This window comes from Patagioenas fasciata, chromosome 1 (assembly GCF_037038585.1).
Source record: "Patagioenas fasciata isolate bPatFas1 chromosome 1, bPatFas1.hap1, whole genome shotgun sequence".
In the NCBI taxonomy this organism is placed as follows: Eukaryota; Metazoa; Chordata; class Aves; order Columbiformes; family Columbidae; genus Patagioenas; species Patagioenas fasciata.
In genome coordinates this window covers 179,147,311-179,657,103 of record NC_092520.1, presented here as the reverse complement: position 1 = coordinate 179,657,103, position 509,793 = coordinate 179,147,311, and the positions used below count along the sequence as shown (strand labels likewise).

At 41.4% G+C, this 509,793-nt stretch overlaps 8 protein-coding genes, 1 non-coding gene and 1 pseudogene across 20 annotated transcripts; 6 read left to right on the top strand and 4 right to left on the bottom strand.

The window, feature by feature from the left end:
• The first annotated feature begins 23,001 nt into the window (after window positions 1–23,001).
• On the top strand, window positions 23,002–169,037 carry SRGAP1 (SLIT-ROBO Rho GTPase activating protein 1). Of its 3 annotated transcripts, none has more exons than XM_065829254.2 (22): window positions 23,005–23,700; window positions 97,300–97,495; window positions 99,876–100,038; window positions 108,383–108,445; window positions 118,522–118,704; window positions 119,093–119,221; window positions 126,046–126,267; window positions 127,032–127,133; window positions 128,806–129,003; window positions 129,123–129,207; window positions 133,151–133,178; window positions 135,827–135,929; window positions 139,573–139,633; window positions 139,796–139,873; window positions 141,421–141,555; window positions 151,344–151,449; window positions 154,636–154,860; window positions 155,462–155,541; window positions 162,885–163,065; window positions 163,633–163,767; window positions 163,892–164,237; window positions 166,019–169,037. In XM_065829254.2, the coding sequence occupies exons 1-22, from the start codon at window positions 23,634–23,636 to the stop codon at window positions 166,394–166,396; spliced, it is 3,264 nt and encodes a 1,087-aa protein (XP_065685326.2). In that variant the 5' UTR covers window positions 23,005–23,633; the 3' UTR covers window positions 166,397–169,037. The 3 variants fall into 3 exon arrangements, with proteins under 3 accessions (XP_071658720.1, XP_065685326.2, XP_065685327.2); XM_065829255.2 differs by lacking the exon at window positions 135,827–135,929 and adding an exon at window positions 136,440–136,473 and having other exon boundaries at window positions 23,006–23,700; XM_071802619.1 differs by lacking the exons at window positions 139,573–139,633; window positions 139,796–139,873; window positions 141,421–141,555; ... (5 more) ...; window positions 163,892–164,237; window positions 166,019–169,037 and having other exon boundaries at window positions 23,002–23,700; window positions 135,827–136,427.
• Window positions 169,038–188,965: 19,928 nt separating this feature from the next.
• KICS2 (KICSTOR subunit 2) lies at window positions 188,966–199,819 on the bottom strand. 2 transcript variants are annotated; one of them, XM_065860028.2, is made up of 4 exons: window positions 199,478–199,819; window positions 197,289–197,362; window positions 197,074–197,210; window positions 188,966–191,713 (listed from the first exon to the last, which is right to left on the bottom strand). In XM_065860028.2, exons 1-4 carry the CDS (start codon window positions 199,710–199,712, stop codon window positions 190,897–190,899), a joined length of 1,263 nt encoding a protein of 420 aa, XP_065716100.1. In that variant the 5' UTR covers window positions 199,713–199,819; the 3' UTR covers window positions 188,966–190,896. The 2 variants fall into 2 exon arrangements, with proteins under 2 accessions (XP_065716100.1, XP_065716089.1); XM_065860017.2 differs by having other exon boundaries at window positions 197,074–197,362.
• A 1,960-nt stretch (window positions 199,820–201,779) lies between these two features.
• RPL18A (ribosomal protein L18a) lies at window positions 201,780–205,402 on the bottom strand. The gene is made up of 5 exons (XM_065829177.2): window positions 205,283–205,402; window positions 204,701–204,880; window positions 203,979–204,108; window positions 202,342–202,451; window positions 201,780–201,930 (listed from the first exon to the last, which is right to left on the bottom strand). The coding sequence occupies exons 1-5, from the start codon at window positions 205,298–205,300 to the stop codon at window positions 201,838–201,840; spliced, it is 531 nt and encodes a 176-aa protein (XP_065685249.1). The 5' UTR covers window positions 205,301–205,402; the 3' UTR covers window positions 201,780–201,837.
• On the bottom strand, window positions 203,249–203,380 carry LOC136097402 (small nucleolar RNA SNORA68). Its single transcript, XR_010650791.1, has one exon. It is a non-coding gene; the product is annotated as a small nucleolar RNA SNORA68 (small nucleolar RNA).
• Window positions 205,403–206,562: 1,160 nt separating the features above from the next.
• Window positions 206,563–235,672, top strand: XPOT (exportin for tRNA). Of its 2 annotated transcripts, none has more exons than XM_065851435.2 (25): window positions 206,563–206,583; window positions 211,600–211,733; window positions 213,665–213,747; window positions 214,895–214,951; window positions 216,470–216,539; window positions 217,741–217,959; window positions 218,539–218,723; window positions 219,088–219,256; window positions 220,539–220,775; window positions 221,104–221,142; window positions 224,097–224,159; window positions 225,141–225,265; window positions 226,129–226,273; window positions 226,430–226,549; window positions 226,703–226,797; window positions 227,580–227,649; window positions 228,102–228,340; window positions 228,839–229,124; window positions 229,982–230,171; window positions 231,378–231,494; window positions 231,580–231,695; window positions 232,185–232,232; window positions 233,534–233,605; window positions 234,508–234,564; window positions 235,046–235,672. In XM_065851435.2, the coding sequence occupies exons 2-25, from the start codon at window positions 211,674–211,676 to the stop codon at window positions 235,070–235,072; spliced, it is 2,889 nt and encodes a 962-aa protein (XP_065707507.1). In that variant the 5' UTR covers window positions 206,563–206,583; window positions 211,600–211,673; the 3' UTR covers window positions 235,073–235,672. The 2 variants fall into 2 exon arrangements, with proteins under 2 accessions (XP_065707507.1, XP_065707498.1); XM_065851426.2 differs by lacking the exon at window positions 206,563–206,583 and adding an exon at window positions 206,676–206,860.
• Window positions 235,673–240,335: 4,663 nt separating this feature from the next.
• TBK1 (TANK binding kinase 1) lies at window positions 240,336–270,584 on the top strand. 4 transcript variants are annotated; one of them, XM_065847795.2, is made up of 21 exons: window positions 240,336–240,426; window positions 244,487–244,607; window positions 246,427–246,567; window positions 247,362–247,491; window positions 248,218–248,399; window positions 249,214–249,374; window positions 251,267–251,377; window positions 253,140–253,319; window positions 254,695–254,891; window positions 257,058–257,116; window positions 258,231–258,322; window positions 258,751–258,852; window positions 261,503–261,581; window positions 262,409–262,530; window positions 262,655–262,731; window positions 263,091–263,130; window positions 265,425–265,526; window positions 265,638–265,734; window positions 266,725–266,831; window positions 267,156–267,227; window positions 267,939–270,584. In XM_065847795.2, the coding sequence occupies exons 2-21, from the start codon at window positions 244,521–244,523 to the stop codon at window positions 267,988–267,990; spliced, it is 2,190 nt and encodes a 729-aa protein (XP_065703867.1). In that variant the 5' UTR covers window positions 240,336–240,426; window positions 244,487–244,520; the 3' UTR covers window positions 267,991–270,584. The 4 variants fall into 4 exon arrangements, with proteins under 4 accessions (XP_065703867.1, XP_065703859.1, XP_071658684.1 ...); XM_065847787.2 differs by having other exon boundaries at window positions 240,372–240,459; XM_071802583.1 differs by lacking the exon at window positions 240,336–240,426 and adding an exon at window positions 241,060–241,344.
• A 16,980-nt stretch (window positions 270,585–287,564) lies between these two features.
• Window positions 287,565–385,539, top strand: RASSF3 (Ras association domain family member 3). Of its 2 annotated transcripts, XM_065845322.2 has the most exons (6): window positions 287,565–287,700; window positions 307,128–307,252; window positions 379,282–379,389; window positions 380,715–380,982; window positions 382,056–382,171; window positions 382,623–385,539. In XM_065845322.2, the coding sequence occupies exons 1-6, from the start codon at window positions 287,580–287,582 to the stop codon at window positions 382,770–382,772; spliced, it is 888 nt and encodes a 295-aa protein (XP_065701394.1). In that variant the 5' UTR covers window positions 287,565–287,579; the 3' UTR covers window positions 382,773–385,539. The 2 variants fall into 2 exon arrangements, with proteins under 2 accessions (XP_065701394.1, XP_065701404.1); XM_065845332.2 differs by lacking the exons at window positions 287,565–287,700; window positions 307,128–307,252 and adding an exon at window positions 331,803–332,111.
• A 1,405-nt stretch (window positions 385,540–386,944) lies between these two features.
• On the top strand, window positions 386,945–398,027 carry LOC136099523 (adipocyte plasma membrane-associated protein-like; annotated as a pseudogene).
• Window positions 398,028–398,146: 119 nt separating this feature from the next.
• On the bottom strand, window positions 398,147–419,925 carry GNS (glucosamine (N-acetyl)-6-sulfatase). The gene is made up of 14 exons (XM_065837815.2): window positions 419,617–419,925; window positions 418,904–418,963; window positions 418,022–418,228; window positions 416,409–416,474; window positions 415,905–416,003; window positions 413,325–413,492; window positions 409,324–409,406; window positions 407,884–408,002; window positions 407,231–407,334; window positions 406,731–406,832; window positions 405,420–405,527; window positions 404,607–404,717; window positions 402,587–402,747; window positions 398,147–401,761 (listed from the first exon to the last, which is right to left on the bottom strand). The coding sequence occupies exons 1-14, from the start codon at window positions 419,755–419,757 to the stop codon at window positions 401,686–401,688; spliced, it is 1,605 nt and encodes a 534-aa protein (XP_065693887.1). The 5' UTR covers window positions 419,758–419,925; the 3' UTR covers window positions 398,147–401,685.
• Window positions 419,926–421,530: 1,605 nt separating this feature from the next.
• On the top strand, window positions 421,531–477,467 carry TBC1D30 (TBC1 domain family member 30). 4 transcript variants are annotated; one of them, XM_065854599.2, is made up of 14 exons: window positions 421,531–421,829; window positions 424,743–424,907; window positions 453,725–453,786; window positions 454,179–454,244; window positions 457,755–457,880; window positions 458,976–459,161; window positions 461,210–461,378; window positions 462,873–463,041; window positions 465,964–466,069; window positions 470,967–471,079; window positions 471,250–471,389; window positions 473,038–473,244; window positions 473,453–473,509; window positions 474,821–477,467. In XM_065854599.2, the coding sequence occupies exons 1-14, from the start codon at window positions 421,583–421,585 to the stop codon at window positions 475,597–475,599; spliced, it is 2,592 nt and encodes an 863-aa protein (XP_065710671.1). In that variant the 5' UTR covers window positions 421,531–421,582; the 3' UTR covers window positions 475,600–477,467. The 4 variants fall into 4 exon arrangements, with proteins under 4 accessions (XP_065710671.1, XP_065710701.2, XP_065710679.1 ...); XM_065854629.2 differs by lacking the exon at window positions 473,453–473,509 and having other exon boundaries at window positions 421,545–421,829; XM_065854607.2 differs by lacking the exons at window positions 421,531–421,829; window positions 424,743–424,907 and adding an exon at window positions 447,616–447,952.
• The last annotated feature ends 32,326 nt before the right edge of the window (window positions 477,468–509,793 follow it).

Here is a 509,793-nt window from a genome sequence, read left to right as displayed (position 1 = left end):
GCATTTTCTTAATAACTTAATAACTTAAAAACTATGAGCATTAATGTAGGCTAGTGTCACAACTTACTGGTGATGCCATATGCCCAAGCATTTAGTATTCTCAGTGTAAACACTATAAGCTAAACTTCAGAAATGAATTGTAATGTTTGAGTTTTATACACTTTTGCCTTTAGTAGGAGGCACTCGGTTTATTTTTTGCTGTATATGCTGTATGTTACTTCAACAGAGATCAGTGGCCTTTTCTAACCTCCAGATGATGTGGAATATCATGGCAAATATAATGAGAATCATTTTCATGTAAATAAGACTGAAGAAGGCAATTATCATCAAGAGAGTCAATACTATATCCAAGTAACCCCCAGGGACCAGGAGCCAGAGCCTCTACAAAAATAGAGGAGGAGCTGGCACAGTGTCAAGCCACTCTAGAACCTACACTCATCTGTCACTTTCTTTTGATTGTTTTCTTTTGACAGCTTTATTTTTTTATTCATGCACTAGACAGACACTCTAACCAAATATTTAGAAAATATGCACTCCATTAGCATGGCTGAATTGTAATATGTAATTAATAATAATTACGATTCTGACAATAGTAACATCAATTGCACTAAAATATTATATCACAAATTATGTCTTCATTTTCTTTCCTAGAAAAAAAAATTACTATAGTCTGACATTGTAGGTTCACCATTGTGAGGATGAACTAGTTATCATTCTGGTTTGGCACTGAGACTCCTAGGTTTTATAGAATACCATTAAATCAGCAACATATGAACTTTACTGTTACAGATGAAAATCAAAAGGAGCTTGAAAGGTTAGTAGAGTTGGTGTTTTTATTCTGCTGGAAAAACAGGATCCTGTGTTTATCAGTTGGCCAGATCGGCTAGTCAAAACTCAAAATGATCTGTCTGTAACTTTTGAGCCATTCTTTGAGAAGATACTATTACACTAGTCAGTCTAGCACTGTGAGAAATACTGCCTTGACTCTTGTAAAAACACCATATCCTGTATTTCTCATCAAATGTACCACCTGAGGTATTTTTATTTTAATCCAGTCACAGGAAAAAATTAAAGCAACATTTTCTATAAAACATCTAGGTTGAGCCAGCTTGAAATGACCAGGAGTCTGCTGATAATGGTATAAAGAATGTGAGCTTTAAGCTAGTACCAAAGTGCATTCAGACTCAATTCTTGCTCAGCAGGGCCTCTTAAATGACATCTGTGGGAGGAAAAGTCAAGTCACCCTGAAGAGGAAGAAAAAGGATTATGTCCTTTCTGATAGAAACACCGTTCAGAAGCTTTTCTTGTATCTTAGCGATAGTATATTTAACAAAGCACTGGGGTTTTTTGTTTTTAAATCTTATTTTCTGGCTGGTTACTGTAGGCCTTCTGTGTTACTTGCAGTTTCTGTTCTCATTCAGCTATTAAGCCTAGTCCTCCCTGCATGCACCAAAACTGCTGCTTAAATTAAACATTTTCTTTCCACCAGCAAAATTCACCCTATTCCCCCAAGGAAAGCTTGTTGTTTCATTTGCAGAGATGAAAAGCAAGCCCTCCTGAGGGTGGAAGCAATGGGTGACAGCACACCATGCACAGGCAGCTGGAGGGAAGGGGCGCTTCCCTCAGCATCTCCAGCCTGTGAACAGTGCCTGAAGGAGAGAGAGCACATCCCTCTCAGCCACTGAGAAACCACCACAGTACCTTGCCGTTATATCTCTGTAGAGGAAAAGGCTGGCTGAAGAGTCAGTTTATCATTACGATTTTTGAGCTGTATGGGGCTATTTTTAAAAAGATTATATTTATCTGATTTAAACTGAGAAATCCAGTAGATTTCATCATCTTAGAAATACTCCTTGTGTTGCATATTATGTAGAGATTAATGCTCTAAATCCGCTGTAAATTAAGACAGGATATGCGTAATCTAACAGTGACACACCTCGGTGTTTAAAAGCCCTTGGCCTCCAGCCTTAGGCATATCAAGGACTGAGCACGTTGCTCTTAGATCATCCTGTTCACTCCCTTGCAGCTCAGTGCTCGAGGGCCCAAACCTGCCCCCACTGAAGCGGAGGGCAAAGTTCCAACTTTAATCAGTGTTTGCAGAAGAAATTTAAGCCGTTTAGCTATGGAGACATTTTCTTTTCACAAGCACAGGGTCAAATTAAACACAGGGAAGAGTCCAGTAGCTCTTTGTCAGTGTGAGGAAGATTGGGATGGTGGAGGGAGCCCCAGCGTAGAAAATCGGAGATCTAACAACAGTTCACGGCTACACTCCTAATACAAGCTTTGGCTGGCTTGCCATAGCTCTTCAATTGTGCCAGCTCTCTCTCAGCTTCTGTTTTCAAGACAGCTAAATTTGCATTCACACTATAGATGTTGTTTCACGGCACAGCTTTCCACATGGCAGGTGGCTTTCTAGTGAGATGACATTTTGTTCTAGTGAGATGACATTTTGTTCCTAATTAACGTATGCAGTTCTTTGCTTAGGCTAGGTGATCAAAACAAGCCCTGCCAAGAAGAAAGGAAAAAAGCATCCACAGCTTGAATACTGGGCCAGCTTTCCTAATCATTTCAGACAATTAGTTCTGAAGCTGACATAACATGTATCCTTCCTTCATGTTCCTCTTACATCTGTTAAATTACGATTATATTGCCTTCTGCAAGATCATGGACAAGGTGAGACCATTGGAGAGCAAGCTGCCCTGGGTGATCTGAAAGGGGAGCAATTCTTCCTCAATTAATTTTCATTCTTGTGTAATTAAATGGATGCTGAACCATCTTGTATTATCAGAGAATTTGCAAGTCCATCCATGGAGAGATGATCTTGGAAGAGGATAACCTTTGCAAGCTCATGATCCCTTCTGGAGAATGGAAACCAGAAGACAGCAGGTGGCAATAGATGTTGGCTGAATCAGCCCAGCTCTGGAAAACCACTGGAAACAAGGCTGGGAGTCTGTGTTCTTTATAAGCCAGGAAAGGAGAACTGTTTGTTTACCAAATCCCAGCTTCTGACCCTGACTTTTAGATGACCATTGCATGGTTAGGAGATGCTCCTGCTCAGCAACTTGCATTCACACCCGTACAACCCAGCGCAGGCTGCTCACCATAAGCAACATCTTAATTCTCTGGCCAGAAGCTTGGTTTCTAAAAAGAAAACTAGAAATGGCTGCATCAGACACAAGACATGTTTTGGCATATTTTGAAACCGAAGTGTGTGTTACTCTGCATGCAAGGAAACAAAGCCATTATTTGCATGTGAGCGTACAAAACTGACACAGCCTGTCTCCAGCTTCTGCATGAAGGGAAAGCCAAACACTAGCACAGGCCCAAGGTATCCTTCATGCAGTGTGAATGCAGACAGCCCAGGTAGAGTACAGACCAATAAATCAATAACCACACACTCAGCTTTTCTTAAATACGGCAAAGACATTACAGCCCAGCTGACAGGTCCTCGGTCTGGACAGAAAGTATGAGGTGATGGCTTCTTGTCCTCTGGGGGAAAAAGCACTAACCAAAACTGAAGATGTGACTTCTGTGTCTCTTACCACTGTTCCCAAATAGGGCCCTGCAGAACCTGTCTCTCGTCACTGGGCCTCAGCGAGGACCACCACACAGAAAGAGCTTCAGATGCTCAGGAGGTGTCACAGTAGGGGCTGTGTAAGTACCACAGGTACAAAGTACCTCCCTTGCTCCTCATGTTCAAAGGTTTGTTGCTTACTCTGAACTGTTCCTCAAATGTGGAGTTTGCTTTAGGCCCCTGGCTAGTGCCATCACCTTTGCATAAACACAGCTGGCCATGTGCTCCCTGGCGCTCCCACAGACTGCGGGTCTGATGAGCAAAGCCTGCGCTTCTGTGCCTGGAGGCTTGTGGTTTGTAGCCAGACATTTGGAGAACACTTCGGGTACATCTGCATGGTCATGTTAGCTCAGAGTACCATCTCACAATCAGCCAAAGCTTCTTGATGTTTCATACCATGCTTCACCTCATTCTGTGCTCTAGTTTGGAGTGAGCCAACTGCTGCTACCCTCCATGCAACTCAGGTAGCCCAACAGAGAGTGGCACTCACCCATGGGCATGTTTGACATCCCTGGCAGGATGGATGCACCTGATTCTGCAGGTTTGGACCTGGTGAGGCTGGCTTAACTTCTGTCTACCAGACCAGTCAGGCTGGTAAGGCAACACAGGCACATTGCCCTCCTCATCACCCCTGATGAGTGGACCAGAAATGGTGGCTGCTGCAGTGATGGACAGAGATTGCAGTGCAAGTAGCAGGAGAGCTCATTTGTCCCTAGAAAGTGAAGCATGCCACCTCCCCTCACAGAGGAGGCCAGTCCTTTGTAATGCCCAGCAAATGAAGAGGACAGAGCAGGTGTGTGGTGGGCCAGAAAGGGTTACAAGAAGGATTGAACTGACTTTCCAGACGTGGAGTGAACATGTGGTGACTTGGGCTTATGACATACCTGGACAGTGTGAATGGCAGGTGTGGGCCCACAGTGGCGCAAACATTCATCACAAGGGAAAATACACAGTGGGGAGGGTAGTACAGGAGAAAAGTGAAGCTTGCTCTTGGGACAAAGAAGAACTGCTCTTCATCTAATTCAGGAGCCTTTCCTGAAAGGTTTTTATTTTTCCTTTAATTCCTCCCACTACAGAGGGAAGTTATTAAAATATGAAAAGATGCCGGGATAAAGCACATACATCACTGTGTGCTAAATAAAAAAATCTACACCAATATACTAATGAACTTCTAGTTAGGGCACCACAATCTGTTACCTGGTACTGTGAGGAAAATTATCTTGTTTGTCCTCACGGCATGAGTCATCTACAAAAAAAGGAGCTTATTGCATGTGTTTGCCATAATTAATGACACCCACATAAAATGAGACTTTTGCCCCTTCTATGAGCTAAAGCTTAACTTGCAGAACGATTCTTTTGAACACAGTGCACTAAGCTTATCAGTGGCTTAGCGCAAAGCATTTTCATCTTGCTTTGAAGCTCTTCATGAGAGCCTTGCAGCAGCAAAGAATAAAGTTACCTTTGTCTCTTACATGCTCCTTCATTACAAGTTCCCCAAGGACCATGGAGAAGCAAAGAAAATGATAAAAATTAATTTCAATAGGTTTAGTTAGCACTTGTGCATGAAGACTTTCAGTGAGTTTATGCAAAAGCACATTGGAGACTTTGCTGTGTTTCTGTATCTAAACCCCAGAATATCACCCACTCAGAAACAGTCACAGCTGAGTTCCTCTACTTCATCTTTTTATCATCAGACAGCTTTAAATAACCCTTATCTTAAGAAAATTACAGGGTATAGTGGACTAAATATGACATGCAATAATCCTTAACAACTTTGTCATAGGACTACAGGTAAAGCTGCCTCTTTTTAATTAAAAAGGCAAACTGTTTAGTCTGACATAAGAGGAAAGAGAACATATGTTTTGGTCCATGTATAAGAGTTGGACTTTGAAAACTTCTGAACAATTTGGAAGAGCAACAGGAAAAACATAGTGTTCTGGCAGGAAACAGCAACTGGGAATGAGATGAGGTCTCAGGTAACTGAATTGAAGGTGGAAGGAACAAGAGCCCTGATCCAGCAGAGCCAACTCCCATGGGTATTCTGCTCTGTTGGTGAGGTTTGGCTGGGATGCTGTGATTACCATTTCATGTCTGGTTTAATATCTTATTGAACAAGCTACTGACAGCGTAGCTGAAGGGGTAAAATGTGTTTTTCCCACAAAACAGAATATAGGATATTGATGAGTAGAGAACTGTTCCCACCAGAACATAATTTTCTCTTCACCTTCGAGCCTGCTTTCTGTTAAAGGCTTTAGCTTCATACTCCTTTGGCAAAGTTAACCGCAACAAATATCCACAGTTTGAGCTGTGCAATGTATTAACTTTGAAATGTTCATTTTCAGAATGGTTGTTCCACACTCATTAAAATCTCAGCTGCCATGCTAAAATAAGGTTAATGAGATTTCTGGTAGTGAGAGAACCATCTTAGATAAAATGTCATCTAAACATTAGATACAGAGTTATTTTATTCCTTTCTAGAAAGGAATATCAAATCAGAGTACCTGCTCTTTCTTCTCAGTTCAAGGTAAATTGTAGCCACTCTTTCAGAGAGTTTCTGGGTTGACTCGTCTCAAGTTATCACACGAACTCCTAAAAAGAAAAGTGACAGAGGGCTTTTTCCCTATATCTAGCTTTTTTGAAGAGCTAACGAAAGACAAACTGCTTGAAATTCTGTTTGCCAAAGGCAAACATTTCTTTTTTTTGGATGTGTGAGTAAGGTAGTATTAATTTTTTTAGTCATAGTAAACATAGGACAAGTAGGACTGTGTGCCTAGGCTTGTAAATTTTCATGATGGCTTTGCATACTGGAATGACTCATATAATGAAATAATGCTGGAAGTTAATAAAAGAAAGGCAGTTTCTTGCATGATCCAGATACTCACCAAGATACAGAATCCTACAGCTTCTTGAAGTCAGCAAAATGATGCCAAACTATTTCAGCAGCTTTGGAACATGCACATAATGGAAATTCAACATTTTCTTCCATGTACCTGCTTTACATGGTGATTTATCCAGAGTGTTGTTCTAGCAGAAGGTAAACAAAATACTTACTTGCCACTAGAGACAGAAGAATTACTCCTGTGTTTCATTAGCAAAGTAATGCAAATCAGGCAAAAGAGACAGTCTAGCTCTAAATACCAATCTGGGCATGGTCCTGTCCTAGAAGAGGACTCAAGCAGACCTCAGATGCCTGTCTCTCAAAATGTGATATAAACATCACTAAAAAGCTGGCCAGACACCTAACGTCACTGCATACACACTTGTCTGCTTCACCTAACAGTCCCCTCCATTCCTGGGCATCTGAGCAGCAAAACGGCTGCTCTGGACCTGTAATCAAACAGTTCCAGAAAACAAAGGCTGCTTAACCAGATAAAGAAGAAAAGGAAACAAAAATTTTAATGTCTATGGTTTATACCTTGAGCCCAAATTCAGGCACCACTGGTCCCCAAAACAGAGTCCAGGAGCCTGCACTACAGCTTCCTATTGAACACACAGGCATAGTCGGGCATCTCAACTGGGCAACCACAAGCCCTGCGCACAGCGTGGACAGTCACTCGGTGTGAGCCTGCCGAAAGAGCTGAACACGGACATGCCTGTGAAAAGCCTCACCAAGGTGCCACCTTCCAGGCAGGACCCAGCTGCTCTCAAGGGCAGGTGCTGGTGCTGAGCTGAGGGGCATACAACAGCCCTCAGCACGAGGGGAATAGTGGATTCAGTTTCCACCACCATTTGCAGATTACCATAAGCAGTCACCCGATTATTGAAAGGAAAAATAGGCTTTGAAGCAGGGAGCAGTATCCCTGCAGGTTTCTGTGACTCCTGCTGATGACACTGAGCACCAGGCTACAGAATTACACTCCTCCTCATGCTCCCTTGCTCTCTCCCTGGACCAGTGAGTATTGCACACCTTGCTGCACAGCAGTGCAACCCCACCAGGGGGAGAGGAAATCTTCTTGCTCTTCCACCAGTAATGATGGCATCCCTTATTTCTTCAGTCAAGCTTTAAAACAAATGTGTATGCCATGATCAGCCTTTGAGAAGAGAGGAAGTAGGAAGAAGAGGGGATTTCATCTTGTATCCCAAACCAACTGATATTTGCACCAAAATTCTGGTGGCAGTACCTCACCTACCCTCCCCATTTCCTACTAGCTACTATTACATTGACCTGCTTACGTATCAGTTTTCTAGCTCTCTGCCCTGATACAATTCTTCCTCTCTATGCACTTCATAGCATCATACTTTTCAGACAAAGTTGGGAGACACCTGACACAAGCTTTGGGACTCTGTTTTGCACAGCAAATGCCTAAAAGCCAGCACCTCATCATCTGATTCACTAGCACTGAAGTCTTCTGATTAATTCACCCAAAGGAAGTAGCAGTTTAAATCCATCAAACAGAAAATTGGATCTGAGAAGAAAAGGAAAAGTTTAACTGCATGGATAAATGTCAATATGCTGTGGGGTGTTTTGGGAAGGTGCAGCTGAAAATGCTCATGTTCTTGAGGAGTTGGCAAAAGCTGCAGCTCTGCAAAGTGAACCTGATTTGACTTGTTTCCCATGGCCCCCAGAACTGAATTATACTGTTTAGCGTGTCCAGCTTTGGTACAGAATCTGTTCATTACATCACCTCCAGATCAACTATGCAAGTAAAATGGATGTGGCACACATTTTTAACTTGCAATTATTGTCTTTGCCAACTTTTCCTAATTAGTGCAGATTCTCTCCATGACCTATTTTCAGGAACTGAGCAGTTCAGTCAGGTCCAGCTGATAAAAGCCTGCACTTTTACAAAACAATGAAAAGCTCATCTGTAACTTCAAATTTCCCTTTAGCTGCTGCAAAAAGGTTATAGGTACAAAACAGTCCACTTATTTTCAAGGTTAAACCTTGAAAGTCTTTCAAGTCCTTCAATTCCTTCAAGTCCTCAGCACTGCAGACATTTTTAATCAGAAGATCTCTGCTTCATCCCCACATTACTCTATGTTTATATAGTGCAGATGTAACTCCTTCACCTCACTTCCTCACCTGGCTGAAGAGTGAGACTTACTCTCATATTCCTTCTCTTGTGGTCCTGCCTGTTCATTCTTCAGTGAATCTTATTATCCTGTCTGAAGAGCCACACAGTTTAACGGTTCGAACAAAGACTGCTTCCCTGGACATCATTGCCTATAGTCTAGTGGGCAGGACACTTTCTTGGGCAATAGGAGATGTGGCTGTGAACCCCTGGCCATGGCAGCTCTGCTTTCGGGAGGAGTAGTTTAACCTGTGGGCAGCTACACAGTGGAAAAGACTGGACTATGCCCCATTCTTTAAAAGGATAACTAGGTATCAAGAGCTGTCTGCCCCATATGGCCAAGACACCTGCTCCCATGCTGGAGAGCTGAGGAGGGATTTTAGGCTTATCACCATGCCCGTGTCTCCTGGCCCACACAAGGCAGCTCCCACACAGCACACAGGATTTTCTGGGCAGTCGCTTCTCCCCACATGCTATAAAAAGGAAAGCAAACAGCTAAAACGGCATTGGACATTAGGCATCACAGTGCTTGATTTGTGGGGACTAAAATCATACAGTGGGCCAATTCGATGTATATAAAAGACAGCCTTTGAGGTGCACTGATAACCCTGTATCAATACTTCACAGGTCTTTTTATGAAAATAAAGTCTTCCCAGTCTAAAACAATTTCAAACCAAATCAAGAAAGTCTCCAACAAAAAAAATATATCTTATGCTAGAAGGTTCTGTCCTGCTGAGTCCTGACTTCCCCAATGAGATGCATCAGTTGCCAGTGGCTCAGCTCACTGGGACTGCTTGGGAGCTGCCCATAAGGCCCTAGATTTAAGAACTGGCTCTCCACACTGCTCCACAGGCTGAACTTGCCAACTTCTGAGCCATGTCCTATTGCTATGGCTTTGGGTTTTGAGACTCAAGGGTTTTTTTTTCTCTGTAAGTACTTCCAGTTTAGGTGAGAATGTTTGGGCAAAGGAAGGAGGGGGAGACAGATATTAGTTGGGTCTTCTGATTAGATTCCCTTCACTACATGTTTCACAGAGTCACAGGATGGTTGAGGCTGGAAGAGACCTCTGGAGATCATCTGGTCCAACCCCCCTGGCTCAAGCAGAGTCACCAGGAGCAGGTTGACCAGGACTGTGTCCAGATGGCTTTCGAATATCTCCAAGAATCGAGACTCCACAACATATTTGGGCAAGCTGTTGTTTTATAATGTTCATATTAATGGTAAGTTTAGCGTATTTCTTATGTTTTATAAAAATAGGTAAGGACTCCATATTTATAGTGTGTATATATATATAAAGTGTAACATGAAATTAGTGTTCAAAATTCTGAGTATGAAGCAATAGTGCCCCAGAAAATCTGGCCTTCGTTCTCATGTAACTGTATAGTGAAAAAGCCTCTTTTGACCAGCTGGTTATACTGTATTTATATTTGTGCTCAGCATTTCTCTGTCCTAGGTGCAAAATCAGCATTTCGACTTGTTGAATTCCAAACCATTAATAGCCCAGTGCTTCAATCTATCTAGATCCCTCTGCAAGCCCTCTGGTCCCATGAGGGAGTCAACAGCACTTCCCAGTTTGGTATTATCAGCAAACTTGCTACTGGTATATTCAAGCCCTGCACCCAAATTGTTGATAAAAGTACTGAACAGACCTAGCCCTAGAATTCATCCCTGAAGAACTCTTCTGGTGATGGGTTGTCAGACAGTTGTAGCCTCATTCATTACAATCCTTTGAGCTTTGCTCTTCAGCCAGTTATTCACCCAGTGCACCGTGAACCCACTCATCCCATGATTGGACAACTTATCCAGAAGGATGCTGTGAGGCACAGTATCTAAAGCCTTACTAAAATCCAGAAAGACAACAACCACCACCTTCCCTTCATCCACTATGCGAGTGATCTTGTCATAGAAGGATACCAGTTAAACAGGATTTTCCATTTGTGAACCCACATTGACTGGGCCTGTGCCTGATGATCGCATTATTCTTTAAATGCCTTTCAACAGTACCCAGCATAATCTTCTCCACAATTTTTCCAGGTACTGATGTTAGACTAATAGATCTGTAGTTCACTGGGTCTTCTCTCACTTCCCTTTTGTAGATTGGAATAACATTGGGACCTCCTCAGACTCCTAAGACCTTTGGTAGATGAGAGAGAGGTGTCCTGCCATAACATTGGGTAGCTCCTTCAGTACACTGGGATGAATCCCATTAAGCCCCATGGGCTTGTGAACATTGAGCTGGTGCAGCTGGTCCCTTACAATGTCAGTGTCCACAAACGGAAAGTCACTGTTCCCACACTCACTGGTCCTCCAACTCAGGGAAACAGGCAGCCCAAGCTCTATCAGTGTTATTAAAGACTGAGGCAAAAACACATTGAATGCCTCTGCTTTTTATTCATCCCTATTGGTCAGATGACCATCTTCAACAAGTATCAGTCCAATTTTTTCTTTAGACCTCCTCTTGCTATTAATGTACTTTTAAAAGCCCTTCTTGAAATCTGAAACGACATGGTCCAGTTTCAACTCTAATTGAGCTTTGGCCTTTCGTGTCTTCTCCTTGCATATATGAACCATGGTCCTGTACTCCTCCTGTGAAGCCTGACCAGAGATCATACAATTTCTTTTTCCTCTTTCCCAAGGAGTTCTGTGCTCAGCCAAGTTGATCTTCAGTCCTGCTTGCACAGTGGGATTGCCTGCTCCTGCGCTTCTAAAAGGTGGTTCTTAAAGACTGACCAGCACTCATGGTTCCCTAAGACCTCAAAAGCAGATTTCCAGGATACTCTGCTAAATAGCTCCCTGAATAGCTTGAAGTTTACTCTCCTGAAGTCCAGGATATCAACTCTGCTGTCTTTTTCTCATTACACTGAAAATGTTAAACTCAGCCATCTCATGATCACTGTGGCCAAGACAGCCATCTACCATCACATCCTCCGCGAGTCCTTCTCTATTCACAAAGAGCAAGTCTTGGAGGGCATCTTTCCTAGTTGTCTCACTGAGTACCTGTGACAAGAAGTTATCTCCTACAAACTTTAAGAATTTCCAAGGCCCGCTTGTCACAGCAGTATCACATTCCCAGCTAATGTCTGGGAAGTTTAAATCTCCCATAAGAGCAATGACTATCGATCCAGAAATTTCTCTTAATTGCTTATAGGATAACTCATAGGTGCTTATATCCCAGCTAGGCGATCGGTAGTACACACCATTACAACATCTCCTTTGTTTTCCATCCCCCTAATACTCGCCCAGAGGCTCTCAACCACATCATCACTAGCTGTAAGGGCTGTACAGTCAAACCTCCCCCTTACATATAGTGTGACACCCTCACCTCGCCTGTCCTGCTTGTCCCTCCGGAGCAGCCTGTAGCCCTCCAGCCAGGCACTCCAGTTGTGGGACTCATTCCACCACATCTCACTAATACCAATGATACTGTAGCTCTGGGAGCTGACCAACACTTCCAGTTCATCCTGTGTGTTTCTCATACTGCATGCATTGGTGTACAAACATTTCAGATACGCTCCTGAGCCTCTCGTGCTCCCCGGGGCAGTGTAAATATTCCCAATAGCATTGCCACCTTCAGGTGATGCCATGCCAACCCTTGGCTTGGCTACTGCAGTCCTGTTGGTGTTCCCTTCCCCCATCAATTCTACTTTAAAGCTCTCTCAATCAGCCCTGCCAGCTTGTGCCCAAAGACCCATTTTTCCCATCAGGACAGGTGGATCCCATCAGGCCCCAGCATACCTTGTCTCTCAAAGGCTCTTCTGTGGTCTAAAACCACAAAGTTTTGGTGCAGGCACCAGTCCTGGAGCCAAGCATTGATATCCTGGGCTCACCTGTTTCTTCCAAAGTCTCTCCCCATTACTGGGAGGATTGAGGAAAACACTACTTGTGCTCCCCAATTTTTTAGCATTCTTCCCAGGTCTCTGAAGTATTTTTGACTGATTTCAGGCTTTTTGTTGAGATGCAGAGAGAAGATCAGTCCAAGATGTGGTCTCAGAGTTTACTTAAAGCTCTCAAACAGACAGGAGTGCACAGAATGGAGATGTGGTGAAATCCTGGCAGCCTTTCTATCACCCACTTTCTGGTTAGAGTATTCACTCCAAAAATATGAGAGCTACTTCTAATTTACTCAGTCAGAGTGGGCTTGGATAGAGGGGTGACTCCTGCACTGCACAGTGTCCCGGCAACTGTGCTACAGGGACGTGTTGACGCCGCATGTTCTCCCTTTCCTGCTAAAGCTCGACCTGCAAAGACTCACGAGATCTACAGTTTCTTCTCTACATATGTTCTTCACAGAAGTTAGTGCACTGAAGACCATGGATTAGAGTGTGCATCAGAGCTGCCATTTTTTAAAAGTGTTTTACTAATGTGTTCCACTCTCATTCTTTCCAAAATGCAACACAGCAGTTACAGTTTACAGAAACCTGGGAATATAGTATATATTTGATCTAATTTCTGAGGTGCACTTAGCCTACTTAAAACCAGATTAAGCATGTTATGAACTACTGATATGCGACAAGACAGTCTGCATGATTAGTGGCTTTCCTCACACAGGGTATAGGTCCAAGCCGTAGGAGAGCAAAATAGCACCAGTTACTGTCTCTGTGAGTACAGAGATGTAAGCACAAATTGATAGAGAAAAAAGAAGGATCAGCATCCCCTGACTATGTGTAGGATGTTTTATAAATCCCACAAATACTGAAATATTCAAGGAAAAGAAAACAGCTTCTGTATAATTATGCTTGAACTGCAAAAATGTAATGTGTGCTTAGTAAAAACAGCAGAAGCACAGAATGCTTGATTAAGATAAGGCACATTGATGACTGGGAAAAGGAGCTTTGTCTTTTTAATAAATGTCATTTTTAAAGTGATCAGACAGAGTCAGTGTTCTTAATTCTGTCATCATGAAGTATTACAGGCATATAATTAAAAACACTTACTTTGCAGAGCTGGGAGACATGCAGTTGCCAGGCAACATCTTATGTACCTTGAGAACATATAACAATGCACATGATTTATGTAGTGCTGCTGTTGTGTCTCCAGATGCTGCTACCATTGTATGTAATGCAGATTCTCATAGGCTGAGCCACCACCCAGCTATACCCATCATATTAAGTCTATTCCTTGGTTTGCCAGCACTATCCACCAGCTGCAAGGCCATTTTTAAACCTACAGCTTGAATCACTACTTAAGATAGTCAGTAATGTAAGCAGAAGTTGGTTGGAAAGGAGCAGTAATGACCTGCATTAAACTCCATTAATTACTTTTGTTCTTATATCAAATTATTGATCTAATAATAGTAAATTATCAATACAAAAATTATTAATATAGCTGGTGGTTTTTACTGTATTTGGGAAAATTAAGGTATTTATAAAATGCATGTGTCGCAAGGCACCATGTCCCCAGAAGCCACAAAGATTTCTGGGATATAAAAGTCACACAAAGAATTACACTCAGAGTTATTGGAGATCTCCCAAAATAATTGTTCTGTGTTTTCAGCTTCTTGGAAAGAAAGAACCCACTCCCATTCTTGATCTGTTATTTAGCTTGGGTTAGACTTTGTAATTCACGTGGATGTGACTTCATCTACTGTCATACTTGAAAACCCATTGAAGGAGGTATCAGCTCCTGTAGAGGCTAAAAATTACCAGTAATCTGTGTTACGAAAGCAAACAAAGAAAACAAATGTTCAAACGGATGACACGTTTTGTGTTGCATTTGTTGCAGTTATTTGATGTCAGAGAATGATACTTGCAGGATATTAATACAGGAAACCTTTCCTATCCTAGTAAATGTCAGACATTGTGGTTTCACATGCTATGTCACCCTGCTCAACATGAACAAATGCGTTTACATAGTAGTCAACAGGAAATAACTGGTTTGAGTCTGTTTGAAAATCTGGTCCATGTAGGTTAATTTTCACAGATTTTATACGAATCTTTGGTTCAAATATTATCGTATCATGAAGAGAGAATGGAGAATCAGGTACTGTATTCAGACCCCCACCAAAAAAAATAAAAGGGTGTTCGGGATATTTTCTCTTTTGAGGTTTGGAAGCTTTGGGTTGGTGTCTGCAGAAACCTGCTCTTGCAGAAGTCTGCTGCCCACCATCTTCCCACTGGAGGGAGCTGCGACATTTGAAATACCTCCACAGCCTCGGCTGGAAACTGCCCTGGAGGCCCCCAGGGAGGATTTTCTACACAGCTTTTGTCTTCTGCGCTTTTGAAAACTATGGCTCATCTTAAACAGATATTGTCAGTTACATTCAGTCTATCTTCAAAATAAATTTTTGAAGCAGTTGGTGTTAACAGAAAGCTTTCAGTTACATGCATGTGTATGAGAGAGATGACTCTATAAAAAACATTATTGCTTGGAGATAAGTATTTGTGTGTAGCTTGCAATACTTGCACACCCAACTATTGTTACATTGGGTTGCTGAACAGAAATAAAATGAAGCTAAGACTAAGAATAAAGCGCAAACGAATGCCAACAATGGCAGGAAAAACTGCTCTTAAACTGCTTACTGATTTTCTTCCATGGGGACACGTCTTCTTGGACAGCACAACAAAAGCTTAAAAGCTTTACTTTGAAGTCACAGTTATGAGGGTAAGACCATTATATTTTACCCTTGAGCTGCTGTGTGTCTCCTGCTGACGAGAGCCAGCAGCTCAAGTGTGCAGAGAGGGTCAGCTGCAACCTGAGGATACGACAGAAAATCGGTTCCAATCGAGGACGAATGTACCCACAGCATCTTCTGACTCCTGACCCCAAGGAGGCAGCCTCTGCAGCAGGTGCTTGGGCATTGCATAAGGTATCATAAGCACCTCAAATTCACCCCAAACCATCTATGCTACACAAAGAGACTCTCACAGCCAGATGACAAGTAAAGCCAAGGACAGAGAAATGTCTGAAGTCCCCCTCCTGCCCAGGGCTAGGTGTTTGACACAGAATTTTGAGAGAACGATTGCATCAAGGACCAGCTTCTCTTTAGAAGATCATGCGAGTATCAGGTCTTTAAAAGAACAGCATTTGGGTTAACCCCCATCTTTTAAAACCTCGTGGCAGGGAAAGGACATTGTGATGCCTGTTAATACAGAGGAGCAACATCCAAGAAGCAGGAAGTTTGGATTCAACTCTTCTGCAGCCTGAAACCATTCCAGCTGCCACCACCCGGATTAGCCTGGGGTGTACTCAGACCATGCTAGTAGCTGGTTTTTTGAGTGATGTTAAGCTGGCACAAATCAAAACGTAGGTCTCCCCAGGCCCAGCTCAGTACCTCTATCCCTTTCTACTTGCATTTGCCCAGCTATGGCCTCCTTTAGCCATCTGACACCCCCCCCCCCGCATGATTCTAGTTCATCTTTTTGCAACAGTGAAGGCAAAATTAGCTGAAAAAAAGGGAAAAAAGGGAAAAAAGAAAAAAATACACCAAAAAAAACCCCACCAACATGGGAAAGCAGCATGTTGCTGCTATCAATAATCAAAGCAGAAAATTATACAGAAATAGCCTTTCTTTTTCCGCTCTTGCTTCTCTCTCTTGCTGGGTAGACCATTAATAGCCAGGGACTTTTTCAGCCTGATAGGATGTAGCTGTTCCCACCCCTCTAGCCCACACTAATGAATAAGCAGACTAGCTAGAAATTTCTGTGAAAATGAACAAGGCTGACATTTGAAGTGTCATTGCTGGGGTTCAAAATTAATGCCCTTTTGAGATAAATGAGGGCAGTTCACAACCTTTAAACTACTGGCATGGTCTGAGGCAGCCCAGAAAGCTGAGATTCTGCAAATTCTGGATGGTGCATGAAGGCCATATTAGGATAGCAAGACCAGGAGTTGTGTTCTCCTGTCTAAGTTCTGAGGGTACAATCCAGCAGCCTTATTCACATAAGCATTCTAGATAAAGTCAGATAACAGCAGCATGATGAAGTCCATAGGATGACTTTAAAAAATACAATGTTCTTAATTCTCTGGAGCTGCTTCAAGTAGTTTCTTCTCCTTTTAAACTTAAACCTCATTTTTAACATTCTTCCCTCCAAACCATTATTGCAAGGTCAGGAGTAACGAAGTAGCAGAGGTATTTCATTCTCAGCTGAGAACTGATGGAACAAACATAAACAATGCAAACGGGAAATTTAAACCCAAAACCTAATTATCAGAGTTGCAATTATCTATTCATCTAAGACCTGAATTACCACAAACACGGCCCCCTAGTCTCACTTGGAAGAGTTCTTTCAAACACATCAGTGTTCCCCCACCAGGCTTGGAAAGAAAAGCTAAACCAAAAACCGTCCTAGTACTTCTCTGGACAATACAGCTGTTAGATTTAACAAGATAAAAATCTGGAATAACACTAGCTGGCAGGTGTAAGGCAAATGCTGTTGCCTACATTTAGGTGTATGAAGCTTAGAAACTGGAAATTCAGCTCATTATGTTGAGAAGAAGTGGGATACTGGAGTCTCAAAGGCTACCAACAGAGCAAAAGTAGTTCTACAGAGAACACAAACCCTGCAGTGAGAACGCAATTACTGCTGTATTTCTTCTCCTTCAAAATGGCAAGACTGCCTCAGTCTCTTCTCATTAAGTGAGAAAGTTATTACTTGGAATTCATTCCTCCTTATAATTACTAACTGGGAAGTGAATAGCAATACCATCTAAAAAAAAGGATCATATTCTTAACAACAGTAAAAGGCATAAAGTAGCCTCATCACTTTATATCTATTAGTTATGTCATTAGTCCTATTAGTACCACTCAGAATGAACACGTTAACAAGGAAACATTAACTGCACTTCATGACTGTAAAGCCAAAGGACTAAACGTTGAGATACTAATTACTGCTGTAAGACTCAATTATTTTTTCAAACAAAATAGCAACAAAACTAATGTGGCGAGGTTTGAGTTTGGTATTTTTCTTTTTGCTTTAGAGGAAATACCATGCTCATTCATGTCCCAGACTGCATCAGTCCTCCAGGGCTGAAATCCTACCTTACTGACATAGAAAGATCTCTTTCACTTAAAGTCAGTGATTTCACCTGGAAGTAGTTTTGGTTGGTTTTGTTTGTTTGTTTGTTTGTTTTTCTGTGATGTGAACAATTCTCCATTGGATTCAAATGTATTTCATGCTGAGAGCGCTACCGTATGTGTTTGAACATGGCAAATTTGCTGTATACACACATACACATATATCTAGAAGGTTACCTAATGAAATTTTTCCTGAATCCTCCTTCAGGTGACAGACTGACAGGATTACTTTCCAACATGACTGCAAATAGTAAATGAATGAACAAAGTCTGCATACACTTAGCAGTGCATTTTAATAGGGAGCAAGGGACTAAAAATATAATCACCATCTTTCTAATAGACTGTTGTTAACATCCAGCATATTGCATTCAGATTTGATGAACAGGATGTCATTCCTGTCTTATATGACCCCTGGTTATGATAATAAGGAAAACTGAAACAAATCTATCCTAAACCAAGTGTCCAAAATAAGCAAACAGTAGCAATCACCACCAAGGACATGCTCACCTCTCTTGATTGACTTTTGAAGGAGGTTAAATGACTTGGTTAAATGACTTGTTTAGGCATATGATTTAAGTAGCCTAAATTTAGGTGTGTGAAGCTCACAAAGCAGACACGTGGATCATTATGCCCCAAAGAAACCTGGCAATTGTTCAACAGACAAAAGCAGGAGTCTAAAGAAGTACACAAGACCTAGGTCTTGAAAATTGTTACAGACTCAGGTATAGCAAGAATTTAAAGCACATTACTAACTCTACATACTCCACCTGTAGACACTCTTATTGTGAAATAAGAATGCATTTTCTTCTTTTACTCTGCTTCTGGAAGCTGTTGTGTCTACAGGCCCTTACACTCAATACACCAGTGCCAGTGGTCAGAGTACTGCTCCTGGAAATGAAAGATCAGTGACAGCTCAGGTTCCCATAGAAACTCAGGTAAGGGAAATGTCTTTCCTGAACTACTGAAGTTTGAGCACCTCGTGTTCCTCATTTCATTGCTGTGAAGGCCCAGTTGAAAGCTTTAGAGCCACTCACTGTCAGGTCAGCCAGGGTGAAGTCCTGGCTCTTCTGCAGCTTGTGACAAACCCCGTAAGCCCAGATTTCATCTCCACGTCTCAGGAGTTCATAAGCACGGAGCAGTATTAAGTGCTGCACTGGTTGGGGGCAGGGGAGAGAAAAAAAATCCTTGCTGGTTTTATATCTTAGATAAGCAACTGTATTTACTACAATAATCTCATTCCCAAGCAAATAGATTTGATTCTATAGAAATCTTATCAGTGACAAACATTTGAACAAGCTCTTTGAATGGTGCCTCTTACTGATTTTTCAATAACAATCAAATGTTTCATTGTTTCAATTAAAGCTTGGTCCTTCATTTAGAGACTTACTGTCCAACAGTAAAATGACTGATTGACTGTAATTATAAAGCACAATGAATTATATCTGTCGTCTTTTCAGCCTAAAGAAAATTAATGTAGGGTTTTGTTGTTTAAGGGCGTCAATGTATTTCATTATGTGCTCACAGGGAACAGCTCAGTGATATTCCAGCAATCAGTTATATGGTCTATTTTTATTAGCAGTACAAGAAAGCAAATACTGCACAGCTCATCAGGTGGTGTAAATGAAATGCAATAATGAAGTTTTCAAGCAAGCAGAATCCAGCATGCCTGCATTATTCCCTTCTTGCACTGAGTGCATGAAGTATTGCAGGAACTGCTCTCTGTATAAACATATCTCTGGTTTATCATACATAATTCAGGATTTCCAGTTCCCTGATGGAGTAGATTATCTAACTCCATACACTGAGGTACAGTCCACAAACTCTGCACAAGTATTGTACCGCTGCAGTACCTTACTACACTGCATTATTGATACAACTCTGCCCCTTGGAACAACATACATGCTCTGAATCAGCTTTATCCTAATACTTTTTAAATGTCTGTAGTGTTCGCCCTGCCAAGACCTGGATGTGTTCTACATGCAATAATTTCAAGTTCACAGAACAACACTGGATAAAAAAGCATTTTCAAGCATCACCCATGGGTGCACAAGGGTTCATACAACAAGACTGTTTCACAGCCTCAGCGCTTGCTGCTCTTGAAATTGGTGGAAGTCTGTGAGGACCTCTTTGGGAACAGCTCTCAAAAGACAGCCATTTCTGTAATAATTTTCTGTGTCCTGCAAGTCACCTCAAACCTGGCATTGCAGAGCCCAGGCAGGGTCTGTGCCTGTGCAATCACCATCCTTGCAATGGGATTGCAAGCTGTGTAAATCAGTGCGGAATTGAGTCTGGAGACTTGAGCTGCCACAAACATCTTAAAAGATTACACCCATGTAATAACACACAATCCTTTGACAATCCCTAAAGAAGGGCGGGGGTTGGCGGGGCGGATGGGGTGGGTGGTTAGAATCAGATTTCTCAGCCCATTCAATCCTGGTTGTCCTGCAAGTCAAACCTAACTCAGGGATCCAGAATATGGGCAGCTCTGAGTCTGGCATGCTCAAACCTCCTGGGGAGATGAGTCCATCCTTGGTCAGTGGTCCTGACATGGACATGCAGCCCTGAGCTGCGTGTCTGAATGCCGGGAGATCAGTCTCCAAAGCCAGAAGATGGGTTTAGCATCTTCACAGGCAACTGCTTTTGCAGAGTGACAGAAATACTCTGTCTGCAGCCTCTGGCTTGGCTCTGCAGAGCCAGGCCCATCCTCTGGTTGTAGCATCTAGTGCAGAGGGAAGGGATGGTGTAGGCACAGGTGTTCAGCCCCGCTCTGCACCCTTCTTCTGAGGAGAAAGACCTGGTCAGTATTTCCCAGCACAGGTTCAGTGGCAAGAGGGGGATGTGTCCTTCAGCCACCAGGAGAGGAGGAGGCAGATAACTTCATATCTACACCTCCAACCACATCTTGGGCACAGTTCACATGCCCAGCTCCTGGGCAAGGGAGATGGGGACTAACCTGGCTGGAGGTGCTGGGATGGCACAGTGTCACCCAGGGCATGAGGGGACTTGGCCACCATTCTCTGTCCTCACTGTTTGGAAAAACACTGTGCTTTGCAGGACCAGGCAAGACTCACAGCTAACCTCCAGCTAATGCCCCATATCCCCAGAGAGGGCAGCCCACTGTCTTGCAAATCAGCCTGTCCCCAGCCTAACAGATGGACTGGAACAGCCAGGGGGCAAGACGTGAGCATCAAAGGCTGAGATGAAAATCAGAATTGGGTGGGATTACAGAGATGACTGCTCTTTTGAGGCTGGGCTTTTTATTCAAGGGATGTAATTTGACCATCCAGCTTGGAGTTAAATTGGTTTCAGACAATAACTTTTTGTACTAAGATTGCTTTAGGTGATCTGAATTGGGATCAGCACTAGAAAAAGATTGTGCTGGGATGGTAAGAGAAAGAAATATAATAAAATTACAGAGAACAGCACATAAAAAGGGAAAGGGGAACAGGAATCCTGTTATCCTGATCCTGTAGCAGGGGGAAGTATGGTACCTAATGAAACTGAAAGACAAACTGCAAAGCACAGAGGTACACTTATTGCTGAAATGCAGAGGTGTGGAAGGGAGTGACTGCAACATTGAGGCAACATGTGTATAAGAATTAATAATAGTAATTAATTAATAAATAATTATTAATAATAAAATCATTATTAATAATAAAATAAATATTAATAATAAAAATAAGCAAGAATGTCTGCATGAGTAGCTAACTGTGCCATTGCCTCTGAGGGTCAGGTCCCCATAGCCCTAAAGCTCAAATCCACCTTAATTACTGGGTAGCCAGCTTGAACTTTCCCAGCAGCAAATGATGCCACGATTCACTCCTGCTTGTCCTGAAGGGTCAGGTCCTGGCAGTGTCAGGACTAGCTGTCCAGGATAGGATCTCTGGATACTTTCACCACATGAATCATATTAATACAGCAGCCACTACTTGTGAATAGTTTGCAACTTTGTCTAATCACTCCTGGACATACCTGACATCAGCAGAACCCTCTGTGCCTCCAGAAAGTCCCCTACCTGCCTTTACCCTCCCCAGAGCTGACCTCCCTGCAGTCCAAAGTCTGCAGCTCTGGCCTTAGGATTTGGCTTTTGCCTTTGACACATGAACAACAGCCACACTCTTTGCCCATCACGAGCCAGCAGTGTCCACCCCTCTTTGCTTTTTCCATTTTTCTTTTTTTAGCAAGCTCTTCTCTGGCAAACGCTGAGTTTCAGGGCAGCCAGGGGAAAGGGAAAAGGGTTGTACAACGTGAGTCACACCTGATTCTTTTTGCAAGTGATGCCCAGGACATAGGAGAAGTGTGGCTACTGGGTTTGTGAACTACCATGCTCAGCTCCTGGCATGCATGGCCTCATCTCTGCCTGCAGAGCTGGCAGTCAGCTCATCCTCCACAGGCCCAAAGTGCTAAGCCAGGTGCCAGCTCTGCAGGCAGAGAAGGAGGCTGTCCCCATCACTGCTGGAGGCACCCAGGAGCAAAAGCCATCTTTCCCCTTTGGTGACTTGCCTCGTGTTCCCAACTGCAGCTCTTGCTGCTCTTCTGGATCATCTTCTTCCCCTTCTCACAGGCCCAGCTTCAGGGAGGGCTGTGCACCATTGCTCGCAAGGCTGGAGGCCAGCCTTCTGACGCTGACATGGAATGTGACAGTCTGGCAGGGCTGGCCATCATGCACAGCAGCTCAAGGCAGCAGCATTTTGGGTGGCCTCTCACCCTGCTTTGCTTGTTTTCCCCATGAGCTGCAGGGAGTGCCCTACACAGGGGTGCTGGCAGTGCTGCCCTTGAGAACAAGCTGCATCCGAAGGGAAGCACCATGCAGGCAAGGACGGTGGAAGCGAGACCCACTTTGTTGAGCACCGCGGCTCTCCACTTGGTGCTGCCCTGCCCTGGCTCCTCTGGGTCGTGGCCCTTGGGCACACTGGTGCGGCTCAGCACCGTGCCCTGCCTCCACAGAAACAGGGCAGAAAAGCGGGGTCCACAAAGGACACATCTCCCCTCCAGCCTCTCCCCTCCCAGTGCGGCTCGGTAGTCGTGGCGGCAGCATGGGGCTTTAACTCTCCCCGCCGGATCAAGGGCTTTCTGTCACCTTATCACCACCTCGCACCCCTGTTCTCTGAGGGCACCCGGACACCATATGCTCGCTGCAGGCCACGGGGCAGAGACGGCGGCCCCGTCCCTCCCGCCTCCGCCCAGGCCCACCGGGCCTGCTAGGCCTCCCGCCGCGGGGCAGCCGTGCAGCGGGGCCTGCGGGCCCGGCCCCGGCGCGGCGGTGGGCGGTGGCCGCGCTCCCGCCCCGGCTGCCGGCAGGGGGAAGGCGGAGCGGGCGCCACCAGGGACGAAGCGAAGAGGAGCGGAGGCGGGCGGGGAGGCAGGAAGGGAGGAGAGAGCGGCGAGAGGGCGGGGAGAAGTTTATTCCCGGAGACACCTCTCCAGGGCGCGGCGGGGTGCCGCCCCGCGCCAGCCGCTGCTCGGGCTGCGGGGCTGGGACATGCGCCTCCGCGCTGCCGTCCGGAGTTAGTCACGGCGGGGCGCCGGCCCCGAGTCCCCACCCAGCCGAGCGCGGCGGCAGGAGTAACTAGTGCCTCTGGCGTACGGACCGAGCGCGGCCGCCTGCCTCCCTCCCAGCGCCCTCTCCCTCCTTCTCTTCCCCGCTCCCGGGTGCGTGAGGACAGATAACAATGGTGGGGCGCAGCCGCCTGGCCCCCGCCCTCGCCTAGTGGAAGCGGGTGCCCCGCGGCCAGCGGCAGCTCCTCCGCCGCCCCGCCCTGCGGCGGCCCCGAGCCGCGGACCGCGTTGCTGCCGGCAGCGGTGCTTGGAGGCGATGGTGCCCGCACCGGGGTTAGTCTGATCGCCGCGTCCCCGCCTCGCTGCCTCCGGTGCCGGCGGCGCTCCCGCGGGGCCAGCCGCCCGCCGCTGCGCTCGCTCGGGCTTGTGGCCATCCGATAGAACTTGGGAGCCCCTCTAGAAAAATAATAGTAATTAATAATAATAATTTAAAACAAGGAGAAGAAGGGGGAGAAGCGGAAGAAGCAAGTGGATAATGTCAACCCCGAGCAGATTCAAAAAGGACAAAGAGATTATAGCGGAGTATGAAAGTCAAGTGAAAGGTAAGCGCGAGGGGAGGGCGGCGGCGGGGAGAGCCCCCGCGGCGGGCCGGCCGCCCTGCCCGCCCCTTCTCCCGGCTGCGGCCGGCCGAGCCCGGCCCCGCCGCCGCCGCCCGCCGGGCGGTCGGTCCCTGTTGCCTGAACTTGGGGGCGGCGGGCGCTGCCCCCCCCCCGCACTCCGAGCGGCACCGGTTTGTGTGAGGGGCCGGCGGGGGCTGGGCGGCAGCTGCGGCTGTTGTCCGCTGCCTGGCCCCGGCAGAGTACCTTCCCTTCCTCCACCGTCTTCTGTAACATTGGAGAGGGGAGGATTAAAAAAATAGAGACTTGGCAGTTAAACTGAGGAGACAGACAATAGTAAGCCGTGCCCCTTTCTTAAGGCACATGGCTGGTGTCCCCCACCCTCCCCTCAGGGCTGTAGTTTCTGTGTTGAGTTGTGGACGATGGCTAGGAAAGAGTCATCCTTGACTATTGAGTGAGCCCTTTCAGCCACCCCAGGAAGTATTTCAGCCTTGCATCGCCCGGCTGTATTGCATCCAACTATTGTGCCAAGGACAGCACTGGCAGACCCTGGCCGGAGCCACCCGTGCTCCCAGACCCTCGAGTTTCCTCACCCAGCATTTTGCTCTCTGCCAGCGTCTTGGGTGGAACGGAGGATGGGGAAGTAGTGGCGTGGGCAGCGGGGGTGTGGGTCTCTTAGTGCACATCTTTTTTTTCTGGGTGCTGTCAGGGAATATATTGCATAATACACAATTTGCAATAAATCCAAGCTTCGAGGGTGGATGCAAACCTGAAATGCAGTGTTTAAAAAGCTCTGCAACACCTGAATTCTGTTGCTTAGAACGATGTGGGTGTGGTCTTGATCTACCTGGTGTGGACCCTGCCTGATGCTGCCCACGGTCTCTGTGCAGAGATGGAACATGTTCCCACACAAGTCTGTGGGCTTTGGGAGCCCTCTTGCCCCATGCAGGCAAGGGTTGGGGACCTTCAGACCAAGGTGTCTGAAACAGGGTGGAAGTAACCACTGCACAGCTGTTCAAAGATTTATTGACTTTATGTAATTGCACTGTATTTTCTCCTCTTGATCCTGCGAGATCAGATTTTCATGACGATGCTTGGGGTTTTGTTGTTCTTTTTCCTTCTACAAAAGAAACAGGTAGTTTTTGAATCCTCTTCCTCCTAAGTTTAACTTTTGGTGAAAAATAGCTGTCACCAATGAAAACCTTTTTGTATCCAGAAAGGGATTTAGGCTTAAAATAAGGCAGCGAGGGTCTTCTCTGAGCTGACAGGTGTTTGACATGGACAGGGCTGAGGCAACTCTCATGTAGCTGGTGGAGCCCTTGGAGGACTGGTGCTTCTGCCTCGCTGTGGAGATGTTGGAGACTTGTCTTGATCACTGAGCAGAAAAAATGCTCAAGATCTTCAGCTCTCTGCAGAGTGTGCGGGCTGTTCTTTGCCTCCTCCTAACACGATTGTTATGGCCTCAGCTTTTATTAACTACAGCCAGTTGCTCTATAAGCCATTCTTTTGAATAATGAAGAAAAAAATACAGTGCCCTTCAGCTACATATATCGGATCATTTCACGAACAACAAAAATTAAGGTAGCAAGCATCTCTGGTAACCTGGCTCCTTGGTGTTATTGGTCTCTCACTGTAATTGCAAAGGGAGGTGACGTTTGTTAACATAGCTTAGTAGGAATTTTGACTTGCCTTTGCTCCTTTGTGGTAGTCTGTGGTGTGTTCAGTCCCGACTGCCTCTCCTGAATTGTTGATTAGCAGCTGTTTGGCTGCAATTTCTAGCCCAGCATACTTTTTCAGAGCTTCTTTTTCTTTAACCAGCATTACTACAATCGTATTTCAGGTGGCAATAAGTGACTGTCCAAAGACCTCTTTCTGCTTGATGCTGGCTCAGTGGTACTATAACAAAGTAATGATGGCATTGTGAGATACCTGGAAAATCTTTTTGATATTGGGGTAGTCAAGGGCTAAGGAATCAGTCCTAGTTAGCCAGCAAGGTAACTTAAGTGAATATAACTACAGGAAATGCAGGTCCCTGTGTACTACCTGCAATTTCATGCGTTGGAATAGGAGAAAGGGTGTGGCCAAAATGCTCTTGCTGCTTATGATTTTTGGTGTTTGCAATGGCTAGAGAGTATCTCACTGCTGACATGTTTCGTTGCCTGAAGGATGTGGACAATTTGGCAGCAAACTGGCCATTTGAGGTCCTCTGGACAAGCACATGCGAAGGAGTGTAACATCTCATATATCCCTTACCTTGTTTTGAGACTGCATTGAGCCCAGTGTGCTGAACACCAGTGTTAGCGATTCAGAAACCACGCTATTGATGTGTGCGTTTGTAAATCCTGTCTTAAGATGTCTCAATATTGATACTGAAGAAAGAGGGGCCTCTAATGTACATGGCCTGTAGGGTATGTATATGGTGCCATATTTGGAAATGAGGGTTTAACAGTGCCATTCTTCACATAGCTTTTCTGCTCTTAACTCCTCAAATAGGAAGCGGTAACAGATGTTAATGGTTCTGCCTGATTCCTGGGTGGTGTAAACTGACATCTTCTCCTTGAACTTCTAGCAAGTTGGTTGTTGGCTTTTTAGCAGATTGGCTGTTGCTTTGGTGGAGGTCATACAGGAATAGTAGAAAGCCTGCAAATGTTACCTCTTTGTCAAGCTGAAGTAGACAAGGAGTACCTTGACTTGTAGGCCAGAACATGTTTTTGCCTTTTTTTTTTCCAACATTCCTGTTCATCAGGCTAACTTTTGTTAAGAGCTATGCTAATTGTCGCAGTAGAGGGATTGTGTTAACTTCCCTGCCCATCATATAGAAAGCAGAAGAATATTTCTTAAGCATGTCTTAATACTGAGGTTAGATCTGTCTAAGTGGATACCTATACCCATTGTTTTGGAGGATGTAAGGATATTGTTATGATATAGGCACTTGAATTTATAGACATAAAGGCATGTGGGAAGTATTGCTTGGTTCTGTAACTCTTACTCTTTGGAAATGAGCTATCTTGATACACTTCAGCTCCAGTATGACCTTGCTACTTGATAATTTTACTGAAGCACCTACTTCTCAGAAATGTTTCACTTTCTAATTCAAAAGCTTTAGGAAAGGCATCAAGAGCTTGTTTATTCAAGAACATTTTGACAGTTCTGAGGAACAATTTATATTATTGTTAAAATGACTTGGGCAACGTGCCTTGTAGACTTTCTGCAGGCTGTATTGAATTACTGAGTAAAATCACTTGTTAAAATATCTCTGATCACCCAGACTATCAGTTGTATGTGTTTTTTCTGAAGAATGTGATAATTTTATAGGCACTCTGAAGTCATTAGAGGTAGGTTTTCTACCAGCCTTGCTACTAGATTGGGGAATATGACTAAAGGGAATCCTGTTTAAATGAGCAACAGACTGGTGGCATAGTTAGGAGTTGAGTATTAACTTTCTTATACGTGACCCTACTTAGATTTATACACAGCATTCCTGAACTCAAAGCTCAATTGCCTATAGTAGCCTATTATTATCCCACCTTTTGTATTCTGAGGACCAGCTGCTCCTTGGTACTGCTGATAGTGTAAAGTAGTATCTGTTGATAAAGTTATTGAGCAATCCACAGTAGCAAAGGAATACTAGAACACCCTCTGATGTCTGCATGGGGATCTCAGGTATGGTTAAGGGTGAGGTAGTGAGATCTTGAATACCTGTCTCGCTTCAGATATGTATCTCTCTGGAGAAGAAATGTGTATTAGTAGCAGAGGATCAGGGGTGCTGCTCAATAGCTTTCAGATCACTCAAGTGTTAAACTGGCATGTTTACCTTCTTAAGACTTGTAACTGGCCTTCCATGCACAGGAGAAATATGCTTTGAATAGGGAAGCATTGTGCTGAATGATTATCTGGGCCTGTCTGTTCAGTGAGGTCCTCTGCATGGTCTGAACTGTTGAGGATCTTTGGAATTTAACAGTCTCTTGGCCTTCCTGCACAGCTGCATCTCCAGCTGAACAGGACTGAGGGAAGAACTGCTTAGATGCTTCCTCCTTCCACCCTCATTTTCCAGTTGGAAATCACTGAGTGGAAATATAAGCCTAAAAGCAGCTTTGAGAAGGGAGACAGACCCTCCCTAAGATCAATATATGCGTGGTTGTCTTCAGAACAAAATACTCCTATTTCCCACCAGAAACAATTTGTTATCACACTATTGCAATGCCTAATTAATTTTTTTGGAAAATGAACATTCTAGTGTGTGAAACTGAATTTCAGTTTACCTCAGATTAAAACAATCTAGAATCAAAACAATACCAACAGAAGCCTCTCTGAGGAAAGGCTGACTTCTGAAGTACAAATTGGCTTGATGTTTCAGTAAGCTATCTGATAACTATTTTGAAAAGACTCTTTGTAATGAAAAATTCTTGAGTGTTATTTCAAAAAATTCTGGTGATTAGATGCTGGTTTCCAAAGTTCAAGTTTATCAAGTGTGGTTCAGTAGAAATTTTTCTGATCACAGAACTTGACCACAATGATTTTTGTTTCATACAGAAAGGCTATTGTTCTCTGCGCTGGTTTTCAGCTGGAGTTACATGTTTGAGAGACAGGCTAATGAAGGGTAGTTCCTTTTTCTTCCACTACTTTCTTCCTGCTGTCTGATCTTTCCCTTTGGAGTGCAAACTTCAGTTGTCCAGGTGAATGTTAATGAGTTTGTAGTTGGCTATGCAGCTGAAAGGGGTATCTGCAGGTTTAGGTAGTTCAATCATAAATGGAACTTTTTTTTTTTTTTAACCCGTATATTCAGTACTATTACTCTTATCACAGCTTTCTCGGAATGAGAACTAGGCAACTTGTTTTAGTTTAATACTGTGCACCAAATTATTTTGGGGGTGTGGGGAACCCTACAAAAAGCCTGCTTCCCAAAGATCGTGATTGAGGAACTTCAGAGGTTTAAAGGGAAAAAAATGCCTTTTCTTTGTACCTTTTTGAAAATAAGGCCAACGGTCAAGAGAGTAGACTTTTTTTCCTGGTTTGATCATACACTGGTGGTGTCTCCCAGCACTGCAGTGAAACTACATGTATTATTTTATTTAATCCAAAGGTGAATAAAGTCCTAATTGCTGTAACACGCTTGAAAGGGTGAGCAATACTTGGATTGTCTGACCAATACTTCATTCTGGCAATATGGCAATCATAATGCATGTTTAATATGTATGTTTTGTGTATATCTGCATTTCTTTTGTTCATCTCTCAGAAAGTTTTAACTTGCCTCTGACTCTGAAGCAGTTTGGATCCTTTTATGATCGCTTTTTGGGGGCTTTTTTTCCTTTTCAGGCATACTTTCTGTGCAGTTTCACTGTTGCAGAGCAGTGCTCTAAATCATTCTAAGGTTCATTTAATTTCCTGCCATTATCTTTTATTGGTCACTTTTTTATGAACTGAAGTCCTAGTTGCTAATAAAATTAAACTTACAGCTTTGAAATGGCTGTGGTAAGACAGAATGGAATACGAATTTCATCTCATTTTCTGCCTCAAGCTTTGCTTGGGTAATGTTTTGCCTTTTGTGAAAACTGGTCTCCTTGTCAGTCAGAGGTGATGGATGGCAGCACTGGAGAAAAGTGGGTCAGTGCTGTTGAGACTGGGTAAGAAATCCCCTGCTCACCATTACACAGCCTGTTAGAAATCACTGACCATGGCTTGACAGTGCAGCACTTCTAATCTCAGTTTCAGACAGGACTGGACATGAGGGAGAGCACAAATGGAGCCAGGCAGGTGTCAGTGGAGGTTCATGTGGTATTTGTTTTTCCCTTTACCTTTTTTTCAAGCCTCGCTACATCCAGCTGTCACACGACTCACATCTAACCTTTCTGGTCTCCGTAGTGGAAATTAGTGCTACCTTAACTTGTATTAATCCCTATTAGAGTCTAATCTACTCTTACTGCTCGGCTTTCATGGAGCAAAATAGGCTTTGGAGTATGGAGGTTTGGTCTTTTTTGGTGTGAGCGATTAGTCTTAACGTGTTACTAGGGCCCCTCACGCCCCTCGTGCTGGCCCCTGGTGCTGTCCCCTCTGCACCCTGCAGGCTTTGGTCCCGTGGCAGTGTTTCCTCTGTCACTGGCTTCTCCCACCCACCAGTTACTGACCCAGCCGTCCTGGGATCCCGCTGTGCTCTCTGCTCGCAGCTCTCGAGGCTGATCCGATCAAGCGCTGGCCGCCTCAAAGGCCAGGCTGGCTGACCTTGCTCTGTGCTGGTCAGTCCGGGAGCTGTGAGTCATGAATAGCCTGTTCTGCCTGAGACTGCTCTATGTCTTTTCCTTCCTCACTTCTTGTCTCTCAGGCACTGTGCCAAATACCCTGAGGTTCAAGAGATTGTGGGGATGTGTATGTATGCATGCATACGGATGAAGAGCAACAGCTGAAAACTGGAGGCAGTGGTCGGAGGTGCAATGTCTGGCATCGCGGTTTGTGTACCGCTGAGGGGGATGAGACTGGTGGGCTGTGCCGTAGCAGGTATTTGGGCTGAAGCACAGAGAGCCATCGCTGAGAGCATGGGACCGTCCCTGGGTAAGAGGCAGAGCTGTCTGCACAGGAAGACTGCTTGCTGCATGTGTTCTACATTACCAAGACTATATCTGGCACCAAAACCAAAGGAGTTGGTTATCACTGTTCTTTTTCCTTTGTTTCCAAGAGTTAAACAACTGCTGGCTGTTCAGGCAATTTGTGTGGTGGCTTGGTCCTATGGGAGTGCTCTAGTACAAACAATTCACTTTGATGTGTAGTAATGGGAGCGGTAATCCTGAGGCACCACTTCCTCAGGAATCCACTGTATTCTGCAGTTTGTGGGAGTTATCTTCTGGCAGATATAGAAGTGTGTCACAAGTCAGTTACAGCCACCTGGTAGGCTAAAGGTGGTGTATTAAGTTCTGCTGATGCTCTACCCACTAATTGCTTTTGTCCAGGCAAAATAAGCCGTTTTCTATTAGCTACGGCTTAGTAACTGGGCAAGGAAAATATCTTCAATAGCCACTTCACTCTACTCTGTTCATGTCACTATTTCTCAAGCATATACCTGTATGGATTTCAAGGCGCAGTATTCAATATTGCATCGTACTACCCCCTGGAAACCTGGACTTGACCTCAAGGTGAACATTTGATAAATCCTGAGGTGGAGATGCAATCTCTTTATGGAAAATGAATAGTGTTTTGGAAATAAGCCCAAGGAAATCTAACGTTCTGTTTCTAAGAACTGGTTTGTATATGGGCATGGCCATGACTGTATTACTCTCTGCTAGTCAGTGAGTGCAAACATTATAATTAACAGTTTATCTTCTCTTGAAGGAGAAAACAGTTGTTTTAGTTCATGGTTGGCACAACAAAATCATCCCAGCTCTAGTTGCATGTTAATAGGACAGGTGTTGCAGGTAGAAAGAGAAGGTACTCTTCATAGTCTTTCACTTGAAACATTTGGGCAAGAAAAGGGCTCAGCCTCCTATTTCAGAAAAATCTCTACAAAATAAACTCCAACAAAACAACTTAATGCTCTCAGAAAATGCTGTGGAGAAAGGGTACGCTTTATGATTTGACTCTGTAATAATTTTATCTGTGAAATGAATTAAGGATGACCTGTGACATTAACTTCTAACTCTATCCAGTGCAGGACAGTACAGCTGATCTGGTTTTAATGTAGTTCCTCTGAAGGTCTGTGGGTCCTTGATCTGCATTTACCTTGATCGTGGCATTTAGAGGGTTGCTTTAAATTACAGAGGGGTGAGGAGGGAAAAAAACCCACAACTTTGACTATCATTTTTCTGGAGAAGATTTCAGTAGAACTTACTTAGAAGTATGATTATGCATTCATCAGTTAGAATATCCCTGTTAACTTTGTTTTCTATTATTGACCAATAAAACCTGTTTGGGTTTCAGTTGCAACCTCCTGAGGCTTCCCATTACAGGTGTAGAAGTGCTGACAAGCAGGCAGGAAATCTGTATTAGCATATTAAGCAAAACATTCTCAAAATATACTAAACATTTTTTTTTAATTGTGAAATTGAAGTTACAAAAACATAATTAGTACACTTATGGTGTAGCATTTCTTCTTAACTATGTTGTGAATAAAAAGCAAATGCAGCTGGCTTACTGGATGATGACTTCCAGGAAGCAATGATTGTAACTGTGACCCTTTACATAATTAGCTGTTGTGGGAGACATAACTGACTGCTGCAGATTCATGTAAATGGAGTGTCCAGACTCCTTAACTGACACAGTGCTTACTCATCTGAATTACTCCATGTGTAGGATCTCCTAAAAGACCTTTGGCACTGTCATGTGTTGGGAGTCTTCAAGATACTGCTTTGACTTGTTTCTTCCAAAGTCTCAGAAGTGGAATGATGCACGCTTTTGGCATTGCTCTGTTTCTGTGTTAAACTAAATAAGGAGATATGCTGATCCCCATTCGCTTTCCAGTGTACATTCTTTCATATGGTAAAAGAGACCAGCCTCTTCTGTTCTAGCCAGTTCCAGAGTATCTGCTTCCTGAAAATCAGAGGAATCTGCTCATGTTTACAGAGTACAGCAGAAGTGTAATAAAATTCAGTGATAACTGTTGTATGGCTCTGTTCTTTCAACGGCCTGTCTTCTTACGAGCCTTGCTGTTCTTTTACCCTCTGCCTCTTTTTTAAGAGGAGAGAGGATAAACAATCTAAAGCATTAGGTCAGAGGCAAGATTAAATAAGTACTCATTCAATACCAAGATGGGCAGGCATCTGAACCAAAACTTTCTAACTCAACAATTAAGTTACTGTTCTGGAAAGTAATAGACGAATTGAAATGATTACAAGCCACTTAATTATTTTTTTTATATTATAGAACAAGAAGATCTATTATTCTGTTTTTTCTGCTAAAAAAAAAAAAAGAAACTACTTTAGCTTTTAGTCACTAACTTTTGGTAAATAATCTTCTAGGGAAAAGTATACAATAGGATTCCTTTGATAGCAGCAAGCTAGACTTGATGATCCACACAGTCTCTTTCCTTAAAGCTTTATATTCCTGGTAGTTCATGGCACTGTGTCAGGCAGCTGTCTAGTGCCTCTACACATTGTTCTCCTTGCTAGCTAGGTACCCTGCAATACAAGCTTCTGCACCAAAACATGCTGCGACTGAGTTGATGGGCATGAAGTTACTCTTATTCCTTTGACAGTATTTACGCAGGCATTCAAAAGGTATATTAAAAAGAAAAAAGGTTCTCACCCTAATTACAGGATACTTGACACACCAAGGTTGTTGTAAGCGTTTAGATGGCACAGTATGCTTTTCTTCTTGCGAATCACTAATTTGATGATTAGTAGAAATGGAAGTATATAACCTCTTGTTCATAGGTGCCTTCTGCATGTGGGAAATTGGTGTCTCTGCCTTCTTGGCATAAATAGCATCAGCTCCATGAAGAGCAACCTGCGTAGTGGAAAGCTAGCTTGTCTGTTTTGTGTTGCAAATGGATAACTGGTATGTTTAAGAACTTGATTTAAGTTAAGAACTTGACAACTATGCTGTCTTTGCCCAACAGGCTACTTGAGGTTATGACCCAGTGTAATAAGGTTGTGTGCATTTATGTACCTTCTATAAGGCTGCCTTCAAGTATTTGTGTCTTCCTAATATCCAAGTAACAGTGCATAAAATTAGTGAGATTCTTAATGTCATGACAGAAAATAGAACAAGTGCGATAATCTCCCTAGATACCCTTGCACTGAAGCCACAACCACGTGCAGAGACAGAGAAGGTCCTCTGTGTAGCAGAGATGGGGGAGCCCAGTACAGGTAGCGGGTCCCCATGTTCTGGGGGCTCCTCTCCTCCCGGGGTGCTGCGGAGGAGCCTGGCGGCAGCGAGGGCTATCACGCGTGCCCGGCATCGCCTCTGCCCCGGCAGCCTGCTGCGAGCCGCCTCTGTGCATCTGCAGCTGAGCTCATCGGATTATCATCCCCTGCATTGTAATCTTTTAATTGCCAGCCACTTCTGATGCCATGATGTAGCCGTGGGTCAGATCCCATGCTGCTTAAGCAGTGCTCTCACGGCTGTCTTTTAACTTTACGTGTGGGATGGTGGAGTACACCACCCCTTGCGAACTCGATCGTATGGACTTCTTGAGAGACAAGCATCCAGGAGAATCTCAAACCAGCCTGTTCCTTGTACCTGACGTAAGCTGCTGACCTTCACTGGAGTCTGGACAGACAGCTCTCTGTCAACAAACTCCTTTAAGCCAGAACCTATAAATTGGGAAAATGAAATAAAATGTTACTTTTTCAGGTTTCTGTTGGGCCTGAGAGGTTATGGGGTGTGAGAGGCATATTTTTTTTTTGTTTTTCCTCCAACCCTCCCTTGAGACTTCTTCCCGCTTCAGGTGTCTTTTGCCAAGATTTTAATGCGTTATCATGACAACCATTCTGAATAAAGGCACCTAAGGGAGGCACAATATCTAGTCCTGTGGAGATGTCTCTGATACTTTAACATTTTTGTATTTTTCTTTACTTAATGACAAAACTGTGGACAAGAAAAAGAGTCTGTATTTGAGCAGGGCTCTGGTGCTGCTTCTACCTGCCAACACAGCAGAAGTGGAAGCGAATACTGAATTATGTGCAGCTTTGGCTGACTGTACCCACATACAGAAAACTGGAGCACTTTTTCCTTATGAGGCTGCTTTTATGGATAAAAAAGATCTTGTGAAGTTTGTGTGTTGCACTAGGCTGCAATGAGGTGTGTAGTACTAAGAGGCGGGTGAAAGAGCAAGGAGACCCCAGTGTGGAGTCCTACGTCCACCTCTGGAACCCTCAATACATGAAAGACATGGGCCTGTTGGAGAGGGTCCAGAGGAGGCCACCAAGATGATCAGAGGGCTGGAACATGTCTCCTGTGATGACAGGCTGAGAGAGTTGGGGTTGTTCAGCCTGGGGAAGGGAAGGCTCCAGGGAGACCTTATTGTGGCCTTTTAGTACTTAAAAGAGGCCTGTAAGAAAGATGGGAACACACTTTTTAGCAGGGCATGTCACAATAGGACAAGGATGGTTTTAAACTAAAGGAGGGAGAGATTCAGGCTGAACATGAGAATTTTTTTTTTTTTTTTTAATTTATTTAATTTATTTATTTTTATGGTGAGAGTGGTAAAACACTGGCACAGGTTGCCCAGAGAGGTAGCAGATGCCCCATCCCTGGAGATGTTCAAGGCCAGGCTGGATAGGGCTCTGAGCAACCTGATCTAGTTGAAGATGTCCCTGCTCATTGCAGGGGGTTGGACTAGGTGACCTTTGAAGGTCCCTTCCAACCCAAACTATTCTGTAATTCTGTGATAACTCTGACCACCAAAGGCCAAGTAGCTAATGTGTGCAAAATTTGCGTAGCAACTTTTGCTTGTTTTTCAGAACACCTCTGGTAAACATCTCTGGGCAATCCCTCATAACTAGTTTGATAATGCTGAGCAAGAAAGTGCTCTTTTTTCATATCAAAAGAGCAAAAATCAATGAAAATAAGAGCCAAAATGTAATTCCTCCAGTATGTACCACCCTGACTCACAAAGTAGCAGGTTACTGGTGAGAGGGGATGGACGGACAGAGGGACTGTTGAAGGAGATACCAAGCACATACCAGTCTGGTGTCCAGTTCAGCATAGCTCTGTGTCATTCCCTGGTGCTTGCAGGGTGGTCTCTGTGTAACAAGGGAGGTCTCTGCTCAGCCCTGAGAGAACAGACTTTCAGGCTATAACAGCAGTTCTCACACTATTCCATATGGAGTCAAAGAGGCTTAGGGTGAAAAATAACCCATGGGATTAAATCCATAAAAGAACTCTAACTCCTGTGTTTGCCTTTCAGATGCCATGTTTAGTTCCTCTTTGGCTGCTGTCTCACTTCAGAGGTGTCTGTGGGTATGTTTATGCGACTGCATGTACTGGCCTACATGTTTATTCTGCAGAGTGTTGCAGGAGTTATAATTTGAAACACAGCATCTCACTCACATAGTTTCCTTATTTATAGGCCAACAACTGCCTTGCCTCCAGCTGGCAGAGGCAAGAGATAAGTGCTAGCCCCATCCATGCTGATGTCGTCTAACTTGCCGCCAGAGAAGACCTAAAAATGTTACTTTCTTTTGCTGAGCCATGTGGAAATATGTGTGATATTGCGGCTTAAGGAATCTGATCAGTGCATCCTTCCTAGTGATCAGAGCATTTGCACGAGGAGTCTGGTTTCATACCTTGCTGCCTTTATATTACTCAAAATTGTGTCTTGGATCCAGCTCTTCCACCTTGCAAATGATTGCTCTGAGGACTAGAGAACAGAGTATTCTGGGACAAGTCTTCCTGGTTTTTTGTTTGCTGAAGCTACTCTGCTTTTTCCCCAGACTTAATGAATATTGAATTATTTATAGAGTGATTATGAATCCGTTGCCTGGTAGTTAGGTCACCTGAGAGATGCAGGTCTCACTGTGTATTCCAGCAAGTGTGTGTTCTTGTTCTGCTTCTTTTTTAAAGAAATGGAGAAGGGGGAGGGCCGTAGGACTGACATATTTGTGTGACCATTCTAAATTAAGAATAATTACTTTATTAATCCAGAGGGGCAAGTATTTAGAGCATACCTTATTTATTCATTACATGTGGTCATACAGCAGACAGAAAAAAAACCCAACCCCTTCCTTTGTATTGATTTTTAATTTTAATGCCCTGCCAGCATTTAAGGCAATTTTTGGCAGATTGCCTCTGGTTTGGCAGAAAAATCTATGAAAAAAATAATTGTTCAGAGTTATTTGAAAAGTACGTGTATGACTGTTTCTTTGCATGAACCTTTGCTCCGATGGCTCTTCTTGCAGCACTCCATTCGCACAACATATTCAGTCCTCCGTCCCATGGGGATTCTGCTCCCCAGTTGCCTGAGTTGCAAATTCACAGCTTTCATTGCAGCCACCAGGAACTTACTCTGCAAATACTCCTGACTTATTTCATATCTATGAAGAGCAGGGTGCGTTTTTTTGAGGGTGGAAAAACTATCTCAACTGATATTTCAGGAGGAAAGAAAGGGAACGCCTCTGCAAATATTACTGAGGCAAGCCCGCAGTTGTTAGTCAAACAACAGTGAATGTTTTGGAGTTTAGTGGCTAGGGGTGAATGATTACAGTGCATTAATATAGCTGTAAGAAGAAGGAGCTCTTTATCTGTCATGGCAGTTGATCAGGTTACTTTCTTTCAGAATTGTTTTGGAGGACACAGACAATACCCCTAACAGCCAAGGTACTTTTCAGATATTGGGCTTTACTTGCGTGTATTAACATGCCTATTCTTTACGTGTCCTACTTGAGCTGAATGCCGGAGTCGGGATGTTTGAACAGCTGTATGCAAAGTATCGTAGTGCAGAATCAGGCAAGAAGATGGAAAATGTGGAAATCTCAAAATTCTTTTCAACTCAATTTAAAAAGGGGATTTAAGAAGACCCTCCAGGTATGTATGTTTCCAAATTTGTGCACTGACACATTTCATGTTGAAAGTAAGAACTTGTGCTTAGTTCTGTACTGTACTCCACTCAGTTACCCATTAATTTATCTAGCCATTCATTTGATTACTTTTTTTTAAAATTGTAATTTAATGTTGTATTAAATGAATAGCTAATGCATCCTGAATCAGTAGGAGTTCCTAGTGGATAAGAAGATGCTTAGAAGCTTGCTGAAGGTGCTGTAAATAAGGAGATAGAATATATGTGAAAACTTAATAGAAACTTCTGTTCCCTAACTTTAAGTATTTATATGTAATCTGTTGTTTTCTGAGTTGTAACATCTGACTTGCAGAGCACATGCTGTTTACATTATGTGGCTTTTTATTTTCTTAGTATTGCTTGTGTTAGGATATTTTAAATTTAATTTAATTCCAAATGTCTTTTTTTAAGATAGCATCTCTGCAATTACCTTTTCCTGAGTTGATAAGATATCACTGGTGTATGAGATCATGGGATTAGCTATGATAACTAACTCTAGTCAAGGAGCCTTCCCCTTGCTTGTAGGTGTTTTTGCAAGATGCTCTGAAAGAGAGATTTTTAAGTTATAACTTGCATGTTGTACAGTGCAACAGGGATTCAAACCTGATATTAGGATCATATGGGTCATTAGTTCTGTTACAGTGTGTTTATAACCTTGGAATTGCTCCTTTGGATCTCATCTCAAGAGTCTCTGATTTCAGGAAGGTACACTCTTCTGTAGTTCTTGTGCAAATAGACCTGATGTAGTGAAAAGAAAACACTTTTGGTATTTGCTTCTCCGAGGCTGGGACAAGACTCTGTTCTAACTTGTGCAAGAGCACTCAATATAATGTGAAGAAAGATCTTAATTTCAGGTGACTGAAAGCACTGTCAAGAGTCTCCAGAAGCGACTGAAGGCAGCCTAGCTCAAAATCCAAGTACTGCATTCCTTGTAATTTGATGCAGGTTTCACAGTGCTGAATGAGAATTGGTGAAACTGGTGTTTCCCTTCGTGAATTTTATTTTTCCTGTAATGGCTACAATTTTTGCCAACATCTGTTAATTAGTCAGGTCTCCTTTAGTTTAGCTTGTGGTTTCCGAAGTGGCGAGGTGACCGTTGCTGAAGCTGTGCCCCACATGGATGGGGTGGAGCTGGGAAGTGCTGCTGAACCTCCCTGGTTGTGTATAGACATGTCAGTTCTCTCTGATGAGCTACAGAAAAAGCTGGAGACCCACTGCTGTAAAATTTGAGTCAGTTAAAGCATTGGGCTTTGTGATGTATTCAGTGCTCTGAATAGTTGCTAACGGATGCGGGGCTGGAGGGATGAATGAAGTGCTGTTGCTTTTACAAGCAGTGCAGTAGCTGCCGTGTGTGTCCTGTTACGCGCAGCCCTGTTTACTTCACACACATGAATTTGTTGACCTCGCCAGAGCTCTTAACCTTCCTAGGGCTACTAATCTCCGTAAATGCGGGATCGGGCTTAATTTTGGCATGGAAATATGCAAAGCGAATGAATCAAACTGTGAGTCATCGTTTTTTACAGTAAAATGTTCTGACCGAGTCCCGCAGTCCACGTGTCTGGCTGATGCGTGCCTGGGAGCTTGTAGGATCTGACCCATGCTTGGGGAATCCTGACTGCTTAAGTGCAGCAGAGACTGTTCTGAAACAAAGGAAATCTAATGCAGAATATACTGAAGCAAAGCAAGAACTGTCATTTGGTTCAGATACAACTCTCAAGATGCATTAATGTAGGTTGAGGACAGGATTGTGCACATGTTACAGAATGTTTCAGTAGTACTCGAAATGCCTTGTGAAAACTATAGTGGAGATATGTTCAATTTACTGAGTGTTGTTTTCCTTTTTTGCATATAGCGTAACTGAAGTTTGGTACAATAAAATAAACTCACTTTTAAAATTTATTGGAGGCACTGAATTGTGGAACTAATGCAGATAAATGATGTGAATGCTGCTTTAATGTCTGCACTATAAAATGCAAAAGCACAAACACAGTAACCACAAAGATATTTTTTGATATTTTAATCTTCTAAATCTTTGAAATGTTAGTGTGCTTGAAAGGGTTTCTAAATCCATTGGTTAGTCTGTGCTGTCTCGTATTGTGTTCAGAATCACAGCAGATAAAGGAAGAGTGATCAGAAAGCTTAATGCAGTCAGAGCGTCACGACCTCTTATGTAAAACAACATTTGGCAGGGCCTTCCCAGCTGCTGTAAATGAATGTTAACAGCATTTTATCGGCTGCTTTCAGTCTTTATTACATAATCTGAATATTTATGACCCTATTAATATGTTTAACTGTGAAATTGCAATATTGATGGAATGAAGGTTCCGTAGAAGATTGAATGAAAATAATGGTTTTTTTGCTTCATGAACAAAAGTTGTGTTAATATTAAAAAGACTTGAGTTCATATTTCAAAGAAGTTTGCTGAATTGCTTTGCAGATGTGGCATGCTATTTCCCTAAACATTGTCATAGAAAAAGTGCCTAGATGACAGGATAGTGCTGCTGAACATTGTGTGTGTATGTGTGTATAAAACACAGAGCACTATCCAGAAGGTGGTGGGGTTTGGTTTGTTTTTTTGTTGTTGTTTGTGTGGCTTTATTTTTTAAGTGTTAATGCAAGTCCTCGAATCCCTAATGGTGACACTCTGTAGCCTTGAACAAACATAGCCAGGCTGTGAGCCATACAGCAGACCCAGTTTATCAGAATTGCCTCTATCCAGAGAGCTGCTCCTAGTAGGACTTTGGAGCAAGCTGTGGGCCAAGTTATTATTACAATGATTTTTAATTTTTGTCTCTGGTGGCCAAGATCTTGCTTTCTGCCCCACTTCCTTGCAGCCCTACACCTCCTCCTGTTGTGACTAGATATACTGTCATCTTGTGACCTCAAATGCATGTCACTTAATCAGGGTATGTGTGCACCACGTTGTATGGCTGGGGACTGGTTGCAGATGCTGTCCCATTCCTGAATGCACACTTGCGTGTCCTTGGAATGTGGGAAGGTAATATGCTTGGTCAAGAGATGAACAAGGGTCTGTAAGGCATTTCTTTTGGGAGCTGTGTATTATGCTCCCAAACAGAACTGCACCCCAACATTTCAACAGCCATCTGCAAATTTCTAACAGGAAGATGTTAAGAGGCTCGACACTGTTGTATTCAGTGGCTTCCACCTGTGGAATTCACAGGTGATGTTGGTACCGTGCTGCTTTTATCATTCTGCAGGATAAATAGCCAAGCCACAGGCTCACATCTGCAGGTTGCCTACAAAAAGCTGAGCTGGAAAAGTAAGTTTTGCATTTGTTTTGAGTTTAATCAGTGGTAGAATCTATAGCTTATCTGAAAGCTGCTATCCTGTGCATCTTGCTATAGATTACCAGGGCTGGAGTTTCTGAGAATTGCAGCTGTTTGTGGACACCCCTTTTGTTTGCAAAGTCTCGTGTGATAGTACAAATCCTGTGGTGTGTTCTGACACTATACCTGACTCACTCTGTCTCTTAATGGTCTCTGCTTCCACCCTCTCCACAGTTCAGACCTCATGAGCTGGTACAGGAGACAGCTGCACATGGCTGTAAGTGTACAAAATGTTAAAAATATAACGATAAGTGAGTACAGGGTGTGGATTGTCAGAGTCGGGAAGAAAGTTTAGATTAATACATATTTTTTAATGGTAGTTTGTCCCCGAGCCAGTTTGTTATAGTTACTGCAGATCTCCAAATGGACTTTCTTCCTTTCTGGGGGTTAGAGATTTAAATATGTATTGTTCATCTGGGCAGTAGTATTGAGCAGTGAAGTAAGGTTCATAATAGAACAAAGAAACTTTTAGCTGGGACAGGAGTTTGAATTGCATTCTTTTTTGCTTTGTGTAAGAGAAACTTGCATTAAGTCAGGTAAATAAATAAAACAATGGAAGAGGCGGAGGAAGTTTGGAAGAAGCACATCTGTTTACAGAGTTAAGTGCTGAGTTTACAATAAACCAGTAATTTTCACTTGGGAAGCTCTGCAAATAAGATGCTTCTTCTCCACATCCCTGAGCATCTGAGTCAAGATATTTTAAGGAAATATTTTTCAAATTATTCAGTGGTTTGGTTTTTGGTTTTCTTGTTCACTTTATTTTTTCATTCCAGAAATACCTTTATTGCAATGTAAAATTAATAGCAATGTTTATATTGTTACAATAGTTTGGGTTTAGGTCTGTACATGCATTGTAATTGCATTCTTCCCTTACTCATCTTTGTACTTGGTTTTTATGATCCAAATACAATGCATTATTTCCTATAAACATGAAAAATGTCAGTAAATAATTTCTGGTCTGCTCTAGAGTGTACATTGCTTTGTGTTGCAATGGTCTTGAAGTCAGTAACCTGCGCAGCCTCAGCAAATTGCCAGTGTGCAACAAACTATAAAACTGGGGCCATTGTGGAATAATACGTAGTGGCTTCAAGGGTTTCTTAATTTGCCTCCGAACTGATCTTTGACAAAAATATGAACTATAGTCTTTTCTTCCCAACAGACAGTGGAAAGAGGAAACCTAGCAGATTTGAAGCTGGTTTTCTTTTGCACTCACTTATCTAAATGTTTACTGGCTTATTACATGCAATGAGACAATGGAATAACCTCCTGTCTGAAATGAATTTTTTAAAGGAATACCTTAAAAAGATGGTTGTGTTGAAGCTTTGACCATCTGTCCCATGCGTGTCCTCTGCAGTTTAAATGCCAAATCCAACAATGACAAAAGACCACTGTTGTCTAGGAAACTATTGATTCTACTCCTTGTTTGGGTAGAAGCTCGGACATGGTTTAAGATAGTCCATTTCCCTAATTACCTATCTCTTGTGGTATTTTACAGTCTCCTGCTCCTTCCCATCAAGAGAGTGCTTTCCAGAGCAAAATCTGTAATGTCTCCTTAAAAGACATAATCAAAACTCTCTAAATTCAGAAGAAAACTACTATTGACTTCAATGGACTTTTCGTCAGGCTTTTGGAGAGGAAAGGCATAGCTCTTTGCATTAAATAACTGTGATCTTCATTGGTCAAAATTTTATTTTGTGGACTGTTCTAGAAATATTAAAATTTCAGTTTTATTGGGTGAACAGAATTTGATTTCAAGTGCAGAACACAGTACATCTTATTTGTGGAGATGCAAAGGATACTTCACAGTAACACTATACTTGGAACTTTTTAAAATCTCCTGCCCTGACACACATCTTGCATCCCTTTTGCTGCACCCCATGCAAGTAATTAATTTGCAGAATCAAGCTATTGTCCTCCCTCCCCTTGGAACAACCTCAACTGTGGGATCCTTTACCAGGAAGGAGAGGCAGGGACATTGTGTTGCATTTATAGAATGTGCTACTAAATGACCCTTCCTGTTGCCTGACTTGATCATGAGGGTTTCTTGTTTGTCACAAGGATCAGTATGGAAACCTCACATAAAGGACATACAAGTAACTTGAGAGTGGAAGTGTAAAAAGGTATTTTTTTACTGAATTTCAATTAGTGCCCATTGCCTTTTTTATTTTCCCTGGGCATCACTGAGAAGAGTCTGTCTCCATCTTCTCTCTTCCTCTCTCTTGTGCCCCATCAGATACTTCTGCACATTGTTAAGATCCTCCTTGAGCCTTTTATTCTCCAGGAAGAATGATCCCAGCTCTTTCAGCTTCAGTATGTCAGGTGCTCCAGTGCGTTAATCATCTTTGTGGCCCTTTGCCACATTGTACTGAGGAGCCCAGAACTGGACACAGCACTGCAGATGTGGTCTCGCCAGTGCTGAGTAGAGACAAAAAAAATCGACTCCTGGCAAGATCCTTTTGAATGGCAGCACAACCACATGGTGTATCAACTGCTCTTCCCAGTTTTGTTCATCTGTAGACTTGCTAAGATTGCCCTCTAACCGATTGTCCAGGTCATTAACAAAGATGTTAAACAATACTGGCCCTAGTATCACCCTCCAGGGTATACCAGTAATGGTTGGCCTTCAGCTGTACTTCATACTGTTGATCACAAGCCTTTAAGATTGACAGTTTAACCAGTTTTCAGTCCACCTCAGTGTCAGTTCATCTAGCCCGTACTTCTGTCAGTTTTTCCATGAGGATGTTGTAGGGGACAGTGCTGAAAGCCTTACTGAAGTCAAGATAGACAGCATCCACTGTTCTTTCCTCATCTGCCAAGCTAATTGTCTCATTGTAGAAGGGTATCAGCTTGGTCAAGTCTGATTTTTCTTTTGTAAATACATACTAACTACTTGAAATCACTTTCTTGTCCTTAATGTGTTTGGAAATTATGTCCAGAATTACTTGCGCCTTCACCTTCCCTGGGATCAAGGTGAAACTGACTGATCTGCAGTTCCTGGATCTTGATACTAGGGCTTGCCCCAACCCAGCTGCAGGACCTTGCACTTTGCTTTGTTGAACCTCATGAGGTTTGCATGGGCCCACTTCTGGAGCTTGTCCAGACCCCTCTGGATGGCATCCGATCCCTCAGGTGTGTCAATTGCACCACTCAGCTTGGTGCCACGGTCTGTGTTTTTGATGAAGATATTAAAGAGTACCAGTCCCAATATGGACCCCTGAGGGATGCCTCTCATCCATCACTAGTCCTCAGAAACCTCTCCTGATAGTTATGACCTTTTGAAGGTAGAGTGGCCTTGTAATTGCTTTAACCAGCTCTCAGTATTCATGGGTGCATCCCGTCAGGTCTAGTGGACTTAGGAATGTCCAGTTTGCGTAAATGTTTCCTAGACTAATCCTCTTGCACCAAGAGTAAGTCCTGCTTGTTCCTGACTTTTCCACTGGTCTCAGGTACCTGAGATTGGATTTCCATGGCAAGACCTGCCTTTGGCAAAGCGAAGATGGCATCGAGCACCTGTGCATTTTCTCTGTCCTTTGTCACCATGTTCTCTCCTCCATTCAGCAGTACCCCCACATTTTTCCTAGTCTTCCTTTTGTTTGTGATAGGCTTGCAGAACCCTTCTTGTTGCCCTCCATGTCCCTAGCCAGATGCAACATCAGACAGGCTTTGGCTTTCCTAACTTTGTCCCTTTGTGCTTGGATAGTGTCTGTATACTCTTCCTGGGTCATCTGTCCCTGTTACCATCTCTCATATGCCTCCTTCTTAGGCTTGAGTTTTGTCAAGACCTCCTTGTTCATCCATATATGCTTCTTGCCACTCTTACTTGACTTTCTGCTCATCAGGGCAGACCATTTTTGAGCTTGGAGGGTGGCGATCCTAGAATATCAACAAGCTGTCCTAGACCCTCTTCTCTCTAGGACAGCATCCCCTGGGCTGCTATCAGGTACCTGAACAGACCCAAGCCTGCTGTCCTGATGTCTAGGGCTGTGATCCTGCTATTTGTCTCATTCACTCCTCATAGGATCCTGAACTCCATCATCTCATAGTCATTGCAGCCATTACTGTTCCAACTTGACATTTCTGGCCACTTCTTATTTGTAAGTATGAGGTCCAACAGAGCATCTCCCCTCACTGGCTCCTTGATCACCAATGTCAAGAAGTTATCAGTATGCTTCAGAGACTTCCTGGATTGCTCGTGCAGTGCTGCGCTGCCCTTCCATCAGTTAGCAGGATGGTTAAAGTCTCCCACAAAGACTACAGCCCGCAAAAATGCTTGGAGAAGGCCTCAGATTCTACTTCCTCCTGATCAGGTGGTCTGTAGCGGACACCCACCACCATGCTGCCCATGTTGCTCTGCACCCTGACACTGACCCATAACGTCCCAGCTGGCTCCTTGTCCACCCCAAGGCAGAGTTCCATGCATTCCCACCACTGTATCACATAAAAGAGAACTCTCTCTTTTCCCTGTCCTGGCCTGTCCTTCCCTAAAGAGCCTGTATCTGTCCTTTGTAGTACTCCAGCTGTGTGAGCCATCCTGCTGCATCTTTATGATCGTGATGAGATTGTAGCCCTGCAAGTACAATCAAGCCTCTAATTCTTCTCGTTTGTTCTCTGAACTCCAAACATTAATGTATAGGCATGTCAGGGAGGTATCCCAGTCATGTTGGTTTCACAGAATGGGTGTGAGCTTCCCCCATGACACCATTCCTATAGGTACTTTCTTATTTCTGTGCATATGCTTGAGGTGGTCCCCCTTCAACCCTGTTTTGTTGTTTACAAGGTCTCTCTTGTTCACATTACTCTGGTGCCTCAGCTTGTAATTCTGGTCTGCTGTTTCCTCACTGGATTGTAGTTGTCTTCTTCCTCCCTGTCATTCTCCAGTGGTTTGGCCAGAGATCCTTTTGCTACCAGCTTATGTGGGATTGGGATATAAGGATTTTCATTACCTGATGGTGGCATTATGTACTTGATGAAGTGAAAATACATTGGATGAGCACATTCAAGGACTCTATCGTCAAAATCAGTTGGTATATACTTTTACCTTGGTTACTAAAACTTTCCTAACCGTTTCATGCAGATTTCTATTTCCTCCACCCCCCTGCCTTCTGGACAAGCAGTAGGGGAAAAAAATGGGGTGTTTTTTGCTTGAATGTATATTTTTGTTGTTAAGAAGCATTTTCTTTGGAAATGAAATGTAAATATGTTTCCATGACCCCAACCAGTTAAAGATTGCCCGAGTCTTCTAACAGCTGTCCTGAAGCTTGCCTTCAGCCTGGAAGAGGCTTCTGTGCAAAATGGTACCACTTACTCTACCTACAGGAGCAAGAGAAAAACCCAGGAAGCTTTCCTGATGTCCTGCTGTATCTACTGATTTAAGAGCTGCTAACTTTTCCCCTCTAGCTCACCCAGACACACAAGGGTGTACAGAGAAAGGGGATGGCCCACAAATTCAGAGGAACTTAGGAATCGATTGCTGCCATGTCTTGATGGCTTTCTGTGTTGCTCTTCTGGAGACATTTTGTCATACCAGCAGAGCTCTAGCACAAGCTGGCTCTGCTGCCTTTGGGTAATTCCCAAAACTGCTCTGTCCAGAAAGAATGGAGAAGAATGTGTTGCTTGTAAAACTCCCTGGGACTGCTCTTAAAGTCATCTGTGTAGATTAGGAGATTTTGTTTGTATGTTTGCTTTTCCCTAGCTCCAATTTAAAATCAGTTCCTCACCTTGATTCAAATAGGATGAAACATGTGGTGAGGATGTGCCAGCAGCAAACATGTGCTTATGATGGATGGATTTATGGAGCTGATTAATTAAATTTAATACAACTTAGACTGCATAATTAAAGCAATCAGGAAAATACTACTGCATAGCTATTGAAGTCTGGACTGATACTAAAGGTTTTGTGAATGAACCTCTTTGTTTAAGCAGTGTTATTCCTCTGTGAACTTTTTAAACCAATCCTGTACTGAATAATTCTAGAGTAAGTTCTACAGGGTGGATTTAGGACAAGAATGTCCCTAGGTCAATGACACATGCTGACTGTAGCCTTTGCAAGAATTTTCTCTGTGAACAACAACAACAAAACAGTACATCTTCCATCTTAATTGAACCCTTGAAATCCATGCCTACAAACCAAATGAAAATGGAAACTTTATACGTCTTGTCAGCAAATCGCAAGCTATCAGTCACAGCTACAGATGAAAGCTTGCACGACCTACATCTGTCGTGTTGCTACAATGGTGCCGGCATTACAGTTCCATTGTTTAGGTTTAGGGTCAAGCCTTTTGAGACCTCTTTTTATTCAGCTTTCAATGTATCCATTTTCGTTACGTTTTTCAAAGCCAAATGAAAGACTCAGCAGGGCAAGATGTGGTGATGTTGAACCTAAGTGAGTCTTGCAGCCATCGAACTGTCTCGTAGTCACAGATGGTCACTGCGATTGTCCACACCAGTTTTACCACCGGAGCTGCTATTGAAAGGGCACAAAACTGATGGTACAAAGGGACGCCTTTTTTCCCCGCCAATAAATGAGGCTACTGTTGCTCTGAGATGGCATTGTCGGAGGTTTTGTGCAGGAGAAGAATGGCTGTTGACAAACCAGTTTCCATGCCGAAAAATGCTACTCTTATTCCTAAACTTAGAGATCTCTCCTTGGGTGAATAACCTTGTCTGACTAATATCAGAGTGGCATTTTGCAAACTATTTTCATCGATTATGTGGATGATGGCTGTGCTGAGAGCTCAAATGCTGACAGCGGTAAATGCAAGCTTGTTAACGTGCTAAACAAGGCATGCTTCTGTTTCGTAATTCCATTAGAGGAAAATCTCTTTGACTGTACACTGTTAAAAACATCGGGGGCATTAATTGCTACATTTCTACGTTTAATCCTCCAGTGTTAGTGTCCTTACACAGACTGAAGGCGCTCGGTCAGTTGTCTGCCAAAGTTATGTAATTTGGTTAACAAAGTACCAAGTATCTTACTCTTCGCACTGTAAAAATATAAGGTTTTGGAGCCAGTAAGTAAATCTTCCGAATCCTCCTTATTGGCACTGTGAATGTGCTTTTTGTTTTGTTATGTCTTTAAACAGAACTGCTTCTTCCAATATTAACTATGATTTTCCTCCTTTTCTGCTATGGTGGGGTGAGAGCCTCCACATAAATGCCCGGCCTGTTTGTTAGCTGCCTGGCGAAGGTTCTGGTGAGATTAAAATAGCTCTTGCCTGAAAGAACAATAAAAAGCAATAAAGCTGATTCCTGTTGTACGGGATCCTTTGTGGCCTCTGACAGATCAGTTTACCGCTGGTGAGGGAGCCCTTAAAATTCAAGTGACCACAGTGATGAAATGGATGCTTGTTCCTGGATGAGAAATTTCAAGCCTCTATGGAGACCAATTGAATGATTCACCCCATAGCGTTTGGAATTCGTACTTTAATAATTAGGGTGTGGGGTTTTGGTTTGTTTTTTTGTCACCCTAATCCCACTGAAGCTGTCTGTTGGTTACCTTCCTGTGCTATAGTGGAATTTTTCAGCCCCCTGAGGCCCTTTGTAATTTCTGAGTGGCCTGTTGCCTCAGGAATTTCATAGCTCTCCAAGTACATGAACGTTTGTTTGTTTGTTTTATCCCTTCCCCTGGCCTGGAAGTCTGTTGCCACATGGAATGTCTTAGCCAGACAGGTATAAGTTACAGAAGAGTGTATTTCTGCATGTGAGAGGTAATGAGGCTGGTAGTGTACTTCAGCTTGCAGTCACTAGAATTAAATACTTCTGTGCCAAAGATGGAACTGAAGAAGAATAATATTTTTCCCATAAGATGAAAATCATTTGCAGAGGGTTGGGTCTGACTGTTCCAGAAAGAAACTTCCAACTCTCTCCTGCATGGATTATTCTGTTAACAGCGGAATCTAAAGAATGAGACTTCTTGCCAGGAAAGAGATGAATATTGATGATTTTCATGATTCTGAAAGAACTGAAAGGAATTTGACACTGACCTAAAGCTGGGTCGCTTGAGCAACTAGTCCCTCGTAATGACCTCAGTTAATGTCCCCTTGCTTTTATGGTCATGCTTTCTGTTGCCTTCCTTGGGCTCAGATCTAGTATTATTTCTCTCCTTTCTGCCTTACAGTATACTACAGGCAAATAATCCCTAAACAAGCGTAATGTGAATGATTAGAATTTGTCAATAGTGACTTCCTGGAAACTCTGACCTGTTTGGGGGCAGTTTCTAGGCTGGCAGTTTCTTTTCCTGTAGCTTGCCTGCTGTTTTCATGTCAGAGTAGCTTAGGCTGGATATGATGCAGGCAGAAGCTTTTCCCTGTTGCTTCTGATGTAACAGGTGCTGGTAGACCAAGCAATAAATGTACTTGAGCCAAGCAGTACATATTTCACAAATTCAAAGCCTTGTGGGAATACCACCAGCCTCTGCAGGCTGTGGACTGCAAAGCTCTGAGGTCTGTGAGTGGGGAGTGCTGGAGGTGACATGTGGGTGACATGAGCCAGAGCGTGGTCCCTCCCCTGCCAGGTGGCACCATCCTGGGCAAGTGCTGGGAACAGTCGTAGCTGCTTCGACAGCCCCTGTGCCAGGCAGAGCTGCCACCTCCTGCACCCACCTGCTCTGTGGAAAGGCTCTTCTGACTCCATCGTTTCTGTGTTCTGGGACCCTGCCACCTGCAGATAAATAACCCATCAGTGCATTGGTCAGGTTTAATTACTAGTTTTAATACTGAAAAAGAACTGCTTCAGATTTTCTGTAGTCTCCATCAGAACAGGAATACCACTTCAGCCCCCCTTTTCGGCTTCAGTTTAACTTCACATTCAAAGAGAAATTGAAATGCACTGGAGTCAAACAGAGGATCATATTGACATGCCCATGAATTGTAACGACAGAGATACTCCATGACTTTCATTTTAAGATGTTTTCTGGCTTTGCACACAGAGTCAAATTTCTAAGGATAAATAAATCCAAAGGAAAAACTCTGGAATATAGTATGCTCTGCTGAGGGAGTGGTTCCTGGTACATTTAGTTTGATTGTACCTTCTTTGTCTGGTTTCAAATATGATTGCAAGTCGGATGGAACAGCAAATCCAAAAACACTGTTAGAAGATCTGAGGGGTTGGGTGTGGTGTGTGTGGTGGTGTTTTCTTTTTTTTTTTTCTTTTTAGCCTTACATTACAATTAAAGGAAAATCTGTCCTATTAGTTATCCTGCAGGATTTAAGGTATTAAATAAAATGTGCTGCATAGATTATATTGAGGTTTGAGGTTTAAGGTATCAGCAGCATCCTGAAAAAAATAGGCATGCTTAAGCCTTGGATTCCTGAAGAGAAACCTTCCTCCTCCGTGAGGAGTTACTACTCTGTACTTAAGGGCAAAACCAATGTGTTGCTGTTCACATGGCAAAATTAACTTGATTTACTTTGTCGCATTGTCATAGGAATGTTCTGCCAATTATCTACTTAAGTGCCCAAAGTGATTCTGTATGTACTTCCTTACTATTCTAATGTTTTAAAAAGCTCCTTTCTTACCATATGCTGCTTCTTTTAGAAAATACTTGTAAAATCAAGTTTGTAATTCCACACATAGCAGACTCTACTGTAGCTTCTCTGTAGATTGTAAAATGGCTTCTGGATATTCACAAAACCCAGAACAGCACAGGATTTTTTACCTCACCTGATGATGTAGCTGAAAGCATCTCCAGCACCCTTAGAGAAGTATCATGTTCCATGACAGAATTAAAATGTCTGGCAAGTGTTCAATATGCTGATTATTACTATTGTGATTTCCTTCGAGACACCTGTTTTCAATGACCTGTCCTGCGTTATGGCTTTTCTTCAGAAGAAATGGAGAGATTCTCCCTCAGGTAATTGCATTCACCAGACCATTTTCATACTGTCTAGGAGCCTGGGGGATGTTACAGCATTCCAGCCTGGCAGGAGGATGCGAGGTACCAGAATTCATCAGCTTGGGGCTGTTGCTACGTAAGAGCTTTCAGTGTGAGGACACTTGAAAGTTCGTGAGCTACTTCTAAGGCGGTCTGCAGCCAGAAAACTAGGAAGACAAACCTCTTGATAATAGGCTTATATCTGCTGTGTAGGTAACTGTTCTGGAAAATACTCCTGAAGGTTCTCTACTCAAGTGGGACTGAAACGCAGTGCAGCTAGGGTGCTGCATATTGCTCTGTGCCCCAGCCTACGATTTATTTTAACTGCCGGGACCGTTTTTCACTGTACTGTGATGCTTCTTTCTTTTGCATTCACTCCTTTTGCATCCCAAGTCTCAAAGGTGGCTATTGCCCTTTCACCTGAGGAATGCTGGCAGAGTCTCACCTCTGAGCTCTCCCACCTAAATTCATTATCAGAACGTCTGCGCTGTGAGAGCAAGTTTGCTGCCTCCACGGCTCACCTGAACTGGTGTGTTTGTCCTTCTGTGGTGGCTGGACTTTGCCCCCTCTGTCTCTCTGGCCATGAGGGGGTTAAGCGTCTTAGTTTGAAAGGTCTTCCTGTGGTTTTGGGGTCTCTGCTGTTGGTTACCAGTTACCTAGTTCTGCGTGACAAACTGCTGCTTCTTTTAAAGCTCCTTTCCCTCCATCCTTTGACTTCCTTTCAAAAATATGCAAAAAATAAATGCAAACATTTCAGGTGCTGCTGTTATTATCAATGCAGATCTTTCAAGGCTTTCTCCTGAGGGAAATCAGCAACACCTTATTCATCAGTGTGCTTGACGTTAGTCTTGCTGGGTTGGGTGGTTGTTGTCACTTGGTTGCTTTGCATTCCAGTACAAAGCATGTGAAAAACTTTTGCATGATTTGTGAGTGCTTTATATCAGGAAGAACTGGAATTTACTTTCACTCTTTAAGCATATAATTCCTTCATAAGTTGCTTATTAAGTTAAAGACTAATTACAGCTGGAACTTTACATAAAACTGAGGAGTGGCAGAGAGTAAGAGGCTTCTAGTAATACCTTGAAAGTGGTGAATTCCAACAGGGGCTGGAATTAGACACCATACTTCTCAAAGACGTGGCCAAACCTCCGTACTTCAAGTTCGTCTTTCATCACCTTGACTCAAGAAAGGACTGATTTCTTTCTCCACCTCACTGTGTGGTGCTGTTTGTTTGAGACTATCCGAAGTTGTAGGTGGAGTTTAACCTTAAAGCCACTCAGTACGTTTTTAAAGAAATATTTTTGGAAAGCGTGTGATACAAAAATCTCAAAGTAAAAAAGCACAAAGGAACTCCTAACTGCTTGAGCTGCATATGCTTAAAGTTTATGAAAGGAGGTATTCAGGGACAGGGTGCAGTGTTGTGTCTTGCATCCTCAACACAGCTGCTTAGCAGCGATAAAGAAGCAATGCTCTATTCATGCTGACCTTGTTTCCAAAGAAGCCTTGTCCTATGAACTACTGAAAATAAGGAAGAATTTCCTGTGACATGCTGCTCATGTTGGCTTTTAAAGGGGAGTAGAATGAAATCTCTGAGCACGACACATACTGTATCTAACCACACAGGATTTCCTGTGCTGGAATGGAAGCTCAGTGGAAGCCACGTTTTTCTCTTCCTCTTAATTCATTCAGAAAAATAGAGGTCAGCATCATGAATTGATATGGCTGTAGTCACTGTTAAAAGCTGAAATCAGCAATTGCTAAGAGATACGTTGTGGTGCCAAGAGGACTGCAAGGCACAGTTGTTTCCCTTTAACACAATAAAGCCTACGCATGCCCATGATTACACTTTTAAACTCTCATAAGAGAAGAGTTGTGCAATTAAAAATTATACCTCACTGAAGGTAAGAAAAATAATGCATGTGTTGCATTAGACCTTTTGGTACTACACTTTTTTCCTCTGATCAGAATGAATTAAGCTATTGATATTCAACGCTTGGTTTTTGCCTCCAAAAAATTGCTGAAGCTGAAGAGGGTTAAATATATTTATTTTTTCCTCAAATTAAACTTAATTTTTTAATACTTTAGTTAAATAAAATTCCCAGTGTTTTTGATTTCTGCTGTTGATTTGCAACTTTATCTTCCCGGTAGTGTTTCATTGGGCTTGACTAGTAAAATCGGAGCTTCCTGCCATAACCACAGTGAAATTTGGAGTTACGCAAACTGATTTTCATGGGTTAGAGTGCATATATTTTTAATCCTGTTTAAAAAATAATCATCCTGTTTGCAGTAGCTCTTCAGGGAGTGAGCAAACAGCCTGTGCCTTTTCCTCATCTCCTATCTGTGCTTAATGGCAAGTCATCTAGACACGTTCAACACTTTGTGGTGGCACCATGCAAGCTCATTTTGCTCCAGAGCCAAGCTGACCAAACAGCCACCTGACGATACTGTCTTGGTGGTGAACCCAGGGTCTCCTCTCTGTGTACTTCCTGACTTGGGTTCCATGCTTTTAAGTCACTAACACATTTTTGTTCTTCCTTAGTCCAAATTGTGATCTGGTGTCATCCTGGAATATGGGTAAGAGGGTGTTTACTGACTGGAGTTGCTTGTGTGGACTCTGCAATTTTCTCCCCAGCTGTGGCGTTCACAGTGGAGAGTGATTAATTCATCTACAGTTTTCACTTTTACTCAATTATGTAATTTGTATTACTTTAATGTCATCTGGATTTTTTCTGACTCATTGAAAGTTTTCTTATACCTGAAGTGGTTCTGCTTCTCTCTAGTGATTCTGAGACATACGTCTTAACAAGCTTTTTTTCAAAGGGAAGGAAGTAGTCTCATAGCACACCTACAGCGCTTCTGCTTGATAGAGTCTCTGTACTTCTTCATTTTCTTCTGAAATATTCATAGCCTGGTCCTGCTGTCCCTCAGTGTCAGGAGGGCCAACGAATGGTATATGCAAAAGGACTATCTGGATGGGCTTGACCTGCTTTTTTGTGCAGTCCCACTTGACGTGTTTTCATGTTACCAACCCAGCACATCAGCTGTTTCTGTAATGGTGTCCCTGCAGTTCAATTTTCACTTGAGTCAGTATGGCACAGAGAGGATACTTGGATCTTGTATGTCTCACTTATTTAATTGATCAAATATTTTAATCTCAAAGCAAAATCACGAGAGGCAAATTATTCAAGATTTTTGTGTATGTTTTAAATGAGGACTTCCTTCTGTGCCACTTTGCATATATTTTGGTTGTGTATTTGTCTTGAACGAACAGAACAGTACTCTGGAGCCACTACAGACAGATGAGTACGTAAACAGTTTGCAGAAGCAAACAGAACTTGTAGATCAGAACATTTCCATTCAATTGGATGATCTGTTAAGTAAGGCACTTCTAAACAAGATGCGATGGGGTTTTTCATCCCTCTCTCTTCCTGCAATGCGCATCTCCTCCCCGGATAATTGTTTGAACAAACATTCTACTTATTACTGGAACTCGGTAGTCAAAGATGGAATTTGATTTTCCTTTTTATTTTGAGTCCACTACAAAACATTTTGAGTTGCATAGAGAAAAAGTAGCATAGCTTTTAAAAACGAGTTTTACTCAGAACGCAAGGTATTGCTGGTTTTTAAAGTGACAACAACTTGAAAATACTGTATATCTTTCGGCACGTTTGAAAATTGAGGTAATAATGTATTTTATCTTTTTACCCAAAAGGAAGTATTGTTCACTTTTGGTTTTCATATCATAGTATGTGTTGTATTCTGGGTGAGGATAGTAGCATACACTGTTCAGTCTGAGTAAGACTGTAGGTGTGTTGGCCCAGAAGAAATAGTTTAGCAACTCAAGGTAAGTCCTAGAAGTACTTCATTGAGAGGAATACGGTTTTCTCAACTCTTCCAAGGATCGTACTAGCTTTGGCACCGTTTCCAAGCTTTCTGTTTCTTTGGTCCCCAAAGGAACCACATTTTTATTCATCAGATGGCTTTCCCCTTCTGAACAATACTTATGGATTTACACAGCACAACCAAAACTAAAATCCTGTATATGTGGGTGTGCTGTGCGCTGCTAATCTCAGCCTACAATGTATTTTACTTGCCAGTCACTTACAATAACACAGCTAAATTCCAGTAACAGGTTTTACCTGGTCTGTAGGAAAGTGCCTAAAGCATTTATGCTGTATTTTGGAAACCTTCCCATTTAACTAAAATCTAGCTGTGCTGAGAGGACACAAGCAGCCAACGTTTAAATTTTTGGCTCCTGGGCTCCTGTCTGACAAAGTCTTGAAATTCTGCAAGCGATGGCAGGCATAGCTTGGCATACTCTTATCTGAACTACAGTTTGACTTCACACTAAACTTTTGCAGCTATGTACCCAGATGGTGTGATAATTATGCTCTGTATCTGCCTTTAAGGAAATAAAGGTAGTTTTAAAGTGACAATTTGCCATTAGCAACAATCAGATAAGGTCCTGCAGTTGATATAACCCAAAGGGAGGTATCTGAAACTACACAGGGTGTACAAGCCTGCGTGTGTCCTGCTGGCTTAGAGGCAAATACTGCTATGTATTCTTTCAGTGCTGCTTAATGAATGAGTTGCAAAGAGCAGCTTTGCATCTACAGGTTGTGAATGAAACATCGGATTGCATATTGACATGGTGGTGTTCCCACATGGCATTTTGGTTGCTCAGACATTAAACACACTTCCTTTTGATACCTAATTTAAATATATACATACTTTGTGTCCATGTTAGGTATGTAGTATGAGGATGGCATTTTAATTGCATATGGTCTTCTTTTACTATGTTTGTGGCAACCCGGAAAACAGTTAAAAAAAGTAATCTGGTGTACTTGAGAGTCATCCTGTAAGGCTGCTGTATCAGCTCTTGCCTGACGCTGTTTGTGTGGGTGCCCAAAGGCTGGGAAAGGGAAGGTGGGCCATGTGCTGACCTTTCCGAGTATCAGACAGACTGAAACTGGGTTGTAATGTTTAATACTTCCTATGAAGATGCCGAAGGACAGGTACTGAAGATTATTCCAGTTCACTTTTCTTTGTATTTTTCCCCTCACTTGTTTGAAGACAAAAGAAATTTTGGTGGAAGCTCAAGAAGGTAGCCTGACGGTGACTTGTCTGCTTGTTGGTTAAACAGTTGTCGCTCATGCCCTCATGGGAAAGGTACAGTTATCTGCAAAGGAAAGAAGCAGTTGCTGAAAGAATAAGCACAGTGGCAAGAAGACAGTAAATGCTTTAAATTTCATTTTAAGTCTTTTCAGTTTGAAAATATAAAATTACTGCTTTTACTTTGTAGTGGTAACAATTGTTTGATGTTGCCTGTAAACAGCAAGATTCATCAATAAACATGAATTGGTCTACTAGCAACTGCTTTTGTGTTTTGTGCAGGTACTTACATATGATAAATGGAAGACAAGAAAATATTCCTGAATTGAAGTATAGGAATTAGTGAGGACATATTGTCAGAATTAAAACTGGATAATATTTTGTAGAATTAATACATGAGGTGAGGAACTAGATAGAAGGAAGATTTTTTTTTTTTACAATGAGGACAGTAAAACACTGGCCCAGATTGCCCAGAGAGGTGGTAGATGCCCCATCTCTGGAAACATTCCAGGCCAGGCTGGATGGGGCTCTGAGCAACCTGATCTGGTTGAAGATGTCCCTGCTCATTGCAGGGGGTTGGACTAGGTGACTTTTGAAGGCCCCTTCCAACCCAAGCAGTTCTATGATTCTATGAAAGGGGAATCTTCTTCACTCAGGCAGTGTAGGAAAAGTTGTACAACTGAACACTAAGTCTTTGGGTAAGAATTTCAGGACTTAATTGGTTTAATACTTCATATTTTCTTTGCATTTCCACCAAGCCTTAATTGCTGCTGTCAGTGAAAACAGTTGCTAATCTGCCTGCACAGTCACTACTTCTGATTTAAGTAGGCCAGGATCATTTCCTTTTATAAATTTCCAATGTTACCATTGGGTTCCACAGCAAATTCTGCCATGGAAAGTGCAAAGTCTTCCCCACACACAGGCTTTGAAAGGTATCAAACATCTGGTGCAGCTGGTCACAGATGTTAGCAGATTTGGCAGTCTGGCCAGATTGATTATGTTATTCTGAAGCTGGGACATGGAGTGAAATGTTCCCTGTGCCTTTCAGAGAACTGGTGCCTGTCAGGTGCCAAAACTTCTTTGGCAACCCAGAGTCACAAAGTACATGTGAGTTCCCTAGAGAAGTGAAAGTCATTAATATACATTCATGGAGGACTGCATCTTCTGGTAGATTGCTTATTTAATTCTAGAAATTATAGATTTAAAATTTATTTCTAGAAATTCTCTGGGTTAGGAGTAGTCGCTTTACCGAAGTAATTCCCAGATTTCACAGCCTGCATCTTTCCCGTTCTGTTTTGGACCAGGGGAAGGGTAGACTGGAGACCACAATTAGTCATCACAAATCACACTGTGGTTCTTTCTGTCCCAGGGGACCGGTTTCCCTTCTGCTGCCACCAAAATGGCAAGGCTCTCCCATCACGTGCTAGACATACATCTTGTCACAGGACTAGGTGTACGTGCAGAACACCTGCATTTGGGCGTATGGTGATTACAAGCAACTACCAGTTGTATGCCAGACTGCTCCTCCTGCCACGGCTGCTGTGTGTCTGGGTACAGAAATGCCTGTGAGCCATGGAAATTAACGCTTGTTTTTCCAGAAGGTTTTCCCTAGTGAAAGAATATCTAGAACATCACTACCGTAGATAAAATGTGGGAGGTATGCTGGAAAAAGAAAATACAGTATTGTTACACAGATGATCATTTTCTTTCATTATACATTATTTGTTGCTACATCAACTAAACAGCTACAGCAATTTTAAAGAAACTTTGAAGAACAAAAGTCGCAGAAGCTGTCACACTGAGTTACTTTCCATATATTGACTTACAGGAAACTTTGAATGCCTTCTAGCCTTGAGTTCTTCTTATCTGGCCTTCATACCCTTGTTTAGTTTCTCATCTTTAAAACTATAAAGGCCCCTACTGCAGTCCCTTGGGGACAAACAGAATCAGGATTAAATAGAGGAGGGGGACTCCAAACAAAACAGAAACAACCTTGTGATAGGAAATTAAATAGATCAGAGAAGTGGAGAGGACTTCTGCACTTCTGAAGTTTTACCTGAACTCTTGATGTTAAAATAGCATTGCATGCTATTATTTTTAACATGTTCAAGAAGGGGTGGAATGTGTATTCTGTTTTTGATGGGGACTATGAAACTATAACGGCATTCTTCAGAAGTATCTGGCTCTGCTTTGTGAGTCAAGTCATAGGATATAAATATGTGTTCTGGGCACTTGAGAAAGATCTGATCTTTGATAAACTATTTTGATCATTTTTCACATTATGAGAGTTCATGAAAGTTCTCCAAGTTCTCTGGGTGTTTTTAGTTTGGAAGTATAATTAGTGCCTAATCAAAGGCATAGCAGAGCTGGGCATGGTTATTATTGCCTCCAGCTGAAGAGATGGAGTCTCATAGTTCCCTTCCCTGACGAGAATGCCCTCATCATCAGACAAAAGCCCATTTTGGGGATAGAGCCTCCTCCTGCTTTTCATCTGGCAGCGTTTGGCTTTCCATGGAGTCCTGTGTAATCATTAGAGTTTGAGCAGAAGGGAGAAAGAATGACATCTTTTTGAAATTTACTTTTCAGCGGGAATTTTCTTACAAGCCTCTTACTGATAAGGAGGGACCTTACCTGCTTATTTTTGATTGCCGTAGACTAGATATGACTACTAGACTATGGTCATTGGTGGGGTTTTTCTCCTGATCTCTTGAGACAACGAGTCTCTGAACTCAGGCAGCATTAAGTGAGGCTTCTCAGTATAGTCCACATCTCAGTTTTTTGGGACAGCCTGGCTCTCATTTCTATCTGGCAGAAGAAGAGCTTCAACCTAGGCTGTGTCATACTTGGTAACCACTCTTCCCAATGGGCTTTTGAACAGAATTTTCTATTGTCTTTCTTTCTTTCAAGGAAGAGTTAGAAGTTTGATTCCTCTCTTAAAGTGAGTGCCTGAGGTGTTTGTATCTCAATGCAGGGAGCTGTTTCTGAGCCTCAGATACAGCCCATGGAGTTCCTTCTCTATCACAGTGGAAGGCAGAAATCTTCATCCTGGAGTCTGGAAGCAGCAGAGCTGCCTTTACATGATACTGTGTTGGAAGAAGAAACTTGTGTCTGTACCAAGTCCCCTCCCAGTCTAAAGACCTGGAAAAAGAAATGAATGCAAACAAATGTGCACTTCGTGACATTGTCTCTTCTGTGGCAGAAAGTATAATAAATTCTCTGGGAAGAACAAGTAGCTTTATCGAGCTGTATCCACAAATAAACTGCAAAGATTTCTTCTAACTGACAGTCTCATTTAAATAGAGGACATAAAAACAGGTCATCAGACCAAGACTGAGTCTGCAGGTGCTTCTGTACAGATGTCAAACCCTTACAAGCTAATACAGATGGATTGAAGTGTCTGGATTTCTGTTAGGATACTTTCATGGTGAATATGCCAGGAGTTCTAATATTGGGTTGTATGTCAAAATCAGAGTGGGTTACACCTTTAGGATGATGGCTTTATGCTTTAAGGAAAGTGAAACTGGATAGCGTTAACAAGTCAAATGTAGCAACGAGTGACTCAGTCCATGTGCACAGAAATTCAGTGAATACATAGAAATGATCCTGGAAATACACCAGCAGTTATAACACAGAGTGGTGTTAATGATGCAGAATAATGATAAAGAAGAAGATGAGAATTAATGTGATGTTAGAAAACAATAATGACCAGAGACTTCAGTTACTTCTGCGTGCATGAGGGAGAAGTCACAAAAGGTATCATGTGGAAATAATCGTCAAATATTAATGACTTTCATGGAGAACACAGAAGAAAAATTCTGATTTTGTCCTGAGACTTCATCCACAATTTATATGCTGAGGAATTGTAATAGACAATGTAATCTATTTTAATTCAGTTTTCTCATTAAAAATTAAAAGGCCTCCAAAAAAACCCCACTTCCCACTATAATGTTTCAGAAAGGAAGTAGATAAAAATGAGGAAACAATCAAAGGCATATTAAAAGGAGCAGCTGTAAAGGTAAAATACATAATAGACTATGGATTAAGCTATTAAACTGTGGCTATGGTTTCATGCGGTGTCTTTAAGTGTTCAAAGTTAATAGTGTGCTACGTATCAGAAAGAGTCTGCTGCATAAATCCATGGTGCAGAACTTCTTGATTACTTTATATGACTGTAGATGCTCTATTTCAGGAAGAAGGTAATGTAAGTAAAAATGTACAGAATACAATCAGAAGTAGGGGAACCTCTTCGGTGCAAAGGTGATTCCAGACAGCCTGGGAAGAAATGGCTGGGGAGGGAACGGGGAAATTGTGTGTAACTGAAGTCAGCAAAATGATGCAGGTCATGGAGAAGATGACTGGGAATGACTGAAGTGGTGCTGCTCTGGAGCACATCCTTCCTGGAGATGGTGAGTACAGAGCATGGAGAGGACTGGGAAGGAATCAGGCAATTATTAGCCTTCATTGGAAGTGTACACTGTGAAAGGTGGTGATCTCTAATGTGGGAAGCAACTGCCAGCTTGCAAGTTCTTCAGCCACCAGTGGTCAGAGATTGGAATCACTTATTAGGAGTGAGTCTGCATTTACTGTTTCTCTCCTTGCCCTGGTTTTTGTTAGAAATAATGCACAGTGCTGCACGGACTTTTGAACCGAGTTGCTATGGCTGTTCTTCTATACTTATGTAGTATTTATAACATTGAGTTTTATAGCGATAACCTTGGTTCCTACAACCTGTAGACCTGAAGTATTGCCATTCACAGGTAAAACTGATTGGCTGATGAAAACTTCATTTTTAAGAAACTCTTAATTCAGCATTAAATAGGTGGAAATACCTTCTGACAGACAATTGAAAAAATGCCTCTGTACCCTGTGCATAGGATGTAGTTCTGTCTTGCTGTGTTTAATTCCTTACTAAGAAGAGATTATTCAGTTCAAGGATGAAAACAAGTATTTGGGATGCTGGAAAGCCTTGTACTGTGTTCAGTGTCACCAATTCAAAGGCTAAATTAATTATTTTATTTTTTCAAGAGATCAGGTATTCTCAGTCTTTCTGTACTTTCAGAAAGTCATTTCCTTGACATGTTGCTTAGAATGACTTTTCTTTCATGGTTGTTAGCATTTCACCAAATGGTCTGAAAATATTGCTGTATAATAAAATGTGAAGGAACTGGCTTTGGACCTTTTCGAATAGATCTTTAGGGAGCAGTTGGGCTTTCTTTTTAACTTTTTTTTTTTTAACTTGGCCTCTATTAAGTAATTTTGTTGATATTTCCAGTATGTCAATTACACATTGGAATAGGAAAACTTAAATGTGAATACCCTGACATTTTTATTCTTGAAGAATTTTCTTGCTGTATCCTAAAACTGTCCTACATTCCTGTGCAGACATTAAGTTATATGAAAAGACGCAAATATTTTTTCCCTGAAGTTTGTTAGGCTGATCTGATCATGCTTACATTTTTGGATGACACTTCTTCCAAAAATGAATGCATATGGCAGCATGATTCAGTAGCTATTGACCTTGTCATGTTAAAAATCTACCCTGTGCATGTCATATATGCATAGCTAATAGTCAGTGCCTTTACAGAACTCTTTATATTCTCTTGGGGAGATCTAGATGTCTTCCTGATCCAGGTAAATTGTGTGCACAATAATACCGAGTATTTGTATTTTCAGAATGATTTTTCTTGTTTCCACCTGAGTTTTGTTAATTTGAAAAAAAAAAAAAAAGCCAAACTTATCTGAGGGTCTGTCTGCAATGCAAGGAGGAGTTCAGTCCAGTTAAGTTTTCTTCAACCATAATTGTCTAGCAATATTATTTAATGAGAAGTGGGTGTACGTTAAGAAGAATACGTACATCCACTTTGCTGGTGGACATGCAGATTATCTTTTCAGTGCCTGTATAGAATCATGGTATAATTTAGGTTGGGAAGCACCTCTGGGGGCCACCTAGTCCAGCCTGCTCCAAGCAGCCCCTTGGATGAGGTTGCTCAGGACTATTTCCACTTAAGCTTTGCATATTTCCAAAGATGGAGATTTTACAGCCTCTCCAGGCAACCTGTTCCCTTGGTTGACCACCATCACAGAGACAAGTTTGTCCTTACAGTGAATCAGAATTTCTTGTCATGCATTTTGTCTCTACTTTCTCCTCCCTGTCACTCTGCACCTCTGAGAACAGCATGGTCTGTCTTCTGAACACCCTCCCGTTTGGTGGTTGAGGGCAGCACTAGTATCTTCACTTGTATTTTAGTCAGTGATTAAAAGTGGAAAAACGTTCAAGCTGCCATTTAGTTTTCCTGTGGCAATTGTACCATGGAAGTCTTTTGCCTCAAAACTCTTCTGTCAGCTGAATTTTCTAATTATAGGAATTTTTTCCCTTCCTTTTGAAGGAAGTGTAGTCCAGCTGAACTTGTCCATTAGGTGGTAGTGGAAAGTATAAAGCATTACATCTCTCTGAGAATTACAATTCAATTTTGAATCCAGATATTTTCAGCTTGAAGCGTTTTGTTCTTTCAGGCTCTCTTCCAACAAAATATCAAAATCTTGTGTGTATAAAACAGTTTTTAATAGGAAAAACTTGAGCTTTGCCATTCAATATAAAATTTGAGTCTGACTCGATTTTGCCAGAAAGCTTTTAAGCAGATGTTTAATACATCTAGTGCATCTGGATGCATTTCTGCTCCTGCCAGAGGAACTGTACCCTAGTGTTTTCTGAAAATGATGGCCTTCATTGTGTTTTCCAAGCCCTCTGAAAGTTCATCTTTGGTGTATTCTAAGTTGTGGCAGTTTCTGATGTTCCAGCCAATTTTGATTTGGTTGGAATTGTTGCTTCTTTTTAATGAAGGATTATATTCTTCTTTCCTACTATATACCAAGAAGCAGAAAATGAGTGTGCTTTTTGTGGGATTTTCAAATATTAGATTGGAACTTCCTCTGGAAGAGCCAGAAAACAAAAACCAAAAAAGGCAGGAGTTGCTATGTTGAACTGTGGTGTTTAGTTCTGCCATATCAATTCAAGAAGGTTTAATTGCTCAAAACGTACCATGCCTGAGCAGGCACGCTGCAGTACTTTGACAACAGGACCTTACTGCCTTGTTCTGATGGCATTAAATGAGACAGTTTTATCACCTAAGGTTTCCGAAGAAACATTTTATTGCTTGGAGGTGTATATGATTTAAACATACAAAATAGTGGTATTTTCAAATTAGCAGGAAGGGAAGAGAATCAAATACAAAGATTTACTGTGGCCTCTCCAATGGTGTAACTCAACTTATTCAGATGTATAAAATACAGTGAAATTCTTAGAGCCCCATGTTTGAAGCTGATGAGCCCCATAGCTTTACTTTAGTTTGCATCACACTTTGATGTGTTTGACCTGGTTTGAGCCTTTTAAAAAGACAAGACATCTTCACGTTCTCAAGGTCATTCCTTGCAGGGCAAGCTTTGAAAAAGTCTTTTCATCTCAGAAGGTTTTAAAATGGCTCATTGTGGCAGGCAGAGTCAAACCCTGACCGGTGCTTGGGCTTCAATTCCCGAGGGAATTAAAAGAAAAATGAGAAGAATTTTACAACTTATTTTTTAGGGGTAGCTACACTGATAAAAGTTAATACAACTAAGGTTAGAAGGACTGTGTGAAAGCACCGAAAATTTCTTTTCAAGTATTTCTCATGACAAACACTGAAAGTGCTCATAGCAACTATCACCAGGGTGACCAGTGAAATCCTGAAAAATCCGAAGGTCACATGTGAGCACCGGGAGACATTCCATCTTGATTAACTGGGCTTTGGACCGAGCAATCCTTTTCCTCCCCTCCCCATTTCACTGTTCTTTAAATGCCTGAAGAACACCCTGCTGTAGAATAAAGTAATTCTTCGTTGCTGAAAAAAGTTATGCAGACACAGACAGTATTACGTAAGGCCAGCATGGGGCTGGCATCGTAATGATCTCAAACCTCAGAGCAAGCTGTCAGGTTACCAAATGGCTGTGAAAAGCAGTTGTGATGGACTCAATGCATATTAGGCACGAGTCCACAGTCTAACAGCTTGCAACTTCTTTATTCATTTAATGTATAAATGGCCACCTCCTGCAGGTGCTGCCTTTTTTTTTTTTTTGGAGCCAAATGTGAATTTTAAGGTAACATCTGCATCTTCACAGATTTCTGTTTTATGTACCGTGAAACAAAGTTGTTAGATGCAATGCTTGGAGATGTGCCAAAGGATGTGTTGTTTGTTTGTTTTATACTTAGCTTGTAAGTTGGAAGGAAGTATTTCATAATACTCTTATGAATATTAAGTAAGAAAGGACACTGGAAATTCAGAATGTGTAGCTGGCAAATTCTGGGACAATTTTCCCATGATTTGCCAAACCCGAAAATCTGACTGGTGGATCCAAATGCCCTGTTTAAAAGCTCTTAAACAGTGGGTATGACATCCCTGGTGGCATTGTCAAGAGATTTTCCATTTGTTTTTACTTTCTCACAGGTCTTTCTTGAAAGAGTGTACCTTTGTACCTACTTGTCCTGGTTTTGTTAAAAACAAGTTTCTCTTTTAGTGAATTTTTGCCTGTCAGCTAAAGCCTTCATATTAGCTGCATTTTCCTGGAGAACTCAACACATGTTTTGGTTAAACCTAGCAATGGAATGCAAACTTATTGATAAGCACGTGTGGACATCTCGCGAGAGGGGCAACGAGAAACTGATGACCGAGAGACTGACCAACGGTGTATAACATTCCATTCACGTGAATACTTCATATAAAAGTGGGAGATCACGAGGATCTCGTCCCTTTTTCCCTTTTTTCCTCATGGCTGACATTAGGAGAGGACCTTGCTGGTCGTCCCTGCGAACTGAGGCCTAGTGAGAGACTGAATCCAGCTCCGGTTGGCTACAGAGTCTAATCCAGGACTTTGGGTGCTGGCTCTGTCTGCAGTTGCTGAGACTTACAAGATTGGTTTTGTATATTTTGTATTATTTTCTCTATTCTTATTAGTAGCATTAGTAAAACATCTTTAATTTTTCCAACTCTCTTCTCTCTGTCCTTCTTTCCCTCCCGATCGCCTGTCCTGAGTGGGAAGGGGGGAGAGGGAGGGGAAAAGGGGGAAGTGGGGGGGGGAGAGGAGGTTAACAACACATCTGCCAGGGTTTGATTGTCACCCCGCAATCTTAACCCTCGACACTACTTCTTTGTGCCTCTTAGTTGCCTCCTTTTTTTTGAAGTATATTTTGCTGTGTCCAGGGCTTCACTCTTGCACCGTAAGTCTGGCCTAAGGTTTATCTGTAATTTTCCCAGTTTTATACTTGGGCTCTGGGAAAAGCGCGTTGACAAACGTTGTGCCCTGGCTTGCTCTCCAGCCAGTCGCCGTCCTCCACTCCTCTGACACGTCTTCTGTTTCGTGGCCTTTTTATTGCTGCTTTTTCAATTGGGAGCAATAAATAGGCCATCCAGCGTAAGAAGTGAGGATTACTGTTTTCTGCTATTGATTAACTTATGCATGACCACACTTTTTAATTTGTGTGGATAAACAAAAACGAAGCAGCCGGGCCAGCAGCTCATTTCTTACGTAACGTTTGCAAATGAGTCTCTTTGGGCTGCAGCCTGGATCGGTCGGTCGGTCTGGCTCCTATTGATGGAACCCGGCGCTGGTGGAAGGACACGGCAGCTGTTAGTGTTGAAACTGGCATCGTTGGTCTGTGACTGAGCCGTCAATGTTTACAAGGGGTGTCGTAGTTTTAAATGAGAAAGCTTTCGCTGATATTTTAAGGTTTGTTTTAAAACTTGTAATTCTGTGTCTTTCAGATGCTGCTGGCACCATCCTAGTTGTGTTGTGTGATATCTGTAGCTGCCTTTGTGCTGATTGTACTTTCAGCTTAGGACAAGGCTGAAACTTCTCGCTGAAGTTAATGATGCTCTTACATATGCACCACCTTGATTCAGGTTTAATAAAGGACTGGAAAGTTTTCAGGGAAATAAGTTATTTTGTTCTGGAAATTGAAGTGTTTTGAACACTGAACTTTCGTACTATATGAAAGAACAAACGGATTTGACCTTAAATTTTGATTTATGTAAACCAGGAAAAACAAAAGCTGAATTTTCAATACCTTTTATGTAATTTGCAGAGCTTTTGGCTTCAGATGAGGGACATGGTTTGTTTGATTGTGCTTGGGTATTCACACTGGAATGGCAAAACACAGGAGTAGGAAATACTTTTTAATGAGACTTCTCTAAATGCCTAGAATACACCTTTAATAGTTATAACCCTGCTTATTCTAAGCAAATAAATATCATGACCTTTGCTGAGAAATACATCCTCTACCATTTAATATTTTAGCTTCATAATAAAATGCTTATTTAAAAAAGGAGATTTGCATAAGAATATCCTGTTTACTCTCAATAATAGAAGGAAATGCTTGTGACTTAAAAGACCTTTTTTTATTTTTACTGATGGTGGTGGTGGATGTACATTTTGTGAGATGACAGTCTTCTCATAGAACACAGGAAAATAAATCTTTCATTTCATTAATTTACTTGTAAGCCATCAGTTTGTTTGCCAGGGTTATAAGACTCAGGGAATCTCAAGATAGAAAGAATTTGGTTGGTTGTTAACTCTACCTTTTAGGTATGTGATTCTTTACTGCCTTTCTTTTTAATGAGGAGAACGTGGTAATTCTGCAGGACTGGACTGGCAGTGTCACCTTGTTGGATCATTTATAAACATTATAAATTACTTAACTGAATTAATTACATGAATTATTTATATGTGCACAATTCTGAGGACAGCAGGGATAGTTTTGTTTTTGGAAGATTGCTTTTGTTGGGACTTACAAGTGGCATCTCAAGTGCTTTCCTTCACGTGGGCTGACACTGAAATCTTGCTAGTCACTGTACCTCCATGCATATTTATAGCAGACTTCAGATTGTATATAATTTTGCTTGCCTCAGATGATACTGTGGGATGCGGCGTCTGCCGCAGAACGCACATTCCCAAACGTCGCCGTGGGCTGTGCTGGGTTGCTGGTGGCAGCACCCGCCCGTGCCGTCCTGGCATCTCCAGTGACCCCCAGTCTGAGCAGGAGACCTTGAACCCTCCTGTCCCGGGGAGGAAGCCTGAAACTCTCCCACTCTTAGGCGGCACCGTGAGTTTCCGTCCTCCAAATATAGCTTGTGGTTTCCTCACCAGGCCTAATTTATTCCCTAGACTGTGTAATTTTGTTCCTTTTGGAGCAAGGACACGCTGGTTTTAGAGCAAAAACCCGTGCAAAATAAGCTTTAGCTTTGAGAACAGTAAAGTGGTTTAAATGCAGTGCATGTTTGCTAAATGTTTAGCCAACATCAGATGAGCTCAGATACTTCTTTGTAGCTTCTCTGTTTGCTACCTTGTTTTGGGGGGCGCTGACTCTTTGGGGGAGTCCTGGCCATTCATCCAGCCTTTGTGGCAAAGGTGCTGTTTGTCAAGCCTTTGGTCTTGTCCTGCCAGCTTTTGCAAAACAAGATTTGCACCTAACTGGAGACAGAGGAAATAAATTCCATGAAGCTAACAGCTTGGCCCATTGTATTTCAGGAGTGCGCTCTAATGTTCTGATCTGGGAACCCATTGTGTTGCTTCCATGTTTGTTCTTCCCTCAGCCCTATTGAATTTCAGCATTAAGACATACAATAACTGCTCTATTAGACAATGCTGAGTTACACAGTCTCAACAACTGGCTTCTGCTGCAATGCTTTAACTATTTTTTTGCATAGCAGCTTTCTTAGTATTCATAGCTTGGCGGTGTATCACTTCTATTTCACAGCTTATACCATCCGTCTTCTAAATTGTGGCTGATACATTGATAGGTTTGTTACTCCAGGGGTAGAATATGGTCCTGTCATGGCATTTCTAACAAGCATGCTGGAGCACTCAGCAACACAATGTGTTTTTCTTTATAGCTACTTTGCAAAATATGTGATATTTCTCTCTTTGAAAAAGCAAAGAGTCATCTCTTTGAAAAAGCAAAGATTGATCTCTGTGTGTCTAGTGGATTTTTTAAAAGACATATCTCTTTGGGTAAACTGCTTCCATCATCTCCAATGAAATGGACATTAGTAACCATTAAAATAAGCCACTCAGAACAAAAGCTTAAACACTTGCGGCTAAAACAGAACATGACAAAATCCCAATTAAATGTATGATATGTTCACAGTAAGTGGGGAAGAATTTAATGAGGCACTTGGGCACTCTGAGTTGAGCTATTGGTCACCTAAAAATGACAAACAATGAGTGTGATACAGTAAAAAAAAAATTAAAAAAAGGTTGGCAACACAAGTAGATAAGGGGTGAAGGAGATCATACCTTGTGAGGGTTTCTAGATCACTGAGGGAAGACCTCGATTTGATCCAGCCCATGGCTGGACGGAGACATCATGTTGTGGTTGTCTGTTGTATCAGTTCTCTGGAGATCTGGATTCCTTTCTCAGCTTTCCTGCGTGGCTTGAACAAGAGTCTTTGTTTCTCTTAGATCTGCTGCCACAATGTAAAGTGGGAATGGTACTTTCTTTGTCATCCTGCTGATGATAAACTTTGGGCCAGTGTTGTGTGCTATTCTGTATTTGCACATCATTTAGCACAGTGGGGTTCCTTCTCAGCTGGGGTTTCTGGGAGCTTTTATGCTTAAGAAATATTTTTTTCTACTTCGGTTATTAAACAGTGCACATCTTCAAAAAACTTAAGATGACAGCTAACTTTTTTTGTGCCTTGGAAATAAACCTAATACACTTATCTTTCTTACTCACTTAAATATACAGTTGATACTTGAACATTAACCTTGAACAGAAATAGCCAGCCAAATCTTTAATGCTCAAAACCTGCTTTGAAAGAAAAAGAGTTTGTAGTCCTCTAACGTGGAAAGAGTTAGGCTATTAAATTATATTCACAGATCTCAATTAAAAATAAAGTCAAGATGTTGTCAGTATCAGTGCACTCCCCAAGTGGTCCCATTGAAGATGTTCTTTGCAGGGGGCACCGACAATTCAGGTGGGCGATCGTTTTTTGCAGCTGACAGAACTAGGCAAAAACTTGTGTCTAATTACAAAATGCAGTAGAAACCTTCCAGGGGTTTCCACTGAAACCAAGCTTCTCATGTAAGTATTAGCACCCTCTAGAAAAGCCTTTTTGCTAGAAATTCCAGTTCTTCTTGTCTGTAATTTAATAAGCGAGATGTCAAGCTGATGTGTTGTACAGTAAAACAGAAGTCCGGTATCTTCTTCATGAGGCCACTGCGGTATATTCTATCCATTTTCTCAGCATCAAGCGGGAACATAGTGCAGGTTGGATCAGCTGTTCTGATGGGGCAACCAGCTCTGCCTCCGTCATGTAACAGAAATGAGGATGGCCCTCATGCATTGTTGCCATTTATAGAGTCACAGAATATCCTGACTTGGAAGGGACCCACAAAAATAACTGACTCTAACTCTTTACTCCACACAGGGCAGCCTGAAAGTTAAACCATACATCTAAGTCCATTGTCCAAATGCTTCTTGACCACCAACAGGCTTGGGCCCATGACCGCTTCCTTGGGGAGCTTGTTATGGAAAAACAGCAGCTGGGAGGCAGCTACACAGATTACTCTGATGGCAACAGGCTGTTCATGGCCAAGCTCTCTCCTGAAGCTCTCCAGCCCTGAGCAAGGAGGATTTAATGGCAGAAGCACGTACCTGTGCCCAGAGTTGTGTGCACCCTTTTAACTCCAGTGCTCACAGGGAATCACCTGCAGCATGGATAAAGGTGATATGTTCTGCAGACACATGAATGACTGATGTTGCTGAAAGATGGAGGCTGCCATGTTTCACTCTTTTCCCCTGTTAAAGCTGTGTGGCTCACCACAGCTGAAGGATTGGGAACTACTATGCTGTTATCTAACACTGTGCTTTAATAAAGCTTCTGTGATGGGCTTCATAATTCTGCAGTTCCAGCTGAACCCTTTGAAATACGTTAGGTATTTCCTGTGCAGTGTCAGCTCCTACCTAGTAAAATTCACAGTGACATCCAGAAGCTATTTGAGTCTGTTTCCTTTTCCAGTTTTAATATCTCTGATTGTATTAATATTCAACAGTTGTCTCTAAGGTGGCTGTGCTGCTTCCTCATACCTGAGGCAGTAACCACAGGCATAGGGCTGTTGTTTATATTATTTTTTTTTCTGGTTGCTGATGACAGATGACAAATTTAAACAGTTCAATTTGCATTTATTAGAGTGCAAATGTTCAAGTGTAAGCGTATTCTGTCCTTTAGCAGGTTTCAAAGAGCATACTGTCAGTTGGTAATAACTGTTGTGTTTGTATCTATGATCCTGAATCTCCTTTCATGTTACTTTTTGATTAGGAAAAAAAGGTAATGACAATTGAAGTGTTGATGGCCAGAAGCAAGACCTAATTCTGGGTACTACTAGACTTTAAGAGGTTAAACTTGTGTCTCTACAAGGCTGGAAGGTGAAGAACCGCAGTGGAGGACCTGGTGCCTCCTTCAGCAGAGTCAGCAGTAGAACTTGCTTTGGTTTCATTGATGCAAAACTGGATATTAAAGGAGCATTCTTGTATGTTCATCTTGGCTGTAGTTTTCGTCATTTTTTGAACTTAAAATGTTTAATAATAATTCATACTGTGTTAAAAAGCAGCATCAAAACACAGCAAGGACTGTAGCTACCTTGAAATACTGAAGCCATTGTACACAGGATTTGTACTGAACTGCAGTGGTGCCTTTTGCAAAACTGTGTTGTGTCTCTAATTTGCTTGTCTTGGATCTTACTCAATATATTGGGATTTTGCTAACACGGTTATGCTGGCATTTTGAGAAGCTGTCTTAAAATTTTGAGTTCCTAAATACCCAAAGCTACCCATCAGCATTCCCATTTGCTTCTCTCTTCCAGCCAGTTCCCATTTCCCTCTTAAAAGCCTCAAAAGATAATTTGTTTTCTCTCAGTGCAAGAGGAACATGCTTGTTTGTGTTCCTTTATCCTTCAGATTTTTAACCTGATTTCCCAAGGAAACACATTTGACGGGATCCTGCTGTGTCCAGCTGCCTGGCCTCCACTCTCCAGCACCTCCTGAACCGGGGGCAGATCTCGGCCCCAAAGGTCAGAGGGTCTGAGGCTGAAAGACAGAACGCTCCTGCAAGCTTTCACCATATGCATAGTTGTCTGTAGGAGGGAGGTTTTATTCCCATTCCAGCTGAGGGATGTGCTAATTAGCTCATCTTTCGTTAGCTATCAGGAGACAGAAGCAAACGGGTTTCATCACTTCCGCTTTTATTTTTTCCTTTCCTCTGCCCTTGCCGATACTTCTTGCTGTTCGCTTCCGCTCCGAACAATGCTGCTCTCTTGGGAGATCCTGTTGTTTGTCATCCTGTTATTTTGACCAATACTCTTGTCTTTGCTCCACAGCTGCTTATCTTTTGAACTCTGCTTGCCTAGAACATTATTGGAGAAGCTGCAGGGAGGCCAGCTGGGAGTCAGAAAAGGCATCGGGGCTGCGAGGTCTGTCAGGAAACAGGAAACCCGAGTTGGTCCGGTGGGGTTCTCTGCTGCAAGGCTGCGACCAGCAGAAAATCCAATCCTGCCGCCCTTTGCTCGAGTGACTAGTCCTAGTCTGTGTGTTCAGGCCCTGGGAAGTTAGCAGAGGCTACCTGTGTGTGTAAGAGGCTGCTGGACTAAGTCCTTATTTTGAGAGGCAGCTAAATTGTTTCTTGCCTTTGAAGCTGGTGCCAGCAGAAGCAGTTTGCTCGCACTGAAGAAACAATATACTTGGGTGAGCTAATTACTTCAATGTTCAGCAAATGGCTGAGTGGTAAACTTTAAGCAGATTACATTTCATGGAATTGTTTTCCCTGTTTGTTTCTTAAGATGTCAAATATATCACAATGTAATTTATGAAGACATGCCTTCGAGTAGAACCACAAACACTTACAGGGACACTTGCTTCAGACAACATATGGCACATCATATGAATTATGCACAGCCAACATAAGGAGAATGGAGACAGCCTAAGGAAATGATTAGACCTGTTATCGTAGCAATGACTGTTCATTATTTTCACTTGACTGGAAAAAATGCAGTTTTACTCCAGATTGGCGCCGAGATTGTTGCTTACAGGTGCAATATATTAGCAATGCATATGAATATTTAATGGCTGCTAGGAAATGTGGTGGTTTAGTTTGGGCTACAACATTAGTTCATTGAAAAACTAGTTCTCTTCTGTGCTGAACCCTGTGTTTTTGATGTAGCTGCTGTAGCCTTATTGCAAGAGCAGGGGCATAAAAACAGATCTAAATTTTTATAAGTGTGTGATTGTAGAACGTAAGTTACACACCAGCAAATATCACACTCCACATGGGCAGCTTTCACCAAATTTGCATTTACTGATTTCTCCTTTTCTTGATCTGAAAAATAGGTTTTGTTTTTTATACTCAGGTCAATAACATTGTTCCACCAAACGGATATGCTCGCCCTCCAACGGAAATGCTATTAGTAAAATGCTGATAATGCAACTTGGACTGTTCTGGGGTGAAGGGCCCAAAGGTTTTTAATTAAAATCCTGGCCCTGCTTCTGAGGATTGTCAGGTGTCTTCCACAGCATTTACTTCCTGGAAAAAGACCTAAAACGGGCTTGTTCCACTGACCGCAGCCCAGCCCACAGCACTTCCCTACAACTGGGCGGATGCCCACGGGTGACTGGGCAACTGGGACATTTGGGCCAGCTGTAGCGGTCAGTGTTGGGGGGCTTTGCTGCTCCCAAAATTTCTGCTACGGTTAAAAAAGAAATCCAAAGGTGATATTCTAAGTCTAGATGGTTCTAATTTGCATTGCAGAAGTGAAGAGCTTCTGGAACTTCGTCTGTGAGATTCAAGTATTGCAAAACCAAAGAAGCAGAAGTCATAGAAAAGAATGAGCTTTCTTTGCACCTTTGAGTTTCCAGGCAGACCTGCTGTACACTGGGAACTTGACAGAAACTGAAGCACCAGACCGCTGCTCTCAAGTCTATCTGAAAAGCACTTGTACTATCCATTATCTCCTCTTTTCTGATAGCGTTAGCTATTTAATTCTTCCCAGCTGACTGATAGTTAAATAGGTGTTCTTCAGCCTCTTAATTAGATGTGTTTCCCATCACACGTTCTCCCAGCCAGCCTCCTAGGAAGTGCTACGTGCTGTTAATGAGCTAAGCCAGAATCCTTATTCCATGTTAACAGTCTTGCTTCTGCCACTGTTGCTTTCAGCACCCTGTATATTAGGTATGTGAAAGTGTGTTGGTTAGATATTAAAGCACCTAGATTGTACACACTGTAAATCCATGAAATTCCTATGCTTCTTTACTGTTGATAATGCTTTCCGGCTTTACCCTTCCTGAAGACATCTGTCATAGCACTAAATAGTAACTTTCACCAAAGAGAATTAACAGGTGCTTCACAATATTTATATGCAAAAAATTTATGGAAAAGCTTTTACCTTTTCTGGGGAGGGAGAAAAGGAAAGAGCAGGAAGTGTCTCAGTTGAATGAACAACATTATAAGTTTCAGAAGGGAAACTTTTAGGATGTGAAGATGCAATGGACTTGGGAGTAAGTGAGCAAGAAGCTTATTTGTCCAGTGGCATCTTACTGAGAGACACAATGACCTGGGAGCTGACCCTGCAGCTCTGCTGCCCATGACAGCACAAGTCACCAGGCGGGCTTGTGATCAGAAAAATGTCCTTTTACTTTTGAAGGAAACATGTTTTTCCTTTCTGGGAGGCAATGAGAGTGTTGCCCTACATATTAGAGGCACTTTTTAATCGAGAGTCACAAAAGGCTTGATTTCTTTGAATCTGAGGATTTGAAGTTTAACTTAAGGATTTTCCATGATACTTTCGCCACTCCGTGCAGTCACTGTGCTGAGTTTCTTAAAACAAGTTGAAAAGTTTCATGAGGACAGTTTAACAATAAATGGGTTTTTTGTAAACCAGAATTGGCTTTAACTACTGCTTGTCCTCTCACTAATGTGTGCATCACCTGCTTTCTGGATCAGATAGCATTTTTCAGACAGGAAAATGATAAAGTAACTTCTTACTATTCAAAAGCACCATTTAAATTTCTAGAATTAGCATTTTAGACTTGCAGCCAAGATAATACAGAATAGCTACAACATTTTGGAGCCTTCAAAGATGAGTAAAGTTACATATTATGAGCATATCATACTGTAAATGTAGATTGGTTCAAATGTTGCCAGACAATTTACGGTAGCTTTTCATACTTCAGATATTTTTACATGACTATGATCTAGTTTTGTAATTCCTTTTTTCTTTCTTTCTTTCTTTCTTGTTTTTAGGCGTTTTGCCATGTGTAATGGAACCTCTTGCACTCTCCTCAATGGTAGCACTTATTTCCTCTTATAGGCCCAGCTGCTGGAAGTAGATGTAGACAGCTGTAGGGCTCTCCTGCTTTTGAACTTGGACAATAAACTGCTTGTGACTATGCAGATGTTAGTTTTGCACACTGAAGGCAGCATTGCACACAATTTCCTCTCATCGTCCTACAGATGTCTGCATATTTGAATTGTAGAAATGGGCTTCTTGACACCTAGAACAAAATGTTTTCCTTAGGAAGCTGGAGGAAGTTGTTAGTATGCAAACCTGCAGCAGAGCTTTCAAATGAGCTATTTCAAAAGTGCTATTATAGTATGTGGGTAAATGTGTCTCCTATTCTCTCTATACCCAAATTGTTCACTCCTCCTGGATTTCCTTTGCCATCAATGCCAGACGTTGTGTCTGTCAGTGTGCAAGGGGTCAAGCCTGTAGCTGGCAGGAGGAGGTGGTTTTTGTGTCAGAAATCTGCTCTCACTCGCAGCTCCTTGTCCTGCTTCTCAGCCATTTCTTTGGTGCTGTGCCCTTAATTCCTCTGGTGGGAACTCAGGCGCCTAAGTCATCCTGCCTTAGTTCCCTAGGCCCCATGTGGCTGTGCCCATGGTTGCCTCACTTCATACAGTGCTTTCAAGAAGACAGCGTGGAAGTTCACTGCAGTATTAATTGCATGTTGTTTTAATAACAGCTGCCTCTGTGAGTCACAGCTGATGAGCACCTGTAGCTTGGGGGTTCGTGTTAACCACAGGAGAGTAAGATAGAGTCATGATGGGGGGGAGCAGCTGAGGAAGGAGAATTGATTGCGAACTCTGACAATGAAATGTACGATAATCTCTGTAGCCCTTAGGTCCCTTGTGCCCGACTTCACTGAGGTCAGGAGAAGGCAAGAAGGTACCCTGATCATCTCAACACGTCCTCCCCTGCTGCAGTGTGTATGCAGTGGCAAAAACACTCTCACCTCCTCAGCAGATGATGGCAGCAAGGGAAGAGAGACCCTGTCATCCCTTTTTCACTCCCTGGCAGCAGTCAGGGTTATGATGTATAAGCCTTTTCCCATCCTTTCTCCATCCCCAGTAGCCTGAGAAAGCTGAGTAGGAAGAAATTATGGAGAAGGAGCATAAGGGACTGAAAGGTTTTGAGGAAGATGGACAACTGTGTATTTGGAGCGCAGAAAGGAGAGGACATGCAGAGCAGGAAGAACACTGAGCTGGGAACGACTGCGTAACAGCCCCTGTTGCTTGGCTATGTGGAACAGGGCTGCTCTGAGCCGGGGTCCATCACACGCTCCGCTCTGAGGACCAGCAGCCGGTGCAAGGTCATGGCAGACACCTGGGAACAGCAACAGTGAACCCATGAGGGAAACACTTAGCTGGAAAGGTTAGAGGGGGAAATGCTTTTCAATCTGTTGGCTCTTCATCCCTGTGCATTTTGCACCTGCTTAGTGTTTCTCCTTTCTCCTATAGCATTGATGCCCCAGGAGCTTTTTAATTTTTTGTTGCGGGATGCGTTTTTAGGGTGTCAGCAAAAAAACCCAAAGCAAAACCATAGCGTTAAAGTCACGGATCTTTGCCTAGGTTACTCTTTCTGATGGCTTGGAGATTGGCTGAGTTGAAGTTGGTGGTATGCCTTTAAGATTGGAAATGATAAGGGAAATCAAGCCAGGCCAGCTGAGCTCTGCTGAGAGGCAATTCTGGGAAGATTATCGCCCCATTAGAGCTTCTTATTCTGCCATAGTTATGGGCTTGTCATTACTGTGGTTTTCTAGCTATCGACTTACACCTGGAAAGCATTAACACTGTATTCAGTGCCTTATAGAATTCTCTCAAATGCATTTGTTTGTGGAAATAAGTTATCCGTCGCATTTGATGTGACATTTATAATAATTATAATTCCTTCCTCCTGAGACAAATCCTTCGTTTGTTCTTGTGAATGGGTTTTTTGTCATAGCATTTCCTTCCCAATATATTTGCTTTATAGTTTTAAGTCCCTTTGATTAAAGAAATACTTGGTTTTGTTCCTCATTTAATTGCTGTAACTACGCTCTTTCCTGACTAGTATGTTTGTAAGTGTTCATAACTTCTTTTGTGTTAGCTTTCCAACATCTGGACTTAGAAGTCCTTACAAAGTGCCTCTGATCCGTAATATGCACTGGGTATCATCTTCCATGACGCTTTTACGTCAGCAGTTGCCTTGGGACATCAGATATATTGCATCCTAACAGAATAAAAATGAGTGGGAAAGATCAGTAGCAATAAGGGAAGTGCTGCTGTAGTTACAAAAGGCATCCCACTGGTGCAAGAGATGTTGACTCAAGTCAGTTTGCTGTGGCACACAGCAAGGAGGCATGTTTCTGCTCCTTCAGAAGAGAGCAGTATGTGTCCCTGTCTAGCATATGTGTATTAGCCAGCTGGTGACCTGGCCAAGCTCCTGCTTGGCAAATCTGTCCCTGTCAGGTATTGACGCACAGGATAATGTTGTAACCAGCTCTTCACAAAAGGGAGCAGTCCTGAGCAGTGCCATAGATCTGTGTCCTACCTATCTGGGACTGGCCATTTCAGCTTCTCTCCTGGGAGACTTTTCTCCTCAATAAAAATAACCAGACCTACAGGATAAGGTATTTCCTTTTCCTCACAAGTGAATAACATCCTGGCACCTCCATGCCTCAGATTTAAATGCACACATGAAGAAGCAATTATATGACAGACCGTTTCCTCCCCAGCTTCCTCCATAATTCAATTGCTTCACATTCCCATGGGCTTTCAGCAGTGGTTGACCTGTCCCCTGTCACAGGTGTCCAGGACCCTTGGGACTGGCCACCTGCACAAACATGGTGGAGGAGGTATTAACCTGGGTGTTGTACCTGTTCCAGAGTCGCCGTGGACTCCGTTTGTAGTTGACTAGATGAGAAATAATTAAGTTCCTTAACACGGGTGCCACTATATCTGTTTCAAATACCTGCCATGGGTGCTTGCCCTCCTGAGGCACAGCATCCTGTGGCTCACTGCTCTATTCTGCTGTAAACCCAGGAGGGATGTGGGCGTATTAAATCATGGTCTGATCCGCAAAACCAAAAAGAAATTTTTCTACAGGAAACGAGGTGAAATACGTGGTTGTGTCTGCTGCAGGCTTTAGGCAAGAGGGTCATTTATCAAGGAGGAAGCTATATCATCCTTCTTGTTAATGCTTTACACATGCATTTTTACTCAAGTGCTCGACAATATCCATTGTACTTTATGGCTGATAGTAATGGAAATTGCCCCTGCGCTGTAGGATTTGGACTGGAAGACAGCGAGCCTTTGGCATTAGTGCCATTACAATTGCCAAGGCATCAGTGCTTCGTTTTTAGGGAAATGTGTCCTTGCAAGCACTTCACCGGGGTGCCTAATGCACAGCTGACAGACCAGCCAGCACTGTGCCAGGCGCTGCGGGAAATGGCAGAGCATGCGATGAGACGACAGCACAACACGCAGGGCGACGAGGGCTTTTCTTGACTCTTTTTTTCTGACGTGTGACGGCGCATCTGAATAATTTAAGTGAATTTTTGTCGGTGTGCCACTGTACCTGTGTGCTACAGTTGTTCTTTCCCTTCCCTGACTCACTGGCATGGGGAGCTGTCTCTTGCCGTTTCAGGTGCTACTGATCTGTTCACCAATGCAGAAATGGGTTATATGGAGGTCAGTGGTTTGTAGTCATCAGACCTTTTTGGAAAGGGTCTTGTTCCTCTGAGGTCCCTCTGTCAGCAATGGAGAGAGGAGCAGACCAGGCTCGTGGCAGTTGGCAGGTGCTCTGAACTGGTGGCTGAGAGAGAAGCAGGGTGGAAAATGAGCTCTCCTAGACCAGAGTGATAATGCAACCCTATGATAAGGCAATTGGCATGGATGTAAACAAACTTTACCCTCAATTCCCTCACCTGCTTTTTTTTAATTTTCTAGTTGGATTCAGGCCTTAGCGTGACAGATCATGCAGCCACATGCATCTTACCTCTGGAGTGAGAAGGCGTGAGAAACAGGGGAGAGAAGGGAAGGTGGGACCATACATTTCCACAGCAGCCCACAGTTAGTCAGCTGACAAAGATCAGCCGAAGCTTCAGCCCATCTGCCCCTTACGTCCCCTGGCCAGTCTGGTCTGCAATAACCTTCTTAGCCCCATTCGTATGTTCTTGCTGTCTGCTTCCTCTCACACTGGCAGCGCTGTGGTTGCAGTGAGAGCTGATCTGAAGGATAATCTTTTTTACCTCATTAGTTTTTAGCAAGATCAACACCCTGAGCAGGCATAACACATGTTAGCGCAGATGCACTGCTGCAGATCCAGCTTAGGTCAGCTTAAGCTGCACCTCTGCAGTGTGCAAAGGGAAAAGTCAGATGGATATTGTTGTTTAACAAGTGCAAAAATAGTCAGTAAGATTTCCCTTATCTCATAACACCAAATTTGATACAATATTACTAACAGTTCTGCTTTTGATTGTACCTGCAGTAGATAGGATGGCTGCTGAGTTTTTATCCTGCTGGATTTCGTATTTCCTCAAAGAATTGGTTAGGTCTGCCTTTCAGAACACAAAGATGGACTTGTTCTCCCCCTCCAGTGCTTTGTCTGAATGTCAGAGCTTGGGCTTGCCTGCCTGCTGTTGTCTGAGGTGAACTGGATTGCAGGGAGTGATAAGTGGCCCGTGTTAGAGAATGAATGGCCAAATACAGTCCTGTCAAACTGAAGTTTTTTTGCTTCTATTCATAGTGACTACTCCTAGACAGCTTCATCTGAAGATAATACTGTGGGTTTTTTAAAAAAAAAAAAACAGCATGAAAGTAGGTGGTTGCCAGCTTTTGATTCTTTGTTAACAATCCAACTTTGTACTGAAATACCCTTCTACTTATTAAAAAACACAGACAACTCACTTCTCTCTCTTTTTCTTTGCCTTTTTTCTTTTTTTTTAAAGAACTTTAAAAAATGAGGGCACAAAAAATTCTGGAAAGGAATGAATAAGTTGCAGGGCCACTGCGAATTCAGTCACAGAAGAAAGTGAGACACTGTCTTAGATCACATGAGGATTTAGTGAAAGCTGAGACTAAAATCCCTGTTTCCCAGGTGTTGCCATCTGTACTGTCTTCACCCTCAGCTACAACAGCCCCTGTCTTGCCTACGTGGATTCTAGCTTAGGATACTTAATACTGCATGAAAAACACATTGTTCCTGTATGTGCTGCAATTTGTCAAACGGTGGTTTGAGATTTAGATGGACATGGGTGATAGAAAGGTCACCATTATGTACCACAGAAGAATAAGCACAACTGCACATCTGTTCATTTGACCAATACAGCTGCTGTTGTAAGCTGTAAATGACTTCCTTCACCAAATCTTAACAAAAGATGTCTCATATTGAAGAGAGTGCAATATTTTGTCTTTTTATGCAAGAAAGATACATCTTTCTGAGCTGATCTGACCCTTACTGTATTTTATCTTAAGTAGCGCACCCATATTAAGATGTTTATGTCTACAGACTTTGATAAGGAATGCCCTTAATGTTGCAGAACCTTGTTCTGTATTTTTGCAGAAGTGTTTTTGAACTGAAAGATTTAAAATCTTCTCTTCAAGTAGATTTTTCTATCCTCTCCCGCTCTTCCAGATGTTTCTCATATAAGGTGCCTGCAGTGGAGCAAATGATTCCACTCCTCCAAATTTATTAAAAAAAAAAAAAAAACATATGGGGAATGCAGAGGGAGCATATGCCTGCTGAGTAAAACATCTTGGTAAATGGAGAGGAGCATCCTGCAAATCACTATGTTTTACATGTCTGTCTAGTGCCAGCGTAAAAAGATAGCGGAAGGATTGCCTTTTGTCCCCAAGCACTTAAAGTTCTTGCTGTCCTTCCCTCCCCACACTCAGAGAGCGTGACGACAGGCTCTTGGGTGATGGCAGAAGGTGTTGGGACACCTGTCTAGGGCAGGGGGAATACAGGGAAGGCATCCAAAAACCCATTTCTGAAAGGAGACCTGCAATGATACCAAGGTAGTTCTGGATTAATTTGCTTGGGAGCATCATACCGAAGTCCCCCAAGCACAGAGGAGTTCAGAGGAAGGACGTGGGTGGTGGTGAACCCTGCCCACAGCAGAGACAGATATATTTGGCTTTATAGGAGGAAAAGCCAGACAGACAGTGTGTTCTGTTGCATAGCTAAGATGTGAACGAGTGCAGGTTTCTAATAAGACGGAGTGTCTGAGACGTGCCATAGCACTGAGCTGATGGAGTATGTGATGAGTGACAGCACGAGGAACAAGGACGGTGCTTTTTCTTATTATGTTTTGGTGAACAAATGCATAGATCTGAAGGTGCAAATTGGAAAAAGTCTGGGACTCATGAGAATGCTGACAGGTTTGTCAGGTATCCCCCTGCCAAATGCAGCCTCTGCAAGGTTGCTGCTTCTCCTGGATCCGCTGTTGTTGTGTCACTGAAAGCTTTTCTTTCCTTCCTTAAATTTCCTTTGGCAGCAGTTGTTCAGTTCTTTTTACTTGGAGATTTAAATTACAACATTTCTATCTGAATCACACTGACTAATGACATATTATAAAAAAAAAGCAAAACAACACAGAATTTCTCTCCTGCAGGAAATGGGAAAGTTTTGAACTTTTGTTTACATCTTTATTGCAACCTTTTAATAAATCAAAACACTGAAACTTTGCAGAGGAGAGAAGTTCTAATTAAAATCTTTAGGTGCTTTAGAATGGGAATATGTTTGCTGTCCTTTCTTTAATAGGAATCCTTAAGGACTTTCCAGATTTGTTTAGGTTTTTGTGTTGTTTTTTTTCTTTTTAAATCACTTCTGCCTATACTGTCCATGCAGCCTCAGAGGCTGAGATGTGCTTTGAAACAGGCTTTCCTTTTCTTCCCCAAACCTGGCAGATCTGCAGTGCTGGCCATGGAGCAGTTGGCAGGAGCACAGTCAGGCTACCAGGCCCGGGATTCCTAGCAAGGCACCCGAGGGACGGAGGCAGGTCAGGGTGAGCAGCATCCGTGGTAGGATGGCAGTGAGGGTTTTCTTGAAAGGAAGGATCCTATTTCAAAGTTGTAAGTGTCCTAGCCTGAAATTGAAATCTGTTACATTTCTATCAAAATACAGTTTTTACATCTAGCCTTAATGATGGTTCAAGAAATAAATAATTATTCAGAAGAGTTAAACTGTTCCAGATGAAGGACATGAGAGAGGTCTCCAGTCACCGTCTCCTCACATAGCTCCAGACGGAGACTCCCCTAATTCTGGGCAGCTTTTCCGCCTACTCTGAGGAGCTCAAGCAGCTTGTTTGGCTGGAGTGTGAACTGCTCGTAGGTCTGCTGGAAAACTTTTTCCTAGCAAGCTGGCTCACAAACAGCTTTTTTTATTTGAGCTGCTGACTTTTCTGATCGGACTCTTACCTGTGTGGTTAGAGGACTTTGTGGAGAGGGGGAAAAGCTTGCTGGGCTCAGCGTGCAGGGGGGAGGCTGAGCTCAGCCTGGCTGGGTGCCATGTGCACTGATGGCCCAGACCAAGGGAGGCTTTTGCCAGCTCCTGCCTCTCAAGCAATCTTGTAAATCTAGCTCTAGGGTTAAAAAAACAAACAAACAAAGTCATCGTAACTTCTTAGTAGATTTCAATTATATTTGCAGATAGTTTCAGGGTGATTGATACAGTTATGTGCAGGAGGAGTGGTTGTTCGCCGAGCAAATTTACTCTCATTTGGAGATAGGGAGAGGACATTCCTGGTGAGGTTAGCTGGGTTCATCTACAGCAGGATCTGGGTGCTGGAATTCTGTTGAGTTTTCTGATCAGCCTTTCGTCATACCTGAAGTTCATTTGTTTTCTCATGGGTCAAAATCAATGCTAATCTGGGATGAAACAGGGTTTAAGAGACAAGGAAAGAACCATTACATGGAACAGCATGTCAGAAAAGCAAATTCGATTCAGCACCCTTCTCGGCATGTTCTGGTTATCTAATTCTTGTTCCTCATAACCTGAAAGTCTCTGTAAACAACTAAAAATATATCTCCAAACTTCTTGATGAGACTACTTGGTTTAGAATTTGCAACTTGCCTTTGGACTTCAGACATTTGCACTTTGCTATTTGTAGTAGAAATTTGGTGTGGAACATCAGGATCATGCAGTTTCCAGCCCTGTGTGGAGGTGGAACAAATTTTACAGTGATAGTCTTGTACCTTTTCTGCATCGTGTTTGTGCACATGCTCACAAACAGGTCATTCCAGCCGTATAGTGGTGAGTCAGCTGAAGACCACCATGGCTTCACCATTAGTGTTTGATGTGTGTCATGTTGCTGTCTACAGTCACAGCTGGGCTTGGCTCTTTGTGCAGCACTGCACAGGCATGCTGTGAGTTGCAAGCAGAAATGGGCTCATAGATGACTGTCCTGAGGAGGGTGCAACTTGTTGTGAAAAGGTGGTTGTTGGATAGAGAAGATGCAGAAGAGGTTTTTCAGATATGCCCAGTTCAGACGTGACTGATCTACAGTTTTAGACTGCGTCAGGTGTCTGTGTTGCATGTGTGGAGTCAACAAGGATGATTTAAACTGCTTTCAAATGTACCATTCATTTATTTGGGATTTTTATGTGGCTGGATTATGACAAACTAGGAGGATGCCAAAGTGGTAAAGCAGTAGATTAGCACTAAGGTGAAAACGTATGTCCAGGTAGAGGGCACAGGACTGATCCTTCAGTAAACACTCTCTCTGTACTTTGACAGACTAGGTGTCAGGAGGAAGCTGCAGCCAAAATGCATGTTTTGCAGAAACTCAAAAGGTTACATTCAGGTTATCTATATTTTTTATGCCCTTTAAGGTTTGTTGATATGTTTTAAATGAAATGGGAATACAATAATTTGAGGCTAAGGACTGCAGGTAACTTGAGACTGAAGGTCAGCTGGGTTTCAGTTGTCCACTATCTGTTGATAAGCTCAAGTAACTCTAATAGCTTGCCAGCATAGAGTTTTGTTTTTCAGGAACTGCCCTGGTTTCTCCTTATCTTTCTATTTTTGTTTTATAAATATTGCTGATGAGAGCTTCAGTAACTTATTCGATGCAGAAGTGATTTGCTTGCGTGGAACACGCTGGCATTTCTGCTCGCCCTGCCCCTTTCCAGGAGATGTTCTTTGGTCACAGCAGCCACTTTCAGGGAGCGGGGCCATGCTCTTGTCAGCATTTTGGCCACTGCACCCCAGGGTTCATCCAGGATAGATAGGTATGTACTGTCCACACCTCATGATGTTTTGCTCCTTAGTTTATCCTTTCATTTCAGCTCTTTTCCCAGTACTCCTGACTGACTCTCGCTCATCATTTTTTTTTGAAAAAAAAAAAAAAAAAGAGCAGGCCTAAGGCAAACATTTGGAAATTTAGCACTGTTGTAAAACCAGTATCAAGAGTAGAGTATTCTTGTCATCCTTAACTGAGGATAAAGCCTCCTTTGGCAAATTGTCAGAAGCATATGAGTCTCTTATTGCTTGCTGGCATGTCTGGTTTGTCCTTCTGAGTACCCTTGCTTTCTTCCGCAGTTGGCATCTGTGTTTACTACATTTATTCTTTCCAGAAGTTCCCTTAGTTTTTTGCTCATGTCTGGAGAGCGGGCTTTTTACAGGACAGAGATTTCTCCAATGTAGGTTTCACATCTTTGATTTCTTCACCAAGTTGCACGCTGCTTTTCTGTGAATCGCCAAACTATGTTTTTTTCCCAGAATAATGAATAGCTATTTCTGCAGGTTACCACTTTGCCATGCAGCTGCTTTGGCTGCTGGGGTGCTTCTCAGAGCTGGCACTTCATACATAGGAAAATAAAGTGTCTCACACTCAACTTCATTTTAGCCCCGGAAGGGGCCTCAAAATACTGCTCCTGCCCTGCACATCGCAATCCTTCTCCTTTACTCACTCCAGCCAGGCTTTTGCGACCAGAATGCCTACTTGCAAGTGGAACTAGGCTAAAAACACAGGCATTAATAGGTTTTTTTATGGCCTTTTTTTATGAAGGGATCCTGAACTAAGTAGCATGTGAAGGATTCATCCCTTGGCCTTTCACTGAAAATGCCCTAAGTGGCACATCTGTTTCCTACAGCTGTTCTTGGTGTCTTTGCTGCCACAGAGCAGCCATTGGAGCTCTACTGGGAACCCCAGCCACCCAGATGTCTTTTGGAGAGAGGCGTTTGCAGAATAGACAAACCAGTGCATTAATGCAGAAAGACGATGCAGATAGTGGGTTCTACAAATCACCAGCTTTAAATTTTGCTGGTTCTGGTGTTTCATCTAATTAAAAAAATGTGTGGCTTTTGGTTTTTTTTAAATTTCTAACAGATTGAAGATTGTTTCCAGGGGAGCTGGAAACATGCAAATGATTTTAGCCAAAAGTTCGCTTATTAGCAGATACTATTCTTCATCCTACTGTTGAGTGAGTGAGCAGTGGTTACCTACAAACAGTCTCACAGTGGATATTTTTTTCTATTCCCATTAGCAGGAACCTTGGGGTGAGGGGAGCTTTCTTCTCCTCCAGCTATAACAATTAAAGGTAAATTTAATTAAATCTGGTTCACAATCCAATTTATACTTCCCTGTAGCAGGAAGATGGAACAAGGAATCTGCTCTGTGACACTGAAGGATTTGTTTTTTCCCAGCTGCTGTTCGTGGAGTTTGGGACTCTGAGTAATAGGGTTCAAACTTGTCAAAAAACCTTCATTTGAGGTAGACATTTCATTTTCTCACTTAGAAATTACATATTTTACCAGATCAGAGCAGAACATAAACAAACGTATTTGAAGCTTGGCAGAATATTTATAATCTTGTTAATTCAGTGCCATAAAAATACCTGGCTGTCACTACTATTTGTTTTATAGTTATAATCAACCACCATGGTAATTATCATTTTACATTTTTTAGGATTTCCACAGGCAGGAGTTCTTTCCTCATGATAGATGTTATTGTTTTGTTTAGTTAGTAAAAATATTAACTTTTTTTTCTCAAAGTTTGGCATATGAAACTTCTCTTTTTCATTCCCAGAATGTGGTGTTGTCATGTTTCTTAAATCATCTATTAAATTCAGTATTATTTGCTGTGTGACACTGAGACAACACACTGATATACATCTTTGGATAATATCATAGTCATGCTCGGAAGATCAGTAATCACACACTGGGACTTTTCTTTCGCAGACTCGGGCCACATCTCTACCAAAAACTGATGCAGATTGTGGTCCATCTGGTCTGACAGATACATTTCTCAGCAAGGCTTGCATTTATACAGATAAATGTGTACCAGGAGTATGAAGAGTGGTGATACAGTTTAGTTAAAAGATTTATTGGGTGGTAGACACCATCCTTCACTCAGCACTGAGTGGATGAGGGAGGAGCTCCAGTCCCCCGCTGCCACCGGGACACCTCACTGGTGCAGTGTGGTGGGAACAGTCCCTGGTCTGTGCTGTCCCCTGATTCCTGCCCAGCTGGTGCCAGTGAGCAGAATGTGCATGTGCCAGTGCTGTGCCCAGATGTGTGGCAACAACCAAACCAGGCTGTGTTGCTCAATACAGTATCTTTGCTCCACTTGCCTGACGCCTGGGGAACCCCACTAACTACAGGCCTCCAACCGGACTCTGCACCATTGATCACAACCCTCTGAGCTCTGCCATCCTGCCAGTTTTCAATCCATCTCACCCTGTACCCATCCAACCCACACTTCCTGAGCTTACCTATGAGGATGTTGTGAGAGACTCTATCAAAAGCCTTGCTGAAGTCAATGTAGACAGCATCTACTGCTCTCCCCTCGTCTACCCAGCCAGTCATACCATCATACAAGACTATCAAGTTGGTCAGACGTGATTTCCCCTTGGTGAATCCCAGAGCACTGGAACAGGCTGCCCAGAGAGGTTGTGGAATCTCCTTCTCTGGACACATTCAAAATCCATCTGAATGCATTCCTGTGCAATCTACTCTAGCTGAACCTGCTTTAGCAGGTGGGTTAGACTAGATGATCTCCAAAGGTCCCTTCCAACCCCAACTATTCTGTAATCCTGTGATTCTGTGTGACTACACTAGATAGGACCTTATACAACTATGAGGATGTACTCTGGCGAGTAATTAGCGTGCAATGTGGACATAAAGTTTTAAAACTGGTGTTGAAGGCACCACAGTGGCATAGCTGTTTGTCTTAGCAAAGAAGAGGAGCATCATGGAAATATGTTAAATTTGTGGGGTTTAGGAGTTAAAAGTGCAAAAGACAAATGAGCAATGATGAAAGTATTTTGCTACATGTTAGGCAGGTTGGGCTGAAAAGGGATGTGGGTAAAATCCTGGCACACAGAGCACAAATTGCGGTTTCCTTTTTGTCCTTAACTGGACTGTGACTTCATCTTGGGACTTAAAAAGCTGTCACTGGAAGTCATGGCTGGGTCAAATGTGTGCTCTTATTTATGGCATGTGGCCGAGTGTGTGTCATACTAAAAATGTTTTACTGGCCTCTTGAAGATGTGCCATGCATAGAAAATCATTTTTGCAGGGTGTAGGGAGGGCATTTTATCGAGTTATTAATACCCAAGTCTTATCACAGTGATAGTCATCAATGTACAGAAGGGGCCATGTCTGATTGATGCACAGATTTCATGGCTTCCCTGCTCGTCTTGCCACTCAGGAGTTCCTGCCCTGCGCTACTACCAGCATAACTCTCATTTTAACAGCTATGTCATCTGCCGGAGGTTCAGAATAATTTATTTTTTGTCAAGAACAGACACATCTATCAACATTTAATTTATAGAAAAAGCCTTCAGACATTTTCACTTGTCAGCTGTCCGCCTGAGATATTAAGAAGGAAGGGTTTTATTGTGGCAGAATTTAACAAAATGAAATGGTGCTCACGTCTGTGTGGTAGGACGTGTGCCAGCAGCAAGCCTGGGGTCATTTCGGGAGGTGTCTGTGGAGGAGTGATGCAGTGTCTCTCATGGAGTCCAGAGTTGCTGCCATCCTCAGCCTTGCAGCAACCGGGACAGGGGCTTAACCTGGCCTCAACCAGCTTACGAGTAAGGAAGCTGATTAAGATCATTAGATGTTCATTACAGTTGTGATCATGACAAACTGGTTTTTGTTTTGGTTTGGTTTTTTTCTGCATACTTGCCTTTATACTGTGTTCTGCACTTTTAAGAAATTTTAGAAGAAACTTTCAAAAGCAGATGCTGCAGCTACCAAGCATTTTGTGCTTAGTGCACAGACTGTATGCTGAGGACACACATACACTCCTTGTTGAAGTACTGGTGCATCACCTCGTAGTTGACTGTTTGTTTCTGCTTGATCTCACCTAGGGGAGAAAGATGTAAAATGGTCTTTGAATTGTCATGTTACGTCTTTCAAGACAATAAACTCTTGGAGTTTGGGGTAACAGGGAGCAGAAGGGCATCTAAAATGAGAGTACTGAAGGAGCTGAGTTGCCTTGAATTATTTCCAGGGTAAATGAGCACTTGCTTTCACTACACATCTTATTTTCTCACCAGCGCTTGCATATTATTCTGAAAAGTGACAGCAATTATGAAAGTCTGAAATCTGTTTTAGATGGGTTTACCATCTAAATTAAATTAGAAGAGGAAAGAGTTAATAAAAACACTAAAATAATTTCCAAGTGCTAGAGAGGGATGAAAAACATGGACCTAAATCTGCCACATTGAGATAATTAAGCAGTGTCAGGCAGGACTCAGAGTTCCCAGTGCTTCAGCAGCTCCTGCACTCTCAGAACACCATCTCCAAAGTGCAAATTAAAATCGGGAAGGAAAGGACTACTGCATCTTCTGTCTGCCTTACAATTTCCTCATTTTTGCTGCTGCTTACAGTGGAAATTACTAAAACTGAAGTAGCAGTGACCAAATATGGTTGTGTGTGGGAAGCAAAGGATTATGCAGAAGCCCTCCATGGCAAGAATGGTTTCTTTAACAAGCTTGCTCGTATTTGAAGTCAAAGTTGTTGGTGGTGATCCCAGGGTCTGTAAACATCCAGCATTGCTTTTGCATTTTAGTGTCAACTTTAAGACTACCAGCTGCTGCTCCTCTTCTTCTCCATGTCTTGCCGTTTGTTGCTGTAGCCTGACGGGTACGTCTCTGGTCTCAGAGGAGCCCTTTGAGGGCAGCCGTCTGCACCAGTGTGTAAGGAGGCTCCATGGCCAGTTGGCCACCACATCTGAGGAGCCTGGGTCTGTGGGCCCAGAAATACCCACAGAAATGGGGCACTGGGCCTGGAAGTTTAGCTGATATCATACTATTTTGGGGACTGCTTAGTAAGGTACATTTCTTGACTTCTTTGCACACTCATATTCATTTTACATTGGCTCAGTGGTGGTTCAGCTTATATTGCTTGTTTCATTGTACAGTAATTAGCTCTATAAACAGTGCCATGAGCAGTAGGAAACTTTGTAACTATGTTCTCAGGACTGTTCTGGCTTTGAAAGAAGGTAACAAAGCACAAACCAAGGAGAAATTATGCTAATATTTAAAAATAAGTAGTATGAGTATTTCATTAAAATAGTGAATTCACAGGTAGAGAATTTCTACAAAAATAAGCAATTTCCTTTGACATTCCAGGTGACCTGAAATTAAAGCATACAGATATGCAATATACATACAGGAAGATAAAAGCTGCCAGCAGTTTGTCTATGAAGAGCAAGAGAATTGACTGTCACCCAGGAAAGTGATACCTTGGAGCTTGATTTGATTTGTAAACCAGATACAGCATTTGAGGAGCAGTAAAACTGCCTCTTCAGAACAGCTTCTCTGCTGATCATTGAATACCATCCCATTCATAAGGCCCAGTTTCCCTTCCCGTCCCAGTTTCATGGTTACTGGTGCCTCTGCCAGACTCCACCAGCCCCAGCTTGGCCACCTCCACCCTGCCCGCTGCCCTCGGTGCAGAATGGGCAACCTCGCCGAAGAGTCCGTGCGTGCTCTGCCGAGCCCAGTGAGAATGCAGCATTTCACTCACCAGCGTAGGCTGCTGCTGTGAAATGATCTTGTTACAGCTACCAACTTTTGGGAAGGTTTTGAAAGAGATTTAGGCTGATCTGTAATGGCACCAGCGTGAGCGCTCTGAGCTACCCCTGCTTTTCTCTTCCCTGCTCCAACAATACCCATGGAGTGTAGCTGGCAGGAAACAATTTTCCCTCTGTTGGTTAGTCCTTCTGTCAGTCTGCAGTTCTGATACTGAGACGTGGTGACGTGGACGGGTTGTGTAGCCTGGATGTGAGAGCGAAAAGGACTGCCTGCTCTGGTAGCAGTGTTTCCACTGGATGAGTATAAGCTTCTTGTAAGTTCAAGTAAGGATGATAATCCCAGCATGAGTAAAGTTAGTGACAAATCTCTATTGATTTCAGGGAGGGCAGAATTTAGCTTACAAGCCTTAATCTTGCTGACATGAATTTTCTGGCAGACATGAGCTTGACCATCGGTTGATGCTACAACTGCTTTTAATGCTCTAGAAATGAAGGGGTTCTTTTCTTCCACTTTATGAAGCAGTGTGGCTAAAACAACATTTCCTTGGATGCTAATTAAAATGTAGAATTTACGATCTAAACACAGAAGAGCAAATATGTGACAAGGATATAGCATAGAGCATATACTGGGTGAATTCTATTGAATAGTTAAGAGGAAGTCAGTTCTGGAAATAAAGAATTTTCTATACAAAGAAAATAACCAGAAGGAAGGATACATTTCATCTACCAATTAGAGCAATCATAGAAGTCTATAATAACCAAATTAAATAATAGACTTTGAGAAATCTGTGGCCGTGAAGGGTTATGTTTTTTTCTTGTAGAGGGCTCTTGGTCAATCCAGCATTCTAGACATTGCTCAAATAATTATTCAGAGGAGAGCCATGAATCATTTTTCTATTCTTCTGGCAGATACCTCATTGGTAAGAAGAGGATAAAGATCTGGACACACGGAGTTTCCTTTTAATCTTCTCATGTGCCCAGAATTTAGGTCTGAAATGAAAGGCTCATGATATCTTTAATAAGCATAAAAAAACCTCGGTTGGTCTAAATCCTTTGGAAGCTTCGGAATAAGTTGTCACATACATCTTGACAGTTTAGATGACCTAAATGGGTTTTTAGACACCTACTACATGATCGCCTGTCTGCTTGGCAGGCAGGGATGCCCACAGACGCCCTGTCTGTCTCTCTCTGGTTTGTGTTGGTTTTTTTTCCATTCCTCTCTAAGGCTGCAGGCCTTTGCCATGAATGCCATGGTTGAAGTAGTTTCTGCTTTGTTTTGTTCTTCTTAAGTATGTTTGTAGACCTGTTTGATGTAGATTCTTTGCTCTTCTTTTTTCTGCTGGTGATTTGCAGAACTGATCTGTCCTCCTGGGACGGGGCAGTTGGAGTTCAAGAGAGCATCTGCTTCCACAACAGGAGGTGAGGGCTGGGTCAGGCTGGTGAAAGACCTTGTGTTGGACCATAGAGACCCCATCTTATTGCTTTGCTCTCTTGGTTGACAGTGTTTAGGGGATGAGCTGGGATTTTACTGTTGAACAAAACAAAGGTCCCTCTCCTCTAAGGGGCAGAAATTTTTGTGCTCAGAGTCTCAACTCCTGTGGCCAGAAGGACAAAGTATGTCCTACTCAAGTTTTGGTAGGACATAGTGCCAGCTCTCCATTATGGTTGCAAAGAAGCAGCTGCCGCAGAAGCAGTGGCACTCAAGACGTGGTGCAGGCAGCCTGCCCACTTCAGCCCACGGTCGCTTGGCAGTAGCGCTGTGGCAAGAAGTGTCCTGCCAAGTCATGAGCTGGCGCGATGCCCTCCATTCAGGCTGGGACTGTAGGCAGCCAAGTGACCAGCAGCTGTGGCTGTGAATAGCAGGAGGGCTTTAGTCCAAGAAAAACAAGAAGAAAAGCTTCTTCAGCTATGTGTAGAGGTTTTCTTGGCTCTTCCAGACATATCTTCCCATTTCAAGGTGAGATGGAAGGTGGAAGGTGCCCTAATGCAACCACTGCTTTTGGATCCCATCCACTGGGATCCCCCAGTTACACAGTTCTAGCTGGGACCGTGTTGTTGCTCAGTCTGTGGCTGCATTAGGTAGGAGTGTGTTTGCTTGAATGTGTAGAACAAAGTTCACAGCTGCAAGGAGAGAGTTTGTTCTCTCTTTGCTGTCTTTGTTTCAAAATGACAACTGAAGAGACCTGTAAACAATTGTCTTCATCCTGCAAATGGCTTCTGCACCAGCTTTCCTGCTAATGGCTACACAAGGACTGTTTTTATCTTTAAGCATGCCAAAGTGTTTGAGTGAACAGGGTTTAGAGTTTTTAAAGGGGTTGACAGATGTCAACAGGGCCTTCAGATTCCTGACCCCTTTGTACAGCCCTTCAGCTGTCAGGTGTGATTCTCACTGCCCATCCATTTCCACAGGCTGCTACAGCCTGGGTGTGTTCCGTCAAAGACAACCTCAACCACATCCCTCAGAACCCCCAAGCAAACAAAAAGTCTGAAATGAATTCTCTGGGAAATGACACAAAGCCAAACAGTAAATTTAGAGCTGGGGTGTGCATTGCAGAGGTTTCACTTAAAGTGGGAACATGCATCAAGCTGTATGCTTGACGTCCTAAGTGAAATCAACTGGAGGACAGAAGAAAGTCCACAAAAATCTTGCCTTCGGAAGCTCAAGAGCATTGCTGTCTATGCAACCACACTTCTCACTTGCATGTTGAACACAGGGAAGTGATTTCCACTAGTCTGTCATAGAAAGTTAATGTTGTGGGACAGGCTCATGATCTATTTAAAGGCATTTCTGCAGCAGCCTGCAAGATCCTCACCCCAGCATCTCTCATCAGCTGTCAGGCTGGTGGAATTTCTTGGCTTTTGCAGTACTTGTGGCCCCGGGAAAATGGCAGCGAGGACCTGGATGAGAGCGTGAGCCAGACTCCCTGCTGACCACAGAGCTTCTCTCACCATTTGTCATAGAAACACTTAAATAGCTTTCTAGCTCTGGGTCTAGGAAATAAAAGCTTGTGCAGCACTAGTACTTGACAGCTGTGTATCTCAGAGAGGAGTATCAGCAGCTGGGCCAGAGCATCCACCACAGAGCTGCTACCTCTCATCATCTTTGTCTTCTTGCCTACTGAGAGGCAGCTTAACATCCCCAGCAGGTGTGGGAGCGCTGATCCTAGGGGTGACGTGGCGTTAAGGACTGAAAACTCTGCACAGGGGCACCTCTGAGCCCCTCTCAGTGATTCCTTCTGCAGTTTCTCTGCTGGCAGCATCCTCGATGGGCTGGAGCTAAGCACTTTCCTGAAACAAAACCTCAACTGCAGATGTTGGCCAGCCGTGTTCAGCTGGACCATAGCTCTGCCTATCTCAACAGAGAAGCCAAAAGCAGGTCCCTACACAGGCAGAATGCTGGGGTGAAACTGGAAAGATCAGTCCCCCAAGGCGGCACCCCAGCTTCTAGCAGCAGCCTCAGACATGAGCCATCCTTACGCTTAGTAACTGAGACCCAGTGAGAGTCATGTGAGACTCGAGTGTCTTCAAGGAGGAACTGCAAGATGATTAATGCTCCAATATCTGCTTAATTGCAAGTGCATGTCAGTCACCAGATGGTATATAGATGGAATTTAATGTCTGATTCTTTTCTTATAGAGCATGATCTGGGTATCATGAAAGGGAGAATGAGGAATATGCATGTTGATAGCTGAGTGGGGCAAAAAAATGACAAAGCTGTAATGGTTTGGAAATACAAAGTCTAAGACAGCATACATTATCCTCAATGCTTTTGATGAGACATTTCTGACCATTTTAAAATGAATCTAATTGGTTTGGTTTTTTTGTGAAGGAGTTATTTAAAGAAAGATGGGAAGTAATACAGGTTTGTCTGAAGTTACCGATCAGATAAAGACTTGCAAACATAGCTATGCCTCATGACAGCCTATTTGTACTCTCAAATAATTCTGACAAGCTGCTTGCTTTTATAATCATTCACAGGATGGGGCCCTGGGGCTGTTTGTATTATTTTCCAGTAATATGACTGGATTAATGTCTGCGTATTTAGTGTATTGTAATCATGACTTAAATATAGCTCAGTACGGGGCAGGGTGAGGTAGCAGGCAGGAGGCTTGCAGGGCAGCCAAGGGGGTGACCAGATAGAGGTGTCTGAATCTGTGGCATCTTACAGAACTTTCAGCAGACACCAAAGAACATGCCAGGGCTGCTCTGCAAGCACAAAAGTAAATTCCACTTAAACAGGAGTTGAGGGTGAGAGGCTGCAACAGCTCTTGGGGTGGCTCAGGTGGGAAGCAGCTCACAGATGTGTGAGAGCACCACAAAGCACTTGTGTTGCACTTGAGTTGCTTTTGTCGAGAGTTGGTGATGGGGGTTCACGGTGGCCTGAAGAGTCTCTGATGGCTGACAGGACCAGGCACAGCCTAGTCCAGCATGACAGGAGCACCGCAGGGATACAGGGGTTGCAGTGGGGATCGCTGCAGAGGGGCAGCAGTCCACACACAAAGTGCTGGTCTGGCAGCAAGCTAATTTGGTTAATACTGTGTATTTAGGAGGTGTCTGGCTTCTGAGTTCAGGAGGGAGTTTTCTGTGGCCTTCTGGGATGTTTGATGGAACCAGGTGCTTTGGTGTGTGTGGAAGCAAAGGTGACAAGTTTTGTTCCTTGCTGGTGCGTGGCCAGCACCATCGTCATGCATCACATTGGAGTGTATCACACCATGTGTACCTTCAGGTGGGGCAATGGCCTATAACTGGTTGCACATATCTTCGCCAGGGTAATACGGTGTATTACTGCAGTGCTATGTAAGTAATTATTTGTAATACTGTGCTGTGTGCAAAGAGGTAACCTTGACAAGTTTATTTCTGGTTATGATTTGGGTGATGTCAGTAGTTCAGCTTCATCTGCTCTGTACTTAACTCTCATAACAGCTATAATTTTGTCTCCTTTTGTTTTTCATAGTGCACTGATTTCACCTCTTGTCAGGACAAAATAAAGATTTGTTGAAAGGTTAGAGTTACATCTTGAATGCTGCCACAAATAAAACCTAATTTTGTACTTAATGCAGTAATTTTAGAGGATGGTGTCAATGAGGGCATAATTGAACTAATTTTTAACATTAGAATCTTTAGAAATAGAACTTTACGTAGAGATTATTGCTTTAATTACGGTCACATTAATTGCTTCCTTGCTTTGGTCGTGTGTGCAAATCCTGGGCAAATGGTGTTTGTTTTTTTCTTTTTCCACTTGATGTGAATGCAGTCAGTTTAAGCTGCAGTGTAAATGGATGGGATGTTCTTTTTGAACCAGTCCTTGGCCAGAAAACCAGTGAGTATGACTCAAAGCTGCTGTACAGAGAAGGAGAAGGTGTTAAGTCGTCCAGGGTTTAAATGTGCCTGTTCCAGGCACAAAATAGCCTGGAATCATTTGACATGAGCTGCCCCGCAGAGCAGAACAGGACAATGTCATTGTCCATTACAGCTGGTATCAGTTCAACTTTGAATTTAAATGTGCCAGCAAAATAAAGACAGGCACCCTTCTATTGCCTGCTGCACCTGTCACCATACTTATGGAGTTTGGGCTTTACTAGTTCTTAACTTGGCACCTTCTTGGTGTATTGGGTATTTATTTATTTGCATACAGTGCAGCAATTTTCCATGCCTCTCTTTGTAGCCCTAGGGAAATCACACTTGTGGACTGGTTAAGGGACGTAGCGTTGCCTTGGTGCATTTTTCCATAGCAGTAGGTAATGGGTAGTCTATGTTAGCTAACAGTACTTGAATACTTGTGATTTGGTGATGCACAGCTGCTCAGGCTGACTGGCTGTTATACCGATGTTTGTTGGGTGTTTCTTGTTTGTTGTTGTGAGGTGTTTTGGGTTTTTGTTTGTTTTTGTTGTTTTGTTTTTTAATCCACAGCATTCTCTTGCCAGAAAGTAAAAATCACAACATTTGCTGATCTGATTTCTCATTCATTGCCATCTCCTCTGCCTGCCAGTATAGTATTACACACATTACTAGTAAAAGAAGAATCAAAAAGTGCAGGAGCAGAAGGACATGGGAGACTGGAAGGAGAACTGGTATGCTGAAGTCTCTTCTGGACAGACTCTGGTCAGCTGGCACAAGTGGGATGTGCATCTCCCCCTTGTCTTCTCCAGCAGGAGGCCAGAGGCTCAGCATTTGGGGGCCAACATGTTCTTTCTCCTTACCAAGATTCAAATAGCTAGAAATTGTGGAACTTTCTCCATAAGGCCACAGTCCCCCTGCACCCCCAACTTACCACCTTACTCAGAGTCTGGACACCTCCAGTCACCATCAGCTTTCAGAGATCATGCTTCAGTTTTGTTTTCTGATGTACAAGTTCAAAGGAAGCCACTACTGTCCACTGGAAATCGAGACAGCATCAGAAAGATCAGGCATTTTCTCATGTTGTATCTCTCGTCCCCTGTTCGTTGTTTTCTGTGTCTCTATTCATATATTCCTGTTTCTAAAATCTTTCTGTTTCCTGTTGCTATGGTAAAAGCCTACCTAAAAAGGAGGAATTGTAGCAGCGAGATCCACTGACCTACAAAATACTCAGAACATAGTTGCTCTGTGCAGAGCTCTGTTTCTAAAGTAACTAACAAAAAAATCTATAGTGGGAAGGGGAGATGGACAAAATAGAGGGACCACGTACATGGATTTGGATTTAGTCAAAACTCCTGCTTATCAGTGAAACTGCTGCTTCTGCAAAATGAATCTGTACACCTGGTTTCCTATATGCAAGAATTTTCTATGATTGCAATAGTAGAAGTAGTGGACACCCAAAAAAGCAGTCTTGGGATTTTGTTTCTGTTAATAACCTTCCAGCAGCAATGTGATTTTCTCCTCTGTGTATAAGAATGTCATTGATACAGTGTTCTGTTACAGTGGCTCATCCTTGCTGGAGGCATGGTCCTTTTCCAAAGAACTGATTTGAAATGAAAACCCAAACCATGAATTTTTTGGTTCACCTCCCAGACTGTAAAAATGGATGGTCTTATTAATGATTAACAGAGCAGCTGGTAGCTCAAAGGAGAGCCAGTAAAAAACACTGCACTGTCTTTCTCCTCCAGTAAATAAATTGACTTAACAGTTTTCTGTGCCCGTCCTACCTTATTTCAGTATACACATTTGAATCTCAGCAGAATGGATCTCTGCCTTCATACCTGGTTTAAGATCAATAAGGACACATTAGTTCCCAGTTGCATCAGGTAATTTTCTATAGCATCATTACTACTTACTAGTTTGCAGTTCCCTGTGGTCTTAGCAGTGGTTTTTAGAATGCTTTTCTATTTTGAACCAGTGAGGCATCTACGGTTTCCAACATCTTCTTACCCACAGCATGGTTATATCATTAGGAATCAAGTAAAAGTTCGCAACAATTTTACATTTACATGGACATCACTTCTGGCATATTATTTTGCTATTGATAAGTCTTTGTTTTAGTATGAAACTGTTTAAAAATGCATACATTATTATGGCCACAAAGCGTTTATTCCTGTGTTTACTCCACGATGTTGAATTACAGTGTGCCTGGGCAGCTCAGCTGACAAAACTTTAATAAACCAGCCTCTCAAAAGAACCAGAGGGATCTTTGTAGACTAAGTGTTCCCAGAATGTGATTAACTGCTTAACACTCAAGAAATAAAAGTGCTAAAAAAAAAAAAGAGTAAAGAAAAATCCTAGCACATAGCAGTTGTGCATATGGCAAACAGCATACGATACAGTGGTAAGAGCTTGTTATTCTGGATGATCCCTGTGAGCATATATTCCCTTATAAGCTGGCTGATTTTGATATATTTTAATAAATATACCTCAGTCTCTGGAACCTTGTGCACATTTTCAATTCGCTATCTCTAACTATAGGTACACTTTTTCCTCTATATTTTGCTGTAAAATATTAGTGAATGCATGTATAATAAAGCAGTTCCCTCCCTGGCAGAGATGGGGCAGCTGCGGCAAATCCCTCCAGAGTTTATCGCAAGGTTGTTTCCATGGTGTACATGACGATACCGACCAGTGTGGTCCACCTGGCAGTCAGCAAGCTGATCCCAGCCCAAAGGATGCTTGTTCAGCCTGCTGGTTTTCAGGACAGCAGAAGGAGCTGCTGCTTGAATGGTTGCACAGCACCTCCTGCAAGGAGATCACTCTGAGCCAGATGTTGTGCTCATTCGTGGAAGAAGATGGGAGAGGAAGGGGGAGGCAGGTCTTCCGCTTACCTGAGCCCAGCAGAGGCCTGAGCCTTTAGTGAGACAGACAGCGGGTGGAGGATACTGTGGCCTGGGGCATCAACATGTGGTGGCAGAAGTGAGAGCTGAAATCCAGATCCAGCTGGTGTAGCTGCGGAGGCTGAAGTATGCTGGAGTGTTTGTAATTTTGGTTGGTAACACTCAATTCTCATTTGCTTTCACTGACCTGAGTGGATATGTGCTTTTTTCATTAGAGATCCGAGCTCAACTCATCGAGCAGCAGAAATGCCTGGAGCAGCAGACTGAAATGAGAGTGCAGCTTCTCCAGGATCTGCAGGATTTCTTCCGCAAGAAGTCGGAAATAGAAATGGAGTATTCCCGAAATCTGGAAAAACTGGCAGAGAGGTTCATGGCAAAAACAAGAAGTACCAAAGACCATCAGCAGTACAAGTAAGAGAGATTTCCTTCCCCATCACGCCTGTGTTGGCCATTGCTGAAGTGCTGTGCTGCTCTTTGCTTCTGCTGGTGTTGAGGACTGCTGGTTGAGCTCAGCTTCAAAGGCATATTTAAAATTCCCACCCATATTTGACAGTGTAGCAGTTCTCATTGCAGCTGAAGTTAGACGGATACCTAAATAATGTTTTATTGGTTTGGTCCTCCACACTTATTCATGTAAGCTTCTGACAAGTGGTTTCAGTTTCTTAAAAGTTAGGCTGCACACATATTATCCATAACCTACCAAATGGAATTTAAACCACCCAGACTACATGGCATGTGAACTTGTGCTGCCTCTTGACCCCCACCTACTCTTGAAAATGAAGATGATGTGAATATTATGCCTTGCTTCCAATTTATTGTATCCCTTTCATGGCAGAGTAACTTGTGTGCAAAACAAAAGTGGTCAGGTAGTATCTGGCAAAACGTGTGTACAATTTGTTTTCAAAAGTGTTTCGAATCTCATCTGGTTGTTTTCCTGACTTGAGCTGATTAATGAACACAATTGCCTGACCGTGTTATGCTAAGGGGTATAAACCAATATTTTGTGTTTGTAAAACTGAAAAATAAGTATATTTTTCCTCTGTCTGCTTAGTGCTGTGCTAGAGATACACAGAGTTTTTGTTTCAGAAGAAAAGTCTTTCTCAAACACATCTGGCAAAGGAAAGGTTAATCCCAATACAGCTTGCACAGTTCAAAGAGCAATAACATATATTTCTTAAAATTCAGTTAAGTGACTCAATGATTCCCTGAAATAACCAATGTGTGCATATGTCACCGCTTGAGAGAGAGAGCGAGCCCTGGAATCTGTTCAGCTTGTGGCAAAATCTTTTTGCCTTGTGCATACAAACATCTTTCCTCATTCTTAAACATGTGTTAAATCCGGAGTGGCAGATGTGCACAGGGGTCATGACTGGAGTCCTGCCTTGGGCTTTGCTCTGCGTTCTCTGGTTGCTTTGAGAAGAGGTTGCAGCAAAAGTCACTTCAACTGGTGGTCCCCGTGCTGTTCCCACCATTCTCCCCAGCACAGGCTGGAAGGTCTCTGGTTTGGCTTTGGAACAAGCAGCAAGGACCAAGTAATATCAGCATGGACCTTCACGGGTGCTCCTGGTGGCTACCATAGCTGAGAAAACCCTGAAGCTCCTTGCTGTGAGTAGCGCCATTAAGACTTCCATCTCGAACAAAATAAAGAAATTTCCTTAACTCACTTCTAATTCATAGCAAAACAAAGCACTGGTAATTAAGAAAAAGGCTTTTTGTCTGATAATCATTTGTTGTTGCTTTGATGCTGGAGGTGAAAGCTAAAGGTAGGCAATTAGATGAGGAATTAAAGGACGTATTTCTAACCATGGAAACACTAAATTATTAGAATAGTTTACCAACAGTTGAAGGAGTTTCTCCCTTGATTCATCACCAGCTCTGGCTGTTTTATCTTCACGGGCTTGATCCTTTTGACTATAGGAGAATCCCTGCACAAGAGAAAAGAAAAGAGCAGCAGATTTCTAGGGCATTTAGTTGCAAGACTAACTTTAAATTAAAATTTCAATACAATCATAAGGCAAATTTTATAAATAGGTTTTTGTTGTCTGTGAAACAGTTGTTGAACTACATGTATTTTTTATTTTGCTTTGTGTGAAAGAAATGAGAAGTCATCTGGGATTTTGCTTTTTGCAATGTTAAAAGCTTGGAGTGGGCCTACAATGCAAAAAGTCTATCAAGGAAATTCAGAACTGGACCGCTGTGCAGAAAGTCCCGTCCTGCTGTTTGTCTTGTAATTGAACCATCTGGGACTGGCAGTAGCAGTTTATTTCTGAGTGCCATGAATTTATGAATGCTGATCACAGAAGATGTACACTTGTGACATTTCCTTCCGCTTTTATAGGAGTTATACAAATCCATTTTAGTGAAACAGCAACACCTGCAGTTTTGCTCATGAAGGATGTGGGATGCTCTTGCAGTGCTTGTTTATTTCTGATGTCAAAATTTAATTACTGTTACTCTTTCAGCAGTGACCTTTATTGATTTTGAGTATTTGCATGTACTCCACTCTGTAAGCTTTGTGGCAAGATTTTTTTGTACTCTCAGGTGGCTTGCAGTGTTCTGAATTCTTACACTTTTTTAATATTTTTGCATCTGTGCCTCATGGGATTTGTAGAATGTATCTTAGAAGAGTGATCTGAAGGTTACCTAACTCAAGTTATTCCAAGAACAGATTGACTGTTCAGAAGCAACTATTTTTACATAACAAATTATGGCTGCAAATGTCAAGGAGATAGTTGTGTTAATAATGTAACTTTTTCATTTCTATACATAATACATGCGTGTGTCTCCTTAGGAAAGACCAGAACCTCTTATCGCCAGTGAATTGCTGGTACTTACTCCTGAACCAAGTAAGAAGAGAAAGCAAAGACCATGCAACGTTGAGCGATATCTACCTGAACAACGTGATCATGCGGTTCATGCAGATAAGCGAAGACTCCACCAGAATGTTCAAGAAGGTAATGTCTCTCCTGCAGTTCTCCAGCCAGGCTTGTAAGATGCATGAGGGAGGCAAAAGTGTCCTAATAGGTGGCATTTGAGGAGAAGATTCAGCACACGTAGCATAAAATCTGTTTTAGCACATGTATAAATTCTTCATGACTGTTCTCACAGAGCAAATCCTTAGTGCTGAAATGCCTGGGAACCTGCTGTATATGCTGGTGATCTTGAGAGCTGAGTTGCAAATATCCAAAAGACAGGGAAAAAAAACTGTTCTTCTCTCAAAAGCATGCTTGTCTATCCATGCAGAAAGGAAACAGTTTTCGCTTAGGACTCTCAAAATAGTAACGCTTTATTAATTAATTATTTGTAAAAACGGGATTCTGTTGTGACTGTCATGAGAGAAACTGATTCAAGCCAAAGTAAGTATGTGCCTTGTAGTACCTTGGCATAAAAATTGTAGCATATGTTGCAGTACCCCTAAAAATGTTTCCTTTTCTTCCCAATATTAAATATGAACATACACTTTTGGTAACATAACTACTTCTATTAGGTTATGTAAGCATTGTCTTTGTACATGTTTGTCTTTGTACATGCCTGTTATGTGTTTTCATAGCACATACAATGTGTAAATCCTTCTTGTGCTAAGTAAGCACTCTAGTCAGCCTTAGTTTGAGATCTACGTAATGTGTTTGCAGTCATTGTTGTTATAATGTTCCAAAATAAGAATAGATTATAAGTGCAAATCCGTCAGTCACAGTGGGATGCTGGCAGGCAAGCGCCATACAACAAAGACTTCAAAAAGAATAAAGGTTAAAGAATGTCAAGTGTGTGACTAAATGATGGTAAGGGTACTAGATTAATGTTTTTGAAATAGGGAACTGATTTCACATATACCTGATCACAATCGTAGATAGATAGCCATGGGGTGGGGAGATGCATCACTTGGAGAGTGCACAGATTGTACTTGGAGGAAAAAAAGTAAAGACTTGAATCAAATTTATTGGTGTGCATTAAAACCTGTAAGAGTAATAGAGTTGAAATTTATAGTTTCTCAATCAGTAATGGTCTGTTCGTTCGATACGTCTGATGCATAAAACTGTAGTTCACAAACCACTAAACTTAGCAATTTGGAAGATTATTATAGAAGTTTAAAAGAATGGGAGAAGCAATTGGAGCATTCTGCAGTATGCTGTCTATGTGAAGATATCTCAGACTTGCTTAGACCAGTAGAAATTTTTCAGTATTGAATCTGGAATAGTTTTTCAGTTGTGTACCTTGTATCTCAGAAATCTCTTCTTCACTTAGTGTGCGTTATTAGAGTAGCCTGTTTGCTTTCAGTGTAGTTGAGTTCTTTAGCACTGGAAATCTTGCTTTTCCTTCCCTTCTCTCCAGATGGACTGTGCAAAAATATCTAGATGAAGTCTTCCATGGAGAAGTGTGTGTGCTTCTTTATTCACTCATAAATTATTAATGGAGACTGCTGTAACTTACCTCTCGGAAGGAGGAAAGTATATGGATGTTTTCAGTACATTAACAGAATGCATATTGTCACATCTTCCTGACAGACTTGTCTCTTTCCTCCTTATCATGTCCAGGAACGTGCAACATTTCAAATTTTCTCTTTGTAGCATGGCTTCTTGAAGAAGAGCAAGCAGCTGCTCTTCTGGTTTTGGTTGGTTGGTTGGTTGGTTTTTATTCCTAGCTTGGATCTCTTACAGGGGAAAGAAGAGAAAGGCAACTGAGGGAGTTCTGCTGTGCCTAACATGGAGCTCACATTAGCGGGGCCCAGGTCCTCAGCAGCCCTGTTGTGCCTTTCAGCGGGGTTTGCCAGCTGACGCTCAGCACGAGGGTGTCACATCAAACAGCTGGTGGCTGAGGTGAAGCACGGGCAGAGCGAGGCCACCAAAGGCTGCGTGAAGGGATCTGAGCCAGGCACAGTAACGTGAGGGGAAGGTGGCAGGAAACAAGAGACACCTCCACGTGGTGTGAGTGAGCTTCAGGAGCATGTAGCAGTGGTCGTTCACCAGTATTAATTTTGAGCATTTGTTTTTAGGACTTTAGTTTGTCAGGACCGTTGGAGAAGGTTGGTATTTCCACCGAGCCCCAGTTCTTGCTGTGGTGGTTGCTGCAGAGTGCTGGTGATTTATTTGCTGTTAATTCCCAGCTGCAGAACTGGTAATACCTTGAATGACGATGAAGCTCCAGTTTCTCTTCTGTGAAAAGGGAAGGGAGTTATAAAATGAGGTGAACAGAATTATACAGAGAGAAAACCAACACCTGTGCAGGAAGTGAAACTGTTAGCAGATTGTCTTGCTTTGTCGATGAAGAACAAAAGCTGTCTACATCTATGTTTAGCCCAAATGGGGAGCTTCAGTCCTCATGGTCTTTAAAGGTTCCTTCCAACCCAAACCATTCTATGATTCTGTGATAATTGCTGTCAGATGTGAATGAACAGTCTAAGGTTCATCACAGACTGTCTCAGAAATGCTGCATGGATATCCACCAGGCAACAGAAAGAAGTAAGGTGCAGAACACATGTCCTATACTACAGTCCCCCTTGCAGACGGAGGTCACAGGAGCCAAGAGAAGGTGCACATAGAATGAGAGACAACATCCAACACTCTTCTCCACCAGACTGTATTCTCCCTGAAGAAAATGGTGTGGAATTTGTTAGAACATCAAATAGAATATTTAACCAATTTCTGTCACTTTCTGCGGGTTACTTTTGAAAAAGGCTAGTTTTAGAATAAAGTTCTGTCAGAGAAAAGGATAATCAATCCCAGTGGGTGTATGTACTCCCTCTCTTATTACTAATAGATGTAAATAGTAAGAACAGCAGTAACATGAAGATTTCACAAATAAGGACTGACAAGTGCACACTTAATATCTTACTGTAGTCCATGGTCAAGAGCAAGAAATACACTCATCTGACATGTCTGTACTCCATTGGCTCTCACAGTGTTGCACATAGGAGCACTTAATGTCTTTCTAAGTAATTCTCAATACCAGCTAATCAAGCTTCTCTGTATTCAATAATTAGATAATTATATATCTACCAGTTTTTTAACCTAATAGCATTATGTGTCACTGTTATCATCTTGTTTTAGTTCTCCTTCCATCTTGCAGCATCAGCTTCTGCACCTTTGGAGGGGCTTTAGCTCCACTTCCAAGTCTGGAGAGTAATTACACCAAGTCTGTAACCAGAGCAGGTCTCCATTGTTCTGCTCCGAACCCCCAATCTGCCTGTTGCAGAAAGGGAAAGTGTCTCAGCAAGATACAGGAGACAACAGCAAAGTCACCTTGAGCTTCTTGGCTCCTTCTGCTCCCTCTTTTTTCTCCCCCTTCCCTCCCCCGGGAGAAGACAAGCCTGCTTTCTGCTTCTCAATGGTAGCCCTTGCTGGCTTTGTCCACCTCACTGGTGGGCAAGTACATCCTCAAATGAAACTTTTCCATGAGCCAAACATTTTCTAGAGGGATGTTGTTTGCATGCTCTCTTGACTCCAGCTTGAATTTTAGTAATGAAACAATCAATTTCCTCATTTCCTGGCCATGCTTACCAGTAGAGTGCTGGTTTGCGCCCTCTCCTGCTGGTGCATCCTACATGGGAAAGAACACAAAGTCATGAGTCTGTAGCAACCTCTTTCTTCAGTTTTTCTGTAAAACTTGTGTACAGTACCCAGTGTTGGTCTGTATGAAATGTAGTGATGAGGGCTGTCTGTGCCCCTTGGTCTTTGTACCTTGACATTGTCTCACTGTCTCTTGTTCCTCATCCTGGTTCTTCCTTTTGGGTGCATGTATACATCTGTCTCAACATTTGGATTGTGTTGGTGAAATGATCCCTATTGGTTGTTCCTTACATGTTCTGATGGACCAGGATATATTGTATTCAGGTACCTGATTGTACGTGCCTTTCCTGTCTAGACTGGCCCATTTAATGTGTAGATATTCATTATTTTCATTCTCCTGGGAGCTCTTCGTCATTCTTTTTTCCAGGGGTCATGAACCAGCATCTGTTTAAATGTACTAAATGCAGGACAAAGATAGGATCTAATTCACATATTCTGTGGCATTTATCTGATGACATTATGTCAGGCCTCATATTTCCAGATAGGCACTTAAGCTCTTCTTCTTTTTAGTTGCTGGCATATAAAAACAGTACAGATTGCTGTTCATGCCAGGCCTTCGTGCTGCACATAAAATTACAAACATAAAGTAGCAGAGTTCAAACCTTGCATGCTTGCGTGTTTTTTCAGGCAGATGGGGTAGGTGGCCTCATGGGGACAATTAAAGAATAAAGTAATAAGGAAAAATGTCAAGCAGAAGGGAGAAGTAGTATGCAGAACATTTCATGCAGTGATTCTTGTTACCCCAGCATTAATAATCAACTCTATAAACACATACCCACAAAATCCTTAAGCAGATTTGTATATTTATAATTTATAAACATGTATTTTCTTTGGACAGAAACCATAATGAACGAAGATGAACATATCTTCCAGTGTTTACAGTAAAATATGCTGGAGAAGCCAAGCACAATAAATATTTTAGTTCCATAATCTGGCTATTAACGAGGAATATGACTACCTGCCAAATCTATTTGAGTTTATGAAGATTGTGGCATATATTGAGATTTTTTTGCATCATTTTCTTAAACATTTAGAGGTTTAAAAGTATAGCAAAGCTATTTGTTGCTAGAGACTGGCAAATCTGGGACAAAATTTTACTATGAATTGGCTATGTCAGTGTCACCACAGCTCATGAAAACTCCTTAAAAGAAGGGTTTGCAAATTACTTCCCCCAGGGACCAGCAGCAGACTCATTTAAAAGCAATAGTCACAATATATTTTCCCTAAATGATGTAACTGAGAGCAGCATTGTGTGTGCTGAATACAGACACTTAAGAGTTCCAGGAAGAGCTGAACTGACTCTTAAATTTCAGTTAAAAAATGAAACAAAACAAAACAGGAAAGTTTGGGTGCCCAATTAACTGAAATGGCTGGAAAAATTCTTACAGACTTCAGTGAAAGGGTATTAATGTAGAATAAAGTTTCAGGTTTCTCAGATATTAATCTAGAAATGTAAATCTTGATAACATCAGCTGGACCACTGAGGTGTTGAAAGTTTGTGCACGTGCTGAAAGGCTGGTTTGGATACACTTATATGTCTGTTGCATGGGCGTGATCTATCCTACCATCAGATGAAAAAATTACGCTACTTTTAATGTTTTAACCAGATTAGTAACATATATAATATTTTTAACAAGAGTTTGCATGTGCTCTAGAATTTTTATAATATTATGTGTTCTCTTGGTTAATAGATACTAATGCATGTCTCTTGGACATAGTGAATAAAAAAAACACCTCAGTGGTTGTTTGTCAGGTTTTAATGGCCTGGTTAGAGCTCTCAGCTCCAGGAAAACACGTGCTGTGTCTTACATTCTGTTGTTTGGCTACCCTGAGGATGGTTCCTGGAGTAGCACATTGTTCAAACATGCTGAACTACTGCAGGGAATAGGAAGCATAAAAGAGAAATAGGAGGGCCATTAACCGCTGAAAATAAAGGCTCTTCTTATCTGGAGCTCTAACACGCTATGTACTACACAGTAAAAACCGTATCGCTTGCCTTCGGGTCAGTATTTCTTGATCTTAAATGGTAATATAAAAAATGCTGGTTCTTGAAGATAAATTCCCTTTATACTGCGAAGGTTAAGCAAATTTCCTGATTTTTGTTGGACAATTCCTACAAAATCTTTCATCAGAAAGAGGCAGCAACTGACATGTTATCCTTCACTACAGGCACCTTCTTCAGGTTGCAGTTCCCAGATGAACTGGTGGAAGGACGATTCATCTGTGATCCTGGGGCATTGCCAGGCTGTCTCTTCCTAATTTTTACTCTTTTTGCTGATCATTTACCTCCCTCTCTTTTCACTTCCCATTTTAGAGCCTATTGTCCTTTCCTGAAAACATTTCCCTCTTTCCTCTGTCATCACCTCTTGCACTCACCCTCCAGTGTACTATTGATCAATGTGCTGCCCAGAAAAGACTGTGCATGCATGGTGGCCAGTAAATCCTGAGGGCTCGACTGCTTGTGCTTCAGTGCTGCACAAAGCTCTAAAGGGGCAAAGAGAAGAAATGAGTCCTCGTAAGTAATGATAATTCCCCTAATCCTCAACTCATCCTGTGTCTGTGTTGAGGTGTAAGTGAAGAGCAAAAAAGGAGGCTGTGTCATTCAGTGAAATATTGTGTGCTTTCCTTACAAGAAAATCTGCAAATAATAGAGAGAAAACTGAGTTGGAGTTTTGTGTCTCGCCTTCTGAAACAAACTTTTGTGCTGCCAGGCTAAGGCACAAAACATTCCTGTATTTAGGGCTTGAGTTACCATCACCTTTGAGACGATAGTGCCCAACACTTGAAAGGGATAAATGGCTTGAAGCTGGAGTTCATCTGTTTTTTTTTCCTACATGTATGTGCTTTCATCTTCCAGTCTTAATGTCTACAGTCTTATTTGTATGTTGTGTCCTTTTTTCAGCTAACGCAGTTTTAAAAACAGACCACCCATATTCAACACTATAGAAGCAGCTATCCAAGAGATAGTGGTGGCCTCCATGTCGTGGAGCTTTGAGGAGATGTGTAAGCTGTGTCAAAACTGCGCTGCTGACTTTTAAGGGCAGGTTGCCAATGTAAAGCAATGAAAAGCAATTCAGAATTTTTGCTAAAGCTTTTACTATGTTTCCCTACAGCAGCTTGCCAATCTGAGATCTTTTTCCAATTCTTTACAAGCACTCTGTGTACTGCCCTGCATATAAATTTTTGTCCTTCATATTAGATTAAAATAATCTGATATTAGCAAAGAAATTTAAGTAGTAAGCCTTATTTTCTATATTCTTCGCTATTAGAGCATACCTTGTGAAAAATACCAGACTTCGAAAAGTATAAGCAAAAGGGAAATTTTCGTAGTAGTTCTGTATAACTGTGCTTCAGAGCATCTGTCTCACTGTGCCTTAGCTACTACAGCCAATGCCCTTGGGAATACAAGAATTTCACTGGAGTGTTTTTTAATTTATGTTTCTACCTTCTTGTTGGTTAAAAATAATCTTGGATATAAGGATTGGAGTGAATATTGATAAGTGGTATGGCAAGTTCCTTAAAATACTGCCCAGAGGTAGGAGTGTGACAATAGGAATAGGAGCAAAAAATGCAGCATTTTCTGTTCCAGCTACTGTACGTGTCTGTTGCATCCTCCTGGAAGACACAGTGGGTGGGATGTGTGGGGTGGTTCCTCCTCAAATGTGGGTGTTGCACTGAAACTTCTCATTGAGAAACCATTATTCCTGCAGGTGTTTTAGTGATGGCCAAGTATGTGTTAGCGGCTCTGGAGATGAGTCATCCCTGAGGATGTTCCTTTGGCTTCTATACAAACACTAAGTACTTCTCATAGCTTAGGCCATTATCTATCATGAAGTTGGAGTTTTTAGAAGCTGGGCTAATTATCAATTTATTCACAGAAAGAAAGGCTGACATTTCAAGCCTGGATATTACAATGCTGAGCATCGCAGAAGAGATGTAGCCAGGCTGTTTGCCAGGTCCCATAGCTCTATTCTACAGCTGTTTTCCAAAGCTCATGGTACAAATGCCTTCAACTCTGGCACAGTTGCCACAATTTTCATCTGATTGAACTGCTATGGACAACTAACAAAGGAATATATTTGAATGAGACTCCAATTAAATACTCTTATTTTGACATACTTGCTTTCTTTAATAACTAGCGCTAAGCATTTCTTTTTTTTCTGGGTAAGAACGAAAGTAAAGACACAGTCCAGAAAAGCTAAACAAAGCTGTTTCAGCAGCCCAGTCTGTGGAATATTATGCAGTTGAGTATCTGTTTCAAAGAGGAGGCCCAATTATTTCTTGCATAAATATTTGGATAGTTGCATGTGCTGAGAGACAAAGACTATTCTAGGTGTAAAACTGGGCGGGATGTCCCTTTAGAATATCACATTCCACATGGCTTAGTTTTTGTATATGTCATAGCAGTTGTAAAACAGTACAGAGTTTGTTCCATTAAAAAGGCGTATAACATTAATCCTGAACTTCAGCCCTTCTGTTGGCACCTAATGTCTTGATGCTTCACGGGAAAATCTCTCAAATTACTTCTGGGTTTCCTTTTAGAAGTTTTCTGTCCAGATGTTATCTGTCTACCTCTGCATCATTATTTTAGTTCACTGTAATTCCGTCAGAACAGTGTCTTTGCAAGCAATATTGCATTCACTATCTAGGGTGAACAATGAGTATGAATATCAAGAAGCAAATATATGTTGCATGTTTTGCATGCCTTTTTCTAATGATTTCTTTTTAATTACAGAGCAAAGAGATTGCATTTCAGCTTCATGAAGATTTAATGAAAGTTCTTAATGAGCTTTACACAGTAAGTACCGTTACTTATTTAGCTTATCTTATTCCATATCGGACTTCTTCTGTAAGTTTTAAGTGTCCCTTTATCTAGCAAGTTACCCCCCAGTGGAGGTGATGCTTGATTTTGTCTTTTTACACAGTCTGAATTATCTCTTTTGGAAAAACAACTCAGTTGTTTATAATACATATGCTAATGCTTTCAGGATTACTCTTTACGTTCAACCCTTTTTCCCCCCAGACTATACTAAACCAGTTTATTGTAAGTTTTGTTGATTATTAACAAGGCATTTCTACTCAGAGCTTGTCAGAGCAAAGCTTCTTCCTTTTCTGCCTTGTTTCCTCCATGCTGCCATCTGCTTGGTTTGACTCATGGACTGCACTGAGTAAAAATAGTAAATGTTACTTATGTGCCCTTCCCTCTCCCGACCTGGAATAAGTAAATAATTTAAAGAAAAACGGAGTGTTGTGTAGGTTTTTCATACCATTCAGAGAGGTCAAGAAAAAAACACTAAGCATTCTGGCAAGCTGCTGCTAACCCATTAGAAAATCTGAGACAAGGTAGATCTGAACTTCTTTTCCTCTTTGAAAATCATCCGTACAACTTGTTAGTAGAGGATGAGGTCTCGTCTACCCAAAAAATCTTTCCGAAAATATTTTTGAGGGGATATGTTCTGAGAAAGAACAAAACAGGAATTACTCTTCGTTTTAAACATAGGTATACAATGAAGAGGAACTGGTAATATCCACCCCTTACAAAAGTCTATTGATTCCTGAGGGCTGAGGAAGTTGTACATTAAAATTCTTCCTTCTGTCTGGAATAACTGATACTTCTATGCTCCAGTACCCTGCATAACAGTCTCTAGACTGTTCCGTTCTCTGTCCTCAAGATTTGGGGGACCAGAAAAGAAAAACACAATATTTATATCAAGAAACAATTTGTGATGTTAAGGAAGTTTAGGAAGATATCACAGACCAGGTCTCCTCAGCGAGAGATCAGTCAAACATTACTTTTATGCATCTTGTCATTTTTTCTTTTAATTTAAGTAAAATGTGCACCCATCAGTGGATGGGTTGAAGAACATTTGAACTCAACAACTTAGGTGGCAAAAATAAGATCCAAACAAATTTAGATGTGTCTCACTGTCCTGGGCTCTTTTGATTTGTAGCTATGGACGTGGATTCCTAACACCTACCTACATTTTTTCTTGGCAGCGGGGGGGGCTTTTCTTCGGGGCTTGCTTTTTCCTGAAATCACCACTGATTTTGTAGGATGTAATACTGCAGAACTCTGTAGTCAGGGCAGTGTGCTGGCATCAGCTTCTGCACAGCAGTGGCAGCCGCAGGCACTTCGCACAGCCGTGGGGATCAGCGGCCTGAGGAGCCATTGCACTAGTGGGGCTTCAGTGGTGAGTAAGCCCTGAAAATACAATCTTGTTTTGAATGTCTCCAGAGTAGGAGACTCCACAACCTCCCTGGGCAGCCTGTTCCAGTGCTCTGTCACCCTCACTGAGAAGAAGTTTCTTCTCAAATAAAAGTGGAACCTCCTGTGTTCCAGTTTGCACCCATTGCCCCCTGTCCTGTCATTGATTGTCACCAAGAAGAGCCTGGCTCCATCCTCGTGACACTAACTTGTATGTTGATGATATTAACTCGTATGTCATGGCTTTCAGTGAATGCAAGCTCCTTTCTCAGAAGTTCAGATTTTTGTAAAATAGGAAGTTTTTTTAAGTTATTAGAATACAGACCATGTGAACAATTTGAATTAGGTTGCTGGTGCAGGCTGTTTTTTTGGGATGGAGTTTACTTCACCTAATGTCCAGGCATCTGCAGTGTAGGTACAAATATCTTAGCTTGCCATCTGAGTTCCAGTGATAGTCACTGGAAATCTAATATGGGGAGATCAGACCCCTCTGTCTGATCAGATGCACGCACCTGCTTCAGATGAAATGATCTACACCGTTAACTCCATTGTCCAGCTTTCATTGATTGCAAAGGAATTGGTCAGCTGTAGATTCCCATCTTTAGCCAGTTGCAACCAATACTTAGTAAAGTGACAATATGGTGCAGAACAACACCAGTTTCACTGATCGCATCTTTAGAATGATCATCAGCGTATCTGTGTAACATATGTGCTTGTGCACATAAAGGTGGAAATATATCTAGACACATGGAAACCTCATGCACATCTTTTTAATTCTGTGTGAGATTTACTGTTTACAGAATAAGATCCCAGTGGCTGTACCAGAACAAGTATCTACAGTTTTAAAACCTGGGAGGTGTGTTTCTCAGTCACTTACAAAAAGGAGAAGTTATCTTCCTCTTTGCCCCATGATTTATGGAAAGAAAAATATCAGTCTGACTATTGTGAGATAAATCTTTGTGTCCAAAAGAAAGCAAATTAATAACAAGTCAGCAAATAATATACTAAGTCTCTATTACTCACATGAGCTAAACTGTTAAAATGTGAAGCCTTTTTGGAGTTTAAAAATCTCTAAAGCCTTTGACTGGGGGAAGGTATTGGAGTTTTTAATGAACTGAGGGTGTGTGTGAAGAAGGGTTTAGTAATCTGTTTACTTCTTATCATCTTTCCTTATCTTACAAGAAAGATTTGTAAATTAAGGTCGCCCTCCAGAAATAAAAACCAAGCAGTTGTGTGTAAAAGTGTGTTGAAGAGAATGAGAGAAGAGAATTAAAGTCACTAAGAGCTAAAATAGTGACAATTTTTTGTGCTGAGGCACACGTGTATAGTCAATGTAAAGAAACAGCATGTTTTATTCGTTACTTCTTGAACTTCTCAGATGAGAAGTGGGTTCTTTAGGCAGAGGTGTTCAGGCACACAGAGTAATTCTGAAGCTCCACAGTAACTCTTTCAAGCAAACACGTTGTTTGCTCCACAAAGTTTAAGACATCATTTATCTGGATTTCCGTAATGCTACAGGGTCAGGGACTGGATTAAGTGCTTATTTTAAACTCAAAAGATGAGAGGCTCTACCCACCCATCTCTAGGTTACCAGCCAGACCTAAGGCTTCACCACAGCTGTTTTCAGACTTCTCCAGCACCAGGTATCTTGAAGCCAGGTTATCCAGAATGATCCAGAATAAATGGGATGTTTAAAAGAATTGCTGTGAAGTTGGTCTGAGTATTTTTAATGGATGAGTTCTAACATAGCCTAATAAGTATCAGAGTAACAACTGGCTTTTCTTCAAGTGACAGTGCTGTATCATGAGTCTGAAAATCCATTTTTGTACTTCTGCCTCAGAAGATCCTTTTTAACCTGTTCATAGGGCCAGATCTAAGACCTGCTATAGCTAGGGAGTTGTGTGCATTTGTTTTGATGTTTTTTAGATCAAACAGGTCGATAAGCAGTGCCAGAGACTTTGCAAAGAAGAAACTGTTCTAAAGAGAAGAAAATAAGAAATCACTGAGGAATTGAAGAGACATGCTACCTTCCACTAAGAGCGGGTTATGGAAGATTTTCAATTAAATTTCTGCTCAAAGATATTTTTAACTTGCAAAAGCTTGAACTTCTGCCTTTTGAGAGAGATAAACTAGGAAGCATTTTGGCTGCTTATTTAATGTGAAAAAGCTCAGAACTGTAATGAAATGTCAAAAAAAACCCACAAAAAAACCAAAAACCAAACACTGTGGAGTATTAAGTATCTACTGTTCTTTAAAAATCTACACTAATAATAGACGTTTCTCCTTGCTTACACTTGATATAATTAATTCATTTTCCTGTTTTCATTACTAGGAATAATTTTGAAATAGGAAATTTGTACCATAGATCTTCATTTACTCTCTGGGAGTAGCTTAGCTTGTGTCGACTTTGACTTGTGCCATCCTCATTAAAATTAGACATCATGTACAGGATTGTCGAAAAAATAAGAACAGAAGTAGGTGAACTGAGGCTTCAGAAGATGTTTTAAGAACCTGTGAGCAAACCAGGCTTGTTTTCCTGGAAGAATCAGAATTTTTTAAGGGACACTACTTCTTCATTTCCCAACTCTTTTGCATAGAGAAGGTTTTCTTACACATCACATTACATATTCCTGTGTTTTCTACATGTTACTCACATGACTAGTGAAATGCATTTTTAAGACTCTGCAGTTTCATTTCTCAGTATTTTATGCACTGTTTCTTAAATTATGACTCAAAACATCATGCTAAAAACAATTGAATAGCTGAGCTGCAGTCTGTACCTTTGCAAGTTCATGAAATTATGAGTGGCGAGTACTTTTAATTATGCCTGGCTTCTCCCTGACTGTGCCAGCCACTCAGCATTGCCAGGTCCGTAGCATCCCAGCTGCTGCATTCCTCTCTTACTCCTCTCCCTGGTACATTTTCAGCCGATGTAGACTAGTAATCAGTCCCACATTTTACCTAAGGATATAAACTGTTGAAACTAGAGCAAGGCGTAAATTCTGAGTGAGTGGGGATAGGGAAAGAGGAACCCAGTTGGTTGTTTGGGGTCACTGAGAGGAGGTTATTTCCTGACAATTACAGGTCAAACTGAAAGCTGTGGGAGGTTTTGGTTGGTGTTTTTTCTGAACTGAGAGATTTAGAAACCTTCTTACATGTTGATTTTAAGAGGCAGCAGATTATTGATTTTACAATAGATCATCTTTGCAACAGAGAGATGTCCCCACTCAAACTCTTCTTCTGTTTTTCTGGAAAGCTAAAGTATCTTGTATTATTAGATCAAATACTGGAATATGACAGTAATGTCTGAGTGATTTGGAACAGTAGGAAACAGAAGGTAGGCAGAGCCTTTTCTTGCAATGGAGTGGGGTCTTCACTGGATTTATTTATGAGTGAGGGCATATTCATAAAAGATCTCAAAGGCATTGAGGGGGGAGATCAGTGAGCTGACAAAGTTGCTAAAAATATACAGCTGTTCTGGTAAGTAAGAATGAGGACTAATGGTGGAGGAAAGTGATGTGCATCATAAAAACACATCTTCACTTGGATTTCTAAATTACTCCTACTGGCATCACACTTCTCACAAGCAACACAAATGTTAAGGCTTTCAGAAGATGGAAAAAGTAGAGACAGTCCAAAGCAAACAATTTAATATTAAATAGGACAGGGCTGCTGTGCCACTTTTATTTTCCATTGCTTTATCTTACTCTTTAAAAATCTTGGCTCTTTAATTTCTCAAGATAGTTGCTGCCAGATTTTCTTTTTTTTCTTTGTTGAAATAACACAGAATCTGGATTCAATATAGAACAGTTAAGTCAAATTTCCTATAGCAGACCAGAGATCTGAGAAGGTGAAATCAGTAACTCTGTATTGGTAGTAATATATCAGTGACAGTTCCTGGAACCACATGAGAGAATTGGCTTGGAAGTGAACAGGATGCTGAAAACAGCTAATACTGAGCCTATTTAACTGCTGGAGGCCACTGGTGTGGTAAAATTGGCTTAAGATTTTACTTATTTCTTGGGGAAAGTGCTAGCTAACCTGATTTAATGAATCCCTTGCTGCTCCACCTTCCGATAAGAACTCATGACTTAGCAGAGACAATTCTGAAAGAATTCAAACACAGTAATTGCAACAGGGATGAACTACTGTTCCCTTAAATGCCTGTTCCCTGAGAACCGCTATAAGAAAGCTCTTAATTATGCAGTTTTATTATAAAAATCAAGCATATGGTAACACATGGTAATTCCAATATATTTTAACTCTGTAGCATTCAGTCCTAGTACATTGAGTTAAGAAGCTTTCTACAAAAGAAGTATGCATGTAGAAAAGAAAAACCAGGGCCTTGCTATGGGAATGTTTTCCTCTTGTAGCCCAACACTAATTACTGTCTTGTTGATGGATTTGCCCGGATAACAATTGTGCGTTTAAATAAAATAATTATCTAAAGGTTAACTCTAATGTGCCCTTTCCTGTAATAAGTGGTATCTTCTGCCCTAAGCTGAGGTCTTACGAATGATGCTGAAAATTTGGCACACAAAACAAGATCACTTTGTATCACTAAGTGAACAGTTTGTCACCTACAAGTGGGAGAGTTTGGGTAGCATAATCTTTTTCATCTCCTTGTAGTCTGACTTAGTTATCTGACAGAAATACATATTTTACATCACTGGATCTTCAGAATAAACCTGCTAAATTAATCAGAGATAAACTCACTATGTAATTTTAGGAAAGGACTAGTATGTATTTAACAATGCTTGTTCACTACAGTGGAGAATTGCAGCATATGTCATGATGACAGTTCAGCATCTGCAAAATTATGACCTTGCTTTCTCTTTTCAGTGCATACTTGATGGCTGATCAATAAGCACTTTGGGGACTAATTAAAGTCAGTTCGGTGATAGATACTCTCACCGGGTAGTCTGTCAGTTCAACAGTTTGGTGGGCATTTCAGAAGCAGTATTGCAGAAGCAGTATTGTTTCATCCAATTATTTGTCATTTGAATTTCAGATCTATGGATCTGTTAGGTATTCACAGGTTGGAGATCTGTGGATCTCAGAACTCTTCATACAGTAAGTCTATTTACAAGAATTAGGCAAGCTGTTTACTGCATTTTACAGTATCTAACAGTCTTTTGAAAACTCCAGGGATAAAAGATGGTATTATGTAAGGAAAAGAGTCAAATATACAACTTAGCATGCAAATTCTAAGCTAATTTAAGAAGTATGCACTGAAATACTTGGAAGCCACTCTCTAGCTTGTTCCCATTTATTTTCCATGTGTCTGTCTAATGCTTTCTCAAGTTAAGCTTAGCTGCTGCAATATCAGCTCTTAAAAAACATTTACAAATCATGAAAAAGGCTGGAGCTGTCAGCTTTCCCCAGAGGCCTGCAAAGTAATGATGTCACTAGTGCATGAGATAAGCAGTACTATCAACATCAGCTGAACAGGAGTCGAATGCATGGGCTGATCACCACTCTATGCATAGTCTGTATTGATTTCTAAGCCTGTGTGGCTTGGGTAAGACAGACTTTGACTGTTTTTCAGCCTTGTGAATACTGCCAAAGGGAGGGCTTCTTTTTCAAATGGAGTTATCTTAGGAATAATTTGTACCAAGAACTTGTGCAGGGATTGTTGTGAGAACATGGACTTTAGACATTTTGATTCCCCATAGAGACGATGAATTCCATGTAGTTCTCACACAAAACTTGACTTTCAGTCAGTGTAGAGTGAGACACTCCGGATTTGGCAGCATGTGCTGTAAGCAGGCAGTGAGAGGAAGAAGTCCTCTTCGGGGATGGAAGGTTAGAGGAGTCAGCATGGGGGTGTCTGAGCCTCGTGGTGAGAGCTGGTGGTGATGCACTTCTGCTCCTTCACTCAACAAGAAGGCAAGCTGGAACGTCACAGCCACTGCAGAAAGACATTTACGTCCAGTCCTCTGGTCTACATGGCACTCGGAAAAAATGCTTCAGAAACTTCAGTGCTTATTGCTCTTGTCAAGCAGAACAAATCCTTGCTTCACCACTTCAGTCAGATGCTTTGAGATGTGCTGTTAGGAATCTCTGAGGTATTATTATTGTCACCTCTGCAGGCAGAAAAACTGTGAGAGTACAAAAGAAACTAACTTTCTTAGGTGGAAAGACAAGTGAGTTAGCCTTGTCCCACCAATTAAAAAGTCTGTGCAGCTGACACAGGACAAAAAATAATAAACAAAAGCAAACACCTGTAGGCTTCTGTAAAGAAGCACTCAAAAATTGAGTAAAAAGACCATGAGAGAAGAGCACCACCTTGGTTTTCATTTCATTTTTCCCGTCATTTTTAATAGAGCCATAACACTTTCTGTGCTTCTCTGGTTTGTTTTATAAATCGTTTCTTTAAGAAGCTCATTACTTCTCTTTGTAGTAATTCTTTACATGTGGCTGTGTGAGTTAGACTGCCTGGGCACAGATTATTGACAACTTTAGGAATGCCTTTAGTAACAAGGCAGGGTACAGGGGCTGAACCTGCTGCTTGGTTAAGCTGGGAACTGTGCAGATCTTGGCTCTGCAGGCTTGCCTTTTCCCAGACCGGCTTTGTTCATCTTTGGGTTTTGCTTCATCCATGTAGACACTGAGCTGCTGGGGCAGCGGCTGTTCCCAGCAGGTGTGGGCAGTGCTGGGACAAGGAGCTCTGCTCTGCTCTGGTCAGGCCTTGGAACGTGACTGTGCTATAAAATGACAACAGCAGGAATAACACTAAGCCCTGCTTTGGGCAGTTTAGATTTTTCCAGCAGAGAGCTGTAAACATGTTTTTAAAAATAAAAAAAAGGGCCACTGTTCTTGATGGGTGCCTCCGACTGTTTTATGTTACTACAGGAAGCTAGTGAAGTGTTGCCTGTTTCGTTGTTAATATCAACACTATTCCAGTTGTATCAACAGCATGCCATCAGTATAAAACAGTGACATGCATAGTTAAGGTGTATAACATATGTGTAATATACATGGTTATGCAAAAATTCAGCTCTCTCTGAAAGCTTCCTTATTTCTGTCGCATAAGACTTTAAATATGCATCTGTTCAGCCATCACCTGACATGGCATGCAGTTGGGTTTTGTTTATCCACACTGCAGCAAATTTGCACTATTTAGCTTTAGCATCCCCAATGTTGTCACTCAATAGATGCTCCTTAGGCTGACCTAACTACTCAGTTACAAAAAGGACTCTTCTCCCTAGGGAACATGGCAGATCCCCAAACTAGTCTGTCCCCTCCATGGGTCACACAAAGCTTTACTGAGGGAGGAACAGCCTGTTTGATTCCTCCCTGGCTGTGTCCTTTGAGGAGATGTGAGTGGCTTGCATGGCCTCGACCCAAAGATAACATCTGCTGCAGAGAGCACTTTGGCATCCTGTGAAGAAGAGAGGAGGCCTCCATCCACCCAAGGATGCCTTCATGCTTTGTTCCTTGCTTGAAACTTAAGACAACAAAAAAAAAAAAAAAAAGGGAAAAAAAAAGGCTGGGAAAGGTGAAAAGTGCTTTCTGTGCTGGAGATGGGCACAGACAGCCCTCCCCAGCAGAGGCGGGTGGCTTGTGGTTGCTTGCTGCCCACTTCACAGCACTCAAGCTGAGACTTTTCTTGTTTGAAGGAGAAAGGGAAGACTGGGCTGAACTAGCCCCTCTCCCTCTTTGTGGTCAGTGCAGCATGTATTTACAGGCTGGCAGCCCAGGCCCTCTTGTCTGAAGAACCAGCATTTGTGTAAGGGGAAGATAATGGTATTACCTGGAGGGCTATGGGGAAAGCATCTTGACAACTTGTTTATCAGGGGAGTCCTTCTCCAGCTCTCATCCGGGTTTAGGTCACACCTGATCTGCTGGCTGCACAGTTGGGAGCTGCATCTTTCCAGGCCATGGACAGCCGTCCAGCTGGCGGGGGGTGTGCTCCCAGACCAAAGCTTCCCGTTGCTTCTGCTTCCTTCCCGTTGCCTCTGCTTCCTTCTGCTTTCCTCCATGCTAAATGGGTCCTGCTTTCAAACATTCAGTGTCCACAGCTGAGCTGTTCACTGACGAAGTCAGCCCTGATGAAATCAGATATATGTGGCACTGACATAGATTGTTTTATTGCTCATTATTTCATGCTTTCATTCAAAGACAGGAATCCTGAAGTTTAGTAAGATGGATTTTGCTCTTTCCTATCGGAGCAATGAAAAAAAAATCCCCCCAAAATTTTCTACACAACTTTTGAATGAAATATTTGGTAGCTTGTTGCCCTGTTGCCTACCAAAATGTTTCTGTGATACAAGGCCCTTTTGAGCAGAAATGAGGCAGGATGAAAGATGATTTCACAAGCTTGTATTACAACTCCATCTCCTTTCTCTTTATTTATAGGGATTAGTAAAGCATTCTGAACATTTAGAATTTTAGATATATGAGTACCTGTTTCTTTGAAGTGAATGCTGGCAGTTTGGACATCATCTGAAGGCCTCATTGAAAGCCAGGTGTATCAGCAAGGCCAATAGGCTCACAGTGTCCCTATTGGAATAGTATAAAATACATCAGAAAAGAAAAATGCTCCGTCTCTGTTGGCAAAGAAGCTTATTCAAGGTCCATGTTTATAAGCAAACTCAAAGGCCCTGTGATTTTTCGTAGATACCTTTGTATTTTCATTTTCTCCTGACTCTTCTTGTCTTTTGCAGGTGATGAAAACATACCACATGTATCATGCAGAGAGCATCAGTGCAGAAAGCAAACTGAAGGAGGCAGAGAAGCAAGAAGAAAAACAAATTGGAAGGTCAGGGGACCCTGTTTTTCATATTCGACTAGAAGAAAGGCACCAGAGGCGGAGCTCTGTGAAAAAGATTGAAAAAATGAAGGAAAAAGTAAATAGTCCTTTTATTTAACTTCATTTGAAGTAAATTCGGTGCATTTGTGGCATTCTTTAGCGTGATATTAGACAGAGAAGTCCAGCTGGGAGTTAAAATTAAACAAGGTACACATAATAAACTAGCAGTGGGTCATAAATAACTTGACTTAATTGCAGTTCAGAGAGGGGAATACTTTGTTCCCAGTATAATTCTTACCATATGGTTTGTCATATTTGAAAGAAAATATGAAGTTATCACTTTGTATTATGTTTGATATATGTATAACAGGCTGGCAACTAAGATTCTTTCTTGTTAATAGGAAGGTGTGCTTGAATTGTCACCATTTTGCTGCCTACCAGAAGAGAAGTAATTCAAATACATTAATATACAATCTTTTTCCTAGCGTCAAGCAAAATATTCCGAAAACAAGCTGAAATCTATTAAGGCCCGTAATGAATATCTGCTCACCCTTGAAGCAACCAATGCTTCTGTTTTCAAGTATTACATCCACGACCTTTCGGATTTAATTGATGTGAGTATTGGCACATTTGTTTTCATGTTTATTCTGTTGTATTAACACATTTGTTTTCATGTTTATTCTGTTCAGGAATATTTTTTTTTCATTTTCAAAGGGAATACATTAGTCTTATGGGTTGCCTACAATATGCTTATAATTTATAATATTGTATGGTATAATCAGCAGATTTTCCCTTCAGCTTTGTATTTCACAAAATAAAGTGCCTTCAAAGTTAGAACATTATGATTTCTCCCCATGTGGCAAGAGAAAATGTGACAGAAATAACACAAAAAAGGTGGGCATTTTCATTTTGCACTATAAAAGGATTTCTGGGGTACAAATATTTTTTACAAAGTAAGCTTCTTAAGTGGGCATCTAATAACGGTACTTGACTCAAAAGAAGGCATTTCCTCTGTGTCTTCAAAATCATTTAGTTTCATTCACAGTATCACAGTATGTTTGGGATTGGAAGGGACCTCAAAAGATCATCTAGTCCAATCCCCCTGCTGGAGCAGGAACGCCTAGGTGAGGTCGCACAGGAATGTGTCCAGGCGGGCTTTGAATGTCTCCAGGGAAGGAGACTCCACAACCTCCCTGGGTAGCCTGTTCCAGTGCTCTGTTACCCTCACTGAGAAGAAGTTCTTTCTCAAATTTAAGTGGAACCTCTTGTGTTCCAGCTTGATCCCATTGCCCCTTGTCCTGTCATTGTTTGCCACTGAGAAGAGCCTGACTCCATCCTCGTGGCACTCACCCTTTATATATTTATAAACATTAATAAGGTCACCCCTCAGTCTCCTCTTCTCCAAACTAAAGAGTCATTGAATCAAATATACACTGCTTTTTATTCTAATTTCATGAAGTTTGCAGAACAGACACAGTCAGTCCCATACTTTGTACTGTGAACAGCATTTTTACTGATTTCCATTATGTTATTCCTGTGAGAATATCACTGGAGAATGAGGTTTTACACTGATACTGACTTGTACCAGCATTTGGTCTCCAGAACCTATATTATTGACATTCTTAGATAATATGGAGAGAGCATCTCACACTTATCATGTCCCACTCGCTTTGTAAGCTGACCACGTGTTTGATAGAGAAAATTTGGAGGCAGGAAACACAAGTTCAAGAATATTCATTAACTAGTAATGCAGTGTTAAGTAAGTCAGTGACATGGCCCTGTGGCCCATGTGAAATCTTAGATATTTGAATATGCTTTCTACTGCAACAATAGCATTTGTTATTTACAATAGTAAGTAACATTCACATACAGTTGTTTCTGGTGGGATGTTCATCACAAAGATAAGCCAGCTGAGCTCTGGTTTCTAATATAGGATAAATTAATGCTGCATTTGACAAGAGGTTTCTCATTTCTGCTGTCTGGAGAAGCAAAGCTCGATAGAGAAGGTGAAAAATGCCTTCTTGAGATGAATGGACTAAAATAGCCTCATATATGCGTTTTACTGAATGTTTTCTGAATACTGAGAGTCAGAGTTGCAAGGGGAAGAGAAGGTCTGTGTGCATACATATGCAAAGACCAAACTCTTTGGAGTTAGCGTTTGTAAAGATATTTACACAACCATAAAGACTAGAGCTCTCTCATTTTACAATATTTAGTAATGCAGGAAAATGATACCTACTTTGCGTGGCCTTTTCCAAGCTGTGGACCAATGGAGACAGTAACATTCTTTTGGCAAAATAGCCTTAGAAGTGACTCTTCCCTAAGGAATTTAAATGGAAAACTTAACTGTCCTTTTCATCACTGTTTTGTAAGAGCAGGCTGTAAACATGTGCAATCAGAATTTGCTCCAGAGCCAATTTAATCCGATAGTGAGCTTGTTTAAATGAAGTGTCTTTCAGACATTTGTGTTTAATCATAATACGCTGTGAAAGCATTGGTATCTGGACAGAGTGTTTACTACTTGACAAAGGAAACACTTCTTGTAAATGCAAGAGTCTTGGCAAGATTTTGGGGTTATATCATTGCAGTGTGTGACATGCTTCCCACTGGCCATATGTTGCAACCATCCGGACTGTTTCATTTTGTAAATCTATTAATGTCATGGTACGGTTCTGAATTTTCAGAGCAGCGGTGGCCATTTCGTTCTTTGCCCTCTCTCCTTTGTCTCCATGTGCCTGCCTGACTTTCTGTGCTTACCTGAACTCTCTCTTGCCTGTACAGAAGGGGCTACTTCTTCTCTATGTCTGAATTCCAGTTAACATGGAAGAAATATAGAACTCCCTGAGCTGTTGCTGTTGCCCATGAATAAAACTGAATGTTTTCCTATGTTACTGAAAAAATAGGTCCGATAAAAATGGGATAAATACATGATGGAATGCAGCGAACTGTTCAATATATACTTTTTTTTTGGTAACAAGATTGGGGAGGCTTGTGGGATATAATTTTTTCTTACCAAAAAAATACAGTTCTTTCATTTGGATTCTACCGCATTTTGCATTTGTGAAGCTCATGTGGAAAATCCTAAATTGCAGTTCCTCAGCTGAACTCAGTCTGAACTGCTCAACTCCCTCATTTCATCAACAAAGCTCAGGGCTTCTGACTTAAAATGATGATTTGTTGTTCATCTTCAGCTCTTGTGGTAAAAGCAAGATAAAGATATCACTGGAATCTTAGCTGGATGTTTTAATGCATTTAGAGACCTGAGGATTGAGACCAACATTTGCAAAAAAGTAGAGGGACAAACAGGATTTGAAAGGCACAGACTGTTTCTGTTCCCTGCATACTGTACTAGAGGAATTTGAATTTTCTGTTAAATATTTCTTCTCTGCTGATTATAAGTAGGATCTAGTTCAAGGAAAGGACAGGATTAGTTTTGTTTATTTGTGTCTTGTAAAAAGTAGTCAAGACTACTTGGTTTGCTGAATAAAATAAGCTTTATCTCGTATGTAGAAATTTCTTTTTAAGATTGTGGGTTTCAGAGTACAGACTTCTGCTAATCTGACTGTTAGTACCAACATCTGTCCATATGGCACATACTGTTACTCATTTACTTGAAGATTTCCATGTAATTGAGTTTATTAGATTTATCTGGGTATAAGAGGAATGCAGGGACTTTTTTTCAGACTTACCGTGCACTCATATGATCTGAAAGTAAATGCTAGGAAATAGTGATCAAAACAATTTGACTGTAGTTCTGCTACTGGAATAAATAAAATATTAATGTCTTGGTCTTTCTTAGAGTGGAGATTCTGAATCTCTAATTGCAGCCTGAATGCTTTGGATGGTTAGGAAGTTAGGGAACATTTAGCTCTTATTATCTTAATGTATTCTGTAAAGGTTCTTTGTTAATCATTCATAGAACCAAGTTTAAAACTAGGCTAGAGTGTGTGAAGCTCACAGTATTTGTTACATAAGTTCTCATAAATATGGTATGTGCAGGCAGATCCCTTTGATTTGAATATTGATGTCCGTGTAACAGGAAGATTAGAAAGTGACTTATTCAGAGGTTAAGACTTTTTTTATTAATTTCCCTCTCTATTGGCATTAGAATTTTATTATTATTCCTGAAATGAAATGAAAAGTAGTTCGGCTGTTTGATTGAAGCTCCGTGCTAAGCGCTGCAGTTTATTTTGTTCAAGCCTAAATATGCTCTGGGGTGCAATAAAGACAGTAAATGCTCTTGAGACTGCTTCAGATTTAATTCCAGATAAGAGTAGAATGCAAATTACAAAATTAATTTCTCACACATATCCCAAATGCATCACTCATCTCCCTCCACTTTGCCCAACCAAAAGTCTTTATGAATCCAGAAATGCAATAAAACTTGTAATCTATGATTTCATTTTCTCATTTCTCATCTTCGTATCTTGTTGCACCAACTGAGGTCTCATCTCTCTGGCCCACAGATTGATAGCAAATTTCATTAGCCATCCAGCTGTAGCTGTGGTGTGCTGATGAGTGAACCTTAAAGATTCATATTTATTTTGGCTGACGGGTTTCTTGCTTGAACTTTTCAAATCCTTCTCCAAGCCACAGATTTTTCCTGAAAGTCTTGTATACAGGCACATGTGTGTATGTATTTGCACATGAATGTACTTTTTTGCAACACCACAAAGGTTAGTCATGTTTTTTCCCAAGCCTGATCAGACAGGATGTGATGGGGGCAGCAGTTAATCGGCAATTCATTAAATTTTTAGTCTTAGTAACGAACAAACACCTAAACTGCCATCTCCATTACAGACAACTCTCTTTCTAAAGTATCACTAGCACTAGCAAATTAAAGCAGTACTCTTCTTTCTGAGTAGCCATGAGTTGATATTGTGACAGAGCCATTCTCCAGTTAAAATCATCTTTGTCTCCAAATTTTGGAGAAAGTGGACTGTAGTCTGGCAGAAGTAAGAGCTGTGATGTCTAATGAATGCTTGTTTTTGCTTTTATAAAAATAACTTTACTCATACCTATTCTTACTTAAATAGTTAAAGCAAAATTCCAAATTCAGGCATTTTGAATTCCATTCAAAGGGCCAGTGGTGATAAGGCGTTAGTTCAGGATCTGGCTTTGGTTCCTGCTTGCTGTGCTGTCATCGCAAGAAAATGCCTGAGTCTGGCAGGATATTCTGCTTCGCTTGAGGAACCCTTGTTCATGGCTGAGAGGCCGTATTTGTCACCCTGTTCAGCAGTCGTCACCTGCAGAAGGTGACCATGACTTCCATTCGTGGGCAGGTGACAGCTACTGAGTAGATTAAGGGTTAAATAATAAAGTTCTTGGTACTGTCACAGCATAAAGGCTGCAACCTTGTATTCCAACTTGCAAAAAGCTGCATCAGAAACCCATACGTCTCTAATTGTAAATGAATAAACTTTCTTTTGCTACTCAGACTAATCTTCTAGAGCCAAAATTCAGTCTCTAGATGCCTGTAGTTTTGTAACACATGGAAATCTGGCCATGCTAAACCTGGCATTGCCCTCTGTTTCTAATTTCCTCTCAGTTTAATCTTCCATGCGGTCTCTCTGAAACTAATGCACATGAAATAAAACAGCTGTCCTGATCCACTTTCTTATCAGCACTTTTAGTCTGTCTTTTTCATCCAAGATAGTGAATTAAATATGAGATCTGATTTGACACAGAACAAGAGAAAAACACCAAGAGAGTTTTCCTTTTAGAAACAGTATTTTTTAGGCTGGAGGTCTTTGAAATATGGATGTGCTTTAGTATAAAAGCTGAGTGGCTGTTTTAGTAAGTGTAACACAAATTTCCATTCTATAAATGCAAAAGAGAGAGGTTAACCTATGTGTGTTTGATTGAACATGACATCTTTTTTCCATTTTCTTTAAATGGTTCAAGAACCGAGTTTTGGGCAGTCACTGTCCCACCTGCAGTAACTACCCACAGTACTTGCTACGACTGAAATCTTAGTCTTTCTGGAAGTTCTGCTGTGAATAAAACAGCCCTCTGTTGTCAGATCTCAGGGAGCAGTTTGATCACCAGTCATTAGTGCACGTAAGGCAAGATATGAGGGGCTCCTTTCTCTTCTACACACAGGTTTAGATATGGTAAATAGGTTGAAAACTCCTTTGCACACAGTGTGTGCATGTATCTGTCTATCTCTCTTTTTCTTTCTGTTTTCAAATAAGTAAGAGGAATTGGAGGGGAACATGATCCCAGGAGTTGTAAGGGTTTGTAAGAGCTGGCAGTATGCACATAAACATAGTCTACAGTGAACTGAATTCAAATTGCTTCTTTACCCAACTGCATCTCTTCACTTGCAAGTCCTGCAGGGAAGGATGATTTTAAACTGCGGGTGGGCACCAGGATGGGTGGCTGGAGCCTGAGGGATGCCCTGCAGCTGCATGTTCTCTGGCCAAGACAAATCTCTCCTGTTTGAATAAAGAACATTGCTTTGTATGTAGCTGTTAGCAGACTGATGTGCCACCGCTGGGGTGACAGAGGGATTTGCCTTACATCCGCCATTACCTGGAAGCTTGCTGAGCAGAAGCTGGGATTATTGTTTACTGTGTTAATGTGGGGAAAAAATTAAGGAAACAGCACTTGATATGCTACCGCTGTGACATTTTAAAAAATATATTCAGCTGTTCCTCTAAAATATTAACCAGTCATGAATAATGCAAACTGAGGATGTTTAAAATTCAAGAACAAACACAGCTTTATGTTCTACCAATTAGGTTTCAATTACGTTCCAGTGTTATTCTCACCCCCAGAAAAAAGGACCTAAATTATGACTTTCTGCATTTAGTAACATGATGTACATTGCTGGCTCTGTCTGAGCATGGGAAATAAGATGTTTACAGTAAATACGTTTTCACTGTCAAGGGAAAGGATGTTAAACCATTCTTATTGCATCAAAATCATCTTAGATGGGTCACTAATGCTAGAGGCAGTTGTGAGGGTTTTTGTTTGGACACAGACATGGTGGGCAGGAATTGCTTCCTTTTCAGTTTGGTGCTGCTATTGGTTTAGATGGTAGTTACATCAGCCTGGGTTTAAATGAATGATCCAAGGCTTACACATGACAACAGATACTGAAAAGCCCACGTGTTTGTGGAGTCCTGGGCCTCTTCTATGTAAGTACAGTAACTGCACGTCTGTATCGGATAAATAAATGCAAACATATTGCCATACTTCTACACTCTATCACTTTTCTAAAACTATCCTTTAATCTTTGCAATAGACTGAGGATAGTAAATACTTACTGTCTTGACCCCAGTAATATATTTTAATTTAGAAGATATTTTGTAAAATACTTCAAAGATAGAAGAATTTCAGGACAGAAAAATTTATTGATAATTTGTGGCTTGGGATATTGGAATGGTGTTCCTCCTTTTTAATTTGTTTGATTTTCCCTTTAATGTGTTTTTAGTGTTGCGATCTTGGATACCACGCTAGTCTGAACAGAGCCCTAAGAACATACCTTTCTGCAGAATATAACCTTGAAACTTCCAGGCATGAAGGCTTAGACATCATTGAAAATGCAGTTGACAGCTTGGAGCCACGAAGTGACAAGCAGAGATTCATGGAAATGTACCCTACTGCTTTTTGTCCACCAATGAAATTTGAGTTTCAGTCTCATATGGGTGACGAGGTCTGTATACTCACAAGTATCCCCATGGTGACTATTTATGTATCCCAAGATAGAGAATGTATCCCCTTTTACAAAGAGTTTGGTAAAATCTACCCAAAAGCAAGTGGATCGGCAATAACACTTTGCAAAACTGGCAGTGCTGTTCTGAGCTTCTTCAGAGTTCTCAAGTAAAAACTGTTGCGTGTTATTATATTCTGTATTACTCATAACGACATTGCTGCAAATTTGATGGCCAGCCTGTGCTCAGCCCAGCACCCGTGTAAGTAGTGGCCCTATGGCTTGACTACCTGCCTCATCCATAACAGAGCTTGTGGGTGCGGCACTGCTCCAATTTACACACCCTGAAATGTCGCCTTTTCCCTTTCTTCCTCCCCCACTTTATCATCTGAAGATTTCAAACGTAGAGGATAGCCCAGCTGTGCCCTGTTCTACCACACCAAAGGCCAATAGGAAAGCAAAATGCAGAGTTGCCTGTGTTCATCCTTGTCTGAAGGAAACTCCAGGGTTTGCATTTCTGTGTGACAGAGAAGCAACGCAAAGCAGCATTAAAACAAGGCTGTGCTCTGTAGTCAGAAGATGTGGAAGGTAGTTCCACACCTTGTAATACATAAATACTTCACATTTAGATGGACACATTTGATTGTCTGTTTTATTAAGGTTTTATGACTTTGATAGCAATTCACCTAGCTTTAATGAAAGCAACCAAAGACTATTGACTGGGTTTTTTTCCTTGCGTCTTACAGCTCTTTTTGATTCTTTGTTAGGTTTGTCAGGTCACTGCCCAGCAACCTGTGCAAGCAGAGCTTATGCTTCGCTATCAGCAACTGCAGTCACGATTGGCCACCCTTAAAATTGAAAATGAGGAGGTAAGATCCGTGTCCATGTGTCTATTGAACACTGTTTTCAGGAAGGTGCAGTGTTTTCTGCTTTATCAAAAGCGTGTAAATGACCCTGAAATGGCTTCAATCTGCATGAGCTGTTTTAATTTTAAAAATCAAGCACTGACAAATATGCTTGTCTGCTTTACAGAGGTCTGGAAACTTCATCTTTTACCTCTCCGTGTGTTACATTACTGGGTTCTGTGTTTTGCAGATGCTTCAGTGGAAACTTGTTAGAGATTTATTTTTAATGTCTTGTGGCAGAAAGCCACTGAGAACAGTTATTGTCTTCTGTGACCACGCTCTGTCCAGTCTCCAAATTGCTACTTCTGAAGTACAAAGGAATTTGGACTGTCTTTTGTGGTAGCTGAGTCAAAATCTCTTATGCTCTCAGCTACAGCTATTTAGAAACATGGATACTGAGTGCCTGTGATGGGAGTAGCTCGCCTAGTAAAATAAAATGCATTTTTTTGTAAAATACAGAAAAACCATGCTGTTTTCTTTCCCCGGTTCTGGCAGCGGAGAGAGGTGTCCCAGTGGGTAAAAATTGCACTTCTGTCCAATTTAAGGCAGTGTTAAAGGTCCTCAGTTCAAATGAGAATCTGTTTCTAAATTAAAACATAGAGATAATTCATTTTCTTGGTGTACTTTTTTGATAAATTTTCAGGATTCTGTTTTTTCTTTCTGTGTTATGTGCTAAATGCCTAGAACAAAGTATTAATGTCCGTGAGACATGTACACTAGTCTTTAAAAAAACTCACTTGACTTCAGAAACTGTCTTAAGGTAACAAAGACAAAAGGAAGGAGAAAGATTGTTTCTTTCGGTGAAGTGAAGTGCAAGGGGATAGGGGGAGAAATCACATTGGCAGGCAAAAGAAGGATATTTGCCTACACCAGAGATGTGTGTAGAAGTGTGCATGATTCGGTTAAGTTACCTGTACCAGAGACTCTTCCAAATCAGAACTGGGAGGTAAATCGCGTCCTTGTGAATCCTACCAGTTTCTCGATTGCACTGTGGAAACGCTGCATCCCCTGTTCCATGGCCTCCATGCTGGGTTTACACTGTGGGCAATGGTGCTTCATAGCTCCCAGGAAGTGCTGTGGGGCTGGTGTAAATTGTTCATTCTCCAGCCCTCTCCTCCACCGCATTCCCCTTCTGCAGTGTGAATATCACTGTGCTCCTCACCGCAGCAGTCCACAGAACAGTGTCACAGATTTTTATCTTGGAAGAACATGTTGTCCTGCCAGCCACATCCTTGTACACATTCAGTCTAATTCGTTGACCGCACGTGGGAGAGTTGACCCTTCAGAGCAGTGTATCATCTCTATTGCCTGTTGCCCCAGGTTAGGGACAATAATCAAATTGTGTCACATTTTGATTCTGATTGCAGGAAACAAATGCTGGAGAGAGCTATACAGTCGACGCAAGAGTGCATCCATGTTTGTGGATTGTACCATAGTAAAGCACTAGATAGGAAACCTATTAATGGCATCCTTTTGTTACACAGATATGTTATAGTACATTGAATTTGTCACATTCGCACATGAGTTTGTTTTGGGAAGTGTGCCAGAGAATCATTTTGAGTAATGAGCTTCCCTTCTATGCTGTTCTGGTATGTATTTATCTTCCCATTTGGTAAATCATGCTTTTTAACTCCAGGTTAAGAAAACAACAGAGGCTACCCTGCAGACAATACAAGATATGGTCACCATTGAAGACTATGATGTGTCAGAGTGTTTCCAGCACAGTCGCTCAACGGAGTCTGTGAAGTCAACAGTCTCTGAGACATACCTGAGTAAGCCCAGCATTGCAAAAAGAAGAGCCAACCAGCAGGAAACGGAGCAATTCTATTTCATGGTATGTCAGTTGCTTCCTCATTCATGTGATACAGACCAAACATGTGAAGTAAACATCATGCAGAAGTTCCTGGAATTTATATGCCATAAATAGTAATAGATTGATCTGCATCTCTACAGAAATTCAGAGAATATCTGGAAGGTAGTAATCTCATCACAAAACTTCAAGCAAAACATGACTTGCTGCAGAGGACACTTGGAGAAGGTAAAGATCAGACAATAAACTGCAAAGGGATTCCAGACTGTACAATTAATCTGCTGAAATGCCAGCAGTATGCAGGAAAAAATTACGAAACTTAAAGCTTAATTGTCCAGTAAGCATAGATTTGATTTTTACCAGTCATAGTTTTGGTGTGGTGATAAGACTACACATTATACATTGATTTTATTTCTTCAGTAGGTATTTACTTCCACTATGCAGGCATTCAGACAAGTGACTATATTTGGAAATGGAACTGTTGAATGAAAAATCCTGTGTGTGAAAGCAGAGCTGACACAGCCAGTGCAGGGTGATTTAAGAGCAGTGACAAATGCACTGTTTCTGCTTCCCAATGATTTCTGTTGACTTGGGTTGTTTGGTTTTTTTTAAGAGTTGGGGGAGAGTGATATTTTTTTAAGCATAGAAAATTGTCTCTTACAATTAAGTAAAGCTGAATGAGGGCAGTCATGAATCAGGCACTATGCACAGTTCCATCCCACCTCTCACCAGCTGTCCCAGCAGGCACTTCCTCATGGACCAAAGGGAAAAGGAAAATCACACTGCAAACCTTGAGGAGTGTCCACAGAGTGTTACAGACTTGAGAGGAAGTGAATTACACCGCAAAGAGTAAAAATCCTCTCCTGAATGCTCAGACTCAAGAAAGGAAACTTGTTCTCTACAGAGTGTCTCTGAAGGATGTGTCAGTTTATTTTCTTTTTACTGCCAAAAATGTGTTCTTAATCAGATCTCTTCTTGCTTTTAATACAAAAACCCAGATCCACAAATCCAGTTGTGGAGGTGCCTAAAGAGCTATTAATATTTCAGTGGCTATGACCCAAAGAAAGCCCCTGTCCAGGGAGTGACCGAGGCAGGTAGGAAATAAAAAGCATTTTCTTGCAAGGCTGGACTGTAGAAGATGGTAGCTGGTTTTAGACAACTGACTATGTTATGTTCTTTCTCATGGAAGCTTTTCTTTAATAGGATTTTTTTTAACGTGTGTGTTGAGTAGTTAATTCACGCAAAACAATGTGTAGCTGGTATTAGTCAAAAAAGAGGAAAACTTTCCTCCAAAGGCTCACAGAAAATGGATTTGGAAAAATAAAGTGAATGTTATTTGGAAGCCCAGTAAGATGCCTGCTGAATGGAGAAAGATAAAAGGCAACAGAATCTATTGCTAATGCATGTTGGAAAGAAATAAGGAAAGAACCGTATGAAAGGACATCCAAAGAAAAACTTCTCAGCAGGGTGACCTAAGTGATAAATTGCCGTCAGGCCCTGGGCCATTCTGCTGTGCTCAGGCACATTTAGACTGTTCTGTTTGAAGAGTTCCCCTTGACCCACCAGCTGTAACCCCAAGCAGTTAATCTGCTGTTGCCCACAGTGTGCTTGCACATAGTTGTTGCATCATCATACCATAGGACATAAAAATAGTGGTTCAAACACATCTACATCCACATTCAAAGTTGACACATTGAGAAAAAGCCATCATTCTTACAAGTTAAAAAGTTCAAGTACCCCTTTCTTTTGAGGCCTGTCCTGCATTACAGTGCACATGCCTGGGAAGAAGGACCTGGGTTCTGTATCTTTCTTGAATGGAGATGGTTGAAAGGGTAAAATTACAGTGGAATTAAGAACATTATTGCTGTAGCTAGTACAGAAAATAATTTGTAGGAATCAAACTGCTCCCCTCCTCCACTCAAGCTGCCTTTTCTGGCAGCATTAGTGTCCACAACACAGCAGACAAAGAGTACAGGGTGCAATACGAAGTAGTGCAGAGGAGAACGGGGGGGAAAGGGAGGATTGTCTCAGCTGCAAGTTTTCCTTTGGCACCCTCTCTTGCTTTTATTCAAACCTGTACAGTGTAAGGATGTGGGCTGAATAAATCCAGATTCCAGTCTGGTGTCCACAATGTTGACAGCATTTGGCTTCTATTCCAGTGCGTCACCTACCTACTACAGTCTGTTGCTGTTTAAGGACACAGCAGATACATATTCATGATCTGCACAAGGGAGATAATGAAGTGCTCTGTGCTGAGTCTGCATCTACAAATTTGGAAAAGTGAATGAGAAATACTCAAATGAAATTGATACTAAACATAGGAAGCACACTGATACTCATATTAATTCTGGCCCAAGGCTCATCTGTTGAATGAACAAATGAACAAAGCGAAGGGAAATGCAACAAAGAGAATAAGCAGTTGTAAAAAAAATTGCCCCTGTGTCTCAGATCGTTTTTGCCCTAATCTGTTTAATATCAGAGATGTGTTTAAAATCCCCAAGACTCATGATTTAAAACATCTTTTTTTTTTTTTTTTTACTAGCATTTATTATTGGGATTCTTAGTCTCAATGAACTTTCCTTGGTTACACAAGTAGGCAGAAGTCCCTCGCTTACCCTTTTTCTGTCACAGGTTATTTCACCTGCTCTTCTTTCATCCCTCCTTTTCACCTCTCTAAAACAGGTGCCAACAATCTTCACATGTCTTATTAGTGCCAGAGAGCTTATTCTTTGTACCACCTTCTGCAGATGCTCGCTCTTCTGGTACTGCAAAATAGATGTTCGGATTAGGGTTTTCAAAACTGTGCAGTATTTCAGGTGCACCTGGACATTGCCAGATAGTGTTACATTTTGCATATCACTGTTTTCCATCTTTCTGCAGTCTGACAAGCTTTTTTGATGTCACTTTCAAAGTGAGCAATTTACTTAGACCTATCCCAAGTGATGCTCAGAGTGACATTCAGAGTCAGTAAAACTATCCGTTGTTCCGTTAGCTGCATAGTTGTTTAATTCCTTCTTCCCCAATATCTTACGTGAACCCGTCAATACTGAATTTCATTTGCCGTTGTGTGTCTTGTTCCTTAACATGGTTAAACCCCTTTGAAGGGCTTCACAGTTTTGTCAGGACTTGACACAGAAGTGTTTCAGTCATCTGCACAGTGTTCTGCTTCCTTAGCTGCTGTGATCTCCCCAAGAAATTAATAAGTGTATTATGTATTACGTAAATGATCCTGGTGGGAAGGCTTGAGCAAATTACTGTTGCACTTTTGTGATGATGAAAAAAGACCATTTAATTCCACTTGCTTTCCCTTTTTTTCATTAGTTTTTGATCAATGAGAATATTTTGCCACTCAGTGCATGGCTGTTTAGTTGCTTTAGTCGCCTCTTGTAAGGAAACTTATCAGGGGCCTTTGAAAGTCTAAGTAAATTAATTTGACTTGTTCTCCTTTATACGGTATTTTACTGACACGTTCAAAGAATTCTCATAAATTAGTAGGGCACAATCTCCCTTTGGGAAAACTAGGCTGATTGGAACTTATCATACCATGACCTTCCTGCTGTTTCATTTTGCTTTTCATTATCATGAGTTGACACGATGCACATGCCTAACTTGCTGTTCTGTTGTTCTGCAAAGGTTATCCAGAAACCTTTCTAGACTACGGTTTTTGCTTCTTTACAGCTCTCTGCATTTCTCTGTGGTGTTTCCCAGTGGTAGCATTATTTTTTTTTCCTGCAATATGTAGACAAAGGAGAGGAAAAAGTCTTTCAACAGCAAGCCATTGGTGTCTAGAGCTCTGTATTTTCAGCACTGAACAGGTTAAGGCACAAGGGGAGATGTAATCTAATCTTGGTGCAGCTCCATTTCCATACTGATTTAGCCACTAAAACACATAAGCACAAACAATAGAAGTTGTTTGGGGTTTTACTTGAAATTGTTTACAGTATCAAGTGACTCTTTAATGCAAGTTTCTTAGAAGTTGTTCCATAACATAGGTTGTGTTTGTATTTTAAATGTATCTGTGGAGAGGTAGATAATTGCACTGCCCTGTTTGTTGTATAATTCTATATCATGAAAGTTAGGGTTATAAGTAATTTGTTAAACATAATTTAGATACAAAAAAATCTACCTGAAACCTACAGATGTTTGTTTCCTGTGTGTTGAACTTTTCTAGGTCACAGGGCTGAGTACATGACAACAAGGTAAGATATTTTTATTTTACTCAATTTAGAGTTACAAATGGATTAAACTCTTAGAAATCACAAATTTTAGAGCAAATCTGTAAGAGTATATAACATTGTTGCTGTTGTTACACAAATTCTGTACAGGCCCTGCATGTTTTAACATTCAGCATTTCTGTTCCTGCATGCTGATGAGTAAAGGACCAGGCCGTTCATCTGCTTCATTCTTGTGAGCTGCTTAGGCCATTGTCAAGGGTGAGACAAGCTGGGAGATCCCTAAAAATATTAGTGAATCACATATCAAATTTAAAAGCTGCAGGGGGCTTTTTGGTGCTAGAATTTAATTTTTTTTTTTTTTTCAGTTGCAAGATATACCTTGCCTCTCATGGTTTGTAACTCAGTTGGTCAGGATACACAGTTCAGAAGAACCTGATACAGAGACGAATGTAGGGGACAGGCTGCATCTTTGATAACCTCACTCTGGTCAGGAATACCTGCCTCTGCCAGCAGCCACGTGTTGGATATTTAAATCACAGAGTCAGAGAATGGTTTGGGTTGGAAGGGACCTTAAAGAATATCTAGTCCCAACCCCCCTACCATGGCAGGGACACCTGCCACTAAACCAGGTTGTTCAAAGCCCCATCCAACCTGGCCTTGAACACTACCAGGGATGGGGCATCTACAACTTCTCTGGGCAGCCTGTTGCAGTGTCTCACCACCCTCATGGTGAAGAATATGTGTCTTTATAGTCCCAGACAAGCACACTGCAACCCCCAGGCTGTCAGACTGTGGGGGATAATGGCAACAGTTTGGATTTGCAGTTGCCGCTTGTGTGTATCCCCAGTACAGGCACCACACTTCCCATCATGGTGGTGGCAGGAACATCCAGCCGAACTTTCCAGGTCTCACTCTTTCCTTTCCATGCAATACATCTTTGCTCAATGACTTCTCTTTCTCCTTTTTGCTTCCTGGCAGGAATTACTTTACCACCACCCCTTTGAATTTTTTTTTTTAAAAAAAAGGTCTTGCCCTCCTAACTAAGAAGAGTTTGGATCCAGCTCTGGCTCTGCCTTTGCTGGGCCACTTGCTTTTGTGTAACATCTTTGGCCTGGCCTGCATATTCCTGGGGACATCTCTACAGACTTCAGACCGGCATTTCTCCCGTTACTCCATGGTCCATTTTAGATCTGTAAAGCTGTGTTTACTCACTTTCTTTCCTTACATGACTCTGGGTGAAAAGTGGTAACAAATCAGAGCATTCTTCCTGATTGCTGACATTAATTCTGAGACCTGTGCCCTTTAACTGTGCACTCAGATGCTACCAGAAATTCATGGAGATCAGCAAGCTTATGTCTAATGAGAAAAATGTCATTTCTTGATTCTGAAGCAGGTGACTCATCAGGCTCACATCATCCTAAATTCCCTCCTTTGAAAGCAGCTGAAAGAAGATGATGCATTTAGGCAATGATTTTACCTTAGTAAAGTGAGGAAGCAGCTTGAAACCTTCTTACCTCCTATCGTCTCACAGCTGGTCACTTAGGAAAAGAAACTTTGAGGCAGTAGGGCCTGCCTATGAGTTCCTCATCACCAGTTCCCCCGCTCTGTCTGGGACCTGCCTGTTGCTCCACAGTTAAGTCAAGTCCAGACTGTAAGACATGCAGATGGCAATGTTCTTCAAGGTCGAAGTTAAATTGTAGCAGGGAAGAGATTATTTTTAAAGATGAGTTTAAAATAGCAGGTAGTACCCAAAAAGACCAAATTCCCACCACTTAATGTTCTATGCATTATTGTTCCTCACTGTTTCCCCAAAAACATTTGATTTTTTTTGCTAATTCTTGAAAAATCTATAGAAACAGTGGACTGCTGGTGCAGGGGAGCTAGCGATGCTGTTGGCATGCAGAGTGCCCTGACATTCACAAAATCCGTTGTGACCTAGAGGATGATATTTAGTTATATTCAGTTATAGTCATTACACGTGTTACACGCTAGTTAAACGTTTTACTGACCGAAGTTTTGTGTGTTTTTCCTTTTATTTTTTTTTCTTTATGCTCCTTTTGTTTATTTGTTTCAAGTTGGTGATATTCTTTTAACTCCTTTAGCTAATTTGCAAGGTGTTACTTTTCTTGTGTGAAGATGCTGATGGTTGGATGTGGGAGGCTAAAGCTCTTTAACCATCCTGGCTGTAGTTCAAAATGCAGACAGTTTGGTTTTGAAGAACATTAGGAGAGTGCTGAGCAGCTTTAATTTGCATTTGGAGCTTCTCCAGCATGATGCAACTTTTCTGCTTGATAAGAGGTGCTTCGAGTGGCCTGTGTTCTGCCACGGTGGCAGGATGAATTGCAGTGGTTGCTGCACATTTCATGCATGACCGCAACAAAAAGGGCCATTCCGATTGTGCAGTGTTTGGAATAAATGTGTATGGTAAAACTGCAAAGCAGGGGTTCATAAAAAATGTCAATATTTATCCATAAGTAGTACGTTTTTAATGGGGGTGTTCTCTATCCTTTAATCACTGTTACATTTAAATTTGTTGGAAAGTCTTTAATTTTATAAGTACTGTGTTTATTTCTCCCTTACAATGTTTTACTGTTTTGGTATGAGCTTACAGATATTTCATTTTATTGTGTGACTTAATTACCTTGCTCAGTAATCATATTCCCTTCCCTTAGGCCTCCAAATCTTCCCCCTAAGCCCCAGAAACACAGGAAGCCCAGACCCCGATCACAATATAGTGCTAAGTTGTTTAATGGTGATTTGGAGTCATTCATCAAGGTACTGGCACCAGCCACCCCAGTGGCTGATCTCAACACTTCTTACTATAATGGTCACCACCTCACGTGAGCTGAGGCAGATCATTATGTTTAAATCTGTTCTGGGGCTCTTTTCTTTCCCGGTTGATCAATATAATACTTCCTGAAGTCAGAGGGAAAGAGGGGGATTCGTTTTTCATGTTAGCCTCCCTACAATTTTGTTAATCAAGTAGGGATAGTGTTGGCCGCCTGGTTTTGTTAGGAAACTTAGCATCATGCAGAAGATAGAACGTAGTGGTGCATCCCACGACTTAGCACAATTTCCTGTTTGCCATTTTCATTACATTCAGCATTTAAAGTCTGTGCAGAGGCAGAATCACCCTGGGTTTGACATCCAGCTTTTGATTTCCTGTGACTTTAGGAATTTATTATATTGTGTGAAATTGTGATCACCGCTATTCTGAATCTTGTATCTTTGCTGTATTTACTATCTTCTTCTTTCTCATACTTTTATTCCTAATAATACTTCTAGCCGAGGCCGAAGGAACTCTCACACGAGACATCAGGTATAGTTCTGGTGACAAGAGAACCATCTCCGCCTTGCCCTCGGGTTGCATTCACGCCTGGCTCAAAATTAGTTCTTTCAAAGACCTGAAGGGAGAAGTTTGCATTAAGAAATGAATCTACAAGTACAACAGACAAAACTGAACCAGAGCACAACTCTGGAGTGACAGATATTCACTTATTCATTAACAGCACCTGCCCATCACAATCAATTATTGCCTCTGGACACTAGCTGACAGAGCTAAAGGAAGGAAATCTTCAAAAAATATGTAACAATACATTCATAAATGCAGTGAATGAAATTCCTGACTTGTGAACTGGGTTTGAATGTTACTAGGATTTTTTTTTCTTCCTGCACAAAATATCTATCAGCAAATACTTTGAAGAGCACATACTGCATTCACTGGCACCATAACAGCTTAGCTGTCTTGAAACAGAGCTTTCAGCCACCCTCCGTACAACTGTAGGGAAAACTATTACTATTATGCAGGTGGTGCTGTGAGGTGCAAAGACTTTCAGGAAATCATCACGCAGTGCAGGAGATTAATATCATAAACAGTTCCTTGCTCAAGGATGAAAGTAGGCAAAGAAGCAGAAACTCCCACAACAAAAAGCCCCTGGATTAGAGAAGCACAGGGCAAATTGGGAGATAAACCACCCCATCATTTTCCCTCACAGGGAAGAGGGATATGCTATGTGGCAGCGTGGGTTGCAGGGCTTACTTACAAGTGGAGAATCCAACATGGTTAGTTTTTCAAAAGGAAAGAGGAAAAGAAAGCTGATGGCCTTATGACAGGCTTGCCAGCATGAGAGCTAACCTAGGAAAGCATCCCTGCCCAAAAACCATATCATTCCTGATAGAGATGAGTCATTTTGACAGGCTCAAAAGGATTATAGCTAGTGAAGTACAGAATTCCACCAAATTGCTTTTTGTTACATTTTTGCATCATAAGAAATTATCATTAGCCCCAAACATACATTCATGACTACACATGTCAGATTAAATTTACAGCAGTGGTAGGGTCACTGTTCTTGACATTTCACCAACGCAGATTGTTACTTCAAAGTATTTTCCAGTCATTAGATCCAAAATGCAAAGATGTTCATTTAGATTATTTCAGGAAATTACTTAACTACAAAGTTGTGCCTGGTTCTGAACAGATTCTCCAAAAACAGGTATGAACGTAATTTATCTTTTTGTAATTTCTTACTGCAAACACTGTATTTTCCGAGGCTTTATATTCTTTGCATGAACCAGTGTACTAACAGGAGACACGGGTGCATGTTGTGCATGTTTTCTAATACACTGCTTTTTTGGAGAGCCAGTCTGCTCAGTGTTGGTGAAGATGACAGTATTCCTGGTTTTAGCAACTGACCCATTACATGGGATTTTTTTATTCAGCTGTTACTAAATCATGACACAACTCAAACAGAAGATGGTCACCGAGACATTACTGATTTTTGGGTAGCCAGTCTTTGCTTGGTTTTAGATTAAAAGACAAGTCACAATTTAAATAGTGTAATTTGCGGTACAGTCTTTTGTAAGCACCACTAAAACAACATGGAGCACACAGGAGATTGGGAGTTACGTTGTCTTGAGAGGTGCATTGTTTCATTGCTTCACTGTGTGTTCTTTTTCAAATTTTTTTTAGTAGTTGGCTTTTCTTCTACTTGGGCATCATTCATAAACTTCCCATTAGTGTAATTTAGCACGAAAAAGAAGGACTAGTCTGTAAGAGGAAATGTGTATTCTGAGTTACAGGGTGCTTTTGAATTCATGAGTTTGTAATACAGACTGGTTTTATATTAAACTTTCAAATGAATAAGTTAGTTCTCTGAGTGTTTACGTATTTGAAATTCATTTGGAAAGAAAAATTATAGCTTCCAAGGCAAGAATTTCAAAGGTACCTATTATTGATGAAACAGTAATTTTTCCAACATAAGCACCAACTTTTCTAAATAATTTTTAATCATATGATTTGTGCCTTTAATAAATATTTGATGACGTGTAGTCATTAATGTGCTTAGGATAATGCATCTATTTTTTTAAAGTACCAAAACACACAGACAAAGGACTGTGACAGTTCTTTTGGAAAATCAGCAGTTTAAAAGAAAAAGACAAATAACTCGCCGAAAATCAGTGTATAGTCGTCTTCTCCCCCTCACATCACATTTTTTCTCCTTTATTAAAACACCTCTAGTTAACTGAAGATGCAGCTGTATCCTGCTGCTGTATCATGGCTGAGACCAGGAGCTTTGGCTCCTGAGCTCTGCCCATTGCAGGTGGGGAGGTGTGGGCTGTGTCCTCCCTTTCCCAGCATCTTTTGTGCCTACAGAAGAGGCAGCTGAACCGTATCCTCAGCTCGCAGGGGCTGCAGTTGACCACCCAGTGTATCACCAGCCGGTTCGAGCAGCTCGAACCAACGTGCCAGGCCATCATCTGCCCCGTGTTAGGACACGCAGATCAGCAGAGCACATAGGAGGCACCTGGTATACCCCATGCAATGTCATTTGGTGACTCCAAGAACTCGGCTGATAGTCCAGCAGGTCCAGAAGAGGTTTTGTCAGCTGTTTGTGATCAACATTTTTACAAAAAAAAAAAACAACACTCAAGGAATTAGGTCCTGTGTAATTAGGTCCATGTAAGGTTTTCTCCACCAGAAAAAGAAAGGTAAGTTAAATGGATGCAGAGAGATCATCTTCATCATGAATTATTATTCTTAATGACAAACTTTATACAAGGCAAATTCACTGCTTTAACTCATTTTGCTTCAAAAATCTAAAACACATGCATGAGCTTAGATGTCACATACAGTGTTAGCCAGATACAGTGGCATAGGTAGAGAATGAAGTCTCTGAAGCTCCCAATTCAATTATTTTGATGAAGAACCATAATCTTTTCTCTTCACCTGTTCCTTTCCCTCCTTCCCTAAATGGGAAGAGAACTCTCTTAGAAACTATATGTTTTCTTATGTGTTTTTTTGCCAGCACTGTATGTCCATCTGGATTGACCAAGAAAATGCATTTTCACATTCAGTCCAGAGTAGGGAGGTTTCCTCTTTCTGGTGTGCAGCTCACTCTTTCTGCTTCTGTTTTTCCAGGATTCAGGACAAGTCATTCCTCTCATCGTGGAAAGCTGTATCAGATTTATCAACCTATATGGTAAGCTCTGAAACATAGTATGTCATTTCATTACTGCCCTGACATTTTTGTGCATCTTTTATGTAGTGTATTTACCACCACAGCTTTGTCTTTAGAATAGAGATTAAAAATATTTTTAAAACTATATTAATTTCTCACTACTGTCTCCCATCTTTGCTGCAGGTCTTCAGCATCAGGGAATTTTTAGAGTGTCTGGTTCCCAGGTGGAAGTGAATGATATTAAAAATTCATTTGAGAGAGGTAATTGCATTTTCATTTATTTGAGCACCTTAATATCTGACATTTAAAAATCTTTTAAATTCTAATTACTGTCTTGACTGTTTAAGCAGTTTGTGTGCCCTTTGTGTACCGCACCTAAAAATTTGCACCATCATATGTTTAAAGATGAAGTGTAATGATGACACCTACATGTTTTTACCCTGTTAAGTTCTAGGAGCTGGAAGTTTTTTTTCGTTTTGTTTAGATGAGGCGTATGACTCTTGAATCAACTGTAAGCGTTAATCTTTTGTTAATGATAAACTGCAAATAATAGTTTGTCTATATTTTTTTTTAAAGAACATCAGAAAGGAGAGATGATGGGGTTTAATTAGATTCAAGAGACTACGTAATGCAATTTGAGAACCCTGTTACTTGATCTTCTGGAGTATGAGTGCTCAGCTTTCTGGTTCCTCTGCCAAAGTGGCATCACAATCAATGAGAATAGGGCTGTGAAAGGGTCGTTCCTTTTTCAACCAGTGGCTTCATTCTCGAAGGAAACTTCAGCCCCAGAGGAGAAATCATGGGAAAAATACTAGGAAGTAAAAACAGCTTTTTAAACATGAGTGGTTTGCAACACCCAGCTCTGGGATTGCTCTGCTAGGGGGACCAGGATCCAGCAAACCCCTAATTGTGTTAAAACAATACTAGTTACATTTTTTTTTAATCTTACATTCTCTTTTCTTGGCTCTTAGAAGCTGGGTTTTTTTTAATTTCCAGAAAAACCTTTCGCAGATCATCTGCTAATGAGAAAACCCTTGGAGCAATAAGTCTTGTGACTAAAAGCATGAAAAAAATATGCACAGTATTTTTCTCTCCAGGATTAGTTATGTATCTTGTTTAACCTGATCTCATCTTTGACAAAATACGTGAGGCAGCTGTTTTTACTTGCTAGTGAAGCCATGTTCTCCTATTCTCCAGCTTGTAAATCTGCCTTATTGTTAATCGCTTCTTCTCGGTGGTGGTATTCTCCAGAATATCTTCGAAGATGCATACATTTTAAAATGTTTCAGAATGAAGATTAAGTCTTTTAAGTTACATGTAGTTCAGCCATGGCTGAGGTTTCAGTTCCTATACAGTCTTTTCACAGAATGCTTGCATGTATTCCTGAACGTTTTAATTTTTCAGAATGAAAACAGATTTCCAGTTCAAAAGAGCTATCTAACTCAATTTGCTTTATGTAAGCTCCCAAAGAATAGTCTGAGAAACCCCATTCAAATAAGACCATTTGGCTTTTTTATTTTACCAACTGTAGTTCAAAACGTGTCCATAAATACGTAGTTGGAAGTTCAGGATCTAAGAGATCAATAGATTGTGTAATTTAAAGGAAGCTTTATTTAGGCTGCCAGTTTCAGTTTAATCATAGCCCGGGGATTCCTAAATCAGTGTTTATTATCTTACTTGAATGCTTGCGTTGCCACCTCCCACACACTAAAAACAAAAAAAAAACCAAAATGTCACTCACTTATAAAAATGTTGCATGCAAGAATGCTCCTGCATGTGTGTTTCATTCACTTTATTTACTTTTTAAGGTGAAAATCCTTTGGCAGATGACCAAAGTAACCATGACATTAACTCAGTTGCTGGAGTACTGAAGCTCTATTTCCGAGGGCTGGAAAATCCTGTCTTTCCTAAGGAAAGATTTAATGATCTTATTTCTTGTATCAGTAAGTAGAAATCTCTATTTCTTTCTCAATAGAATTTTACTTTCATATATCCAATAGCAGCCTGAAAAAAGGAGCTAACTTCACAGATTTTTCTGAGACAATTTGTTTGCCATCTGTATCAGTCTGGGTCAGTTATTAGTCATGCTCACAGCTGTGGTTGTTCCCTTTTCCCAGTGGGATTAATGTACAGTAAAACTCTTTGTTTAATAGGGCAGGAAGGATATTTTTTGGTATACAAGAAACAGTTAAATTTAAACGCATTAGTATTTTCCTCTGTGCACTGGGGCAGACAGAAGGCAATGAAGTCATGACCATGCAAACAGAGGACGTTACTTTCCACGAAGATTTTCGTGCCTCGCAGCTTGAAGTCAGCACTGGTGAATAAATGACCAACTGCTTGACATTGTGTGGTTCTAGACCTTTATTGTGCTCAGCTTAAAACCAGCAGGAAAACCCTTCCACGCAGGAGCGGAGGGGAGCAGCTGCATGTTGTCTGCAGAAGAGCCCACTCTGCCTTCCCATAGAGAACCCGTCATAGGGGGCGCCTTGGAGGAGCATTGCAGGGGTCTGGGCACTGCTGGTGTTCATAGCTGGACACAAAGAGGTTGTAGTAATTTAGGAAGTTCTCAGTGGATGAGTGAATTGCTCTGACATGCACCAAACCTCCTCTAGTTCGCATATCCCTGCAGATGTTGAGGAAGGGTGAGGCCAAACCACCCATCAGTAGCTTTACTGTTCCCTGCAGATTCATCAGAAGTGGTCAGAGGTGTGAGCTTTGTGGAAGAGTTTCCTCCTTTCAGCCCTTCTTTTGTAACATGCCTGCTTCAGCCAAATGGAGGAGGGTTTCACAGGAGACAAGGGCCAGTCCTGTGGGGTATTAGTTAGGGCAGGCTCTCTCCAAACTGTTATTTTGGCAAAGGGGTCTCAGCCCAGCAGGCAAGAATGCAGATCAATGTGTGCACAGTGTCTTGGGCTGACCATCAGATGGGCTTTTCTGCTCACTGCTGGGGAAACCCAATGTGTGTGGTTTCCTTCCCAGATAAGGAGGATTGCAGTAATTCAACCTGGAGATTACAAATACGTGGATCCCTGTGATCAGGTCCATGTGCAATATTTTGTGTTTCCTTTTTTGCTGCTTTTTTGCAGCTGTTGCTTTTTACAGGCTCAGTGGTACTGAGGAGTCCTGAAGGACCTCAAAACTGCAGTTTAGCAGTCTGATCCCTGATGCTGAGGGGGACGTTGTCTCTTTAGGAAGCATCAGCTTGGTTCTGCCTGAGTTCAGCTTTAGTTAACTGCAGTAACACAGCCCAGAAAATGTCTGTGAGTCATAGAAATTGGAATCTAAAAAGGGACCGTTTTGACTAAGTGAATTTCTGCATGACAGGGATGATGGAACTTTACCTAATAATCCTACACTGATTTCCATAACTTCTCGATGAATTAAAGCAAGTGTGCTGGAAAAAATTTATTGATTTAGTGGCTTCTGTTGACAGAAAATTACCACATCCTTGGATAAGCTGTTCAAACAATTAATCACTTCCATCGTTAAACATTTGTACCAGATTTCCTTTTCAAAATTTTTGCTGTCAGATTCTGCCCATTGGATCTCTTTATGACTTTATTATTTTGACTAAGCATTATGAAAACTAGAAATGATGGTACTTGTATGTGGAGATGGTATTGCATTCTGCTGTGTTGAAGAACTTTAAATAGAATTGTAAAATAACAAGAATGAGTATTTGGCTTACAACTATTATACAAGTGAATGCCTAGGAGATGCAAAAATATTTGCCCAAAACAATCTTTTAAATGTCTTCCAAGAAGAGGAACCTGGATGATTTCAAGGAATTTCCGTTCACCATTGAAGCTTCTGAAGACAGGCCACAGTATTTGGAAAGAGGGGTAGAAGCTGAAATCCTTAACAACCAATAGCCTGGAACAATGTCACTGCTTTTCCCAGCCACCTTTTTAAATGGCACAGTTATTGGGAGAGAGGTGTTGCCATCTGATCCTGGTTTACACTGGCTGTTCTCTGAGGCTGTCATAAACCTGGATTATCATCTCTATGGCGCCTTGTCAAGATGAGGTGTAGTGACTGAGTGGTTATACTAGGTTTGACTTCTGCTATTGCTGGTACAGAAGAAAACAGAGGATTTTCTTCCTGATAATGTGTTGTAAGAGTCCCAGGTCTGTTTCTGGCATGATTTGGAGGAAGCCAGGCGAGGATGGTTTCGTCGTGGTTTGGTTTGGTTATTGTTAGGGGCACTTTGAAGTGTCCCATCAATGCCTTCCTTCAACACAGGGAGGAGCGGTCGCTTTGGAACAGGCAGGACAAAATGGGTTTACTCTTTGAACACACTGGGGTGGTTTTACTTTGTGTTGTCACGGTGTGAGGGTTGAATGTGGTGTGAGCAGAGAAAGAACCTTTCTTGTGCTTTGCACCCACAGCAAGCCCCAGAGCTGCCTGCTGGGAACAGTGGGCTGTGTGTCTGCATCTTCTCGTTATCTGAGAATCCTGAGGTGGAGTGTTTTTACAGCTGTGTACCTGGTCTACACGCTTCCTTAAGTGGCCCACCACTTCCAGGGAATAAGACGCTTTTTTTTTTTTTAAATAAAACAACAAGCATTTCAGAATTTACTACCTGTCACAGTTTAGTTCAAATAGCACCTACGTGGCATGTACTAACAAAAACTGCCATTCTCAAAGACCCTTTCCATTGCTGTCTTTTAACCTTAACGCTTTGTAGATCTTGCAAAAAGGAAGATAGTCTAGGCAAGATTTTTCTTCTATTTCAGACTTTGAACCTGTGATAGTTGCATTAGTTTATTTTCCTGTGCTCACATCGCCTCACATATTAAGTATGTTAGTCTTCCTGTTAATGGGAGCAGGGCCAGACTCCCTTTGGTCTGTGAGAACACACATTACTGTAGCTTCTTTAGATCACAACGTGCAAGTGCACAAAGGTTTCACATTTTTAATTAAGTGGGTTTAAATACTCTGTTCGTATTGCATTCACTGTCTGATAAACAATGGGGAAATTAATAAACATTAAGTTGTTTTCAAATAGATTTTCAAGATAAACGTGCATTTTTTCTTAATTGTTGGCAGAAATTGTTATAAAAAGTGGGGGAGAGAAAGCAAATTCATAAACTTAATGTTCACATAAAACTGTAAAAGGGCGGAATGTCACACATTTTATATGGAAATGTGATGTTGCCAGTGAAAAACCCCTTGAAATTGAAGTGCTTAGTTATGGATGTCAAGCATAATTGAGGCTACAGCTGCAAAATGAACCTTTCCTCAGTACAGCCACTGAGGAATTCCTTTGCATTTATGCATATATTTCCGAATGAAATGGAGCATTGTGATTTAATGCTTTCCCTTTTGCAAATACAGTGGAAACAGTGCAAAATGACTGTGACTTTTAGGGCAATTTGTATTAATTAGACTCATGAGAACAATGTTACGCTGTTTGGGCTTATGAACTGTTTTAGGTAAAATTTGTGCCGAATTATGGTTTCTCCAGAGCAAGCATGAAAAGTAGGACAGAATGTAAAGAATCCATCTGATTATGGGCCATAATTCTGCATTCTCAGCAAAAGAAGTGGCTACTATTGCTCGCAGCAGCACTCAGCAAACTGGGGGCTAAAATAGAGATGGGGGGGAAGAAAGGAGAGTTGCACTGGGTTTCTTGTAGAAAAAAAAGGTTGGTTCAAACACAAGCAAAATATTTGTAATAGGAGTTACATGGCTGATGGTAACTCACCTTCACTGCTGGGGGATGGCAGCTCCTGTCCTGGTGTCAGTTCTTATACATTTGAATTGCTGTTCACTTTTATATATGTGGCTGTGCAATGCAGCAGCAGACACAGCTGCCCAGAGCACCTAGCTTCTGCTCAGGTCATTGTCATTCTTCTTGGTTTCATCTCACTTGCCTTACATTTGATACACTAAGATGCCAGGATGGATGAAAACTTACATATTTTTTCCTTCTGATTTTCATCATTTCAGTCCCTTGCTGCCAGCAGTGCCTGTTTACCTAAAGGCATAAATGCTATAAATGTTATGAAAGGAAATTATTTTGTCACTTTTCCAGACTATTGCCCATTACTTAAAAAGTGAAAAACTGTATTCTGAATTGTCAGCTCTTCCTGAAAAAGTTTCAACAAAATTGCAATGGTTTCCTTCCCCAAATGACAGTGGAGACGATTGTGTTTGTCCTTCTGTAATGCCTTCTTAAATAGATCTGAAAGAGCTGTAAGTGGTACTGCTGAGTTAATATATACATATCTTTGAGTTGGATTGGACTCATCTACCAAAGTGGAAAGAGGCATAAATTGTTAACTTCAGCACTAATACATATTCACGTAAATTGCTTGTCAGCTGCAAATTGACCATAAAAATTACATCTGCAAGTGTAACTCAATCCCATGTGACATTCAGTGGGTGTGTAAAATACGCATTAGGCATTCGCTGCCATTAGTTAGTGCCACACCAAGTGGAAGTAGCGAGTGACTCCCACATTGTGATACCACATTGGGTTTTATCCTTCAAAACAGTGATCCTAAAGGAGAGAGATGGCTTACGTTACCATTTTTCTCTCTCTTCTTCCTCCTTTTTGCTACCCTTACCTGTGAAATATGCTGAGCTTGCACTACAGCTGTTACTGTAGCACAATTCATTCATTGCTGCCATCAGGTTTCTCCTTCCACATGTTGTGATCAGTAATATCTTCACTTTGCCAAATAATTGCAGGTCTTTTGTTGCTACTGATGTTGGTGCATGCAAACTGTCTGCTAACAGAGAGTGGTAGAACATACACGATCCAGAATTCCCCATTTCTGAGCTCTGGCTGCTCCCAGGGTGAATCTTCTTGCTGGATAACCTCTCACCCCCAGTGCAGGAGAGGCCATGCGTTTAACCAAGACCAGGAAAAGTACAGTGCTTTTGTAGCATTTTTAGCTAAACCAGAGTGATGAAGGTTTGTAGCTGTCCAGTTGGCCCAAAATATTTCAAAATCACCAGCAACTGCTCTCTTGCAAAAGTCTTGTGTTCTCCATCACCAAAGCACTCCATTTATATATTTGAATATTTATTGCCTTTTATATGCTCCACTGATTCAGGATTATTACTTAATTGAAATTCAATTTACATTTTCATATCGTTATTTAGGATGAATGTACCCCTGTCTTCGTTTATAGTTTAGTTTTGTTTTATTTGTGTTTGGTGGCTCATATTGTGTTTTCTCCCATCTCAGCTTTCCTTTACTCTTCTGAAGGCAGATTGTTCACTTTCAATCTCTTTCACTTTAGACTCTGCCCTTGTAAAAACCTCATTGTGAGTCACGAGGTGGTTAAAATGTGTTATTTCTCCTAGAAGACAAAAGTGGACATTCATTGATTCTGTGTGTCTCTGCAGTAAGCAAAGGTGACACCACCTCTCCAGAGTAGTCTCCACTGTCTGGGAGGCTGAAGATCACACTTTTTATGGCTTGAGTATCTCAGATTTATGCCTTTCTCAGGCTTTTGAGAACTGGTCCTTAGCCCGTGGCTGACAAAGAGGCAGCTGGCTGATAAGTAATTCTTTCATTTATGCAATGACATTAGTCTCATCTGGATTCATTCATTCGGTTCAAGGACGAGGAGTGTTTGCAGAGGAAGTCCATGGGAGATCAAGAAATAAGTATTTTCCAAGAATAATGCAAGATTGCCCCTCAACAGATCTTCTTGTGGAGGTTGTGATCCACCTCTTTAGAGGATTTTATGAACAGGTTGGACAGACGTCTGTCAGAGGTGATTGGTGTGAAGTCAGAGTGAGACTGTAGACATAAATGACCTCTGAAGAGTGCTTCAAGCTCTCTGTTTTTTGTTTTTTGTGGTAGCTGGTGGAGGCTTCTTAGGTCCCAAACACCTCTGATGCTTAGATGCCTAGATAATTTTATGAATACATGGAAAACCAGTCTCCCTCCTTATATTATTAGAGTGCTTTGGTCAATTATTGTCTGATAAAAATACATTAATATTTCTGGACACAGGTGCCTGGCTCTTCCACAGAGTGCTTATAGTCATGAAGCCCCAGAAGCTGGCCTCTTCCCTTTCCCTTGTTTCACCCCACAAATGTCTCCTGTGCTCTGGGCTGCCCTGTAGCTCCACTTCAACAGGAGCAGTGTTCCTACACCAAACACCTTCTCATCTGGCTGCAGGAAACTCTCCTGCTTGTGGGTTAGACCCCTGTGGCTGAGACAGGTCTGGAAAGCCAGAGCTTGTGTGTGTCGGACCAGAGCTCCATAAGGTTTGTTCCACTCGGAGAACTGGGAACTAGAAAGTAATAGCCATCTCTGTTAGTGATATTTACCTGACAGTAGTTTTGATTTGTGGTTGATATTCATGTGTCCTTCACACAGATCTCCCTTCCCTCCTTCACTCCACAGTCAGAAAAAACACATTAGTTCTCAGTGTGCTTGGCCTTGCCAGAGGCTTGTCCTGTTGCTTGTCTTTGAGAATGTGAGTCTTGTATCATTAGAGTAATGAACCAGTTTTCAAATCCCATGATTTCTGTTTCTGCCTGGCAGCTAATTGCATTATTAGGACAAGTCATGTAATATCAGCACTTTGGTTTTCTTAGCTGAGAAATGGGTAATACCTTACCAGGCACTGAGGAAGGGCTAATTACAGTTCTTGAAAATCAGAGTAATGGCAAGAGGGCCTCCACCAGAAGCGCTGTGAGAAGGGAGGCACAGCCAGCTCTGTGCAGTGGCTCCTCGCAGCAACCAGCTTGTAGCCTGGATGCCCTTTCTGCCCTGAGGCTCTTCGGCAAAGCCAGCGAAGGCAAAGCAATGCCTTCCCTTCCCTCTGCATGGGAGACAGCAAAGCTGCAAATTCTTTCTGCCTGGATGCAGAAAGGTCATTCTGCATTCATTCCTTCTTTCCCACATACACAAACACTCACACACTGCATATACACGAACAAATATGAAATTTAGCTCCTCATTTAAAAGCAGCACACAAATACATAATGTGATTACCTATCTCCTTTAAACCAAATCAATGGTGAGAAAGAAAAGCTTTTTGAAATAATGTGGAAAGCACATTAATTTACCACTTGGCAGTAGTTTGGATTTTCAATAAAGGGGCTTTCATGGAAACTGGGGCTGGGTTAGCAGGAAGGTATTGGAAATAAACACACCTTGTTCCAGCATGTAGAGCTTGTAACTGCTGCAGTATGGAGGTGACCTGCTAGTACTCACTACTGATCATGCCCGTAATAGGGCAACTGGGATAGCTCAGCATCGGGCCATGCAGCCAGACTCTCTGTAACTACTCTGCCGTGTCCGTGCTGCCTCCTGGAACCAGTTTCTGGCTCATTCATCCTGTGAACCATGTCTAGGAACTGCTTGGAAGAGTTGCGGTTGGCACAGACCACAAAGCACATAGGAGAGTGGGATAACCACTGTGTGGTAGCTGCCTGCTGATATTTCCGGCTGCGACCTGTCCTGGTTTAGCTCGCCAATTTAGACAGAGCACCAGATAGGCAGCAGAGAGCTGAAAGGAGATGCTGGACCCACTTGCGAGCCCAGCCAGTGCATTTCTGAGGTCTGATTTGAGTTCAGCGATGACTGAACCTGGTCCAGGGCCAGTCTCCAGAACTGGCGGGAAGAGGCAGGTCTGCAGCACAAGGCATTAACCAGGAGAGGCTGTAATGCAGAAGGCAAGTTCTGGTGTTGCATCACAACCTCCATCCAGCTTCCCACACCCAGCACACAGGGCAGAAAGGCTGGAGAGGAGCTGCAGTGCCACCACATAGCACAGCAGTGCTGCTGAGGCGGGAGTGCTGAAAGGTGTAACCAGAGCACCTTTTGACTTCCCTCCCTCAGCCCCACTCCTTACAAAACCCACCTGTGCACATGCACACAGGCTCAAAACCACTCAGACCTACAACTGTGTACAGAGGCTCACAGACAGGCTTGTCAGGGGGAAGGCAGGCTGAGCTGGAGACTCACAAGGTGCCCCAGCTGTAACAGCAGCTCCTTCTGTTGAAAGAGCAGGAACCAAAGATATGGGCAGGCTCCTTCTCCTGGCAGTGGCTTAGTTTAGGGAGGTGGAGAAAGGCCCTGCACTAAAAGTGACGTCTGTGGGCTGCACAGAACAGCAGTGTGGCACAACGCTGCAGAAGTGAGGGGACGTAGCATTGGCATCTCCAAGATGTGCACTGGCCAGGGAGAGGAGAATTGTGGTTGCTCTGCGCATCCTTGCCGTGCAAGCAGCTCCCAGGCTTAGAACATCCCTGCCCTGGACTCCAGTTCTTAACCAGTAACCAGAAATACTACTTGATTCATGCAGTCCATGTTTAACAGCAACATAAACATAAATTCCAACTCATATTCTGCTTGAGAAAGTGTAAAGGCTTGAACTGATTTTCAGCTAGAGTTTGGGTTCAGTGTGACTCATTAGATTATAAATTATAAAACTGGTCAGCAGTCCTTTTCCGAGTTTCACCCCATTCAGTGGGATTCCACCGATCCAGTGGAATCTCCTGTAAATGCAGGTGTAGGAACACATTTCTGACCCCAATTTACTACACTGGCATTTCCTAATGAACTGTAGCACTTCTGCATGGTAAACAGAATTCTCGCTGCTGATGTGCTCTGCATATGCTTAGTTCTTGGTACCAAAATACCAATTACTAGACACTAGTTGTTCTTCTAAGAAACACAAGTCAACACAGATTGTGCATCTACAAGTAAATGCTAATTGGTACAAATAGCCATACCAAAAAACACAAACACCAGGAACTCTATTTACAGTTACATACTTTTGTGTAAGTATAAATTTAAAACATGTACTCTTAAATATCACATTTTGTGGTACGAATGCATTTTCAGCTGTTGGAGTCAGCTCCTATTTCTCATTTCCACATTTCTGAGTATCCATTTCGTTGCCACTGGACACTATTTCTCATGCAGTCTGCTAAGATTTCCCTTAGATGTTGTTAATTGCAGCATACTTTCTTGGCTGACGTAAAAAGCATTACTGAAATTGCAGGTTGTTTCTAATAGTGTCATTTACACAGAAAACACACTGAGTAAAAAATTGAGATATTACTGATTTTGAAAAACAATTTATGCTTTTATCCTATCACTACACCACTTGCAGCCACATAACCTTTCTGGCCAACACAGAAGATAATGCATCCTTGTTATAAGACATTAGGAACTGATGCTTTTGTTAAGCTGACCTTGTTCTGCCTGCTTCAGAAGAATTTTGGTAGACTGCTATAAAATCATTTGGGAAAACACATGTGATCTTTTTGTTTGTTGCTTACATACCATGAAACATAAGGCCTTTCTCCTGCTTTGCCATTTAGAGAGTTATAGCTGGACATTTGCTTAAGAAAACCCATTAAAGAAGCTCAGTGATTGGAATATTATACCTGATATGAACCTTCAAATAAAGAGAATGAATCTGTATTTGAAACTGAGAGCAAACATCTCTCCTTGGTTCTCTCCAGGTGATTTATGGACTGGTATTGTGGTTTTGTGAGCTGTCTGGCTGAGCACATGGCCAGGGTTTGACTTGGACAAATTTGTGATTTCTTAAACTAAAGATGTTCCTTTTAAACTGTGGGAGGGAGAAGGACTTTTAGATCTTATTTTTGTAATACACCAAAATGAGAGGATATTGGCTACGGACATGTGATGGTAGAGTCAAAGTAAATTGAGTAAAATGATTGAATGTGATTTTAGACCATCATATAAAAGGGAACTTAAAATGCTTCCTTCTGTTTCCAGGAATAGACAATCTCTATGAGAGGGCTCTTCACATCCGCAAACTCCTCCTTACTTTGCCCAGGTCGGTCCTTATAGTGATGAGATACCTCTTCGCCTTCCTCAACCAGTAAGTGCTTTATAATTCCCTAGCATACCGTATCTCTACCTTCCTCTGCTGCTATTGAAGTTCTTTGGATTTACTCATGCTCTATGTAGAATTTACATTTGAGCTCCTTTTAACACAAAAGCTGATCTAATTGGCAGTGAAAATAGAAGGAAAACATCAGTTTTCATCCCAATTACAATTGCATTTGTCCAAAACTGAGCAAGGTTGTAATAAGACAGATTAAAGTGTTGTCTGAAATGGGGAGTGCAGGCTACAGCATTAAAGCTGGTAACAAAATAAGCTGATAAGAGAAATAACAAATACAAACTGCAATTAATAGTTTACTGAATTTAAAGTAGATTTTTTTTCCTTATCTCAAGCTGATTTTAATCTCCTAACAGGAAAAATAAACAGCATATTCAAGAAGCACAGGCACTACAAGCTACATGTTTGATGCTAGGCACTGCCAGCATGAGACACTGTGTTGCTGCTTCTATTTTCTGATAATAGGGCTACCAGTATAGAGAACATACACTCCCTATGTATGCTTTGATATAAAGTAACTTGGTTTTCACATTGCAACGCTCAGGCAGATGCTGGAAGGAGGATAGTGTGAGAAAGGGAAAGTGGTGTTTGTGTCTTCATCATCCCAGAAAAACTTCTCCATTCTCAAAGAGAAAACAAAAGACAGGTTGGGCAATCACACTGTGTTTCTCCCTCCAGTCCTTCACAGCCCTTTCTTGTTTTGCTGACCCCAATATTGTCACTGAAAATTTGGCTTCTTATGCACTTTGCCCTGGTTCTGGCTTTTCTCTTTCTGCTGTCATATTATGCGTTTCCTGTTATATCTGTTTTCATATTGCCTTTTTCCTCTTTTTATTCCTAAATTTGCCCTCTGCTGATTCATTCTGTCTTTGTGACCTTCCCAATTTCATTCATCCTATCTGTTCCTATAGAAACAGGGTCTTTGCATCCAGGTGATATGTGTGTGCCTGTATTCACAACTGTTCCCATTTCCTTTCTTCTAGTAATTTCTGAACCACTTTCAAACAATGTTTAAAAGAGGGGCAGAGATCTAAAGTTTTATGAAAATAACCATTCATTTGAAACATAAATTCATCCCTGCAAAGTGACACAGGGATGTAATGTCTGTAAATGTCTGTGTAAATGTCTCAAAGGCTGATATCACAGCTTCTCCTCTACAGATTGACCAGCTGTATGGGGTTGTACTTGTTACATGGTCATGTCATCTACATCTCTGCTCTCCACAGGAATGCAATTCAGAAAGCAGGCTAAATCCCTTACCACCTGCAAATTGCTCCTGATGCATCCACAGGAAAAAATGTTCCCATAGTTTGACTTTCTGTAAATCCAGCTCTGCTTTTTGCATATGCAATTATGCCTGCTCGGCCACGGGAAGTCACCAGACCTCATGGCAGACCTCATCTGGTCTAGTCTGCTGCTCAGAGCTTTTGAAGTCAGATGAAGTTGCTCAAGCCAGAGAATCCACAGCCTCTCTGGGCAGTCAGTCCCAGTGCTTCATCACCCTTATAATGAAAAATATTCTTCCTGTTTCCAGTTGGAATATCCCTTTCTGTGACTTTTGTCTGTTGCCTCTCACCCCTTTGCTGCACACCTGTGTCTGGCTCTCTCTTGTTTGGAATTTTGATAGTAGAAGGTTCCAGCTAGATTGTCCAGTAGCCTTCTCTTCTAAAGGCTGAAGAAACCCTGTTCTCTCCATTTCACATTATAACCCATATGGTCCAGATCCTCAGCCATCTCCGTAGTCCTTTTCTGGACTTACACCAGTTTGACAGTCTCTCCAGGCTAGAGATAGTACCTCATGTGCAGCTTCATGAGAACCAAATGGAAGAGGAACAACCAATTCCCTTGAGGTGCTGGCTTTGCTCTTCCTAATAAAGTTAAAAGGGCAACTACTCTTCTTTGCAGTGTCATTGCCAGCTTCTTGTCCAGTGCTTTTCCCAGTGTTTTTCCTTGGGAATTGCTATCCATCAGTCAGCTACCGACTGTAATAATACATGGGGTTATTCCAGCTCATGGGCAGGACTTTGTGTTGATCCTTGTTGAACTTTATGAAATCCCTGTTCGTCCATTCCTCCATCTTGTGAACATCCTTCTAAATGGCAACCCTGACCTTTAGAGTATTTTCTGCCCTGCCGCAGTGTGGCATCATCTCTAAGCTGGCTGAGCGTGTGCTCCATCCGGTTGTCTAGGTCATTCATGGAGATACTGAGCATTATCAGCCTCAGTGTTGAGCCCTGATGAGCACCACGTGCTGCCAGCCACCAGCAGAACTTCACTTGTTTCACGATGATAATTGTAATCTTTTTTATACATTCTTGCACACATATAAAGGCTGGACCACTTTATAAATCAGTAGAACAAGATGTCTCCTATTAACACCCAGGACATCATAATAAATCATGGCATAACCAAGGGGAGACCATGATAAATTTTACAAGCTGATTATGAGGGGAGTCATTTAGAAGGTTTGCCTCTTCAGTTTGCATTGTTTCTACATGAAAAACACTCTCTAAATTTCCCTTTCTAAAGGGAATATGATGCTGTATTTAAACACAACCAGACATCATAATTCATGTGCTGCTTCAGAGTGTAGAACAACATTGAGGTAAAGGGCATCCAAAACGGATGCTTCCAAAATGAAACTCTAGTGGAAGTTTGTGGGCAAAAGGCAAGGTGCTCAGGGATTTTAGGTTGTACAGTGAAAGCAGAAACTAGAACTTAATTGCTTCCAGAAGACAATACAGTCTGCCTAAGTTATACAGCCAGTTAATGGTAGAGATGCATCAAGGTCTGATGAGAAAAGATGGGCATGTGTACCCACTTTGGATCCAGCCCACTTGGACCTCCAAGGATAAGCACTGATCAGATAGAAGCAGCAGCAGTTAATGCATTTACATTAGCCTGTCAGGTCAGTGTATAGTAAACACAGCAGTGTGGGAACACATATATGTACATACATATGTATACTATGAACTCACTTTATAATGAAATCCTTTATTTATAAAGAAATCCTCTTTTTGTCTTGTTACTTGATGTGGGATTAAGTGTCAAGGAGAACAGGAAATCTCTGAGATGTGATCGAACATGAAGTTTCTCTAGTTCTCAGAATAAGGTTAGTCACAGTGGAAAAGTCAATTTTTCTTGATTTTTCTGTTATAACAGCCTTTCACAGTACAGTGATGAAAACATGATGGATCCGTACAACCTGGCCATTTGTTTCGGGCCAACCCTAATGCCTGTTCCAGACATACAAGACCAAGTGTCTTGTCAGGCACATGTGAATGAGATAATCAAAACTATCATCATCCATCATGAAGCTATTTTTCCGGATGCTAAAGAACTTGATGGCCCAGTGTATGAAAAATGCATGGCTGGAGATGACTACTGGTAAGTCAGAATATTACCCTTCTGTCTCCTTAACAACATCATTACGCTGGTTGTCTGGATAATTCCTGTGATACAGAATTGCTTTCACACACAACAGAAGTATGAAGATAAATGAGAAGAGCACTTAGGTTCACATACTGAAGTGTTAGCCATAAAAAACATTAAGCAAAGGCAGTTAGGATGAGATTCCCTACAACATTTTGTGGAGCAAGCTGCCTTTGTGTTCAGCCCAACACAGCCAGAATTCCAACTGTACTGTGCAGAGCACACAGCAAGATAGGAAACTGGCTTTCTGGCTGCGAACCACCCTACCAAATTTCAGCTTGTGATACCTTCCCCCTACTCCTCTCTTAGCACTACGCACACACTTTTTATAAATGAAAGGATCCAAAGGTTCTTGGAACTTCTTAATAAAAGAAGATGTTATTTGAATGAGAGGTGTGTAGGCTTCTTCAGTAATTGCATATTCGTAGCGTGTTGTGAGAATTATGTTGCGCATAACTTTACAACATTGTAAGAATAATTTTAAATAATCTCATGGGGCGGCATGTTTCTGATATGTGTGGTTTGTCTCTCTGCCCGACCTTCTGTCTCCATCCAGTGACAGCCCATACAGCGAACATGGTACATTGGAGGAGGTGGACCAGGATGCAAGTACGGAGCCCCACACCAGTGAAGACGGTACGTCTGTTATGTTACTCTGCCTTTGATGGGAGCACGTTTTACAGGTGTTTCATGCGGGAGACCTTCTTCCTTTCCTGATTGTGTTTTATTTGAAATAAGGGGTTTTCAGTCCTGGTGTTCTGTAGCAAAGCCAGCATCTTTAATCTCTGTTTGTGTGCATTTTAACTCTGATTCATCTGTGTTTGACCAGCTGTTTCCTTGTTCTCTCCTGATTTTCCCAGTCAGGAAGGGCAAGAGAAAAACTATTTCGGTCAGCACATGTTATTTTCTGATATAATTATACATTTTAAGTGTCTCTGTGTCTTTTGTCTGCAAAAATCCAAGCTTATCAACAGTTTGTCTTTAAATGTATGAACTAAAGGATATTTGCCATTCAGTGGGCTCTATTTCGATATGAATTTAAAAGATGTTCCATCTAAAGGATTTAAAACTACTGAAAAACCTGTGTACCCCCCACAGTGAAACTTCTGAACAATAGTCATTTGCTATAAATATTAATCACATATACTCTGATAGTTCTGGGTATGATAGATACCCATGAAAAAATTGATGCATCTCTATTAGATCCACTCTTTTTAGTCAGATTTCCAATAGGTATATTTGACTGCGACATGTTTCAGTTGGACCATCCTTCACATGTCCCTCCCAGTAACTTCTGCTCAGTTTCAAGCAAATGTAACAGGTGGAAAGAGGTGTCAAAATTGTTAAATAACTGCCAGTTTCTTGACAATTAGTACCCAGTTAGAGGAGAAGGATTCAGAGTAACGTTCCCTGTAGAGAAAAGCTGCAGTGTGAACTCACTGCGTATCTGGCCAGCAGTCAACCCAGACAGAGCAACCAGCACCTGTGCACTGAGCACCAGCAGAAACAAAAGCTGCCCTTGTCCATCTCAGAGGATGTGTGGAAGGAGGAAGAGGAAGAGACAGAGAGGGGAAAGGGGAGGAAAAGAGCTACAGCAGAGAAGGACTTTTTTTTTTTTCCAAAGAATGTCATCAGGGATACTGATTTGGAGCTGGGACAATTGCCATAGGGAAGGGGAACAGGAAGATGTATCTATAGGAAACCTGGCTACGCTGGTCCTATTGCATACAGAACTATGTAAACAATAGTTCCACTCGAGCTGTATCTGTCAGCTTTGTCACGTTGGCAAGCTGTCGGTGACAGATTGCCTTCTCTGCCCCTTTGCTGCCGTGAGGAGGGACAAGCAGAGTCTGTCAGTGCAGCTGCTTGGAGAGGAGGGGCAGTTGGGTGGGCAGGCGTCACAGAAGGGAGAAAAATTCGAGATAGGACATAAGTCAATGTTAATCTTCTGCCTGGAGTGTCTACCCATGCCTGAACCCACAGCAGAGAATACCGACAGTTTTACAAGACAGCTGGTACATGGGTTCCTCTTGACCAGATCTGTAGAGCTAAACACACCGTCTTCCTACAACACAGTTCCACTAAATGGTGTGAACAAAGTCATAATTGTGCTGTATTTTTCCAAGACACTATAGCTATGTTTTATTATAAGAACTCCGTCTTCCATTAGAGGTATGAAGCAAGAGTCGAAGCTGAGGAAATCTGTCTGTCTGTCGTTTAGAGCAGAAGTGAAGTAATGAAATGCAGGCAACACATCAGTTCAGTATATTGGGGCTGACTTTTGGGTCCGGTCACAAAACTGAGAGATAAAGGCCTGAATGGGCATGGAGAAGTGCAGCTTTTCAGCAGCAGTCAGAAACTGTTAGTTCAAAGCCGTGCCTAGGAAAGATCAAAACATAAGCAGGAGCCAGAGGAGCAGGACCATTCCTTCGCATAGGGCATCACCTGTGCCTCAGTAGTCATGGGCGCTACCCACCACTGTGTTGATTATTATCAATAACAGTTTTACATTCCCGTTGTGGTGCTGCCTGTGTTACAACTGTGTCACTGGTGGAGACAAACCCTGGAAAGAATAACTGTCAACAGGAGAGAATTCTGTTAAAAGATTTAACTGCTCGAGACATAGCTTTTCGTTCACCACATCAGTCAGCAGTTTAATTCTAGTTGCCCCATCACACCTTTTTAATTAATTCAGTGCCAAAAGGAAGCAGCAGAAAGCATTTGTGTTTACAGCAAAATAATTGTTAACATGAAAACATGTGTAATCTAGGGAAACACTGCTGCAAAGATAAAGATTAGCAAGCCTGGATCACATACAAAACAGTGTTGGCCTTTAGTTCCCAGCCTGCAAGCTCTAACACTTTTTTTCCATGGCTATGGCTGTCCATTATAATAGCACATTTTTCTAACGTAGGTTACAGGCCTTAAATTAGATGCACTTACCATCTCTTTCCATATACATTCATGTGTTTGTCCTTTGGACAAGTCCTTTTATAAAATGTCCTTGATAGCAAATATTAGAGTGGGTGAGAATTTTTCAATTTCCATATCAAACTTCCTGAGAGTCAGTGATTGACCTGTGATGGACGAAAAAGCGTCTGGAGTATTTTGGGGGTTTAATGTAATTGATTCATTGATTATAAGCTGGATGCATCACTGCCAGCTCTATGTGGAAAGGGAGACGCACCATTGTTGCTATATTGATCAGACGTGTGGTACTTCGGTATTTCCCTCTGTTAGGAAATGGAAGAATCAGATTCTATAACTAATTTTTTTAAAATGTTGAAAATCTGATTAGTTTTATACTAAGATGTTGTATACATACACAAGACCAAGCAGCTAACCCCATACGAATTACTATGTTATTGAAACATAATCCAGATGCTATGATCAAAAGCAAAAGAATTTAATTTTCTACTTTAGTTATTGTTGTTATAAGAATTATTTGCTGTATAAAGTTAAACTACAAGTGAATCTCCCTGTGCCTACTAGAATAAACCTGTCTGTGGGGGCTGGCTCCATAGCACTAGGAATGTTTAATTACAGTTTAGAAAACACGAAGTCTTTTTAAAAATTAAAAAATAAATTATGTCTGCAGACCTAAATCTGGTAGCTTGGGGAAGAGAAGGCTGGAATTTATATTTGGCATATAAACACTTCATAACTGCTTAACTTTAAGCATATAAATTGCCTTTTTTTTCTAAGGTTACTTGTGTTCTTGTATTTCTGCTGATCACCGGAGAGAGAGAAGAAGGAGATGCGTTTTGCTGTAATGTTTTCAGTCTTCTTTAAATATGCAGAAAGCATCTCTAGTAAGGAAAACACCAAATTTTCTTCTTTCTCCTAAATTTGGAAAGGAAATTTAATGTGTGAAGTTCAGAACATTTGTACTCAAGCTGAGGCACAAAAAAAAAATCTATCTGTAATTTTGCTGTAGAAAAACTTTTACCTGTAAGTGCCTCTGCAGTAAAGATTCAAAGGATATTGTTCAGGTTTTACTGAAGCAGCTTTTAGCACATTTCCTTTACCTTCAGTTTGCTGGAGATGTTTTATTCTTGTTGGAGGCATATGGAAAAGGGTGACTAGGTATGTTTTCAAAGGAAGTAAGAGAGAATTTCCTGAGGAAGTTAAACAGATGCGTTTCTCCTGGGAAAACATACATACGATTAATATCCTACTGTTCGTAGATATCTCATAAACATAGGGTAAAAATTAAGGTGGTAGTTCTGCTGGAAACAAAAATTACAGGAGCACCAAAGGCTGTAAGTTGTTGTTGTGTCCAAACACAGTAATTTTCTCGCTCTTCAACAGTGCGTTCTGTGATCAACATTTTGCCAAATTCTGTTCTGTCAACACCTTGAAGCATTTCTTTACTTTTTCTGTTCCCCAGTCAGGACTTAGAAATGGCAAAGCCGCTGGTCTCCTCTGCAGAAGAGGATAAACACATGGAGAGGGAACCTCTTCCCAGGGAGTTCAAGGACGTGCTGTAGTCCCAACAGCCAGGGAACATCTGGGAGAGCTGAGGAAGAGCAGAGTAATAGCAGCCCCTCCTAAAAGTGCAGGAGGTGGTCTCCCCTCTTTTCCTTAGCTCCCTGTGCCCTGGGGCTCAGAGGGCAGCTCGGTGCCACCTCAGTGTCGTCACCCCGCAGGGAGGTTAGTGCCACACCTGGAGCTCAAATCCCAACATTTAAATTAGCTCTTATGGTTCTTCTGCCCTTCCTGCTCTTCCAGACAGTGGAAGTTTTTTCCCACAGTTCTTCAGTTTGTCCTAATTTTTAAGTTCCATAGCGTTGAGCGAGTCACTAGAGACAATAGCGGGTGAGATCCTGTATGTCATCAAATACTTCTTGCTATTGTAGACAAATGCCCCCAGGTCTGGACAGAGCAGTGCAATTAAATTTCCCTCTGAGCTGTCAGTTTTACTGTTAGACATTCAGTACCACATGGAATTTGAGTTACAGATCCCAAATTTAGCTTTTAGCACCTTTACTTTTTTGAAAATGCTTCTCTGTCATTCGGTAACCTTGATATTAAATGTCTTAGCTTTGCAAAATTCATTTATTTCTAGGAGTAACTGTCATGGTACTTTGGTTTTAACTGTTAAGGCTTGACCTGTAACAAGGTGAATTACTATTTAAGTACAGTCTCAGTACTGTTTGCTATAGGAAAGTTCTCTCCATGTAATAGCAACATTCAAGCAAGGGAAATGCCCCTTTCAAAATCATAAAGCCTGTCTGAACTTATTTTTGCTTCCATTAAGAAAACTGTGTGAGATCTACTGGGCCCTCTCCCCGAGGAGGTGGGATTTGTTGCCTAGGCAATCTAACGAACGTGCCTCTAAAGTCACATCCATTACAGTACATTACCAGTTCATACAGCTGGTTCCAGTGGGGCAACTTCCCTCAGACCTCTGAGGACGTACGTGAATCATGCAGGCGAGGGAAGGACACAAAAAACAGATTCACATCATGCGCGATGCTTAGATTAGTGTAATTCCACTGAGGGAGACAGAACTATTTCTAGTTTAGTCCATTGATTTGTAAATAGGAAGACCTATAGACTCAAATGTGGGATGCTATATGGTCTGTTGAAATTAGCAGAGAAATGGGAAATCACATAGCTCATCAGTGTAGGGGTTTATCAATTAATCCAGTACCCATGACCATTACCAGTTACCTTCAGAGGATGCCAAAGGAAAATATGTAAAGGCAAACTGGAATTTTCTTACTTACTGTAAAGGCTTTTTTGTTTGGTTGAGGGTTTATTTTACATTTTCAAGTATTACCCTTTAGTGAGTGACTGGCTCACTGAAACCTGGGAGCTTTTGCTTCTGAATTCTTGACCCACTCTTCCATAACCCATAACTTACTTACCCACAATCTGAGAACAGCATCTGCTACTTTTCAATCCTACTCAATCCCATAATACCATCTTATAATTAATTCCACAAGCAATATGCACGATATGTGTAAAAACAGCGTTCTTTGGTCAGTGTTACATTATTGCCATTCTATATAATATTGACCTGTTAAACATGATGCAAGATAAACAGGGATGTTTAGTTTATTTCTTTTCATTTGGCAGTAGTGTCTTTTCAAGCCTATAGTTGCTTTGTCGCATGTATACATTCTGTTACAGATATACTGTAGGTAGATTATCTAGAAATGAAAGCAAGGTTGTATATTAGAATATATCACTAGTACATACACCAGCATTAAAGTTTTTGAATGTTTCTTTCTATGTTGTCTTTACGTTTTCTTTGCTTAAAAACATAAAGCCAAGAAGTATATCACCTCCCACTCGCCCACCAGGGAATGCCTGCCAGTGAGCCAGTCAGTAGCAGCGCATTCTCAGGAATTAATACTGTTATTGCTAGGTTCTTATTCGCATTTATATAATCAAAGTAATTTCTGCCAGCATACGTTACTTTTGCATTTGTAACAGTGAATTCCCCATATCACTGTATGCCATCTCGGGAAAGTTTCTGGGTTTGTAAGTCCCAAGCACCCTGCAGCTCATCACTGACAGAAGCTCTTAGCGTGACTGCAAAAACAGCAAACCACAAGACAGCCTTCTGCAGGCTGGGCAAGTTATTAAAAATAATAATAATTTAAAAAAAAAAAAAAAACAGCTGCAAACTATAACCTCAATAAAGGTGCTTTCATTATGTTTTCATGCTGCAGGATGAAACTAATTTTAAAAAGACATTCCTGTGCAAAATGTTGTCATAAAGGGACGGTGGCTTTTATTACCAGCCTGGTTCTTTGGGGAATTACAACCTCAGCGATTTTAATTTGCACCAGACAGAAAGTTGCTGTGCTAGTCATTAGCCCAGATGCTAATTTCCATATAAATCTTGCTTTAATTATGTAAAGAAATTTGTCATTTCAGGGACTCTGAGTTATTGTAGTCAACAAAACATGTGATTTTTAAACCTGTATTTTGCAGGTTTTTCTTTATGTTGTGAGACTGCGGTGACAAATTTTCATCTGTTTGAGCTCAGGTTCTTTTGGTTTTGTGCAGAAGAAACTAGAGGTTGATAAAATCACGGCTGTTTCACTGATGTCCAGGCACAGCTGTGAAGATACCTGCAGGCAGACATTCCGCAGGGGCCTTCCAATGGCATCAGCAAGTTTCCAGCCCAAGCTTAGGTTCCAGGATGGAGTCTGTCACCAGCATAAGGATGAATTTACCAGTATACTGAGGGGAGATTAGCCAGGACTGCTGTAACTGATGTTTGACCTCAGAAAACACCGGCCTCCTCTGCAGAAACCAGAGGAACTCGGGAGGTTGGAGCAGCCAGAGCTGCCGCAGGCAACTTCAGGCCACACAAGGGCTACCCCTGCAGAGAGGTCATCCTGAGGCGACCTGGAGCTGTCTGCCTCGCTCAAAAAGGGTGTTAAGGAAGCAGATTAAAGCACTGGGCTTTGGCGTTGTGTAAAACACTAGGTTGTCGCTAGATCTGTGCATTCATCATGCAAAAGACAGAAATCTCATAGCCCGGTTAGACAGAGCATCCCTGCCCATTCAGAGGGAAATCCTGTCTTCCTTCCTTTGCCACTGTGGATGTTAAAGGCAGTGGTTTGTTTTTCCCTTATTGCTCTGATTGTTCATCTGCGTTTCTTCATGTTATTTTTGGAGGTCTTCATTGCCTGTCTCGCCCCCTAGCCATGAAGGAGCCCTTGCAGCAGGAGGCAGAGGCCTCTCTCCCAGCAGCAGCTGCTGTGACATTTGAGTTTGCTGTTGTGTTTTCTGCAGCTTGTGAAGCAACCCAGATATTTCACACTTGGGGCATGGATTAATTATGTTTCTTTGTGAGGGACATACTATAATACTATAAGTGCTGCCTGAAGTCTGCTTGATTTCTGTCAGCTCTGCTCAATAAGAACAAAATACAATAAGTGGTTTTTTATGAAACCAAAATGAGCAGGTAAGCTGGTGTGGAATCTGATATCTGTTCCTCTTCCCTCCGTACCCAGAGTGTGAGCCCATAGAAGCTATAGCCAAGTTTGACTACGTTGGAAGATCTGCACGAGAACTCTCATTCAAGAAAGGAGCTTCCCTGCTGCTCTATCACCGAGCGTCTGAAGACTGGTGGGAAGGAAGGCACAACGGAATTGACGGCCTTGTCCCTCACCAGTACATAGTGGTGCAGGATATGTAAGCAGTGTCTGGCATAACTGGGTTCTTGGTGGGGTGTAAAAACATGCTGAAGCAATTAACAAAGTGATTTTCAAGCTGTACAGTGGTTTGAAGGCTCAGATAGATAAAACATTAGCTTTCTATGCAGGATGTCTCTGTCTTCATTGCCCTGAATTGACAGCTCTTCATCAAAAGCTACTACTAGGCTAAGCTACTTTGTTTATATTCATTATGATTATATTCATTAAGAGGTGGACACCGCTGCATCTCTTTTAATTTGACTATCTCTTTGTAGCAATTGCTGACATTTAACTTCAGAATAGCAAGGGCTGGAGTAATACAGCCCTAAACTCTTATTTTACAGTATTAAGCATGTGCTTTGCCAAGGAAGACAAAGTTGTTGTTTACAGAAAAGGCTGCAGTCAAAATGTGAAGATCTCGGTAAAGAGAAGGATTGTAAGCAATTTTTGGAGTGCCTTATAACATGCCTGCTTTTCTTAAGGGGATTAAAATCTGGGAGTGCCGAGATGTTCTCTGTCCCACCTAACTTACTGACTTCTCATCTCCCATGTGTGTTCTGTTCAGGGATGACACTTTCTCAGATACGCTGAGCCAAAAAGCAGACAGTGAAGCCAGCAGTGGACCCATAACCGAAGACAAATCATCATCAAAGGACATGAACTCTCCCACTGACCGTCACTCTGATGTGTATTTAGGAAGGTAAGCTTGAGCATAGTGTTTTCAGTAGGACTGCTCACAGCTCAGGTAACACAGCAATTACTTCTCCATGTGCTTATGGTGAGTCTCTACAACTTGTCCTGTAACCACTTCTTCATTGGTGCAGGCAAAGAAAGAGATCAGAACCTCCACCTCCTCTAAGACGCCCTGGCCGGAGCAGTGACGGTCACTGCCCGGTGCACCCACCTCACCCTCTCTCCAACTCATCTGTGGAGCTGGGTTCCCCCAGCCTGACAACTCACTGCAGTCCCAGGGCCCTCCTTCAAAACCGCAGCCTCAACGCCGACAGCCCTGAGAGGAGGCGTAGACCTGGACACGGCAGTCTCACCAACATCAGTAGGCACGATTCTCTAAAGAAGATTGATAGCCCTCCAATTAGAAGATCTACATCATCTGGTCAGTACACAGGTTTCAACGACCATAAACCACTGGACCCAGAGTCAATAGCTCAGGTTTGTGTCTTTTTTATTTTATGTCATTCTCTGATTTTCCGAGGAGCAAGTCTCAATGAGCAGCATAGCACAGAGCGGGTACCCTACTAAGAGTACACGTGCAGAATATCCTGCTTCGCTTTTTAAACAGAGTATGTGAGAAAGAAGGCGCATTAAGGGATCCCAGATAGAAGAAGCACAAGGGGGAATAGATTTTTTGGTAGCAATAAAAACAAATTATTTCCTGTTACACCATAACGAAATCGCCTCTGCCACGCAGAACACCAGGGTAGTATCTGATTACAACAGCAGTGTAAATCTGTGTGCTCTGATGGAGCCTGGCCTATTCTAACTTGCATGTAATTAGTGTTCAATTATTCCTCAGTATTATACTTTGCAGAAAAGTGCTCTGGCTCCCTAGCAGTGACCATTGCCATTCAAAGCATAGATTTACATTCCAGGGTCCTGTGGATTTTATATAGTTTTCATATAGTTCATACCATACGTTGATTTGATGCTTGTAGTTGTGCTTAAGAACCCAATGTGCAAGACATAAATACATCACGGGCCATCTTGTCCCTGTGTGAGCACTCACCAGTCTCATTCTTGGCAGTGAAGATGGAATAGAGAGCACCCGAATCATGAGATTTGTCTGTTGTACAAAGCTGGTTACAGGTCTTGAGCAAATAGATGCTGCTGTCTTCAGGACTCACATTTTGTCTAGGTAGTATAACGTGATTACTGAGGGCACCCTGAGGGCACAATATGATTGCAAAAGTATTTTACAATAACACTGGCACTCATGTTTTAAAATTTAATGTACTGGTGATGGTTGCTTTCAAACTCTGCTTCCAACGAGGGATAGAATAGACTGTCGTGCTTGGGTCAGAAAGCTGAACTGTGCATTAGAGAGTCAGAAACTGTAAACATTGTTACTGTTTTATTTTACTGTAAGTTATTTATTTACTTTCCTGAAACCACACACAGTGCTGTTTGGTTTAAGCTGTATGCTTTGATACACAGACTAGTGATCGTTTGGCATTGAGAGAACCCAAACTTTGATTAAACTGCATGAAAGTTACTGTGAGCAAACAAGGAACACCAGATATTTAACCTCAGTTGTATCTCAGTGCCACTGAAAAATGGTAAACTAGTGTCTTGGTGCATTCTTTCAGCATTTGTGCCAGAAATCCTGATTAAAAAAAGTACTTCTTAGGTAAGCTCGCTGAACAACGTCTTGGAGCTTTTTCTGCTTAAAATTTAACTCAGAGAAACAGAAGAGCTGATAAACACAAAAGCTTTATTTCTTTACAAAACCTTGTTTATTGTCCCCATGAGGCAATACAGATCCTGAGCACCTGGGGCACTAGATGAGGGGAGCCGTCAGCTAAGAGACAGCAAATGGACTAAAATCTTTACAGCTGTCAGTACCCAAGAGATGACAGAAATCTACAGAGTTAAAAATGCCGCTGAGAAAATATCCATTGTCCTGACAATCACTTAATAAAAGGGCCTGAGGGACTTAGTTTAATTGATATTTTAAAGTATTCTTAGCTGAATTTTGACTGTCTCAGGCGAACAGGTTAAATATTTGTAAATCCAGGCAAAGCTGCCATCTTGTCAATCATAGTGTCTTTCAAATAAATCCAGTGGGAATTCGCATTAGCGCTATAGTATTCATTGAAGAGAGGATGGTGGGCAAATCAACTCCTGCATTTTTCACTCCTTCCCGCTGCTCCTCCGGTGCCGTGTGTTCGGTAGCAGTTGAAATGACGTCCCACTCTCTCTGTGCTCTGACCCAGGACATCGAGGAGACGATGAACACGGCGCTGAACGAGCTGCATGAGCTGGAGAGGCAGAGCTCGGCCAAGCACGCTCCCGACGTGGTGTTGGACACCTTGGAGCAGATGAAGAACACCCCCACCCCTGCCACCTCCACGGAGTCGCTCAGCCCTCTCCACAGCGTTGTTTTGAGGAGCTCCGAGCCCCAGATCCGCCGCAGCACTAGTTCTTCCAGTGACACCATGAGTACATTCAAGCCCATGGTGGCCCCGAGAATGGGAGTGCAGCTGAAACCTCCTGCTCTTAGGCCAAAACCTATTGTTCTTCCAAAAACAAATCCTAGCATCGGGCCTTCCCCTCCTTCCCAGGGTCCAGCTGACAAATCTTGCACAATGTAGACAGCTCAACCACCCACAGTGCCCAGCTGGGGTATGCTAGGGAAAAAGATGGATTAACGATAGAAGTCAGGGCTCCATAACATTGTTCATGTTTGTAACTGGAGAAGCTCTGGTTCTCAGTGTTTTTGAATGTATTGTCTGAAACTAGCTACATTAACATGGGCATTTGTATTTTGTATGGTTTCAATTAAAAGAAAAACTGGACAATTGTGCATCGTTTTAAAAAACAAACATAGACTTACTTGAAAACTTGATGCTGCACCATTTCTAATAAAAACAACACAGATCACAAACAGCTTGCCACGTTGTACCATACTTCACAGTCTTACTGTAGCTATATAATAACAGATCCTGCACAAAACTAGGGGGTGGGGGGCCAGGGGAGGTGGGACCTCTGATTTCTGGGTCACCAAACCAAATCTCAAGCAGGTTAGTAAGAGCTGAAATCTAGCATGTGAGGATTAAGTGTCTGTGTGGAATGTCTAAGTCATCTCAGGCCACATTTATTTAAGACACACCAAAAAAAAAAAAATATATAGGAACACCAAACCCTCACAACTCTCACAACTGGCACCGAGCTTTAGCTTTCTTGTGGTCAATCTCCTGAGAGACACGTGATGGATGGATCTGGAGATCACATTGCTCTCACCGATAAAAAGCAACATTCCAGGTCACAGCTAAAGCACATCTTCAGAAACTCCTTTTGCTGTCCTCTGTAATAGCCTACCTTTTCCTGTGAAGCTAGCCCTTCATTCTCTGATGTCACATTTTTCACAAAAGCTAGATTCTTTTGAAGTTCGTAGTTGAGCAAGCCAGGCTCCGGGAGTACACGAACCCACTGGTCCATTAGGCTGGCTGGTAGGCGATTAAAAGGCTCAACTTCACAGTAATTCAGCCAAGTATCCTGTTGACTTTATTGCTCATTGTCCAATTAAAGGCACAATTCGAGCTGGAGTAGTCGGAGTCCCGGGCTGCAGACACCGTGCTCCTTGGTGGTGAGACAGGGGTCTCCAAAGAGGGGCTGCCTCCTGCCCACTTCTGCTGCCTAGATTAAAGTTGACTAAAGTTTTCCATAACCACTTCCCCCTTTCCTGCTTCCCTTTATATTTTTTTAAATGGCAGAAATCAGTAACTTTCTTATGTCTGCGTGAGTGACGTCTGTCAACTTTGCTTAGCGCTCTGTTAAGCTGTTAGGCGTGAACTAATACAGCTGTTTTGCACATTGCAACAGTAAGCCATAATATTATTTCTGTGAATACATTTTCCAACATCCAATCCATAAAATAAGTTTCAGTGAAGAAGATGGGGAAAAAAAATCAATTGTGGCTCACCTACAGGAGTACAACTGGCTTTAAGTAATACCTGCTTTCCATGTATTATTTAAGATCTCACTGTTGGAAAGCCTGAAGTTTTACCAGTCACCATACATAAAAAATTGAGTATGGGAGGGAAAAAGTAGTGACAAAATTTGATGGCCGTAATTACTGAGGTGACAGGAGTAATTTCCTGTAGTTTTTTGGGGGGAGTAATTTGTTCCTGCTCTGGTTTCCATCCAGTAGATAGGTAATGCAAAGCCCCAGGTATGAAAAGCATCCCATGAACCACCTCTGAGAGCCAAACTGCTCCTGGTATTTGCAAACCCATCTCAATCCAGCCACAGACTTCACGTGCATCTGGGTTAAAGATTAAGTCTTGATCCCCTGCAGTGGACTGTGCAGCATTAGTTGGTGAGCACCCAGTCCCTGTGACTGTACTGCCTAGTCAAGCCAGAGCGAGAGCCTAAGCCAGGCCAGCCCCAGCTGCAGATCAGCACTGGTCCGTAGGGTCTGTTCACTCGGTCGGGACCAGAGACGTTTTCAAGTAGTTCCCCAGTTTACTAGGATCAGTGGAACAAACTGGAATTTCAGCATTCATTTACATGCAGTTTTAGTCTAGTGTTTTTAAATTAACCCACCTGGCATAATTGAGATGGATACCTGTATCTTTAAATTGCATAGGGAATTTTGTATGTTTAAATAACTGTACTGGACTCCATAATGCTTATATTAGAAATTGTTTAGCAAAAGAAAATATTAGTGCATTTAGTGAATGCATCCTCTTAGTGCATTCACACAGTTAAATGTGTAGTTTGATGGTTATTATAGATACTTAAAAGTATAGTAAGTGGATATGTAACAGGAAAGACTGCTACAACTACAGACGTACTAAAGGGTAACTCCTGCACACCTAATCCAATCAGTATTGTCCTTTACTGTCAAGTTTGATGAATTGCAGTACTGGTAGCTACCTGCTTGTTGACTGTTACCTAATTGTGTCAATGTACATCTGTAGTATGTACATGTGAAAGTGCCTTTAAATTTTAGAGGAGCTTTAGCCTTGCTCTTGTACTGTTGCATTTCCATTGCATCCTTCCCTGTTCGTGTATGGCTGCGTTCCCATTGCATTCCTTCCACTCTTGAAGAACAAAGAAAAACATGGAAATTTCACGGTTCTGGAAGAGAAATGTACTGTTAATCTGTTGTGACAATGCACTTTTATGTATAGTACTGTACATTTTTTGGCATGTACCATTACAAGCTTCAGTATACATTCAGGTTTGTTCCTCATACTGTACCTTTATAATAAAGATGATAGTTCTGTCTGTGCGTGTAGTTTTGCTGGGTAAACTGTCACATCTTCTAAGGTGGATTGTCAATCCACCACCCACATAAAAACGATCAGGATCCTCCAGCCACCTACACCCCACCTGGCATCAAGTCCCATCACCATTTGGCCTGAAGAAGTGCTTGTTCCCAGATAGGCTTCTACCTGACTTGGATCACCATCCCCATAAGCTCAAAGTCCCTCCATACCTGAAGACCCCCTCCACGAAGACCCACCAACCTCACATGGTTCTGCTTGAGCACCCATGGAGGGCGGCCAACCCCTGCTCATGCTGCCTGTGGGACCCCCGGCCACTCACTTGGCCATCACCCCGTCACCAGTCTCCTCCTCCCCACAGGAAAAAATGGGGTGAAAAAAACACTCCAACTTCCACACTTTAAATACAGAGTCCCAGAGTGAAAAGAAAGTCTACTTGGGGCTCTTAGAGCAGAAAAAGGGAGGCCACCGCACTGGGGTTGGGGGGTTGTGCCACAGCTTATCTTCAGTGACTCATGTCCAGGTAATGGTGGCAACACACACACCTGTGGAGCTGGGTCCAGGAACTGGAGGACTGTGAGCATCGGGCTGTTGGCTGCACAGAGGACGTTCAGTCATGGATCAGATGTTGTCGAGGACAATTCCTGAGCTTGGCCTGCGGTTGCATGGACAGACCCACCATGCTGCCCTACTTACATGTGTTTATGGGGAGAGGAGCTACTTGGAAACGCATTTTCAATCCTTGCTTAAAATTTTTTTTTTAAATTAAAAATTTTTAAAAAGCAGGAGCCACAGCTGAAGGGGCTGGTTTTAAAGTAATCGCTGGTTGTGGTTGAGGACCACCATCTGCCTGGAGGGGAAGGAGAGGACAGATGTCAGGTGGTGTGGGGCAGTACGGGAGGATGGACACACCAGCCACCCCAGCTCAGAGCAGGACTTCTGTTCTTCATGCTGGGAAAACTGCCGTAACACAACTGGTCATTAGTGGACCCATCGATCAGCTTGCACTGACAGCCTTTCTATTGCAGTGTCCAGTGACCTACTTTGGGTATTCTTGTCCCCTACTGCACAAAAGCCAACTAAGACATTCAGGAGGAGACAGCAAAGGTCATTCGTCCTTCAAGGTCCTGCACAGCCCAGAAGATACAACCAAATTTCCACAGTCAGCCCATACGCTGGTGAGGAGAAGAAAGGCTTCTGTGATGGTTTTTAATCTGCTTTAAAATAAATAAGAAAACACAAGAAGAGAGGTCTCCTCCTATTGTGTAATGTGAAGTTTCGGTGTTGCACTACGCTGATTTCTTAGCTTGCTTCCAGGTTGTGTAGTGGAAGAAAGCCCAGCTCTCACCGAGACAGCCAAAGGTTTTAGCAGGTGACAGGGAACGGCTGACATCACTGGCACTTGTTTTGCTGAGAAAAGTGTGTTAACTGAACAGAAAATGAGCAGCAGTGGCAGCAGGGTGTTTAACTCTCGGGCCACAGCTGAAAATCGCTCTTTCAAGCCAGGTGCAGCCTCAGGACACAGCAGTGCCCCGGCCTGCACAATCACCTGCTCAGCCAGCGTAAGGAAGCCGCAGAGGATCAGCCCAGGTTTTGTTCTCCTCAGTAGAGACGCGTGGTTTGTTACTCGTTGTGCAGCTCACGGGGACTTATCCTGCCCAGAAGGATCCACAGTTGCTCTGTTCAACCATGGCTACCCTGGGACAAGCCTTGTCATTAGTCTGGATGGTGCTGGTACTTAAGGAGCAACTGAAACCAGCCTAAGTATTAACTAGTGATGGCACAGGATTAAAGTGCCATTCTTGTAGGTAAGAATATTGCTTTTTCCATTAACTTGGTTCTTGGGGGAGACGGAGAGGCAAACTATAGTCTGTGAAAGCCCAAACAGATCAACAATTTAGCATCTCAAAATCCAGTTAACTAAAACAGTTAAATTACTGTTTAAAAAAAATAAATTAATTAAGACCACCCCCTAGCTTAGACATGCCAGTGTAACCGCAGCTGCTTTCTGCTTTACTCCAGGGTGTTTGCAGCTCCTGCTGCAGCTCTCTGTGCTCGGGCAGACCCGGTGTGAGCAAGGTTTCCTGCCCGGGACTGGGATCCTTGTGACTTGGGGGTGTCAGTCCCTCTCTCCCCCTCAGTGCTGCAGCCCATAGCAGCCTCAGCCCAGCTCACACTGTCCCCCAGCCCAGCACTCAGCCCCGCTGGATCCCCCACCTCCCTCTGACCGCCCCTCTGCCACCCGGCCCCAGCAGGACAGTGACCCTGGCACTGTATTTTGGTTCCTCTCATGCAGACATCCAGCTGATCAACAAGGCCAGTGCTTGTGGGGAGGAAAACAGGAGGTGGCAGGTCAAGGACCAGGCCAGCTGATGCACCACCCCAGCCAGCAGGGAGAAAAAGCTCGCGTAGTGGTGCTAAGCCAGACCTAAGGGAGAAAAGACCAACGTATTTCCTTACCTTCTCACTGAGACTGGAAGGCTACATGCAGAAATTGGTGCTGACTGAGAGATTAAATAGAATTAAATAACATAAACTGGGTCTGGCTGAATGGGACAAGTCAGCAGGCTTTCTCCCACCTTTCTCAATACATGCATGCAAATCAAAACCAGCAGCAACACAGCTTTTATGCCACGCTCTGCAGTCAGCTGAGCCTGTGCCCCACGGCAGCACAAGGCTGGCACATCCCAGTTGTGCCGCTGCCACCTCCCAGCCGGGCCTGGCCACGCTGGTCACCACAGACACCCCAGAGCGGCTTTTTGGCCCAGGGTTGGGGCTTTTTCCTTTTTTTAATTAACAAACCACATTAATCTCTTTTTTTTTTTTTTTTCCAAGTAGCATAGCAATGGCATAGGAGTGCAAAGTACAAGGCGAAACAAATTCAGCTCTAAAATAAGACAGACAAATGGTACTGTGCAACAGACATCAGGCACTTGCGGGATTGAAATCAATAGTAGCTGCACTCAGCGGGGCAGCGTGGATAAACCAAACCCAAACCCCGCCTGTCCTTATTTCCGTGGAGCACATCGATTCCTCCCTTAATATCTACCGCGTGTGTTTTCGGTAGCATAGATTGACATCTGCAAACACTGACCAGACAACATAAAACAGTGGTTTGCATTTATTTTAATGAATTACCCTCTGGGAGGGACAAATCACTGGTACTGCTCTGGCGAGGAATAAGGCAGTCACTGAAATGGTCGTTCTTCTGGCAGTGACTTCTTGATTACGATGAAATAGTATTAACATGGAGTTTGCTAATGGAGTCATGAACAGTGAATTAAAGTGTGCTAAGGGTGGAAAATACCTAAAATCCTTCACAACTTTGACAAACAGCTGCTGAGTACTGTAAAATGACTCAGTGCAACACGTATTTTTAATAGTTTTTTCCTGCCTACAATATTTTCAGAGATAGCAATTACAGTACCACACCAGCGCCCCTGGTAACCATCACCAAGGTGAACACAACAGGGTTATCCACCAATACTCACAGGTTTAAACCGAATTTCATGTGGATGGTTTTCTCAGCAATTAAAATGCTTTTTCCTGAATGGTCCTCCAAGAACGTGTGAAAACTTCATTTCAGACCTAGCATCAAGACCTTTTTTTAATTTGTCACACACATCACAAAGCTTATTTTATGGCTAAACCAAACTTACTGGCACGTTATCAATTAGCCAGCCAGGACTCTTTTCCTCCACGTTGCTCTTACAGCATCAGTAAAATGGGCGCTGGTCTGCAGATGCCTGTCCTACTATTATTTTTAGCAGCTCTGCTTCTCCCTAGACAAAATCTTAGAGAGAGAGACTGATATAAACTGTACTTCACAGGATAACATCCACACATCTGCACAGGCAAAAATAAAGCACTTCAAATGGCACAAATGTCAATTCAAAAATAAAAAGAATCAAAATGTATTTGCATGCAAGGTGCACTGAAACCAAGACACATTTCTTTCAGCTGGTAAAGCCAAAGGCTGTGAAAGCCATCCCTTTGTATATGCTGGTCTATTCCACCAAGGCCTAGGATTTTCTCTCTATAATCTCCATGTCTCTGCTCAGGGAAATACAAAGGACAGAAAGGAGCTGGGGGAAGGGTGCGGGAGAAACCTAATGTGGTAGCCCAAAACAGTAATCTTGCAGCCAAAATTGCTCACTTGCCATGAGACTGGCATTTGGGCAAGCAATATGGGAAAGCCACCGCACATTCAAGGGCGCTGGGCAGGGTGCTGTCTGGATGCCTGTCCCTGCTCGTCCCCCTGTCCTCTCCCACCCTGTCCTCCCCCTCGCCCTTCCCCGTGTCCCACACCTCCCATCACCTGGGGAGACAAAACCGAAGGCAAACCCACCCAAACACCACAACACTGGGCAATGCCCTCTTCAGCTTTTTGAGGCAAACATTTCCACCGGGCAGCTCTTGCACGAGCCCCAGCCTCCCACTTGCTGTTTCTGCTGTGGTATCTGATGCCACAACAAAAATCAAGTTTTCTGACCACATTTCAAGTCTGCTGATGATCTCTCAGCATTTCCTTCCAAAGGTGATTAGTTCAGTTTCTATGAAAGGTGAAAAAAAATATTTGGTGAAAGCCATCGGGTTTGTCTGTGGCAATACATGTATTTAGAAAGTTTTCCGTTTTTTAGTGAAAGATTCAAGCAAAGAGGTGATGAACCAGGTCCGAGTTACTCCTGTGTGCCTGAGGTACCAGGAGGTATTGTGCAGCAAGGTCTCCTCCCTGCCAGGATGGAGGGAAAGAAGCAGCACTGGGTGGGGGAAGTTGCAGGACACTTTAACCCCTGTTTTCTCTGACATTTCAACACTTAAAAAATCATGGAGGGGAAAACAAACAAACAAACATTACTATAATTAGGTGAAAAGTGATGTTTGAATTCCTATCAAACTTCCTACCCACCATGAGTTTTTTGTGTCTGTTACCTTGTTGTTGAAGGCACGAGTGACAGCTCACGCTGCAGCGGGACACCAGGACCACACAAGAAGACTTGATCAACTTACCAAGCGGGAGGCAAGACAGCAGGCATGAACCAAAGGCACCGCCAGATTATTTCCCCCAGGCACAGATCTGATACAAACCCATCTCTGGGATGATTATTTGTAAAACTACCCTCTTCAACCCAAAGCCGAGAGTCCTTTGGAAACTTCGGTTCCCTTTGAGTTGTTACACGCACCATTGGGAGCATGAAATACAAAGCAATTTATTTTAAGCTGTAGTTGCTACCTCGGGGTATCGAGATATTAAAAATTCATGGTTCAATTTATAACAGTTGCTCACAATTTATGAGGTTTTTCCGTGGGGGTTACCTTTTAAGGAGCCCTGAACGCACACCTGATGGCGGGAGCGCTGGCATTCGGCCCGCACCACATCACGCCCCTCCAGAGCAAGAGCCACCAGCAAGTTAACCCATGTGAAAACATACGCCTTGTGCTCCAGAACACACCATTTGGATTTTTATATGGGAAAAACCCTCCAAAAGGCCTAAGCTAAACTGTCCAACAGCCCTGGTCTGGCTTCTCTTTAAATTTGACCAATTATATCACAAGTGACACCCTTTCTCCCAGACTTAAATACCAACTTAATCGGTCCCATGGTCCTTTAAGAGACTCAAGATTTACAACTGCATCTCTCATTCTATATATTACACATTAACTCCACACTGCATCTTTATGGAAGTATTTTACATCTAAGTAATTTATAAATTGCAGAAGGCTGGCCTGTAAAGATATCATACAGCAAATACATTTAAGCAATCAAAAGGTCAACCACAAACTGAGAAAACATTATTTCTTGCACAGCCAAATACCTTGTTAATACGAGACATAAAACGGAGCAGCACAGAGAGAAAACAAAGCTGATTTGTAACGGGATTTTTCCCTTTCACAGCAAATTCTACAAGCTTAACTATATTTTCCATAATAAAAATGGACAAAAGAATCTCTGTAACTTGTTCTTAAATGACATTTTTGAATTAATTTTTACTGAAATGCTTTGCTGCAATTCTTTCATCCTTATAGGATAAATGCATTTCATTGTAACATCTTAGATAAAACAATTCTGCTTTAACATAAGTAAAATACTTCTACTCTTTCTAGAATGAAACACTGCTATGAAGTATGTCTGAAGGACATATTCTGGGTGTCACAAAGCAGATGTCCTGGTGGGACAACATCTCATGGGAAAATTACTGGTCAGTTCTGGCAAACAGCTTTGGGACGTTTCAGCTCCCTCCTGCACCGAAACCACCTGGGGCACATGGGGAAACCCCAAATTCCAAGTTGAAGTGCGGGTGGGCAAATATTGCTATTAAAATAGTCATGTTTAAGAATATGAAGGAAGAGCTGTCAGAGTAAGGAATTTTATTTGAGAGAGAGAGATTAAAAACTCAACAGCCTCATGTTTTATTTAGGGAGTTCAGCTGAGCGACCCGAGGACACTGGAACGCGGCTGCTCTCCCTTCCTCCAGCAGCTCTGCAGGACCCCAACAAGAAGAAGTTTAACCAGTGAAATATACGTCAGATATATTGAGGTTTCCATAACACTCTTCTTAGCAGCAAGTCTCACCCCAAACTCAAGAGTCTCAGCTCTTACCTACTTAAAGCTCCTTCCTACCCCTTCAGGTCACAAACACCATGGGAAGGGATGGAAACTCTTGGTCTTTGAAACTCCGGCTGTTAATTATGCACGGTTTATAAATGTCCTGCAGGCACCGACTCCTCACAAACATTACTTTTTTAATTAATCCGTTAACATCAAATGTCTCTTAGTTAGCTCTTAGAGTGTTTTATAGAGAAATAACCTCCATATATATATTAGGGTTTTTTAACAGCCACTTGATTGAACTTCTACATCATTTTTCACTTCTCTCATTTATTGTGCAATCAATTAATTTTGAATTCCTGCAAGGATAAGATCAATAGCTCTTGGTTTCTCTCTCAATTCTCCATTACACACACACACACACAAACAAACTGGTTTCGCACCCCTACCCCAAACCTTGAGGGCAGGAGGTTTCCTACTCCAAAGGTTTTGGATAAGTTCTCTAACATCTTTCCTCATCCAACAGACCCATCAAACATGGATAACATTCTCCAGGTGTTTTACAGATATACATTTTTTTACGTATTTTTGAATGCTGAAGGTGACAATGTCACAAGCTGAAATCCTCTTCGATGCACTACATGTGTTTCCTGCCATCAAAACCAGTTCATGAGCAGACCAGTTACCTTCACATGGATGCCGACTTCTCCTCCCTCCCAGACTCTTTGCATTTTAGCAAGCAGTGTTCTGCAGTACATTCACGGCAGAGTATCGAGAGCCTGTTGTCTGTGCCTTGACTTTGTTCACAGAAGGAAAAAGACTGGGCTACAAGGCCAACTTCTTCTGGTAGTTCTTCGTAGCATGCTGCAACATCTCATTAACACTCCTTGTCACATAAAGAAACGGCGATGTACATATCAGAGGAGCTTTACTGATGTTTGAAATTGCTTCCACTCATCTACTAACTGTGATAGTTTGTTGAACATCTTAGAAAAATCTTTAGGACAAACGTTCATTCATCAGAGCTTTCTATTAAAATATTTGCAGCAAATTCATAAACTTTCCTTCTAGCGAGAGAATGAGCTTCGGAACCAACACTGTCCCTGTGAACACTCTCCCAAAAGATGGGGGGGTTGGCTGGATCTAGTAGAGTTTGTGTAACATCATTGCAAAGTTCTCCAGGGCTCATAAAGCCCAAGTTTACACATTAGTTGGCTTGTGCGCCTTACAGCCTCTGCTGTAAGAAGCTACCAGTGTTGACTTCAAACAGTTTCCTTCATCTCAGTAAGCTTCAAAGTTTTTCAGCAGCTGAACACAGTTAAAGCCACCTCTCTCAAGATATGGTGACAGACACTGTGTCTCCTATTTGGGATGGGGAGGGGAGGGAGCATTCAACAAGTCTGGGCATAAATCTTCTAATCTATACCAGTGTAACGCCAGAGTTATTGATGATTTCAAAAAACAGTTTTCTTTTATCATCTGAAAGACTGATACGGTAGAAAAAAAAAAAAATCACTGTGCCTCATAAGGCTTCTTGAGGTGACTTGCCAAAAATCACTCACAGTAATATACCTGCAGAACAACAATGGCATTTACAAATCTTTATTTGCTGGCCTCACCCGATCTGGGACCCAGCTGGAATCACATCACAGTTTATGCCTGAATGAATGTCCAAATAAAGATCTTATGAAGTCTTTCATACTTCATTTATTTGTAATTGCCCCATAACCGTGGACTTGCATTAACCCAAACAAAAGCAGATTGAGCAGATCCTAGCGGAGAGCAGGGACACCCTGGAGGCGTTCTGAACGGCTTCCAGGGCTGATGCAACACCTGAAGAAGATGACAGGCACTGCACAGGCCTCCCACATTGCCATTATTTTTTTCTGTCAACAGGACAACCCGAGGAGACTCTGGATTTAAGTCCAGCACTTGAAAGATTCGAGCAAGTAAAAGCACAGAATACTTTGTATGAAAAACTACAAACAGTAGGAAGATGAGATGACACAGCAGAGGTGTCACATCTGCGAGATCTTTAACGAGATGTAGCAACAATTTCCCAATATTTTACACAGTTTCTTGTAAAACTAATGGTTCTGTGAAGCCTGTGTTAAGGATCCAACCAAGAAAGGCTGCACTAGGTTTGTCTACGGGTCCATGTAGCTCCATTCCCCATCTCTAACAGGAACTCCTTCATATATCCAGGGAAGTTTGGATATATGCAGCACCCAGTGGTACCTTGCTGCTTCTTCTCACCCAGAGGCTGCATTTTTGTGCTTAGATTAACACATGGGAACCACATAGCCCAGTGAGTTTCTGAAACTTTAGTTTCTTAAGTCACAGAATCACAGAATGTTAGGGATTGGAAGGGACCTCCAAGAGTTTAACATCATTTATGGAATTATAAAGCTGTGAACAAGGACAAAACAAAATAAATAATCTTGTATAGATGTCTTAGTGATGCTGTAGAAGCTGAACTTCGCTTAGAGGAACCAGAACTGGCACTCCATCGCATGTAGCCAAAAGGGACTCCTCACATCAGTCCTGTGCTGAAGCACACAGCTATCAGAGGTTCTTAAAGCACAAAGAACTTAAAAAATATGACTGTGATTACTTTCTTAAATCCAAAGTTACGCAGCCTCAAGCATAACCCAGATTCCACTGCATAGGTCCAAATCCCAAGATGTTTCCAAGCCAGTACTGTTCTTATGCTCCCTGGCAATAAATACAGCTCTGCTGGCACACCCAAGATTTATCTGCTAAAAAGCACAGGACAAAATAAAATATCAAAGACACTTATGAAATATCAGTGCTTTAAAGTTGTACATCCCAAATTCAGATTTACTCTGTTGCCCAGACTCCCTGGTGCCTGCAAATAGCAGCATGTATGTCTTGTTGTGAAACACCACTAATGCTATTTTCAGGCTGCATTTTGAGGTGTATGGTTCAGCACAAAAACTTGCATGTAATGAAGGGTTTAGGGATCTTTAAAAGTAGATTAGGAGCAGAATGTTTTGTTCTTTAAAAACAGAATGTTTGGGTTTTTAAAAACAGCTATCATCTTGAGTCAAGCTGAATATGAGATTTTTGTCCTTACAAAACGAGATTGTTGAATATGCCCTACACTCTGGGAGTTTATTTTATTTCACAAATGAAAAAAAACATAGCTGGTAGGTATGCTTTTGGTTTCTATGTGGGTAAAAAAGGAGTTACACCAGCTGTCCTAAGGAGAGGACCATTGATAGCAATATAATTTACATACAGTGTACTTATCCTGTTGATGACCCAGATGAAAAAAACCCTGACAATGAGGAACTGATGCACAGTTCATGAGTAAGGGAAAAAGATTCTGTATTGCTCTTAAGGCCCAAGAAGGAATAGAAAGCAAAGGCAATTTAAATAAAACTGCAACAAAAAAAGATGCATTTCCAAGGCAGAACATACACTATTCTGTGCAAAAAGGGAGTATTTGAAGCAAATTTACTTCAGATCAGCTTAAAATTATTTTTTCAAATGGGCATGTAATGTCCTATTGAGTTGTATTATGGGCTGATTCAGAGTTGAAAAGCACACACAAGATTAAGGAAGTGTCTGGAAGCAGCCCTGCTAGCAGAAGTATGTTTGATTAACACACCTTGTATGGCAGCACACATAATTAGGTCAGACTCAGCAACTTATGGCTTACCAGAGCTGTTCTTAACTTTCTAAACACGAAATAAAAATTTAGCATCGGGATGTGCAAAACCAGGTAATGGTACTGGAAGGACAGGTACATTCAGCAACTGCAGCAGGTGCGACCACTTCAACCAAGGGAAAAGACAGGAGGCGAACAGTCAAGTTCAGAGCCCCCCAAAACAGCATCCATCACCCTCCTGCAGGAACGTGACGAAAAATTCTGCTCCATCACCATGACAACTCGTGCTACATCATTGCCATAGTAACCAGCTGAACATTGTTAGCTTTTTACCACACGCACGGTGGCCAACAGGCCAACGAGGAGTAGCCACCACCACAGCCAGGCGCTCAGCTCTGTCCTGCCGCCAGTCCCACCCCAACCCATCTTTGTGGCTTCACCTGACCTCCGTCCACATTTCCCAGCCCCGCACCATGGGCTGAGCTCCTTGTTACCATCAGGCTCTCCAAAACCAAGTCCACGTCATGACAAGAGCACTAATTTAGTACATTTTCCTATTGCTTTCCCCCCCACCCGCTCAAGTGATTTATCAAGCTAAGATTAAATGTAAGCAGAAAATTTTCATCTTCCCTTTGAGTCACTGAAAATCTGTTCTATTAAACCAGTGCACCATGGGGTGTCTTTACACGCTGCATTTGCATCCCACGCACGCAGTCGCAATATCAGTTCAAAGGCACCGTCCTGTCCCCTGAAGAGCCACAATTTCAGCATCGTCATGGCAAAAGAATGTGTTTACTGTGCACCACCAAAACCCGTGTGATAGTCATTTTAACACGCCCGCTCAGGCCGGGCCGCTGCCTCCCTGGCAGAGTTGTCATGGTGTGCGGTGATGCAAAACAGCAGCAGGGGAAAGACACACTAACACTTCAGATCACATCAAAGCCGAAAAAAGTTCACGGCCAGATGATGTCTTTCATCCAGCTATCTTCTAACACGGAAGAAAGAAAAACAAACACAATTGTTACTGGGGTTTGACCCAGCGTGGGGGCAGAGGGTGAAGCGTGGGTGACGCACAAGCTTGGTGGTCAGCACAGAAGGATGTAGCGGGTTTGGAGCAGTTTGTGGTGGGGGGGTATCCTTCCTACGGCCCAGGGGCACCATCCCCACCTGGGCCCTGGGCACAGCAGGCCTGTGCCCCTGCCGAGCCTTGTGGATCAACCCTGTGTGCATCAATCATGCTGAAAGTGCCACAAAATCAGCTGTTGCTCCTCTTGGAGGACAAGTAGGAGAGGGCCAGGATCCTGCTGCCACCTTGGCCCTTGTATCCCCACCACCTTCCCTCCATTTCTTGCACCCATCCTCTGCCTCCCACAGCTTCTCCTTGAGGTTGATGCAGGACGCAGCATCAGTGAAACTCCTCAATTTCTGCACCAAAGGAGCACACCCGGCATTGTCTTATGAGGCTCGAGATGGCCTAAAGCAGCAGCAGCCCCAGTGCCTGAGCCACCCCGCTGGGGACCGGCCACCCAGCCCCTGCACCACCCTGTCCTTGCACCTTGGCCTCCACCACTCAGGCTTGGTATGGTCTACCTCGGCTCATATGGTGCACATAGCATATATGTCACATAGATATATAGTCATATAAAATATATATATATAACATTCATATAAAAATATAACATATGCTTATACCATATACATACACCATATACCATATATATTTCTAGCATCTATATATATATGCATATTCATATACCACAGTAACTCTGCCCACATTAGACTATCAAAACCCTTCTATTTTGCATTAGGCTTAAACCCCAGCCTGACCCTATATGGACTTTAACAGTCATTCAACCATACTGCACTGCCTTAGTAAAATATAAATTAGTTCTCCCACTGTTTAAGAAAAGAAAAAATAAACGAAGGAGGAAGGAAAAAACCTATCTTGCCTTTTCTAAAATGGAAAGCAATTTTAAATAAATGAGTAGTTTTCAACAGGAAAATAATAAGAGCTTTTTTACCTTTTTTTTTTTTTTGCAATTCAATAAAAAAGTCCCTCGCAAAGAAGATGAAACATCATTTTAGTATTCATATGTACATTAAAGTATCAAACTAGATACCTGCTATTGCTGTTTACAGCTGAAACAGAACTACATAAATCACCCAATCGGGAAAAAAGCCAACAAGACTCAAACAAACCTGACTAGAGCACTAAAACCCATCTCATGTTTATAAATGTGTAGGAGAGTATAAATTATTTTATCCTGGAAAGACAGAGCCCAAAATGACTTTTTTCTTTTTGTATTAATACCGCCCTCTAGTGGTAGTTTTTCTGCTTTACTGAAGCAAAAGGGTCGTTTTAACATACTGATTTTATGCATAAAGAAACGGTACAAAAATTGCAAATAGCAATTTGCTTACTTGCGCTCAATTTTACACCCACACATGCAGCCTCTGAATCTCTGCAGCTTTGGAAAGAGCCATACCTGGCTTGTTTCAAGCATAACAAGTGCCTAAGAAAATGCTACCACGAAAAGCATAAAATAATGAACTCCCTATAATGAACAGTTGCAGAATAACCTTCCAGATGGATAAGTTCCTCAGTGCTTGGTGAGCAAATTACACTCCAAAGTATGAGCCTTATGCTTTTAATATATTATTCTCTTATTAGCCCCCTGACGACTTTTTGGTTGACAGCTTTAAAGAGAGATGTGACGGTTCAGTCCCTGGACTTGGACCTCCTCTTGGACATGCTACAAACTGATCAGCAAGGTGGTGGGTTTGGTTTTTTTTTGATCGGTCTCTCACTATTTCAGTCAGAGACATCTAGACTTACCCAGCCATAATCTAGCAGACACCATTTCAACAAATCATCCCTAAGTAGAGATGTGCCTGAGGCACTCAAGTTATATTTAGATATCGAGACCCTTACGTGTTCAGGGATGAGTGGATCTGGGATATCAACTCAGTCTACAGGGAAATGGAAAGAAAAAAAAAAAAAGGTTAAATAGTCCCACTAGACTGGTTCAAGATTTAGGTCCATCTATTTTTATGTGTAATCGAGTAATGCACAACTTCAGAGATTTGCCTCCTGCTTTTCTCACTGGGTGGTGTAGTCAGCAGGTCAGCTGGCCTGAGGGAACCACTGCGTTAGGAAAACACAGCGTACAGAATTTTGGACTTCTCCAGGCAGACTCAACCTGCACAGAGACCTTAACTTCAGCATGGAAATGGCTGATCAACTACATCTCATTGCATTGAATTTGCAGGCAAAATGGTGTAGATACATTGCTTAGGAGGTTGGGGTGGGGACTTGATTCATCACACTAATTCCCCGCTTCTGTAACAATAAATGAGGAACAGGCTTTTCCCAAAAACCTATTACACAATGAAAAGTAATTACCCAGTTGGAAGTAATTTGCTCTTGCTCTCTTTGGACAGGGATGCACAAAGAGCAGGGGAAGATAGCTTTTACTCAGCTTACACGTTTTGCCTTCAGCAGAGCTCCAGGCACTTTACTCAGAGGTGAGCTATACAAAAAGGCTTCCACACCTAGAATGGGACTTAATTGGCCAACTTCATTAAATAGTTCTGAAATATTTGCAGTATCAGAACAAAAGCAGAAAGCTAAAGCACTTAGTGCTCCCAACCCCTCATCCAGCCCTCTGACAAGTGCTGGCATCTCTCAGGGTATGGACACCAAATTTACTTAGGGGAAAGGACATCTGTCACATGGGCTGCTGTGCTGCTGGGGGCAAAAGCAGCCTCAGCTGCCCCACTGCATGGCTAATCGAGCCCTTAGATAAAAAGTATGTTCTCATAATCCAAGTTTTCACCCTTTAACTGTTATATGTTCCTGGGCTTTTATCTCCAGGTGATATGCAGAGCCTCACACAGTCCCAGGCAGTCCTTGGAGATGCATCACTCCCCATATCCAAAGAACCAGAGCAAGTATGCTGGGAGGACACAACCCCAGGCTGCAGCAGCCACCCTGCTCCTGATGAAGGTGATGGTCCTTTCGCTACTGTTCACACAGTGGCCCAGTGATGACCGCACCCATCCAGAAAATAGGTAAGTTTCTTCTTTTCAGGCAGTTTAAGCTCTCATCCCCCATTTGAAAACAGAATGATCCTGTACGTGTCCTGGTGTTTAATGTAAACCCCTAGGAGCAGCTGAGGCTGTAGCACCCTCCAGCCAAATCTGGAAGTCACAGGCACCTGAGAGAGCAGGGAAATACCTGGAGGTTCTGCTGAACATCTGTGCAAACATGCAGGAGGGACACGCTGACTTGTATTCCCCTGGCCAAAACCAACATTGGATCTGGGTATGACTTTTTACTAAGTAAATGCTTAAAAGACCAACAGGTTATTGCATGCTCTGGGAGACAATGTTTCCTCTGCTTGTGTTCCCAGGGAGGACTAACTCCAAGACAAAATCAAAGACTGGGAATTCAGTTTAACACAGGCAACCCCGTCTCCCTTAGCATCTCTCGCTGGCCCTCATTTTCCCTCTGACCACATCATCCTTCACACAGGGCACTTAAAGGTCTTGGTTCAAGGTTGTGCGTCCTGGTATGGGGATCATGGTGATGCTGGCTCTTTATGGCTCTAACCTGAGGAATTTGACTTGCAGACACTAAAAAACATCCTAGCACTTTTGCAGCAAATTATGCATATGCCACAGAGCCAAAAATTTAGTGCTACTAAATATTTTATCTGATCAGCAGTGAGCTGCACAAATAAAGCACAACACTGCACCACTCTGAAGCTTCAGATGTTAGCTCGTAAAATCATACCAGCACATTCCAACTAATAATGGGATACAGCAAAGCCTATCTTAGTCATCTCTCCAAAACCAGATGCTTTGCCAGCATTATTGGTACCTCAAGATTGAACACTGCTGTCCTGGAAATAGCGTAGTTACTCTAAAGTAGTCACATAAAACAGCAGCTACCACAGGCAGGGTCTAGCACAGCTTTTGCAGGATATAAAATTTAAAGATTCCCACAAAAATAGGCCAGCAATGCAGAGGGGCCAACAAATCCCACCTGCTCACGGTCTGCCTGCATTACAGTCCTTTTGCATCTGTTTTCTCCCTGCCCATCTTTCCCAGAGCTGTCATCTGCCCCAGCCCATCTCATAGTGACTTGTCTCCTCCTGTTCTTTGCTATTCTTACCGCTGCCATGTACAGCCAGGGCACAGTCACGTCCCAGCTGCTAGGTGGAAAGCCCTGTTACCCTACCGCAGACACAGTAGCTGCAACACCAGGTTGAAAGTTAGGAGAGAACTGAAGTCAAACAGGCAAATCCTCCCAGAAAAGCCCCACAGCAATTACAAAAATCAGTCAGGCAATGTGTTGAAAGCACACATGCACAAGAGAGGAAAAGAAGCAGTTCCTGGAGGAAAACGACCGAGTACTTAAACAATTTCATGGCAAAAGAATCCATTACCTTTATCCTCCAAAGGAGACCTTTTATTTAAATCAGTCCTTCAACAGGAAAAAGAAATCAAAGTTCGATTCCATCTTGCATTTGACTTCTTTATTTTGTGTGCCTGGTCTGTGAAGCATGACACTATTGCTGTCCTTTGTCAGCATTCTTGTTTCCAGAGCACCTCCTGTTTTTCGCATAAGCAGCTCCTGCCTTTGCACAGTCGCAGCCCAAAGGCCATCCCAGCTGAGCAGCACCACAGTTGTCCCCAGGGGCAGGACACCCACTGCGCCTGAAGCTCAGGCAGAGCTCAACCAAATGAGCAGTGCTTGGTCTCAGCTGCGTCCACCCAGGCAGGGCTGGCTCACATCTCTGGGACTCTGAAAATGGGACTTCTGGAGAAAATAGTGCAGAAACACCAAAGTTTCAGCCAAGCTAGTTAGCTTAGTGCCAGCACTTCTGGAAGCAATCAGAGCTAAGCACAAGTCCAGGGCCAACCATGCTGTGTGACATGTCTTACAGCAAGATGAGGGGTTGCAGATACTGGAACAAAACACAGGACTTGAGGAATGTAGTGCATTGCTGATTTCCTTCAGCAAAGCTGGGTTACGAGAAGACTGAGACCCACTGCAGTAAAAAGGCAGCAGGCTGACCCGTGGCAGCAGGTGCTGTAGACTCCTGTGCAAGGAAGCCTCAGATAACTGATGTCAAACAAAGAACAACCACTAAGATGATGACAAGTGTCTCAAAAAGTTCATATGTGAAGAAGAGTGGACCAGCACAATAATTAACTGGAAGAATGCCATAGAATTATTTCTAACTATAGTGCAGACACTTTTTTAAGTGAATTAGATAAACACTGAGTGTTAATACTCAAATAGATACCAAGAATTTACATTACTTTTAGATCACTAAAACCTGAATATTATGTGAATTGTGCATATATTGCAGTCCTTTGTAGCACAATACAAAATACATTGATAGTTTCCCTTTCACAGAATCATTTTGGTTGGAAGAGACCCTCAAGATTCAGTCCAACCATAATCTAACTCTGGCACTAAACCATGTCCCTAAGAGCCTTGTCTATATGTCTTTTTAACACCTCCAGGGATGGTGACTCAACCACTTCCCTGGGCAGCCTGTTCCAGTGCTTCACAGCCCTTTCTGTGAATAATTTTTTTCCTAATGTTCAATCTGAACTTTACCTGGCACAACTTGAGGCCATTTCCTCTTGTCCTATCACTTGCTACTTGGGAGAAGAGACCAACACTTTCCATGCTATAACCTCCTTTCAGGTAGTTGTAAAGAGTGATAAGGCCTCCTCTCAGCCTCCTTTTCTCCAGGCTAAACAGCCCCAGCTTCCTCAGCCACTCCTCACAAGACTTGTGCTCCAGGCCCCTCACCAGCTTCATCACACTTCTCTGAACTCTCTCTGGCACCTCAATGTCTTTCCTATAGTGAGGAGCCCAAAACTGAACACAGGATTCAAGGCGGGGCCTCAGCAGTGCTGAGTACAGTGGGACAATCACCTCTCTTGTCCTGCTGGCCACACTATTCCTGATACAAGCCAGGATGCTGTTGGCCTTTTTGGCCACCTGGGAACACTGCTGGCTCATGTTCAGCCAGCTGTCGATCAGCACCCCCAGATGCCTTTCTGCCAGGCAGCTTTCCAGCCACTCTTCCCTGAGCCTGCAGCGCTGCCTGGGATTGTTGTGACCCAAGTGCAGGACCCAGCATTTGGCTTTATTAAACTTTGTACAATTGGCCTCAGCCCAATGATCCAGCCAGTCCAGATCCCTCTGTATGGCCTTCCTATCCTCCAGTAAATCAACACTCCCACCCTATTTGATGTCATCTGCAAACTTTCTGGGGGTGAACTCAATCCCCTTGTCCAGATCATTGATAAAGAGATTAAGCAGAACTGACCCAAATACTGAGCCCTGGGGAACAACACTCCTGACTGGACACCAACTGGATTTGGCTCCATTCACCACAACACCTTGGGCCAGGGCCTCCAGACAGTTCTTTACCCAGTGAAGGGTACGCCTGTCCAAGCCATGAGCTGCCAAAAAATTCTGGCTTTATGTCTTCGTGCAAAGGGGGAAGGAAAGATGTTTTATTCAAGAATTAAACCAAAACAAAACAAACCACATACACAAACACCACACACCACTGCATTTAAAAGAAAACAGCTTACAGGGCATAAATACAAAATATGTAAGATGTGTGAGAATACATTTGCTGTCAAATTCATATTCCCAGCAAAAGATACTAAATTAAATGCTCTGACAAAAAAATCCTCATGGACCCAAGTAAGTGATGAGGTATATGAAATTCGCTACAAGATCAGCTTCCACATTGCTATTCTAAGCAATCTGAGTGGGTAGCAAGAATACGAAATCTCAGCAGCTAATGTAAAAACTTTAAAATATGTCTGGAAGTGTTGGCTTTCATTATGTTATCATAAACAACTTTACATCTTGCATTCAGTCACTTACACAAGGCTTTTAAAGTACATTAGTATATTAAATTGGTGGAGAGGAAAAACTGGCTGGTGGGATATTGCCCAGTTCAGTAAAAAGTACATTTTTCCTCCGATTCTTAAAGAGACCGATCAAGATTTGAATATATTTTTTTCCAGTTACTGAGTTTCTGGTCAACTTTACTTACTCCACATATATGTTCTCCCCCTTAATTATGTGGGCTGTCATTACTGGCCTAGCCAATTTTACATTGTAGAGAACTCATTTGTCATTTAAAATATAAACTCCTCAAAGCATCATCTAAGGAATTGTGCTTTAAGTCTTCACTGGATTAACAAATCTGCAAATACTCATTCCTCACACACGCACACATCCCACACACACACTTAGTTTTTGGTCATAGTACACCTCAGCTCTGCAAAACTATTTTATACTGATTATTCTACTGCAGTTACCTCTTCAGCTTCATCTCTGCAGGTTTCATCCAAGCCACTTCCTACAGCCTGGATTTTCTACTCCCCACCTTGTGTTAATTTAAGGCTGAGATCTTACAAGGAAAGCCTCAGGGACAAGACTCCGAAACCCAGAGACAGCTCCACAAAGTTTGTCTCTCCAGCATCTAATTCTCTCCCATTGCCTCCCTTATCACACCATGGGAGAGAGATGGTTATAGGTCCTTTTGGTTCTTTATCTGCCTAAATACTCAGAAATTCTCACCCACAAGTCTGATGGCTCCTCTGGCCACTTCCTTAAAATCCTCTGGAGAAAACTGCAGCAAACAATCCCACCAGTGACAAGGGACAGAGTGCCTTCCCCATTCCCAGATACTGCTTGCCAAAAACAGCGGCAGGAACATGCAGCAAACCCCCAGATATGCTGAACAGAGTTGTCTCCTTTTCCTCTTCCCATAAAAACCATCAGGAACAGCCTCCAGCCATTTCAGTGTTTCAGCGAATAACAAAAGCTGCTGGTCTGCCCCAAAGTGCAGCAGATTTCTCTTTCACCTCTTCCAATATGCCCCCTGCCACTCAGAAACAAGACAGGAGTTTGTACCCACAAGCAGTCTCTTCCCCCAGCTTCCTCACCTCCTTCCCACAGATAACTAGTTGTGCTGGTTTGACTGAAAATGGGTTAATTTTCTTCATGCAGTGAGAAATATTTCTTCTCCATAGCTAGCACGCTCATCATTTGGACTTCGTTTGAGAACAGGAGATAACACAGAGCTAATGTTTTTAATTGCTTTGGTCTGAGAGCCAAGGACACTCTCAGCACTCTGCCCACAGGTGTGAGGCATCAAGGAAGGGAGGCATGGATGGGGCAGAGTTTGACTGACATCCAGACGGATCAATAAGAGAAGTCCATCCCGTTAGCATCATGCTGCATATTTAAGAAAAGTCAGGACCTTCCGGGTCACTGGTTCTTCTGCTCTTCTTTCTTTCTCTGGGATGCAGCCAGGGGAGTTTGGATCAGGAGTTTTAGTTCAGCCTTTTGCCATTTTGCAGAGGCCTGTGAGCCTTTCTGCCTTTTTCACCTTTCTTCTTTCCTTGGGACTAGGTGCTGTTTCCTGGGACTGGCTGCTCAGCACGTTCGTGAGGAATTGCCTTGAGTATCTTTTATTTCTGTTTTACATATATATTTACTAGTAGCATACCAGTATTTTGTTATTTTTTTAAACTGTGTTTATCTCAGTTCAAGTTTCTCCCTTCCCTTTTGATCCTCTGCCCTATTGTGGGGGTGGGGGAGGGGTGAGTGAGTGGCTCTCATGGTTGTATTGCTAGCTCAGGTTAAACCATGACACTAGTACAACGGGGAAATACCGCAGAGGCAGATAGATTTTGTGCAACACTTTTATTATGCTGCTGAAGACTGGGAATCAGTTCTGGTGACAGACTATTTTCTATTAATAAGGCTTAGGAAGCCAATAGTACAGTATTATTATGAGGTCACTGTCCCACATAGGGAAGCACACAAACTCTCTCAGTACTGTCATTTGCAACTTTGTCCTGTTACAAAGGCAATTCAAGCTGCCAAGAGTAGCACTGTTACAACCAGGTGCCCTTCAGCTCCTAGTATATTTGCAACTCTGTTATTTTCAGTGGCAAAGAGCAGTCTCTAAACTTTTGAGAGTGATACTGCAGTCAGTCTAAGACTTCATATGAAAGGCAGTAGCACAGATATCCACAACAGACTAACAGGTAATTATAGCAAAGCATGGAAGGCTCTCTTTGGCACAATGTGGAAGAGCTTACATCTGCAGAGCAGAACATGCTTATGTGATTGTAAAGAAATCAATACTTGCAGCAAGAGGCAAGACAAGTTACCATCACCTTTTGTAAGACAGAAAGGTAATCAGTAAAAGCCATGTCTGCAATGGTTATCTTTTATATTTCAGTCTTAACAGAAACTGACATTTTGATTTAAACTCCCTTTTAAAACAAACCTGATGATATTATACCTTACACAGTGTCAGCTAAGGATCTGTAATAACTTTACTACATTTGCATACATCATACAGTAGACTCATCAGTCCTCCTGAACTCCCATGAAAGTGCTTGCACAACTGCATAGTTAACAGACAGAGGAATCACACAATATAAGGCTACAGGTACAGCCATATGGACCCTTTTATTGTAGCTGGAAATATTGATTTCCAAAATAAAGCACTTTCAGGGTAACCAGAAAACATACCTTTTCTAAACCTGCAGCCTAGAAGTGGTAAAATTTTAGAATGAGGTAAACATACTGCATAGGCTATATATTTAAATTCAAATTTCAATAGTTATTTGGCTTAACGGTGAAATTACTTAAAACTGAACAGAAAGAGAAAACTATACCTATAAAAATCTGAAAACAAATCCAGATTGACCCTAATAGTAAATTAGAAAATAATTCATTTACAGAGGGCATTTCCTACTGCTTTTTTTTTTTTTTAAGTTACCCAGACAAAAGCACGATATGAAAAGAGCTTTGCTGATTTTCCCATGGAGCTGTTCCTTCTAGAATACCTGCTCAACCTCATCTTGTTTCCCTCAGTTAATCTGAGCCAAGACTGGTACTGGGCACATGCTGTCACAACAGCCCAGTGAATACTGGCCTTTCAGCCTATGCTGCAGCTTTTCTTGCCGCAAACAGCATTCTGGAGCAGTGACAAAGCTTTGACACAGGTGTTCAGAATAGACATGGGTGCTTAACAGAGTGTCAGAGACCTCAATTATCATTTTAAAATCATTTGAAAGCTAAGTTAGAATTAACAGTGGTGCCTTTCATGATTCTTGTGTTTTTATTTAAAATACATCCTTGCAGGTTTGTTTTTTTTTAATATTCCCTTATATCAGTGTTTAGTTCCCAGAAATCATTCCTGTCAGACAATGCAGTTTTCTGACAAGACAGTATCTTCCATCCTCACTACATTTTCAATAAACTCTGTAGCAGACAGTCAATGATCACACTAAGTTAAAGTGCATATATTCCTTTCTGATACAACAAAGTTGTGGACTGAAAAGATAAATCATACTGAAAATTGAAAACCACACACAAAAATCCTACTGTGGCCATTTAGCACCCCACAATGATGTTGTCCCACTGAGTACTGCCCAAAAATACTTTTCTTCAAGTGTCTGTTAGTTTAAAAAAAACTTATAACATTAAAAATAACAGTTCCTCTTTAATTAGACTCTGAGAATCATGAACTTATGTAATCTTTGAAAGCTACAGCTCCCCCAAGGCTGGCATACCGCCTTGATGACTTGTAAGTAGTTTGTATTCTACCCTTTGGATCCAGGCTTCAAGCTCGCAAAAGCTTTGGAGTTCTTAAGGGAATGTGAAATTTCATTGAGAAAAGAAATAAAATGATAGTCCCTTTCTGACTTCTTGGACTCAAAAATAACTACAATGGTAAAGTGAGGTTCGGGGCGAGTCAGAAAGTACGTGCTTTGGACTTTGTCATCGTAGAAGTGAACAACCTTCTCCAGACTGTTGAGGTCAGAGGTTCTGTCAGTCATAATCATGATTACATTGGGCCAGTGCATAACAGGCCTGTCACTGGGCAGAGACACCACTGCAGGGTACTGATCCACTCCTTTGGGGGCTTCCCTGTAAGAGTGGGGATGATGATAACCATGTCCCTGAAAACTCTCTGACCCACGATTGTCAAAAATCAAGGAAACATTGACGGCATCGTACTTCCGGATGAAGCTGGAAATTTTCCCAAAGTAATCAGGATTTGTTTTAGCAGTCAAAGTTTTCATTTCAGATGCTGTTGTTTGTCGACTGAGGGCCTCATGAAAATAAAAGCTAAACTTGGCAAGGAGAATGTTTTTGAGCTTCATCAGCCAGAGGAAGAGGTGTGGAGGTTGTACAGCCTTTTGAGACTGCCCTCCAAACAGATGCTTCTTGGTCTCTCGCTGTTTCTCAAAAATTTGGCCCCAAGTTTGTAGTTTTGTGTGAGCACTGTGCAAGTTGACCAGGGATGGAAGGAACTTCCACTCTGAGATCTGAGCCTGAGCCTTTAAAAGATGTGCAAGCACATCTACTTCCAGCTGGAAACTGCTTTCAAGAGGACTGAGGATTGGATGATGAAATCTAGAAAACATAACATTATTCAAGACATGAGAAGTGCTGTACACAACAGTAAAATAATCACATAGGATGTATTTGTTAATTCACAGACAGAACAAGCATCAAAGCAGAGTAACATGTAAACCAAAAGATAACCATGTTAATGTAAAAGAAAAAATATTTTAACATAATTAGAGCAAGTCTTTTAATGTATATACAGCACTTTGGATTTGACAAAAACACCTGTCAGACACTTCTCTATCAAAGCAAGGGAGTTATATTTGATCAGTTCAAAAACAACCACTGTTTATCTCGACCCACCAACTACTACAGCACCATTTCTCTTTAAATTGAGTTTTGTTCCAATTTAAAATCCCTTCTGGTGGCAAAATACATCTTGATAGTTCTGCAATAGCAGAACGACATTAAGTTAAATCAAAGGAAATATGTTATAAATTTGCTGTTCGTATAGGAAGCTGAGGAAGCCAAGCTTTTTTTTTTTTAATTCACAATAAAATTGTGATGAGAAATCAGTCAACAGAACCATGATTAACTGTATTAACCAACAAACCGGGTCTCAAACTTCAAACCTCAGTGTACTAAAAACTATGAAGAGGAAAAACATTTGGCAGGATTTCATCACATCACAACGAAGGCACGGTTCTCTCTCACTAAAAATTCAGGTCAAAATCAGCTTTCAATTTAACAGATTAAAAAAAAAATACACCTCATCTACCAAGTAGAAGTGCCACTCTACATCTTATTCACAGGGGTGATCCTACTATTAGAGCAAATCTCAATGAAATGGAACTTTATAGATCCATTCTATACCTTTCTCACTTTGTTTTCTCTAAATGTCAGGAAGTAGGACAGATCCAGCCTACCTTCCCTCTGTTCAGACTCAAATTACTTGTAAATGTATAACATCATAATCAATTGTCCTGGTTTTGTTAAAAACAAGTTTCTCTTTTAGTGAATTTGCCTGTCAGCTAAAGCCTTCATGTTAGCTGCATTTTCCTGGAGAACTCAACACATGTTTTGGTTAAACCTAGCAATGGAATGCAAACTTATTGATAAGCACGGATGGACATCTCGCAAGAGGGGCAACGAGAAACTGATGTCCGAGAGACAGACCAACGGTGTATAACATTCCATTCACGTGAATACTTCATATAAAGTGGGAGATCACGAGGATCTCTGCCCTTTTTTTTTTTTTTTCCCTTTTTCCTCATGGCTGACATTAGGAGAGGACCTTGCTGGTCGTCCCTGCGAACTGAGGCCTAGTGAGAGACTGAATCCAGCTCCGGTTGGCTACAGAGTCTAATCCAGGACTTTGGGTGCTGGCTCTGCAGTTGCTGAGACTTACAAGATTGGTTTTGTATATTTTGTATTATTTTCTCTATTCTTATTAGTAGCATTAGTAAAACATCTTTAACTTTTCCAACTCTCTTCTCTCTGCCCTTCTTTCCCTCCCGATTGCCTGTCCTGAGTGGGAAGGGGGGAGAGGGAGGGGCAAAAGGGGGAAGTTGTGGGGAGGGGAGGTTAACAATACATCTGCCAGGGTTTGATTGTCACCCCGCAATCCTAACCCTCGACATCAATAAATACATATTTAGTTCAAACTGTGCAAAACTGTTCCAGTTACAGAAGCTAAATACTTAACTTTAGAAATAATGAGTATTCAAAGACAGAGGTGGCCTTTTTAATAAATGTGTTCCCTAATAGGCATTTAGGACTCTTAAAGAGGCCTCCAACGAAGAACAACCAATAATTCAAAGACAAGACTTGATGAGGTTTCTGTTTAAGTAAAGACAGATGCATCCCCTCACTTCAGAAGAATATCGTGGATCTTGTTATTGCTTTAAAACAAATAAGTTTGTATTTAATCCTTTCAATCTTGAATAGATTATCTTCAGACAAAGTGAAACCAACTCCATTATTCCCCTCAGTTTCCAGGACATGGTACATTTAATCCATTTCAGAAATACTTAGTTCAAAACTGAAGCGCTTAATTATGTTGCGGACCAGAATAAAGAATGAGAACTTTAGGCTTTTCATCCCCCTTCCTTCACTATTTTCTCTTAGACTTTCTACCAGGCTCTTGCCAAAACATTAATTCTTAGGCTTGTGAAAACTGTCTCACAATTTTCACACTATTTTTAAGCATCTCTTTCTTTGACAACTGCAATACCTGTCTTGAAAGGATTTGCTATTAAGATGCAAGTCCAAATTTGTTTGAAGAAAATCAAATTATGAATATCATAAATCAGTTGATGCACCCCATTCTGCAAACAGGCGAGGCTGGGTGACCAGCCACGTTCTGTACACAGTACATGTCAGCAACCATCATGCCAACCCACTACAGCAGAGATCCAGGGATTACTGGCTGCTTTGGTGTGCTGAGAAGTCGAGAGTATATTTACATTTCTTTAAACAAACAAAAATCAATTAAAAATAATATTCCGCTAACAGTCAATATCATTTTTCCAATGGTTTTGGTATTCAGTAGAAAAACAGTTTTGTTGCCATATATGAGAAGAGTGAAAAAAACAAAACAAAACACACAATCCACAACATTATGCAACGTTATTTGTTCCAGCTAGTCCCATCAAGTGCACACTTAGCACAGTAGTTTCCATACACTTGCAGTCAGACCAAGAAGGTTATTCTTCAACATTAAAGCAATTAAAAAATTCATACTAATGCAGCACTGTCAAGCCTCCTAGATTAGTATTATAACGTATGTCTTCCCAATTCCACTCTGCTTCATGGCTCATAGCTATCTTCACATTTCACTGCACAGCAGGATTTGCTAAACTGTTTTAATTCAAAAATACACTTCTCAGCCACGGCTGAGAAGCTTGATATGGTTGCAAAGTAAACTAACAGGCTATGTACTCAGTGTATCTGCTGTAATTAAGTTTCATAACACAGAAGCTGACTGAGCTCAGTATCACATGAAACAGACAGGTTTTTCCAATATTTCAATAAGCCAGAGTGTTAAGAACTTAAAAACAGATTGGAAAATAGATTTTTCCCCGTAATCATTCTCTAAAGCAGAGGGATGACAGAATTTTGTTTTGCAGGCTATAAAGAAACCTCATTTTTTTACAAGTTTTTATTTCTTTCCATAGATCACACATGCGTGTGTGTATTTACAAAATGCCAGCTAGATTAATAACATTTAACACTTAAATAATTACATCAAAATAGGTTTACTAGTTACATATTCATTTTATACTAAGCTTATAAAGGATCCTGTTTCTGATGCCGTTTGAATTATTTCAGTTAACATCCTACCCAAACCAATAGTTCAAAAATTCTGGAAAAGTTGCTTGTCAAGATGCATTCAACGGAAAAACAGAGAGTCTAGTATTGGCTGTTTACAAGTCAGCAATAAGTAGTAACAAAATAGCTTTAGACTATTCAAGGATTGATTATTTTTCAGATACAGACAGTAAAATTTGATTGTTGACAGTCAGTTAATTCTGTCATTCCTTTACCAGTAAGCAGTTATTTGCCCTGCATTATCTGATCAGCTATTTTTAGATGTAAATTAAAGAAAACAAGGCCAGAACCTATCTACAGAACAGATACCATGTCTTAGCACAGTTGCCTAAAGTAATGGCACACATCCCCAACTACAACTGAGGAATATGTTCACAAAAGGAAAAGGCTGGGTAAGGATTAATTTCTTCAGCCTTTCACCTGGGAGTATCAACAAACTGTAAACCAGAAATGCCTTCCAGTCAGTACACATCAACCTAACAGCCCCCAGAAACTGATATGAAGAAACTATGGAAGGACTAAAGGAAAGGTGTCATTATCCTCACTTTTTTCAGAAATATTCTGTACATGACTGGGGAGAACCACCCAGTAGCTACTGAATTAGCTCTAACAGCATCTTAGAACATCTCCATCGCAGAGAGTGCTCATTAACCTAAAGCAAGATCATCAGTATTTTTCCCAGTGAGACATTATTTTTTTGAAAAAAGAGGTTGTCATAATGCCTTAGAAGTAGAGACACGTCACTGAAATGTATTTAAATAGGATAGTAAAGTATTTCATATATAACAGTCTCAAGACACTTTGTCAAAGTATCAGTTGCAGTTTTAAGATTTTTAACAGTGCTGTTGACTCAGCACATGCTCAGAACACATGGCGATGGTTTGCGTACAACCTAAATAAAGTTTTCAAAAAACCTATTACATATCTCTTTAATGTTTTTCACACCAAGGAAAAAAATATGTAAGTTTTGTTTTTCATCGGACTAACAGCCCATATATTGTAAGGGTTCACAAACCAAGAATTGCTTAAAAAATCACTAGTAAGATCATACAGGTTAGTTTTGATTTTCAAAAAAGCAAAATTATGTAGCAATTTGCTTAAGTTATTCCTAAAAAAAATAAGAGAGTCTGCTGCAGTGATCAGATTTCGCATGTCAGAAAGCAGCACTGAAGTATTTTAATTTTTCCTAGGTGTACCCTTCAAAAATCATAACTGAAAAAAATTAGAGCTCAGAATATTCTCCCCCAATGTCATCTTAGACACTATTTCACTCACAAATAATTTTTAAAATTCAACTACATTTGAAAGATACCTTGGATACCCTGTTTTTCTTGAAAATAAAGAGCTAAAAATTGAGTCTCTTGACAAGCACGCCAAATATATTTTTTTTTTAATATGCTACCACTTTCAAGGCTCACGTGTCTTAGGTGTGAAATACCCACCCCAGAGTCATCTAGAAACATCATTGGATTCTTCTAATAGGAATTATTAGATCTTAATTTCAAGAATGCATAACAGCAGGGACCAAAGACTCAGAGGTGTTCCTCCTACTGAGTCCAACACCTCTCAAAAGAAGTGATAACAGAGCACCATAAAACCATACTAGGTAGGCCAGATAGCGATGATGTACCTTTTAGAATTGAGCAGACATATATTCTAATCTAAAAGTAAAATTGCCACACAAATATCTGTTTTATTTATACTTTCATTTTACCAAAGTCCATATGAAATTAAGTCTTATTTCCTTTTGGCTCCTAATGAAAAAATGCAAGTCCTACACCTTTAAGAAGGAAAATTACTTCCTCTTTGCTGAATATGAACATGCGGAGTATTAAGGAATAGCAAAAATGGCTCCTAGAACATGATGAGAAGAAACACCTTCCCTTTTTTTGTTTTTCTTCTTCAGATGATTCATATTTTGAGACCTCACAGATCTGATGCTACTGACCGACATTCACTTCAGGCACAAATTCACGCAAGGGGCTGTGCCGCACAGCGGTTGTAGGACAGCAAAGTCTTTAGGCCCACTTTGAACCTCAACATCATTTATTACAGACCATATGTCTGAGTATTACTACCAGCAAATAAGCACTGACCTTGAGCTGTATTTCTTTAAGATGGATTCCAAAATGTTTACCAGTTCCTCAGAGTTAATGAACTTTTGGGTGCTGAGCGTGTACATTTTTTCATAGAAGTCAGCAATTTCCATCCGAGCCTGAACAAAAAAACAGAGCTGTTCAGACAGGTGAGAAAGCAGCTCTTCCAAGTGAGGAGCTGTTCCTCCTAGTGCATTGCGACCCGTTGCCACCACCTTCTTCAGCTCATTATGCAGAGATGTGTAGATGGTTCGGATGGAGTCCTTTCGGCTGAAGAATGACTGACCACCTGTTCAGATAAATATGGAGGTATTACCAAAATCCAGGGACAGCAAAGATAGACAGCAATACTGGAAAACTGTATATAACCACACTTGTTTTACACTAAGTGGTATTTGATCCCAGTATTTTTTTAATCAAGAAAAAAATGTCAATGTATTATTTTGCAAGTAACTGAATTACATGTAGTATAAACTCAGAAGCACTTTACATAATTTTATACAAGTTACACTTGCCCTAATTCATATTTCAGTAGCCAACGACTGCTGCAAAGCTTCTTCAACTCCCTTACATATGTCTTAGTTATGGTGTGACCTTTCAGAAAAGGGTTCAGTTCACTTTGCTACTATGATATATGACCTGGAAATACTGTTGTCTGCAGAAGTCAGAAAAATCAAGTCATCATGAAATTTTAATAGCCTTCACTGCTGTTAATAACTCTAGATCTTTTCAAGAGAATTCTCCCAACAATACTTCTTCAAACATGAAGCACTCAAATCTGCAAAGCAACCTTTAAATGGGAACCACATGACATTTGTGTGTAGAAATAAAACATTACAAGTCCCTACACAATCCTACTATAAATCCGAATTTAAAGGCAAAACAATCGCAATTTATCTCAGTGAGACCACAGTGCAGGTTAATCCACAACTAAAACTGGGGGGGGGGGGGGGAACTGTCAGTGCTTTTCTCTACCTGCTTAACACTATAAAGAAAAAAAAAAAAGTAGAGGGTCAAAGTAAAAAGTATTTAACTTTGGTGCTACCAAAAGACTGTACAAGGGTACTCCCCTTATTTCATCATTTCTATTTACAGATGGCCTTATGTGCTGCTGTGGCACTTAGGAGCTGCAACAGAGCAAGGATCATAAGGACTAAATCTACAGAACTTTTTTAAAAGAGATTTTGAATTTAGGTTCCATTTTGAAACTGTTTATAAATTTTGTAATGGTGGCTAGTCCTTTTCGCATCCATATTACCCATATAACGTTCAAAAGGGATCATAGGAATTTGAGGCAGGAAAGCAGATAATTTGTTATCATGGAGAAACAGCTACCTTCCTAAGCCAAAAGCTGTCCCCAGATCATGGGCAGGATGAATAATCATCTATTGACATTGTCCATTAAGTACATAAACAAAACTTTGTCCCTTCTCAATTTTGTTCTTCCTGCAAGCCACCAAATTCATTTTTTTTTAAGTCAGCCTTATACATAAGAGTTTTGTCTGTAAAGATCTTTTTATAAAATAGTTTCAAGTCACCACTCAAAAAACCAAAGCAGGTTTTTTAATGCTTTACTGCATTACACATCAGAGTCATATCCCTTGTTCCATTTTCCATGCCAGTCTGCAGTTCAAAGGGAAAATAAGCAACCTTGCTCAGAGGACAACATGATGATAGCTCATCCTGTGCCAGTTTGAGATTTTTCTATTCACATATTGAGATGATGAGAAGCAGACAAAATTGTGGCAAAAACCTCCTGAGATCCAGCAGTGTTTACATGAAAAACAATTTTTAAGAGGCTACCTCCTGCCCTCGGTACTTGCACAGGTACTCAACCACGTACAGCTCTAATATTAGGCCCTGGAACTGTGATGTGAAATGCTTCAGCCCTTTGGTCACCCCACTGAGTTCACCTTTGCCAGAACCTCAGCCAGAGCATCCCAGCACAGAAACACCTTTGACTAAATCTCGGGAACGGCAGGTAGATATGATAGTCTACCAGCCAATACAGAGATGCACCAATTTGCACAGCTACTGTGCCACCTGCACTCTTATTTATTCTTTAAAGGTGGCACAAATGGCACAGCCGATTTCTCACGGGACCCAGGGACACTTGCTGCCCCGTGTTTCAGACGCACAGACACGCACCTCACCGAGGCCAGGGTCCTCGGGTACCCAGCACTGCGCAACTGCCGGCTGACAGATCCCCTCACAGGCCTACAGCAGCCACCCCTTCCCTACCGCGCTGCCGACACCCCTGGAGCTAAATCCGGGGCGGGTGGTGAGCTGCCGCGGGCGCCCCAGCAGCGACCTCAGGCGCGGGCGAGAGGTGGCCCGGAGGGTGGCAGGGGACAAGGGGCTCGGGGAGAGGAGCCGGATCCCTCCCCCCGGGGCGCGGCGGTACCTAGCTTCTGGCCCAGGAAGGTCATGCTGTGGTAGGCCTTCTCGGCGGCGGCCAGGTGCGCCAGCCCGGCCAGCAGCGCCAACCAACTGGCCCCCGCGCTCTTGTTGGCCTCCCGCTCCTTCTCCACATTGTCCTTGGCCTTGTCGTAGGAGAAGATGCCCAGGTGGGAGAAGAAGGTCTCCAGCACGGCCTGCTCCACCGGCACCGGCGCGCCCAGCGGGATCGACTCGCCCATCCCGCCCGGCGGTGCCGCCGCCGCCTCCACAACGGCCGCTACTTCCGGGTCCGGCGCCGCGACCGCGTGAGGGAAGGAGCTCGCGCCGTCACTCCCCCACGCGCCCGTCGATGTCACGTGACAAGGGAGGCGGGGAGCAGGCTCGAGGCCACGTGATGGGCTGGGACGCACGGCCACTCCATAGAATCACAGAATGTCAGGGACTGGGAGGGACCTCGAAAGATCATCCAGTCCAATCCCCCTGCCGGAGCAGGAACACCTAGGTGAGGTTACACAGGAAGGTGTCCAGGCGGGTTTGAATGTCTCCGGAGTGGGAGACTCCACAACCTCCCTGTGCAGCCCGTTCCAGTGTTCTGTCACCCTCACTGCGAAGAAGTTTCTTCTCAAATTTAAGTGGAACCTCCTGTGTTCCAGTTTGTACCCATTGCCCCTTGTCTTATCATTGGTTGTCACCGAGAAGAGCCTGGCTCCATCCTTGTGACACCCTTTACATATTTATAAACATTAACGAAGTCACCCCTCAGCCTCCTCTTCTCCAAGCTAACTTGGCCTTGCCGTGGAGGTTCCATCAAGCACCATCCCTCGAGTGGACCAAAACCCCGAGCCCCAGCGGACACACAGCAGCCGTGTACAGTGACTGCTCCTGGGTCAGCCAGAGCCGTTGCACGCAGTTTGCAGGCTGGCTGCGCTGCTTCCTGTAGCCAGCTGTCCTCTACCCTGCTACTTCGTGGGTTTTTTTCTGCAACTTAAAACTGACACCCATTTTCACGGTGAACTTTCACTTGAAATGTCCCCAAATACCAGGTCTTACAGGTGACCTTATTCCCACCTTTCAGCATCAGCATGGCAGGATGCCCACAGGACCCACCAATGTTTCTGTTGCCCACTATTTTGTGTTTATGGTTTCCCTGCCCTTGCACCCAACTGGCTAAGCTGCAGCCTTGTCACTAAGTCACTTTAGAGATCATTAATTGCTTCAATTAATCCCCTTTTTTATTGATCGTGTTTCAGACAGACAAGCTCCTTGGATTGATTCACTGCAGAGGCACTGAGGAGCATCAAGCTGAGGCACAGGGCATGAGGCCATGGAAGGGGATGCAGTGTCAGCACTGCAGTCCTGGCTCTGCACAACAGCCACCCCCTTCACACTGAGCAAAGCTCTGGCTTGAGATCAACAGGGAGCTTCTCTCCTGCCTGATTTGCAGCTCTCCAGATACCCCAAAACTAAGATGTTACCAGTTTTCTCTGTGGATAGTGTCTACCTGCACTCACATCTGCATTTGTTTTAAAATTGACATCTAGACAAAACATGGTTACTACTTCATTAACTCTGGGCGAGACCCCTCTGCTAGTTCAACTAGCTGCCTACCTCATCCAGGAAACACTCAAAACATATTATGGTTTTAAAAAGGCACCATATGCAAAAAGATGTGAGAAGCAGTATTTTCAATTAACCTGAACTGTACAACATCTGCAGTGCATTTTTTTTTTTTACTGTGGCATTATATAGTAAATATGGTAGCCTAAAGATTGGGTCTGGTTATAAATACTAGTTTTCATCAGAACAATTAGTCTAATATCAAAGATAAGTCTCTCAAATCCTTCACCACTTTTAATTTCTAGGTGCAGGCACCTCTGTACATGTACATGAATTAATTCAGAATGGTGTGTAACATCCTTGAAAAGGTTCACGTTAGAACTGTAGTATTGGCTTTAAATGCTTAAAACCTGAAGTAGCTTAATGGAAGTTATAAGGTCTTCATTCTTACAGCTGACATTTGAGTTCCGCATGCACGAAATGCTGCCTTCTTCCTGAATCCAACTATATTTACTGAGCAAGCCTAGGAGACAAAATGAATGTAGGATTTTATAGCTGCTTGATAATAGACTTACTCTTACCTGGAAAGCTGGGACATTTGGGTAATTTAAGTTAGCACCTGAAACATACATCTGTGTCAAGGCAATCATAGCTGCTAGTAGTAGGCTGCCAATAGTTTACATAAAATATAGAGTAGGGAAGTGGACTCCTAGATATCCAGGACACTGTTTCCAAAAGACAACTAGGAGTTAAAGGTTCAAGTAAGACCTTTATTATAACACAGAGTTGAAAAGCACGCTTTCGTATCTAAAAGAAAGTATTTGGTCTCTTGGTGGTGAAACGTGGTTTGTGCTGGCGACGCAGAACTCTGTGAGGCAGAGGGAACTTGATTTTAGAATCCTGCAAAAAAAAAAGATGTTTCTATGTTAATTAACATATTAGACAAACAACAAAAAATAGTTTGCAATATATTGCTAAGCTATATTCAACTGGTCTTAAGTATAGAGAAGCAATGCATCCACAGACTGCATATACTGCCTAGGAGCTAACAGATGCCTTAGTTTTGCAATTCTTGTTGAAAGTAATGCCTCTTAAAGCCACGTCTTCTGCAACATTATACACACTGGGTTTAGTTTTATTTCCTTTCTAAAAGTTCTAGCATTAAAAGTCTTGATCATAATATAATTGTAAATCTAAGTCCGCAAATTTGGTTCCCTCTCTATTTTTGCCTGCAAATCAGACAAGAGAGCTCCTCTTTCAGTCCAGTGTTAGACTGGGACCCACCAGCAACCGCAACATTACTTCACTTACATGGAACTGCTTGACTGCTGGTCTACGGCACTTGCTGGCAGCAATTTCCTCAACTTTCATAATCTGAATAGAGTGAGCACGGGCACGATGACGGGCTCCCATATCACGGTCTGTAACAAGAAAATTAATTAAAAACAGGCCTTAAGACATCTTCAGTTCAAAAATCTTACTAACATTTTTTTTTAAAATGTTTACAGTACCATCTATAACTTTTAAAATTTCTGATCAACTCTACTCAATCACACTGGTTTTATTGGCACTTCAGTGATGGCAGAAATATCACAGAACCAACATGTAGCAGTAAATTCTTCCTGGAACTCATAACCAAACTCCTCCAGTGAGTGTCATCTTACTCTTGCCTGATTTCAAGAAGATACACACATACAGAAGTCATTCACATGGGACTACCTAACTGTTTAAACAAGAATACTGTGATTCAGAATCAACACTGAAATATGATTACTGGAAAGGCACCAGCTCCAGAAAAAATTCCTTTCCAAAAGCAAGATGCGAGTGAAGGCAGGACCTGAGGTGATCTTTATTTTTCCCAAAATTGACAAGTGATACAAACAGAAATGTGAATTGGTATATTTAGTCCACATAATTAGGCTTTCAGAGCAGGAGGTGGCCATCTGCACATGGGCTACCTGAAAATTCCTCCCTGGGGCAGTGAAAATCACTGCTTTCAAATCACGATGTCCATAGCTAGTTCCACAAGATACGCCTGTTGAAATACAATTGTGCCTACAACGCTTTCCATGAAGATCTAACACACTTATTAAAAACTTACCTGTCAATAGTATTCTTGTACATAAAGGTACCAGAGTCATTGTATTGTGACAAATTCAAGTTCCCAGATCTCCTAAGCAGTCCTTTGGTATGTTAATTAACAGGAATTATTGTAAGTTGATGTAGAACCTTAAATTTCACTTTCAACAGCACTTCAGCTTTTGAAAGGCGACAAGATACATTTAATATTTGCACACATGACAAGAATATTATTATTAAGAACAATATTCTTTGGGTTTTTATGTGCATTTTGTAGTGTTCATAGCACTTCTGAATTCAAATATCAGCAGCATCAGCTATAGAAGAGGCCTGTCCCTCAAGTACTTCAAAAAACACACTGAAATCAGGACAATTTCCATGAACTGAGGCAATGAGATCTTGGAACAACATAGATTATTTTTTCCCTTTCACTTTTTTTTTTTCTTACTTTCTCTCCAAAGGACAAATGCTAGTGTGTTCCACCTTATATCTGAAATATTCTCTCCACAACACTTGAGAGGATACATTTAATTATTTTAAAAGAATATAGTGCCAGAAATACAGTACCTAAAAGGTCATGAAACTCTCAGTCTGCACAGCAAAACTCATTACTACAATTGTAGAAAGTCACACCAAGACAAAGTGGGAATATCTTCCACAAAAAATACTATATAAAGAGTGGGAATGAATAAAAATCCCACATACATCATATATAAACATCTACGGACTTCTCCACGAACTTCTCATTTTATTTTTTCAGTGTTTCAGTTATAATGGATCAAGTTGGCACCCTTTATGCCCAGTTTAAGATTTAATCTTGTGCTTATATACTGGTCCTACAACTGCATACCTCAGTTACATGTACTTACAGCACTGAGTGACAGCACCAGCTGTGGTCAAATCCCTGTACTCCCGGTACATGTTGTGAGTTCCGCTACGAGAATCATAGCGCAGCCAGATGCCAAAATTTTTTACCTTCAGAGGGGACTTCTCATACACCTGAAATTACACAAGGGGACAGAGGCAATTAGAGACAGTATGTAATCAGCACTTTACTAGTTTATGTATTTTAGAGTTCCAACTAAAGCACTATAATTTTATTGTCAAAACCAACTATTTGTTCTCCTTCCCCACAACATAGCTACATTCAAATCTTAGTAATTCAGAGCAAAGTGATTTAGTAATTCAGCGTAGAAAAGAAAATACATACAAGCTTTCAGCTCTAAAATGTTCTTTAAGCATCAAGGTAGAGGAATGCAAACATCAAATATCTACTTTCCAAGGATGTCCAAGGATAACTCTTAAGAGATATATTCCACACTAAGACAAAAATAAGAACCAGACAGCACCACTAGTTAGTGGCATAGTTCATAGCTCTGAAGTGCTGGGAAGCAAGTTTCTTTTTGGTTTACTGGACATACAGTGCAACTTTGAAAAAAAAAACGAATTTATCACTCAGCTTCGCAATAACTCAAAGACAGATGAAATTCAATCTCACCCCCAGTAACAGCACTTCATATAAATTCCTTCCACATATACCAACAGGAATTCCTTGTAAGTCTCTCACTTTATAATGTTTTTACTCCCGCACCTGGCCACAGTACACAATTTCTCCAGAAGATTTCTTCATTTTCTTCAGCTGAGAAACGAAATACCAGAACCGGGACTTGGCAACAACATGGTTCGGAGCGAAGATCCGCATGCGATAGAGAGGAGGGGTCCTGCACTTCGGCGTGGGCAGGCATCGACCTACCACCTTGTACTCCCGGAGCTGGAGGAAGACGAAAGACAAGCCGCCCGCAGCGTCAGCGTCGCGGAGCTACCCCCGCTCCCGCCTGATCCCTCCTCGCCACGGTCCGAGCCTGTGGAAGGCACCGCGGCGAGAGCAGGCTAACCCAGGGGAAGAGAAACCATCGGCAAAGAGCTGTGATGCCCGCCGACCACGGCCCCCGCACAGGGGCGGCGCAGCCTCCTCACGCGTCCTGCGAGAACGGTGGCGCCGCCGCCATGTTGGCCACTCGCCTCCTCAAGGGCCAAGGAGGGCTGCTTGGGCGCGCAGAGGCCGCTTACAAGCGCCGCAAGCCCGCGCCGCCGTCCTCCCAACGGCCACCTCAACCCCAGTGGTCTCAGTCCCGGTCCCAGCCGTGCTCCCCGCGCCCCAACCGTCACTCACGGTGCCCGACGCCTTCATGGTGCTGCCTCCTCCGCGGCCCGCAGGAAAGGAAAGGCCGTGTGCGCCGCCGCCTCCCGTCACCCGCCCGTCGGAAGCCCCGCCCCCGGATGCCCCCTCCGCCCATTGGCTGGGAGGAGAGCGTGATTGGAGAAGGCAGCTGTCAGTTTCCTCCCGCGGCAGCTGGAGCTGGCTTCTGGGCCGCGTGGCCTGGCGCGGGCCTGCGGCGGTGACAGCCCAGCATCAGCCGGCGGTGGCAGCCCGCCATCAGCCAGCCGTGCCGCGGGCGCCGTTCCTCAGTACTGTGACCGCGGACCTGCGTGGTCCCGGTGCCGACAGGAAGAGGCCTCATTGTACGTGAATCCGTTTCCCGCCGGGCCTGCTCGCTTTGCCGTGCGAGACGTGGCAGGGAAGTCCCAGGCGCAGACAGGAAGCACCGGGCTCCCCTCGGGGCTGTAGCCGGGCATGGAGGGCTGCCAGGAGAACTTTCTGCCCCGTTTTTCCGTGGGAGACCGGGGCTGCTGGCTGCCCTGGGATTGCCCCTGTGGATCACTCCCACACTCGGTTTGACGGGACCCTCTTTTTCACATCTGGTCCCCAGTATTTGCGCTCCGGTGGGCCCTGAACCGGAGCTGATTCTGCAGTAATGACAAGTTAAGGTCTCTCAGGCATCTCATGCACAGCATGGCCACAGCCATAGGATGGACGTGTTTATGCCTTGAAAGATACCATAACAGCAACGCTGCTGTAATGATTTTGTAAACATGTGATTCTTGTTGCTGCAGTTATTTGCATTTAGTCTGATTTTACAGACACGTGCGTGATTACGCAAAAGCCTGTGTTACAGGTAGTTCTGCTGCGGAACAACTTGTGGAAGAGCCCAGTCTGCGGACATCAGCTGGACCGCTTCTCTCCCTGCAGACAAGCCCATGCCGCTGCCTGTGCAGCCTGTTAGCTCGGCCCGGGATCGTCTTTGTGCGGGTGGCCGCGCACGTCACTCCGGCCGTGATCGCGGAGCTGGCACCAGAGGCACCGCTGGCCCATCCCGCCCCGCTTCTGACAAAGCACGATTTCTAGATCCAGGCGAGAGTCTGGGGGCGGAACGGGCCAGTCCGATTTACTAAATCGGTGCGATTGGTTTTGCCGCGCCGCGGGGTGCTGGCGGTCACCGGGACCGGCACCGGCGGGGACCGGGAGACCACGCCCGCGCGCCGCAGAGACTATGACTCCCAGGGTGCGGCGCGGCCGGGCAGAAGGCGGGTCCCGGCGTGCTCCGCGGCCGAGCGCCTCGGCGGCGAGGGGAGGTGAGCGCGGCGGGCCGGAGCAGCGGCGGGGGCACCGCGCGGCACGCTGGGAGCCGTAGTCTTGCGGCAGCGGCTCCGCCGCGGGCGGGCTGAGGGGCGGGGGCAGCTTTCCTTCCCGGAGGCCGTTCCGCACGCGCGAGGGCCGCGGTACCTCCCCTGGGCGTCCTCCTTCTCCTCCCGCCGCCAGCCGAGGCGGCGCGGCCTGGCCCGGCGCGCTCCCTATGTTCGTGGTGGTGGGAGCCGGCAGCGCTGCCGCGATGGAGGAGTGACCGGGAAGGTAACGGCGGGGGGCGACAGGGACGGCGCAGGGTGACTCAGCCCGGCGCAGGGGGCTGGGCCTCCCCAGCCGTTCGCCGGGGCTACGGCTCCTCAGCGGCGGGGAAGGGGCGGTGTGGGCGCCCGCGGGCGTCGGCGCTTAGCTGGCAGCGGGATCCCTCGAGTCACCCGGCCGGTTCCAGTCAGCCCGGTGCCGCCTTCCCCGCGGCTGTGAGGCACTGGGGAAGGGGCGAGACGTCGCAGCCTCCGCGGGCGTTCGCCTCGATCGCCCGGCCACGCAGCTGGGGGAGTGGGGGTGCCGCAGTCGGCCTGTCCCCGCCGGGCCGGTCCTCCGTGGGCCGGTGGCGGCTGGGAGTACGTACATGCGGCCGCGAAAAATATCAGGATTTTTCTCTTCTGATGTGTGCCGTAACCTGTGCTGCCCTTATACTGACGTGCTGGGGGAGCTGCCTTGCTGTCTGTCCTCTGCTATGGCTCCGATGGGGGAGGAAGGAACCGTAAGCTCTGGGGTTGCAGCGTGAGGGGGAGGCACCTCCCCCGCACCTCCATATTCCGCTGCTCTCGAAGTGCTTCGCCACGGTGCTTCCCCGCGGGAGGGAGGAGCGCTTTGTCAGCCTGCAGCGGCCCCGGGAAGGGGCCGAAGGGGTTAAGTTGTAGCCCCAGTGTCTCCCGGCAGCTCTGGCCGCGGTGGGGTGTGGGTGTCTGGTCACCCTGCTCGGCCGAGCTGCGGAGCCACGCAGTGGGGTTGGATTTCCAGCCGGGGGGAGGCTGAGCTCTTTGGCTATGTCGGGGTGGGGGGGAAAGAAGGTCTTACTCCTCATAGGGAATTCCTGGCCAGTAAGAATATGTCTGAAATAAAGACGTGACATGTCACTTCCCAAAAGAACAACTTTCTAGTCTGGTTGCAGAGTTCTCCGATTACACAGCTTTTCATTTTAGCCATATGTTAGGTCAGTGTGAAGGCCCTGTTGTGGACGAGTAATTTAGGGTTCTGCTTACTGCAGAACAATATTTAGATTTCTTGAAGAGAAGCGTGACTTCAGAGTTTGGTGGTGGGTTCACTCTATTATTTACTGTATGGGGGAAATATGCCAAGCCGAACGCTGCTTACCTTTTCTCCAGGAGCCTGTACCTGTTCACGAAGCAAACTTTGAGGATTCTTCTCTCCCTGATAACTGTTCTGGAGTCTGTACTTTAGAGATCTGAAGGCAAACTTGAAGGGAGGCCTGTACCCGTTCATGAAAGCAAACTTTCAGGCAACAAAATTCTCAGAAAAAGAAAATTTAATGGAGTAGGATAGCAGGAGGGCTGGCTCAAGCTGGGTACCTGTGCAGAGGTCACCCGAGCATAGAAAACCATAAACTTTTATATATCTGCAGACCATTCGTACCATGATTCAGTCTAATAGCAATGTTTCACTTTGGGATCTTCTTGCTTCTCATTGGATTCTTTTCACTGATCTCACATGTGCCTTTGTTTTGTTCAGCTGCAGACATTGTTTATAGCCCATAGCTTTGTAGGTGCTCTTTTTTCTGAATAAATCCTTTTCTTCTCAGTGAAGTGCGAAACAGGCTTTATCTTGCAAGCATTCAGTGTAGTTTGTAGTTGCTCTTGGTAAATATGAGCAACATAAGATTTCAGCAAATCTAGCTTACTTAGTAGCATGAAGCAGAGAGTATATTAAAAATCACACAAGTTTATACTTCTAGATGATCCATTATATCTAGTATGCATTTACTTCAGCTAAATGATTAATACAAAACTTATATTGGGCACATCCACTGACCTGTGAGTAGTAAAACCACTGCCATGCAGCCAGCTTATTTAGCAGAGCTCAAAGTGGGCTCACTCAGGCTGTTGTTTATAGAATAAAGTGGTTGACTTGTAGTCAAATTGCATACAGTAGGAAAGGCCTGTATGAGACTCCCTGTACCCACAGCTCATCAGTGTTCAGTGCACTGTTCTACTTCCTCGTGGTTTTCCCAAAAGGAGTTCTTGACCTGGCTGTGGCTCAGGCCTTCACCTCCTCTGGAGCCTGGACCAGACTGCTGCTGGTTTGGCTGGAGGGGTCAGTCAAGTGCATCCACCACAGGCCCTAGAGCCTAAGAGTCTCTAAATATGCTCAAGATTTGCAGCAAGCAAAACAGAGATCAAAAGAGAGTGTGAAAGATGGTCTTTTACTACCTTTCTTTTATTAGAGAGAAAAGTCAGGGAAATTAAAATGAAGCATGTCACTGGCTCTGTGTGCTATCATGATCTTCTAAATACCTAAAATGAATGCTGTAAATGAAGTATTTTGAATTACTAATTGTTTTCATGGTTAGCATCTGTAGTTAAAATGCTCTGAATGCTTTCGTTATTAGTGCACATCTGGACCCAAGTTACACACCTTTGACCATGGTAGTATTGTTAAACTGGGCCATCATACCCACTTGAAGTGTGACTACATTTTTAACCTGTTTTCCTGTATGAAAGCAGCCTCTGCTATCAAATGCATTTATAAGTATTAAATATGTGAAAGGGAATAAAGTATCTTGATGAGAAAGACATATACCTGTATGACTTCACTGTTAAGGAACTGCACCCTCCTAATTATAGTAAGATCAGTTTGCCACCCAGCAGTGTACTGCTTAACAAAAAGGTGTCTCTGCGTAAACAAGACAATACTTTCTACACAGCTGCATATTAGCTATTAATGTTATTATTTTTTATAAATAAAACTTTAATGACATACTTCATATTATAGCTGAGTGTATCTTACAATGGATTTTGCAAACTCGAAGTACTATTAAAATTGCAGTTTGATCTTGCTTTTGAAGTGTAACTTGCTGGTAAAATAAATCTGTGCTGGAAAAGCTATCTGCTTGCTCAACTAAAACCATATAGCACAAGAAGCTATTTTTTTAACTTTCTCAAAAGGCTCATTCAGATAGCCTGTCTCATTAATTGTCTTCTGGAGTTGGCTAGTCAAGCTGAAAATCTTAGAAAAGGACATATGGTAGAAGATGAAATTTGAAAGATGCTCATGTACCATATACAAAATTAGTAGAACTGTTTGGCATTGCTGTTAGCTAAACAAGTGAAGAGAATACATGTTTGAGGCAGCTTAGTTTTAATAGCAAAATTTGTCACGTGGGTGTAGAAGATTACTGCCTTTTGGGCAGATAATGTAGTGATATCTGCAGGAAAATGTGCCAAAATATGTGCTTGTATATTAAATAATTTTAGTAGTATAACTCTGGACCAGACTCTAATTGAAAGATGCTGTTAAAAAAATTCCTTACAGCATTTTACCTTTATTTTAGTGTGGCTGGTTTGGATGTTGATTATGTGGAAAACAAGCTGGGGGCTGGGAAAGCAGAGGCAGAAGCCTCAGCAGAGCAACTTTAATCCCTAAAGGTTTTGACCCTGAGCAGGATTGCTCTGTGTGGTAAGGCAGCGTGTGAAGCTTGTTTTGCCACGAGTCATTGCTTTGTTCCAGATTTTCTGGTTTCTATACTGCTGCAGCATGCTTTTTTTTTTTTTTTTTTTTTTTGGTACAAACTCAATTTTACTTATTAAATTGCTTTTCATGGTGCATTTTGTTATAATGTGTTCTGTAATGAGTTTTATAGAAGTGTCTGTCTGTTACCATGTTAAATTTTGGGCTCTCCAGTCATGCTTGTTGTCACTGTGCCACTTTCCAGTGGGGGAGGGTGAACAGTACAGTGTGCACAGGACACACAACACCAAGAAATCGGAAGTTCTACCTATAGGCACGTAGGCAGCTTCAAACCACAGCTCCTTTGTGTTTCATCTCTTCCTCTTGTTTATCTTCCTTTCCTCTACTTCCTACATGCTTATGTAACAAGGCCTTATTTCATGCATAATTAATAATCTTACGGGGGGGGGGGGGGGGGCAGTGTTGGAAGGATGGGTGGATTTTTGTCTGCTCTTGCTGTTTAGCAGCATCCTAGTATTTGACAAAGATGATTTTAATTTTTTTTAATCCACTGTTTTACCAGAGCATTGCAGAACAGCCTGTAGACGCACATCATCTTTAGACTATTTGTCTAGCTTGCTTGTTAATTTTACACTGAAGTTTCTAAATAAAAACCATTGCTAGTAAATCAGTACCCATTAGTAGGAACAGAAAACTTGGTTAACAACTCAATGTGATGTATTTTGTGGTTAATTTCTATGACACTTATCTTGTGTGCACTTGCTTTAGAAGAAAGGCCTTCTAATGGCTTTGCCTCCCTAGGGGAAATACCTCATAAATGGGTTTATGAAGCATCTTAACAATATTATAGAAATGGGTAGAGATTTTTTTTTTTCAGTTGTGAAGTTTTGTGGTGGGGAAAGAAAATACAGTGGTCTATCATTTAAGTAGCAGATTTATGTTTATGTCATATCTTGCTGAAACCTCTGCATGCTTGACATTTGATTTCAAGCCTTTTTCAGTTGAATAGTACACATCATGCCATTTCTCTTAACTAAGATGATATTAGCACTTTTCAAGAGAACAGAAATACATGGACACTTCAAATTTTCCTTATTCAATGAAGTTTAGTGCTATTATAAGTTGATTAGAAGTCTTAGAATTATGATCTCTGTATCGGAAACATGCACATTCATGTTTTGGTGGAGTATGTACTATGTGATTGAGGTTTGTGGGCAAACCTCTGTAGTTGTTGCTGTCCTGTTTTTAATTTTCATTGTTCTGCTGAGCAAATAAAGTTTTTCTTTCTTTATTTTCAGATGATTGTAGTTTCCCCACTAGAGGAAGTGGGCAAACCAGTTAGGAGTAGGAAACAAAGAGTATAGCAGCAGAGATGGACGAACAAGCCCTATTAGGACTAAACCCAAATGCCGATGCAGACTTCAGACAGAGAGTATGTACTTAACTTGCTTATATCTCTAATAATTGGGGGTGCTGTTGCAGTGTGAGTCTCATATTTTCTTGGAGTGACTTGAGGTTGTTCTTTTTTGTTTTGTTTTTTGTAATTATTTTTTGTTGATCAATACATGGGGTTTGTGCTGGTGAGTACAAAACAAAGTCGTGTTGCAAGCATGGAAGCTGAAGGTCCTGTGTCACAAACTCTGTGAAATTACACCTAATGTGCATAGAATTTATTTATCGGGATTCTGACCTTTTCAGTCCTCTCAATTATTTGTAGTTGTTGCTCAGCTCCTTCGGTAGGTTCCCACAGAGTTAAAAGATGCCACTGAAAACAATGTATTTCTTGCAGCTGCCCTTTTAATTCTTAGGTGTGGGGTTTGGGCTTTTTTTTAATTTGAAAGGATAACTTACTTTTAGTGTCTTTTAATGAAATGTCTGGTTTTAACTCTAGTGAGGCTTGTGTTAGCATAGGGGTTAAAACAGTAATCATGGTGTGTGGGTAACAGTTACTTCATAAAAGAGAGATGCTTATATAGGCATTAAAATTTGTATGCCTTTAATGAGGAAATCATTCTGCTTACTGATCGATTATCAAGTTGATTCAGCTGTCTACAATATAACCTCTGGTACAATCTTTCAGAAATGAAGATGTTGATACCTTGGTTTTGTGTTAATAAAATAAATCCTGGAATGTACAAGAAAGTTAAAGATGTAGTTTGATGCAGCCTGGTATTGCTAAACAGCCTGTTAAATATGTTGGGTTTGGGTATTTGTCCTTTTTGAAAGGACAGCTATAGCTAATTTTCAGTGTTCTGTTAACAGAATATCACTGCAAAATTTGAAGCTTATAGATTTATTGACCTTTTAACTATGCAGTGTGCCTAATCTTGAAATACTTCCTAGTAGAAGGTGACTTACCTTTTTACTAATCATTTGAGGTGTAACATATAAAAGATGTATCAAACAATTTCTAGTAAAACTATTCAGTATAAGAAAATTACCAGTACTATCTACAGGAGGTGAATTCTTGCTTTAAGAACTTATTTCAACTCACTGAATAATTACTCTTGGAAATTACTTTGGCGAATGGATAAAATTCTGAACTAATGCAAAAAAACCCCAAAATAAACAAACAAAAACTGACACAGATCTCACCACCCCCAAAAAGAGGAGAAAAAAAACCCCAAAACAAACACCATGAACAGCCAAAAAACCCTCTTGAAATACGTGCATTCAGAGAATGGAAATAACGTTGTTAATCTAATCTCTGTTTCCAAAGTTACGTTACTGTTTTGTAAAACAGGGCACACTAAATCTTAAAGCAATTAGATCAAGTTAAATTGTCAAAAGCTATTTAGAAGTTCTAATAAACAACTTGATTATCTAAAATGTGGTAGAAGTTTTTTTTCAATCTCTGTAGTAGATTAATAAACTGGCAGTTGTCACACGATCAGTGTTTGAATTTTTCTTGGAGGTGTAGAATACAGCCAAAGTGGTGCAACAAAGAGTTCGTGTTTTTCAGTGAAAAATCTAAATCAGTTTATCTTTAGAATTTGTGGAAGGAATTTGAACTTGGATGTGAACTTCCACCAAAATGAAAAGGCCCTGAGCAACTTCCTCTGGTTGACCCTTTCTCCAGAGTTCTTTTCTAACCTCAACATTTCTGATTCTATGGCTTTTATATTTCAGTTACAAGAATATTTGTATTGAATGTGAAGTGGAAATGAGCACCTGTGGTGTTACCACTGAAGAAACTCTCTTGCATTATGTAATTAGGGAGGCCTATAAATACTTAGATGTATTCAAATAGATTTGTTTTTTTGAAGGAGAGCTGTTTGAAGTGCAAGTCTAAGTGTGAATGAGATGTCTTGCAGTGTGGTTTTTTTGTTCTTTTTAAAATGAAACTTACTTGAATGTTTGCAGGCACTAGCCTACTTTGAGCAGCTGAAGATCTCTCAGGATGCTTGGCAAGTCTGTGCAGAAGCATTAGCTCAGGGTATATACAGGTAATGTAGATCAGAGTCATTGCTTCTTTTCATTAGTAATATGTTTAAGCCTGGGTTTAGCTCTACAGCCTCATAGGCAAACTGTAAATTGCTGGAAGTTAATATGGTCTTCATAACATTTTTAGTATCATAGTTGATCTGTGGCTTCTGTATAACACCTTTCAAGGAAGAGCAGTGTATAAATAAAACCACATATTAATTGAGTAGCCTAAAGACTGCTGCTTTATGGAATCCAGGGAAAAAGAATGAGTTCTAGTGCTATCTTTTGGGGAGGAGAAAAGTGCTACAAATTTCCTGTTGTGAGAGTATAGGCTTTATATGCCATAATCTCAGATGTAGTTCCTTGCCCCTATTCTATGGAGTAGCCCATCCCATTTTTCAAGATGCAAAGAGTGTGTAGTCACCACTGGTTTTGCACACAGTTGTGTATTTAGATCTCAAATAGTAGGTTGGTGCTGTATCACAGAATAATTCAGACTGGAAGGAAACTGAGGGATGCATCTCTCCTGAATAGCAACAGTCATTTATAGTGAATGCTTTTTTTGTAAATGCTTTATCAAAACCTCTGACTCCAACAGAGTATGCAGTAATTAACAAAACCACACAAGATTTAAAAGCAGCATTTTATAGTCTTTACCAAAATACATTGTGATTGTTAGAATTTTTAGATCATAAAATAAAAAGGTTGTGTAGATTACATAGCATGTGGAATGTCCCTTCCAAATCTATACGTCCGTTTGTCTTTAGCTTTGCTCTTCAAGGTATAATGTACAACTTGCACTTAGTGTACTAATAAACCTCAAATGTATTACTGAAGCCTGACAGATTTTTATAAAGGCAGGTTACAATGGGTATTGTAGTTTTCTATGTTCAGTACTGAAATCAAAGCACAAAAAATTTGTGGCTATAGAAAAAAGTAATATAATATAAAACATAAATATTAGTTTAACTGTTGCTCATTTTTACCAAATGAACTGCTCAAGTATTTACCATTTTTACTTTGAAGTAATAGCAGTAGCATTTTTCTCTGATGCACAGTCATTCTTGATTTGCCAAAGGGACAACCTGGTTGTAATATTTGAGGATGTTTTTTTCTTTGCAGAGGAGCGTACCATATTGCCACCACTAACAGAATTTTCTTTTCTAGTGATGATCACATCAAGTTTTTTTGTTTTCAAGTTCTGGAACATCAAGTTAAGTTCAAGTGAGTAATCTTTCTTGACACCAACCATATACATCCATCTATTTTTCCCATTTTATTCTGCTTGTAAAGAAACTTAAAATTGTGTCAGCTTGGTGTGGTTGATGAGGTGGCTTTAATCCACTCCAGAGGACTTTCCTGTATTTCTTTGCTTTTTCCTGGGGGAAGAATAACTGAGTTTTGAGCAGCATGCTTTGCTTAGTTAGTCTAACACTTGTGTATGGCCAGTTACCAAGGACTGCTTGAAAAGTACTTAGCTGTTCCCTTCTGGAGATTCAAGCCTTACTCTGTACTCTCACTGATTTTTGCAGAAGAGAGTCCTGCAAGCAGCAGCCCTGCTCAGTGCAGAGTCCTGGATTTCAGACAAAGCCCTATTCATTCAGTAACCATGGCAGAGATCTTAAGAGAAAGCAGTCTTTTCACTGAGTGGTGTTTTCATAGAATCATAATTTTAGAAAAAAAAAAAAAACTTCGAAATAATATGTTTCATTGCATGGAATTTTTTTTTTTTTCACATTTTGGGCTCCTTTGGTCTAGACTTGAACATGATGACACAGATGTCTGCCTTGTGGAATATCATTGTGACTGGTTGCAATATGTTGAACATATGGTTCAGACTTTATGTAGGAATAAGATGTATTTTGTGACTGATTTTTCCCAATTATATATCAGAGCAAAAATGAAAGACTTTCTGTGATTTTTATTTACCTGATTTTACCTCATTGTCCATCTTCCTCTGCTTATTCCACATCTGACCTGCTTCCCGCAGTACGTTTTCTATTGGTTTTGTGCTGCTTATTTTTTTTGAGCATTTTCAGTGGGTATGCTGTTTCCTTAATGAAGAGTTACTCGTAACAGTAGCACTGCAGTCACATTCAGAAGTCATTCCCTTTAAGGACTGTACCAAACCCATAGCTAGCTCCAGTGCAAGTAGAATGTTCTCAGTTTAGCTAGTCCTGGGATGGAACATGTTGTGTGGGTAGTATGTGAGGTGTGCTGCGTATAATGTCAAATTTTGTCAAGACTATAACATAACACAGAATTACTTGTTGGCCTTTTTTTTTTCCTGACATTACTCTGATAATAAATGTACTGCAGGTTGAATCAGTGAAGGACTTCCTTGTACTCATTGGCAGTCTTCAGTGTATAGTAAACAAGTTTGAGCGTATACAGATGTCTTCTTTCTCTCTGTGGTGTATGGTCGAATGTGTATTCTTGTCGGGGTCATAAGTTCTGTCCCTGACAAAGCAGCCTTCCTGCAAAATTTCAACCTCCTGCTCCAATACAGGAGGCAATAGTGCATCAAGGTGTAATCCATTAATATGTACAAAATGTTTTGCCTTATTTTTATGTCTTCAGTTCAAAATTTTACATGCAAATAGCTGTGTAAATTCCTTTTCTAGAAACCTTTCATTTGCACTAATGTGCATTATTATGTTCAATGTTAAGAGTTTTTGCCTTACTGAACATTGTGCTTGTCATGAAGCAGTTGTATTTTGATCTCATTGTGTTTCGTTTCAGATACTCTGAACTTACTGAAGTCCAGCAGCAGCTAATTAGGGAAACACTCATAACATGGCTGCAGGCACAGGTAAGGATGTCCCTTCAGAGCAGTCTTACACAGTAGGCTTATTATTAGGCTGACATAAGGCATCAAGTGTGGGCTAAGTGTTTGATCTGTCACTTGAGTTTAAAGGTGGTTTCCCAAAGATATGTGGCAGCTCATGGCTAAAAGCTTCTATCATGCTGATCTTTGCAACCTCGGATTTAAAGAGTTTCTTATAAAGAAGGCTGCGCTTGAACTTACTGCTAATATAAAACTCTTAAGTCAGATAACGATTGTGGCTTAATCAGTTTTTTGTGAAATAAGTTTCTCTTTGGAGAGGTATAATCCAGATTCCTGATGTTCCTGAGTATCTGGAGGAAGAGCAGTAATTCTGTTAAGACCCCCTTGGCTTAACTCCTGTCTGTTTAGAATACTAGCCGATGTTTATGAAGGAATATCATCACTCCTTTGTTAATACTATGGTAGAGTACTGACTACTTTTTCTTATAGAATTATTACAGTTCTTGTAGCTGAACATGTAGTATCAGTTGGACCCAAGAGATTGCAGTCAGCAGAAGCATCAAGTGGACTGATACAAGTCTTTGCCTATACCTGCCGTTATCTAGTTATCATTACACTTCTGTGCTGGAAATTAACATAGTTACTTTGTAGAAGACTTAAGAGCAGGAAATGAAATATAATACAACTTGAAAAAAATATGAAATGGATTAAATTGTTTTAATTTTTTCTTTGTGGCAAGCTGTTCCATTAAGGAGGAGTTTATGGAAAATGGGAAGGAGAGAGAGGAAGATGGTAGTGACAGATTTGTTTTTCTTTCTTTTTTTTTTTTCCCTGATGAGCTTAGATTTAGAAACTTCCTTTACTGTTCTTAAAGCTAACATCTAATTTAGGCACAAGCTAGCTACAAGAGGACAGTAACTTGCTTTCTGCAAGTTCTTGTTTACTCCTTTCACCAAACTTGCAAATTAGCTTTTAGTCTTTGAATAAGTACACTTAATGTCTTAGTACTGAATGAAAGGCTTAGGGCTGTGTCACCTGGAGAGAATGTTTTGTTTCATGACAATTTAGCCGAATTTTCTTGAAACGGTTGGAAAGGTAAGGCTTTTTATTGATCTCAGCCAGGAAGAGAGAGAATACATTAATCACTATACAGAGATCAACAAGCATATGTGATTTTTCTCTAATTTAGTAAGAATATACAAATAAAATATCTTGTTTCCACTAGATGCTGAATCCCCAACCTGAGAAGACTTTTATTCGCAACAAAGCAGCACAAGTCTTTGCATTGCTTTTTGTTACTGAATATCTCACAAAATGGCCCAAGTTTTTTTTTGATATTCTATCAGTAGTTGACCTTAATCCACGAGGCGTGGACATGTACCTCAGAATCCTTATGGCTGTTGATGCTGAGCTGGTAGACCGGGATGTTGTTCATACATCAGAGGCAAGTTATTATTTTGCATTAACATTTACTTTAAATTTCTGAAAAGTTATCTTTCTTTAATTAGAGCAGAAGTCTTGCAGAGATGTTGGTTTTTTCTTTATGGCAACTCTGCCTTAAAGATGTTAGTTAGGTGGTTTAAATCCAAAAGCCATATGTTGTTCATAATGCTTTTTATGATTTCATACTTTTCAGTTAATGTATTTTTTGCTTGAAGAGCTAGCAAACAAAAACTAATGGACTGAGTTAGCCAATTTAATGTTAGACTGACTCATTTTGAAATGTTAATTTCTTCTAGTGCGTGTTTTAAGGAGTCCTAACATCAAAAAACTGTTTAACGGTCTAGAGGACTTTTGCCCTCTGTCTGCCTTTCTTCAGTGTTTGGGCATTGTGGTAGAAAAAAAGAGCAAGAACTAGGGTATTTTGGTTTATTTCTTGCAAGAAAAAAAATGCCCTCATTATGATTTGAGTTATTTATCTTGCTGGGACAAGTGGTGTCTGGTAGTAGATGCAAAAATGCTACAAATTTGACAAGATGCTAGTCTATGACAAGACTGATTAATCCTTTTTCTGTATTGGCAGGAGGCTCGTAGGAACACCTTATTAAAAGATACTATGAGGGAACAGTGCATTCCAAGTTTGGTGGAATCGTGGTACCAAATCCTACAAAACTATCAATATAATAACTCAGAGTTGACATGCCAGTGCCTTGAAGTAGTTGGAGCATATGTATCCTGGATAGATTTGAGCCTGATAGCCAATGAAAGGTAGGCGTCTTTTTGCTGTAATATCTTCCCAAAAATAGCCTTGTATGTGCTGACTGTATTTCTGTGAAACAGAATTAAAACTAACCTTTTTATACAATTCTATATAAATCTTGTGAGTTTTGGTTTTTTGTTTTTTTGTAAACTGATTGACTTTGCAAGCCAAGCTGATATAATAGCCAAAAGAGACACTATGCAGTTTGCTGAGTTCTCCTTAAAATGTACAAACTGCTGAGTTCAGTCAGTATAACAGAGTTTAAAGCTGTCTTATAAAAAGGAAACATTGTAAACATGCACAAAAATAATATAAAGCTTCTGTACAATGCTACTGTGTATGTATAAAATAAGCTTCTTTTTTTCTCTGAAGGTTTATAAATATGCTGCTAGGTCACATGTCTGTGGAAGTTCTCCGGGAAGAAGCCTGTGATTGTTTGTTTGAAATTGTAAATAAGGGAATGGACCCGATTGACAAAACAAAATTGGTTGAATCTTTATGTCAAGTATTGCAGTCTGCTGGCCTCTTCAGTATTGATCAGGTTTGTATATTGATTTTTACAATATGAATGAGTCATAGGTTTCTGGCAGTTCTTAAATAAGCAAGTAAACAGAAAACTCCACAATTAGGGAGAATTGCTTGTGCTTCTGCATCAAAGCTGAACACTTGTTAAACTTTTCTTACATTAAATTACCAGATTGTTATTAATATTCCTTATTAATTTTAAACACACTGCATTTTGTTTGTCCTTAGCATGAGTTTTTTGTTTTTAGAACCAAGGTATTCTGTAACTCTGTTGCTTTGCTAAAGCATGTTGCACTTACTGTTAACGCTGCTTCTGTGTGTCTTTACCTTGAATCTCCTCTTCTGAATGATTCCATAATAGGTGCTGCAGCCAAGGTAGAGCTTCTTAGGGTGAGACATTAGATCAGCTGTGTGTAACTAGGTAGGGGAAGGATCTTTTTTACAGGAATATATGCTGTGTGTCCAGCATCAGACATGAGGCTAGAAATCCTTATCCTTAAACTGGAAAAACACACATACTAGCTAAACACATTCCCTGGCAGTTGTGGTGTTTGAGGAACAGCTGCTTGCTATCTGCCTTGGAGAAAGAGGAAACCAGTCCTTATGAAGCTGTAGTCCTTAGCTTGCATGGCAGTTATCTTCTCATTTTTGAAGCCTTTGTCAAATCTGTATTCCTACTAGAATGCAGAAAGTGTGTGTTCATCAATTCAAGAGGTGTTCCTCTAAAAATCTTACCCCAGTCTTTCTGAGGAAGACTTGTTATTCTTTTGTATAGTTATGGCAGAGAGAAAAGCACCCATTTGGAGTGACTGGCCTAGGGATATTTCTCAGTTCCAATCAATGTATTTCTGCAAGATTAAGCTGTAAATATTAACTCACTCTTACAGGCAGTATTGAAAGTTAGCAGTATTTCTGAAGTGAGCTACAGCTGTTAATTCTTTGAAGTTTTCCCATAAGAATATTTTCCTCTTATACAGCCTAAAATTGATGGTAGATATGTGCTTCTGCTTTTATTGTGAACCTGCTTCTTGCTGTAAAGTAAAAAGAGAAAAAACCTAATTGGAAGATATAAAGAAAGCTACTATTATATAATGGAGGACAGTCAAATCTGCCATTCCTTTTATTTTTCTCTCTCCTTTCCCTGGCGGAAATGAACCAGATGATTGTACTTTCAATCTAGGAGACAAATGTTTGTTTTACTTCTTCTGTGTACTAGACGTGGGTAGTACAGTCTGTAAGGTCATGCCATTTAAATGTGAGCTCTGCTAGTATTTTTAATCCGATGTCTTTTCTTGCAGGAAGATGATGTGGATTTTCTGGCCAGATTTTCAAAGCTGGTCAATGGGATGGGGCAAGCATTAATAGCTAGTTGGACTAAACTGATAAAAAATGGTGATATGAAGAGTGCTCAGGACACCCTGCAAGCTATTGAAGCAAAAGTGGCCCTAATGTTGCAACTGCTAATTCACGAAGATGATGACATCTCATCTAATATCATTGGCTTTTGTTATGACTACCTTCACATCCTGAAACAAGTAAATATGTCTGGCTTCGATTTAACATCACTTTTTGACATATGATTTAGTTTGGTTTTTGTGGGAGTATATGAATCTCATACTATGTGCAAGCTGACTTGCAGAAATAGCTTTTTGACTAATTAGCATTGAGCATCTTTAATTGCTGTGGTTGTGCTATTTCTGCAGTGCTCTTTAGAAATCTGAAGGGATTGGGGTAAATATTGCATTAAGAGGAAAGAAGGCTTGCAGATCATATGACTGTTAAAAATGCAAACCTGTCTTTTCCTATTAGGCAGTTATAAAATAGTTACTATATGAAAAATAACACTTGAAATTTATTTTACAGCTTTCTGCACTTTCAGACCAACAAAAAGCTAATGTAGAAGTAAGTATTTTCTGTTTACTAGGAATTCTTTTTTTCAAGAACACACTGGATCAGAATCTTTCACTTTGCTGAAACATACCATGTTTTCTTTATATGCCTTAAAATGTGCACGTGACAAAAATTATAAGGGAAGACCTAAAAGTTAGGACACTATGTTCCATCTTCAAAGTAACAACAGCTGTTTCTTTAAATAATAAACTTATATTGAATTGTGTATGAAGATAAAAGCTATTTTAGAGCTGGTTTTCCCAAGCAACCCTTGAGCATATGTTGGTAAGTTCCTGTACAGTCTGTACTGTTGACAGACTGATCTTGAATCAAGATAGAATAAGAGGGTTTTTTTCCTGAAGCTTTATATTTTTATTAAAACTTGCCCTAATTTCAAAGGATTGGAAGAAGTATGGGGAGGGTTGTCTTAAAATTCAACCCATGGTAGTATCATAAGTTAAACTTATGAAAGAAGCTGCAGTTGAAGTATAAGTTGTACTTAGGATGAGCAGTTATATGTTAAACACTACATTAAACTGTAAATTAAGCTTTATGTTTATATGCTTGCGTTTATACACAAGCTTAAGTTTATATATAAAGCATTAAGTTTAATAAATAAGGTCCAGTTTTGGAGGTAGTAAACTTGTTTGATTGTTTTCAGCACAGTCCTTTTTTTCATTTATTTCCCCATACCCTTTTGCACCAATGTGTATGCAGCAATTTAGATGTTGAACTGGTTAGATTGGTGTAGTTGTTTTCTAAGTTAATACAGCTGACACCTGTGATTCCTTTTCCTTTACAGAGAAAACTGAATTCTGTACCCGTTCTAACATGAAAAGTTGAATTTGGATAACTGGTCTAGATAATCTTGATCTGGCTTTGTCTAATGTCTATTTAAATTGGATTAGGTAACACAATAAGAAAAGTTTGATAACATCACTGAATATTTTTATTTTTGTTACTGTGTCTCTTGTGTTCTTGTAACTGGATCAAACCAAACTACTACTGCAGTGCAGTGAAGACTTAAAATTTGAATGTAGTATTGTCCCAAAATCTGTTATTTTGTCAAACTTGCTTTCATATTAAAGAACTTAGTGGTATGATTATTTATTATTTTTACTGAGCAATTCTCGAGGATTTGTGTTAAACTGAGAACACTAAGTATTCAGAAATAGTCTAAATCTTAGTATTGTCTGTCTCACGCTTTGAATTGTGTGCTTAGCAGCATTCCTTTAAAGTTTTGCACCTAATAAGTTTTCACTCTAAACCTGTTATTTGAATGGGAGAAAAACACCATCTTGTTTATTGTGCCTTTGAAGTCCAAAAGTTTGTACGCATCAGCAGGGTCACATTTTTAATTCTTAAAATGACAAGTCTTTCTAAGCATTTCTGGCTACAAGCACATCACATTAGTGTTTTGCTATTATTTTAACTCCTTATTATAACTTCTTACAGAGAAGCAGAGACTTCTCACAGATTATGCTGTCACTTGATGTCTATAGAAAGCCTGATTACTTTCTTGCTATTTGGCCATGTTCTTCCTCAAAGTATTACAAGTGTCTGTTTCTGCAAGATCACCAAGAATTTGACCTCAGTAACCTAGGTTTAATTCGTTGGACCATTTGGGTGCTAAAGAACTTCAGGTTTTGCACTTCAAATGAAAAATATACAATTGTGATTCGTTTGTCAAAGGTTTGGAGTTTGTTTGGAATTTCCCTTGTTCTCTTGTTTATTATTGGTCTGAAATTTATCCACATTTAGAACCTCCAGTGCTGGAAGAGAATTGCAAAATGCTGATCAAGATCTTGCTGATATCATCAGCATTACTATAGTTACAATAAAAACTGTTTCATACTGAATTTAACCATATGGAGAAAAAAAAAAAAAGTTTGTTTTTTCACCTGGTAGTAGGTATGGAGATGAGGTACTCTGTAATTCTCATTAATACCAGTTATAATTCTGATGAGCCTTCTCCAATATTCAGTGAACTTGTTCCTTCTGATAGGTAGATGGGTGTGTTCTGTCCCATTATTTGTTGCTCCTTAATATTCTCTTAGACTTCTTTCTTGTCATAGATATAGAAGTGGTCTGCCTCTGATGCAGTTTTAATTATTCAGAATAGCTTTCTGCCGATTTTGTGTATTTAGATTTAATACACATTTTTGTAGGTTAAACTTAAACTGAAGTAAAAATATAATAGATTTTTAAGCACTGTTTTGGCTCTGTGTGTCATCCAATTTCTATACGTCCTGGAAGCATGAATGGAATTGTGTACTGCCTGTATTTTAAATATTAAATCCGAATTCTAAAAACCCGAGTTTGAGACTTGAGTAGAAATGAGATCAAGTCTTTATTGCTGTTTTAGGACTTGTCAACAGTCCCTACTAAGGTAAAACTGAACATCAGTGCTTTAACTGATCTAACATCTTGCTGCTGCTGAAAAGGGAAGGTTTTGCTTTTGTTACTCATTTGCTGCTCCTGGCTCTTACTCTTGGATTCTTTACTGAACCAATTCAGCCTGTTAACCTGTCCCAAAAAAAAAAACTTTTGAGGATGTTGAGCTATTAGAGAAGTTAATGTTAGATCTAAGCTGATCTGCCCCTTTAAAAGAGGATCTTGGACAACCTGTTCAGCTTCCTCTGCCTAGTTCAGTCATTTTAATTGTTTTCCCTGTGAACTGACCAGCACAGATTACACAAAGGAAACAAAGCCAGATAATACAGTCAGACTGAGAGCTCCAAGTCATCCGTGCTGTTTATCTGGAATGGCATCTCTGTATTGTTTGGATATAATCCATCTGTTTTAATTTGGACTGTTACTTCTGTTAAACCTCTAAAAATAAAATTCAAATGGGATTTTAAAGTATTTGTAAACATTTAACACTTTAATGTTTACTGTAGGATTTTAACTTTTTGTTTCTTATCACTTGTCTGCTTCTATGCTCACAGTTCTGTTTTTCATTCTAGGCAATCATGTTGGCTGTTATGAAGAAGTTGACATATGATGAAGAATACAATTTTGAAAATGAGGTATTGTGTTACATGAGTAAAAAGACAAATGCAACTTAAATTGCGTGTAGTAAAACTTGTTCGTGCTTATAAAATCCTTGTTTTTTGTAGACTAAGGATTTGAAGGTAGGAAGCAGAAGTCTGTAGGCTGAATTTTTTCCTGTATGGAAAGCTTTTTTAACCTCTGGCCATGTCTGGATAGGACAAACAACTTAGTAAAGGGATATTCAAGCCAGTTTGGTTAACAGAATATTTCTGGCTGCAGTTGTGCAGAACTGTTCCTAGGCAAATACAGCTGTGCTGTTAGCTAAACGTAGCTGTTGAGCTGGCTTGTTCAGTGTGAGTTTGCATGTTTCTGCACATCACTTCTGTCTTGCAAAAATACTTGAGAAACATTGTGTAATGAAACTCTTTGACATGCTGCTCAACCTACTTCAGATAATCAAACCTCTGCAAAAATAAGCTAAAGGAGGCGGCAGGTCTTTGATTTCACTTTTCTCCCATGCTTACATCTCTGTCCGCCAGCAATAATGTTTGAATGTGTTAGACAGACTTACTTTTGCTCCAGGCCCTTTGGAGAGCTATAGTCTTAAAAAGGTTCACTTAAACTTTATGTAGTCTGTCATAAATGTTTCTGTCAGTTTAATTTTAAAACTAAGCTAGACGCCAAGAAAAAAATCTTTTGAGGAGTGAGTCAATTTTCAAGAATTGGGTCAATAAGGCTTTGCCAAGAGCATTCTCTTTCTTGTACTTTTGGCTACTTTTCAGTTTGGAAAGCCATTTAATATGTTTCTGGACCAAATGCAGTGGATCTCAACATATTACAACCAGCCAAAATAGGAGCCTGCTGTTATTTTGCAAGAGCACAGGATGAGAATTATTGAATTCTCTGAGTGTGGTATACTGTTCTTGTATGTACACGTTTTTGATTTAGGTGTAATTGTCTAAAATGGTTTTGTATTAATTTAAACAAAAAAATTCACTGACACAAATATTTTGTAGGGTGAAGATGAAGCAATGTTTGTGGAGTACAGAAAGCAATTGAAACTGTTGCTGGACAGACTTGCTCAGGTCTCGCCAGAGTTACTGTTGGCATCTGTCCGCAGAGTTTTTAACACTACACTTCAGTAAGTTGGAGTTTTTAACTTGTTTACGTTATTTCCTTAGCTTTTTTTGTCTCTTGTAACTGTCAGGGTTTGTAATGAACATAGATGATATAGCAAGGTTAATCCAATTGATAGAATGAGCTTGTTACAACTTCATAATAAATACAATGTTGGTTAATCTTTTGCTTAGCCGCTTAGAAAGAAAAATCTGTATTTTGTGACCTTAAATGGCAGCTATTTTTTTTTCTAGAGATGTTTCTTGATCTTTGTCGTTTACCTACACAGCAACGGCCATTTGGACAGGTGTTCACTTTACACTTCAAGGAAACGCTTATGAGATGCGGCAAATAATTTTATGTATTGCTGCTATCAGAAAACCAAGATTGGATAGGGGGGAAAAAAGTGAAGTATTTTTTTACAAAATGGGCAGAATGAATCCTGGAAACTATGCATGTAAATAAAGAAATATTATTAACTAGTTTCCTGACTAGCAGAACAGTTATGTGTATATGAATAGGAATCCAGTATCGTTGGTGACTTCCTTGTACCTTGCTCTTTGGTGAGCTCTCTTTTTAAGTGAAGCTGAATGGCTTTTCCACACATCATAGTAGGTGGTTTTATATGTCAATAAGCACTTTAAGAAGTCTGTAGCTTTCAAGTTGGAACTGGTGAAAGTGCTCTGATGGAGAGGTGCTGTGTTTGTGGATAAAATCTTCCAGAAGCATCCTGAAATGCTGCCTAGGTCTTACTGTGTTTTTCTTAGCTTAAATCCGTTCTTTTTATGCTATGTATCTGAAGAAGGTTCAAAAGAAAATAGATGCTAGAACTGTTGATTATTTTTTAAGCTACTGCAGACTAACATGATCTTCATATTCTTTCTCTAGGAATTGGCAGACTACGCGATTCATGGAAGTAGAAGTAGCAATAAGGCTGCTGTATATGTTGGCTGAGGCTCTTCCTGTATCTCATGGTGCTCACTTCTCTGGTGATGTTACAAAAGCTACAGCTTTACAGGACATGATGAGAACGGTAAGCATGTGCGTTGTGAGAGCTATTTAAAAATGCTAATAAAGACCGGAAAATGCCAGTTCAAATGACTCCTCTTAAGTACTAGCATGTCACTTACATTGTAGTTTGGTGTTATAGATGGTTAAAATACTAACTTGCTAATGCTTTTATTTGTAGCTGGTGACTTCTGGTGTTAGTGCCTATCAACATACATCAGTGACCCTGGAATTCTTTGAAACAGTGGTTAGATATGAAAAATTCTTTTCTGTTGAACCTCAGCACATTCCAACTGTTCTAGTAAGTTTCATCTCATTTATATTTTGGACTAGATAAGTTCTTTAGACTTAGGAAATTTTTTTGTTTTCTGAGTTTCTTATATCGTTGGATGGTTATATTCCCCCTTCGTTTTGTTTACGGATTCTAAGACTGAGATACTTTCTTGATTTGCAGATGGCATTTTTAGATCACCGTGGTCTTCGCCATACAAGTCCCAAAGTACGAAGTCGAACAGCTTACCTCTTTTCCAGATTTGTCAAGTCTCTTAAGTGAGTAAAGCTGCTACAAATGTATCCAAATTGCACTGAACTTAGCATACATAGCCCTTCGCTACATCACAGTTGTCACTGAAACAGGCTGGACTTCAAAAGGACTGTAATAAAGTGATATATCAAAACAGTGCTCTAGCAGGGTTGTGTGTAATACGAAGTAGCAGTGGAAGAACTGTCCCAGAATGAAGTACTGGAATACATACGCCTAGCGTGTTTTGATTAGATGTTAAAACTGATCAACAATGGAAATGTCCGTCTTGGTTTTTCTCAGTGAGCAGAGCTGAGAGTGAGTGGATCTGGAGACTCTCAAGAGTAACTCTTCCCAGTCCCTGACCAAATCTGAATATTTACAGAAGTGATACTAAACTGAAGTTAAGTTAGCGTCTTAGAGCTCTTCAGACATTCTGGTCCTGTTGGTCTTATTTCACAGGAATGTATCTAATGTAGAGGCAGGAGAAGCTGCAGGCTCGTTCACATTTCACAAGGGTCCTATTTTTCAACTGTTAATGAAAATATTTCGCTCAGATGAGTGAGGCTATTTATGCATGTTTAAAAAAAATGAGGGAAAGAAATAAATGTTTATTTCCCACTATGCTTTGGCCTACAACAAGCACCGTATCCATAAACCGTTTTTTTTCTACAACAGTGCTATGATACTTAAAGGCGAGTTCTATATTGAGAAGGTAGCTTAGTGTTTAGCTTTGCAACTTAAAATGCCAGGAAACCTGTGAAAATGCACACATTTCTAAATAGTGATATGTACTTGTGTTTTACTTCAGTAAGCAAATGAACCCCTTTATTGAAGATGTTCTGAATAGAATACAAGACCTGCTGGAACTTTCTCCTCCTGTGAGTATTTACGGCAGGTTTTTGCAATAAATGAGGCTTGCACTTACTCATCAGTGTGCCTGAGTACTTACTGAATAGTAAGCGTAGCACACAAACATTTAAACACAAATAATTGTCCTGCTTTTTTGGTGTGAGATCACTTGCATGTTTAAATTTGTACCTAATTTTAATAATCTTGCTTATGCGTGTTTCTGGAAACATAGGGTATATGTATACACACATACATATATAAGACTATCTGTCTGAATTGTATAAAAATAGTTGTTCCTTCAACTCTGTTTTTACCTGTACTTTACACTTTTATAATACTTTAGTAGCAAGAAAATTAAACTATTGTAAATGTACTATAGAGAATTACTTAGGCGTGATTAAAGAGTAGTATCTCTAAACTTTGAGAAGACAACATTGATAAAGGACATTTAGTGAATTATGCCCATTACCTTCCATTTTAGGAAAATGGTTACCAGGCTCTGCTAAGCAGTGATGATCAACTTTTCATTTATGAAACAGCTGGAGTATTAATAGTTAACAGCGAATATTCTGCAGAAAGAAAACAGGTCCTAATGAGGAATTTGTTGACTCCACTGATGGAGAAGTTCAAAGTATTGTTAGAAAAGCTTATGATGGCACAAGATGAGGACAGACAGATGGCACTGGCCGACTGCCTCAATCATGCCGTTGGGTTTGCTAGGTAGGTACAGCACAGTGACTGTGTGTGTGTGTTTCTGATTTGAGTAAAAGGGAAATATAAAGGATTTATTGGGAGGAGGGGCTGAGTTTCTACCTGTGCTTTATTGACCTAGAAAATGATCAGTGGTTGTAGCATTTTTTTATGGTAGCCCAGACTATGAGTTAAGTCCCCTTAGAAAAGGCTGCTATGGATGTAGGTACAGAGAACATTGAGCAAGTTTTCAACAAAACAGCATATATTCCCTTCCTCAAAGAGTTGTGTCGAGATATTCTATGCATATGTTGTTTGTGAATTAATTCTCCAAAAACTAGCAAGGTGTAGCTACTTCATATTCTATAATTCTATTAATTACTTCCACTGTTTGGCTCCCATTTAATGAAATGTAACATTCTAGTTTAGTGCATGGGTTTTAAAAAGCATATGTTGTTCTTGGTGGTGTTGTTTCTTCATTGTAGCAGAACATGAGCTTATATATACCTTGGTGTATTGCTTTTACAGCCGAACCAGCAAGGCTTTCAGCAATAAGCAAACTGTAAAACAGTGTGGCTGCTCAGAGGTTTATCTGGACTGCTTACAGACATTTTTGCCGGCTCTCAGTTGTCCATTACAAAAAGAAGTTCTGAGAAGTGGTGTCCGCACTTTCCTTCACCGCATGATTATTTGCCTAGAGGAAGAGGTTCTTCCGTTCATTCCTTCTGCCTCTGAACACATGCTTAAAGATTGTGAAGCAAAAGATCTTCAAGAATTCATTCCTCTTATAAACCAAATAACAGCTAAGTTTAAGGTGTGGTATTACATAAGCTTTTCAGGATCAAAGTGTTGCTGATGTCTCCTCTTTTCTGTTTTCAGAAAAAGAGCTGTGTGTCAGAACCTTATCTCTTAATAAATAAGGATATTTCTAAGGGAAACATAGTCTTTAATCACAGTTGTGTGTTGCTGGACAATATGTTAAAAGATCCTAGCTTCAGTAGTCTCATCTTGAATACTTGCAAGGTACAGTAAAGAGGAAATTAAAGACAAAACCTTGCTAAAGTGTTAAGAGATTAATATCTGAGTTGCCTCTTAATGGAACTCTAGGGTATGACTGAACAGCACACACTTCAGTTTTTCAGTTCGTAAGTATTCAGCTAGTTTAGTGCCCTTACATATATTTCTCACTGCAAGTGGGACATAAATCACAAGTTTATTCTGTAATGCCAGTAGTGTTTCAGCTCAGGAAAACTCTTTAAAGACTGCTTAGAAAAAAAAAAAAAGTCCTATAAAAGGTGGCCTGCTGCCAGTTCTAACATTGAGAGATGTGTTTTCTGTAACTACAGTGACTTTACAATAGCCTCCCTTCATATTTCAGGGAGTTTGAAAAAGTGTCTATCTGAACAGAAGCATGAGAAATCCTGAAGAAGCTTCTGTTCTTAGTCAGGATGAGACTAGGCAGGACTAGAAATTTTTGTGTAAAAGACTTGAAATAAGTGGCATGTAAGTCAAGATGCAATAATGCTCATGGTGACCCTGATGTGACCCTATAAGTAGTTGGTACATGAAAATGCCAACTCTGAATCAAAGAATTGTAACGAGCCCTTAAATTCTAATTTCAAAATGTTCAATTTCTGCAACTGAGTTGATATCCTCTTCCAATCTCCACAGGCACAGGTTTCACCTTTTCTGCAACAGATGTTTATGCCACTACTTCATGCTATTTTTGAGGTGTTGCTCCTTCCAGCAGAAGAAAATGACCAGTCTGCTGCTTTAGAAAAACAAATGCTACGGAGGAGTTATTTTGCTTTTCTGCAGACAGTAACTGGCAGTGGAATGAGTGAAGTCATAGCTAATCAAGGTAAGTAGTTCACTTGCTCAAAGGATTGTACTGTGGTTATTCTCATCTATGTTTTATCTACTAAAATCAATAGCCTAGTTCCTATCAAGTACTATTAACTCTGTTAAGGTAGAATGGACTAGCGTAAATACAGTATTCAACGTACCTGTCGTGCAAGAATCTGGGTTTGTGCCATCTAGCTATAATAGACATATTCTTCCTATTGATCTTTTCAGCTTACATGTGATCACTGGGTTTATAATGAATGGTATATAAATAGATCTTCATGCATCATTGTACTTGATTGGTGAATCAGGGATCATACAGTATATAACAATGTATAGCAATGTTCAAACTGTTGAGCAAGACCACTCACAGCTGCCAGTATTCATTGTGGTGTTCATTTTCTAAAGGATACCTTAGTATTTCTATAATATTATATTACTATCACGTGATTGTGTCTTCTATGGTAGAAGGCATCATATGACTTATATATGTAGTTACCAGGTTTTCCTCACCCTTAGTTGCCAAATGCACGTACTTTTTATAGCAGGAATTTGAAGTCAAATGTCCAGTTGCTTGATTCTTTAAGTAATTATCTCAGTTTGTATTCCATCAAAATGGCTCGAAGCTTTAAACGTGATGAGGTGGAGCTTGGACTTTGTTCCTCCATCCTAAAATGATGGTAATACCTGTGGGAAAGGAAAGGGTGACATTAAGAAGTAGTGAGAGCTTTCTTGAGAGAGACACTTTGGTAGTTATGATGGGCCAAGAAATTTTTAAAGGAATCCGAGATAAGTATAGATGCAGCACATACATTTCAAGTGTGATTAAAATATCTTTCCACATATTGGAAGATAAGTGAACTACTTCAGTGCTGCTGAGTTTTAATTAGCTCCTCTATGCTTGAATAGAGATGAGAAAACTTGTATTTGTAAGCAGGTTAAAGTACCCTCTCACGTATTAAAGGCCAAAAGAGCAGTTAAAAATTCCAAACTTCAAGAAAAAACAAACAAAAAACACAACAACCAAACAATTGTAATCTAAATAAGAGTTGTCTTACATCGTAGGGGAAACTTCCCAAAAATATTTGAGATTTGTGCAAAAAAGAGCTATTTTGAAGTTGAAACATGTTTTCCAGGTCAGTATTTATATAAAATGGTGTAAGAATACAGAAACATTTTAGGCTGCAAGTTGAAATGACAAGCACCTTTCAATGTGTTTAAGGTGCAGAGAATGTGGAGCGTGTGTTGTTCACTGTCATTCAAGGAGCGGTGGATTACCCAGACCCTATTGCACAGAAGACCTGTTTTATTATTCTTTCTAAGTTGGTGGAGCTTTGGGGTAAGTCTGTCTTCCCATAATTCCTTTGCAGCTGCTACTAACCATGAAGCAGTAATAGAACATGGAATGTTGTTTTTCTTTTCAGGAGGTAAAGATGGACCAGTAGGTTTCGCAGACTTTGTCTACAAGCACATTGTTCCTGCATGTTTCTTAGCACCTTTGAAGCAAACATTTGACTTAGCAGATGCCCAGACAGTATTGGTGTGTATTATGGACTTTTTCTTTTGTTCTTGTGGGGCAGATTCAATTTAAGAAACCTGCAATGGCCATGTGATATCAAAGACTGTTGTCTCACAAATAAAATCCCTTATGTTTTTTATTGAGGTACCTGGATGATTAATTATTGAATTTTGTGGTATTGTATGGTGTAGTTCACCTTTGCTCAAAATCAAGCTAGAGAATAGCAGATCTGCATATTAAACATTGACCTATATTACTTATTAAGCAATGTTCAGTGAAAGTGAATGCACACAGGTGGCTGTTCTTCAGTTCATTTTGGGTTCAGCCATGGTGAATTTTTCTGGTTGGAGTGAAACAAAAGCTGGAAGATTGAGGCCATTATTGTTGTGTGAGGGGAAAATGAGGGAGTAATGGCATAAACTAGCCCTTGTTTTTGGCCTTATGTTCCTTAGCTTTAAATAGGTAACCAATAGACTAATTGAAGTCTTAATGTTATGTATTACATTGCAGGCTTTATCAGAATGTGCAGTGACGTTAAAAACAATTCATCTCAAAAGGGTAAGCCTAATAATACTTTGCAGAGGATAACTCTTGTGTGTTTCTTTCCAGTGATTTATCCATTTCTAAAAATTAGATACTTACTAGGATGAATTGCTACTCGACTTTCATATCAAATAATAGGATTACTATAACGCTGTGTACGGATACAGGATCCAGTAGTTCTGCCCCATGATAATTTACTGCAAAATACTGACTCTTCATAAAGAAGAATCTGCTTGCTGGTTGTTACTGTGTTTAATCAATCAATTGGCATTCTTCCACTTTTCAGTGTAGTAGTTAAACTGATGTAAAAGAGCAATGAGTGATGTACTATACAGTATTTCTGTGAAAACTAAAGGTATCTTTTTATGTGTAGAAAACTAGGTTGAAAAACATTTATGGAAAAAAATGAATTTTGTGTTGTCTAATGACTAAAACACGATAGTGTATTTGCATTTTTAATGGGAAATGAAACGATTTCTATGTTTGTGTTCCTGTCTCTTGTTCTACCCTTTAATTTGCTGGCTAACCTTTCTGTCAAATGCAAGTAAAAGTCACAACTATACAAAAACCGTAAGAAGTTATTTATAAACTGGCAGAGAAGAGATTGTGTTTTAGTTGAGGAGAGCTTTTGGGTTAGTTCCTTCTTCCCCAAAAGCAATTAAGAGCTACATCTGTAGGAAATCAAGCTTTGATAAATGAAATTACTTCCTATTACAAATACTGTTTATTTTAACACTACCGATGCAGATAAGAAAATTATCTGAAATCTTCTTTTCCCCTCATGTGAACCATATACCATGTTCTAGTTTTAGGATAACTTATGCCTGAACTAATAAAGTTGATTCACTTTCCTCTGGTAGATGTATTAGGTTAGGTTTATATACTGCCAGTGTACAGTAATCCCTCTTGTGATGTGAGATATCTGATAAATGCAGATAAAGAAAACAAACTAATATGTTAACCAAAACAGACCTATCTGTCTGCTGCTCTCCAAGGTTAGCTGACTTTTACAGATGACATTTTATGAACTGTCTGTCTTGTAATTCTTGTTTCAGTCCTGCTTGAAGTGCTTTATTCTGTTATGTAACAAAGCATAACAAATTGTAGTAGAGTCCTTAAAACCAAGGTTAAGAAATGTTTCTATTTGCTAATAGCTGAGAATAACATGAGCATTTGGTATTTTTTGTGCATAACTTCTCTGTAAAAGTCAAGTAGACCACCTGTTTTCAAACTCTTCTGTACCATTCAGCACAGGGCTATGACTTCCCGTATGTATGAAAATATACTTGAACAAATTGTGTACTGCTTTTCTTTAGGGTCCTGAGTGCGTTCAGTATCTTCAGCAAGAGTATTTGCCTTCTTTGCAAGTAGCTCCTGAAATAATTCAGGTAGGAATTCTTGATGAAAAAATGTCAGAATATTTAGGGTAATAACTCAAAAGAAAAACGAAGAATGTTCAATGTATAGGAAGTATGATGATAAAAGCTGTAGTGAATACTACAGAAACTTAAGCCACAGCACTGGTTCTACTGTCAAAAATTATGTCAACATTAAGTGTGTGTGTTTGTGTGCTTATTTTGGAGTAGTTGTAAGAGGGTTCTCAAAATTGAAACTTTACACCTGACCATTGTCTCAACATTAAGCATCACTAGCCATATGGGTAAGCATTGCCATGAAGAAATTATTAGATGAATGCTGACAAATTAATAGCAACTAATTTAGATACTATAGTAGTTGGGTTTGCTGCATCAGGAGACAACTGTACTTGTGATAGGACTTCAACTGTAGAACTTGGAAGTGGTGTTAAATATACACAAGATTCAAATGTTGTATCTCTTGCTGGCACCCAATTGTTTTCTGACCCAAGATTATAACTTTTTCAAGTAACAGACATTCTGCTGTAATCTAGAGCCTCTTAGTGTGTACATAATGCTGAAGTGTAAATGATCCTCTGAAGGAAAAGCCACCAAAGTTACTGGAAAAGTTCAAGGTTCAGAATCTCCTTGATTGCAGTCCTTGTAGATAGCCCTGTTTCTGTCTGTTCAGCTAAAGTGAATGTGATATTCTGTATTTGAAAATACAATTATTTTCACCCCAGAATGCACTTGGCCTGTCATAGCCTATTGCAATATTTTATCCATAAGATGTTTTACTTTGGTTGCCCATTAGGGAAAATACAAACTAATATCACTGACTTTACATACAAGGTGTATTCTGTATTCTCCTAACATATCTCAGGTTGTCTTGTTGCTTCGTTTAGTATTCAGTATTTCTTTATGCTCTTGTACAGGAATTCTGTCAAGCACTTCAGCAGCCTGATGCTAAAGTTTTTAAAAATTACTTAAAGGTAAGGACTTTTTTCTTTAAACAGCTTGTAATTGTAATTGAACTTTGTCACACATTTCACTTGTGATAGTGACCTGAAGTAAAATGGAAATATTGAATTATTTAGTAGTTTTTAGCTACAAGGAATCTCTAAACAGTAAAAGCAGTTATTTTGAAAGAAAGAGCAAACAACCACAAACCTACATCTCTAAAGTTGTCACATATCCTCAATAGCTTGATATTCTCACAGGATATGTTTAATCGTTGAAATAGCAAAAAAAGTGATGCTATGATGGTAGAGAATGTATCAGAATGCTTCATTTTTGAGGGTGTGAGTGTAATCAAATAGCACAAGTCACAACCTTGAACCATAGTGTGTTAACCAGTATGTTAAACAAGAAAACGAGCTCTGTCAAACTAATTTTCTTACACCTCAACCATTCCATGTCTTGTATTGCCTTTGTCTTAAAATGTTGGTTTTGTTTTTTAATAAATTTTAACAGGTATTCTTCCAGAGAGCGAAGCCCTAAGGGAAGTACTGGAATCTCATGTACTTGTTTCCATGATCCAGAACCCTGGTTGTTAATTTATAAGAACGCTAACTCGTGCCATTCAAACTGGTTTTGTTTTTGAGACATGTTGCTTTGTGCTCACATCAGTACATATTTTAGCCTTTCACAAAAAAGAGAAATGCAAATCCCCTACTTGTGTCTCAAACATGAAGGTATGTGACGTGAAAAATTGTCTGTATACCTACACAAACCTTGATGTATAGGATGATTTAAGCTTATGCTGTAAGGCGTACAGCAATGAAATGACACTTATTTTTGAAATTAAATGTAAAATTCCCGTCAGACCATAGCAATGGTTATTAAAATGTGTACATTTTTGATACTGAGTAAAATGTTTTCATAAGACAAAATTCATTTGTTCATGTATGGTGACATGAAAATAAAACAATCAAAGTCATTCTTGTAGATAGTCATTTCATTGAAGTTGTCTTAATGATAAAATATATATATATACCTCCTATAAAACAGATTGGTTTAATAAATAATTTCATTTAAAAGTAGCATCTGCTTCTATCTTTTTTATAAAACGAAATAAAATTTTATCCAGTGAAATGTTAAGCCTCTTTGAATCATTTTGGTTGAATCTGTAGAAGGTGCAGCATTTTAGCTGTTAAATTTGAGTAGAATATGGCATTTTTTTCTGATGTTTAGACAATAAATTGTATTGCAGTCTTGCATGTGGAAGATGCTGGCAGAAAGAATTGGATTCACTGTGGTGTTTCAGTAGAATCGATGATCTAAACAGAGATTTTAGTAGAGTGTTGCTACTTCTGTCCCAAAATGTATCAGTTGGTCAGTCTGTTTCGTTGCCTTTTTTTTTTTAAATGTTAGGACATCACAGTATTCATAGCTATTCCGTAGCGGCAGGAGCAAGCCAGGAATTGTCCCATGCACAGAATTTTAATGCTTTTCTCCAGAAACAAAGAGCTGACTTGCCTCTAGCGTAATCAGATTAGCATTTTTCTATATTGTGTTGTGCTGGGTTCTTCACCCAATTTCAATGGAAAATCAATGAGGAGGTGAATCAGAAATAGCAACCAGGGGTGGAGTGTGGTGATGTTTTGAGGATACAAACTGTCATTCCCTCCCTTTTCACTGAGGAAAGAAGGTAGAAACTTTAGCAAAGCTTTTTTTGGTTTTGAATTATAGTGTGATTGTAATGGAGTCACTCTTAGTTTTCACATGATTTAGACTTTTGCTTTCTGAAGTAAGGGTAATACTGCTGCTTTATTACTGCGTAAAAGCAGTAAAAAGCCTAAACTTAGTAATTCTGTTAGTATAATTGACTGTGTCAGTTGTCTAACAGAGCATGATTTAGATATTATCAAATTACATCCTCATGAGAAAAGTCTCTAAACTGGCCTAAAGAGACTGCTTTCTTTTCTTACCCCTGCCATCCCCATGTAGCTTCCTCTGTGCCAAACCCGGTGTTCACTGAACCCCAGAACGAGCTATTCAAAAGCTGAAGTAGCAGGAACACTTTCCCTTCAGAGCATGTCACCTGCTGTGGTGGTGTTGGGTGAGAAGGGACATAAAGGAGAGAGCGCAGAACTTGGGAGTGAGCCTGGCTGTGTTATATACCCTGACCTTCCATCTGTGACTGAATGAATGTCCTGTAGGATGGAGGATTAGGTAGTCTGGATCTTCAGAGAACTTATTTGGTTCAGCCTAAAGAATTCAGAAAGGATTGGTTACTTTCCTGTGCTTTGACTCTGTTGAATCAGAATAATTTACTCTTGGGGATTCCGCAAGGCGTGAGCTGTAAAACAGAATCTCTGGGTTGGTTTCTTTATCTTTAGATAAACATGTAAACATTGATTCTGGCTACTAGCAGGTTATTTTTTCTGCAATTCCCCTTGAAACGGAAATTTAGCAGCTTCTGCTCACCCTCAGCAATGCAGAGACCGCAGGTCTGCAGCTGTTACATTGCAGTTGGGTTGCCTGGTGGGTATGCAGTTCCTACTAATTATCTTTGCAAAGAATCAAGGTTTAGAAACTGATGAGTTTCTACATCTCAGCTTTGAAGAGATGGATTCCTGCTTTGTGCCTTTTTTTTTTCTTTTTTTTTTTTTAATCTGGGCTGCTAAAGATGTGCATGTTACTTGTTACCCCCAAAGAGAAATCTGGTGATGAAACCTGTATATAGAATGTGAACCAGACTCTCCAGGCAGTGTTTAGATGCTTTGAACATATTACAAAAACTACTGCTTGTGAGGTAGGAGAGGAGGAAAAAGATAGATGGGAACACTCCACTGAGAGATTGCGTTGACATTCACCATTCACATGTTTTCCTTCTTCAGGCAATGGATGACCTGAATTAAAGGCTGCACCAAACACAAGCACCTGCAGCTTTCCTGTACAACTTAACATTGCTGCACCTGCATTGGTCAAAATGCCCCTGTCCAGACTGAAGATGCTTAAAGCAGCATTGTGGTAATCATTCCTCCTGTAGTGTGTATAAGTAGGAAACACAGCTGCAAGTCTTTAATTAGACTTTTAAAAGACTCTACATCCCTTGCAGAGAGGTAGTATCTTTTATTTACAAGCTAATGTAGTTACTAAAGACAAGTTTTTGAGCCTGCAAGCACTTTACCATGTGTGAAGCAGAGGCAATGAATTCCACACAAGCTGAGATCAGGGACTATTTTTCTCAGGGAATGGCTTATCAATGCAGGTACAACATTTTAGCAGCTAGTTGCTGTCCAGAGAGGCAATCTGCCCTTATCCCCTCTCTTGTCAGTATTGGAACTTGTCTGATTCCCCAAAAAGACAATCTATAGTGCAAAGCTAATCTTGCAAATTAACGATTTTCAATTTTTTCAAAAACTTCAAAGCAGTTAAAAAGAAATTCAAAGCTATTTAGAAAGCTATTCACCCTTTGGGAGAGTCAGTTTTCCAGCTGGAACTCTCTCACAGGAGTGAAATACCAGAAGTTTCACTAATTCATTGAACAGAAGTGGGAAGAAGCAAAGTAAAAATTTCTAGAGTGAAGCCATCATGACGCTTTCTTTTTTGGTGTCTGTTTTTCCTGTTCTTACATTCAGTGTACTGTTTTCCCATGATTCATGCTGGGAAACATTTAAAGGCTAGAGAAGATCCTCCTTGCATGAGGAGCACTGATTATGTTACAAATATACTCTGAAAAAATGGGCAATTTGAATCACGTGAAACACATGAATCATCTTCATCAGTTCAAGCGTTGGGGAAAGCACATGGGCTGGTAACTGTGAAGACAGTCCCAAGGGTGGTGTGATGCGAGATGCTCTAGGTCTAAAGTAAACAAAGTCTGGGGGACCTGGTCTGAAGTCAGCGCTGACCCTACTTTGAGCAGGATGTTGGACCAGAGACCTCCAAAGTCCTACTCAGCCTGATTGAGACTATGATTTAAAATGGCCAGTTCCCAAAAGCATCAACATACCAAGCCCACAGCCTGGGCTTATTCAGAAGCATTCAATATACAAATAAAAGTTCACAGGCATTACCCTTTCAAAGGCTTTTGCTAAAATCCATATGAATGATCTGATGAATGTTTCTGAAGAAGACAAAGCCAACTCATGGGTCTCCACCTGATGAAAAGAAATTGGCTTGTAAAGCTGGGACAGAGGAGGGGGTGGCAGAAATAAACCTCATATAATACCTTCTGAGGAGCATTGCAGTGTCTTGAAAGACACAAGGACAGAATGCAGATGTGGTGGAGAACTATTCCCTCTGTAATGCAGAAGCATTATGAAAGAAAACTCAGATGCCAACAAACAAGGAATATAAATTAAGTATGTATATTAACAGCATAAAATGTATCAAAATCAATTTATTGATTCCACTAAGCAGAATTTTAGTTTGGTCTTGTGATAAGGCTTAAGAAAAATATGGCAATAATAATAAAGCCTGTGAGCAAAAGGTGGCTGTCTTTTATGTCAGTTCCTCAAGAAAATAAGCTTTTAACATTTGGGAAAATGGTAATTCCAAACAGGAAATGCAGAGGATCAAAAAAAAAAAAAAAAAGGATAGTCTTGGGCAGGAAGAAAAATCATTCATTTTACTACAAGGTGCTTCAAAACGATGGAGCCAATTTGAAGTCACAACACAAGGCATTTTGGATCCATAGTTTTGAAACACCCTGTATTTCCATGCATAATGATGCTTCACTTACAGTATGCATAAATTATAAACTTTATCAATGTTTTTTCTTATAAAAGCTGTACAGACCATTTGTTGGAACAGCAACATTACTGGACAGACACACACACAAGATATAAATCACCAAGGAAGCTTGCTCTTAAGCATTTAAGTAAAAAATAAGCGAGAGCACGAATGCATGAAAAATACCAAAACTTCGTGAGGTTTAAGAAGAGTGAAACAGAGAAATTGCCTGAGGTGGAGAAACATTTCTCCTGGCTGTGCACCCCGTGAACAAGCCCCCGTGAGGGCGGCTCACACGGACACGCGTGACTCCGGCGGCCCCGGGCGGGCGCGACACGCGGAGCCGCCCCTGAGCCGCTTTCGCAGCAAGAAATCGCCACGGAAACGCCACTGGAACCGGCCCTAGCTTGCTGTGAACATGACACCAGCTGAAATACCCGGAGTGACCATTTTTAAGGAACGCCCTACTTCCACTTTTCGATGTTTCCCAGATATTTCCCGCTTTCGGGCTCCTCTCGCCTCAGGCGCTATCGCCACTCCCTCACCGCGCCACGGAGCGGGCGGTGGCCACACGGAGCCCCGCCAGCCGACCCCGACAAAGATGATTAAGGGAGTGGAGCATCTCCCTTACGAGGAAAAGCTGAGGGAGCTGGGTCTCTAGCTTGGAGGAGACTGAGAGATGACCTCATTAATGTTTATATACATGTAAAGGGTGCCACGAGGATGGAGCCAGGCTCTTCTCGGTGACAACCAATGGTAGCACAAGGAGTAATGGGTTCAAACTGGAACACAAGAGTTTCCACTTAAATTTGAGAAGAAACTTCTTCACGGTGAGGGTGCCAGAACACTGGAACGGGCTGCCCAGGGGAGTTGTGGAGTCTCTTTCTGTGGAGACATTGTAAAACCCGCCTGGACGCCTTCCTGTGTAACCTCATCTCTGCTCCGGCAGGGGGATTGGACTAGATGATCTCCAGAGGTCCCTTCCAATCCCTAACATTCTGTGATTCTGTGTCCCCCGCCACCGCACACCTCAGCTGCGGGCGGGGACGGGCTGGGCAGGCCGGGAGGTACCGGCGGCCGAGGCGGTGCTTCTGCCGGCCCGCCTCTCCAGCGCCGCTGCAGGAAGCCGGAAGCGGCCGGGGCGCTGGGCAGGCAGGGCGAGAGGCGGCTCGGTGCGTGGGGCCGGGGCCGGTGGGCCGGGCAGGGTAAGGGGAGGCCGCGTCGAGCCGAGCCGAGGTGGGCGGTGGCGGCGCGGAGGCAGCCGCTTCCCCTAGTCTGCCGCTGCTGGGGGTGGCGGGGGGAAGCGGCTCCCAACGCGCCGCCGCCGGGACGAGGTGGTTTCGGTTTCCCGAGGTGGCGGCGGGGCCTTCCCGGGAGCTGCGGAGGGTCGCGGGCGGCGGCGGAGCCCCGTGAGGCTGCAGCGGGCCCGGCTGTGCGGGCCGAGCGGCCCCCGCCCGTGGGGGGCCAGGCGGTGTCCGGCCTGCGGCCTCGGCGGCCAGCCCGGGGCTCGTCCCGTGCCCTGCTCGCCGTGACTTTAATCCCGTGAATGTCGGCAGGGCGCGGTGGATGCGACCCGTCAAATTTACTTTTGGAATCGGAAAGGGAGGTGGGGAAAGCCGAGCGCGGCGTATATGTGTCTGCGGTTTGTGTAAAGCTTTCCCCAGGTAGCGGCATCACCTCTGTGGTTTGTAGAAGTTGTTAAACTTTTACCTCAGGAGCGATGTCTTGTTGTGGAGATGGGCTCCAGCACTGAGTCCTCCACGCCCCACGTTTCTGGGTGTGGGTCTGACAGGGTTGCTCAGGCCACCCGTGACCCTTTGAAACCTTCAGGACGTGCTGCCCCTGGCTGAGGCTGAGGCCTGTTCTCCACTTACAGACTGGAAACGCAGTGGTGATGAGCAGCACTGAAGCCAGGCTTGACATTTGTTTTGTGGGCCTTTGGAGTGTGTGCTGTTTCATACGGGTTCAAGTGGCACCTTGTGTGGCCCGGAGCAGGGTATTTTGGTAATTCAGATACTAGCTGTTGGACTGGAAACCCCCTGGAAGGAGGTCAGGTCAAGAGAGCAGGGATAAAAAGCAGGAATTTCAGGGTGAGTAACTTACGTTGTAGGCATTAAGAAAGGGCATACAGGAAAGCGTAATCCCTTCATGTTTGCCAGACTGTATAATGCCAACATAACGTTTATTTGGCACCTCAGCACCTTGCCTGTCAGCATTCATTGCATATAGGATCTTGCCTGTAGACAGAAAGAACCTTCGCTTTAACTCCATCATCTGCCCGTACTTGCCTGGTGAACTTGTATGTTGCAGCTGTTAACAGGGGAAGTACCTACTTTGTGTGCACGTCCCACATGCCTAAGGTAACAGCAAACTTCTTGCTGTTAATTAGAAGCAGACAGTACTCCTGCTTCAAAGCATTGAGAGTTGAAAATAAGCCATCACATTAGCAACGCAGTCTTTTTTTATTACAATCTCCTTTGCTGACAAGTAAAGAAGTAGTAGCATTACCAGAAGCAGATAAATATATTAAAAAAAACAAACATCCCCCAGACTCTTGAAATTCTAATGAATCATGGGGGACAGTAGGTCAAACTGCTGATAGGAGAAAAATACCTGTAGATATGTGTAGGGAACTTCTGACTCATCTAGTATCAGATGCAATGACCTTAAGTGAGGAAATAGAAAGTTCAGCGTTAAATCTAGTGACAGGACCAGTCTTAGAGATTTTTTTTTTTAATATGAAACTCTTAGTGAATTGATTAAGGAAGATAATGGAAGACGTGGACAGAAAACTCAACAAATGCGGAGTGTTTAGTAAAGATCAGTTCTGATTCAGTCTAAGAAAGGAAACATGTTGAAGGAGGTCTAACGTTATATAAGTTGTTTAACAAATTTATTATAATTTGAAGATTAAAATCAAAGCTGAGTGAGACTTTATGCTTAGAACATAGACTTTGTTATTATTATAAAAATAGTATTTTTACAAATAATGTGTAATAATGGACTTTGATTTGGCACTGGATATTTATCCTGGGATTAGTACTGACATAATTATCTCTCTACTTTTACAAGTGAAAAAAAACAGACCTTGAGAACTCGTTAGTGACTTGCTGTTTTGTTTTGTTTTTGTTTTTAATCCATCGAATGATATTCAACCTCATTTGTTGCAGGCTTGTGTTGTTTTCACCCATTGATCTTCATGCAAATTTAATTAGAAAGTAAAAAGGTAAAGGAAGAGAGCTGATCTTGTACATGAGCTACCTCATCTCTATCACTTTGGGCAAGATAATACTTCAGTCTCTAATAGACTGCTAATATTTTTAGTATTTGGATAGTCATCGTTGAAGAAACTGTGTTTATTTAATCCTGTGCACTTTCTGTCTGCTTAGGAAAGGATTCATTATGTTTCTGTGTCTTGGTATGGGTCTTATGAATGTTGCTTTGAAATATATTACAAAATACATGTTTACTGGTAATGTACCAGCTGGCTTGCTAAAAACAAGGTTTTAATTATGAGGAATTTTTTAACTCGGAGATTTTTCAAATGGTTTGCAGAGTGGGCTGTGTGTTATTTCCTTGCAGACCTCTTCCTTGCTTGCTGTGCCTGCATCAGAGATCGCTCCTCAGCACCTACAGTAATTTCTAGCTGGGAGAAGTTGTCTTATTCTGCTATTGCAAATTGTCTTGTCAGAGTTAACTGAGAATTATAAGGGTTTAGGGTACATTCTTGGGTTTGTTTGGTTCAGACTTGAGATAAAACCTTTTATTCCCTGCTAGGCATTAAGAACTTTATCTAGATTTTTAAAATGGTGTTGCTGAATGACTGAATTTAGTTTGGAGTGATGTCAGCTCTTTGCTTGTGTTGTGGCATTCTCTATGCTACATGTAGTTGCCTGGATGTCTTGGGACAGCTTTGCAAGAAACTCCTCGTCTTACATGATCAAATAGGTAAATTAAAGTATGAAATCTGAAGTCGCTAAGCATAGAGAACTGTCTTCGAAGTCATGAGGAAATGTCTGTCTCTGCGGTGTGACACGGGTTATGACCAGGGACAGTGCACAGGCCGATGCTGCTGTGGCTGGGGTGGTAGCCACACTGTGGATTCTCCACTCCCCTGCAGCCCGTGTGGTGTGGCTTTGGGTGCTGTCATCTGGTGCACTGAGGAGCTCTCAGAAATGCAAACCACCTTCTTGTAACAAACACGCACAGGAAATTCTGTCAAAGCTCTTCTTCCAGTAGTTACAGGAAAGGCTTTTTTTGGTTGTTTCTTCTGAGTATCAATTAGCTGTTTCTTATCAATTAACATGGGTTGATGCGGGGTCCTCTGCCAGGTTGTGAAGAAAGGCCGCTGGTGTAGGGCCTTCCCCTCGTCTGGTTCCTGTTTTGCTCTTAGGATTTTTTAGATCTGGGAACCTACATCTTTGATCTTAATGCATTTTGCTAGATTTAATGGCAAAATGGGTGCTTTATTTAAACCAAAACAGTAAGGTTATTCACCTGCAGCTTCTGCTGTTTTGGCAAGGTGGGAAATCTGGCAGTTCTAATGTTTATTTAAATTGTTTTAATTTAATGAAACTTTTTTTTCTCTTTCCTTTGAATCTGCGGAGACCTGAGTGTTTGACAGTTTAAGTTTCAGGAAGGGTGGGGAAGCCAGGCTGTCTTTCTAGAAATCATGTGACATACCAAATGTTAAATTTTGGAAATGCCCCATTATTTCTTCCAGTAGTAGTTGGTAGTTCTAGCAAGTAGCTGAAATACTTGTGTTAGTTGTGACTTTTATCTAGCTCATGTAAAAATAGCTTTTTGTAAGTAGTTAGTCCAGTTCCTTTACAGTTGTACTGAAGTGCAATTTCCAGAGCCAAAGTGATCTAAAAGATCTGTATACGTATCTGCCATAATGGCTAATGTCTGTTCTTTGGCATATGTACTAAATAATGGAATTCAGTTACAGGTCTTGCTTATTTTCAGAAGACCTTGTACGAGTGTGTTTGACACTTTCCTATAGTTTTTGTTATTGTGTCATGTAAACACCTGTGTACAACAGAAGAGGAATTAAAAAGCTTTAACTTTTGCAGTTGATTTTTCAAACAAAGTTTGGGGAGTAAAGACCTCAAATGCAGGGAGATGTTGTGTCTATGGCATTAGTTTTGATTGTTTGATTGTTGTTGGTTGGTTTTTTCCCCCCCATATTTTACTAAATTAATGCTATATTTTTAACCTTCTGTTTTTAAGGTGAAGAAGAAAATTGTCTAATCAAAGAGCAAAGATGCAGAGCACTCCGAATTACCTCTGGCTGTTGTCTGACATTCTAGGACAGGGAGCTACTGCAAATGTTTTTCGGGGACGACATAAGGTTTGTGAGGAATTAGTAATCCGGGTGACACGTAAAATTGAAACTTTTTCATATGTGAATAGCGTCATGAAATCAATGACAAGCTGTTCAAGATTTAGGCCTAAAGCAAATATATCTTTATAACTTAATACTTAGTTTTAAATTTTTAATATTCATCTGTCAAATTGGAGTTCTTTACAGTTATTTCTCAGTATTTGTTTTAAATATTATATGATTTGTCCTTGTAAAATACTAACTTATTAATTCTTCATTCCTTCGTTCTTCAGTTTTGTGGAAATAATACTCCTTGTTGAAGAATATAAATAGAAATACAAGTCTTATCAATTTTTATTACATTATATGTTATTTTTGGTTTTGTTAAATTATATTTTTGTAGTTTTTCCCTTGTTCTTTTAAACCCCATTTCTTGTGATGTTTATGATTTTGTACCGTAAGTGAAGCATTTTTACATATTATCATATGAGATGAAGTTGCTGTTAATCTTTGTGTGTAAGTCAATACTTCATACGTGTCCGGGATACCATCTTGGTGACGTACCTTGAGTAATCAGTACAAAATGGCACATCTTTGAGCAGTTTTGCCATGTAAATTATATACTGATGTATGTGTTGCAACCTGAGTGAGGGGCTAAAATGACCTTACTTGTGTAGATCATTCCATTCCTGTGAATTTCAGGCTATGTCTCACAAAATTAATATAAGCCTAGTTGTGAAAGTAACCTTCCCTTATAGTAATGACCGTCTATTTGAGATCAACATGAAATTATCTATAAGCTACAGTGTTTTCTATGTTCCACGTCTGACTGTGAAGCAGCACTAAGCAATAATTTAGCAGCTAATGCACTCTTCTGAGTGAGTGAATTTTGACACAGAATGGTTTCATGGTTGCACTTCTCATCACCCTCGCTAGCCTGAGCACGACAGCTTATTGTCAATGGGAGAAAACTTTTACCTGGGCACCAGTAGTGCACGTAAGTGTGTTGTACATCACAATGAGTCTATGCGCAGGAGGGCTTTGTCCCTAGAAAGAATCCATCGCACAGAGGATGCTAATGTATGCTTGTTCAGAGAGTGGGCACAGGGAGGTTCTTTACACTAAAAGGGACAGAAGTTGCCCTCAGCCAAGTACTGTGGGTGCCTGACCATGTTGGGGCTTAGTCCCACCTGAGAACTGAAGTCTCTGATTAAGCTCATGACTGTGGCTCCTGTCACTTGTTATGTGGGTATGAATTGTTTCAGGATTTTGCATGGTGGTACATAGTGCTCAACTCTGCCTACTTTGAAAAAAACAGAACAAAACTAACCAAAACAAACAAAAACCTAAACTGCTTTATTAGTATAAATGGAACAATAAAGAAAAAGAGAGCAGCATTCAGCTTCTGAAAGTTGTCTCTTAAATTAAGCAAGTCAAGATTCTCAACTGTAGTATGTTCGTGTCTCTTACTGATTTGTGCAAGTGGCTTACCTCTTGCTGAAACACGTTTTTCAGCTAAGTTTATGGGTCATTCTTAAACATGTAGCCTTTATTATGCTTAACTGTTCTATTTTTTAAAAGCACTTATTTTGTGGGCCAACCTTGAGTTTCCGTTTTGCTAGTCTGTTTGCTTCTAGTCTGTTCTAAGCTAAACAAATATACATTTAATTTTTTTAGTAGCGTCTTAATTCCCACCTTAACACAAAATACTATTCTGAGCTATTTCTAATCTCAGTATGCTCGTATGCTCAACAGAAGTTCTCAAAATGCTTGGATAATGGGTGTGTGTATATTTATAGTCTTATGCTTTTGTTTGATTAGTGATTTGTCTGTTTGTTTTGAACAGAAAACCGGGGATTTATATGCTGTCAAAGTATTTAACAGTATAAGTTTCCTTCGTCCTGTCGATGTTCAGATGCGAGAGTTTGAAGTATTGAAGAAACTAAATCATAAGAACATTGTCAAATTGTTTGCTATTGAAGAAGAGGTAATGGATTGTTGTGGTTGTGATCTGAGATGCATGGGAGTAACCACAGTAACTGCCTTTTTGGTTTATCGTTTACTATAGAGGATTAAGCTAAGTTTTTAAAGAATGGTAGCATATATGATGATATAAATACTCTTACCCAGCCACCACTGCTTTTCTTTATTTCTTTTTGTTGTTGAAAGAATATGCTTGCTTTCAGTGTTTAGGCATAGGTTATGATTCTTCAAAGCCATCTCAAGAAGCCACTGTCCTTAGCATTATTTGGAATTAGGACTTTTAAGTTCTCTACATGTATGAATATTTAATACATACTGATAGCTGGAGATATATCAGTATTCCTGACAATTTTATGCTTTTGCTTTCCAACCAAGTAAAATAATAACGTAGGACATGTGGAACTGTATGTTAGTATGAATTGCAGTGGTTGTCCTGAAACTGAGACTCATCAGTTGAAGTGGCCCAGATGCTGAGATTAGTAAAGAGGAAAGGAGGACAATTGCTGCTCTCTGCTCTTCTGTGCTGTAGTCTCACATTTGTCTACCCATCAATATACTGTCAACCCTCTAAATGCCTAGAACTTGAGGCTTCCTAAATTTTTTCCGCCTCTTCAAGTTAGAGTACATGAAACAATGTAAAATTCCTCTGTGCTTCTTTAGAAGAATATCACCAGAATGGGATTTATGATCTAGCTAGAGATATTTATTTTTTTTTAAGTAAGATCCTGTGGTTATGTGTAATTTCTGCTATTGTTTTCATAATAGTCACAGACTTACCTTTTCTAATTTTTTTTCTAGACAACAACTAGACACAAAGTACTAGTTATGGAATTTTGTCCATGTGGAAGTTTATATACAGTTTTAGAAGAGCCGTCTAATGCCTTTGGTTTGCCAGAGTCTGAGTTCTTAATTGTGTTGAGAGATGTGGGTACGTAGACTTTGCTCTTTAGTCTAATCTGTTGACTGAAAATGAACTCATACTTGTTTTGTGTATCTTGAAACAGCATGAGATGAGGAATTCAAGTTACTATCAACTAATTGAACAAATTAATATGGTCATATGGAGTCAGATCTTTTATGTCTGTATTGGTACAGATAGCTGTATTAAGAAGCCATTTCTGTTTGAAGCATTACTGTAATTCTTTTTTGTGTGTTTGTTTCAAGATTATTTGTCACATGTCGGACTGATTTCTAGCGATTTTTCAGCCTGGGGAAGAGAAGACTCTGGAGAAACCTTATGGTGGCCTTTCAGTACTTAGAAGTGGCCTCTGAGAAAGATGGGGACAGACTTTTTAGTAGGGGTTTTAGCAACAGAACAAGGGGTGATGGTTTTAAACTAAAAGAGGGGAGATTAAGGCTAGACATGAGGAAAAAATTTTTTACAGTGAGGGTGGTGAAACACTGACACAGGTTTCCCAGAGAGGTGGTAGATGCCCCATCCCTGCAGACATTCCAGACCAGGCTGGATGGGGCTCTGAGCAACCTGATCTAGTTGAAGATGTCCCTGCTCATTGCAGGGGGTTGGACTAGATGGCCTCTAAAGGTCCCTTTTAACCCAAACTATTGTATGATTCTATGGTAATTAATCTCAGAAGAGTAAATTAGAAAAACATACATGCATAAATTCTGTGTTTTGTTTTGTTTTTAATTGAAGTGGCTGGGATGAATCATCTCCGGGAGAACGGAATAGTGCATCGTGACATCAAACCAGGCAACATAATGCGTGTTATAGGTGAAGATGGTCAGTCTGTTTACAAACTTACAGACTTTGGTGCTGCAAGAGAACTCGAAGATGATGAACAATTTGTTTCTCTCTATGGGACGGAAGAGTATTTAGTAAGCCCATATGATTTCACTTTCTGTTAAAGAAAAGTTGGAAGCCTGGTGCCCTTTCTGATGAGAGTTGAATAGGTGCAAATCAGACTGTTGGGAATTAGTATTTAAACTTTTGTATTATAATTGTATGTATAACTTTCCACCTTTTTTACCTTGGGTTATGCCAGTTCTGCTGGTGATCTGAGCACAGTAGCCTTTAAGTAATTTCCATGTCCAGCTTCCACCATTGCCTTGTGTGAAAAGAAGAACAGTAGTATTTTAGTTATGAACGTCTTTGCCTTTATCTCTGTAGATATTTTTCAGTTTGCATTTGAGCTACTTGGGTGATGTTGGGTGTAGTTAAGGTACGCTTACTTGACAGTTAACCAAAGAGAGGCAGGCAGAGAAGCATCAATACAAACACCTTAGGCATAATTGTCTTCCTGCCGTGTTTTCCCACATGTAGTATCATAACTGATAGTCTACCCCGCTATGGATCTTTTTCTAATTTGGTTTCTGTTGTTTCAAAATCACCTGGAGGAATACAGGCTATCTCCTCTGCAGTGATGTCTTATTCTAGTAGTCAAACTTTAGCTAAATTTTAAAGTATTTTTTGCAAACCTTCAATAAAAGTGGCTGTCTTACCTAGGAGCACTTTTGTGATATTCTGTCAGAATAAATTAAGGAAATTCTATGATACAAGCTCACTTCACTTTTCAATTAGAGCTGGAAGTTTAGAATGGCTAATTATCTTTCTGTGAGATGATAGATTGTTTCTTTATATTGCTCATATGGCAATTGTGACTTCTTATTTTTTCTGTTTCTTTCTCTTTAGCATCCTGATATGTATGAGCGAGCAGTTTTGAGGAAAGAGCATCAGAAAAAGTACGGAGCAACAGTTGATCTGTGGAGCATAGGGGTCACCTTTTACCATGCTGCAACAGGGAGTTTGCCTTTCCGACCCTTTGAAGGACCTCGTAGAAACAAGGAAGTGATGTAGGTAATTTAGAAGGAGAATTTTATCTGTGAATTTTATCCATGAAGTGCTTTTTATCAAGAAATCCTACACATGTATAGTAAACATTAAAATAGTGAAAATATTGAAGGAAAAACATTCTTTAACATTGTTGTGGTTTAACCGCAGTAGGCAGCTGAGAACCATACAGTTCTTTGTTCGCTCCCCCGCAGTGGGAGGGGGAAGAGAGTTGGAAGGATAAAAGTGCGAAAACTCGTGGGTTGAGATAAAGACAGCTTAATAAGTAAAAAAAAAAAAAATTAAAAAAAAAAAGCCACCAAACCCACCACCTCCCCCTACTCTCTAAACCCAAACAAGTGATGCAAAAAAAGCCAAACCCGATTGCACACCACCCCCCAACTGATGCCCAGTCAGTCCCTGAGCAACTACTGCCTTGGCAAACTTCCCTCCCCAGGTTTTATTGCTGAGCATGATGTCATGTGGTGTGGAAAATCCCTTGGGGTCAGCTGTCCTGGCTGTGTCCTCCTCCAACTTCTGCCACCCTCAACCTACTTGCTGGCAGGGCAGTGTGAGAAGCAGAAAAGGCCTTGATGCTGTGTAAGCACTGCTCAGCAATGGCTAAAACATCCCTGAGTTATCAACACTGCTTTGGTCACAAATCCTAACACAGCACCATATGAGCCTCTACGAAGAAAATTAACTGTATCCTAGCCAAAACCAATACAAACATTTTACTTCAACAAGTATTTTACTGTGTGGCACCTTAAGACCTGAATTTAACATCAGAGCTTCCTCAAAACACTCATGTTTTTTTCACACATATTTCATTTACCATGGCACTAGGCTGTGGTGCATATAACTTGAATATTCAGGCAAAATTACTGTGTTCTAAAATAGGTTTTCAGTCCTGCAAATTTTTGTTGTCCCTTAAATGATTGTTTTCCCAGGCAGCCTTGAAATGCATGCTCTGCCCATGAGGCTGACATTTTTTGAGTAGCAGAGTTGTGGACTGTGGCTGAAGATAACAGGAGTAGCTCTTGAATGGGAAACAGATGTTTTATCTATGACGTGCTGGTTGGAATAAATTTGCGTTTCATCTTGGTGTAGTTGTATTTTGTTGCTGTTGTGTGTGTTGCATTTAAAAAATAAAGCAAGGTGGTACCTGGGAACTCTGATAGGCTGATAACATCTCTGCTGCGATACTCCTTGCAAAGCTGACTCCAGTTTTCTTAGTTTAAGGAACTGCCAAAAGGCATTCTTCTTGTTGTATCCGCTTGCAAGATAAGCAAGGAACATATGTTTTGTTTGTACCTCATCCTCCAGAAAGAGAAAACACAACTGAAATTTTTGGTTGGAAAAATCCTATCACTCCTGATTGATTTCATGAGACGCTTGAGAAATACTAGTCTGTTTGGTATAGAAAATTCCAAATTGCTAGGTGTTTCCAAGTTAAAGGAATTTCTCAAAGCCTGGCTCCTGTTCCCATTTTATTCCCAAGTACCTTGGTGATGGCTAATATGTCTTGCCATTGAACATGCCAGAAGTTAGCAATGTAAATGCCTAAATTGAACTGCCTTGGAAATCTGACTTTGATTAGTTAACACTCCTGAAAAAACTTCAGCTTCCTTCAGTGGTGCCTGAAATATCTCCTCCATTTTTCCCAAATCTGAAGTAGGCAAAGTTGCTTCTTCAACATGCCACAAAGTATTTCCTTTTCATTGTTTATTATTTTAGCACCACTCTCTGTCAGCTTGTAAGTGAAGCTTCCTAATCATTACACCACCTACGGATTTAGGCCAACCTATTGTGTAGAATTTATATTATGGATATCCCTTTGAGGATTAGTTACTAGACCTATGTATGTATAAGAGATAGTAGCTGAAGTCTCTATTATTTTTATGATATATCGCAGGTATAAAATAATCACTGGAAAGCCTTCTGGTGCTATTTCTGGGATACAGAAAGCAGAAAATGGACCAATTGAGTGGAGCTGGGAGATGCCTGTTTCTTGCAGTCTTTCAAAGTAAGTTTGAACTTCTCACAGAGTGTTTCAATGCTACATGATTAGGCTTTTCTGGTTATTCTCTCAGGATTTGGTCTTTGGAACAGAGGTCTGGCTGTTGCAGTTGTTTTCTTTAAACTCTTCCGTCGATTGGTATAGTTTACTATTAGGTTATCAAGTGTTTTTCTTCCCATCTGTCCAAATAGTTTTATGACTGCGAATTTACAAGTGAACACCTGAGAATCTGAAGTGGTATGAGTAGAAGAAAGATTATTACTGTCTTTTCTCCACTCTCAGGAAGGAGTATGAAGATTTAGTAAACTTTAAAGTGATACCCCCCTTTCTTGCAACAATGTGACTTCAGATATTAAAAAGATTACGCAGTAGGAAGGAAATGATAAGGCAGTTCCAAGACTTGCATTTTTGCCAGAGAACATTTCATGTCAGCACATTTAACATGTTTTTAGGACTTTTTTTCGTATCATATTTTTGCTTCATATGTCATAATACTCAGTAGGAAGAGCCATAGAAGATCTGATCTCAATATGATCTTAAAAACACCTCCCATAACCCGTTTACATGTTTATCTTCCTGAGACTTTTTCAGTACTTTAAAATTATTACTTTCATGGTAAAGTGAGACAGAAATTGTTCTGTCACTCTAGAAACAAACTTTTCTGAAAGTCAAGCAAGATCCATAAGAGGTGTAGAGTGAAAGTCTGGTTTGTATCAGTTCATTAGTTTACAGCGTGCAGAACTAGCAATTTATGTATAATTTTCATGATAGTGCTCAGTTGTTTCCTTTGCTTATTCCATACAATTGAAGTGCTTTAAATATGAAAAGAAGCATGTTTTTTTTTAATTAAACATCTGTTTACAGTAATACTTTGAAGTAGCATTTAAGCAGCTTTTACTGTTTAGTACTAAAGTGAGCTTAAGCACAGCATCCGCTGACCTCTAATGGGGCCATCAGTGTGCTTGTAACCCACTGGAGCTTGCTTCAGAATGTTACCAGTTTTACTGCTGGATTCAGGTTTGATACATATCTAATGTTTAAACTTTGAAGAGGTTGTTAATGATAACACAGGAGTGGCATCCATAAAGGTCCTTGCAATTCAGATTCTCAAAGTAGAAATATAAGAAATTTAAGCTGGCCTTTCTCCTAGAATAGTAATGACTGTGTAAGGCAATAGTTGTACATTTTTCTTTGCAGCAGTTGAGCTGCGTGTGTGGAGTGCTTATTTAGCCCTATGTCAATCAGGATGAATTCTGTTAGTGTTGACAATTTAAATGATGAGTCTTTGCTAACCCAGCTGATTTCAATTGAAAGCAACATAGTGTCCTCACACAAGCAGCTCAGCCAGCAAACCATAAATGACAGTAGCTTCCTTCAAAGTGATAAATGGTGGTGTGTGAGGTGAGCTGGGTTAAAGACTATTGCCCCGCAGTGGTAGAAGGTGACCTTAGCTCTACAATGTAGTCTTTAAATTGCATGCCATTTTTCCAATGCCTGTGAAATTTGTTGGATACTAAGGAAAAAAATTTGATGGTTGAACCTAAAAAGGAAAGAGATAAAGTATGTGTATTAATGAAAAACAATAAACATTACCATTGAACATTTTGTTGTTCAGTAGAGGGAAAAATAAGTAAAAAAGCTCTGGATGTTCTTCGAGGATAATAGACTTGTATTCATGAGACGTATCCAATGAAGTATTGCAATTGGTTACAAGGTAAAAAGGTCAAAGTAGATCCAAGTTGTCTTGTGTCTTCCTGGTGTCCTCTAGGGGTTTGCAAGTACTGCTCACACCTGTCCTTGCGAATATTCTTGAAGCAGACCAGGAAAAGTGCTGGGGATTTGACCAGTTTTTTGCAGAGACAAGTGATATACTGCACCGAATAATAATCCACATCTTTTCACTACAGCAGATGACCTTGCACAAAGTTTATATTCACAGCTATAATACGTAAGTGTTCTCTCTGTTTTCATTTCTTTGCTGCTATTCAGACGAACATTACTGTGACCTGAGATCACCAGTGTTACAAATTCAATAGCCTTTCCTTCGTGGCTTATCTGTGGAAGTGAAAGCTTGTAATTCTTCTGTGTATTCACAGTGCATAGAAGCATGTTGATCATAAAATATTTCTAATAAAAATAAAATTATTGAAGGTCAAATCAAATTTGGTTTTAATCAATGACAGAACACACAATCCTTGATATGTTACAAGGTGTCTCTGTTCTTAATGGATACCAACTCATCACCCATTTGTATAAGTAACTTATTTACAAAGTAATTTTCCAGAGACTCTGTTTAACTCTCACTTTTCTTACCTTATCCTCAAGAATACATATGTGCACATTGTCTACCTGACATAAAACTCTTACAGGGATTCTGAACTTTTAGTTGGTACGATTTAGGATCCTGAGTTATATGGAGTTGCCTTTATGGTCGTCAAATGTTGATGTTAAAATCTAAAATTCTGGTTTACAGTTTGATACAAAAATCAGTGGCCTTTCTCTGTATTTTGAGAGAGGCCAAGTACTATTTTTGCTGAGAAGTCTTCCTTGTAGCTCAAATTGCTATTTGTACTTTAGCATTATTTACCTTTATGATTATTTGAATTACATTCAGTATTAAAAGTGCAGTATTAAAAGGTGTCAGTACTGCACAGGAGGCAAATGGGTCCTTCCTGTTAGTGTGCTTAAGGTTTTTCTTCTTTGTGAGAGGTTTTGTTTGTTGATATTTTTTGAGAGCACGGAGCAGGAGTGGAGTGTTTATAAATTCTTATTTATTGTATCCATTGATTGCTGGAAATAAAATACCAAAGTGTCCTTCATTTTCCTCATCACTGCTGTTTTAGGAGATAATCTGGCTGTCTGTTAGCTTACAGGCTAAATTTAAGGTGTGTGCTTTTTGACATGTGAAACACTATAGAGTTTTCTCTTGGAGGGACCGCCTGTCTCCTTTAACGAAATGGGTATGCCTGAGAAAACTAAAGCGTGCTTCCTTCCTGTCATCTGGTGTTGTCTGTTTTTACTGACCTTCAGACTCCAGGCCAAAGCAAGTTTGTTTACACAGACGTGCTTTGGTGGAAAATCAGAGGTAGAAAGGGAAGTTCGATATTTTGCAGGAAATAGGATTTATTATCGTAACAGAGCAACCTGGAGCCTTAGGCAGTGTGCTGCTTTTTGTGCTGCTTATAAGTCAAAAGCTTTATGTATAAAACCAGTTATGAATTCATCAGAAGTAAAAGGGATTTTTATTTAAATAACACAAAATCTGAATTGTTGAACTGTTGCAGTGAGTCTAACTACTACTGAATGTATTGTTTGTATTATAGAGCTGCTATATTTCATGAGTTGGTCTACAAACAGACAAAAATACCATCTCAGAATCAAGAACTGATATATGAAGGTCGGCGTTTAGTACTAGAGCCTGGGAGATTGGCACAGCACTTCCCCAGAACTACTGAGGAGAACCCTATCTTTGTAGTAAGCAGGGAGGCTGTGAACATCGTCGGATTAATCTATGAAGACGGTACATGAAAGTCATTTCCTCTTTCTTATAGCTGTCCTTTGTAAATAATTTGGGTTATTTAATTATGATTTTATATCTGTTATGTCTCAGGAATAGAGTTTGAAAATTTTATCTGTCAATACCTGAAGTTGTAAGTATGCAGTCAAAGTTGTTGTGTTTTTTTTTTTTTAAATGCTGAGTATCCAGCGTATTTTTGCAGAAACAGTAGCTGCTTGTGATGTTCCTAGTGCTCTGAACCTGAACATCTGTGTGTGAAGATGTAGTGGTGCAAATGGAGTTCTGAAGTTTTTTGAAGCATGATACCTAGCAAGTAGAAAGGAACGTTGTAGAATGTAATTCAGAGCTGGTTCTTTTGTTCTGCTACTCACAAAGTGGAAATTTAAGTTTTGGGTTTTTTTGTTATCGTGAATGTAGTTAGTCTTTCTTTTAACAGAGGATGTCTTAACAACTTACCTTTCCTTAGAAGATAAGGTAATACCATAACAGGAAAAATAAACAAGAGATTATGTTTTTGCATTTCATTTATCACTGAGAGGCTTATAGGGGGCCCTGTCCCAGAGCCCTTTTTTATAAGAGGCGAGCTTGAAGACATGCCTCCAGTTGAGAAATCAGCATTGCTTTTGCCAGTATGTCCCACATACTGACTGCTGGGGCCAGCTGGCACTCACACAGAGGTGCTGAAGCCTGTGGGTAGGTGAGATGTTTGTGGAAAGATCAACTGGGCCTTTATGTTGTGTCAGAGCTTTCTGAAGGCGTCAATGAGCAGGAGAACAGAGGAGATTCAGTTGGCAGAGGCTGCCCTAGGTTTTAAGAAGCTCTTTGGGGAAGCCCTACCCTTAAAACTCTCAATGAAACTAAGTAGCCATGAGATAAGAGGGAACAGTCTCCTATGCAGGCAAACACAAGGCTGAAGAATAGAAATAAATGGTTGGCTTTCTCAATGGAGAGAGATCATTAGTGGACACCTGCATTAAATCAAAGCATACTTAGGTTGCCATACTTCTGTAATATGTGAATGTTAAAAGTTTTAATTGGTTCAGAAAGCTTCCATTAAATTAAGGGAAGAAAAATAAAAACTATCAAGGCTTTTATTAAACACAAGTTTCACTAGATCTCGGAAAGTCCTGGAACCACAGATTGTTCGAGGCTGAGAGAACCTGATGGAGAATTCTATTTTGCCCTGTCCTTGCATTCTTCCCTAAGCCTCTGCTATTGGCAGCTGTGGGAGAAGATATGCTAAGCTGGGTGATACCCAGTAATGCTTTTTGTATAGAGATAGCGAAGGACTGGGCAGAGAAGGAAACTAATGATGTTCAACAAGGGCAAGTGTAGGGTCCTGCACCTGGGAGGAATAACCCCAGGCACCAGTACAGTTTGGGGGCAGACCTGCTGGAAAGCAGCACTGCAGAGAAGGACTTAGGAGTTCTGGTTGACAACAGGTTGACTGTGAGTTGACAATGTGCCCTTGTGGCCAAGAAGGTCAACGATATCCTGGGGTGCATTAAGAAAAGTGTGACCAGCAGGTCGAAGGATGTTCTTCTCCCCCTCTACTCTGCCCTGGTGAGGCCACATCTGGAATACGGCATCCAGTTCTTGGATCCCCAGTTTAAGAAGGACAAGGAATTACTGGAGGGAGTCCAGTGGTGGGCTATGAAGATGATTAGAGGCCTAGAGCGCTTTTCTTATGAGGAGAGACTGAGAGAGCTGGGTCTGTTCAGCCTGGAGAAGGCTGAGAGGGGATCTCATAAATGTTTATAATTATCTCAAGGGTGGACATCAAGAGGATGGGACCAGACTCCTTTCAGTGGTGCCCAACAGTAGGATGAGGGGCAACGGGCACAGACTGAAGCACAGGAGGTTCCATCTGAATATGAGGAGAAACTACTTTGAGGGTGCCAGAGCACTGGAACAGGCTACCCAGAGAGGTTGTGGAGTCTCCTGCTCTGGAGACATTCAAAACCTGCCTGGACACTTTCCTGTGTGATCTGCTCTGGTGACCCTGCTTTAGCAGGTGGGTTGGACTAGATGATATCCAGAGGTCCATCCATTCCAATCCCAACCATTCTGTGCATTTCTAAAAGGTATACTAGTGTATCCAATAATTTATTAGGACTTTTGAAGTATCTTCTGCAAAATAAGAAAATACAGATATGTTTTATATTTCAGTTTTACTTCCTAAAGTACATCAACGTTACGACTTGGATGGGGATGCCAGTATGGCTAAAGTGAGTGATTATGATTTTAATTTATATACTTCAGATAATGCTACTCAAATGATATTGAAATGGAAGTTGTTAACAAGGACTTGAAAAGTATGATAAAACCGTACTTTTTATACAAAGTACGTTTGTATATTGAAACAAAATAACAATCAGAAACAAACCCCCAAACCACAGCAGCTTTTTAAAGTTCAAGTGCTTTGTTACTCTGTAATTCCGTGATGAGGGGACAGGATCCTGCCACTCTGGAGTCCTAAAGTTAGTGAGAAGATTCAAAACATTCCCTGTGATGGTGCAAAACCTAATGTAAGGAAAATAATTTTCATCTATCTCTTAATAGAGAGGGAGTCTCTAGGACTCTGCAGAAGCGTAGGATTTCTGTTGCCTCTCATGCAAGTTTTCAGAACCTGTGGGAGGCAAGTGAAGGATATTTCATTCTTCTGGTCATTTTTCTAAAACAACCGAATGTGCGCATTGCTTTGACTTTGTGACCATCATTTGTACTCTGCCTGTAAAATACTGGCTGCTGAGGAGCCTTGTATTCAGGCATGGTAGTCCTCAAAGTGTATGTCTCTTTGAATTCCAGAAGTCTTTAAATTTAGTAAACAGAAAGTCATCAGTTGATATTAATTATTCAGAATATTTAAAATTATAATTTCTGAAACTTTGTTCACAATTCTAAATAATGCAGCAAACTTGTAAGTGAAATTAGGTGGAGAGGGTCCCTAGCCTTAGAATTTAAAAATGTGTCCTTTTTTACATATTTGTTTTAATGTGTATGTTTAATTCCTAAACTACTGAAGAAACATACTTGTGACTTTCCAGAAATTAAAGTAAATCCTGAGAGTAAGTAGTGTCACTTTTTTTTATAAGAGACTTATTTTCATCCCTAACAGATGTTTCAACAAAACTGGAAAAACACACTACCATGTTTAGCTCTGCTTCCATGAGCGTTCAGTTATCTCCAGGCTAAAGTTTGAGCAAAGTTACACATTTCAAACTACCATCTTCATGTTTTCTTTCTTTTATTAATCTATGTTGCTTTGTTGTGATTAATTGACTTGAAACAATTGTTAAGAGAATGCCAGAGTAGTGCTAATGTTGTTTGTTTTTCCACCAGGCAGTAACAGGTATTGTATGTTATGCCTGTAGAGTTGCCAGTTCTTTGCTACTTTACCAGGAGCTGATGCGAAAAGGAATACAATGGCTAATGTAAGCAATTGATTGAATTTGCACATTATTTTCTTCAATTGAGATATACTTTGATTATCAATAGATAATTATGTGTTCTCCCTGTACTTTGGGAGTTTTTCCTTACTACTTGCATATGAATAGGCTTTCTGAATTTTTTCCTTCTTTCTGTCATTAAGGAAACAAAAATATTTTTTTCTGACAGTAAGGTTTAGGTATTTGCAATTTCTCATTCTTCTGTGGGTAATTTAAGTCTAACCTCTGGTAACGTGCAGGTATAGTTGAGCATCTTGCACAAGATAGTTTTATATGAGGAATATGCTAATGCATCTGGAACTGAAAGCAATTCTTACTAGCAGTTATTACTGTAGGTACATCATTGTATTACTGATTGCTGGTAAGATGGCAGTTAAATACTTTTGTTATAGACTAATGTTTCACTTTTGTAGTGAAATAATCAAGGATGATTACAACGAATTGGTTCATAAAAAGACAGAGGTGGTCATCAGGCTGGATTACTGCAGCAGAAACATTGAGAAAGCTGAAAAAATGTGAGTAGAAGCACTACAGCAAATGCATTGATTTTTCATTATCATCTTCAATGACAGTGGTATTTTATGCTATGTTTATTTACAGGGGCTTTGCATAAATAAAAAATTTGAATCTCCATGGATTTGCTGATCACAGTGACTTAAGCAAATTTAGTAATATGCTTCACTCAAATTGGAGTGTTAATTTTGCTCCTTAATCTAGTGAGAACAAGTAATTGCTATTGAGTATGTGTTCTTTTTCTCCTTTCTTCTCTGACTTGCTCATTTGCTGTTGTTAACTTTAGAAGCTACAGGGAAGTCTGGACAAAGAATTGAGTAGCTTTCCTTTCATTAGTCCTCTAGTGCTTTTGTTGCTGAGTTGGCTTGTGTGTGTTTATTAAGGATGACTAAATACTGCCCCTTTCACAGCTTTAATGCTGTAGCTTTTTATTCATGGAAATAATTTTAATGTTGAAGTATAACATAGAACAGCTGAGGAAAAACAAAACAACAACAACAAAAAAACACCCACAAACAAAAAAAGCCCCACCAAACCAAATCCAAACCAAAACAAGCCCCACCAACTGAAAAACAAAGCTGCATTAGTGTATCACAGTGTATGCACACGGGATACCAAAAGTAAGCTGTGCAGGAAATTGCACTTTTGCCATTTTTTCAAGTGCTTGGCTATTGTGTTACTTTTGTCTATTTTGGTTGATTAAAAGAGCAGAGGTCTGTGTCACAGAGTCTCACTGTTGCCCATATGGACATATAGTAGAAAGTTTTTTAGAGTGCTTTCCTTAAAACTGACAAAATTTATAATAAGGAGCAACTAAAGAGTTGTTATCTCTTAGTGTAGGAAACTCGCAAGTTTCAAAGACGGCAGAGGATGTTTGTTTCTCTTGTCTTCCAGTCCAAGGAAGCAAATGTTTTCCAGACTTTTCGGCTCTACCTTTTTCAGTCAAGTGCTGTCTGTAGGAGGTGGGATTGCACTGTTGAATTCTCCTCCCAAATTTCATTTTTTTCTCTCTCCCGATTTTTGTTTCACCTCCGAGTCCTGCTCAATGTCCAATTCTCGGTCAAATTAAAGTGTCCTTGCGGTGTTTTGTTCAGTCTTTCCACAAACTAGCGTTATCTCTGTCTTGAAGGTATGTTATGCAGTTGGATACAAACTTCAAACCCCAGTTCTTTATAGGATCCTCCTATGGGTAGTTGTTTCACTATTCAGGCTACTACCACTCTCCTCCAAATGCTGTTCTGGTCTTAGGATTCTCTGAACTTGCTTCCAGGCTACTCTGAAAATGTAGATGCCCACAAGGTGATTAAAGCACAAATGCAGAGCCATTGGGTTTGCAAAGTAGACTTAAGAGTAAACTTAAGCCACATGCATATGTGAATTGAACAGGTTCTATGTAGTGACTGTGGATACCCAAGATTTGTCAGAGTTGCCCTGTGTGTGCCAGACGTGCAAACTGACACCCCTGGGCTTTAAGGTACTTGTTTTAAAAACCAAAACATAACAAAAAACCAACAACAGTGAAACTGTAGCAAAGTTGATAACTAGCAAGATAACATGTGGCCTAGTTACAAATCATTAGGGCTGTAATCCAAACTCTTCATCAAGCCAGTTTACACTAGTTGACAGAGCTGGTTCTTGTTCGCTATGTATTTGCTTCAGACAGCTTCTTCCTGCATCCTGCCTGGTACCCACAGGAGAAAACCACTTAGAGCTCAGAAGAAACTGCTGTATGTTCTGATTTGTGATTCTAGTGCATTCAGCAGTATCCCAGAGCAGGGATTTAAACAAAAATTATGTTCGCTTGCATATTGGAGTAGTTTTTGTGAACAGAAATTTGTTTTGTGTTTGCACATGGTGTTTTGGCCTGTTAGGAAGGGGCAGGATTTTCAGTTTATTTGGCTTCAGAAGACTTTTATGGTGTTCGTCTTCTTGTTTGTCCTCCCTTTTCAAGGGTGCTCTAAAGCACGACAATGGAAAGGTTTTAGTTGAAAAGGCAAAGTACTGAACCTGAGCAAAGTATGTATTTTTTTGAAAGCAGCTGAGCTGGTTTTGATAGTGTTTTTAAAAATAAAATGTGCCTGAGACTCAGCAGGAAAAAAAATGTCCCAAATGATTTATTTGGCACTTTGGTCCTATGGAAAGTATCAATATGAACAGATGGTGCTACAAGCTCAGCCTTTAAAGTTCTGGTAACTCAACCAACCCAAGGTTTTGGTAACTCAGCCTTTCCAAGAAGTTTCCACAAAAGAGCATTTTGGTGCACCGGAATATTAGTTTGTTGTGTGTCATTGACTACTTCAAGTAACTTTAGTTTGGTAACCTTTTAAAACTGATGAGAGAAAATAGTTTTCCACAACCCGTCAAGGACAAATAATGAGAACAGAATAAAGAAGTCAGGAATGGAAGTTTCAAACTTCTTTTTAACAGTTCAAATATAGAAAAAAAAAATCAAGGGCTTTGTATTCATAACTAAAATGTTTCCGTTATTAATGACCACTTAAGGTTGTCAGTGTTTCATGTTTGCTGCTTGACAGAGACAGTATTTTGTATAAAAGAAAAGGTAGTTGTTAATCTCTAGATTCAAGGAATATTTTGAGTCTCTTCACTGCTTATTGATTTTCTTCTTTAACTGTGCTTTTTTTTTTTTCTCAGATATGAGAATTTGATACAGATGAACTTGGAAGCACCAGAAGTGGATGAAATTTCAGAGATACACACAAAACTGTTGCGTGTAAGTATCTTACAAACCTGTGTCATTCTCAGAATGCTGTTTCTAAAGAAAACACTGGATGCATGACAACACAGGTTTATCTGTGAATAACAACTCCGATTTTTTGAAATCAATTCTAGACTGGCAAAGGTTGTTAAAATGCCCATACTGAGATATGGATATCTTTCTGAAAACAGATTGAATCCTTGTATTAGGCCAGGGTGGTGAAAATAATCAGTTCCTGAAAATACGGTCTCATTTTCTATCATACTCAAGCCAAAAATTATGATCGTGAAACATATTTTACTTTCTAGATTTTTTCCATTCTATTGAACTACTTCATTGGCTTTCTAGAATGATACAGACACACACTTCAGAATGATCGGCTTTGAAATTTGCATCAAGTTTCCAGACAAGTAAGGAAAAACTGAAAGTAACTTTACACACTGGTGTCCTAAAGTTCCCCATTCTAAAAGTAAAAGATTATTAGTGCATTTTTATTTTGAAGGAAAGGTATGATTTGTGTGGGTATTCATTATATAAATTCTTAACAAAACAAGAAAACAAGTGTGGAAGTAAATAGGGAATATATGAAAGGTAGAAACTTATTGTTGGAAGAAAATAAATAGTAACTATCAGAAATTCCAGCATCAAAGATTATTTGTTCTTTTATAGAACTGTGTTTTTTCTATGTTTAGCAAAGCCTAGGCAGATAATTAGGCATATTTCTTTAATGAAGGTCAGTGAAACAAATGAGTCTGTAGGATTAATGTGCTCAGTCTCTTTTCATCCTCTCTAATTATTTACTTTACCCAGTGATAAGATTGAACTTTCTTGCTCTTATGTAGCTCTCCAGCTCTCAGGGCACAATAGAAACTAGTCTTCAAGACATCAAAAACAAACTTTCTCCTGGTGGTTTACTGACTGACACCTGGGCAAATCAGGAAGGCATGCATCCAAAAGACAGAAAGTGAGTGACTGTATTAATTATTTTAATATGTATTGAATTCTACATGAGTTGGAGTTCATAAAACTCCTTAATAGCTACTTAAGTTTATATATAAAATATTGTCTTCTTCCTTTTGTCACTCTAGTCCAGAAAGGCTGCAGGTGCTGCTGTGTTCCATCACAGATATTTATTATCAGTTCAAAAAAGACAAAGCAGAACGAAGTAAGTAACTTGTTTGATTCACTTTTAACATGAACTGTAAGACAAAGGACAGGTCAGTCCTTGATCCACTAGGATATCTGTGGTAGGAATGGAGAGTTAGTCAGCAACAGTGAATACATCTGTAGGTCTTTCTTAGTGAGGTACTCTCTTAAAGCCCATCTGAATGAAATGCCAGTCTTAATCTCATAAATTTGAATTGCAAGACTGAAGAGGAGGAAAAAAAAGTCGTAAATGACCAGTTTTCCCTATCAGGATAGGAGAAGGAAACCATATAGAAAATGAGTAAATTTAGTGGAGTTTTACATAAATACAACTAACAGAATTAAACTGGTAATGTCTGTCATCTGCTCTGATCCTAGGGCTTCCTTATAATGAAGAACAAATTCACAAGTTTGACAAGTAAGTTTTGATGTTACCTTTGGGAAATACCATGATTGCTTTCAGGTTCTTCAGGTGCTTTTGCCAATAACCTCTTCTGTTGATTTTGTTGTTGTTGTACATTATAACCTCTTTAGGATTGCTTTTTAAAAAATTTCCTTTAAATATCCTAAATATATAGTGGTGCCAGCATGTGGTAATAGGGTGCTTTCTGGCAACTGAGTTCCTTCACTTGGCAGACCTTCTAAATGTAGATGAGAAATACCTGTTTGCTATCTAGGTGTAATTGTCTTGCAGGATGCACTTCTTTCTTTTTCCCTGTTTTTTTAGATTGGAAAAGCCCTCAGTAAGTGTAAAGTGACTTTGTAACTAAGATGGAGATAATTTTTGACAGATGAATAAAATATGGACTAGCTGAATGAAATTCTAGAATTATTTAGTCTTCTAGGAAATATAGCACAAAAAGAAATTTAATGCAGTTCTCCATGCCTGTTTAAAATTGTCACTTATGAGAGGTGGCCACATTGTGTGTAACCTGGGTATCTGGGCTCGCATTTGGCTCAGCTGACCCTACTGAACAGCTGAGCTGTGAACAGCTGCTCTGCTCATGCTGCTGTACTGGTCTCAGTATCGATTCAGTTCCTCATACACAGATGTCCAATACTGTTTAAGTGGCCCCGAGGTATCCGAGACGTGCTCTGAGGCTGGGAGGTAGGATATAAGACAAATGGGAAACCTGCACCTTTCTGGGTAGACAGAAGCAGGGCAGGATATCTGTGCATCTCAAATGATGCTAGATGTTTATGTTTAAGAAATTGTTTTCCTAGTGGCTGCTCAGTTGAGTGGGTTCCCTATACTTTGCTGAGTGCTATATGAATTTAGACCCTGCTTCTGTCATTTTCTAAAAATTCTTGCTGTTGCTACTACTAGTGAGACTTCACTGACAATTACAGCTAGAAAGCTGATGTGCAGAAGGCGCTGGTGTTCTCGCAACCATGCAACTTGATTTTCCCACAGTGAAAGATAAATGGGGTATCTGCCAAGCGGGGGTGAGATTGCCCCAAGAAAAAGGACAGTAGGGGCAGGAAACCTGTAAGACAGATCTGGATACACTGATGGAGACTTGGAGACGTCATTGCCCTGCAAGGGAATGGACTTAATGCGAGAGATAATGCGAGCAATAATTTCCAGCCATATGTTCTTAAGGATATAGTTGTAAAACAGGCAAACATTGGAATGCAATCCACAGCTCATTTAAAAACTGCACTACCTTGGGCAGACTAAAGAAATTTTAGGGCTTTTTCTACTATGCAAACTGTGCCCTTGCATTAATATGTGAGTAAATAAATAGGCTTCACTTTCATGGTTTTGAGTACTGGTATGTTTCCTAACACAAGTGTCTCCTCGGAATTGTTCGGTTATCTTTGAGATCCTAACTACATCTTCTTTTACTGGATTGGTCACAGAGAGAAGTGGCAGTGGTTTGTGTTAAGAACATGGTGCCATTAGCAACAGAGAGTGGCCTTTGTAATATTTACCACTAGATAGAGAAGGGAGCAGCATTCAATTCTGATTATTTTTTTCCTGGGTGAATGATACATTATGTATGCCTGATGACAATCCATCTAAATTCCAGCCAGAATTGGATTAACCAATAACTATCGTGCAAGACTTAATGAGATACCAGAAGCAGGTGTTAGACTATGGTGTCCTGATACGCCTTAGTGCAATGCACAGCATGGTGAGGCAGTTACACTGGGATTACAGTCTGTAACACTGATGAGAATTGGGGTTTGTTTTGTTTTCCTGTCCTTGTCTCTATATCTGCTTTCTTTTTTCTACTATCATAAATTTAAGCTGACACAAAAATGCAGTTTTTCTCTTGCGTGTATATTACTCAGCACGAAAGATTATTTGTATATGCTGGAAGTTCCTAGTGTGTGCAGAAGGCAAATAAGAAATAATAAGGATTTTTGTCCTTTCCATTTAGAATCCCTTTTCCTTAAATGTACTTGCTCAGATAAATACTGACTTAGAGAATACATTTGACCATTTGTTAGTATACAAATAATTGCAAGTAAATGCTTCAAATATTTTTTTTTTCCCTAGCAGGGAGAAAAAAAGTGATATGTTTTTGAAACATAAACGGTCAGTTCATGCAGTGTGTTGATTTCTCATGCGTTACAACAGCATGAATAAAATTGGCTGAAGGGATTTTAAGTCCACATAAGTTTTCTTCAAGTTTCAGAAAGTAAATTAGAGGAACGGGGTTTTGAAAGCACTATAACAGTATTCTGGTTGTTTCTGTGTTGCAGGCAGAAGCTGTGTTTGCACGCAACAAAAGCCATAGCTCTATTCAAAGATGAATGTGTCAGCAAGTATGATAAATTTTTGGACAAGGCTAAGGACTGGACAAGGCAAGCTATTGATTTCTTTAGTATTTGCTAATGTTCACTGCACCACTTTATAAAAGGAAGCTTTTAAAAGAAAGCTTATTTTCTTTTAAAAGAAAACTTATTTTCTTTTAGGAAAATGCTTCACATAAGGAAGCAGTTACTGGCTCTCACCAACCAGTGCTTTGATATTGAAGAAGAGGTATCCAAATACCACGATTATATCAATGAGGTAGAATGCTTCAAAATTATGTAAAGTGTTTGCATAGATAAAAGACTATTCCATGTTGTTTAATATCAGTACTGTGGTTTATAGTGAGTCATACATGAATGCAGTTGTATTAAACTATAGGGCTGCATTGATTTATTTGCCTTTTGTCTATAGTAGCTTCATTGCTGATGTTGGAGTGGCATAGAGAGTGGTTTGATTTTTCTGAATCCTGACTCGATTTGGGGGTTGTTGGTTTTTTTGTTGTTGTTTTGGGATTTTTTTTGGGGGGGGAGGATGAGGGGTTGGTGGTGTTAGCGTTCCCTGCAAAAAATCTGTGGAAATGGATGTGGCTTAATTGAGAAGTGTTCTATGTAACTGTTACCATAGTGGTATCTGAGCATCTGGAGGATTATCTTAATACTCTTACAGAGCATGAAAACACTACTCCTGTATTCAAGATTAGGGGATACACGCCTAAGGATACATGCTAAACTAATGCTGCTGATGACATGAATGAAAGCGTTTTGTTAAAATTTGTACAGTGACTCTGCAGGATACAAGCTTACCAAAACTGCGGTAAAACTATTCTTCTTTATAAAGAACATATAAATGGAAGAAAAGCACCCGACAGGTGTAAAAGTAATTAGGGAACGGTGGAGAGCAGCATTTTGCTTGTTATTTGCTTGTATTTTAGTAACGCTACCAAAGTCAGGTATTGATTAGGATCCTATTACCTTAGGATATCTACAAACATAACAGATAATCTTCCTTTTGAGAGTTCAATATGACAGCATAAGACAATTAAGAAGATGGAACAAATCAGGGAACTCTAGGTAGTGTCAGTACAAAACTTGCCATGACAATCTCAACTTGGGGAATATCAGCTGCCATACTACTGTAATGATTTTGTGAGGCATCATAGCAATGGAGAATTTCAAGGATTTAAGGTGGGCAGCACGACACGTGTGACAACTTATATTGTAACTTGCGTTTCCTTTTCATCTATTACAGTTACAAGATGCTCTGCCACAGAAAATGTTCGCGGTTTCCAGTGGCATGAAACATACGATGAATACAGTTTATCCAAGTTCAAACACATTAGTGGAAATGACTCTTGGGTAAGAATTTCTTAATTGGATTGATGTAGTATTCTGTACCTGTTATAGAGGTGAATTGTTGACTCAGTGGTTGCTGTATTAAGACCAAGAATTTTGTACTGCAGGAAAAACTTTGTATCACTAAAGTGGTGGTATGGATTTAGAAGCGAGTAAGGGACAACACTAATCTATCATCTGTCACTTGTAGTAAATAACGAGCATGTTATCTGTCCCTTATTTTGTACGTAATGACGAGTTACTGAAAGCTTTGCAGTGGTGAGTGATCATGGCAGATAACTGTCCCTATAAAAATTGTAACCTTTCTTGCGCTTCTTGTTACTACAGCATGAAGAAACTAAAGGAAGAAATGGCAGGGGTTGGTAAGCAGCTGGCTGAGAACAATCACATTTTGGAAAGGCAAGCAATTGTTTTCCCTGTTTGGGCTGATACTAGGAACAGGCTTAATTTGGTACATTTTGTAGACCCAGTTGGTGTAACAAAACAAAAAAATATTCAAAAGCTTGAAACATTACTGTAAGATCATTCTGACACAGCAGTTGTGGCATTGTTGTTTCATGTTATTTATGTTTAGCTAATAAAAATATCTGTTGCACAGACAGATTAATTCTGAATTAAGCACAATACTTTTGTAACAATCCAGTGGTGTCTTTTAACTCGTTTTTAGACATAATTTTTAACGACTGTGGAATTATACCAATCTGAATGAATGATTTTTGCAGTTTTCAGATTGTTGACCTCTTCACTTTATTTAAACAGATTTCTTATAATCCTGAGAGGGTATTGTCACTATCACGTACATACTGACTTTGCTTTTTTTCTCATGATGATAAAATATATTAAAATAATTATCTCTGAAAGCTTCAGGGTCAATTGCTGATAGAGCTGAGTGTGGCTTCAAGCTGAATTAGTTTTGTTCTGTTCCCAGTCCCATACTGGGAGCATAATATCCTCTCTTCTATCTTCTTTTCACATACAAAAGTTAGATAAAAATGCCTGTGTTGGCCTGTGGCTATGGAAAGGAAGAACCCATAACTAAATTATAACAAATTAAGGATTTATTCTATAATCCAGTCAGTCACCTAAGAATAGATTGTTTTTTCATTTTAGATTTGGTGCTTTGACTAAGGATGCTGGCCTGTGGAACGTGGACTGTATCTAGCTTTCAAAGGACCTGAAGAGGACTTGTAAATTTTTTCAAAGGGAAAAAATAACTTGTAGGACTTTTAAAGGCAGATAATAAATCTGTATCCAGGGGTTTTTTTCCCCTCTGCAAATGTAATATTAAAAAATGTAAATATGTATAATATGTAAATATAAAAGAAATATGTCTTTTTTTGGTCAATGTTAGGATAGAATTATTCCTGGCAGGGAATTTAGCCCCTTGGGGGATCTCTGAAGTCCTAAAGGCAAAAGTGTCATTGATGAAATTGACATTTGTTTGCTTTGAATATTGCCCCTTTTTTCAGAATGAAATTTAGTCCTTATTGCAAGAGGATGTACAGAACTCTAAACATTATCAATAGTCTTTGAAAGGTGTTTTGAGTTTCCTTTAACCACCACTGTTATTTTGAAGTCTAGTGGAAAGACTCTGATAATGACAGAACATGATGATTGTTTTAAAGATCTCTTTAAATAAGGGGGAATAGGGACTAAAAGCGCAGATAAGACCCGAGTGGAAATGCATTTCTCTTTCCTTCACATCCAAACTGTTAGTCCACTTCTACTTCGGAAAACAAATTCACAATATTTTTTTAAGTTCTTCTCCATATTTGGTGCCGTGTTGTCTGTAATGATTTGACTGCTCTGTAGATGGAAGTTTTGCACTCCAGGTTGTCAGACTGAATGTAAAAATTCCTTTTTTTTTTTTTTAAGAGTACGGCATTTTCAGAATTTCTCTGAAATCTCGTTGCTCGCCACCAGAGAAGAGGGTTCTTAAAATAAAGCAGCTTTCTCAGAATCCTGTTTTCAGGAATATTTTTTTTTTAGAAGACTAGAAATCAGCGTTAGGAGAATTTGTGGGCAGTCAGTAGACCAGGTAGAATCATAGAATCATTTTGGTTGGAAGAGACCCTCAAGATCATCAAGTCCAACCATAACCTAAGTCTGGCACTAAACCATGTCCCTAAGCATCAGCCTCAGTGGTGACTGAACATTGGAAAAATAAGCTACCGGTCTAGATCTTCAAAAGGCACCACACCCAGTGTTGACTTACAACTGAGATATTAAACTTAGGTGGAAAATGTAGTCACACTATATATTTATTTCCCAGTATCAGTGGTTGTTACTTTCAGTGCTACATGACTGGGTTGCAGAGTTGCAGAATTAGAGAGCCAGTTCCAACATATGTAGGAGAGGAGAAAGAGGAAAACGGACACAATCTCAGAAAACATCCCTCACTTGGATTGGATACTACAGGTGTACTTATTTGTTTCAGATGAAGAGCACACAAATAATTGCAGACCTCATTCTTGCCTTGTGGAAACATGGCCATGGATGTTCAATGGTGTCCAGCAGCACTTCTGATGGCTGTGTTACATCTGTAAGAAGAGCTGGACCAACTATATTTAGGATTTTCCATACTTAATGGTGAAGCATATAGGTATAAACTAAACAGTGGTACCCTGTGACAGCACCTGGTAGTTTTGTGATGCTTTTTCCCTGCTTATCTGTCTAGGTCAGAATACAAAATGTTTCCATTAAAAAAAAAATCTTGAATAGAAACTTATGAAATTTATAGTTGATTCTTTTATCGTTAGAAGAGGAAATTCACTGTCTTGATGTCCGAGACCTGCTTTCCAGTGTTCTTGATGAGAATCAAATACTAAAAGCGAATTCAGATATTTTTACATCTATATGAGCAGCTTCTTACTTTGCAAGCTTTGTCCCCCCAAAAAATCTAGCTATGCAAAAGGAGTGCAGCAATTTGTTACGTGTTTTTGCATGGTTAGCCGTGACATTCTTAACTGTTTGTTTCGAAATACCGGAATCGTGTCTAACTGGAATGTTTTAATGCCTGCTTGTACATTTGTTCATTCATGTCCACAGTATCACTGAGTGTCAGTAAAACACATGCCTAAGTGTTAAAAGAATTGGGCTCTCAAACTGTGCATAAATTGTGTTTTTCTACAATATTATGTCTGTAACACTTTGTTGTTTCAAACTTTCTAAATTTTGAAAGAAATCAAGTGTTAGTTGGAATATATAATTTTCAACTTCATACTGAAGCAACCTGAAAAAGAAAGATAATTGGAGTAACAATATAGTCTGTATATTGAAGTATGTGCAGCGTTCTTTTACATGTTTGAAAATGTTTTCTGTTGTATTTTCTCTTCATTTTAAGCATTGCTGGTTTTAGTGTTGCTAAATACATCAGTAACTTTCATCTTGTTAAAATTTCTTGTTCTAAAGCAATTTTAACTAAGCAGTAGCTAAGAAACTTGAAGCAATCAGTTCATAATCTGCTGATTATGTTCTCATGAAGCAAATATACTCTTCACATCAAAACGTAGTGTATGGTATTATCAATTTTTGGCTCAAATTAAGTGTCCTGATGCTATCAGTCATGCTACTGATTTGCCAAAAGAAGTAATAGAAAGTAATATCTGGTTCTTCCTCCTGAGGCTGGTTTGCTGTTTTCAGGGGTTTAGCTTAGTATATTAATTATCTTTTACTTGAACAAACCTGTCCTCATATGTATTGTGAAAATGCATGAGTGAATGACTTAATGACATAAATACATCATCAACCACTGACTGTACAGTGTGTACTTACTTCTGTGTCCTTCCATAATTTCACTTTTTGTTAATTTCAGTATTACCCTATACTCTTTATTTCCTCATAAGTACAATACAGAGCCTGAAATCTAAAGTATCAAATTGCAGCTTAGCTTGCATTAGTCAGCTCTCCAGAAAACATGTCCCATATAGCGAAATCACTAGCGTAGGCGGTGTGGTAGAGCCACTAATCCTTTTTACTTATTTTAACCAGTCCGCTGATAACGTGTTTGAAGCAAGAGGAGTTCTCTGTAAGTGGCAAAATTCCTAGTCCCTGGTGGGTGTGGAACAGTCCACTGGTGGAGCTGTTTTAGTTAATCACTGTAGAAGTGCTAATTGTAGGATAATTTTGGATATAGTACTATGACAAGGATTAAAAAGGCTGAATAGAAAAGTTTATTTTGGGGATTTTTATTTTTTTTTAAGCTTGAAGAAAAGAGAGGGAAGGGAAGATGTGGAATAAAGTGCAGTTGCATAAACTTGTTGGGGTAAAATTAAAGAATGACTATTGCTAAGCACATTGCCAAGTTGCATAGCCTGCTGTTACTGTGAAATCCCAGCCCAGGAGGGCATGGCTGTCCACATCTGGCTGCCCACATCTGGCTAGCTAAATCGATGAGGGTTTCCAGCCAGGGACCTGGAAAACAGCGGGAGGGATGCGCGCCCTGGGCTGTGCAGAGGAAAGTGTGGTTAAACTGTGTCCAGCACGAAGATGAGCACTTTTAAACTGGTTTGCCCATAAAAATTAGAAAAAAATATGTACACTGGCTACCTCAAGATAAATTAGGGATGAAAAAAAAAGACTGGCTAGAGTCTGGAAAACTCATCCGAGGGGGACTGGGAAAAATAGGAGTTGGCAGAAAGAAGATTGGAAGAAAGAGGGAGCAAAAGTCTGTGCTCAACTGAAGGCTGTTAGAGAATATCAGCATTCACCAGCACATCTGTGGTGAAAGGATTAGAGATTATGAATATAAATTGTAATGCACAAAACAAAACAGTCCAGACTATGAGCTTGGAAAAATCTTTCTAGCAGTAAAGAGAGTCAAGTGCCAGAACAGATTGTTCTGGGAACTGAGCTGAACTGCTCACAGAGGGCTTTTAAGAGCAGGTTAATTGCTGGGTGCTGTTGTGGCTGATTTTCTGTGCTCTAAGCAGCTTTGTTGCTGTTGTCATTTGTTCCATTGATAACAAAAAAAATGCGGTAGGGGTAGGATCCCTCAGTAGAGTTTGCTATTTTTGACACTGATACAAGCCCGGCCAGTAGTAGTTGTGGTTGTAGATGTACATCTTCTGAAGAACTTTGCTTCCTATTGACAAGGAACACTGACAGCAACAGGCAGAGCTGCTGGTGTGCGATGAATGGGCTGTATTCTGCTCCTGAAAAATTACATGGGTGTCCAGTGAAGGCTGTGACTACCCGGGCTTCCGCACCCTCCCATCAAGGTACGGGCTGTGTCACTGCTGCCCAGCCATTGGAAATGTTTCCTGGACGAGCTGCTTTATAGAACTTAGGCAGGGCATTTAAATCAGAACCTGCAAGTGTATCACTCGTCCTTGCCAGCTCGCCCTGTGCCAGTGTGAGAGTCACTTCGGCACCCTCAAGTACATTTACGCTGCACGGTGCAGGTTCTGTTAGTGATAGCAGAGCTGGTTGTGAGCAAGTGTGTCCGGGTAGCCCCGCGCTGTGCCAGGAGAGCTGAGCTTGGCACCTGCTCCGTGAGCCCTGGGCCTGACTTGGCAGGCACATTTGCTAACTCACGGCGAAAGATGACACTGGCTCAACCGTGCTTCTGCTCCCGCGGTGATGGCCAGAAGAGCCCTGCAGCAGTTTCAGATTTAAGCAGACAGGAGCAATTTACAACCTTTAAAGAAACCAGGTGAAAATACTTCACTTTTTTTTTTTTTTTCACTTGCTTTGCCGTGTGAATGTTCAGATGAATTGCTCATAAATCCTATATCTCCACACCCTGAAAATACCTTAGAGCTGGGATATATCCCACTTCATACTGCTTGGTGCGAGGTTGCGTTGAAACAGACGATGTTTCTAACAGCTGGGAGAGGTGACAGTCAAACGTACCAGTTGAGCTCACTGGCAATGTTTTCTGAAGCTGTAGATTTGACAGATCCGGGCTTTGCCTCGCGTGCGATGCCGTGACTTGCTGCCAGCTCGCTCCAGAAGGAGAGGCTGGGCTCGGGGTAGCGCTCGGCGGGACGGGAGCGGGACGGGACCGCCCTGCGCTCGCCTCTGCCCGCACTCCCGACGCGGGGCGGCACCGGCGACGATCATAGCTCCCACCTGCCGGGAAAGGCAACAACGCCCTGAAACGCTTCCCGTGGAAACTCCAGCTTGGGAAAACAAACAAACAAACAAACAAACAAACACACACAGTCGCCACAAGCGGCGTATTGCTAGGGCTTAATTGTTCTATCTACAGTCGTAAAACGTACCTCCTGGAAACCCTCCACATCTTCCGTTTGTAATACTCGTTATTAGTGAATTCCTCGAAAACGGCAGGTGAAACTGCTGGTGAAACCGACCGCTTTCCGCGGCGGTGGGAGCGGGGCCGGCAGACCGGGAGCGCTTCAGAGCCCCCGGCTGTGGCTGTTCCTCCCCGAGACGTTCGATGGTGAGCGGACTCGGGGAGCGCGGCTGCGGCAGAGCGGCGCTGAGGGGAGGCGGCGGCGGCCACGCCGCGCTCCCCGGCCCGCACCCTCCCCGCGGCGGCGCTGAGCCGAGCCGAGCGGCGGCCGCCAGGTCGGAGGAGGACACGGTGCGGCGCCCCCCACCCTCCGCCGCCTCCCCGCTCCCTTCGCCCGCGGGTGTCATGTGCGTGAGGCGTCAACCGCCGCCCGCCTCGGCCGCTCGGCGGGGACAAGCAGCCAGCGACCGGCGCACCCGCTCCGCATGGCGGCGGCCCCGGGCGACAGGCGGGGGAAGCCGCCGCGGGGCCGGGCGATGCGGGCGATGTGCCCGCAGCCAGACGCGCCCGCCGGCGCCCTGGGCCCCGTGTATGGCGGCCGCCGCCGCCCGGCACCGCCGCGGCCCCGCCACGTCCGCACCATCTTCGAGGCGGCGCTGCCGCCGGAGCCACCGCACCGCTTCGGGCCGGCGGCGGCGGGAACGTGGTGCGACCTCTGCTGCCGCTTCGTCCTCTCGCAGGGGCTGCGCTGCGCAGGTGAGCGCCCGGGCGGGGGAAACGGGCGCCGGGGCCGCGCTGCCTCGCTGGCCGCGGATTCGGGGCAGCTGGGGGATCCCAGGTCTCACAAAATTGAGGGTTACGAGGCTTGGGGGGCCACGTCGGGTGTCTCCTGATCTGCATCAGGGACTCTGGAACGTGTTCCTTACCCGGCCCCAACAGGAACCTGGGTTTTCCCACATGGAGTGTTGGAGCATTGGGGGCTGCCGACGGGGTGCCGTGAGCCGAGCCCGTTGTGCCATATGGCTGGGGTGACAGTATAGCATCGGGTGACAGCGTAGCGTGGGGTTACAGTGTAGTGTGCTGTGTGGTCCAGGGGAAAGCACTACATCCCCACTCAATGGGAAGGTGATACATCTTACATGAAGTGTAGATAGTGCTGCTTCGAAGGGCTCTAGTGGGCTCTCAGCCCTGGCAAAAAATGTGCAGTCTTCTGCCTTACCCAGTTCTTCAGGTAGGAGGAGGCTGTGTTTTGAACTATCACATGTCCCATGTACACACCATGTATGTGTCCTTTAGCTCCCTGACTTGCAGTAGACAAGGATAAGTTTTCCTTTCCCTGCATAGAAAACAACTTTTCAGCCTTTCAGCCCTTTCATTACTGCTGCTACACTCTAAAATGCAGTGATTTTATCCACCTGTTCTTTATGGTGGGAGAACATATATAATCTAGTGCTGGTGAAAAGTCCCCATTTGCCATCCCATGACTGGAGAACCATTTGGCCACATCACTGGGTTTCATGGTGAACCCGGGAGAGGTTTCAGCACAGAACCCCACAGGGGTGCTCACTCCTCTGGCTGCTCCTTGGCCATGGCTGCCATCCTGCTGCACTTCTTGGGACAATCTGGTGCTATCCCGAGTGAAGTGACAGTTGAGGTGTGTGGTTTGCTTTTGATTTATGTCACTGAGCCTTTGTTTAACAAATGATATTTGAAAACCAAGGTGGGACAGAAAGGTCAGTCTTTTCCTATTGTTTTGTTCTGGCTTTAGGAGATGTAAAAACCTCATACTGTCCTCTGCTGAGATACAAAATTTCTGTTATGATATATATTCTCAGTTATTCTCACTTTGAGGAGATCTATTTTTACAGTGACTCTTGGAATGTAAAAAACTTTGGCTGTGAAAAGAAAATATTTTTTATTTATCATTTAAGTTAATGCACTGTTTGTTCTGACAGGATATATAATGCACTGATGTGAAAATAGACCTTAAAAAGAATATTTTTTCTTTTATGATCAAATGTTCTGTAGCAAAAGCTTCAAGTGTCATGTTGGATTATATATCTTCCAGCAATGTTTTCTCAGAGTGATTACAGCTTACAATGTTTTTCCTTCTCCTCCATGACAAGCTCCATTTTTGTGAGGCATAGTACTTCAAGCCACTCTCTTTAAATTGCTGTTAAAGTAGCAGAGGAGACATTCAACATTTATGACCTAGCATGAATATAATATTTACAAGCTGTAAAGCAGCATGGAGATGAAAGGGAAGAACAGCCAAAGCGCAGAAGGATTGCTGCAAGAACCTGTCTTCATTCCCAGCTTGCAGGGGCACCAGCGAGCCAGACTGATGAACAGATCTGGCTGCAAAATTGGCTGAGGGCAACAAAAGCTGTGGCTGCGCCAGGACAGCTCGGGGTGTGCAGGAACGTGTGGCCGGCTGCCCTCACGGCTCAGAGCGGCTAAATCTGCACTGTGGCCAGACCTCAATCTGCACCCTTAGTCACAGGCTCTTCTGTGAGGAAGCGAACACGGAAGAAAAAGATGTCCCCTGCTTTGGAAAGCCAGCAGACACAGCTGTATTCAATGTGTGCTTTAGAAAGTGTGTCTGAACTGGTCTTGAAAGCTGCAGCAGATACTTCCAGGGCTACAGCTGGATTTGTGGCCACTGTGGTGGCCTCTGCTGAAAGTGCTACAGTCCCCTTTGGATACCCACTGGTGAAGCAGAACTTGCAACCGAAGTTACAATTGCAAGTACCTTTCTAAGATTTTAAGCTGCCTGGCAATTTGTAACGGTGCCGAAGGGTTCCCAGCTCACTCTGTCTTTCCAGAGGCCACAAGTGGTGGGAGCTTTCACCTTATGTCATCTAAAAGCAAGATGCAACAGCATCTTCCAGATACTCCACTGCTGATAAAGAGGGAGCTCTGTGCTAAATTGTCATGATGATTCTGAGTCACAAAGACATAGATATGATATTTATTTAAATTGCCCTGAGTGTTGGCTGAAGTCAGTTCATCACTGGATTGTTGCCCTCAGACAAGATCAGAGTCAGATGTGCTGAATTTGCTGATAAGAATTAAAAGGCATGAGAAATTTCCTCTAGGATAGGCAAGTAGTCAAAAGGCACATCAAAGGAGTAGTTTTAAAGTATTTAGGTGCAGACTTTTCTGTCTAACAGAAAAATCTCTGATGCCTTTATCGGTGCAGAGGTTTTCTTGAGTGTCTCTGTCCTGCCATCCCCACAAGGATGGAGGAGATGCCCGAGCTGAGCTTCAGTAGAGGCTGCACTTTTCTTTTGTCATTTCACAGTGAGGCTGTTGTCTTTTGTACACTCCTTGGTACACATCATGAAGTGAGGTGAGATCACTGGAGTGAATAAAGCACTACTGAGATAAGCTCTTTCTGCCTTTTGTGAGATTTTCATTTGTAATTTGCAAATCTCTTTTCAAGATTCTGCTAAAAAAAAAAAAAAAACAAAAGAAAAAAACCACTTTTGTGTAACTCTGGGCAGAAAGATCAGAATGGAAAAAAAAGAGTTCAAGAAGACAAATGATCATCTGTTTCAATGCAGTGCACAAGGTGCACATCATTCAAACAACTTATTTCTTGGGAAAAAAAATAGGGCAGCGCTGATATTTCTGGACCTCAGCCCAGGAAGAAAGCCAAGTGTAAAGAAATACCTCTGAAAAAGATGCTTTGTAGTATCTGAGCTCTTGCTGTTGTTTTGGATTCCTTTTCAAGAGAGACTTAATTTGTTCAGCAGTCCAGAGGATCTGGATTTCTGGATCTCTGCCATTCACCTTTTCACCTGTGTCGTTTGGGGTAAAAACCTGATGATGCTGTGCAGTGAAAGGACGTAAAGAGTGGGTTTTCTTTGCTAGCATTTGATTTTTCTTTCAATCTGACAGTACTCCATAACAATAACTATCAGTTTCTTATATCACATTGATGAGTTCATGATGTGTAGCGTTATGTGGTGTAGCATCCCTGGGGTTGTTACATTGTTTCATTATATCATTTAGCATTTGAAAAATGAAGCATTTCTCATCCTTTTAGACGAAAATCTGCAATGTCAGGTTTTGAAATACTATTTCTGAGCAGGTTTATTTTCCCTATAGTCTGGCGAACAGACAGGAATTATTTTGTGCACTACTTGTTCCGGACTTACTAGTTTGTTGCTATAATTTTTCTTTTACCTTGCATTTTGACACTTTCATTTCTGATGCACTTTTTCATTGAACCAAACAGAAATGTTGCTAGACCTTTTCTGAAGTTTTTTTCTTCTTCATTTAAGAGATTATAGAGAAATTATAGGTTCTACGTGACTTTTGGTTCAAATTTTCTAAAGATATTTAGGTAGATGGTATTAAGAGGTACCGTGAAAAACAGGTTGTTCCTTTCCAGTTTTAGTGATGGGACATGATTAGGAATTCATGGATGCTATTGTTAAAAGTATGACCATGATGAACTGATATTTATTGCTCTTACCAACTGTACTTTGCCCATGCAACAACATATGTGTTGGTGTATGTATTGGGTTTTTGTGGCAAGGCTGGTGGGAAGACATAACACTATAAGGACCTTGCAAAGCAAACAGAGACTCACAAGTATTTGTTAAGTTGCCTCTAAAAAGTTGCCTTCTAAAGGGAAAAATAGAATATTTCCGTCAGATTTCTGATGGTTAGAGTCCTTTATAAAGCTGCAATCGATGACCATCAGCTCAGTGCTTATCCTTTAAATGCTAGTTGGAAGTCATGTCCCTCAGTCTGTTTCCTCCTTGCCTGCAGTGTTACTTTCTATACCTGTGGCATTACACCTGTAACATTACCTGGTGTAGTGTGACCTGTGCACAGGCGGACACCGCTGGCCCGGCACAAAAGCCTCTCTGATTGCAAGGTGCTCTGCAGAGGGGCAGAAGCCCATGGGATTAGATGGGACTCCAAATATCCTCTTCCTCTCAAATCTACCAGGCAATCACTTCAGCTTTGTTCACTGAATCATTGTTACATCCTTTTTACATATTTTTCAGACTTCCTTTTTTTTTGAACAACCGTCCCTTGTAAAGCAGTTTAGGCCCTATGAAATGGGTATTCTGGAAGTGCAGGGTAGCCTTCAGTGGGGTGCCTCATTTCATTTTTATTGGGTGTTTTGGACATTAGGTCTGAATATTCATTAGTTGACTCCTGGTTTAGTGCAGCTGAAGAACGGAAGTGTTACATTTCATATGTGACATAGCTCTCTTACTACAGGGCTTTTTGAGTATATGTAAAAACAGAACTCAAACAAAAAACCCAAGCCGCTTATCCCCTTAGAACAAATCAAGGTGTGTTATCTAAATCCATTCTAGTTAACAGGAATGGTAAAGAAGTAGATTCCCCTTTACAGAAATGATGGTAAAATACGGATGGAAGGACAAATACAGGGATTAGTGGGGTTTTTTTTCCTTCAAAAGGATATTTTTTTGACAAACAATTTGTGTAAGATACTTTTTCATGTTTTTAAAGATGAGGATAGACATTGTCCGCTATCTCTGCAGCAGGAGTGTGTTCATATTTAATCTCATGTAATGAGGGGGTTAAGTTGCTAAAGCTACTTCTAGAGTTACGAATTGAATTGTCAAAACCACTCAGGCTCAAAGGAGCTTCTGAAAGTTTTATCAAGACTGAGAACTGTGGGGTGGATAGGACATAACAGTGGTGGGAGGCTGCTTCCCTTTCCCATTCTTTCTGCAGAGAGTTAGTGATGCTCTGTTCTCAAATTTTTCTTTATTTTATTTTAAATCCAAAAGTAGCAAAGTTGCTCAGAATCAGTAGGGGTTGGAGCAGCAGCAGGCAACAGGGTTTGGGTTTTGCGGGGGGAGCAAGCCCCAGGTTCCCTCTTCAGTTTGAAGGGGTGCAGGAGCTGCCCCCGCAATGGGGCCTTTGCTGGAGTTCGCGGGGCTGGAGGAGGCTGTGCCCCGTGCAGGGAGGAAGGAAGACATGAAAATGGAGACTGAGAAGTGGCTTTGATGGAGTTTGCTCTTCAAGGGTAGTTCCTGCTGGCTTCCTCAGTTTCTCTGCACCTCCTGGGGTGTTCCTGTGGTCTCCGCAGCTGCAGCAAGGCTCCCACTGCTGCAAAGCTGAGCCCTTTCACCCCTGTGTGCAGAGAACAGTGACTCCTCACCCAGTTCTTTGGTTATTGTCAGTCCCATTTTCCTAGCGCTGACATTTCTTTCCTGTGTGAGGATCATCTTCCACCCCTAAGCCATACACTGTCATATGTGGAGGCTTTCACCCCTTCTCTGAGCATCTCTTTCTTTATTCTCATTTTCACCATACAATTAATTATTAATTACAGTGTTCTTCAAGTTTGAGTGTCTCACATACAACCCTTAGAGACTAAAGAGAACACAAGCAGTTGTTATTCAGGTTGCATAGGAGTGAAAAAACCCCACAACCAAACATCTCCCCATCGCATTCAGATGCCAGCACTGAAAGGTTCTGATAATGCTGCGAGGTTTTCCTGCTTGTCTTCCTCCCGTGCTTTGGAGCCGCTGTGCAGGGAGCTCCTGCAGAGGCTGTGGTGAGTGGGCAGGAGCCCTCACTGCCAGGGGCATCTTGCTGAGGAGACACCCTGTGCTTCATTTCACACGGGATACAAGGAGGCCAGATGCCCTAAGTCTTGGTTTCAAACAAATAGGTGTTTGAGAGCTGGGAGTAGAAAAGAGTCTGTTAATGAAAAAGTGACAAAACAGGTATTTCTACAGGCAGTGTTCAGACCCTAGGACATCTTCAAGACCTGTAATAAAACATCAAAGCAGTGATCTGTTTACAAAAGCAAAGAAGCTATTAGCAATAAAACTGTTGCCATTACTTACCAGTGTGGTATGTCCTGGTGGTCTGCTTGCTGAGAAAGCCTTGGGGAACCAAGGAGACACTTGACCTTGTCACATGAAATCCTTGGAGAGCTTGCTGTACCCTGATGCCCATTTTATACAGTCCTACCACACTCAAAGTTCAACAGGTGGTCAGCACTGCTTGGCTACAGCTTGGGGCATTGTGGGGAGTAACAATACAGATGCCTTCTCAATTACACTGTGTTGTGTTGATTGTATGCTGTTTACATATTGCTAATATCTGTGCTTTTAATACACCAGGGGAAAAGATAAAACTGTTCTTTTTTTTTACCGGATAATGTATTTTTTGGTAAATTGATAGCATAGTTCTTTGCTAAGGTTTGTTGGTCTTTGGTTTTGGTTTTGGTTTTTTTTTTTCCTGAAGTATTTTATTGGTTGTTGTTTTGGTTTGGGTTTTTTTTGCATTTGCTATCAGGAACAGGAGCTGCCAGCCACGCTAAGTCCTTAACAGTATGCTTGTACGAGAAGGAACAGCCACTGGTCTTAAGTGCTATGAGGGAAACAGACACAGATGAAAGTGCTGGGAGTTAAAATGATTTTTTCAAGGTTAGCCTGGAGGTCACTGGCCAAGCCAGCACTAGAGCTCAGCTCTTGTCCAGTGCTCACAGTCATCTCTTCCTTCCCTTCATCTCTCCCTTCCCAACAGCGCTGACCAGAAACCTCCAGCATGACTGGATGGATCACTTTATCCAAGCAGTTAAATGCAGGTCAGCGGTGTGCACAGCAGAAAGAAAATAATGATGCTGTTTCTGGCCCGGTGGCTTTATGAGCTGTTAGATGTGTCTGTTTCCTCCACAACGTACCGAGTGCTGATGAATGCCCTTATGATTTTGCCCAGTAAAGAAAGAGCATGTCATGTATAGTAGCTTGGGTACAATGGCCTGACAGTTGAGTGTAGGAGCTTGGAAGAAAGTATAAAGGGCTACAATGAAAGTTAAGCTCTGCAAGCTCTCTTTTGTGTGTTTTTCTCTTACATGCCAGTTTGAAATATTACTCTATTATCTAGTAGCTGCCATGGCTAAAATAAGAAACAGCCTGCTCGTCTAAGGGATAATAAGTGTACAAGGTGCACCCGTGTTAATCTTCAAGTGCAAACTGCACATCATCATCCATACAACATGCAGAGATCTAAAGAAGGATGCTCACAGCTTTCTTGTACCCTAAAGTATAGTCAGGCTACTTTTGTCTCAAGCAGACCAGATTTCAATGAATAAACTTATTGTTTTAGCAATGTTTAACACATATTTTTGTTTTTCTTACCCAATCTGATTTCCCTTAGCAATAGTTCCGTGCAAGCTCTCACTGAGATGTCTACTAATTTTGGCACAAAGTCACCCGAAGCCCACAGGCAAGTTGGTCTATCATCCACTGAGTCAAATCCTATGTGTCAAACCATGTTACAAGGCAACTCAGCATCTTCTCTCTAGTTTTAACCTTGAGTTTTATTTTCCCTGTACTCTAAAGCATAGTTGTGTATGTGCAAGAGTGGCTTTCCTGAAGACTGTTCAATCACTTTCCCAAGTTTACAGCTACAAAATTAACACTAATTTCTTATTTTCACGCTACACTACTGTTCTGTGCATTTAACTTTCAAAATTAATATTCAACTTTAATTTTGATGCCTAAATCTACATACATAAATACAGTAAGCCTGTAGTCAAACTACATTCAAAATGACAAAGTGCATCACATAGTACTGCAGCGGTCTCTGAGAAGCAGCATGTTATCATCTTCCTGATGCTCAGGTGGACCAGCACAGCCATGTCTTCTCTCGCACACCATCACCACAGTGCTGTGCTGGTCCTGTCTGCCTCTGCACATTTCCGGCATCTGGAAAAGGACATAAAGCAAATTACAACAAATTGCACAGGTTGAAGTATTCAAAACAAAACAGGAAACAGCTGTACAATACAAAAAAGATACTGAAAAGAAGCAAGCAGAAATGTTGCTGAAATACACAAAGATATATTATTTTTCACGTAACAATGTATGAAAATACTTAGTGACAGTGTAGTATATTGTAGAGCGGAGTAAGAACTAACCAGATGCAAACAAATGCTCTTTGGCACTGTGATTTTCTTCCTCAAAATCCGGGATGTGCTTTATTTTAGCTATTTGCTCAGAAGAAACCTTCCTACTCTTTACTTTTTAAGGGGAGAAATCAAGTTATTCCGCAGCAGATTGCCTGTAGAAGTAAGCAATTAATCTCAGGGGACACTGAGACATGATTGATAGGCTGAATTTGTGTTATGTACTTTATTTTGAATAAACAGCACTTGAGGTCTGAAGAAAATGAACCAAAATGTCACTGTACTTGGACAGAGCTTCTGGGTGTTTATGTCGGAGCCCTGATACAAGACCTGCAGGTGTCGGTTGTCTGTTCTGGGCTCATTCTCTTTGGGTTCTGTGCTCCGTCCCTGGTGGAGATGACATACCTGCACAACCTCAGGGATTTCCATTGAGGATGTGCTCAGTGTGCCGTGGAAGAGTCCGGACACCACTTCTTGTCCCTATGCCTGCTCTGAGGCAGCGCCCAGCAGGACTAAAACTCTCCCAGCCTCTCATCTGCTTTCCACATTGGCATCCTGGCTTCTCCAGAAACTCTGCAGGACACAGTTCACCTCATGGATTTTACAGCTTTACTACAAGATGGGAATAAATATGCCCAAGAGGCACTGGTCTTTCTCCACTGTGAAGGGAGCCATGACAACCAGCTCAACTGCAGGCATCTGTGTTCAATTAGACCAAGCCCAACTATCTGCTCATATAGAGCAGCTTCCGTATCCCATAAAAAGGGCTGAAACTGCTTGTCCTCCTTCAATGTTAATTTGCTCCCTCTGCATTTTGGATGAGATTAATCCAAATTTCATGCTGTTTTACTTAAGAAGTTGTTCTAATCATAGAAATTTGTTCGGACTAGAAGATTTTTTGCAGAAAACAATATCAGATGGGAGTTTCTAGGGGTGTAGATCTGGTAAGGGTTTAGTTGGATGTGCAGCAAGGTTAGGGTTGTGTGGCCTTTTTATAATATTTTTGTTTCATAGCATAACTGTTATCCATAGTGCATCATGTAAGTTTTTCAACATTTTTCCTTTTCTGTCAGTTTTCTTTATTTTCATATCACATTTATTATCGATCAGTGTATTGGGAACCTCAATGACAGAGGATTAAATGTGAAATACTTTTGTTGTCACAGCTAAAAAGGTGTCTATACAATTCTATTTTAACTTTATTTATCTGAAAAGTAACAGATCATTAAATCTACTAACAAATGTGTTTTACATCAGTTTGAGTACTTTGGTTCTTCAATTTTCATCTTCCAAATGGAGACAAGGTTTTGGAAGTTGCAGATTGCAAATCACTGGTTATTTTTTAATCCCTTCTTTTTGTGTATGTGCAGCTGCTGAGAATCAAAAGTGTTTTTAGAAAGCTCACAAATATAGCTACTTATTTGGCTTAGGGAGGGATGAACAGCTGAGCTGGAAATCAGAAGTATTATGCTAGTTTTGCTGTACTAAGCTCGAATGCAGCAGTTTTTTGTTTTCTTTACTTTTAGTAGTTGTATTGTGTTCTTCATAAGCTTCCTAGCAACTGCATGGCTTTTTCATACATGATGATGTTATAAATTATGTTTCAGTACGAAATCAGTGATATGGTGTCTCGACAGTGTCATGCAAATGCAGTAGTGCTGAAACCCAGGGACTAGTTAGGCAGGACCATCCCTGGCTGCTTGGATAAAATTTACTCTGACACACAGTTGAACAAGATTTAAGGAAGGTCGCATCTTTTGTTTATAATTTATAGATAAATATGTTTCACACATTCAATTCTGTCCAGTGCTTAGATATGGTGTTTCTCTGCATAAACTGGTTCTGGATTGCTAAAATCTTTTAGTCCATTTCAGATCTCAGTCAGTGAAGGCAGGTGATCCGTGGAGGTGTGGAAGTCTCTTCCTCCCTCTCTGGAAGTTCAAGCTCCATCAGTGTGGAAAATATCCTTGTAAAGACTCTTTTGTAAATCCTCCTCCACACTGAGCTCTGCCTGCTGGTGTGGCATGCAGCGTAGTGTCACATAGCCGCTCTGTGACAGGTTGGAAAGACACCACCTTGTTTTCCAAGTACATTGTCTACAAAGAAAGCAAAAACTCACTTTGTGCTCAACTAATAGGGAGATTTGCTAATGCAGGCAAACATATTCTTTAATCTGTCGGGCTTTTCCTACACACAGCTCCCACTGTGAATAGGTACGTGGGAACCTTTGTTCCTGAAACCAGACTAAATGGAGAAGTTCCACTTAAGTCAAAGAAAATTAAATCCTTTGCTCATCTCAGTCATTTGCTACTCAAGAGCTGGGAGGAGTGAGAAAGGCAGTAACTCCTCACTGAGTAAAGATGCTCTTCTGCCCCTGAGGAGAGAAAATGCCGCATTGTCCCCTGCTGATATAAATACCGCTGCCTGTGCTCCCCTCATTGCTAGACTTCATGTTTATGGTATCTCAGCATTGTTGCGTTGCCATTACAAATGCTTACTAGCAAAGACTTTGCTTTAAAAATATAGATTAAACTCAACACATTCCAAGAGAATATTCCCTGTCAGACACTGCTGGTTGTTTACAGTTCATCATTTAAGAGTATTTTACACAACAGCTGGATTTGCTGTTTTATTTTGCTTTGTTTTTCAGTTCTCTGAGCTCTGGCAGCGGGCACGGGAGGGCTACAGCAAGGCAGCCGCTGTTGCGTAGCTCTGTTCAGAGCTGGTCTGCATAGCTCTGTAGGTTGGGGTAGACAGTGACTTGTCTTAAATCACTGGATGTTTCGTGAGCACCCCTTTGCTTTCCAACTGCTGTGAGCAGGTCTCCATGTGGAAAACAGGTTGTGGGGCAGCTGGTGAGAGCAGTGCATCGTGCCCGGCTCTCCTCTTCCGCCACGGCGGTGACTTGCCACGCATTCCGGCACATGGATGGAGAGCTGGTGGGATGGGCAGCAGAAACATGGAGTCTGTGTGTGCCATTCCTGCCCGTGGTGGTGGCCTGCTGAGATCTGACCTTTGCACCACGCTGGGGAGGCGGGAGGCCAGAGGCTGCCCCCGCTGCAGAGGGGACAGCTGCTCACCTCCTGTCCCAGGCAGGTGGGACGGCAGCAATCGCTGCCTCCCCTCCTCCAGCGCCCTGCTCAGATGAGCAGAGGATGACCTGGGGATTGAAATCTGCTGCAGGAAAAAGCCTTACACGGCTTTTTTTCTTTAAAGGGAGGCAGGGATCAAGAGTGCTCACATTTCAGGTCCTTCCATGCTCCCTGGAAAGCATCTCCATGCGCTCTTTGTTAGGGTAGATTGAAAGGTACACATGTAGCCCTGTGTAGTATCTTTTTAACACAGCGAATTCTTAACTTTAGTGATGCTTCAGTGCGGTGTAAGCGAGCACGGGTGTCCGAGGAGGGGCTGTGTGAGCTCTGCCTGGCTGGGCGATGCCGCTGATGCGGGCTGACAGCACCGCGGCTCACGTCTGTGCACGGCTCAGGCTGAGGGGAACCCCCGTCACCATCCCTGAGCTGTGGGGAACAGACTGTCATTCATTAGCTCTATATTTTGGCCTAACTAAAGCCTAGAAATGTGAAGTGATGGAGGAGCCATGAAATTACTGCGGAGAAGTCGTTAAATTATTGCAAGGCTAACTATCGTTGCTGTTCAGTTCAGCTTGAATTCAAGCCCATGTTCTCTCTGTGTTAGCTGCTTTCTTGTGTAGCATAATTGTCAGATTCATCCAACTGACTTTTTTTTTTAATAGAATGAGTTCTGTTTGCCTTAAAGTAATATGCAATGCTTCATGCTCTTGCCTGTTTTTTACTCCAGTAAGACACTAAACACTGTAAGGTATAGACCTCCACAGGTTTGTTATTCCCATCAGCAAAGTCAATTTGCCCATTTGTATTGTTGTATTCTGGTATGTTTTACCAAGTATTTTTTAAGCCTCATAAAATACCATTATAACAAAAATACTGTATTGTCATTTTCTGTTAAGTGCAAAAAAAATATTCTTGTGGCCTTCACATCCTGCTAAAGGTTATACATATCTATATGGATTCTTTATCAAATTATAAAACTAATCATCTTAACGTATATTCACTTATGGTCTGAAATAGTATATTTGGGTATTTTATTTCATTTCACTTCATTTCATTTTTATAATGACACTTAGATTTTCATTAAATTGTTATATGTTTAAATTTCAGAAAAAAAATGTCATTGTTTGATTCAGTATTTGGCAGATGTTCCTGAACATCCAAACCCATGCTGTTTCCTGAAAGAAGCAAGTTAGCTGTTAGGCCTTTAACTCCTTGCATGTGCGGAATTGGGTGGCAGACCTCCTACTTGTGCTAAAACTGTCACTTTGCTGCTAAATTCCTACTGGTATGACAGGGTGGAGCTCGAACAAGAGACAAGTCTGGCAGCCTGAGTCCTGCCTTCTGCTCTTTCATTGACACTGGCTGAAGAATTGTGGCCGATACAATATAAATGGAAATGTTTATTTGTTTTTGGAGACATATTGACCAGAGGAAATGCAATCTGTCTAGCTTGGTCCTGAGAAGTAGCAGTATGTTAAAAATGTCGGATGTATAAAATAGGGTTAAATACTTCACATATTTTTGGATAGAAAAATACATCGTGAATTCTAGAAGAGTTATTAACTATGTGCTGTGAATGTTGCTGGTCTAACAAAGCCCTTACTTTCTGTAGTTTAAAGGTTGATATAAAGGATCTTTGTTTCATAATGACATTAGTCTTGGTTCTCAGTGTTTTCTACCATCCAGATCTAGCAGGAAAAAAAAATCAAATATAACATGAGAAGCTGAAGAGAAACTTGTGACATAGTCAAAGATATCATACTAAGCTTGGGAAATGGTTAAGTAGTCTTACTGTTAAAAATGTGTGCTAAAATTCTCGATAGATGTTGCGGGGGGCATATATTAGTTCATCTCATCTCTGGATTTAGAATTTAATACGTGTCATGCTTGAAGCATGTGTAGTCTAAGTACTGTGATGCTGTTAATGTCTTTGCATAGTGATAGATGCTCAATTCTTAAGCAAACTGTGGCAGTGAATGATCTGACTCTTGTATTTGCTTTAAAATTCATTAAGAGTAAAAGTCACATTTTTAACCCTGTGTATCTGTGGAAACCTCCGCTAAATTTTCTGCTAAAGACCTTCATAAGCAGGTGTTTGAGAAACTGTCTCTCTAGAGAAAATCCTGTTGATTTAAATTAAGGGCTTTTGAGAGAGGACTCATCTCTTTCAGTTTTGGAGTTTATTTTTTCACAGCCTAGAAAACATAGCTAGAGATGTACAGATGAGCCATTCAAACCCTATTTTGTAGAAAACATGTCTTATTATAACATTGCTAGAAACACAGTACCAGGTTAAGACTCCAAAGTCTTTCTTTAGCTGAAGCATCTATTAATATAGCTGCTTCTGGTAATGAAGAGGGAGGTCTGGAGGGCTCAGAGCGGAGTGACGGAGAGGGAGGGGATTTAGGGCTAACAGGTGGTCCTGAGACGTGCTGGCTGACGCGGAGCTCAGAGCGAGCGCTCTCTCTGCGGGTGTTCGTGGGCTTTCCTCTCTCCCATGTCAGGATACATGTGTCTCGTGTAGCTGTGGAGCCCTTCCAGCCATGGCAATAAGAAACGACTTGAGCAAAACCATCAGGAGGATAGCACGTTTTTTTTACTGGTTTCCTAAGTCATTGAGCAGTTCAAGGAGGAGAACAGTAAAACTTCTCTGGAAGTCTGCTGGTAAGTCTGCTGCTATGTTTCTTAAGACATTTATTCCTGCTAAAAAGAAATTAAAAGGGAAAAATCATTTATTTTCATTCTACTGGTTAGCTTTTCCAGGCCAGCATTGTTTGCTTTTTTCCATTCTCTGAGGCTCATTAGGCAAAGTTGCAAAAATATTCTGGAAATGCAACAGAAGGTTCATTCAGCTTGCTCAGATGAAGAATTCTCTTGCAGCTGTATAATTTATTTTTTATTAATATTCATGCCAGTGATATTTGGCGTCTTGTTTTTGTAGACCTTGTTTCTCCCTTAGGTATGTATATGGAACCTCTAATATGACTCAAATACCTGCCAGAAAATTATTTGGAATTGCCTTAACCTGTTAATTGGTCTAGAAGGCTGTGTGAAGATTGAACTAAAGACCTTAACCCATTGTTTCCGTGTTCTGCAGCGATGCACTGTCCTTAGCTCCCATGTTACCAGCTGAAATGCAGTACAAGGCACTGCTCCTAACAACAGCTCAGGGCTCTGATCTTTGCCCAGCCCTGGCAGAGCAGCATTTGCATCTCAGATTAACATTCTCAAGAAGACCCTTAAAGCCCAAAGCCTGTTTTGTCTTTCTAGCATGGTCTGTTAAAACTGAAGCTGAGGCATATTCTCAGGGGTTTGAAGGAACATGCACTGCCATAGCTTAGGAAGCTGAGTTCTTTCTGTTCTTAAAGGGCTAACTGTACAAGATCCATTCTATTTTGATGGGGACTCTTCTGACTAAAATGGTGAACTTGTCAATTCTGCAAGTATTACAACATTAGTACCAAATTTTTATTTGTATGGGATGGGATTTGTGTCAATTCTGCAGCTGAGCAATTTAGTGTTGCACTTCAGTAAAAGATTTGTGACTCTGAGAGGGGAAGGCCAAGTTGGATCATCTGAAATCTGTCACAGAAGTGTTGTTGGACCACATGTCTAAATGACACGTGACTTCTTCCCATGTGAAGGAGTCCACAAGTTTCAAATACCCAGAGGAAAATCCTGGCTCACTGAAGTCTGTGGCAAAACTTGCCTTGACTAAAATTAGAGTTTTAATTAACCTCTGTTTGAATATTGGTGTTCTCAAGTTGTCCTAATACATCAGATCATCTTGAGTCCTCATAACACATCAGATCATTCCCATATCTCTTTTGTTACCATAAAAGCATAAGCAGCTAAAAAGTGTCAATGAATGCTATTGAGAGCTTTCATTGCAAGTTGTTACATGCATGTGAAATTGTTTACATGCCAGCTGTCTTTTCCCTCAATACTACAAAAGAATTACATCCATGACTTGTAACAAGAAACAATGTGAACTTTGAGTGCTTTGTAATCAATACTTTGGTTTTTCTCTCATCTCCCTCTAAAGCTAGTGGTTCGAATAAGATTCGCCTTTCTACCATAATTTTAACGTATGTATTGGCACCTCTTTTGAACTGAATTTGTGAATAGTGTCAGAAGTGCCCAACATGTTCTTTTCTACCTGTGCAATGAGATGATTATCACAAAATTGTGGTTTCGGTAGAAATGTGACATTTTAGCAGAAGATTACATCCAAGCAGAAAAAAAATCTCTGTGTGAAAATTCAGCTCAAACTTCTCATAACTTTACAGAAGCCAGTCTCTTTGAGTACGTCTGTAATAAACTGAAGCCCTGGTGATCTCTCACAGGGTAGGGGATACAGCTCCTGTTTGCACGGACAATTCCTGTTGAGTCTTTACAAAGACAGCAAGTGATATGAAACCCTGGCTGTGCCCAAGTCCATCAACATTCCTACCTTTGTCTTGGCTGAACAGAATTTTGTTTGGGTTCTTGAGGAATTACCAGTTTGCTTACATGCTTCCTTAACTCTGAAACTCCACATTTTTGTAACTTTTAACCAAGTTGCTCTCCTGTCCTTCTGAGAGAGTTCTCCAACACGTAAGCCTAGTCTGAGCAGTGCTGACCATCTAGTTACCTTGGTACACAAAGAGATTTACTTTTACTTTTGCCTCCAGCATACTAGAGTTTTCATTTTCTCCATCTCTGCATCTGTTTTTGTGCCAGGTTTTGCTCCTGTGTTGACACTAACACAATTTTCTGGTTGGGTCAGCCAGGATGAGCCAGCAGAACAATTCTGCGTCATGAGGCTTGTTCCACATGTGAATAGCCCAACTGAAGATTAAAGCTTTCAATAATACTTACTGATAGTTTTTAGCCATTTTAACAAATAAATCAATGTTTTAACAAGAACAAAGCTGAAACTTCAATGATGTGGACATGTTAGGAAGAGTAGAGATTACATCCTCTAGTCTGCTTTGTCATGGATTTTATGATGTCATACATCATTTGAACCCAAAGATGGGCACAGTACCCCCAGACATGTTGCTTTCATTCTGCTTCTGTAACTCCATGTCTCAGGATGCTTCGCCCTTTCTGTCTGACCCGCAAACAAAATCTGCCAAGGCACAAAATTAGTTTTTAAGTATGACAGTGAATTTAGTGCTGCTGTAGTAGTACTGTGCTCAGGAAGTTGCATTTGATACAACTCTAGAAAAAGCTGTCAAAGCATAATTAGGTTGCTGTTTCTAAAAATCCTTAGTTTTCCAGTCTGTGCTTAGACGAATACTTTGGGATTATTGGCCACAGACTATTGCTTACAGCTAACATGCTTCTTTCTAAGCTGTAAAAGAAGGAAAAAAATTCGAGGGTGCTTTTCAGTAACCAGTTTTGATTAAATTACTTACTGAAGGACTAAAATAATGTCTTAGGTGTAGTTCTGAATATATGACATGTAGATGACAATGTTTTAAGTGCCTTCAGTTTAATCATGGGTATATAACATTCTATAAGAAGCTTAAACTGAGGGATGTAGTATTTAGTGTTCTGGAACCTTTATTTCTTTGAAATATGTTTGGATTTTTTCCTACCACATCTTTGTAGAATTTGTGTTGACACATCATGTTACTGTAAGAATTATCATGGTAAAGTACCTACACACAGGGTGGGGTATTGAAACACAAAGGAACTAGAGGAAAGTATCACAGAAGTCCATGATAAAACTATAGAAAGCAATGATAAAAAAAAATCAAAATAGACAAGTAGCTCCTATTTTCTTTGTCTTATAGCAGAGGAATAATGTGAGGGGTGACAAATGTAAAGCAGATAAAAGGATTTTTTAAATTTATTTTTTATTCAGAATGTAATTAAATTGTAGAACTCATTACCAGAGGATGCTGCTGAGGTCAGGAATGTAACAAGATTTAACAAGGGTCTGGAAGAATAAGAATATTCAATATTGTGACAATTGAAGCTACAAGAAAAGCTTTGAAAGGGGCATAAATCTTCTTGCTTCAGGGTTTAAGCTGATTTTTAACAATTAGAGACTAGTTCGAGATAATTTTGTGGCTCAGATCCCACAACTGTTATTGTTTCTTGCAATTTCTTGTTAAGCAACTAATGCTTACCCCTGGTAGAGATGATTTTATGACCTGCATTGATTGAAACCTTTATGACATTTTTCAGGCTTATACAGGAGAAAACCAGATTCTAGGGCTGTTTAGAAAAGCATCCCATGCTATCTTGTGGAAAACACAAAAAGCACAATGCTTGCTATCATTTATTTTACTTTGACAAATCTCCCCCAGTGGCAAACCCTGCTTGCTCTGAAGCCATTGTAATAAATAAATACTACTGTTAAGCCAGTCTGAGGTGAGAGATCCTGTGTAGTCATATTTCCCACCAAATCCTACTGGCTCACAAAGAACTTCACTCTCAGCTCTCACTGGGGTGGTTCTCATCAGGCTGAGCTACTGTCCTACTGGGTACATAGGAAGGCCCTTTCAGGGGACAGAAAGAGAAAATTCCTTGACAAAATCTTCAACTAACTGGATTTCACAGAGCCTGTAGTTGTTTTTTACCCTTTGCTGTTGTTTGGGTTTTTCTGTGATTTTCTGCTCTTTCTTGCCCTTTAGTCCTTCAACATAAAGCTGAACAGAGTATTTTTATTGATTTTGAAGGATTTTTGATCAGAAAGTCAAGCATCCACTATAAAATCATATTTATGTAAGAATATCTGTTATGCAAAACAAATACAAACCTATACAGAGGTATGGTGATATGCTTTAAACTGGCTATCTCCTAAAAGAATTCACATATAAAGGTTTAACTGAGCAGACAAAGAGAAAAGTCAGCCTTTGAACTCTCTTTATCCAGCTAACAAAATAAACCTGTAACACACATGGGAAGGGAGAATATAATTTTAGTGTGATACGTCCATTTAGAATGGCTTGTTTTAAAATATTTGTGAATTCATTTCTTATTTTCATAGTTGACCAGCTAATATATGATGGTTTGCATTGTAAGTGCCTGTGTCCTTACCTGACCTCTTTAATTGGGCTATTCTGGGAACAATTTGGGTATGTAGAGGGAGCGTACCTGGCATTTGTCAGACTACATAGCTGGGAAATTATTGAACAGATGTCACACCTCTACAGTCCCTATAGTCAGGTCCATGTCTCCTGCACAGACACCTGCAACTATCCAGCGAGCACCTGTGTGACTCCTGTGTTTTTAGTAGAAAACGGTTCTCCTGGCCACCCCACAGCTCACTGAGGCCCCCATCTCTGTGGTGTGATGGATACGTCAGGCCAAGCGAGGGCTCGCAGAACTGGCAGAGGGGTACTCAGGAGAGTGTCCATCTCTGGGAATGATGGAGACAGTTTTGGCCCAACATAGGGGATAAATGGAGTGTAGGGGCATTTGGGAGCTGTGGCTATAGAGTGTTCAAGCTCACCTGGATGGACAAGATGATTGCCTCCAAGGGAATATCATTTGAAGGGTTAATTAACAGTGTTTGGGAGAAGGAGCAGAAGGATACTCAGTGGAAACCAGCTTGGATGTGAATCAGTTCTACTGAAACCTAACGTGGCAGCAGACAAGGCGAGCTATTCTGGAGCGTGGATCCAGCAACCCGAGGTCGCATCTCACTGAGACCTACTTGGGTGAGCAACCAAGACTTCTGATCCCACTGCTGTATCTGTTTATTTCCTGAATGTCTAGTTCATGGCTATGATTTACATAGTGCTGGAGATGGGTTGGATACTGCAGCAGGTTGGAAGCAGGTAGGAGATCATGGCCTTTTACTATCAGATCATACATGCAGGTTTTCTGCCTGTGTTAGGACCGAGTGCAGGCCTTGCAGTTCATATTTGCTCATCTGCTTCAGATATTTCAGCCCGTTTGATTTGAATGTTCTTAAATGTCATTTAATAGTCTGTTTTCAATCTTCATTTAAGAATAAACGGATGGAAGCTTGCCATTTAAAGATCCCTTGTGTTGTGAAAGCATGATTTTAGTTTCTAGACTCCTTTTAAAAACATCTCTATATGTGCTTTTCTATCTCTTAGAATTTTAGGTATATATTATTTGATTTTTTTTTGTATTACTTGCATAAAAATTCACTTATCCAATTCTAGAGGAGGCTATGCTGGGATCAGTAAATAAAATACATTTATTAACAAAATTAAAAAGAAGGTGGATGCGAGATGTCAGTGTTAACAGCTCATCAGGGCAGTTTAAAGCTAATTGTAGAAGGCTGAAAGAAACATCATTCTGAGTGACTGTCCAGTAAAATATAATTCAGCATTGGTAGATATGAACTAAACCATATGGGGAAAATGCTGACTGCACATATGGAACAGTGGCTTCTAGCTTAGCTTTTATCACTTGGAAAACAAAATTAATCACGTGGGCAGTTCTCTGAAGAGGCTCTTCTCAATGTTCAAGCTAAAAGGGAACTGAATATATGAAAATATTAGGAAAGAAGTGAAGTGGAAACCCAGAAAACTGTCCAGTGCTCACACATCATATAAAGTACTTTAGTCCATATCAAGCAGTTTGGTCCATATGAAGCATTTTGGTCACCCCGCCCTCTTGAAAGGTGCAGTAGTATTTGAAGATACAAGAGAAGACTTTGGATTATCAAAGAGATGGACAAACTCATACAGACCAAGGCTTTTCTGGTTGGTAAGAGGCAGCTGCAAGACAATATGCTTCTGTAGTAATAAGAACTGTATGGAGAATTGAAAACAGCATAATTATTTACCATTTTGCATAGTGTAAAAGTCAGGGCCATGCCATGAAATGGCCAGACAGGAAACTTAAAACAAACTACTCTTTCACATGCATATGCGTGCACATAGTTCAGTTGTGGAACTGACTGACAGAGGATGCTAGGAACATAAATGTATTCGAGAAGGGATTAGATAAATCAATGTAGGAAAGAGACATAGAGGCATATTAAATAAAGAGATGCAGGTAGAACCTCTGTCTCATTTCTTTTCAGCTGCAGACTAGAGGGGCATAGAAATTCATTTATTTTTTTTTCTCATGCATGTTCCCTAAGCATCTGCTGGCAGGCTCTTCCCAAGACAGGCTACTGGCCTAGGTAGATCTTTGGTCTAACTTGGTCCATCTGTTCTTGTGTTTTTCAAATGCAATACTGGAACAGGGAATATGAAAACCTCTCTCACTATTGTTGATTTCTGTGTAATTCTTCACCCACTAAATAGTTGTTTATTTTTCCCTTGTTTGTGAGTCTGTATTTTTCCAAGGGAGACACATTCTGTCGGTGTTCAGATAGTCCACGGTATGTTTTTCTCCATGGTGGTTATCATTCACAGCTCTTACCAGTCATGTGGCCATTGCAAATTGCATCACGTGTTTGTTTATTCCATTTCTCAGATAATGAGATGAGACGAATGTGGCATCCCACTAAATTTCTTTTTCCTTGGCTCTACTGGTTTTAAATGAGACAAGACAAATCTCTTTGTGTGCTCTGCCTCACTTCCAAAGGAAAATCCTGAGTACCCTGAGAATTACTAAGACTTTCATCAGCCTGTAATAAATGTAAGAAAAAAAGTCTGTTCAGAGGCTGAAATTCATCTCATGCACCCAATTGCTGCTTGGATGAGAATTAACAGAGTCAATGTCCATAACACAGGGGAGATGTCAGTCAGTATCACCAGGAATTGCTGGCGTGCCCTATGCCTGTTGTGTGCGTGTTCTTCTGAGGTACTTTGGAATATTTAATTTTACTTTTTATTTTTCTGCTGCCACATTTCTTGTTTCCTTTGCCAATGTCAAGCAGTAGTGGTTGGAAGATGCTGGTTTTCTCCACTGCATCCCTTTGCTGCCCTGGGAGCTCCTAGGAAGATGAGAGGAAGAAAAGCGAGTGACCAACTCTGTGCATTACACTAAGCACCTCCCCAATATATCTGCTTCAAGGTCCACTATCAGGGTGGGAATGATGACCTGTAACATCTGAAATAAAAGCTGTTGATTGGTCATTTATGAAGAGACACGTTGATGAAGTAGTGGTGTGGAATTACCTACTTTAAAGAGTTAATGTAACACTAGATCCTGATATGTAAACACAGACCAGGCTTGGATGCAGCGTGCACAAGCATCCTCAGAATTGAGCTGTATCCAGTGTTAGAGGTGAGTACATCTGCTGCTTTTCCAAACAAACACAAATACTTTTTTATTAAGCTTCATTGAATTTGATGAGTTTGATTCAACTTTTTTTTTTTTTTTTCCATCTCCAGTCTAAAGGTAACAGACTGCAGGTTTTACTTGGCAGAACGCTCAGGTTTTAAAATTTCATGTGGTCTGTCAGTTAAAAGTCTGGCTTATGTTCTGCTAGAATATCATTGCTGTTTTTACCTCCCCCTTATACCTGATCCTTCAGCAGTGATTCAGAATGAACTCCCAGTGTTGTGGCCAGGCAGAGCAAGTAAATCAGGTCTCTACGGAACTCTTAGGACTGCTTTTCTATAATCCATCCCCTCCGTGAATTTATCCACTATTAAATCCAGCAAGAAGAGGTAGTTTATTGATTCAAGTCTGGTCAGGCAGCGCAGGCAGCTAGATCTAAGCCTTACTTTCCAGTTTTTACCTTTTGGTCAGGTTTCTTCTAAAGGAAAACCAAAAGAAAGTGCTGATTTGTGAGTTAACTTTGTGTGGGCTGTTTGGGGGGTTCAGCAATAGAGGGCACTAGAGTAAATGATTTTAGAAAGCAATATTGGTATTGGTTTTACCTACAGAAGAGAGAGCTCAGTTGTTTGTTTGTTTGTTTTTTATGTGGAAGGGTTCTTCTTCCCATTTGTTTAGGTTTTTGACATTGGAAAGAGGCTGACAGAGCAAGCAAAAGTCCCAAAATAACAGCATGACACATAGATCAATTCTTGACTTTTTAGTAATTGTATTAAATTCTTCCCTTGCTTTCTATCACATTTGCAGTGCAGAAGTGTATGCAGCCATATGCTCCCTGTGCGGGCATTCATTGAATGTAAAATCTTGTGCCTTTAATTCTCTCAAAGGTGGATTTCAAAGGTATTTTCTGAAGCAGCTACAAAGGGAAAAACAGCCCTAGGGAGCAGGTGCACCCTCAGGGCTCTGTTCCCTCAGAGTAGGGATTTCACCACTTTGGGCTTTGAGCTGGTGGGTTGTGTGATTTCCTTGCAAAAATTTAATTTCATTTAGGCGGGCTGGTCTTAAGCAATTTGTAGAAAGCACTAGGTTTGGTGGATTAGGCTTGTAGTTAGGATCTGAATGCCAGTGGGCAGGTTTGTCAGAGGAAAGGGGCTGTAGCTCCTGTTTTACCATCATAGCCATGCTGCAGCCATGTTGCTGCTGCAAGCGTAGCTCAGCACAACACCACGGCTCCTCTCCAGCTGCTCGGCCCCATGGAGAGGTGGGAAAAGGCAAAGGGAAGCAGCTGCTGTTGGGCAGCCACTGGTGGCGGTCCCTGTGCCCATTGCCAGCCTGGCTGTGTGGCCACGTGTGGCACAGGGCAGGGCTGCAAGGTGGCCACCAGCCAGGGGCTCAGCACTGTGTCTCTCAACAATTTGTAGAGATACCTGGCGACTACTGCAGTCTCACACAAATAAGCATAAGAGGAAGAATTACTAGTTCAATGGGAAATAAAATGTAAATAAGTCATTGCAAGCTGCTCTCCATGGCAGGTAGAATCTAGGATTTATCTACAGGGCACGTTTTCCTTTTTCTGGCATAACTTCACTGCAGTTCATCAACAGCAAAAATGGAGAATATGATTTCTATTTCAGAAACATAGTCCTTTTCCTTTTGAAATGAAGAAGAAATACAGCTGCTTTGTGGTACCTTGGTTTTGTCACGCCATATGTGGTCAGTAAAGCCTTCATTCTCCAGATCCATCAGACTTTCTCTGGTGTTTTCTCCCATGAGCCTGGATGTGATTGGTGTCAGCAATACAAAAGGGCTCTGTCTGTCACGAAAGGATAGACAAGGTGATACATCAAGATATCTACTGAGTTTTGTCACTAATCCCCTGTTTGAAGTTACTTCACAGAGGAATTTGGTCTCCCCATCCATGTCTGGCATGGAGAAGTAGGAGCTGTAGGCTCTATCTTCTGGCTGGGACAAGCAGTTCACTCTCTGAGGTCTTATCCTTGGAAAGGTGGTAGTGGGAGCTGAGCACTTAAGTCGTTCCCTTCACATTTGCTGTGAAACGTGGGTATGATTTGCTAGTCTTTGCATTTATTACCAGGTAAAGTGTGTTACCAGGACTCACCGTGTTCATGTATGGAGCTTTGGAAAACAGTAGGAATTACAGTGCTACAGGGTGTTTAAAAAATCTACTAAATCTTGAAGTTTTAAGGCTCTTGGCAGAGTGTGACAGTGTCCCTAGAAGGGGACTTCAGCAGACTACCCAGGTATATGGGGAGGAGAAGCTTGCTTGATTGAAACCCCACTTTCCAAATTTCATCATTTCATGTTTGGTCTCAAAGCTCAGGGCAGAAGGAACATTATCAGCCTGAGGAGCCTGTTTCTCAAGGTGTGCATTGCAATTCCGACCGTTTTTTTTCAGAAGGCTGTACAAGCAGAGGCGTGTTAAAGCTGTAGCCTGGAAGTTAAATTAACTAAAGAATGCTGTGGATGTGTGTGTATCAAGAGAACCCAAAGCAGAAGAAATAACAGGGTATCTCCTCTCCTTCACATGCTGGCATTACTGTGTAGTGATCCTGTGCCCAGTTAATTCCAGGGGAGCCCTTGCAGGGAGGAGGAATTTGAGGCTGGGGAAGGAGAGCTCAGCCTGTGCCTCTCAGCCTCCCTTCCAGAAACAGGCAGATCTAGGAGCTCCCAAAAGCACAACAGCCCTGGGGTGGCCTGAGGAGGGGACGCGACCTGGCTCTCCAGCTAGCTGTGATGTTGAAACAGGTAAGGGAGATTGTGACTAGTAAATATAATCTAAACTTGCATTTACATGTCTTGTGCTTTTAATTTCAAAGTGTATCCACTACTGTAAATTCATGTTTTAACTCTAACCTCAGCTGAATGAAGTAAACATTTTCAGCCTTGTTTGTGAACAGATTTTGTTATTATCTCAGGTTGGTCTGGCAAACACTTGAGTGTTTTGTTTCTGCAGGAGTGGTGACTGTAAGTAGGACTGCACACAGAGCATTATCTACCCAAAAGAAGTGTAGGAGTTTTCAGGAGCATCAGCCTGGTATAGGATCCCAGGTTTGTGCAAGAGTCTCTTGTGACAAGTCATAGCTGGAACCTGTTGGCAAGAGCTGGAAGGAGGGAGAAGACCTGAGACTGCTGTCATGCTGAAAAAAATACAAATGAGCTTTACAAACAGATTACATTTAGTTCAGTTCTTTAATAGCTCCAGAGTAAAACATGGAACAGATCATGGAGCAGATCCTACTGGAAACAATGCTAAGCCACATGGAAAATAAGGAGGTGATTTGTGACAGCCAACATGGCTTCACTAAGAGTGAATAGTACCTGACAAATTTGGTGGCCTTCTACAATGGGGTTACAGTGTTGGAGGATAAGGGAAGAGCAACTGATGTCATCTACTTGGACTTGTGCAAAGCATTTAACACTGTCCTGCATGACACCCTTCTCTCTGAATTAGAGAGACACAGACTTGACAGATGCACCACTGGGCTGATAAGGAATTGGCTGGATGGTTGCACTCAAAGAGTTGCAGTCAACAGCTCAGTGTCCAAGTAGAGACCAGCACCTGTCCCAGTGCTCAGTACTGGGACAGGTGCTGTTTAACATCTTTGTCATCAACATGGACAGTGTGACAGAGCGCACCCTCAGCGAATTTGCTGATAACACAGACCTGAGTCATGCGACCGACACGCTGGAGGGACGGGATGCAACAAGACCAAGTGCAAGGTCCTGCACACAGGTTGGGGCAGCCCCTGGTTTCAATACAGGCTGGGTGGAGAATGGGTTGAGAGCAGCCCTGAGGAGAAGGACTTGGAGGTGTTGGTTGATGAGAGGCTCAACACGACTTGGCAGCGTGTGCTTGCAGCCCAGAAAGCCAGCTGTATCCTGGGATATATCAAAAGAAACATGACCAGCAGGTCGAGGGAGGCGATTCTACTCCGCTCTCGTGGGACCCCTCCTGGAGAACTGTGTTCAGCTCTGGGGCCCCTCAACATTAGAAGGCCATGAATCTCTTTGAGCAAGTCCAGAGGAGGGCCACAAAGACCTCTCCTATGAGGACAGGCTGAAAGAGTTGCAGTTGTTCAACCTGGAGAAGGCTCCAGGGAGACCTTATAGCAGCCTTCCAGTACCCAAGGGGACTTACAAGAAAACTGGAGAGGGACTTTTTACAAGGATATGCAGTGATGGAGCAAGGAGTAATGGCTTTAAATTGAAAGAAGGTGGATTTAGATTAGTTATAAAGAAGAAATTCCTCACTATGAGGGTGATGAGGCACTGGAACAGGTTGCCCAGAGAAACCGTGGATGCTTCATCCCTGGGAATGTTCATGGCCAGGTTGGATGGGGCTCTGAGCAACCTGGTCCAATGGAAGGTGCCTCTGTCCATGGCAGGGGCATTGGAACTAGATGATCTTGAAGGTCCCTTCCAACCCAAACCATTCTATGATTCTATGATTCCAAATCAGTGGGATTTATTTTAATATATCATTTAGGGCCAGGTGCTCAGGGACATTTAAGCATTTGAGAGCCAGGGCAGTATTGAGTAGCCGACGGTAGGCGTTAACCCTTCCTCATGCATGGTTTTTACAGTCGCTGGCATGAAGAGTGGACAGTCCGCCCTCAGCAATCATGGACCTTCTCTGTGGCTGCTTCCAGCATGCTGATCTGGCTAACAGTGGTCACTCCTACATCCCAGTTCTTCAACGTGCAGCTAGGTGGCAATGTCTCCTTCCACTCTTCGGGGAGGCTGGTGAGCTGCCCTGGTATGTCAGTCCTGGTGAGCCTGTCTCACGGCCCCCTGCTAAGGATGACCATGTCCACAAAACTCATGTTTCTTGGTGTTTACCAGTTATCTAGCACACACTCCAGAACAAACCAGGATAAGATAAGCTCATACAAAAATAAGTATTTAAAAGCTCCAAAATGGATTGCAGGATTGTAGAGATTCACAAACTGAAACTGAAAAATAATCTGTTTCAGGCTGTTTAATCTAAAATGCCTGTTGATCCATCCTGTTTTGCAGTTGTGAAACTGAATTTATTTATTAACCAATTATTTACTATCTGTTGCATGTGATCAGAGATATGGTCCCTGTGTTCCCAGGCAGCAGGGATGTTAGGCAGTCCCAGGATCATGGAGGTTGAAGATTTTTATACTTCATCTTCTTCTTCACGCCTCCCTGGAGTTGTCGGTCAGTGATTCACTCATGAAGGAGTTTTCTCATCTTCACATCAAGAGGCTGATCACTCCCTCCTGCTTTGCAAATGTAATGTCCTCTGGATTGGCAAAGTCAGGTTGTTGTCTGCCCAGACGATAGATAAACTGTTATCTAAAAACTCTGAATGTTAAACTGGTGAGTAATATAGCAATTTATTTTGTGCAGTACTCAAACTCTAGCTTGGTAAGACACTTTGCAGACAAAAACCCAGTGAGCATTTGGGTTGGGTCCTGGACTGTTCTATTAGAGTTAAAGCACCCACCTTCTGCTGAGGTCCAAATGTATGCAAATACATGATTTTGCAGGTCTGTGCCATAGGCACTCTGGTTAATTTTATCTCAATCACCATGTGTCGCTCCTAATACAGCCTGTTCCAGGAGTTTATCCTGTTCTCAGGACAGGGTTCCTGACCATGAGTGGGGCTGCGGCAGTCACAGATGGGGCTGCAAGCCTGGCAGAGATTCAGTTTTATCTGTGTGCATGTAAATGTTTGGGGTTGCACAATGCTAGGATGCAGGGTTGAAAAAGTTAGCAGCCAGAAAGAAACAAGGACTGCTAGTGTAGAGATATTTGAAAAATCAGTATAAACATATATCAACCATTTCTTGTGATTCAAAAGCACAAAAATTTCCAGAGGTGCTCTTTTGACTTGGTGAGACTGCAGGATGGGAACTGAACTTCAAGTTTCTTCTTAACAATTTCCTGCCCTTCTGAAGGGGAACCTTGGAATTCTGATTCTCTAGCCAGGATCCAGAGTAATTCTTGCTTCTGTTGATCTGAAGTCAGAAAGATATAAGTAAAACAATGATCTCAGATACAAATTTGCAGAAATACAATTGTTTCCAAATAGTCATTTAAACTTAGAAGTAACTTTCGTGTCATATGTAATTTTTTTCTCCTCACAGAAGCCAATTGATCTGAGAATGTTTTAAAGTGCCATGTCTGCATTTGATTTATATTGTAATAGGAAACCTGCTTCTATACCCAGTATATCCTCTTTCATCAAGGACAATATTACTGAAGTCCATAACTGGTCTAATTTTAGTTTTTAAGTATGACTTTATCTGTGCAAAATTATTATGTTCAGTAAATCAGTATTAAACATAAAGACTAGTGTATAATTTGATGCTTTTGCATGGACTAGTAGTAGCAAAGGTGCAGTTCTTTGAAGTCACCAACAGATCATGGTTTAACTCTTCTTGGTAAACTATGTATCTGTAATTATATTACTTCGATTTTTAGCTTCAGTTTTAGGGTTTGTCACAAATATACTGTAGACTACTACTTAACTAGTAAAATGTGTGAATATATTAGATGAGCATTTCAGTGGCTTTTGTTTGATTTTTACGTATTGAAGATGGTAATTCAAATTATATTTGCCAGCTGTGTGAAAACAGAAGATGAGGATTTTAGTGAAACTGAAGAAAAAATGCATTTATACAATGCAGGCTATTCTGTCAGCTGGCTTTCTTCTACTTTCATTTGCTTCTTTTGCATTTCTGTTCAAAGTATCGTGGATTTGTGTGTTTTTCTTCTGCTTTACAAGTCTACCATCCTTTTGATACTAAGATGCTACTAATGTTACTGATGTTTGAAGTTTGGTCTAGTACTTCTCTAAGAGTGAACATCACATTTCTGAAAAGCAGTATGTCAGATATTGTGTTCTTTGTTATCATGCGGCAAGGAAAGGATAAATAAGGATACTTCACCTATTGTGGCTTATCCATGGCAGTTTATGTATTTGCATAAGGAAGGAAACTGAGGTTGATTTTGTAGCTTCCCATGGTCTGCAGTGCAGGAGGGAAATGGACAATGAAAATCTGACACAATGGTTGCAGCTTTCCAACCATGGCACTCACATAATAATGGCTTCATTTGTCCAGGATGCTGAGCACCCAGCATTTCTTTTGAGTGCTCTATAAGCAATCAGTGTCACTGCCTCTGTTGATGACTCCGGTTCTGTGTGGACATTTAAATTATAAATCATGAAGCCAAGTTTTAGCACCAGCACTTCAGAAGTCTTAATCCTTTTTCTATCCATCCTTGTCTGCTAATATTTTCAAGCGAGTTACGACAGCTGTAGGAAGCAGGAGCTGAATGAGAAACCACCTGCTTTCCAGCAGGCAGTATTCATCTGTTTGAAGGAGAAGGCACATCTGGTTACATCTTCCGGTCTAATTCGGCCTGCCCAGTGCCACTCCAGAAACAAAATGGTTTCACTATCTTTTTAGAGATTCTTGTAGCCGGCTTCTTGCAGCATTTCCCTAGGAAGTAAGTTAGCCCAGCTGCGTGTTCTTCCTGTGCCTGGGAAGATGAGGATCCTCTCTACGGGAAGCATGTGTTCCATACAGGGCCCCATGGCCAGTGGCTGTGGCCATGGCCAGTGTACCTGCTGAAGGCAGAGCATACAGAGAAACAGCAGATTAGGAGACCTTAAGAGGCAAAGTGGTACTTGTGGACAGATACAACCTTACAGAGGTCTGGAAGATGCAGGCTTTGCTGGACTACAGTCTGATCTGAGCCTCGCTTAGCTCCACAACTGGGAAAGAACACAAAACGTGCACAGAGATCCCTCAGGGAAAAGGATGGCTGTAAGGAGCTTGGAAAGTCTGTCTCATCTGTGATGATTGTGATCCCTTAAAATCGCCCACGACTCACTAATTGGGAAATATGGTTACAATGAACTTTATTTTAACCTCAGACTGATGTTAAGTGAGACTAATAAATAAACAAATAATTAAAAATAAAGGGAATTGCACAGAGATAAAACCGATGTTACAGCAGATCTCCACCCCCTAGCAGCCATGCTTAACACATTCTGAAAGCTGTTTACACAAATAGGTTTCTCATTCCATTACAGCTTCTAGTGCAGCTGTTAAGAAAGATCTTGGTAGCAACTTCAGCATAAAATTTGAGCATAAGCAGAAAGGAAAACAGCACAACATATATTTAGTGCAAACTGAAATGTGAGATGTTGATATCAATGTATTGTAGAAATAGAAATATTGTAATTCTGCCTTGCAGGAGAAATATTGCTGAACTTCATTCTCCTTCCTTTTGTGACCTGCTGGCTGAAATTGGATTAAGAATTAAAACCTTAAGCACCTTATGTAGTTTGAATATTTTTCCAAGAAGCTTTACAAGCATACTTTCCATAGAGCAAGCACAGCAGTAATCACTCTACTGATTGCTGGGAACGAAGCCGCAGGCTCTCAAGTAAAGATGATTTTACTTGCTAACTTCCTAACACAAACAGTAGCAGGATGGAGTTGTATACCCTCCTCGCACTTTCTGATAAAGACTTATTCAATTTTACTGTAGTTGATAAATAATGCAAATGTAATAAAAATCTGGCTTTGAACTTTCCATGTGCTTCAGCTGCTCAGGCACAACATACATTTTGCATGTCCATTTGGAAGTTAAATTTGTCTGGGCCATCACAGAAGTAAACACAAACATTTCCTAGGCAGGGAGGCCCACGGCAGGATAGAGAGACTTTGCTGTCGAGCCACTGCCTGATTCAGTAAAGCTCAGTTACTGGGGTATGATGTTGGAGCATCTGTTGTGTTGCGGTCTGCTCACTTGCTTTCTGCTGCACCATTCTCGAGTGAATCAGTTACAGGAACAGCTATCTACGAGCTGTCATGCAAAATCAAGTTTCAGGTGAAGAAAACCCAAACATCAGGTAGGGACTATTAATGAAAAATTAATGTGTTGAAGTCTTACAGTTCACCCTTGTGAAGGCGAGATAGGAGTAGTCTTGATTTCATGTAGCTGTAAAATTTGCTAAGTTATTTTTTTCTATGACTCTAGTCAAGCCATTGTTGAAATAGAATAATAAATGATAAGGTGTTACATTATGTTCCAGTAGTTGACAATGAAACCTTTACAGGATAATATTTGTATGTTTAATAAATACATACTTACTTTGCATTTCCTAATGATGCAGGACAATTATGCATATTCAGTGTGCATTGATGCATCACTTTCATAAATAACTTCTGTGTACAGGACAGTCTAAGCATTAGTAAAATAAACCTGTTTATTAGCTTTTCTAAATGTCAGTGAATGGTTTTATCAACTGTATTCATTTAAAGCCCCCAGATCTTTGAATTCAAAGAACGGCATTCATTTCAGACCACATCAGGCAAGAACACCTGGTTCTGATTGCTTTCAAGCAGATATAATATGGCAATCCACAATCTGATGATGAAAACAGCCTTTCCAGAAGAATAGCTATTTTTTGAACTCATGGCAATCTGGGGAGTGGTCCAGTAGAGGATTACTAGAAAAAGATATTATTTTAAATTTGATGCTACCTGGACCTTTGTGAATCATTGTATGCCATTAATGGAATAAAATAATGTGTTTAAAGCTAAAACACATTGGAAAAAAAGGCTTAAGGATTATTGTTCCAGAAAAAAATTGTCCTTTTTTCTTGTCTTGTTCATTAAACTTAGAATAAGTATATTAAAAACTAGTTTATGATTGAAAGAGTTTCAGAGATGAAGCTTTTACATTTTTTGCAATTATGTCTATAATAGCCAGGCGGAAATTATGGGCTTGTCTTACAAATGACATTATGAACTCACAAATTAAAATGAATATAAATGACAAACAAAATAGCATTGAGAGATAATGTTTCCTAACTTAATTAGTAATCCTGTTTCAGAACACTGTTTAGCTAACAGATTTTTTTCTAATATTATTTGTGAAAATGCATCTTTAGAATGAGTGCATGCTCAGTATATATGCTTGAGTAATTATTGGGGAATTAGCGAAGCCTGGTTTCCTACAGCTTTGTGCCCCATTCCCTGTAATCTCCTCACCACAGAGGGGATGTGCAATACCTGGTTGTCCAGATATTGCCAGACAATGGCACAACAGCTCAGTTTTGTCTGCCATGCCCTGAGCATGGGTTTTAGTTTGGGTCTCCCTCCTTTACCCAGGAGATAATTTTCGTTAAACTCATATGAACGTAATTAACTTTTAGACCATTTGTGTCTGAAATTGTGCAGCTCTCCCAAATTTACAGGGCAAGGCAGAAAGGTAGACATATAGTGCCTTTCTCCCCGCCATATTCTTCTGCCTATTTTGCTTCTTATTTTCCTGCATTAAATACAGAAATTATTTTAAAGAGTCAGAGCCTTTGTCAGTGTTTTGATTTATACTGCAACAGGGTCCTTCTTGCCACATAGCTAACTATGTGCTGATGTCCCAAGAGGAGTGTGACTTGACACATATTACAACTCTTTAGTCAGTCTGGTTTAAGATCAGAAACATCCCAGTTATCTGATCCAATATGGATGCTGAGTCACTAGTGTCGGAAAAGTTTTGACTGGTTGACTTTGTATTGGCAGACTTTGTGCCAAAGAGAATATATCTATTCTTGCCTTAATGTGAGTACAGCATAAATTCTGTACGAGGCACAGAAATGTGATTGCATGTTTACACCTGATCCGCATTAAGATTTTTACTTTTGGATGATCTACTGGTGCGGGAACTTGCATTAAAGACCCAGTCCCCAGCCAAGAGGCGCAGCATTGCAGGAAACACCCTGCTGCCCTGCCCCAGAACGCTGCTGATGGGTGTGGAGTGGAAATGAGCGCCTTGAAGAATATACTCTTCAGGAACTGTAGTGAGAATATAATCAAACATAAGGGAAACTGAGATATTTGAGAGGCAGATAAGGGAACAAAAAACCCCCAAACATCCAGAATTCAGCTTTTGGTATAAACTGGGGAAGCGTAAAGCTTTGTAACAACAGCGAGCATTTCTAAGAGTAGTTTAGTTAAGGAAAATGAAAGCATTTCCTCCAAAAGTCATTCTTGGAAATGGCTGAATTAAACCGACATGTACTGAAACAAACAGCATGATGTTCCCCAGCATGGAAACTTTAAGTAGAAGTGGTTGTTCTTTGGCAAAATGATAAACAATTTCAAACTAAATATGAACTCTGCACAACTTATGTCGAAAAACAGCAAATTCAACATGGCTTCAGAGAAAATACAGGTTGCTTTTGTAAATACTGTTAAAGTAATTCTGTCTTTGAGATTAGAGGCTGTATGAATCATCTGATTTCTTACTAGAGATAGGGCCATCTGCCTCTATTATCATCTTAGTTGATTTTGCTAGCCATCAAGTGAAATTTCTGAATTGTTCCTGAAGGCAGCTTTGTGATTTAGCAAGTTAATTGCAGCTTCAGATAAACTTCTCATTATGTTTTCAGTATTCATGTGCATATTCTTAAGAGAACCTAAGCTTAAAACATGCAAACCCCTGTAACAGTGATTATACTTGCATAGAAATTTTTACCTGAAAATCAAAAATGTTGTGTCTTTTCTGAGAACGGCCCCTTTCGAGCTTACATGACAGCAGCTAATACACAGTCTGTGGCACAGACTTTTTGCAAAAACATCGCTCCGAGGCAGCCCCAATCTAAGCATCGGGCTGCATCACTGCAGCTGCATCAGTGTGACTCCGAGGTGTGCTGCACTGTCACCTTTGCTCCAGTGAATTTACATCTCCAATAATACATAACTATTATTATCTCTACTTGTGGATGTAGAGCCAAGAGGTGATAGTTTCTCTGGGGTCACATGGCAAATGAGGATGTACCTCGCTTCTAGGTCCTGCCTGCAGCAACTGCATTTCTAAACGCTTGTATTTTTTTAATTTAGTTGTGTGTGTGTGTGTCTTGTGCATTTCAGATTGCAAATACACCTGCCATGCCCACTGCCGAGATCTGGTGCACCTGGGCTGCCGGCGGAATGGGAAATTAATGGACTGCCTCTCTCCACAGGACACCTTAGAGCCATCTTACAGCAATGGTCAGGTAATTGATCTCGTGTTCATGTAATTACCGCTTTCTCTTGACAGCTCAATAATGAAGTATGGCCTGCCTGCCTTACCCGACTGCTCAGGAATAATGTCTCACTTAGGCAGGGCCAGCAAAGCTGAATTTCCCACCCAAGGCAGTGATTTTACAGTACAGCTGGGTCAAGCTACGCCTGGCTGCTGCCAGTTGGGTCACTCCTGCTCCAATTAGTTTTCAGCTAAACTGACTGAAAAGTAATTCCACAAAAAGGTAATTTTCCTGTTGGTTTGGCTGCATGAACGGAGGCACTGTGGGGTCAGAGCAGGCATGTATGGCACGGGATGGGAACACGAAGCTGGATGCTCAGATAGACTTGGCCATAGCATGCAGCAGCTCACAAGTAAGCTCGGAACCCAGGTGCCCTGTGCTGCTGAGTGCAGTGCCACAAGGTGACAAATAAAGCCGACGGCTTGGCTATTTGTGATCATCAAAGATCCTACTAGTTTTGTCTTGGTTTGGTGTTAATCCCTCAGTTCTGATCAAACTCCCCTTAGGGTAGTTTCCAATTTCCTTGCCTAGATTCCCCAGCAGCTTCAGTGGGTCACAACGTGCCTCCTCATTTCCTTCCCTAAACCACCACAGAGTGACACTCCTTGTGTTTCACCCTTGACATCAGGGCCTTTCTCTTTGTTCAGGGAGCACATCAAAGCAGCACATTTCTGCAGACAGAGCAGGGGGGGGTTCTCTGAGAAGGAGATTCCTACAGTGATGAGCCCCATAGACCTTTAGTGTGGCAAAGGTTGTATTGTGCTAATTAGCTCATGTCTCTTTGCATTTTCAAATACATTTACCTTCTGTCCTCTACAAAGTCCATCCAAACTTAATCTTATGTTAAGCCCTTGAATATTTACACCTAGCTAGTAGAAGCTTCTGAGGGCATCAGAAATCTCAGTGCCTTTGCTGAGCTTGCTGTATGTGGTTCAGGTCAGCACTGAATTTCCTCCGCAAGTGCAACATTTATTTGGTAGGGGTGATCCTTGCTCCAGTCACCCAAACTGTGACTGAGGAGACAGTGTCTCTTGTGAGCTCCTGGTGACTTGTTGTTGGGCAGAGCAAAGGAGAATAACTCAAATGCTGAAAGGAGGAGCAGCAGGGGTGGGGGAGGAGGAAGGACATGGCAACACAGATTTTGGAAGTGTGGGTGACTATCAGCGAGTAAATACCGCAGAAGCAGAAAGAGAAGATCATTAAAAGCCATTTATATTTGAAAAGGCATGTACAGCTTGACCATGGAGATCTGAAAAAGACCTAGTGCTGTCTTGGGTGAAGCGGCTATGAATACTGAGCAAGGAAACTGTTCCTTGTTGTTTGAGCCTCACAGTACTCAAGGAAGCCAAATTTCATGTGCATTTGTTTGTGTGTGACAAGATTGCTTCAAAGTAGTACTGGTTTTTCCCTACTGATTCCTTTCTCTTGGAAGAAGTCACAATTTGGCAGTTTGCTGTGGGTGACTGTGGTTCACATCTCAGTTTTTCTCACTGTTAGACAGAGTGTGTGTCTGACAACTGATACAAGTAAGTGAGGATTCAAATGCTATTTTCAGCATTCACCATCCATTGATTTTGAAGCAGCAGTCATTTCCATGCACAAAACCTGGAATATTTCCTACTGGGTGAAGTAATTTTCTTTGTGCATGGCTGTCCCTTGTGCACAGCGCTGACACAGCCACTGATGAAGGCTGCAAGGTTTGTGTTCGCTCCCTGCTCTGCTACTTACCTGCTTCTTCAACTTCTTTTAGGTAAAAAGGCACTAGAATTTTTAAAAATAATTTTAAGATCTGTGATTGGAAACATTGTCTCAAGAGCTTGCATTTACTGGTTATTATTTAATCAAATACAACTCCATGCTCAGCTGCCTTCTCAAAATTACTCCTTCCATGCTAAAACTTTCTGGACTTAGTCTTAAGGTGATTTTTCCTTTGAGCCTCCATCTCACATACACAACTGAGTAGCGTTTAGCATAAGATAATGAAGGAGACAGGAGATGGGAAAAAGGCTGTATCTATTTCCTTTACAAAATTATTCTCGCATTCTTATTCTGTGGATGGTGTCTGGTCGGCAGGGTTTTAGCTAGATGCAGGAGTGTGCTTTTGAAGCAAATCTTCCAATTGTCCTCACTTCCCTTGTTTTGATTGGTATCAGCAAGCAGTCTTACAGCACATAAACTTAATTCCCTTTCAGATGAAAATCAAGCTGCTTCCTGAAGCCTCTGAGAAGAGGTGCTCCAGGAGCCCACCTGACTTGCTCAGACCACAATGGGCATTCAGTCCACAGGATCAAAACAGAGATTATCTTAAGCAAAACCTGTGAAGTGTTTATATTGAGGACTTGGGGTTCTCAGCACCACTCACTTTGCTTTACAGAGCTGCTGGAGCTGCACCACAGTATTTACTAATGTCGACATCCGATACTTGGCACAGAACAGTCCTCAGCAAGAAGCAAACCAATAAGTGCTCCAGTGATGCCTGATTCTTCTTTATCTACATCGTGACATTGAAAATCACATGGTATACAAAGCCAGTTAATTTTACATGAGCTATACTAGTAAAATGCATAGCTGCAAATACCACACATGTATTTTGGGGATATCCCACCCAAACGATGAGTGTCAACTGAAAATATGGAAGGATTTAGGAGAACTGCTGGATATTTATAGTATTTATGAAGATGAACGCCTTGCTAGCAAGCCTTAGTCCTGGGCTTTGTGCATTTTCTTCCTGCTGGGATGACCATTTTGTTTTGAAAAGTTTTTTCGTTGTTGTTGTTAAAATAATTTTATGTGGGTAAAGTGCTAGTTTGATGTTGTTATACTGGCATTCTTGTGCTGGTACAGCTTAGATCTTTCCTTGTGAAGGACCATAGCACCTTTATACTTGGGTAACTTCTTCCACATAGGTAGACAATTTCTCTGAGTATGATGGTAGACAAATGCTTTGAGACCTAACTCTGTAAGGCATAAGACCATTTTAGGCTAGTGGGGCAAAGTGAGTGTATCTCCTCCTTGCTCTGGGTGACATAAACTGCACTTTGTCCTGCTGCAGTGACCTCGTGGCACCCTGAGCACAGCAGAGCTTGTGGCTTGGCTGTAGATCCTGATCCTAGATGCTCACTTGTGCCCATATGCTGTCACACATTCCCCAATGCCCTTCCACTCTCAGGGGTGCCAGTACTGCTGCTTTTGGACAATGTGTTTTAATATGGATAGGGGAAATGGTGTGGCTGCCGATGTTCGCTCTTGCAAAGCCCAGTCAGCTCTTCAGTTTGCAAAACAGCTTGTGACCAGCCCTGTCAGCACAATAGGCTGGGTCTCATGGTGTGGCTGGAACACCTTGAACTCCAAATAACACTGAACAAACATCTTGTTGAACCACAGATCGAGAATCTGGGTTTAGGATTTTTCTGTGGGGAAGAGGAATTTCTTGCAGGACAGGGAACTGCTGGAGAGTGTCCAGTGCAGAGCCACAAAGATGATCAAGGGAGTGGAGCATCTCCCTTATGAGGAAAGGCTGAGGGAGCTGGGTCTCTTTAGCTTGGAGGAGATTGAGGGGCGACCTTATTAATGTTTATAAATATGTAAAGGGTGAGTGTCACGAGGATGGAGCCAGGCTCTTCTTGGTGACAACCAGTGGTAGGACAAGGGGCAATAGGTGCAAACTGGAATACAGGAGGTTCCACTTAAATATGAGAAGAAACTTCTTTACAGTGGGGGTAACAGAACATTGAAACAGGCTGCCAGGGAGGTTGTGGAGTCTCCTTCTCTGGAGACATTCAAAACCTGCCTGGACACATTCCCCTGTAATCTGATCTAGGTGTTCCTGCTCCAGCAGGGGGATTGGACTAGTTGATCTTTTGAGGTCCCTTCCAATCCCTAACATTCTGTGATTCTGCGATTTTGCAGATGCAGCCAACAGATTTACAAGGAATTTCCATCCCGTGCAACTCGGCCAGTGACTGGAGCCCTTTGGTGCAACCATGGGCTGTCAAATAGTTTCAGAATCTGGAATATGGACATGCTGCTTGACAGTGTTAACAAGTCATTGGAGCTCAAAAGGCCTGAACTTTGTGTGTGTTTATATATATACATATACACACACATATATATATTTCATTTTTAAAAGGTCTAGGAAATTCCAGTATGCAGCTATTTTTGAGAGGTTGCTGGGGCTGCAGGGCTGACTATGTGTAAATGAAACTCGCGATTTCAAACATACTGCAAGTACCTACTGGCAGAAATACATGGCTCAGGTGACTAGGGGATGGTGTTTTGCTAATTGTGTGGCCTTAAATGTTTCCCTTGCAAAAAGGCTTCCTACAGAAATTGAAGATGAAATGAAGGATATACGTTCTCTGTGATCTTGCAACAGAGCACTCAGAAAGAACTGTGGAAAGAGGTGCCAGTTTCCTCCAGGAACAAGTAGAGGGGGATGAATAGAGCCCCTTCCCAGCCATCTTCTCCTGTGCTACCACATTACCAGTTACAGGAGCAACACCTTCTGACTAACACTGCCCAGGGCTTCTCAAACTCTTAAGAAGTATCAAAGCCATTATGTGGACTTTCATTTTTGCCTTTCACATCCCAGATGGATCAAAATGTTAAAATTTCCTGTGTATGAGCCACAGATACCATTTCAAGACAGCATGCCTTCCCAAAGAGGTCTCACTGCACTCAAATTTTCCCAAAGACAGAGGTGGTCAGAGATGAGGTTTGTACAAGACCAGAGGCACTTGATTAAGTATATAAAGGCATATAGGCTGTCCCAAATGACTTGGATAATAACAACCCCCAGTTTGCTTCCAAATGCATGAGCCTGCTATGGAGAAGACTGAGAGGATCTCACAGTGCAAATGTAGAAACATCAGGACCTGGGTGTGCACTGGGGTTACCATCTGAATGTAACTGGAACTGAAAGTAGTTTCAGTTCTTCCCACTCAGAAGTGAGGTAGTTTGACATCTCTTCAAAAAGATCCCCTTTAGGAAAAATTGGACAATACAAAGCAAAATATCACGATGGAGATGTATACAGCTTTTGATTAATAATGAAAGCTACTCTTGAGCTATTGACCGCTCTCCCACACTAACTCTTGGTAGTGGCGTGTACTCTGTATGTACAATGGGTATGGTTTCTATGGCTTATGTATTTCAGATCTCTGCTAAACCTGACTATGCTTGGTAGTACTTGAAAGGAAAAGAGGAAAACTGAATGATGTTTGTTTTGGCAGGTGGAGCATAGTTTCATTTTTACCAGTGACTGGGAAAAATTTCGAACTAAACCTGGAGCTGATTTCAGTTCTAATATTGCTCAGGCTACTTCTAGGGAAATCTGTTCGGCATAAATAAAAGCCCTGATAGATTATATGGACTGGAAATTAGTCCCAAGTTTTCAAACAGTTCTGCCGCTGTCTGCAGCTTTCCTTCACAGGAGTATCACTAATACAGGCTTTGCACAGTACTGACTGAAGTTCTTTAAATTATAAATTCCTCGCAACATTTTTAGGAAGTCTAATTCACTATATCAGGTATTTAGGCTTCTTTAGTATTCTCTGGGGTAAGCATCAGGAAGTAGTCTGTCAGATTTGCTAGAGCAGACCGAGTAAATGCTTGGGCCAATAGTGACAGAGGCAGTAGTTCAATATTGCAAGTAGGATGAATACAAAAGATGCATTTAAACAAGAGGGGCTTTTTAAAATGAAAAGTGGATCTCAAAGTCCAGTTGTTAAAGACTGGATGAGGCACATGTTGAGTGGACCTGTATCATCATACCACCAAATGACATAATACTGGAATTAATATTTTTAACAGAACGGATTTCAGCTTGTTGGCACTTGGTGGGAATTTTCAGCCCATAGAAGCAATCAGAATAATGTTGTTACACCACTATGGTTTTAAAACATTATTTAAAAATCACACATTTACCTCAGTAAATCTACCTTTAACTTTTTTTAATTTCTTTTTTTTTTTACTTGCGTAGAGTACAGACCTGATCTTTCAAGCAGAAGGCAGCAAGTTCACTGCTTAAAGAACATATTGCTGAAACCCAGAGAAGATCAATTATAGGTTGTTTAGCAACCAGATCAACTCCAGTCAAACAGCTCTGATTTTCTAGTTATGCAGAAGCAGCATACAAGGCTTCAAATTACAGGAGTATACTGCTATTAGACAAGGGGAACATTTAAAATCCACTTTTGATTTTTGCACAGTTATGTGTTTTCATATTCAAAAAGTTGGTGTAGTTTCCATAGAAAACAATATGTATTTCTCTAGTAATGTGGCCAGCTTCAACCTGCTGTTTTGTCAGCTGTCATTAGAAGGTGGATGTTCTTATTTCACCATTTATTTCTAATACAGACTGTTCTACTGCACACATTTTTCCACCATCTTTTCTAGTTCCTGCTGTCAGTATTGTGCCAGGTGTAGGATGTAAAATATCAACTGCATTTTTTTGTTATGGCACTTTTCTTCCTGATTCAAAGTTATTAATATCTTCCAAGTATCTCAGCAGGTTCAGCAGAGCACAGATGATCACATTACAAATTTAATACAGTAATATAGGCTTGGACATCCTGTGTGTTCTAGGTGGTTCTACAATACTCAAATAGCATTGCCTAATCTTGTTGGAGAAAAAGTTCAAGGAGAAACGGTCCTTTAAATCATTAAGTTTTATGTGTTGTGTATGGTATACAGCATGAAATAGATGCACAGCGATGTGAAGGGTGGCTGAGCTCTGCCTGAGCAAGCCAGGTTCCCGAGGGTTGGGCATATGATAGTTTGCAGCAAAGAGATCAGGACAACGATCACCAGGATGATCGGTTTTGATGAGGCGTGTGTAGGCAAATGAATTTTGGCTGCCTGCGTCAAAACGTGCATGCTTGAAGAGGGGTATTTTGCTGGTATATGTTGTAGGTTGTGATTGCACAGGGAAGTTGCCCTGTTGCTGGGTGATAAATCACTAACTACCCTGTTTTCCCTGAAAATGAGACAGGGTCTTGTACTCATTTTTGCTCCAAAACTTAGTACTTTTTTACATATATATTTGCCTGGCCACTATTTAAATTGACTTTTTAAAATGAATTGTAACTAGGGCTTATTTTTGGAGTAGGGCTTATATTTCAAGCATCCTCAAAAATCCTGAAAAATCATGCTAGAGCTTATTTTCAGGGTAGGTCTTGAGTGCCTTATTCAACCCTCAAAACATGCAAATGAGTGCTGCTTGGGAAACTGGTAAGTGGGGCGTGAACACTGGCCCCCGTGAGTCTGTCCTGGTGCAATCCTAACACTGACTTCTCTCCGTGTGCAGTGACAGAGAGACAACTAAACTTCACCTTTCTGTTAGAGATAGGCTGTTAAACAGAGTGACAGTGGTTTTCATTCTCCCCTTTACAGACTGTCTCATTATTTACTTTATATCCATAAAGCACATCGACCAAAATGGAATTACCAGTGGCCACATCAGGTCTGTCCTAATCTATTAAACCACAGTGGTGACTGGTTTCCAAGCAGGACCAAAGAAATATTGTCTTTTTCCAAGAAAGTCCAAAGAAATATTTAATATCACACAGTCTCTAGTGTGCTTATTGATGAGGCTGATGTTCCATTTGAATATTCAGGAAGGTAGCTGGGCTGGTAACACAACTGCAGACCTCTTAATTCACACCATGTACACCTGTATTAAACAAATAACAAGATGGCAGTGAGACCTGATTAGAAGAGAAAATCAGAACTGCTGTGAAAATTATATCCTGTTTTCTCATCCAGATTGCCTAAAATATTCTTGGAGCTTCACACCCTCTCATTGTTGTTTTTTTTTTGCTACTGTATCAGGCTTCTTTTGTTGACTTATGGCGTTAGCAGCTGTTGGAAATGTACAGAGAAGAGATTGCTGCTGCCTTTCGACTCAGTGCAGGAAGGCCATGATGCAAAAACCTTCCCTGGTAGGGAAGGAAGGTAGGGAGTGGTTTTTGATTGTTTTCAATGATAACATTGCTGGGTGAAGATATGAAAATATTTGTTCCCAGTCGTTGATGCAAGTAGCTTGCCACCCAGCAGCCACAGACAGCTGTTGGGAAAACAGGTAGAGAACAGAGCCCCATGCTGTTCTCATGCAGTCCTGTTTATCTTACAGGAATACAGTAATATCAGCTTGGACATCCCGTGTGTTCTAGGTGGTTCTACGATACTCAAATAGCATTGCCTAATCTTGTTGGAGAAAAAGTGCAAGGAGAAACGGTCCTTTAAATCATTAAGATTTATGTGTTGCGTATGGTATACAGCATGAAATAGGTGCACAGCGATGTGAAGGCCTTGTTACACAGAGACTGGGAATCAAATGACAGGAGGTAGCGTTTTTTCCTTACTGATTCATGGCTTCCTCTAACTGGGGATGCTGCCCAAGATCTGCCCTCCAGCATCTCCCTCGGTGCAGAGGAGCCTCCCTGTTTGTATGAGCTTGGTTTCTCCCCAGCTCCATGTGTGTGCTCTGTGGTGGTTCACCTTTTCCCACTCATTCTACAGTGAAGCTCCATTCTTGTATGTGTTGCCTCCTGTCAGTCTGCTCCACAGGCAGTGTGGATAAGAACTTATATGTTCCCTATTTACTCTGCAAATAGGGTGTATAAGCATGTAAAAATTCAGCAATATAGTAAGTGTTAATGCTTCAATATACTTACTGGGAAGGAGGAAACTCTCACCTGTTATATGTAATTTAAAAACAATGGTGATGAAGTAATACAAATTAAACTTCTCAGGGGTAGTCCTCTTGTTCCTACTCAAAACATAAAGAAGTAGCTGGCTCTCCCAGGATCATAACATACTGGGTTCTCATAGGACTTGTGGGAGATCTTGAGCAATAGTCACTTTGTCGTGTTTTCTTCTCCTTGTTTATTTAAGCTATTGAAAGCCTCCATTCCAGCAGCATAGGTCCCAGTGGAGGTCCTGCACCTCTGGTTCCTGGGACCTTCTGAGACCTTACAGCCAAGCAAAAGAAGCTGCCCAGATACACAGAATGGCTGTTGTCTTGCTTCTTCTGAATGCAGACACAGAGCTACAGAATGTAGACTCCTGCAGGGTTTTAGTTCTACAAAGACTATGCTGGTGATAATTTTTTTTTTTCCATGAATGTTTATTTCACAAGTGATGTAATAACCCTTTCAAAAATGGGATAAAGTCACTTCATTGCTTCATTCAAGACATACACCTTACATTATAGTTGTGATTTCCAGATGAGGTTTTTGATCCAGAGGTAATTTTGGATCTCGATCACCTTTCACCTGTGACCTTTATATTTCTTATGACTTGTGATCTGGTTCTTACTCAAGAGGCCTCTCCTAAGGATGAGTTTTGGATCAGCTCCTGGCCCAGATGATGCTGGAGCCAAGCTACTTGGACGCCAGACAGTGCCCTGAGAAGATAAACCCAGCTGGTCTCTGCATGCCTGTCCTATATGGCTAATCCCTGGAGAAAAATGGAAAAAGTCATCTCCCCTTTACATTTGAAAAGAAAACTTTCACCATGAGACCCCAAGAGATCTTCAAGGACAGATGTTACAACTAGTCTTGTGAACCAGTGGAGAGCTGCAGATGCCCGTTTCAGGTATTTTGCCTACTGAGGTACTGCAGTCAGCTGGATAACTGGATACAATTATCTGCTTTGCGTAAATCATATCCTATGCTTCTCCACCTCTTTCTCTGCCAGTGCTTGCAAGTGTGTACGTAGCCATGGTCCACCCCCTTTTAAGGCTTTGTGTTCTCTGACAGAGTGTATTTTTATAGCAAAATAAATAACCATCATTGATTATCTTTGCTTTACAATCCTGAGTGAGAACTAAGCAGTGGTGATAGTTACCATGGGGCAGCAGGATGAGGTCAGCACTGCGCATCCTGCCTGGCCATGACCTCAGCTGCCTGACTTTGTGACTAAATTATGTTGTCTTGACTTCACTAAGCTTTGCTATCACACCGACCTCATCAGACAATTCTTCAACATTATTCTCTGGGGTAGGAAAAACAGTGTATAGCAAGGCTTAACACTACTTTTGCATTTCCCAATACTCCTAAGCTTGTGTTTAAAGGAACATTATTCAGTCCACGGGCTGCTCTGAGTTTTCCATTTGCACTGTCCTCTCCTCTCGACCTTTCTTTTGCCATCCTAACTAATATTTTGCTTTACAGTAACCTTGAAGAGAGATCTCCTTACCTGCATATGTGACTAATCAGTAAGGTCTTATGATTATTATAAAGCAATTTGTTGGAGGTGGGAATTAGAGCGTGAAACTGGAACTGAAGAAGCCAGATTTGCAGTCCTTGCTCTATTAATGACTGATTAGATATGGCCTTCAGCAAGTCAATTTGGCCTTGGTTTTCAGATGTGCTGATTTAATTTCTAGTCTTTCACCTCCAACTTTCTTTTCTTCCTTCTTCTAGGGGGAGGTAAGTGCCCACAGTATGCAAACCTGCTATTTCATTTTACCTCAAATATGTCTCAGTGTGGGAAGTCAGAAGCAGAAGTTGTTCTTGGAAATTGTGACATTGTGAATAATGTTCTTTGCCTATCTGCCGCAGTTGAACTGCTCTTCCTTGCAAAGTATTATTGGTGAATAAATGCACAGTGTGGCACAGAGTTACATTCTGAGAACTTAATTGTTTCTTCATGCTTTACCGTAATTTCTACGAATGTTCCTGCGTTTGTTAAAGAATCTGTAATCTGGGGAAGGAAAGCAAGGATGAGTTCTTAAAATTGAGGATTACAGATATGGTAAATTCAGTGGTAACTCAGTATGGGAAAGTGAAAGGAGTAAAATCTCTGTCATCTGCATTTCTTAACTATGATTTTACTGAGCTTTTTAGATTCTTTTCCTCACAATTAACAGATACAGCTAGAGACAGGAATGATTTGTTGGAGTGAATGCATACAAGAAATAAGTGATTTGGAAATACCTAGGATCCATATTTCCAGTTGCCATTAGGCTGCTGCTGTCTGTCTGAGAAGCATTCTTACCTCTTTGGGGGTAGGTCAGGGGTCCTCTCCTTTGGCTGAACCATCTTTCTGAGATCCTGCACTCCATCTCCCAGCAGGAACCTCCTGAGCTGTGCTGAGCTGCACAGCTCTCACAGTTTCCCCTGCACCAACCCACGCCCCAGGAGCCACTGGCCTTCCCCCACCTTGTGCCAGGCAGGTCCTGCTGCCCTATGCAGGAGTAGGTTGCCCCATGTGCACATTCCCCATGGTGGGGCTGGCGAGAGACCTTTGCTGGTAGAGAAAGAGGAAGAGAGAAACAGAAAAGGGACAAGAGGGGCTGACAGGAGCCATCTGGCTTTTTTATTCTTGTCTCCCTCTGTCTCCCATCATGTAGTCTGGACCTCCCAGGGCAGCCTCACTCCTGGGTTTGAGAATCATTGCATTAGGTTAGACAGTGAAAAATGAAATGGAGGTTCCAGTGGAGTCAGTGAGAGCATAGTTTTGCCACAACAGATCCAGTTTCACTCTCAGTTTGTAAACATCTATTAACTATCTTATTCTTTCTTTAAAGCATCCTCAACTTGCAGTTTTGAGCCTTCTTTGGACTGAGATAGCCTGCTGGGGACTCGGCACAGCATCGTAAGCCAGAGAGAGAGGTTAGCAGACATGGGGCTGCTGAGGCAAGAGAAGTGTGCGTGCTGCCCTCCCACCCACCATCAGGCTACCCAAATTTAGAGACGAGTTGGCCATGGTCCAACGGTTGGCAGCATTTCATAGACAAGTCCTCTAGACTGTGCTAAAGTGCCATGCAAAGAGCAGTCTTGCCTGGTCATTCCACACTCTTCCCCACACTTTTGTTTCTTTTAAGGCACCTGTGGGTTTTGGCTACAATTAAGAAGGAAAAAATTTCTGGCAGTTCTGCTGCAGTTTGGTTTGGCAGTTTTACCGGTTACTTCCAGTAATTATCTCCATGTCACAGATATGCCCTTGGTGCTAGTTTTAGGAAAACCTTCACCTTTCTGGAGTTTGAGTAAGGAAATGCATTCTTTGTGAAATTGCTTTTCTCTGAGAACAGCCCCTTCTTTACAAACGCTCTGGCTGCAGTCTTTTTGGAAAAGGCTGCACTCGAAATTTGAAATATGCTGATGTGCAAATCATTTCAATAGCTGACCTGCAGAATCTGTTGGCAGGGCTGCTGGAGGCAGTTTGCTCTGCTTCCAGCCGCTTGCTTCGTTTTGGCAGCCCCACACCTCTGGCCCAGATGTCTGCAGCCTTTTGTCCAAGTTAGGAGCTAGACAAACTTTACACGCTGTCCTGTATATGCACCTCAGCTTGTTATCTATGTGAAGAATTAGAACTAAAGCTCAGGCTGCCTTTTGCCACCCAAAGTTATTTTAGATGGACCCAGTAAAGTTGGATTACAGATTTACAGTGGTGGGTGTACCAACTGGACTCCCACTGAGGAGGGGGACAAATCACTGCATTTCCTTGTAAGGGTATCTGCCCAACTACAGATCGGCCTGAGCAATAGCAGGCAGACCTTTGAAAACAGCAAAGCATGTAGAGGCAGATCCTCCCAAAAGAGAAGATGCCGAAGCAGATGTTATGGCCACATCGAGGACCCGTGAGTGCAGTGTTGGGGGATTGTGGCAGCAGATGGCTTCCTGGATGTAGATGTGAAATTCTTACATACGGCTCACAATGTTGGTGTGAATCTCTGTTTCAAATCCTCACAACCCGGCCACAAGCCTCTTTTAAAAAGTGTTGCAGAGTTTTCCTAGGTTAATTTAAAAACAGGTCTTTGAAACAGTTAGCTTTTAAAATGACTTTCGGACCTCAACAAAATCAAGGTAGACACCCTAATGCATACAGCAGAGTGTGAGCTCTTTAGCGCAGTTCTACTGTGATGTTACATTCAGTGACATTTCTGACATATTTTGAGGTCTGCAAGTTCACCAATTACTTTCGGTCTTTGAGGTATAACCCATCTTTCAATTATCCTGTGACTCTGCTAATTTGGTCACATATTAGGAGAGGGGAGGAGCATCCGCAGTGTTAAATTACCTGCACGTACACACATCGGTACATCTGTTGAGTCACACCAACGTAACCTCGGTTTGCAATGCATTGCTGTGGCTTCTCTCTAGGTCTGTCACTCCAGACACCAATTGCAGGTGGGAAGACTTGGTGCTGCCCCACAGTTTTGTGGGGGTCTGGCACTGCCCCTGTAGGACAAAAGGTAGATGGTAAATGATGGAGACAGCATATAACTGATGGGCATCAGCCCCTATCAGCAGAACTCAAAGACATGGTGCGAGGAACAAAGACCATCCCTCTTAAAACAAAAATCATGCATTCTTCTTGCCAAACGCAGTTTTTTAAGAGTTGGCGTTGATGGGATTACCTCTGTTTTTTAAGAGTTGGCGTTGGTGGGATTAGCTGTGTTTTTTAGGAGTTGGCATTGGTGGGATTACCTGTGTAGTGGCAGCTACTCAGGCAGATCTGGGATCCAGTCGGTATACGCAGTAGAAATTTCTTGTGGCTCAAGCAGGCTGGTGCTCTGTGCCCCACAGTACTTTGTGTTCCTCTCCTACAGGGAGGTTTCCAACCTCTGACCAGTGACATCTTACCCTGGTATCGTTACAGTAGCCCCCCCTGCCCTGGTGCCCAGTGTGTTTTCCTCCTGGGGAGCTTCCTTTCGCCTGAAAGGACAGCTCAGCTGATGAAGCAGCTGCTGTGCTGTGGCAGATTTCAGCCTGGTGCTATTAAAAAAAAAAAAAAAAAAATTGGTTCCAGTTTATCCTAATAATCTAAGTCTTAAATTATGGTAGTTCAGCAGCTGCTTCACAAACAGCTGAGCTGCCTGTGCAAAGGGACAGGGAACCTCTGGGAAAGGGGCAGCTCGGATTGATAGCTAAGGGCAAGAGTAACCGCTGACTTGGATGAGACCTCAGTCTCTGGGTACAGCGACTGCAGGGCCAATCTCAACAAAATCAGAGTTGTGGGAGATGGCTTTGTGGGTCCGTAGAGAACGTTTTTATGTCAGTGGCAGAAAAGGGAACATGTCGAAACAAAGTGTTCAAATGTTGTAGGAAAACAGCTATATTTAGCTGCTCTAAAAATTGCCTAGTACCAGACATGAAGGAAATGGCTGTGGCAAACTATGCTCCTCCAGTTTCACCTGTTGCGGCATTTCTTAAGCCTAGAAATATCTATAAAATAAGTAACAAAGTAGTTAAACCTTCCCCAGAAGAGGCGTAAACAAATGAAATTCACTTGCCGAAGCAGCTATTGCTGAACTATGAATTGACCTTGAGCTGTGTCGATTTGCTGTAATGCAAACCATCTGCACGCTGAAACAATTAAAGCCTTCAGATCTCCTAGGAGTTTCCTTCCTCCGATTATAACTTATGTGCTGTGGTAGAACACAGAGGTAAACAGCTAGTTAGTGTAGACCTCTGTGTCTGTGTAATTTTATGGTGCAGCACATACAAAACCATTTTCATTTGAAGTGGCATCGGCTTTCAAGTAGAAAATATAGCATATGCTTGGTACCGAATGCTGGAGTCATAGCTTGTAAAACAGCCTGAGTCTGACACATCTGCTTCATCTCCTCTGCTTGCCTTCCCCCAGCTTCTCCTTCGCATGTACTGATATCTGTGATTTTTAACGAAGTTTCCACAAAGCACAGGTCATGCTGGACAGGCAGTGCTCAAATACAGACTGTTCTTGTATAATGCTCCGGTACAGGTGCCTGACTTAAACCCGCCTGATTTCTTAAGCAGTGGCATGTAAACAGTGCTTCTGTACAGTGAGTCTGTGGCCACGGCTGAAGAAAAAGGAATGGATAACAATTACAGGTGATTTTATAAAAATCTTGCTTACTTTAAAACTTGTTTGGTTTCCAGAACCTCTTTAAAACCTTAAAAAAACAATCTGTGGCCATGGCATCGCAGTTTGGACATTGCTGCAGTGGGAAAATACCAGAGATGTTGCTTTGGTAGGATCTTTGTACAGTTTGGTATGTCCTGCAACTGGCAAAATTTCATATTTGAAGCTCTGCAGAGTGAAACCTCTTTTTATATGTTCTTCCACCATTTCTCTCCATCCAGATGATAACAGTATTAAAATTTCAGATCATCCCTTTCAAATCACAGTGAAGAGTAATCGCCCAAGCTTAGTAAAATATGACAAGAATTTTATTTTCTAAGAATAGTGGTTTTTTTCTGATTTTAGAAAACAAGCTTAGTATTATAAGCAAGGTACACATAAGCAATGACTGCAAAATTAAATATTTTGCTTTTCAAGATAAGACTGAAAAATAACACATTGATGCAGCACAAGTTCTGAGCCAGACATGATTATTTTCCTCTACAGCCAAAGGCCTCCATCCCCGGGAGTGACCCCTGGCCTTGGGTGGCTCAGGTCCACGTTTCTTAGAGATGCCCCCTCCTAGAGCAGCCTGTGTCCTACACCCCAGTACCCGTGGATCTCAAGATACAGCATGCATGTTTTATTAATTCAAATTGCCTGGAAAACGTGAGGGGAGGCTGAGGGGGTGACACCAGCTGGGGTGGCGTAAGAGGATGGCGAAGAGCAGAGGAAGGCTGAGGGGTCCATGCTGCCAAGTTGGCATGATTTCTGGTGTTGACTGCCCCTGGAAGCACTTCTGGGGTTTGTTTTGAAGGAAATGCACTAAACTGCTGTAAAAGAAGGCCCACAAATGAACTAAAATGTAAAGTAAGACTATCATAGCACCACACCCTGGGACTGAGCTGGAGAGCTGAATTATTTGGCAGGACAGGTCCAAGTCTTACAAGTAGGTCATGTCATGCATATTCTTCATAAAAGGCTGTTTCTAACAAATAGGCAAAAGTATATAAAATGCCAGATTAGCCGTTTCCTTCATGACCTGAATACTGGCCTGTGTCTGACCTGTGCTGGAAACTAGAGAAGTAACGGGGGTCTTGATCATGCCCTGTGTTGCAGGGTTGTGGGGGCATGTGTTAAGCTCAAGGCGGCCAGTGATGGAGAAGACATTTCCCAGCTTAAAAGTATGGGCCTTTGTTTGCGTTTTATTTTTTATGACGTTTGTGGCGTTTTGTTAATGAGATAGATAAGAATAAGTCATGTCAGCTTGCCCTGTATCAGCCCAGTACTCAGGCTCTGACCTCTTCACCCGTGGCAGGACCAGATGTAGCAGCAGGCAGAGGCATAAATAACTTCTTTCCCTCAGGGGGAGATGGTTCTTCTGCCACATGTAAGTGCAAATGTCGCTTATTTTCCCTCTGGTGATCTTTTTTTTTCCCCAAAGTGCTGTCACTACATCTGGGTGATAAAATGTAGGTAGAGGAGAGCAAGGCCTGCACAGAAGCAAGAAGCCTCTCACAAGGCTACAGCCCCGTGCAGTCTGCAGATCCCCTGGACTTCCCACTGATGTAAGGTGCCCACTCCCTCCCTTCCTTTTCCCTCTGTATGTGAAGCCAGAAGGCCGACTTTAAACCTCCTAAACTGGGGATTCACGATGCTGTGTGCATCTTTTTGCAGTTTTGAAAGGAAAAAAAAGGAGGACCGTATAGTCTTTTTTTCTTTTCTCCATTCTTCATTCTACTTTTCTACATTCTACTTCCAGTATCTTCTCACCTCTGACACATGCACTTTCTTTAGCTGCCCTTTCATGTAGTCCACTTTTCCCATCATTATCCTTTTTAATTTTTCAGTATATTTTTTCTTTAAATCTTCCTTCAAAATAAGAAATACACATCTCAGCTTTCCTAGACATGTGCTCTTTTTCCACACAGAAGTTTGTCTGGTCATTTGTTCTGGGGTTTTCAGGAATTCTGGATAGAAAAACCTGATACTTATTTCAAAATAGTATCTTCTTTGTTTGTTTTTCACTTTGGCCAATTTGCGTATTTCTGATTTCTGGCTTTTGTTGTTTTATTTGTTTGTCCTTGCACTCCTGTCTCTTCTTTAAGCTGTCCTGCTTTTTTTTTCCCCTGTGCACTGGTGCTTTCGCAGTGGGAGAAGAAGAGCATGACAGCAAAGGTGGGAATTGGGAAGCCTTAGGCCAGTGAATGGGACACAGACCAAATGTGAATGGAGTTAGTGAGAGTTAGCTAAAAGAAAGACCGATTGAGGGCAAAATTTTCAAGGGTGGTCACATCCTGCTGAAAATGTGAAAAATGTTAATCTTGTGCAGCACTGCAGAAATACAAGAGGTGAAAAAAAAATAATTACCTTGCATTAGCAGCTCCTCCATCACCTGCTGGGCTTGCAAGCTGGGGAGCAGGCGGGCGGGCAGGAGAACACAAGCGGGGCCGCTCTGCTGCACCCCCAGCAGTTCAGCTGGTAGGGCTGGCTCAGCCTGCACAGTGCACTGCACTTTGAGGCCAATTTTTTTCAGATTTTTCCAGCTAAAGGTGGACTGGATAGAGTAGATAAGAATTCCAGCAACAAGTTTTCAGATCTGTTGTCCTGTGAACTAGCGCTGTCTTTCTGGGATCCTCATCTTCATGGGCTGTTGTCAAGACGATTTAATAGAAAGTCCAAATTTTGCAGGGACAGTTTCTAGGGAGTTTCTACAATCTATCACAATCAGGCTTATTAAATAGAGCAAAATGTCATCTCGTATGCAGTATGATAGGACAATTTCTTGTTCTTTGTCTAGGAAATGACAATGTGGATGTGATTCCCTGACCAGAAGGCCCCTTCCCCCACCAGTTCACCAGTTTGAGGACAGATGCTGGGAATCAGATTGCAGCTACAGTGCATTAGGGCTCACATTTTCATGGTATCCACAAAGCATGCTGAGCTTCCACAGTTGTGGTTTCTATACTTAAAACAGAAGGTCCTCGTTAATTTTACTGCCCCAAGTATTTTTACATACTGTTAGCAATTAGGAACCAAATTAAAAGTAGGAGAATGTCTGTTTTCTGTACAGTTTATTATAGAATATTTCCTTAAGATTATATTTTCTTACATAGTAGCTCTACTGCTTACCCTGGCAAGGCGTGGGTGCTTACAGAGAATTAGATGACAGCACTGCCAGGCCTCTGAGCTTCCCCTAGGCCAACTTTAGGTTATACTTCTGTCTGACTATTCACATCAATGGGACTGTGCGAGTACGGATGAATTCTTCACCTGTTTATTGAATCAGGGCTTCTGGGCTACATCCGGGTGCTGACAGACTTGTGATCTGACATTATTAGGGCCGGCTACAGTATAAGCTGAGAAGGCCATTGCTGCAGGGAATGGATTGCCAGATGTAATGTGGCACTCAGCTTTGAACTCTTAGTACTACTGGCTTCATGAGCTTTATCTAAATCCTTTCAAAGGGAATGGGAGTCTTTCAGTTGGTCCCAGTGGGTTTTGGGCCAGGGCAGGATGTGGGACGGTTGGTGCTCACACCACATGATGAGGCCATACTCCATGGCAGTGTCTTCAAACTGCAGAAATATTCCTGTGGTGAAGGATGTATTTGTAGTTTTACACTGGGCAATACTGAGTCATCTTGCTAGGCTGGATTGATGACACTCACATCTTTTTGAGATAAAAAGAGGTATTACTTGGATATTCTGGGCAACTGTCAAACTTCAACCCGAGGATGATGGTAATTCCAAAACTATCAGGAAGGGTACAGTTTTAACGCTATAGCTTTTGGTTGGAACCAAGATAAAGTCCCCAGTCCTCCAAACTATGTGCATATGTAAAATTATGAGTAGCTCTACTGATGTCAGTAAAACTATGCACATAGGCAGGTGGCCACATGTATGCAGCATCGTAAAAAAGGAGACAAGTGCAATCTCCTTGTTCCTTTTATCTCCCTTCAAAATAACATAGGTCTGACTGCTCTGAGCACAACCTCCAGATGGGATGGGGGAGGTGAGCTTGCTCTGGGTTCTGTTATCTTTTGACCAGTCCAAGTATGGTAGATGAAGACCACGTTTGTTGCGTGACTGCAAGTGCGTGAACATGTAACAAATCGATTATGTGGGTTATTTTTAGTTTCCAGGTTTCTTTTTTGTTTTAAGGATTTTAGATGAAAGAGTTGCACCAAGTGCTGGGCAGTGTTAAGAATTTTAGGAGCTAGGACAGGATTCCTAACAGTGCTGTCTAAGGTTGTACCTGCCATAGCAAGGATGTGTCCCCATGGCATTTCTTCGCCAGGAGATGGAAAGAGGCTGCTTAGCTGGCTCCTGTTTGTTTTCAGTCTGCACTCATGTGCCTGTGTGGCTGGAATGACCTTGTTTGAATTAACAAGTCACTGAGTATGAATCAAAGGGTAATTGTCATTGCTGCCAGTGGTACTAAACAGACCTGAGCTATTAATTCAAGACAAATGGAAGAAATGAGTAAACAGAAAGTTTACTGGTGTAAGGAAACTACAGGCCTGAGTGGATGTTCAGTGTTGGGGTTGTATGTCAACTTTATTGCTTTGCTTTGATCATTTGAACTTACCACTGTTTTCAGATAGAATGTAGGAAAAAAACTAAACCAACATGATATTTGAATTATTTTTTTCTGATTTTAAAGGGACAGTCTGTTACAAACTGTCTTTTCTTCCTCTGCAACTTGTTTTTAGGTAGTCTTTGCTATGCAGCCATAACTTGCATAATGGACATCATGGAATAATTATATTTCCCTGTAAATATGTTACAGATAAGCCTTTTGGATTTCAGTCTTCAGTGTATTTTAAGATTTAGTATCTCCCATAGGGACTAATTATGGGTAAAGCTATGTCCATAGTCAAACTTCTATAGGATTGAGGCTGGCATTCACAAAGACATGTGAAGGCAGAAGATGAGAGGGAGGGAGCAAACTGCAGGACTCCAGAAGTGACCAAAAGGGTTCCTGAAGCAGACAGGGGGTGGGGACATCTTGTAAATTCACAGCAATTATAAATACTGCTAGGGTCATTAATGAAACTTCCTGCAAAACACTGGTCAAATCAGGGGGTACTAATGCAGGTTTAGAGGGAGGTGAGGAAATTTAGTCCCTGCAGGAACCCTTTCCCTCCCACAGTGCAGGTCCTGCTTCCCTTATGGCTCTCATCCCACAGGAAGCTGCTGCCCACAGCTGCAGGGCTGCCACAGGTCCTGTTACTGGGGGACACAAACATCCTTGCAGGGTTTTACCCAGGGGAGAGGTAGGAAAGGAGGAATCCGTAGACTCTTCTCTTGAGAACTCCACATTACTGTTTTTATTTTAATAGGAATGTAGTCTGAAATGCTGCAGGACTCTCTGAGCCCATGCCCTGTCTTGCTTTTAGCTTTTCTGCTCTTTTAACACACTGCTTTTTGATGTAGTCTGGCAAAAATCTGGACAAAAGATCAAGGCTTGTGTGTAGATGTGAGCATCTTGGTCTGGTGCTCCAGCACCATTGCTGGAAGAATGAATGTTTTGTAGTTTTCCCATTTTAATGAGTCTTCCCAGTTTCTATGTCAGAGGTCTGAGGGGATGTTTTAGAAGCATGTAAACATCATGCAGTTGCTGATGGAGTTAATGTAAACACTGTAGGATGTTTTATCAGTTGCCCCTTTGTTTAGTCTGGGAAGGAGAAGAAATGGGGGTAACAAGGAGAGTCCTCAAATACCCAAAAGGTTGCTATAAGAAACAGCAATGGACCGTTCTCCGTCTCTTTTGCTAAGAAGCAAATGAGCAAGGTTAAGGATTTATATGAGATCTTTCAGAAGAACTTTCTAACTCAATAGGTAGCTTAAACACTGAAAAGGATAACCTGTCGGGCAGTGCTACACTCCTGTGCTGTGTTTGAAGTATGAGTTATCTAAAGGTCTCTTAGGGATGGTGTAAATACTTTGGTTCTTCATCAGAGCAGGGGGTGGATTTACTGCACTACTTGTAATCCTATTCAACTGTGCTTTGCTCTGCTATTGTGACCACTTCGACAAAGTGATCTTTTAATACAAATAAACAAAGGAAGCTGCAGGACCTTGTGAAGCAGTCCACCTTTATGAAATCTGATATCTGGTGCTAAGGGTTATTTCAGTTATGGTAGTTGAAAGTCATAATCCTTGCCAAACTAATAAAATTATTCACACCTGTTTTGCCTTTTAGAAAGTTCAGCTTTAATTTCCACTTTTCTGGAAGCTATGCCTGATGTTTCATTTCTCTGAACTGACTCTCCAAAACTGCGAAGTGATTTAAAGCTGAATTTTATCCTTGAATGTAACAGTGATTTAAAATACTGCTTTCCCTCCTACACAACAAACAACTATATCACACAGGTTATCTTTGCCCGTGATTGCTTTTTGTTAGTATTTTATTCATGAGACTCTTGCTTTGGAAAAGAGTCCACATTACTATGTTCTGTTGTGTTATGTGAGTCACCAATTTTAAACTGGTTTGAGTAGGCTATAGTTTAAAAATATTCTAAAATTATATCTGTGTCATCAAGTTTTAGTTAAAAAAAAGTTTCTTCTCTTCTTCACAAGTGCCTTTCTAGCTCTACTTGCTACTTGAACTTATTCATAAAAAAAAAAAAAAAAACAAAAACCAACCAGAAGTATCTCCCTCTTCTTGCCAACTGCCTGTGTGATCTATGATAACTGATTGCCAACTTAATTTCTCACTGGATTGAAGTATTTCTCAGAAGAACTGATTGAGAGCCTCATAGTGCTTATCTGTGTTTTAAATCTCTCTCCTGTGCCACATTCCTTGGCTTTTAACTTCATTATTTTTAGCTAATGCTTCAATAATTCTCCTTAAGAACAAGTATGATTTCAGAAAGCTCATTAGTAACTTTATCTTGAGACGTGGCTGTCTTTTGTTTTCATTACACTGTGGGGGTTTTTTTTGGTTGACTATTTAAGAGGGCTGTCAGAGTGAACTGAAAATAACTCAAGGCTGGTAGTGTAGAGATTTCAATGCAGCACCTAACAAAGAGCCTTGGATGACTTTTACCTAGAAAAGATCAAGAAGTCAATTTGAGAAGGTGGAAAAGTACTTGTCTGGGCACAGAGAACTTTAAAGTATGAACAGAGAGTAGCTTGGGAACAGGGAAATCCACAGGGGTACCAACTCACCTTCAAGTATCAGCCTTGCAAATAATCGATAGTATTTGGAAATGTTATTCAAAAACACCAAGCACATCAAAATTGAAAGGCATCACAGCTGTTTGTACCTTCATGTGAATTGTTTGATTCAGTGTCACATCTGAAAAAAATTTAAAAATCACTGTCAAATTAAAAATTAAAAATAAAAATCACTGTCAAAATTAGTAGACTTAAAACCAGAGCTGTAGTTGAGGACTGAAATCCTATTGGAACGTATATCACAAGGAAGCTAGACATAGTCCACCATTTTTTGTTGCAGCAGGAGAAAACGATACTGTTAGTGTTATCAATATAAATGATGCTTCACAGACAAGATGAATGTTGTGCCTTGTTGCCAGAGAGCGTATCAGCTCAAGCCTAGGACTTGGAACTGATCTTGCACAGATGGACTCGAGCTGCTTTGCAGCAGTTTATTGATGATCCTCTTTGCCAGTTTGATGGTCCACCCACACACACTCAGGTTTGAGCCTGCAACCAGGCAAACAAGCTCTGTATGCACACAGCGCCTGTTGTTGCTGGGGAGTCCATCAAGTGTGCCAGTGGATAACATTTAAAAACACCTTCATAGTTTAGAAACACAAATCCCATTTTGTAGCACACCTGAGTCACTTAAAAACCTTCACCTTAACTGTGATCATGGTCAGGGGTGTTATATCCAAAACCTTTGTAAACTGAGGTTACTGGGTCTTCAACAGGTTCAGAGGCAAGCCCAGCAGATCTCTGGTGGGGATTCTTTTTAGCATGGGGCTGGTCTTGGTGAGCCAGGTAACACAAAGTTTATTTGTCAAAAGCAAGCATTTTAATATGTTTTAGTCACATTCAAGTAACTTGGCGTTCAACTTGAAGCTGTCTTGAATACCATGGGGCTTTACAGTGCTCACAAGTAGGCTCAAGATCTGACACATTCGCGTCTACACTGTTAGACTTAATTATTTGTTTTTAAAAGCTATGCAGCCTTCTAATCTGCCAGATGCCAAATTCTGTATGACAATCTGGGAGAATCAGAGGTGCTGGGTAAATGAGAGTTTAACACGCCCCAAATGGATTAACTGGTTTAAGCTCTCAGTGTGAGTTATTTTGCTGGTGTTGAGGTGACTTTATCAATACATATGGCATACTGGTGTGGGAAGAACACCTAACTGGCAGAAACAAACCCACTCCCCACGTGAGTGGGGATGACAGGAAAGGCTGCATGAAGCAGACGAGGAGTTTGTGAAGGATCAGTGAGATGAGGAAGAGGGAAAGGAGACGTCAGTTAATGGCATCCAAGATACATCTGTGGCCGAGTTCTGAGACCACAGGAACTGACGTATTGGCTTAGGTCATGGTTTGGTAAACACACAGCTTCAAATCTGTTTAAACTAATGTAGGGCTGTGGTGTTGCTGAAAGGTGTCACCTGCCCTCCTTCCGGATCCCCACAGCCCCATCTCCAGGGGTTTGCTCTGGCATGAGTGGCTGATGTGACTCACTTCCCCCCACAGGACCACTGCTGTGGCATGGGGGGACAGCAAGAACGCTGGGCTGAGGGTGTGCAGGAAGGGCAAGTCTGCTTTTTTGGGCAGCTGCATAGCCCTAGGAAGCCATACCTTAAACCCTGTATCCTGTCTGTGACAGTGACCAGCCCTAGATAAATTAAGGGAAGACATGAGAAACTCTGAAGCAGGTAATTATGGAATGACTTGGCCTTCAGGCATTGTCTGTCATTTCCCCCATTAATGAGTTTGATGTACACGGTGTCTTATCAGAACTTTTGTGCTTTTAAATATGTTTCCTAGTTGCAGGTCTGGATATTCTTGCTATCTGTACACATATCTAATCTCTGCTGAGTCTTCACAAGCCTTGCTCCTCGCTACATCCTGGGGCAATGAATTCCATTGACTTAATAGTCCGTGGGCCTGATCGCGTGTGCAAGGAGAGGCCAGGGCCAGCCGCCCACGGCAGCTGCGGGGATTCCAGGTTGTTATTGCTCAGCACGACAGGGTCTGCTACCAGTTGCAAATCTTAAATTCAAAGATTACTAGAAGAACAATACAGGAAAGGCTTTTAGTTATTTTGCCAAAGGTTATTTTTTAATAATTTTGTTCTCACAGGTACCTAGGAGAATGAAATCGGGTAATTATTAGAGGAGAGTTTCAGAACTCATTCCTTTAGCAAGGACCCCCTCGTTGCTCGCAATTAATGGGGCTGATGCTGAGATGTCAGCACAGAGGCCGGGAGGAGGGTCGGTATCTCCAGTCCACGCCCGTCCTTTGATCTACCGCCTCCCTCTTCACCGCTCCGCGGCGGTCGGGCCCCGGCACCCGCCTCCTGGGCTCGCCGTGCCGGCGGGACCCCCAGCTCCCGCCGGACCGGTGTTTCGGGGTCTGGGGGCGGGAAGCGCTCGGCCCCCGCCCCCTCACCTGCTGCCCGGGGCGGGCGCCCCGCGGGGCGGGCGGGGCGGTGCCGTCTGGCGGGGCTCGCAGCGGCGCTGCCCGCGGAAACTTGTGAGGCAGGAAGGGAGGAGAGGGCGGGAGCGGAGCCGCCAGAGCAGCAGCTCCTCCTCCTGCTCCTCGGGCCCGGCGGCGCTGGGAGAGGAGCGGCAGCGGCGGGGCCCCATGCGGCGGCCGGGACGGCGCTCTCCGCCGCCCGGCCCCAGCAGCACCATCAGCCGCCGCCGCCGCCGATGACCTGGACCAGCAGCATGAGCAGCGGCTACAGCAGCCTGGAGGAGGAGGAGTCCGAGGAGTTCTTCTTCACCGCCCGCACCTCCTTCTTCAGAAGGCCGCCGGGCAAGACCCGGACCGCCTCGCAAGTAAGTGCTGCGTGCCGGGTGGAGCGGCGGCCTCGCCCCGCGGGGCAGCTGCCGCCGGTCCGGTCCGGTCCGGGCCGTTCCGTTCCGCGCCGCCTCCCTCCGCTCGGCCTCCACGTGTCCGCCGCCCCCTCCCCCACGGGGACAGACCCGCGGGAGGCGCCCGGGCCCCGGGCCGGAGCGCGGAGCAGGCGGAGGGGAAGGGCTTCCCTCCCTGGGCTTCGAGCGGGGCTCACACTGGGCTGGACTCCGGAGGGGTCCCCGCCGCGGTGTCCCGCTCGGGAGCCGGCCCGAGGGAGCCAGACTGCGAGTCTGATCCCCCCACTCTGGGAGTCCGGCGGGCTGGGGATGTGATCAAAAATCACATGTTTGTGCGGTGAGTAACCGTGCTATCAGCTCTGCTATCGGCTCTGCTGGCAGCTCTCCGCCGGGTACGGTGGGGTCTGCCTCTTCACCGCTCTCAGAGCTGGTTTCGAGATGAATGACAGCCCCTTCAGCTGTTTTGTTGGCAGAGAAAGCCCCTCAAAAGTGTTTTAAGTGCCTTGGTTTAAGCATTCAAGCGCAGGATATCAACTCTAAGTGGGCTTTGAAGTGAAGAACTGATTAAAAAGAAAGCAAAAACCCCAAACCAGCTCCTTTTGTGGTCAGCATTGGGATTTCAGTGGGGAACCTGCGGGGCTGGAGGCAGAGTGAGGGGGTTGGTGTGTTGAGGAGCCAAAACCAGCCCCTCTCTCCTAGCAGCAAAGCTCATGTCAGGGATACAAAATGGAACAGTCCCTGTCCCATCCCATCCCATATAGGGTAAACGTCACGTTTCTTTAGCTGAGCAGTGCAGCCTCCTCTCATTTTTCTCTTCCCAAAGCGCAGGATTTCTTTCTAGAGGTGGTTTATAGCTTTGGAAACAGTAAGCTAGCAAGCCTGTTTTGTTTATGCTAGTTCTTCCCCTGTGTCTATCAGCGACTGTGGCTTCTTTCTGCTCAGTGCTTATTTCTTTGTACAAACTTGTGGTGTTTTTTCCTGACTGGACTTTGGTGTCAATATTACTGCTGCTATGGAGACCTAGTTATAAACCTGCTTATCAAAGCCTGGATATCTCAGGTGCCCTCTGGGACACCCATGGGGCTTGCCAAATCTCATCATTAGTTGCCCATGGCTGTTCCTCTAGGCTTTGTTGTGCTGCAGAAAGCCAACGTTGGTTTCTGTTTCTCCGAGATTCTCCGTCTGTTATGCCCTGTTTGTGATTTGCTCAAAACTTAAGCCCTCTAACTGCCCCTCGGGAAACTCCGGCTCCTGTTCAAGGAAGCGCACGGAGCTTTCTTGAGCTTTAGCTTCCCTTGCCAAGTTTGGCAGGGAGCCTGGGCACACCCTCTCCCTGCACCTGAGCTCAGGCACCTTGTGCAAATAGTCTGGGACCGGCTTTTTATCAGCTCATGGCTGCTTACCTAGGGTGCTTCTTGCTGTGCCCCTCCTCAGGGGTCGGGTTTTTCTCATCTGTCTGGAGTGTAGGCCTCCCACTAACCTGAGGGCCTCGGTGCAAGCTGGCAACTCCTGCTGAGTGTCCTTGAACTTCACTAGATAACCTGTCTGGCCGGCGTTGGCTGCCACCTGGCTGTGACAGAGGAGGACCGTGGTGTGACAGTGCTGAGCAAACAGGTACCCAACTGCTGTCAGGTTTTGCATGGCTGCTGTGTCAGGAGATGTGAGAAGGCTCAGGTTTTGATTCGGATCCTAAAAGCATATCTGTGTATTTATAATGTCGTTTTGTGAGTTGTCTTACTAAATGCTAGTGCTGCATGCAATGTTAATGTTTCCAAGCAAGGGGGGGATGGAAGAAAAACCCTGAAATTTGATATTGTGCTCCAGTATTGTTTCTCAAAAGAATACTGCAGTGAGGTGCTGCAGGGTACATATTTAAGTATGCACTGAGTAGCCTGGAACAAATTCATCTGCATTGCTGACTCTGCAGCATCAGAAATTCTCAGCTAAATGTTTGTAGTCATGAAGTTATTACCAGTTGCTCTGAGCTGCTGAGTTATAAAGTAAAAAAAAAATAATCCCCAAACAATGCTGAATGTAGATTTCAACAGTCATGTGGCCAGTAAGAGTGAGTTTCCCCTTCCAGCAATAACAGTCATAATAAGCCTCTTTGTACAGATGAGGATGTTACTTTTGGTTTGTATTTGAGGTTTAGTAAAAAAATGCATACTATGTCCCCTAGAGCAAGGAGGAAGGAGGGGAGCTGTTAGTTATTGTTTCTGTGTCTTTCTCAACTGTACAGATAATTTTGTAGTGGACTTCTGAAGTGTATTGTGTTTTGTTTGTGTTTTTTGTTGTTGTTGTTTGGTGTGTTTTTTATTTTGTAGAAGGCCTAAGTGCTGGCAGTTACTTTCATCCCTCCATCAGCTCCCTCTGCCCCTTTTCTCACAGGCAAGAAATTGTTTCAAGCTTTTGGCTTGCAGCTGTGCCTGCAGAAAAACTCAGTAGTAGTGTTTGGACTCGTTTTATGTGGATTACCAAAAAAATAGGAGGGAAAAAAGGAAATTAAGTAGCCAAGTGAATTTTTGTGTTTCATTTAATGTGGCAGGGGTGGGCTTACTTATGTACCTCAATTCCTACAGCTAAGACAGGGTTAATGGATTGATAGCAAGTCTGGTGTAAAAGTGTTGTGATAGGCATCTTAGGCAAAGCCCAAAGCTACTAATCATCTGTTGAGTGGTTAAAGATTTGTCTCCTCCTCTTGCTCTACCACTTATAAAAAATAGAAGCATAAAAACCGTTCCAGCGTATGACAGGCAGCATGATGTTTTGAGGCTGATTAGTGGCCCCAGAGTGATTTCTTAAGCAAGAAATACTTCAATCTGAGGGCAATGTGCGTAAAATGCAGGTTGCTTTACGCTGTGTTGTTGCTCATGAAAGTTTAGTTTTAAGGTTTCTTATCTTCTGTAGCTGTTGTAAAATTTAACTATTGGAGGTGAGATTAAGCTCAGTGTGGCTGTGTTTCATGTTTGCAATGACTCAATAAATGAAAAAGGATGAACTGTAAATATTTTTGTCCTGCCCGTGTGACTGCTCATGTGAGGTAAAGTTACCCGTGCACATAAACTTTTGCAAGGTCAGACCTGTGCTTCTGTATGATAAAGCCTTTGGAAATCATCCATTGCCTGTAGAGAAATTACCAAAATAAGGTGTTTTGCAAACTTCTGAAAGCTGCCCCCTTTCTCTGCTTCTTTGCTCGCACCCACCCCCATCCTTTCAGGAAAAGTGAAAAGAGTCACGCCTGCTCCTGCGAGCCCTGCCATATGTTGGAGGGATACACATCTTCCTGCGTATGTTCTCTACGCTTCCCTTCCACACACTACTTCTCCTACTTTGAACATGGTTGATCTAAATTCTTGCAATACTTCTCCTTTCCTGACTGGCTTTGTAGACAGTGGCTTTTCAAGCATTGTGGTTGGTGTCTGATTTAGTTCCCAGCCTTGCTAAGTTCCTGTCTTCTGTGAGGATCACTGCAAACACCTGGGAACATCCCTGTGCTTGGTTTTGCCTGCTCTGTGTTTTGATGTTCCCCTGGGCCGTAACCGTAATGGTTAGAAACAGGAGATTTCTCTGTCTGTGTAGCTGCCCTTACATGTGAGGGCTCTATGAGAGAGGACACCACTGTGCTTTAGGAAAAACACTGCTGCAGAAGCTGGTGATGCTGTGGAGATCATGGATCCCAGCTGTTAGAAAAAAGAGCAAATCCTACAGCTTGTATTCTGCATCCTGTCATGTTTGCATGCAAAATGTGAGAGAGATCTGTGTGAAGTCTAGTGTAAAATAGCTTTGAGATATGAAGGTTGGCACTTGGGTGCTGCTCATATCTTTAAAGGAAAAAGCATTTGTGTGTTTATGCTCTGTTTTGCACTGTTCCATATAGGGTTCTGTAAAAGTGCTTGCAAGAAAAATGCAATTGCTTCTGTTGGCAGTTTCCAGAAATGTATGCTTTCTTCCTGCACATGAGAACATGCTCATTCCTTCTTTATCAACAGCGGTCCTTCCCAGTCTGCAATCTTACTTCTCCCTCTCTCTTCCCTTTGCTCCTCTCAGCCCTTGTGCCTTCCTGACCCGCCGTCTTAGTTCCTTCCCCAGCACCCACACCCGGTGCCCCCTGCCATGACATTGTGTTTGTGACCGTCTTCTCTGCGTGTCAGTGGAATTTGCAGGTGTGGTAATGGGGGTGGGAGAGGAAATCCGTTAAAAAAGCTGGAAATGGAAAGCGGATATAGAAGAGCAGAAGAGGTATGAAGGTGAGAGGCAAAAGGCAGAGGGTGAAAATCTTCTTTAACTAGTCCTGGCAAGGTAACCAGCCATCTCTTGTTCCACTGTTGGAAGAGGGGGTTTGCAGAGAAAGACATAGCAATTTTTTGCTTTTTAAATGGGTGAGGTGGTGTAAGTGTGAAAAAGTAGACAAGCTTCTGCGTGCAGAAGCCCTTTTTTAGATCTGTTCCATGTGAGCTTGCACAGTGGCTCGAGGCAGTTCATTGAGAGGAAGACAGACAAAAGAACCGTTTTATTTGGGAAGAAAACAGTTTCTAGGGATAAAATCCGGTGCGTAACTGCTCAGGACTGCTTAGGACGGCTTTGTGTTACCAGTGTCCGTTATTAATAAGTTTCGCGTTGTTTGGACATTACAACTCTTCCCGGGTTTCCTTCCAATAACATTCCCCAGGGAAAATGGCTCTCCTGACTACCAGAACAAATGAGGTTTCTAATTATAGGCGTGCTCTGGAGCCAAAAAGTTTAGGTTTGTGTTTGACGTGTAGTCATGAAACTTATTTAAAAAAACAAAACAAAAAAGCCCAACAAACCCCAAACAACCAACAACAAAAACCACCCACAAAACAAAAAGAAAACACTAAAAATATCCAGTAGTGTTTATTTCTTTTATTATTATTAATTCATTTGACAGTCAGTGAATGTTACAGGATAAACTTTGTCACAGCTAAAATACTTGAAAGTTAAGAGTTGAAGTAATGAGCAGGGTAGAGATTGTGTCTATTTTAAGCCCACGTCAACATTGAGTAAACTAGCGGTTCTTATTTTGTGTTTCTGCCTTGCTTCCAGAGTGCTTGATGTGGGGGGTGTGTGTGTCAGTAGCTTGGAAGAGTGTGGTGGCTGTTTTAGGGTGAACTCAGAGTCCCCTTCTGGTGTCTGACATCTCTGGAGCTATTTATGCACTGTGCAGAGGACACTGATTGCTGTACACTAGTTTGTCATCATTATTGGTTCTTAGAATCATCAATTTAAATTTTGGGGACTTTACTATATGAAATAGTATCTACTAACACACAAAAAATTAAGAAACAAGTATAGGAGAGATAGGTTAATGTACTATCCCAAGACGAGTTCGAGTCACGAAAACATCTAATGAGTGCTGTTACGTTCAGCAATTTAAGGGTCATGAGTACAGCAACAGTGGCAGGTAGTATTCAGGCTATGGTTACTAACTCTTCCCACTTTTTTCTTTAGTCTATCTTATTAATGCAATATTAGAGGCATCTTTGTTAGCATAAACTTCTGGAGTACCAGCAATGTGTTACTGATGTTTATTTGAATATTGCCAGATAAACACTGGTGTTTGTTGCTTCTGTTGTTGTGGGGTTTTTTTGGTCATTTATTTGGAAAAAAGACTTTTGTTCACCTGTCTGAGTTCTGGAATATAGTAGCTAGGCTTCTTGCTGGTAAGCTCTGGAGTACCTAGTTTGTATGGCTGTTTTGTGAATTAAATAATAATATAATTGAGTTTCGATAATCCTGTGACTTCATCTAAGTGCAAAGGCAAAAGGGTAGAACTACTGGAGCTTTGGACTTTCATTTTAGTCAAAAGTATTGGGCATCTATTGCCTTACGGTCCAAAAGGTTTAGACTTTTAGACTTAGGCTGCTTATACTCAGGAGCAGACATGCAGACACAAGGAATTTTGTTTAAATTGAGGACTCTGGTGAATTCAGGTAAATGCAAAGCAACTGAGCTTGGGATCATCTGTTAAAAACAAACACAGTCCAAACCAGATCAGACAACAGCTATTTAAGGAAGGAGAGTATTTGATGCCCTGTTCTCTTGACCTTTTATTTCAGCTGTAGACCTGTGTATAAGAACAATATCAGAATAACTATTTTGGAAGAGGTTCTTGATGGTTAATATTAAGCCACCATAAGAGCAAAAATACAAAGAAAAACTGAAGTAAAAAACAGATACTGCAGTTTGTCTCTCGTGTAAAGAGCCAGTGGCACCAGTGTTGGATTAACAGTTGCAAATAAACCGATTAACAGAGGATTTTAGATAAAGCGGTAGATCTGTAATGCAGCATTTGCCTGTGAAAGTGTCTTTGTGAGCCAAGCCAAGCAACAGAAACGTCAGGGAGAGAGAAGTGAGAGTGACAGGTGTCCGTCGTTCAGCTCTCCCCACGGACAGGCAGCCGAGGCCTCGGACACGTCTGCAAGCTGCACGTCAGGCCAGGCTGCTCAGTACCTACAGCACTGTCCTCCCAGGTACAGATAGCAGGGGTTTATTTATCTATCTATCTATCTATCTATCTATGCATGTTAAACAAAAACAACAACAGAAGAATTTATGTATGTGTCAAGGTTTTGATTACGGAGTGACAATAAAACTGTGGCAGATGTGTTGTTAACCCCCTCTCCTCCGCTTCTCGGCCTTTAGTACCTCCCTCTCCCCTCTTCCCACTAAGGACAGGCAATTGGGAGGGAAAGAAGGACAGAAAGAAGAGAGTTGGAAAAATTAAAAATGTTTTACTAATGCTACCAATAAAAATAAAGAAAATAATACAAAACATACAAAACCAATCTTTAAAGTCCCAGCAACCGCTCTGGCAGATGTAGAGCCGGCACCAAAGTCCTGGACTGGACTCTGTAGCCAATTGGAGCTGGATTCAGTCTATCACTAGGCCTCAGTTCACAGGGACGACTCACGAGGTCCTCTCCTAATGTCAGCTATAAGGAAAAGGGGCAAGATCCTTGTGATCTCCCACTTTTATATGAAGTATCATGTGAATAGGATGTTATACTCAGTTGGTCAGTTTTTGGTCACCTGCTTCTCGTTGCCCCTCCCATGAGATGTGCATCCATTCTTATCAATGACTTCGCATTCCATTGCTATGTCTACCAAAACATCTATCTAGCTTTCAGGAGAGTGCATTTAATAAGAAGGCTTTAGCTGACAGGCAAATTCACTAAAAAAGAAACTTGTTTTTAACAAAACGAGGACAGTATGTATTTTTCGTACATATGTAAAATACACACATAGAAAGATTTGTACTTTTGACACCAACATTCATTAAAGGTCTTAAAACCAGCATGTCCCACTGACTTCAGGGGCGCACCCCATGAGACTGGAGTGAGCATGGCATGCTCTCATCCCCTCCAGTTTCAGAGCAGTGCTTACCTGACTATTGTCCAGCCTTTGTAGGAGTTTGGGTGCCTGTGACAAAGCCCACACATTTCTGTAGACAGGTGTGAATTGACTTGGGATGAGCAACTGCTGCTTTAGTTTTGTTTTTTTGGCATACTTGCTCTTTTGCAAGGTTGATGAAATACTGCAGACGGTTTTGAGGAGAGTGCTTCCTATGCAGACATATATTTGGCTATGCTAACTAGCCACATGTGATTTATGTAGCAATTAAGATCATTTTCTAGTTACTCATCTGTGTGTGTGCTGGAGAAGAATTCGTGTTCCTGTATATGAAGGAATCTATGCTGTGCTGAAAATAATAGTAAAAGCAGCAGTGGTTCATCTGCCTCAGAGGAAGCATCAAGTGTTAGTGTTGGGTACGTAGGAGTACTTGGCATGCTGGTTGTCAGCTTCTCCGTCTCAGTCTTTATCCACAAAGTAATTGTGGAAAATGCTGTTTGCAAGTGCATTTCTGTTAGAAATTACATACAGTAATACAGTAGGGGCAAATTACAAAGGCAGTTGTCTGTAATATTTTGTAGTTATCCCTGTGGTGTATCATTAGGACTGCTTGTCTTGTGTTCTGTGTTCTAATTGATCCAAGGTGTGATCAAGTGCATGGATCCAACCATGGATCCAACCATGCTGTGCTCTTTCTCATAGTGCACAGTCCTTGTATCTTGTGTTTGGAGTACCCAATCAACAGGGTCTCTATAAAGGCTAATTAGTAATATATTAGTAATAAATACTGTAGATCTGTAGTTCAGTTCTGACTGAAGGTGACAGTTTGCTGAATAATTAAGTGCTTAATCTTACTTCCACTGAAACAGGGAATACCATGATCTGGCTTGTCCCTCCTGAAGAAAAGTTTGGGATATATCAAGTTTGTTAATACTGCAGAAGTAGCTTGATGGCCTGTATTGTAGAGGATTTCTCAGTCACTTCTTACACATAATTGTGTCTAGGATCAAACTGGCCTGTAAACTTGAAAAAGTTTAGTTCAGATGTTCTATACTGGGTTGCTCTCTTCTGAAGAATTCTGCTCCTTGGGAACAGAAGCTGCTTATCTTGCGGTTTCATCCACCAGTGACTTGAATTAGTGTTTTTTTCACATAGATATATATGTAAAAGCTAAGATTGTGGAAGTCTTTTTGTTCAGAGCTATTCATTTAATTGCAAAATATCTTCATGGTTCATCTGAGAAGCATCTGGTAAAGTTTTATAACCTGTAGCAACTGCACTAAGGATTTCAGCATGACCCATAGTGCTTATGTGTGCAGAAACTGGCATATTCTTTGACACTGCTTAAAATTTTGAGAATATGGGGGTTGCGTGTTGCATTATGGGATGATTGACCTGTATCATTTGTCCTAATGTCTGAAATGAGTAAGTTTAACGTTCAATGCTGGTGTGCGATCAGCATAGGAGTCAGTGCATTTTTTTTCATGACAGGTGTGATTTGAACTACTATATTATAATTTTTTTTGTTATGTTGTCATTGCTGTGTGCGAAGATTATGTAGTGTAGGTATAAACAGGCGTCTTGCGTTACCCTTTGTGAAGTAAAGGGTAGTATTTCTTTTTTTCTTTGCAGCTCTGGTTAGCTTGTTAGTAGTAGGAAGTTGGACAAGTGGCAAGTGACTTAGGCTGTGCCTAAAGTGGACAGCAGATACGTGCTGCAGGAGCTGATCCCCAGCTCTCCAGACTGGTGACTTAAAGAGTAGTCAGCCCATTTTTTTGTTACTGTGCATGTGTGTTTGACTTGGGAAAGCAGTGGGAGAACTTCTGCAGAAGTGTTTCTGGATCCATCCGACTAGACTGTTTAACCCAAGTGAAGACTGAGGAACAGAAATTAGAGCAGGAGAAAAAAAATCATTATAATCGTGTCAAAAATGCAGGCTCCTCGTTTCCATCAGCGGGAGTACCTGTGATCCAAAAATTAGATTGATGTGATGGCTCTTGTTTTGTGATACAGTACAGGGGTAAAATGCCTCAATGGGTGGTATTCGTGAAGACTGTGGAAATCCATAACTCTCCATGAGGCGTGGACCTGGCAGTTTTGCCCTTGCAGCTGAAGGCTTGAAGTAGGTGTTGCTTTTGTATTTGGTAGTTAAGGAATGGAGGAGAAGGAAGGAATCTTTGCCTATCTGTCACAGGTTGGTAAATAGGAACACTTGTCTGCTGCTGAGAGCAAATTGGAACAAATTATCCTGGTTGCATGTGAGGAACAATAAAGGTCTCATTTGAGATGCGGGGTTGAATTGTGGCTTGGTTGTCTTTCAACAGCTCGGACAGAAAGAAGAAAGAAAAAGTATTATGTCTGTCCTGTGAGTGTAGGCTAAAAAGTGGTTTGTTTGTATTTCCACACCAGTAAGCGATGTCTTGTGTCCCATACAAAAACGGGCAGTTTAATAGAAAGTTTGTACTTGGAGCAGTTGCTGTGTCAGGTGCCGACACACAGATGCTGGCGGTAGAAGAACACCTGACACTGAGTCAGGGGAACGTCACTTGTGCAGGCAACCTGGTGGGAGCTGTGCTCAGGCTCCCATGTAATCTGCACATGAGAAGTCCACTTTATTAAGGAGAATTTTATCTTTAATTAATCTTCCTCTGGTCATGATATTTGCAGCTCTCATGAAGCCTAACTTAGCACAGCATTACTTTTCTTATTCAGTGTCTGACTAAACTTGTAAGTTTACAATCTTATTTTCTGTATTTGAAAGTGTTTCTAAATCTTTGTGAGCTAATTTTGGTGTAAAATTTAATCCCAAGGACTGTCTGTAGTTTTTGCATGAGTCAGCAGGTCAGGTTAAAATAAACAGAATCCTGGGAGTATTTAACTTGATATTCAGGGCCCCTTTAGTTGTTGAATTAAGGGAACACATTTTTCTCCTTTGAAGAATATGCAATGTGGGGTGATGGCTGATGAAAGGAGTCTTAATCAACAATTTCTATAATGAAAACCATTTAGCTGCTCTTAGAGCCCAGTAAGTGGATCTCAGGATCTAAGAGGGTAGATTCACAGTAGCTAGATAAGATGTTCTCATGAAGTAGGACCATTGTAGAGTTCAAAGACTGGACCATCTTTTTCTGTTTACTAATATAACGTAGTTATTTCCCTGGGGAAATTACTCTTAAATTATTGTTGAATTGATGTACTTGTCTTGTACCACTACAATGAATTAAAAGATTAGTGCATGTATAGATGGCAGTCTAAGGAGACAGCCAGTGCTTCTGGACATCGGTCAGATAAACCTCTGAATTAGATCATCACATTGTTTTCAACTACATTTTTCTATTCTTCTTGAAGCTAAAGTTGAATTAATTTATGTGAAGAGTTGCTTTTCTTAAGTTTGTTTCTTTGGGGTCCATGACTGACAGTGTGTAAAGAATTATTTCTCTACAGAATTATTTTAATTTTTTTTTCCCCTCCTTCTCTTTAAGGTCCTGGCTAAGTGAGAACCTGTTTCATTCTTTGGGTACAGTTACTTTCCCTTCTCCTCTTAGTCTGGGAGTGACTTGCGGTGCTATGGTTTGTAACAGAATCGCTGATGAATCTAAATATCTTCTCTCAACATTTTCTGTATCAGCTGCAAAGTATTGCTCTGGGGTCTGATTTTGCCTTCATGGGAACAAGTTTGTTTTCATAGAATTTGAAAAATGGTATTAGTGTTCAGCTGACCATTTGATGCATGTCTCTGAACTTTTCTTGGTCTCTGGATTGCCTAGGAGTATTTTTACTGCTTTTTGAAAAAAAAAAAAAAGTATAATGTTGGCAGAATAAAATTGAATTTGACTAAAAACTGCTGTGTTTTAATGAAAGTATACTACAGAAAATATCTTCTACGAAATTTTTAATTCTGTGCTTTAAGTTGCAACTATTTTCTTGAGAAAATACTCAGTAGACTGCGCTATCAAAGAGTAGAAAAATCTGGCTTTTTGTCACCCTGGTCTGAATACTCAATTTTCTGTAAAATGAAGCAGACAGCTCATATGCTTTGTATGGTGAGATTTTTATATTCTGAATTAGGCTGGGTACCAATTAGCCAGCACACAGTGTAGAGAGTTTCTGCATTGTAGACCTTAGCACACATAACATTATCTCAAATAAATGCCAAGTATTTAGGTGAGGAGAAAAACCAGTGATGCTTCCTAAGATGATGTATGTCAAATACAAAGTGGTTCTGTTGCTAGCAGAGCATATTCCATTAGGATTTCTTCTTTGGTTTAATAAACTACAGGGCATTTGTGGCTGCCTTGATAGAGTGGTGGCAGGTTTGTTATAAAATAGAGACAGAACAATTCCCGGTGTACACCTTTCTTGAGTTCTGAATAAGAATGAAACTGTCTGTAAAACAATAACCCTATACAAGTGCCAAGCTGTCAGAAAATCATGTAAGTTGGCTTGAAACATGGCAGGTGGTGTAATGCAAATCAGTTTGACTTCTCTTTGATCACCAAATTGTGGTCAGGTTCCTAGGAGGTTAATCCTGTGTTTTGTCACAAAAAAAACCCCCTGCTTTGTGCTCACCTGTGCCTGAGATGAATTTGCAAAGTGTGTTTTCAGTTGGTGCAGTTGGCTGCACCCTCTCGTTTGTGTCTTTGATTCTCCAGTTGCCTTTACCCTGTCCCCCAGGGGCACCAGCGGCTATGGAAGCTTTTGGGGCCAGTGTGGCACCTGCTGAGCTGAATACTACAAAAGACTTAATATTCCTCTTCTCCTAATATGCTACCCTGAAAAAGGTCATCCTGCTTATGGGGGCTTCAGAGATCCTTCTTTGATATGATGGTCACAGGAAGACTTTTGGTGTTCTGGATACCCAAACTGTTGTTCTGTTGTTTCTCCCAGGACTGCAAGGTGGTAAGATATGCCTTAATATTAATGTGAAAGGATTTAAATAAGTTACAGATTATTCCAATAGAACAGAAGTTACAAAATGCCTTTAGTGTCTTTCTAAATGTCTTCCACTTACGGCATGCATTTGCCCAGTCATGGGCAAAAAAGATTCAATAGAGTTATACCACAGGCTGTTTTGTTTCATGTGTAGAGTTGATGAGTTTGTCTAAGTTGACAGCTGCTTTTGATTCAGTTACATGTTCACATGATGTGAAGCTTATCTCAAGATGGGGAAACACGATTGTTTATACTGTGCTAAAAGGTTGATATTATGTGAAGTGAAACATCAAAGCAGTTTCTAACGCTCTGAACTTTAAAACTTGCAGATGATTTAATTAAAAAAAAATTAAAAGGCACATCTTTCCCCACCCCTAAGTACAGACCCCAAATATTCTTCAAAGCATATTTGATTTTAATGATTTGGTGATTTCCTCCCTGAGGCGTTTTTGAAGTTACCACTGGAATATGAAGATGTAGCTTTGAGCTGTGACAATAATAGACAATACCATTAGTGAAGTAGGTGTTTACCTCATAAGATGATAAAATGACATGTTATGGGAAAATAACGTGGTATTTGCAAAAAAAAAAAAATCATAAACCTAGTGATTTTTCTTGTAACAGCCAAAGTTGATGGCAGACATCTTTTTATTTTTTTTTTTTTTTTTAGTGATTTATAGCTCGAAACAGCTCCTGAAGTAGCTTGGTAAGGATGCTAGTATGTCACCCTTGCTCTTTTTTTTTTTTTGTTTTGTTCCCCCTCTCCCTTCCCCCTTGAACTTTAGTCAAGTGTCCTGTATTAAAACAAGTTTGATTTTTAGCTAGGCCTTTATGGCCAATGCTGGAAAAATCTTGTAATCTGTAAAAGAGCTTATACTGCACAATATAGTTGTCCGAACATTATGTGGAGCATTCAAGATGGGAGCTCCTTGCTGTGTGTCTGGATTTAACCTCTTACACAAGTAATAACCTATATGTTTTCATCTTCATAGATCTGGAAGATATGGGGGGGAACACCTTTCAGAAGCTGTTTTGCATTTGGTAGTGATTTGGTCAGAAAGAAAAGGCAGTGGAAGAGTGTTTGTTATCAGAAGGATTATAGAAGGAGCGTTGTTAACACTAGCATTGGTATTTCATTATCTTGCAGGTATGAGCATTACAGTGTGCTAAGTGCAATAATTACAAACATGGTGCCATTCCCTGGATGTGGAAAGGAACTGCTTTTTTAGGTATTCCAGAGATCTTTTATCATTCTCCCCTATGCCCTCAGTATAAAATGAACCTCTCTACTACCCTCCCAGAGAAATCCCAACTTTCATCTGACTATTCCCAACAAAGGCAAGCAAAAAAGTTTGAAACGTGGTAGGGATGCTCCACTGGAACTCTGAGCTGGGTTTGGATCCCGTTGTCTTTCAGACGTGTACCAGGTCATACTTCCCTGGATAGTGCTTGCTCTGTTCCCTCTTCGTTCTTCTCTCAATCTCTGCAGTTTCATGACTGCATGCTCATAAACAAATCTTCTAGCTGTGGTATGATTTTTACCCATGTTAATTATCGGATTGCTGATTCACATCCATTATCTGTAAATAGGTAGGTAGTATTTTCTTTTGGGTTCATAACTTCACCATATTCCACTTCTGTTCAAGCGCATGTACACAAAACATTTTGGTGAAGACATGGTAAACGAACCATTAAGCACAGGTTGATTCACAGGGTGTAACTTGCATCAGAACACAAGCCCGGTGCAACTCAGTCCTCTTTCAGTTTGGACATTTTGTAGAGGGTGCTGAGCACAGCCAGGTTTCCAATATCCTGGGTTCATCCTCTGAACCAAGAGCAACAAGCAATGTGTTGCAAGGCAGAACGTGAAGGGGTTATCATGCAACAGTTCATCCCTCTTCCATTGGTCGAGCCCTGTAACATCTCAGCTACCCACCTGCAAGGGGGATGCTGCAGGTCTCAGGCTGTTTTGGAGCGTGGCTGCCATCACTTGAGCAGAGGATGGGGTTCCACTACAGCTTCAGTTTAAACTAATTAAGTCAGTTTTTTACCAGATGCCCTGTTTGAACCAGATCTCTGTGTGGTGGCCAGAAGAGCAGTTCTGGTGTGGGAGCAGGTGAAGGAACATGCAGGTGGGGAGGCTGACAGGGAGAGTGGGACCTCAAGAAGCCCCATCTGGCCTTGGCCTACCTTGTGGAGCTGGGCTTTGGGAGGAAGAACCTCAGTAGATGGTGCACTGAAGAGGTGCCCTAGAGTGTTTGAACAGGTTTCATAACTGGATAGAGATGCTACAGGTAGGCAGAAGGTGGGAGAATCTGGGCTTTTCAGTTTTCTGCTGTTTTGGTTTGTCTTTTTTTTTAATAAATAATGCTTCTGAAAGGAGATAAGCAAGGAGAAAGCAGTAGAGCTTGCTGATTAGAAAAAATTGTTTGTGCTTTAGTAGTTGACAGAAAATAGTGCAGCAAATAGGATTGCAATGTAAACTTTGGATTTACTTGCCGGTTCGCAATTTTAAAAACCCATGCATTTGTGTATTTCTAGCTCTTTGTACTTTCTGTGGCTTTAGAATCCTCCCTTAGTTGTTTCCTGTAAAGGGTTTTACAGGCCAGTTCATCCATTTAGAGTACAAAGTTGAGGGCACTTTTCTAAGCATATTGAATTGAATTTTAAATTGAAATCAGGTCTTAGTCCTTGACTCACCTTTTGAAACTGCAGTAGGTTCCCAGGCTTGCTGGTTTTGGGAGAAGGTTGGAAGGGATTTATTAATCTGCTTGACAAATATATTGTCAATATACATTTTTATGCCCCTTCATTAAAAGTTTCACAGCCGAAACTATCTGCCTGTGGTAATTATTACAGTAACCAACTTTATGCCTTGATTTTACTTTACTTGGGCTTTATTGGTTATGGCATGACAGTAACTGTTGCTTTCACAAGTGTAAATAGGGGTAGCTTTTTGGACACCACTGCTGCTTGAGGGGAAGAAAGTGTCTCTTATGGGATAGAAGACAGAAGTGCAGGTGAAAAAGAAGCTACAGCAAGAGAAGAGGCAGCTCCCCTTGATGGGAGGTCTTGCTCTGCTGCTGGACCACTGGAAGGAGGGAAGGCCAGGCTGTGCACTCCTGCCTTTTGCTGATCACAAACTGGGATCACTTGAGGGTCTTGACTCCTGACAGCTTAATAATTTATTTTGTTCATTTCAAATAAGGAGAGTGTTGCCTGATGAGTTTCTGGGTAAACTGGAACTCAACATCACCATCACCACTCCCCTTTTTTGTGTGTTTGTTTTTTTTTGTTTGTTGTTTGTTTGGTTTTTTTATTTATTTATTTTATTTTATTTTCTCTTTCTTCTCCCCTGCAAGACAAGGCAATGAAAAATAAGACAGGACTCAGATGAGTAAGGCAGTAGTATAGTCGAGATCGTGGTAAATAGCAGAGTTGTGTATGCTATTAAGGTAAGAAAAGTACCAAGTTTAAAAACTATATAAAATGATACTTCATTATTTGCAGATTCAATCTAGTTGATGAGATAAAACCTTGATGTTTTTTATCGAATGAGACATTCCTTCTCTTCCTTCTTCTCTTAGATCTTTCTCTTATGAATGTGTGAATCTGCTTTGAGTACTTTTTTAAAACAAACAAGGAGCAAGTATGGATGGCAACCAGCGGACTGGGTAGCACCAGCAGGAGCTGAAGGGCCAAAGCCTGATGACGTTTCCAAGACCTGGACTGCATTTGGCAGTTTGAAGGCACTCTCATTGTAATAGTTGCTGAACTCAGCCCTTGAATGAATGTTATGCAATGGGACACTGAGAAATGAGTATAAATATTTAGATTTACATACAGTAGATTTTGGTTCTGCCTATTAGTAATATCCCTTAGGAATGAAGTCCCTTGTTTTACTGGGAGCTGGAAAAGGGGGCAATGACCCTCAACAGCCATCGGATTGGAAGAGCATGGGTGCATCTGGCCCCTGGGGCCACTTGGCCTGTCATGGGCAGGGTGAGGAGACCAGGGGAAGTTGTTTGACCTCTGTCTTTTCCTTCTTCCCTGGCTCAAAGCTTCTCTGTGCAGCGACTACATGAAACGTTAAAATGTCTACCCTGAGCAAAGGGCATGATGTGAGCAGAGGTAAGAAAGAGCCTGGTGTGTGCTCCAGCTCACCAGTGTGGCTGTGGTTGTGAGCCCTGTAGTTTGGGTAAACAGGAGAGCTGCACAGCAAGGAGAAGCATGGCTCAGGGAGCTCTTGCTGGGAAATGGAGCAGAGGTTTGTGTGGAAACTGCATGTTGTGGGTAGTGAACCTCAGCAGGGTGGAGATGGTGGTGTCTGTTGCAGTGGCGCGGGTGTTGGATTGATGGGAGCTCTGAAGATGAATGGTGACCTGATCTGGAAGGCACCATGAGTCTGCGCTATACAAACTGTGATGCTCATGAGAGCAGCTTATATGTAGGGAAAGGTGTGTGTGGTGTGTGGGTTTTTTTGTGGGTTTGTTTTTTTTTTTTTGTCATCTCTTCACCACCTATTTTGCTTTCTTTGTCAGGACTGGCTGAACTGGCTTTGAGCTGAGATCACCAACTCAATCTTCAGTATTTTGTGTGTTCTTTGAAACACCTTCCTTCGTGGCTGTGATGCCTGAGGAGGTCACAGAACAATACCTGGCTGCAGACAAATGTTTATCGATAACACTTACCAGGCTTTTGTTAAGCAAGCCTATTTGTAAACACTGGTATGTTGGGTAATTAGTAACTGTAAATCCCTCATTTTTGGCTGCTGTTCTCTTGGAAATTTGAAGATGGTTGCTGATGATTGACAGATGGTTTAAATGCTTGTCCAAGCTGAAGTCTAGTGACCACAGCCCAATGCCAGTCCCTTGACTTCCTTTGCAAGATGAAGGGCACATACTTTAGTGTTTAGATGTAGTTTCAGGCTGAATTTGAAGCTACTTTTATCAGAGTGTGACTGTGCTGGAAATTCAGCTGACTGTCCAGCAGGCTTCAGGATGCTTTGGCCATTCTCTAGCGAACTTGTTTGAAAGTAAGTGTAGAATGCAGGATTTTTTTCTTTTTTGAGTTAACACACCTTAGTAGCTGAAGTATATACTATGTATAGCAGTATTTAAAACTTCGGTGTTGACTTACAGTCATATTGTGTTAAAGTGGGTGAGGGACTGAAATTTGTAAAGCTGCTGTACTTTTGTTTTGCGTGTTTGCCAATAAAAAGAAAAAGTCCATCATTTAATTTTTGGCTAGACAGGCAAATGCAGACGAGTTGCATCGAAGTGTTTGCTCTGGCACCCTTTATTGCTTATTGAGAGTCTTTGCTTATGACCTGAATTCTGGGAAGGTGTCCAAGCCCTATGCAGGCAGTAGTGCTTATCTCTTGAGTTGTTTTTTTCTATTATTCTGCTCAACAGAATACAGAGACCTACTTAGCAAATGCAGACCTACTTAGCAAGTGCCCATGCAATTACAGCTTGGTGTCCCACTTCAAAGTCTCTCTCTCTTCCCACCTCCACCTCTGCTGCAAAGGGTGTGCAATTAAAGCTCTTCTTCCAAGGAGGTCTTGTTCTTCAGTTCCAGACTGTTCTTTTGCCTTTAACCTTGATGGTGTCTCTTTTTTCCTTTTTAATTTGAAAATGTTCTGTGTTAATGATGTGGCTGATTTTTGGGATGACCTGCCATCTTGCATTTATCTCTGAGCAAAATGAATTGCTTTCTGTTTTGTAAATTGTGAAATTATTCAAATAAAAAGTGCATGAACAATTTTTTGCTCTGTGCTTTTGTGTCCGCACTACTGATGGAACAGTAGCCTTCTAGAGGGAGCTGCTACAAGAATGGTGTTTCTGAACCTCTTAAGCTCCCTTTTCATTGCTATAAGAAAGTCATGTGACATAACAGATCCATAGTGTTTGTGCAGAGCCCTTGGCTCCTGCCTGGGGAGGCTGAAAGCTGTTTATGCATGGAACAAGTAGAAGCATGGGTGGCACAAATACGAGTAGGCTTGTGCTGTCTCTCAACATGATGTGTAGCTTTTTCAGTCAGTCATTGCTCTGGAAGTATGAATTAATGCAAAACCTATCCTGACTTGCTGCTGGTGGTAGGATATCAAAACTGCCCTGTCTGTCCATTTTTAGCACTGTTTCCTGCAGAAGTGAGACTTCTGCAATTTTTCCCATCCATCTCCTAAAGCAGATGATGTGTTGACCAGATCTCACAAAGGAATGGGGGCCTGAAGCTTCTGCAGATCTTCAGTGAAGCTGTAAGCACAAGTTACCCCTTTGTAGCCATTCATGTGCAAGTCTCTTGTGGTTTAGTTTACAAGTAGATCATGTGCAAGAGGGTAGCAAACCAGGTTTTATTAGTTCCTTTGCACACAAACCACTTGGGGTTTTTTGTTGCCCTTTCAGAGGCTACTGGAAGAATTTCCAATATTAAATGGAGCTGATGCTGTCGCTGACCTTGGATCATTTGAGTCAGAAGATGTTTTTAGAACAGCCTTGCTTTTTTAGAACAAAGTGGGGACCTGGAAGTTTCAAAAAGTTAAGTAAATAAGACTGTGTTTGCATGACCTGCAGCAGCTTGGACTCTTCATGGCAGGGACTATAGCAGGAGCGTTGTTCCACGTTTCTGTTCTGGCTTTTACCTCCAGCCCCCTCCTCTGCCTTCCCTGGGGCGCGGGTGGCACCATGGGAGCTGCGGCCTGGGGAAGGGAAACGAGTCCCTCTGCTCCTGCTGACTGAGGCTGTGGTGTTGTTGGCTCTGTGTGTTTATCTAGAGAAAAATAAGCATTCTGTGTATGTTTATTCTCTTACACAGTGGTTTGGCAGAGTTCAGTTCTTGCCCTAGACAGCCCGGGGTATGCTTAGTTAAGAGAAGGCAATCTGCTTTTAACTCAAAATGGTGGAGAGCTGTGAATGCTCCTGCTGAAGGAGACATGGCGTTACCTTTCCCCTGGACTTTTGTATATTTATTGCAGTACAGAGGTTACCTCTTTACCTCTTTTCCTTCTGGAGTGGCAGATATTTCTTCCTATCCCCCAGGTGGTGTTCTGGGCTGAAGTGCTGCAGGGCTTCCTTCAAAGGGCTTTTTTGGCTGGGGAGCTCCTGGGCTAGCTGTCCTCAGCAGCAGGCCCCTTATGCATTCTGTCAGGATTATGAATGCCTGCTTTCCACTGACCGTTCCTATCACAAGATACAGATAAACGTGGACAGATGCATCTTTAATGGATTTATAAACCTCAAAGGATTCAGCTGTTTTTTAAAGCAGGCATCTGGCTCTCCACCCCGTGCTTTGGCTTCCCTTGGACTTGAGAATCGCCGTGTGCTCCTTCCTCTGATCTCGCAGCACAAGCCTTTCACGTGGTATTGGAGATGATTTCCACTGAGGAGTGGGATTTAGGAATGATGTTTGGAAGCAGGATGGTTTATTTCTACAGAACTAATTTTCTGGAACAGCTTAATCTATCAGTCACCAGTACTCTAAACAACCCATGATACCTTTTGTGAAAAATTTGTGTGTAGGTCCCCTTCATGGTGTATGGCAGAGACTGAAGGGCTCTGCACTGGACTGGTTACCTCCAGGTGAGGCAAACCTTGGAAAATCCTTTGTTAGGAAGAACAGATCAAATCTGTCATCACTGTAATGACATCAGTCTTTTCTAGAATAAAGCAATGAGAACAGCATCTCTTGGTCTTTTTGTTTTTTCTAACCCAGCACTTGATGTAAGAGGGACAGGGTTGAGAACTTTATGGTTTATAACCAAGTATACAAAATGTCCTGCTGTTTGATGCAATCTTCTGTATTTTAAAAGGAGGGGAAAGTTTTAATTGTGAAGTTTATGTATGACCTAGTGTTTAGCCATATGCAATAGACACTACATGTCAGAGCAAAGGATGCTTTTTATTTTTTTTCCTCTTTGGTGCTTTTACTACTTCCATCTTTGGAAACCAGGATTCCTTTTGAGTTCTTTGTTATTGTAAGTGGCTGATTACATGTTCTAGCTGCATCATGCAAATGACTATGCTTGTACTTAGCAGCAAGTCGATAGATAGGAAGCATGTTAAATTATTACCTTATTTTAATGGTACTCTGGGTTATCAGTAAACTGAGAGACTGGTGAAAAAGATGGAGTATTTGTAGTTTCAGTAAAAATACCTTAAAGCAGGGAAATAGTTTTGAATGAAATAACAATATTCGTGTTTGTTATATGGCTTAGTTTCAGTGCCTTCTGCATGCCTGCCTTTTGCAACCATGCTTCCTTTCCCTTTGAGGATATGTTGCTTTATTGTTACATCGGATGAGCTGCATAAGATTACTTCGATGCTTTAAAGAAAGATGGTTCATTCTGCAGGGTGGATTATAAACAAATGATTTATAGGCAAATCGTGAAGCACAGTAGGAAACTTTAAACATTTAGTCTGATTAGAAAGATTAATAAAGGAAATAGTTCTTCTAAATGCGGAAGGATGGGATGACATTTGCAGTTCTGTAATTTTAAAATACTTTCTGGATAAACGTTTCCTATTATTTGTTTCAAGTAGCAGTTGTTTTTAATATTAATAGTTAAAACTGCACATATGAAGTTGCATTTATATTTATTAAGCATACACTTTTCTAAGCGAATGCGTGAAAGTTTTGGAATGCGTGAAGCTTATCTCGGCGACCCTGTAATATAAAGGGCACGTGGTGATTTGCGTCATTTCAAGTAGCGTTTTCCCATACTAATGCTCTTCGCTGCAGGCCCCAAGTCAAAATTTGAATGGTGCTTATCTAATAGACATCCCAGCTGTCCCTTGCCAGAGAGCTGACAGCTCGCTCTGGTAGCAGGGGGAATGTCTGACCGGAGTGGGCAAAACCACACAGGCTTGAGTCCACACAGGGAACCTGTGAGGTTGTCTTTTGGCTCCCAGTGAAAAAATTCAGCTGAAGGGTTGGTTTGCCAAGTGTGAAGTGCATGTTGAATTTCTAAGGCTGCTGATTGTCTGCTTAGGCAGTGAGGACCAGGATTGTCCATTCACAGGGTTGTTGCAGCTGATGGCTTCCACAATTGTTCGGACTGTCCTCCTGTTGATGAGACAAGCAGCTTCAGTCCTGGTGTCTGTGCTTTCCTACTAGAGATGACCTTTGAGACCTTCAATCTCTCTGAAGCTGAGAAGAATAAATAAAACCAGGAAGGAAGAAATTCTGCATGTGTAGCCAATATGGTGCGCTTTCCCAAGTGACTTCACTGGTAGTGAACAAATCCTCTTTCAAAACCCACATGAGTGTGCCTGAGGTCTGAATTCCTTTCTGGATCTGATGGGTCCACATCCTTAGATTTAAACTTGTACATACTGACTGTTTGCTTTATTTACTGGTTTGCTCAGATAGTATTTCAAACTTTGAAGAGTACAGTAACGTGAAGGATTCCAGTGAGGACTAAGGTGTGTATCTCCAGTTTTGCATGGAAGTACCTTCAATTTCTTGCTCTTAAGGAGTGACCAACCCAAACCCCAGAAACCTTGTTATAGGACATTTGGCTCACACAGCGTGAGTGGGTCAGGAAGCAGCTGACTGGGTAGAGCAGCTTGAAGCTGCTGGAAAAAAAAAATCCTACTTGTCCATGCACCACCTCCTGTACTGCTTGGGCCTTGTTTTTTCTAGCTTAGCTTTTCTTCCCAGGTTAATTTTCTGATGGGTTAATGAGCTGAGTTTTGCTCACTGAGAGTCTGAATAAATGCTGAGAGCCAGGGACACCTCACAGCTCTAGGGAAGGGGAGTGAAATACCCCATTTGCCCTTGAGAGCAGCAAGTTGTTGGGTTGCGTCACACCGCCTAGGAGAACTCAGCGCTCATGTTTGACCACGTCTGGCTGATAATGCTTTGTTTGCTCCCTAGAGCAAATAAAAGCCATTGAAAGTACTGTGTGACGTGCATTGGTGGCTGTGTTGCTCAGTGTAACAGTGGTTCCTTCTATCCCTCACTTAAGCCAATACAGCTTTTGGTGGGGCTGCAATATATTAAGGTCAGGGAACTCCAGTAAGATTACTCATCTGGGAAAAAAGAGGGAGTGTAGCTGCTGGAGTATGTCTGCCAGCAGAAAAGAGTGTATAACCATTTGGAGCTCTAACCTTGCCAGTCAAGATGCCTAGGATGTGAGAGGGCTGGCTGGGGTGTGGAGAGTTTTGCAAGGCGTGGACTAAATCCTGCACTGTAGCTCTTTACAGTGACGTCTGTTGCAGGGTTACCTTCGTGTCTGTGGAGGAGCCGCCTTGGATTCAGCAGAGTTTGCCGACAGTAGCTCAAAACCAGCCATCTCAGAGCATGGAGACAGCTCACACGGGTTTTCTTTTGCATCATGCTGTTCGCTGCTTGTGCTTTGCCACTCCCCTTGTTCTCCTCCCGGCTTCCCACAGTAGAGGATTGATTATATCGTGTTAAAAAAAAAACATCTGATTTTTTTCTTGATGGTTTAAAGTGATGCACTCCACCGTGTAACGCTACCTACTGCTTTTAAGTCTTGAGCATTGAGGAAATAAATGGTAGCTTCAATTTTGAATTACTTGCTGTTGGGAAATCTTAAATTGGATGCATAGCATCAATGTGTTATTTATCTTCTGGGGAGTGTCTCTTTTCCTGAAGTAATTTCTACTGCTAGTCTGAATTGACCTTCTAATACATACCTAATAGGTCCTTCAAAGCATTTGTCATTTCATAAACAACTCTTGTAAGTGCTCTTCATCTTCGCTCTTGGCTATTCAAAGTGACAGACTGAAAAGGAATCTCTTAGGATTTTCATTTTAAAGCACAAAAAATCCAGACAAAACCACCATGTAGTCTTTTTCCATACAGTCATTTTTACCACTGCAAATGGCAACAAATCAGAAAGAAACCTTATTTCATTGTTGCAATCTAAACATTCATTGCTCAGTACTTAAATACCTATCAGAATGTAATCTGCACTATCCATAAGTAATTTGTAACCATGTTGAGTCTGCCTGCCAAAGCGAGCTTAAATGTTTTGAGACATATGCACTAATATCAAACTTACAGCAAGTGATGAGAGGTGTTTTGTTTTCTGTGGGATTGCAGGCATACCATGGTGTTAAATGTAAAGACAAGACTGAGGATTAAGTTTTAAATTCATAGTCCTTTTGGACTTTACTGTGCAAATACATTTTGTTGTTACTTGTTTGTCTTCTGTGGAAAGGATTAAAGGATTTTCTCTTTTCATGATGTAACTGACAGGTCTCTTGTCCTACGCCTTCAGACAAGTCCAAGCACTTGACACCTGTCAAAAACAGGCTTCTAACTCCTGAAGTTCAGAAAAGCCTTGCTATATTCTGGCCTGTTGAATGTGATACTGAAATGAAAGGTAATTTGGAAAAACCACTTGAGGTGTGTAACCCTCAAATTTAGCACTGTGTTTAGCTTATTCTTCCTAAAATGGCTTAGCTGTTGTGACAGGTACTTTTAAACAAAATAGACTTGGCAGCAGCACTTTCTTAGAAGCTTGCTTCACATGTAGCAGTAGGAACAACCTTGCTTTTGACTTGTGCTTTAATTTGAAGTTAGTCAGTGACACCCAGCAGCTTCCTCTGAGACATTTAGTAGGTGCAGTAAGTGCATGCTTGAAGTGATGGCAGCCCCCAGGTATTTGAGGACACTGGGCGAATTAAAGTGCATCTCTGTAGGAAAATAAGTGGCTTTCCATTCCCCTTAACATGCACTTTAAAGCCTTTTAGCTGCTTAACTGTAGAAATGTGAATTGCTGCTGCTTTTCCTTGGCTTTCACAGTGAGAAGAGACAGATTCATCTCCATCTTTATTGGTTGGGAGCAACCAGCTTTACTGTTCAGGTACCCGTAGGTCATCAACCTGTACTGCCTCCAGTTTTCTTTTTACTTAACCTGTTGTATGACTAAGCAAACTATACTACTAGACTTACCAGTCTCTTGACTAGTTGCAGTCAGCTCTTCTTTATCTCCATTTGCTTTTTTGCTTGTTGTACAGTGTAAGTAGTATCTTTAAAGAAAGGAGGATTGCAGTGATGTTTTTGCAGGCCAGGCTCCTGTATCTTACCTTCTTCTGTGCCCTCTGAGAGTGGCTGGGGAAGGGCAGGAAGACAGCAGCTGCTGCTGGGAGATCAAAGCACATTTGTTATGCTAAAGCAGACAGCAGGATAAGCTGCAAGCCAGGGTTGAGCCTTCCCTGGGATGGGGATGGCTTCTGGAGAGCTGGAAGTCCAAAGTGTAGCACTCCATTTCTTGGCCTTCTATTGCAAATCCTTAACCTGAGTTGAAGAGAAGAATCTGAATCTGTATGTCCCAGACCACTGAGCACTTATACTGGGATACAATATAAATGGCTTCCTGACTTCCGCTTTAAGTGGTTCCTCCCCTGGGCTTGGATACTGTGGTGATATGACTTTGCTAGATGACAGTTTTATTTGACGCGGCATTCTGATGCTGAGGTACTTGCAGTGCTGGGAAGCGTTTGTGGTGTAGGAGCAGTGACTGTTTGCCTTCCACTCACACCAGTGGTTTGTATCTTCATTCCTCTTCTTTAGCCTGCCCTTGACTGTTGTGTTGGGTTTTTCTGCTTGCATGTCTCCTGGGTGCAGCAGGACTCCCTTTTCCACCAGGGCTTGAGCTCTCTTGCTGTTGTACTGAGTCAGCTTGAGTTGAGTGGGTGTCTGCAGCTCAGCCCTTTAATCTCTTCTTGCTCTACTTACCGAATCTTTGATGTCTGATACCTCCTACAGCCATTCCTTTCCCTTGTCAGATACCAGCTACTTACCTGCTCTCCATGCAGCTACTAGCTGCCCTGATTAACTCTCTGTCACTGCTTCCTTTCCCCAAATCCCAATATTTCTTTATCCCTGTGGGATAGGTTAGATGATGATCTGCACTGTTTTTTTATAACCCACCCTCTTTTGTGACAACCAGCTAATTTCCACTTATGGATTCTGTCCCTTTCACAAGCTCTGTGTGGGAGGCCACTGTTTTTTTCAACCAGATGAGTTTGCAGGAGCTTTTTCTCCCTTACTGGGTCTGTGGAGCCACATCCTATGTTGAGCTACCTGTGCTTGGGCTTCCCTTGGTTTATTCCAAGGAGGTGGGCACAGAGTCAATTGCTCTGCCGGTGGCTGAGGTGTCCTTCAGAGCTCTCCTGGTAAAAAGTTGTGGCAGGAGAAGTTTTTCCTGCAGGGAAGCTGTCAGAGAGACTTCTACTCCCCTTCCTGCTGTGGGAAGGGAGAGGTGTTAGACATGCCTTGACTATGTCTTTCTGTAGCTGCCATCACTGGGGTGGTTTGTCACTGGGGTGGTTTACCCTGTCTCCAGGTGGCATACATTGCCCTTCTGACCTGATGGCAGCTGCTTGGAGCAATGCTATCCTGATGTGCAACCTCCTTTTCACTTCTCCAGAGTTCAGGGACAGTTAATGTTCTGTTGTCTCCCCACACATGCCTCAGCCCAAGGATTTTCTGTGGGAAAATAGCCAAATTGAGATAGTAGCAGAACTTGCAAAATGCTGAGACACGCTCACTGACTTAAGAAGATATGGGAAGACACGTATCTTCCATTTTATCTGATTCCCCGGGAGTTAGCTGTGTGTTCCTGCAACTCATGGCAGAATTCTCTGAATTGTACAGGAGGGGCCAGTGAGAGAAGCAGCATGCCTCAGGGGATTGTATGGTTTAAAATACTTCTCTGCTATAAATCGCAACAGATGGTGGTGGGATTCTTTGAGGTGGATTTTTATTCAAGTAGTACTTTCAAACAACTTCCTCCTCTTCTTCTAGCTTCCTCATCAATGCAACTTTCTGGAAAAAGTGTGAAAATGAACAAAGGAAGGTTGACTACTTTTTGTTTGTTTTGCAGTTTCAAGGGAAAGGCCACAGGACCTTCAGTTTCCTTTTTCTGTGGTACTGGACATGGCTCTTTGCCTCCACCAGAAGCGCTCTGCTGTATTACTCAAATCAGGGAAACGTAACAAGTGTGCAAGTGGGTTCTTAGGGAGTTATTTTTAACACTTAGAGTGTATGTTGTAGGATTTGCATTCACTTCTCTTATTAGCATTTCTTTTGGTTAGGAAAAGGTCTGTCTTGCAAGAAGGGAACTAACTCTGCTGATTAGCTCCAGGCTGTGCTTGAGGAATTGGGTGAGGGTTACCTCGCAAACTGGGTTTTGGTCCTCCCAATACCCAGGAACAGAGAAGCTGTCCTCTTAGCTTCCAGCTGATAATTTTTCCTCTGCTTGGGAAAGGCATCCCGTTATGTTGGTTTCTGTGCAGTATCCGATTACCCCATGAAACTTGAATGCAGTCTTGAACTCTTGACCAGATATTTTAATATCCTTTGCAACAAGATGGATGGTAGTTCAACTGATTTTTCTTCTAGGTCACTCTTTACTTGGTATCCCTACTTAGTTAAGGTCATATATGTTACGGGCTTAATTCCCCTCATTTCTCCTTGTTTCTTTCTCTGCCTGTATTTGAGCAGAAATTGTCTTTTTTTGTCTTTTTTTTTCTTGTCTTTTATAGAAGGCTGCTAATGCTTGCTGCAATTGAAAGGCGGATCTTGGGAAATATGAGTCTCTGTCCTCCTTGAAGGTTGTAGGCAGAGGGGGTAATTCTTGCTCTTCATTTTGCCGTGACCTGATAGATTAGTTCTCATGTGCTGTAAGTGTGAACGATTTGCAGATCTCTCTTGACCTGTCAAAATGAAAGCCAGCTGTAAACATTTCATATCTGCCTCTTGGGTTGAAACAAGAGCTGGCTTATCTGAAGCTTATCCTGTTATTCAGAGTGCCAGGCTTTATTTGGGTGAGTGGAGGTCTTTTTAATAGTAAAACACTGTTTTAATATTTGAGACTTTTATTTGAAAATTGTTTGTGCAACTTTAACAGGAGAGACAAGTACATTACAATCTTGCTGAATTTGAGGTAGCTCCCATCTGGGCTGGACAATGTGCTAACGCAGTGCAGGGAAGGAACAGGGGAGAGCATTAGTAATGAGAAAAAAGCAATTACTATAACAGTGTTTCATTGGAAGCAACAATGTAAGTAATAACAAACTAAAACATCTATAGTGAAGCAAGAAAATGCAATGCTTTAAAGACAATTTGTACAAGAAGCTAAATATATTCTTCCCCCAAGAGAGAACCCTTTGAAAAAAGTCTAAGTTAGTTATGTATGCTGCAGTCTATTTTCATAAGGAGGGAAGTGAGAAAACATGATTGCTTTTTGCAGTGTTTCATCTGTTCTTCCAGTTATTTTTTCATTCAAAACCAAGTCCCATGTCTTTCAGTTTATCCTGAATCTTTTAAAGATAAATAGTTGTTTTTGCTGAATTCTTGTTGAGGGGTGTGTGTATATGTGTGTGTGTGTGTGTATATATATTTATATATATGTCAAGTTAAATGTAACTGTTCTCATCTGAAAACATCTCATTGTCCTTAAGTGTAAATTCTCATCATGGCCTTCCTAGTTTTTTGGTGAGTCTTGGCTCCATGCTACTCTGATTCTGAGTTACGCATTCTAGGTAATAAAATAATTATTTTATAAATTACCATATTCAAGTGTGTATTTGTTTTTAAAAACACTGGATAACTAGTCAAGTTGTCTCTAGTTTGGAAAAGCCAACATTATTTCTCCTTGTCTCTCTGGGTTAGGTTACGATTTTTAATTACACTATTGCTTGCCAGCGTCCCTCCCACAGACTCTGCCTCATCCAGTACGCAGAATATATGGTGCTAATCTTGATGAGTCTTTCCCCTTCTCCTTATCGTGGAATATGTGGCATAAAGCCATAAATTTCCTACATGGTACTCAAAGCTTTCTTTAAAAGAAGAATTAATCATTTCAACATGAATTTTTTTTTACCCTGTGATATTTCACAAATGTTTGTGAACGTGCCTTCCAATAATAACATATTAACAACAGCTTCTTCCCATCTGCAAGTGCACCACTGCTCATGTTTCTGGCTTTAAGAAGTCCGTTTTGTGTTCAGATTGAATTGTGTGATTCCCCGGCTGTTCACCTCAGGCTCTGTACAGGTCTCGTCTGGCAGTCACCTTGGCTACCTGGGTTTTGGTTTGGGACCTGCTGTTGGTTTCTCTTTCATTCAGTGGTGATATTCCCATTCCATAGTGGATGCCGAAACATAAGGAATGTGTGAATAACCGTACAAAGTCAAAAGCAAGATCTGGCTAGACCAGTATCCCATCTGGCACCACGGGTGCCAGAGGCAGAGCAGAGAAACAGGACAAACACACAGTGGTCTTCTTCCAGAATGGTTTTCCAGCCTCTTGTGATTTGCAGACCAGGTTATTTTCTTCTGTGAATTTTCTAGTTGCTTTTACATCCATGTAAACACAGCGTCTTGTGATGTGAAATTCCACAGATCAACTATTACTTGCAAAAACCACTTTGTCTTACTGGGATTCTTGAGTCTGCCTCTTGCTGGTGTTACTGGGGTAGGATTCAGCTCTGGAACAGAACACCTGCATGCAGGTGGGTGAATGCAAGTCTCTCACTGGCAATGCTGGCAGCAGAGTTCAGAGCAATTCTGCTCACCACAAAGTCAGTGTATGGGTTGGGACTCAGTTGTTTAAACCAGAGGTGTCTGGTGTTTTTGTGGGTAGAGTGGGACATGTATCCTGCCTGGTCTCCTGTTGCCACTTGATGGGTTGCGGACATCCCACTAATGCTGTCTTGCAGGCATCTGCCAGCGCTGTGCAGGCATCTTAGATGCACTAGAATTTCGCAAATATGGCGCTTGGATTTGTCTGGTGGAATTGTCTCCTCCTGTCTTGCTGTATCACCTGTCATGGGAATAAAACTGTTTGGGTGTTCTGACCCAGATTAGGGTCTCATGTTCCATCCTGTCCCCCTCTTTGCTGCCTCCTTCTCTGTGTGATGAGAAATATCTTCTACTTCTGATCTGTCACAGCTGTAGGTCTAACCAGATTTGCGCGCGTACCTCGCATTGCAGAGAACACACAAATCCTGCACGTGTTTGCTTTGCCTGCAGATGTGAATGTTCATGACCCAGCAAATCCTAATTAGTATCAGGTCTCAAACCAGCTCCCCTAAAAGGAAAGAACCTGCTATTAGTGATCATCTGTGGATATTTTTGTACTCGAAACTCCTTTTCAGGGCAGGGGTGGAACTCGTGCCTGCCAAGCTGAATTCACCCGAGAGGTTCCTCCTGCTGTTCCTGCCTCCTTTGCTGGGCTCCTTCCAGTTTCTGCAGCAAGAGATCTTGCAGACCCAGCCTCAGTCACAGTTGCTTGATAAAAATATTGCCACGAACACTTAAAAATGCTCCTGTTTGCAGGTGTGAGAGGAAAACAGTGCTAGGTGGGATGTGGAGAAAAATATACTGATGTTAAACCATTAATGAATTCGTCTGTTCTAAGGTTTTATTTGGTTGTTGATAACAAGTATAATGATGCTGCTAAAAAGACCGAAATATTTTATTAATACAGTAAGTGGACCTTGGACTGAGCAACAATTCCAAAATGCAGCTAAATGCAGCTCCTTCAGCGTGCGGTCCTGACTTGCAGTGCCTGCGCTACCTTTCCCTGCCAATTCCTGTCATCCTCCTAGACTCCACGGCTCTTCTCCCTTCACAGTCGTGGCTGCTCCAGAGACACTCACAGGAATTTCTGTCATTGGCAAAGTCACAGTTTTTCTGCAGCTTCTCCTTTGCAATGGAGCAGTTCTGGCTGGAATTTTGAGAGGGGAAAAATGACTTGATATATAGTATTGTGAACCTTGGCTCAGGCTTTTAACATGTGTTGAAGCTGCAATCAACTGAAAAATCACTGTTGCTGTCTGCCACATCTTCAGTCAATACGTATCTGTGAGCAATTAAGATAATAGTTTGTGTTGCTTTTGAATAATTGGTTTTCAAATTACTGTTGGAAATTTGACACTTGTATGTGTGCTGTGTTTGTCTCCAGAAAGGATTTTATATACCTTTTCATAGCATTATTTCAAATGAAATGTTCTTAAACCTACTACTTAGTGTTCATCTTCAAATTAATAGTAAAGCTTACAGTTTATGCTTGCTCAGCACTTTACTCCCAAGACATGCAATTAAAGACTACTACTTCTCCTTAAAACTACATGTGTATTTATGGCAAAATCTGAACTGGCTGTTCATTCCTGGTTTCAGTGCGGGAGTGAAAAATGGTGACTTTTCCCATTATGCAGCTGCAGAGACAGTAAATGAGAGGCCTCTGAAGGGGCCAGGTGTCCCTTGGCAGCATTTTGGTGGCTCGTATTTCTAATAAGCAAGCTGGATTTTGGGAGTTTCTAAGTCTGTCTGGGTGTGGGGAGAGTTGTGTTCTGTTATTTATGAATCTAAATGAAGATTGCTGTGCTCTCTTGGCTCATCTTTCCAGTGCTAATTCTCAGGTTTTAATCTTACTATGCTGGGTTTGTTCAGTGCCTTTTGTACTCCAGAGCTACCAGCAACATGCAGTCACTCAAACAGCTTGGATCAAGGCAGCAAATATCAGTGAAGTTTTGGACGCAGAGAGAGATCACGTTTTGCAAACAGCTGTCATGGTAGAAGGCAGTGGTAGCCTTTTCAGTGGGAGAACTCTTTCTGAGCCAAAGCAGTCAGATCTGCAAGATCTTGTAATGTTAGAAAAGTTAGTGCAAAAATCTAGTACTGTATTGCCAATGTTCCTGATACCATAGTATTTCAAAACGTCCTGTTAAACAGATATATGGGACTTACTGTAAACTGAAACGCAAGAATGCTGAGGTTATGGGTGTAGAGAGAATGTTTCCTTGTTATGTGTAATGTTGTAGAAAGGGTTTGCTAAGCCTCCTGTTTACAGCTGATTTGCAAAACATTCCCAGGAATCTCCAGTTGTGCTGGCAAATGATTCCCTTAACCAGTAGTAGTTTGCAAAAAAGATCCCAGAGAGGGTAGGAGCATGATTATGAGGATGTTCAATGCTCTCGGTTTGTGGGCAGGAGACCGCAAAGGGCTGGTGCTTGTCTATGCACCAGCTCCCAGACTTGCCACCAGTTATAGCAGTCAGTTGGTCATCTACCCATCATGTATTAGTAAGATATAAAAGAATCCATTTCTGTGGTGAAAGTTACTGTTACCTATTTTATTGACAGGACTGAACTAACTAAAACAAGGGCATGACTCCTCGACAGCATTACGCATGCCTGTTGACGTGCATACGAATTCCCTTCAAAGTGGTTTGAGATCGGTTTGGGTGCAGGTGTCCTGCATGGGCAGGAAAAACAAACAGCGGTGGGTGATGGAATCCCGAGATGTGTGGAGCAGGGAAGCAGTGCAGCTCCGTAACTGGCATTTAGTAGGGCTGATTCTGTCTGAAAATGTAAATATTCCTTGCCCAGCTTCATCCTTTGTGGCTTGGGGCACGGAGCTGAGACTGGCAGCTGCAATGGAGGGTCCAGTCAGCGCTTGCCCCTCTACTGGGTGCAAAGGGTGTTTTGGGAAGCTACATCCCAGAGCAGACTCCTTGTCTGTCCTGTGTGTGGGCTGTATGACCCAAAACACGGTGTGTCTGTGTGGGAGGGTGGCTGGAAGCAGGTGTGCTTCATTTCTAGTACAATTATGTGGCCATGTAAAACTGCTTAGGAGTACAAAGAGGGGAGAGCACACACTCCATATGTTAACAGTAACATCAAGTGTTGCTGGTTTTAATCAGTGTCTTTCCTTAGGAGAGGACTAAGCTTCTAATGACTTAATAGAAATGTGGTATTTCCTAGCCTGGTTAAGCCTGTAAGATGTTTGGGGCTTTTGTTACTTTTCCAGTAATGTAAATTAGTAAAATGCACTAGGTGGAGAAAGTATAAACAAAATGCAGCTTACTGAAGCAAAACCAGGAGGTGTGGTAGGATCTCAAGTTGTACACCCCACAGTATTATCTTTTCTTAGGATCACTTGCATCCTTTGTAGTTTGCTTGTTCAGATTGTCTCTGCTCTTTTTCTGAAATGCTGATTTTATATGATCACAACCAGCTGTGGCTGGCTTCTTCCCACTTTGCATCATTAAAAACATTTTCTTAGAAGCACGTAGTAAGCTCCCTTTAAGTCCCCGTGCTTCCACACTTTGACATGTTATTTTTTCTACAAACATATCTTTACTCTGTGTGTGCACACATGAGCATCAGTGTATGTCACCTTGGTATGTTTATAGAGCTTACGTAAGTAACTACATTGATTTCATTAAGATTTACTATTTGCCCTAATAAATAACTCTACCGATTTCATTAGGACTTACTAATGAATGGCCCTAATAATCAAGGACCAGGCTCTGCCATCTTGAGAGCTTTCTTAGGCTCAGGGATGCCTTGTTTATGTGCAAAGGGGTGGCACTTTTTACTGTGGTACTGTAACTTTTCACATTCGTAGTTCAAGTTGGTGAGATGGAAATGACTGTTTGGGTGCTAAATTAACACCTTTTAGAAAACAGAAACCTGAATACCTTCTCTGCACTGTTCTGTTGCTTGCAGTTTACAGGTCTGCTCCTTGTGTCTTGCAGTATAATATACTGTTACATGGCCAGGATGCAGCGTAGGAAACAGCAGCGTGTTCCTCTCCCCCTTCCCAATCCCGTGCAACTGGTCATTACAGAAGAGTTTTTTTAATGAACCTGTGACATTTGTTAATTTGAAGAGTTTTCATAATCAGGTTACATGAACAAAATTTGGTTGAATTTCAGGTGCTGGGTGCTGTTGTTGTGTTTGTTTTTTAACTTTCATTTTAATCCCATGTCAAAATGGAGTTGATATCAGGTTGCTTGCTTTATTTTGCCCCCTAAAAACATGTATTAAACATCAAGGTTCTTAGTGTTTTCTGTTAAAACACAGGAAACATAAACAAGAGTATTTCAGGGACTTTTATTAAAAGGCAATTAACTTGTGGGTTTGCTTTGCAGCATTTGTTTTTTATTTGAGGAAACTTTTTACTATTCTCAGCTTATCCCATGTTTGTCCAGGAGGTGACTTGTCCTTTTTAATGTGTCCCATCTTATGAGAGTGTTTTCAGAGGGTGCGGTGGGTACCAATTCTCCCTATTCTCTTTAATGTTATCAAGGGTAGGGTTTTTTTTATGAAAAATTCTAGTAGGCTTTCTTCTCATTCCACCTGAAATGCGTATCAGGTCTAGCAGATCTCATGCCGTATAAACTTCGTAATTACATTTCCTGAAGTAGAAGTTGGGCATAAGGAAAGGTGGAGTAGCAGCAGCGTTTCCTTGTGCCTGTCACATCCTGCCCATAAAGTCAGGGAAATTGCTGTTTGGAAAGAAAAAAGAACAACTTTTGAACTTTTTGTTGTAAAATCAACACGTTCTCCCATTCGCTGCTTAAGAACAAAAGCATGTAATCTTTTTCCCCCTTCTCTGGTTTCCTGGTGGCCATTCTCCAGCATGGCAAAATAACTTGTGTTTGGAGTCGGGCCATGACGCAGGTTGTAAGCAAGCAAGCCCTTTTCTCCAGTGCAGCCTAATTGCTGTTCTCCTGACCTTTCCTCAGAAGAAAAGTTTGTTTATCCAGCTTTTCCAGTGGGATACTCATTAACCGTGTTCTGAAGTATTGTGTTCACACCTCCCTTGAAAGTCTATGCATTGTGATCTCCTACTCTGTTCTCCACTGCATCCTGCCAGTGTTGATCTAAATAACATTGGTATCACCCCACTTTTTTATTGATGTCATTAAAAGAAAAAAAATCAAGTCTGATTGTAACAATTGCAGTGTAATTCTGAAGGGACTCACTGCTACAGAATTGTCTGCCCTAAGACAGAGGTGGTGAGTAAATCTGGAGGGAGCAACGTACTCCCATCATGGCTGGAGATGTTGGGGTGTAAACTGTCTGCTGATGGCTGGCACCAGGCTAGCACAGTGTTTGGATATGTTGGGACCTCTGTGGTAAAGTGTTTATTGTACCGTAGTTCTCTTATGCTGCATATTTTGTTTAAAGGTTATTTGTATAATCTGTGGCCCTTTTTAACCTGTACAGAAATACAACCCCTCACTTCATTTTGCTAGTTCTTTTGTTTTCAATTTATTTATCCAGCTCCCTTTCACCTGCAAAAAGAAAAAATACTATGCTTATCCTAGTTAAGAAAGGAGCCTCCTGCATTTGTAGAAGTCATCTGCAGCCTGATAGTGAGTCTGTTGCTGGACAAGGACTGTGACAGCTGACACTGGTTTCTGAGGCAGCAGTAGCATCTAGAAGAGAAGCAGGCATACAGCTAAAAGCAATAATATTTTAAGTTGTCCCAGCGTGGATGTCTACAACTCGAGGCATATGGGTTCATTTGTGAGAAATAAATGTGTGTGTATATTCTGGAAAACAAATTCATATTGAAACTAGGCAGCAAATGTAATTTTGCAAAAAGGGTTGAGGCAAATAAGTTGGTGGCAGTTTTCCATTTTCATAATGTTAGTAGTGTGTTTAGTTTTCCTTTTTAGAGAACATATGAGTTTCTTCAAAACTTGTCCTTCTGTCAGTCCCACTCTGCTCACAGCTGAAGTGCTTGGTAGCCTGTTTAAATGTATGTGTGAGTAATAAAAATAGGGTGGAGAAAAACAAGGGATTGAAACCCTTCAAAAATCAGGTTGTTATTACCATGCTGATGAGTTTATTCAAGGCATAATTGTGTTGAATTGGTTGCTCAGTTTCCTCGTGATGCAGAGATCGGAGGATGGAGTCCCACCTTACCAGTGTGAGCCTGAGGTCACTGGGATGCCACAGTGAACTGCTGTGGCAGGGGGCTGGATGGCCAGGGTCCAGTAGCCCATGGCCTTTGCCAGTTTCTTCTCATCTAAGCCCCTCAACTGCATTCATCATCTGCAAGAGGAGAAGAATAACTTAAACCAGGGAGTTGCAGCAAAGTCAGGTCAAAGACTGGTTCAAGCCTTTTCTTTATTTTCCTTCATGTTGGAACAGCGGACAAATCTGAGCTCTGAAGTTTTAGAGAGTTCAAATGGGAACTCCAGTCATATTGAACCAAGGCGGGGAAAGAACCAAAAAATTTCGTTTTCTTGCAGGCTTGAGGTAGATAATTGACTGCAGGGCACTGGTATCTATTTTTCAGCATTTTACCTCTTAAGGCTGGGTATATAAGAGAGGTAAAATCCTATCATTAAGGTAAATGTAAGTTTAGGCTATAGCAGTACACGGTGGTGGTGCTGAGATGGTCACCTGGCTTGGCCCCTCTCCTTTTTTCTTACCTGAAATACTAAACTGAATTTTTGCCAGACCAGTTTTGGCAGTAATAGGTAAAACTAATAACTGTAATGTGCTGCTTCAGAAATGTCTTCTGGATATTACCCTATTTTTAATAAAACATGCTAATATCAAGACTGTACAGTATTAACTGTTAATGAAATTGTGCCGGGTGATATAAATTTTCTGTAGTGTAAAAGGAGAAGGAAACCCTTCATGCGGGCTAGACACAGGGGTGCCTCCTTTTGTCTGCACTTTGTGAAATATCCAATTTGGATGCTTCTTTGAAGAGACTGGTTCCTTTTTTAATATTTCTGTGGAAGCTATGTAGAGTGTTAATTACACAAAGTGCAGTGAGAGAGGTAACGTTGGCATAAAACTATTTCCTGTGGGCTTATTTAATGAAACCTAGCGTACTCTGTTGAAGGAGAGCTGCAGTCGCTGAAAACTGTATTAAGTTTTTTAGCTCTTATCATTTGATACGTGTGTATATAAAACAGCAGTCACATTATATAAGTTGACTGTAAATGCATATGATGGTTTTATTTTGATTATATTAAACGTATAAAGAAGATAATTTGGATTCTGTGGCTTAGAGGATGTCTGTTTACTACAGATACCAGTGATTGCTTACAACTTTTAACTTCCCCCCCTCAAAGTTACTGTTATAGGCTTTTGAGGCCTTTAAAATGCAGATTTTATTTGAAAAGTAGGTAGCTGTAGTTCCTAAATTTTGTGGGGTTTTATGATGCATGTGTGGTACAGGAGGGCTTTTTTCCTTCTGAAAACTTTCAAATATGAGAGGGGGTTGGATTAGATGACCTTTGAAGGTCCCTACCAACGTAAACTATTTTATGACTCCATGGCATCGGAGCCAGGTTGGTCAAGAGAGAGACAATAACAGTGACTTCTTTAATTTTTTAGGGAACTGTATGTTCCTCAAACAAGGAACTTCCTCCCATGGTCAGTATTTGCTTGAGGAGATTATGCATCTTTTTGAATAACATGTGTCCATGACCAGGGAAGAACTCTCAGGGTTGTGCCATATCGAAAGAGCAAATGTGTTATGTGATGTTTCCTAGATGAGAATTGTTACTGTGCAATTTTTAAGAGGTTTGGTTTTCTTCTTTTTCTTTCAAGTAGAACAAATCCAAACAAAAATGGTTGGTGGGACCGTGGCCATGTGCAGGCTCACCATCTCTAACACCAGCCCTGAAGCTGGGCCTGGTTGGGAAGTTATTGCCTTATCTTGATGCGGGCAGGCTTTGTCAGAAGGCTTAAAAAATAATTTGATGACATAATGTTTGAACTACCCAGCTCAACCTGGGAAGGGAATGTTTCCCTAAAGATAAAATGGTGCTTGACACACATGGCGAAATCTGGCACGTTACCCAGCATCTGCTGAGACCAGGCCCGGGGCTGAACTTGCATTGGAGCTGAAAATCATGGAGAGAAGACTTCACACCTTAGTCTGGCATCAGGCTTCTCTTCCTGCCCTGTGCTTCCCCAGGAGCAACTACTTGGTTTCCTACACCAATTTTAATGTACAATCTAGATAGCTGCATTTGAAGACCTGGGGGTGGTTGTTGCAAACAACTTCTTCCTGCCTTCTGTTAGATGGAGCACATTGGATTCTTGCATTGCAGGGTCATGTGCAAATACTGTGATATCCTAATATTACTTAATTGTCTGATTGCTAACTCTATTAATAGCTCAGGCTCCAGACCATACTTAACCTTCTTTTCAAGATACCCTACTTAGTTTTCTATACGATATCTTTTATAAGCTTGTTTCCTAGCTGTCTGCTGAAAGCTAGGTTTTGTTGTACAGGTCACAAAGAGGCTGATAATCCATTTTTACTTCATTTAACCCCTTATCTGCTTAAATAGCCAACAGTCAAAACTCCCACACTTTCTGTAGAAGAAACCTGAAGGAGGTTACTTACTGTTTGTGATGTTTCTCACATCTAGTTTTACTGAAACTTGCAAAATTGAAATGGCTGTGAAATGTTACTTAAATCATGCAACATATTGCTTTTAAAATATGTCATAATATGGAAAAAAAAAAGTACAAATCTGCATAAAACCTGCTGTGTCTTTGAGGCTTGGCATTAGATTCTGACCCCAGATATTATTCTTCATACAGTTGGTTTTCACTTTAAACAGATGACTGGCTTTTTAAAGCTGGTTTGCATGCCAGTAGTTAAAGTACAGCCATATAGGGTATGACAGGGTTTGTAACTAGGGGTTTTCAGAGGTGAGGTCATGATAAACTTAAATGAAACTTAAGCAGCAGTGCTGATGTCACCAACAAATAGATCTGTTTTCGTAGGCTTTCTTTCACAATACCTGAACATTAACTGTTTATATTCCTTCTGTTTGAAGGAAAACAATTTGTTAAAAGGAATAAAGGGAAGTTAGAGTTCTTGATTTGTTTCCCTGCTACTTAAAAATATTCACCGTATAAACATTTGAGTGTTTACATCAGAGAGGAGCCATAATGCTTTGCTTTACCCCTTCAGTGCTTTCATGAGCATGCCAAGTCACATGTTGTGATGGTATTTGGGAAAAACTGAAAATTTTCGGAAAGTAACAAGTGTTTTTTAACTGGGATGCCTGTACCTTGTAAAATTATGCTAACATTATAAACTGTGATAGTTGCACGGGGATTTCTTAAACCACTGTGGAAGTGCCCTGGAAGAGAGACCACATTCTGTCACAGGTATCTTAAGTAAAGATTTTTTGGTGACCTGTAGTTTACAAATCAATAAGCAAAGAGCACCTAAAGTTCACACCCATGTTATGAGCTTTGCGTGCAGCTCCGGTCAACACATTTTGGGCAGGACATACTGCACTTAGTTACTGTTCTCTGGAGTGGTGGAGAGGATGGAGCAGCTACCTTAGGAAAGACTAAGGAGTCCAGGGACCCTCACTTTGGAGAAGAAAAAAAGGAGGTGTATGATCATGGTTTACAAAAGTGATGGATAATCGAAACATGAAACTTGGGTTCGCCAGGTCCTGCCATATTGGGATTAAGGGGTGCTCAATGTATTTGACAGAAGTTACCTTCTGTCCTAATAGATCAACTTAAAGCAGATGGCAGTACTTCTTCACATGGCAGTCATGAATTTCTGGAACTTGGTGCCACAGGAGGTGTACAGACTGGCAATATTGGCAGGTTCAAAAGGGTTTATGTGCTTGCTTAGACACCAGGTCCATAAATGGACACTGAACAGGCTCGGAAGGGAGGTGCCCTCTAAATTCCTGCTGCAACGCTTGTGGATGCCAGCAGAAAGGCTGCAGAAAGGGCTCACGTGCTCACTTGAAATAGCCTCTATTTCAGCTGCTGTGGGAGGCAGAATACCAGGCTGGATGCACCGCACACACACCTGGCCTGGGAGGTGCCACTTCCCTTGCTGCCCCAGGAGGGCACAGTGCAGGCTGTTCTTGAACTCGCTCTGTCAGGATAATTATTTAAGACTGAGGTCAGACAAACCTGCTTAGAAAAACAAAAGTCTTTTTCTAAAAAAGAGACTGCTTCCTTGCCCTGTGTGCCACTGGCAGGGATGGGAACTGGATCACGCTGAGTGCACAAGGCAAAGGGTACTAAGGAAGGTACAGAGATTATTCTGCCTGCATCTGTCCCGTTAGAAAATTCTCCTTTCCCTGGCCCAGGGAGCAGAGCAACCTCACCCAATTCAGGAGGACACAAACATTTCAAGGTGCAACTACATGAGAAGGTGCAATGCTTGGATGCTAATACCTCTTCCTGCCACCCCTGTCCGTGTTTGATCTCCTCCATACCTTTCTGACTACTGATACCTGACTGTGGATGGACATGACCAGGAGCAGCTCTACGTGGTCATTCTCAGGCTTTCAAATGAAGGAAAAGCACATCTTTTGAGTGCGGGCTTGCTCCGAAACAGAAGGAGGGATTGCTGCTGTTGGCAAAGCTGCTCTCCTCTCAGAGTTAGGATGAGGAAGAAGCAAGATGTTTGTTTCAAAATAATTTAATTGCAAGGTTTCAATTTCTGTTTTTCCTGTGGGAGTGCTGGCAGGCTGTAGGAAAGAGTATTCTTGCTCGTAGAAGTAGCAACAATTGAGATCAAAAGTCCCTTTCTCTATTTTCTTTTTTATGGTCTTTACTAGGCTTTTTTATTATGTGATAGCAGTGTTAGTTAAATCCTTTCTTTAGTGCAAACAAGATGTAAATAGTATGCTTTAGCTGCAATTTTTATGACTTAAACAGGACAGATTTTTTTTTTCTTAGTGTAGATTAGGCTGCATTTGTCAAAGCCTCAGTGCTTTACTTCAGAAATTATTCCTGGCCACAGTTTACAGCAAGATCAGGGCATCTTCATTCATCTGACTGAATCAAGGGTAACTATATGTGTGGGATGAATATAAAATGTGAGGGCAGGGTATAGGGACTGATATGGCTTAAAAGTTAGCTTGAGCTCTCACAGGGATGGGTTAACCTTCCGTCTGTTTTATTTTCCTTTTTTCTGTCAACCTGTAATGTTGAGAGGAGCTCGGTTCCCCATTCCTTAAGAGATGCTAATTTCTATAAGTTCTGTGAAAATAGGGCACTAAACAGAAGAGAGAGAGTTTCTTGTTAGATTTCTCTATAAATAAAAACCAATAGTAGCAGTTTGGGGAAGCCATGCCTCTCTCTCAAGGCAAGGATCCTGAGGAAATGGGCTTCAGGGTTCTGGAATTTTCTTTGTGGAACTTTTTCTTGACCTCATCCCATAGCTTGCTAACTGTTGAGCTTAGCGCGTTCTTACTGCATGCAGGACTAGAGTTTGGTGGCAGCCGTGGGACTTGGACTTCATGAAAGTCCCGGATGTGATGGGATTCTTTTTGAGGGACTACGGCTTGATTTGCAGTTCATTTCAGGTGTAATCTGCACAGTTTTAGTCGTGTTCCTTGAAGGTTCATGCTGAACTAGTCTTGGACGGGGGGGGGCTTTGCATTTGACATAAACGTTAAAAAGAGAGTGCTGCTTCTCTAAACATGTGTGATACAATAAATGAGATATACATGTGGGGTGGAGGCAATAAAGAAAAAAACATTTTCTACTGTTTTTTTTGAGAGGAAGCTCAACTGTGAAGAGGCATTGCATCATGAGCTCTATTGAAAGACCAGCTATTCCCCTTGGGGAAATGAAATCACTTGCCTCATTTCCCCCTCATTGGCAGCTGTTGCTTAGGAATTTCATTTGAGAAAGAAATGCTGCTTTGGTTGACCTGAAGAATGGCTTTAATACAAATGGCCACCAGTGCTTTGCACTGTTAAGTGTTGGGAAGGACAGCATAATCTTTACAGAATGTAATGACTAGGACTAGTAGTAGTGTGTTGGACCCAGATATATCATCTATATGGATTCTGATGTATTCGGTGGACTCCTAGAGATTAGTTTTTATCTTTCACATCTGTGATTGGCTGATGATGTAGCAGATAACATGAGAAGCAGGGAATGGAAGGAGACCAGGAGCTCTGAGGAGGAAAACACATTCACTGGGCTGGGAGGAGGAAGGGGTGACGACATGGCAACCACTACTGAGAATATAATTTGGCGAAGTTGTTTTTTGTTGGTTGTTTTGTTTTTGGTTTTGGGTTTTTTTTTTTAGACACAAAAGTAACACTGGAATGTTTGTGCATTGTTTTGTAGAGAAAATTCCTTTTTTTTTTTTTTAATCACAAGCATTTAGAAGTGTTGCTGTTAAGCCCAGCAACATCTAAGTCCTGACTGGCAGAAGAAGATGGTGTAAACTGACTGCACCTATACTTCACTCTACTGTTGTGTTGTACTCATGGATTTGTGGTTAGGAAACTCAACGCCAGGCCTAACTTTTGAAGAAAGGCAGTTTCGCAATTCCCAGCCTACAAGTTTTGTGAGGCACGCACACAGGGTGTTTCGTAGATGAATCGACTGTGTCTGAGTTGGCCTGGGGATGGATGGGTGGCTGGAGCCGCTGCCCCTCACACCCCAGCAGCGCACTGGCTCTGTGGGGCTGTGCCAGGGCTTGCAGAGCATCCCTGGGGAACATGGGTGGAAAAGGAGGCTTTTGTCCTGGGCTGGGTGAGCCACCAGGTGATGCAGACTGGCTTCTTTGCTCATGAGACAAGTCAGAACTGTCTCAAGAGCTGATGATAGATGTACTTGGCTGGAACATCTAAATCTCACCTCTGAAATGCTCTTTGTCCTTTGTTTAAAACAGCTGAGGCTGGAGTAGTTGCTTTCCAGTGGTCCCACTCTGATCAAGTTGTGACTTCAACTACTTGGTGGCCATTTCAGGACAACGTGATGTGAACACACTGTAAAAGCGTGGTAGATATGAATTACTGCTCTTACTCTGCTGTTGTGTTGGATGCCTCAAAGTCTTCTACGGGTAATAAATTTACCTGGTGAGATAATGAAGTGGAATTTGGTCCACTGGACCTAAGCAGAGTTAGCAAAGTAATTTATCTTTAGTGGGACCTGTTATGAGATGACAAATAAAGAAAGTAATAAGAGAATTGTGGGACTTAAGTTTGCCAAGTCTTCTTCCACCCGCCTAAGTATGCTAGTCAAAGAAGACTTATTTTAACTTAAACCATGGTGTGCCAAAGCTGTATGGCAAAGGTTAAATGCCACTGTATACTGAGAGTAATTCAGCTGCAGGAAAGTTGGGGAAAAAAAAACCTGTGTACCATCTTGTCAGCATCTCTTTGCATGTTGGTTATGTATAATTAGGAAAATTGAAACACACAGGTGCCTCAAATCTGTGTGTGCTACTTAATGGTACTCACGGAGAGCAGCTGATCCGGTGAATCATAGTGGACTGAGGCTTTCTTGTTCATAATAAACTCTGTGAGGCATTCCTGCATTGGCTTTATCCTGACAGCAGTTGTGTGGGATTTATGGTGGTCCGTGTGACAGCAATGGGATTTTTGGTAGGCACTGGTGCCTAGCTAGGGACAAGTTTTTGTTTGCTTGGTTGACGTAATATGCCCTCGTGTGCAACTGGAGTGTTTCTAAGCTTTTATTTGAGAGTGGGAGAATATCTCCAGATTGATTCATGGAGTTCTTGGGCTTAGATTTTCTTCAGTCAATATTTCCTTTCCTGTGACTGATCATCCGCTGTTCACTCTCTCATGGTCTTGATGATCAAGGATGGTGGACTGGGGTGAAAATGATGTTTGAAGTAAACAGCTTTTCTGTTGATTTTTCTTGAGTGGATTTGGGTCTATCCTCTCATGTTTTAATTCTAGTACTCCTTTTTTGTATTCAGTTCATAGTTTTGCATAATCCATATGCTGTTAAAATTGAGGCACAGGCTTTGATCGTTTAGAAAACAAGTTATAGCTGCATTTGTTGCCAATATGCTACAGAAGGTTATCTCAGCTTTTGCATAAACAGGGCTCTGCATTTTCTGTGTGCTGAATTAAGCTTTTCCAAAATTGCCTGGCCTCTGGTGCCAGTGCAAGAAAGTGGAAATTCCAGTGGTATGTTCAAGTAGGGAATCATGTCTAACTCGGTGAGGGATGATGATCTCCCCTAGTGATGCCCAGTGATCTGCAGCTCTGTAGCAGAGCCTCACCTGAGAAGACCGGCATTACTCTGAACACCAGCTGGTTCTCTGCCCCCCACACCACCAGCCCGATGGAGCTGCTACCTCTAGCTCATCACCTTTTTCTCCCTGTGCTCCTGTCAGTTCTAGCACCCTCAGACTCACTCCTGCAAATGTGTTTGGCTCAATCAAGAGCCATTTTAGTGTTTGGTGCTACCGTCTCCAATACACGTTACAGACCTGACTCAAGGCATCACCAGACCAAACCCAGCAGAAATTAGGTTGCTTAGGTGCTGTGCTTGGGTTTCACTTATCGTACCTGGCCTCGTGGCAGTCCTTAGGACTAGAGTGATCTCATGGGCTTTTGCCTTTTCTAACCTAACCAAATTTCTGTCACTTTGCTAGAAAAATGTGACTTCTTGGGAGAACAGAAATGTATATGAAAACTCGCCCATATGAAAATAGGAGAAAGTTATTTGTTGCTGTTTGTACTGACTAATTTTTTTACTGAGCTTTTTCTTTCTCTGTGTTTGTGGTTGGTTTTGGTTTGGTGTTGTGGTGGTTTGGTTTTTGTGGGTTTTTTGTTTGTTTGTTTGGTGGGTGTGTGTTTGTTTTTTAATTATTAAATATCCCAAGGTGCACAGAAGTTAATGCAAAGTTTTTGTTTGTTTGTTTGTTTTTCTTTAATGGTTGAGGGTTGAACATGGGAAAGATGTTTTCCTCATTTCTGGTTAGTGTTTTCTCTTAATAATAGTGGATGCTATGATCTTATTGGCATCACGAGAGATGTGGTGGAATGGCTTCTATGACCAGTGTGTTGGAATGGAAAAGTGCAGTCTCTTTAGAAAGGACAGGCAGAGGAGCATGAAGCTCCACCCCAGGGATGGATGAGGAAGTGACGGAGAGCTTGTGGGTCAGGATTGAAGCAAAGGCAGGGACGGGTGACATTATAGTGGGGGTCTGCTACAGGTTACCCAACAGGAAGACTGAATGGATAAGGCCATCTATCAACAGATAGGAGCAGCCTCACATTCAGAAGCCCTGGTCCTCATGGGGAGACTTCAACTTCCCTGATATCTGTTGGAGGGGCAGCACAGCAGGACAGAAGCAATCCAGGAGGTTCGTGGAATGCATTGATGATAAATTCTTTCTCCGAGTGATAGAGGAGCCAACTAGGAGAGGTGCTATGCTGGACCTTGTTCTTGTCAACAAGGAGGGGCTGGTGGGAGCTCCAGGGCCGCCTTGGTTGCAGTGACCATGAACTGGTGGAGTTCAGGATCCATAGGGCAGCAAGGAGGGCGCACAGCAGGCTTGCTACCCTGCACTTCAGGAGGAGCAGACTTGATCTTTTTAGGTATCATCTAGATAGAGTATCTAGGGATAAAGCCCTGGAGGGAAGAGGAGCCCAAGAACGCTGTTTAATATTCAAGGATCACCTCTTCTAAGCTCAGGAGTGATGCATCCCAACAAAGAAGTCAGGCAAAAACACCAGGAGGCCATGAAGATGATCAGAGGGCTGGAGCACCTCTCCTATGAAGACAGGCTGAGACAGTTTGGGGTGGTTCACCCTGCAGAAGAGAAGGCTTCAGGGTGATTTCATAGCAGCCTTCCAGTACCTAAGGGGACCTACAAGGAAACTGAAGACAGATTTTTTACAAGGGCATGTAGTGATAGGATGAGAGGTAATGGCTTTAAGCTCAAAGAGGGTAGATTTGGGTTAGATAGGAGGAAGTTCTTCACCACGAGGGTGGTGATGTGCTGGAACAGGCTGCCCAGAGCAGTTGTGGATGCTGCATGCAGGACCAGGCTTGATGGAGCAACTTGGCCTAGTGGAAGGTGTCCCTGCCCATGGTAGGGGGTTGGAACTAGGCAATCTTTAAGGTCTTCAAAATCAAACCATTCTATGATTCTGTGTTGTGTATGTCCAGCAGAGTAGATAACAATAGGATAATGATAAATATTGAAACAGGTGTCCTTTATTGGAAGTACAGTATCAGTAGTGTTATCAGCTTGGAGAGAGATGAACTCCACAACATGATCATCTCTGAGAGTTGGGTGTTGGCTGGTGTCCATTTGAAGGGGATTGTCTGCAGCTACACAGAGTAGGAATGTTCCAAGTTAAAGCTTGGGTTCTTGAAGTCAGTCAAATGGCAAATGCTTTGTCAGACCTTTGTGGCTAGAGGACTGCAGACTGTTCCCCATCTTATCAACATCCACTGCCAAGGTTGTCTCTGCCCACTCCCACAGAATTACTTGAAGTCGACATAGAGAGTGCCCACGTTTCCAGACTCTTAACTATGGGTCATTGCTATTTATATTATTTTAAGCATGAAAACAGCAGTAACACTTAATTTGGTTTCAGAGAAAAAAAAATTACTACTTACATATCCTTTTTCTCTGCCTGCTTTGTTTTAGGACTATTCATTTGCCCCCAGATAGAATACTACAAAACTGTAATGGCCTTTGGGGAGATGAGGTGAGAAGTTTAGATGAAGCTTTATCGGTCTGTGTTATGGCGGTTTGGGGGCCAGGGAAGATGAAAAATAGAAGGGCAAGAAGGCTTAATTTCTGTAGTGAGAATGGAGACTTGGATTCTGAAAACGTTTAGTAATTTGGTATTTTGCAATAGACTAGGTGGGGTCTGGCAACTCTGCCAAATGCTGCACAATTGTAGAGTTGTGCTTAAGGACCTAATAGGAGAGTTGTGTTTGACTGGTGTTCCTCTTTGCCTTGGTTTCCTGGTCTGTGAAATAAAGGTATGTTCCCTGTGTTATGCAGGAAATCAGTATCTGAGCCCAGATCAGAATTCAAGGTTTCTGGCTTCCAGTTTGTCATTCAGACCACACCTTTCTTTTTATAGCTATGGGAAAAAAGTCTGTTCCAGCATGTCATTTAGTAAAATACTATATAGGAAAAGGAAAACTAAACTGAAAAGAGCTAAAACTAGCTGGTTTCAAATTAGGAGACAGAAAAAGTTCTGCAGATTCTTTCCACACCAGATGTGCTCAACTTTGGGGTCATTTCTGGCAAACCGAAGTGCCTGCAAAGGTGTGTGCTGAGTGATGTCTAAAAGGCCATGATACAGGACTGACCACTGAAGTTAGGGAAACCCATTTTTAGGATAAGCTCCTCTGGGATGTGCTTGTGAGGACAGACTGGAACACTGCAACTTGGTGTTTTGTCTGTATGGTGAAATGTGTTGAGATGTATGTACTCTGAAAGCTACAAGCTTCTTCAAAGCTTCTCCCTTTCTAAGTGAAGTCTTAAATCATTAAAGCTGAGGGCTGAAACTCTTCCATACTATATATGGCGTTTGTGCCAGTGATAGAACCCAGGGTGTATTTATAATGCTAGTATGCAGGAATACGGATTGGGAACAAATGTTTGTTTGGATATAATCCAACTCCAGGGATTGGTTTTACTGTTTCATGTAAAATCCATAGCAAGCTTGTAAAAACAGCAGTTGAAAAAAATCTAATAGTTAGTGCCTTCTCTATGGAAAAAAATACGAATTTGGTGTAACATTATATAGCTAGGGAGTTACTTATGGTAGTTCATGTAGTAGTCAGTGACTGTGCGTAACATGCCGTCACGTTGCCATGCAGGGGTGCTCTTAGGTTGTTGGCACACATGAGGATTGTAGGTGTTACTTGTTAGTACGTACTGCTATTTTCATGTCCATTCTTCATTTGTTTAGAAATACCCATTAGTGCCCCAAGTAGTATTTAATGAAAATTGCAACTGTATTCTTAACAATATTGCATAGCACTGACATGAGCAAATCAAGCAATAAAATTAGCTGAACTAGTTTACATACTGCTGATAAATATTTGAATGAAAACAGTTGGCAAAAAAAAGACACAAGTGTCTTTGGGTGTGTTGGTTTTACTGTTTTCGTTCAGTTCAAGTGTTCTGTTTGACTTTATATTGCTATACAGCTAATTACTGGATGTAGAACCTCTGTGGAGTAATTACCATTTGGACAAAGAATTCTCATATCCAAAGTCATAAATAATTGTTTTTTATTTTGTATTCTAAAACTGCTGTCTCTGTTGTTGTTGAAGGATGTTCAGAAGGAGAGAGAACCTCATGCTTATCTCAGTGAAGAAGAAGTTAAAGAGAAGATACAAAGCTATAATTCATCTGTCACTGATAAATTAAAGATGACCTTGGTAAGTTTTGCATAGGATTCTTGTAATTTTTAATAGGAGCAATCAAACTGTAGCTTTGTAATGCATGATGAGTCACTTTATTCTCAGCATCTTATGTATGAAACTGTCTCTGCTTTAATGGCTTTCAAAGAGGCTCTTTCTTAGATCTGGAAATTAAATCTCACATGTGAAATGTTTGTATCCAAATAGCTCTCTTTATATGGGTTGAAATAAACTGTAGTAGTAAAAAATATGTCATTTGAAGTGTGTTTAAAATAAACTCTTGGTTGGCACTAAGATGTAAATTTGGCAGATGAGAACCTCAGCTGGTAAACATAAAGACATGTTTATCCTGTTTGTGTAGATATTTTTTTGTCAGGTATCTCTCTGATGAAGATGCTCAACCAATGAGAAAATTAAAACATGTAGTATTTATTGTAGTAGACTTAATTTGCATTCATACAGATTTTCAGCATGAGACTTCCTTCCCCCTACCCCCATAACACAGACAATAGAATGCATATATATTTTTTCATTTCCAAGGATATTGTGGACCAGGTCTAAGACTCAGTCCAGCCTACTGCAGACCATCCTAATAAAATTGACATCTATCTGCCTGGCAAGCTGTTATGCAGTTGTTGTGTTGTCCAGATTTTTTTGATCCATTACATATTCTTGTGGGTGTATAGTATATGGAAATTTTGAAATTCTATTATATCCTAAACCGTATAAGTATGTGCTAAAAAGATTTTTGTTACGTGTTTGCTTGTGGGTTGGGACTTACTATGCCTAAAACCAGATTGATCAAAACTTACTAAGCTAGAAAACTTTAGGCAATTTTACTGTTTTGTCTTTCAGAAGCAACTGGAATAAGTAATTTGAAATGTTGATTAGATTGGCATTTATTCTGGTTCTTTTTGATTTGCAACAGGATTTGATCAGCTAAATGCCTTAGACTAATTTGATAAGCACAGCTAATATGTGGGACATAAAAGCACATGTGTGCTTAAGATCTGTTATTAAAGGTGTGTTAGTGGTTGATTTCACTATATCGTTCTTTCCTAATGTGAAAACTTACAACTAGTTTGTAGTACCTCTTGTTTGATGAGATCCTAATATTCTTAGAATTCGGTGGTTATAATTAAGAAAAAATAAAATATTCAGCAGAAATACCAAAAAGAATAAATATCTGAATTATTGAAACGATATCTTTCCTATGAGACATCACGTATTACAGTGGTGTTTAAATCCTGTTCACTATGCCCATTTTAATCCGCCCAGTCCACTAATATGTCATAGCTGGTCATTACTACTTTTAACAGTTTGATACTTCCTTCCTGTTGCAGAATGCAAATGGGATTTACACTGGCTTCATCAAAGTCCAGATGGAACTATGCAGACCGATCACTGTGCAGTCTTCCCAGAGCCAGGGCAGGGGTACTCACAGCAATAATGAAACTGCCTTTTACTTGCCGGACGGCTGTGTGAACACCCTGCACATCAGCAGCACCAACACTGTTCGTGAAGTTATCGAGGCCTTGCTCAAGAAGTTTTTCGTGGCTGACAACCCTGCGAAGTTTGCACTTTATAAGCGCTGTCACAAGGAAGACCAAGGTATAAGTTGGGCTTGTGGCATTTTGTTAGTGAAGGGATTTGGGGAGGGAGTTGTGTTATAAGGATACTTGAAATAAGTAGGGTAGAAGAACTTGGATAAGTGGAGGTGGCAGTCCTGAGCGCTCTCATCTTTTTTCTTTGTGTAAAGTAGCATATGTAAGAGAGTAAAAAAATCTGGGGATACTTAAGGATAATTCACAAAAGACAAAGTAACCTACTAAACCATCTACACAGGTCTTCTGTGCCTTGCAGTCCATTATATTTTATTTAAAATGCCCCCATATCAGGCTCTAAATTTCATCTAGCCTGATTTACTGCAGATTTTTGAGATTAGGTTACAGGGTGGATTTCTGTGATACCTGAAATCCCTGCATTGGCAGATGGTGCTCGAGGTGACAAGTATCACAGGCACGTGTATTGCACGCATGTGTGTTAACCTAGTGCACGAGGCTCTCCCAGCGTGCTGACTGCTGTTGGAAGTTTGTGTATTGTGTCTAGAAATACCAGAAGATGCAGAAGGTATTTTTAGTGAAAAGTGTGTTTTGCCAACATTGTGTTCTTGCACTTAGAGTCTGCCTTCTTCTGTGGACATTGAGAGCAGTTTCAGGAGTTCAGAGGTTTCTGGCTGTCAGTCACACCAACCATGCCAGGCAGGCAGAGTTGTCTTTTAGACGTTGTGTATGAGATTTTAAGTGGAAAAGGTATCAGAATGGTGATACCACAGCTCTGATGTCTTAAATGCTTAGTTATAGCAACAGATCTGTGTTGTACTTTTTCTTTTCTTGTGTTTTTTGCCCTGCATGTATTCAGATGGCGTACTGTGGTGACTAGAGGCCGTTTCATTCCTGTGTGAATGTGGTGTTGCGCTGTTACCATCAGTCATCTGCTCAGCTTCTCTCTAAAACTCATTTGCTCAACACTCGTATGTAGACAGTGTGTAGAACGTGTAAATTTTGTGGGTACACATGCATATCTCTGAAATTTTCTAACATTAGCTAGTGTTAATCATTCAAAAGCATTTGAAACATCATTAGTAAAGATGATAAATACTGTGATTTTTTATCCCTTTGCAGTTTATACATGCAAGCTGTCGGACCGAGAACGTCCCCTCTACCTGCGTTTGGTAGCAGGCCCCAGAACAGATATGCTCAGTTTTGTTCTACGTGAGCACGAAACTGGAGAAGTCATGGTGGGTTACAATCGTGCTGGGTTTGTGTGTTTAGAATTGTTGAATCATTTGGGTTGGAAGGGACCATCAAGATCAGTGAGTCCAACCATTAACCTAACACTGCCACTGTTGATTTAGCTTCATAGATGAGTGGGCCCCTGTTTGATCTGTGCTAACAAATATGATCTGTTTTTTGGAAGCGGATTTTTTTTTTCCTATTATATTTACTGTGTGCCTTTGTAAATATGTCATTTGTGGTTAGACTGACACGCTGTTACTTGTAGAACAAAACACGGTTTAAGAGAGTAAAATGTTTTGAGATCCCTGAGATTTGCAAGAAAGGTGCCTGGTACTGTTTCTGTTTGAAATTGTTTTGAGTGTCCAAGTTTTTTTTAAAAAAATACTGTACACATAAATTATTTATGTATTTTCTATTCATCTCATCCATCCTTTTCTATTTTCTTCTTCCTAGTGGGAAGCTTTTACTATTCCTGAACTGCAAAACTTCTTGCGTATACTGGACAAAGAGGAAAACGAGCAACTGCAAATCTTAAAGAAGCGTTATGCAGCTTACAGAGACAAACTTGAAGAAGCCCTTGGTGGGGTGTGGAAACCTGGTTAAAAGGGGGCCAAATGACACTCAGGAAAAATGCACGCTACCAAATGTCAGTATAGCATGCCAAACCTAATGTACAAAGAGCAGCAGAGAGTAGTTTTCTTTATTCAGAAGACTGTTTTGTGATGCCAGGGTACCTGAATTTTGCTATAGACTTAGTTCCATAAGCCAGGTCACTTAGCATCTTGCACCCATAAGTAAGGGATTCTGCATGTTTGTACATCAGTTTGCAACCCTCTGTGTGCCTAGAGAGTTTTCCAAGTTACCTTGGTGCAAGCTGTGAAACTGTAATCAATTTTCTAGAATGCTATGAAATAAGACTTTATATTTTTTTCTTCTTTGCTTTAATGGTAGCTTTACAGGTAAGGATGTGCAAATTAATGGGTTTAAAAAATGAATAAAACCGTCTGGACGAGGGTTAATTAGTTGGAGCACTATCTTTGAGATTAAATTGATTTGCACTACCTTTCTGTTTTCAAATAGTTACTGTATAATTTGTGGGAGAACTGTTGTAGATGGAAGGTGTATGATAGCTTGCGGTTTGTTCTGTGAAATTTGTGGAAGGCTTTAAAGTGGTCTTTCTGGAGAAGGTAAAGAGAAAGTTGGAAAGAAGGTAAGAGTAGAGGAAGGAGAACTCTTTAGCAGCTGACAGGAGGACTGGTTTTAAATGGAAATAGTATTTATACAGAGGAAAGTTGAAGTACTAATTTACAGGATTAAAGTTTTAGGATGTTCAAATATTGTGAATAAGTGTTATGGTTTTTTAACTGCATAAATCCACACTGGAAAAGAAATAAAGATAATAGAAATAATGGGAAAGAATGAGGCAAAAGCTAAATAAGAATGGAAATGGAGCTGCACATAAAAGTCACTACTGGGGAAGCTGGTTCCATAAATCTGTAATGGGGGCTTGAAAACTGCAGCAAAGCTAAAAGGTGGCTGCTTACTTGAATTCTGAAAAGTGGACAATGTCTCAGATAACTCTGTGAGAAATGCCCATCTAGCAAGTGTTTAGACATAAGCTATAACTACAGATGTGTTTGGTCTTTAAGTCAGATCTTCCCTCTGGCTCAGTGATCCATTTTTAGGCTGGATAATTTTTGAATTACCATATCTGAAAGACAAAAATAGCTTCCTCTGCTTCTTTGTTAAAGGCTCAGTCAGGCAAAGAAAGTAGAATTTCTTATTCATGTTTCCAGCTTAGCAGAAAATTAGCATTCATTGGCTGTGTTGGTGACTGAGCTTAGGAACTCTTGCTTTTAGTAATTCAGAAGGTTTTTTCCTTTTGGTTTTTAAGTTCTTAATTGAAAAACTGATCACCAAATTCTGCGGACTGCTGATTTACTTGATATAAAAGTAGGAAAAATGTAGCAAGAAAACTTTTTACTTTACTGTAAATATAATTGTTGTTCTTTCAGAGTTATTTATCTAAAAAAGCACGTTCAAAAGAAACCAAAGATGTGGGTGTGCAATAAAAGCATGAGGCAGATTTGGGTAACTGATACTTTAGTCATCATAATGCCAGAGAGGAAATGAGTTATATTTGGGGGGGGTAGGGAGGTGAAGGGGTACTAATGATTTAAGAGCAGCAGAAGTTGGTGGGGCTTTTTTTCCCCCTCCACTCTTAGCGTTCATTTTAAATTCCCAAGGAATTGTTAAATCTTTGGTGACCTCTAATGGATACTGTGTGAAACTCCAAGATGCTTCTGTTCTTCCCCTTAATTTGATGTAATTGTGCCTTTGTTTCCTTTCCTTAGTAGGACATTAAAAAAAGAAAAAAATCTCTTCACAATTTGTTTTCATAAGAAGAATTTGCAAACGTAATGAGACAATCATAATGTTAAGAGAAATTAAGAGTAGGACTAACTATGAAGTATATATAAGGCATATGTTGTTTGTTTTTTAATTTCACATGTAACATTGTAGTGCATGTGTGAGTTAGTAACATTATCCTCAAGTGAGACACTTTATAATGGTTCAGGGAATGCTTTTATGTTTTGTTACAATTTGTTTTTCTACGAATTCAGCAGCATGTTGGTGGGTATTCTGTTAACATCTACTTAATTTATGTATCTGCCTGTAACACTGTAATCATTACATAATCGCTATCAATATTGAACCATTTGTTTCTCAGATTTAAACACTGTTTGAGTCTAGAAGTGGAGTATAAAAATATGTGAATTTTGTTTTTACTTGAACTAAATTATCAGTCTTTTAAGTTGGTGCATCTGCATTTACTTTAGCCAAAAACCTCAATCAGTGTTGTATGCACTATGAGTCTTGATTTGGGGTGAAGGGATGGGGGTGGGGGACCAAAATAAACTTCTATTTTAATTTTGTCTTAGTCCATAGTTAATTATTGTTAAGATGTTGTGTGTGAGTTTGATTTTTTTCTTTTTTTCTTTCCTTTTTTTTTTTTTCCACACTGGCGATTACAACAGCTTTAATTTAAAGAGAAATGGTCAGGCCTAGTCACTTTTTCTCTTTTTAAAAATTTTAGCATCAAATTGAACTGTCAAATATTTTTGTTGCAAAACTGTGTTCATTATATGATGGTACCAGAATGATTAAATGATACGGGCGGGAGGGGAGGGGGAACACAGGGAAACATTAAATTGTATGTCTTTAAAAAAAAAAAAAAAAGGTTTAAACTATCTATTTATAATTTTGACAAGCTTAGCTTTATTTTTGTAGGGAAGTTTTTATTCCCCTTAAAGTTATTACTGAAATGGCAAAAGTGATGGTTCCATTATTAAAGTTGAAGTTAGCAATACTTAGTGAAGTGACGTGTGTTTATTTTCTGTCTTTCTGTTACCTGAAACTCGTGTTTACTTTGTGGAATGAAGCTTCCTCGTTAGCAAGATACCATGTTTGGGGGGATGCGGTTTGCCTTAAGCATAAATTGTTTGCCTGGAACAACACACATTTTCAGTGTATGTGTCCCAGTCTATATGTATTTATGGGTCCCAGTATATAGATTTTAATTGTGCTTCCAGATTTTTGGTAGAGAATAATACAGGAAAAAAAAAAATCTCAACTACAACAAGGACAAGGGGCAGTGGGTTCAAACTGGAACAGAGGAGGTTCCACTTAATTATGAGAAGAAACTTCTTCTCAGTGAGGGTGACAGAACACAGGAACAGGCTGCTCAGGGAGCTTGTGGAGTCTCCTTCTCTGGAGACATTCAAAACCCGCCTGAACGCCCTTCCTGTGTAACCTCATCTAGGTGTTCCTGCTCCGGCAGGGACATTGGGCTAGGTAATCTCCAGAGGTCCCTTCCAATCCCAAACGTTCTGTGATTCTGTGAAGGTAAACAAAACCAGTGCTTTGCAATTTACACACACACACGCTGAATTTTACCGGTTTCTTTCCCATATTTACCTCACGCTTGCCCGGGAAGGGCAAAGGGGGGGGGGCTCCCGCTTCCCGCCCGGGCGGCGCTGAGGTGCGCGCTTCCCGCTCCTCTCTGAGGAGGGCGGGCGGCCCCCTCCTCGGCGGGACGGCTGGTCAGCCCGCCCCCTGCCGAGCCGTCCTCCGCCATGTAAGCGCTGGGTTCCGTGGGCGGGAAGAGGGTGGTGAGGGCCGGCGGGAGTCCGGGAGGAGCGGTCCCCCTCGGGGCTGGCAGCGGTGAGGGAAGTAGGAGAGTTGATGGCAGCGAGACCGCCATGTTTTACCTCACGGAGGAGGCAGTCGAGGGGAGCGGGACGTTCCTCTGTCACAGAGGGGCCTCTGCCACTGAGGGGTCGTAGTGGATGCTGTCCCGCCTGAATTGGGTGGAAAGCGCACGAGTGGTTTCTTCCTGTAAAAAAACTTGCAGAAACACGAGGTGAATGCAGGGAGATGTCCCGGCCTGCAGGCGGTGCCTCAGCTCCCTCCTCAGGAGGCGCCTCTCGCCCCTTTTTGTCTCACACCCTTCAAAGATTCTTCAGTGGTTTTCTCTGGAAACGTGTATGTTTAATTTTCTGGTTACTTATTTTGTGTTTCTCAAAAACTTTAATCCTCCCTCGTTGAGTCGGACAAATGGAGCTGCTTTGGTGTTTGCTTTGGTCTCTCTGCTGCCCTTCCCTGGGCATTGGTGGCCCGGAGTAAAGCACATTATAATGGTTTGACCACTTCCTTGGGTATTGATTCCTGTAAGACCTCATAGCTTCATGTGTGCAGCGACCACACTTGTGACTATGTATGCACTTGGTAAAAACACGTTAGTAGCAAATACTCCAACACTCGTCTCCACGGTCGGGATCACCAGATTGTTGCAGTCTCCTTGATGCTCCCTCAGTCTTAATTTTTAAGACTGAATTTTTTTAACTTTTGGGGAAAAAAAAAACCCAAAAAACAGACTCTTCTTACTCTTTTCCTGCCCTCTTGTATGTGCATAGGTATACAATTGTTTTCTTTTCTTTGCAGGTTGCCAGCATTGGGGTTTCCAGCTGCAGTCCTTGCAACTTTTGCCAGAGTTTACTTTTTACCATCTCTCATTGATCCAGAGCCATTCATTCCTGTTCCCCTGTCTGATTTTAAAGTTCAATAGCATATCTGGGTTGAGAAATATCTGTGCTTTTGAAACTTCTATACTTTCCATCCTGCAGGAGCATGTAAAGCATGCTGCTTAAGTTCATATGCAGGAGAAATTGTGTTTCTCATCTAAAACTGGACAATAGAAACACTTTTTTAAACAAGTGAAGTTCAAGCATAACAATGCTGGCCAGTGCAGTATTCATACATATGTGTAGAGAGATTGGTAGTAGATATCAGAATAAGGATAAGGAATAAAATGTTATAGGATGATGGAAATTTTGTGTTTGTGTTGATTTCAGAAAAAAAAAAAAATCCTAAGAGGTCTGTATCTTTTTCAGCCTGGGCCTGCAAGCTCCACAAAATTGTTAATTTAGTTTGAAGTGATAGTTCTAACAAATTATTAAAACAAAACAAAAACAACCAACCAACCAACCAAACAAAACGAAACAACAACAACAACAAAAACTGGTTACTGGTACCTGTGGTACCTATTACTTTTCCTTCAAACAATTTTATAGTCTGATGTTGTCTTGTTTCTTACGTCTTATTTATAAGTCATTTGGTGCAGTTTTGAAAAGCCACCTGCTGCCCTAGTTGGACCATTCCAAGTGAATAAAAACCTTCAGAGTGGAAAAAGAATCTTCACAGGACAACTGAAAGGTCCTGAGTCTTTTACTGTTGATGATGAAGGCAAGTAGATAACTTCCAAATAGGTAAAGTTATACATTTGCTACACATTATACATCTGCACAGTTGAGTTATTGAGGAGACTTAAGTTTAAATCCAAAGAAAGTAAAATAGGAATGTTTGTTAAATGATTGCTCAAAACATATTAAGATAGCTGTATATTCTTCCATGTCTTTACATTTGTACACTTTTCACTGGAAATATTCTGGAACGTTTTGTTGTCTGCTGCTTCCAAGGACACAGGCAATGTCCTACTGCTATATTAAAAAATACAGAGCCACAGATGGCAATATATAGAAGTTGCATTAAAATATAATTTTTAAAAGGTGTAAAATGGTATATTCTTTTAAAGTAGAATGCAAAAACAGCTGAAGAATTTTTTGTGGGAATTCTTCCAAATGTGAGTCTAAGCTTGGGCTTTTGACATAGTGATAAGCTTGCCTTCGTGGTTGTTTTTTGTTTGTTTTGTGGGGGGTGTGTGTGTGTGTGTTTGTTTTTCTGTTTCAGGTCTCCAAAAGCAGTGTTAATTTGCTGTTTGAGCTCGGTTACTGAGTTGAGCATGCTCTTATTTGAAAAGCTATTATTTAACATTGAGCTAAAGAGAGAGGCAAATTAAGCTGTTTTAAAATTCGTGTAGTTATGAAAACGTATTTTTACAGCAGCAACATATATATTGAGTAACTTTTCACTGTAATATAAAACCTGTTACCTATACTCATAACTTGTTTGTTGTCTGGCAGCTGTGAGGTGGCACAGCGTTAGGCGCAGGAACCTTGCAGATGGTGGGAAGCAGCGACGAGTAGCACGTTTTGCATCTTTCCAACAACTCTGCTACACAGAGTGTGAATGAAGTAGAGACTGCAATGAAATGTCAAGTCAAATGGAGGAGGGACACTGTGATCTTCTATTTAGAACACAGATTTAGTGCTGTGGCCTCAAGACTTACCTCTTCTGGAGGATTTTTTTTCTTCTTGGTGTGCAAGTGGATAAAACAGATTCCTGCAATAGCCAGTACAGAGAAATGAGCAACTCCCAGTCCAGAGAAGTTGGAGTCAGGCAGATCAGACACCCTCTTTTATTGCTGCTACTAGTTTTTTGGTATTTTTCAAGGAAATATTGAATAGCTCAGGACATGTTTGTTGTCTGAAAGATACTGTCTTGTCTTGTGTCCTACAGAGGTGAGAGATAATTATCTGGAATGTTCTTGTTTGCCATTGTGCAGGCTGAAATTAAAAGCGTTTTCAGTTGTAGCAGCATAGACCTGGAAGGGACCAACCTCAACACCTTGCATTGATGCACCTATTCCTAGCAAATGTCTTCAAAAGCTGTTTCCTTCCTGCTTTCCTCAAAAGTGCTATTTTAAATAGTCTTTTTATCATACTTTTAGTTCTTCGCTTCTTCCTCTACAACTTTTAGGAAGGGTAGCTTTTGTGACTGGAGTTTTGCAGAGTATATTTTAAATCTGAGGACTAACCCTGCAAAAGCTCTGTGTTTCCAGATTTAATTTCTTTCCTGATGCTGTATAAAGGATTGGTTTGGTTCTGGTTTTCCAAGTGTCTTAATTCTACTGTGGATCTTCCCAGAATTTTTAAGGATGTTTTAGCAGACTGGGTTCAGTCAGTTCAAATCATGTAAGATAACCAAGATTGTAGTAAGTGTTGCCTGCTGTTTCCATATGAATAAGACAGGATATTATGGGTAACCTGAGTAGCTCTTTTTTTGCCTTCACTTTACTACAAATACCCATGAGACAAGCCTAGTTTGCAAAACCCACTTGCACTAGCTATATAAATCTAAATATAGCATCATAGCCTAGTGCATAACATGATAGAAAATAGTATTATGAGACTGAGGTTTCTCTTTAAATACAGAATCTGGTATGTGATCAGATATTTCAGCTGTTTCCAACATGCCTTGGGAGGCATTAGAATGCCAGTATATTTAATGACAGCAAAGTTTAGCCTCTCTTTTTTCCCACACAAAGTTGTTGTATTGAACAGTGGCTCTGAAGTTCCCCCTTCAGCTAAACAGGTGCTTTCTGTACACCAGTAATTCTAGACAATTCTTTTAATCTAGAGTTGACAGCTGATACTTTGAGAATCTGTCCTATTTGCTTGTAACATTTTTCCATAGATGTGAGTGAACAGATGCTGGACATTTTTATATCTATCTGCTCTGGTGTAAGGGATCATTATACAAAGTCAGAATCTCTGTTTTATTTAGTAATATTGGCACAGAAAGGTAGCATAACTGTTACGGAGTATCTTTTAACACCTGTCTCCAAGTGACAGTGGATGTTTTTAAACGTAAACAAGGCTAGGGCGAAAATGCAGGTCACATGTAAAGAAAATAATGTCCATTTTAGTTCAATCTATGTAAATAAAAGACGAATCAGAGGAATGTTTCCAGTTAACAGACTTTACACTAAAAGTGTATTTTGTTGAACAGTAAGTGTAGGATTGGTGATGTACATTCAATTATTTCAGAGCCTGGACTAGTCAAAAGATAGGAGGACACTTTTTTCTCTTTTTACTCTGCACAGAAGATGTTTGAGTTACAATATAATATCAAAAGATTTGAAGACTTCCTATGAGGTGTTAAATGCTTCAAAAGCAGAAGAGAAAGCAAGTGCCAAGCAGGTATCCAACAAAAAAAAGTGCTTAGTCCTTCAATGCAAGCTTACACATTTTTTGTATTATTCTGGTGGTTCAAAACCAAAGCAAAGCATCACAGCTAAAAAAAACCTCAAACCACGTTGTTTGTTTTGGGGTCTTTTTTTTTTTTTTTTGGTTTGTTTTTTTTGCTTAGGATTTTAATGTCCTAGGAGAAGGGTTATATTCTTGTTTTGGATCAGTCATTGTAATGTTTTTCCTTTTATCTACTGAATGTTCTGACCAGCTGATAATGTGGTAAAACCCTCAGGACAAAAAGGTAGATCATGTGAGCTTGTTAATTCTTTTGCTGATTTTTATTGACAGTATGAGAATATCACGATGAATCTGTAGTCCCATCCTTAATGGCTTTGTTTGCTGCTAACCCAGAAGGGTCCTAAGATAATTTCAATGTATTATTATGTGTTTCTTTAAAATAAACATATGAACAACTAATATTTATTCTAATCTCCCATTTATTATTGCTCTTTCTGCTTTAGAAAAATATAAACATGTTTTTATACTGTATGTTTTCCTGTTTGTTTGATTGCTTTGTGTTTGCACAGAATATAGAAATCAGGAGCAAGAAGGAAGGGCTCACAATAATGAGGAATATTCTTCTTAATATATTAAGTTTTATTTACCTTAATCTCTTTTAAAACAGTCTTCTACTGCACTTATTTTAAGGTAATATCTACACTGGTACCGTGAATGGGAAACTGTGGATGATCAGTGGTGACCAGCTGCATTTCATTACTCAAATGGGGCAGAATATTCCTGAATGTGGTGAGTGGTGGTTTTAATGTGAAAATGACAAGAAACTTGTTCATATAAATATCATTGAATGAGAAACTGAAGTTACTCTTATGCAAATCTGTAAGAGAAGCCTACTGCCATCGTTTGGTTTTTCCTAATGTAGACAGGATTAATATGTAATGGCACACTGCTCTAGCCCTTGAGACTCACTTGAATAGACTTGCAATGGCTTGACATTTAAATAAAGAAGAAGATTTTATTGAAGTCCTTCTGTATAAAGCTTTTTGAGGGTGGTCTAAAGACATGATTTGTCCAATTATTTTCCTGCCTCAAGATCAAGATGTATTTTAAAAACAGTTCAAATCTTACAAAGGAATCGGAGACTCAGAATAGCATGTCCTAGTACCATTATCAATAACTGGACCACAAGGTTGTTAGGTTGTTGGTTGTTGTGGTTTTTTTTTTTTTTTCATTTTTCCTTTCCATACTTGTAAATGAGGAAGATGAACACTGAAATGTTTACATTTTTACCCTGTTGCTTTTTGATGTTAAGCCGGCCTGAAAACCATTAAACCAGCTGATTGGCTTTAGCCTGGTTTTCTGAACATGTGACAGTTGCGTAGGTGCTTTCCCTAAAGTCTCTGTGCTGTGGGTTAATCTCAACTGAATTTGAAAGAATTCTCAAAGATTACTGGATGTTTTTGAGTCTCATGTAAATAAACAGTTATGTGGAAGTTCTCAGACCAAAATTATCAATCCATTCAGAGTGAGACCAGAACTCTGTTGTTATTTTTTTGGCAGCTGTCAATCAGACTGCGTTACTGGCATGTTACAGCTCTAGTGAGCTGTAATATATGTTGTCCCTTGCTTACTAGAGTACTGGGTGAAAATCTATTTCAGAATAGAGTATGTCACAAAACTGTAGGGTGTCAAGCTTTACTAATTTCAGTGATTTCAGGAAAACAACTCACTATGAAAATACTGAACATAGTAGAACGTGTTTTTGTGGTTTTACCTCAGGATTACTTATAGGTTTCTCATACGACCTGTGAAACTTGGGCCCCTCAGCTGAAGGGAAGTAGTTAAATCTTTCCTAAAAGCATTTTTCCCCCAATCTTTTACTTGAGGGACATAAACTAAACAGCAGCTAAATGCATTTTGTTTTACTGATTTAGTAATCCTACCAGTTCTTCAGTCATCTTTAAAGTTTTTGTGAAAACAGAGTAGAGCTGTATTTCTTTGAAGGTTGGGAGCAGATTTTTTCCTAAGTAACAAGGAGCAGTGGCAACTAGATTGACATTACACAGTAAGTTACTTTTAGAGACAGTTTAAGGATGCTTTTAGAGATCTGGTTTACTGAAGGATGATAGTTTAGTCCTTTTCAGCCTTTGCATTTTGGGATCTTTGTTTTGTCAGCCTCCCTGGTGTTATACATCCTCCTGTTTGTATCTCAGGAACACCTGACTATGAACCAGTGTGTAGCCGGCCCCATGGAGTCCAAATGGATAAGGACAGTAACCTGATTGTGGTGGATTCTTATTCAGGCCTGTACAAAGTCAGTCCAAGGACAGGAGAGAAAACCCTCCTGCTACCGAGTGAAAAAGGTGATGTTATAGCTCATGGGGAAGTAAATTGATCTTGGGTTTCGTCCTCACGCTCTATATATAAATTGGAAGATAAAGGCGCTTTTATCAGTTCAGATCAGTACCAGTGAGTGTGGGGACAGAGACTGATTGAAAGTCCATGTGCTTTGTATTTTTAAGATTTGTTTAAAAAACAAATTAAGAAAACAAAAGTGGTGGGTTTTTTTTTAAGTTATGAAAACAAAAGCATTTGTCAGAGGCTTTTAGTTTGGTATATGTTATGTTGAGCTGCAACCTGAACATATTTCCCTGCAAATGAAAGTAACTTGGAGCTCAGACTTTAGCCTGGGACAAATTAAGGAAAGCATTAACAACGAGATTTGGCATTGCTGTGTCTGAAATCTTAAGCTTGTGTGGATCTGAATAATTTTGAACACTTGGTGGTTTTGTACTTATTTTAATTTGCAGTCATTTTTATTAACTAGGTGTGGATGGACTTCCTTTCAAATTTCTAAATGGATTAGAAATATCAAACAAAAATTTGATTTATTTTGTGGATTCAAGTAGCAAGTGAGAAAGACGACATCACAGATATGAGGTGAGAAGTTATTTGTGAGCATTTGTTCAGGCAGCTTAAGTGTCAGTTTTTGTGCTGGCAGCACTGTGTACCAGGCTGCAGAAGAGACAAGCTGTTTGGCCTCTGCTTACGTGTCTTAGCCAAGCATGCTATGAATGCAGTGGGTTCAAGCCCTGAGGCAGAGAAGGGCTGTGCTATTCTGTAGCTGCTCTTCTGGAAAAACAAAACAAAACAAAACCCCAAAAAAACCAAAACAACAACAACAAAAAACACAAAAACAAAGAACACCTCGACCCTCCCAGTATGACTACCCAAAGAAATCATCATGTGATACATGCTGTAAAAATCCAGACAGCAGCATTGGTTTCTTTCTGGTATCTGCCTACAAGCATGCTCTCATCCTGCAGTAAATGCAAGGTAGCAAATTCCTGGTGTACTTGAAGGTATCTTTTCTGTGTAGCCATAGCCTTTGAATAAAACTTTTTTCTAGAAAAAACTGTTTGTAAAGCTGAAATTCACTGAGGACACAGACAAAGTTTATTTTACTACCTGAATTTTGGATAAAATTAAGCAAGGAGAAAAATCACATGAAGGGAAATGTAGTGGTAGTAAATTCGACGAATCCAGACGCCGGCATAAGCTCTTTGATCGAACGGGCGGGCCGGGCGAGAGTAAGGAGTCTAATTCAATGTGAATTTACCATCCGTACTCTTCAATGAACTCTTAAACAACACTGAATATCAATGTTCCCGAGACCACGTTTTTCCAAGCCTTATATACTCTATACCAAAAGGCCATGCGGCAAGTGCAGGCTACAATTGGTTACACTCACAGTCACTCATCCCCCCCACTATGGTGATTGGCTGCAGGGCACTGTTCACAGACTCTTCATGCGCAGCGGCAACGCCCCTCCTGCAGCCTGGGTCGAGGGCAGAGCAGCTTCTGTTTACTTTCCTTTTGTCTCTGGTGTCTCAGGGAAATCCTTCCGTGTAGCACAGCCGCATCAAGCCCTGGCTTGTTCACAGCACACAGCCAGAGACTCTCCACAGGGAAATATATTTAATTTAAGGGGTGAGAATTGAGATCCAGATTATTAAAGGAAAAAAAAAAAAGAACAGGTGAAATCCCTTACGTGTTGTTTGCTGTTTCTTAAAGCTATCAGATTATTGTTTGGTAGAACATCATCTTTGGTGTTTAGTATTTCAGACTTTGCCAGTACTAATGACAAACATAAAAGTAGTTTCCTCTCAACAGGGTTTATGTTTATCAAATTCAAAGTTGCCCTGCAGATTTTTAACAGAACAAACTTATTCACATTATTTCATATCAGAAGTAAAACACGAGCTATTTAGTTGCTCTAGCTAAACATTCATTAATACATTCTGGTTTGATTTGAAGAAGTTGTAATTGTTCACAGAAGCCTGACAGGTCTCAATATTTTGCTAAAGCAGGAGCAGCAGAAAAACATGTTTTGAACTCTGGGCTTTGTAAACCCCACATTTCTCTCTTTTTGCAAGAGTGCTGTGATATATCTGGGAAATGACTGCTATAAAACATGGACAAAATCCCTTGCGTCTTTAGCGGTGTGAACTTAGTGTTTTTATAAAGATGTCATTCTGTTCAAGTCTGCTTTTATCTAACTTATGTCAGTATGCATTCTGAATATTTTCTGTTCTAATTGAAACCAGGTATTTTGATTAGCCTAGTTTTTCATTTACATGTATTGATTAAGGTGATCGAAACAAACCATCTTGGTTGCCTCTTGGCCTATGACCCTGTAACCAGAAGAGGAAGAACGTTGCTCAGTGGCTTGTACATGGCAAATGGGATCGCACTGTCTCTTGATGAAGATCACATATTAATAGCAGAAACCAGCATATATAGACTCATACGGTATGTTAAACATCATTCTCCTCCTAGGTATAAAATATTATGTTTGTTTATGTTACATGTTTTTAATCAATTTGTAGACATGACTGTCATGTTCTTATTTTTCTATTCTTCAGTTTACATTTTTAGAAAAGGAAAATGTGCAGTTAATAGGGTTACTTTTTTCTTTCGCAAGAGTCCCAGGTTTGAGTTAATTCTAGGTAGAGATTAATACTTGCTGTTTCCACTGCCAAATGTTTGTTTTGTTGTTTTTGTTTGTTTGGTTTTTACTAATTTACTGATATATTGGGCCCTAATTCCCTCAGACATAATTGCAATTATCCTGATCATTCTGTTATTACAGTTAAAACAGACCTCAGAGGACATCACTGCATGATTATGATGATTAGCATAAAACCCCATTTTTCCCATTTTAAAGGGAGACAGTGTTTTAACAGTTCTATTATTTTGTGGAAGTTCTAAAGCCAAATTTAACATTAGTTTTCATTTAACAGGCACATTTTGTATTAATAGATTTTTTTTAATAGAATGCAGAGGGTCTACTGTTTATGTTACATGTAGAAAGATGAGCTTTTTGACCAATCATCATTACTCAAGTTTAATCCCTCTTTGCATTTACTACTGCCTGCAGAGTCCTTTTCTGTATTTTGAAAAATTCCTTGCATGAATCAAAATGATGATGGATCTTCCATGCTGTTAAGTTTGCTGTTATTTTGCAGCAGCCACTGTAATACATATACAAAATTTCCTTTTTGCAGCTATTGGGTGAGTGGAGCTAATGCAGGAAAAAATGTTTTTGTGGACAACCTGCCTGGGTATCCAGACAACATCAGATTATCAAACATGGGTTTATACAGAGTTGGAATATCTACTACTCGCTTTCCTGGTTTCTTTTTTCCTTTCCTGGATGCTTTAGGACCATATCCATTCCTGAAGAGATTTATTACAAAGGTAACTGTGAGACTGTGTAGTATTAATTATCAGTGTCAGAAAAAGACTGATTTTTTTTTTTTAAGTATGAAATTGTTATTCTTCATTATGAAATACAAGAGATGACTGCTTCATCTTTACCAGCCAGCATCCCAACACATACTAACTTTGATTTTTCTTGAACATTTGAGGATCGGTTTATTTTTCACATATTTAAACACAGCAGGCTTATGGTTGTGGTAATACTGAGAACCCATTTATAAAGTAGAAAAATCAGTACTCACAAAAGTAGTTCATAGTTGCAAGCTCTCAGCCCATTGTTTATAGTAACATGATATTGTCAAGGCAGGTGAAGAGCCCTTTACACAAAATATGAGGATTTTGTGACAGGAGTCAACCTCTGCAAAGTCATTCTTGCTAAGCAAGAGTCATGGAGCTGGTTGCAATTAACCATGCTACTTTCTCTAGGAACCATGCTGCCTTTTCCCTAAAACTTGCACAGGAAAAAACACTGAAGTGGGTGATTCAGTTGTGTTCCATCAAGTCTCTCTCATTCTATTTTGAGAAAGTGGGTGGCTTTGGGCATTTGGAATATGTTCAAACAATATGCACACCTTCTTGAGCAAGCAGGCACTGACTGTACCTTAAGATTAGTGAGCAATTACTCGGCTGCCAGCTTTAGACATAGTCCAGTGTGTATTATAAAAAGTGGCAGCTGAATCTGACTAGAGCAACATCTGGACAACAGTATGCTAGCATTGCCATTTATTTTTACTCATACAATTCCCAGCTCCCCCCTTGAATGACATGTTAACACTGTATTTTTTTTTTTTCCTAAAACAGGTGACTCCTTTATCATTCTACAGTGTTTTTCTTCACAAACACAGCTTGTTCTTAGAAACTAATGACAAAGGAGACATTGTGGCAACCTTCCAATGTCACTTGGGCTGTCAGTGACACCTTTAAGCATGATGGGAAGGTGTATGTAGGTAATACAGACCTGCCTTTTCTTGTGGTGCAGCAGTAAACTTTCAAATTCTCATAAGATGGAGCATCAAAAGAAAGATAGCACTGTTGGTTCCAGCAGCTGTTAAATATTTTTCTCTACTTAATGAAAGACTGCTACACCACTGAAGGAGAAATGAAACTGATACCACATGGTTAAGCAGAAATGAAAACAATGCAGAAACACTTGTTTTAGAAACTTGTGAAAGCTTCAGAGTTAGGTTAAAGGTACCAAGTCACTTTGCTCTATAGTTCAGAAAAATGTTATTTATATATTTTTAAACAGTTGCACAGAATCATCCAAGGAATTCAACTCTGTAACAGGGACTGAGGTGACTAAGTAGCACATAGCTTGCTGTTGCTCACAGTTCCCAGTCTGGAAAAAGCCTTATATAGGATTTTAGTCTTCCCTTTTTGCAGCGCCAGAACGTACTGCTTTTAGTTATGAACAACAGTTTCTCCATTGTCTCTTTTGTTAAGAGTTTTCCTTCTATTCAACTACATCAGTTTCCAAGGAAATATGACCAAGTAAGTACAGCTTATATTTAAATCTGTTCTGTCACCTCAGTGTTTCTTCCTGGTGCAAAGTAGTCACAGGTATATGGTCACAGGGCCCCTTATATAGAGCGCCTGCCAGAACAACAAGTTCACTAGTAGCCGTTGTTAGGTAGTAGGGAAGTAGCAGAGAACAGGCTTAGAAATTAAGAATTCAGTCTTCGGAAGTGTGACACAGCTTGAACCTTTGGAAAAGCTTAACTGAAATTCAGTAACAAAGACAGCAAGTTTGATAGGCAGTTTATTTTTTTCTTTCCCCAAAAGTGCAGCAGTGAACAGGGTCCTCTGGAAGGGCACTTTCTAAACAAATGTTTAAAACAGCAGAAGTATCCTCACAACATGCTACAGCAAAGTATGCTCACATACAGAGAGTAATACAAATAAAATTCATTTAATTGAATCACAATAAATGACAACTGTTCCATTATGACGAAGTATTGTAGAATCAGTCTTAAATTTAACTTGATTGAAAAGGTATTATACCTGCTTTGGCTGTGTATTTGTATGGGTATGTCCCTGCTTTAGTCCTCAGAATGAAGAAGCCCAATTTTTACTGGGCCGATGCTGGGTGAGCATGTACCAAGCTGTATTCAGTTACACTGAAGTAATGATAATGTATGTTTTTTGGTTTAGGATAATGTCAAAGTTATTAACTGTATTTCTCCCTGTGTAGTACCTACTTTACCAGATAATGAAAATTCACAGCTCTGCTTTTGATAATAATGATTAAAAAAACCCCCACATTTTACCTAAACCCAACTCTGTACCTTCAAGGCCTTTTCATTTAACACAAATGCCATTAGTAACAAGGTACAGATAGAGCCATGGTCAAATAGCATATGAAATGGAATATCCAGGAAGAGCATTTAGTTTTGAAATCACTTAGTTGGGAACTAGATCTGGGTAAAAGGCAAAGTTCCTTCATAGTATTTTTTTTAATCATCAAGGATAAGAACTAACACTGTTCATTCAAGGCTGTAAAACCACCCAGAGTTAACTGCTTCATGGAAACAGGCACCAGACAAGTGACAAACTCCTCTAACAGCAATGGAAGGCAAGCAGCTGCTGGTTCCTGTTCTTCCTTCAACCACTTGCTTTTGCTGAACAGTTCTAAATCTTTATCAAAACCAAGTGAAGCAGATACTTTCCTGAACCTCTGTTCTCTTTTTGGTTAAGGACTAATTTCATTCTGAATGAATTTCAATTTGATACATTTACTACCTATGACAGCTTTCAGGTATAATGTGGTTCTCTGACAGTGAGTGTGTTAAGTCATTGAGCCTAGTTACAGATAAAATGCTTCACAGGTGTGCACAGACAGCAAGAGTGTTAATTTGGGTAAAACACCAGGTCACACATACTGAATAATCTATATCAGTTTTGTCAACTTTCATGTTAGGTATTAGGCAAACAGTAAATTATTCAAAAGAAAGTTTCTTTTTTATGGCTTAAGATCACTTCAAGAAACATGTTAGAGTTACACACCTGTACCCATAATAAAGGTTTTTTTTTCTCTTAAGAAGCAACATAATGCACATTACTTGCACTGAAACATAAGTAGAAACTTGACATATGCCCTAGATTTGATAGAACTGTTGAGGGTTTAATGTGCAGCAATCAATGTATTCCACTCTAGCCTCCACACAGCTACTAAAATAAAGTTTAAACAAAGAATAAGTCTAAGTTGCTAGAATTATCTGAGCAAAATACTACATCAATTAACTTCAGGTTTACCTTGGTGTGCAAGAAAATGCTTGAGAATATGAAAACAACTTTGGTTTTGTTTTTGAAGACAAAACAGAGTCTGAAGGACATTGATGGGCAATACTAAGGCTTGAGAAACAAAGAACAAGATAAAGCTACAGTTGTAGTGGAGGAAAAAGAGTCCTGAGTATTTGAAAGCATATAAAGAGTGAGTATCCAAAAGCCTCTGCATTTATACAGATGCTCTAGCTGAAAAGTTACCTTTCAAGCATTTTTATTTTTTGTCTCCAAATATTTGGTCACTCTGGAGATTTAAAACAACGAGTTAGAAACAACAGCTCTATGAAGTCTAACCTGTAGACCACCACAGAAGTTCGCAACTCTGAACTACATGAAAGACAACTTCTGTGCTTCAGAATTAAAAGCCAAGAAAGTTCAACTTATCTTATTGTAGCATTGCTTGTATCCAGTTTGTGGCTCTGTGCACCAGAGTATGCAACTTCACAGTTTTGGAAGAGTTACACTTTGTTGCCTACTTAATGGTTACTTAGTAGTAGGTTTTACCTGACAGAAGTTGACATCATCAGGCTCTCTATTTGGGTAAAAGATCTGAAATAACTAAAAACTAAGCAGCTGTGCCACAATTTCTTTGCCAATGGAAAGATTATCTTGCCTGATAACGCAGTTGATTTGCCCACAAGCAACATGAACTTGTCTTGCAAAAGACAGACAAGTCAGGGTTTCTGGAAGGTGTTTTGCCAATGAATCTATACAGAAGTTATTTGCCAATACAAGTTTGGGTGGTTTTCAAAATTTAGATACTCAAGTTAAGATGCAAGTGCTGGCTGCATGTCAGATAAGCCTAATCAGAAGGTTGAAAAGACATTACCACCCTTCCAAAGGGAAACCAAGCGATAAGGTACTGCAGTCAGACATCTGATGTCAGTCCTTTGGTGTGAAGGCCACTTGCTGCAGGCTCGGCGTAGTTGTGTCTCAACCAAAACGCAACACTATGGAGTACTTAAACTGCCTAAAATAGCCCTCTCAGCCTAACTTCTGATGAACGATAATTTCTTTCTTTTTAGCTAGTTTTCTCTCAAAATAATTTACCTTCAAGAATATAATCAACAAAATATGTTAGGCAATCGAAGACATTTGGAGATTAGAGACAGATCAACTCTGTGGTGCTCTGGGTTTTTTTTTGTGGATTTTTTTTTTTTTTTTAGTTTTACTTCTGTTCATGTGTTAAAACAGATTTAAGAGTTAGCTCAAAACACAGGCACACTTATTTGAATACTTGTTAGTCTCAACACTCTTGTTTAACTCACTAGGAAGCCTACATTAAACCCTAAGAGGTTTTTTTTCAGTAGTACATAGTAACCTGTTCCAGCATCAGACTAGAAGGAGGTTGAAATTACATTCTTGTTTGCAAACTACCAAAACTGACCTACAAAATTCATTGGTCTCATTTGAAGTGGTCTCACTGAAAAAGAATATTGAGCTCAGGGATTTTAATTCTGCACAAGACACTTGCTAGTCAGATGCTATAGTTTTGACTAATGCCTTCCTACACTATTTTGGGCTAGTTCACTATTGTCATTAACAGCTCTGAGCTTGATACAGGAAACCTATAATTAAACATAGCTTTTCAGAAAGTATGACACTGAATATGGGTGAGCATTACTGTGCAATAGCACCTGCCTACCTAACCCAACTCAAATATGCATTTATTGATTTTTAGAACAAAATAAACTGTTCAGATTCATAGGCATAGGTTCACCTCTGTGCCAGTGATATGAAAAGGTACTTGAAAGACAAAGGTGGTAATCAACTATCTGAGCAAGACAGATTAGCTGTGTCTAACGATTCAGAATTAAGTTACAGTTCAGCTGTAAAATATACATATTGCACAAGGCAACCAGCTAAAGACAAGGGGTCTTCTTCCACACAGGGTTTCAATAGCCCAGTCTTCCAGCTGGAATCAACGAGTTACAGAGACAGACCTGCTGCAGTCACTGGAGAAACCGGTCAGTGGGAGCTGATTCCAAGAGGCTTTAAATGCCTCACAAGGGCTGTGCAGAAAACCTCCGAGCCCGAACACCATGATTGCTGAACATGAGACGTGGGTCAAACCTGTACCTGTAGAAAGGAACAGTCTGCATGAGCTACAGGTTGCCCACAGTGACCAACACTCCTAGAAACAGCTTATTTCTGGAATAGCTCTGGTATAGAACTACATAAATAGTTGCTTTCTTAACAGTATGCAGTAGGGATGATCTTTACAATTCATGTGCTGCAATATGGAGAAAGACATGCAACTAAGCAGCTGATAGTCTCCAAAGAAATAAATACCAGCTACAACATACCAACAGCATTGTGGTATGTAATAGCATTAAGCATTCTGGAGATGCATTGTAACAGAAAGCTTTGCTGCCTCAAATGACAAACTTATGTAGCAAAACTGTAAGGATATTTTAAATAGTGCTTAAAAGACACTTTGGTCCAAATGACTACTGAATTTTGAGGTAAGAAGTGCTATTTACTTACAACAGCTGACTAACATGTACAGCTTAGGTCCTGCAGGAAACAGTCTTTGCTAACAGCAAGCATATGGGAAATTCCTTCCTGCAGAAACCTGCAGAGCTTTTCCTTTTTGTTTGCAGCCAAACTTGAGGTCACTTGTCTCTGACTACCAAGCATAGCTGTAAGCTTCAGCTGCTCTAAGTCAACAATGGCTGACAAGATTAAAGTAGCAGTATTAACTCCATCAAGTTGCATTTGGTAGGTTAAATTTAAATAGAGATTAAACATTAAAAAATAGAAGCATCAAGAAAGTATCTGTGTTATACAACAGTATGTATGTCAGCATTATTACATTATTAAATACCCTCTATAGAAGCTTAGATTTAAAAATACATTGTTATATTGTAAAGTATTACAATAATTAATTGAATCAGTGTTTACCCGGGATCGAAGACACCTGGTGTACGGCAAGTTGCTCCTGAACAGGACTGCAGCATCATTAATCGATAGTTCATCTTCTCTAGAATTTCTTGATCAATTGTTTTGGCAATGTTATTGATCTGGTGTGGATCTGCAGTCAAGTTATACACTTCCACGAACACCTGCAGAAGAAAGTTCCTGCACTGTATTAAGTCCTAAATGCTAATTAACATTTAATCATATTATCTGGGAAAAACACTTTATGGCAGCACATAGTCTCAAAATGTTATTTAACTACACTGCAATATCCCCGCACATAAGCCATATGTAGCTGTGTGGGTCAGTGGTCAAAGACAGGACAGTGTGTAACGCTAAAGTTTTGTGACAGTACAGTACTCAAAAATTTTCACTTCCACCTGAAGTACTTATCTGCTACACCACAGGTTTTTAACACATAAAAGGAACCCATCTTATGACTGCAAGACCACAGCAAGAGGCCATGCCTACGCTGCCTTTTCATTAATGGATCTAAAAAATACCTGTATTCATAACCATCACACCACCATTATTTGCTCATCAGTTACTTTTAGCTGTCAAGCTCATACAGGTGTCTTGACCACATGTGCATAATGTTTGATACGAGTATTCTATAACCTTACTAAAAGAAAGCTTTTTTTGTGTGTGTGCATGCTTTGAGAAGGTTTGCCACAGGATTTTAGGGCAGAGTTGTTTTTTGGTACATTAAATCTCTAAACTATCCTGTGGGACAAACAGTAGTCAAACATATCTCCAGTATTCAGCTGAGGTTTTGTCTTCGCTAGAGTAGGAGGCGTGACTGCAGATGGTGATTCCACTGGCAGGGTTGTGTCTAACTTAGATAACAATACATTCAGACAGACTTCATTTGCAAGGTTCACTGCAAGGTTTTAAAAGCCACATTGCTGCATCTTCCCAGTACTATTAGTCTTAAATTAGCTGACCTAGGTAAGCTGAGTGACCCAGAAATGCCACAGCCATACCTTCTTACTGGAGAGAGAAAAAAAAAAAAGTGACATGAAGTGTATTATCAGATCAACTTTGGAGTCCATGTTTCAAGAGAAAGCTGCAACAGTCATTTAACTGCATCATAAGTTGTCAGAAAGTGGAAAAATGAAGGGCAGGGTCTGCTAATCAGCATCTTGGTCTCCTATACACTCTTTATTGCTATCTTACTGCAAAAAATATCTTGTGGGATTTACTCCCCTGCTTTAACTTGCTCACTGTAGATACTAGAAAACATTTTGTGTGGTGGCATGATGCCTGGGGATACCTGTGTTTAAGCATTTATTGCACATCTCCTGACAATGTTGTTCATCAGATTTGTGAGCAGGTTGTTCAAACCCAACATGCTGTCTGCAGCAACTGTGTGCAAACAGGCACAAGTAGAAGATCTGCTCTGTAACACACCAAGTGTTGTACTTACAGCAGGTGCTCCCCCAGTGACATCTGAAGAGTTTCTGAAGGGGGGACATTATGTTCCAGATACCCAAACAACTTAAGATAAGGTTAGAGACCTTTCTCACAGTTGTAACTTAAAATACTTGTTTTGCCAGGCAAACAAGTGAGCAATAGAAATTATCAGCCTGGGAAAAGAGTTGCAGCTGAACTTTATTCTTAACAGCAGAGGTACAGCATAACAGAACGTACTTGTCTTACAGAAGACTCTGCTGCATGGAGTTAGAGTAGGACAGAGACACACTGCCCTGGCACAACCCTGTGAGGCTGTCAGGTGATACCAGAAGGTGATTATCATAGTTTAGGTTACTGTCCCTTCCTTACTCCCCTCCTCCCTTGTTTGTTTTTTTTTTTTTCTTCTTCCCAGAACCCCTGAGTTTTGGTCAAACATTCTCACCAGCAGATAAATACTTCACTGTTTATCCTGCAAGCCTTACTAATCTGCTTTTCAGAGTACTTTATGGAAACCTTGAGAGCAGATAAGAGTGCAGACAGTCACTGGCACAGCTGTGAGCAGTTCACACCTGCTAGGTAGACAGAGACTCACCTCCCGGTCATCAAATTCACAGTACTGCAGGTCCCAGGTAGTCGACAGGGTCCTCACACAAGCATACGTGTTGTTATAGGAATCTTCACAGACACAGTCTGGGAAGCAGTGCTGTGAAGTGAGCAGTGAACAAAAACTTTAGAGCAGGAAAAAAATACAATGAACCAGCAATACTTTTCCTGGAGTCTATATCAGCTGAAGCCAACTGCAGTTAACTGATGAACACCAGGACCTTAGTCTGCAAGACATGCAAGTCTCCACTGGGGATTTTTAGCAAAAACTCAGCTCTTCTAGATTGGGCAAAGTGCTGTTATGAAACTCACCATGATTCAGTGAATTTTGTCTGGGAAGCTAATATACATAGACTGGAGAGAACAGCACAACACATTCTACTAAAGAGAACACCAGTGGGACGCTTTACATAAAGCAAGCTGTCTTTTATTCAGGAAGTAGCCAGGGACTTTAATAATTGCAGATAAGAACTGCGTCATGAGGTTACTGGAAGTTTAGAAGGAACATGATGTCGCTGCAACCCACTTTGCCGAGCCCACACCTTCTTGCATGATTCTCCAGCCCTGCGGCCCTGTAGGCTCCCGTTGAAAGGGTGACTGTGTTATGTATGGCCATATGGACACACCAGTTCTGCACAGCTGGATGTCTCCCTCCAATTCTTAAATGCTGCACAGGACCTATGGAGCTAATGCCTACTTACCAAGACCTGTGAGCTTACTTACAGAACCAGGTTGGCCCACATGGCAAAGAGGTTTAACTCAGCAGCTATTTTCTAACATTAACAGATCTGGTCTTGCTTACTGTGACTCCAGGTCCTAGGCCAGGACAGGTAGGATCACTGCCATTGTATCCTTCTCCTTGGTACTCCACCAAGAAGTCTGATCTCCAGGTCACATTTTTGTCTCCTTTCTAGGACAAGAGATTAACATAAAACAGAAGAAATTCTCCATGCCTGGTGTAATACCAATACTGCCCACTGTTTACAGGGCAGTTTCAGTTGTGATCTCTAGCTTGAGTCAGTCTTAAAATAGGATTTAGCCTTAGGTTAGAATGTCTTGTGTAACTGAAAGACAAGGATCCAACTCCAAAAGTATTACTACACCTTCTCGTGAAGGTGTAAAGTACAATCTTCAATTTATAAAGAATCATGCAGTAATACCAAATAGAAGCCACATGGCCAGGTATTACTGTATTACAGACAAGATCCCTGTAACATGGCTGTTTCTCTTTGGTTTATATAATTCTATTGCAACAGATGGAAGAGAGATACATATACCCTTGGCATAAGAAAAGATAAACAGCTTTAAGCAGCAACTAAATTTAAAGCTGCTCTATTTGTAGCTGCGTCTTAAAAGACAGAGGGAGTGGGAAGCTTAGTTAATATACAGCACCATCACAGGCATATACAGCAAAACAATGAGTTTCACGGTTTTGATTCCATCAGAGTTTAAACTAGATGCCTTTTACCTGCTTCTGTCTAAAGAAGAGCTTAAGGTTTGGATACAAGGTCTTAAAAGCAAAGCACTGTTTTAAATCTGGATGATCTCCTACGTTTCCAAGTAAGCTGCCTTCAATTTATAGACTAAATTTAATTAAAACTAAAAGGATCAACTGCAAGCAGCTTTATTTAAATAGGCTTCTGCTTGCTTATTGGAAAGGTCAGGTTTACTTTATAGAACCACATGCATTTTTCCAGAGTTCAGGAAACACTAGTTCTACTGAAAATTGAAGCAAACCAAAGATCTAAGAAAGAAGTCTGCTTTTCTCCTATGTCTATGCTGAGAAATCCTAAGGAAAAGGGGAGGGAGGATGCAAGGTGGAAACAACACACAGCCTTCGAAACAGGAATTCTTATGAATGGCAGGATTAGCCAAAGAATGACACAACTTTCTATTACAAAATGACCACAAAGTTGTAGGGCTTATGAAAATACAACTGCATTTAAACAAGATGCCTCCTTTTTTCACTAAGCTATGAAGATCCCATATGAAAATGACATCAAGGGAAGAAATTGGGTTATGAGCCTACCTAGGCTATCAAAGGAAATAGTATTCACTTTGAAGAATAACCCCTGCCAGAACTGCCAGTTACTATGCCTGTCTGTCTACTTACCAACAGTGGCAATAGTGACATCCCATCCATCTGGGTCTTATTCAAGTCATACCCTGCGATATCCAGAATAGTGGGACCCAAATCAATATTTGCAACAAGCATCTGCAAGGGGAGAAAAACTGACCTCAGAAGAGCAGAACCTAACAGATATAATAATGAGACTTCTGTATTTTAAGTAATTGTAATTTTAGGTACACCTAAATGCTACTTAATTTCATCCTTATAGGCCAATGGACCCTGTAACATCCAAAAGCAACAGTAGGGTCTTTGGAAAGTGAACTTCATGCTTCATTTACTTTTGTAGCCTGCAATTACTTAAATTTACTACTTCAAGCAAGAGCACACAGCTTTTTAAAAGGAGGTCTTTGCACCTTCTACCACTCCATATATTTCATTTATTTGATACATATATATGCAGGAGGATAAATTATTACCTAAAGTTGGTAACTGTGAAACAACACTAAAAGTCAATCTTTTCTCAGATTTCCCTTCTTTCTTACCTTGTTTGTCTGATTTGGTTTTATCCCCGGTCCTCGAACTAGCAATGGAACTTTGATGTCAAACTCATACAGCTGCCGTTTGTCTATCGGTAAAGAAAATTGGCCTATACAACAGAAAACAGAAGAAGTCAAATGGCTGCTTTTTTTTGGTTTTGGAGTTGTGTTACGTAATTTCCAGCAGCCAATTTTTTAAGAAGTCAGAAGGGGTTCTTGACCTGAACTATATTGAGGAATGGAACAGCAAGCTGGAAGTATAAACTGTATCTTACAAAATGTAAGAGCTTAGATACTGCACTTTTGGTTGTACAACATGATACAAGACACAGAGGTTTTTACTGGTTAACTCTTTCACAGTAACTCTTCCTACAGAACACAGAGACGACGACTCCACTTCTGTCCTAATTTTAGGTATACCAGGATACAGTGGTAGAGGTAAATCCTAAAAACTGCAACCAAGCAAAAACCAACCAAAGCATAAAATTCCCAAACATCCCACACTGCAATTCCAGATTGTTTTGCAACTCAAGGCAGTACTTCTTATGTCTACAGTTTTCGACAGCTGCTGTTCCCATTTTCTGGAGTGGTCATGAGGGTGAAATGTTATGCAATTCCTGGACCTTCTACAAAGGTTCAGTAAACAGTGAAAACTTTACCAGTGTGGAAGCCATTGTCTGATGTGTAAAAGATATACGTGTTGTCTAACTCTCCATTTAGTTCCAGCTTCTTCACTAGTTTCTCTATCAGGTCATCTACTGACAGCAGAGTTTGCCACCTATACAGAAACAAAGTAATTCATATTAGAGTATGAAAAATATATAATCATTCTTACTGCAGGTAGAGCATTCGTATTGTGCTTCAAGTCAGTGTATACGCTGTACATGGATTACTTTACTTTCAAATTCCAAAAACAAACTTTGTAGATTCCTACACTATACTTTTTAAGGCTGCAATTTAAGATAAAAATGGACTGTTTGTCTTCAGTTCTTGTTGGTTTTATTCTGTAGTGTCTGAGAAAGACATCAAAATGCTGATTATTTCTTATCTGGAGACAGTCAAGACCAACTTTGAAGCAACACAGTCGCAAAGGGTCAGAGTTATCTCCTGCAAGGTCACTTGTTATTAGTTCTTTATATGTAGTTCTTAATATTAAAATACAAGACTTCCATGAATTTAATTGTCTATATGGGATCCTTTCTGCTTGAAAGCTACATCGGCTATTTTGTATTATTCATGTAACGTCAAGGACTATTATTGCAGTGTATCTAAAGCCTCGAACAAGTTCTTCTTTGTCATGGGGCTTGCTGGGGAGACAAGTGACTGCTTCTTCTAAGTCAATAACAAGCCTCCATGGATTCATATTACTCTCAACTAACTAGAGTAATTAAATTCCTGGATCCTATTGTCTCCAGGTTTAATTTACGATTTTGTTCCATAATTTTACCTTTATGTTTTATAAAGCAAGAGCCTGAAAAAAATTTGGTTTTCTGTCTCTAAAATGACACACTAATGCCCGATAACTGCTCAAAATGGAGTTTAACACTGAAAGTTAAGCTAATGTTTGTTTCAGACCGTTTAAAGAAAATACACCTACAATGTAAACAAATGCCCTTCCTATTAAAAAGAAGGAACAAGCTGTATCTGTACATTACTCCCCACATCTCTTTTTATAAAAAAGAATCAAGAACCCACACCTTGGCCAGTCAGGTCTTCCCATGTAAAGAGACCACAGACAGAGCCAAGGTTAATAAATCAGAATTAGCTGGCAGATAAATCAATCACATTTAATGTACATCATGTAAGAGTCTGGAACTCAAGTGAAGCAGAAGGCAAGGTGAGAAGAGAAGCAGCAGAGACACTAAGCGTGATTGGTCTTTTTATGATAAATGATGGCAGCATTTGGGAGAACAATATTTCTGAAGTCAATGACAAGTTTCTTTGCAAAAAGTTAACAGATAGTTCTCTAGCATCTGTTTCAGGAGACCTGACTATTACACGTAATTTGATATCTATTGCCAGACTTATTACAATATTTTTTAAAAAAATACCTTTAAAAACAAGTTCTGAGTAGTTCTAAGCAACAAAACAATTCTTACCGCTTTCTATAAGCATCATCAAGAAACTGTATTGAAGAGTTAGTCATTGGAGTTTTTGCTTGTCGAATTAACCAGTGCTTGTTCTAAAGAAAAAAAGGCAAAAAAATTAGTGTAGGAGAAAAGTAACAGCTTTTAAACTTTTCCTAGACCAGTCATCACAAAAATGTTGTAAAATCCATGTGATAGCCAGGCAATGCCATCAAACTGACCTGACTCCAATTTTCCCACTCGGTTCATGTAAAAATTTAAGTTGAAAGCATAGAATATGTTGCAGCTCCATTATGCTCAGCCCTTGCTAAGAAAACAGCTGTTCAGGGAAGGAATTTGTGAAAGGAGCTAAGAGAAGGCTCTCCCAGAGATACAAGTCCAGCAGCTCGAGACAGACCTGATTAAAAAAGAAAAAAAAAACACCAAACAAAAAAACCCCAACCAAACAAAAAAACCCCAACCAAACAAAAAAACCCCAACCAAACAAAAAAACCCCAACCAAACAAAAAAACAAAAACAAAACCTGAAGGCTTAAGCAGCATTATAAGATTGGACTTGGCTGTCAAAGTGAGGTTCTTTTGGTGGGCATCCTAACAAGGGTGGAGAGGTGGGAAAAAAACTCCTGCATCAAAAGCAATTAGGACAACCTAATTTACAGACAGGTGAGGACAAAGACATGTAATGGTGCCACCATGAGATCCTTGGTAGCCTGTGAAATCAGGGCTGGAGACTACTGAAGGAAGCAGAAATACTACCATTATATTTGGATTTTTTGACTCCAAAACAAGAGCGTTTATTTAGTTGAAGTGTTATTGATTCTTGTAGCTGCATCCCCAACTTTCAGAAACAGCCTCTCCCTTTCTCCTCTCACCCATCACCCTCAAGTAACAGAGATGATCAGGCTCATAGGAAAAGTGATGCTCCCGCATCCTGAAGCACCAGTATGAACTGGGTCAGCTGCTGTACAAATACATGGAAAGGTCTGCTGTGAACAACCTGAAGGTTAGTGATTAGTGGGGAGCAGAATAAAGGAGAAAGTCATGTCAATGCAGCTTTACACTTTTATGTAGTAGGTCAGATATGACCTACTCATCACCCTCAGCTTAAGCCTGTATTTACTCGGTCACTCCTCTCTGTAGAGACTCCCATTGCGCAATTTCCCTCCTGTCACAAGCGAATGACTCTGAACAGGCTCAGGCTTTAGGAACTCACGATGATGTGACTCAGATCTCCTGCCAATTATTCGGTTCCCTGTTCTTTGCTCTTGCCAACTGAAAGAAAGATTTTCGGCATGGAGACTTAATACCACATCCAGTTTACTTTAATTCAGTTGTATTCAGATATCTCTTTTACAGCAGTTGTAAAACGATTCCATGGAGAGGTGCTAAGTCCATCTTAGCAAGAAAACACAGCATAATTAAGACCAACATCTAGGATTTCTGAGTTGGTTGAGAGAGGAAAAAGTAAGGAAAGACATCACAAACCCCATCCCCAGCACAGCAGAAGTTCTACAGAGAACAAAGGAGCTGACAATGCCCCCTGTGTACCAGCCACCTCACAAGGGGAGGGCACAGGACAGGCCCTCCATAAAGCACAACCATGCTGGGTAACTCAGGTGGATAAGTCACCTAGTGTAGTAGAATCTTCCGCTTTTCTGGGGTATTTTGTTCTTCCCACCTTTCTCTGAAGTTTCAAAAATTCCACACAGCAGCTAAACACCTTTGTGGATTCCAATAAACTTCACACTAACTCAGAGTCCTCAAATTCGATTCCCTATTAGTCCCTGCCAAATCTCTTTCACCAGTTACAAACAAAGCTGTCCATCAACCCTGCAACCTCCCTGTGTCCCATCCTCCAAGAAAGCTTAGGAGAACTTGAGCCAGCACACCGTATCTTGCCAGCAGAATCTGAACACAGCCCTGCTTCAATTTTGCAGGAAAAACAATGTATGCAAGAGAAATACCCCATAGTTATGGTAATCAGCTTCTCTCTCAGAACAGCTTACATCAGGGGCATCAAACTCATTTTCACCGGGGGCCATCATCAACCTCACAGTTGCCTTCAAAGGGTCAAATGTAACTTTAGGACTGTATGAATGTAGAAGTAGTTACATTTACACAGTCCTAAAACTACATTGGACCCTTTGAAGGCAACCACAAGGCTGATGTGACCCCTGGTGAAAATGAGTTTGACACTCCTGGCTTCAGTAAACCACTCGTCTGGGCTATCAACAGTCCTGCTTGGGAAACCAGGCAGGTACCCATTGCTTGATGCATTTCATTGCTAAAGATCCTATGGAGAAGTTAAAGTGCAGAATCTGACAGCAGCTTAACTCCTATTTTTCATGCAGAGATTCTGCTTAAACGGCTCCTTTTAGTATCCCTTGTCCACATACTGTCTAAGGAAGCCAGGCAACGTCAATTTAGAAATCAAGACTATACAATGCAAGACATTCTAGCAAGCATTGCAACATCAGTGACCTGAGGGTCTGAGCCTACGTACATGTTTATTGCTATTGCAGGAACTGTGCTTGCCCTAGCTCAAAGAAGACTTAGGCTTCAAGACCACAACACTGCCAATTACAGGAATGCACACTGTTAATGGTCACAGCTGTTGTGTCTAGGAAGAAGGGTAATGCTGGTCTGTTCCTATTGTGAAACGTAAAAACTGCTGTATCCACAGACATTAACTACCAAATATTAAGTAAGTCTTATTTTTCTTCGTATTATATAGGCGTATGCAGAGCTTTTGCTCCACAGAAGGGAACTCCCACACTCTATGCTTTGGCTAACTGCTGACTTTGCCCGTCAAGTTGTTTCTGGCTCACTATTTTGAAAACGTTCAGTTATTACAGCAATGGAGTCCGAGACAAAGTCAGGGATCCTTTCATGGAAAGAAAGAAATAGTCTAATTCCCACTCCCTAGTTCAAAACTTTACAGGTTGGGCTACTGTATTCGTTACTGCTTTCAGCCCTTTTCTCCCCTTTCTTTCATGTTTTTATGTCATGCTGATAAGTACATGGTCATTCTACAAGCTATGATCCTCAGCTAAAATCCAAGTTTCACTGTGTACAACATGGGTCACAGTGACCTTAAAAGAAGTATCACTGGGCTCCAGACAGACATTTAGGCAATAGTATCACTTCAGATTAGGTGCAAGTTTTGAGGTGCATTAGTTGAATGCTGAACAGTAGCAAGTTTTATATTTTAAACTAACTGATTCAAACCCACAAAATCTCCTCAAGTTAAAATATCTCACCAGATTAACTGTGACTTTCTCTTTCACTTATTGGCAGAGCAAGTAGCAGCAGATTAGCCTGAGCTGGACCATATCTGGCCAAGTTTACTGGCAGTGGAATGTGCTGCCCTCTCACAAGGATGTCTGTGAACTTGTAACATTAGGCTCAGCAATTCTGGTTACAGGTTATTTCAACAAATTAAAGGCAAGTTCTCAAAGTTCTTAGTGGCCCTGGGCCCTGTGGTTCATGATTTCACAAAGTCCTCTGGTTAGCCTGACACACTTGTCAACTAGGGGCAGCTTTGCCATAAGCTCAAGCCACAGACCACCCACCCAGATAAGCAGATGTGCGCAGGAAGAGAGGGCTCTCATCATTCTTCACCTGAGCCTTTGTGCAGCCACTACCTGTGTGTTCTGAACATATTGAGAGCGATGAAAGAACATTTTAAGGACTTCAGAACAGTCTGGAAATTGGACAAAGAATTAACTTGTTCTCATTTATCAATCATAATTTCATTGTACTGCTTCATCATTTTTGCTACTACTGTTTTGGTTTTTTTTTTTTTTTTATTTGCAAGATATTGGTATGCAAAAATTCAAGGTCACAATAAACACATCTTACCCTGGAAGGCTGATTAACCTAACCAAATAACCAGTAGCCATGGTATTAGCCTATTCTTCTCACTGTTTAAACTTCATATGCAAGTCAGGATCATTGCTTACTGCTCTCATAAACTAGCAGAATATCTAAGCAGACTCTTGATATTTAGCTTACCTTTCCATGAATATTAAAATTGCTGTTTCTTGGTGCACTGACATTCTGAAAGCTCTTTGTATACTGTGGAGCAGCTGTCCAAGGGGAGTGTGGTGCTGGGGTGGAGATCATCATAAAGAAAGGCTCAAAATTAGATTTATACTCCAAGAAGTCCAATGACATGTTGGCCTGTGAACAGTTTTGTTGGAGAAGAAAAGTCATACCTCCAAAGGAAAACAGCAAGTATTTGAAATATCCAAACTAGACATTCATAACTTTTTTAGAGCTCAGTAGTACTGGGAACATTTAAACTATTTCAGCAACTTATTGCTTGCTTGTCTACGAGTCTCCAGAACAGCACCTTGTGATAAAAGAAATCCAGTGTGTTCATGTTAAGTGAATAATATGTCCCACATCTCTGAACAGCTTTCTACTTCACATCTTTGCATTAGACATGAAGAGCTCAAAAGTTTGTGCTTATTCCAAGTATCAACAAAATCCACCTAAACTCTGCTTTCATCACGTAGAATTGGAGCTTTCTTTAACACTGTCTAAGCCTTTCTGAGGCTCCCAAATGCCATCTCCTGCCTGACAGATCCCAGTTTAGTGGTCTCAGTTGTCTTCAGAAACAGCAATAGTTCTGAAAAAGTTTTTCAGCCCCCCTGTTTATATTGTAGGATCATTCTGTAGCAAACACTTAGTTTCTAAGGGGTGTCACATTTCTGCTGGTGAAGCTGGAAGCTCTAACAAATGAGAGTGCCAGACTACTCACTCACGCCACTTCACTGCACTTTCATTTTCATTTCTGCCTATACACAACTTCAAGTAGCAAGTTAGAAGAGACTGTGAGTTCCATGTTGGCCTTCCCTTGGTCAGCCTTTGAAATTAAACCTTTGAAGGTATTACTCACAGGTCAGTTCTTCACTATTCAAATTTTTCAACATTTTCCTTTCCTGTCTGATTAGTATACCGCATTTTAGATATCCTTTTCTTTCTCTAGAAGAAACAATATGCTAGGAATTCCCTCCTCTTCCTACCTTCAACATGTAAGCAAGTGGGGCTGGATTTCAGTTACATGACAGAGTTATGAGCGGATAAGAACTGTGTGAAGTTTGAAAACCTGATTCAGAAATCAGTATGATGTAGGTAAACTCCCAGAGGTAGCCAACTCAGATTTTATTAGAAGCTTAAACTTCAATGTCAGAACTGCAGCAGACAGATCTGAGTGTTCAGATTCTTAATACCAGACTTAAATACCCAGATGTCCTTAGTCAGGACAAGGAAGCTTGTGCATTACATCAAGCACCACAGGAACTTTGCATAAGCATTTTACTCCTGTGTACTGCCCATTAAGTGAATTAAACTCAACCACTAGCTCTGAAATGCTGAATACATATTTGGTAGCTATGGACAGAAGGTAGAATGCACCACACTGAAAATCATAATACACTGCTGTATCAATAGGTAACGCACCACAAGTAAGAGGTTTATGCGGCAATGACTTGTTGGTCAAAATGCTTACGAGTGCTGAAGGATCAAAAAAAGGCCAGTACAATGCCAGTAATAGGATAGTCTCACTTCTGGCTTATCAATTCCAATCTAGCTTTAGACAGTGTAAATCTAAATTTAATCAGACAGCTGTTCAGTACCCTGAAAAACATCAATCAGTTCTGTTCCTAGCAAGCAGCTGTGTTCAAGAACCCACTGGAATTAAACTCATTAGGGTGCCAGTGGAAGACTACAAATCAACCGCACGAGAAGACGCCTCAGTGAAGAATTTTCCTGAATGCTGCATGTGAGCTCCCAGTACTACCAACTCGTACACCGAAATAGTATGCCAAATTAAGACTCCAGCTTGGCGGGCAGGCGGAATACTCCTTCCCCCATACCCCAAACCTCTGAGCTAATATTACTTGCTAAGCAGGGCCTCAAGAGAACTAAAGTAACTCTTCCAACTTTCCTTTAAGTATATTATCTTTTTTACTTCTCCTTAACTTAAGAGGATAAAGGGGTTAAAGACTCCCCATGTCAGCTACGCATTTTGGCACAGTCCATACATTGCTCTCACACACTATGAAGCACTGATGAGTCTTTGATATTTCCAAGTTATCAGTTTGACTAGTTACAGATTCCAAGATACCAACACATTGTAATACCTAACAAACAAAACATGGTGTAAAGTTATTTTAACATGCATAACTTCCCACTGAAATCTTGGCCCAATTAATCTGTTAGAGAAGTTGTGTATTGCAATGAAATACATCCTTCTGTGAAGTAATTTAAGACACTACCTACATGCATCACGTTCCTCACACACCGTAGCAGTCAGCATTAACCTCTCAGCGAACGTACCGGCCAGCATATGGACAGTTGGAATCCCTTTTCTCTCCACAGCTCATACCCACAAACTTGTCATTTCTAAATATACACAGAATCTTGTTCTGCTGATTAATACCCACCCACTGCCACAACAGCACGATCACGTATTTATGAATTAATGCAGCCTAACAAATTGTCATCCTCACCCCTCCTCAAGCCCCCAGCACGAGGCATTATCTGGTCATAAGCAGCTTCTGTAACACAGGTTACAAAATTTCTTACCAGTACATCTGTCAGATAATCTACGCTGTAGTTCTCACCATGCCTTCGTGCTTTGCCATTTACCGAAAGAGTGTAGTTGTAGTACTTTGAATTTTTCTCCTGTGAAAAAGAGAAGATGCGTGCATATTTGTACAAAGTAGTATGTACACTGATTACTCGAAATAATCACAATGAACTGCCAACAAGAAGCTGTCAGATAGGTTATAAGCATTTGTCATAAGGACACTGCAAGAATTCTCAGTGCAGGTTTCCAACAAGAAAACTTGTTTTACTGTTATCCCACATTGCTTTGGCTTTACAAGTTGGAGTTTTTCCCCAGGCATCTTAGTAGAAGTAGCCTTTGTGAAAGCCAAGTATCTGATAGGCAACTGAGGAAAAAAGGAAGAAAATTTGCATTAAGTTGTTAGATGCTCTTTGCCTGCTGCTTCATGACCAAAGTTCAAACATGAGCTGGATTACAAAGCAATCAAAATTCAGTATTTTAAAGAAAGAATGGTCACATACCAAAGCATACCAAAAACTCCATCCAGGAGGGACATGACCTACTCCCCCTGCATCCTCTGCTCCGTACTGAAAAAAGACAAGACCATGACTCACAGTTTCAATTACGATGAATAAAAGCTAGAAATTATGTTTTACATTTATGTACTTGTTCAACACTAGTCAGAAACTGCATTAAGCCAAATTCATTTTCAGAATGGAAAAAAACCAACTATATGGCATATAAAAACGTATGTTTAGCCTGTTAAAGAGACCAGGGTTAAATAACTAGAAAGACAGTATCTGAAAGCTTGCCATTCACCAATAAAATTTAAATTTTTTACCCTTTTCTACTCCACACATGTAAATATGCAGAGATCCTGGAAAACACATATCATCAGGTAATGAGTGGTGATTAAAAAAACCACGCATACCACAAGACACCCTTAGACTTTGTGAATAACAATTCATAAGATACTACAGAAAATTTTGCACAGACCAACAAGTTCCTTTATCCTTCACCAAAAGGGGGTGCAAACTTTAAGCAATACTCTTGTCACTTTGGTGCCCAATAATTCACAACAACTAGCCTTTAAGCCAGCAAAAAAGAAAGTAGCTGCTGAATCAGTGCCAAACTCAAAACAGAGGGTGCCTCAGAGCAACACAAGGGGTTTTCTCAGGGCTGCCCTCTCCCATCTACACAGCTCGACCAACTGCAGGGACAAGAGATTGTGCTGAGTCAAGGGATGCTCAGAGGAAAACAGATAAGTTTCCCTTCCCCTAACTGCCTCAGTAACATCAACAGAAACAGAATCTGTGCCTGGCTATGAAAATTCATGTTCCATTATTCCATCATATCACTGATGGTTTCCCACCAAGAGATGCAAGGAAAATAATGCTGTTAAGAAGCTTGTAGCTCATCTTGCTCTAAATACAATTTTATCACAAAAGGAATACCTGATCTTTCAGTGTTGAATTTTACAGCTTACTGTAAACTTTGACAAATCACAGCTTAGTTAAAAACAGAAAAAAAAGCATACACATGTAAGTGATTCAATAATAAAGTGTTGGGTAATCTCCACAAAGAACTCAATATCTCTTCTCCCAATAAGATCCCCAGCCCCAGTGGATGTTTTGCATTAAAAAAATTATACTAACTTCTAAAAGTAAAACAGTCCTCTAATTCGAGGGCATACATTAGTCAGGAATACTGAGAGAAAGCAATATTTTTCTTTAATGTTACTGTAACATTGTGCTCAGTCTCACATTGTCTTGATGGTATTCTTCAATACCACATGCCAATCCGTTTCTCCCAGTCATTAAAATAATAATTTCTAAAAATTACCACATCTGAACATACTAAAAAAGCCTTCAGATTCCATCATCCTTTCAAAATTAACTTTTTTAAATGTTTAGGCACCTACAAAACCTGATTTTAACCAAGTGAAGTTAAAGATTTGAACTTTGCATTGTATTTATTCCATCTCAGCAAATAGAACTGTTCATCCAAACACCACCATGTTAAACATTTTGGGGACTCACCATCAGCTACAAATGCAAAAATCACTGAGTGATTTTAGAAAGGCAGACAAATGCAAATGAATTGCGTAACAGTAAAAAAAATAAGCACAAAATACCTCATTCAAGTACTTTCCAGCAAAGAATGTTTGATAACCACACATAGTTTTGAGCAGCGCTGGGAAGGTATAAGGTTCTTGAATCTTCTGCCATAACTTGCTGCTACAGTTTCCTTCCAGAGTGTTATTGACAACATGATGATTGTGTGGATATTTTCCTGTTAAAATGCTAGCTCGACTGGGACAGCAAAGTGCACTGGGAACATACTGGAAAAACAGGATGAAGAGATAAACAAGACCGACTTAGTAAAACAATTTTTCCTCCAAATTTATAGTTTTGAAATATCAGCTAGAAGGTTAACAAATTCATCAACATTAGAGCATACTTCTTTCTGGACATACAGAATACATCCCAAGTATTTTCACTAGTGTAAAGCTGCACGTGAAACTGGTTAAAGGTTTCTGCAGCGTATGCCTTCCAACCCCTGCCCCCAGATTAGATGTGGTTCTTACACAGCACCAAGTAACCATTAGAATACTGTTGGAAAGTTGATTCACTTCATTATTTCCGCTGTGGCGATAAATTAGAATATGAAAAGAGTGAAGTGAGTTTTCAGCATGCAGGAAGCCAAATGTTTTAAGCAGCTTCCTCTAATACTTCTCAGTTTATAATAAAAATATTAAGAGTATACAGTTTTACTTCACTGCTTAAGGAAGTCAGAACAAGTGCTTTTAGGAAGCAAAACTTTGCCTCTCAGATTCTAAACAAGACCTTGAAGTATATTTGTTTTGAGACCTACAAGTAGTTAAGAGATTGAATTTAAAAAACCCACACACGTATGTACAGACTTCATAAAACTATGACCAGCTTTGAAATTTTAGATTACCTAAAACACAAAGTACACAAAGGCACACACCTCAGAAGTTAACATTAACACTTACTGCATTTAGGAAGGTTATTCCCATCTGTGCAATAAGAGCATTGGTCTTCTTTAGGGGGGTCTGGAGGAAAAGTACCAAAAGGAAATCAGCTAAAAATGTAAGGATGCGAGGCAAAGCATTGGAGGTGAAGAAGCCATATGAAGGCCTACCAGCACCACAGCTTTTAGACATATCCCAGGCAAACCACTTCAGCTGCCTTTTCACTCGGGCCCCGCAGGACCGCGGTTATGCAAGTCAGCCCAGAAAGCAGAAGCACGGGGAGTTTCCAGGGACCACCTGCAGCTGCAAGGGCTGCACTGGAAAAGCCCCAGCCCAAACTCACCTGAGCCTCGGTGGCTTCTTGGAGCCACTTCGCTCGCCTGAGGAAGCCCCACCGCGACACTCACCGCAGCGGCCCCGGGGGGGCCGCGGTGCAACTCGGCCTGAGACCGCAGAGGGACAACCTGTCCCCGGCTCCGGGCTGAGCCCGGGCTCACCGCTTCTCACCCGAGGCACAGGCCGCCGCTACTCAGGGCCGGAGCGACCCTCACCTCAGGCCGGGCCCTCTCCCGGCTGCCCCCGGCCCACACCAGGCTGTGCAAGCTCGGCGGGCGGGCGAGGCTCAGCGAGGCCCCTCGCAACGCTCCCACCAGCCCCACGCACGACACCGCCCCTCCCGCTCCCCTCGCGGACGGGCCCACGAGAGGCCACGGGCCGAGGAGCCACAGGGTTACCATGCCGCCCAGGCAGACGTCCTGGTCGTCGGTGAGGATGAGCACCACGTTGGGCCTCCGCGCCTGCCGGGTTGCCCCTGCGGGGCTCAGCACCAGCAGCGCGGCCAGCGCCAGCCCCCGGGCTACCATGGCGGGGGACATGGCGCAGTGGAGGAGACGGGCGAGCCGCCGGGCGGGGGGACGGAGGGAGCTGGTACCGCTCGACCCCGCGACGAGAGAAGAGCCAGTGGGGCCACCAACCGAGCCCTGAGGAGCAGCGCGCGGGCCCGCCCCGCCCCCGGCATATGACCCGGGAGAGCGGCGGGGGGGCACGGGGCGGTGTCACGTGGCGCGGCGGGGAGACGCCCCGCCCACACCCCGCCTGCTCCCCGCCCTCCTCGGTGCCGCCGGTTGGCCCCTCCCCCTGTGGCGTGTCCCCGCCCACTTCCCGGGCCCTGGGGAAGCCGTTGCCTGGGGGTTGGGGGCGGGAGCGGGGGCGGTGCCCCGAGCGCGGGTCTCGCCCGCAGCGCCCGTCGCCGCCGCTGTCCCTCAGCGTTTGTTCTGAGAGGGAGCTGTTTAGTTGTAAAATACCGCGTTTTGTTACCAAATTCCGGTCGTAGTCAGCCGAGGCTGCCACTCTGACCGCGTCGCTCCGGGGAAACACGTCTGGCCCGCCCGCAGTGCCATCGCCTTCGTTTGTCCCGGCCAATTAATCGTCAAATTGAAGGAAAATGCGTTACCGATATTGAGGAGAACCAGTAGGCGGGAACAAGGAGAACAGTGGGGGCACGGGGAACGCTGGGCACTTCAGACGCCCGCGACAACGGCAGCCCGGGAGCTGCGGCGGGCTCTGTCCGGGGCGCAGGCGGGCGGTGCGCTGAGGCAGCTCCGGGATGAGGCTGCAGCCGCGGGACGTTACCCAGCGCAGCGCTCGGGCTGCGGGCATCGCACGGTGCGGCAGCGGCACAGCTCCCTCAGCCAGACCTCAGCTGCACCCAACTCTGGTGGCCATACGAACCCTGTCATCAACTCTGTTTTACACGTTGTTTTACGGTGATTTACAGCAGCATAATTACAGTCTCACGGTTACATCACGGAAGTTATGCCCTACATTTCTCATAGCTTCTTCTCGGCCTTCCTCTGAGGAGGCACAGTGTGTAAAATCATAGAATCATTTTGGTTGGAAGAGACCCTCAAGATCATCGAGTCCAACTATAACCTAACTCTGGCGTTAAACCATGTCCCTAAGAACCTCGTTTATGTATCTTTTAAACACCTCCAGGGATGGTGACTCCAACACTTCCCTGGGCAGCCTGTTCCAGTGCTTCACAACCCTTTCCGTGAATAAATGTTTCCTGATATCCAATCTAAACCTCCTCTGGCACAATTTGGGGCCATTTCCTCTCGTCCTGTCACTCGCTACTTGGGAGAAGAGACCGACGTCCTCCATGCTACCATCTCATTTCAGGAAGTTGTAAAGACCCTCCATACCCCTCACCAGCCTCCTCGCCCTCCTCTGAACTCGCTCCAGCACCACAATGTCTTTCTTGTGGTGAGGGGCCCGAACCGAAACTGAACACAGGATTCGAGCGCCGAGTACAACGGGATGATCATTTCCCTAGCCCTGCTGGCCACACTATTTCTGATACAAGCCAGGATGCCGTTGGCATTTTTGGCCACCTGGACGCACTGCTGGCTCATGTTCAGCCGACGTGAACACAACCAGACCGGGGAGGAAGCTGGAGCGGGGCGAACATCCGGACGCGGATCACCCCAGTGCAGCCGCACGTCGGAGCAGCCTCGGGGTCGCCACCGTGAGCCGAGGCGGGGCCAGCCCGCCCTCTCCGCCCCTCGGCAGGTGCAACGCCCCCCCCCGCCCGCCGCTACCACGCAGCTCTCCCGCCTCCTTTCCCTGCGCGCCCTCCCCCCGCGTCTCGCTGTGGAACGGGCCGAGCCCGGAACTCGGCGCTGCCGGCGGCTGCGGAACATGGAGGTGGGGGAGCCCGGGCTGGGCGGCAGGGCGGGCAGCAGCGCCGACAGCCTGGCCGAGGAGGACGAGGATGAGGAGGGTCCGGGCAGCGGCCGGTCCAGCCGCACCTCGTCGCTGGTGAGCGGGCTGCTCACCGAGCTCTACAGAGCTGCCGAGGCGGCCGCCCCCGCGGGCAGCGCCCGCTCCCGTGTCCTCCGGGATCTGCAGCAGCGGCCGAGCCAGGTCAAGTACCTGCGACTGAAAGGTACAGCCCGCCCTGCCTGCCTTGCCCTGCCCGCTGCCCTGGGCTCTACCTGGGCTGGGAGCTGCCCCTGTCGCCTCGCTTTCCTGCTCTTTGCCTGTAAGGGAGTCGTGCTGAGAAGTTACAGTGCCCTCTCTGCTGTCTCTGTGCCTACATTTGGCTCTCGTCGTTTGTTCTTGCAGCCCTTATCGTGACCGTCTCTCCCAGAGGCTCCTGCACACTTAGCTGGGGTCTCCGCCAAACCCGGATCTCTGTGCTGCTCCCTCCTCCTTCGGTCTCGGTGCAGTGGCAGCAAAAAGACGGTCACCAGTCTTTCTGTGACTGATGACACAAGCTTCTTCAAGATCAGTGCTTTTCTTACAGTAACAAACAATGACCAGCTGTCTTGTCCTTTCCCTTTCTTTTCCCTTTCTTTTCCCTTTCTTTTCCCTTTCTTTTCCCTTTCTTTTCCCTTTCTTTTCCCTTTCTTTTCCCTTTCTTTTCCCTTTCTTTTCCCTTTCTTTTCCCTTTCTTTTCCCTTTCTTTTCCCTTTCTTTTCCCTTTCTTTTCCCTTTCTTTTCCCTTTCTTTTCCCTTTCTTTTCCCTTTCTTTTCCCTTTTCTTTTTTTCCTTTGCTATATATATATATATTTTTTTTCTTAAACTAGAAAAGATGCTACACATACTGTGTCATAAGAGGTAGTAATTTTTTTTCAGGTCCTTTTAGTCATACACTGGTTTCCCGAAAATAAGCCCTAGCATGATTTTTCAGGATTGTTGAGGATGCTAGAAATACAAGCCCTACTCCAAAAATAAACCCTAGTTACAGTTCATTTAAAAAGTCAATTTAAATTGTGTCCAGGCAGCTATATATGTAAAAAAGTAAAATCTTTTGGAGCAAAATTTAATATAAACCCCTGTCTTATTTTTGGGGAAACAGACTTAAACTAAACCTGAAAATTGTAAAGCTTGTTCATAGGTAAGCATGTCTTCTGGGCCGGGGGGGGGAAGTGTAACAAGAAATATAAATGCAATAGTCAACTAGGCAAAATCTAAATGAAACCATTAAAGAATTCTTATGAAAGCTAAGTAGCCATAACACTGAATGTTTGTGAAAGGATGAGACTTGCAACTCGAAGTTGACCCCATGAGGAGAGCTGTACAGAGGCCTCTCATTTCCTGATGTCCAATCATTCTTGGTTTTGACAAGGAAAAAAAGCCAGAGGTGAATAAATGTGCTTGTTTTTCAGACCTGTGCAGTTTTCTGTTTCCAGATTTGGCTTCTTAATGAGGTGATGTGCCATCTGATGTTAAGAGATACAGCTCATGTGCTTCTGCATGTCCTGTGGCAATCTGGGACTCAACAAGAAATTTGCTTGTTCAGGAATATATTTTGTAGAATTTAAATGAATTAATTTTGCTGCAAAGGTAATTGTGTTTCCAGAGACTGCTAATTGGCGTGAGTGGGAAAAAATGAAATTCAGCTCACTATTGTGGTAACTGGTTAAGTCTGTAGGAATACAACATAATTTGTTTGCTCTCAAAATCCATAGATGTGGTTTTAAATTGCCTTGCCTGTTACCAGTGATTGGGGTGCCAGCAGAGCAGTGGGTGCTGGAACGAGGTGGAGATGACAAAATACAGGACTGTTTTTCAAGTGGCTCTTTTTCCTTGCAGTCATTCTTTGCTCTTTAGTATTGCATGATTGATTGTCATTTCAACCTAATTTGTCATTTTCTTCAAGCTCTACAGAATTATTGAACAAGTTCTGCCATACAAACTGAGCTGTTCACCGTTCCACTAATAATACCTTTTTCTGAATGCATACATATTTTTCTGACTGGATCAGGTTACCAAAGTATGGATTTTTTTTTGATTGATTTTTCTTCTGGCATCAGGGAGGCATGATTGGATTTAAAGTGATATCACTTGAAAACTTACCCACAGGGAACAGCAAGCTGTTAAGGTGCTGGTGGCAAGCTGCACCAGGCTGTGGCAGGGAATACTTAGGGTTGGGGTTAGAGCCACAAAGCTTGCAGCTCCAGGGACGCTGGGGTGAAAAGGCATGCCAAGGGGAGCATGGCACTGCACCTACACCACTCCCTCCACACCTTTCTCATCTGGGCCACTCATGCATGTGAGGACCTGAGCCCAAGGACCAAGCTGCCATGAGGGTTAGGGTTCCAAGTGCCACAAAACCCACAGCTCTTGCAGTTCAGGATCTAATAGACATGACCCAAGCTTTGACTGGGTGGTGTGCCTTTGAGAACAGCACCAAGTACTCAAAAAATTACTGTGCTTTAGTCATCTGCTCGAAAACTCCTTTTTCTCCTGGACCTGAAGCTCACTACATGAAGGACAACAGGCGTATTAGACATAAGCTGAACCATTTTGGTGAGCTAGGGGGATCTGGTGGCACTGTGACTGACGAGCGGAAATAGTTGAGGCTGTGACTGAAGCCACTTTGTTTGCATCTCAGTGGAGTTTCCCACTTAGAGCTCACCTCGGACCTGCGTGTCGAGCTTTTCAGGCAGCTTCTTGAACATGTTCCTTTGTTACCATCTGTTTACTCCCCTTGCACATTGTCCACAGGCAGCTTCTGGAAGGTACTGTATTTAAACTACACTCCCTGGTTACAGTGCTATGGGCATATTCTAGCTACATCTGTCATGATGTTTCCAATTTATGACAGTATAATTACTAAGATTCATACATTGTGCAATAAATTGAAGTACTTGAGTTTAAAACAAAATTAAAAGACTTTGGCTTAGATCCTGAAAATATTTATAATTGGGAATTATCCCAGACAAAAGAACTTGTAATTTGTACGTTTGTATATGTAAATGTCTGTGGGGAAATCCCTTTGCATGTCAACTACAATAAGCTGTTTGTTCATGTTTCACTCTGTACCAAAGTTATTTTCTCTGTTTATTGGCAGATGTCGATGAATTAAAAACTATAAAACGAGAACTGAATTATAGAATTTCTGTTCAATCAGCAAAGTTGCTTCGTCTTCTGAAGCAGAAGGACAGGCTTGTACATAAAGTCCAGAAGAACTGCGATATCGTCACGGCTTGTTTACAGGCAGTTTCCCAGAAACGAAGTAAGTACTTTTTGTGTGCGTGTATACTAGTGTAACCTGTTTATTTTGTTAATGTGGGCAGTATTTCAATTAAGTCCTCACACTTGATTTAAAGTCGAGAGGCCAGGCTATGCTATTCCTTAGATATGAGTGACTTCCAGTGATGTCAGTGGCACCTGGGAACAGGCAAAGTTCAACTAGCTTAGCTAGGAATGGTGCTGCAGCCTCAGCTTTGTGTGTTGGCGTGGCGGACTTACTGTATATTGCCTGCCAGGCTTTTTCAGCTTTAATTCACAGGAAGCCCAAGCTCAATTTTTTGGTGTGTGTACTGTGTTTAACTGTGTGCTTTTGTATGGTTATAAAGGAGATGTTAAAACCGGAACTATAGTCAGCATATGTGATTATTTTCCAGGAGCATTGTTAGAAAGGAGTGCAACTCCTTTCTATCAAGTTGATGTAAGACAAAGAGTATTACTGAAAACAAACCCACTTCCCTCGAAACTCTTCATCAGCACCTGTGTTTTTTGAGGTTTCAGAGAGGATGTATGGGATGGAAGAGAAATGTTGTTCTTTAATTGTTTAGGCTTTTCTTCCAGCACAGTGAAACCTTTTTATTTGACTTGGCAAAGCTGTCATCTAAAGATAGGCTGAAGTGCTTTTGTTAGCTCTGCTAAAGTGAAACTGCATGAATGTCGTATGTAAAAATAAATAAAAATTATACCTTTAGAAAGGACATGAGAAAATAACCTAATGTTCCCTGTCTTATTTTTTCATTAACATGCAGCGTGACAGGTACAGAAATGTTCAGGTACAGTAAATAAAGCATGGTCTTTTCACAAAAATGCCTGTAGGAGCTTTGAGGTGCATGTAAAAATTGTATTAAAAGAATCTTACTGTAGTGGCATGTGCTAATGTAGTTTAGTTAAGGGTTTGTCTATCACTGTGGAACATTAAGTGTTTTAAAGTGTTCCTTTGTTTTATTTAAAACTAGCATGAAAGTTCTTGGCTGTCATGCACTGTGTAACCATATTTCTTGTTCTCACCTATTCTGTTTCTTTCTCAATGTCAGCTTGATAATTGAGTCCTCTGTGCCATTAACACTTAAGCATATACTCTAGTCTCATTTAAAATGAGACTACTTGGATTTTGTATGTGTTTAAGTATTTAGACAATTTGATTATAGATTCTGAAGGTCTGAGCATCCCGACCTCATTTGTTAGGTAAAAACCTATTGACTGAAAGGCATATAGGATTGCATCTTACATATGAATGTGTTTTTAGAAATTTCAGGTACTGTTTTACACTTAAATCAATGGGGCATTATGTTTAAAATGTGCTAGTAAAAACTCAGATAGCTGAAGTTTTAAAGTAATGCCGTTTATTGCCTGATATCCATGCATGTCCATGGAGGTTTTTGAAGACAGTATGTGTGGGTTTGTATATTACATCTCTTCAAGTAAGGTATTTTTATTACTTATATAGCATATTTATCTTGTATTGATTTTCAGCTTGTATTTCTGAAAATCCAGATGTATGTATTCCAGGGCACTAAAAGCTTAGTTATTTATGCTTTAAGATCTAAGCCAAAGGCACTGTGAATTGCTGAATGACTCCTGATATCTTCAGTTACTTTGGAATAGATTGGGACCATGTTTTTATTGCTCACTATAAATGTACTAGCACTATACAAAGAATGCAGGAATAAACTTTTGCTGTAGGATGTACACTTTACATTTCTTGATAATTGTGCCTTTGAGGCAATATTTGATCAAAAGCTGTCCAAAGGCAGGCACAACTTGTTGTCTTACCTCCAGCTGTTCATTCTTGCCTTTGTATTATTTCCTGCGTAGTCGTAGTAGTAGGAACCCTTGTATGGGATATAATGAATCAAATTGGAGAAGTGATCTGGTAAGATAATTCCTTTTTTCTTTTCTGTAACAGTTTCCTGTTTCCATTTTCTGCAGAGGGCAGTAGAAATAGATGCACAGGAGAGGTGGATTGCTTAGAGTAGCTTGAGAAGTGCAGCTACTGAGTCTGTAGTTAAGTCCTAAAGCCTCAGCAAAATTGTTATGCTAACAGTGGAACAATTTATTTTCTCTTCTTTTAACTTTTAAAAAAAGGGCAGTTAATGTGATGGAACGTGAAAAAAATGCATGCCTCCCTCTCACCCCAAAATGTAAGAGAATTTTTCTGCCCACTAGAGCCCTTGGAAACTAGATTTCTGTAGACTACCCTCTCATTTTTAAATATTCAAAACATTATTATTAATTTGTAGAAGTTTTCATTGTCACAGCTTTTTCTGATTTAAGTATGTGCTTGCAATATAATGTTATATGCCATAAAGCTTTATAATGTGCTTTCATGTACAGCAATAACATTATGATGTCCTGTGGTACTAAGATCTTTATCAAGTATGGAAGAATTGTTATAATATTTTTTCTTTTGAAGTATATTTTTAGTGGCAAATTAAAATGTCTTGAAGTTGCATTATAATTAATTCTAACATTTCAAAATATAAGTTATTCTTCAACTGATTTTATATAGAGTTTCGTGGTATATTTATGCTATTGCCGCACTGGGAATTTTTTTTTTCCCCACATATAGTGAAATGTCTATGTTGAGGAAGAACTCTAGTTCTAAATTAATCTTCAGTTCACATTCAGATGTTTGAATGCTACCTTTAAGCAATCTGTACGGACCAATTACAAACAAATAGTGTTTCAGGAAAAGATAGAAATTCTGTCTTGATGCTTGATTCTGGCTTTGTCAGACCCTTTTTGAATACTGTCTGATAAATTCAGTTCTACTGGTAACTTCAGTTAGTTAGGCATGTATAAGGCTGATAAATTTGATCCTTTATTTTCTGATGAAAAAATGATGCAGCATGTGAACTCCTGAGTGGATAGAGTAAATGTGGAGGAACTGTTGCGAGGGCCGACTTCATAACTTGCCGTCTTTCACGTTATGCTGTTGATTCTCATCCCCGGCAGGTGACGTATGTTTTGCATACAAACAGGTATTACCATAGAAAACAAAATTCACTGCAGAGTGAAATGCATTTTGTTCAGAAGCATGAATGGCTATGGCTCAGCTGAGGGAGGATAAATTGTTCTGTTCGATACATGCTAAAAGCAGTACACTGTGCTGCCCCGTTTCATTTTAATAACGCTTTTTTATTCAAATTCAAATAAAATACTCCAGTGAAGAAGAGCAGTAAGAGAGAAATCACAGTGATGTCCGGCTGGCAAACATGGCTTCTGGGCACACACTTCTCTTACTTTTGTGATTTTAACTTAGTTGGAGTAACACGATATAAGTTTGTTCAGTAGCATTGTGAACTATTTCAAATCCATCTTAGAAAGCAGAGTGTTTTATGCACTTGATTATATCATTTGAGAAAAGCAGCACTCAGTAAAAAAAAAAAATACAGGCTTTGCAGCAATCATCTAAAGAATATGCAGAAGACATCTCATTCTTTTCTTTTTTTCTGTATTTTATACAGTGACATCTTGCTTGTATTAGTAAATACATTTTGACTGATCAAATTACAAACAAAAAGTTCCTTGAATCACAAACTTTGGTTGCCTGCCATTTTAGTCAAACAAACAAACAAAACAAAGCAAAAACTCCCACACATATATTATCTATAAATGATTTATAAGTAAAATAATTCAGCTCAATTGTAACTCAGTCTGGCTATAAGCAAGCATGAATGCTTAAATCTGATTCAATATGAAAGTAGCTGAAGTTATATTCACAAAAGGTTCATTAATATTCTCTTGTATTTTTAGTGGAGAAATAATTTTTGTAGAAAATTTCACAAAAAGATCATCAATTTGGTGTTGCGCAGCTATGGTGCTACATCCCTATGACAACTTTAAATGTGTCTCGTGCTGTGTTCAGAAAGATTCCTAATATTCTTTGTTGTAATACTTGTTTAGGAACTGATTAAAAGCAAGTATTATTCTTCTGCTACTTCAGCATTGACTTCTCTACAGAATTCTCTAAGATAACAATAAGCATTAGCTTGCTACTTTTTCTCCTCCTGGTTTGATTTAACACAGAGCCAGCAGAGGGAGACAGGATATTTTATTTTGTGCAGAGATAAAGGTGTGTCTCTGGTTTTCAGAGGTTGGTGGTTTTCATATCCTTTCCTTAAATGCAAAAGGCAGCACTTTACGAATGTGGCCAGGCAATAATTGGATGAAAAGATTTAAAGTCCAGCTGTCAAATAAATGTTGTTCACAAAGGAAGTATTAGATTCAGTATGTGAAGTAGTTGAAAAATGGTGGCAAATGGCTTCTTAATTAAAACTGAGATCATTAATTCCCACATGGTTGTGGAGTTTATTCAGAAGCTCCTGAGTGAGCTGAATGTTTTGGATTCCGACTACAGAAGTTCAGAGGCTTATGTATATACTTATTAGCAATACTTGTGATCTCTTTGAGTGCGTCTTAACTGGATAGAAAGCCAGCACAAACTGGCATCACCTGGGCATAGATTGGTAGCCTGTATGCTCCCAGGGGATGGACAGAGTTTCCTGGTAGAAGACAGGGCTCTGAAGTCTCCTCAGCTTCTGAGAATGTGTCTCCATAGCCTCAACTCTCCTCACAGCGTATGGAACTCACTTGGGGAAACTAGAATAGCCTTCCCTGATGTTGTCGTTGTATGAGTTGGTTACGAGAGGACTGGGCAAGATCATTGTCATCAGGTGTCTCTGGATAAGTGCAACTTAGATACACAAAAATACTTGCACATCTAGATTAAACTTCTGTTTTCTCTCTCCTTGCTTCCTCCCTCCAAAGTTTCTCTTCAGCATCAGTCCTGCTGCATCTGTGCGTCCTGTCCCATCTACCACTTCTTTTTTTACCCTTCCTAACTCTTTATTAGCTTTTCTCACTTGACACCAATCTTCAAATACTGGACTTCTCAGCCCTGTTCCATTTTCCCCCTCCCTAAGTCTTGTCCACCCTGCAGTGTCTACCTCTGGCTCTCAGTCAGACTATTCCTTGTGTTTCAGTTTTCCTCACATTGTTCTTTGGTCTCTTTTACATGTTCTTCTTTGTCTTTTCCCTGTATGCACTAATTATCTACTTGCCTGTTTTCTCCATCCCTCATCTTGCCTCAACATTTGCTATGAAGCCAAGGCAAATATTCAGAAATTTTAGTTCTTATGATGAAAGTTTGATTGAAGATCTAAGAACAATAATACAATATACAGTTGGATATTAACACAGCTAATATTGATTTGATTGACTTTGAACGTCATAAGGTTCTTGGAGGAGAGGAAAATTTTTCACAATGAGAACAATCGGCCGTTGGAATATTCTCCGTCGTGGATTCCCCAACGTTGGGGAACTTTTAAGATTTGGCTGGACAGGGTGCTGGGCCATCTTGTCTTTTGCCAAAAAGGTTGGATCAGATGATCCTTGAGGTCCCTCCCAAACTGGTGTTCTATGGTTCTGTGAAATGATTCTATGATTGTCATTCTGGATCAGATGTCTTGTAACATGGGGCAAACAGTTGTGTACATGTGGAATAATTAATGCAGGTCAAATGATGCATGAGGCGTATCTGTCTTTTCTCACTTCCTAGGAGTTCGATATATTCTTGCAGTTGTATAAATATGCTTTAACTTGGAACACCTCAATTGATCTGGTTAATTTTTTAAAAATTTCTTTATGAAGCATTGAATTACTCAGTGAATGCTGCTACTGTGGCAGTTTTGCCCTACACTCACACCCCAAATCTCTATTATTATAAGTTAGGGACCAAATTTTAAGCTTTTATTTGCTTTTCATGTTCCTCACTTTAATGTCTGAACTATATATTAAAGAGGAGGGTGTTCTGTATGAAAAATAAAAAAATATTAATGTCTGTGCAATTTGCAATTAAAAGAGAGACCATCATGTACTTGCTGTGTTCACCTGCAACTCTAATTTAGATTTCCAATTGGATGTGAAACAGGTCATTCATTTAGAAAACCATGCCTCATTTTCAAGGTGTTGGTCTAACACATTTTAAATTTAACTCAGTAGATCTGATGTTTGAAGCCAAATGAATCTGCTTCAGTTACTTTTTTATAGGAATAGCTATTTAATTGATCTATCAAAAGTACATTGTTCTTTTGATGTGGTTAAAATAGGAAGTTTACTTCATAATATGGAATCTGGTTTCATGTGAGTCATCCTCAAGTGACTCAATTGGCTGCATATTTCAGTTCAGTAGCTTTCCTATTATCTCATCTGTATTGGTGCGCTTGGTTACATTACTGGTCTCTAACTTTTGTGAGTTCTAATGAATTTGATTCTTTACATTGATGCTGTGGCTTTTTGAAATGCATACTTAAGAAATGTTGCTTGTGGCTACTTCTTGTTTTTCCTAATAAATTGTTCTTAATGTAGTTCTACATAGTCCTTTGAAGCCTTTTGGTGGGGAAAGGGAAATGGAACAAAACAGAATGAAGAGCCTGGGAAGGTCATAGTCATCTTAAGTTGTTCAAACTGTCGCCAAAAGTAGGCTGAATTTCCTTTACAGGCAGTTGCGTATTTGTAGCAATATGTGTGGAAATAAATAGAATATTGCTATTGATTTTGAATTGTTACTGCTTTCATCAAACAGTTATGCCAAATAGAGTGAAGGCTTGCTACTTTACTTATGACTCAAGAGGTTGAGGTGGGCTGAGAATTGGTTAGCAAGGATTTTGTAACCCATTCTGTGTCCTGTGCTGATTTGCAAGGACTGAAGTAATGGGACAGTTAGAAAAGGAGAGAACCTGTATTTAGGGATGCCTATGATGGCTCAGTGGAGATGGTAGCTGTGCACTTGGCCCATGAGCTGCATTGGGCCATGGGGCAGCAGTTCTTTTGATCTGGGTGGTGAAGCTCATCTACCAGTCCCTTGGGTGTGGGCTGTGCATGAGGGAAAATGACTGAAGATGTGTGATCATAACTGACTTGTTCATTGTTATCCAGCATTATTACTGAATGGTGTGATACTTAAAAATATTACTGGACAACCGTCAAAGAGACACCTATATTGGCGAGTACAAAATTAAATGCTATTTAGATTGCCATATTTAATTCAGCTTCAGCCAGCCAAGATTCTGGGAAATCTGAAAGCTTATTCCATTCCATTGGGAGCCTGGACTGAGAAGGATTACTTTCCTTTTAATACTAGGCTTGGAGGAGGAGGACTGCAAACAGCATCATTCATTGCAGTGCACCAGGTCATGAAGAAATGTTTCAATGAGTAGGTCTGTGTCATGTTTAGTATTTGCTAATGTAAATTAGAGTGTGCATTCTGGATATCTGTTGTCTGTGAGAAAGAAAAGTAAGATGTATCAAACATAACATCAGTACTGTGGAACGCTGAACAAAATGTTGATGCTTTGCAAGGGCAACAATTTTTGGTTTTAAATGCCATTGGAAGTTTACTATCACAGTATTTTATGCAGTTTTGGAAGTTATCCACATGTAAAGTGCCATCTCTGTGTTAAAGGCTGACAACAAATCACTAACTGAATAATCCTGCGGACTTTTTTAGGTAATGAATTCCATGATTACTTACTTTTGATGAGAGTATGATCTTGGAACTAGTCTTTGAGTGGCGCAGACAGGATGCTGAGGCTCAGAAGCATCATGAGGGGAAGTATAATAGCTCAACAGAGCAGCAAGTCAGTAAAATTCTGGTTCAGCACTGTGCTGCTCCATGGCCTCTCGTGGGATATTATTCTAGGGAACTATCAATTAAGTTCCCAGACTTGAAGTGTAATTGTGCTGATGATGAGACGTGCACACAGAGCGTGGATCTTGTAGGTAATGAATTTTGACATCCTTGATCACTTGATGAGCAGTAGCATTGGTAAGCCCTATGGGAAAGACCACCCCACTTTGCTGTCTCCAGCCAACTCCTCAGGGTGATCCATGCCTGCCCCAGAAAGCTGACCCGTATGTGAGTCCACAGAACCCCTTGGCTGGCTGGTTAAATATACTTCAGCTGACTGCCACCTTCTCTTCCTGATACTCTCCACTCTAAAAATATAATCTGTAATATAAGTTCTAAATTGGTGAACTGTCCAATCAGTTTCCTTACAAGCTTGGCAATTTTTGTGCTTGGGCAGATATGGTGTCCCTCAGAGGCTGCTTTGGGCCTAATTTCAGTTTCTTGGCTCCCAAGATGAAATAAAATTTCTTCCCTTTTCTGGTCATATCTCAACTGAAAAGTTCTTTTGGTCTGTGCCACTGCAGACTATCAGATTCAAAAGACGGCAAGAACTACTGCTTAGAGCAGTACAGAACCTGGAATCCTCACTTTGAGGAAATTCTGCTTTAGGAATACAGCAACTAGAATATCTTGTTCCAGCAAGAAATAAAACACCTACTCACAAAAGTCAATTGCTTATGAAGCAAAATTCTGAAAGCCTACATTTTTGAACTAAAATGCTTTGTTCAGATTTTGACACCTCACCGTTTTTCATTTCACATTATGTAATGAGCCATTTCCAACTAAGATGTTAAAAAGTTAAATCCTAAAAAGAGTAAAAATTATGCTTTTAGCATATGGAAATACGTTTTCATCAAAGATAACATTCTGCTATGAAGGGCTTTGCTCTCCAGAAGCTGGTATTTTATGGCAAAGTTTCCATTAAAGCGGTTCCAATCAACTTTGAGATCTTCCCAGGAAGATGCAGCCAGGTGTCTCTGCAGCTCAGGCCCTGGCTGCCCAGTGCTGGGATTGCCAGGCTGGTTTAGGGGGCTGAGGAGCCATCGTGCATTCCTAAGCCATATGTTTTTCTTCTGCATCTTTAGGGATTATATGAGTCCTTACTTTTCTGGGTCACATACTTTTTTGTCCCTAACTCTCACTGCTGAAGTGTCTTACCTCTGTCAAAAATACTTCCCCTGCCCCCCTGAACAAATGCCATCTCATATTCCATCATTGGCTAAAACTTGTGTGGTTCTCGAAAATGGCTTTTGTCATGGACTCCTTCAGCTATGTTCTTCAGGATTTAACTAAGCAAACTGTCCTGGCATCTGCTTCGACTGGAGGTGGGATTGCTTTTGCTCCAAACCCCAGGAGTCTGTATAGGATCTGTGTCCTTAGAGTTTCCAGTGACACTGGGCAGTGCTTGGTATCAGCAGGGAGTGTAAGAATATACCTGACTGACACTTTTTTTCTTTTAAATATGATTCCACTGCTACTTTTAATAGGAAATCGGCTGCGTTCCAAGTTGGGGTCGCTGCTGCTGGTAAATTCCTGGGGGCAGTGTGGAGCCTGCTGACCAAGAGATCATCACCTGCTTGAGGGAGGTGCCACCTCCTGCCTCTCTGCTGCTGCTCGTTCTCCAGTTCAGTGAGCTGCTGTCTCTGGAGGGATGGGATTTTCCTGGAAAGGGGAGATGGCAGGAGTTCAGGGCTAGGTGAAAGCTGAGTAAAATGAACAGGTGACCTCAGGCACTTGCTTCTGTGAGGAAAGATCCTTCAGCTGCATGTTCTCTTCTGCCTGTCGAGCCTCAAACTTAGCCCCAAACGTGCCTCATGCAGAAGCAAGAGGCTGCTGAGTACAGCAACTTAACCATTTGGGAGATACCAGGCCTTCACCCAAGGAGTGTGGTGAGTCCTGGGAGACCGTGGTCAACCAGCCATGGTGTGCCACTGCTGTGTAAGCTGTGAGCCCTGTGAAATTCAGAGCCATACCCCTGCATCCTTCCTTCTGCCCCCACTTGGAATGCTTGTCCTGGGAAATGGCAGACATCTGGGCTGAGAGTGAAGGGGGCTAAACTGACCTGCCTAAAGCGTGTCACATAGACATGTTCTGTAGTTGGCCTCATCTGCTAAGGTGAAAGGGACACCCTGTAATGCTGTAATGGCCACCTGAGGTGGTGAGAGAATCAGCCATTGCTTATCTAACTGCAACTTGTTTTCTTTTTCCTCTCCCTCCCAAATAAATAGTTCTACAGTATTTTATTTTATTATGTAGAAACCTGATGGGATAGTAACAGCTGAATGTGGTTACAATATAAAAATTAATACTGCAGGATAAATACTTTGTTGCCTATCATGGAACCGAACAGTAAATTCACTAAATCCTTCTATAAGCAATAATCTGGCTTCTGAATCTAGGCCCAGCTTGTAGCAGAACATACAGATTGTTCACTGTAGGGATGTCTAGATTGCAGAATTGCTACCAAATTTTTGTCCTGCAATATTTGGTAAAGGATGTTGTAAATACTCTTTGTCAGTGTGCCAGCAGCTGTAGCAACAGTGAAATGGCTGAGTTAGTGCCACACATGAGATTGTGTTTTATTTGGGTGTGCATACAGCTTGGAGGCTGACTGTTTGGCTTCTTTTCCATATTCTTCTGTGCAACGATACTCTTGTTGCTGTTGCAAAGCGGTAGCTGACCTTGCAGGATTAGTTTTGTGAGGCATGTAGAGTTTTGAGTGCACTGAATTACATTTTTCACAACAGTTGTGCCATGAAAAGTTGATGTATTAGAAAGTGCTTGTTACGTAAAATACTTTCTGAGTATTGGAAATAGGGATTAATGTGATAGATTGTGTCTGGGTTTTTTTATTACTTATGAAGTAATACTTGTAGTACTTATATACTAATTTACCTGAGCAAAGTGGTTCTCAAACCAGTGATATCTTATTTCTCCAGTACTGCAGTAACTTTGGAAGGTGGAATTTGATCAGTTCAAACCGAGGAGGCATGCAGTCACCCGAAGGAAGGATACTGCCGTTTGCTGACAGCAACAGTCAGAACAGCCTGTTCTCCATCTACAATCCCTGTCAGTCAGTCAGGACCTCAGAAATAAGTGTCAGACACCACTGTTCCCTCTGATCATTTGCAGGTAGTCAGACGGATACATGATCAATGGCAAAGTTGGATTAGTCTAATAGTTCCCTGAAAAACTGGAAAAGCGAGGTGTTTATTTAGACACCTTGGGATTATTGTGGTTAAATGAGACAAGGTGTATATTTCCTTGTAGGCTCAAGAAGAGTGTGAAACTGAGCTCATCCTGCTCCAGCCCAGCATGTCTGCCCAGGGCAGGCCGAGTGCTTGTCAGGAAGGGAGGAGTGGGGTGCTGCACGGCCCAGCCAAGCAAAGGGCTCGGGCCCAGCCAAGCAAAGGGCTCAGCCCACAGGCCTGTGTGACTCAGTCCAAGGTGGGATCAAAAGTAGTCCTGCGCTTTGCTGCCAGGCATTGTCAGTGTCCGGGGTATAACCCAGGAGTTCATTGCGTTAACGGGGAGTTTGCAAGGAAGCTGGTGCTGCCAAAGGCCACATGTGACAGAGTGATGGCTGAGAAGTGCACCGGAGTGTATTTATATTTCACAAATCCTTTAGACACTTTAGAACCGATGTCAGATCCTATTCCAGTTCATGCAGGTAGCAAAAAGCCATGGCATCTGTGACAGATGTTGGACAATGAAGATGTAAGGGCTTATTTGTGTGTATAAGCTCACAGCAGGGGTGACTCTGTGAGCTGCATAACTATAATACCATGTCACTGCAATCTTTAATCTTTCTCTGACAGACTTTTGGATGTGGAAACAGCCCGAGAGAAGAAATTGTGCAATTAGATTGTATGCACAGTCTTTCACACTTGTCTAGCTTAGCACTACCTCCTCTTTTATTCTTCTGGGGATTACAATTCGGTACAAGTAACTGTGCTGCTGTTCTTCCTAATGAAAAGCTCCCCACCCCCCCCTTTTTTTTAATTAATCATTGGGAACTTGTAGAAGGGTTAATGGGGCTTTGGTAAAATTCCCAACAAGGTACATGGGCTTTAAATAACACAGATGCATTATATCTCCGAATATGGCACAAACTAAACGTTCTTTGGTTGAGTTAGTCTTTGAAGAAAAGATATCCGGGATACTGAAGATCAAATAGAGGATAACAGCTGCTTGGGATAATTAGTGCTAGGAATAGACTGATTTATGGAGCATCAGGCAGTGCTAGCAGCTATGTTTCCAAAGCTTTGTGAGAAAGCTTAACATTTAAAAATGAGATCCTGGAAAAGTGGGCTGTGAACTTGGTCTGTTTGGATTGATAGGCTTGCTTCTAATTCTGTGCTGGATCAGCTCTGGAGGAAGAGTTAAATGAGAACCTCAGACTTTAAAATGCTTTTCTCGTTGAAGCTGTTAATAACTTGAATTTGACTTACTGAGTGGTAAATGAGTGTTCCTCACATAACATTTACATTTGCCAAGGAAGTCAAGTCCATGTTCCATCTCCACATTACATCATCTTACTAGAACACTTTCTGAAAAGAAAGTGACACAAACCTATCATTTATCTCTCTTTCTTAGTAAAAATTGGAAGCCTCTTGCTATGTTTTGCCAGCAGTGACAGAGCTGCTACATTTAGTTCTCTGTAAATTATAGTTACCTCCCTAAAATCACAGCAAGCTGGTACTGATCAATGTTTTCCCTGCCATCCATACAATACATATGGCCAAAATACAGAGCATGAACAGTGTTTGGGTTTGGGGTTGCATCACTGATAGCTAAAACAGTTTAATGTAAGTTTTGGTTGTTCTCTTCCCCTCTCCCTCTCCCTTTTTACTTTTTCCAAGATGTTACTGCAAATTTCTTATGCCATCCAATGGTCATTGGCAGCAATAGCTATTGGGCCTTAGATCCTGAGAGAAAAATAATTATCCAGTGAGACTAAAGGAAATCAGAATGGGGAGGTAATTGATGTACACAGCTGATCTTTTTTTTAAAAAAATACTAATCTGAGGAATTAAATATTGCTAATATTTATAGTAATGCCTAGAGAAGCCCAGTAAAGTCGGGAACCTAATGAGCTGGTCACTGGACAAACACACAATACAAGGCTCTCTGAAAAACAAACTTTTAATGAGACAAGACTACTTGAAGGCTGGTAGGAGACACACATGTTCAGAGGAGTGAAGTGAGTGGTCCCAAGCTACACGGTAGTAAACAAACAATCAGAGCTTTGCTGTTACCAAGGCTCATGCTTGTGTGGTGTTGTACATGTTCAAAATCAATTTTAATGGTTCAGCACTTCAGTATTAAATGAGCCTTTGATTAATCCTAAACACATCCAGTTCAATAAACTTGTCCTGTGAGAGTGGGTTATGAACTGAAATTTTGTCATTCAACTGTTGAGTAAAAAAGCTTGGAATAGGAATGTTGTGGCTGATAACTATTTTACTCATGAACTTCAGCAAAAAACCTGTCTCAGACTTGCTGAAGTGACTAATGCATGTGTTTTCTTTCAGGAAGGGGAGGTGGTAGTTAGAGGATTGTTGATTTCGTTAGCTTCATCATAGAATCACAGAATGCTAGGGATTGGAAGAGACCTCGAAACATCATCTAGTCCAATCCCCCTGCTGGAGCAGGAACACCTAGATGAGGCTACACAGGAATGTGTCCAGGTGGGTTTTGAATGTCTCCAGAGCAGGAGACTCCAAACCTCCCTGGGCAGCCTGTTCCAGTGCTCCGTTACTCTCACTGAGAAGAAGTTTCTTCTCAAGTTTAAGTGGAACCTCTTATGTTCCAGTTTAAACCCATTACCCCTTGTCCTACCATTGTTTGTCACCAAGAAGAGCCTGGCTCCATCCTCGTGACACTCACCCTTTGTATATTTATAAACATTAATAAGGTCACCCCTCAGTCTCCTCTTCTCCAGACTAAAGAGACTCAGCTCCCTCAGCCTTTCCTCATAAGGGAGATGCTCCACTCCCTTAATCATCTTGGTTGCCCTACACTGTACTCTGTCCAGCAGTTCCCAGTCCTTCTTGAACTGAGGGGCCCAGAACTGGACACAATATTCCAGGTGTGGTCTCACTAGGGCAGAATAGAAGGGCAGGAGAACCTCTCTTGACCTACTAACCACCCCCCTTTCTAACACACCCCAGGATGCCATTGGCCTTCCTGGCCACAAGGGCACAGTGCTGGCTCATGGTCATCCTGCTGTCCACCAGGATCCCCAGGTCCCTCTCCCCTACACTGCTCTCTAATGGATCATTCCCCAACTTATACTGGAACCTGGGGTTGTTCCTGCCCAGATGCAATACTCTACATTTGCCCTTGTTATATTTCATTAAATTTTTTCCCGCCCAACTCTCCAGCCTGTCCAGGTCTCGCTGGATGGCGGCACAGCCTTCTGGCATGTCAGTCACTCCTCCCAGCTTGGTGTCATCAGCAAACTTGCTGATAGTACACTCTAGTCCCTCATCCAAGTCATTGATGAATATATTGAACAGTACTGGCCCCAGCACTGACCCTTGAGGCACTCCACTAGATACAGGCCTCCAACTGGACTCTGCCCCGTTGACCACGATTCTCTGGCTTCTTTCCTTCAGCCAGTTCGCAGTCCACCTCACTTCTCCCTTTCCCAACACTTGCAGAATGTGCTCTGTGAAGTTATGGCCCACATGGGAGATGAAGGGAATTATGTGATCTGGAGGACTTCGGGTTGCAATAGCTTCATGTACACCCAGAACTTAATTCAATTTCATTACAGAACTAGTGGCATCTACATATGGGAACAAAAGAACTTGAGTGGTGGTGGAGGAATTCTGTATTGACTAATCGAGATTAGTGGTTCTGGGAGCTCTAAGTGGCTTATTAGCATGTCTTTTTGGAGTGAACCACATTCCCCTCCCCAAGCCCAGAAAGGGTTTTGTTTCCATTCCTGTGTAACAGAGCTCTGTCCACAGAGCCCATGTCTACTGGAAGAGGGAAGATAGGTGCTGGAAGCAGGACTCTCATATCTCTGAGCAGTGCAGGAGCAGCCTGTCTGATATGTGTCTAATGAAAGCCTTGCACAGCCTGACCCTGGTCTTCAATGGATGTCTTTAGCATTACTGCAGATAAATACTAAATAACATATAGAACATCTATGTATAAATGTGGTCCCATTCCCTCAGTGCTTTGTGGCCCAAAGCAAAGGCGTTTTGTGATTAGTCATTTTTATAACTTGGGCAATTACTTTTTAATCTAAGATCTTTGAAAGTGTTCTGTCTGTGGATAAATCCTGTCTTGGTGACACAAGGGTTTTTTTCTTTAATTATGTTTGGGGGATTAAAATCTTGCTATTTTGGAAACAGCAGTTCAGACCAATGAAGCTGGCAATCCACACTGTAAAACTCAATTTTCATGCTAGGTGCCATGCAAATAGTCAGATTCTTAAAAAGGAAGAGCTGCTCAGTTTTGTAGCTGGGAGTTGCGATCCACTATGACTTCCATTTTTCTGTAAATATTATCTTAAGTATGCCTACAAATCATACCTGTCAGAATTCTTTTTTCTTGTATTACATTAGTTTTACTGCTGACTTGGTGATTTGTTTTTTAGAATTATCATGGAGCATTAAGCAGGATTCTGAAGTGTGAGTACTGGCCAAGAGATGCATTTACTTCATACCATTTAGCAAGGTTAGGGAACATTATTTTTGTGTAGGCATCTTCAGTGATTTTTCTTCTTAGTATGTTACTTACTGAAATAGTATTTTTCATTCTGTGCTTCAGCAGGGACAGTTAATTTCTCTGACAAAAAAAAAAGGGCATTTGCTCTTTGACACCTTATTTCAATTCATTACTTCACATTTAATTTAAAAAAAATTTATCAAGCACGTAAGCATTGCTATGACTTTTATTCCAGTTGTTAACTTTAGGCTTCATGCTACTCGTTACTACAGCAGTTAAAATATATTGTTACTTTAGCATTACTTGCATCTTGCGTGACACATCTCTTACCTTGATCATGAAATGCAGTGATCTACTTAATGTAGCTGCTTATGATCTTCCTTACAGTTATAGTCTGCACATGAAGGTGATAAGTAAAATAAATTGACTCCCTGTCCCACCCTCCTCCCCTATTTATTTTATTTTATTTTCTTCATCAGGAGAACACATATCTCTGTACTCCTTGAATGGCAATTAGAACTTTAGAGTTTATTTATAGAATTGAACCAAACTAGAAAAAAAAAAACAACCAACCAAACAAAAAAACAAACCTGAGTGCTGTTGTTGAATTCTGTGTCCCCACCCAATTTTACAACATAAGAAGATCCATCCACTTACTTATCTATCATTTTTCTCTGATTAAAAACTTGTTGGAAGCATTTGGGACACAGAAAGCTTCTGCAAACTCTTTCTCCTGAGTTTTTTGTTTGTTTGTTTGTTTTGTTTTTTATTGTGTGTACTTTTGTCTTTTTGGAAGACATATGTACAAAGTATTAAATGTAGCAGTAGACTTCAGCTAGCGACTAAGGCACCTGCTTTTTGATGTTTGTACATAGGTGTTCACATGAGTGCTAGGTGCCTACGCTTCAGTTATGGTCATTGTAGATATAGTCAATGCCTTGTTTTCACTGCTTCAATATCCAAAGCTCTTCACAGCCTACCCTTCTCTGTTGTCACATCCTTGTCATTTCATACTCAGTAGTCAAGGTTACCTCATGCCTCCTACCTCCACCTGACGCTTAACATTTTGAAACTAGCACCTTCTCAATTTCCCCCCATGTTGCTGTTCCCTTGTAGATATTTAGCCATGTTGAACTTGAGTCAATGATTAAAGATTAATCCCGCAGCCCTCTTATTGACCTTATGCGATCTCATTGTCCTTCTTTGTGTGTGTTGCTTGGTACTCATCTTTGCTGTGAAGCCTACAGAAACACAATAGTAGCTCTTGTATTGAGACTACTGTTCACTGTGTTTTCCAATATCATCTTGCTGTCTCCCTGTGCTCATCCATGTGCTAATGTATTTTCTTTTATTTATTACTTTTAAAGCAGGCAATTTGTTTTTTGCTGTGCTTGTACAGTACCTACTACAATAATGTTGCAGCCCAGAATTAGGATTTATGGGCATTGCTATGAATACAAATAGCATTAACAGAATAGCAGGCTTACTCAGTTGTGCAAGTTTGTCCTCTATTATTGGCATAATAAAGGGAGCTAACTTACTCCTGTCTTGTGACCAAGCAATATCATATTTAAACCCCTTCTGTTTCCTGCCTGAACAGTTCTGAGTTAAATCTCTACCTTATCCTTTCAGTGCAGTCATTGAACCCTGTGTAAATGTTTCTGCATCACATCTATTTTGTAATGTCAGGGCAGATTTTTTTTTCTGAAATATTTGAGGTGCCTTTGATCTGTGACATGATGTTTGAAAAACCTGACTTGGTTTCTACTTTTCAGGAATTCTTTCAATTCTCTCCTGTTAAGCTCTGGGAACAGTCACTTCCCAGTGATGGGCCTGGAGTGGAATAGGTCACCCCTTGTACCTAGCGCATTGCTACTGGTTGCTGTCACTTGTGTGCTCAGAATTGCTGCATTATCAGCAAATTTAATTGTTCCATCCTCAAAACCAGTTTTGCCTTGGAACTCCAGGTGCTGCAGAATACTAGCTTTTTAATGGTGTGATGGTAAGAGTTTGTGACACAGTGAGGAGAGTTAATTGTGATGTAAAACATTTGAATATTAACATATTCCTAGCTTTCAGTGTGATTGTGTTGTAAGGATGGATGTGAAAAGTTTGTAACTTTCTGCTGAGTGGTTTGCTAAAGAACTTGGGGAAATGTCCTGGGTTTGGCTGGGATGGAATTAATTTTCACAGAAAGCTGGGAGGGGACAGAGGCAGGACAACTGACCAAACTAGCCAAAGGGATATTTGATACTATCATGCTCAGTATATAACTAGGGGAGCTGGCCAGAGGAGGGAATTGCTGCTCAGGAGGAGGCCAGGCATTGGCAGGTGGTGAGTGATTGCATTGTATATTCCTCACTTGTATATTCTTTTATTGTTGTTATTGTTTACCTCTTCCTTTTGCTTTTCGGTTAAATTGTGTTTGTTGTTTGTTGTTTTTCTGATTCTCCTCCCCATCCTGCCAGTGGGGCAGGAGTGAGCAATCAGATGTATGGTACTTAGTTGTCAACTGGGGCTAAACCACAACAGGACAGAAGGGTCTTTGTTGGATTGTGCCTAGATCTAGGAGACAGGTACTTGCAGTCTACACATGTCAAGTCTTTCTGCATCTCCCTCATTCATGGAAACAGCTATGTCTTCACAAATGGAGAAAGGTGACAGGCAGGTTCAAGGGGGTTACAGGCATGTCTGTGCTTCTGTTTTAGCAACCTATGATGCTTTTGAGGGCTTTAATATTCTCACCCACATGATTCTATTGCATAAGCATCTCATGCCACTCTGAGAACAACCTACAAACTGAGGGACTGCACTCAGCCTCACCTGCGATGATTCACTGCCTGTAAATGTGGTGCTTCCCTAGATGGAAACTGGTTGTCACAGCTCCATTGCATTGTGTTGTAAGCTGCTAGAAACTGCTTTCACAACTGATTTACAGATGCCTTCATTACAGATATATGGTATCTCAAGTGTTTGCACTGATGTTGGAAAAGTTTGGCACACTTCTCAGGGTGTATCTTATATGCCAAAAATTTCAAGAAGCAATACGATTACGAGTATTATTCAACTTGTAAGTACACTTACTAGGTGTAACTGTCCATCATGCCCAAAAGATAAATTACAACATACGTTTGTGAGTCAATGATGTTGGGGTGAAGGAGAGCTGGTTCTATTGAAGGGACCTTCTCTGCCTCTGTCAGCAGTCATTGATCCTGTTCTAGTGTGTGTACATGTGTAGTATAGAACGCAGGAGTGACTAGTGTGTATGAGAGAGAAGGGGAAGAGTGACCAAAAAATGCTAGAATCATAACAAAGAATCTTGAGTCAAAGTTCTATCTTGGCAAAATCTTGATTGTGACAAGGTATATGCAGCTGTGAGCTTCTTACAGGAGCAATAGTCTTGCAGATTAATTTCCTGTTGAAAGATACACATTACACTAAGCAGTGCTATTTTAATGATAAGATCAATCTTCTATAGCTAAATCTTCAATGGCTAAACAACATGCAGACAATATTCTCTTTCAGACAGTTATAAACAAGGCTCAATGGCCAGGGCACTCTCTAATAAAAGAATTCCCCAGATCCTCTCTAGTTTGTCTTAAATCCTCTAAAAACAAATGGGCTGATTTAGGGCTTCCTTCAAGAGAAGGTACTGTTGAAAAGTACTTACTGTGTTGTCAGTTTTTGAAAGGGGAAATGAGTAAGAAGGCTGTGTGCCTGGAGTCTAAAGGAAGAGGAAGCATTGGGCTAGAATTGAGCGTATTTGGATTTGTTTCTCAGCTCTACTGTGTGCTTCCTGAGACTAATCATTTTAATCTTAGTTCTCTGTTTCTGAAAATCATAGATGTTATTTCCTGTTCATTGTAGTTTATATTTGCACCGAATACCTTTGTAGGCAAGGACTGTCTCTGATATCTGTCTGTGATATCTAATACAGGACACGGTGAGGTCCTGACCTCTTTTGTGACATTTATGCACAAAGTGATACAAACGATGGCTAATGCAATGGAAAAGTTTAAAATATTCATGCTGTGTTGATAAGACTGTGGTGTGTCAACACACAGCACCATTTTCCTGATCCCTGCTTGTTGAAAGTGCATAAAACAAACTTTCACTAAAGCACAAATAAGGTAGAAAAACATCTTTGTTTTAATTGTTTCTGGAACCATGTTTTGTTCAGTAAAGACAACCCTGGATGACTTGTCTGTGGGCAGAGACCAGCTTGGTGGCAGAACTGATTCTGTTAGTCCAAAATCATGTTTCTTCTTCTGTATAACACAGATCTATCCACTCTTACCCACAGACTCCCTCCTCATGTGCTCATGCAACTGTCGGTTTGGGCAACAGCACTACAGGCTCTGTGCTTGGTGATCCACACCATAGTTACAGGTAGATCAGAGTGTCTGCTCTCTATGGTGTCTGAGGTGGCAATTCAGTTTGGGTAGTTAAAGCTCTGCACAAGCAAATGTGTCCTTTTATTTAACAGCAAGATTGGTGTGTGGCCCCATTTTTGCTGTTTTTCCTGTTGCTGCCTCATCTGCTTGTGCTCATTCTCCCTTTCTAGCTGCCTGTCTTTTACCTCATTTGTCCCAGTGCAGACAGAAGAGAAGTGGGCTGATAAACGAAGAGTTTTAAGGTAAATGGAGTTGGTTTCTCTGTGTCAAAATCTGGCAGTGATCATAGGACCAATCACCATAAGGCTGACTGTAACAACTAAGCAAGTTATACGTGGGAACTAGTATTTTGTATGACGTATGCTCTGGCCTTTAAAAGGCATGGTTAGCAGGTGGTGCTAAGACTTCAGAGAGATAACAAATGAGGAGGTAAGGTTTTTCAGAAAGTGACTCTCTTGTGTGGGAGAGAATATATGGACTACAGGAGACAGAAAAGCAAAGTCACAGGTTGATTATTACAAATTATTTGGAGCTGAAATATCTGGGCTGGCCAAAACATTTCAATTTTTTTTTTTTTTTCCCCCGCAAATATAATGCTTCCTGAGTGTTGCCTGTCTTGTCAGTAATTGTCGGTGAGGACTTGTGGATATGGCCAGACTTCTTTGCAATTGGTGGATCAAACTAGAATTGTGATGGCTCGTAACATCTCTAGGTTCAAATTTGTTGCATTTTCACCAACTTGAAACTGTGGTCATTTATCTGTGAGCTGTAATGTTCCATACACTTTGAAACTTCCCCCTCCTTGAAGACTATTTCCAATCTAACAGTGGTGAATACAGCAAATTTATACAAGCTGCTGACACGCATTGTTATGCTCAGATATCTGCAAGGCCAGGGAGTGGTGCAGAACATGTCTAGAGGCTTTGCCTGATCAGTGGTGAGAAGCCAATGCCAGCCACTTCTATAAAAGCCAGGCTCTTGCCCTTAAGATATGTATATGTGTGCTTAATGGGAGGTTTATCCATATCTCTAAAATCCATTTGTGCCAATGATCCAGTCAGTCATCAAACCCATTAGTATGGCTTGGCTTCTTCATTTTGTCTCCTGAAGTTCATTTTTCCATTTTTTTCTTAAGATCAATGTTGGATTAATTGGTGGGCATGTGGGGAAGCACCCTTAATGGTATGATGGTCCTTAGAAGTAGCCATGTCCCACGTCACAGAATGATTGTCCTGGTTGTTTCCAGTTTTCTTACACAGTGACAAGATGACAAGTAGGAGAAATAGGAGTGATGATGACACCGAATTCTCACTTACAGGGCTGGTTATTTTCATCAGTTAAATATTGATGTCTTAGAGCAGATTTGTAATTGTTTAAAAATTGAAGGTAACATACAATTATGATCAGTTTAGTGGGATGATTCACTGTATGGATAACGAGTGGTTCCTGAAACTTTGGCTATGGCTCCTGAGACTTTGAGCATGTGGCGTTGGGTTAGCCAGTTCTGAAATGATCCAAGAATGATGTGGTGCTATTTGCGTATGGTTCTCAACAAAAAGGAGAATAATATTAAAGAGCTTACGTGGTTATTTCTGAATTTATGTATTTCTCTTATAGTGCCATTAGTACAATCTGTATGCTCAGGGAGATTCATTTGTTTCAAATTTGATGCTTTAACCACTAAATCATCACCTCCACCTGGCACTGAAATAAAGTGATTTGCATCATCTACATCAGCAGGGAAGTGTCACCTTTGTTAAAAAAAGAACCACCGACACACAGACTTAATTATCTATTCAGAGTGCAAGCTGGCAGCTCAAATGTAGTGATTTTTCTCCAAAACCGAACCAGATATTTAAAGAGGCATGATCAAAATCACGCTTCTCTGAAAAAGTAACTTCTAAAGATAGCTATAACTGATCTTTAAAAAAAAAAAAAAAAGGCTCACTTCTGTGTTTTATATTGTATATATTTTATATAATTGGCTTGGCTGCTTATCTGTTGCCAGTTTTCTCCTATCTTTGTCACAATTTGCTCCTTTATTAAAAAGATGTTTTTGTTTCAAAGCCACACATGTTTGCAGGTAGACTCAGGCTTCTGGTCTTTGAGCCTGACTAATGTGCTGTGATAAACCTGCTCTCAAATACTTTTCCTTTTTGTCACTCAAGCCACTAGTTTGAAATTTTGTATTGAACCCTTTTAAGATGCTGTTAGGTCAAATAATAGCACTGGAAAATGCATCTAATAAAATGCTGTTGAATAGCTTATTTTAACAATTTAGTGCATGGCACGTCATTAATAATAAGTGTAGTTGCAGTTTAGATCCACAGAAAAATCTGTTATTTTTGTGTAGGATGTTTGAAGTCCCTGTGCTGGAGAGTCAGGAAGACAGAAGCTGTGCAGCCCACTTGCTGCTGCTGGGGCTGTCCCTGAGCAGCCCTGGCCACAGGGCCAGACCCCAGCCCGCCCTGGCATTGAGGGGCTGTTAGATCCATCGCTCTCCCCGTGCTCTGGTAGCGCTTGTGGGACTCCTTCCCAGCACAGCTTTCTGGAAAGGCTGGCGGGACTATCTACACACGTCCAGCCGGAGGCCAGAATCTAACGTGAGAAGTCTCTTTGCTGGGTGTTTCATTCTCGGCGGAAATTTCGATATTGCCCCTGTTAACAAGCGCCGAGTGAGACGATCAGTGTTGCCCGCCCGGGTGGTCCCTGTGCAGCCCTGGGCTGGGCTGTGCTGCTGCCCTGGAGCCCTTTGTCGCTGCCCAGCCCCACCACTGCCGCCCCAGCGCCCTTTATTTCTACCCGGAGCTGCTGCTCCTCTTCGCCTGCTGCATCCCAGGTGGTGCTTGAGGAGGAGGAGAAGCTGCTAGTTTATTCAGTCAGTGATGCTCGGATTGTGGGCGGGAGCAACTCTTTTTTTTTTTTTTTTTTCCCTTCTCTTTTGCCTCTCCTTGTCCTTCCTCTTCTCTCCAGCACCTCGTCTTTGCTGTCTCTGCACTGCAGATCCCCGCTAGCCAGTTCAGCCGCTGCCGCGCCTCCCGGTCCGGGCCCCCCAGCCCGCCATGCCCCCCTCCCCGCCGCCCTAGGACGAGCTTTCGGGCAGCATGCGGCAGGACCGGCTGACGGGCTCGCTGCGGCGCGGCGGGCGATGCCTGAAGCGGCAGAGCTCGGGCGGCGGCGTGGGCACCATCCTCAGCAACGTCCTCAAGAAGCGCAGCTGCATCTCCCGGACGGCGCCGCGCCTGCTCTGCACCTTGGAGCCAGGTAACCCGCTCCCCCCGGCGGGGCGGCGACGCGGCGGCTGCAATCCCGTAAGCGGCTTAGCCGGGGCGCGGGAGCGCCGGGGTTCGGGCCGCTGCCTCCCCGCGGGGGCTGCTCGGCGAGGAGGACGCGGCCGGAGGGCGATGAGGGCCGCGGGTAGGCGCGGCGGGAGGTGGGGACGCGCCCCGGGGGCGGTGGCCGGCGGCCGGCACCGGCCCGAGGCAAATGGCCGCGGTTCGCCGGCCGGCGCTGCGGCGCGGTTCAGCCTGTCTGAGGAGCCGTGGCCGCGGCCTGAGGCGCGGCGGCGGAGGTGCCGCCCGGGCTGGGCCGGCCTCGGGAAGGGGAGCGGGGCCTCCGAGGCCGCCGGGCTTGGGCAGCCGGCGGAGGCACCAGCAGCGGCGGCAGCGGAGCCAGGCCGGCCCCGGGCAGGAGGCCGGAGGCGTCCGCCGGCCCTGCGCAGGAGCAGCGCGCTGCCCCTTCTCCGCGGGGCTCCCACCGCTCTCCCCACCCGGCGAATCGCGGCTCCGCTCTTCCTCAGCTCTCCCGGCTCCTTACCCCGCTCCTCCCCAAGGCGTCGCCGCCTCCCAGCGCTTTTGTGCGGTTTGCCCGTGCCCGCTCCCTGGTGTCTCTCTCCGTTCTCCCTCCCGGGTCGCGGCCCCGCCGCTTGCCGCCGGCCTCTCCCAGCCACCCCCGAGCCGCCGGGGCCCTGCGGTCTCCCCTCAGACTCACCACACCTTTACAGCTATATTTGCTAACTCCTGACGTGCCAGAGCCCCCTCCTGCTGCCCGGCCTTTGTCTGCGGTAGGGTGTTGTCTAAATCGGTAACCATGCCTTTCCTCTGGGGAAAGGCATCAGCTCTGCAGCTGTTTTTTTTTTGGATCCTGCTTCAGTACCAAAACCCTATAAGGGCCAGGTGGTCAGCCAGCAATGTGCATTTTCTCCAGGGAAGTGGGGTCTCAGCAGAAGCACTGGTGGGTCATTGTTACTGAATGCTGGATTCTAGTTGTCTGATATCCAAATTTTGCATAATTTGTTTTTTATGAAGTCTTGGAAATTTAAATTCAATTTGCAGCGCCAGAGCTGTCACTTGCAGCTAAAACACTGTTGATCTTTGCCTGATCCTAGGCATTACAAAATGCACAAGCCTGAGCTGTACTAAACGAGAACACAAAGCATAGAAACACTTAAGATTCAGTTTCCCATTGTACTAGCTGTGTGTGTGTCAGGCACACGGTGCTGACTGCTTCTGTATTTGAGGTGAGTTTCGGGTGCTATTTTTGATAAGGTCTCAGATATATTTACATATAGGTTTATGGGATTGCTGTTATCAGGGTCATTTCCTGACTCGTTATTTTCATGCACCCCAGCTCCTGCAGGAGTCTTCTAATACCCCATTCTTTTATTTATACTTCCACAAAGACTGGGGGAGATGATCAGAGTCATAACCACAAATGCCATAGTCTTAAAGCTAGGAAATCTTGCTGGATTGGGGTTTTCATATTGATCATACGTAAGTAAATAATGCCACTCAGGATGTGTGCTTTCATACAGTGATGGAGATGGAGCGGCTAAGGTTTTATTGGTGTCTGTGTCAGATGTCTGTTCATATTGTGGAGTTTCTGTAAACTGCAGATTTTAGATGTGTTTTGATACATCCCAATGAGCTCTGGCTCTTGACAAAAGTGATGTCATGTAGAGTTACTCAGAATGTTACTTTTATTTCTCTTCTTACAAACAAAACTCCACATTTAGAGAGAAATTACAGGGCAAGGCTAAGGATCTTCCTGAACCACAAGCGGCAATAAGGTGGTAGTTGCCGTTTTTTCCCCTAAGTTTGGACTCCCACTGCGCATGAATCTACTTTAGGCCTTTTTCTTTGTTTGTTTTCCATAAAATATTTATTGGCTTTCCATGGGAGAGGTTTCAACAGCTGCTTTTAAGTACAGCCAAGAACCTACAGTGATGTGCTGTGTAAGTTTGAAGCTGTATCTCATATGCATACATCAGAACAGGTCATCTTCCTATGCTTTTTCTGAAGAAATCCCAGACTTTGGCTCATCATTTTGTTTAATGTTGGTGAAGAGTGGGGATTTGGTGCCTTCACACAGGTACTTGGCTGACCACAACATTTTTTCTCCCCTCATTTGGCTCATGATGTGGTCCTGTGCTACGGTTTCATTATGCGGTGCAAGCCTGCTGTGGTCTGGGAATCCTACAGGGGTATCGTTCTCCCTCTTACAGCCTTTCGTTGTCAGGAGTCGTAGTGTATTTTACATGGGAAAGCTAACGATGCTAGTTGTTGTGTTGTAGTTTTGTTTTGATTTTCTCCTTTAAACAACCTTTTCTGCAGTGCTTTCAGATGACCTGGTTGCAAGGGCATTGAACTTGCCATATTGCAGCATTCTGCTACCCTTCAAAAATTTGACTGGTGCCAAACAACTGTACCTTTGTAGAGCTAGTTAATTCATATGTATTTCCAACACATTCCTGCATACATGGGTTAATATATTTTTTAAGCATGAAGCATCAGTTGAAAGTTTATGACCCTAGAGGTAATACTTAGTATGTCAACTGACACTATAGCTTGGCTGCCTTGATGTAAAAGGGCTGAGTTGTAGTGACAGCAGTTACAGTCCCCAAGAGTAGGAACTAGGCTGTCCATGCAGAGGAGCTGAAAAGAGAAATTCCCCCCAGATGTCTTTTATGCAAGAGCAGGTGTTTACATAATGGAGAGGAATGTGGCCCAGAGATAGAGGATGGACAAAAAGGAGAAAATACAGTGAAAATGGGTATAGAAGGTCTGTGGTAGGGTTGGGCGGGTGTGGGATGCTGAGTGGGGAAGAAGGTACTGGGGAATCCAAGTTAGTTTGTGAGGAGAAGGCAGCTGAATACAGAATTAAAGGGAGTTGCTGGTAACACATAGCACATGATGAAAGTGTAAGGGAGAAAAGATGGTATGTGGAGGAGGCCATGGGGAAAGACTGGTGATGATCCAGGCAAGAGCAGACAGGATGAAAATGACAGGACTGAGTGCAGAAAGAGAAGTTTGTGCAAGGGTGGGAGATTTGTTAGGAAAAAATGAAGATAGGAAGGCGTGGGAAACCAAGAGAGGTTGGAATAGGGATGGGCATTAATTTTCTTCGAGCTCTAAAGTCCAAAGACAAATTTGATGAAGGATGCAGAAACTGCACATAGCAAGGTGGTTCTTGTGCCAGAAACAAGTAACAGGCAGTGAGCTGCTGTTCCCAGCTTGCTGGTTACCCTCCTACAGATGCCCCAGGAAGGTCCCGGGTAGGAGTAGCCTTTCCTGGCTCCATCTGTACTGTTTGTGTTGCAGCTTCTTTTTACTTGATTTATATTTATCAAGGTTGTAATTTTTTGATTTCAGGAAATGTAAATTATTTAAAATGGGCAGGAGTGAAGAACCATTCCTGTATGGTCTGTGGCCAACTCCCCATGACTCTTTCCCTCCCCTTTCATAAAATCATCACATTATTTGATTTCTGGAATGTTTCTACCTGGGACCAAGTAAGGGGACACAGACATCAAAGCTTCTATGAGAGGTTACAGTGTATGGCCTGACCGAGGGGTTCCTCACCATACTGAAGAGAGAGCGCCGTGTACTCTGGTGTTACCATGTAATTTTATGTTATTCTAATTTCTAGTAATTGTCACAATTATCTTAATTGACTGTCATGATCTAATAAACTTTTGTAGATGAAGTTTCAAGGGTGTCACTTCAGTCTCATTTAATCAAGAGACACAGCTCTCTTGGCCCCTGTGTGAGATCCATGGTCATGATGTTCATGTAGTTATATTTTACTATGCTTGATCTTTTGCAGACTTGACTGTCTCTGCTTGCATTTTGCCTTTTAAATTTATAAGGCAAAGAGGGAAGTTGTTACTGAGATCTTTAAGTCTTAGAAAATGGGAAAGTGATTACTATTTGGCTGCTGAGTTGGAAATGAATACGTTATTATTTTGGAAGGCCTCTTTGCTGCAAGGCAGTGTTAGATAACCCATCAAAACCTCTTACCTTAACAAAAGGAGTTCTTGGTCATGATATCTTTTTGTACGTATTAGGGCTTTCCAGTATTTACCACTAGATTGCTTGGGAATGAGACTCACTTTTTTGCATTTACAGCAAACGTGATACAATTTTATCTTAGCAGGTTACTCACATTGTTACATTGCTTTGAATTATTATGAAAAGATTTATCTATTAGAAATCCCTGCTGAGTGTCATGGAGTTATGGGCAAGAATACTAATAAACAGTTACTTCCAGGAATAACCGCTAATGATTTAATGTTTTTCAAGACATTTCTATTATGGTTCAAAGCTTTTATTTTTCTAGATCTGACAAGCGTGTCCTTTAAATCTCAAGCAGGGAAATGAAAGCACTGATCCCTAAATCTCAGTGATGCAATTCTAAAATGCTAAAATTCTACAGCATACTAATTTTTGTGTGAATTATCTTTATTTCTTTTCCCTCTCCTCCCACCAAAGGAAAAAAAAAAAAACACAAACCTTGAAGGAGAAGGCTTTGTCTTTAAATTTATATTTGTCAGGCAGTAAGGCTCTAAAATTACTTATCACTACATCAGTATGCAAATGCTGAAAGGCATTTTACATTCCACAACTAGCATATGCCACTACAGTTTGGGTTTCTGTCAGACCCACAGGCTTAGTCCTCCAAAGCATCAAGTGTTACTGGTGAGTTGATTAGCATGGATTTTATATACTCAAAACCTTGCAGGATTAAAATATGTGTGGTTTTGGTTTTCTTCTAAAATATATGCGGCTATTAAAGTGTATGTTCAAAACCATTTGGCTTGATATTCTAGAAAGAAAAGAGGCTCTTCATAACATAATTTTAAATATGGAACAATATTAAGTTATGGAGGAAAAACAAAGAAAGGCCTTATTCTTTACCACAGAAGCCCAGTGGGAGGGGATGGGATGCGTCATGGTGTTCAGCACCGCAGCCCTGGACAGCGGCGCTTGAAGGACCAAAGACTTGAGCCTTCGAGACGTGGCCTGGGAAAGCCCATCTGAAGTGTTGCTGTTCTACCTGTTCTGGCGTACCCAGCACCACAATCAGCATCCAAACATCAGCCAAACTTTAAATCGTAGCATTTTATGTAACATCGTGTTTTATAGACTAATAGCAGGCGTGCTTTATAACAATTAAAATAATTTGCTCATGCAGCCAAAATAAAATCTAAGCTTAAATGAGAATACTGACCAAATGTGCTTTGCGTTCTGAGGAATTGTATACAAATTTCTATTCCAAGCAATAAAATAATTTTAGCACTGAAAAGTTAGAAATTAGGATTGAATGATTTTAATGTCAAGAAGTTGAAACAGATGGAAGGAAACGCTTTGTCTCTGTATATATATGTGTATATATATATATATATTTTTTTTTTTTCCTTTTTTTGGTGCGGATGCATGTAATAGTTTGCAGTGTACAAATATAGTTTGTAGAACAGTGAACTCCATGATCTTTAGTGAAATGAGTTGTGCAGAACTACTACATCATTAGACTAAAGAGGACATTACTGCATTTTAAAAACATTTTGTCCATGTACTACTTAACATGTGCCTTGAATCCACTGTGAAGACAAAAATTCACAGAAACAAGTTGAAATACAGTTATTGAAACATGTAGCTGAAATATTTTGTTCTTATTTCACTTGCATGTTTTTTATTTTTATCTTCTGAGATAAATTAAAAGAATGATTGTGATTACTTTTTTTCTTTTTGTTTCTAGGGGTTGATACAAAATTGAAATTCACTCTTGAACCATCTTTAGGTCAAAATGGTTTTCAGCAGGTAATTTGATTCATTTTTCTCTTTAGTTTGTGAAGGACTGGATTCCCTTCAATCAAGGTACTTGCCCTAGTTTAAAAGTGCATCTGTCATAATGTCAGAATATTATTTGCAATTGCCTCAAGAGCTGTTCCATTAGCATTTGGAAAATGTAATAGGCTTTCATTGTTTACTCAGATATCTCATAAGTTTTTGTGTCCTAGAACATTACATTTTTGTTATATCATTAAGTAATTAATCTATATCTTCCCCATGAGTGGATTATGCAGTTAAACTCTGAAATGTGTGCAGTAAAATGAAATGAATGTGTATGTCTGCAGTGTTGTAAATGTTGCTATACTGTTGCATTAAGCTAGTGGTGGATTTTCTATATTTTTGGATGTTTTCGCTTTTAGTGGCATGATGCGCTTAAAGCAGTGGCCAGATTGCCGACAGGCATACCGAAAGAATGGCGGAGAAAGGTAGGTAGACCTGTATGCTTTGTGGGACATGTTGCCTGTCAGTTTCTCAGGAGAGAAGAGGTGAATGACATCAATATTATGAGTGTTTTTAATAAATATTTAGAAGTTTTAAGTTCAAGTTGTATTGGGGATTTTTCCCAGTTTACATTATTCAGTGATAACCTCACAGGGCAGCTGGAGAGACTGAGGAGACAGGTAAAGATGTTTTCAGTAGTTGGGCTCTCTCTGTTTGAGGCTTTGGTAACTTCTTCTGTTGCAGATGTTATTGCTTCCTTCTGTCAGTCTCAAGGAGTTGCATCAGTGAAGCTGCCCCCACAGCTGAAGATCAACTGAAAGGAGAGCAAATCTCCAGTGTAGGCTGTCGTACTTATGAAGGTGAAGTTGATAGATGCTGGTGCTGTCAAGAATGCTTGTAGAAACATTTGATAGGGGAACAGCAGATTGCTTAAATTAGGGAAGCTCAGAGTCAGAAGTGATGTAGAATGGTAGAGTGCACCATTAATGGGAAATTGCACCAAATTATTGTTGTAGGAAAGAGTCCACTAGGATTTTGCTAAACTTACTTTATTGTTTTCTTTAACAACGTTTGAAGTTCCCTAGCCTAAAAAAGGTATGTTTATTCATCTTTACTATGAAGCTAAATAATTAATGATCTCACTTTAAACATGCAATTTTAATAAAAGAATATTTGTAAAGCTTTATAAAATACATGTAGTTCCATGTATTTTCGATGCATCTGATTAATTTTATTTTCCTATGTCCTTTTGGTTGTCTTTCTAAACCAAACCATTTCCTTCTCTCCAATTTGTAAAAAGGAATAGAAGAGTTACAGCAGCATTGTTTTCCTCACACCACTACGATTTTATTTTTAATCTATGACTCCGGCATATCGTTATATCCATCTAACAGCCTTTTTTCATTCCTGAAGTGTTCTTTTCCAACACACCAATTAGTCTCTCAGGAACTTTTCTGTGGTATGTGAGCAGCAGAGGTGATAGAATCACAGAATGGTTAAGGTGGAAAGGGACCTCTAGAGGTCATCTGGTCCAACCCCACTGTTCAAGCAGGGCCACCTACAACCAGTTGCCCAGGACTGTGTTTAGATGGCTTTTGGGTATCTCTAGGGATGGAGACTCCACAACCTTTCTGGGCAACCTGTGCCAGTGCTTGGTCACCCTCACAGTAAAAAGTGTTTCCTGATGTTCAGACAAAACCTCCTGTGTTTCAGTTTGTTTCCTTTGTCTTTGGTCCTGTCAGTGGGCACCACTGAGAAGAGCCTTCAGGTATTTCTATACAATTATAAGATCCCACATGAGCTTTCTCTTCTCCAGGCTGAACAGTCCCAGCTCTCAGCCTTTTCTTATAGCAGAGATGCTCCAGTCCTTTAATCCTCTTAGTGATCCCTTGTTGGACTCTTCAGTAGCTCTGTATCTCTCTTGTACTGAGGAACCCGGGACTGGACCCAGCACTCCAGGTGTGTCTCACCAGTGCTGGGCAGAGGGGAAGGATCACCTCCCTGGACCTGCTGGCAACGCTCTGCCTGATGCAGCCGAGGAGGCTGTTGGCCTTTGCCACAAAGGCACATTGCTGGTCAACTTGGTGTCCACCAGGACCTCCAGCTCCTTCTCTGCAAAGCTGCTTTCCAGCTGGGTGGTCCCCAGTGGATACTGGTGCCTGGCATTGTTCTTCATCAGGTGCAGGACTTTATACTTCTCCTTGTTGAACTTCATGAGGTTCTTGTCAGCCCATTTCTCCAACCTACCAAGGTGCCCTCAGGCTTATCAGCCACTCCTCCCAGTTTTGTGTCATCAGCAGACTTGCTGAGGGTGTGCTCTGCCACCAGCAAGGAAGCTGGTGAAGGGTCTAGAGAACAAGTCCTATGAGGAGTGACTGAAGGAACTGGTGTTGTTCAGCCTGGAGAAGAGGAGGCTGAGGGGAGACCTTATTGCTGTCAACAACTACCTGAAAGGAGATTTTGTCATGGAGGATGTTGGTCTCTTCTCCCAAGTGACAAACAATAGGACAAGAGTAAATTACCTCAAGTTGCACCAGGGGAGGTTCAGATTGGATATTAGGAAAAATTTCTTCATGGAAAGGGTTGTCAGGCATTGGAACAGGATGCCCAGGGAAGTGGTTGAATCACTATCCCTGGAGGTGTTTAAAAGACACTTAGATGAGGTTCTTAGGGACATGGTTTAGTGCCAGTGGTACGTTAACAGTTGGACTTAATATTCTTAGGGGTCTTTTCCAACCAAAATTATTCTATGATTCTGTGATTCTATGGTCGTGCAGCTCAGATCTCTGTCTTGTCATTTTGCCTTTCTCTGTGTTTGCTCATGTGTGACCACATGATGCTAACCAAAGAAGTAGTGACAAGAAAAGGGATGTGGTCTTTTCACTGCCATTCCCTGGTTTCCCAATGATTTTAAGATTGATACCAAAATAAAAGAAGCATTGTGTGCTGGCAGTGTGCCAATTGCCTCCTTTGCTGGCAGCAGAAGGAGCAGGATGACATCTACATTGTTGCTGTGGCATGTGACATTTGTTTTCTGGGGCTGGCAGAGATAAAGAATCCAGTCAAACAACATCACTAGGGTGTCAGCAGTGCCAGATGCTGCCGGGAGGCAGAACAGTGGCATTCCTCTGCATGGGTGGCTTCGCGAAAGTGTGGGAAGGGACATTTAAATGCAGAAAACATGAGATTCTGGGAGCTGTCTATAAATTCCTCTATCACACAGCTATCTAAGTGTTTAAGTCTGTGGGAAGTGTCTGAATTGCTTTTCTCACTTGAGTGATTTAACAGCCAATATAAAACTCAACCAATTTGCTTTCATCATTTCTTTTGATTTCCTTTCCAATAAAGATCCTTTATTGTTACTTGTTGTCATTGTATGACCCCTCATGTCTTTCATAGTTGGGGAACTTTTCAAATGTTTAATGAAGGTCCAGCCTTTATTTTTCAGATGCATAAATACGCTCTGGTAATTATTAGGCTTTAAAAATAGTCAAAATGTTTGGTTTTAGAAGTCCCTGTAGCACCAGCAGTTTAGGAAGCCCACTTGTAAAAGTAAGTTACTCTGATCCAAGTGATACTGTCAGATCAGTCCCAAATGCTTAATACTGGATGCTATTCTTCTGCAAAGTTGACCAGAAGAGACCTTTGTTAGAGAAAAGCACCACCAGATTTCTTCTGTGGGGTTTCCAGGAGATGTATCCATGGTGGAGTTTGAGGAGCGCCTGCAGCAGTGTTACCTTTTTATAAACCTCTTTGCTGGTTATGAGGTTAGAAGGGCTGAACTGACCAGGAGGGTCCTCCCAGGAGGGTGGGCTTCTGCCTACTTTAATTCTGCGAAACTTGTTTTAGATACAGTTCTGCATATTTCAAGCCTAACAGCAGATCTCATATGGGTGAAGCTGATGAGGTTCATCTAACAGTACATATGAAAACTGTTAATATTTTATGAGGGAAATAATTCATTTTGTTGTCTTGCTTTGTGTGTATTTTTTTAGGTTTGGCTGACGCTAGCTGATCAGTACTTACACAGTATAGCCATTGACTGGGATAAAACCATGCGTTTCACATTCAATGAAAGAAGTAATCCTGATGATGACTCCATGGGCATTCAGATAGTAAAGGTAGCCAGCTAACTTGTTATTTTATTTTTTAATGAAAAGTGATTTTTTTTTTTTTAATTAGGTGGAATTTGGATTTATTTTGTTCTCTGCTACTGCTTTGGGAAAAATTACACCTGAATTCCCTTTGGCTTCTTCAGCTTCTTTGATCCTTCTGCACCAGTCTGGTTGGTGTTAACTGGGAAAAAAAAATGCTGTTACCGATTTTTTTTTTTTTTCTCAGTTTCTGCTTTCTTATATTAAAAGAAACAGAGAAGTTTCATGGAGACAGAGTAACATAAGTGGGGTTTTTTCTCTCCTCTCCTCTTTTTCCCTTCTATTCCCTATAAATAAACACAAGTGTTCACTGGGATTAGAAACTGTGTTTTATAAGACAACAATTGAGCATTTTGCAGTTATTTTATGATAGTGAAACACCTTTGTCTATATATATTTCTCAGCTGGTTAATGTTTAATATTTAAAGCAGTGGGTAGTTTTGGGGAAAAGCTTAACAGATTTGCATTGCTATGGTGACTTAAATAGTCTATTTATGTATTTAAGAGGTATTACTCTATTTAGGAGAGATTGTGTCACCTTAACTAGACTACACAGAGTGAAATATTTTGTGTTCGTGATTGTCATCTGTACTTGGTTATTTAAGACTATAGATATTACTCATGAAATATTAACAATTGTAGTACGGTTTGCATTTCACTTAAAAATCACTTCAGTTTCAAGAATCCTGTTTCTGTTTTGAAAACTTAATTGCCTGCCAGTTCTTTTATACTTCGATAAAAACAGTTGCTCTTTTTTTGTCCAATTAAGCAGCTGTTACATCTCGCCACTTCGAAACGTAAATATCTGTTAATATCTTCTGTGACAACTTCATAGGAACATCTTTTAGGTAACTTGTTTACTTAAGAGCTCACTGAACCTGTTTCTCCTCAGTGTGCTAAAGGTTTGCAGATTGAAAAAGAAACATTGTCATCAACTCTGAGAATATGTTTTGGGAAGGTGGAGGTGGGAGGAGAACTGGGACAGGCAGGAGAACTAAAGGGGGAAGGAAAATGCATATATTTTCTGTCTATTTTCTTTTTTTTTTTTTTTTTCCTGTAAAGGACCTTCACCGAACTGGTTGCAGTTCTTACTGTGGCCAGGAGGCAGAGCAAGATCGAGTGGTATTAAAACGCGTTTTGCTGGCTTATGCCAGGTGGAATAAATCTGTTGGCTATTGTCAAGGATTTAACATACTCGCTGCACTTATTCTGGAAGTAATGGAGGGCAATGAAGGGGATGCCCTGAAAGTGAGTAATTTTTTTCTTTCAGTGTTGAATACTGCTTTTAGTTGGTGAACTTTAGAATAAACCAGTGCACTTTTGTAGACGGCCTAAAAGAACGGGACTCGAAAGAGTCAACCAATTTATATCTGTGGATTGTTTGTTATCCTGTCTGAGCTAAAATGCACAGTTGGAATGTTATCAGTGTTAATTTTTTTTTCAATCAGAAACAAATGAAGGCTTGGCCATAATAAAACCAAATGGAAATACTGCTACTAACTGTTGAATATCTTATCCCATAATCCCAGATCTGCCTTGAGATACCATAGGTAGCTGAAACATTCAGATTACATTATCAACCTCTTGTGTGGTGGTAACATGTGGGGCAGTTAATAAATCTTCTGCATTTTAAAGCAAATTCTAGGAAAACACAAATGTTTTAAATGAAGAAAGTATCTGTTGCAACTGGTAAATACCTGAAGCTGCTTGCTTAAAAAGCGTTCTCAAAACAATTGACATGCCAGTGAAATAGGATAGACTGCAGCGGTGCAAAAAGATTTCTGTTCTTTTCTGTGCTCTCATATATCTGAGATTTCTGAAGTAATATCACTTAGTGGGAAGGGAGCAAAATCCTTTACGAAATGGTTTCTTTAGGGTTTTGTGTCATATGTCGTAAGAAATTAATGATAACACAAATAACATAGTTGTAAGTTAATGTTATATTATTCTTCTATTGGTAGAAATATATTTGAACAAAATAAAGCATATTTTTAAAAGATAATGAGGTGTCCCAGTATTCAACAAAGGCTTGGGAATGCATCTGATAAAATATGAAACTTCAGCTTCCTTGTGTACCGTGTTTTGATCATCTATTTTCGTAGATCCTTAAAACTTAACAAAAAACAACAAAAAAAAAGCCATCGAAAATGTGTGAAAGCTATTGATTTGTCTGTGTCGACTACTGATCTACATGCTTTAAAACATGGAACAGAAGACTGTTCTTGCCCAAACAAATCTTGCAAGGACAAGTGGTGGTATGTGGTCACAAGCAGCTGGGAGAGAAAAGGAAGCAGTAAGGCTGTGTAAGGTGGTGCTTGTGGAAGTCCAGTGTCTGCCAAGCTCTTTCTGTGGGCATCTTACGAAAAGAGAGGGATTGGAAGGAGGATTGTCTCCTGCATAGGGAGGTGCCATGCTCCTCTCAAGCATTAGAGGCTGTATGAAACAGATAAGGATGCTGGTTTGAAATTGTAACCAAGGCGTAATGGAGAGCTTAAGCAAACAGGATGACCGCATGTGGGCTCTCTGGGTATGGTTTGTAGGACAGTCTTGCAGGATTAAAAGCCGTAGAGACTGCAAAAGATCCTGAAGTGAAGGCCAGCATCTTCTGTTGGGCTGGCGGTATACATTAACTTCTGCATATTTCCTTGTTGCATTTGTTCATTCTTCAAAGTTTGACAGTATCCAGTTAATACATTACCACCCATGTAGCCGAGTGAGCTCACTTGAAACAGATGTCAGTTTAAATGTCTCATGCTGCTTTATTTAGCACCTTTCAAAGTGACAAGGTGAAGTGCAGCACACGGTAACACATCACAGTAAAATGTGTGGAGAATGTTTTTTTAAAGAACAGTATCTTGCATTTTGGAGAGGGAAAAAAGATTATTTGTGGCACTTAACAAACAGAGAAAGGACAGTGGAACTTTCCAATGGCATGGAGAATCTCATGAACACGTACAGCAGCAAAAGTGCCAAACGTGGCCTTTGGTTTCAGTAACGCTTCCAGTTTGTGCGTAGCTTACTGTGACATTAATTTCAGTCATTAGTGGCTCATAAATGCTGGACAGCTTCAAGAGGCCTTTGCAGTTCTGTTGCTTGTGGGTACCTAGAGTACCTGTGTATGCTTAAAATGATAATGTTTTCTCCCCGTATAAATGGAGATACCAGAGGCATGTGTTGCCACTGGCTCCAAGCCGTTCTTTAATGAACAGAGAACTTTAAAATTCTGTTTTTCTGTTATTCCTAGAAAATAGCTGGCTCTGTAAGTCCTACATGATTGCACTTAATTTTCCCCACAGATTATGATTTACCTAATTGATAAAGTGCTTCCTGATAGCTATTTTGTCAATAATCTCCGTGCTCTCTCTGTGGATATGGCGGTTTTCCGAGATCTTTTACGAATGAAGCTTCCTGAACTGTCCCAGCACTTAGACACTCTGCAAAGAGCTGCTAACAGAGAAAGTGGAGGTATGTTCAACAGAAAATGCTATTAAATTCCTTTTTGCTATTTTTTCATCTGACTGCTGGTCTAAAAACAGTCTTTTAAATGTTTGCATGAGTTTATTGCTTGGAATATGTGTTTTAAATTGTTAAAGTGAAAAATGAAGGTTTCCATTATTGATAACCTTAACATAAATAGGTGGTGCTCTTGGGAAAAAATAAAGGGGAAATAATTTGGTCTCACCACTAACTGCAAACAGAATTGTGTTGACAAGGACATGAAATATATGGAGTGAAAACACTGTAACACACAGCTTAGTACAAGGGCTACCTTGAAAAGATTGTTTCTTGCCTTAGCTCAAGATACCTATCCTACCATTGCTGCTTATAGTTGCTGCCTAACACAGCTGTTCTGAGAAGAGTTACAATGTGAGAGACAGTGGTGGCTGGTTAGTATTATTTCTTCACCTGGATGCTTAGCGATACACAGGTGCGAAACTCAGAGGTACTTCTTAGGTTCCTGCCTCAAAATTGGTTTTTTGTGTGTGGGTGGTGGTTTTGGTTTTTTTGGTTCGTTTGTTGTGTGTGGTGGTTTTTTTGTTTGGTTGGTTTTGTTTTTTTTCTGGTATAGCTTTCCCTCCAGACTTTTTTTAAAGAAGATACAGCTCTCATTTATTTCAGAGTCTTTCAGAGAGGATATTTTTTTATTTGGATTTGTGTTTTGGATTTTGCTTTGATTTTGTTTTTCCCAGTCTGGGAGCTAAGTGTACCCTGAGTTGGATCTTAGAAAAGATCTGCTACTGTGGTCCATGTAAATAAACTGTGACTGTGCCCAAACTGTATAAAACCAAACAAAGGGTAACAAGGATGTATTTGCTGTTTGAAAGTGTTTTCAAAGGCAGCAGCCTCTTTGGTCGTGGCCTTCAGTGCATCGGTTGGTACTCGGATGGACAAAGTGTTCTCTGGGCATAACAAGAAAGCAAAACTTCAGAGTTTCAATCTTCTTTGAAACTTGACAAAAGGAAAACAATGTGTTACAGTTACTTCTGCTAGCTGGCAGTACGTTTGGATTTTAAATTAATAAATAGGACTTTACAGAGGCAGTGAGGCAGGCACCCTAAACTTCATGTTCGTAAAGACTTCTTGTGTCATCAGTTTCTGCAGAAATGCAGTGCTTACCTTTTTAATAAAAGCTTTTAGCTTATATGGCTTTGGGGAAGGAAAAACAATCTTTCTGATACAAGGAAGAAAAAAAAAAGTGGTGGTGTTTTTCAAAGTGTACAGTCCAAAACCGATGCTGCTGCTTTGAGTTTTTTGCAGTGCGGCAGAATGAAGGCTTGTCGTTTTTCCGTCCTTCTTTTTCTCAGCTTATTTTTGGGCAGCTGCAGGCTAAGTAAGTTTTGAGCAAAAACAGAGGTGCTAAAATGGCTGGTGGATTTCAGTACACCGTTTATACTCCTTGTAAAATAATAGTAAATTACAATTACTTTAAGCTTTTTTTTTTTTTTTTTTTAATTTCAGGAGGCTACGAACCCCCACTTACAAATGTCTTCACAATGCAGTGGTTTCTGACCCTCTTTGCCACTTGCCTGCCTAACCATACAGTTCTGAAGATCTGGGACTCAGTATTCTTTGAAGGCTCTGAAATTATACTGAGAGTAGCTTTGGCCATCTGGGCAAAGTTAGGAGAGTAAGTGGTCATTTTTATCTGATTTTTTTGTTCAGTATGAGCAATGTGTGTAACTTATGTTGCTCTGAAGAGCATGTTCTCAGTTCTAAACAAGATTCAATCTTTTGAGAGAATGATTCTGCTTTGAAAAAGCTACGCAAAGTGTCTCTGTGGCTTCCCCGAAAACACGCTTCTGACATCGTGTCAGAATGGGCATGATAATGACTTGACCCTTCCTGCAGGAAATGTCTCCACTTGTTTGCATTGTCTGTGTATAATGTCTTCATGATAAGCTAAAAGGTTGGTTGGTCTTTCCAGAACATAGACCTCTGAGGGAGCTGGTAAATACTCTATGGAAAGACACACAGAGAGACGTGAGGGTGACTGGGTAGTTTAGTTGGGTGCCTGAAGCTGAGGATGTTAATTCTATTATTTTCACTTAAGGAGACTCAAAGATTTGAGCCTGTGGGCTATACCCCAAGAAGGAGTTCAGTGTTACTAAGGGAATGATTCAGTGTTACACAGTTCTTTTCTGTTAAGGCCTGCAAACAAATTTTCTTTTTCAGCCCAGTTTCTGTAGAGTCCTTTATGGCCTTGGGAACTCACCACATAGGACAAAACACAGGAGGTGGTTAATTCTTCTAAACTCCTCTGTTGTCATAGCAAATATTGGCTTTCCAAAGAGTGTACAGTGCTCCTGGAGAACTGGGTTTTGTCACTGACTTCAGTGACAAGTGTGAGCTGTGACAGGTCGAGGAGATGTTAGTTCAGCTGGAAACTTTTTTCAAGCTGATGTCAGCAGCTGCATAAATTTTTTCTTGTGATGATATTAGCACTTATCTTCCTTTTTTCCCCTGAGATTGAACCACTGGGATTTATGTTCAGCTCTGTCTTTGGAGGTTTAATTTCTTTTTTTATGGCTGAATAACTTAGCACTGCAGGCCAGTAGCATTGTAAGAGACTTTGCTCAGCATATTTAATTTCTTATCTGAAGAATAATAATTAGAGTAATTTCCTAAGAGCTTTATTTGTTCAGCTCATGAATGAAACTTGCATGAATCATTTGCATTAGGATTAAGCTACATGTAATCCCTTTGTGCTTTATTACTGTGTACTATACCTTTAGATAAAAGGTCCATTGCAGTGGGTCTCTGTGCACTTAAGAGCTGTAATTAAAAATGTTCCAACTCATAACGTCATAAAAAAGTCACTGCTTTGAAGATTTTGCAATAAAACTTGAAGCAAACATGAAATGTGTTTTACAAAAATTGGAGGAAACATCATGAAGACATATATAAGAATAGATGCAAAAGAATAAGCTGATCACACTGTACACCTTGTAACCATCATTTGTGGGGAAGGCAAGATCATCTGGCAGATTTGGGGGTGATTAACAGAAAGAGACACTGGGGTGGTAACTAGAGATCCAGAAGAAGATGAATCACTAAAACTGAACAAGAATTGAAACTCAGTAAGCTTGTGATTAATGATATCAAATGAGATAAGGAAGTAAAAGGTGGGGTACTATGTCTTTGCTGGGAGAAGATTGTGATTTTGTTCCTCTTTCTTCTCCTCTAGAAGTAGAACAGGGGAATTTAAAAAAGTTGGGCCTGGAACAGTGATCATGGGCTCATGATTTTCATACTTCTCAAGATTGTCTTTCTATACATGAAAATGGGGTGAGAAGTGCTTTTCCTAAAATGTGGGTGGCTCCATCGTGCTTCTGTTTTGAGGGAGACTGAAGGAATGGGGGGGTTAAAAATAGGTGCAGTAGAGAAAGGAACGTGTGGAGGTCATGAGAGACTGAAGGTATCAGGGAAGGTAAGCAGAAAGTTTGTGATAATTTGCCACATACCCATTGTTTCTATGCTTTGTCTTTTTACTGCTTAATCATTCTTTTAGCTAAACTATGTTAAGATTCCAGTAGGAGTTTCGTAGTTCAATGGTTATTCTCGGTTGACAGTGAAGATCAAGGGAAGCTTCCTCTTCTAATCCTTAGGAAAAAAGACCATGTACTTTTTTGATCATTACAGCAGCTGTATTTTACAGGGGAGGCTACAATATGTAGCCAGCAGTAGGCTTGTTTGGGATAGAAGTTATACAAATTTTTCACTTGACAGGAGAGGATGTTTAGTGCCTGACCCTAATATATGTAGAAGAGCAACTCACAAAACATATTACTCATAATATCCCTTCCTCTAGCTGACACTCTGTGGGTGATTCTTTGATTTTAGAAATCTAAAGTGTGGAAAACCAAAACAAAATGACCAACCCCCCCACCACCAAAAAAACCCAAACCAAACCAAACCAAAAACAACATCAACAATCAAAAAATAAAACCAGCTTAATCTCTTAATTTCGAAATAGCTTTCACAAGTATGCACGATATGAGTGAATTTTCCTTCGTTCTGCATTATGTGAGCTCAGCGCTTTTGAATACCGTGACATGTATAAATACATCTATATTTAATGTACTCCATATAAATGTTTTCTGGCCAGCAAATATCTTCCCATCTGACATAAAGACAGTTCAACCAGTGAATTCGCCCAAAGAACAGGTGATGAGGCAATCAAGATATATTTGTGCTCCATTTTTGAGCTGATAGGAGATCTCCCTTGTGCTAGTAGGAGGCAGGATTTATTGATTCTTGCGTTGTAGAAGTGAAAGAGGCACAGGGAATAACCTCCCTGGACACACATGAATCCTTTACCATAAGCAGTCAGGACAGTAAACTGTGCTCAGTACCTCCTTTTACTGCACTGGTACTTCCCATGTGATGTGCACAGGTATTTTTTTATTTGAAAGTGTAGGGAGGATTGCAGTAAACTTTGCAAGTAAGGTGACTAATGGAAACTCATATTTCATGATAACAGAAAGTTCAATTTTGTTTTGGAGGTGTATAGTCACATTAAAATAAAAACCCAACATGTATTTTGATGTAGGCAAATAGAGTGTTGTGAAACTGCAGATGAGTTTTACAGTACCATGGGCAAGCTGACCCAGGAGATGCTGGAAGACAGTCTGATTGACAGCAACGAACTCATGCAGGTGAGTAATTGCGATATAATTATTGTTTATATTTTCTGTGCATCCGTTAGGTGCCCAATTCTAACATATTACATTTTTGTTCAGATACTGCAGAAACCTAAACTCTCCCACGAATAAAAGTATAAGGTAACTGAATTGAGCTAGCATGTCAGTGAAACAAAGAGGTGACCTGCAGTTAAAGCTAAAATCTTATATTATACTTTAAGTATAGAGAACAACTAGACTTCATTTGATAAAAATTGGTTGTATGTTGATAGTTCAGAGTTTGTTGTGATACAGTGTCCAGTTGGATTTACACAAGCAAGATATAGAATCTTTTAGTAGTCATAATTTTTAGGGTGTTCTATGTTTGGGCTGGTTGTTTATGACATTGTGTCCTTTTCATTCTGCAGACACTGGGAGATGAGTTTATCAAGTGAGAAGGGAAAAAGATATCCTTCATGATTTAAAAAAAAAAAAGCCATGAATAGTTGTCAGTGAACTATAAACAAAGACATCTGTAGATAATAGCATACGTCATTGTCTGAGAATAAAGATCCACATTGTTCTGGGAATAGGCTTTTAGTGTTACAATTGTGATTGTATCGATATGCACTTACACTTTTAAACTTTTTTTTTTTTTCTGATATCCTTGAGGTGTTGTCTACTTAGATGTTTTATGAAGTCTTCATGCTACAGTTCTGGAACTTTGCTTTTGATGTGTTAGAGTACAGTGATTAAATGGGTGCAAATACAGAGCACGTAATTAATCTGAAAATAAAGTCAGCCTCACTATATGAAGTTGAATGTGTTTATTACAGTAGTTAATAGATGACTTGTGTTACCCATTTTTGGAAGCAAAACTTGACTGTCTGGGATAATACGCTTCAAATTGTCTGGTGAAGTACTGCTCTGAAGTAAAGGATCAGTTTCAGATTTTTTTCTTTTGTTACTGCTGTTGTTTTGTTTAATGAAGGAGCTCTAGGAATGAGAGAGGTGAGCACTGTGGCTTTGTTTTGCTTCAAAAATTGCAATACAGCTGCTCAGAGGTACTCCACATGGTTTAAATAGGCGTTAAGGTTTCTCACAAGGCAGTTCAGAGACTGAGGATACAAGAGGAAGGTGGCCCAAGCTGATGCCTCCTCATATTCATTGTGTTTCAGTTCCTGGTTTCAAGTGCAGTACAAAATCAAGATGCGGCATTTGTGACAAAGAATAATGTTGGGAAAGCTGAAGTGGGCTTTAGTGACTCAGTGTGGATTTCTTTCTTCGCTGTTGTGTGTAACAGAGATAAGGCATAGATGTAATAACTTTCTGGTTGGAGGTATGGAAGGATGTCTTTGTTTTCTTAACTGTTGCAATTACAAGTATACTAAATTATCAGTCTTCCTGTGCTTCAGTAAAAAATAAGCGCTTGGTGCAAAGTATTTGTGTATTCAAAGCATACATGTGTATTTTGTGACACTGACAGGAGCATTAAGGCAGGATAGCATTGCCATTGGTACGGAGAATGTGGCTGGTTTAAATTTTCTGCGCAGACAAGCAGAGTGTCTGGTTTATGTGTGTCCTCTCAGTTGAAGAAACCATGCTGTAGTTTAGGTAACGTTCTTCAAGGCAAAGTCCGGCACTGGCAGTGTAGCCATCTCCATCTGAGGTGTTCACTCTGTACCAGAGAGAATTAGGCATTACCAGAGTTTACCATTACGAGATATGAATGGCACCATGTGTCTCGCTGCCGCATTTGGACAACTTTCTCAGTGTTGGAGCAGAAAATAAAGAAATATGAACCATTGCATTAATGAAAGGCTCCAGGCTGCTTGAAGACACTGTTTTTTAAATTGCTTTACTTTTTTCCAGAGGAGTCAGCCAGAGATGTTTAGACCACTTTGTTTTCAAAATGTTTTTTTTTTCTTTTTTTTTTTTTTTTCCTAATTGAAATCAGAATGGTGAATTTACATGTAACACTTTTTGCAAGGTGGCTCATGAATTAGTATCCTACTGCAGGAAAGGATTAATATCCTACTCAGCCTTCCCTACCTATTTCAGTAAAGGTTGCTGGTAGCAATCAGCTCGCTTCTCTTTAGACTTGCACAACACATTTACATCTGAACTACCTGTTCAGGCTCACTTAAGCTAAGCCAGTGAAGAGTAATCTCCACCACTAAAAAACAAATTGTGCTCTAAAAGATCCGTTTCCTTTGGGAGTTATGGCTGATCCTTCATGGACAAGTGTTTGATTGTGTTCACCTTTAACTTTCTACTTGATTAGCACTTTGTTTTCTTTTGGGTTTGTTTTTGTATTTTTTTTGTTTGGTTTGGGTTTTTTTTTTGGTGTGTTTTTTTTCTTTTGTTTTGTTTTTTGTTTTTTAAATTTTTTTAATTTTCTTATTGGAAGTGAAAAGAGAAGAAGTTTAAACTAGTGTGGGGCAGCTCTTGAGATAAGTGTGGCTGAGCTGTCTGCAAAACCAGTGATTCCCTTTTGGAAGTCACAGCCCATCACCTTCTGTATGGTGTTCTGATGAGGCTGTAGGTGGCTTTATATCTTTAGTGCAAGGCAAAGAATTGACAAATGCTACTGACTTAAGGCGAGAAGAGAGGTTTTTTCCCTGTGTCTTTTCTTCTTCTCAGAATCTGTCTCTTGTGGCCATAAATAAGATAGTAAGTTTGGCTGAATCAAGCTTCATGTATGTAGGCTGTTTCCCTCTGGCACAATTTCACCAGGATTAACCAAATCACGTCCAAGGCTGTGTGCAAACTAGGAGCAGGATGCTCTGACTCTGAAGCATTGTTATGACAAGACCACAGCTGTTGATTGACAATATTTTAAAAAATTTCCATTGGAACTTGCATCATAAATGTGTGGGTGTGTGTGTGCCCAGGTGGCAAGTGAGTCCTCCAGTTATAAACTGATAGCAAATAACTGAGCTAAAAATGTAGATGCTAAATGAAAGAAATTGCACGGAATCTGGAAGAGACACAGATTGGAGACAGGCAAATGCTAAAACCATAATCTAAAACAGTACGTGCAAGGAGTAAATGGAGGACTCTGAGTCGACTGTTTCACTTAAAGGGTAACTAGCATATGGAACAAGTTACCTGAAAAGGCTGTTGACATAAAGGGTAGAAATAAATTCCAGACACACCTCCTTTTCTATGAAGGGAGAGAGTTGAGACATATGGGGAAATAATACAGGAAAGTGTGGTGGAGATCAAACAAACAGGCTGACACATTGGGCCAGAGGTAGGTCTTTCTCCAGATCATAAAATTCCTTCGTCTGGTAGACTGCCGGGATATTGCCGCTCAGGCCCTAGACAATATTTCTCTTTCACAGTAGCATTTTCCTGGAGCAGCAGAGCCTCAGTTCGTGCTCTGGGTTTTTCAGACATCCTCTTTGTGTTAGAATCTGCGTATGGCCCGAGCTGTAAAGGCGTTTCCACGCAGAAGCCTGTTGAGCTGCACTATTGCCCTGTGCCTGGTCCAACCAGGAGTGTCCTTCCCGATCCTCTTTGCTTAGAGTATCGCTGTTCATGAAACTTTTTTTTCTTCTGTTAGAAAAAGTCTAGTACTGAATTAATGTTTGCGATTTTCCTTAATGTGTTTGGCACAAACAAGGTACGGTTCAAGAATAGATTGTGTAGAAATTGTTCAAAATTTCCTATCATCTTAATTGAGGCTGTTTGCCTGTGAAAATGTCACTGACTTAGTAGCACAGGGGAAAAAAAATAAATAAGTGAAGATTTCCTGTCACAGCTAATGAGAAATTCTTACCTTGCTGCCTTTTAGAAGACATTTCATTTTCAAGATAGGGAAAAGCTATAATATTTCAGATAAACTCTGAGAAATTATATTTTGGCTAACTTTTCGTTTTACTTCTGACATTGAGACTCTCAATGCATTGTGTGTCAGTTATTTGGAAGTCCTGAATAGTTCAAAGTGTACAAAAGCAGGGGGAAAAAAGGCAACTAAAATAGATAAGAACAAATCAACAGAGATATTGCAATGAGCATAATGTGTCTTTATGGTAGGCTGGTTGGTGATACACATTCTGTTATTACAAAATGACTTAAAGCAAAAATAACGCTGAAAGCAAATGCTTTTGCAGCTCTTTGTCTTCTTTAACTCTGAGATTGAAGTAAATAAAATGTATTCAAGTTTTTTGCAGCCTTCTTTTAAGTTCTGGGGACTACATGTTGAGTTCAGAGAGTTGCAAAAAGTTTTCTTTGTTCACCATAGAACAAATTTATTTGGAAAAAAAACAACCACAACTACTCCTCCAAGAAATACCACAAAACTGCCCCCCACAAAACAACTATCAAAAACCAGAAACTGAGAGGAGAAAAGTTAGCTGCATAATGTTGGGTCCTTCCTCTTTGGCCGTAACTTTTGTGTTGAAGTGATTTCCTTTACACAAGCTCTTGGGGCTGCTCAAGTGAAGCGATGGATCTGTTAACAGTCCACATGAAGTGAGGATCTGCTCCTTCCTGCCTATGATAATGTCAAAACCTTGTTGAATACTTGAGCAGAAACATAGGTCTTCTGGAAGATCCCCAAAAGCTCGGTGATGCATTTATGTAAGTGAAATCATAATTGGAGGAGGATGATTTCTCATGTGCTGGCAAGGAGAGGATTGACAATGATTATTAAGTACAGGAGTTGAAAAGGGCCCTACCTCCCATGTTATGAGCTCCATTTTCTTTTTTCTCTGAACCATGTATTTTTCTAGTGAGTCAGTCTTTATTTTTCTTACAAGAAATACTGACTGAATTGTAAAACTAGACCATTTCCATTTTCTTACAGCAGTTGAGAATGTGCTGCCTTTGATCCTGAAGGATGATGAAAATCTGTTCAGGGAGAAATCTTTTGTGGGCCTGTTAGTTAAAGCAAAAATTTTAAAAGCTGCATTTTTTTTTTCCCTAGACTGTTTATACCATGGCTCAGTTTCCCTTCCCACAACTGGCAGAATTAAGGGAGAAATACACGTACAACATTACTCCTTTTCCTGCAGCAGTAAAATCAACTTCGCTTTCAGGGTAAGTTTGAAATGTTCTGCTTATGGGATACAGGGTTATTGTGTACCCTACACAGATAGTGAAGACAGGTGACATCCCCCCTGGTGTGCTCCTAAAGAAGATAAAGATGTTTGGTAATGATCACATTCAAAATGTCTCTTTCTTATTCCTCTTATGTTCTCATTTGGCAGAAGGCTAGGCAGAACCAGAGACAGTGATGAGGAGAATGACCTAGATGAGGAAGACTCAATTGCCAATGCAATTGGCTGTCTTGGACCATTAAGTGGGTTTTTGGCACCAGAGCTCCAAAAATACCAAAAACAGATGAAAGGTAAGAGTGTTTGTGTTCACTTTGGAAAATGTACTTAAGTCTGCGTAACCTTGCAGAAATTGTCTGTAGCTTCCTCTGAAAACTGCTGTGAAAATTGTATTTTATATTAAAGTAGAGATTACTGCAGGTACTAAATGATGTGCTCTACGGTCCATGAAGATGTCTTCAAAGTCAACTTTGACGGCTGTTTGTATACAGGAAATATGGATTAAAGATTTGGCTATAGTAATAGTTAAAAAAACCAACCCTATAGTGTTGCCCTCCAACAAACAAAGAAGCACATGTGTCAAAAAAAAGTCCACCCTAAATCCATGCTTATTTCCAAGAAAGCTGTTGGGTAGTCAGCATTTTCTGAAGAATGTACATGTAATAAATAATTTGACTGTTATTAGCATATGCGTGGCTAATATTGGAACCTATCAGCCCTGGGTGAATTCTGCAGGTCATTTCACTGCCCTTTTGGCCAAACCTTCAGACTGTTGTGTGTTTTGGGTATGTTCACATTTTCTTAAAAATTGGGTATGGTTTAGGGTGTTCTGGCAAAATGTCACTATTTTTCAAAACCCTCCATGTTGAAATAAAATCTCTGACAGAATTGTACACTCAGTTGTGCAAGCTCTACAAGCAGAACAAAATTCTGATCCATACAAGAAAAGCAGATTATTTCTTAACTTGCAGCAGCCTTTATTAAATGATACTGGATCAGCAGTGATTTTTATATCCTGGGAGAGGCTGTAGTTATTGATCCCCAACCCACTCCCACCGTCCTCCCAAAAAAACCCAGACTGGTGTAGACAGTCACTGTTATCTGATTACACATCATCATATTTGTGACTTGGTTTTGCTGAGACCTGTAAGTTGCAATTTTCCTCTTGATTGCTGCGGCGTTTTGTTTTTTCCCTTCCTGAGGGGCTGTGAGTCTCTATGCGCTGCTTCAAGCTCACACTTGGTCAGAACATCAAACTGCTGTTGCAAACTAAGCCGAAGACAAACAAACATCCCTTGAAAAAGAATTATCGCCTTGACCCCGGACTGTCAGCTTGGTGGCAGAAACAGCCGTGGAAATAAATTGCGCTGCTGCTGTTGCTCTGCAGCTGTTGATCAGAGATGCTCTGGAGTTCCCTGATCCTCAGCTGCTCTGTGCTCATCCCTTTTGCTGCTACTGGCAGCTTTCTCCCTGGGGCGCTGTAACTGTTTCTTGATGCTTCTTGCTGGTATTTCTAGGTTGGTTGTTTAACCTCAGGCCTGCTTACTGTATTTGCTAACTTGCACTGTTAGCCTCCTCCTTGACCAACAGTGTGTCTTTAATAATCAGTTTCTGAATTACTTTAGTGATGGTTTGATGTACTTTTGGGTAATTGAAGAACTGTGCTTGTATCTTGGCAGCGCTATGTTAATTGAGTTTTGTACTCTTTGAACTCCGCTCAAACCCTTGCTATTCTTAAGCAGTAAGTGGTTCTAAAAATGTAATGGTTTTTACTCTAAATAGTGCAGCTTTGTTAAACGTGCATATTATAATTTTAAAATTAAAGACTACACTTCAGTAAAATAATCGGAAGCAGACATAGACATTCCTTGTAGATATTCTGTGGAACTCTTGAGTATCCCGGTTTATTCCTCATCTCCACTTTATTCCCTCCCTGTGCAGATCAGAATGAAGAACAAAGTCTGGGTTCCAGTAACATTGCAGAGTTGAGTCCAGGAGCAATAGACTCTTGCCGAAGCGAGTATCATGCTGCTTTTAACAGCATGATGATGGAGCGTATGACCACTGATATTAATGCACTGAAAAAGCAATATTCTAGGATAAAGAAGAAGCAACAACAGCAGGTTCATCATGTGTATATCAGAGCAGGTAACATAGCAAAACGTGCTTCATTTACTGATGTATTACAAGCTATCTTCATCATAGGAGACAAAGCAAATAACATTATTTTACATTTAACCAAATAGACAAAACAAGAGAGTCTGATGGAATAAATAACACATTAGTAATAAAGTGGGTACCACTTCATACAGACAGTTTGTAAATGAGAAGGTGATGATTTTTCTTCTTTTGTCAGGATCTGAAGATGACGACCCTGGGATTTTTTTAGGTCCCAGGGACCAGCTGAACAATGGTATTTAAAAGTGTCTTTGCTATCTGGGTGCAATGTGTTGATCTCTCTGATTAAAAACTTTAAATCTTTGGCATTCTTGGGGTTGACATACTGATGCACTGGAAAAAGTGAAATGAGGAAATGAGTATACTTCAGACCAAGTGGCAGGTACATTCCTAGCTGGTCCATATTATCCCCACTCCTCTGAGATCATTCCATCATGGCAAATTATGCAGCTGAAGAACTGGCTGAGATGTCCCATTGTGGCTGACAGTTCACCTAGCTTAAGGATACTGCTGTGAGGATTGAGCTGGACATGAGTCTGTTATCCAGCATTCCGTGTTATGGAGTCTGTTTCTGCAGTTGGCAAATGCAACAATCTGGGGTTCCTGTGCGCAGCGCAGGGGAAGGATTTGGTGGGTGTACAAGCTGAACACAGCCCACCCCACTCAGTCCTCCCCACTTAGGTGGCATCTTTCTAAGTCAGCTTTGAACCACCCAGATGGGTCACTGTGGAGAATCTTTATTCCTCTTCTGGATTCTCTAAATGTGTCCTAATAGGAGCATTTGAATACCTAGAGCTGCAATTTTTTCATTAACATAATTTGTAAGGATTTTTTTTTTTAATATTGGCAAAGTATTTGCTTTGAATAAAGGCTGTAGCCAGCAAAAACCGTGCAAACAGGAAAATGTTGATTCCCAAGGATTGCCAACACCTACTCTCCAAACACAAACCTTTCTAATCTTACTAATCATGATATGGGGCTGGGTTTGTTGTCTAATCAAACTGTCATTTAATTACCTACTTCTGAATGTACTGTTCTGCTTTAATAAGAGGACCTAATAGAAAGAGTTGGTGTGGTTTATCTACTAAAAATATATTGATTCGTTCTCCAGTCATACAAGCCTCATGGAGAGGCTTATTTGACTGACTTGTGTAGGGACTGAATTGCCTCCCACAGTTGGAAGAGAAGTGAAGGGGAAGGATCAGAAGCCAATATTAATGTTAAGCTATTAGTTACAGTGCAATTCCAGAAATTGAGAAGCTATTTTTTTTATTATTTATTTTCATGGTATTCATGGCTCAGGACTTACCCATAGGTAAGAAGCAGGGAGGGAGGAAGGACATGAAACATTTATTGTAGAAGTTAGAGCTTTGTGTTTGACTCCAAGGTGTAAGAGAAATTCAGTTTTTGTTTTTTTAATAACAGTTAGCGCTAGAAACCTTTGCTATACCTCAAGAAAGGCATCAAATTTGGTGGTGGATCCTTAGAACATTAAGTTTTATTGTTCTTTAACAACACTGTGTTTCTTTTAAACACTTTCTTTCAGACAAAGGACCAGTTACCAGCCTCCTCCCTTCTCAGGTAAACCATTCCCCGGTGATAAACCACCTCCTTTTAGGAAAGAAGATGAAATTGAATAACAGGTCTCTCAAAAATGCTGTTATTCACATCCCAAGTCATGCTCCAGGGAAGATGTCTCCCATTCCCCAAGAAGATCTTAAACCAAAACTGAACTCTCCATGGCGCACTCACATACGAGTTCATCGAAAGAATATTGCGAGGGCCAAAGGGCAGCTGGGCTATGGGGACACCATAGGACTAATAGATGAGCAGAGCGAGAGCTGTAAAACAAATAGTTCTGGTGCAAAGGAGGAGATTTCCAAACAGTCTGACTTTGGAGGAGGAGAAGGGGGTGGTTTGGATGACAGGACTACTCGAAAAGGTGACCGACAGCCGTCTGAGCCAGTCTCCACGGATGGCAGTACAAACATGTCAGTGGTTCAGCTAAAACTGGAAGCACTGGAGCTCACCTCAGGTAACACCGGTGCTGAGTCAACATCCCATCAGTCCGGCCAGCCACGTTTATCAGAGTCCTCCAGCTCATCCAGTGACAGTGGAAACCTGGCTAAATCTCCCCAGCCTGGGAACCCAAGACCACAGGTCTTCAATCCTTTTCCCAGTGTCAAGCCTCTTCGAAAGTCAGCTACAGCCAGGAATTTAGGGTTGTACGGCCCCACTGAAAGAACACCAACTGTACACTTCCCACAAATGAGCAGAAGCTTCAGTAAGTCTGCCAGTGGCAATAGTGGGACCAGGAAACGATGACGTACTTAACTGGCACTTCTATTTCTAACAACAAGAAAAAATTTGTATTGTTTTTGTTCTTTCTTTTTTTTTTTTTTTAATGTGTGCGTGTGTATGTGTGTCCCAAATTGTTCCTAATCTAAGTAATGGGGACGAAAGTGGTTATCATTTGTATAAATATGTGTCTTTGAAAAGTGTGCTCCTGTGTCATTATGGGATAGATTAGTGAAGATGCACTCTGGCACCCTATTGTGGATTCTGGTTGTTCTGTGGTAAAATAAACATTGAATTGCAGTGTGAAACATACCGTTTCTTTAACTCAGACATAAAATCACCGGCTGCCTTTAACCCCTCAGCCCCTCATGGTTGCCTCCTGTCTCTTTCAAACCTCAAAGGACAAATTGTGTGCTGCAGCAGACAGGTGACAGCATTTCTATGGCTGTTGCACAGCTTCCCTGTTAGACCTCCTCACCATGCTCTGTGAGAAGCTGGAGAAGCCATCACTAATAAAAGCACAAGCAGCCCTGGCAATCAAAAATGTCACTTTGTGTCCAACAATTGGCCATCTGGCTTCAGACGTTCTTGAGCAGTGTTTTGTACTTCTCTTCCCATAGCAGTCCTCTGCTCAGCTCATACTGGTTTTGATATAGATGTAATTGATGAGCATGAGAATAGCAGACATGAATCCATACACAAGACTGGTTTGCTCTCTTTCTGTTACATATGTACATACATACATTTCTGTTACTAGTGGAGAGTTGCAGCACTGCAAAATTAGGAGTTAGGTACAACTATATGTGTAGTTGTATGAATATTATGGCACATGTTTGCTTCAGTGGATTTAAAAGCTATTATCTAGATTACAGACTTGTAATTAAATCAGGTTTGCCAGCTTAGCAGTAGGTAAAATATATGAATGTTCCAAAGTAGTTTAGGGTTTTAAATTCTATAGAGTGATTAGATACTTAGGGTGCCATTTATATTTAAAAGCAAACACATGAGCCACTGCATAAGTGGGATGGACCTGTGGGACAGCCCTGGGCTCCCACAGCTTGGGTCTGGTTTGGTGTGGAAGAGCAATGGCAAAGCAATAAGCTGTGTTTACTCACAAATTAAAAAGCAAGGCTGGTAAATACCATATTACAAGTACTTTTTTTTCTATACATATATGTATTAAAAAGGCAGGCAGAGAAACTAAATATGAATAACTCAACTACAGGGTTGCAAAATCAAGCGCTCCAAAAAGTTCAGGTTTCTCTAAAAATATTACAGCTCTACTGAATTGTGTGTATTGACTGTGATTCATTACCTTATTGCTTCCAAGTTTCCTGTGACATGAAAGTGCCATTATTTTAAGCTGGAATAAAAGCAGTAATGATGAATCAGCTCCATTGTATGTAATATCTCACTTCCTCTTTTAAAATTATTTGTTAAATTTGAAAATTAATATATCATTGTCTATTTATTAATGTACCCCCACTATAGGATGTGATATCAGTTTTACTATATACCATAACTTATAAGCTGTACAATATACCCTGTTTATTGTTGTGGGGACAGTTTTATTTTGTTGTTGTTTTATACAAGTGTATGCATATAAAATATACAAGTATGAACACTATAAATGTAAAACAGAAGTAGATCAGGTCTTGCCCCTACCTTATTTTCAGGCTGTAGTAGTATTGTCATTAATGATTATTTATAGCGCTAACTAAATTTAAAATAATGTAGCATTTAGTCACAGATCACGGACTGTTTGAGAATTGTTTCTGATTGATTTAGAAGAAATGGACTTCTCAAAATCTTACTGTAAATCATTCTCCCCAGTTTTGCTGAGCTTCAGTGTATCACGCAGCTGTATACTGAACAATAAATACTGAAAAACAAAAGGACTGTCATTCTGCAAAAACTACTTAGATGTCACAAGTATGTGCATGAATTTTCACCATATTAAGATGTGATTAAGCAATGGAAAATTTGCATATATTTGTCTGGGAGAAGCAATGCCAATAAAATACTAGTTCTAGCAATTCAGACCAAACCAATAATTGACCAGTGTGCTCGGAGGGGCTTGTACTCTACTTGGGCTGTTAGGATTGAGGTGAAGGAATGATGGTGACTCAGTGCATTAGTTTGATGCTGTTTGTTGCAGGAAGTTTTTTTCTAAGTACCACTAGATGAGAAAATTGAATGTCATTTTAGCTGTTCAGTACCTCAAAGGGTGTTCACTCTCTGCTTGAAATCTTTGCTGAACACACAGCAAAAGCAACTTCTTCACTTGATACTGAGGTGGAACATGAAGATAAGGTCCAGAGAACCCAGAAGCTCCAGAGAAGTTTCCCACTATTTTTCCCTAGATAATCTCTTCAACAAATGAGGTCTGGTGATGCAGCTGTGCTCAGAAGGGTGGCATTCTGCACTGGGGACCATGGGAAGCATGGTGGTGGGACTCTCTATTGCAGAAACCTCTGCATTTTGCTCTCCTTGAGGCCTCTTTGTGCTAACGCTCTCTTCCATGCTGCTGAATGACCTTTCTGTTGTTTGTTTATTTTTAAAACTTGAAGCAGGAGAAACAGGAGTGCTTTCTTCATTGCAGCATTCGGTAGTTTTTGCAAGTGTTCCTCTCTACATCCAGCTTGTGCTTTCCCTTTGTGAACTCCCAGCTCCTGCTTTTGTTCACTGGCTGTGTGTTTGATGAGAGGTTTGGAGAAGATCAGAACAGCCATGCTGGGCAGCTTAGCCCAGCATCTTTCCTCTGACCACTAGTAGTTGAAACACCTAAGAAAGGAGTCCTGTAAGAACACGGTGCATGCAGAAACAGCCTTCCCTTGGGGCAGCTGTCCGATTTTGTCAGGGCTGTGTACATCACATGCAGGTGGGGTGGATGGCCAGGCCAGTAGCTCAGCCACAGCAAACCAGCGGCATGCCCAGCAGGAACCACAAACAGTGGTTTAGTAGTGAAATTTCCTCCTTCACATGAAAAGACTAATAATAATGGAGACATGGCCAGGAATGAAAAGAATAATAAACACCAGAAAATGTGAGCCTGTAACAGGAGCTGTCGCTGCGATTCCTGCTGTGTGCTGGTTTGCCTCTGTGGTCTCCGCTTGCACTTGGAGCTGCGAGTGGTTCCTCTCGCCCAGGCTGACCAGCCTCCCCATGCTGGGAGATGCCGCAGGAATGGCCTGGACGGGTCCTCTGAAGGGACAGAAGGTTGGAAGAGGCTGGAAATCCTCACAGGCCCACATGGCTGAAAACCTGGGTCCAGTTCTTCACACAGCCCATGCAGGACATGCAAGCAGCAGCTTCTGACCAGTTTTTCAGCCCTGTTCGGACACACGCAATGGTGCTGATCTGCTCCTGCTGCTCGCTGACCATAATGTTCCTCCACTGCATGTGTCACGTACCTTGCTTCCCCTTCCTAATAGCTCTGGTGGCTTCTCCAAGTGACACACTGGTACCAACAGTGGCCCAGAGTCCGGGGCAGGAGCCAGTCAGTGCAGAGACACCACAAGGACACCTGTGGAGAGAAGGGGTTTGGCCAGCAAGAAGGAAGCAAGTCTCTTCTTAGGAAAGGTAGGTAATGTCTCTAGCGACCACCCAGCATAGGTACAGGAGTCCAAGGCCAGTGATTTACAGCTCACCTGCAATCAGGCACGTGTGCTGAGTGAGAGGAGAGCTGCGTGAAGACTTACAAGCTGTGGACCTGTGGACCTGTAGTTCCAGGCACCAAAAGTGGTCTCAGGAATCTTATGATTGTTTCACAACTGGGCCTTAAAATTGTGGCTTTCCTTACTCTCTTCGTAACATCTTCTCATGAAACTGGGTTTCTTTTTTTTTTTTTTCTTTAATAAATGTAGTTCTATTGCTCTGTTTTATATACATCAAAATACAGCTGTAAACTTGATTGTCTTCTGCTCATTGTCACACTACCAGTCAGTTGCATTAGACATCATGCCCTTTTGAATTCTGGATTACCGTCTGTGATAATTTTTATACTGTTTCCCTTGCACTAGTAAACTTTTCACCCAACTGCAACAATAGTGCTCACTGTCTAGCCCCCAGTGCTCTTGTAGAAGAGTCCTTTCTCCAGAGGGAACAGAAGGACTATTGTCCACTTGGCAGAGGGACAGATGACTTGGTGTTGCCTGACACGTTCTCCATCTCCTCTAGCCAGCACTGAGGAGACTAAAAAGTGTTTGTTCCACTCACACTGAAGAAATGCTTCTTCTGCCATCATGCGAGAGGCAAGCTGTCCCACACCACTGCTGAACCTCCAGAGGGTTGGTGGGGCATTTCACTATTGCAGTTTGCAAGACATGATAGCATCTTTTATGTAAGCGCTACAAATATCTGACCATGAAGATGCAATATCGCTAATTCCTAGAGCTTAGGCCAGGTTTGCAGCCATCACCACCAGCAGCTCAGTGATGTCCCCACTGGCCCTGATCTGCACCGTGTCTTTCTCTGCTCGCATCAATTCATGGTGATCTTCGTGGTGTGGTCACTAGATGCCACTGGTGCTCCATGCAAACACAACTATGCTGCAATTCCTGTGAAAGGAAATACAAACATAGCTTAGCGTTTCCTTTTTTTTTCTTTTTTCCATTTTCAATCAGATGTGGAGCAACGTCCAGGCCATTCACCTTTGATTTCACATTGCGGCCTCTCTGCTCTATTTGACTCCTCCTTGCTAACCTTGAGTAGTTATCCTAAAGTACAGAAACAGCCTAATGGTGTATCTTTGGAACCAGTGCCAACAGCAGTACACCGAAATTCTCTGAAGGCTCTCTTAGTTACTGGTATAATAAATTTTCTCCCTGAAGGGTGAGCTGGCAAACACATTTCAAGCGGCAGGCAGGCGAAGGAAGCGTGTTAGATCCACTGGGTGCCTTGTAGAGGCTTGTTTTTTCTTCAGAGTACGTCAGCAATGACAACCAGATACTGCCAGTCAGGAATCAGCCGAGATATTTGTATCATGAATACTGGATCTGAGCTGTTCCATGCTGAACGTTGAAAAAAAAATGGTGAAGATTCTGTAAAAATAAAACATAGGTAAACTAATGAGTACCTCCTCTCAGGTGCTTGCCACCTTGCTGCCCCACTTGAGGGACCTTACTATTGAACCCATGAGTGTTTCAGGCTTCTGGAGTTTGAAGAAAAACTACGTTTAGGACTCTCTCATGTGGATCCTGTGCCTTGAAGAATTACACGCCTCCTCTGGGAGCTGGAATTTGCAGTCCACCCGCCTGTCCTCAGCAACCAGTACTGACTTCTCAGGTTCATGTGTGCCCCAGGCACAGCCATCCTTGCAAAATGAGAGGTGCTTTAGATTTACAGTTCCATTTTTCAGGAGTGTGCTCTGCAGACCTTTGCGACCAGATCCATGCAGTGACACACAGGCTGGACACAGCCTGACTGAATGTGCACCAGCCTGTTTACTGCCAGGAAAAAAGCACCAGTTGAATGCAGGCTGGTTGAAAAACAAACATGACGGATCCATCTGGGCACTTAGGCTCTTAAAACAGGACCAAGATGTTATTAAGATGCCTAAACAGGAATACAACCCTTGTTCAGCTACCACACAATAACACAGGCCCTTGGTGATAAGTCAAATGTCCCTGTTTGACTTCAGCACTCCCAGTGTACCCAGAGCTCTGCCTTCACTTATGGCATCTCTGTGTTCCTTGGTTAATCCACATGCGAGCAAAAATATAGCCAAATCAAGCTGAAAAACTGACTCTAATTGACTCTGAGATTTGGCTGGCACACCTGGAGTTGCTACTCGACATTCGATAATTAATTTCAGCGCAGACAAGTCTTGATGTGCCTGGGCAGAACCAGAAATGGACTGATTTGGATCATTAAATCAAGATGTGCCTAAAGTGAGTGTGGTCATTTCTAGCTCTGGCTAAATGTGATTAGTCCAACAATGTCTGGGGAAATTCAGCAGTTGGCTGCTTTTGATCTCCATTTCACAATATACTTGAAAGAAAGACATTGCTTCTATGCTCAGAATTTATTTTTTCCTTGTATGGCCAGTGATGCCCAGAATAGAGTCCCAGGGCCTCAACAGTTCCAACCAACAGTTCCCCTCCTCACGAACAACGTTCTTTACTATTGAGTGTTGTCTATTTTAGGGTCCATGGGGGCGTTTTCTGTGTTTCCTGTTGAGGTGGTGACACCACAGATGCAAAGTCAAGTTCCAGAATATAGAAGCATGGGTCTGTCTCGTCTACACAGGATGGATGGGCTTCATCCTGTGGGCTGTGGCTTCGTGAGGGTGAAAGGGGAAGAAGGCATTGACCTCCTCTAAAGTTACATGAGATAGTCATCTTTAAAAAATAGAGATAGGTATGTCTGTGCATCCACTGGAAATGCCACAAATCATGAAGAGCGGAAAAACCCTGTCCTGGATATCTGGCTGTTCATATGGATGAGGGAGACCTGGACCCCAGCCCCTGTGTGTGGTTAGATTTCATATTATGCAGTCATTACGTGAAAAGACGATGGAGACCTGTGTGGGGAATAATCTCAGCCTGGGGCTTATTACTTTAGATTAATGAAAAAAGGTTGAAAGGTACAAATGATATGATTTAAATATACATTCTGTATTAAGGATAACCCATAATAAAACTCGTGTGTCATTTCTCCACTTGCTTCTCCATTTTTATTTGCCAGTGAGTACAGAAATGAAACCTGGGTGCTTTTGGCTAAGGAAAAGCCTGACATGACTTGGAGCTGAACTGGGTACTGATTCTGAGATGGAACTCGGGAAGGATAGCATGGGTAGATAAGAGAGGGAGTAAAAAAGAGATTACTTTTTTCCTAGTCTATATTTTGAATATATAGTTTTTTGCATACCTTTTTCCATCAAGGACACACAGTGCATCAGGCATTTAGCTGTTATATTTGTTACTTTACAGGTATTACCAATCCATATGGTGAACATTGGCTGCTACTTGAATTGAAGTAATAATAAGCTTGGTCTAACCCTTTCACTCTTGGTGCCTGAAGTGACGACACCTCAAGCAGCAGCCTGCAGAGCAAGTGACGGTCTCTGTCTTCTGAAGCCATGTGCAGCCCTCGACGGTGTGTCACAGGGACCAGAGCCCTACAGACACATGCAAAGCTGGTATTTGCTGAGTTCAGTGTTGGGAAAAAAAATGAACTGGAAGCATCCTTACCATAATGAAGCTCTACCTACACAGTTTGTAAGGGCAGGTGATTTTTTTCACCATGCTCACCTGCTAGCAGGTTACCATGCAGAGTCGCTGGTGCTGACACTGACTGTTGATCCCAGATGTTGATGGTCTCCAGAAAAGGAGTTACCTCATAAACAGGTGTTCTGGGTTTGACATGTGCCCTCCCACAGTGTCTCCATGGCAAACAGCTTGGTGCCACCACAGTTAAAGCAGGTAAGCCAAAAATTTCTTTTCTTTTCTTTTCTTTTCTTTTCTTTTCTTTTCTTTTCTTTTCTTTTCTTTTCTTTTCTTTTCTTTTCTTTTCTTTTCTTTTCTTTTCTTTTCTTTTCTTTTCTTTTCTTTTCTTTTCTTTTCTCCTCTTTTCTGTTCTCTTCTCTTCTGTTCTCTTCTTTTCTCTTCTCTTCTTTTCTTTTCTCTTCTCTTCTTTTCTCTTCTCTTCTTTTCTCTTCTTTTCTCTTCTTTTCTCTTCTTTTCCTTTTCTTTCATTTTCTTTGCCTGCCTGCCTGCCTTCCCACCTTCTTGCCTTTTTCCCTCGTTCTTTCGTCCCCAGATAGGTCAAGAACATTTTATAGAGCTGGTAAAAAAACCCACACAGTGTTACCTGACCTGGATGTGATGTTTCATTTTTTCAGCTTTCTGTTTCATGTTTATTTCTTCTTACTCTTGCACGAGACTTGTGACATGTCTCCAGGCTTCCAGGAGAAATTATGGGAAGAGCGGAATGGTTCATCTGTGGTCCGGTGTGCTGCAGTGACCTGAGTGCACCACCTGGTGATGAACAAGGACATTTTTGACACCTATATTCCTGTTATGAACCAACCACGGTTTTCCTTTCTTTTTCTTTGTGTCTATTTTTGTCCTCATTAAATTTCTTTTGGTCTTTCTCCTGTGTCATAAACTCTTCCAGTTAGACACTGACTCGGTGGGGGATTTCCCTGGTATTTTTTTTGAAGCTATACCAGGAAAATCCTCCAAACCTCTTCCTCAGTTTTCCTTACAAAACTAGGAGAACACTGTGTTTCTAGGTCTCTTAGGTCTGAGAAGAGTTTTGCCAAAAGTTTGGACATCAAAAGGGAAGAAGTTCTCCCAAAGTTGTTATCTCTGTTTCAAATCTGGATGCTTTTGGAGGCTCACTGTGTGATTTTTTTTTTAGTATTTTGACGTGAAAAATGGTGCTGTTCTTAAACCAGAGAGACTAGCAGTTATACAAACTCACAGCAGCAAATAAATGACCTGCCTTATGGAGGTAAATTTTGTCAGAGTAAGATGAGCCAGAAACTGTAGAAGCTTGGAGCAAGTCTCCAGCTTGGGGAGGCTTGAGCTGGGCATGGCTCTTCTCTTCCCCTCCTGTACAGTGACGTGGACTCTGCCTGCCTTTCTTAGAAAACAGGTAAACTCCATATCTGAGACTACATTTGGCACTCACTGGAATCACTCCAGTAAAATACAAGTCGTATGAGGAAGCTGAGTCTTTTCAACCTGGATAAAATGCTAAGAGGGGAACTTATTTATGCTAATAAATATCTCAAGGGTGGATGTCAAGAGGATGGGACCAGACTCCTTTCAGTGGTGCTCAACAACAGGATGAGAGGCAATGGGCACAGACTGAAGCACAGGAGGTTCCATCTGAATATGAGGAGAAACTTCTTAACTTTGAGGGTGCCAGAGCACTGGGACAGGCTGCCCAGAGACGTTGTGGAGTTTCCTTCTCTGGAGACATTCAAAACCCACCTGGACACATTCCTGTGCGATCTACTCTGGGTGAACCTACTTTAGCAGGCGGGTTGGACTAGATGATCTCCAGAGGTCCCTTCCAATCCCTAACCATTCTGTGATTCTGTGAATTACTGCACAGCTAACACTGCCACAGGACTGGTTGCAGGTTAAAATCACTCATTCTCAATTGATTTCACCACCACTATTTCACCACCGCTCAGAGAAGATGGTGGCACCAGGACTTTGCAGCAGCCAAAACTGACCCTGTGAACAATGAGTGAGTGAATGAGTGAAATATAGTTATTTTTCTTCCAGAGGTGTGTTCTGTTCTGAAGTCCTGTTGGAGAGCATGGAAAGCTTTCATGAAGATACTTTGATGACGATGTAAAAAGGCATCCCATATGTGTAGGAATAAAAAGGAATTCCTTCTTTTATCTTCTCGTTTTCTCACACGATGACTGACTAATTGGAACAGGGATTGCTAAACTGCATCTTGGTTATTCACCAGCTTTTAAACTCCATCCAGGATCACAGAACAGAGAGTTAGTCCCGCTTGCTTTTCTGTCAGGCGTAACATGTGCCCACATGATTTTCAAGCTCTGCCATTCACATATGTAGATCGTTACAGATGAAATGTATTCTTCGTGTTGTTTTGCTCACTACTCCCATGCAGAGATGGACTGGGGTGGAGAATGCTCTTACACTCCAACCTTGAAGTTATTACTCCCAGAATAAGTGTTGCAATATGAGTATGTTGTCTGGGATGTATTGCCAGGCTCTTTACTGCTTTTGAAATCATATGCAATATTGCTGCAATACAGATTTTTAGTTTGCTTGCACCACAGGCTCTTAAGTTAAGGCCACCTCAGGATGGGAAAGGGTTGTCAGCTTAGGTCCTCAGCTGCCTTCAAATGGCAATCTCAGCTGAGGAAGGATGGACTCCCTCTTCCCTTAGTTCTTGGGAGATCCTTGAGTCTGTTTAAGGGACTTGAGCAAAGTGCCCCTTGCCCACCCTCCCTGGGCATAGTCTAACTCTAAATCAGGTCAAGTTCCCAGCTTGAGCTGTGGGCTCTGCCCAGCTTTTCATCTATGACAACTGGTCTGTGGGATGCCTCCATCTGTGCTGTTGCTGTTTTCTTTGGAGGAGATAGGAAGCTGCTCTTGAGGCTGGGAATGCTGCCCTAGCAGGCAAGTGCCTCTTTTTCCTGGATTTTCCCAATGTTCTCACCAGAGGTTATGATTTTAAAGCTGAAGTACAGGAAATCTGCCTCCCTGGCTTTATCCTCACAACATCCCTTAGTGGCTTAGACCAGTGACCCAGACAGCAGAGCAGCAGCTGCGAAAGGCTGAACAGGACAACGGGGGAAGGAAGAGGTTTTGTGGGGAAGGAGCATACCATTGTTATCCAGCCAGCCAGCAACCGCCACTATCACTAACATTGCCTGTGGGAAGTGGGTGTCCCAAACCTGGTATCCAACCTCAGCAGCAGCTGCCAGCGGGCCATCCTGATTTACTGCATCAGGCTTTAGTCTGTGACCAGAGTGCTAACCAGCAGAAAGTTTACAAGAAATCGGACTGTGCTGTCGAGAGCTGAATGGAAAAACGTAACCAAGCTGATGAGCGAAATCCCTTTACCCGGCAGTGACAGAGCTCTGTGTAGGAAAGCAGAACTACATGGGGGAAGGTCTCTGTAGGGCTGCACAGAGCCCTAGTACTTGTGAAAAAATAGGGTAGCTGGCAGTATGATTTTCAGTACCGCCTGCTGACACATAATCACTAGCAGATTACACATGTATAGAAGTATAGCACTGAATGAAACAAGGCTGATTTGATCCCAAAGAGTGGAGTATAGAGCTGATAGGAAAAGCAGACTAACAGGAAGAGGGTTGAAACATTCTAGGTGGGTTTTGCCAGATTTAGCATAAGTGAGATAAAGCAACAAAAGAAAAAAAAAAAAGAAAAAAAGTCTAGCAGTGTTGACTAGACCTCACACTCACATTTTTAATGAAACGTTGTGATGTTAAGTTTCTATTTTTACAATGTTTACATTATGTGATCTAATTCAAAAATCATGTGTCCTATATAATTAAAAAAACCCTCCTCAATTAACTTGGAACACCCTAATCCTCTGGCATTTTACTTGTGGGAGAAGCGTATGGCTTTTTAGCTCCGCCAACTTGACTGTTAGAGAAGGGAGGAGGAGTTTGTCCTTCCCCCCGTTTGGCACACAATATATGAGTGCCTTTCTGGGAAGGGCAAGTTCATCTGAGCACTAAGCTGCCCACAGAACTGTCAGACTCCTGGCTTTTACTAACGGGAGGCTGAGGGCCCAGCACAACAAAATCTTGAGCTGCCTGTAGAACAGCTCCTTTGATTCATCTGAATCCTAAAGCAGATTTTAGTCTTTCTTAGAAAATACTAGTGCTTTTCTGGTGTTTATTGTTATTTCTAACAGAGACAGAATTGAATCAGTCTCTCAAGGTAGGATGCTCAGAGATGTGCGAGATGAGATGTGACTGGCAGGACTACAATACACAGAATAAGTAAATATGGAAGTCATTAAAGGGACAGAGAAGCCCTGAAGGGGTGGACTGGCTTTTATTTTGAGAAAGAATAGATCTATAAGTTCTGATTTTGCATTAAATTTTGCCCTTCCTTTCTACAATAAGACGTAAGTCAGTCAACTGTTTACTGTGACTTTGGCAGAAAACAATCTCTCCCTTTTTTTTGGTCATTCACAGGCATCTTGAGTTCAGTAGAAAGCTTTCTGACTTTGATCCAACTATTTGCTCAGTTTAGCGGAAGCTTCTGATGTTATTCAGTATTTCACAATGGTAGTGACAGGTGACTTGTCAGCACAGGGATTCTACTTAATTAACAAGCTGCCAGGAATACCCCTGAGACAGGAGATGAGAAAGGCCACGGCCAGGCATGGCTGGATTTGAATAGGGGAAGTGAGGAAAGATTACACCAGGGAAGGAGATGTCCTGCAACATGGCAGTAGGAGAAACGGAAGAGAAGGAAAATAAATCTGAAAAATAAAAGAAAAAAGCAACAACAAAACAAAATAATTCAGTTTTTCCACCCTGCTGGCCTGTTGAGCCCTGTCAGACACCTTGATTCAGAGCTGGCTAAACCAGAGTATCTTTATTATCTGTGTTTGTTTTGGTTTTTTTTTTTTGCCTGCGGCTCTTTGGCAGAGACATCTATCCAGGGATGCTTTAAGGACAAATATCCTCATTGTCATTGTCCAGGGCAGTTGTAGCTCCGTGCGACATGGAAGCTTGGAGATAACGTGTCATTGTAAAGCTTTCCTTCCTCTCCTCTCTAGAGTGGCTGTCTTGCTCCTAAGCACCCCAAAACAACAAATGATGAGAGCTACTCCAGAAAGCATCCTTGGACGCTCAAATTGTTTCAGATAACACATTCTGGGAAACGAACTGCAAGGAGCCTCTGTAATGAGCTAGACCAGCAGTTCCCGCCCTGTGGTGCAAGAAAAGCCAGCAGATCACACAGTGAGCAACAAGGCTTATCTTATGCTGCTTTGAGCTGCCTCCTAAAGAACCTTTGCATTGCATCTCATTGCATTTATCTTTAGGTGCATTTATCAAACCATGGCTGGAAGAGAAAGCAGCACAGCTCCCCTATTCACTCTTCCTGAACACTGGTCCACAGAAGTTTGAAGGTTTTTGGATTTTCGTTAAGTAATTTCTACTGCGTAGCTACAGTGACCTGGTCACACAGGACTGAAAGTGAAGGGCTTTTTTTGAGAGATTTGTAGATGGTGTCCTATTTCCTAGAACAACATTATGCTTTTTGAAGCTCACATAAAACTGTGCCAAAACTATGAGCAGAAGGACTGTAGGACAAAACATTAAGGAGGTGGGTCTTTATGAACTCACATTTCCCTGGGACTTTTTTTATCAATGTGGGATTTGCACTTGACTCCTTTGAACATCAGGATGGATTTCTACATCTCTCAAAAGAGAAGGATCAACACTCTAACCAATGAGTATAATATTCATATGTTCTCTGTTAGACTAACCTTCTAAGACACCAAAGGCTCCCTTAGCTTTGCATCAAAAGGGTTCACCTTTCATACAGTGAAGAAATTGATACATGTAGTGCATTTAGCAGCTGATTTTTCCCAGTGCTCAGGGAAGGAGTTCCTGATGTGTTCTGCATCATTCTGGTGCAGCTGCTGCACATGAGAGCCATGCCAGGTGGACAGGTGCAACAGGCTTGTAAGCTCAGGCAGCATCCTTTGAGGATCATTTTTAAAGAAATTTGATCCAGTTACAAGGGTGGGAAAACACCATTACATTCAGAAAAATTCCTATGGAATTTCAGTGTTGTACATTCTCAAAACCCCTTCAGAATTCAGGTCCTCTCTTGGTTATCACTTTTCCAGGATGACTACATCTCTGATATTTGTCCCTCAAAGACACCCCTACTGCTGTCTCCCTCAGAGTTACTAAGGCACAAATACTCATAGGGAGATGTGAAGGAGTGTTTAGTTTCCTGTGTAGTTCTGTAAACAGCAAGTGGTAGTACCGGGCACTGTGAAAGTGCCTCACCACCCCCACATCTACAGATAGAGTAGTCCTGGTGTTTACCATACTCCAAAGTCACTCTGGCGCCAGCCGGGATAAGAGAAGTGGAGAATAAGAAACAGAAGTACCAAATACAAACAGCATAGACAAAGGAATATTAAGATAAAACCATGCTTCTCTGATTACTGCTGGGATTAGATACAGAGGAACTTTCTACTCTGTTATGATGCACCTAAAAATCCCAGAATACCAGAATCCCAGAATGTAAGGGATTGGAAGGGACCTCAAAAGATCATCCAGTCCAATTCCCCTGCTGGAGCAGGAACACCTCGATGAAGTTACACAAGAAGGTGTTTTGAATGTCTTCAGGGAAGGAGACTCCACAACCTCCCTGGGCAGCCTGTTCCAGTGCTCTGTTATCCTCACCATGAAGAAGTTTCTTCTCATATTTAAGTGGAACCTCCTGTGTTCCAGTTCGCACCCATTACCCCTTGTCTTATCATTGGTTGTCAATGAGAAGAGCCTGGCTCCATCCTCGTGACACTCACTCTTTACATATTTATAGATATTAATGAGGTCATCCCTCAGTTTCCTCCAAGCTAAAGAGCCCCAGCTCCCTCAGTCTTTCCTCATACGGGAGATGCTTCACTCCCTTAATAATTTTCATGGCTCTGCACTGGACTCTCTCCAGCAGTTCCCTGTCCTTCTTAAACTGAGGGGCCCAGAACTGGACACAATATTCCAGATGTGGTCTCACCAGGGCAGGGTAGATGGGAAGGAGAACCTCTCTCGACCTGCTAAGCACCCCACTTCTAATACACCCCAGGATGCCATTGGCCTTCCTGGCCACAAGGGCACAGTGCTGGCTCATGGTCATCCTGCTGTCCACCAGGACCTCCAGATCCTTTTCCCCTACACTGCTCTCCAACAGGTCATTCCCCAGCTTATACTGGTACCTAGAGTTGTTCCTGCCCAGATGCAAGACTCTACACTTTCCCTTGTTATATTTCATGAAACTTCTCCCTGCCCAACTCTCCAGCCTGTCCAGGTCTCACTGTATGGCAGTACAACCTTTTGGCGTGTCAGCCACTCCTCCCGGCTTGGTGTCATCAGCAAACTTGCTGATGGTACACTCTATTCCCTCATCCAAGTCGTTGATGAATATACTGAAAAGTACTGGTCCCAGTACCGACCCTTGAGGCACTCCACTAGATACAGGCCTCCAATTAGACTCCACCCCACTGACCACAACTCTCTGGCTTCTTTCCTTCAGCCAGTTCACACTCCACCTCACTACCCAATCATCCAGACCACACTTTCTCAATTTAGCAGCGAGGATGCTGTGGGAGACTGTGTCAAATGCTTTACTGAAATCAGGATAGACCACAACCACTGCTTTGCCATAATCTATCCACCTTGTTATGTCCTCATAAAAGGCTATGAAGTATTCACACCTGCCTGACAATAGATTTGAGCACACCTACAGATTTTCTCTGTTGAAGAAGACTGGGCTTACTTTATTTCATATTTCAGACACCCTTGCTTGCTTACTCCTTCCAGCTGTGGATATCTATATCCTTAACTCAGATATAAATGAGCTTTCACCTTCCTCCAACCTGCCTTGGACATGCAGGGCCAGAGAGTGGCTGCCCTCCTGCTGGGTTCATGGGATTGCCATTCCACTCCAAAGGGCCTGGGGTGAATGACTGTCCTCCTCCTGGATCATGCTTCTGAGGATGAAGTGACATTTTTCCCTAGGCCAGGCCTCACTGATATTCCAAAAGACTATCTAATTACTGGAAGCATTTGTCTCCTCAACCATTTTGACAGGTAATGCACTGTGCAGACGATAATTTTGCACTTTTTAGGTATACGTATATATGAAAACAGTTTTGTTTTTTTTTTTTTTCTTGGAAAATGGCAATATCCAAAGGCCAGATTTTGCTTAGAAGCATGTGCATTCTGTCCCTTTGTTTCTTGCAAACTAATCCTTGCATTTTTTTTAAGTTTTACTTTGCCTCTGCATGTTTCTATGAATCTGTGGTTTGCTGGTTCAGTGCACTGCAACAGTCTCTAGTTTCTTCTCTAAAACTTTCAAGCTGGTCTTAACCTCCAAGCACAGCAATTGCAAGTGTCTTTTTTAAGGTTAAGTCAGATTCTCCAAGCAAATCCCTCCCTCTCCCCCCCCCATTTTTTTTTTGGGGGGGAGCGAAGTGTGTTGTTGTTTGACTCCCATTGTAACTCTTGTCATGCACATTTGAGTCAAAAGCTCAGATTCAGAGAAAAACTCAATGTTTTTATCCCTTACAAAACAGGTCTTGTCTGAATGTTTTATTATTTCTAGAAGTACAATGCCATTAAAATCTATAGCAGAACCTGTAGTCAGGCTCATTTTCTCTAGCTAACTTAGCTGGAAGATGCCACCTTTGTCTCCAGGGCTGCTGGTCACTTGCAGAATACACCAGGAAAATATCACTGTATTTACCCTGTTCTTAAACTCTTTCCTTGATATCTCTGGCCAATGTCATAGGCTGGGCCAGGTGAACCTCTGGGTTAACCCAATAGGGCTGTTCTAATGAATGGGTGTTCTATCATGAAATCTGTTCCCTCTGACCCTGAATCATTACACAAATAGCTATTTTCCACTCCTTTCTCTTCCTGCCTCTGATGGTACCTCCTGGCAGAGGTGGAGCTCTTTCTCTTGGCTGAACCCCTAAAGGTGTCCACTGTGTTTGCAGCAAACTCCACTTTCTCTGGAGCCTTCTCTTTCATGTTTCTACCCATGAGCTTTTCTCCTAGTTGTCTGTTTCCAGCTCTTCCACATCCGTTTCTGCTCCTGCCCCACCTTGTGTCATTCCTTGGCATTATCATTAATGGTAGTTGTAGGTAGAAACCTATAACTAAATAATGCATAATGAGTGTATAACAGAACAATATATAGGATAAAAAAACTGAAGGATATAGCTCCTGACAGATGGAGGAAGGTCACTCACCCTGTTAGCATTATTGCTTAGTCAGTCATCACATTTACCAGCTCCTATAACGAGTCTTTACCAGAATTTTCATGTGCTGTTGTTGTATTTGGTCTATGTCTCATGTAGAGATAGATATTCTTGGAGGGTTATCTGCTAGAAAGTTGTTTCAGGATCTTTTTAATCACTGTCAGCCATCACTGAGTGGGTTTCTCATTGTGATTAGTATTACCTCAGCTACTCTAAAGGTAAAAATAAAATAAAATTGAACAGCATTTTTGTTTGTTTGTTGTTAAGGAATGAATTGCACAGCTCGAGGGTGTGTAGATCTGTGTATACCATGATTGCTGTCCTTACTGTCATTGCTCTAGTTATGGTGTGCTATAGCATCAAGAACGATCAACACAATCAGCATTTCCTTATGGCAAGCCTGGTATTGATATTAAATGACAGCTGAGGAATTTGCAGTACAGACTGAAGACTGCAGAGCTAGAAGTTACTGATGTTTGTTCATCTGAGAGGCACAGGCATGGTGAAGTTAATTGACTTAGTACAGTACAGTACAGTACAGTAAGCCAAAGCCAACAAGAAGCTGAACCCAGCCACCCTCATCTCCAGGCTCACATACAACCATGAAAATTGTTTCTTTACTTCAAAAACAACCAATTCAAAACAAAAAAGATTCCTCTTGGGTACAAGCTGGTAACTTCTAGTGTCCATAAGTGGCACTATCTCTTAAAGACTATTATAATTTTGTAATAACTGTGGGATTTTGTTCCTTCCAGTGTCTGATTAATTATACCTTTTGTTGCTTGGATACTAAAACTGGAACTATCAATTTTATATATGTTTATTTACTTTTGAAAAGCACATAATTCAGTTTATGGTAAGATGTGCCCTATCTCTGAGAGTTCTCCATTCAGTCATACTTCTGGAATGTTAGTTACAATCTTCCATCATTTCACAATACATGGATGGTCCTGCGGCTTATGTGAATAAACTTCTTTCTCCTGAGCGTATCTTGGCACAAATCTGTCGTTTTAATCCCTGCCCTTTCACATGTACATTAGGTGCAATTTTCCAAAAATGGAATGTTTCAGATTCATTTATTTTCTATCTTTAACTCATTTCTCTGAGCATAGAAAATGCCTCATTCCTATGGTGCTCTATTGTAACATGTTTCCATTTTGTCTTTAAAATTCAGTTGAAAGTTCTTTATTGGAACAAAAGAAGAACCTTCCTTGTCATAAAACTGTTGTAGTCATGGGAAGACCGGCATATTCGAGCACTTAAAGGCAAAATTGTCTCTACTGAATTATCCACCAGAGGATACAGATTTTGGCTTGAGATTTCGAGTATGTCTCTTATAAGGCAGATATTCCCTGCTGATCTCAAGGTGAGTTGCAGGCAGAAAAGGAGAGCTCTTGAGTAGAGATCATCATATGATTTTAGTAAGAGAATTTTGCTTCATGTTTTCAGTGTCCTTCAGACTACAGAAATGATGCCAAAGGCATAAAATAAGTATTCTTTACTCTTTGTTAAATGTTAATGAGTATTGTGACCATTATGTAGTTATGACATTTCCACATTAGTAAGTCCATCTGTAACTGAAAAGGGAGAAGTCAGGCTTAGCTGTGTGGCTTATTGGCCAACTTCTGTTCCAATTTACCCCCAAGGTTTTAAAAACTGGCCAAATTTTGCATTCTTGAGGAGGGAGAACTTTCGGTGCAGCAAACAACAGTTGTGCCAGAAGCGTAAGATGCCATTAAAAATCTTTCCATCCATCAAAGAAACTCTGTGTCCTCATTTTCTTTCTTTTAGTCATTGCTGATAAAAGGTTAACTGGAGCAGGGTTGAGTACAGGACCTTGCAGTACTGAAGAGTCATTCGAGTGTGATCCTTCCACCTTCATTGATACCTATATTATCCAGTTTATATTTCATTTATGCACTGCCATGTTCCCTTGGCACTGTTACAACACCTTAACCGGTCATCAGTAATACAAAGCAACATAGTGGCTTTACCACCTTGAGATCTATTACATTAGCGTTGTTGCTTTTCTCATCCAAACTATTAATCTCATTAAAAAATTGCAGCAGATTCTGTTTTCTGCTAGCCTATGTGGATCAGTATTAATTATAGTACCTTCTCCGAAAGGGGGTATACATCCCACACAATCAGGGAAAAGACAAATGGATCTCAGGAGCTCCAGTGGGTGTCCTGGTGTCACTTGAAGCTGTACAAGGAATGGTATCAGCAGACACTTGCTGGTGGCTTAGCTTTCTTTTGAAAGGGTGCTGGCTAAACTCAGCCAAGTCTTCTGAAAGCAGAAAAGTTACATGAAGGCTGCATGAGTAAGACAAGGAATTAGGCTTGTGTTTTGCTTTCCTGTCTGCAGCCTATGATATGAGACTGTGGTAGAAAGTGGAAAAGAACTGAGGGCAACTGATTCAGTGTAGTAAAGAGAAAGCAGAGACCAGAAAAGAGACTAGAGCCTAGATATTGGAGGATTTAGGTCTTCAAGGTCTTCAATGTGTCAGTGAAGGGGTTGGGGAACGGTTGCTGTCCATGGACTCTCTTCCCAAATACAGAATAAATCACTGGTCCTCTACAGCAACAAAGGCACCACTTGTTTTCAATAAGAACCCAGCACCATGGTTAGTCGTCTTCTCTGTTTTGGTCTGTTAAGGAAAGACCTTTTTTAGTCTCAGACATGATAGCCATAGAGTTCTACCTGTGCATCCTTATTTCTCTTATTAGCTTTTTACAGCTCCTATCTCCTAATCTGTATTCCTTGTTATAAATTCATCCCTTTTTTTTTTTTTTTTTTAATAAAATGCTTTTAGTTTATTCTGCTTTCCTTCTAAATCAGGTTATTTTGTTACCAGCCTTCTTTTCCAATTGTGGTATTGTGGCTTTCTTAACATCTAGTAAAAGATTCTTAAATATCTACTAATTAACATTTTTCTTTTTTAGAGTCATCTCCCAACTGACTTCAGTCAATTGTTTTCAGCTTGGTAGAAAGTTGGCCCTTTTCAAGCGCCAAGGATGTATATAGTTTACTGGTTTGGACTCTGTTCTAGTTACACAGAACAAAGGTACTCAAATAATGATCGCTGGCTCCTAAACTACTACTACCTTCTTAATTCTGTGAATGGCTTTTGTGTCAACAGGAGGGCTACATATAAATCTTTCCCATATTTGAACAAAGATGTTGTTAATAATTCTCAAAAATGAAGTAAAAACTCATATTTGCAGTGTGAGAGCCCCGAAACACTGATTTTCTCCTTCCTGAATGTTACAGATAGGTCCTGTAGGAGTCAGTCATCATCCAGACCTCTGACCTCATCAAAACATGAGTCATTTTGTCATGGAAGTATTACCAATTAGATGGAATACAGAACACTTTCTAACCAGTCACACCTCATGAAAATCAGACATGAAGTTTTTCAATAGCCAGCAAAGCTTGATAGACTTTTTAGAGTCTCAGGATTGGCCTGTACAGAGCAAAGTATGCTAGACACAAAGAGCTTGACTTTCAGGACCCCTAATTGGCAGAAGTCCCCTGAAGTTATTGAAGGAGGAACCTTAGTGCTACTGGTAGGCTGAATCCTCTGTGGATTCAGTGTCTAGCCAGGGGATGTCAGTCTGCTCTCTACATCCTTAATACAAGTTATGAATAAGTTTCCATTTTTACACACAGTCACCATCTCCCTACATGCAGAAAGTATCCACCAAGATATCTGTGACAGGTTTGTGGGTTTTTTTTCCTTTTGTTTGAAAATTATGAGCCCTTCTACTCCCACTAGATAAACAGCTGCAGTGCCATGTCTCCATTTAGGCCAGCTTGGGTGGCTCTTTTGCAGACCTCAGGCACCAGTAAATGCTGGGAGCTGACCGGCTGGAAAGCAGGTTCATAGAAATGGCCCTGGGGGTCTTGGTGGACACAAAATTAACCATGAGGCAGCAATACACCCCTGCGGCAAAGGCCAACAGCCTTCTGGGCTGCATCAGGCAGAGCATTGCCAGCAGGTCCAGGGAGGTGATCCTTCATCTCTGCTCAGGCCTGGTGAGATGCAGTTCAACACAGAGCCCGGTGCTGGCCCTCCTCAGTACAAGGAGACACAGACATACTGGAGAGAGTCCAGTGAAGGTCCATGAGGATATTTGGAGCATCTCTTCTATGAGGAAAGGCTGAGAAAGATGGGACCATTCAGCTGTACTGGGTCTGCCTGAGATGGAGTCAATTTTCCTCACAGCAGCGTGTATGGTGCTGTGTTTTCTATTTGTGACTGAATCGGTGTTGATAATACAGCGGTGTTTTGGCTGCCATTGAGCAATACTTGCACAGCATAAAAGATTTTTCTTTTTTTCCCACTCTGTCCCCACAGCAAGTAGGCTGGGGGTGGGAAAGACACTGGGAGAGGGCACAGTTGGGACAGAGGACACCAGGGACAGATCCTCAAACTGGCCACAGGGACATTTCCTACCATACCATGGCATGTTCCACAGCAAAGAGCTACTGCTACTTGCTCCTACTGCAAGTACTTCAGTGCTTCACAGACTCCTTGTTTCTTAACCCAAACATTGCTTATTCCCTCTTCAATTCTGAATTTTTACTTTTTTAATGTTTTATAGAACATCAGAGGATGTAGTCAATTCTTTTTACAATTACTTGTATCTACGTTTTTAGTAGTGGGGAATAGAGAGGGTGCTGAAGGACTTGCTTTTCTAGCTAGTTCTTTGTATTCAACAAGACAATTTCTGAGCTGCCTGCTGAAAGCCACCAGCGCGTGTAGCTTTTCTATTCAAAACCATACAAAAATCCTGTAAAATAGGAGGCATTTTAAAGCAGCAAGTTGTTTAAAAAAATTCAGTCTGCTGCTCAAGGATATGTTTGTGTGCTCCAGTGAAAGTCTGTCTGGATTTATAATGTATTCTGAAGAGGAAGGTGTTTGTTTTCTAGGAATGTGTGTGGTTGGTACAGTCTTCCCACATTTCTAAAACTGAAATTATTACTTCCTAGGCTATTAAACACTGCTCAGCACACACAGGTTATTGTGGGCTTCAGTTATGGTAGAAACGTGTGTACTTAAGTCTCTCCTGGAGACATGAAAGGATTTTTTTACTTTGCTTTACTTTATGAGCTCTTCCAGAATGTGGTCGCTACTTCAGAGACACTATTATAATGAAATATTTTCTAATATCCCATGCAAATATCAGCATTTATATACTGAGGCCAAAATAAATATAGGCTAAAGCCTACATCTACACTGTCCTTGGGAGCAGGCTGGAGGCCTGTGTTTCAGGACCCTGCTCTGCATGCCCACACCATCATGATGCCTCTGGGTTCTGCGTTGCCTTTGGAAACGCAGTGTTGGATTCAGCGTTAGCCATGTACCTGCATCACCGAGCACTGTGGCAGGTCTTGTAGGCACTGGCTGAACAGACACAGCCCCAGCTGTGCCTCTCCTGTCCGTTGTGTAAAGGACAGACCAGCTCGAGTTACGCATCTCTCCCCTGGAGTGTGGAGGGAGAGTGTCTCAGTTCCAGGCAGCATAAAACAGGGGGCAATTTTAGAGCAAACAGGCTCATTCAGATATAGTTGAAATTCAGCATAGAAGTACCTAAGAAGATCTACCTCAGATTTGGGGTGTTTCGGCAGCTGGGTAAAGAGACAAACGCACCTGACAGCCCTCTTGCCATCCTTTGGCAGTCCCCCACAAACAGCCAGCTCCTCTTTCTGCCGAGGACTTCTGCGCACTGTCCTGCTCCTCCCCCAAAACAAGAAACACCCCTGTGGAATACATTCCTTCTCTAATGAAGTGTCCCCATTTCCCAGGAGCACGTCTTTCTGAATGCAGTGTTTGAGATAAAGAGATCACCAAAAGGATAGAACTGAATCAATTTCTGAATGTCTTAAATATGTTGCATCTCTTTGCCAACCCTGTTTTGAAAGACTGGGGAAAGGAGGAGCACAGTGTTCCTTCCCAATATGTAAATGTTGTTGGATGTTTGTTTAAAGTACTTGGTTCTCTGTAATTGCAGTTTTGACTTCAGGACTAAAGATGCATATTTGTTTACTTTAGATTTCTAATCCTGTTCATTGTGTCATGGAATTGCACACACTATTCCAATCATAGCAGGGCAGTCCATAGCTTCTTCACTTACCATGTAGTCAGATCAGCTTCTCTGAAATCAAAGGCTTGGGACTTATTTAGTTTATTTTGCTTCTTTTAAATAAAGAGACTTTCCAAGCAAACAGCCAAACAAATTTTCCTGTGGGCTTCCTAGATTTGTTCTGCTTCAGTTAAAGAAAGATGTGGGACAAGTCTGAGTATGTTAAGAAACAATGGAAAAACAAGGAGTAATCCACTTTTTTTTTTTTTCTATGTTGAAGAGCTCCCTAAACAAAAGCAGCAACCTTTCAGGGTCTGAATTTTTGTGTGTCCTGGAAATCTGTGCCTGACCTCTCTGAACAATGAATCTCCTCACAAAGAAAGTGCCAACTATTAGCCCAGTGTTCATTTGAACTTCCTCCAGCTCCAGAAGAAAACAAATTCACTCAGGATGCCACAGGGTCTTGTTCGTGCGATTGGCAGCTCTGAGGGATTTCGAATGGCTTAAGCCCTTCTTTTGAACACGTCTTTTGACCTTATTTAAATTTCCTCCTGATTTCACCTGCTCTGTGTTTACCAACTGGAGAATATCCAAGTGGATGTGTGAATTCCACCATGGGGTATAAATGGATTAAAGGGAATTTATTTGCAGAAGAGAGTTTGTGTAGTACAGCTAATACAGCTTCAGCTCTACTCTGTGATTTATGATTCAGAAACCACAGAATAATCTTGACAGAACAAAAAACGGGGAAATCTTCTGCATCCCTAGTGTGTGTTTTCTAAATCTTACAACATGTACTCTTCAATCTGGTGGTCACCTAGAAAGTCAAGCAAGAGCAAGAAACTTTTTTAGAATTAACTTTTTTGATCACATATTTAATGCTGTACTTTTTTTACGTATTTACAGTTCTCTCTAGATTAAGAGCATCCAGTCAGGACTCAGGTTTATGCACTTATCACTTAGTCTTTAAAAAAAACCTACTTGCAACTGAGGATATAAGATCTGGAGTGTTTCTACTGGGAGTAAGACAATCTCAAGATTTAGTGTCATCAAAAAACACTAAAAAGAAGTACAACAGCTGACATCACTCACAGAAAACACCCGGAAAATCTGTACAGATGAGGTTTGCATCTACTGTGCCCTGTGCTATGGCAGATTTCTCTGTGATGCCACTTTAGAACTAAAATAAAATTAATTCCCTGAGAAATGTCCCTGGATATGTGCTGGTTTTGCCTCCTAAAAAAGTGCAGCTTTAGTGAACCCTGTTGTTCTAAATACATATTGCTCTGGGTGATCTTCTGTCTGGAAAGCAAGGATGGTTCAGCAGTTAAGGTGCTGCCTAATGCTGCTGAGCGTGTTGTCTGAGTGAGCTGCCACAGAATCTGGACTGAATGAAATTCAATGGAGGGCAAGCTGAAACCATTACATTCCTAGCGCTAATTCAGGTGGCTCCTTGTCCACCTTCAGCATCACAAACGAAGTGAGTCAGGTACTTCCAAACACCAAGACAAGGTTAGTACAGATACTCAGCCTGTAGGAACCTTTGCTGTTCGCTGAGGGTGCAGAGGGTGCCGAGGGGGACCAGGCTCTTCACACGCTGTCTCAAGAGTCACTATTCCAGGAATTCACTTTGCCTTGCATTGTGTCATCGGCATAAATAGAAATAATTGGTTTTTTAACTTCTGAAGGGCTGTTGTAAGAAATAATGTGCTAGACAGCACGCAGAAGTTGCTCCAGAGAAGGTATCTAACTTAGGTTACTCAGGTTTGGTCTTTACGGTTTGTCATATCCTCAGACTCTTTTTTTTTTTTGTCATGTCTCACCAGTCAGGACACTTGCTCTCTCTGTTTAGGACGAGGTGGCAACACCCTTGCCTTAAAGTTTCCTGGCCATGGGGTTGAATAAAGGCTGGTGCAGTGCATAGCATCAGCTCGGAAGCCTGAGGCTGCTTCATAATCTACTGAAGACCCTGAGGGATTTTACCCAGCTTAGGAAATTCTTCACATACCTCTGTGCCAGGTTCACATATATGTCTAGCTGTTTAACTTTATTGATTTCTACAGGAAATTAAATGTCTAATTGCCCCTAGAACTTGGCTATATCTATTAAGGGGTGAAAAACTGTCCTTCCAGACTATGCAGCAAAGTCGTCATATCACCCATGAGTGCTGCTTCTTGATTTCAATTTACTGTGACTTTGTTAACCATGTTCCAGATAGATGCCTCTGAGGTTTAGGGGATAAACATGCTCAGATTTTTCAAAAGGGTTGATTACCTTCGTCTGCCATGACTTCAGGGGGGATTGTGAGGACTTCGTCAATCCTCAATAACTGAGCTGTTGTGTGGCTGCCTATAAAAAACAAGGATCAGGTGTGTTTATCCTTCTCGAAATCTGCCATGTTTTTCAGTCAAGAGGATCCCTGACCAAAAAATTATGCCTGAAAGAGCAGAGGGTGTTCTGCAGAAGGACAGAACTTCGGACTTTTCCTGAGTTTCAGCTTTGGAAGACAGATAGATCTCAGTGCCACAACTCCTTTGAAAACAGATAATCTCCTTAACTCAGCCTTTGACTTCTCAACTTCAGTATTGTCACAGCTCTGGGCACATGAGTTAGTATCAGATGATTTCATCTAGCAGACTGGCAAGATATTGAGCCCTAAAAGAAAAGGATTGAATTCCTGTGGGGTCAGGTTTTTTAAAGATGCTATGAAGCTAAGCATGCAGGCAGGCAGGCAGTGAAAAATAAATGCCTAAGTAGATCTGTAAAATGTGCCTTCCTACATCCTGAGGAACTCACGTCTTTGAAAGGCCATAGATTTTGTTGTCTGAGCAGGCTAAGCATAACACAGCATCTGCAGGATGCAGCCCTTCTGTGTTCCTTGTCTCAAAAATGACAGGAGAAACCCTCCCAGCTACAGGGCTGGTAGGAGAAGAGGCAAGTCCTCTCCCTCTTCGTTTGATCTTAGTCCCATTGTCCTGTAGCCCCTCTTTCCTCCCCTCTATAATGCAGTGCTCCAGGAAAAATACTGTCAAGCAGGATGCTTTATCTCCACCATCCCTCTTACTTAACTGTTTTCAAGTGAAATGTACTGTAGAGAAATACAGTTTCGGTGGTTTCTGGGAGCAAGTGGAAGCCCCTGCTCCAAGGCCGCATCCAAAAGTAGTCTGCCTCCTCAGCTAGCACATACACCAGCATCTCCCAGGCCTGTCCTTGCATCAGCCCTTTGCATTAATTTTGCACGTCCTCCACTACTAGCACCATTCAGTGTCTCCATTTAGAAAATGGGACTGCCGGAGTTAATGACATGGTACACACCACTGATGAAGCAGACCAGAGAATAAGCATTGCATAATGACTCTTTTGTTACATGTTTTTAAGTAAAACCCAAACCATGTTGTTTCCCAGAAATACTTGAGCCGTCCCCAGCCACATGATTCATACCTGCTGGAAAGATATAGCTAGGTTCCTGGCCAAGTCACCCAAATGCTCTGAGCTTGCCCTTCCTGACCTTTTGCTTCAGAAGGATCTCATATGCCAAGTGTAGATGTTTGTAGCTGAAAGAGTCTTCTAGATGCCATCTCTAATTAAAGGAGAGGAACAGGCACTTCCGCAGCATGATTCTCTCCATCCTAAACAAACAAACAAACACAGCAATCATTCCATCAATGGGCTCCACGGATGAGGGAGGGAACATGTGGCAGTCAGCATAAATTTAACTCACTGCCTAACATCAAGCAAGATGAGACCTACCATCTATTGATGGCAGTCACACTTGTTCCTTGTCCTCTCCCCCCCGGGATAAGTCAGTAGGGACGCCACTGTTTTCTTGTTTTCAGTGTGGTGCCAAACCAACCTGGCATGGGGCTCCAAGCTGCAGAGAGCCCTGCCTGCAGCTGTTCCTGTGGTGGCAGCTGGAGGGGCCCCCTTTGGCCATGGCATCTACTCATCCGTTCACATTGCTGTTGAGTAACATGAGGCACCTTCTCCTCCTCTTCCTCCCTTGAGGACTAAACATGTTGCTTTTCCCGTGTTCCTAGCTCCCACAGATGCTGAAGAGCTGCTGCCAGTTTATCTTCTGAATGACACAGTGTCTTCATCCTAATGCAGCCTGAATAAATCCCACTGAAATCAGGAATGGTTGGTAAAGGGGTTGAGAAAAACTCCCAGAAACTGATTTCCCTGCAGTTTGTTTGTGGTTTTTTTGTTTGTTTTTAATGTAAAGCTGTGCTGGCACCACAATTACACCCGCCAGATAGATAGCTCCAGGTTCTCTTGACCCAATTAGGGGAAGAAAAAGCCCTGTTTGGGCTTTGCTCTGTTTTCCAGGTTTTGGTGGGGCTTTTCAGATTAGAGTTTTGAACCTACCATCACCATCATGAAAGGTGACAAGAGCATTTGCTAATATGGACATTTAAACTTTTGGTCTTCAGATATGCAACCCAGCAACAATGTCCTTCCTGTATATGTACTGGATGGTGATTTTTGTCTGCAATCACTGTGTGCTCTAGACTTTCAGCCTTAGAGAACCAGGTCTGAAAGCAAATGTTTCTCATCATTTTTCCATCATAGACAATATTCCAAAGGTTAGAGAGAGCTTGGCATGGTTTAAAGAAGAACCTTTTGAAACAGAGACATGAAAATGAAGCTCTGTTTACCTATGCTCTGTGGCAGACATATATCTCAGCTTTGCAGTACATTGCTGGTAGTAAAACCACGTGAACTTTCATGTGATATCCCTGGAAAAGGCTCACACATTGACTTCAAGTGCGTGAAGACTGAACAGGGCATGGAGATGTTTTGTTACCCAATATTCAAAACATTTTGTTAGAAGAAAAGTGGGAAAATATATGTCTGAGAGGAATAAGCAGATGTTTGCTGTTAGAGATCAGCATGTTATACAATCGAGTTTACAATAACTGCTTTTAAATGTAAACTAACTTCTGTCCAGTGTTTTCCAATGTACTACAAAATCTGCTTGTCGTTCCTTTTGTCATTTACAAGTAAACACCCACTGGAGTGTTTTATAGTTTGTGAAATATGAAAAGGGCTTTGTTCATGAGAGACTCCTTTGATTTACTGTAAGATGAAAAACCTATGTGCCAGAAGATACTTGGTTCTCTTAATTAGAACCGAGCAAACTTTTCTTCAGTTTGACCGCTCTGATCTCACTGACTAAACACACTAGCAAATAGCTAACAATTGGGGTGGCTTTTTTATCTTCTTTTCATATAGCTTTCCTTCCCTCTGGATGGGGTAGATGTTGGAGACTGGCTTCAGCAACCAGGAAAGGCCTCTTTATCTCCTCACGGGCCTGCAGTACTTGAGCCCACAAAAACAACAATAATGAGGAAGCTTTCAAAATAAACAGACCAAATGGGTGCATCTCCTCGTTCCCAGCGCCTTCACACCAGACACTCATGCTTACTGTCCTGAGTCAGCAGCTGCGGCTACAAAAATCACTGCCTCAAATCACTGACAAAAAGGTAGGGCTGCCACACCTTCAAAACTTGATCATTACTTAGAAAAGAAGCATTGCTGCCACTATTAGATGTTTCAAGCTCACTATAGGCCCAGACAAGGAACACATCTTCTCTCTGCTCCAGCAGCAAGGCCCACTGCCACAGGTTGACAAGGTCTTCCTTTCTTCTCTTTTTCTTTTTTGAGGGGAAAAAGCCTGATTGCAAAATGAATTTTAAAAGTCAGGGATGATTTGAACATGAACCAAGGATCTGTAATTGCTGGTTTCTCAAAATGTTTCCTGCCTAGTCCTGAAAGCAGGTTCAAATCTTTCAGAAACAGCCATTTCCCTAATTCCCACTGCATGGCCCTCAGCATCATGGCACATTGCTAACCTTGCAAACACTCTCCTCCTTAGCTGTGACCCTCTTTCTCCAGTGTCTTAATCACAAAGTAGTTGTTGTTGTATTGGCTTTGAAGTTTGAAATAATTTTATAGAATTGTTTCTTCTCACAAAGAAATAAAATAATTTAAAACTCTAGTATGTATTGCTGTGTTCTCCACTGAGAATGGAAGTAGTTTGGACATAGCTAGTTATTAGAGGAAAAAAAATGTCTTGCCTTCTGTATGTAACCTGCTGTCTTGGTACTTCAGAAATGCCCTCTTCCTTCCTCTCAGGAATGGCCACCAGGAGACCTCTGATTCCTTCCACCTTTTTTCCAACTTATCCCACCACAGCTGATGCCACTGACTCAAAGAGGTTGCAGGGAGTCAACATTAAGTCTCTTATCCAAAACCCATGTATACAGTGGAGGGCAGAATCTGCTCTACAGCTTTTGTGCCTAAGGAATTACTCATTTATTTTTGAATGGTCTTAGCCTAAGACATTCTTGTTTTAGGAGAGGAGGTTACAATAAACCCTGGGTGCTGCTGGGTCTGCTGTGGAGCACAATAGTCATGACTGATTCTCATCAAACTGCTGTGTATCTTTTGTTTGGTTATCAGTTGTCAGAATGACTACAGCACGGACAGGCGGCCCTTTGCCAGGCAGTCGGCAGGAAATAGCTGACAGGACCTGGACCAAGGTAGAACTAAGAACAACCAAGTAAAAGTCTTGTTATTTTCTGGGACTGAATAATTGATATAGGTTGGAAGGGGCGGGAGAAAGATGGAAGAAAACCACTATGTGCAAAGCTTTCTGCTCCAGAGATAAACTCTTTTCACTATTTTTTTAGCAAAGCTGCATCTTGCATGATGTTCCACTGGATTTGAGTTTTAAAGAGGAGATAAAAATAAACTTATTTATGTTCTGTGAAAAGATCACTGAAGAAGTGATTTAAGAGGAAAGAAAGCTATGCCCTTTTCCCTAGCCATCCATATGTTTATCATATGCACATATGAGTAGAGAGGGACTTCTAACCCTAGAGGAAGAACTAAATTACAGGAGAAATTCCCAGGAACTTGACAAAATTTGGAGCTTCTGCTCTTTCTTTTCTAGAAGCATTATTTTGAGGAGTCCCCAGATAGACACAAAAGGGGGTGGCAAAAGATTAATTATGTGCTGGAACAATAGCTGCATTTTAAAAGGAGTTTCTGTATGGCTCAGCAGGACTTTGCATTGGATCATTCCCTGAGAACCTGCTGGGATTTCCAGCCTAGCACCAGGCAGTTCTGGCCATATGACTACATCCGTAAACAAAGCTAAGCTTTGATCTAAACATCTAAGAAGATTTCCAGGACCCTCAGAAAAAGACCTACAGTAGCTAGCATGTTGGTCAGGAAGCTAAATGCAGCAAATATCAACTTGGGGTTTTGAGAGGCAGTTTCATTCATATAGGGTAAAAAAGTCATTACTTTTGGTTGAAGTGCCAGAGCTGCTTAAACATGGTTTCAAAAAAATGCTTGCTGCTGTCCTTCCTCATTGTTATAAAATGTGGTGGTTAGGGTGCTCACCTGAGAGGTTAGAGCTGGATATGCAAAGCCAGATCATGATACTGCAAAGAATTCAAGAAACAATGATGCAGGAAAGTGTGTGTTGGCTGGTGATCATGGCCTTCACCGGGAGGAAACAGTCCCAGGGTTTGCTTACCTTTCCTAACCCTGCTCCTATGATTTATGCAAAACGTGAATTGGACAGGAGTCCTTAGAAAAGGCACTGGAAAAGGCATCTGCAGGTGTCTGTGTTAGCCACAGAGCTGGAGACCAGCTGTCCCCAGAAGGCATGAACACCTGGTGCAGCTTGCTGAATTCTGTGGTTTGGGTGGCTGGAAGCCTCAGAACTGGAGATTTGCAAATGAAATCCATAAAAACAATCCAAGTGCTTTTTCAAGTATTTAGGATTTACCTGGGGATCAGTAAAACATCTCCCCTCATCTTTCTGATGTCCTGAGCTACTCTGAGTTTTAGGCTCAGGAGGGATACGTAGAGCTCCATGGATCCTACTCAGGAAGCTGCTTGACTCTTGGGTGCCAAGTGTTTTATTCACTTCACAGATTCCATCCTGAATCTGTTAGCATCTAGCCTTTAACCCCAAATCTGGGTGCTCAGTTAACTCCTTCCTCAGCAGCTGAAATGAAGCGTCTTGTCGTGTAATGCTTGGTCCCATGGCTGTTTGTATGGCACCAAGCAGCCACCAGTGCCCATTCCAGATGCTGTGGCACCCCTGCACAGCCTGAACACCCACCACCGCTCCCCTTTTAGACTTTCTCGGCTTTGGCTGGATCTGGGAGCTCTGTGAAGCTGTATCTGACGACTATATCTTGGCTACTTTACCAGTGCTAATGAGAGGGAATCTAAAGGTTTCAGGAGATTTACAGCCATAGATTAAGGTGGCACACCAATTTGAAGCTGACAACGGTTCTTACAGGACCACTGTGTTTATCCAGTCCCTTGAAAAGTCTACCCAAATAATCTGAGAGCTGAAACTGAATGTTTCCGAGCCCTATCATAGCCACAGAACAATTTTAGCATCTTGTTAATTGCATATTTTGCGGGGACATTTGCTTTTGGCTCAGGAAAAGACCACAGAGTGCAGTGTTTGTTATTGATGTAGTCCAGTTGCCCTGGATGCCTTACTTCAGAAGGGAGATGCTTCTCAAAACAGTTCTCAGGTAAACTCTGAGGTTCCAGCTACCTGGTGTCTTCATGACTACCCACACATAGTAGGCTTTGAGGATCTGCTCGTTCTAGGCTCAAATGGACAAACCTAAGTGTGTGGCAGTCAATTATTATCCTCATTTGACAGGCGGGTATTTACTAAGTCTCTTGCCCAGGCTTACTATCCAAGTTCGCATAAGAGCAGAGAGCCAAACCCAGAGCTCTTTATTTCAGTGCCATCACCACAGTAATTCAGTTCTTACTAAAATTTCGGTGCATGGCAAAGTCAACATATGCAGCATAACATTGCTTGATTTTGCTATAATGGACTCAGTTTAGCACATTAACGACAGAGGCTCTTCCTTCAATTAGGGAAAAAGCAACATAGGAGCCTTTGCTGCTTTCCATAGCAATATTTTTATAGAACAGCAAGGGAAGAGAAGTGGATTTTTTTTGTTTTAAAATCTTACAGATGAGACCCATCTGGCAAAGTCTGATTTACACACCTTCCCTCTGTGGTGGATGCCTTAAAACTAGTTAATAAAAGCACAGCCCTGTTAAGCCTGGACCCATGGCTGTAAAGGGTCTTAAAGGTATATGTTTTCTTTGATCTTTTAAGTTCTACATAAGGTTATGGAAGGAAACCTTTGACTTCAGCAGTTCTGTTACTAAGGTATTCTAATTATTTTGTGTTTGTTGTTTTAGTGGTGGTTTGGGCTTTTTTTGTTGTTTTTTGGGGGGTTTGCTTTTTTTGGTTTTGTGTGGTGGTTTTTTTGTTTGTTTGGGTTTGTTGGTTTTTGTTTTTTGTTTTGCTTTTGTTTCTTTTTTTAAATAACTATAAGAAAAGGATGTTCTGAAGGGGAATGGAAATAGAGAGAAACCCTGCTTACTGTGCCAAAGAACTGAAAGAGAACAGGTTATTGTGTAGTCAGACCAACTCTGTGAATTTGGCTATACTGATTTAACTTTAAAACAATAATGCAGGCAAATAAGCACCCGAACTCCTTCCCGTAGGGTTTCCTGCCCTGATCTCTTGCTTGATGATACAATTCACATTTTTGTCTCCCTTAAAACAAATTAGGTCAGCATACCAGCACGACTTAGTGATTATGTAGTAATTACCTTGAATATTTATGCAGAATTTCAGTACATAAGCTCAGGGTGAGTCATCAGAAGGATTTGATATTCCTGCAAAGCTTAGTCCCTCACTCCTGCTAAAAATGCCATTTGGTTGCTATTGAAATGGCTTCTGCTCAGCTTGAATTTCATTAAGATTTTTGTGCTACCTGCATTATTTTTATTACTGCAAATGACAATTTTATGTGCCTTTCAATCAATGTTGGAATAACTCTTCTATTTGCACGGCTTAAGGCTGTATTTTGTTTGAGAGCCACAGACTTTGTCTTGGTGTGTTTAAATGTGGGTGTTACATCATAGAAATAAGAATTAAAAGAAAGAGCCATTCAGAGTTAAAAATCAAGATCTTGGCCTTGCATCACCCTCCATGTTAAGGCAAAGAGAAAATATCTGTGTATTTTGTTCACTTCAGTCGTTCTGACATAATTGCTCTTTTAAAAAAAAAAAAAAAAAATTCTGAAAAAGGTGCAGGACCAGATTTGTATCTTCTAAATCCACTTTTTGGTGTCTCTTCAAATGAATAAGAATTTGTAAATGGTTTCAGATTACTTCATTTTTTTTCCAGTTAAATGCCAGTTTTTCCTTTCCACCTTAGCTCTGTTCTGACGCATCAACCAAAGTTCTGGGATGACTTACTTTCCTCACTGACAATATAAAGGAACCATTTGTTTTGGCTTGTGACCCCCTCTTGAAACTCTGATATGTTCAGAAAAGCTTATCTCTGGTTATGTGCAGTGAAAAAATTCTGTTCCTTTGGTATTTTATTTTCTCCAGAGTATAACTGCTACATACCTGTTAATCAAATGTATATGGCTGTTTTGCAGCTCACCTGTGCTGTCACGGTGTACTGCGAAATTACTGACCCTGCGTTTCTTTTTTGCTAAAGTCTTTTTTTCAGTCAGGTTTTGTGGCAGAGCTCGCACACAAAGTGTCTGGGACCAGGTGCCACGTGGCAATTGCTTTCTCTTCTAGCTGCACTGAGGAGAGCTCTGCTCTTGAGCTCACGCCTGTAGATGTTTAATACGAGAAATGGGGATTTCACGTGCTTGATTGCAGCAGAAGCAGCATAAACTTGCTCCTTCCAAAACCTGAAAGCGTGTACCCCAGCTCTTGCTCTTGAGCTAGTCTGTGGCAAGTGTTCAAGCAAACCATCTTTGGCTAGTCTTTCTTTTTGTTTGGGGGTTTTGTTTGTTTGTTTTGTTCGTTTGTTTTTGTGGGTTTTGTTTCTTTGTTTGTTGTTGTGGGTTTTTTTACCTGTCTACTCTGTTTTCTTTCTCAATTTCCTTTGTTTTCTCACATCTGTTTTTCTCTTTTCTGTGCTTGCTTTCTGTGTCCTTATATTCCTTTAACCTCTCTTATTTTATCCTTTTTTCCTAGTCCCTTTCAACTATATTCTCTCTCCCTTTCTCTCCTCTCCCTATTTCCTTCCTGTTGTTCCTTGACATGCCCCAAACCTGTCTTGGTCTGGTTTTCATACCCCCACACCTACTCCTTACAGCCTGCTCTGCTGCTGTAGTTGGCAGTTGGTTTCTGTCAGGCAGCCCAGCCAAAACTGCAGCTAAAGATGGACTTTACATTTTTCTTTAAATTTATTTTTATTTTTTTAAACCCAACTGGACTGGTAATAATTGCAGTTTGTCACACATTCTCAGTGGGGAAAGTTTTGTGAGTAAATCTCAATCGATCATAATCTGGCACTGGAATAAGCACCTTGTTTAGTCTAGGGGCACTAAATAAATTGGCCTTACATCTCTGCTTTCAAGCTGTATTTGAGCCCTGTTGTGTAATTGCCATTTGCATGCCAGAGGGATTGCGTAGGGGTGCTACTCAGATCAAAGTTGCATTCATCTGGGCTTGAGTGTATTAGCTGTAATTAGTAATGTAATTTTAGGAGACAATGCCACGTTTGTAGGATGAACTGAAAATACAGCAGCACTTTAGCAAAAAGCAATATTGATG

Coding starts and splice junctions, on each gene's coding strand:
- SRGAP1 (XM_065829254.2), top strand. CDS start 23,634: ATGTCAACCCCGAGCAGATTCAAAAAGGACAAAGAGATTATAGCGGAG. Junction 97,496..99,875: donor AAAGACCATCAGCAGTACAA/GTAAGAGAGATT, acceptor GTGTCTCCTTAG/GAAAGACCAGAACCTCTTAT. Junction 129,004..129,122: donor CGGAGCAATTCTATTTCATG/GTATGTCAGTTG, acceptor GCATCTCTACAG/AAATTCAGAGAATATCTGGA.
- KICS2 (XM_065860017.2), bottom strand. CDS start 199,712: ATGGGCGAGTCGATCCCGCTGGGCGCGCCGGTGCCGGTGGAGCAGGCC. Junction 197,363..199,477: donor CTTCCTGGGCCAGAAGCTAG/GTACCGCCGCGC, acceptor TTATCTGAACAG/GTGGTCAGTCATTCTTCAGC. Junction 191,714..197,073: donor TTAAAGAAATACAGCTCAAG/GTCAGTGCTTAT, acceptor TATGTTTTCTAG/ATTTCATCATCCAATCCTCA.
- RPL18A (XM_065829177.2), bottom strand. Junction 204,109..204,700: donor AAATTGTGTACTGTGGCCAG/GTGCGGGAGTAA, acceptor GTGTAATTTCAG/GTGTATGAGAAGTCCCCTCT. Junction 201,931..202,341: donor CAGCAGTCAAGCAGTTCCAT/GTAAGTGAAGTA, acceptor TTTTTTTTGCAG/GATTCTAAAATCAAGTTCCC.
- XPOT (XM_065851435.2), top strand. CDS start 211,674: ATGGACGAACAAGCCCTATTAGGACTAAACCCAAATGCCGATGCAGAC. Junction 213,748..214,894: donor TTAGCTCAGGGTATATACAG/GTAATGTAGATC, acceptor TTTCTTTTCTAG/TGATGATCACATCAAGTTTT. Junction 233,606..234,507: donor TAGCTCCTGAAATAATTCAG/GTAGGAATTCTT, acceptor GCTCTTGTACAG/GAATTCTGTCAAGCACTTCA.
- TBK1 (XM_065847795.2), top strand. CDS start 244,521: ATGCAGAGCACTCCGAATTACCTCTGGCTGTTGTCTGACATTCTAGGA. Junction 246,568..247,361: donor TGTTTGCTATTGAAGAAGAG/GTAATGGATTGT, acceptor TTTTTTTTCTAG/ACAACAACTAGACACAAAGT. Junction 262,531..262,654: donor ATGCATCCAAAAGACAGAAA/GTGAGTGACTGT, acceptor TTGTCACTCTAG/TCCAGAAAGGCTGCAGGTGC.
- RASSF3 (XM_065845322.2), top strand. CDS start 287,580: ATGGCAATAAGAAACGACTTGAGCAAAACCATCAGGAGGATAGCACGT. Junction 287,701..307,127: donor ACTTCTCTGGAAGTCTGCTG/GTAAGTCTGCTG, acceptor TGTGCATTTCAG/ATTGCAAATACACCTGCCAT. Junction 379,390..380,714: donor ATAAATTAAAGATGACCTTG/GTAAGTTTTGCA, acceptor TTCCTGTTGCAG/AATGCAAATGGGATTTACAC.
- GNS (XM_065837815.2), bottom strand. CDS start 419,757: ATGTCCCCCGCCATGGTAGCCCGGGGGCTGGCGCTGGCCGCGCTGCTG. Junction 413,493..415,904: donor ATTATCTGACAGATGTACTG/GTAAGAAATTTT, acceptor AACTGTTCACAG/GCCAACATGTCATTGGACTT. Junction 408,003..409,323: donor GATGATGCTTATAGAAAGCG/GTAAGAATTGTT, acceptor GTTTCTGTATAG/GTGGCAAACTCTGCTGTCAG.
- TBC1D30 (XM_065854599.2), top strand. CDS start 421,583: ATGGAGGTGGGGGAGCCCGGGCTGGGCGGCAGGGCGGGCAGCAGCGCC. Junction 463,042..465,963: donor ATCTGGGCAAAGTTAGGAGA/GTAAGTGGTCAT, acceptor ATTTTGATGTAG/GCAAATAGAGTGTTGTGAAA. Junction 466,070..470,966: donor ACAGCAACGAACTCATGCAG/GTGAGTAATTGC, acceptor TTTTTTCCCTAG/ACTGTTTATACCATGGCTCA.